The sequence below is a fragment of the Struthio camelus genome, chromosome 3, assembly GCF_040807025.1.
Source record: "Struthio camelus isolate bStrCam1 chromosome 3, bStrCam1.hap1, whole genome shotgun sequence".
In the NCBI taxonomy this organism is placed as follows: Eukaryota; Metazoa; Chordata; class Aves; order Struthioniformes; family Struthionidae; genus Struthio; species Struthio camelus.
Window position 1 is genome coordinate 108,068,258 of NC_090944.1, and position 427,250 is coordinate 108,495,507.

The window sequence follows — 427,250 nt, forward strand, 5'->3', positions numbered from 1 at the left end:
GTTAAATTATTATTATTATTATTCATATGTAATTACATAATGTAGAAGTAGCAAATTCAAACTCTTAAAATGCTGATCATGAAGTACATTAAATTATAGCGCTGCCTAAACTGCAGGGCAGGTGTGCTCTGTGACACACCCTCAGTCACCCAGACCACGGGATGAACCAGAGCATAACGCGGCTTCTCTCTGGAAACTGAAGGATACCAGCACCCTTGGGAGACAGCTTAGCCCAATGCTGTATCCTGCAGCCAGGACGCACAGAGGGTTCACATCTGTATTTGGGGACTTGCAAGGAGTACCTAGTGCTGCACAATAAGTATGCGTTATATTAAGTGATCCAGAAAAAGGGCATGCTTTTCAATTTTTTTTCACTCTGAAAGTACAAGTAATAAGAAATCCTTCCCAAGCCTATTTTTACAAGCAACAGAGGACTGGGAGTCAGCGTTTTTGGATCTGACTTGGGAGCACATGCTGCACCCATCAGTGACCATGAGGTCTAAACCCCCCTTAGCCTCACCCTTAAAGCTATGCTTGACCTTGAGCAAATCAGATTAATCACCCAGTTGTCCAGTGTACCTATCCAGATTGCACGGTTTAATTATTTACTGTTTGTAAAACACTTTCGGACTGCTAGAAAAGAGATGCTTTATCGGTACAGAGTTATGTTAAGCAATAACAATATGAATCAGTAAAAACCACCAAATAACTAGACATCTTCAGATCGTTAATACCCATTGCAACTGCCATTAGCAAGAGGTTTGAGGGTTGTTCACAAATCTCTTCAGCATATTATAAATTCCCTACAGAGCGCTCAGATGTCCCAAACAGGGCAATATTTGCTGCATACGCTACAATCCTGTCACTGTGCTATTAACAGTGATGGCTTTGCAATCAGAAATTATGTCCTGGGAATATGGGTGAGGACAGGACACGCTAGAGATGCATGAGAAAGAAAAAAGTAGATGGTCAGAGAACACAGGCTCATAGTCCTGGAGACTAGACCATGACTCACTGCAAAACCTGAAGGAGCTCATTTACCTTCCCTTGTTTAGTTTATCCCTCTGTGAGAAAGGTGTAACAAAATCTAATTACTTCATGGACTGTTATGTAGTCTAATTAATAATATTTGGAGAACATTTTGGGACTGCCGGATAAAGATTGTTTTTATGAGTGTTACTATTACCCTCATAGCTTATACTTCTTGTGTTGAGTCCCTGAGCTTAAAAGAGTTCCTTATAATGCTCTGCATACGTTTTATAGCTGCGAAACTCTGGCTGCTAGTGTCAAATGCCAGCGTACTCTCAGGGCAAAACCATCTGTTTTTGCTGAAACTAAATATTCCTGTGTTTACTTAGGAAAATGGAGGCAGACGTTTCAGTTTTCACAGCTGTTGCTTCCCGGGAAACAGGAGGATATGAACATTTTTTTCTTCCAAAGCAAAGGAATAGTAAGCTTGATTGACATTCCAGAAACTTGAAATCTGCCGATTCTGCAGGCCCAAATTATTTGCCTTTGTTTTGCTTCAAAAGTCCTTCCCGCTTCCTCGCTTAGGCAGTAACACCACAGCAGGTGTTGTGTATTTCTAATAGTTTGTGGGCAGTAGGACAGGCTGACAGAGGAACCGAGATTGTATCATATGCTAATAAAAATAATTAAAAAAAAATCTTCACACTTTTAAATAGTTCTGACGCTGACAGATGATGTAATCTGTGATATGTACCACGGTATACACCTTACCTTGTCCTGGTTTCTATGGGGTTCCTGGGAAACTCTCTACCATGTCTTCAAGGTGGTGCGTTTCTACAACCTGTTTGAGAAGTACTGGGACAGGGCAGGGGTAGCTGCTCTTTTCAGCATGAGACTTTCTTAAATGATATTCACTGGGTTGAATTTTCATTCTATTTTTTTCAACTTTTTCCTTGCTGATCCTTGACAGCAACAGTCTCTTTTCTTGTTTTAATTCAAGAGAAAATAATGTAACGTCTAGACCTACCCCGCCTTTGGAGTATGCTTTAAAGGCAAACAGGACATATGGCATTCACAGGAATCAAGGAGTAGTGCTAACTTACAAAAAATTCTTCTTCTCCAAAAAATATCATGACTGAAGCTATGATGATTATAGTAGACAAATTTGTATATCAACTGAAGATCTCGTAACGTTTTTCAAATAATTCAGTTATGGCTCTTGACTCCTTGAAGAGGTTCGCATGTGTTATTGAAGAGGTTCGCATGTGTTATTATTGGCATTTATAAATGTGGGAATTAAAGCTGAGAGCTCACTAAAGTTGCCGAGGTAATCATGAGCAAATGTATGACAAGAATCTGGAGCATCTGCATCTGAGTTTCCTATTAGCTGTTTGAAGTGGAAAGAGTAAGTGTAAAATGTAAGTAGAATATTTGCAGTGTATTACTTTAATAATAGCCTCTCTTTTGTTCTATTAATATTTAATTATTTATACAAACTGTAACAGCTACATCAAGAGAGATGGATCAGCACTATAGCTGAATGATTACGGCATGCATCTGATGCATAACAGATCCAAACTCAGGTCCTCGCTCCAACAGGTATTGAGCTATTTATACCAAGTGTGGCAGTTCAAAAAGGGATAACGGGAGACCTGCCTAGGATGCAACAGTTCAGAGAAGAGTTTCTCACATCCTAGGTAACTGCCTGCAAATTCAAACCACTGGTTATTTTGGGTTTGTTTTCCTTCCTCTCTAATTTCTCAGGAAACTTGATAAAATCTCTGTTTCAGCTCAGTCTGGAGCAGTAATATTTTTTTAAAAAGCTTTCTGAATATATAAAGAAACCTATTATCTACCCAGCTTTAGTGCAAATACTGAGCAAGAAAAAAGAGACACAGAATGCTAAAGAGCAGAATCTGATTGGTTTTCTGCACTTGTCTCTGAATCTAAACTTTTGGAAGAAAATAGTGATAATTCATCTGCAGTCTTTGCATATTCTGAGATTACCTTGATGCAGTTTCTTACCATTTCTGTCCAAAGAAACGTCCGTGAACATTGTGTACATAAATTGTCCTAAGGAAGTACACAGCTTTTTTGCTGATTCTGATTACTAAATCAAGTGGGAAACTGAGCTAGGTGCTCAAAATCCGCTTGCAGTGGCTTGGTTACTGGACAAACACAGAGACTGAGAAGGAAGCACTGCTCCAGCTACCACTGCCCAGTGAGAACATGCTCCTAATTACATGCCGGAAAACTAACCACAGGCCATATTGCTTCTCCCTGCTTCCTCCTCCCATCTGCGTAAAAGCTGTAGTCAGCCCTAAGATACACTCAGCAAAAGTGATACAACAGTTTAGAAGCAAGCCATAGTGCTTGAATAACGCTGTAAAGTGCTGCTGTGTGTTTTCTGTAAGATAATTCATGACAGAGCTAGGAGGGCAATGTAGCTGGGGCCATGATTTTTGAAAAACGCAGTTACAATGGCACAGCAAGTAACTTAAAAGAGCATGTAGTCGGTGCCATTAGTAATGGGACATACCGGCTGAAGCAATGTAAGGTTACTAGGAAAGAGCAGATAACATCAGAGATACTGAAACCGTGTTCTGTAGTTGAGGATGCAACAGCCTTGATAGCAGAGCAAGTGAGAACTCGTTCTGAGAGCCCCATTTTTGAGAATGACACTAACATACAATTTTTTACCACCTTTGGAAATCTCTGTCCTTCAAGTCTTGAAAATGCTACAGAACGCCACTGCAAATTAAAGCACACCTCAAGACAGCAGGTGGGTAAGGAGAGGAGAGTTGACACACAGGGTATTTAGGGTAAATGGCACTGAGACTGAGCGGGGGAAAGTTAGAAGCAAAGCCATGTTTGTGGACACAAGAGGAAATTTCAAAATAACTGAAAGGAAGTTTAGAAAGATGAGCATTATTTAGGAGAGTTTGCCAAAGGCATCAGCAACGTTCAAGCTTCTCCTGCTACTTAAATCACCACTTAGATATCTTTGGTCTGTATCTGTGTATGCTATTATGTCAAAAATTACTTAACATTTCTGCTTGATCAAAGAAAATGCATTCAGTCCACATTAAATATTTCTTTCTGAATCACAGGAGAAAACAGGCCTCATTCTCTGATCTTTTAATTCTATTTGTTGTAATGGAATTATGTCATTATAGAACGCAAGGTCTGTCGAGTTTTATTCGCTAAGAGACTCTCATACTCCTTTCCCTGCTCAAGCTCCGAAGCACGTTGGGGCAGACTACACAGAGTTACGCAGCACAGTGTGGTGGCCACCCTCCCTTTTCATGATCCAAATACAGCAGGGGAAGAACTCTGTGATCCAGCAAAGCTCCTATTCCATGAGTTACTGGAGAAGGAAAGAAGCCTTGGCGGGGTATGAGAGCTGAGATCCAGCAGTGGCAGGAACTGAACGGAGTCCTGAAGTTTCATTCCTCCAGTATCTTGAGTAGCGTGAGCAATCTCTCCTCATCCTATGACCCAGCATAATGCCACGCCTCATTCACTCCAGAATATGGAGAAAACTGAAAAGCAGTGAAATAGAGTAGAAAACCAAACTTAATGTATTTACCAGAGTCCCTCAAGAACGCAAGGGCATGATGTGATAGGGTAAAATTAACTAAGAGACTGGTACAGAATCCAGAAAGGAAAAAATAAGCTATTTTTTTCAACCCTTGTGCAGTGTGTTCTGTTCCACAGCATCTCTGCTTATTAAATTATTTTGATATTATGATATGCCACCGAGTTGTTTCTGGAACATGCTGACATGCTTAGTAAAAACAGTTATTATGGGATTATGTTTTGCTCAACATATCTCGAAGTTTAATATCTTCTGGAGTTTTTGGAGACAAAGAAATTGTATCTTTATGCCATAGTGAAAGATCATTGCATATTCTCATTCTGTTGTCAATGCAGAATGTTCTATGACTATATAATATTATTATACCTGAATTTGTGTTGGCTTAAAATAACTTTCAGGGCAGTTTTGGTTATGTGAAATGAAATTGGGACAATTCTTAAAAACTCAAGAGGGACTGCCTATCTATTAAATTTGGCAGCAATAAAATAGCTAATATCAAGAATACCCTTGTAAAGCTGAATAATTACTTTTCTTAGTTTGACAAAAAAATGAAGGAAAGATTTAAAGCATTATTTAGATTTTCACTACTGGGAAAAATTGAAAAATAAAAAAGAATATAGTTTCAGCAGATGAGCTGGAATTACATTTTCATAGATGCTACCTACAAATGGGGATGCAACATCTTTCTTTTTTTTTTTTCCAGAGGTTCTTCCTCTTCCTTCAATGTATCCAGCAAAACTTTATTATTGCCTATGTATTTCAAAAGAGCATTCTACTACCGGACTGTCTGGCCACCTAGCATCATCTGACGCCTAATCATTGTCTCGCCTTGTCCTAATTACTTACATTTTGCTCATATACATCTTGTCCTAATCATGAAGTAAAAACTAGGTTTTGAAATTATTTTAGCTGAGAGGATTTTGCTGGCTTGTATAGGTCAATGGAAAAATTCGAATTTGAGCTCAGATAGATGTTTCTATATCAACATCTATATTTAGGCAGATAAATAAGTGGCCTGATTTTTCTAGAACATCTGCAATGTCTTTGGCAAAAGGGATGGCTGGCTATATTTTGTCAGCATGCATACATTTCAATCTGCTGTTCCAGTTCACAAGCAGCTTTCATCAACTGTTTTTTAGATTCTGTCCATCTAGGCAAGCATCTATTGACAAGAGCATGCACTCTAACATGCTCTTGAGCACTCCTCTTAAAAAAAAAAAAAAAGGTTTCAGAAATCATTCAGAAATGCTCTTTCAGAAAAAAAAAAAAGTACTTTTAGCAGTTCCAGCCACAATGAAATATAAACCGTATTAGTTAGGAGATTCTTCCTGACAACTGTGTTAAAACGTGGCTACAAAGAGCACAACTTATCATTCCAGTTCTGATGGACTTCTTTAAAAATAAACTGTGAGCTTTCACAGGCGCAGTTTCAGCAGCAGAAGGGGTGATACACAGGTTACACGCAGCCCACTAGGACTCATTTTCTTGGCTTTTTTCTTTTCCTCCCTCCCTGTAATTGATGCCTGGAAACATAACCTCCGCATAAAGTAAAGCACATTCTCCTGCAGTAACATGTCACGGGGAGGTGGGGCATCACAAGGAGCACCAAATATCCCTACAGCCGTTAGAACATCTTCGGAGCGGATACCCAGTTGGGAGGCAGCCGGCGAGGCTGGCTAACCCCCACAGGGCGGCCTGCTGCCGGCACCCTGACAGGAAAGGCCACCCCGCCCTGCTCTTTGCACGGGACGGACGGCGGCCGACCGAGAGCCAGGGGGAGCAGGTCGGCGAGGCCTGCCTTGGGCTGCTGGGCAGCCCAGACAGCGGTGGAGGAGGACCGCGTCTGCCCGTGCGCACCCTCGGGCACTGCTTCACCGCAGCCGGCCGGCAACCGACCCTCAACGGCCACGGCGCGCGCCCGCCGGTTACTAGGAAACCCACGGGCAGGCGGGGAGAGGGGGGGGAGGGACTGTGACGCTACGCGCGTGCGCACTGGCCGACCCCCCCCCCGCGCGCCCGTTCTGCGCCTGCGCGGTGGCTGGCGCGCGGGGCGGCGGGAGGGGTGAGGAGGCGCATGCGCCCTGGCGGCCTCAGAGGCGGGGAGGAGGCGCGGGGAGGAGGGGTAGGCGCTTCCCCCCCCATTTAGCGCTGAGGGAGCGGGAGCGGCGCTTTCGGGTGCCAGCGCGGGAGAAGCCGGGCGGCCCCAGGGGACCGTCGGAGGAGGAGGAGGGGGGGGGGAAGCCACTTGTCTTCGCCGCCGCCCGCGCGCCCCGCTCCTCCTCTGTGAAGCGCCCTCCGCTCCTCCCTCTCCCCGCCTGGGACCGAGCCTGGTGGCCACAAAATGGCGGACGGGGAGCTGAACGTGGACAGCCTCATCACCCGCCTGCTGGAAGGTGAGCGGGGCGCCCGCCGGGCCTGCGCCCTCCGCGGGGCGCGGGTGGCGGCGCCACCAGGGGGAGCCGCTGCCGCCGCTTGCCCGCGGGGCGGGGGGAGCGGGCGGGGCGGCCCCGCGGCGGGGGCAGCGGCAGCGCCTCCCCCGCACCCGGCCCCGGGGGGCGGCGGAGAGCGGGCTCGGCGCGGCCGGGCCAGGCTCGGGGCCCTCGGAGGGGAGGGGAGGAAGAGGGTTTTAAGCATCCTCGGCGCGCTGGGGTGAGGGGGGAGCCCTCCCCGCTCTAGGTGAAGTGGCGGCTTTTCTTTTCTTTTCTTTCTTTCTTGTTTTCTTTTATTTTTATTTTTTAAAAAGCTTTGCAAGCGCTCTTCCCACGCGGCAGCCGCCCCGGTGAGGGGGGAGCTAGGGCAGCCTCGTTGGCGGCCTTTTCCTTTCCTTCCTCAGCGAGGATACTCCTAGTCCTCCGTGCGTAAAATTATATGCCTAAGCAAGATTAGGTGTGGAGTTGCGTGTGTGTGGGTGTCGGGGGAAGCAGAGGGATTGAGTGTTACTCTGCCTGCCTGCCTATGGGCCAGTCTCCAGAGGTTGCTCTCGGGTGCCTGGATAGCTCTGAGTCTAGTCTCTTACAAGACTAGTAGCTACGAGGGGTTTTGTGTGTGTGTTAAACAGTCATGCTTTCCTTTAAAATAAGGAGAAAACTAGCTGCCTTCCAGTTTATGGAGAAGCTGAGGAATTATTCCTAACGTTTTTCCTCTGTGTAAATGATGTCTCGAGTATCTGGTCTCAGACCTCTCCTCACGTTAGTCTTCCATTCCGTGTTCGACAAATACCTAGTATGGTGGAGACGATTATCCACTTATTTGGTTGCTGTGTTTGAATATTCGGATCACTTAGCAGAAGGCTTTCAGAAAGTAGTTTAAGAAGCATATGCAGTTCTGGGAGAGGAAAAAGTCTGAATGTTTTGTTTAACTGAGTTACTGCAGAGTTTTTGTGGCTTTTTGGTAATCGTATGTTTTTTATAAGTGAAACTGCTAATTGACTTAAACGATTAACAATCAGTATTTTAAAAATACATAAGGCTCTGGCCAGTTGTGCTCATGTTTGTACTTTAAGAAAGATATGCAGTGTAGTATAATGCAAAGAACACCTGCAGGTATCATCAGTTAGCAAAGTGTGTCTCTGTTCACTGATACTGATAAACCTCACTTTTCTGGACCCTGAAACCCAGCTTAGTAATGAAGGTAGTTTTTCAAGACAAACCACATAGTAACCTAGGAAATACTGCGTTCCTAATACTTTTTTTCCCAGGCTTTCAAAATGTGTACGTATATCTGTATGTCCTTATAAAAAGAAGGAGATTTGAAAAATCTTTGAAGGGTACTGTTCCCTCTCTTTTTCTCTTTGCTCATCTGTGTAGCTATTTAAATATAGACTGCTTGAAGAATAGGTAGTTCTCCAGTGTTTCGGGATGCAACTTGTATTGGGCTACTGTCTGTTATCTTAAATGCTACACTGCTTGCTTTATTTATTTTTAATGCAAGAGTTTGGAAATACTTATTCCTGGCTTTTCATACATGCTATAAATGCTTTATGTTGCTGTATCTCTAACATTTTTGAGCTATGACAGAGTACCTAATCTGCACTTTTTATTCTGTACTACTTTAATCTTTCAGAAGTTGCACATACATAGCTTTAAGCAAGCTTTCTTTATAATTCTGTGTCTCTGTTTCTCAGTCTGTTTCTCTCTCTCTGAGCAGAGATTAGGAAGATTTTTAAGGAAAGCAGGACATGTGTCTTCTCTGCTTGTCACCTACTAATAGGAGTGCCTCTTACAACATCTCATCGCCTCAGAAAGGGAATAGATTCTTCTAGGTTGTATTTGAGAAACTATTAAAAGAATACATACACTATATATGAATTTGCTTTGCTTGCATTTGACATCTTTTATTTCCTGTGCTGCTGGTGTATTATAGCTTAAGCTGTGGTCCAAATGTTAGTCTTCACAGGGAAGTTTTTTGTACAATTGGATGGCTAGCATTCTGGAGTTCATGGTGTTGCTTAGCTGGCTTATTGTGGTAAAGTGAGTATAAGCTCCTGTCAGTGTATGCACCCCTCCCCCTCCTCCCCCCCCCCCCCAACAACCTGGAAAAATTTCTATCAACCCTTGCTCTGGAGCAATTAATTTAAAATAAGTTTTTGACTGCTTTCCCCCTCACTTCAGCTTTGGCTTAAATAGTGAGGAATTGCAGCTTTTGAGCTGTATACAGGTGCACGTTAATATATTCAAAATACATTTTCATGAAATGTTGGGATGCAATATATTTAGTCCTTCTTTTAATGTTAAATGGATGACTTTAAACAACAGTCTACAATTGTCTCTCAGTTGCTGCTGCTTGTAAACTTCAAAGGGTAGCAAACGCATATCAAAAGCCGCAGTGACAGGAAGCTTCCTTAATGCCCTTGAGTTGCTGGTTGGGGACACCTGTTTCTAGGCTGTGATACTAGCTGTCATGAGTCCTTGCTCTTACTTAATTAGGTTACTCTAACTGTTTTTTACCCTTATTGCTCAAGACCACTTGCATTTCAGGTTATATGACGCATTAACTTGCCTTTTGATCAGAATTACATACTTGGATCATCTTACCGTCCATGGGTGCATGTACTTTCTTCTTTCTTCTTTTTTCTTTCTTTCTTTCTTGTTATCAATATGAGGAGGCCTATAACCAGGCTGCTTGGGAGAACTCATTGGAAACATCTTCCTAACCCTCAATACATGTGAATACTTGCTTATCCTAAATGTGCTCTTATTTTAGAAGAGATCATTCAGGTGCTGGAAGCCACATTCATTAACACTGGAGTTTAAACTGGGGACGATTTTCAGAGAGACTCAGTTGAGCCATAGTCCAAGAGACTCATCATGCATTAATGCCTTAACTTTTCATTTCCACATTCTCACATAAACAAAGTTCTTATGCTTTTTCCTCATTATTTGAGTGGTGAACTTAGAATGATAAGAACTTATTTGGAATTTACTTTCTTTTGTAATGCCTAGTAATTGGTTGCTAGATACTGGTTCCCTATAAATAGCTTCTAGGCAGAGAAAATAAAACTAAAGCGAGTAGCATATGCTTAGAGTCCGAACATAGCAATGCTTTCTCCTTTTTATTTGCTTTTTCCACCTCTAGGCTTAAGTTCCCATTCATGCTTCTTTACTGAAAGACACGCAGGTGCTTTTAGATGTACGCTTGACTGATCTTGGAGGTACTTTTAGCTGATAGTAAGAGCTCATTTGATATAGAAATAACTCATAAATGAATTTCAAAGATTTAGGGGACATAGAAACACAAAATTCCATAAGCATAGCTAAAACACTCTTAAACTAATGTGACCACACAAGTGAATAAAGTGAATTAGTCTTAAGTCTATTTCCTCTGTGTATTTGCAGAATTCTTAGTAGTGGGTCAGCCTTGGCTGTATTACATTTTTCAAAAAGATTATTGGCTCTTTTTAGCTTTAGCCAGTGTGCTGACTCTTTTTTAGTAACCTTTTTTCCTACCTTTCCAGCTATGCCATCTGGTGGATAGATCTTCCCAGTCCATCCTAGCTGTGGGCAGCACTGGAGTGTGCCTGTGGAGTGTTAAGAAAACAGGTGTGGAACATGCTGTAGTTTTGCCCCAGTGAGGCACATGGAGTCAGCTAGGCTAAACCAGCCCAAGTCTAGGCCAATAAACAGCTAATTCAATTTTAGCTGATTTAAGCTTTGGTGATGTGTGGGAATGTTCTGTCTGCAGAAGGAGAGTGCTCTTGATGGTGTTAAGTAAGACTACCATATTTCTGACTGGGTGTTGAACTTCCTGTTTGCATGCTGTAAATGTCTTCTAACATTTCTGAATATAAGGCAGCTCGATGGGACTGGCCTGCATTTCCAGAAATATAGGCATCTCTCTCTGTCCTGGTAAGCGCTGAGAAAATTACTATATGGAAAAGAGGGCCTACTTGGGGAAACTCGGACATGTAGCAGCCTTAATTACCATCTGGATTTCTGTGATGAGAGTCTGCTTATGTAGAGGTACAAACCAACTCGCCCTGTCCAGATGAGGCCTTGAATTCAGTTGATGGAACTTGGTTTGGGTCTGCCTCAAAACTAAATCATTTTCAGTGAGGCTAGGATGGCTGCTAATGCCGATAATACTGATCCACCAAGGAAGCTGGGAAGCACTTAACCAGAAAGAGAATTATCAGACTTTCATTAAATGTAGCAAAAGGTGCATGACTTTTTTTATACTTGCCTTAATAAAAACTAGTTGTGTTATGATGGCTTAAAAAAAAACCACATAACCTTAAATGTCTTCTTATTTCAGAGGTGTTGGAGATTCAGGTTGTGATAAAGACTGAAATGAGAATGTTTTTTATGTGAGGAATGTTGAAGTTGAATTGGAAATGCTTATGAAATAATTATGACTTTCCTTATTAGTTTTAACTGCTGCAGAGCTGCTGGGCTAATGTATTATGACTGATTAATTAATGTATAAATTTGTATCTGATTTCGTTAGTATGTCTTAAACAGAAACCTATCTAGCTGGACTGGTGGCCTGGTGAAATACAGTAGTAGTGTATACAGTTGCAGGCTTCAAAACAGATACTGAAAAGGAGAGAGATGTAGAAAAGAACAGACTTTAATGGTCCATTGCAGGACAATTAAAATATATATATGTATATAAATGAACCTTGCAAGAAAAGATGATTATCACCTGGTTTAGTGTGAAATCACTGGATAACCTGCTACTAGAAAAATAAGCAAGGGTAATTTAACAAGGAGTTTCTAGGAAAAGAGAGATGCTTGTGATATTCTGAATCTCTTATTTTGTAGAGAGAAAAGAATGAGTAATCTTCATTGTATGTTGCTAGGAGGGTAGGTATTGTATTAAACAGAGAGGAGATGGAAGGATGTCACTGTTTCTGGGTTTGCCCAGCACTGCCGAGATCAGCCAGTTCATCCTTGGCTTTAGAAACGCAGGACAAATTGGATGGTTGGCTGGAAAACTTGTTCCAAAGGCCAAGAGTCCAGTGTCAGACAATGTACGCTGGTGTTCCTTTATTTTTTCCACTTGCTGCTTTAAAACCTGGAGGGTTCAGTAGCTCTTTCACTTAGATATTCTGCAGCACATCAAGAGCATTTTTGACTTAATTCTTTTGGTGTCTTGGTCAGAGTACAGCTAAATTATAGCATAAAAGAAAACGCTGCTTTAGTTAATGTGAACGGGACACTTTAATTCTTTCGTAGTTACAGTGAAATACTCATCAATGATGATCACAAATGTGGGTGGTAACTTCAATTAAAAAAAAAAAAGCAGTATGTGGTTTAGTACTACAAAGTATAACAGTCAGGAACACTGTATTCGACTGTTGTTTAGGGAGGTCAGATGCTATATGCCATGAATAGCGTGTGTATGGGGGAGTTTAAGCATAACTACAATCCAGAGTACTTCTAATACAATGTATATCTTGTTCACAATTTTAACATAGAAATGATCCTGTTTATTGCCACCATATACTGTTGTCATATAATTTGTCTTGATAACATAAGCTGGGTTGTCTTAGTTTCACAGTGCCAACTTGTATTTTTTGGACAATTTAATAGCAGGCTTGGTGCAAAGTTTTTGTATGTGTATATGCAGCAGAACAAGCATATTAGTTAACTTAAATGCCTAAGAAACTGAAGAGGTGCAAGAGTCATGTTAAAGCCCTAGCTTTTTTGTATTTCAACTTTAACTTTTCTCTTTGTTACTTTGCAGGAGCTATGAAGTGACTTTGTAATTTGCCTCTCCCTTTCTCCAGTCTTATGAATTTTCTTAGCTGTGCATTAGAGGAAAAGAAAATTAAACTTTGAGAAAGAAGCTGAAATGTTGCATGTTCATCTTCTTACTAGATTGAGCAAAGTTCTGTCAGGGGTTTGTTCCTGTGTTTATATTATGGTCCAGTAATGTAACACATGAATGAGAGCCATTTTAAGGTTAGTTTTGTTACAGCTATTCTGAAACATCAAAAACTAGCGTTGTTGGCTTAGCTCTTAATGTTTTGCCATAGAATGGAGAGAGTGGTTACTTCTGGATAACAGCTGCACAACTTAAAAAATAGAAAATATTTTAAAGGAGTAGCGGCTTGTCCTTCCAAAATGGAAGGCGCTGTTTAAATCTAACCCTGGATTCCTAACTTAAAATCATGAAAGCATATCTCTTAAATTTTTAAGATGCTGAAAGCAGATATTGTCAAAACATGTTTCCAAAACTCAGGAAAAAAAACTTTTCCATGACATAGGTAACACCACATCTGGTTTCCTAATCCATTCTGTTCCTGCTATTGAGAGGCAGAATTCATCAAATGCTTGTAAGTACAAGAAAGAAATAGTTACGTGTTATAGTTAGTAGTTAATTGTTAAGCGTTCCAGGGACTGCTATGGGGAGCACGCTTGCAGTCCTGAGCTTTTTTTGTCCACGTCCTCACCCCACCCTTTCATTGGTCCTAGCCCAAGTTCACTGTGGATGCATTTTCCAGCTTGAAAAACTATCTAGATTCAATTATTTCATTGTATCTTCATGCTAGAAATAAAAGATTGATTCCCTAACACAGTTTACTGTGTGATCATGCAGATGTGTACGTGAACCAGAAAAAGTGTTTGGGAAAGAAAGAGGCAGCTGCTTAACAATGATACTGGCCCAAATTGTTCATGAAACTTCAGAGAAGTCTATCTGGGTTTTAATGTTATGCTAAAACGGCAAGTGTTTTGCCCAGGAAATGGGATATAAGTGGTATGGGAGAACATGGTATAAATGCTTAGGACAGCTGTGCATGCCCCAGTTGATTTAATAGTTCAAGTTACTTCTATTAGTGATGCCACAAAATAAGAGGCTTGGTTACTTAGTGGTAGATGTAACAGAAATACTATGACAGCATAGTTAAATGTGTGTTCTCTGCCAGTTCATGAAAGAGTATGGCAAAAGGAGCAATGTTCATAGGGCTTCCACCGGCGAGTTCCTGGCTTTTTAGTATTTTTCTTCCTCTCCAAGATTGCCTTACATAATCTGCTACTCCGTGGCATGAATTAGAGGAATAAAAATCTATTTTTGTGAAGTTTTTCTTTCCTACTACTGTGCAACTCGTGTCTTAAATTGCTAATTGCTCTTAGTGGACATGTTAAGGTTGCTTATCAAAGGTCTTGGAGATGCTGAGGTTATTTTCATGTTGATTAGAGCAGTTTGTGGATTATTCTAGGAACTGTTGTCCTAAAACAATAACCTGACAGTACAACATGTATAGCTACTTCTAAATCTCTGTTCCCTGCTACATCACCCTGTTTTAAGCTCCTTGCAGCAAAGACTTGTTCTAGCATAGCGCTGCACACATGGGATGGTGTTACAATATGAGTTGTCCTTACCCAAGACCTCTGGGTAAATCAAAGCTTGTTTACAGCATATGTATCTTAAACTGAAGAGAATTAGTGTGTCTAATGCTGAGATGCTGTTCCTGCCCTGGGTAAGTGGTAACTGTTAGAAATGGTTTTCCTAATGCTGTTCAAGGCTTTTTGTGAGTGTCAGTTTTACAATTCATGCAGCTATGACTTGCATGCTTTAAGAAGAGTTAGCTATAGCAAACTGTTGCAAATAAATATGAAAAATAATACTTATTCTTTTTCTGATTTTTATAACCTCTTCTTAAATCTGTTCTTGAGGATTTGGCTTTTAAAAACCTAGATATGATGAGATGCTCTCTTTTGCTCCCCTTAGGATACCCAGCTGAGTCAAGAAAACACAAATGAAATTGTAGTTGCAGTGCAAGCTTGTGAAAGATGTGCTTATTCTTCCTTGTGTACTTCTAACTACAGCTGTGGCACAGCTGTTTCAGATGATTAGCTGCCTAACCTTCCAGTCCATTTGAAAGTGAATCCAGTTAAATGCTGAGGCTTCCATGGTTGTGGTAGTTTCTCGTTCAATATGTAGTACCCATTGACGAGAGGATTGTGGGAGAGACTTCTTTTCTCTTTAGCATTGATGATTCCTCATGAAATTTTGGGCTTTACACCTCTTCAAATATATCTGTCCTTACCAGTCTGTCCTTACCAGTCTGCAATGTAGAGCTGCTGACTGTTCAAATGGGGTCTTTGCAAGGGTGTAGTACCCCAGATCTGTTTCCTCCCCAGCAGTTGGAAGCAACTGCAAACACAAAGTATATTTCATCTCCCCTTCTAAGGGTGACATGCTGACCAGTTTTGGAAGCTTCATTTGACTGCAGAATCTGAAGTGTTATAATGAATTGTTGATCTACCTGTTAGGGGTTTGCAATGTGGTATAAAAAGGAAAGAGTTAGTATCCAGAGACTGGGTGCAGCAACTATGGCAGTAGCTGACTTTCAAGGGGTAAAGCTGCATCTTCAGTGTGTTGTGTGTTTTTTTTTTTTTTTTTTAGTGCAAAAATCCAGCAGCACTAAAAGCCTCAGTCCTTTTCTCCTAAAGTAATTGTCCCAAGTTTAAAGCTCCCTTTGGCCATAGACTTGACCTAAAGACTTGTGTTTTAAGAAGTACTGGTTGGGTCAGAGTTATTTTAGGTATTATGGGAGCCCTCCTTGAACTGCTGTCTCATGGGTTTTGGGCTCTGTGCTTGGTCTGGTACTACTTATGTTAACATTAATATTTTTGTATATGGTGGGCTTTCCTAGGTTTGAATTCTAGAACCAGTATGAATGCAAGATGTGTGCAAATCTGCAGTTCACTTCTTGATTTTTAAGCTACGTAAAACACCTTAAAACAACAAAACAAAAATTAAATATGGAGGAAACTTTCATTGCTTATTAAAACAGATTTAAGAGAATTTTTAGTGGAAAAATATGATCGAAAAGCTGGGTTTGTACAGCATGTCTCTTCAAAGTGACCTTGATTTTTTTTATAAGCATCTCCCAGTTATGGATTTAAAATGTAACTTAATTGTTTCAATAACAGAGCTTCAGTGATCATCTTTTTATTTAGACTGTGCTGTTTCAGGTGGGAACTCTGTGTATAGTGACCTTCTGTTGTGCCCAGCATAATGAGGGATCTACAAATGGAATGTCTGTAAACTACTAGAATGCATATGCTGGAAAAGGTGAAGACTGGAGTCCACAAATGGGATGAAATCTTATGCAAAGCTGTTGAGCTTGAGATTCTTCACCAGTAGTCTTCTGGGGGCTGAAGACATAACTAAGTGCATCATCTGGCAAGTGTTGGAGATGTGGTGACATGGAAGCCTTGTAGGCATTTACTGTTCTCCAGCCCCTTTAGTTGTTTAATGTCTGGACATGTATTCCTTTTAATATGTTAGTCAACGTGCTGATGATGACAAATGATGAGAAAGTGTTACTAAATAGCTGTGTTTTTTTAATACAGTTGAGCACTACGATTGTGGCACTCTAGCTGACTGTCCCAGGATCTAGTTTCAAATCTTTTCTTCCCTGCTTGAGATAACTAGTCTTTATTTCTACCTTTTATATCTTCCTGTGACTGCTTCCTAACCTAAGTGATGAAGTGATTTTTTTTTTTAATTTTTTTCTTCAGTAAAAGCAGTTCTAAACAAGAGATGTTAAACCTTGGTATTTGATAGAGCAGTGCTGAAATGATCAGATGTACAGCTACTCTGGGAAAGGTTTGCAATGGTAACCAGAGCAGAGGTTTTTGAGCTTAAGACTTTGGACTGCAGTACAAGGTGACCTATGGCAAGCTGTTTCTTCTCATATCCTCTTTTCCCCTTTGATAATGATACTGATCTGCGCAAAGTATCTTAAGCTGTCTAGGAGCTAAGCTGAAGTTAAAAGAAAACGGATGGTGGTGGTTGGGGTTGCATTCATTTCTTTAATTGATTCTTTTCCCTCCCCAAGTTTAACTAATAAAGGTTGCAAGTTAATCTTCTGCTCTGGAGGGGTAAAGTGGGGGGTCCAGAAATTACTTTTTTTTTTTGGCTGTCTTTGAATCTAAATGATTTCAAATTCAAACTGCTACAGGTTCATATACTACTTTCTCTTGTAGTTCCTACCGTAGTTTAGTGCTGAACGTTACCACGTCTAAGCAGACGGCAGAACAGGATGTTCGCCTGTTGTAGACACTGACAGGTTCTGGTTTATTAGTTTGAACTTGGAAGATTGATTTATGCTGATATGTTCGACTGAACTGGATCAGCCAAAGTGCAGATGCATTTGTTCTCTCCTGCAGCTTCATGTACACATTAAAGCCCCTGACAGAGGAATTGTATAGATATTTGTGGAAAGGAACAGCTGCAGATAGACATGCCAGAGGATGTTGATTGGAGTGCAATAACATCTGAATGACTTAGACTTAAGAGTGCTAAATATAGATCTGAGTACCTGATTTGTGGGTTTAGGAATAGAGTTTTTACACTAATTAGAATGTCTCTGGATGAAGAGGTTCCAATAACTCTAAATCCATTATGTAAAAGCAAAAATTTCATCAACACTGAAATCATAATTGTTTTTAGTGTGAAGTTGCTAATATGAAAATTTTCCACTGCTAGGAGTGCAAACATGGCTGTCTTTTCATTGTCTTTAGTCATGTTGAACTCAGCAAGCCTGAAGAAAGCGTTTTCAGGTTTTTCTAGTCTCAGGATTTTGTTAATTGTGAATAGCAATGTGATTGCTGATTCAAACACTTTAAGTTACTATTTAAACAAATATAGAGCAAAGCAAAGCTCAAATTGTTATCTTCTGAGAAGTTAGTTTAACAAGAATGCACATAAACCTTTAAGCACTTGTTACCACAGCATCAGAGTTTAATTTTGGAATTTGTTGGAACATCTAATTCCAACACATTAGATGCATATGTTGGAGTGTGTGGCTGGCTCTTTGTCAAGTACAAATCTCAAATGCAGATCACCTGCACTTATCCATTGCTGTGTATTTATGTGATAGTTCTCTTCAATTGTTAAATGTCTCGTTACAGTACGAGGATGTCGTCCTGGGAAGATCGTTCAGATGACGGAAGCAGAAGTTCGGGGTTTGTGCATAAAGTCACGGGAAATCTTTCTTAGCCAACCTATTCTTTTGGAACTAGAGGCACCTCTGAAAATCTGTGGTATGTAAGCTTCCTATGCATTTTGTATATTTTATTTATTTGTGTGTATTTGGATGTGAAGGAAAAGGTTGGTGAAGAAGATCTTGAGAACTGGGGAATGACCCTGACTTGGGTGATACAGATTAGTGATTGAGGTCTCCATAATCTCAAATGTAGCTTCCAACTGCGGTTTGATTAAGTCAAGAAAAGGCAGCTAACAGTGGGTGGATTTCTGATGCTCCCAGTGGTGTTTAGGACTGACTAAGTTTTGCAGGCAGTAAGAGTTGCTTGTGGTATCTTTTGGGTGCAAATTTCACAACCTGCCCATTGAACATCCCTAGGGACTATTTGCAAGCGCGGTTATTCTCATGATCATGATTTCTGTAAGCGGTTAACCTTTAAAAAAGAGTAGCCAACACTTACTGTTAGTCTTTTAACTAAAAAAATTGCATATGGACTTTAAAACTAGAATCAGTTACTATGTAGTAAATGCCTTAAGCTTTATAGAACACTTTGGCAAATATTATTACATCAGGTATGGATAAACCTAAAATCTACTACTGCTTCTTTTGAAGACATCTAGCATGTTATAAAGCTTAAAGTATACTGTTAATCGGTATGCAAGCTTGTTGAAAACTTGCAAATACTGACTTATAATCATCAAGTTATTAACAGCAGATGCATTCTTAGAAAGCATAAAATTTCTTAATTTAGGCTGCTTAAACGTTCATATTCTTAAAATTGAAGCAGTCTTTGAATTTACTGATATTAATGAGCCCAAAGATAGGTTAGCTTCTTGGCTTCCTCCTGGCAGACCTAATGTAGCAGTGTTTCTTACATTACTTGCCTAATGAATGAAGCTGAAGGTAAAACCCGGCTTAACCACTTTGTGTTTGTTACACTGAAGAAAGACTACAGTGGTCTCATCGTATTCCTAGATAAAGAAAAATGGAAACTCAAAACATTTAGATTGTTTATAAACAAAGGTCTGCAAAGTATATTTAGACTCCTTCAAAGAAAGCTAGGTTCTCATGTTCTCACTCGTTTACATCCAGACAGTTGAAAGGCCTGTTAGATGCACAATAACACTGTAGCAAATGTACAGTGAAATCAAGCATTAGTTGTTGTTAAATCAGCTTCCAAATGCAGTAGTAGCACCAGAAAGTGTCAGATACATCTAAATTTAATATTAGATGTATATCAAAATATCAAAAATGTTTGGATAAACACGGGGAACAGAAATGATCACTTGCACCAAAAGCAAAATACGCAGCTCTGCTGCTTTGAACTACTATTTTAGTGTGTTGAGGCAACGCCTGAGGAGCTATTATAGGTTTGTCTTTTCTTTAATCAAATCAGTTCAAAATAAGCTTTTACGTCTTGAATGCTCTGTTTTAACGTAAGATGAAAGATGTTCTTATATAAACTTCCATTTTAAAATAACTGCAGTTTTTCCTGTAAGGCATTGTATCCGATAGACTTAAATCCAGCTTGGGCTTATATGAAGCAGTATTTTAAATTACCAGGTACCTTGAATAGAATGTTAAATGCTTTAATCCCTTTACAAAATTGCTTCTACAAAATGTCTGTTTACCCTTTAAGGACTTTGGTCTCTCTGGCTCATGTGTGCAACTGAAACTAATTCCAGACAATGAACAGAATAATTGTCATAATCTTTCTGTATTATGTTTACTTAGTAGCTAATTCTGGTGATGATTAACTCTGAGAATATTGATAGTGTAGTTCTGGAGTACTCGACTCAAAGGTAACTTGCTGATGAGTTGTCTTTGTCTTCATGTCATGACCTGGAGAACTCTAAATATCAAATAGAATAGCAGTTGTCGTTTTTGCAAGATGTATGAAAACAGTTTAGCCAGCCAGACTTCAGTGACTGCCTGGAATTGGGTAATGGATAATCTTTCCAGTTAGAAAGGGAAAGTTGAGAAGTGATTCCCTTCTGAGTGATAAATGGTTGTGGAAGAATGTTGTCTAAAGAAAGGAGTATTGAATTTTTCATGGAAAGTGTAAGGAGTATAGCTATGTATACCTGTTGCCACCTTATGCTTTCACATTTGAACTGGAGAACACACAGTTCTGGAAGCTTTTTTCCTTTTCAGATTGCGGAAAATCTGTAGGGATTCTTTTAAGAGGCTGTGGAAGCTACCTTCCAACTGGAGGATAGCTGTGTTTAACAAAGACACATTTTACCACTGAACAAGTTGCAAAAGTGAAAATGCAGTTACAGAACCCTTAGTCTAAAGGACCAGAAGGTAGTAAATTTAAACAGGGTACAGCATCATATATTGTAGGTTTTTTTGCGTAGTGCTTTTGCGCTCAGTCATCTTTGGTAAAGAATCCTGCAGTCAGTAGGAATACATAGCATTACTGGACAAGTTACTGTAGAGTAGCTTTAGTGTATTCTTGGTCTTTACATGCAGCTCACAGATGGCTACTTTCGGTTAATCTGATACGATAGGCCCTGGTGTCACAATTGCTACACAGAGCTCTTTCATGGAAAGCCTGCTTAATTTAAAAGGTGGCAGTGTGAGGAGTGGTAGCAGGTGAATCTGTTTGGGAAGCACTGCAAAAATTTCTTGTGGAATAGTATGAATGACAGTTATTTTTCCTAAGATACACTTGCAGGATTGAGTGTCTTGTAAGGAATATCAGTCTTCTAGTTTCTGTCCTGTTTTTATATAAGTAATTGCTTCAAAGAAGGAGTTATTCTGCATGCTGGGGGGTTGGAATCATAGTACTGCAATGCTATGGGAGGACAAACAGCTGACCTTTTAAGTAAGCATTCCCAGCCAGCGCAATGTTCAGCCCCTCTCTAGTCTGTCTAGATTCTTTACTGATCTGCTTTTGCAGTAAATAGTGTGACTTGACTTTTTTATAATACATTGGTTTCCTGGCCATGTAACTGTTCAATTACAGATTGCCTTTCTGACCTTGCTTTAATTTGAACAAATTAAGACTTTGTTAGAAAGCTTCAGCTCAGTTGGAACTTCTGTAGCCTTTAGGTTTTCAGATAGTTTTCATAACTGACATAACAGTTCTGCAAAGATTGTGCGAGTTATATCCTTATAGGGAGTGCTTCAGTTCAAATTCTTAATGTGACTGTCACCCATCAGATGCCTATTGTCAGCCTGTTTTTAAAGGAAAGGTTAACACTTTTCTTAAAATATCCGATAAAAAAGTGATTAGCTTAATGTCTTGATTTGTCTACTGTTTACACTGTTGCACTAATACCTGGTAAATATTTTCTTATTCAGGTGATATTCACGGTCAGTATACAGACTTGCTTCGATTATTTGAATATGGAGGATTCCCACCGGAAGCTAATTATCTTTTCCTTGGAGATTATGTGGACAGAGGCAAACAGTCTCTGGAAACAATTTGCCTACTACTGGCATATAAAATCAAGTACCCAGAAAACTTCTTTCTCTTAAGAGGGAATCATGAGTGTGCTAGCATCAATCGGATCTATGGATTCTATGATGAATGTAAGCAACCTACTTGTTCTGGATGGCTTTCACTTAATGTCATTATAATGTGCTTTGGAAGTACTTTGAGGTGTAACTCCTATACTGCAAGGACTTCAGTGTCCTGTGGACTTATTTTGAAACTTTCTGAAAGTACATTTCAAAATGAGGTTAAAGTCATTCTGGAGTATTACTGTTTGTGCTTCTGCTATCCTTGAAATGCTGTAGCTGAAGATTGAAACCTGAGTGCGTTTCAAAGAAATAAAGCCCTATGAAGACAAGGTTTGCTAACATCTTTGATCAGGCTGTGATATGTATTGTAGGTTGGCTGTTCTTTAATTAAAAAAAAAAAGCGAGCTTCCTAATGTCACACTATTCTTCTAGGCAAGCGGAGATTTAATATTAAGCTCTGGAAGACCTTCACAGACTGTTTTAACTGTCTGCCTATTGCAGCCATTGTGGATGAGAAGATCTTCTGCTGTCATGGAGGTAAGCTGGTAACTGCTTTTAAAGACTGTCTAAATGGATCTTGGAGTTGCTATTCTAGCCAATGTAGTGTTAGCATATATATCTGATACTTAGCTGAAGATGTTTGTTCTGATGTTGTCTATAAAGGTCGCTGGTACACCTTGTACTTCCCTATGGACCTGGAAGCAGAAGGATGTTGTCCTTCTGTGATATATATGCCCACTGTGCCAGAGAGGCAGGTGCATCTATAAATATTTCCATCCGTATATTCTTCTCTAAGGGATAGAATTTTTGCCTCGGTGCAGGAATAGCTAACGTCCATCAGTGCAGTCCTAGCTAATGTTTGGATCCCCTAGCAGCGAAGTCAAAGAATAGCCTTCACAAGTAACCTCAGCTTTGTAATCTTGGTCCCTGTAGCTGGTTTCATAAGATGTTGGTGGAAGGTATCTCTGAGGCCACCTGGTCTGGCTTCCTGCTGACCTGGAACAGGACTGCTGTTAGCATTAGATCAGGTCAGCCATGGCTCTGTGGAACTAACTGAGTCTGGAAGACCTCCATAGATGGAAGATCTACAGTCTCTGGGTAACCTGTGCCAGTGCTGCACTATTCTTGTAGTGAAAAAGATGTTTGGTGCTGATCTGCCAGAGGCTTTTGACTTTCCCCAGGCAGTGAAGCTCACAGATTTTTCAGGACCTTGCAGAGTCCCTGTCATATTGATTTTAAATTCCTTTTGTAGTGGACAGTGCCTTCTTGCAACTGTCTCTGCAATTACTTCCGTTCTTAAGTAGCCTGCTACCTCACACTCGGTGATCCAGAGATGGTCTGTTAGGTGTGATATCTGCATTGGCTGTGAGAGAGAACTGGAGATCAGTGGAAATGAGCACTGCTTCTGGTTTGACTGAACCAGCTCCATCTGGAATTAGAAATAGTTTTTACCCAAAGACCTGAGCAGACTTTTCCTGACTGTGAGGCTGTATTGATGCCTGTCGTCCTGCCTTTACTATTTACAAGCATTTTTGCAAGAGTTCTGCCTGTATGGAATGCTGTGCAGTAAAACTGATCCTGGCTGCTCTTGCATCTTGTACCGAAAGCTGCTGCCTTCAGTGCCCATTAGTATAAACTATGCTTAAGACCGGTGGCATCCTCTTGTCTTTGTAAATACAGAATTAATGCAGGGGCAGGTAGCTGAGTCAGTGCCAGTCTTTAAGTGGCACTGGCATTTTAGAGAAAATAGTTATCTTCTCACAGGGTATCCCTTGAGCTCATTCAGTGTATGTGGGTGTCTTTAGGACTGGTACCTGTCATACAATCCAGATTTCATAATTTTAAGAATGTGGAATACGAGATCACTTCTGCAGTAAGGATGCAAAAATCAGTGACTAAAACCATATAATGAGTTTTTGTTTTCCCCAGAATTGGCTAAAGGGAATATTTCTTTGCTTATCCTTCTTATACAGCTTGTTTCCCAAAGAAAACAAAGTGCGGTAGATGAGAAATCATAAAATATTGGGATGTTTCAGGCAACCAAGCTTAGGTAATGGGAAGCCATCAAGGATGCTTAACAGACAGAGTGAAATACTATGTTCTGAAACAAAACTGATACTTCTGTGTGTATGTGCACTTGGGACCTGAGAGTTATGAGCAAGAAGCCTAGAAATTTTTTTCAGAAAGTTTTTTTTGTAAGAGATCCATTATAAATATAATGGGGGGATTAATCTCTCCTTTGATGAAATAAACTTTATTTGTAGTATACTTTAAGGATTGCCTTATGAAAAGTAGCATTAATTTCTTTATTGAATATTAGTTGTCCCTGAAACTTCAGTTACCGCTGAAAGCTTTGCAAATTATTAGCGCTTAAAACTGACTTACAACTGTGAAATAAACTGGGAAGCTCACTGACTGCGCTCTGCGCTCCTCAAAGAAATTAAAGTGGATGTTCAGCACATCTAGATGCATTTTACCCTTTTTTCTTCTTCTCCAACACTATCCAAACTGCATTCCAGATCCCTTGGAGTCATGGACTGCCAACATCTTTTCATGATGTTACTGCTATAGTAAACACTGAGGCAGCAACACAAACTGAACTCTGCTGGAGGTTGAAGCCAGCATATAGAAATAAGGTAGGTGCCTTTTTACTATATTGCGCATTTTTGCATAGTTTATTTTAAAAATATTGTCCTCTGGGATATATAATAAAACTTTGCAAAACCGCATAACATAGTAAACAAAAGGCACCTAGCTTACCCTATTAAGCTATCTACAGTGGCTGAAGTCCTAATTCAAATTTTTCTCTAAACGTAGACTTCAGGAGCGTCTTTTGATCACTTCACAACTCAAATCAAACCTCCCCTGCCCACCCTGTCTCCAAATTGTTTTTGCTGATGGAAGAATTCTTCACTGTGCTCTTCCTTCTGTCTTCTCTCTTCTCCCTGCCAAATCTCATTCCTGTCTTTCCATATTGCTCATCCAGCTCAGTATTTTGGTCTTTTTTTTAAGGCTGTCCTTTCTGTTTACTTCTGACTTTGTCTTTTATCTTGCATAATTAAAGTTTGCTCTATAGCTGTTCCTAACTTCTCCTTTTTGCTTTATTTAGTATCCTATACAGTGCAGTTTCTTTTGAGATAAAGATATTTTTTCTTTATCCGTGACAGCACTCTGTAGCTCTGATCCTTAGACTTGCTGTGATTACTCTTATATTTTTGCAAACTAAGCTCATGTTGTGTCACGTTGATGGAATGCACTGGTCTGATCACATTAGATTTAAACTCTATGAGAAGGGAGTCATGTTGGTATAATAGAATACTAGAACAGTATTCTAGAATACTATATAGGATTTGCAAGGATTGTTTTTTGTGTGACATCACTGACAACGAAAAGTATGCTAGGATCTTTTTAGAAGGAGAAGCGTCTGCCTAATATTTTGTGTAGGGTCTAAGGAGACCTGAGGAGCTTCCTGCATTAATACGTAACAGTTGCTCTTGTTTTACCAATTCTGCCTGATCAGAGTGGTTCAGATGTGGGGCCTGAGTTGAACCTGCCAGTAATAAGGGCAATTCATTTCCTGTTTTCTCTTGGGGAAGAGGTGCTCTTATGCTACAGAAAGATAGTATACTGAAAGATTTTATTTGTCCATGTTTAGTTGCCATTATATGACAAGTCATTCAGTTGTGTACTTTTCAGTTCACTTTTAATACACAGACAATTGTAGCAATCCCTTCAGTGGGGATAGCTGGGCAGTAGCCTGTATTTGAGTTCATATTTTCTTTTGTTAACAGTGGTACACAATTTTTGTTTGAGGTCTGAATTTCAGATATGAACTGCTCTTGATCTCTTCTTGTGCTGGGGGACCTGGGAAACTATTTGGGAAGAGAAGGCCTCTTGTATACTTAGAGGTCTGCAAACATGCAGGTAATTCTGGTAGGGAGGACAGGGGTGAGTATTTTACAGCTCTGAAAATAGTGCAGTAATTGTAACTGCTGCGAGACTGAGACACTGTTTGCAATAGTGTATTTTTCTTTTAAAGAATTTCACATTTCGGATGTAACCTGAAATGCTGTGAGCTGTTGCCTGAGAAGGTCACAAACTGATTGTGCTTAGAGGCTGCCATTACTGTATCTCAGACTATGGTGCTGAGGACCATCAGAGTAGAATTCAGGAAATTCACGCTAATGTAATCTATGTGCAAATGGATCAAATTTGGGGAGGAGTTAGTGATAGGGTAGTCCAAGTTAAAACTGATTACATACTGATTATTATACCAACATGTATACTACTAGCGTATGAGTAGAACTGACTAAAACTCATTTGATACAGTATCTAATGTTTTAATAGCTAATATCATATTAAATATCTAGTTTCTGCCATCCTTACAACTTTAACTCAAGGTGATGGTGAAGTTAAGTTTAACCACCTGATGAGGATAGAAGGCTTCTATCAAGACCGCTTTAACAAACACAGTCTGAAACTTTAATACTTGGAGAATTTATGAACAATGACTCCAGTGCATTAGATAAGTAGCACATACTTTGCCACTGTCCTAACTAGAATGTCAGCTAAACTATTTTACACAGGGACTCCTCTCCAGTGACAGGTTTGCTTCTGCCATGTTTAAAGTTCTGGACTGAGTAAAAAAGATATGGCTTGCTAATATGGAGTATATTGCATTGCAACTTAGGACTTCATGTTCCATTTTCAAATTTGCCACTCCCTTAAATGTCATGGGCCAAGATCACCTGACTTTGTTTTTGATAGTGTGCCATGACCTTCGGTTACGGTCATGTAAAGATGCTGGAGCATCTAGTAGACTCTTCATGTCCATAATCCTCAAGTGTAAAAAAGAGAAGGGGAAAAAAAAAAGTTCTGGACTGTATTTGAGCTGTTCTGAGGGTGGCTTTGGTATCCCATGCTTTGGCTGTAATTAAATGCTAAGATGGAAAAACTGTGCATAAGTTGTTTGCAATAAAATTATGTTTATGAGTAATCAAACTACTGTGATTTTACAAATGACTAGGCAGCTGAGTCATAACATTGGACCATCTTTGTGTTCTTGATCTACTGCAGATGTGAGGTCAAGTATTGATTTAAAGCTTTCAGTTGACTGCAGCTCAGCTGCTATATGGTACACACGGAAGTACAACAGTGCAACTTGCTCATGTTGCAGTCATAACTGCAGACTACTTTAGCATGTGATCTTTCAGAGCTGGGTGGGTTTTTGTCCTGCACAACCAGCTGATTTTTCTAGAAGCTGAAGATAAAATAATGGGAATGCCATGCTTCGCTGAGTACCTCTGTAGTAATTTGTTCAAGAGAACAGACATAATTGTGCTGTGTGGCTAAAAAGATGGTATGAAAATAAAGACCCTTACTATTTTTGCTTGTGCTATTGTGTCCCTTTGTGTTCAGAAACTTTATTGTCTTGTAGAAAACTGTCATTTTTTTCTATTGCAGCGGGAGCAGTTGAACTTGTAATTGCGTTCGCTGGAACCCTTTTTACAAGTGAAATATGTAGATAAGTTGCTTGTTTCCTTGTATTTGCAGGACTGTCTCCAGATCTCCAATCAATGGAGCAGATCCGGAGAATTATGAGACCGACAGATGTTCCTGACACAGGTGAGTTGCAGGGAATTTACTCTAAATGGGCCTTGATGATGATGAAACAGATATCCAGTTCTGTACAGGTAGTTCAGTTACCTAACGCAATCTGTTCACTGTATGATGTTCCCTATTTGTCCCTCTGACTCTTGTGCAGGGTATTAGTCTTGTACCTCTAACTCAGTTATCTGGTATTGTCAGGGGTTATTGCCCATGTTATTGCTCATCACAACAGACTAAGATGTGTCATCTGAGCATGCCTTAAAATGAACTTAGAAATCTAATGAGAGATCAGATGAAACTAAACAGCTAGTTCTTTTTCTGGCCTTGGTTGGATACACCCAAACCTTTTAGACTGTCAGAGAACATAATTGTTTAAAGCATTCTCTCTTTGCATGTTAGCACTGATTCCACGTAGGAGCATGTCTTGCTCCTCTTCAAGCTTGTGAAGTATAACCTCTTCTCCAATTACTTTGCAGTGATCAGAATGTGAACTTGCTTCTATCAGTGTGCTAGTCCTGAAACTTTCTTCTGCTGATATGTTAATACTTTGCATATAGTAGTTGGATGCTAATTGCTGGAGGGGTATGTGTGTACAATACTCTTTTTTTTTAAATACTGTTAAGTAATCATCTTCCTTAGGGTCCCAGTTATTCCAGATTTTGTTGCTAGTGTTCCAAGAAGACTATCAAACAGTACAGTGGGGTAATTTTTAAGGCAGTGCTTTCAACAGTGGTCTGAAACTCACTTACCTTTTAAAAGGAATATCACATTTAAACCTTTTTTTGGAACACCGTTGAAGTTAAACCTTGGAATAGAGCACTTCTACTTTCTGTAGTGTTTCTCAGTGCTGATCCATAGCTGTAATCCAGGGGCTAATATCTATTGTCCCTCAATCAACAACATTACTGTGCAAGCTAGTATAGACATAATTGAAACTAAGAAGCATTACTAGACTGGTAAATGGGTATTTCTGCAATATAAATGACTAATTTCTCCTTTTCATGCATGTTATAATTCCCTTGTGTATATCAAAATAAATTTCAGAATATGAATTAGTCAAACTTTATCAGAGCTTTCAGAAAAGATTTTGTTCAACAGGCAAATACTACAAACATAAGCCAGTCCCTCTTCAGGAACACCCCTTTGGAATCTAGTCCCGTTTCCATGGATGTGTCACTGAAATCATATGTACTCCTAATAGCTCCTTAAAAATAAGTACAGAGATGGACAGGTTTTTTGATCTGCTGTGTGGCTTGCTCTCAGTTTTTTTTGGCTCCTGAAGCAATGACCAGATATTTACCTGCAGCAATAAAATGAGACTTGCTGTAAGAGGCAAGTCTGCATGTGGTACAGTGACATAGAAGTACAGGGCCTTTTGGACCTACTGAAGGCAACTAGAATTAGAGAATGGAAGTAAATCTTCTGGAAAACAAAAATAATCTCAAGTGTTGCATGCTGGGAAGGTTGCAAGTTCCTAGAAGGTATCCATTTATAGAGGGATATCAGTTGGTGAACGCTTGTGTTGATATCGAAATTATTAGGAGGCTTGTGCTGAGGAGATTAGATTGTTATGCTGTTTTCTTCTAGCCTGATGTTCTTCAGAGAAAAGCTGTTGCCACCTCCACTGTAATTTAATTTTTCTTGTGGTATTACAGGTTTTAGAAGTGGTTTGCTCAGGTCTAACTCTGTATTCTAACATAAACTGCTTGTCTCTAGTAACTTTCTAGTATTTGCACTATTATAAATTCTTTATTTTGGTGACCATTACTGATTACTCACTCTTTAGGAAATTGTAGCTCCCTCTTTTGTGTTACCTTGAATTCCTTGCATCAACTGCTTTGGTACACTGAAGGTCAACCTGAGCCATTGCGGTGGTGGGCATAGCATGTTTGAAATCTAAACCTACTCGGATGTCATTTTAGTTGTGTAAAGGGAACAAATCTGTTGCAGGGTTTGTGTGGTGTCTTTTTTTGTCATAGAACAGACTTGTCTGACAGTGGTTTCGAGCACTAATTTTCCTTGATCGTGACGTGTGTGGTCTGTTCAGGAAACACTGTCTTCAGCATTTTGTTAGTAAATAATTAGATGTAATTGGAAGTTCAACTTCTGAATGCTAGATGTAGAAGAGATCCCAGTAGGCTTCTCTATTCTGAAACAGAGCCCTAAATATTTAAATACTTTTTGCAGCTATGATGATTATCCCACAAATACAATTTCATGGAAAACTGAAGTACTTTTTGAAGGTTTTTCTGTTGTAGATGAATTGATAAGGTTCGTTCTGGTGTCAGAATCCTCAGAAAGATCTAAATCTGAATGCATAGTTAATGATTTAAAGGGTCTTTTTTAGTACCTGTTTCTAACTCCGCAGTCAGTTGACCTTTTGTTGTAGCAGGAAAAGGCCTTTACCAGTTCTAAAAAGCCAAAAAAGTCAATTATTCTATCTAGATTTCAAACCAGATGGCATGAGGTTTTTCTGAAAGTCAACTGCCATCCAACCAAGCTGAAAGTGCTAGCTGAAACAATATTTGAGAATTTTGCCTTATGCTAAATTTTATGATTTTAGTCATATAAGGCTTTTCACGTACACGGTAGGAAACAAACTACGAGAAGCTCTTGGTACGAGTTTTTCTTCTGACTAGTCATATATAGTATTTCAATGTTTTATTATAGTTTTCAAATTAACTTTGCTGGATGAGCTGTGACATGCATGGTTGTCTCTTAAAACGCATCCACTGTGGTACTAGATGGCAGAGCTCGGAGGGTTGTGGTCAGTGGTGTGGAGTCTGGTTGGAGGCCTGTAGCTAGCGGTGTCCCCCAGGGGTCAGTGCTGGGTCCAGTCTTGTTCAATGTATTCCTCAATGACCTGGAGGAAGGGACAGAGTGCACCCTCACTCAGCAAGTTTGCCGATGATACGAAGCTGGGAGGAGTGGCTGACACCAGAAGGCTGTGCTGCCATTCAGAGGGACCTGGACAGGCTGGAGAGGTGGGCGGAGAGGAACCTCCTGAAGTTCAACAAAGGCAAGCGCAGGGTCCTGCCCGTGGGGAGGAATAGCCCCAGGCAGCAGTACAGGCTGGGGGCTGACCTGACCTGCTGGGAAGCAGCTCTGCCGAGAAGGACCTGGGGAGTGCTGGTGGACAACAGCTTGACCGTGAGCCAGCAAATGTGCCCTTGTGGCCAAGAAGGCCAGTGGTATGCTGGGCTGCATTAGGCAGAGTGTTGCCAGCAGGTGGAGGGAGGTGATCCTGCCCCTCTCCTCAGCCCTGGGGAGGCCTCACCTGGAGTACTGTGTCCAGCGCTGGGCTGCCCAGTACAAGAGAGACATGGCACTCCTGGAGAGAGTCCAGCAGAGGGCTACTGAGATGATGAAGGGACTGAAGCATCTCTCCTCTTAAGAAAAGCTGAGGGAGCTGGGCGGAGAAGAGAAGACTGAGAGGTGATCTGATCAATGTGTACAAGTATCTGAAAGGGGGGGGGGGTGTCGAGAGGATGGGGCCAGACTTTTCTCCGTGGTGCCCAGCGACAGGACGACAGGCAACAGGCACAAACTGAACCACAGGCAGTTCCATCTGAACCTGAGGAAAAACCTCTTGACTGTGAGGGTGACAGAGCACTGGACCAGGTTGCCCAGAGAGGTGGTGGAGTCTCCTTCCCTGGAGATATTCAAAAGCTGCCTGGACACAATCCTGGGCAACGTGCTCTAGGTGACCCTGCTTGAGCAGGGAGGTTGGACTAGATGATCTCCAGAGGTCCCTTCCAACCTCAACCATTCTGTGATTTTTAAGCGCCTGAAAAGTGTTACCTCAGAGAGGCATACTTGGCTCTGACTTGTTCCATCACAAGATGCTGATAGGCAGTTGCGAGGAAATAGTCTTACTGTGTTCTCTATGCTGATGCAGAGCGTATTTAAACTGCAACTCAGATAAGATATTGCAGAATTTGGTTCCAAGGCTTATTTTCTTAAGGAGAGCTGATCCAGTAATTATACAGTAATCTTTGATAACTATTTTATAATATAAGGTGATACTTCCTAAGACCAGCACCTTGTATTTTTTTCAAAGGCTTGCTGTGTGACCTGCTGTGGTCAGACCCAGACAAAGATGTGCAAGGTTGGGGTGAAAATGATCGTGGTGTCTCTTTCACTTTCGGTGCTGATGTGGTCAGCAAATTTCTGAACCGTCATGATCTGGATTTGATCTGTCGAGCTCACCAGGTATGCATTATAGTGCTGTTGCTTAAATGCTCTGCTTCTAGACCTTCTGCCTCTTCATTGGTGGCATTCATGATGCATTTAAAATTTGTTGTGCTGCTTTGCTTTATTTTAAGAAAATGGTTGCTCCTAAAGGGTCTCTAAAGCTTGCTATTGTGTACTGATTTCTTTCTATTGACTTACTGAAATGAGTATCTAATATCAGTGAAGTAAAATATTAACACTAGATACACGTAGGACCTGATTTTTTTCCTTGTGTAATGTTTCTTTACTCTGTTAGACTACTGTGTATATGAACATTAGGAGTGAACTTAAGCGAACATCAGGTTTCAATTTCCTGTACAATTCAGTTTCATTATGTAGGCAATTTTAGAAGCTCTGGCTTGCTGTGAAACAAATACCTTTGTCAGTTATTGTGTGGCATGGGTACCTTATCAGACATGTAAGCAGTAAATGGCAAGGAGAAACGCTGAACATATTAGACAGTATTTGTCGGTGTGTGGAATGGATGTTAAGATTTCTTGATTGCTACCAATGTTCCTGTATTCATGCAATTCCTTAATCCTTTATAAAAGAAGCTGTATGGCATCTTTAAAAGATAATGTGGTAACTAGACTAAAGTAAGCAGTTTGCTCTGATTTTGCTATGTTATAACATGAGGGGAAGGGGGATCATTCTTAGTGTGCAGCATCATCCTACTTTCACTTTTTTAAAAGCTAAATTTTGCTCTTAGAAAATACAAGAGAGCCACTTTGCTTTTAGAAGATCAGAATTGTAAACAGCCTTACACTTCAGAGGGTTGTCTGATTAACACCAGCCTGCAAGTGAAAAATAATTGTTACAATTGATATAAAGTAGATATACAGACCTTGTGTGCTGGGAGCTAATATTTCAAGCGTTTCCAAATTCTGTGTATAAGGCATTAAATGGTGGGAGTAGTCTAACTGGCAGAGCGTAATCAGACTTAGTGTGAAAAATATTGAACAGTCAAATTAATGCATATGTAACTCCAGAAATGTCACAGGTTAAGCTACTTGATTTGGTATTCGTCATCCAGATAGACAAAATGACTGAACCAGTCCTGTCTGAAAGTCAAATCATTAAATACCTTTTTAGTGTGTCATCTCTTTAATATAAATTCTTTTGCCTGAAAGGGTCGATCTTAAGGCAAATAGGATCTCTTTGTTTCTGTAAGCTATAATGATTTATCTGGTGTTGACAGGTGGTTGAAGATGGATATGAATTTTTTGCTAAACGACAGTTGGTCACCCTATTCTCAGCCCCAAATTATTGCGGAGAGTTTGACAATGCTGGGGGCATGATGAGTGTGGATGAAACTCTAATGTGTTCCTTTCAGGTATGATGTATTTTGTACACTAAATGCATGCAATTTTGTACACTAAAGGTGTTGGAATACATGAACTGATATAGTCTACTTGTTGATGTGCTTATGGTCAGTCTAGGTTAAAATACTTGAGCTACAGAAGGTGCTGCGCAGCAGGTTGGTGTCTGTGGGTAGATAAAAATAGAGCTGCAAACCAGCTATTATCCAGAGAACCATATGAGGTTTGCCATTTTCCAAACTCCTGAAAACTAAAGTTGTTCCTGCTATTCAAATATTCAAGTGGTTAGTTCCAAATGTTTAATTGGAATTTTTTTTAAGTCCTACCCATTGGTCAGAATATATGATTTAGTCTAAGGGCATCCTTTTACTTAAGTTCCTTTTCTTGGACTTTATTCCCTCCTTCACCTTGGACATGATGCTTTCAACTCCTTTCTTCCCCTTCCCATCCCTAACAGACAGCAGCAGAACCAGAATGATTTAGGAGTAGCATAACCTGTTGCCTTTACCATCCTACCAATTTCTTGATCTGCCTGTATCACTTCATGTATAATGTCCTCTTCTCCCCCTCCTTGTTTCTACTGAATGGGACTTCATGTTGGCTTAGCAGTGTCTAGCATATTCTCAGCTGTGACAACTTCTTTATTTTCCCTAAGATATTGAAACCATCTGAAAAGAAAGCCAAGTACCAGTATGGTGGACTGAATTCTGGGCGCCCAGTCACTCCACCTCGCACAGCTAATCCACCGAAGAAGAGGTGAAGAAAGGAATAACACAGAAACACCATCAGATCTGTCGAGGACAAAACTCCATAATACAGTATATAATAAGTGTGCACTGTAAAACCATCCAGCCATTTGACACCCTTTATGATGTCACACGTTTAACTTAAAGAGACGGGTAAAGGATCTTTATTAATTTTTTTCTAGTAGAAAGATGTGCGACACTGTATTGTAACAAGTATAGCTCCAAGTTCTAATATCCAGCATAAAGTTTAAAAAGTTTAAAAAAAAAAAAAACTATTGCGACTACATATTCACACTTACCACGGTTTTTAAAGTTGACCAACATCCCAGTTAAAACTTGATGTAATAGTTAAACCAGATGAGAGCATGATGTTCCATTTGTGTAATGTGGTCTTACTGTTGCTTGATTGCTTTTACTTTGGTTTTTTGTAGCTAGAATGATGCGAATACGGTATCTAGTCATATTCCCTGGCTCTCCTTTTTGGAATTGAAATAAGGAAGGGACTTTTTAGAACAGCCAGTGATCTCTTCTTATCCTCCACCTTACCCTCAGTTGTTCATAATATTGCTGCCCAAATGTGTGCCCCATTGTAATACAAAGTTTATAGTATGGTAGTGATTAAAAGGCAAACTAAGTCCAAAATGCCCAGACTGGACAGCTTGACAGTCAACATGAATTGAGACAGAAAAACCTATCTTGACTTTTTAACTTAAACTGCCACAGAATGAATTTGTGCACTACACTATTTTAAATTATTGACATTACACTGTGCTATGGCACTTCATTTAACTTAGATAGGACAAAAATGGTATTGCCTATTAGTTGGTAACTTGATTATGTGGTACCTTGGCTTTAGGTTTTATTAGCATGAGACACCTTTGGCATGCTTAGCTTCCAGGTAGCTCCCTACCTGCATCAAAATTCATCTTGCATAGTTCCACTGAACATGAAGATCCTTATTTGATAAGCCTTTGAAAGCTGACCTTCTTTTTCATAAGAGGGTGTATTTAAATGGATGTTCATCAGTGAACAATAGGTTAACTGACAAGTGGTAAGCTAATATTGCTATATGAATGTCCTCCTACATGATTGTAAGGCTTATGTCACTAAAGATTATCCTTTGGATTTTCATGATCAAATTTCATATACTATTGTATAGATTTCTGCTTTGTAGTGTACTATAGTAGCAATAATTTCTGTACATGATCAAGAGTTATGCAGTATTTCTTTCCAGTTCTCCCCTTTCTTAAAAGGGTTAACATTGACAAATGGCAAAGTATAGAGAAGATGAAGTTTGTAGTAGGGTAAATGAAAAGCACGGATTTGTGATGCTTTAGGATGCAATTCTTATTGGCTATAACTATAAAAGCTTTTATTGAATACTGTCAAATTTGTAAGATTCTTTGGGGGAAAGCTTCAGATTTATACCATTCTAAATGTGCATCAGTAGATATAAAACTCTTGACTTCAGTATTGTCTTTGAAAATGTTAAATTGAGGATTCTGGTAACTTACATTTTATGAACTGGCACATTATATAATGCAAGAGATATATTGATTTCTGACACAGTGAACAAGTTCTTTAAAATGGATTTAAGTCTCTTTTCTAATTCCATTTTGTTTTAAATGCATATTTTAAATGTAGTTTTTTCATTTAGTAAAAGTTGTCTAATTCATTTGAAGTCTGACTGGTTATTTTAACATTCTTTATTGTTACTCAAACGTGGAGGTTTTGTTTACAAAAAATCTTTTTGAATGTATGTATCTGCTCTTGATGTTTATTGGATTGGTTTATGGCTTTGAACAACGGCTTGATTTGCCTCATCTTGAAGAAATCACCAGGGTTTCAATATATATAGCAAAAAATGTAGAGAGGTTTCTTCTGATATTCCTCAAAGCTAATTTGTTCTTAGAATTCAATGATGACAGCTGTGTAAGTGAGAATAGCTTAAGTTTTTGACAAGGTAATTGATGAAGTGCACTCAGTAAACCTTAATGAGGTAACTTCCTGCTCCAGATCATTACTTATTTGAGATGTAGTTGTACAAGTTTTGAAAGTGCTGTTTCTTGCAAAGTGCTAGCCTCTCCTATAGGAATTGTTATGTTACCGGGCAGCTGGATTAATACATCCGAATTGTTTTCCTTAGTTCCTGAAACAATGCCTTCTGTATCATAAAATGTCCATGTGTAGAACTGTTAAATGAGCATGTTAGCTGCTCATGTGTTACAGATGTTCCTTCAGAAGGAAATAAAGTCTTCAGGCTTCCTTATGTGTCCAAAAAATAGGAAATTCTTAATTGAAGTTATTTTATTACTCTTAGAAATTCAGGTCTGGTTATAGTATTCTGGAGGAGTGTTATTTATTTGGTATTGTAGCAATCACTTGCTGATTTGACTTCTGGAGGGTCGGGACGATAGCTAACACCTCTCCTCATCCTGTACTGGGGGAAATTACAGAATTAAATAAGCTTACCCTTTCAGATGTGACTATTGTTCCATCCTAGAAACAAATCACAGACATCAAATACACACTCAATTCTTCCTGAAATTTTAAAATTGATTAAAAAGAATGTATGATGGCATATCATTATTCTAAAATGCCAAGCCATCCTTAATACTTCTGTGAAAAATAATGAATTTTGACCTGTAGTGAAACTTACCGTGCTACTTCAGCTTCTGTTTACAATGTTAATGTAGGTCTTTAGTATTTTTACCATTGCCCATTCTGGAAGAAGTAGAAAAGAAAAACTAAAACTAGTTATATGTTCAAATAAAATTAGCTGTTGTAAAGTAAAGGAGATGGTCCAGAAATCAGTAGCTTGTTGTAAGTTAAACATCTTGATCCTGCAGACTGGGCAAATCAACAACTGTGAATAGCATCTGCACATCTTGCTACAATGCTATATGTTTGAGTGGTGTGGCAGTGAGGTTTGACTTATCATATTTCAAGGCATAGCTGCAGAACTTGAGCCAGTAGTTGTGGGTTACCCAGCCTTTTAAACCACCAGAGGAGTTTGGGGGTTATAGTCTCAAGAGTAACCTGTAGGCCTCTGACATGAGACTCCTGGACAAAATGGACCACAGATTTTAATTTGAAGCTTAAAAATCTCTCTGCTTTTTCCAAAGCTTTTTTAGTTTTTCAATGAATGCCACTGATGCTACAAAATCTTGGTATCTAATAGTGTAATTCTCCCTACTTCCAGCAAGACTGGTGATGGAAAACACTGGTGCCGGGATAGTGCTGGTAGACAAAGTCAGCTGATGAAAACTCTGTTGTTAGCTCTCATGAGGTAACAGTAAGACTTGCATTTGCTGGCTGTATGGATGATTTCAAATGTAGAATAGGCAAGGAGTCAGTTGTCAAAGGAGTGCCAGGCAGTGGAGGATTAGTGGGAGGAGGCAGGGGGCTGGTGACCTGCGTTGTCCATTCCTCCTGCAGATGCTGGGGTGGTAGAACACTGCTCAGATTGCCCCAAGGGAAACACTGACAGCATTTCTGAAGGTCATTCAGGGTGAGGTAGGTGTTGCTGTCTTAACCTCCAAAATACACCTCACTAACAAACTTAACTGTTCTTACTTGAAAATGGTTAGGAGTTGTAACTGTCTTTGCAAGCTAGAAAAATTGCTTTTAAAAAATTGCCTCCAGGGGAGGTTTTACTGGTGTGAGTGTTGTGTAGAGCTAACATAATTGGAACTGTTGCCTTTATGGAGGGGAAGGGGGAACAGGGTAAGGGAGAAGAAGGTAGTTACCCTGCTGCCTGCCATTTTTCTACAATTTTTTGGTTACCTTATTCACTCTTCAGGAGTCTCAGACTGCCCTAGGAATGCTAGTTAAAAAATTCATTCTCTGGAAGTTGCTGGTAGTCTAATTGCTAATACTTTTTCCATCTAAACAGCAGCATTTCAGGCTCGCCTAGACAAGATAAGTAGTACGGTATTAACAGCGTACTGGGAAGAAACAAGGGGATTCTTAAAGAAGCTGTTATGGACATGTAAGACTGTACACCACTTTGGGGGGAGAACAGACAAAAATACCTCTCTCCTATCTAGCCTATCTAATATCCCTTCTTGATTTTGTAGTAGAATGCAATATAGCACATAACCTCTTTATTTTTCTCCTTGTCGGTAGCCAGACGCTTTGATTCCCAAGCACCAGAGAAATATCTGCCTCCATCAAATGTTAAATATTGCTGTATAAAATGCTGCTTTGGTCTTGTTCATGTTGACTGATCATTGATGAGAGATTTTTGTGTTTTGGCGGGGGGGAAGGGGAGGGGTGCTGTCATAGTGGTAAGGGGTGTGTTTCTAAGCATGTGTTGGCCTCTTTAAAGGAGCGAAAAAATGTATCCAGTGTTAAAGGCAATTGTAGTTAATATGCTGGTCTAACACCTTGAGCCGCTTCTGTTTAGGTAGGCTTGTTTGCATCAGTATGATGATATATATTTCTGGAAAATGCTGTAGATTCACTGAAAACACTATAAAGGAACTTACATACTAGTGGGTTGCACTTGGTTTCCTGCATCTAGACATACAGAAGTTTTAGCGATCATGAGTTGGTCTGTTTGGTCTTTAGCTTACTGTGGTTAACTGCCCATGTATTGCAAGGTGTAAGAGTCTCATCATCCTATTACAAAGACTGCATTTATACTGTATTTTCTATCAAGAGAAACTAATTGTCATACATAGGTATATATGAGAATGGGTTATCGTGTCCCCATGCAGTGCATTGCAATGTACTTATTTGCCTGAGAAATTGTGAATGGAAATTCTTCAGACTTGCTGAAGCTGCTTTTTTTGTTAATATGCTACATTTCTATTTTGAAGTTGTCTGAAGATGGAGATCCTGCTCACCTTAATAGTTGGCTTCAACAATTCCTGCGGTCTGTGGTGTGCTCTGCTGTGCCTCTGCTGCAAGATAATGGAAATAGTTGATGAGCAACAGGCTAATTTCTCTTACGTGAGGAGGAGTTCCTGTCTGTGCCTTGCCTTTTGAGCATCAAAGCATCTAGCTAAGTCAAAGAGGATATTGCCATCATGCAGTGGAAGCTGTCAGCCGAAGTTACTGGAGCTATAGGTGATCAGTTTGGGGTTGACAGACACACTTTTGGCTCTGTAATAGAGGAGATTTGTAAAAGACATGTATTTATTGCTATGCGATATGGTTAATTTGAAAGTGACGTGAGACTAACTCAGCTTTGGATAGATGCAGCTTGGAGAACATGTAGATAACAAACGTGAGTACCGCACGCCTCAAAGGTTAATAGAAGAGGATGCTCTTCAAGGCCTGTGTAGATAATAATTGCAGAAGCCCTAGCCTTTAAACTAGTGTGTCGTTCCTTCCCGGCAAACTGCCGGCGTAGTATCCATGCTAGCTCTGTCTGGAACCTTCCCTGTTGTCAGGTTTGTGGGAGATGAACACATCTGTACAAACCTGGCAGGTAGCATTACAGCTTAGTAAAGAACAGGCAAATTGATACTGTCAGTATTGCACTACTTTTAAACTTGTTTGAATTGTGACTTGACTTGTGTCCACTTCATAATGTGCATGAGGATAAATGTGAGTATTTGTTTTCAAATGGATTAGTAAAAAAGCAAGGGCAAGAGAATGTCCCCTTATTTTGGAGCAGAGATGACTACAGCACAACACTTGTCAAATGCGTGTGCATCTGAAACATGTGGGCTAATACTATGCTGTAGAGAGCAGTGTGTTTTTTTTTTTTTTTTTTTACATATGAAACAAATTGGGGATGAAGCTCATGGTCTGTTGCGTACTTGAGTTCCAGTTCTTTATATGTCGGGGGAGTTCTAGGCTATCATAAGAATGGCCTACTAACCATTTAGTCTTTCTTATCAGTTAAAAAAAAAAAAAAAGGAGCTCAGTTGAGTCAGTTGCAGACTTGGAATATTTAGGTATGGCCGCGGATATTTTTTCTGTTGTCATCTATTTGATTCTGCTAACGAGCAATGATTTTCAAGCTATCTCACAGTGCAGCTGTACACCTTCTTTTTTCCCCTCTCTCCTATGTCGTACAGTGATTCTGCTTGCTTTGTTCCAGAGGTTGGCCAAGGTTTTGATGACAGCATCTAACCAGGTGACTGCATACAACTCTTGGGCATATAACCAAGCATTCTTCTCGTTGCTTGTATCAGATCAGATCAAAGCTGAAGGAACTTCAGACCGTCCTGGACTGGAAAAACATGTGACAGTAAGTTGGTGCTGGGACAGTAGATAAATCAGTTATCAAGATAAGACATAAGTTTTTGTATTGTTTGTTACGAGTCTGCCAGGTTCTTGTCTTTCATAGATTTCTGGAACTAGTTGATAGTGTCAGAGCATCTTCCTTGCAGATCCCTGAAGTTGTTGGGAAACTAGCAAAGCTGTCTAGTTACCTGCTTTATATCTTAGTCTGCCATGTTAAAATACTTGAGAGCAATAATCTCAACCTGTTAACTGCTAGCAAAGACAACGTTTCATTCTTTTCTGTGTCCTGTCTGAATCAGATTACTCTCTGTACCTGTATGTCCCAAAACCTAAGAATTAAAAAACAGAATTCAAAATAACGGCTTTCCACAAGCCGTTTCCGATATATGGCTATAGTTGTATCTTCCAAGGAAAACTCCTCTCTTCTTGCTGTCCAAAATAGCCCAAATAGGTGGAGCTTTAAACAGAGTATATATGGCTTAGCGTGGCCCTTTTCTGGGTTCTTGCTGCCTTATTTAACAATCTGCAGGCTGAGCTTTTTGCTTAGCTTACTGCAAACTTAAACCTTAGGAGCAGCCATATCAGAAAGTAGGTGCTAGCTGGATCCAGCTGCTAAAAGTTACAGAAGCAAGTTGGTATTTGGCAGGGGTTTAAGTTTAATGTTAGAGTAGAAAAGCATAGCACCTCCCAGGCAGAACTTGTGAAACGAGTACCACATGAACATGCTGTTGGCAGATGATCGGCATGCCCAGATGTTAATTTTCAGGGTTTTAACTTAACCCGAGTTACTGTCAAATGCAGGAGGTAAAGTAAACAGATGGGACTATAATTTTTCTAGTCTCTTACAGATGGTCAACAAAGTTGATTCTCAAAAATAGTAAGTTAAAATGTTTGCCAAAAGCAAAATATTTTTAAGTTGCCAGTTATTCCCCTTTATATAGAGGTTTACCTGTTCCTGTTACTTTAAAAGTTTGAATCTTTTGGGTACCAGGAAGAATACTGTAGACAGGTCCAATTAATTATGGAAAAGGCTTAATAGTATCTTAGGAACAAACTGCGGCCGTGAAATCAAGCAGAGGCACACGAAGTTGATAAATTCGAAAGGGCATTAACTTTGGCCAGTATTTTCCAATATGGTATTTTTCCTGTCACTTTGCTTTGAACTCCCAGCAAACCTATACTGATGTGAAAACTGCAAGTATTTTACGTTGTTCCTTTTGGCTACTTCCTAGCAGCATTTCTACAGTTTTATAAAGTCTTCAGTGTCTTGTTGAGTATATATATTCCTTGAGAGCGTATAAATCCATAATTCTCCATTAGCTACGCCAGAATATTTTATGTTTACACTTCAGGTTGTCATTCCTGAGTGGTTTCCTGCACTTTCTACAAAAACAGACCATACCACTTCCATGAAACGTTGAGAGAGGGAACATGTTATGAGGATTATGTCGTAGTTGATAAGTATTTAAAGCTAGAAAGAAAAATAGGCAACTAATACTTTCCATTGAAGGATTTCAGAGTGCTTTACAAACAAGCAGATAAAGTATCCAAAAGAAACTAGAAGCACCATGCTTGTTTTACAGGGGGCCTTGTTAAGAGGATGAGAGCATAAGATTTAAGGCTCTGTTCTGTTGAAACAGAGATAAGAGCAAACACCTTATTTAAATCTTGCCTACTGAGGGCTCTTGCCTAATGGGTACAACAAGAAACTGACATGCTGCTCTTAGAGGCGTTTCTTTTGCCTCTACCAGCTAGTGTAACAATGTGCATCATTCTCTTTCTGTCCTTGGGCCTCTCTAGTTTATACCCGTATGAGAGTTAAAGGCTATTGCTTTATGAAAAGAACCCAATCCACTTAATACAATTTCCTTCATGTTAGAGTTGTTCTAGCATACGGATGCCATCTAGTGGTTAAAGGCCGGTGGCTGAAAAGTTATTGCAGCAGAACTGGCATTTTATTGCATGTTTATCCTGCGATTGACTGATGTGGAAACCTTGTCTCTTTTGTTCAGTACTGAAATGCATTCACCGGACATAGCTCTGTAATAGCGCAGAACTTGCTGTGTTGAAACTAGGCTTACCTCAGTGAAAAGTTCAGGTTAAATTCCCTTAAATTTGGCAAATTTCATGGAGTCTTTTAAAGGATTTTTTTTTTTTTTAAAGAGCTGGCATGAAAATTACAGAAAAGCTTCAGCCACCGTAGGCCTCGTCTTCTGTGACGGTTCCAAGGTTTCTTCCTGAGCCTGGAATCTTCGGTTCTCAAGTCTAAACTTAAGTTTAAGGCAGGTTTCTTTGCATAAATTTCCAGTGATTGGATAAGAATTGGTGGAAAGTCTGTAAGAAACAAAGTATGTTTACAGTATGTATACCTTTGGTATAAACCAATGCAACTCCATTGAAAAAAATTGAATTCGTTTTGACATAAATGTAAAGAGTTAATAGATGCTGTCAGAAATAGGACTGGCATTAAATTTGTGAATACCTTCTCTACCCAAAATTTTACATGATTTGCATTGCTTTTAACTTAAGCATCTCTTCCTCTGCTCCACCTGTGGCTTGGCATACAGACATATATACCCTTGAACAGAGCGATTCCAAATTGTTAGACCTGATCTGGGAGAACTGCTTGATGCTTTGGTCTAGCCCAGGTCCCAGTGGTTGCCCACAATGAGTTGTGCTTGAAGAGCACCACTTCTTTATTGTCCCCCTGTCCTGACTGCTTTTCCTCCAGATGGTGGCACAGTCCCTTTGACTTCCCAGATGTTCGTGCACGGAGGCACCTTGGACTGCAAGGAAATACTCATTTCCGACTTATATCACAAGGCTGACATCTTCAGTGGCTACATAACCTAGCTGCAGGAGACTAGTCACCTCATGACAGTTGCTGACTACGAGAGGCCCTGCAATTGGTGCATGCATACAGTTCAAGAGATTTCTTGAAGACCAGGGCAACAATCAGATTTTGAGGTGGCACGAAAGATGCGTCCTTAGTACAGTGATATCAAACGGATTTTTTTGGTGGGAACGTACAGCCTCCTTTGCCAGTGGTGACTTTAATTCAATCCAGGTGAATGTAGTGCTTTCCTACATACCTCCTTAGGGTGGAGGGGAGGGCAGGCATGTTGAAGGTTCAGGTGGAACTAGGGCATTGGTCTCAGTTGTGTGGGGAGAAGCAGTGAATGTTGCCAGTCTGAGAAGGAGGGTTGTTTTAGGTTTAAAAGCAATCTTCCAGAGGCGTGAGCGGTAGGAGAAATCTTCCACGTAGCAAATATCTATCTCAAACTGCCTGCTGATAACCTGCCCTGTGTGAGTACCTGACTCTGTCCCAGAAGCTAAGCAAGTCACATAGCCAAGATGATGTGCTTGTGCAACCTTTCTAGCCTTCCAGGAGGTTATGCAGCCTCTTTCCCTCCACAAATACAGTAGAGTATGAGCTAATGGCACTGCACACAGCCCCACAAAGAATAACAATGGCAAATATTGGTTGAGGTGTTAGTTTTCTTGGGATGAAAGGCAGTTATCTGGTGATGTTAGAGTAACGTTCTTCCCCTTCCCTTTTCCCTCTTCACGTTCCAACAAGCCTAAAAAGTTTCCGGGTTGTTCTTCCGTCACGCCCTGGGAGTGAGTAGAAGCATCAAGTTTGCTCTAGAGAAGATGCCTCATACCGCTGACTGGTCACTTTAGGATCAGGGGCTTGGATGTCAGGTACAGAGCTGCTATTTCAGTAGGAAGCCTGCAGTCATGGATTGGTGGTGGGCCATGCACCTCCAGGGTGGCAGAAGAAAAAGCATGCTTTGTCCTGCTTGCTAGCATGCTTTTGTTCCAAATATAACATCAGTTTTAGAGAATGTCCCAAGTATATAGCAATCCGGTGTGGGGTGCATGTCAGCAGGAATTTCAGGTGGTTGATTACTAAGGGGAGGTGATCCTGAAAGGTGTGCTCTTAACTGAAGTCTAAGGCAGAAGTGAGGAGGGAATAGAGAAGGAAGAGTTTGGAGACAGCCATGGTCAGAGTTACCTAGAGCGATTAGCAGACCTGACAACAGTTCCTGGGCAGCCAGTGTGCCAGACTGCACACACTGAAGTGAGTGCAGGAGCAGGAGACTTGATATCTACAGGAAGCCTTTCATCTCCCTCCAGAGTTTCCACCTCATGTTCTTTGACCGTGATTCATGGCCAACTGCAAGAAGAGATGAAGGGGAAGGTCAGCTTGATCCCTGCAATGGTTGCCATATGCTCCCCAGGCCTCGGAGGCCCTCTCCACTTACCTAGGTAAGCATAAGAGGGTCTGACCTGGCAGTAGACTCTGTACATAGTGCTGATCGGTCCTCCCGTTTCCCTCAAAACTCTGGGAACGATGCTTGCCCCTCTGGTTAGGCCATGCTGGCAAGTTTGGGTTATTAGTGGTTCAGTGTGGCCCACCAGGGACTAGGAAAAGTTTGTGTTGGCCCCCTCATTCCTTCCCTGTCTCTTTCCCTGTCTCAATCCTAGGCCTCATGGGCTCCCCTGGGTGCTGTCGCTGCTCATCCCCTTATAGTTTATGGGCCACTTCTCAGGGAACACATTTTTGTTAGACCCTTGTTGTGCCTTTCCAGTTTAACTCAGGTGTTCTGACTGCTCAGATTTTGGGAGTTTGCCTAAAGTTACCAGACTTTCTGACTAGTCCTTTTCTAGTGTACAGACTGTGAGCCATGGTGCAAGGCAGGAAGGGTGTGATAACTCTGTAAAAGGTACTTCAGCAAAGGCTAGGCTCAAAACAAGTGGATTGCTTTTGCTGGCTGGAAAGGGTGGAAAGGAGAGGTAGGCCTGGGGCAGAAGCTCTTGCCTCACTGGAGGAAGAGGGAGCAGGGAAGGAGATGACTTTCTTGTTGAGGACCTTCTATACTGTGGGACTTGATTAGTTGGCTGTTCATCTCAAGCTCTTCTCAAGTCTCACTTCAACAGCAGCAGTTGAGATAGGCCTCATCATGCTTTCCTTTCCCCACATCTTTGCCCTTCCTTGCCGTCTCTAGTGATGTGCTGCTCATCTGTGTGAGACATAAGGACAGTGTGACATTTTATACAGTGATCTGTTGAGAAGCCCTTAGTCCAGAAAAGGTTAGCTGTTCTTCGGACATCTTCAAATCAAAGCATGGTAGAGTGATTTGGTCCTGGGAGCCAGACTAACTTAAGTCCAAAATAACCGCTCCGAAACGTTTATAGTGTAGCTGTAGGATTCTCAGCAGTTGGTGAAAACTGCTTCAGTGTACTGATCGGTTCTTGTACTGCGCTACTCGGTAACATTGGTATAGCGAAGATCGCCTAGTGTGGCTGTAGTGTCAGTGTGCTTCTGCTGGCAGAGCTCACTTGTCAGCACTCTTGTATCGTCGTCCAGCCCCATCCAGAGCAGAGCTGGAGGGTCTTATGTTGCAAGTAATGGGTAGCCTCTCTGCACTAGTGATTGCGTTCATACTGAAGCCAAAGAAGCTTTTGGAGAAAACATAGCAGAGTAGGCAAGACTGCTTGCTTCCCTTGACCTGTTTTGTCTTGTAACTATACTTGTAACTTCTCTCCCTATACTTGTAACTTCTCCATAGGAAATGTAACTTGTGTATCTGTGTTAAGGTCTGATACCTTACCTTCACAGCGAATGTTTTCTTCATTTGATTCATCTTTCTTACCTGCCTCTGCAAATATTAGTTTCAGTAACTTTTCAATGTCTTGGTCTAATTAAATTTCATGTTAAAACATAAACATGCCAGGCATGAGTTTATCCCATATTCTTTTTTTGCAACTGGAAATACAGAAATCCTAATGTAAGGCTTGAGTATTTCAGAACTCAGATGAATATGCTGTCTCTTTAGGTGAAGTACTATCATTCGCTAGTTGGTATAGAACTATATCTGGTTTATCAAAACGGCCATGAGGTGGCATCCTCTACCACAAAATAAGAAAAGCGTTTGCATCATAGTGATTTTTTTTTTCCTGTCAGTGCTTGCTAAATCACCTATGTCTCTAAAAGTAGACTTTTTTTAGGTGAAGTGCAGTATTTTTATGTAGTTAATCTCAGTCGAAAACTAATTTGCAGCCATTTTGGTCAATTTTTTTAGGCTGGCTGGATGTATTAACTTTCACATACGACTACCCAACCTGTATTTGTGTAATTACAAATTTATGCATGTAGCTTTTCTTATAGGCCACTGACATCCCTCTCTCTCTCTCTCCCCCCCCCCCCCCCGAAAATCTGATTTTTAAGTGTTCTTCAGTTTGAAAACTAGAAGAGCACTAGAGTGGCTGAAGCTGCTATTGTGCTCTATGAATAAAGAAGTGTTTGCTCTGTGTGCTGCAAGTATAATGTATTCCTACCCCTTCTCATGTCAAAGTAGCTTACAATCCACAAGTAATCACACAATACATGCCTCACAATTTTTTGAGATAAGTATCGTAGAAAACAAATGTCAAAGGGTTTTTTTCAGAGTGCTTGTGAGGACAGGAGCTAAAATATGAGAGGTCCTGACTCAGGCCTGCAGTCAGGGTTGGTTTCCTGCTTGAAGATAGTAGTTAATGTCTTGCATGCAATGCTGGCAGCTGTGGCCAGCATTTCCTAATAAAGGATTGTATTTTTATTTGCTTGGAACTCTTCCAAAACTCTGGTTCGTGCTCAGTCTGCTTTATTTTAGTTTCTTTATTTCTTTCTTTTTCCTTTTTTATTTTAACCTTTTAGAAGAACGAGCAATGAGGAAAATGTTTTCTCTGCCCGCGTGAGAGATACTGCTTTGTTCACATGTGCTTAGCCCAGGAATAATGCTATGAAGCAAGTAGCTGAGGAAAACTGCAGTCCTTCCTTCAAAGGAGTGTTGTCATATTGACAGTAGGACTGACCTACTACAGCATTAATATACAATGTTCTAATTGCCCTAGGTTACGTTGGCTCCTGATTTTTCTTTCACTGGTAGCTACTAGACATTAACCTCTTGTTTGTACTTAGAACTCTTATGTTTAGTGGAAGAAGAAACAGTACTATAATGAGACAAGAAAAAAAAATCACCATTCTTACTCAGCTTTACTACCATCACCCACCAAAGGATGACCTGCTCTGTGCACGGATGACTGTTTGGTATGTTAGGGTAAACTTGCATATGAATTTGATCATCTCTACAAAGGGTGGGGAGTAAATCACCTGTCTCTGTTCTTGGTACTGGACTCATTTGCTGATATCCTGTGACTGTTAGCAGCTTTGGAGGATTCCATGTCAACATGTTGCCCATGAGTTGGGAGACCTCTGAAACCTGATGAAATGCTTTTTGCTGTTTTTGTCAGTGAGCTCTGTGTGACTGTAATTCTCTAAAACCTTCTTTTGCACTTATCCTGCATACATCCACGTATTTTAGAAAAATAGCATATTTATTTTAATTTACATGACAGTAACCTGTTTACATTAGGATGTCAGGTATCTATCTGTATAGGAAGTGGCAGACATTGCTCTGTACAGCTTACCAGAAACAAGAACTTCAGAGAGTGGAAATGGTTGGAATGACAGACATGCTCCTTAGAAATTGGCATCTGAGCCTACTAATAGCTTCTACTATTTCTTTGAAAAGAAGTTTCTTTGAAATACCATTTCAAAGTCAATTATCTTTCTGAGTTTCTCTCTAGGAAAAACAAAAGTGGTGTGCTGCAGTTGATGTTCACCTCTTGCTTCAATAAGACTGACTTTTGGCAAGAAAATTGTCTAAGACTTCAACTTTAGGATCAGCTTTAGAATTTTCCATTCTGGGAATGCTAAGCTTTGTAGGCCTGGTGAGAAATAAGCTGCTCATGTAGTTCCTTACCCACTTACAATTTGGTTTTTATCTTTATGTACCCACTTCCTCCATTCTGAAAATCTGCCTTTACCTCTGTTACCTCTACTCCATGGTTATTGGGCTGTGGCTTCTGCTGACATCCTCTCATTACAAGAATTGGGAAGCAAAGAAATGGAGTCAGCAGATATATCTGAAAATTGGGATGGCCAGTTTGAGAATCAGTCTATCCTGAATCCCACTGGGCACTCATGCTCATTAAAAAACAAAGTTTTTTAAAAACAAAGAAGCAGTCTTAACTGCAGTAGCATAAAAATAACTTTACCCTCCTGTGGTGATTGCATGCTCTGTTACACTTTGGCAAGTGTACTACTGGTACCCCAGCTACCTATTTTAAAGCTATTCTGCTGGAGGTGGTTCTGATTGCTTATAAAAATACTATCATAAACAATACAACTCAGTGCAAACAACCTCAAGAACAGATACATCTTTGGAATGAATAGTGCTCCTGGCCATAAGAGTAGACATAAAGTGGCCTTTCATATGAAGAGTGAAAGGGATATGCCTTTTCTCACCTAAATTTGAGCTGTAATAATTTAGGAAAATAGCATACAGAAGTTTCTGTTGCTGTCTGAAAGGAATTAATTGCTGTACAGTTTACAGAGCTCAACCAAAGATGATATAATTTAATCAGGTCTTTCTCCACTTTTTCTTTGAGGAAAGGCTTGATCCAGCAAAATGCTGACCTCTTCTATTAATACCTACTGTTTCTAAGAATTCACTGTCTTACAGGAATGGTCACTTGCATAGTCTCTTGGCAACAGGGTTTTGGTTTCTATGACCATGGGACCCTGTTTGAAGATTGACAACTGATGAAGAGAGATGGGATCCACCTCACTAAGTGGGGCACGCGTGTGTCTGCCAACAGGTTGGCCAGCCTGGTAAGGAGGACTTCAAACTAGGAAAGATGCGGGAAGGAGAGAGTATGAGACAGAGTAGTCAGCAAAACTGCTCAAGTCGGGATGCCTCCAGCAGGTACATGCAGCCGGGGAAATGTGCATGGGACATGAGTATTGAGGATCTTCTTGCACCATTCCTGCAAAACCTGCATGCTCGATTTGCCTCTCTGAAATGCCTGTATACTAACGCATGCAGCATGGGGGAATAAACAGTAAGAATTAGAGATCTATGTGCAGTCACAGTGCCATGATCTCATTGCAGTTACGGAGACATGATGGGATAGCTCACATGAGTGGAATGCTGTCATGGATGGCTATGTAGTTTTTTGGGAAAGACAGGCCAGGAAGGCGAGGTGGTGGAGTTGCCCTTTATGTGAGGGAGCAACTAGAATGTCTGGAGCTCTGCCTCGGGGTGGATGGAGAGCAAGTTGAGAGCTTATGGGTAAGGATTAAAGGGCAGGCTAACATGGGTGACACAGCTGTGGGGGTTTACTACAGGCCACCTGATCAGGAACAAAGAGTCAGTTAGGCCTTCTACAGACAGCTAGAAGTAGCCTCGCAATCACAGGTCCTGGTTCTCATGGGAGACTTCAACCACCCTGACATCTGCTGGAAAGAGAACAGAGATAGGCACAAACAGTCCAGGAGGTTCCTGCAGAGCATTGAGGATAACTCTTGACACAGGTGGTAGAGAAGCCACAGAGGAGAGGTGCACTGCTAGACCTTGTGCTAACAAACAAAAGACTGTCTGGTTGGAGATGTGAAGGTTGGGGGCAGCCTTGGCTGCAGTGAGCATGAGATGGAGTTCAGGATCCTGCAAGGAGGGAGCAGGGCAATAAGTAGGATCGCAACCCTGGACTTCAGGAGAGCTAACTTTGGCCTCTTCGGGGACCAACTTGGAGGAATCTCATGAGGTAGGGCCCTAGAAGGAAGGAGGGGTTAATATTCCAAGTATCACTTCCTCCAGGCTCAAGATGGGTGTGTCCCTCTGAGTAAGAAGCCCAGCAAAGCGGGCAGGAGACCTGCATGGATGAGCAAGGAACTGCTGGCAAAACTCCAACAGAAGAAGGAAGTCTACAGAATGTGGGAAAGGGGACAGGCCACTTGGGAGGAATACAGGGACATTGTCAGAGTGTGCAGGGATGTGACGAGGAAGGCTAAGGCCCAGTTGGAATTAAATCTGGCAGGGGATGTCAAGGACAACAAGAAGGGGTTCTTCAAATACTTCAGTAGCAAAAGGAAGACTAGGGAAAATGTGGCCTGCTGCTGAATGGGGCGGGTGCCCTGGTGACAAAGGATACAGAGGAGGCAGAGTTGCTGAATGCCTTTTTTGCTTCCGTCTTCACTGCTAAGACCAGTCCTCAGGAATTCCAGACCCTGGAGACAAGAGGGAAAGTCTGGAGAAAGGAAGACTCTCCCTTGGTGGAGGAGGATCGGGTTAGAGATCACTTGTCCAAACTTGACATCCACAAATCTATGGGCCCCGATGGGATGCATGCACGAGTGCTGAGGGAGCTGGTGGATGTTCTTGCTAGGCCGCTCTCCATCATCTTGGAAAGGTTCTGGAGGACAGGAGAGGTGCCTGAGGACTGGAAGAAAGCCAATGTCACCCCAGTCTTCAAAGAGGGCAAGAAGGAGGACCTGGGAAACTACAAGCCTGTCAGCCTCACCTCCATCCCTGGAAAGCTGATGGAACAGCTCATCCTGCAGGTCATCACTAAACACGTGGAGGACAAGAAGGTGATCAGGAGTAGTCAGCACGGATTCACCCAAGAGAAATCATGCTTCACCAATCTGATAGCCTTCTCTGACGGAAGGACTGGCTGGGGAGATGAGGGGAGGGCAGTGGATGTTGTCTACCAGGACTTCAGCAAGGCTTTTGACACTGTCTCCCATCGCATCCTCATAGGCAAGCTGAGGAAGTGCAGGCTGGATGAGTGGACAGCGAGGTGGATTGAGAACGGGCTGGATGGCAGAGCTCGGAGGGTTGTGGTCAGTGGTGTGGAGTCTGGTTGGAGGCCTGTAGCTAGCGGTGTCCCCCAGGGGTCAGTGCTGGGTCCAGTCTTGTTCAATGTATTCCTCAATGACCTGGAGGAAGGGACAGAGTGCACCCTCACTCAGCAAGTTTGCCGATGATACGAAGCTGGGAGGAGTGGCTGACACCAGAAGGCTGTGCTGCCATTCAGAGGGACCTGGACAGGCTGGAGAGGTGGGCGGAGAGGAACCTCCTGAAGTTCAACAAAGGCAAGCGCAGGGTCCTGCCCGTGGGGAGGAATAGCCCCAGGCAGCAGTACAGGCTGGGGGCTGACCTGACCTGCTGGGAAGCAGCTCTGCCGAGAAGGACCTGGGGAGTGCTGGTGGACAACAGCTTGACCGTGAGCCAGCAAATGTGCCCTTGTGGCCAAGAAGGCCAGTGGTATGCTGGGCTGCATTAGGCAGAGTGTTGCCAGCAGGTGGAGGGAGGTGATCCTGCCCCTCTCCTCAGCCCTGGGGAGGCCTCACCTGGACTACTGTGTCCAGCGCTGGGCTGCCCAGTACAAGAGAGACATGGCACTTCTGGAGAGAGTCCAGCGGAGGGCTACTGAGATGATGAAGGGACTGGCGCATCTCTCCTCTTAAGAAAAGCTGAGGGAGCTGGGCGGAGAAGAGAAGACTGAGAGGTGATCTGATCAATGTGTACAAGTATCTGAAAGGGGGGGGGGGGTGTCAAGAGGATGGGGCCAGACTTTTCTCCATGGTGCCCAGTGATAGAACGACAGGCAACAGGCACAAACTGAACCACAGGCAGTTCCATCTGAACCTGAGGAAAAACCTCTTGACTGTGAGGGTGACAGAGCACTGGACCAGGTTGCCCAGAGAGGTAATGGAGTCTCCCACCTGGACACGATCCTGGGCAATGTGCTCTAGAGAATGCTCGAGCGGAGGGGGTTGGACGAGATCTCCAGAGGTCCCTTCCAACCTCAGCCATTCTGTGATTCTGTATGATTCTGTAATAAGAACCTTTGGAAACAAAGTAAACAGCAAGGCTGTTCTCAATTGCAAGTCATCTGTCTACCAAACACTTTTCTTCCTTCTAGGGTGATACACTTAGGAAAGTATAGAAATGCTGCAGTGATGAGAGAATTTTGAGCCACAGGTCTAAACACCTAAAGAGTTCAATTTACATGCCCTGAAATTAGCACTTTTCTAAGCTGCCTTTGCTTCCTCGTCCAAAATGCTGAGTGTCTGTTTTAGGAAGTTACCAGCTCATGCTTTGATTGTACCAGTTCACACCCCGCTACTGGTGTGGGGTAGCGCTCAGATGCAGAACTGTGAATTCTGATATTGAGGGGGATGAATAATTGGGAGTGGTAACGTCTTAATTGTTGCATGTTATCTGCCGTTTTTTCCTGGAACCTCGAACTCTCATAGATGAGAATGTTACATGCTGCAGTCATGTACTATCTATTGTTGCTTCTTGGGCACACAGGCACAAGCATATTCCTGAAGATCCTCCCCATATCAATATCCCAGGTTTGTTAAGTCAAGAGATTTAACTCTATTTGACAAAGCATCACAATGTATTGATTTGAAGCAAGTGATATCTTGCATTAGAAGGAGATTGCCCTGTATTGTATGCCAGTCTAACCCAAATAATTTATTACCTTCATAGCAATCTTAATTTGGATATTTCTATATCAGGTATATTAAGCATTCATGGATTTCAGAATCATGGAACTTTCATTTTCCTGTAGCTATGCACCGTATCTGCCTCCCAAAACAAAATACTTCTGTAGTTACTGACTCTTCTGAAATACCATTTCACTAACAATGAAAACAAATATTTTTCCAAAAGGCAAGGAGCTGGTGCTGATTCCTGTAATTCCTTTTTAAACAGAAGGAACATACATGTCCAGCTCTGATTTCAGAAACCACAGGCACAGCATTCTTGAAGTTATGAGGAATCCGTCTGAATGGCATGAAAAGGAATGGCAGTAAAGGTAAATTGTGAACTTGTGTTTATTTTTTGATCCCTGGCACACAAAGTGTACTGTTGAAGGAGCATGGAAGAATGTCCTTTGAAAAAATAGGTAAATAGAAGTGAATGCTACACAAAGTGCCCTGGGCACTGAAAAATGGTTATTTTTAGTGTGAAGCATTCCCCTGTGTGAAAGCTTTCAGTGCTGTGATGGTTATAATTTGAGGTAGGTCAGGCTAGTGAGTCACCTTTCTGGCCAGAATCCACCATGGATGATTAACAAGTGGTGGCCAAAAATCAGGAAGGCAAAGGTCTGCTCTCAGACCGTGCAGAAATCATCTATTTGGGCTGAAGGTTTATCCGCTACTGGGTGGAATCAGCCTTTTATCAAACATAAGTCTGACTTGAAGCCCCTCTGATGATTAATTTCTGCAAATTATCTTTTACTGGATCCCAATGAAAAGCCTGTCAGGTCATTTATCAATTGAGGCAGGCCAAGCAACTGTTCTTTTCATGGATAATGGCAAAAAAGCAGCAAGTAAAAGGGCTACAATTGCAAATTTGGAGCAAAACTAAAAGACAGGATCTGAATTCCTTTCTTTTGGCTTGGATTTTATCACAGGGGTTTCTGAAAGCAGCTGGAACTTCTGTTAAAGGGAAACAGGGTCTAATTGACTCCAGCTGAGCTGCACATTACACTGTCTGTGGCATCTGATCCCCCTTCCCCAGAGGAATAGTTCACCCTATGGGAGGGCAGACAGTAGTAATGCCTCCTGTCCTCCCTCTGGTCTCTGCCAGGAAGAAAAGCCATCTCTGTATAGGAGACCTGGCAGGGGATGTTCTGTGGGGAAACCCAGAGCTGTTGCACTCTTTAGTTGCTGTGGAAACAGCATCTTCCTTCCTGAGCTGCTGCTTGGTGTCAGGCCTCACATTCCCCACTGCTGTAGCTACCTCTTTGCTCTTACCACCTTTCTGTCCAGGTTTTCTCTGAGGCAAATCAGCAGCAAGTTAGGCCTCTCTACTGTGAGGGTGACAGAGCACTGGAACAAGTTGCCCAGAGAGGTTGTGGAGTCTCCTTCCCTGGAGATATTCAAAAACCGCTGGACACAATCTTGGGCGATATGCTCTAGAGGACCCTACTCGAGCAGGGAGGTTGGACTAGATGGTCTCCAGAGGTCCCTTCCAACCTCAAGCATTCTGTGATTCTATGATGAACTTACTAGAGAGTAGGTCAGAGTCCTCTTGCTTACTTTCAGCTCCTCTTGATTTCAGTGAGAAGGCATGCCTGAGAAGAATTTCTCATTTACTACATACATATGAAATAAGAAACCTCTAGTAGTTAGTTCCCCTGATAGATATCTCTAATAGATCTGTTCAGACCAAGCATTCACCTTGTCTTTCTGTTGTAATGGATGTTTTGTCAATTATTCAGAAAGTCTATCTGTAGCAAGAAGTTTGAAATTCAGATGACAAATCTGCTGCCCTTGGTATGGGTTTTTGTGCATTGCCAGATCTCTTCAGTGTAAGACAGAATGGATGCCCATGGACATTGGTAAAGAGTTATTTGAGATAGGTGAAAGATTGTGTCAGGATATATCCTAAAAATTAAACAATATAGCAGTTACATGATGGTGCTTGATCTCTTTCTCTGGCACTCCTTGGTTTACTAATACAGATGTAGCCTTAAGTCCTGCAAATCTAATAGATGCATCTAAAAGGAAGGTGCATAATATGATGATACCAAAACCATGCTGTGAGTTTTGTCATAAACTGTCTTTAAGTTGCAACTTCCTATTAAGCCTTTGCTAGCAACTCCTGTTGCTGTAGTTATCCTGTTATCTCTTCCTTAGCAACAGTTTCACAAGAGTAGCCACCTGCCTACTTTTGAAAGGAAGGGGATTCCTTTGAAGTGAAAGTATGTTTTGATGCATGACATGGATTAATATTGATGTGATGAAGCTATGCTAGTGGAAGTAAGAAGTGCCCTCTTGCATGGGAAGAGCAGTTTCTGCTTCCTCACCCCTCAGTCAAGTAATTTGGAGACACCTAAGATAACCTTCTCAGGTCCCCAAGGACTGTATTAATTGCTGGAATCTAAGTTGTGAGGAGGGGGGGAGATTGTGCCCATGAGAGTCTAGATCCAACATGGTCTTGAGAAACTGTAGTCTGACTCAAGCAGATAACTGCCTGCTCTCCTGTGATACTGTTAACTAAGGAAGAGGACAAAGCCTTAAGATAAGCCTGATAGTCCTCATGTTGTTGAGCTGTCCCAGGGAGACACTTTTTCATGCTGAAGAGTAAATAAGGTGATACGGCTTCTTTGTTCTCTATGATGCTTCTGGCAGAAAGCAAATCTGGTTCACCTGCCTTCACCCATCCTCATTTGGGGACTTTATAATTTGATGGCAAAGTAGTATTGTAGCCTTTTACAGAGTCTGCAAACAATAGTAGCTATCAGATTTGAAGATGAATATTTGATCAATCAGACTAAGCTTATGAAAGGGAGAGGACAGGCCTTTCCTTCCACTTAGGTAATCAACTTCTATGAAATCATTTGTATGCCAAAAGGAGTAGTATAATTTAGGACCTGAAGTGTTCTGCTCTATATACATTCTTTCTTCTAGGAAGTAAAATAAATGTTACAAGAGAGGAGGCTTTGTGCGAACTTGAGAATTGACTGGAGATTATAGTGAAACCAGAAACATTTTATCATTTCAAGCCGTACTACTCTCCTTAAAGCCAGTAAGTCGTATTCATGTTAGGGTTCAAAATGGTGTTCCATTAACTTTAGTTTTGCACTATTTGAAGAGTGGTTTAGAACAGTAGTATACATTGGCCTTTCAAATCAATTTATTAGATGATGTTCTCTAGGTAGATAAGGTAAAAAGAACTTCTTAAATGGATTAACAGTTCCTAATCCATTTAAACACTGATTCAGTGGAGCACCTAAGTGTGTACTTAAAGTTAAGTACAGCAGTTGTTCCCTTTCAATCAGTAGGACTGTTTACATACCAAACTTTAAGGAAAAGTTCTGGCATTTTTCCAAATCAGGATCATAAGTAGGGGTTCTTTGACAAGACAGCAAAGGACATTAATGCCAGACCTAATCTTTTGCTAACTATTTGTCATCTTTATTCCCTGCTCATGCATGCTTTCTCAGCGAGTAGATTGAGCCTCTACCTGCTTGATCCTTTCTTAAATAGCTTAGTGGTCCCTTAGGGCTTTGCACAGCAGTGTTTTGCCGCACATTCTACCCATCTCTATCCTTTTTAAAAAAAAAAAAAAAAAAGAAATAGGATGTCGAGTTTTTTCTCCAGTGTTATTTGACTTCAGTGAAGTTACAGGGCTGCACTTGGAAAGAGAATGTGATTTTTGACCTATTATTTCACCCCCCAGAGACTTGGTTCTGAGATCAATTAAATATATCTGCTATAACATAAGGATAGTAGATTCTTCCATCATGCGTGCCACTAGTTAAGAATCAATGAAAAACAGAAATTGGACATTCTGCAAAGCTTCTGACTCCTGTGTCCTGTAGGCGAGTGTCCCTGGCCCTTTCCAATATATTCCACGTTATTGTTCTCACTAACATTTGTGCAGTTGCCTGCAGGCTCTGTTCTGCAGTCTATTCTCAGGATTTCCCACAGCTCAAATGACTGATTAGCTACTGTTTGTCCCTTACGTGAAAATTGAATGCACCCTTAAAGGCAGACAGACTTGAGCTATTTGAGAGCTGTAGTTAGTCCTCCCTTTGAAGGTATAGCAGCTTATATAGGAAGCTCTTGCAAAGTTCAGGGAGGGTAGTAAAAAGGCACTGGATCCCATTAGCTTAATGGTGTTGCAGATATGTGCAGGTGTGAACTTATATATGGGACAGAACCTTGCATGAATATTCCCTGGGCCGTGTCCACGTGTTGCAGCTTTGGCCACAAAGTTACCCTTCCTCCTTAAATATTGCTATTTGTAGGGAAACTGAAAAGATTGTTAGAATGAAATTACAAGCAAGAGTAAACACTGGCATTTCAAACTCGTCATAGAAGAGACTTTCAAATCTGCTTAACTGATTTGGATATTCAGTTCCTCTTCCTTTTAATAGGAACTAGTCATCTTAACATCTCCATGCCCATATGTGTGTGTATAATATATATATATATATATAAAAACACATTCTTTCACACATGCAGTGTTTGTAAACTAAAATTTCCATGTTATGGTAGTGCTCCTATCACTGTGCTGTCTGTTTTATTTCAAGAGGAAAAAAATTCAAACTGAATAGTTGCATCTTGCTTATTATTTCTAATTATATCTCCTCTTACACTGGAAGTGATTTTTGTTTACATGAACAGCAGAGGTGAGAAAAAGAAGCACAATATATCTTAGCCAGTTTCAGTAAACTTAGTCTTGCTAGTGTTTAATACATGGAAGAAAGTAAGTGGAAGAAAAAGTTACTCACGTTTTGGTATAAAAGTCTTGTAACAAAGCTTTAGAGGATCTTTTAAAAACTCTTGGAAATAAGAGAGCAGAAAGGAATTCTCTGTTTGGGGAGGAACCTACAAAAATAAGCATCAGTATTGTACAGTGACCCCCTTTCCTTTATCTATAACCTAAGTGGTATCACCATCTAGTTTTAAGATAGTGAGTTTGATTATACGTTCTGTAAACTAGAGCTTTTTCTTTTTACATGTGTATAAACTACTTAGCATGATGGTGTTCTATCTGAACAACCTAACTACTGTTTCACTCCAGAAGTTTGGTATGTGCTTGGCGCTGCTTGTGTAGTGTGAAAGACTCTTCACTGCAGCCTGCTTCACTGGGGCACTTAGGAGACTCAATTGGGAGTTAATAATTTGATACAGTCTGCGTCAACATCTGATAAGCTCTAAAGCAAAAGAAAAACAAAAATCAAAAGATGGTACAGTCAAGGTTGTATCCTATGGAACTGCAAACTATGGACACATAATAATCCAAAATACATGATCTAATAACAAAATATGAGAAGGGATCAGCCTGAAGTCAATTTTCTCGTATGTACAAAAAAGTTGTTTAGGACACTTAAAGAATTAGAAGGTGAAGCAAGAAATCAAAGCCTCTTGGTTTTTTAGCTATCTTGTTCCCCTTACCACAGTCTTAACATAGTCTGAATTTAATATCTCGTGTGGATGTTAGACTACTATCTTGCTTGATACTCCCTTCTAGTTTTATAAGCATATTACAGCAGAGGGCAGTAGGAATCTACTTATGCTTAAAGCTGTTTTGCATCCCAAGCATGCAATTGCATGTGTTTTCTCCTCTCCTCTTCCCCTCTATAATGATATTCAATGGCTAGATAAAGATGACAGTGGGGAGCTGCCATAACTGTTGTCACAGTCTTTGTGAAGGCAAGATCTGTGTTTGTAGATCTGTTTCTGGAGACTGAACTGATTCTGTAGATGCGATGTACTCTGCAAAGAATTCAGGCCCAAGCTGATGGCTGAAACAGCCCTTGAATTCTGGGCAGCTTTTATCTTGGCTCAGAATCCTGTAACGCTTAGTAAAGGGAAAATGATTGGATAAACTATATAGCTTATTCTCAAGCATGTTTTATTTGTCATTTGCTAACGTCTCTTAAGACTTTCCTGGAAGAAGCCTTTCCATCTACTTCCCAGTACAATATCTAGCATCTATAAAACAGAGTCTTTAAAAGTGCATGCATTTGGGGGGGTGGGGGGGGGGAGGGGAGGAGGAGGGGAATGGGAAGAGGAGCCAGTGCTGCAAAGCAGCTTCAGCTGGAAACCTTTCAGATGTATACAGCATAATGGTGTCAACAGTACCAGGATTACCTCTGCTCTGTGCATCTCCTCTTTTTATTCCTCACCCGCGTTCAGCATCTTCTGTCAGTGCTCAGGAGCCACTGCAGTGCTGTTGGATTTGGTTGCCATTGCTTCCTGTCAGTTCAGATCAGAGTTCCAGTACTGCAAGCCATCTCAGTAGGTTTGAGATTTCCCTCCTGCCCTGGTTTCATGCCTTTAAGAGGGACATGTGCATGCACCCTCTTCTTTGGCTCAGTGAACTTGCATCTCAGCAGTGCATGTGATAATCTGAGCATAGTGCCAGTTCTCGGCTGAGATCGGTAGAGGCTTTGGAAATTTGCTCCCTCTCCTTTGATTGGAAGTAGCCGAGGTCTGAGGAGCTTCAAGAAAACATTGCAAAGCTCCGCTTTCCCCCGCCCCCTGCCTTTGCCAGGCATGTGAAAGTGTGTGTGTGTGTGGGAAGGAGGGAGCTGTCACTGCAAAAGAACTGTTCAGAAGACTGGGGGATTTACTCATTTCCTAGTTTACTGGTGAGGATCTATCTTACGTTTTTCTACACATAGGATGTATTTTTAACCTTTCTCTCTGATAACTAGAGCATATGGACAGACAGATTTATTCAAAGATATAGATAAAACATACTTCTAATTACACAGACAGTGCATAGGGATCCAGTGGACATGGCTGGCTGTAGAAGTGCATAGTTGTCAGTTAAGCTTGTTAAACTGCAATGTGAATGCAATTAGAATACAGTTAGAATACAGTCTGTGGTTTGGTGTGATGTGTGAGGGTTTTTTTTGTTTGTCCTTGCACATGTGAAGGAAATGTTGAAATTGGGACCCCCCTACCCGTCCTGTCTACAGAGGACAAAGGCAGGCTGCTCACTGTGTGATGGTTTAGAGCTATCCAAGGGTGGAAAATGCAGGAAACAGCCGAGGTGAGATGCAACTTGCAAAGACCCCCTGTATCCTGTTCTGGTGCCCTCCTTTCCCTGCTGACATCAAGTGCCAGGTGAAGTCTCTTTTTGGAAAGATCACTGTCTTGTAGCATAAGCACCAGGAGGGGAGTCAGGGATATGAATTATTTAAGTCTTCTGCCTTGGTAATGTTTGTAGCTTGTCTCACTGTAGCATTGCTGTTAACTCCATCATTGCACTATTGCAGTGCTCTATGTTCAGATGACCCCCTTGTGCCCTGCTAGTGTGCTGCAGGGGATCGGGGAATACTTGAATGTCTGCCTACTTCTCTGAGAATGACACCCAGGTTGCTCTGATATGGAAACCCACTAGGTACCATGTGGAGAGCACTGCCTCAGCAAACAGATCCTCAACCAGATATCAGACAATGCTTTTTGATAGCTGTCAGTCAAGGGCAGATCCTGTCCTCTTTTTACTGGTGAACAAATAGAATGATACCGTAGAAGTCAGGTTTGCTCTAGTGCATGTGAGATCAAATTATGACTCCTAATCTGTAAACCAAGATTTAACATATTGAGATAAATGCTTCTGTACTGTTGGCTGTCTTAAACCTTAAGTCCAGGTCTTCAGAGCACTTTGATATTTCTATTGCTCAGAAACACTTCAGCTTTTTAGGCTAAGTCACCAGTACGTGTGAAGCTTGGGTATTAAGATGCTGTTATAAAGAATGGATATTGTAATAATGTACGAATCTGATCAGTGAAATACAAAATCTGGACCTCTGTACTTTCAAAGCCAAATATCCCTGCAAAACTCCTCTTGGAAACTGTCTTCACTTTGCATAACTATAAAGACTGTTTTAACAAAACTATAAAACAATCCCTGCAAACTGACAACTCCGAACATCAGTGACGGGACTGTAACTGCAAGTAAGTTAATGACTGTTCCCCTAAAATATAGCCATGTGGGCAGAAAATGTAGTCATGTGTTGAAAATATATTTAAGCCCAGATTTCGTACTTATACCTCAAGAACAACAACGGGCATAAAACAGACCTGTGTAGTTTTAAGGAATCCTTAAATATGCATTGCATGGTATAGTATCACAGTTCTACCAAGAGATATGAATAGTACAGCTTGAAACAAACCTCTCTTCTCAGCCCAGCCTGCTGGGCAGGTGGGTGTCAAAAGGCTATTTTCTTCTGTGGGGCATCAGAAAACTGAATGATTGATTCATCATGTGAGATGTACTAGGACTACACACACAAAAGGCATAGTTTGGGATTTAAATTTGAACTCGCTTGTTTGTCAGTATAGTTTTTTGGTGTGAATATTTGCACTGGCTCTGTTCATGTCTTTCTGGGGGTGACCAGAATCACTGAAACAGCAGAGGAAAAGTTAAATCACACTGTTCTTATCTAATTCAGAGCACTGCATATGGTGCATGCTGTGAAATCACGATGCAGTGGTACTTTGCTTATGTTTAAGTGCCTCTTATTAACAGAAAATGTTGGAAATAATCAGCTGTTCAGAAGACAACAGCAAAATTACTGAAGCAAAACAGTTGAACATCTTCAAACAAACAAGTTTGATCTGAGAAATTTCCAATTCAACAAAATGGAAGCATGTCACACATTCTCTTAACACTCGGAGAAAAGCTTTTGTACTTCTTTAACTTGACAAGCCAAAAGCATCTCATTACAATTATTATTCTGGATATTTGTATGTGATTTAAGTCAGAACAAGGTATTTTGAAAGTTAATGTCACTATTCTCTTTTGCCCTTTTTTGTATCTTTAATTGTGAAGTAAGTTTGAACACTATGACTTCTTCCAGAGACTGTTGAAAGTCTGATTTGAAGATGGTATCAACTAAAGCCCTTTGGCTGGTCAAAATCTTGTGCAGGTGCTAGGGTCAAGTCAGCACCCTACATACTTTCTAATGGAGGAGTTAGGAGGAAACGGAGAAACACACATTCACCCTGAAGCTGCACAGCTTGTCTAATCTAACCTTAGTCAGACTTTTTATGGACAGCTGCTCTAAGGTGCCTACCTCTTGCTTATTCTGAACCAGAAGGTGGTTAGAAATGTTAAAAATCCTAGTGCAGGGTCTTGGGACTCCATCACCATCGAACTTCTGCAAATAATGGAAGTTTTGAATTTTAATTAAGTCTTTTGGATATGGAAATCTGAGGAAAGATTCAAGAAGCGTTCAAGACGCACAGGATTGATCCAAACACAGCTGAAAGAACTCAACAACAGTAGAGCACCTAGCTCTTGAGGATCAGGCAACAGTGGTGGGTGGTAGCCTCATTACATATACTTAAAACCACGTTAACCAAGAGGAAGCAGTCCTACTCTTATAAAAGGAGAGAGGTGCTACATCACTTGGTAGGTCTTCCTGTTTGCAGTGTCTCTGAGATCCATAGTCAGCCCTCTGCAGAGTGGCAGGTGATGAAATAGGATTGAGAAAAGCAGGAATGTTTCCCTGATTTGTCCTACTGGACAAGAAGTAAGGAATTTTGGCTCTGTACCCGTCTGTGTCATTGTTTAGGCTAGTTGTCTGCACTCTGTTTCCCTCTTGGCAGTTAAGTCCTTGTTTGTTCCAGTTCCCTCTCTGATCTCCTCCTGGCAGGGTCCTGAAATGTCCTTACAGAGATCAGACTGTAATATTACTACCTGGATCTGTGATGGCAGGATTCATTATAGTGGTGCTCATAAGAGAAAGCATTCAGGCAGTAGTTTGTCACACAGGTTGCTTGAGTATCCTGAATAAGAAGCTTCTAGCATGTGTTGAAGAAAGAAGAAAGTAGCAATACAATTGCTTCTTTATATTCAACAGATGTTTCCCAAACCAAGCAGTAAACCCTTAAAATCTACACCATGAGCTAATCTTCCCTGAGGTAACTCCCTCTGCTGTCTTGGAATAGTTATGATTATTACTATTACATAAATATGTAGAGGCTCCTGGGATCAAGGATTCGTTGTTTCGGAGACTGCAGTATATAGGGCAGGAGGCACCACCAAACACGAAAAGATTCAGCCTAAATAGAAAAGACAGATGAAGGAAGCATTGCAATGTGCTTGAGTCATGTATTATCTCACTAGCCTTTGCTTTTAATAGGCCTTATTCTGAAATACAGTTTTCACTTTGCCCTTGTGTTAAAATTTTTTTAAAAAATCCTTTTAGAAGAAATTAAGCAGAGGTTAATAGTAGCTTTGCTTTGCAATCTGCTTATGCTTTACATAACGTAAAATCCTGCCTGTCTAGGTTAGGCGTCTGCTTAGTTCTGTGCCACCTTGTATGAACATAACAAACAAGACTCAGTCTTAAACAACAGAAGGTCAATTGAATTCCAGTTAATCATTTCTTTTAACTCATAGGAATTAAAAAAGAAGTCAGTGCGGAACAGAAAGACACTCAAATGGTGAACGTCTTATGGAGTTTCACAGAGTTCAAACAAAGAGTAATTTCAGCCTGGTCATTCACAGTCTCTACTTTGGGATCAAGTATAGCTTTTTATTCCCAGGAGAGAGTTCACCTCACTGGGGACACTACTGTGGCTGGCAGGCAGCATCTGGCAGCTTTTCTAGGAGCTGCAAGGAACCTTTCAGCTCTTCAAATGAGTGCAGCCAGTAATGGCAGTCTATACAGCTAAGTAATTGCTGGGGTTTGGTTTGGTTTTGTTTTTTTCTCACAGCCCTTACTTCAACAGCTGGTAGACCTTCCACGGATTTGAGAGCATAATCCAGCATCCTACCTGAAAATTAGCCAACCTGGGTTCTGGAGAGCAGTATAGACATGCTAGCAGGTTGCTCTGACACTCCCTGCTGATGAGGTCATGCATCCTACTCCTCTCAGTGAGATTAAATGGGGTGCCAAGCCAGCATGACCATAGAGGTCTGGGTAACACAACTACTTCAGTCGAGCTAGCCTGGATACCTTCACTCACCAAATCACACACCAAATCATGTATATATGTGTTTGTAGCCCAAAGTATATTAGTTTGCTGCCAAACAGCATGGAATAGTTGGGTGGAGCTAGCTGCCCGCTTTCACTTCTAGTACACTTCCACTTTTGCTGCTTTTTAGATTCCTCTCTGACCTGAGAGGAGAATCTGCATCTTGTTTTTTTCTGCAAAAAAAAAAAAAAAAAATTAGTTTGAATTCTCCTGACCTCAGAAAGATCTAAAGCTTCACTGAATCAAGAGGACTTTTTACCCCAAATTCAACAGACTTTGGGTGAGGTTCTAAATCTTTGTATAATATTTTCCTTACAGTTTAACCGTGCTCCTTTATATTACTTCCCTTGTAATATTTCTCAGCCATTGGTAGCACTTGACAAAAGTTCAAGTTTAATACTGAATATGAATGTTATTAGCGTGCTGTTTACTCTCTTTCATATCAATGAAGGTGCTGAGGAGGAGGTGCCTAGAGAGTTCCCTCTTTTTTCATATTTCAGATTCGTATTTATTCTGACTCTGTTAACAGTGCTTAGGCAGATTTGAGTTTGCATGACCTGGTTCATATCTGAGGCAATCTGAATAAATATTGAGAGTAAATTATGTGTAAAATATCTAAAATGAAACAGCAGTATCAGCAACTGAAATTAACTGAAGATTTGTGCTTTAGAGACCTAGTCAGTAGTTTACTCTTACTTCTGTTACCCTCTGTATGCCTATAGACCTTTTTCCTTTCAGCATTTGTTCCTTTTCATTTTATTGGCAATAGCTGCTGTCGTTACTGTCACTGAGCAGAGCTCAGCAATTTTTCAAGGATGCTGTGTCTATATTGTGTTTTTTGTCCCAAGATGGAAGTCAAATGTGTTGGTAACAACTTAGCAGAACCCAAGAGATACTTCTGCAGGAAGAAATAAGATGCAGCCAAACAGTATAGTAAAGGTGTACTTCCAGCTTTGGTTGAGTTCAGTACTCAGTAGACACTAGGAGCCACTGCCTTTCATTGAGGTTTCTGTAGATGCTGTAGCTCCCAGTTCCCTGTGCAGGATTCAACATTTGTCTGCATGAGGTCTTTGGTACTTAAGGTTGCTATCTCCTATAGAATATACAAAACAGATAATCCCTTCCCTAAATCATTAGCAATTAAAGCATTCGGTACTCCAATCACCTAGGGCTGGCCAAAGTGCTTAGTGCTGGGTCAGGTAGGTCTCTTTGAAGTCGTGGCATCATACCCAATACTTAGTGTCATGTTCAGAAGTAACTTCAGGAGCAGAGCTGAGGATGCTAAATGACTAGGGAGCTTGCCACAGACCCTCTGTCTCTCTCAACTTCTATGGTTGAGAGTGAAGGTGCTCAGCACTTTCCAGGATTAGGCTATCACTAATAAACCATTTTAAGCATCTCAAAAGCAGTGCTGTGATGACAATCTAAGTAATTAATTGCATTACTTTTAATAGACCCTTCAAATAGTGCCAAGTCAGTGACATCTGCTGCAGTGTCATAATACCTTCAGGGAATATTTTTAACTCTGTCATACCTCAAAAGGCAGGCAGTAGATGGACTGAAAATGGCCACGCGGGGGGATAAAAAGCTTTAACAGACCGTTAAGCCCTTCTGCTTATTGCTCAACCAAAAAAATGTCCATTCACCCACTTAGTGGTGGATGATTTAATTAGGACTTGCTTCTAAAAATGCAAAACCCATCTAAGATGCACTCTGTGCTTCTTGGAGAAGGCCAAGTTCTCCTCTACCTTATTCCTGTCTTGTATCAGTATTAATGTTGCTCATGTTAGCACAGTTATCTTTTATACCTAATGATGAATCACATCTAGGGGAGGTCTCATCCTCAGCTGATATAAACAGGCTAACCTCAGAGCAGTAAAGGGCCCTGATTAATACTAGCAGAATACGTGGCCCTGGAGTTTTTAAACAAACACAAATTCACTTGCTGCTCTGGATCTCTTGGGAAAGTTTTATATTATTTTATTAAAAGAGGGCATCTTTACTGACCTTCCCTAATTTATTTGTTCATAAAACTAGCTTGTTCATTAACAAGTTATCTTTAGCTAAGATGTATTGTGCGGATGTGATCTCACTCTCACACTAACTATTCGTCTCTTGAGATGGATAGATTATGGCTGGCAGCTGCTGCCCTGGAGATGAGTACCTCTATATGCTTGAAGGAAATGGAACCTTTTAAAGAAGAGATTTACCTTTATGTTTTCATGCTTGTGTCAATTCATACGGTTTGGGTTAAGGGCCAGGCTTATTCATGAACTAGTGCTTGTGTCTGGCACTCTCCTATTCAGTAGAGCTAAATAAATAAATTTTTTTGTGGAAATAAATAGTGACCTAACTTATGATCCTGTTCCGGTGACTCTCAGGAGGACTGGCAGAACTGTAGCCTTGTACTATCTTTCTTTTAAGTCTTCATGACTTTCCTTTATCAAGAACCGTGCGCTGCAGGGGCTATGCAGAGCTGGTGGTGTTGGCTTTACGTCTGTAGAGGACCCATATGCCGGAGGTTTTTCCTGGAGCCTGTCTGCTGCCCCTCTGTACTGTGCATATAGCAATGGTGAATCACAGATCCTACAGTGCTTTAGAAACGGAGAGAAAGGAGGACAGAGTGCCAGATGGAATCTTCATGTTTAAAAATGTCACCACTTAGAAAATAGCATAAAAGGAGCCTAAAGACAGTATGGAGGAAGGGAGGATTGTTCAATGGGTCTTTGTCATCTCTGTGGCATGGAAATAGCTGGCAACAGTGCTTCAGTGACTGGAAACCCCTATGGTCGTTTCTAAGATTGGCTGATAGCTTACATGGAAATTGGGCAAATAAAGTAATTTTTCAGAAGAGCACTTCCCAGCTAATTTGTCCTCTCTGAATGCTGTTTCCTCAGTAAATGACTTTTATTGCCAAAATTTACTTATTTGGCTGCATTATGTGTACAATCTTCCTTTGCACATAATTTGCCTAAATTTCAGAGTTTTCCGTAGGACTCATGATTTCCCCTGATGTAGGCTAGACCTGCTGGAGTTCAGTATCTGTGAAAAAGGAGGCTTGCTATGCTTCTCTAAAGCAGCAAGTGACAAACCCAGCCTCTAGAGTTTAAATCTAGAGCCAAAGCTAGGTCACATCAGCTCTGATGCAGTTAAGCATTTAAGTAGGTAAGTGAGTAGGTAATGTCACTACTCAGAAACAGAGCTTCGATTTGACTGGGGCTGTTTTCATGCCTAAGGTTTAACCTCTCTATCAGCTTTGCTGATCCACAACCAGCGTCCCAGAAGCTCAGGTGAAATGAGCGCTTTGCTGCTGGTCTAAATTGTCCCCTGCGTACATCTGCATTCAGGTTGGTGTTACATGGGAGTTGGGCCCTTCTGGGGAATGGGCGCTCGAGTTTACTTCTGTTCTTCTGTTTTATTTACCCTAAATGGAGGGAGTGAATATAAACTCACGTGAAAAAGGAAACATGGTTGCTTGGAGATATGGGACATCCTTAGGGATTAGGACTGAAGATCTGACAGTAAGGACTCTGTTAATGAAGCAAGGCCATTTTGTAAATGGGACCCGAAAGCCTTAGGCTGGGCTTGTAGGTAGAAATGCTGGGTTTAGCGTGAAGTTAGGGATGATGAGCCTGGTGCTTTAGAAATAAAGGCTCATGGGGTCTGCTCTGGTTAGGGGTTCTATTGTGCAGCCTCCAAAGGAGGAGACGCTGTTTTTCTTGCTGGGATGGAGGGAGAGGAATGAAGCAAGGAAAATGAGTCTAGTGAGGAAGGTTGGAATTGAAGACTGACTGTTTATTATTACTACTACTATTATTTTATTCTTTCTGCGGGGACTTTGGTTCTAGAAGTTGTAGATCAACATTAAGTTAACCTAGCTGGGTCATACCCCTGTGATAAGGGAGCAGGACATGAATGAGCCTAAGGCTAGACTCAGTCATCCCCCACGCTAGGAAAACTTGTCTCTATTTAGTGGTGTAGTAGGCTATGCTTTACTAAGTCCCGTCGGTGTAGTCAGCTTGTTAAGGGAGCACTGCTATAGCAATCATAGTAACCAATGTATTCAAAGTCCTGATAAGCTAAGTGGGGGGGAAAAAGTGCTTTACTCATGTGATAAGGAAATTGTGTTTAAAAAAATGTGAGCCTCCTGAAATGCTGATCTGCTGCTGAATATCTATTTTGTGTGCTGTAGATCGCAACTACGTTTTTAAAACAGGAAGAAGGATAGCAGTGGCAAAAAGAAAGGTTGTGCCACGAGAGGGAACAGACACTGAATGTTAGTATCCTAATCTCACAGGCACACAATGAGCAAAAAGTCTTGCCTGAGGTTAGGATTAAATCTAATATCTTTTTTTAAAGAGAGAGGATAAATCCCCCCCTTTTCCATGAGCCTTCATCTGATACGAAATTTATCATCCGAGCCTAGTACTCTTAGTATGTTGTGGCTGAAATACAGCAATTATCCTTGGAACGGTTTAGCAGATAAACAAAGGTGAACCATCATGTAACTCTGGAGAAGGCTCTCGATGCATCTGTCAGAGGTTAGCAGATAGTAGACTCTGTGACAGCCAACGCTGGGGAGAGTAGACTGCTAAGAGGGCTGTCATCTCCTCCTCCTTTTGACCGACAACCCACCAGACTAACTGGATATACATAAAGATTTTAGCACTGGTCATTTGTCTGTTGAACCTGACAAGCGTTTTCCCACCCTGTTTTAGAATAATGGAGAAAACAGAGCTCTGAGAGGCAGGCATGATTTCAGAGTGTTTCCATTTATTTTCAGTTTAGCAGCTGTGGGCCTACGACTTGTTCTGTATCTTACATAATAGACCTAAGCATTAAAACCTTCCTTTGAAAGGATCTCCTAATAGAAAGTACAGATTTTGGTAAAACTACAAAAGTTGATTTTTCTAAAGGCCCATTTCAATGCCTACTGGAATTCATAGAAACATTTCAGCTGACTTTGGTGGGTACTGATGAGAAAGTAGGCTGTTTCATGGAAAACCCAGAGGAGAACGGTTATGATGCTATATAAAGACTGTGAACAAAAGCCATTACTCTCACTAGCATCAGTAAATGAGGGAAAAGATTTTTTTCTTAGACAGTCTTTCTTAAAGAATATAAAAGTCAGTAAGAAAGGCCCTAAAGCAAAAGAATTTATAAGAATGAGTCAGAGCTTTCAGCAAGACCTGACTCTGGCTGGGGTTTTGATCTTTGTGCACAAATGAATGTTGAATCAGCTAGTGAAATCAAGAGTTATATGCAAAATAACTAACCATAGTGGATGCATTTGGTACATATGATGGCTTAATTCTTAGATCTGCAGAATAAAATGTGACAATTAAACCTCCAAAGAAACTCAATCATCCTTGTTTCAATACTAAGTACTCTGTGGGAGTTAAAACACTAATTAATTTATAGCCTGTGGATTTCAAGGTCTCTTTTTTGTGTGCAATGGTGAAGGGTCATTGATAAAGAGGTTAAACTTCAAATGGAAACCAGGTGACTCAAGGCAGCTGGACTACAATGCTGCTTTTTGCACTATGATCTCTGCACCTCTCAAGATCAGCTTGAATAGGTGGACCTGGGAGAAAAGCAGCAAGTGAAAGCCGGTTTTTCCTTGCTCTGATAGAGAGCAGGAAAGCAGACTTTGCCCCCTTCATTTCAGTTTTTCCATGGCTGCACTGCTTTGGCAAGGAAGGTACACAGAGCTCTGTTGTTATTAATCTCTAACCTGAAAACTTTTATTGATGCTTTTTGCTGATGTGGGCTCTGTCTGCACCAAGCTCCACACCTTTCCAGAGCCACAGTGAAGTCAAGAGTGCTCAGCGAAGCCAAGAAGCTCTATAAAAGTGCAGAAGAGTCCTCTGCAGAGATTTCTGCCACCCTAAGGCCTTAGACACTGCGTAAAATACAGATTATTTGCCCTACACCAAGCAATTTTGTGTTTGAACATATTTCAGCAATAGGACAAAGACTAGAGAAAAATGCTGCTAATTTTAATTGAAGTGGTAATTGCTAAGAAGAAAAAATAGGACTGCTGCCTTTCTTATATGTGTTACCTACTTAACTGGCATGTCTCCAGAATCAGCTGTTGTAGAAACAAATGTACATTTTTGGAGAAAGCCGTAGGTAATCTAAATCACATACTCTGCTATGCACTCCCACTCCACTCTATCAAATTCCTTTTTGAAGTGATGAACATTCAAGGAACTTGAATACACTGTAGAGGAATAAATGCCACAATTATTTAAAAGAAAAAATGAAGCGCACTGAGCTGCAATTTTCGAACTTGTGAGTTAGATTTCTTTCTGAAGCTGTTGCATTGGTTTCCTCCTTTCTTTTCCATTCCTTTCTCTGCCTGTTGAAGGATGAAATGAGCCCTTGTGAACAGAGCAGTCTATGACTTTAAGTACTGTTTTATGGATTGAAGTGGGTCCTAATTTCTGCTTAGAATTTGTGCCAACCCTCTGCTAAGTAAATTTCACTAGTTTAAAAAAAATACATCTTCATTTCTCTATTTGATGCATATTAAATTTGGGTAATGTTCAGTCCCAACTATCGTTTACTTCAATGAAGGAAAGATTTGTTTTTTCTTAAAGCTCACAACTTAATCAGTGCTTGTGGCTATATCATCCCTTTCTTTCCTCTTCTGTTCTTCTGCTTCATTTTAGCCCACTTGTGTGAGATATATGATGTTGTGTGTACATTTATCTTATTCTGTTCTTCTTTGACTTGATTTTCTACCAGGCCTTTGGTATAGGCGTGTGATCCAGCCAGGATGGAGTTGCCAAGCATAATATCATGGGCAAAATCTCCTGTCCCCTGCCTTTCTGTTAACTAGTATGATGCTTTTCAGATTCATCTTTAGGTAATTTTTCTAGGGTTTTCCATGAGAGAGTAGCTCTTACGGGCTGTGATGAAAGTCTTAGTTTGTACAAGGATACATGTTGAGAGATGCAGAAAAATTCAAATAGGTAGTGGGCGCTATCTTCTAGCGATAGGCCAGGAACACTCCACAGAAAGGGTGCACAATCCCACACAAATTCTCAAAAAGGGGCAACTGTTTCAGTTTTTTGTCAATTCTCTAATGCAGATGCTGCTTCCCAACAGCTCAAGGTCAAAAAGTGGAATGCAGTTGGTAGCCAAAACCCAAATCAAGAAAAACCAAAAGGTCTTTCATAAAGGGAATGGGAAATGCTATGTGTTTCCTTCCCTAAGGATAAATAATTACTTTTGTGACCTCACTTGCAGATCTTTCACATGTGATATAAATAATAATTTTCAACAGAAGTGGAGAGACGCTAACTTTCTGGGGAACGTAGATAGGTGGGCCTCTACGAAGATAGGTGGGCCTCTACGACTGACGGGAGGGATGTTTAAGCAATAGGAACAAAAGCTAGCTTTCAAAATCCAAGTTAGGAGCCTTTCATCTGCAGAAGCTGGGGATTTTCTGAAGCAAGATTTAAAATGTGTTTTTATTAGAATAACTGTAGAGCTCTAATAGCGATGTTGAGCTGATAATCCTGGAAACCAAAGTGCACGGCTTACCTAAAAAGCCTAGCATGGCGCAAGTGGCAAAACTGTGCACCTCTCCACCCTGGCCCCCTCCTGGGAGGGGAAAGCATAGCGAAGTTCCTATTCCCAGTGGGTACTTTGCCTGCCAAGCTGCTAGTACTAGAGAGGATTGACTCACTGCCACTCGAAATATCTAACATACTGATGTCGTCCAGAACCCAAAGCGCATTACCTCTGCATTAATTGAAACGCAGCTTTCAGCAACCCTTATAAACGTGCTCAACTGTAGTGTGAAAGCTTTTGTTTCCAGCAGAGATCTGATAACTAGTGAGATTCAGGAACAGGGACTGACCTTTGATCGTGGGCTTTCAGCTTGGCTTGCTGCCGTGCTGGGAGGAGGAAGGGAAAGTTCTTCCGTTTCAAAGCCAACTTCATGTCAATTTCTTGTGTTAACGTTTAGTTTGTTTAGCTAAAAACATGCAGTTTTTAAGCTTCCTTTGTACTCAATTGCTTGGCTCCTTTTCCTAATGGCACTTGTAGCTCAGAAGCTCTGTCTTAGTTCATATCTACTCTATATGTGATTTTCTTTTAAATGGCTAAGGCAGCTGCTGCATTTCCCAGTTTGCCTAACTCCTAGCTTTCCCCTCATTTCACCTCAGAGCTGCTTTGAGATTTTCCTCAAGGCTGCCAGAGTCAGCTTCACCTCCTCTTTGGAAATGCCTATTCCATCGTTGAGGGACAAACCCCCTTTTCGGATCCAGCCCCGGTGCTCTGGCTGTGTTTCCTCAAGGGCTGGAAAGGTAGGCTCATGCAGGCTTGAAGCTGCTGTGCTCTTTTGCAGGATCGAAAGACTTCTGAGGGAACTGTGGCTGTTGCACTTAACCACTTACCTCCCTGGCTGCTTTTTCTGATATTGTTTTTCATGGCAGGAGGGTCAGCTGGCATCTATTCAAATTTGAGGTTTTAGATTGCTGTCTGCTATATGACCTGGCTCCTCCTGTGACTTGGGAGTAACTTACGCAATCTGAGCTCAACTCCGTGCTTTGCGCTGAAATGGCTCTGATTTATCCCGATTTTACAGAACCGCTTTAGCTAGCTGCTGGTAAAGTAGTTCATTATTAGTGGGAACAATAGCAGATAAGTATCTTTGGTTTCCGCCACACCCCAAAACAAAACAGCAATGAAAAACTAACTAACACCCAATTAGGCAAACTTAAAAAAGGAAATGCAGAAGGGGAAGCAAAGAGGTCACAGTATTTATAGGAAATAGATGTAAATTAAACACACAAACTCATCCGAGGACACAAGCTAAATCTACTATGGCAGCTGCGCACTTTGAACTGCATTTTTTCATGGTGCAGTGCACCATTACACAGTAGGTTAAATAACCACAATATAAGGTCAATGGCCCGTTCAAGCGTGTGCTAATTTCACACTATGCCATTGTTAATAGGCAAGATTTAATGGAAATGACTCATGTTGGTATCTAGTCCACTAAACAAATGTTAGATCATTTTGATCTGCCTTGTTAGAGGATCTATTCGTTGTTTCGGGCAATTTTCTTTTTAGAAAATTAGTCTCATCTTCAAATACTGACAGAGATATGTGCTGTTCTCTCTGTTGTTCTTGCCCTCTGCTTTTAACTTCATGTTTTCTGGTGTTTGACAAGGTCCATGTAAGTAGATGTGAAGAAAAAGGGGAAGGATTGAATCTCTGAGTTGGTTGAACTCGGCCCTGGGACAAGTTTGGAACTGTAAGTATTTTCCATTCTTCCAAATATTTTTGCTATACCTCTTAATGGTATATTTTGAATCTGCTTTGTTGCAACAGGTCACAAGTCACTTCGTGTTTTGCCCTAGCCACTGATTTTTTGGCACCCTGTGTTGGTGACTTCCACCATGTCATCATATATCACTATTTTATGGTTTCATAGAGAGGGTCAAATTTTGATCTGGTATGAATGGATGCAATTCTATTGGCAGTAGCACTGCTCCATGATTTTATAGCAGCATATCTAAGGAAGGATTTGCATTGTACAATCAATGAGCAGAAGCTTGTAAAAGACACCCACCTGGGAATCTCACGGCCTTTGTGGTCCTGTGGATTTGCAGCTTGCCTTGTTTGTGACTATTTGCATTAATGATGTACCTGAATGTTCATTAGGAAACACTGTTGTAAGCACCTTTACTACATGCCTCAAAACTCTGACGCGCCAGGCCTTTGCTTGTTGTTACCTCCGGAGGTTTGACATGCCCAGCAATAGCAGCCAAGCTGTGAAGTCAGGAGGGCCTGATTTTCATGAAAGGGGAATTGAAGGAGGACGATCAAGTTCTGGATTTAGAAGCGTGTAAATGATAGGCCAGTGTGCCTGCCAGCATCTGAATGGCAGATCTGCATATTGTGGTGAATTCATGTTTCAAATTTGGGCTCACGCTAACAACGCTTAGTAGCCCACGAGGTTCCTTTGTGGGCCAAAACCCAGTCATGTGCCGTCCTTGCTTTAGTGGAGTTTCTGAGTGGAAGGAGGTGTCTGGCCTGGCTTTTGCTGGCTTAAGTTGTGGTGAGGCTCTGTACTGAGAACCTCTTCTTTTTCCGTAGGTAAGCACATTTTGAAGGTCTCCAGCAAGACAGCATTCAACAAGCCTCTGCTGGAATGAGCACCAACAGACTGCAAATTGCAAAGTGCATTGTAATTGAATCTGATCTCTGGCTTTTACAGAGTGTGGTAATTGGAAATTGCCTTTCTTTTAAATATATGCCATTCCTAGGATGGTTTCTTTTTGAAACTGTGATCTGATAATTTTTAAAGACATATATGCTAAAAATAATGTGAAGTAAGATGTGGTATACGCTCCCATTGATACTGGTGGAGAATGGCAAAGAGGAGACTTCAGGATGCTTCCTGCTGTGTCATTGGTATTAAACGAAGTCCTACACAGTAATTAACAGCTTAGCAAATATGAACTCAGTCCTTGAATAGCCACAGCCTGAAGCCTAAATATCAGTGCTCTGTTCCAGGTCAAAACAGATGACCTGCGGAAGGACTGGGTGGAAGCAGTCCCAGTTTGCACTTGGCAGCAGGATGCAGGGTGCCGCTGCAACCACCCTTACAGCCAGCCCTGCAGGGGTGCATTCTGGCAAGTCCATGCTGTCCTGGCTATATGCTTTACACTTCCTTAGTCACAGCCTTTGTCTGAGCGCTGTCATGCACAGTGGCTCAGCAGTTCTGTGAATAATGCCAGAGGTCTAGAATCTTTCTTCCGCCATGAAACTGCAGGGATTTCTCTCATTTTCTCTTCCTATGTGTAGCCAGGAGATCTAAAGCTAAGATTTGAACCTAAGGAAACAAAGTAAAGTAGATGAAGTCCAAGCTTGAATGCCGTCTTTTGTAATGTTGCAGACTGGCTAATTGGGGCACGCACTCTTTCTCCTTCTGTGTCCATTTTGTATTCCAATTTCCCTTTTTCTTTCCTTTTTTTTTTCATTTTCTTTTGACGTGCAATGCTGAATGTTTATAATGGCTACCTTCGTTACCTGAGTATTGATTAGAGATGGTGTGGAACACCACAAAAAGGATTTGGGGCCTGGAATCTTTAGTGGAGAGCCTTGGAGCTCTGCGTACTTAGTTTATCAGAAAGAAGATTGAGAGCTGACTTGCTTAGTATAAAGTACCTTCATGGTAAGACTGTACTGGTAACAAAAAATTCTTGAATTAAGTGGAGGGTGGCACAGTGATCAAGAACCTGAAGCTAAAAAGCTCACACTAGAAATCTGATTTATACTTTGAAAGGGTGTTATATCTCTAAAGACGAACCTCCAAGTGACTCTTAATAACTTTATCTTTAAAACAAGACTGAATTACTTTTCAGAAGATACATTTTAGCCAAATATTTCGTTAAATAGATGGGGTTTTGGCTCTATACAGAGTTACAGAGGCTTATGATATATAGTAGGTTAGAATGGGTGATTGTAATGGTCCTGTCTTGCCTTAAACTTTGTGAATCTGTAACAGACCAATTTCTCACTTGCATATGGCAGATGAGTTAATATCAGGCAAATTCAAACCTGGATCTAGGTCTAGACCAGCAGCCATGAATTCTGGAAAACGTAGGATATCACGGTGGTAGGAACTTCTGTGAACACCTTTCTCCACATCTATCTACCCTTGGCAGAGGGGAAAGAAATTTTTCCAGTGCTCTCAGATGATGTTGCAGGTAGAAGTTGATTATCACCTTCTGCTTGTCCTTAGAACAGCTCCCTTTGCTGCTGAGAGGAGGACATACCACCGCTTCTCTTGTTGTGAATAGTGACTAGTAGGAAATATCCTCATGATCAGGTGCTTTGGAGAGCTGTCACAGAAGAAGCTGACCAGCATCTACTGTTCCAAAGGCCAGGTCTCTTTTGCAACTTCCAAGTAGCTGGAAACTGCTATCCACCTGTTCTGTCTGCCAGTCAAGACGATCATGTTCTCAGCTTTCCATTTCTTGAGTAGGGAAGTATATGAGAATTTGGCCTGTGAATGCAATTATTACCTGCAACTGTATGGCACCAAGATGTGGTTACAGCTTGGGTAACACATTTCTTGCTCTCTGTAACTACTTGGACTGGCTGTGGCATTTTGGTCAATGTTTTTCCTTCATGAAGTCCATATACTGATATCTTCTTACCTATAAAATTTTGCACTGAAGTCCCAAATATTCACTGCTTCCCCAAATCCCACCTCTTTAAGGAAACACAGCTCGAGTAGCCATATGGGCTGAGCAGCGGTGTTTGAAAGAGTGGGGATGTTATTACAATGATCACAGAGAATTAGATAGGATTATGTATGCATTGCCCATTGCTTCCATTATAATCAAGTTGGGAGTTCAGTGTCCAGTATTTCTAGCAGTTGGGTGACTTAAGTGTGTCACCTGAAATTAGAAACCACTTTTAAACTGAGGCCTTAATAAACACTGTATAAATAACATTAGTATGAGGGATTAAAGGAAGAGCATTGAAGGAATTTAAGGGCATGGGATTTATGAAGAGAGCATCACGTTCCTTCGAACCTGTGACCAAATTCCACTGTTTACTCTGCAGTATTACTTGCTCTACTGTGCCAAGACAGTTGTCTGTTTTGGAAGAGGTAATAATTTCACATATGTACCATATTTTAAGAGTGATTGATTGGTTTCAAGGGATCAGAGTTTTAGTTACACCTAGGTAATGCTGCTAACCAATAAATATACTTAGCACTAACTTAATTGTGGCTGTTCAGGAATATCTGGGGACACAGTTTTACTTCAGTGTTAAAACTTGTTAGAAGAAGGGTTCCCTGTACTTTTAATTCTTTTTTCTCACAGTTAAATGTCAGTGCTGGGATCCCCCTTTCTACGGTAGAGGTAGAAATGGCATTGTTCCTCCCTTTCTAGGACATTATGTGTTGCCTGCACAACATTTTTGTCTCGGAATTCACACCCAGATTTCACTCAGATGGGAATCTGCTGTATTGCCACAAGGCCGACCAATTTCACAACTCTTTGCATTTCCTCAGAAGGTAATGAAATAAATTATTTAGATTTTTTGTTTTGAAGGTTCACTCAAGCCATATAAAATAGATTCCATTTGAATGTGTGTTTTTCTCAGACAGTAAGTTTTCTGTTAGCATTTGGTCCATAATTTTGTGCTGAATGCACTTGGACAGAACATACTCTTTTAAGTACCTTATGCATTAAGTTCCTTAGACATACATTTGTTTAACAGATGTTCGATCAACATGTTCTTTGCTGTTCCTGTGGTAGTGTAGCATTGTTATATTTTTAAAGAAATGAATGCTGCAAGCAGTTTTTTTGCTGAGAAGCAGTTAGTAATGACTGCAACACTAGTCAGAGGCTCTGTTGTGAATTCCTCCACAAATCTGTTATGTGATCCCGAGGAAGTCACATTGCCTGTCTATTCCTGCTTCTTCCCCATGTCTTATCTGCTGACAGTACTCTGCTTAACTTGTTTCCTTTGATATATAGTATATGTAGCATTTTAGGCTCCAAGACTGGAAATCCTTCAACTCATTTCACACTGATACTGTTCCACATATAAAAAAGAATTTGGTCTTTACCAGTTGGTATTATATATCCTGAGCCAGACTTTCAAAGGTATTATCTTCTGCATAAGCAAACTGCAGAGGTATAACCTCATGAGGGTGTTTGCTCAACAGTGTCTTTTTGAAAATCCAAGCTCACTGTGTATTGGCATAGTGTTAAATATGTCCTGTCTAAGACTATCAACCGCATTCAAGTTGACAATTACAAACTCCCATAACAAAATAAATTGTTGCATCTTACCAAAAAAACTGCAGAACTCCCACATTCATTGCTGATACCATACACTGAAGTATTTCTAAGTGGCCGACTCTGACCAATTCTGTTTAGCAAGTCAACTTAAAAGCACTGGTTATTTATATCTTCCATTTGTTTGCATGGTAGGTGATAATAATGGTTTAATTTTAACTGACTGTACCATATACCTTGTGCTGCAAAGCAATAATTGTTGCAGTTGATAAAACCTTTCTCAAAAAATTCAGCTGCTGTGTGCAACTTTAAAAATCACATGTTGAAAAATCTTTAAAAATGCAGAGTTTGCTTTTACTGAAAATTAATTACAGAAACCATTTATCTACTCAGAGCTCTCCAAAACCAGTCTGTCTTAACACTATATAAAAATTCCGCTCAGTATCCATGCCCTGTATATGTAAGTGGAAATGCAAAAACGCATCTTCACTGTGTAAACTGGCATGAAATGCAGTCACTTTGTGTACAACATGGCTTACATACAGCCTTTGTGCATACAGTAAATACATTTATTTGCATACTTACACGTGGCTGTGTGTCGACCACCACCCAACATAACCCAGCATACATATATTACAGTAGGCCTCTGCAACAGAGGCAACAGCGTGATAGCTCCCTCAGATTTCCCAGTAAATTTGAGGTGGCATAAATTATGTAAGTCTTTAGATAGAAAATATGTGTAGACTACATCTACAAAAGGCATTTTACATAGTTTTCAATGGGGAAAGAGGCACCTAAATAGCTTCATAGCTCTGGAATCAAATATATGGCAATTTTGAGATTTTCAGAGTGCTGTTGTGTAACTTCCTTTTAAAAATGTAGTTGAGTAGTGTCTGTGCCCATCTTTCAGACAAGCCACTATTCTGTTGAGCATTGCCGATCATCCTGACAAGATTCAAATGCACAGCTCCCACTTCACTAGACACTGCTGTACCTGTAACAGGTGATGGACTTTTCTGGCTGTGTTATCTTCCAGTCGATGCTGTGCCACTAAGCAAAGGAAATACAGTGTTCTCAGGGAGGAAGAGAGCAAGAAAAGAGATATGCTTGTATTTCTCCATGATGATAGCATGCAAGCAGGAAAACAGACACCCGAGTTTTGGTCCCTGCTCTCCTCTTCATGTGATCCAACACGCTACGCATGATCCAGCACCTAACAGAGGAAAGGAAATCTGTTTTCAAATATCAGATCCCATAGTTGGAAATTAGCATCAAGAGCTATTCTGTGCCAAGCATCTCCTCACTTCTAACTCTTCTGCTGATGAAGCTATTTCAGCTACTCCTAGCTGTGGATCTCATATTGCGCAGCTAGGTCCAGAATTCTTTAATGGTGTCTTTAAATAAGAGAAAGCGATCTGCTGGCTTTCCTAGGAAGATTTTGATGCATCAAATTTACTGTTACTGTTTCGTCCCCTCAACTCAGCTGCAACTCAATTAAACAAGGAGGAAAGCAAAGCTTCCTCTACATTTTCTGGGGCTAATACACTATAAGCATTACAAGGATAAAATAAATAGGGGGATTCGGAAATATGTATAACTCTAAGCCTGTTTGCTCTGTGCATTGTAGTAGAGGTGACCCATTACTAAGCCACATGCAGGCTTTAGTGTAATAGCCTCTTCTGTCTGTGTTGCCCTAGCTATGACTCATCATTTGTTGCACACCTTGTATTAAAGGCTGGTCCCTGCTTCAGTATACAGTGTCTTAACCTTACCTTGCCATTTTATCACTTGTTCTCTTTCTCTAACAGCCAAACATTGCAAACTCCTTATCTACGAAGCAATTTAAATGGAACCAACAACAGCCCAAGTGGATTCAGAACTAACTCATTTAGATGCCTGAGTCTGGTACAAGGCCAAAAATAACTCCCCACTTCTTTCTCCTTCATTGGTTAAAGGAGGAGGGTAAGTGGCCAATGACAGAGACACAGATTCCCCTTAGGCATCAGAGACAAATCTGTTTCATGGCAGGAAAAAAATAACGCTCCTGGAAAATGTTTGCTTAGGCCAGTAGGTACAGAAAGGCTGCATGCAATTTTGCTGAACTGATGGTATCACTTGAATGGCTCACAGCCTACATAAATGCATTACATAATTGTATTTTTAAACACTGTCCCCAGCTGTGCTGATGCACATAAAAGCTGTGTTTACAATGGACTCTGCACATGTAATTATTTTGTGGCACTAGCTCTGTGCATTTTCTTGATGGATGCTCCATGGTGCATAAAATTGTAGCTTTTATCATAGAGTCTTGAATATATTCTTTGGCTGTTTCAGCTTTAAATACTCCATTGTCCTCGCATGGGTTGAATGGGACTGATGCCTGAGAGCGCTAAATTATAGCATCTGAGGGAACACCTTTATGTCCTCTGGGAGCAGCAGAAGGGGAACACCGTGAGTACCGAAGTTAAGACACCTGGGTCATCAGAAGCATACTGAGCAGCAGGACTGGCTAGTCCTGCGGGAGAGGTTTGCTATGCTGTTCCTTGGGATGGAACAACAGCTCTGATGCTATTTGGCCTGCACATGTTCATCCTGGCCTATTTAATGCTGCAACAACCCTTTGCAGCACAGGAAGGTTAGGTAATGCTTTATCTCTGCATAAGTGCATGAGACGAGGAGCTTGAGTATTGGAGAGGAAAGCAGAGTCTGCGCCTATCAATTTGGAAAATGGAAACTCCTGTGATGGTGAAGGCTGTAAGCTGGTGACTTCTAGCAGCAGGAGGAAGGCTTACTCTCCACTTGAAGGCTTGCAGCTGTGGAACAGGTACACTGCTATCATAGCTGATGAAGAGCTGGGAGCACTGTTGAATGCAAGTGTCTGTGTTGCCTGAGCCTGGGCCATGCAGGAGCACCAGGAAGAAGTGGTGAGGGTTAGTAGTAGGAGACTCCCTGCTGCAGAGGGGGGATGCCCCATTTGCTGACCTGACATGCCGTCTATGGGGGTTTGCTGCTTGCAGGGCGCTCACCTTTGGGATGTTGTAGAGAGGCCTCTGAGGCTCATCCATCCCTCAGACTATTAGCCGCTGCTGCTCTTCTATGTGAGCACCACTGTTCCTGCCAGGTACTGGAAAGTAGTAAGTGTGAATACATGGCTTGGTGTGATGGCCAAGGGTATGGAGGCCCAGGTTGTTTTCCCCTTAATCTTGCAAGAGAGGGAGAAGAGCTTGAGAAGGACTTGACAACTACTGCAGGTCAGCAATTGGTCGCACAGCTGGTGTCAACAACTGAGTTTTGGTTTCTATGACCATGGGACCCTCTTTGAGGATCGACAACTGCTTAGAAGAGATGAGATCCACCTGACTAAGTGGGGGAAAGTATCTTTGCCAACAGGATGGACAATCTGGTAAGAAGACCTTTAAACTAGGAATGACAGAGGAAGGAAAAAATGACCAACAATCAAGTGAGGAAGCAGCGGACAGTGTTGGCAACTAAAGGGTCCAGGGTGATGTGAACAGAAGGCACGCTATAATCAACAAAACAAGGCTGAAGTGAAATCGCCCCCAGTGTGTGTACATAAATAAGAAAGTGGCTAGGCTACAGGGCACCATTACGGGGAAAGCTATCATGCCTCTTCTAGGAAGTCAGTGTACCAGGATGCTTCTCTGAAGTGCCAGTACGCTAATGCATTCAGCATTATAAGCCTATGTGTGATTACAGGGCTACCGTCTCATTGGGATCATGGAGATATGGTGGGATAGCTCACATGACTGCAATGCTGTGATGGATGGAGACACATGGATGGATACATTTTAGGAAGGACAGGCTGGGAAGGTGAGGAGAGGGAGATGCCTGTTATGTGAAAGAGGAGCTCTGACTGGAAACAGGTGAGGGGCCAGCTGAGAGCTTATGCTCAGGATTAGCAAACAGACCAACAGGGGTGACATTGTAGTGGATGTGTGCCATAGACCACCTGATAAGGAAGAAGTAGATGAAGCCTTCTTCAGACAACTGGAAGAAGCCTCATGTCTGCAGGCACTGGGCCTCCTGGCCCTTAACCACCTTGATATCTGCTGGAGGGACAGCACAGCAAGGCACAAGCAATCCAGGAGGTTTCTGGAAAGCATCAATGACAACTTCCTAACACAGCTGACTGAGGAGCTGATGAGGAGATGCGCTCTGCTGGACCTCATACTTCCAAACAAGGAAGGATTGGTCAGAGATGTGAAGGTCTAGGGCTACCCTGGCTACAGTAACCATGAAATGGTGGAATTCAGGATCCTGCAAGGAGTGATCAAGGCAAAAAGCAGGAACACCCCTCTAGACTTCAGCAGTGCAGACTTTGGCCTGTTCAGGGATCTGCTTGGAAGAATGCCATGGGATAGGGTCCTGGAGATAAGAGGGATCCAAGAGAGCAGATTGATTTTCAAAGATTACCTCTTCCAAGCTCATGAGTGGTCCATCCTGGTGAGCAGGAAATTAAGCAAAGGCCACAGGAGGCCTGCACGGAGCTCTTAGCTAAACTCAGACATAAAAAGGAAGTGTACAAGAGGTGGAAGCAGGGACAGGTGACCCAGGAGGAATACAGAGACACTGTCCGAGTGTGCAGAGATGGGGTTAGAAAGCCAAAGCCATCTGGAGCTGAATTTGGAAAGGGATGTGAAGGGCAACAAGAAAGGCTTCTACAAGGACATAAGCAGCAAAAGGAAGGCTAGGGAAAATGTGGGCCTGCTGCTAAATGGGCAAGGGACCTGGTGACAAAGGGCGTGGAAAAGGCTGAGGTACTTGATCCCTTTTTCACCTCAGTCTGTACTAGGAAGGAAGGAAGATCAGCTTCAGAAATCTCAGGCACCTGGGACCAGAGGCATAGATATATGGGAGTGAGTGCAGCAAAGGGCTACAAAGATGATTAAGGGTTTGGGGCATCTCTCATATGAGGAGAGGCTGAGGGAGCTGGGACTGTTCAATCTGGAGAAGAGAAGACTGAGCAGGGGTCTCATCAATGTGTATAAATATCTGATGAGAGGTGTAATGAAGAAGGAGCCAAACTCTTCTCAGTGGTGCCCAGTGACAGGACAAGAGGCAATGGGCACAGACTGAAACACAGGGAATTCTGTTTAAACTTAAAAATCACTCTTTTTACTGTGAGGGTGGTTGAACCCTGTAACAGGTTGCCTGCAGAGGTTGTGGAGTCTCCATCCTTGGAGATGTTCAAAACCTGACTGGACACGATCCTGGACAACCTGCTCTACTGACCTTGCAGAGGTTGGACTAGATGAGCTCCAGAGGTCCCTTTCAACCTCAGCAATTCAGTGATTCTGGGTGTCTGCTTTGCCATTGTGTCTGCTGATACAAAGTCAAACAGAACGTGGTCCTGAATTTCAGGCTTAAAGAGCAACTTTGATTTATATTTCCTTCTGTTTGTAGACAGTGAGCTCTCCCTTGCCTGCTCTCCATCTGATTGTGGAATATCTAACATTTCTTTACCCTCACGCAGTAGTTAATGTGTAGGACACAGCAAAGAGGACAATAGGACATTTATCTTAGATCTAGTCCAGTTTTCTTGAGTACTAACATCACTGTGAAAACCCAGATGCTGGAAGGATTGGTACACATCGCAAAGTCCAAGAGTTCTACTGCCAAAAAATAACACTTGGAAATAAATAAAGGCAAAAAGTAGTGCAATATCCTGAGCAGCAGTCTCAAAATAACGCAATAGTAGCATCACTGGTAGCTGTCTTCTGTTACTATTACTGCAAAGAGGTGGCAGATCTTTCTTGTCGGTAAGCAAAATGGTTTGGTATTTCGCTTCTCATCCCTAGCTAGCCTTAGATATGAGACTCCTCAGAGGAAATGCTGGTTTTGTTGTAAATCAGTTCTTAATGCCAGATATTTGGTTGGAAGTTAGGTCTGCCTCTGATAGTGGGTAGGTTGAGCTCCTTTGTCATCTTTCCTTGCCATTTTCAGCCCTGTGTTCAGTTGCAGGAGCTGGAAGCCTATGCTTTCCACAGGACAGTTGTACCATATAGTCATTGCGATACTGCCAGTACACAGCAAATGCCCTGACTGTTGGTAAATGAGGTTTTCCAGCCTCGTTTGAATATAGTCTCCTCCCAGCATGGAAATTGTTCAGCTACAGATTTTCCTAGCATTCCCTTTGTTTGGCATGTTAAGTTGACATACCAGCTTCAAGACTGTTGATGCATTTTGCACCAAAGAGTCAGGCAATGGAAGAATAATCTTTAGAGTGGAAAAAATGTGGAACTGCAAAAGTTTATTGTATGTTCGTTTGCGCAGTCGGGCCTTCAGATAAACCACATCCCTGTAAGTATACTGGTACTTGAAAAGGAGTCCTCAGATAACCTGCACATAACCTGAACCGCCAGTGGTGCTAATTCAGAAAAGAAGGCACACAATGTATGAAAGGCAGTGCGGGGGTGGTGGTGGGGAACACTTCTGGGGTGAACACCCCCTTGTGTTATTCAAACACATGTACATCCTGTTTCTGGATCATAAGTTGCTATTTTGCTAGACCTAACATGTGGCTTGTACGAGTAAAAATAAGGTACATTTTTTCGGTGGGTAAGACATTCTTCTTACTAAAGTAGGCCAGTATTAGTTTCTAAAAGGACTTATTTTGTTCCACTCCCTTTATCTTATTCTAGAGAGCCCCTCTGAGACTCTATCAGCCATCTAGGCTAGAATATGTTTTTCAAAGATGTGATCATCTTATACAAATCAGCATAATTCCATATGCTTTGATAGAGCTATGAGTTAAGTCAGTGGAGGATTTAACTCCTGGGTATTTTATGTAACATAAAGCCAAGAATTTATAATCGGAGAAGAAGTATTTTTGTATATTACATGCTCACATCATTACTCTTCCTCGTTAATTGCAGTTCCTTGCTGCAGACACTTGTGCAAGACTTTCGTGTTTATCTGTAGGGTACATGGAGATAAGAATTGCCTGTCTTTTGCAAAATTTTAGTGTAACATATGGACAAGAATAAGAATGTCCATTGTAGCTAATAAAAATCTTGAAGTTCAACAGGACAATGACAAGCTCTTAAGAATACTATTTGAACCATGGCCCGTGCCTTTCTGTGGCTCTGAGTGACTGGAGTCTTCTCTTTTGAAAAGCAAGACTGTTTTCAGAAGTCTAAGTTAACTGTAAAAGGTGTCATGGCTATAGGGGCTGAGGTGTTCATCTTTACCGTGGCAAGTCCCTCTTGGAAATGTACTATAAAGCCCAAAAGAAAATGGAAGCCATTTTATGGATTTTTGGAGCAATCTAATTCCATTCCTGCCATACATCTGAGAAAAGTAATTCCATACAGCTCTATCACTGTATTATCTGAGTAGTTAAGTACATGGATTATGCAAGTTAAGAATAATAGGGTGTCTATAAAACCTCACTGCTTACAGCCTTGGAAATTTCTACATTGCTATGCTAAAGTGACTCAGCTGCAGATCTCCCATATGATCTGGAAGAATGCATGGTGGGGTGGGATTGCCGTCCTCTGAAATTGTATAACATAGTCCTCAGGTGTGGCCTTGCCCTCCTCCTGTGTCCTCTGGATTCTCTAAACAATCTCCAAGTGCAGATCAGTGGATGCTAGCTGTAGTTCCTGTGATGCATTTTAGTTCTGCCCTTCTAGAAATGTTTACCTTATGTTTTCAAAGCAATCCACCTTTTGATTTGCACAGCAGGAGAATTTGCCTGTTGTACCAGATAGCAACCTCAATATGTACTTTCACAGTCTACTTCTTCTAGAGAATATTTTTAGTCCGTAAATGGTGTTTTAAGGAGAATTCAACAAAGTACTATTTTTACAACATGTATAGCTTCATAGTGCATCACCAACCATATGGTCAACGTTTCATGGCAAGGCTTACTGCCCAGTATGAGTGAAGAGCCATTATTTCATACAGGTGTGTACTGAAAAAAATGCATTATACTTGAGAGGCATAGGCTTACAACCTTTATTTGTTCTCTTAGCTCTCCCTTCCTCTTAAATGAGGTTCATCATCATATCCCTTGGAATCTATTTGCGATAGGAATAATGTGGGCTAAGAACAGCTGCTTTTACTCTGTCATGCTGATGGCTGTCAGGAGATGAAATGCAGAGGAGGAGATTCTCACTGGCTGCTGTAGGTTGCATCACAGAACCGCTGGTAGGTCTCTGTTACTGCAAGATTTTATCTTGTTAGTGATAATAACTCATGAAACTGGATGGTTCAAGGAACGACTAATAAATGTTTTATGATGAAACTTATCTAAACCATGTCAGCTGTGACTGAAAATTATCACTGGATGGTTATTTGACAGTCTAGGGTGAATAAGCAGGTGCCCTGAGTCCAGCTTACTGCAGAGATGTCTTCAATGTAAAATCCACTAACTCCGTTTGTATCAATTAATGTCAGTGAGGAGAACCACAAATGGTGATGTGGCGTGGTGATGGACTGCACTCTTACCCCTGAAGCGGCTTGTCCAGTTTAGAGCTGGGCCATTTAATGAGGCAGATGATATTGCCATTACTTTGCATTTTCCTCTTCTGCAGATAAATCATTCCAGTTAGATGTATACACACAGCTGTGTTTTGTTTGTTGATGCAGAAACGCAGACTCCGGTTCTCTCAGGAATAATCCCAGCTACTCAACTGGGACTATGTTATTAGTATAGGCATAATAATATTTAGGTGGGCCTCCTTTGCAAATATCATTAGGATTCCCCCTATGTGACACTCAGTTTACAACTCAACCACAATTTGCTTCTTCAGCTTCTTGATCCCAGTCCCTGGGATTTACAGTGCTTTATGGGTATCTTTATCTTGTTTTTCTTGTGACACCAGTAGCTGCTGTACAGCCCCAATCATTATTTACTCACTTAAGTCAACCTCGTGTATCTACTAGTAGCGCGGTGTAAAATTAGCTACTTGCCTTATTATGCCAATGATCATGTCCTATTTTCTGTAAAGCAATGCCTCATTTCCCCATTTTTTGTCAAAAAGTATTATTTCCCATGAAAAAGAGCAAACACCATCTTTTGGGCAGGGTTGCAAATGAAGCAGAGTGTACTGGGGTGGTGGGGAGAAAAGAGGATGTTTGTCAGTTTTGCGCTAGTGAGTCTGGAGACAAGGTGGGAATCAGGGAAGTCTGAGTTTTAGCTGCTAACGATTTTTAGTGCAGCCTTTTGTAAACTGCTCCATGTTTCCCTTTCATTCTGCCCAAACCTGAAATGGAGTTCAAAATCTTCATTTTCTGAACAGCCTCCCCCCCCCCCCACCCAGTGTTGTGAGAAGATTTAATGTTTACCTCTGAGGCTTTAAACAGGTATAATATCAAATATCCAGGAAATGCATACAGGCATTCAGACCTGAGAATGAGCTTTATAGAATCACTAGTAAATAAAAGTTAAATGTATTAATCATAAATTTGAGATGGGAACAGAATATTTGGGTAACAAACCTGTAAGACAAGCTCTGTTTCAATGGCCTTGAGCTGCTTTATAGTTCTGTTTGTGTATGTGGTACTGATGTTCAGTCTTTTTTTAAATGAGTCACAGGACCAGAGGAACAAAAATATTTGATGGTAACATACATCAGCAAAACAAATACTCTTTTCATTCTGACAAACATGATAACCAGAATAGCTAGTTAGAGCTAGGGATCTAGGCTGATCGTTTCTTTCAATGTATTGGAGATTTTAGATCTGCTTGCATGACAGTGAAACAGAACTGCAACGTAACAATAAAAGACAATGTTAGATCAAACAATAAAATCAAGCATGCCCATTAGGATATAACTATTTACACTTATGGAGGCTTTCCTGGTCAGTGACTCCATGCAGTATTCCCACACAGCAAAGCCTTGTCTGGCAGCTTTCTGTACCTTTATCCAGAGGAGACTCCTTTCCACCCTGCTTGCTGCATTGCACCACTGATTTAGTGAAGACATCATCCTCATAAGGATGCTCTTCTAACTCACCTCTGAAATCCGCTTGCTTTTCTCCTCTGACAATTAGGTTTAAATGTGCTGCAGCAAAGTACTCATCCTCAGCAGTCGTATAGCTTTTTAAGTGATAAACCGCATTAGCAAATTCCTTATTAGATAATCTATCAAATGAGGTCATACATAATTTTAGCAGTCTCATCTTGATTTATAACATGATCGCAGCAAATTACGCATACATAAACCAGCATGCTGGCTGTCAAAGTCAGGTATTTTTACTCTGCTAAAAAAGCTATTTCCAGGCCATCCCAGTGGCCTACTGGTAGCACTCTGTACTGCCATGGTAAGACCCAGTTTGCATTACAGCCCTTAAGCTCACCCCACACCTCTCATTAAGACTGACAAAGAGATAAGAGACAGGAGTCGAAATCCTTGCTTTGTACCTCCTAGCAGCAATCCTTAAAGGCTTTTTTTCTGATAGTTTTTCCACGCTCCCCTTAACTATGGGCATATGGGGTGCTGATAAAGTTTCCTCATCTCTTCTGTTTTCCCAAAGGAAAAGAGTTAGTTGCAGTGAATCACCAGGCAGTGCTCTGCACAACCGAGACAAAGTCTATGTCCCAGCTCCAGCTGCTCGGGCCAGTAAAGGCTTGGTCATCTGCATCCACAATCACCTGCAACCCCCTGTATTGGGAAGACATGCCACCTGCTCAGCCACAAGCAGAAGTGATGAAATCCAGGGAAACCAGGAGCAGCTCCAGGGACAAATGCTGTTTCTGAACAGCACTAGGCTTCTGCTGCTGTGCCTCTGGAGCGTTCACTGTGCTCATCGGGGGTCTAGGCCCTGCGCTGCAATTAAATTGCTTCTGGGATCGAGAAGGGTCATGATTCCTATGCCCCAGCTTCAAACCTTCTGCAAACAATATTTCATCCTTGAAGAGTTATCTGTAGCTACCCTAGGAGGGAGCTGCCATAAATTATCTAGTCTTGCCTTTCTCTTCACCTGCTCTCACTTCACATTGGCATTTCTCGGGTGTGAGCTGTGCAAAGTGCCGAGAGTAGGTGTCATCTGCATGTCTTTGAATAAGTTACTGTATTTATGTGCGCTGTACTTATGGCCAAGCCCTGTCCATGAAGGACAAAGCAGGATGGAACAAGATTTGTTCCTTGGCGTTCTAGGTATCTGCACTTAAACTGTAAAATAAAAGCTAAATGAAAATCTTAATAATCTTCCCCAGGAGATCTATAATAGTAGAGCGCTAACAATAGCACTGCATGAAAACTTTTTGAAACTCTTAATCTGAAGGCCTCCATATTGTCTTTACAAGAATATTCCTGGAGTGAAAGACTGGAAGAAATCAATGTAGTTTACAAAATGAGTACAGAAAGGAAATGCTTGCAGTGGATGGCACTCCTATTTTGCACACCGTAAGGTAATATTACCTAATCCTATTGAATGAATTTTTCATGAATGTGTATATATATATGTATATGTACATCTCTGTCATGGGAAAATCCATTTTATCCTCACTTGTTGAGCTGCGTGTGGCAGATTGCAGTAGGGCTTGGAGGAAGAAATTAATGATCAGGGTCTCTACAGACTAGGACTAGAGCATTGGACTTCCCTCCACAGCCCACGAGCTGAAATAGCAATTGCAGCTCCTCCCCATGCCCATACAAACACAGGTGTGTCGTCCCTCTTCTTTCCCATCCTTTTACCCTGCTTGGGGTAAGTGGAGAAGTAAAGACACCTCTGGCAGTTTGAGCAAAGAGGATGATGAGAAGAGGTTTGTTTCTTCAGGGCACAAATATAGTGTGAAGTATGGGCGAGTGAAGGAGCGACAAGATAGTGCCAGCTCTCTAGTGGAGCAGTGCCACGTAAAGGAGAGGGAGGAGCAGGTAGGGCTAGCGTGCTTGCAGCTTCCTCCAGAGCCGGTGGAAAGGGCGCCTGCAGGCCCTGCAGCGTGGGCACACAAATGGCAGACTGTAGCCTGCATCCGGGCTGCAAGGGCGTACTCCTTGGCTGTCTGTGAGCCGCACTGACCCAAAATGTAACTGGAAGCGCAGAAGAAAGTCTGTCAGTAGAGCAGCGGGTAGCTGGCTCCAGGGAGAGCCCGTGCCGGGCTGCCATCACTGCTCCAGTCCCTTCGAAATGCCCCTCTTTTCCCTGCCTCGCTCCCCAGCAGGCAGGGGAAGGGCCACAGCCCCTTTCGGCCTCCTTTGCCTCTGTGGGGGCCCCTTGGGAGGAGCTGCATCTCTCCCTGGGCTCCATGCGGTGATTGGGGACCCCCCACCGGCAAGCCACCCCGGGTTGGACGCTCCTTCGCAAGACCTGCCTCTGCAGAGGTGTTTCCAGCCATTGGCACCGGCGCTGCAGAGACGGTTGCCTGGCAGCACAAGCGCTTCCTCTTCCCCATGACAAACATCATCTCCATCGACCCGGACCACCTCCCGTTGCAAATCGCTGCCCAACCTGGAGAGCCAGTAATGGAAAACGCAGTTCAGTAAAATGAACTGAGCAGCCTTGGTTTGTTTGTTGTTGTTGTTGTTGTTGTTTTTTATTAAGTGATGCAGAAACTCTTGCACTAAGCAACTGCCCCACAGGTGATTTTCATCCAGTGCTGTTAAGCGAAATGCCAGTGTACTCGGCGATTCAGAACAGATTAGCACTAAGAGAACAAGCCCTCTTAAAGAAACACATGCTAATTAGCATACATGAATATTTAGCTTTCTGCAAAATTATCAGAGGAAAAGTAATTAGGAAGCTAAGCCCAAAGGTCTACGTTCTTGTGTCTGGGTCTGTACTTCCTGTTGGAAACATGCTAATATGTTTGATGTGCCAAAAGAAGGCAAATCGTTATATCTGAGAGCACAGAGCTGCTCTGGATCTCTGTGGCTTATAAACTGTATGCAATGTGTTTATCTGCTTCCAGTTTGGCAGTCAGCCTCGGAGAATGCCACTGAACAGAATTTGTATGATGTAGTAACTCAGATGCTGAATATGACTATCATACTGATCACAGGATTATGAATTTTAGCAACATTAAAATTATGAACTTTAGAGACATCCATCTTTCTTAAAACAAAGAAAACCCTTATGAGTCAGGCACATTACCCTCCCGCAGCCTACTGAAGAGAGCTGTCTTTCATGGAGATGTGGAGGATCAGAGAAGTGGGGAGGAAGCCTGATGCATATCCGTCTATTCAGGTGCAACAGGGCAGAGCATACAGTCGGGGCAGGGAAAGGAAAGACTGACCCCTTGCAGCCCCTTAGTAGACATGGTAGGCATGCAATGGGACTAGCTGCTGTGCAGGGAGCAAGCCAAAGGAGGAGCAGCAGGGCTAGTGGCCCGGCTACTTCTGCACCACGGGTTGTGGTGCCCTGCAAAGACCTGGACCTGGTCTGCTCAGGTTCAGCTGTGCTGAGCCCCATGCCACCACAGCTGACCGCTGCATTTCATGGTAGTATGGGTGTCTCTGTACGGGGGTGCAATTATTTGTAGAGACGTAGTATTATGAGACCCTGTCTTCCAGTATGCAGGAAGGCTGAAATCATTAGTTGCTTTCTCGATCTTTGAAACAGAAGATTTGTCCCGAGAAGGCTCAGCCTATGTTGAAGTAGGCATGGCAAGTGCAGAGGCAGCTCTGTCCAGAGTGAGGAAGCCAGGCAAGTGCACGGCTGTTGCCACTCGACACGATGCGGGAATGAGCATCTTTCCCATGGGCACTAACAGGGATCCCCCAGCTCAGTCCTCAGCAACATCAGCCCACCTTCCACCCCCGGGGGAAAGGGCTCAGGTGAGACAATATTAGGGCAAAAGGAGAGGGGCTGTGAACAGACCGCGAGGAGATGCACGTCAGGGAGCAGAGTGGCTTTCCGATTTTCAGGCAAATAAGGAAATCTGGGGTGGGAATTGCCTGAGGGGAGCTGTGGAGCAGCAGGAATGGATATGCTTGTTGTGGTTGGAGAAGGGTGGGGAGGAAGGGCTGCTGTTTAATCGCCAGCCCCAGATCTATCACCAAATACGAGCATGAGCTGTCACTGGTGCAGAATGTAGCAGATGGCCCAATTGTTAGATTCTCCCTTGCAACAGCAAAATGATATACTGTTTTTTAACATCTTTGCTTGGAGCTGAGTGCTAGCCTCAGATACTGTGAAGATAGATACACTGTACAAAGGTGCTTTATGCCAGAGATGTGCTCTAGTGATAACCAGGAGAAAACTATACTTAAAGTGACATTTAAAAAATAATTATTATGGATCATTTCTTTTAGTCGGACTTCCCAAAAACTGATCTGGCTAACAGAGCTTTCCAAAGCATCTTTTGCTTGTCATGTCATCTGGAAATTATGCTATCATTCTGTCACTCTGTCTCCCCTTGTAATCACCAGGACACTGTTTATGTATGCACACCATTTTTTCCTCTTTTTTTGGGAGAAGCAAATTCTCTTTGTCTTCTGAAACTGCTTCAGCAGGTTTCTTGGAGATGCTTGACTCAACCATTTCCTGGAGAAAACAAGCCTTACTTTCTCAGAGGTAGCTATGAAGCAGCATAATCTGATCTGTTCTTGTTTGAAGCCTCAGATAGCAATGCTACTAAGGTTTGAAGAGCCCAGCCTAATGCTCTGCAAAACCCTAGGCCTGTGCGCAGATATTGCAGAGCTTGCCTGTGTCATTCTAATATCAGGTGCTTGAAACTTTATATTGAAGGTGCAGGGTCATTACTAGTGAGTCATTATGGCAGGTGCAGTTTGTCAGCTCCAACTCTCACCCGACAATAAGAGAGCCTGGAGTGCCTTTCAGGGCTGAGGAAGTCTTTCAGAGAAAGCTCTGATAATGACTTAAGTGAGAGAGGAAAACTTAGACTAAGCTATCAATAAATGCAAAACCCAGGGCAAGGATCAGCTTGGACCGTAATCAGTTAGTGAATGCTCTGTTTGTAGATAACAGGTGTTATCTTGTTGGGGTGTTGTTCTTGTTTTTGCAATCCACTGGATAAATGTTTTTCAGCACTCTTGGCTGCTGGGTATAACATAAACTCTCTCTTCTTGTTAGTCCTTTAAATTTGACTGTGTTTTTTTTTTTATAAAAGAGCTTTAATTAACTATCTGTAAACTTTATCTCCTAAAATATTATGAGGTATTAAACCTTCTTTAAAATCTACCTTTCCCCTTCTACCCATCTTCAGAAGACTTTTTCCAGGCCATAGGTGTTTGTGCTGTGTCCTCCTTCCCCTCTTCTCACTTTCTTCATTCCCATTTGCTCAGAAATCTCCTGCTGAAATCCCACAGCTGTGGCACACCATCCCCTGCCTTTCTCAGATCCCACTAATTTCATGTCTCTTTTGACATCTAATTAAATTTCCCTATCTTCCCTTTCAGTGCCCTCTATAATGCTACTTGGTCTTTGATGACATTCCTCTCGCTCCTTCTCCTGCCCTTATTCTCCCAGTCATCCCTCCTTTCTGCTCATTTTATCTGGTTCTTGGATGGTTCAACTTTGTTTTTTGGTTTTTTTTTTTTTCTTCAGGCTCCTCTGTCACCAAGATCCTTCTCCCATTTTCTATTAGCCAAACATTTTCTCATTATGTCAAATCCACCTTAAATCCTTCCTAATTTTTTCTTCCTTGCTAATAATACTCACCCCCACACACTCACTCACTCACTCACTCTCACAGTTGCACTTGCACTGAGTTTCCTGAGCTGTTGTCCCATGTGATTTTTCCTAGACTGTACCTTCTTCATCAGGAATTTGTAGTTTTCTTATGGTGCGTGCTCCAGAATACAAATGCATGATGGCCTTTTCAAAAAGCAAATTTCACTGGTAAGTAATCCTTCAGTATTAATCCTATTGTTTGTATGATACATCAAACACTCTGAACTTCCTCTAGCCAGGCAATAAGAGGAATCTTTTCTGTGTTGATGTTAGAGAATACTTTGGCCACTATAGCTAAATAAAGACATTAAAATGCATGTTATTTAAAAGTAGAGCTACTTAAAGTTCATGTATGCAATAAAGTCATTCCAGGAATATAAATAAGAAGCAGTCTGTTAGCATAGGTTTTGAGTCTCACTTCTTTCTATTGCCTTGCACCATCATATCATCATTGGCTGCAATCTTTAACATCTTTATGTTCCTGCACATAATGAACAATAGAGAGCATCTCCCATGTTGCAGAGGAAATATAGCAGCAAGTGCCTCACTTCCATTTTTCAACTGTCATCAAATAGCTTTTATTCATGGCATAGCACAAGTGTCAGCCAACTGGCAAAGACAGCCTATATTAAAAACATTGGGGATTATTCATGTCAACAGACACAACGGAGCTTTTCTCAGTCAGTGGATCTGCACTAGCCGTGGTATGAAAATGCAGCAGGTTCTCTAGAGTAATCTCAGGTCTTCTGAATAACTTCAGGAGGCCAGTGGCTGACTATCACTTCCAAGCTCAGTTAAAAATTTTATCTAGCTCAATTAGACAAGAGCTTGGATAGATGAGAGTTTGACTGTATGGATAGATAGAAAAGGCTGAATCATAAATATGTTATGTAGAAAGACTAAGATAATGTCCTAAAAAATGCTCACATAGAAGATGGTGTTCAGGTTGTGAAGTTTGCTTAGGATTACACAGTTATCAGATAGGTCCTTGGCCTATGTTTGACTGTAGGCATTTACTGCACTATTTAGAATGATTTTCATTGGCCGTATGGTTTATTTTCATGGACACTCTGTAATTTTACAAGGAGAAAGAATTATCCATTTCTCAGGCTTTTGGGTTTTTTTTTTAATTAGCATGTATTCTCTAAAGTTAATATCTATTTCACTGAAAATTCCTGTTATTAAATTTGTGAGACTATTAATAGAAAGATAAGATGGACATAAGTAATAAATTGCTTCCCTTAAATACATCAGGTAAAGACAGAAAATTAAGGAGGCTGCAGTTGCCTCAGATATTAACTGCTAAGGGCAATTTTCCAGTTGGCTATTCCAGGCCCACTGTATTTGCTGAAGTCCATTAAATTCTGCCATCTAGCATTTTTGAATTGTTGCTTTTAAAACCTATGGCCTGCTTCTTCTCCCTCTCAGTCATTTTAGACTAGTTTAATTCTGTGAACTTGGTGATGTTACATTGCTTCTCATGTTATATTGACATAAATGGAGAATACAAAAAATAAGGCCCATGCAAGTTGTTGTGAATAAGGTGACCTGATCTGATCTGACACAGATCTATGTCCCACTTATGCTCTGGGGAATCTTGGATAGTATATTTCAGTAAAAACCTAATTTCTCTTAGAATACGCGATACAGAAGAACTCCAACGAGCAAAAACCTAAGATGTATCCCATGGCATCTCCATGACAACATATAGATGCACAGTCTGCTATACCTCATTATCTGGAGACTAACCGCTCTTAGATTTTTTTCAATTTAGGGCTGAAGGGCAGACCAACAGGGTATCTGGCTGCAGTGAATGTTGCTTGGATTTAAATGTGGAAACTGCAGTTCATGATTCATGCAGGGTTAACCAGAGGCAATTCAAGCAGCCTTATTAAAGTGGTGAGCCTTGCACTGAAGCTTTCCTTGCTGAGGCTGCTTGGTCAAATAAAGGAATAGGCATTGGCACGTCTCCAGGGAGTCTGAACAGTCATGTGGAGGACGTTTGCAGGGTTCTTGAAGCCTTCCTGAAAGGTTGTTAGTATGACTTACCAGCAGAGTTAGATAAGAACTGACAATAATTTGGGTTAATGAGTTATTCTGAGCCTTTTTTCCTGTATATGCAGAATGAAGGTGAGGTCGATTCTGTCTTCCCTTCCATGTAGGGAACGCTGAACTCTATAGAAAAAAATGTGTTTTCTGCACCTCAAGAATGCATGGGAAATCAAGTTCAGCGGGCCTAGCAAGTAACAAATGCAACCTAAAACCTCATAAAGGTTTTTCCAAGTAGACTCCGTATTCCCCAGAGGCAAAGAATCAGACTAGGACCAAAAAAGGAGCTTGCCACTCATTCTGTGTGCGTATGGTTATCTCCTCTTTCATAGTCCCTGGTGTTTATTGCACTGTATTTAATTGCTCCGTAAGTTTCATGTTAAACCAGACACTAAATATCCCCATGTGATGTACTTGCTTCCTGGAGCAGCCAGGAGCAGGACTTGGGTCGCTGAGCAAAGCCTGTTGACGTGGGCAGCAACCCCGTGGCAGGGTCAGGAGACTGGCTCTGCCCCTGGGGCTGCTCTGCGGAGGGACTGACCCTGTACAAATGCTGCCCTGGGTCTGCATTACCCACTGGTGGCTGCAGTGCACCAATTCCCACCTTTAGAACGAAGTTTAAGAAGGGTGGTAAGCAGGCATTGGCTGGGATAGTTGAACAGGGAGAGATTCAGTAAATTCCCTCTCCTGGCTTTCTTCATATAGTGTCCTTTCTGCAGCTCCCCTCAACATCACCGTGGCTTGCATCACTTTCATTGAAGGGTATGCTGCCTCACAGTCGCCGTGGCATACGAGCGTGCCCGTGGCGCTTGCTGCAAAGCAGCTGAAGTGCTGTAATTTCATACGCTAGCTGACTGTGCAGTAACTTGTTCATGTTTCCCTTGCCTTAACGTAGATATGGTCCTGGCTGCCGCTAGCGCTTTTAGCATAGTCGGTGGAGCTGAATTAGTGTTTGCAGCATTTAGGAAATGTACCTACTATAAACAGTGCTGTGTGCGTAACTGCCTGAGTAAAGCAAGATTGGCCTTTTTATAATTATTTCTGATTTCTGGACTGGAACTCAGGAAGTCTAAAAAGACCTAAGCCTTCTTCCACTCTACGTGAGGCATCTTAAGCAAGTCACCTCAGCTCTCTGCTGCTCAGCTTTCCTTTCTGTGAAATGGAGATAACGATATTGACCTTCTTTGTAAAGCACTTTCTGACTCTTTTTCATCAGATTTGCTACATAAAAGCTGGTTGTTAGCTTTTGTTCTGATAGAAAAGCTTTTCAGCCTAACAATGGGTGACAGGATGTTATCAGCCATAAAAGCAAAAGTCACACTGATCTTTACCACTTAGGGGTAGACCTTTGTTCTGTTTAGTTACTTATAATCTTTGCAGCGCTGTAGTTTAGGGCTCTTTATTTGCTTCTTTTTTTTTTTTTTTTTTTTGCCGCTGTATGTGTGTACATAAAACATTTGGTTGTATATGGGCCAAAGATCGCTTGGCTTGACTTAACATACAGAAAGCGTAGTGAAGCCATGACAGTTGCCATCAGCTGAGTGACTGGCCTGGAATCTGTCATTCAGCACATTTGCTCTGAAATATAAGGAAAATCAGTTTGTTAACGGACAAGAAACTGAACAAGAAACCACTGAGGGGATTGAGGAAAAAAAAAAAAAAACAGCAACATGATCCCTAAGAAATGATCTACCTTCCCTTCAACACGCACTCTATGAGTGTTTTGTGCTGACTGCCAGGGCTTGTCCATACTTTGTAGATAAACCTTTATTTTCTAAACATAATAATGTGTATTTCCCTGTACGTAGCCTTTAAAAAAGAAAAGCAACTCATTTTTTGTTCCTAATCTAACTGAAAATGAAGAGCTTTATCCCCAGTCTGGGCAGCATGGGGCAAGAGTGACAGCACTCAGGAGTGCATGAGTTCACGGCAGGTGGCATCTGGCCCTGATGCAGCCCTGGAAGAGAGAGTCTGAGATAAGTTGCTATTTACCAGTGTTTCCACCTTAGTATCAGCTATGCACATCCAGGGAGACACAGACAGACAAAAAGCCATCACAGGTAGTAATAGTTAATAGCCAAGATAACAGCATGAGCAGTGAAGTCCAGCTCCTCATAGTTCCCCATGGCCTAACACTTCTCATTCTGAAAAGTAGTGACTCTAAATCACAGCTGGGTGTACAAGAGTGTACAAAACTGGTTGATTCCGGAGTCTCAGCTTTCAGGCTACAAACCCAGAAAGTGGCAGTGCTGGTGGGGCAGCGCTTAAAATAATGATGATTGAATATTAGTGTGCTTCAGAGTGTATCCTCCCGGCTGGGACAGCCTTGCTGGGGCTGATGTGTGTGATGAACTCCCATCCCCATGAAAACAGAATAATCAACTATTCTTTTGTTTACGGATAACCGTAACAATTGGAGCGGCATAGGCTCTCCATAAGGCTCTTTAGGAATCTGAGCTCAGCAAGCAGGGTGGTTTGACTATGGGCTAATGTACCCATTAACATAGAGCTCCACTTGAGCGCAGCAATTTCCTTGTGGGATAGAAGATGGACAGAAATAGGACAGAGAGGCAAGAGGGCTCAGCCATAGCTCAGGAGCCCTGACAGCCTGACCCCGAACAAAAGCTGAGAGAGGGACATTGCGAATAGCGCTTTCAAACGAAAGACACTTGAAATTGCAAGCGAAACTCCCACCTCATGTTCGACCTTTGCTTGAAGTGTTCAAGGAAAAAGGGCTTTGTGCATTCTTCCTTAATCAAGAGGGCTGATTTAAAGAATTACCTGACTCCCTTGGCATTTTCATCCTAAGGGACCAAGCCCAAATTAACTCTTGCCCCACAATGAGTAAATGATATGGGCTGAAAAGAATAAGGGTCTCTATATATTCCTTAAGGAAAAGTTCTTATTTTAAAGAACTTGGAAATACAGGCAAGAGTTCAAGCCAGCAAAGAGTTGGATAGGCTATTATTCTCCAATCAATTTAATTTTTAAGACTTATTTAAAGAATACTGATTTAAATAAGATATTCTTCTGATAATTTCTACAATTGAGAGGATGTAAATTCACACTCATAATGAATGCTATTTTTTCATATTTGATTGCAGTGATCCAAATGATCCTAGTTAATATCAAGGGCAGAGCTGGTATCTATTTTTTTCATAACTGCTTTGCATAGCATGCTCCATATAGTTAGTTTTTGCAGATCTGTTTTAGAAGGTATGTCACTATGGCAGGCCAGTCCTGGTGGCTAGAACAGACATCTGCTACACACCGAGCACTGCAAAGCCATAAAGCCAAAACTTGCAAGTTCCAGGGTTTTTGTTGGCAAAGTATTTGCTGTGACTAAGTTATAAAATTTTTTTACTGCGTTGTTTCAACTCAAGCATTGCCAGTTCAAACTTCAAAGAATAAAATGTGCTCGTTTTAGCTGTCTCCTCTTTCTAGCTTTCATCTTATCCTGTTGTCAGACCTGGCAAGTCTTATTCTGGTTCCCAGTCTTCCTGTCCAGCTGTACCTTCTCCAACCTGAAAACAATCTTCTTCAGCTTCTCAAGGTACTTTGGACTGGCTTCCCATCCTCGAGGTCCTGAGTTCAAAAACCCACGGTCTTTGGAGGGTGAAATGACAACTTCAGTTCTCAGTTCTGTACCTGTGAAAATCCTGGGAAAAGAGTATTGAAGGGTTTTTGATCCATGCGATTCTGTGTGATAACATCCTTAAAACAATTTGGCTTTTATATGGTAATTACATGCTCTAAGTCAATGAGAATGTATAAGAAATGCTATTTGTTTGTATGTGTAATATGATTAATCATCCACATTACAGAATGGGTGGTAGAAGACAAAGAGCAGATACTGCACACATTGATGATAATGGGCTATTCAGAATAGGAACATTTTAATTTGTTCCACATTGTAATATGCAAATATTTCAGTTGAGCAGAGTTCTAGGTCATATATGGTTTTCTTAAGGTTTATTGAAAGATCAGGAATCAGATTTGGAGAAAAGCAGTAGAGCTTAGTGTAGTGCAGATGAAGAACAATACTATCTTCTGTGATATGTTCAGTCCTTCAGCTAAAAGTTACAGCTAGTCAGGTGTCATATGGAAACAGAGTGCAATTATATACCTGCTGTCCTAATCCACTGCATTGCTTTATTATTAAGTATTATTATTATTCAGATACTATGCTGTCTGCAGTTCTTAGATACCAAAAGAATTTCAGGACAGAGCGTCAAATGTTCTCAGTATAAGATTAAGGCCAAAAATTTCAGCTCTCTTAGTGATTTGCTCCATGGCTTTGGACAAAATATCTATTTTTTTCCTTCATCCTTTCTGTAAAAGAAGGCTAGTATTTGTGTCTCATGGGATGCTGTGAGATTTTTTTTTTGTATGCATAATTTCTTCTGTAGATAGAAAGGTCCAAGTCTTATTTCACAATAGCCTTGCAATTACAGTACAAACAGAGCAGACTCTATCCCTTCTAAGAAAGGGATAAACAGCTTGGAACTCAGCAAGAATTCTATCCAGCTAGAATAAATACAATTTTGCAGTCCATTGATTTCAATTTACAATGCCAAGTTTTATTTGATTTTTTTTTTAATATCTATGTGCCACAACACCAAATTCCTTTTTTTCTTTTTAGATGAAGTGTCACTGACACTTGGTCCTCATTATCCTAGTAACGTTTTAAGTTCGTTAAGACAAAGGATCAGAAGATGAACATAACGGGACCATGTGGAGCAGTTTTGATGATGCAGCCTAAAATTCTTTTCTTATTTAACTCTAACACATAAGTGGGAGAATTTAGGATTTCTGAGCACATTGGACTACCGCATACCTGTATGAACTAAGTAAGGAGGTCACGCATGTGTGATTGAGGCCAGAATTTAACATCCATATCTTAGTTGCTATTTAATGATTCTTAGCACCATAATGGTAACAAATAAATGAATGCTATTTGGGACAAACTCTGTCTTCCAGTCTGACTCTCCCTGTATTTTCCTGGTACTATATGGTGACTAGAACAGTGTTGCAAGGCATCATGCAAGAATTCTCCTGGTGTTGAAAGGTAGATACTGGGATTGCATCCTGGTATTGGGACCTCTCTGTGAGGCCTGGTTTGGGGCTACTTCACCAGTTGCACAAGCCCCCTCACCTGCACCAGCAGTTTACCTTTACCCGATGTGTGAGTTGCTGGCCTTGAATATTAGTATCTGCCACCAAGAAACGGGCCACTGCTGGGTGAGCAGAGGAGGAGTCTGAGGCAGCTCTATGGGTGCTGTTGTCTTACCTAGAGAAACTGGGCTACTGCTGGTGCTGTGGGGATAAGGAGAGATGGGGATGGTTAGGGAGGGAGGAGGAAGACAGAGAGAGAGATAGTAGCTACTGTGGAGAGGAAAGAGGTACTGATATCCTCTGAAGCGCTGGAAGCAAAGTTGTTGCTGGTAATATAAAGTATGCACAGTACTTAGGGGTTGAAAAGATAATTTGACTTATTAGTGATTAAATATGGGGTAGCTTGCATTGTCATTGCTCACCCTGACTAGCGCTTATGGGTGAATGGAGGATCAGGCTGTCAGGCTGTCAAATTTTATGAGCCCTAACTCCTCTGAAAGGGAGATGGCCATTTTCCCAAGAGTGGCCTGAGCTCTTTCAGTTACAGCCAGTCAAGTCTAGTGACATCAAATATCAATCTGGCACAGAACCTGGGGTTTCCGAGTACGTTTCATAACCAACAGCATATCAAATCTTTTAGACCTGATGACAATCACTCCTTTGTTGCCACATCATTCAGTCACTTTAACCCAGAATCTCAGTCAATTCAAAGGGAAGAATGGTGCTTCAGAGAACTGACTAAATCAGAAGTGCTTTGAAAAATGAACAGAAGCAAGGCAACGCTGAAACTCATCACAAAAGATGCTTCCATAAATTCTAGAGAATGAGCAAGGAGCCTTAGATGATCTCGCAGTACAAGAGGCTCTGTTGCTGTTTTGTGTAAGGTTTCTCTGCAGAGGCAGCCTTCAGATCACCCTCAGTCTAGTCCTTCAGCTTGCCTCAGGTCTGGTCTGTCTGCATAAAGGTCTGTCTAACAGAATTTTCTACCACTGTGAAAGCAGGCAATTTGGGAGACTTAAATCCAAAAGTCTTCATATTTCCCATATGGAATGTGAAAAGGCAGGTACGAGACGTTGGCCTTTCCTTGGTGTTACCCAACTGGCCTGCTAAGGAAATATCCCTGTGTAATCTGACAGGCAGATGTCACCTTCAAAGGGAGTCTGTGTCAGGGAGCTCCTGCCTATGTCTTCTCTAGCATTCAGAGCTGCTGCAGTGCTTTGATCCACCTCTGATTTTGCCTATTGAATGTGCAAGGAAAAGACAGCTATTAAGATGAGTAGCAGAGGGCTGAACATACAAACACAGCATATTAACGAGATTGCTCCAATTAGCTGGGTAAAGATCACACACACACACACACACACACACACACACACAAATTCTGCTCTTCTATGTACAGGACTGGAGCCAGTGAGAGAAAATTTATAATTTGACCCTAAATTATTGAAAGGAAGCAAAGAAATAAAATGTAAGCTAAAGAAGAATTCCTTGTAATAACTTGAACCAAAAACTAAAGCATTTGGTTAACATCTGAGGACTGGTAGATTCAGAGAAACAGATTGAAGGAAACTGCATGTCTATATTCTTGGAGAAAAATGTGTGAAGTCACTTAATTTAGTTTTAAGATATACTTGGCATATTGAAAGAAAGGGTAAGTTTCTACACCGTACTGGTACCACCACTGACCTTAGCATGTGATGTATGGACGGCTCAAGGAACAGGTAAGAAGTAAAAAGAGGCTTTTAAAGTGTTTGGAGGGATTCTGTCGTGGAATTATATTCATGAAGTGTTTCTGGGTTGGCTGGAGTGCCAGAAAGGCCCCGAAGCCTAGCGTGATCGTTCTTATTTGCAGAGTCCATTCTTAAATGATGCTTAGAGGCATAAACTATCCCCAGCTACGAAAAACAGGGTATTCTCCTTAAATAGGGTGTTCTCCTTAAAAGATCAACATTTGTGCTTTCAGGTGCATCCCCAGTACTCAGAAACCTAGTAAGAACCTTTGGTATTTCCAACCGTGGGGACAGGCATCTGAGTCTAAGCTATTCCTTTTTAAGAACAAACCACAGGCAAATAAAGGAAGAACAAAACCAAACATGCTGTTAAATGCACGTCACAGAACTTGTGACGTCACGCAAAAAGCTACTTCTGTGGCAATGGAGTTTGAAATCCAAATGCATTGCTGAAGCTTGAAAGTAATTACTGACCGGAAGGCTTCATAATCTCGTGTCTGTTCTAGCAAGTGTTTGATTACAGCCCCCCTCACCCCCGCATCTCAGCAGCTGATTCCCTTTGGGGCAGCTTCAGCTGTGAGGACAAAGACAAAAACAAACACAGGGATGGAAAGACCCTTTCAGTCCTCACTATTTTCATTGCAGAAGTTTGCAACATAGTAGTCTATGAACAGTTGTTCCGCAATGGAGAGCTCTGGTCTAGTGCTGTCAGTCTCACACCCACTGTTCATGAACACCTACGTTCCCTTTAAAAATAAAATTGTAAGAGCTCTGGATACAAATGTGCGAAAGTTTTACTATTTAAAGGGATCTTCTGTAGAAACTATGTCAAATGTGCAGCGCTCTCTAAAATGTCAGTGGCACCCAAGATTACTCTTTATACAAATGCTATTTTTTTGGGGCAGTCAGTAGATTAATACAGTTCACATCCTGTGCTCGTTTCCAACTCCTAGTTTCCTGCGATAGTCCACTTTACTACTCTTTGGGCAAAAGCATTTCCCAAAGTTGGGAAAGGGCTGGAAATTCCATGAGTTTCCAGCTGGACCCCTCAGCGGTGGCCCTGCATGACTGAAGATTGAGGCCCGAGAGGAAGCACTGGACGTGCAAAGGGAGCACTCAGGACCCTCAGCCATGCTGAGGCTGGGCTCCCTGCCTCCGAGTCAGGCTCCAGAAAGACAGAAGCAGCAGGAGTGACAGCGCTGTTGGCAAATACCGCCCACCCCGGCAGCACAGCTTTCTTGAAGCCGTGCTATCTTCAGACAAGTGCCTTTGCTAAATATCGCAAGTTCTGAGGGTAGGTGAGGCGCAAAGGGAGAGGAAAGAGGGCAGGATGATGGAGAATGCTATCACAGGTAATATCCTAGGTCTGCAGTGCCCCTTTCACAGGTTGGTGATGAGGTACCTTCTACCTTTTCTCTGTTCTGTATATATTGGCCAATTTTAGTTGGCATTTGTACAATTTTCAGCTTATTAAGGGGAAAACCAGGCTGTCTAACAGGAATTAGTACATGAACACCTGATATACCTGATATCCCATTTGCCAGGTAGGCATGATAGTACGCCTGTGATATTTCACCCAGTCTCAAGGCATTAAATATTTCTACTCTTGACTGATGCCAGTTCCAAGCTACTGTCAGCTGAACCATGAGCTGCTTGCATCTAGACATTAAGCCAAATCCTGGCTCCACTGAGGCCAATCTTAAAACTCAAACTGATTTCAGAGGCAATAGACTAATTTAGTCCCCTAGGCAGGGGTCAAATGGGAGGAGTTAATGGCAGTTTGCTGTCACCTAAAGGTATAAGCTAAAGTTAAATTTCCTCATGTCTTGGGACATATTGAAATTCTGTGTGTGAGTGCGTATGGAGCACTGAGGCATAGCGGTGATGTCACTGAGATACCTCGCGTTGGCTACTAAAAGCGATTTCCGAACTTTCTTGCAAATACAGATAGCTATTTTAGGAACTGAGTGACATGGACATCTTGGCTCCCCAGCTGTAATGATGGATGCAGTGTCTTGTCTATCTCATATACTTTAGTGCTGATATTCTATTCCTTTAATTACGAGAAAAAAGTATTTAATGGTGTTTCAGAAATCTTTATTACAACATATGCATTCTAATAATTACCTTACTCATCCTCTGGTAGTAGTGACAAAAAATTTCCTCCTCCACTCCGGTATTTCTTGTATGCAAGACTGCTTTAGAAATGGATTTTGTTCTTTACCCTTTTTTTGTATTCCAGTTGCACTTCGACTGATCTCAAGAAGAATTTGGAAATCTCTGTGAATGCTCTTCTATCCACATTTACATTTTCTCTTTGCTTTTAAGGGAGTCCATACAGACTATATGGTTTGATTTCCTATTTACTTTTTATTTCTCGGTAATTTCCGGTTATGACCACTTTTAAAACTCATTATTTTCAGATTCCTACTATTTTGCATGCATATGAAAAAGATGCATTTTTTTTTTTCATCCTGAACCTAAATTTTAAATTAATCCTTAATCTAAACTGTTTCCTCCTAGAGTTCATAGGAATATCTGCTATTCAGAGTCATGTCTGCTCCCCTGTGGTAATTTAGGTCTTAGATTTATTAAAATCACTAACAGCAAATACTGTACCTATTTTTAGAGAATTATTGAATCTGCTTGTATTTCCTGATCTTTCTTCTCATTCCTTTGTTAGGATATGCCTTCTGCCTCTTAATTATTTCCATATCAAATGGCCTTAGTCAAAGTAGTTGAAATAAATAATGTCCATTTAGAAATGTGAGCGTTTTGGTTACAACAGATAACCACGATCTGGTTACTCTTTGCATATAATAGCACTCTTTAAGTAATGTGTTTTGCAGTCTTGTTAAGTGAAAAACAGTAAAGAACAAACATCCCAGCCAAAAGGCAGCTTAGTGAATGTGATTTCTGCCCTTTCAGCCAATGATCTTGATCCCGTTTTTGATTTCTGCACAGACATAAAATTTTACTCTCCTTTCAGTAGAGCTAAATAATATTAGGAGCTAACTTAGCTTCTCTCACGTGGATTGTTTTTACAATGTCTTTTATCAAACAACTGGGCAGTCTCTGTTACATTTTCAGTACTGAGACTGCTTTATTGAAATATAAATCCAGGCCTCTTTACCAATGCACCAAACCCAGCAGAGCTTTCTATGCTTCCACTGCTCAAAATAGGGCTGGATAAGCTTAACTGAGAGGTGTGAAGGATCATCCTGGAAGAGCTGGAAGCTAAATATATTCTGCTACAAGATTTCTCCCATGCTTCTCTCCACCTCCAGTTCCCAGGGACTACAATGGCTTCTGCAGGGCTTTACGTATGGTGGAGGGAGGTGAATTCACACAGGTAAAGAGCTTTAGCGCAGACCAGCACGTCCACCTATAGTGCATAACATTTTTTTTAATGAAAAAAATAAAAAATGATGCTTGGGTGAGTTGTGAGGGAAAGCACTCCAATCATTTCTTCCAAAGAGAAGTCCTGAGCAATTATTTTTAGGGAAGGAACCCTGACCATAAGGAGACCCTTTCCTACAGCATTGATGTAGGCCCCTAGGGTGAGCTGGAGAGGGGACAGGATTTCATCTAGACCCCCTGTGCTTAATGCTTCCTTTTTCTTAACTCTAAGAGGTTTACCAATATAGGAAGTTTATTTTCTTCTAAACCATCCTTTTGAGGCCTAGCAATCCATGTGCATTGCATGGAGAGCTTACAGGTCTTAAGTGCTGTGGATAGTTCTCTGGAGGCCAGGCGCCTGATGACAAGCTTTCAGTCTGTTAGGAGAGCGTTGCCTTATTAGTATTTAAGGAGCCCAACTCCATAAAAACACAAAAGAGCGAATGAGTTTCCTCTCATTTGCCCCTGATTTTATGCTCATATAATTCCACTAATTTCATTTGCATGAGAACAGAAACAGATCCATAGTCTCCCCGTAGAAATGATGCACATTTCACAGGGCTCTGATCCAAACCAGAAGGCCAAGCAGGAGTCTACTTCACATGCACAAACCCCCACAACAGAAGTAACATGCGAAGTGGTCCTTTTATTCCCACTCGACATTTTTATGCAAATCCAGTGCAGATATGCGTTGTACATAGCGGGCTACGGACAAAGGAGAACAGTAACTGAGCAGCCCTTCCTTTTCTGTGAGAGAAAGTTGTCTAGCAGTCTGTTTTTATCTCCAAGTAAACAAAAGGAAATAAAACAATAAAAATAGATACCTCAGTGCTGTAAATTCTGAGGGAAGACATTTCTATTGGTTTGACAGTTTGTGAGTGTAAGTCTCCTTATTTATGTAGCTCAATAGATTTAATGTTAATCACAAATGAAAGACACACGTTAAATATGCTTTGCAAACACACGCGTTGACTTCTCATTTACTCAAGAACAGCTCAAGTTAAAATTGCTCCTGGTATAGGCACAGATAATCATGGTAGGATAGCTGAAAAAAATGAGGAACAAATGAAGGCAAACCAAATTGCTTTTAAAAAAAAAAATCAAATGAATGTGCTATTGGAATTGCTATAAAAGATAACACAAAAAAAACATCTAAAAATCATGGCTCAAGCTCAATGTTTCAAGCAATCCTAAATCTTAACTTCAGCATCTTTGTGCTACTCTGCAGGCACCAAACAAGCAAAAAAAAAGTTGACCTCATAATCATGTGAAGTTTCCTATTCCTGTCCCAAGTTGTCATTGGTAAAAGCAGGCGGCACAAATTGCAGCTGTAAACAGCGATGTACTGCCAGTGTTTCAACCAGAGTAGCCCACATTTTTCCCTCTGCAGTTTTAACACGGCTTGTGCGTAAAGGTTTCTGTGGCTGTAGAGGAAAAGGATGTAGATTAGGCTTCTACTTATTTGCTCCCTTGTTGAAACATAAACGACCTATCTTAGGCATAAGTAAAGGAGGAGACACCTTAATTTGGCAGACAAACTTTGAGAGATGTTTCCATGCACCCGCTCACAGAAGTAGGAGCAAGAAGCCTGTATCCCCTCTTGTACTCTCTCCAAATGAACAGCATAGAGACATAACTGCAGGTCTTGCATCCCACCAGGTTGTACCCGCGTCCCAACGGTCTTCGTCCACACCATCCTCTTGGGAGAGTGGCCGAACGCTTACTTTTTGGCAACAAGATGTTCCTAAAACCTGGCCTAAAATTCAGTTCATCCCAAACCGCCACTCTGGGTTAGACGTTCACGCAGAGTTGGAGGGCCTGATGCAGCAGAACTGTTGGTTAATTTTCAGCTAATTTGCCAGCATGTGCCTAAGCACACATCTCCCACCCTTATTTGCAGAATGGCTTCCTTAAATGTAGTTTTAAAAACAGGAGGATTACTTATAAGTTATCTTGGTACTTGCCTAGCAGGTTTTTTTTTTTTTTTGTGCAATTAAAAGTCTCTAGAATGTTTAATACGAGTCAAATTGAATTATTACAGTGTCATGAAGTAAAATTTAAATCATGTTGAAAAATATGCTTAGAATCTGCTGTCCCATGACTAAAATAGCCAAAGAGGAAAAAAAATCTCTATTTAAAAAGGAAATCAGAAAACAATAGCTTTGAAGCAAATTTCAGGCATAGTAAACTGCCCTTGAAATGTCTGTGCAGTCTTCTTTTTAAAGAGCCTTGAAAGTGTTTGTTTTTTTTCCCACTTCATACCTTTAAAAGTATTGCATTCATTTTTTTTTCAGGCCTAGTCAATGTTGTCATTTATGCAGCCAGAGGGTCTCTTTTAAACAACATGAAAAAATGTGCTTGCAGAACTGTGCAAATACTTATTTCAAAAAAAGAATTACTAAAACCGCTGTGGTTTCAGGGATACAAATGATGTATTTTGAAATGGAACTAAATGTTTATTTACATGAGAGAGCATTCTAGCTTTGGTCTACTGAGTAAATAACGTGCATTAAACCCTATACAACTCACAGTCCATTGAATAAAAAGTAGATTTTAAATGTTTAAATAGAGATCTGTGTTTTCGTGAACCATTACAGTTTTAAAGCAAACTATTGCATTTCTTTTGATTTTAAAACTCTTTTAGGACTTATTTTAGAAGTAATAGAAGATAATGAAATGACATGATAAATGAGTACCTAAAGCAAGAGTGAAGGTGAACTCTTATTGTGCTTTACAGGCAAGTGAGAGTCTAAATGCTGCTTGGCAGATCCTTCACTCTGTCTTCTCCATGTTGTTCAGTCAACGTACAGAGGCTTTGGTATGGTCTTCGCCTGCCATTTGTGGACTTCCTGTGATGCGAAGGATGTCCACAGAGGTAAGAAAGTTGCCTTGTGCCCCTGTCTACCTCCATCTCCTAGTGAAGGAAATAGTGAGAGTGGCTGGAGAGAAAGAGATGTGGTCTGAAAACTGCAGGGCTGTGATACTTGACTGCTAGAGCGGCTCGCACTAATTTGAGCAGCCCAAAGGTCACGACTATTTATGCAGATAAAGGTCAATGGCAAGCTGGCATATGGCTGCAGACTATCTTGGTACGCACATCATCCTGAGCAGTGATAAGTGCTTCTGCTCCACAGTTTGTCTTATGCAAGAACTTTCAGGCCAAGTTTTGGCTGAAATAAAAGATGTTGGAAAAAAAATCTCTGCCATGTAAAGTTGCCAAAGTTAGGACGCTGCTTCAAATTTCATGGCTCAGGCTCATCTGTAGCTAAACCAAACCTTTGAATCATTATTTGTAAAAGACAGCCAAATTCTGAACTGTTCGTTCAGCATTTAGTCAGTCCTTACATGGATAAACTCCTGTGAAAGCATGCCTGATTACAGATAAAGGAAAAACTGAATAGATGCTCAGGATGTGACCCACCGACAGAAAACTGGCAAAACTCCTTACTGACTTCAGTAGAGGTAGGGTTCAACAACTGTTACCACTTGGAAAAAAATCACTTCCAAAGTGCAGGATGTTACAGCACAAGAATAAAAGGCATGATTTGGATTTCTAGAGCGGTTTCAGTTTAGGTGAAACAGAACATCCATTTAGGTGAAAAATGGAAGCAGATATACTACGTTTAGTCTGGTCAGACTCTATTATATTTGAAACATGTATAGTCACTACGCACTAAGGCGTCATCCACTGTTGTCGTTACGAAATGAAAACATTTTCTAACCTTCAGTTCCAGCAACTGTCTGTATATCTGTACCAGTTTTAAGAAAAATTTTTTTATGTTCTATTGTCGTGCGCATCAGTCAGGTGCATCCTCGTCTCTAATATGAAGTGGGCAAAATATTTTGTGACATTTCATTTCCCTGACAAAAGGTAATGGGAAAACATTATTATACTGATTTGTTGTTTTTAAATATTACACGTAGGCTTACAATATCTTACATGTTTAATTTATTATATGGGTTTTCATCACAGAGGTATTTGGCACTATGCTCTAATTCAGGTTGTAGCAATAATTCTATTATAAGCGCTGCTTTGCCTCGCCCAGTAGTTTTTTAACAGGAGTTGGCTATTATTCTCGTATTTTTGTTTGCTAGTAAAGGAAAAAAAAGGTAGAATGAAAAACTGGCATGTAGAAAGCAACCAAAACTAACTGTCTTCAGGCCTGGAAAAGCATTTTTTTCCCTGCAGCTATGTCTTCCCTTCAAAATGGAGAATTACCAGGTTCTTCCTTGATCACTGTCTTCCTAGATCTCCACACTATGGGAAGTTTTAAGCAAGAGTTTTAGCACTACTTGCTTGGAAACATTTGGCCAAGTTCACTAATTCCATTGTACTCTTTCTTCATTCTGTATTTTGCGGGCTCAGCTTTTGGCAAACTGAAACCAATCTGTAACAATGGCATAGTCTGATTGGTGAATAAGCATATTTTATGCATTTTCCCCCAGAAAAGGGCAAAATTCTAGCCTCTGCTCATTTGCAAGCACTCTGTCAGTTGGATTCATCAAACTGAAGAGAGTCTCCATTAAGTACTAAGGTGGGTTACTGTGCCGCCAAACAGGTAGCACACCATTGACAGCTTAGGACCCAGTCAGCACAACCGTGAGCTTGGCGACAAGAGTAACCGTGTAGCAGTTCCCAGGGATGAAGGCTTCTGGCCCACATCTGGCAGTGCAGGTGACATTTGAAGACTTTCTCTTTCCCTCAGATGCCTTCAAACGAAATAAAAATAAGCCTTGGCAGAAACTGAAGAAATTGGAACACACTGCATTGTATACTACCCCTTGAAAGCGTTAACGCTATTATTTTCAGTCCCTGAAATCAGGACTGTCCCATAGATAACAACTGTTCGATCTCGAGTAAGCATGTTTATGTTACTTTGGCGCAAATATAATTTTTATGCTTTCCCTCCTGTTAAGGTATTTGACAACCTGAAACAAGAGAAAGGCAAGATGCTGCTCATAAGTTGTGTTGAGGGCCATCAATTTTTGGACTTCTAGGACACGGTTCCTATTGCCTCTGCCCAGCCTGCTTTCCCAAGTTCTGCAACTCTGAGGGCAGACTGGGTTCCAGAATTATATTTTGGTGAGATGAAAACCTGGAGTTACGTTTTCCCTGCAGAAATCCAGAAAATACTGTAGGCTAATGGACCATGTTCCACCAGAAATTTTCATAACCTGGAAGCAGTCGTTTATCCCTGTTTACAGAGAAAGCAGGGGATGCAGGTCTGGGTCCCACCAGCTTTCTACTCTTAATCATAGCCTGGAGCCTATGCGCCTTTTTCCTCATACCTCCCTCTAGTCTCCCTCATTTTTTTGTAAGTGCACCTGCCTATGTTTTTGGACTCTCCTGTCTCTTTCATTTTAGCAAACGGTTACTTTATAGTTAGAGACAGCTTCAATCTTATAGACCCACCTAAATCAGCTTCACAATGCCTAGCCTTGAGTAGAGAAGCCACGTAATCACCACAGTAGGGCTCTGAACTCACTAACTGCAAAGCTGAATGGCTTCTCGAGTGGGTCTGAAGGTTCATATTAAGCCCCACATTGCCAGAGCTACCTTGCCATCTATGCCTGAGTTAGTTAAATTCTAATTTGGACACGTCTGCGTTGCCCTCAGCATTGACGTAGCTGTATATCAGGATATTGCGAAAGCTTTTGATGCGTTCCCTTCTGTTTGGGACTCATACCATCATCCCCAGGTTAAATGCAGTGCTCTTATCTATGTGCTTCCTATTGAAGCCACAGTGCTGCGAGGAATCCTCTGCACTATTTCAAGTCGAAAGGACTGCATTCCCAGTGGCTGGAAGAAACTACGCAGTCTAGGTATGAATGGTTTGTGCATCATGCACAAAGCCAGGTGTTAAAACACATAAGGAAAGTGTACCTATTCTCACAACCATGTTTATATTAGAGGCGGCGTCCTCCATTTATTACAGCCAACAAACCTGCGCTTTTTCCCAATAGCTGCTACCATCCAGGTGAGGCAAGGCTAGCTGGATGAGCAGTTGCCCCAGTTCCTTCAAATTCTCAGAATTCGGATTGTGTATGATCAATATGTGCTATCAGGATACTGGAAATAAGAACTTCTCCTGTAGTGCCTTAAAATTTTGAATATAGCAAAGAACTTTTTCCTTGTTGAAGACTGAATGGGCCTTCCAGGTACATCTGAGTGGCTATATATTGGTTTACACCTTAGTTTTATCCAGATAAGGAATTGGCGGTGCAATTTAAAGTTGGAACTGGAGATAAAGCCCTTTCTCAGGGTGGCAGGTTCTCTATCTCTATTATAGACAAAGCTGAAAAAAAGAAGACCCATTATGCAAAATCAGTCATGAGCTATTTTCCTTCTATATGTAGAAGTTAGTTAAACATTAACTTTTAGCACTCACTCTAAGTAAAGAACCCTTTTTTTTCCTTATCAGAGAAATTCATATATACAATTTGCAATTAATTTCTAATTAGGTTGTTCAAATTATTACTAGAATCTATATAGAAGTGGCATAGCAAAACTTTTAAGGAGGCAAATATAGCATTTTATGCTGTTGCACAGTGCTCCGTATATATCATTAAACATAACCCATCAAAGTATTTTAAAAACTATAGAATAAATTGAACTTACACCATATTAAATATACCATATAAAGCAACTGCGAAAATTGCTGGCGTACACAGCTCACCTAACCTTGTACCTCAAACTGCTTTTCCAATTTGTTGCCACAAGCCTGGAACCGGACTTACATAAGACTATATTTCTGCATGAAAAAAAAAAAAAAGTACACCACACAAGCATTGACAAATCTATTAAATTACATACCTGAGAGAGAAATGATCACATTAAAACGTCCAAGACAGTGGAGCTATATTGGACCATTGTGACAGAGAAATTACAGTCCGTTCTCATTATTGCTCTGTCAGAGGTGTCAAACTTCTAGCCTGCAGCTGCATCCAGGCATTTGATGTATTTCTGCGCCTCACATGGCACATGCAGCTTCTACAGAATGTCAGCCAGGCTGTTTTAAAGGAATTCAACTGCTCGTGGCTACAGAGGAAGGACACTGGCTTCAGTATCTGAGAAGCTGCTGGTTTATGTACCTGAGATGTTTGAGAGAGGCATGAGCTCTCCTCTCCCCCATGAATTTCATGGGGATGTTCATGTTAATACCGAGTGATGCCGCTTTAACTATTGGTGTAATTCACTGTTAGTGTAATTGCAAGTTAACTTCATTGCTGATCTCTTCAACAGATGGAGTCAGGATGGGGGTGGTAATGAAACCCACAGGAAATGGGTACTGCTGAAGGAAAATGCAGATGGAAAAAAAAAAAGGAGACACACAAGAACAGGGAAAGGGGAAAGAAAGAGATTAAGGAAGCAGAGGGCATAGGAAATATAAGGCAGAAAGAGGATTATCTTAATGACCGCTTCAACCTGTACAGGAAAACTGCATATAACTAAAAAAAGTATGAATCATTTAACAAATGACTCCTATCAATAGTGTAATGGACAGAAAAAAGCGGTATGGTGGTCAGGTGCTGAGACCTGCAATACTTGCACTCAAGTCCCTGTTCCACTGCGGACTCTCTGGGCCATAATTAAAGAGCAGAAGTTTTATTTAAACCTTAGGCCTCACGTCTCCTTTTGCCTCAGTGTTTCTGACGACACAGAGGCAGCCAATAGGAAATTCCTGGCACACGACTTAAATAGAACATATTGTCTCAGTACAGCCCTTCTATATACTTTTGGACAAATGTCTTAAGACCTGCTCTGCAGAAATACATATATATATATGTATACATGTATATATATGTGTGTGTGTGTGTGTGTATATATATATATATATACACACACCTGATTTCTACTGATGAGTTGAGCTGAGTCGTGGTACCTGAATAACCCACCTGTAAAGCTGGGTCTGACGATATCTTGTCTCTCTGAGATATTGTGAGGATAAATGCATGTAAGAATGGGGTGGTTATTTAACACAATAACGGAAAGCACATACGTACCATAAAGGGAGGGATTTTCTATTACCGAAATACTTACAATGATCTCCAAATATTAACGTATGTGCTACTATGTGCACGCATTGCCTTATGGACTACACTTATAAACAGGATCCAGCATTCACTGTGGAGTGCTTATGGCTGCAGACGTGTCCATACTGAGTGGCTGGTGAGCACAGAGATAACGAATGGCAACCACTGCCACGGTGTCGGTGCAATGCTGCAGCGGGTAGGTATACCAAGCCTATACCTAATTAGGTATACCGAGCCAGAGCTTAATAAGTCGGGCACGGCACCATGCAAATGTGGCTGGACTTGCTCCTCGCACCCCAGCTAGCGTCCCCACACAAGCTTGTTGTGCTCCGTGTAGACAGAGCAGCACTCTCCGGGCTTGCGCTAGTGAGGGCTCTGCTGTAGATCTGACTGTGTGGCACGCAGGCCCCCTGACCGATGCTACTCCAAAGCTAGAGTGGCTGATGAATTTTTGGTCAAAAATTTGCCAGCAGTGATTCACGCCTCTGGGACTGCAGGGAAGTTGGGAACGCCAGAGCAACCCCTAAAGCCGTACAAAAGGGGGCATGGGGAGGGGTAAAATAGCTTTAAGTGATCTTCATGCCTCATCTAGCTGCATTGAGAACTGTCTGACCGCAGGTAAGGAATTACTATTATTTGATATTGCAGCTGTATAAGGAGGCTTGCATAACTAACTTTGGCAGTTATTGTTTCCTCTAGAAAGTGTTTTTTCATCTAGTCATATATCATACATTTGAAAAATGTTATCAGAGTCTGAAAAGACAATAGTTTAGATGTGTTTGGTTTTTGGACAGCTATAAATATGTTTAAGCGGAAAGGAGGGTAAGAAGCAAAGGTATCACAAAATAGTAAGTTCAGATGTCAAGACTGAAAGCCAAATTTAAAATTTACTATGTTGTTTTCTGTATTCCCTGTGACCGCAACATAAGGTGGGAAGGATGAGAGGTTCTGGTACTGAACTCAGGGTCTCCAAACACTTTTAAGAAACAAGGCCTTGTCCTGTTCTTCTCCTTTGTTCCCGAATTCAGTGAACATAAGATTAATTCTGAATAGAGAGCAGGCCTGAGAATCTCGGTTAATATTCAGAAGGAAAGGCTCAGAGAATTTTTGCAAAGAGCTTGTTTGTGCTAGTCCTCTCCCAAGTGCATCCTATTTATATGGCCTATAAACCATAAAGACTACAAAGAGCAGTGGTGAGTGAAACATCTTTAGTTTATAAAGTGAGAGCAATTGCTCTTGTTTCTTCTAGTAACACATGGATAGGTATAGAATAAATTTATAAGTACTGTGCAAATGTCAACTAGATAATTCTATGGCAATAGCCATAGAATGGAAAGGGATCATTTTTGTTGTACTGTGATTGCTAATTCGTTCTCAACAATTCAGAAAACTTAGATTTGGGCCCCCAAAGTTAAATAACGTATTTACGGTCCCAAAATAAGTGTTGTGATTTTCAGAGATGCTGAGTAGCCGTGCTTTTACTGAATTCAGCAAAAGAGACAGCTATTTGTTGAATTATCTGTTGACTTCAGCTGCATTGTATGCGTTTGAAATATTCTTTGCCAGTTTGGAAAATTTTGGCCGAAGTAAGTAAAAGTCGGTAAATATCTTAGAGAAATCCCTTGTAAGACTTGAGGTTTTAGCTAAGAAAGTAGCTGGCCATCTGTCATTCCCAGGCACAAGACCACGGCGCGTGTGAAAAGAGACTCTCTGGTTTGTAACGTGGGAATCTGTTATTTTAAACAATGCTACCAGCGATGAAATCCCTCTGTGTTACAGGGCGAGGTGAGAATTTTTCTGGACTATGCTGGATACAGAGGGAGTCTCATTTAGCAGCTCCGTGGGTGAGGCTTTCTGGAGCGCACTGAGGCAAGACTTGAAATGTTTTAATGCTACCGTACCCTCGGGGGGTACGTTCCTCCGACGTACTTCGGTGAAGTCTCAAGATAACGTATAAAGAGAGACGCTAGCCGATAGCGGGCCATCGTCCCGCTCCGCGTCCGGGAGGGAGAAGGCCTCGGGACGGCTCCGTAGGGGCGGCCGGCCGGCCCCGGGTTGGCGCGCCGGCAGGGCCTGCCGCTCGGGCTCTGCTCCCAGCTCAGCCTCTCGCCTCGCTTCGGCAGCGGTGGGACCGCGCGGCGGCCGCGGCCACGCTCGCCGCTCCCTCCAGAGCGAAGGCCTCCCGCGGCCCTGGTACGTTTTGTCAGTTCAAGCATCTGTATTCGCCGCGGCGGTTGGGGAGGACCACCGTCCTCGCGTGGTGGTCGCGCTCCCGAAGCCCCTGTGCCGCTGCCGAGGCGCCTCAACGTCCCCGCTGCGCGCCGCCTTCTCCCCCCCCCGCCCCGCACCTCTGCAGAGGCCGCTCCCGCTCATCACACGTGTGCCAACAGCAGCGGAGCACTGTGGGCTCTACCCACCCCGGCACACCCTGCTGCAACGCCTGCCTTTCCGGTGCGGACAAGGTGCTTTCTGGCCCAAACCCCCCACCCACCCTGTGTACGTGTAGGGGCTGGGGGGGGGGAGGGGGCAGCACCCCCAAGCCCGCCGGGCCGGGCCGGGCCCCGCGCACTGCGGGCGGGGGGAGGGGTAACCGCTTCCCAGCCCAGACTGTGCATGTCCAAGTGACGCATTGCAGGTACGAACCCACCAATCAGCGCCCTCCTTCTGCAGTCCCTGCACGCCTCGGCATTTTTTTTCTAAAATCCTCCTCCGCCCAGAGAAATAGTCCCCCCCAACTGGCCTTCTGCTCCCCCTCCCCTCCCCTCCGCGCCGCTTTGCAGGTGCATGCCGCCCCTTTCCCGCATCTCGCCCTCTGCTCTGCGGGGGCTCGGGGGGGGGTGGGAAGGGGGCACAGCTGGGCTGCGGGAGGGTCTGCCGTGAAGAGCGGGAAGAGCCGGGACTTCTTTCGCATGTTCGTTCACTGAGGGGGAAAGGGGAGGGGGAGGGAGCGGCGCGGAGCGATCCGGGCGGGCTGTGAGGAGGTTTATGAGGCACTGCTGGCGGCCGGGCAGGGCTCAGTGTGAGGCGAGCCGTAGAGCGGGCGGGTAGCTGCTGTGCTCCGTGCAGCCGTTAGCTTCCACCACACCCCACAGCCAGGCCGAACCACCATGGTGAGTGCGTGGGGATGGGGCAGCCGCAGGGCTCGGCGGGTGCTGGCTCTGGGTGCGTGGCGGCGGGGTCGCTTTTGGTGGGGTGCGGGAGGAGGAAGAGGGGCGCATGTCGTTGAGCGGGTGCGGGGAGAGGTCGGCTGCGGAAGGGTGGGGGTGGGGGAAAGCGCCGCTTGTGCGGCTGGTGGGCTCCGGCTGGCAGCGCGGGCAGGCTGGGGTGGAGGGTCCCGCTCTGAGGCGCCGTGTGCGTAGGAGGAAGTGGTGGTGGACGAATCCCGCCCGGGTCCCTTTCCCGCCCTGGGGCGTTGGTGCGGATTCAAAATTCAAACTGCCATTCGGTTTGAGCGCCATGACGGTTTGTCGGGGTGTGTGTCGGCGGGGGGGGGGGAGCGGCAGATAACGGTTCCTCCTGGGAGGAGACCCGCGTGGGGGGTGCCGGGAGGGGGAAGGAAGCCTGCCACGATGGCACCAGCTCCACTTTCTTATCGCTTCCTTCCCCCCCGCCCGCCCCCCCCCCCCGAGCCGGAGCGTGCGACTGAATGGGGCTGGGGAGCCAGCGTCGCGGCAACTGGTGCTGCGAGCGCTTAAGATGTCTGGCTCGCTAGCGAGGTGTGTTGCGCCTGGTAATAATGCAATGCGGAGCCCTGCAGCTTCTGAGCAGCATGATGATGAGGGGCTGGCTGCCTCACTGCACCATCTCCCTCCTTGCTAGACCTGTTGTCAGTTCACGTTGGAGCTGCTCTCTCCCCTGCCGGTTTCATCACACTGCCTCGTTGTCGGTGGCTCTATTGAACAAGGGATTTTTGAACTGCCCTTTTTTTTCCCTCCTGTTTTGGTCACTGCGATGGACAGTACTTTTTTTTATCAAGCCCGATTTATTTTTCGTAGCAATACTTTTGTTTAGGATTTGAATCAACTCTGTCGAATTAGAGGACATTGAGTGGAATTGGAGGATTGTTTTTAATTTGGTCTAAAGGATATGGGTTTAGCTTTTTTGATTAGAAGAAGTGGATATTGAAATGTACAAAAACAATTCTGTAACTAAAGCAACACTAGTGACCACTTAGTACTGTCTGTGCATTAAGAGAAGATGCAGTATAGTGGAATTGCCTCTTCATTCATTACATGCTTTTAAGGAAGCAAATCGCCATGAGCTCATAAGGATCCATCTTTCACATTACACATTAACTTTTAAGCTCTTTTTCAAATGTTTTCCTTGATGGACAGTGAGGCAAGGTGAACAGAAGCCTTAATTTGATTTTTTTTTTAACTTGAGTTATGAGCCTATACAGCAAACCATCTATAAAGAAAGCAGCGGATTTAGCAGTAGAAGACTTTCATATTGCTTTTAGTCATCTTCTACAGAACCAAAAATGGAGTATCTTCAAGCAAGATCTGTATACAAATGGGTGTGTCCAGAAGCCAGAGTGGCATTTGGATGTGGTTATAGTTAGCCCTGACAGACCAGACCGGCTAAACCTGTGAATATATGTTGTCCAATGCTGCATATTCTAGCTTGAGCAGAAGGCTTTGCACTTGAAGTTAGCCAACATATATATCATAAGCATTTCGGGCTCTCATGCTATTTTGTCTAATTTCTGTTTTTCAGTTAATCTTGCCAGAACAGAACTGTTCAATTTGATCTAACACCTGTGAAATATAACAAAACACCAAGTTTTGGGGAAGAAACAGTGTCATCTGTTCTGTGATTTTTTTTTTTGCTGGTAGTTCTGTTGGGCAGTGTTGGGCTTGGATCTGTTGAGGGTCTTTTGAACTGACTGCTGCATAGCAGTTTTGATTTAAATGAAACACTTCCTCCAGAGGCTCTGTGTGTGCTGCTGAAATGGCTGCACATGTAACAGCTCCCCTTTCTAGGAAGCTGAGATTCTTTGTCAGACACTGAGCACAATCTGTGTAAGGAACAGGGGCTACTATAGTAAAAAATGGCAGTGCTGCAAAGTAGATGAGAAAATGTCTTGTCAAAGCCGTGATGGGTTCCTTGATTCCAGGTTAATTAATAAAGGGGGGGGAACCTATTTGGACACTTAAAATAATAACTACTCCTTTTATTTAACTATTTCTTAACTTAACTCTTCAGAAGATGACAAAGGAGGAGATTTTCAGGTGGATCTTGACAAAGGGAAGGGGCTTATTAAAGCTTCTGCAGCATAGGCAGGTTATGGTTGTAACTTAGATGTTTAAATGTATGTTTCTGAAGCTCAATTGAATTACTGAGTGCCTGCATATTACCACATGTATGTTGCCAGAGTAACTATCTTAAAATCAGGAAGAGGAAGTTGTAAAGGCCCTTATAAAAAGACTACAGTGGCCTGTAACTTCCATGTGTGGATCAGGGCTGATATGTGCCATGCAGGTGGATGCAGGTGGATGGCTAAGGCAGCTATGTGGCAGACTGTTAGCTCTGCCTTTTACTGCTGTTGCGCAGCAGTCCCTGCAGAGTACAGAAGGTGTTTGTTCAACCTGGCCCCACCTCCTAGCTTATCTTTCAACTGCCATTTACCTGTGGCTTCTAGTAAGTCTTCATGCTCTTCTCAAACATTGTACCCATTACAAGTACTGACAAAGCTTATCCAGTCTTATGGTGCATGGCTATAGGATACTTTAAGTCACTGGAAGAGTTGGGGAGGAAGAGGTTGGGGACCTGAACAGATACAATAATGCATAAGGTCATGTCTTCATATGTGTTCATATAAAGCAGTATGTGACTCGGCTTGATAACCCATAAGTGTTGACCTGAATAAACTGAGTTCTTGCTACTTAAATCTGATGGACAGCTCTCTGTGGATATAAATATCCAGAAGAGTGTAGCACATGGTTTTCCTCACCTCAGCAATAAAAATGAAATAACACAAAGGTATGAGCCCGTGTTATTGGTACACTCCAGACAAGCAAGAATCTGAGTTTTCTCTTGAGTGACCAGCAGTATGCTTTTATCTCAAAGCTTAATATTGAACAGATGACAGGTTCTGATTAGTCTTGCTGATACTCTTGAATATCTTTTAAAGATGTTGAACCTGTGTGTGAATACTTCCTACAGGTGCAGAAATTAAGTGAGGTATATCCATTAAGCTGTGGTGTATCTATTCACTGCTCTCTTGAAAGTTGCTCACTAGTGTGGCCTGGATTCTTAAAGAGTAGGTGAGCCATAGGCAGTCTAGGAAATGGCTGATTATTGCCTTAATATTGGGTTGTCGCTGTATTGTATGCATAACTTTTCTCTTTTTAAGCAGTTTAGCCATTTATGGCTGCCTGAGGTGCTAATTTCATTCCTGTTGAGTAGAGTAACCAGAAGCTGTAGCTTCTAAGGTTGTATTCAATATATAAATATAATTTGAATTGAAATTAGTCAAGTTAAAGTGGAAAAATGGAACATATACCTTTTCTCAGATAGCATAACTTCTATGTATAGACTAACCTTTTCATAAGGTAAAACTAATGACTGAAAATACTGCCAACTGCCAATATTGCTGTAATTATAATTTGGGAAGCTTCCTGTAAAGGGGTCATCATAAGAGCAGAACTAACTCACCAATGTTTTAAGTGAGTGTGTTTGTGTTTTCTACAGCTTAGTCTTTCAGCCTTACAGTGGGATTCTATGGGGTAGAAAGCTCAAAGGAACCTCTTTGAAGAAACATGTGACCTTGTTGTTGTAACTCAACTGAGACACTCCAGAATTTACTTGAAGAGTCAACTGACTAGGAAATCTAGGGGAAAACTTTTGTTCTCCTCAAATGCTCTTATACTCTCAGAGTTGGTTTGGATTTGGTCTCAAGAACAGACTTGTTTTTATTTGCTGGCAAATTCAGTTGTTTCAAGTGTTCAGTGTGAACTGGTGCTTAACCAATTACAGATCCAAAAATGATAAATCTGATACCGCTCAGTTTTTCTCAGTGGCTCTGTAAACTCCCTTATGCTAGTCAAGTCTATGATGGCATAAAAAAAGTAGTCTGGACAACCACAGTGCAAATGCATTAAAATTACCAGATTGTTCTGAAGCTGTAAGTACTATTTTATGCACTCTGTAGTTCTTACTGCTGGGTCTTGGAACATGAAGCCTCGTGTCCATCAAGGGGTCACCTCATACTCTTCTCTAGAATATTTTTATAATTATGGCTCTATAATTTGGCAGAATAGGTTAGAGCCCACCTCACCTGTGGGGGTTGGTGCCACAGGACTTAAACCTGAAGTGTTTAATGTTAAAGCTGAGACTACTTACCAAACTACTAGTCTGTGGTGATGAGGAGCATGTTTTCTGTTTGGGGTTTTTTTAACTTACCTAGAGTGACTTGCATGTCTTGATGTTAGCAGTGTTGGTTAGGCAATTGTTTATATTCATAGCAATCCTGTATTTGGGTATACAGGATCGGTAAACGAGGGCAGGTTACCAGTTCCTAGCAAGTAATCCTCATGACTGATGGCTTTTGAGCTCTGCTGGTTAAGACTATATTTGAATGTTAACGATAAATCCTAAAGAGCAGCTACCTTGTTCAAAAGCCTCTAAAATCTGTATTTGATCTTGGCTCAAACTTTTGCATGACTATAATGTTCTCTTTTTATTGCAGGCTGATCAACTGACAGAAGAGCAGATTGCAGGTGAGGTTTTTACATGCTGTGTTGATACTCCTGCTTGACCTGGCACACCTTTTAATCCAGTGACAGTCCATGTTATGCAAGATATCTAGTTTTTAGAATTACAGTGTAGAAGGCTTTAATTTGCCAGTAAAATCTTCAGTCCAACAACCATGGATGCAATGAGTCTGATACTGTCCTCCAGAGTAATTAGGTGATCCTCATGGCTAGCTGTTATCAGCTGTGAGAAGACCGCTTTCTTCCTGTAAAGATTATACTGTATGGTACTACTAATGTTGCAGTTTTGTCTAATGAAACTCCTTGTTGAGTTTTTCTCATTAAGGATATCTAATGCTTCAATAGACTGTAGACTCGGGACTCTCTTCTCACTTAGTTAGCACTGCAATGAACTTTGGATAATTTTGTAGTTATGAGAGAAAAATCTGAAGACTTGGAATCTGAAGCACTCTGCATGCTTTTTAGCAGAATGCAAAGCCCTGGAACTAATTTAACTTGCACTCTCCTGTCAGTTGAGGTATCTTGGCCTTTTCTGGCTGTTTCTGATGATAGGTGGAGACACTGGCTTCATGATGGCCAAGGGCTGATAGGCCATAATCAGAAGCGTTGTGTGTTCTTGGACATAAATGTCCTGTGCACTTTTCTGAGAGTCTGATACTGCTCTGAAATGCTTACAGAAACGGGCAGCTCCCAAGCTCTGGTATTGCCCCTCATCAATGGTTTTAGTGTACAGAGAACTACTACTAGTAGCTCAAACTCCTGCCCACGCAGGCTGCACAAACTAGTATCTATCGCTACTTCAGAGGTTGTGTGACCTAAAGCTGCACTATATTGATAACGCAGAACTCAGCCTTGTGAGGGATGTACACTTTGGATTTTGATCTGACAAGTGTCTAGTTATACAGGCAAATGTTAGTGTGCATAAAGTCATGTGAAATGACTTTAGAGGGTCTTCGGATTCAGCTAATCTAATGCTATCCAGCCAAGTACACAAATCAGACTCTAAGAGATGCTGCTGTTTAATAATTGTGTACCTCTTAAAGTCTGTATTAAACCCTGAAGTGTCATAATGACCTGGTTTGTTTTTATCATAATTGCCAAATTTGAAGTGCAAGAACATTCTTCTGAAGTCCAAAAGCTACAGAAGGTAGCTTAACTTATAAGGAACTAGTTATGGCTGTATGGAAAGTCCTTAGTCTATTTACTTGTTGCCATGGTACTGCCTTATGAGTAAGCATGAGCCAAATCTAGTTCAACTTGAGGTTTTTCTGTAAGTGGCCTACGTATCTTATGGGTTTTGTGATCAGTTTAATTGAAACAAGGTTTATTGATTGTCAGTGCTCTCTTTTCGGTAACAGTTGTTTCAGTTCTTAACTGTATAAGCTTTATTATAGCTGAGGATGGAATAATAAAAAGGAAGCTTATTAACATTACCTCAGGGTTAGTCCAAATGTCAGCTATTAAATAATAGTAGTTCTCAGGGCTGACGGTGAATACAAATCAGCTTCTCTTATGTGAACAGGGAATTTTCATCTGTGCAGAAGGAATTATAACTTAGTGTCAGTCTCTGGTGTAAAGTGGTCTGCCACTTTCAGTTCAACTGCAGTGTTTCATTAAGCAAACCATACACCTCTGATGTGAACACATAAATCCACTGCAAGTTTGTTAGGGAGCTCTCCTCAATATTGTTTAGGAAGGGATGAAGCTGTGCTAAGCATTCTGCTTAGTTTTGCTATTGCAGAGCTGAGTCTTCCGTGGGGAAAGGTCAGAGCTGTCAATGGTGTAGTTTGGATTTATGGTACAGACCCTAGCTGTGTGGTAAAGGCTTGAGCTGCTGCTAATCCGTTGCAGCTTCTTTGAAGCAATTTAGCTTTTAACTTGAAGGTGGACTTAAGTAAGAAACCAATGCTGTAAGATATGGACAACATTCACTTCCTTAAGTAGTTAAAGCTGTCACTTCTGCTAGGTTTAAAAAAAACCACCTTTACTTCTACCTTTGTTCTGAAGCACCAGAATACAGTTAAGATTACAGTAAGTTAGTTCATATTTCCTACTACGTAGGCTAACTTTGGAACTCACTAGTCATAAGACTGAAGTTTTTTGTTCTTATAGGTAAGGGTGGAAGATTTCCCAGGATTGTTTTTAACGGAAAATGCTGCTTTTGAGAGTTGGATCCATATAGAATGTGAGCAGGAGTTGTAGCTTCCTTCAGTAAGGATTGAAGTTACCAAGACAAGATAGGTGCCCCTTTGGTTAAGCTTCCCATTAAAAAAGGTAAATAGGCTATTAGATGTGTGTGGTGAGAAAATCTTAAGGATGTTTTTGTCCCAAAACTACTGGTCTGGTGTTTCCCCTGCATGTCAAATAGAAGCCTCTAAACTAAAGTGACTTTCTGAACTAGTAGGCTTGTGCAGGGTGTTCTGTTATGCCTTGTCACTTAGTGCGTTGCAGTTCTCTGGGGATCTGACCCCAGTAGCTATTTAGAAATTACTTCATAGAAGAAATAGTCGTGTTTAGGTCTTGAGCTCCTGGTGGCTGTGAAAAGAACAATTGACGTTCTCCTAAGACTCGGACATAGCTGGCTAAACTGCTTGTGAGTAGGAGTAGTAGTTCTAGCTCAGTGAACATATTAGGTCACTTAAGACTGCCGCTTCATCTGGTGTGATGTGGTGCTGAGGTACCTCAGAACCAATTGTTACTGGACTTATTTTGAGCTGGAGTATTTCAGAGTTAATATTCTGTTGGGCTAACCTTTCTCCTGTGTGGCCTGGAAGTAATCTTTCCCCTTGATGTATTGCTTCCCTTATGAAGAATGGAAAAGCTCAGTCATTGTAAGCTGGCCTGAAGAGGTTGTACTTGGCACTGTGTCCTTAGATGCTTCTGATGGACTGGCCATATCTAAGATTCGGAGAGTTTTAGCAGTTTGATGGGGTGTTGAGTAGCTAGGAGGATTTGCTTTATCCATAACATGGAGTCATAAGGTGTTTCCAAGGCATGGGAGATGTTTATTAAACTTAATGTTGCAGAAACCAAGAATTGAGTTTCTCACTTTAAATTTCAGCATTTCATAGATGCTTTTATTCCACTAGCCATTGCCATAAGTCTTCCAGAGCTATGCTAGGGTGTTCTGAGGTAAGCTATACCTGCTTAGGTTGCAATTCCTATGTTGCTAGTTACTGGAGGTGGTTACTAAAGTGGTTGAAGAGCTAAATGATTGTGTATTAATCATATCCCTGACTTCAGCATTTCAAATAGGAACATGTTGCTGATCTTCATCTAACTTCTCTCTGTATGGATGCGGTTTATAACTCATTATTTCTTAGTCTACAGAATCTTTCACTCAGAGATAGGAGTTGTCCCCTGAGTGATCCATTTCCAGTACTTGACTATACCACTGGATAGTTCTGCTTTCTAGAAAGCAAGTCCAAGTTTTGAAGGTAGGACTGCTATGTTTAAGTGGAGTCACTAGCAGTACTGCCTTATGGTGGGGTTACAGTAACAGTTACCATTCAAGCTGAGGCTGAAGTGGTTAATAGATAATTGATTGAAATAAGTCTGCATCAAGAGTCAAGTAGTCAGGTGTTTGCCCTTCTGAAGTCCTTCAATAACAGGCTATGATCATCCCTACCAAGCTTGACCCAAAAGCCTTTTTCTTGTCTGGTATATAATTTTCCTTCGAGCCTGTTTGCCTCCAAGTTAACTGAAACCGCCTCTGAAGAGGGTTTGGAAGTTCCTGTAGGCACAAGTTGTAGCTGCCTGTTTGGATAGGCCTGTTTCTGCATAGTGCAGAAGCTGCACTCCCTTGAAACTGTTTCGTCCGGTCCTGTAGTAGCCTTGTTCTGAGGCTAATGCACTACATGGCGGGAGTTGGCCTTCAGGATTCTTCATGTGTTAGTGTGGTTTTTTCCCCTTCCCTCTTGATGGGACTCGCTGTGTATCTGCTGTTTTATCTAGTCCATGAACTATAAAAACCTGTTTTTGTAGCTGCATTTTTAACACTCGACAGCTTGTACTCACCTCAGTGTTTCAGAGGATGAAATAAGACTTGAAGCTGTTCATGTGACAATAACAAAACTTATACTGTGACTAACTTTGAGCTGGGAAACCCACCATCTGGAAAGCTGGCTGCTTGGAAATATTGAGAATTTAATTTGTAGAAGAGTTACTGATGTAGAAAAACTAGTCCTCTGAAGGCATGCACTCAGGTGTCCTGGAAGCTGTAGGGATCTGAACTATGCAATGAAGTATTTTTTTTAAAAGACTCATGATTACCTTAGGTTTTTTGCATGAAATCTTTCAGTCCAGTGAACTAAGTTTGGGTGTCTGTGGCCAAGGACAAACAGATGGTGGAGATTAAAATCAACTCCACTTTTGGACTGCCATTAAACATATTGTGTTTGTAATAATATTGCAGGGAACAGTATAGCCATTGTAGAGGATTGAGGCAGCATTGAAACATGCAGTCTTAATGCAACCGGTTTTGACTAATTTTAGTGAAGGCTGCTTCAGGATGTAGTAGGGCTGAAGCAACTTTGAGTAGCTTTTCAGAAATGGGTATGATTCCCCTTGAAGGACTGATTGCGGAATCACTGTTGTATACCTCGATTGAAGAGCCGCAGAAGTCCAATGGAAGAGCATGGAGAAGTTCTTAGCTAATATGGTCAAATGTTAGGAGCTCTTAGTGACAGAAGCACTATAAGCTGTAGTGTTTGGGTACTATTTTTCAGCTTTCTCTTACAGTAGTTTCTTCTTACTTTCTTGTGAGAAAAGTGTCTATAGGAGGAACTCAAGTAAAAACCTCTGTTTGTGATTGTAAGACTGCTCATAAAACCTGAACTTGGTTCTCTTTTACAAATGAAAGTATATGTTCTCTTCAAGCACTTCAACTACTTGCTTAGCAGAAACAATAGTAAAATAAAGGTTACCGAGAATGGGCATGTTTGATTTGAGTACAGACTATGCTGCTAGTAAGTTGAAGAACTGAAGATGCATAAACCGAAGTGCTCTTAGGCTATCATGTTCACATTCACAGAATACTTGGGTTTCGATTCTGTACAGTAATGTGTTTCCAATGTGAAATACCTTTTGGAAACAATTCCTGCCATTGATATGGGTCATTTTAGTTGCAGATAGCGAATCCTTTCAGCCCTGTAGTAGCGTTTCTGGTTCTAGATGGATCTTGCAGTCGTCTGAGCAATTCTGAGGTGGATGACCCTTCTGTGGGTTTTTGACCTTAAAAAAAGAAGGTAGCTGGTAGCCTGGCAGGTCTTTGTCCAGCTGCTGGTGCTTTCATGCTGGCATTGTAATTGTAGGAAACTGAGTTCTGTATTGAAGTTTCGTTAAGAGAAGGAAAAAGTTTTGTAACTTAGAGCTGTCAACTGCAGTGGATTCTTAAAGGTTAAGTGAACTTGATGCTTCAGAACTGAAGGTACTGACTCCCTTTTTGTTGTTGTACAGAATTCAAAGAAGCTTTTTCACTATTTGACAAGGATGGTGATGGTACTATAACTACAAAGGAGTTGGGGACAGTCATGAGATCGCTTGGTCAAAACCCTACAGAAGCAGAGTTACAGGATATGATCAATGAAGTAGATGCTGATGGTAAGATTTTAGTAATAAGTAATTACTTGGTAGAATACTTAAAACCATGTTTATTTTCTAACAAATTGAGTATCTTGCAGGTAATGGCACAATTGACTTCCCAGAGTTTCTGACAATGATGGCGAGAAAAATGAAAGATACAGATAGTGAAGAAGAAATTAGAGAAGCCTTCCGTGTGTTTGATAAGGTACTAAAATGTTTACCTTAAGTCTTCCTGCTGTGAAAACTCAAGAGGACTTCTAATGAACTTTCTTCCTGAACTGAGGGATATTTGCAGTCCTATCATCTAGAATTTCTGGGTTAACTAGTCAGCCTAAAATTCAGTCTACTGTGGGACTGTACCTGAAAGTCAAATGAGCACTTATGTCTCCTGGGTGGTGGTAGTAAGCTCTTACATCACCTTTGTTCATCAGCGCAGCGTACTGTGCTGATGAATGTGGTTTGCTGTGGTTCTAAAACCCTAATAGGAATTGCTTAAATATTTTAAAATGGTAATCCTTCTTTTACTTAGTGTTTACTAAATGCTAGTTGAATCTACAGTTACTCAGCTCTTCAAGCTAGATGTATTTTTAAACAAAATACGTGACTTTAGCTTGGGGGTGTCAGTTTTGATTCTGTAAGCACTATACTCTAGTACTCAGCATCCCAGCTAGGATAGGATATGTCACAGCCTGTGAAGGCCTTTCAGTAGGCCTTCCAGGGAGACCTGTACTCCCATGAAGCAGGTGCAATAAGAAAGCAGCTCCTGATCTAGGAATAAACATTTGAACCAGGTTGTCACATGATTAGCATCTATCATCTAAGAGGTTGTGAGAGATGCTTATTGCTTTGTCAGCAATAGAAATACATCTTGGGATAGGACAGCGAAAGTAGACTGTATTGGATAGATTGTTTCTAATGTCTAGTCTTAGACTAAGAACCTGGACAACACTGAAGATTGCTCTCACTTGCCTTGTGCAAGTGTTTGAGGATAGAGCTATGCTAATTTCTTAGTGCTATAACTTAAGAGTATTTCTCAGTAAGTTTATTCAAATATTTTGGCATTAGACAAGTCTATTCCAGACTCTCTTTTCCCCCCGCTTCAGGATGGTAATGGTTATATTAGTGCTGCAGAACTTCGCCATGTGATGACAAATCTTGGAGAGAAGCTAACAGATGAAGAAGTTGATGAAATGATTAGGGAAGCAGACATTGATGGTGATGGTCAAGTAAACTATGAAGGTAAGGAGCCATGAACTGATCATTTGGGTAGCTGCTTCCACACCACAGTGATTGTGTAGTTGGTACCTACATCAGTTTAAAATTTTAAACTTTCTTATTTTATGTGTATATTTGGTTAGCATACTGTGCTGATGAATGTTGATCTGAAAGCAAACTGGAGAAGGGAATCAGCTGACCTCTAACAAGTCACTAATGTTAATGTTAAACTTAACTGTTAATAAAAGAGGGAAGAAGCCTCTAAAATACCCAATAATTTCAAGAACTTGAGTCAAATTCTCTACTTTAAAACTGTTTCCTGAAGTCAGTTGTAGCATAACTTGTTTTTACTTGCTTCTGGTACTGAAAATTTAAGTCACGGAAGCAGAAGGGCTTCTGTTGGACGATTGCTTGCGGTTCAGAAGCACGAAGCCGGCTTTCGTTTTAGCTTTCCAAACCCTTGAGTAAAAGCATGAGCAAGGGTGTTTCAGATAATACCCCCTTGCTTGTTCCCAGGCTGTAAGTTTGGCTTCACTTAAGACCTTTTTGGTTATAACCTCAGGATGAGCCCTCATCTGAGGGTGAAAAGGCATTCTTGTAAATGAGACCACCTCTATGTAATTGTCCTTACAAACAGGCAGGTAAGGAAGCTTATGTTGAAGAGGTAGGCAACCTTTGTTTCCAGTTGCCCTGTTGCAGTTAACATCCCTTCAGATTCCCATATTCCTTTTGTTACTTAATCTACGGCTCAGCAAGTTATTTCAGGCACAGTAAGTGAAGAATCATAGCTTGTGGGGACTAACTTCCCATGTACTACGAAAAGCCAGTCAAGCAAAACAGTAAGACTTTGAACTGTGTTGCTTTGAAGAGTTTCAAACTAAGGTGATGCCTTGCTTGAACATATTTAACAGATGATGACTTCAGCATGATCTCTTATAGACAAGACAACTACAAGTGTGTGTGTGTAGTTCATAGAGAAACATGAGAGGACACAAATATCTGTCTAGTTTTGGCACTGAGGCTATTCCCCAGTTCAGTGGGGACCAACTCTTCTGGTAAGACTAGAGGCCTTACGCTGTTCAAAAAAGTTAAAGGTTTTTGGGCATGGCTAGTAGAAAAAGGGAATGTCTTCAAGATGCTTTTTCTGAATGTAACTGAATGTAGTGCTAAACACTGTCTCAAAACTTGAGGCAAGTAACTTTTCAGATCTGTAATTTAGATTTTTCTTTGAATAACCCTTATGCAACTCTTTCCTTTTACAGAGTTTGTACAAATGATGACAGCGAAGTGAAGACGTTGTACAGAATGTGTTAAATTTCTTGTACAAAATTGTTTATTTGCCTTTTCTCTGTTTGTAACTTATCTGTAAAAGGTTTTTCCCTTACTGTCAAAGAATATGCATGTATAGTAATTAGAAGGCCATTCCTCCATGTTTTTCTCCTTTATCTTACTGTCATTGTTCTGATTTTTGGAAAATTGATCAAAGTAACAAATGTTGCATGTGGCTTACTCTGGATATTTAAGCCCTTCTGCACATCTAAAGTTAGGTGGAATTGGTTACATGAGGGAACATCTGGGTTGTCTGTTTAAAAAATAGCTTGCTTTAGGAGACTTAGGTGTGACTGATGTAACAAGTTACACAAAGTAAGTTAGGGTTTACTGTGTACTAGCTATTCCTTTGTTAAAGCAGTATGCTGGCTCTAGTTCTCCAGTAATCACGAGATAGTTTATCTGCTTTCTGTGATGGAGGATGAGGACTCTTGCACTCACCTGCAAGATAAAACCATATAAGCAGTACATAGTGAAGTGGCTAGTGCACTGTAAAAATCACTCTCCTAACTTGCTTCACAGTAACTTGTTTGTGGCCATACCTGTAACATGTTGAAATGTGGAGTCTTAACTTTGTGGACGATTGACAGTCAACAATATGAAACTTAAAAGTTGCACTAATGCAAAACGGGTGTATTATCCAGGTACTCGTACACAATTTTTTTGTACTGCTGGTCCTGTACCAGAAAACATTTTCTCCTCTTGTTACTATGCTTTTTAAACTTTGTTTAGCCACTTATTTTCAAAAATCTGCTTATGGCACGATTTGCCTCAAATCCATTCCAAGTTGTATATTTGTTTTCCAATAAAAAATTACAATTTACCCATACTGTTTCAATGCATCCTTGAGTTATTTACAGGATTTGTTCAATACAGTTGCTGCTCTAATGTTTCAGTATGTAGCAGTTTGGTTTGCTTATGCAATGGATTGGCTGTCTTAAAATAGCTTGGAAGGTGAAAACTTAGACCTTAAACTCTGGCCCTTAATGGTATTGTTGACTTGGAGAAGCTTTCTTACTAGTAGTTTAAAATGTATTTTACAGTCTTGTGTGGAGCTTGGTGCTTCAATAAACTTAACGTAGTGACTGGTTATGCCCACTATTTGTAGACATTGTGAACTGGATGTTGACCTAGTTCAATAGTTGACCTAAAATTAAAATTCCTTGTTCAGACAACTAAACCTGTTTGCTTTCTTAATTATTTGGAGTTTATTCCCTATCATCTGGTACATTGGGGTAACTTAATATCACGTCTGGACTTTTCTGAAACTATGCCAGAGTCCTTTGCCTTTCAGGATGCAATCAGCTCAGTGTATATTATAAGAAAAACCTCTTCCCGATCTGCTAATGAGCATGACTGCCTGTAGCACTAGTTTGGGGTCAAAGCTTTAAAACTTCTAATAAAAAATAAAACCCATTTTGTCCTTGGCCAAAATTAAAAGACCTCAACAGCATACCAGAGACTTGTGCCACTTTTTACTCTCCGTGTAAGAATTGGCTAATCTTAACACATGATATTGTTATTTTGGTTGGAGCTTCTGCCTGCCTTTAAACGAGGCACTGGCCCCTGCTTCTGGTAACCCTCACTGGTCCTAGCAGAGCAGTTTGATAATGCGTTACAGCTTATGTAACATCTGTGGGGTATTTACAGTGAAACTGGACAGCTGATAACCCTGATTTCAGAGATGCTAGATAAAATTAATGATCCCTGACCCTCAAAGGCCCTGCTCCATAAGATCTATAAGCAGCTCTGCTGGTCTTCCAGAGGATGCATGCCAAAAGCATTTCAATGGCTAGCCTCAGTTTCTTAGAACAGTGCTTTGCCTATTGACAATTGGATTCAGGAAGTTTATGTAGCCTTAAATACAATATCTGTCAAGGCTTGCCCTCTACAAAATGAGTGACCAAATCAATGTTTCTTATCCACTCTTCATCCTGTGACCTAGCAGGCTGGACATATGACATCTGCTTTTAAACTGGTGCAGGATGAGAAGAATTTGACAGGGTACAAGAACCAACACCTCAGATCCTAAATCTTAGGAATAATGAATGTGACCTTTCTTAGAGGTAAGTAAAGCAAACTAAGACCTGACAAGAGGCTGCATTTGTGTGCCAACCCAATGTCTTGACTTCCAGTGGCCTGGGAATCGTATTTTGAACTGGCATCCTCGACTCAACGTGCGTTTGAAAGTGTCTGAATTGCTAGGGTTGAGAAGAAAGGGAGAGGGCTCTCTGTTATGAGGGACTGCCTTAGCTAAGATAGATGCCTTTTGCACAATGAATAAATTTCCTTTGGAGGAAGGCACCTTTTATTTACTGTTGCATTTTGGTTGCACCCTATTCAGTGTTTGGTCACAAGAATCAAAGATGCTATCTTTGTTTAATGTGTCTGTTGCTGAGGTAATGCAATGGCTGTGTTTTTTTTTTTAGGGTGAGCTCTACTTTACATAGTACTTTAACTGCAGAACAGGAGTAATACTTTTTTCAGCACTTCCTGCTAATAGAATAATGTATCTTTTGAGGTACACACGAGTTAAACGTGGTGGAAGCTAATGGCGTTGATCTCTTGTTTTTGAATATTTTGGTGGAGGCCCTGAAGATGTTTTCAATGCTATGAAACAGTCTAGGTGTTGCAGTCCTTAAGTCATTCTAGTAAACCTCTGGATGCATAGGAGTCTCTGAAACTACAAATTCAGCTCTGGGCAGCTTGCTAAGACATTATCCTTGAGCTAGTTCTGCTAACTCAAACATGGTGAAGCTTCTTGTGCTCCCTACTACAACAGCAAAAACAAACTTGTGTAGTACACACTGTGGTAAAACTCCCAGTGGTGCCTAAGTTTGCTTTCTAAAATGAAGGGTGAGGCTGTGAGATGTTGTGGCTAAGGACTGTCCACAAGTGCGTGGTGCGATGCATGCAAGTCACAATGCCCCTGCTAGTGTAATAGAAGGGTGACTGTGGTAGAGTGCGTGTATATATAGTGGTGTTATTCAGCAAAGGCAGATGAGCAGTTGCTGCTACAGCCTGACACATCTTAACAAGGAGCCTGTAACTTGCCCTAAGTAGTGATAGGAGTCATAGAAGAGGACTATAGCTAGTAAAGACGCAATGAGAGAAGATGCTGGGACGCTATGGACCTCAAGCCTGTTTCAGCTTGAGGTCTATTACAGCAGCAGAGCGTGAGTCTGTGAGCCTTTTTGAAAAGGTACTCTCACAATCAGTTGTGGCTGTGTGGGATTGCCTATGCGAAATAACTCACTGTATGAGGAGTAGTAAGTAGCTTGTGGTAGCCTGTTAAGATAAAGCTAATAAACTAGGGACAGCCAATCAGTCAGGGAGAAAGTAAGTTGAAGGCTGAGAGTATGCCAATGAGGGTAAGGCAAGCCATTTGAGGGAGACCATACTTCAGAAAGTAGAAGAGCATAATACAGGAGTACAGCTGCTTGGACCCATGGCAGGTAATGTAGACGAGGGGTTTAGTCTTTGCGTTGTTGATCTCTTGAGGATTTGGCTCTGCAGGGGTAAGGTAAATGAGTTTGTGCGACTTCACAATGGTCCCTTTCAGGAGTTGCTAGGTAACAAGTTGGATATAATGAGTAGTGAAGCAACTGTCCTGATATACTATAAAACTATTATACATGTATAGCTGTACTGTGTCTCTCAATCCTGTCCAGTTAAGAGAAAAGCTACATTGAACTAGCTCTTTTAAGTGTTCAGTTTACCAAAGAGCTTCTATAAAGTGAATCTTCAAAAGTAATCATACTCTTTTTCCAAATGAGAAAAGTAGATATTTGAGATGACAATTGAGATAGACTACACATCCCAGTGTATTTTTAAGTAAGCAATCCAATCGTCATGTTCAGCCGAAAGGGACAGTGGTGGAAATAACACGAGTACTGTATGATAAATCTGTGCTTCTTAACAGAGTTCTGAAAAGGAGAGAGAATCATCTTTGGGGCAGAGAGAGAGATGGTGGAGAGTTTACCTTAGAGTACGTATATTTTTAGCTCTTATGTATCTCTTCAGCAATCTTGGTACTTACACCTGTCACTGAATGAGAGCAACCGTTGCATATCTACTTCATTTCCTGATTTTGAAAGAAGTTATTTATTCACAACAATAGTCACACTGTCAGATTATTTGCCCTCTGTTTTTGAAGAACTGAGTGTCAAATAGGTATGTGTACACTAAAATAAATGCATTTTTAAGGACTTGCACTAAACTTATGAACTAAAATTCACAAGGGAATATCCGGGAAGCCTGAATTTCCAGTGTCTGTTAAGTGCAATCTTAATGGCAGACAGCGTCACCTTCAGATGATGTAAATTGCTGTTTCAGTTTTGAAATGAGGCTTCCTTCCTGTTTGTTCCTTTAAAAAACAAAAACAAAAAAAACCCTACTGCTTTCTGAATATGAGCTATGCAGAATAACACTTATTTTGGTGCCTTGAACTGGAGAGCCCTGAGATAATGGTTTGGGAAATTGCACAGAGATCTAGCCCAAAAGGAATACCTTAAGATCAGGCTTTTGAAAGACCTAAAAGATTCAGTTAAAAACCACCCTTAACACTAGTAGCCTAAATAAGAGAATTTCTACATTATGAATAAGCACTATTCATAGTTTCAATAGAGTAATCAAGAATGGATCTCCAGTTTATAGGATGCCATATGTATACAGAGTAGCAGATGGTTCCTGCTATAAGATGTTATAATACAAACAAGCACAGGATATCATGTGGTATCATGTAATAACAGCACATGGTGGATTGGCTTTTCTTAAGAGGAGCTGAGCTGGAAATAAGAATGAAAGAAAAGGGGACAGGGAAGAGGATGAAAGAATATAAAATAAAGCTTGGAGGAGAATCTGTGAGGAAAAGAATGTTTGATGGAAACATCCTAACTATTACACTGTTCTCTGAGTATTACCAAGACCTATCTTTAATGGAGGTCTTACTAACTGGAGTCCCTGGCTGGTTCCTGAAGCTGGCCTCCTGTGGGAATCCTAATGACCTCAGACTGAGAGGCTGCTAGTTAAGCTTGTTATTAAATTTCTATTCCCCCCCCCCCCCCCCCCTGCATTTGAGATAGAATCTGCTCTTTATATAGATTGCTCCAATTCTTGCAGATAAGAGCTAGAGACTTTGGGTAGGCAAGTACTTGCTCAGGAATTACATTATCTTCCCTATCAGTAACTGCTGCTTTTGTCACCTGTAATAGACATCTTGATCAGTAAACAATCCCACATCTCCCTACAGCCTCACTCCCTTTAGTCATTAAGTTGCCCATCATCTTATGGTGCTGGTTGGTTACTTGGTTACTTGCATGATAAACAACCTCATGATCATCGTTTTGTCAAGTGTACCCCTTCCCTGTCTGACAAGCCTTGAGTTCAGATTGCCAGTCTACTGCATCCTTACAGCAGTACATGTCTGGTCCTATAGTACTGTCTTTCAAAGTATATACTGCTTTTCAGCAATCGGAAAAACGCAGCTAACCAACCTTCGGGGAAGGCATTTCTACTAACTTTCTCCTAGGCAGGACTCTAGAAGAGAAGGCTGTTTCTGGAATGCAGAGCTATATTTTTGTACTATATTTCTATAATATTTCTATATTATAGAAAAAAAAATCACTCAGCTGCAGTAAACTGATACTGACATAAATAAGGCAAATAAAATTGTTAAGATCTTCTTTTCCCCTGTAAAATCTGTTATTAGCTGTGAAGCATTAGATCACTGGCAAACCCAGGAAGGCTGCAGGGTTTTTTTTGTTTTTCTCTACTTCTAAGTTATTTAAGCCTCTGACTACTCGAAGCAAGGTCATTTCTCATAACTAAAAAGCTCTAGTAGTTTTTTCTAGCATTAACTAAACTAGAAGCCTTTGAGAGATCCCTTTGGAAAAATTCCTTTGAAGCTCTCTGTAAGGCAGGGTCTTCTGTTACCAATAATCATTCACATAGAATAGGGGAATTATAATTTAGGTTCTCATTAAGGGTCTAACCTAAAGCCCTAAGGTCACTGAGGTACTTCCATTGACACAAAAGGCCTTGAATATGCTTAAAAAGAAAGCTTCCTAATGGGTTAGGGTGTATGAAAATTTCCAATAATGTTTGGAATTGACTCAGAAAGCACTCCTATGGTGTAAGAATTTTTTGAAGTTACTTTTTTTTTTTTTCCCCCCCATGGTAGAACTGCATAATTACTTTGCCTCTTCAACTCTGGGAGTTCTAGATGTTTTCCTGGAATTGATATACATACATTGTATTTTTAAAAGCTGGCCAAAATTAAAGGTGTCTTCTGATGACTTTTGCCATAAGGAAGCTATCCCTGCCAGCCAGATTTACAGACCAGTTTGCAAGTTGATCTGAAAGCAATGGCAAACAAGCACTTTGAGTCTCCCTGTTCTTTTAACCATTCATTATCCCACCAGTAGGAAACATCATCTTAATTTTTGAAACGAAGTGTAACCCCAAGCCAAAGTTATGTCTCTATGCTAGCTTTTCCATCCCCTTTGAAACACTCATGCTATAGTAGTGTAATTTCAGCATAATTAGATGGATGCTGTGAGAGTCTCTGCAAACAATGGCTTCCCCTCAAACCTTTTAAAAACCCTTTTGTGGTTCTGTAGTGGGCTTTGGAAGAGACGCTGCAGAAATGTAATATTTGTATTATAAACTCTGAAGATGGAAATAAGCAGGACTTGAACTGTCTTTTTCACTCTGATAGCCTTCCCCCCTGCTCTGCCTTTCCCTTGAAGGTGCCTGTGTCGTCCGCCCTGCAGAAGGTTTAGCTGTGGGGAAGCATCCCCATGTACTCTGAAGAAATCTCCACGTGATCTAGGGTGGAGGTCCAACACAGAATGGCCCAAACTACCATGCTGTAGATTTAAAGTTTATATGACATAAATTACACTTAACAATGGGTTTTATTGCCAAAATAAAATACCTCTGCTTTTTACTGAGCAGAGGTATAAAATGCTTATTAAATGTCCTTATTAAAAAGTAATCTTTGCTACAAAAACAGTGAAATTAGGGTGTATTGTTTGGGGGGAAGGTTTCATATCTATGATTCTTGTCAGACAGATCAGTCAGTCTCCTGTATTAGCAGTTAAAAAAAATTGTTAGTTGTTGTCTGACAAAGCAGACTGGAAGTGTCTATCCAAAGTCCCTATCGTGCAGCTGACTCAGAGAACAGTGCCTCCTTGCAATCTATCTGTGGAGTGTAGGCAAGCAAGTACTGAGGTAATTTGCTGAATAGCCTGAAGCAAACTGGTAGTTTTCAGAGAACATCTGACACAATTACATTTGATATCAGAAGCGGGGGGAAATGCATCCAATATGTAACTCTGTGTTTGTTTATTTCTTCAGCCCTTGCCCAGCTATCTCTTCTCTACCCAATCAAAGTATGTTGTTTTCACTGAAAATGCCAACAGTTCCGTTCACTATTAACAAAGTAGGATGAAAGAAGTCATCAACTAGTGTCCTCCACTTTAATTGCGCTTTGTTTCCTCAAAGTGGAGAGGCAGACCTCGTCTTGCCAATCACGCTGAAAGGCAAAATTTCGTTGCTGACCTGATTCAGCTCTGGGGAGCAGACTCAGGTCTTTCTAGGTAAGAGGCTTCTCTTAGCTTGTAAACATGTCACACCATGGCTCTGGACTAATTAGCTATTTCAGTAATTTTCATTAGACATTTTCGTTAGTAATTTTCGTTTCACACTGGTGAAACAATTAAGATCCAATGTCAGTATGTGTTTTCATCAGTCTTTGAGTAACATTTTAATTAAAATTAAAAAATTTAAATGAGAGTTTACATTTATGATGTCTTCAGAGAATAAGCTGCAGAAAAATCTCGCCTACTTTTTGTCCTGACTAGCCAACACCAGTACCAGGTACTTACGCAGTACGGGATTTTCTTGAAGAAGCCCAGCTCAACCCAGTGAAGCCCACGTACAATTTTAAAGGAGAAGGCAGAAGGAAAGTACCCATCTATGAACAAACAGCTGATAACTCACTACCAAGTGTTTCTGCATACGATCCTCCTACTTTTATAGATTTGGCAGGGAAAAAGCTAGCAACATATTCATTTAAAAGCTTACCAAGAAGAAGTCCCAGTACCTTATGTTTTAAAGACAAGGTAAATATTTATGTATATGATATAAACACACATAGATGTATATGTTTGTATGTTTCATGGTGTAAGTGGGTGAGGGCTGTAGGGATCACTATTCAGTAGGCAATACATGGCTTGTGTTGTCTACTACAACTGAGTTTTTAAATGTGCTCCTTACAACATTTTGCTTTTATATTTTAACAATTTTAATACATAAAATTATTTTTTATTCCCTCTAGGTAGAGCTTTCAGTGGCATAGCCAAAAGTCCATTTGTTGCCTATTTGCCCTATTTCCCCAGGCCTTACCACCAGCCTCCCCTTTGTGGATACAAGCAATCCCCAAATACTCATGCATATGCAACTCTTGAGCTTCCTTTCGTGTAAAGCACAGCTGCTACTGCTTCTTCCTCCTTGTTGTGTTCTTGTTCTTTCTGTTCAAAACATAGGGCAGGTGGGCTTAACTGTTTGACGACTTCCAGCAGTTCTGAACTTCTCTGGCCCACAGTCATTCTTGTGTGAGCTTCATCTTGCCAACAAATATAGCAGAGGCATTGGACTTGGTTCAGCTGCTCTCAGGTCCGCTGCTCTGAGGCTGTCTTCTCAGTATGCTATTGAACCATACTTTTGTCCCGAATCTCTGTTCTTGAGGTAGCGTGGAGAACGTGAGACTATCTCTAAAGCAATAGGTGCCCAGTAACAAAGCCCTTCACTTTTCAAGAACAGAGTTTTATCTTTTCAGTGATCCTTAGAAGACTGTTACCTACTTTCTATCTAAGTTCTTTTTCCTCAGCTTGCTCCTATAAAGGATGCTTATGGTAAATAAATATAAACATTATTCCACTGTCCAGTGAAGTTTTGTAAAATTATGCAGTTAGTATTAACACTTTGTAGGGAAGTGTTAGCGTCTCAGCTTTCTTGGGAGCTGTGCTTAAGCAAGATCAGAACTTTGAAAGATACCTATGCAAAATGATGAGACATATTTGTGAGTCTGAATTCTAGGAAGAAATTAGTAGCTTGAAGTCAGACTTCCATGTCCTTTCACTTTCTTTTCTATGCTGACTTTTTCTTCCAGGATATTAACACTGCACCAGGACAGTATGACATCAGCTCTCCTCCAGTTTCCACATTTGCTTCCAAGTAAGTAAATCAGACTAAAATTACATGAGAGGACAACTGATTCGTGTCCTTCAACATGAGAGCACACCCGTGACTCTCCTTTGTACGCTCCAACCAGTGTCCACTGAAGTCTCCCATTAATTTTAGTGGTGTCTGGATCAAGCCCCAACGCAGTGTCTTGAGCATCTCTGGGATAGGTCCTGATTCAGCATATTTTTAAGCACATGCTTAAGTCCATACCTATTCAATAAAGCAATTAAGTGTGTGATTAACTTGAGTAAGAGGTTAAAGCCTAAGCCGAAAGTCAAGTATGAGCTTTGCTGAACTGGGACTCAAATAGTAATTTCCGTTAGAGGCCGTCTCCAAACAGCACCCCGGAAAAACAGGGCTTCCACTTCTGCAGAGCACATAGCTTAGGTAGATACCACAGTGATTACACAACTTTCGGACCAAACCTTTTTTTACCGTTTTGAAGGTAAAAAAAACCCTTAGGCTTGTCTGTGCGCACTCATGTACACAGGCCTTCAGTTTGCAGTAAATTCTGTTATATTGCCTGACAGCATGCAGAATGAAAAACAAATAGTCATTTTGTTGCATATGTAGTGTATATAGATGTATATTACTTTATATAGTTATATAAAAAATGGTAGAAACCATTGCAAAAACAAAGTAACGGTAACAATGGTTACTCAAATGACCATAATTGCTTCTTTTTCAAAACCTAGACAGTTTATGTTTTGTTCCACTGTCCAGAGGTCTTCAAAAAATTACTTCACTCCAGTAAGTACTATGCAAATTAATATTCCTACTAATAAAATATGCATGGATATCTGAAATGCTAACATGATACCTTACGTTTAAGTCACCGATTCTAATCCTATCCCAGCGGTTGCCCCCTTCCGCAGCAAAACTAGCAGAACAAAATCCATGCCCACACCTCAGCTGCTTCGTTGCCAAAGCTGTTTCCTTAGTTTCAACTGCAGGAGAAGCTGAATGTAAGTTAAGCTGATGGACTTCACTTAGAAGTTGTTCAAGCGCTGATGATACTCCCTTCTTTTGACTTCGGTGTGAGTGACAACCACAAAAAATGTTAGTAACTGTTTACAGAAAAATGTAGTAAGCTTATCTATTAATGCCCTAACAATCAATAGTAACTTCATCTCAGCTGGTGCATGATATCCTGTTATCCTCATGACAGTTTGTTCATATGCCTGTGGCCTACACAATTTGTATTCTGCAGTACACGGGGTATCGATCCTTTAAGCATAGCCTGTGAAGAACTGTGTTGTGTGATTGTCTTTTTAGTGTCAATGAGACTACTCATGGAAGAAGAGTGACGCATGGGGTCACGCTTACAGGATTTTGGCCAAAATGTCTTAGGAAAGCTATTAAAGCTCCTCAGCTTTCTCATTGAGACTATTCCATCTTGAAGGCCCTTTATGATGTGCATACTGAAAAGCAATGTATGTTGTCGCTATTGTTCAACATCCTATAAAAAATAGACAAGATAAACGTTTTTACTTCCCTTGTCAGAGTTTAAAAGAACTGAGCAGCATCTACCAGATTTAGGAGGAGGTGTATTTTGGGGATATGGCTAAGCTGGAATGAGATCAAAGATGACTCAAAGTATGACTATTTCTTCAGCTGAAGACAGGAGTGAGTGCTTTAGATGCATGTCATGTCTATGTGGCAGGAAAACGGTTGCCTAAAATTCCTTTCTTTCTTAAATGGCAATTCCATAAAACTTAAAATGCCTTCAGCCTTTGCAGTACTGAGGCTGATCCTAATCTCATCAGTAATAGCACTCTATCACATGACTTCTCTGGCTTCTATAACGCAATTCCTGTTTTACTGCAAGAGATCAGAATCAAGGCCACTGCAGCTCCTTTTTAGTATTTCACTCAAAATACTCTGTATGTATGTTATTTATTAAATCGCCAGCTAGACCTACGGTAACGATGCCAACCTGTGTAACTCTGAACTAGCTGTATTTCACACCTGTGCCTCACTTAATAACCCTCCAGTTACAGAACTTCCTGTTAAAACAAACCAGTCAGATGCATTTTCACTGAAGAATACCCAAGTTATTCTACCACTGGAGTATTACCTGAGGGACAACTACTTTGGCCAAAGTAGCTGAGCTTAAACAGTTGGTATCTAAGTTTACCTGACTAAATTTGCTGAATTGGAAAAGGAAGTATTAATGCAGTCCCTTCCTCCAGCAGGGCTAAATGATGGTCCATGCTGAGCAGCTGGAAAACAGTAAAGTCTCCAGTCAGTACCGCTCTTTACAAAATGATCATCTGTCATGGCCTGAGTTAGGTACTTAAGGGAACGTCTGCATGGTCTTTTGCAAGAAGGCATAGACTTTCTATGCTCACTTCCCAAGCAGGTGCAAGCGCCAAACTGGCCGGAAGCTGACTAGCCAAATTAGGGGGGGCATTGAGCCTGAGTTAATATACTCAGCCTCCCGGGAGGATTGCTAGATCAGGCTTGGCACTGCTGATGAGGACTACATGCCTGCCTCAGAGTGGCTCAAGTTCAAGAGGCAAAGCTCAGCAGAACCAGTTCGCAAAACAGACAGGGTCTATGGAAGAGACTGCCAAAATATTGCCTGGACTAAGCATTTCACTTCTCCCAGCCCAGCATGTTTAGACTGTATATCTGATTCTTAGGTGTCTAGCTCCCTTCTTTCACTGCGCAGGGAACATAAGCACCTAACCCAGCATTGTAAATGACAGCGCTTCATTTTGCTTTTACATACGGCATTATTAAGTGTTACAACATCCAAGCCCCTTTTTGAACCTGGCACTAAACACCTATGCGGTGTTTTGGATCTTGCCCAAGGACCGGAACTTGATTTTTTTTTTTAAATCACATTTTATTGGGAAACATTTGTTTAGGCCTCTATTAATCTCTCTGCAGCTGACGCTCAAACCTGTCTGTGCAGCAGTTCATTTCAATTCCACTGAACCTGGCACTTTAATTATGGGATGCCATTTCTTGATTTTCTGCTATGAAGTGAACACAGAGTCATCACTGGCTTCTATTTTTGCATGAAAATGATTCACAGTGTGGAATGTACTGTACTACAAAAGGAATGGAAGAAAATAGTTCCATGATACATGTTAGGAGACAGAGCAATGGCTTACTGCTGTGATTCACGCATGTATTGCCCAGGCATTCCAAAAATGGCTTTCTTCACAATTAGCCACAAAATCTGTAAGCCATAAAAGGAAAACCTTTGGTCTAACAGCAAGCAGTTCCGGCAGGCTGCCTGAAGCAAAGGAAGGTGATAATTCACAGTCAGATGAAACGTCAAAAATTACTGGACATCTACTCATGATTAACTTTATAATCAGGCAGGCCAAACCGACAGTCCTCACTCTTAAACTGAAAACGCATGCTGTGTTTCAAAAACCAATATGGTCCATTGAGAACTGATCATTTATATTTATTAATGCCTTAACTAAAGCATCGCTGTCCCTTAGGCAGCCACTTGTTGAGCACGAGGCACGTAAAGGAGGGCTGAAGCGCAGCCCTGCTGCTCTGGGGAGCTCAGGGGCTGCTGCCCACATATTCCCCATGGAGCACACTTGGCAGAAAGAAGGCAGTGAGTAGGCAGAGCCCTGGCAGATTGCTCTTCCCCCAGCACAACTGAAAAGTGAAAACAACACTGCTGAGAGCACTCCGCTGGATGTCATCTGAAATATGAAAATGTGGGTGGTACTTCCCTCAACACTTCTGCATTCCCCCCCAAAATTTGGCATAACCAGGTGCGTTTCACAGACAACATGCTCCTTGCAGGGCTTTTTACGAGGTCCAAAAATTTGTCATCTTTGACTCGGAGAAGTTTGCAGTAGCTGGAGGTGGAGTGAGCTGCAGCTAAAGCTGGTGACTCCCCTCTCGTCAGTTTGTAAGCGGTGTATTAACACAAATCTCCTGGGATCATTTGAAATGCACTTGGCAATTAATCTGGAAATATATGCACAAATATAGGTATAGAAGCTCCTACTGGAAAAGGCAATTTATTATAGCTGCTAATTCACTTTTTAAAAACCAGAATCGGCAGCAATAATGCTTGTGTACATTTTGCCCCACTGCTGCCAGGAATTCATGCTCAACTTAGCCATGGTCTTGGCTGTACTTGTCACCGTACATAGACCCTTTTTCCTTTGGGAATCTATTTGCCGATCAGCAATCTGAAGATCCCATTAATTTCTAGATGTCTGATGGAAGTGAGAAGAGGATTTTATCCTGTGAAAGAAATCATGTGTCGTATTTGTCACATTCATAGTTCCAGAAGGAACGGTACCTTTAAGAAATAAAATAAACATCCGTACAGTTCCTCGGTGTTTATTTGACAGTATAGCGAAGGATTGTGTTAGTACAAATTATCAAGGGACAGACTTTCTCAGTTAAATAAATGCTAACCTTTTATTTGAAAATCCTCTAGGATCTCATTAACTGCTCAATGCCAGGCAGCCTATTTTGACAGGAAAGCCACTCTGGTAAACAGCAACTTCTTAAATGAGTTATTGATACTGCCACTGTACAATATTTTGCAACAAATGAGGTGTAACATCCTTTAACATTGCACTTCCAGCCTTGGAATTTCAGCCCAAATCTGGTATGCTTTATTGACAGATTAGATGTGTTTGGCTGCTGGTTTGGAGAAGGGCTTTACGGCTTCCTGTTTATTTTACTGTGTAATTGTCCTGTGCCAGAAACCCTTCTCATTTAACCTCAAGATAACACATAGTTATAAATGGTGTCCATACTGATGTTTGTATCAGATATCCTATGTAATCTCAAAAGCCATTGCTCTCCTCCTAAATCTCCTCATAATAATAACGACACAAACTATCTATGGGGGCTAGCTTTCAATTTCATAAATGCATATCAACATCCTGTGAATGGCTTAAAATACAGTTATGATCAGGAAAAGGATTTTGTAAAAGCAATATCTCTGTATTCTGTATTAATTCTGAATTATAAACACAAGAGACTATACATGAGTCCTACTTTCCGTTTTTTTTTTTTTTTTTATCCTGGTATTAACTGCCAGGAGAAGGCTGCTATTAACGGTCTCATGTCTATTGCTCTAGGTCAGCCTCTCCACATATAAAAATACCTTTTGTCACGTCCACATTTTATACTTCCAACATTCATTTCATTTAAAAAAACAAACTGTTTTTAACGGTGATGATCTTGATGGTTCATGACTGTCGGGATTAAGGGCTCCAGGTTTTACCTGGGGTCCCCAGATCTCCTGAACATGCCAGGAAATGCCTTTCCCCATTAATCATCTTTGCTTAACTAATCACTCCCGAGTCAAATTTGCTAAGCTTATAAATTAGGGGCCCACTCTTTTATTAGCCCAACTGTTACTCAACGAAGTATCAACGCTTTTTGTTTTAGCACAGTGGGAAGAAGCACAGGCTGCCAAACACAGTCTGGTTATGCTTTTCCCCTTCTCTGCTGCTAACACGGAAAGCCTAACGTGGTGTTGGAAGCTGCATTATAGTTTCAGAAAAGCCAAGCGATTGCTGATGAGGGTAAGAACTGGACTGGCCCAGAGAAACCTCCTCTCCATTCCTCTAGGAGGCTACAGACAGGATCCCCTGCATTTAGCCCCTCCCAGCCCTTCTTTGAAGGAGGGGGAAAACACCTCAATAATTTAAAAACCGTTCCCACGTGACATAACAACCTCCAGCCAAATGGACATGTTCATATCTTCCTCCGACCTCCTCATCTGAATCTGCCTAATGTACGTGGGACCACCTCTGCAAGCACAGGACAAACACGGCTAGCCTTTCCCCTTCTCTGGGAGACTGCTACAGATCCGTTTCAGTCAGTGGCTCCTGGAAGTGGTATTAAGGTGCTTCTACCTTGTTTCTTATTTCTCTTTTGGAGCATATGTGATAGCTATTATTAATTATCACAAATTGAAACCTTCTCCTAGAATAATCAGCCCTCAATGAAGTAGTCGCAGCATTCGAAGGGCAGTATTTGCACTGACCGAGTGTGGCATGTGCTGGCTAGTATGTGGGTTGGCACCTACTCTACCTACTACCACAGCCATTTGAGGTCAAAATTCTTGAAGAGCTAGGAGATATCTATTAATATCATTCTAAGTACTGTGGCTAAGACCCAGATAAGAAAATCTTCGACAAGGTATGTTTAGAGAAGCAAAACTGTATATTTCCCTTCCATATTCTGAAACCTAAAAACCTCCTTTTCTTGGTGGTCATTATATCATCACTGGGTCAGTATCAGCATGGTTTAGCTGCTGTGCAAGTAACAGTAACTGTGTACATGAGATCTGCCAAATCTCTGGTCTGTTTTGGGCAGCTGACTTTTCAGAATGCTTTTCATTCATAAACCTGCTTTCCTTCATCATCTGCCACTTTTGTCCCGCTTTCCCCATTTTGTTTATTCTCTTTTCCTCTTCTCTATCTGGACCACAGAGTTATACTTAGCCCACCACTCATTTTTACCCCAACTATACCAACTTTGATCTATCTGATCTCTTATTCCAAGTTATTCATGCAAAAATAAATGGCATGAAAGCTGCAGAAAATGCTGCTGGAGTTTAAGAAGGAAATCCAGTAAGCTTCTTTATTTTCTAATTGTTTATTGTCTTTTGTATTTACTGTTTGTCATAAGGCTGTTATGTGATCTTTAGGATATGGGAGTCTAAGCTCTCCGTAGTAGATCGCATGTGTATTTGATGGCACATTCAGCTATTCGAAGCTGATGAAGGCCAATTCTTTGTTAGGCTGCAAAAGCATCATACAATTTTTTGCTGTTCATCTCATGGCATTTTAGTTTTAAATGGGGATTATGTGGTTCATGAACTGGTCTTAAATCATCTACAGGCTGTCACTAATCATTTTCTTAACATCTGTTCTTTCCTTTGGTTAATTACTTATCAAATGTCAAAATGAGATGGCTGAGCGGTATGTCCTGTTATCTGAACCAACCCTAACTTCACAATCCTTTTCTGTAGCGCTACATGAAAAACCATGAGATGTTCTGAATGCACAACAACTTCGTTTTAAGCCTGATTAAACATAACCGTCAGATATAAGGAGGGGGGAGGGGGAGCGTAATAAATAGATAGACGTTAACCTACCTAATGGTTATAAACAGACTTAGGACCACAGCTTTTAAAGACTGTAGTTTTATTGCTGTAGACACATGCGAGATGCTTTTATGGAGAATTATAATTCCAAATTGACTAGTGGAAGTTGTTGGGTTTTTTTACTGGGGTATTCCAAGATCCATGGAAAATGTACATTTTCATTCTAAATGTGTCTCATAACCTGAAACTTCTTGAGAAGCAGACAAAGCTGTCATAATTAATCAACATTACCCAAATTTGCTGTGGCTAAAAATATTACTTGTTTTTGGTTTGGAACAGAGTTGAGCATCAAATAATCTGTCCAAAAATATAGGCTCCAGCTCACTTCCCAGTAAAAATAAAATGGCTATTAGAAACAAATATATAAATACAAAGAAAATAGATTACATAATATGGTAGGGCTATTTTAACATCAGTGTTTTTCCTCTCCGCAGGGTTGCTATATATTTTCTTAATGACTGAGATCAGCATCCAAGTATAACTAGAAATGCCTTTTCTGAATTGCTTTGATTGTGGTGAGGGTTTTGATTGTTTGGGCTTAAAGTTAACTCTCAGGTTTGGGCTTAAAATGAAATGTGAATGTATAGGGGAAAACCTGAGCCACAGAATAGTTGCAGTGTGAGGTTTATGTCCTGCAAACAAGCGATATAGACAGGACTTGAGTTTCGTATCAGAAGGGACTTTCCTAATTACTGCTCCTACTTAGCTCTCCTGTTACCCTGAAATAAGAGAGATCCTGAAATAGTGTGAGAGTCTTACACCAGCCTCTAACAAGTCTAATCAGAAATAAGCCTTTAACGTGACATTGACCAAAAAGAAGGGGGGGGTGCCACTATATGCTATATATACTAAAGTACTTTAGCTCAGCAGCATGAGTCTGAATTTATTTTATACATAGCAAGTAAAATACTTCCTTGCACTTGTTACTATGAATGAAGAGCAGGAATTAGAGTATCTCAGGAATGAAATATCCATTTGTAATCCAGCTCTGAAAAGTCCAGAACTCATTGGTGTGCTGAAAGGCTACCGGTTAAAAAGCTCTAAGGAAATGAGAAGCAGAATCTCACCGAGCCCCACAGCTGCTCTCTCTATGAACAAAGACGGGGCACTACGGTAAAAAAAGATGACAGGCAACATTTTGCTCTGAAGGCTGGAAAAGAACATGAAAGCATCCGTTTCCTTACTGTAGGACTTTGTTAGCTCACAAAATATGGATGTGAATCCTTGGAGGGGGGAAAAGACAGGAGGTCATGCCAAAAAGCCTATATCTCTGCAGGTCATTCATTACACCAGGGACGGGAAACTGAGGTCCACAGTGCTGCAAGAATTCGTGGTTTACTTTGATTCTGTATAAAAATGCAAATTTATTTTTAATCTTGTGTTGTTCCTTTTCCCCTTAATCAAGTTTCTTTACCTGTTGGAAGGGCAGTATGGCCTATCATGGGAGTCCAAGGAAGATACTTTGTTTTCCAATATCCTGAGCAAACATTTAGACTGGTAGTGAAGGAATCCGTACTACTCGTTGTTGCTAATTACACCACCTAAGAAAACAGTTGCATCTACTGTTTGTAAGTAGCTAGTCATTCTAGGCAATCTGAATGCAGTCTAAACAATGATGAAATATTTAGAAATCACTGATAGTGATGCACCAGCAGATAATGGAGTTCTCAGCTTCTTGTTTACATTATACCATCCATATGTAATGCTTGACAAAGTATTTGCTGTGACATTGGCATGCTTATCTGCGTCAGTTAAAAGGAGTGTTAATTTATAATCAGCTGTGATTGGAATACTGTTCCAAGGCATTGAATTATTCACCACAAGAAATGTTCCATTAATCAGTTCAAGAGAGGAAAGGACAGTTTTAAAAAACATATATATAAATGCCCAAAGATGCTAATGATGTCCTTAGGCAATTTAAAAAATCCTAGTATACAGCAAGCAACTACATTTATTTAAAAATCCCCACTTACTCTGAAACCATTAGTCATAAGAAGTTCCTTCCTTGCGTATTGACTTCCCTAAAAGTGCTTGCATGAATAAAAATAGCTTGAGTAGTATGGAGGCTCAAAATGTAAGTGATTGTTTTAAAGAGCCAATTGAAATTAGAGAGACCCCAGAACTGAGAAATAATTGTATCCTTTTAATTCTAAAAATAATAATTTGACATGAGCACTGCAGAATGTTTTCCTTTGTTACATGCTCATTCTGCTGGCTGAACTGAGGAAGTGCCTGATGCGCGGGGTATTGGAAAGCCAGGCTGCTATAAACTGAATGCATTGAGTAAAAAAAACTCTCAATCAACATCAGCACAGATTCTTTATTGCTTAATTGGGGCCATCTTGCAGTTTCTAAGAGCTATTGGGCATGCTGTTCGTTTAAAAACTGAAACAGCAACAAATAAACTTTCAATGCATCAAGATGAGCCGCATCATAGTTACTGATGCTCAAAATATTGAGCGCTATACATATTAAGGAATACGTTTTAAGGGCATTTATCTAACTCCAAACGGCTTTTGCTGTTGATGGGCAACATAAGGTCCATGAGTCACCCAGGACACATAATCACTGTGGCTAATAATCGGAGAAAACAGCTCTGCATCTAAGCAATTGTGTAATTTGATTTTAATAGGTCCTTGCCTAAGCCTATCCTTTTCCATGATGTGAGTGTCCTGGTGCCTCTGTCTCATGAATAACCAGAGTGAGTTCATTGTAAATGGAATATGAAATACTGTGAAACCCTGACTCCACCAAAGACTATGGTAAAACAGCCATTCTGCTCAGTGAGGACAAAATTTCACCTGCAAAGTCTAGCTCTGCCTAACTCCAGCAAATGAGATGACGACACTCGTTGGGCCAGCGTACACTTACGTCCTCAGTAAGCGAACAGGGTAAAATGCTTGCCAACCCAGCTGATACCACTCTTGAACACAAAGATACTTGTTTATGTCTTTGACATAAACAAGTCTCAGGTGCTTTATATTGTCTTATGCAATATATCTTTTTTATACCTCAGGCTAAATCCTGCTTTCAACAAAGTATTTCCAGCAAAGTCAGTGGGACCTTCCCCGAGTTGATACTGGAGAGAACAAGGAAGAATATAGGAGATATTGCTTACAAACTTTCTGAGTTTCTCCTGAGTGAGCTTTCTCACTCTCAGGAGTGAGAAAACTCCTGAGTTTTCTGAGCCTGTAGGGCTTTTACTTGTCAGCATTAGTAGCTATGCAAGGAAGTAAGGCAGCCTTCAGCTGTTTGGACCTACGACATCTGATGTAAAAAGAAAGAGTCCTGCTTGATCTTTGTGCTTAGGCCATAACCCCCAACTAGAACTGGTGAGGCAGATTATCTCAGCAGGCTGGGAAGTCTTAAAGGATTCCCAGCCACTGCTGGGACCATTCAGTTGAGTTACCCTGAAGATGCAGCCAATGTGCTGTTGGATTTTGAGGTTTGCTTGCTTGCTTGCTTGCTTGTTTTGAAAGACAGAGAGCGGGAGAGTGACAGAGAAGAAAGAGAAAATGCTTTTGGAGGAAGCATTAGCACACACAGCAGGTGACTAGGGAGTTCCGGTCTCTACTTCAAATCTGGCAGTATGGGGATATGAAAGTGTATCTTACAACTTGCAGGCCACGGCACTGAGATGCGCGGAAGAGTTAAGTTCTGCCCAGCTGACTTTTCTGTGTGTAGTAAGGGAGGCTGCATATACTAAGTAACCTTGGGAAGGCTTACGATAGTTTGGCAGAGCAACATACTGTGCAGGAATCCTGCGGCAGCTCCCTTGTAAAAAAGGCCTAACAGTATTACAGCTCGGCTGGTTTTACTCATGGCAAAAATGTAAATGTCTGAGCAACAAGGCAAAAGCTACGGGAGAAACTTTGAGTGCAATGGGCTTGGGAACTTAAAGTTGCCACTGTGTTTGGGCACAAAATCTTTGAGTAAATTTAATTCAGATTTTAATGCTAGCTGTGGTTGTTCATTCCGTCTGTAAATCAAGCCACCTAATTTTAGAAGACTAATATTAGACCCTCAGGTTTGAAAACTTTGACCTCAAGCTTTGTTTAGGATGTACGACTCTCATGCCAATTGCGGCACAGAGGAGAAAAAAAAAACAACATCTGGTCTGCTTTTATAGCTTCTACTGTAATGCATGGTGGCAAATCCATTTAACTAAGCTATACAAAAACATCACTTCAGCTTAATTATAAATCTGTTGCATATCATTCTGGTTTTTGAAAATGAATATGGATAAGCAGACTTACCTCTAATCTTTATTGATCCCTATCAAGAGATGAGCAGATGATGAACTTCAACCATCCAGTTCTGTTCTAGTGCATTTCCCATCTGTACAGAAATGGAAAAATATTTACTGTAATTAACACCAAACACTTCAACTAAATGACTGTGGTAGTAAGCAAAACGAAAAAGAAATGTAAGGAGGAAATCACATATGAGAAAACATTGTTCTGTATTGCCAAGGTCAGTAGGCACCAGAACAGAGAGGGGAGGAAATATGCTACTTCGTTTGGGTAGTGGGTTTTGTTCTTCCTCTTGGCTAAATGCGTAAAGGTGAGCACATTGCTTAACATCTAAGCGCTTCAGTTTTGTTGCCTCTTAAATGGAGATAATAGCTCTCTAGAATGGGTCTGTTTTTATCCTGATACTGTATTAGTGAGTAGAAAAAAAGTCATTGCAATGTTCCAGGTCGACCACTAAATTGGGGAAGACACACAACTAGAGGGCTGGAGAGCGGGTAAGATGCAAAAAGCCAGCATGCAGTTATGGGAGATTAAAATGGGAAATGATCCCTATCATAGGCTGCAAAGGTAAAGCATGCGTCAGCCTTCGTTTCATGAGGGAAGGATCTCACTGACTTAGGTTATAAAAATCACAAAAACTTGAAATGGTACCTTGAAATTTCTGTCTGTGAGGAGAGTAAGGTCTTTCTGACAAATGCAAGGGTGCCCATTTATTGCATGTAGTTGACCAAGAATTCCCCACTGAGATCATGAGATTTCAGTTCCAGAGCTGTATGCGTCTCTGTTGGCACCTGTCATTCATTTAACCTGTCATTCCCATCTGCCCAGATTTGGAGAAAAAAGATCTCTATTCCCTCTGCTTTCTACTCATCCTCAATCGTCTGATGTAATTCATCTTCTCTATAAAATATCTTAAATGCAAGCAGCCCCATTAACACGATAACCATAATGATCTACATCCAGAGAAAATAGACCTTGGTCACTGTTGGCTTTGGTCTATCCAGACAGTGGTGAAAAGGAAATATGTATGAAAAGGGAGACTATTTTCAGCTTCCCCAAGAATAAGTACTATGAAGAGTTCCTTATCAGCTATTACTTAAATTGTCATAGGTGTCTGGACATTCAAGCCAGCCCTGGGGCCAATTAGCACCCGCTTGACTCCATATCTCTCAAGATCCCCTCCATTTGATGAATGCTATTTAGAAAATCACAGAAAGCAGCACAATGATTCTTCCTCTGGAGACAACAATGATCCCAGTACATTTATTAGTTCCTTGGAGAAGAAAATGTATACACATCTCTGTTTTTTCTTAAATTCTATAGCTGCAGGAGATCATTATCTTATTTCAATGTCCTATTTCCAAAGACATTCTGTTTTACAATCCTTTAAAATTCAAAATAACATGAAAAATGCTTATATACATTTATAGATATGGAATTTTATAGGTAACACTTTGCACGTTTAAAGTTACACAGTTTAAAAAGAAATCCACTGTCACTTATTCGTACTTGCTTGCTTGCATTACTTTTCAGCTTGGATAATATCAATTAAATGGTTTATGATTATTTCACATTGAATTTCACTCCAGGCTCCCTCTGCACTAGCATAGCTCTTCAGTGGTTGAGCGGCAGCAAATCCTGTAGGGATAAAGTTTATTTCTTTGTTGTAACACAGGGTTTCTTTTGGAATTTTTTTAAATTGCTCATGCCTGCTGATAGATCCTAGTCTTCGTCACAGACCCATTAACATGTAGGCCCTGATACTATAAAAGATGCCTTGGCAAGCCACTGCTCTGGCTTGGAGTCCCTTTCAACGTCAAAAAAATGAAATCCTGGCCCTGCTGATTGCCAAGAGCGAGGAATGAGTAAAAGAAAATAAGTTAGAAAATATAAGTAGCTGAAATGAGAATTTGGCCTTGCTGAATCGCCAAAATCCTGCCCCGTCTGGTGCATAAGTCATGGACAGAAAGTGATTTGCTATGTGGTCTCAGTCATACACTGCTCCATGCTCTCTGCTCCATGCTCTGGTCATCATCACTGCAAAACACATGGCTGCTCTTTTTATTAGAGCAGTATTCCTGAAAAAAAAGCGAGAGAGAAAAATCAATTGTATTACTCTTGTTTCTATCGCTAACTACCAGATGAAGACAGTGGCACTGAGAGCAGAGCGCAGACAACGGGATTGCAGTTTGTTGTCTCAGAACTAACTATACTGCAAAATTACAAAACAGTGGCTTGTGACTTGCAAAACTGCAAAACTGCAAAACTGCAGTGGTCTGCAGGACTGGGAATGAGGACTTGGTGCCAGTTCTGCCACGGACTTACTGGCTGGCCTAAGAGAGGTCAAGCAGTGCTGACACAGCTTGGATGAGACCCGGGGCAGAAGTACCCAAGGAGCCATACGGTGCTGCGTGTGCAGCTGAGCGCGGGGCTTGCTCCTCCCTCGTGCGGGCTGGCTCCTTGGGAGCAATGGCAGGGGTCAGAGCAAGGAATAGACGATACGTAGGTACGTACGTGTAACGCAGCACCGCTCGTTACTGTAAGCAGCTAAATTTTTAAAGAGCATGTTTCACCCTAATTTGAGACCACCTAGAAAATGTTGTGAGTGACTCAAGAAAGGGACATAGTAGGAATTTACCTTTTAAGAAATCCATCTTTATTTGCTATTGCAGAAAGAAGGCCCAGGACCAGGTCACTACGAAACAAAGAAAGAACGATCTCGCACTGTGTGCTCATGTTTCCAGTCGAAAGTACCCAGGATGCTGCCAGTCCGCTCAGTGAGTAATCTGAAATATTATCCGATAAATAGTGTGTCTCAACGGCCTGAAATTAATCACTCGGGGTCATCTCTAAAAGAAACAATTACGAAGAATCAGTTTCGGAAACATTTCCTGAGGCTGAGAAAGGTGAGACTTTGGCTGTGGAAAGAAAATACTTTTAGAGAAGGTTAGCTGGGCAGAAACAATGGGCTTCTGGCACTGAGTTTTCTGAGCGTTGGTGCAAGCATTTCAGCCATTTATGTAAATCCAGCTGAGGCTGGCAGCCTCTCAAAGCATGCTAGTCACGGGTATCAGCATGGTACGTAGCAAGAGGTTGGTTGAGACAGTTAAGCTTGAGAGATTTTTCTGATCTATGTATATATGTGAGAAAGGGGGAGGAGAGAGGCAGGCAGACAGATTTATCTTTTCAGGAAGGAAACTCAATTTTGTTGCTTTTCAGGAACAGGAGAGGCTGAGAAAAACCATGATAGCCTATGGGAGATAGGGAAAAGGACTGGACGCTTGCAGACGCATATCAGGATAACAATCTTGATGTAATGAAACTGTTAGGAACAAGAAAGAAAACAGTGGGTTTTCTTAAACAAACTTCTGGGACAGATTTCGCCCCTTTCCACCATTTCTGTTTTCGGGTTAACATACCCATAAATAGCACGGCCTTGTATTTTCAATAACATAGATGCAATGTTCTAGAAAACGTTTGCAACGAGTGGGCAGCTGTGCTGTGACCAGGCCCGCCGAATGCTCTTTCAGGCCCCAGGGCGAACGAAACAGCAGCCTTCTCCTCCTCACTCTGCAGTCACTCCCTTCCTTTTCCTCCCCCTGGACCCTCTCTCCTCACTCCTTAAGTTTATTAAAACCTAAATTTGGGCCCAAGCAGCTGCAAGCGACTGAAGCAGGCTGGAATGAGAGGGGATGAATCAGATAAGGGGATGGAGTAGTACTGGGGAGCAAGGTCCGTGATGTTGAGGGTCTCTCTGGTTTCTCTGGACTTCTCAACTTCCTTCTCTCACTGGGTTTGTTGGTGGCCACGCCTCACATACCTATCAGTCACTTCACTCTCACCTTGACTCTTATACTTAACCTTGATTTCGCAGAGATTTATGCCTGTGCTTCCCTCTAAGTGCATGAATCACTGAATTGAATCAATTGGGTTGTATATGCTTGTAAATATGCAAGCCCTGGAGATCTTCCTGGACATTGTTTCTGGGCTCTCTAACACTGGAGGCAGAATGGCTCAGTGGTGCGCTCAGATGGAAACGAAGAGGTATGGTGACCATGGGCAAGTCATTTCATCTTTCTGCAATCCAGTCTCCCCACACATATGTAGGGATAATGATACTGTCATCCTTTGAAGACTACTTTTGAGATCTCTGCGTGAAAATAGCTATTCAAAGATACACGGCACGGAGGCGCAGTCCTTCTCTGGAGGTTTCAGGTGCTTCTGCAACACGACACTCGAAAATGAGGTCTTTTTCTAGGAGTAATTATTTGGAGGTTTACTGTTTGTTCCTCTCTCATTTTTTTGATATTTCTTGTTTTTTTTCCATTTGTACAGGATACACCAGGGCCTGGAGCCTATGAACCCACAAGACAGTTTCCAAAGCAGCCACGAACTATCGCGAGCTTGGGTCAGGAGCACAGCATCTTCTTCAGCACTCCAACCGCGTTTTAGAATAAAATATCAGCATGACAATTTATAAACTACTGATTCTGAGGGAAGGCAATGCCCCGTCTCTCCAGACACTTTTTCTCCTCATATCGGACTTGCTGTATATGACCTACCTTTGCCAAAAAGCAATAGATACCCCAAAGAGCATATTTATTTCCTGCTCTCCATCCAGAGAAAAATGGGGTCAATGTTGGCAAAAACTGACTTTTTAATAGGTGGCATTGTGCTCTTGGTGCAAGGATACTGTGAGAATTGGTGCCACATAATGCATTGATGGTAGGAGACCTTCCTGTTCGTAACAGGCCTGATATAGCCTTTGCCAAGAGCCAGGCACCTGGGAGGCCTGCTCAGCCTAACGAGGGGAGGCTGCTTTCAGCTGGAACAAGTAGGGAAGAAAAAAGCCTATTTTCCTCAGCTGGCTGGGGGAGGGTTTGCTCTTGTTGTGAGGCCCTGATGGGAAGCTCCTTTTTGAAGGCAAGAGAAGGCTGTAGAGAGTCATGGCTCAGAGCAAGGTGTGCTGTCAAAAGCTGAGTGGTTGTGAGGTTGGGTAGTGTGTGTGTGCTCTGTGTAAGGGAGGAGGTGGAGGGTCTGCATGGTGATAGAGGGACTGTCTCTGCAGAGGGGAGGCAGCTGGCTCCAGGCACTTGCTTGGAGAGGCTGTCCTGGTGTGGGCAGCGGGGCCAGAGCTCTGCAAGTGTTTGTGCTGCTCAACATGGAGGGTGGGAGGGAAACAAGGGAGCTGGGAGGGGACTAGAAAGGGAGAAATCTGAGAGGAAGCTGGGCAGAAATGGAAAGTGAAGCAGGCAGCTCAGGGGAAGGGAAATCATTTAGGATGTGGGGTAGGGGAGAGGTTGAAGAAGTGCTCTAAAAAAAAAAAAATGGAACAACCTTGTGGCAGGGCAGGTAGAAACCAACCTGATGAAAAGAAACAATGATTAGCTAAATGTTAATCTGAAAAGAAGGCTCTAAAAACTAAAGGAAAGTCCTAATTTGACAGCACTGAAAGAAAGGATCAAGCTATGGAAATGTATTTTCTGGCACTAATTCAGGATTGTGCTTAGATCAATGAATAATTTAAAGCGGTGAGCCATATGTGTGTGAGTTAAGTACCTTTTGGATTTGGGGGATCTGGTGGGAGTGACACTCCCTGCACTGATCAGGTTGCTAAAGTGTTTTTAATTCTGTCTTTGCTCCTTCTCTGGCACTTACAATTGCTTTTAACTTTTTGAAATTCAACATACTGAGCTGAACTCTTCCAGACAGTTTCCTTTTGAAGCTGGCTTCATGCATGTAGACTCAAGGAAACCCAGTTCAGCCATTTCACAGCAGGAGTGGCTGTTATTCCCTTGTTCTGGTTTTAAGTGTTTCAGAAATGCTTTTTAACTATCACAGCTGTCTTGCAAGGTGCAAGGACCCTCCTTCCTGAGGCTTCTAAGACTGAACGCTTCACAGGGACGTAAAGTTTACTTTTGGGGATTTTAGTCACTTTTTGGAGTAGCCCTAAAAATACGGGGTGGGTTGTTCATGAAATGCTCCCCGTGTGCTGTAGGTATGTGGGTGTGCGTTCCCAGAGAGGGCTGAAGTTTTATGTTTCTGCTTAGATGAGTGAAATAAGTGATATGGCCGTAATACGACAAGTAAAGCAGGGCACAGTCGAAGGAAAGTATGGAATAAGCTTAAATGAAGTACATAAATCCATTGTGTATTGAATTCATCACTGTTCCTCTTTGCTGAATCTGAGAGCGTTACTGAATTTCACTAAACTCATGATTAGATTTGTAGTCTAACAAATGGTTGCTGGTCTGAGGCACTGTTGGGGGGGTGGGGGGTGGGATTTGGTTTTATTTGTGCTGTTTCCTGCTGCCGGTAGCATAGTTAGGAGGAGGAAAGGCAGAAGGAAGGAGAGAGACGCTAGAGCAAATGTCGTCGGCTACCCAGCACGGTGTGGGGCTTGGGCACCTCTCAGGTGGAGGTGCGCTGTGAAAACAAACCCTGGGGACTGGGCGTGTCCGGTAGCACCGAGTTTCTGGAAGACATATGTCAGGAACTGGGTAGTAAAGCTTGCTGGGGCTATTTATAGAGACCAGACACTTTTGGGTGAGATCAGGGGAAGTGATGTGGTTGTTTGACTGCTCAGCCTGGCATAGAGGGGAACTGAGAAAAGTCGTGGAAAATCCGGGGCTGTGTTCGTGGAGGGGTTGGTAGGATGGGAGCACGTCATGCTGTTCTGTCATCAGCAGAGACCTTTCTGGAAGTGTTTTATTCATGTGGCTCCTGGTGCTCCTCAGGCAAGAAGAGCTTTCCGCGAAGTCTTGTGGCCGAGACTGTCTTGGGAAACACCAAACGAGCTCTGAAAGGCGATGCACGTGCTGCGTTTTCATTTGACAGTTGAACACGTAGGGTAGCTTTGGAGTCCTGCGCACGACTGTCTCATCTGCCTTAGCAATGCTCGTGCTGCTGATGACGTAAGTACAGTGTCTATTTGCTAAGAGAGGGAAAATCCCATCTGGACTCAGCTGTTGCTTCGCATCTGTCTTGGGTGGTGCTGCTTTCTTGGCCGATGTGAGGAGGGCCTGCATCAGGCCTGGTGCCCTGGGTAACACTGAAAGAAAGCGAACAGAGGTGGGTGCAGGAGGAGGCTGCGGGGTGCTGCTGGAGGACGAGCCACCGCCGCGAGCGGAGCCGCGTGCAGCAGTCGCCACCCCACGCAGGGAGCCCCCCCGAACAAGGGATGGCGTAACAGAAAGAGGAGAACTGCGAGAAAGGAAGGAAGCTGGGGGAAAACCATGTCTTTTTCCCTGTGAAGTTCCTTGGTGGCTCATGTGGTGCTTTCCACCTTGCCAGGAGTGGAGGTGGGTCTCCCCCGCCCACACCCAGGGGGAAAACTAATTGTATGTGTTGTTTCTTTTTGTAATGGAAAGATCTCTGCAGAAAGAGGGTGGAGCAGATGGGTGGAGCTGCCTCAGAGGGAGTAAAGACAAATGGCGAAATGCAGGAGTGGGAAAGCCACCCTTACCAGGCATGGTAAATCCCCCTTTGATTGAGAAACATCAAAGCAGAAAGCTGTACTATCTACTGGTATTTCTTGCTACAGGAAGACTTTGGGCTATCACCAAAGGGTTGCATCCACCCAGAGGACACTTGTCCTCCATGTTAGGTGGGACTGGTAAATGTTTGAGTCCCTGTGCTACCTGTCCCTGGGATGAGCAGCATCTTTGCACTATCCATGCAAATTCTTTGTGGTGACATTGTAGGCTCTGGTAATCAGTAACTAGCTAAGGATCTGAGATAAAATAGTGGTTTTAGTGCACTTAGGCACATGGGAATCATTTTAAGTATTGGCAATACTGCGATCTAGTGCGAGTCAACCAATTTTGCCAGCGCCCTGCTTGTAATCTTTGCAGCACAGGCTTCTTGAGGGATGAGGGAAGAGACTTGCTGTTGGGGACTGCACGCTTGCCTGCAGTTCTGTGGAGATATTAAAGAAACACAACTTCTATTTTAGTCCCCTTCTGTGCCCTGTTGCACATCCAAGGACAAGTTGCATCCCCGTTCTCTGTTAGCAACCCCAGCCGTTACCTAGTTAAACTGTAAACACTCAGGGAAAGGACCCTGCAGTTCTACAGTGCCTAGCACAGACGAAATCCAATCTCAGATCAGACTTTGGACTCTCCTGCGATCTGAATAATCTAAAGGTCATTGCTGCTGCAGAGATTGGATGAAAGTTGCATCCTTAGGTAGAGGAGAGCTTAGGTGGCCAGCTGTTTCTGTGTTGTGAGCTGTGTAACGTGCAAGTTGTCTGATACCACATTTTTGTAGATCCCTGTATGGAATAGATTGATCCGCACTCCATTTAAATGACAGCAATAAAGTGCATGTTGAGGAGTCTGACTATACGTAGGTGTCCTTTTGGGCAGATGAATTATGTGCAATTTATTAGTTTGAGAAGGTGCAAAGGGTTCTTTGTTTGGTTTACTGTACCCTGTCAGACTTGCCAAACAGAGTTGCTGATAAAAGGTCTTCCTGACAGACCCGTCTTTCAACCATTCTGCGATTCTGTGAGGTTGGAAGAGACCTCTGGAGATCATCTAGTCCAACCTCCCTGCTCATGCAAGGTCACCTACAGCAGGTTGCGCAGGATTGTGTCCAGATGGCCTCTGAATATCTCCAAGGATGGAGACTCCACCACCTCTCTGGGCAACCTGGTCCAGTGCTCTGTCACCCTCACAGTCAAGAGGTTTTTCCTCAGGTTCAGACGGAACTGCCTGTGGTTCAGTTTGTGCCCGTTGCCTCTCGTCCTGTCGCTGGGCACCACGGAGAAAAGTCTGGCCCCATCCTCTCGACACCCTCCCTTCAGATACTTGTACACCTTATCAGATCCCCTCTCAGTCTTCTCTTCTCCAGGCTCAACAGGCCCAGCTCTCTCGGCCTTTCCTCATGTGAGAGGTGCGCCAGTCCCTTCATCATCTCAGTAGCCCTCTGCTGGACTCTCTCCAGGAGTGCCATGTCTCTCTTGTACTGGGGAGCCCAGCACTGGACACAGTAGTCCAGGTGAGGCCTCCCCAGGGCTGAGGAGAGGGGCAGGATCACCTCCCTCCACCTGCTGGCAGCACTTTTCTTAACGCAGCCCAGCATGCCACTGGCCTTCTTGGCCACAGGGGCACGTTGCTGGCTCACGGTCAAGCTGTTGTCCACCAGCACTCCCCAGGTCCTTCTTGGCAGAGCTGCTTCCCAGCAGGTCAGCCCCCAGCCTGTACTGCTGCCTGGGGCTATTCCTCCCCAGGTGCAGGACGCTGCACTTGCCTTTGTTGAACTTCAGGAGGTTCCTCTCTGCCTGTCTCTCCAGCCTGTCCAGGTCCCTCTGAATGGCAGCACAGCCTTCTGCCACTCCTCCCAGTTTCGTATCATCAGCAAACTTGCTGAGGGTGCTCTCTGTCCCTTCATCCAGGTCACTGATGAATAAGTTAAGCAATACGGACCCAGTATTGACCCCTGGGGGGCATCACTAGCTACAGGCCTCCAGCTACACTCTGTACTACTGACCAACCACTGCCCTCTGAGCTCTGCCATCCAGCCCGTTCTCAATCCACCTCGCTGTCCACTCATCCAGCCCGCACTTCCTGAGCTTGCCTATGAGGATGCGATGGGAGACAGTGTCAAAAGCCTTGCTGATGTCCAGGTAGACAACATCCACTGCTCTCCCCTCATCTCCCCAGCCAGTCCTTCCGTCAGAGAAGGCTATCAGACTGGCCAAGCGTGATTTCCCCTTGATGAGTCCGTGCTGACTACTCCTGATCACCTTCTTGTCCTCCACATGTTTAGTGATGACCTGCAGGATGAGCTGTTCCATCAGCTTTCCAGGGATGGAGGCGAGGCTGACAGGCTTGTAGTTTCCCAGGTCCTCCTTCTCACCCTTTTTGAAGAGTGGAGTTCCTCCAGTCTTCAAAAAAAAAAAAACAAAAAAAAACAAAAAAAAAACCCAGAACCTGGAAGGGGTTTTGAGAGGCATTTGGTAATACTGGTTCAGGAAAGGACATGAACTCCTAAGTAAAACTTTCATTTTTCTGAATGCTGTAGCAGACCTGCTCCTTTGCTCACTTTCCATAGTGGTAGTTAGGTGCAGATTCACTGTGGTTAGCAGAGTGTTACCACTGCAAAGCCAGTAAGAGCTGAAAGGAGCCCCAAAAGCACATTCCCTCCCCGCTGCTTGTTGTGTTATCCCACGTAAGGGAGCAATGCAGCCCAGCAGGCAGCTATCACTCCTGGTATATGTCCTTGGGCTTAGTTTAGCTCTCTGAGAAAGGTCCAAAGCAAGACCCCGATCCTGAAGCCCTTCTGCTGCTACCCGGCAATTGCTCCAGTGTGGAGGAGCCAGTGGCTTATGTGCTTGTGCCCTACAACTAACGCTTCAGCTAGTGTCCGCTGAAGACAGTTCTGGACTGTGTCAGGTTAAGGGCTAGCCTTTGCTCTCAAATTGCCTTTTCTGTAAAAGGATCTGTGGTGCCTGGTTTAATGAGTTGCTGTAAGAAGCATTACATTGTCTTCCTCTTTCTTCCCTGAATGGATGGAAAAGACTGATGAATAACTCAAACGGGCCGCTTCATTTGTAATTTTTGTTGCCACCAGTTATGTTTCTGCTGGTGTAACCTTGGGTTTCCCCGTCTGAGTAGGTAGCTTTGCTGTTCCCTCTTCTCCCTTTGAAAGACAGACTCTGTGATAGTGGCATTCCCATCTTATAGTGCTAAATACATCCTTTCATGGATTTAAAATAGGCAGATATCTACATAAAATGGTAGCACTCAGTAGAAATCAATAGATACTGGTGCTGGTAAACTTGATGTATTCAGCCTCCTTCTTGTGCTGCTGTTTAGCTAAATGTGGCTCGCATTGTACTGAAGTGGCTGCCTTCAAGGTAGCTGGGGACGCATGGCTGAGTTTTCTTTATAGGTGCTTTCAAATATTTATCTGCACAAGGATAATGGGAGAGCTGTGTTTCCTTTTGTCGTCAGAATTTCAGAAAGGATTTTAGTCCCCTTGTGCTTACTGAGCGCTGACAAGAGTGGCTTGATCCTGCTGGCATAGGACCGTCTCTTCTTCCCCTCCACCGTAAGCAGGAGTACGCTGTGCCTTCCCAGACTGGGTGGGCTACCAGGAAAGTATCTGTGTTTCGGAAATGCAGCTGAAGGTCATTTTCTGGCCTGTAAGCTGCAACCACTTAGATTTGATGGGGGGATGGGGTGTCCTGCTCTTCATCCTCTCTCTCTTTATTCCCGGCTCTCCTTTTAATTGGTGAGAAACTGAGTAAAGCTGGAGCGCGTACAGTTTTGACTTCCGTATGAGATATGGGTGTTCAGTGCATCCCAGAACTGGGCATCCATTTCGCTCTTGCAAACACGACCATTAACATGGGCATGTCTTAAGATGCTGTGTACTGTACTTGTTGCACTTCTGCAGCGTCTGCTCTTGATGCTGAGAGTCTATGAAAGGTCTCAGATGAATCATTCAAAATCTGGACTTCCTAAATTCCTAAAGCTGCCGCAAGTCTAGTGTGCAGCTCAGTTGTAAGTCAGCTCTGAGATGATGCTGTTTACAACAGGGCTGTGGACACAGGGGACCACTTTAACGTGCTATCTGCTCTTTACTCTTCAGCACTTCACATTTCTTCCAGTTCGAAGGGCTTTTCTTCCTTTGCTCTAGCTCTGACTAGACATTAAGAATTTTACTGTGTCTGAAGAAATACCCCGGACCCCAAGCAACACATTGCAGCACGCCAACAGGAGTGTCAGTGTGTTTTGCCTTTGCCTTAGGCAAAGGTGTTGCAGGCATGAGGTAACAAAGATAAGGATCATCTGGGGTTACTTGCTGCCTCCCCAGGTTCTCAGAGTGATGATGATGGCCGTTATAACGTTGTTGTGTAAAAAGTATTTTAGCAATTACTGTGAAACTAGATGGAAAGCCAGTGCTGAAGAACTCGCTTCGAGTGTCCAATGAGCTTCCTCTTTATTTCCGAAACTCTGCCCTGCCTGTCTCCTTCCCTTTTGAAATGTGCATACACAGCTGTGTTGCTGGTGCACAGGGGACAGCGGGTCCCCTCTGGAGAGAGGAGGACAGCCGCGTGCGCTACTGCGGCGAGTGATGGACCTCACCTTCACCCGCATTTCCTTAGCGCGTGCGGGAGGAGGGCAGCAGGCTCGCTACCTGCCTCTACCCCCCCCCCCCGTCTAGCCTGGCTATTTCCCAGCTGTTGCGCCTGCTTCGCTCAATGCCTCTTACCCCGGTTCTGTGCAGGAAAGTGGCTCATCTCCCTTGAGCCCAAGTGAAATTCGTCTCCTCTTCCTGTGTCATAGGAAAAAAACCCATGCAAAGGAAAGGATTCTTTAACTACAGGAGTGATTGATTTCTGCACAGTACAATCCTTGCCTAAGCAAGGATTGGCGACCTCTTGAGCTCAACAGTACAACTTTTGGCAGTGAGGTGAGAAGGCTCCTTGTGCTCATGTTTCTTTCTAGGCCCAATCTTACATGCAGACGTGGGTTATATTTACATTGTGGCTTATAGTTGTAAATTACAGCCTGGTAGCTGGAAGAGAAAAATGGTTCCTGCATAACATGGCTGAGAAGGACAACTCGGGACTGTCTGATGAATCCAGTTTCTGATATACTAGTGGTCTTAAGTTTTACCTTCCTAACTGATTGATAGAATATCTAAGGTGATGGGTACCTAGATGATATCTAAAGTTATGTTTAAGACAGTTTTTTTTTTTTTTTGAAAGCAGGGTTGTCCGTTAATATGCCCACACAGAGCAAGTTGTCAGTGGAACACCTAATGCTTACTGCTTCGCCCCACGTGGGAGGAGCAGTCACAAAACAGCATCATATTGACTCCTGCTGTGCGCTTGTTCGGTGTGCAGACTACTTGGTATGCACAGATACCCTTTCTGCAGTGAACAGGCTTGGATTCACCCAGGTCAAGATCACTTTATTAGCATTGCAAAAGCACTAAGAGCGTATACCACTGATAACCACCTGCTCGGTTTGATCATCGGCTACATATGTGATCCTAGCAGAGATAATTTGGAAAGGTATGTTTATGGCTTTGTACTTAGCATGTAAGGATATGCCTGGCAGTTTCACAAACATGTCCTTGGCTAAAGTCTGTTGCTAAGCAATAGTTTAAGATAAGGAATACATACAAATCTTTGAAGGCTTAAGCATGTCTAAAGCCCTAAAAATTAGGAGAGAGGTATAGAATAGAAAGGTCCTGCTTTTGTCTGGAGCACCTAAAAGGAATTTTAAGCATTATTAGTCTGGGAACAACATCATAATTGTAAGAATTTGCAGTATGTTCCTCTTCCTGTATCCAGCCAGCTGTAGTGTGCGGCAGAATATGCAGGTTGGATGAATTTCCAGCTCTACTTGCCCGTCTGAGGAGATAAGGTACAGAGAAAGAGCCACAGGTAGAAGTAATTGTCCTATCTGTGGCAAACTTTTGCATGTGGAGACAAAGGGGAGGGAGCCAGAACCACTTGCTGCTTATCTCTCACACTGCTTCTGTGTTTGCACTCCACGAGACCTTCATAGCTAGAGGTCACTTCCGTCGTGCTTCTGTAATCCTCGTTTGCCTTGTGACCATCAGTTACTGACTCACTTTGCAAGAAAATGGGAGCCTTCCAATGGTGGTCCTGCGTTGCTTGCATCTCATGGACCATGTCTCAAAGTACAGCTGATTTCATCTAAAAATGAGTCTGCTTCAGCATTCTCCATCTGTCCTTTAAGTCAACCAGTTTGTAATTGTACCTCCTAAGCAGTCTTCCGTACTTTACGACCTGTCTTCAGTGATTGCAAGCAGTGATATGGGGGCAGAAGAGGAGCTGCATCTCTGCTTCTCAATAGAAGCCTCACAGAAAACTTTTTTATCTTCTGTTCTCCCTGTTTCTCTGGGGTGTGGGTGAGAGAAAAGCTACTAGCTGCATGAACTTGGCAGCTGCAGTAGATTTGAACTGAATTGACCCATAGGATGCAAATGGAGTCATGAAGTATATGTGGCAACGTGATGCATATTAAAGTGATTTGGAGGGTAATGTTTCCCTGACTGTATTCTTAGTAACTGAGAGAAGTGATCTTCCCACCTTAGCTGTAAGCAAGTTATAACACCCACCAAAGAGACTTTCAGAAGCTGAAGGTAGCCCTGGCTACAGGATACCTCAAAGCATGGATTTAGTTGAGGCCCGTTCCCACTCTGCACTGGCTATTTGCATCCTCTGCCCCTTTAGTCCTTACAGAGGCCCCATGCCATAAAGCCCCTGAGCGAGCACAGGCTGTTTCCTGTTCCGATCTCAGTGGCATGCGTAAAAACATGCCCAAGAAATGACGGTGTTCCCTTGGGAATAAGGAAAGACCAACTAGCTGCGATGAGAGGAGAAAGTTTTATATCCGTGTAGTTACTAATTCTTTATTTGGAAAAACAGAACTGTTTATCTGGTGGTTCTTGGAGCTTTAGCTTCATATTAAAATGACCTTCGCCTAAACCTTCTCCAGTTTCTTCCCAGAGGAGAAGATAAAAGTTGCAGTTTGCTTCAGAACAGAGGCTTAAAATTGGGCTGTAACTGCCCTTTCTAGCAAGGCTGCAAACAAAGCAACTGCGTTTCATTTCTCAAAGTATTAACTCCTTAGTCTGCAGGGTGGGTCACACTAAAATTCTAGCTGGTGGGAGGTCTAGTGAGCTTCCCTGGGGTATGTCCTGAAACAGGATAGGGTTCTTCCTTCTTGCTTGCTATTTCTGGGTCTCAGACCTTCGAAGGTTTGGCCATAGAGCCTTCTTCTCTTTCCCTCCCTCCCCAAACTCTAATATTGAAGGTGTGTAGAGTGCGAGGGGAAACTTGAAAGAAGGAAAGGAAGCTCTTTTCTCTTAGTCTACCTGCGTGATCCCTCCCTCGCCTGTTGCCAGACACCTGTGGTGCTTGAGCAGTGCCCTTTCCTGTCTATGGCCTTGCTTTGCCAACTTCCTTGTCAGAGAACAGTTGAGGTTGGGAGAGACGGCAGGAGATCATCCAGGCCAACCCCCTGCTCAGAGCAGGCGCAGCTACAGCAGGTTGCCTACAGAGCAGGCGCAGCTACAGGGCATTGCCTAGCTGGGTACTGGATATCTCCAAAGATGAAGGCTTCGCGACAGCTCTGAGCAACCTGTTCCAGTGCCTGACCACCCTCACTGCAGAAAACACTTTTCTTACGTTCAATGTATTGCCTTGCCACCACCAGCAAACCCTCTACCTAGGTCATCCCAGGAGTTCCTTTATTTCGGTATATGCCCAGAGCAGGAGGGATTGCCTTCCTTCACGTGCCATTTCTTGAATGCTACGTTTGTTCCCGTCAGTTAGCTACTCTTGTCCTTCCAAGCAGAAGGAAGTGGCAGTATCTCCTCTTGGCTTCCAAAATGTTTAAATGTCTGCTCATATACCTCTTATTTTAATAGGCATGTGAGGTCATACATGCAAAACCAAATCTGAAGCACAAGCTCATCTACCCAGTACATATTTTGCAATCTCTGGTCACAGCGCTCTAGGCCATCTTTGAGCTTCCCTGCCAGTATAAACAAAGTCATCTTGAGATCATGCCCTATCTTTTCTGCAATTTACTTTTTAACCTGATACGGATACTATTATCATATGGCCTCTAAAGCCTAAGGAAAAAAATGCTTGGGCTGCTGTTAACAAACCTGGCAAGAGCTCTCCTTTGTATCCTCCTGGGAGTGTTTGGTCATGGAAGTTACTTTTGTTATACCCGATTCCACTAAATAAATCTCCAATTTTCCTGTCTTTCCATCAAACATTACATGTTAAGGAGCCTAGAATAACAGCTGCTGCCACTCATGTTAACCGAGAGGAGCACAAGACACTGAAGTGTCTAGTTTCTCATCACTTACGGGATGGATAAAAGTATCTGTTGTACTGACTAGTCCATCAAATATGAATGATGCGGATAGAGTAGCTGTTTATACACAGGGATCTATTTTAGTTAAATTGAAAACACACACAGGGGAGCGTTTCAGCTTTGTGGATAGAAAACAGTGGAAACGTTTTTTTTGTTTGGTTGGCTTTTCTGTTTGCCAGTGACAATTAGTTCTCGGGGGTGTACCGTCTGCAGCTGTGAGAAGATGAGTTCTGTTCTTCTAGGATGAAAATCCAAATATTGTTAGTTATCCAACCAAATCTCATGAAGCCGAGGATGAGGTGCTTGCCTCCCTTTATCATTCCAATTTTGCCCTAATACTCAGGTCTTTTGTATAGTGTTAACATAAGCATTTACAAAGCTAGTCCCTCTGGAGGATGACAGCAATTGTTTTGCTTAATGTTCAATGTCTTCCTCTCCCTCTGGACTCTGTGCCAGTGCATACTGTAATGAACAAGCTCTGGAAGAATATCACAGCCTCACTTCATCTATTAGGACACTTTACACAGCAATTTATTTTGCACCACCATGAATTATACAAACACACAAATGAAAGATACATACGCAATAACTACACGCGGAGAGCGTTGTCGTAGCAAACTCATTAGCAGAATGAGTTTCTCTATAGAAAATCACTTAACCTTTACAGATTTCCTGGTACTGTGTTTATTAATGCTATTGCTTTGTTTTGAAGTAATATTTCTGTGTTATCTAAAAACATGCTCCAGACTTGAGAATTAATGTACAGCATTAAGGTTTCCTCTGAGCGTACTAATTATATAGAAGGCAAAAAGTGAGCTCTCTTGACGTTTGCACATGGGACGCATCCTTACCCTTTTATACGTAGATGTATGAGAAGACTTTCAAAACCAGAACCAAATGATGCAGGGCAAAACTCTTACTGAAAAAGAATAGCTTTGGTTTCAGTGGTCAGACGTTGATCGCAAGTGGAAAGCTGCAATGAGTAGGCTTTATCAAGATTTGCCTGTAGGGCTCAGTGGCTAACATTTTGCCATGGAAACTATTTATCCAGCAGTAAATTGAGATGAGGGAAACGAGAAGAGTAACTTTTTTGTCAAAAGGTCTTCTTGGTTAGAAAACCAATGCTCCATATGCACGTGTTTCTGTCCAGAAGACTGCCAGCAGGAGTATGGCGACTCTAGTAATTTTGCGGGTAATGGAAGCAGGATGCATCAGGAATAACATACTCAGTACAGAGTAACCCACACATACGTAGCTTCCTGCGGTAGTCAATTTACGTATAGACACAAACTGGCAGACATTTTCATTGCCACAGCATCTCTGAATATTTATTTGTTTTGCGATAACAGTTCTAAAGCTAGTGATTAATCATTAACATTTTCAAGTGACCTTTTTGATTTGTTCCGTGGCAAGATTACAGCTTATGTGGATTATTGAAAGACCTGTGATCTTGGAATCTGAGGAGAAGCTATTGCAGGTGGAGATTGTTGTGATTCAATTGGCATCATGCTGCTGACTGCTTAGCATGAAGGTATGGGGCTGTGAAATGAAGACAAGGGAAAAAGTTGGTTCAATAGGTTTGAAGTCCATAGACTGACTTGAGGGACATACTAGTCAAAACGAAAGCAGGCAGTGATTCTGGTAGGCACGGGAGCAGACTGATGCTTTCTCCACCCTTTGTACTCAGGATCTGTGGGGTTAGATTCCATTTTCCTGCTCCATTGAGCTGTTTCTGCTTTTATAGAAAAGTAGATGCCATTGCTACCCAGGTGCGATTCTGTATCGTTCTTGTGTCTTTTATAGCTGTATTTATGACTCGTGAGTAGAGACTGAAGGCTATTGACTTCCGCTGATATTTTCCAGGTGATATTAATACAAACGGCATGAAGTTTTGGCCTTGAGGGGAAAGTTTCAGTAAAAGGCTATCTGGAATAATTAAACCTATCATACAAGCCTTGTCGTCCTGAAATGAAACGAAGAACAAAATTAACCTGACAGAAATTCCAGCCTACTTACAGCTCTGAAGCCCTGGAGCTGGTTGAAAAGGCTGGAATCTGGATTGTGTTGGTCTTGAAACCTAGTATGTTCTAGGCATCAGCATATAGCAGTTTTGTAATTAGCTAACTGTAGAAGAAGTGGGAAAAAAAAGAAGAAACCCATTTTTTACTGCTTCTGCGCTTCAGCCTCGTCCGCTGCTTTATCCATGATGTCTATGTTTTGTGAATTTGGTATGGCGTTCTTGCTGGCTTCGGAAAGAAAGACTGGGCACGGAGGGTGTTACAGGTGCTACCAATGAGGTAAGTAGAAGATCTGGAAGGGGGCAGAAATCAAGATGATGGAGGAAGGAAGGAAGGAAGATCAAAATTCCCATAACCTCTGTGCTCTGGTGTTTTACCTTCGGCATATAAAAAAGAAGCAGCTTGTAAGAAACTGCTAACTGAGGGAGGTTATGGATCAACAGACTTTAGTCTCCTACGAATTATGTGAACATTCTTATTTATTGCTGGGGGTTATAACATGTTAACTCTGCATATCAGGATCCTAAGATATCTCAGGAGCAATATGAAGTGTTTAATGCGTGGACTGAAAAACTGAAGTGTAGAATTCGTAAAAACTGACAGTCCAGCAGCTGTAATTTGCAAAGACAAATGAAGCAGGATAATTTATTCCCGGTGGAAACTTACAAGAAGAGCGTGTAATGTACCTATTTAGATTTTTCTTTTTATAAGAGGAAAAAAGACAAGATGATATTACAGTGGGTTAGAGGCAAGTGATCCTTTTACTACTTCCTCATTATAGGACATGTAATATCACCATAGGACATGGAAAAAACCCATGACTTTTAGAGCTGTTCTTTTCAGTGAAACCAAAACAGTTTTGGTTTTAAAACTAACTTTATTATCCTATAGCTAGAGCACAATGATTCGTAAGTTGAAACTAAAACATAAGTCTGTATATCTCATCAGCGTTCTCTAATCACAAATGAGTATTTCCTAACAAGAATAGTGGAATTCTGCTCTTGAACAAGAATAGTTCACAGATAGTAAGCATGTCTTTAGAGCTTAGTTTTTGCATAATGAAGTAATGGAACTCACTGTATGTTGATTGAATCTTTATATCTTTATAGTAGGTTGGTACCAACCTCTGTCTTTTATGTGGGATGATTGAAAGCACAGCTGCTTAGTTAGCATTTTGATATTCCTGGTACAGTTATCAACATGGGTGAGAACGTGCATGCAAGGATTTGAGAAACTGGGTAAACTATCAACCCAAATGATCAAATATTCAGTGAGGTGAAAGCTGAAGAAATTGTTCAACTTTAAGACAGTTTTCGCCTAATTCAGTAGTGAGGTGCGGGTCTAATTCAATAGCAGAGGATGGGCCCTATAAAGCAGATTCTATAATTGTTCTTTTGCAAAACATGCATGCTCTTTGCTTTTACAGATGTTTGAGATTTTTGTCTTAAAGCTCTTCAACACACACGCGTGTGTGCATGCGCACACAAAGTCTCATCTTCCACCTCACTCTCTCAAATCCAATCATCTCTGTGCATGATTGACCTACGTGATCACCATGGTTTCCAATTCAATTTAGGTCCCTGAAGAGGACTTTTAATTAAGAAGCTCTAATAGAATCTAAGAGAAAATGTCTAAGTTGCTGGTCTTCAAACCGTGATCTGCAGATCCCTGAGGTGTCTGTGGCTAGCTCATAAGGGAGCTTAAACATGTCCTTTCTGGGAAGGTCATATCCTTTGCAGCAATCTGCATAGGTACCTCTTATGGATCCATGCATCCACTGGAAAATTCCTACAAAAAGTTGAGAAACTCTGTAATGGGCTGCTGCTAAGCGGTGGGTAACAAGACAGAGAGTAGTGAGCTGAGAGCGGGACCACAGCCACAGAAGTGTCTTTGTGTGAAGCGATAGCTACAGTTTGTGTCAAGGTGCTTAGCCTAGCTCTGAGCTCGCTCAAGTCCACCTGCGGCACGGCAGAGCTCAGCGGGCGCTGGGGATTCGTAACGTGTGCCACTGCCACATGAGTTAGCTGGTGCTTTGCTGTATATTCAAGCACACTTGCTTGTGTAGCAGCTGTAACACTCAAATACTGAAGAACTCACTTTTACCCAGTGTGTGTCTGAGCCAGTTGCAGAACTTTATCACCGCTGTCTGAACTGTAGAAGTGTACATGGGTGGGACTTCCAGAAGTACTTGATATTGGTCTGGTATTTATTTTGGTGGAAACAATCCCTGTGTGCGCGCACATGAGGGGTGGTGTATGCTGATGTTTACTCAGTAGCTCTTGCTAATCTCCATTAAGCGACTTGTGACTGCTGGACTGTGCATGCAATGTTTGGTAATGTGGTGCAGAAGCACTCGAGAAGGCTTTCACACCAGAAGCTCCAGCATTAGCCACATACAAGAACAAAAGGTAGGACTGGAAAACACTTCCTGAACTCTTTCAAGTGCACTATTTGCTGAAAAGCAAAGTTCTAGAAAATTGGAGCCGTGTAAAAATTTGAGATAACTTTGTGAAAAGTTCTTGGCAGGAAGACAAAATGGAAAATGTGAATGTTCTGTGTAGACTGTTTCAGGATTAAACATCTTGAATTTTTGTTTCAAAATGCTCTCCCTTCTGGCAATTCTCTCAAAACTTCTGGTCACACAAATCTGAGTTATTGAAGATACAACTGAGGACTTCTGTCAGACAGAACAATATTTTATTTAATAGGAAGTTTCTTTTTAAGCACTTTATTTAATTGGAAATCTCCAAACTTTTCTTTTGGAAAGCAACTTGAAACAAATTCCGTTGTTCGTTTTGTTAGTTTTCAGTTAGCTGTTTGAACAGAAGGCTCTTTGCATGAACACAAGAGGGGATGATGGGAAATTTGAGAACAGAAGAAATTAAAAATGAAGAGCTTCAGTTGTGGTAAGCCAGCCCCTTGATACAGTGGCACTCAGAGTCCAGACCTGGACTACTTGGGCTCGGGTAACTGTACCCACATAGGTCCGTCAGCACAAGTCTCACGCAGGCCACCCGGCTGGCTTTATAGGGGAAGAAGTCATATATACTGCGTCAACGTAACAAGTGAGCGGGAACTTACCTTAGCTCCCTTTTCCGTAGAAGAAACCTGAAAAATGCAGAGCACAAACCCTTTGTGGGGTGTGAAGGACTTTTCCACTGGAGCGCGGTAGGCAAGGGAGGGAGGAAGTATTATTGCCCCTGGGACTGGAGGAAAGAGCGAGGATGGGGTAATAGCAAGTTAACCAGTTCCCTACCAAAAAAAAAAAAAAAAAAGCCCTCTCTTGTCTCGGCTCCCAACAGACTTGGTTTTCCGTGCAATGAAAATGAGGATGAAATGCCTCCCTTGCTACCCTTTTAAAAACACTTCAGTGACCTCCAAGGAGCGACAAGAGCAGCATCGTTATAACTGGGAAATGAATTGCTTGCTTTCTGGATTTAGCGGCTTCCTGTTCTGGAAACCCGAGATATCGTCTCAAATTTCTATTTGTTGTCAGCCCAGCAGAAGAGACTCCAAGGCTGCAAATCCACTTGTGAGGCAGTGGTTCATCTGCTAATTGTCTCTGCCAGACAATGCCATTTACACTGAACACAAAATCACCTCTAACCTATACTGACCAGATAATCATTATATCCTTGAACTTCCATCCTTCTGAAATAGTACCCCTTACTGCAGATGCAGAGAGCGTGTGTCAGCTTCTCTCACAGGACAACAAAATACAGGCATGCTTGTTATCGATTAATTTATAAACATACTAGTTTCCAGACCGAATTATGATCTTGTAAGCAACTGCATTATAAAAAAGACGTCTGACGTGTCAAACATGCTGTAATGGATCTTGTGCTTCAAGGACTGTGGTGTCCGTTGAAAGTCAACGAGGGCTGGGTACAGGACTGGCATCTGCCTTAAATACACTGTGAAAGTGTGTGGTCCCGGTGCTGTCGCGCTGAATTTGGCTCCCCGGCTGTGGCGCAGGGTGGCGTCAGCAGAAGGTTCAGAAAGGCCTTTGCAGGCAGGAGTCCGCTGAGGGGCTGCTTTGCGCTTGCTGTTACTCTCCCAGCCTGCTTTTTTTGCATGTTGCTGTCAGCGATGCCGGTAAAGCTGGGCTTTGCCTCTATGAGAGCTTTTCAGTAAGGAAAATGGTTTTTTCCCATTTTGCAACTTTGTGATTGCTCTTTCCTCCTTCAGGACAGCTTACAGCACTTGCCGTTTTTGCTGCATACAAAATTGCATGTTCTGTCACATCGGTGTGTCGAGCAGGTCTAGCTTACCCTCCTGCATCAGCCAATTTGCCACAGCTGCTGCATCAGCTTTAAATGGGATCAGATCTGAAAATGGCAGTTCCGCAAATTCACATGACTGACCTGTAGCAGTTTTTTTCCCCCTCTGTGTTTTGACACTTTATTCTGTTAACCTGGAGCACTGAGTAAACCTCTGGATTTTGCCCTTCAGTCAGTGAACCTGGGGGGATTTTTTTTTTTTTTTTTACCTATGAGATATTGCTCTTCATTTTGGAGACAACATATATCGTAAAAAACTGGTTTGACAGCCATGATTCATTTTAATGCTATAGCGACTGCTACTCGCAACAAAACAAGCCTGTGTGATGGTTGCTTCCACTTTCTCTAAGACCGGTCTTTAAGAGGATATGGTTTTTACTTAGTTCCAAAGTCTAGCTCGGGCATTATTGCCTGAGATTTGACATCTCCCAAGGGATGTGATTAAAGAGAGAGACAAAATCAGAACTACTGCTTTGGTGACTCCAGAAAAACCTGATAGCCAGAGCCTATAGGACCACCTGTGTGGAAGGGAGTATCTGGGCAGCAGCGACACTTCTCATCTCTTCCCCTGTGGTTTATGGGACTTCTAAATATCTGAGCTTCACGCTAGGCAGGAATATATGGTACACGTCTCAGTTGTTTTTGCCCATTCTGCAGTAGAAAGACAGAAGTGGTGGTCGCAACAGGCTACTAAGAATATTCCGAATGAACTTGCAAGAATATCACGTCAAAACTACTAATGAAGTACAGCTAGGTTCTCTAGGAAGGAAAGCGACTCTGAAGTGATTCTGAGGTTGAGAGTACCTTAGCCATCCAAAGTGCCTTCCAACAAAAGTGAGAAAAAAGGCCCATTTAAATCCACAGGGACTATTAAACATCTGTGGGGGGGGGGGGGGGAGGTAAGAAGCAACGTACTGTGGTTAGTACAGAAGCAAAGAGGAGCTGTCAAGCCTGTTTTCTTTTCTTTGCAAGTTACTCCTAGGAAGGGATTGAACAATGAAACTCCCCAGTTTTAGTTTGGGTTCAGTGGTGCTTCTGTTCAGCAGGGACTTGAGAGCCCTCCGCCTCCCTCTACCTCCAAAACCCCAAAGCAACCACTGTTCATTGCCTGTGTGTCTTGTGGGAGAGAGTGGGGGGGGGACGGACAGGGGGGAGTTAGAGCTAGTTTTTTGTTTGCTTCAATTTCTTGGTTTTTTTTCTTTGTAGTATCAGCTGAAGGACTTAATTCTGCTATTGCTACAGAGGAATCATGTTCTGCTTGAGTTATACTGAATACACTTGTAATCCACACCAGCTGCAACAATTATAAAAAAATGCTGTTCAAAAACCCTTTGCTTGATCTCATTTGAGTATGAAACTAAGGGTCTGGCTTTTTAAGAAGGCCCTATTGGAACTTGCCCAAAAGATTAATGTGCAAATGCTAAGAATTCTCTGGAAGCTCTTGAATGAAAACGTTTAATTCCAACTAACCACAGGAGTAACTGTTTGTAGAAAGAGATGAGTAATGATATTGCGGACAAAATAAGGTGAGCCCATAAACTTGACGGCGTAGTAGTTGTGTATTACTTGACGATAGAGTTTCTCGCACTACTTTTGTTTATTTTTAATGGAAGAAGCACAAGAAAAGTAAATGCTTGCTTAAATCCCCATAAATCCAAACATCTGAGGCTACATTTACTCCTTTTTCCTGGCTCTGTTCCTCTTTGAAAGCATGCTGCTTGCATACTCGCTCACGCTTTTTCCCATGAACTACAAGAGTGTAGGCCAAAATACTCTTTGCAACCGGTAACTTGCTAGGCACACTAGCTTCCCGTTAATATAACAAACAGTCGTTTCATAATGCTTGAAATATCTGTAGCATGAATATAGTAAAAGCACTGAAATTGGCAGGAAATAACTATGTATGAAGAGAATTTTTTTTTTCCATTGGGTCAATTTATTCATCCGGTGAAAACATCTTACAAGAAAAAAATATGCTAAGTTATGCAGAAAAATGATCCTAAGAACCCCGCGTTAGCAGTATTCGAATGGCGTGGTCGAGTATGAAACACTCATGGAGTGCCAGAGTAGAGAGCACCTGCCTGCGTACCATGTCTCGGAGAAAGCAGGATTGCACCGTCGCGGTCCGTTCTGCGACGGCGTGGTGTCACCGTCCCTTTCGGCAGGTTTAGCTGCAAGCTAGCATGTGTTTCTCTGCTAAGAGGTGCGCTCAGTTGGGAAAAGGAGCTGGATCTTTTAGTATCCAGCTACTTGGCACCTTGCCTTGGGTTGCAATAGCTGAAGAGATGAGCAGGTTCACTGAAGGCAAAGTCAGAGGAACGATCCTGGCTGCTGCTGGCTAAGTAGTGACTTCCCACCTGCTAACATCACGTAGGCGATGAACGTTGCTGCTTCTCATTTCTAACAAAATAACTGTCTGACCACTCGCTAGCGCCCTGCAAAAGGGAACAAAAACTTACTGGTAGGGGGTATCACCTTCTGGAGACAGGCTTGGGGAGCAGCCAGAGGATGGGTTAAAGCAGCAAAAGCCAAGGGGTGCTGAGGAACCAGACTGCAGCTGGTGGCAGTAACCACGGGGTAGGGAGGAGCGGGCACTGGGGCAGCACTGATGGGGACTGAGCCCCGCAGGGCTCCCACTGCCCACAGAGCAGCTTGCCTTCGCTGAACTTGTATCGTGCTGGGGGAGGGAGAAAAGTCTCAGCTACACGCGCTCATTGCCTACCTGCCACTTGTGTCTATAATACAATTGCAGGAAAAGCAATCACCGCTGCACTGAGACCACTCTGGGAAGCCTTATTTTTCCTAGGCCAAAGTGCAGCTATCAAATCTCAGTTGGTCTGGCCGAAAAAAGATCAAGGCAGTGATCCCTTTTCACTAAAAATGGTTATGGTTCCCACTCTGTCATCATTAAAAAGAAATATTGAATAGCCAAGTTCTGCCCTTCACCAAGGCTCTCTGAATACAAGACTTTGTTTGCACAAAATAATTCTGTAACTCAAACCTCAGCAGTCAGTGCTGTGCCTACTTTGGTACCCAGCCAGTGAATTTTAAAGTAAACACCCTCCAGGACTGTTCTCCATTTGGATTTATTAGTCATTACCAAGAAAAGATAATTAGCACTTCTGAAACGCTGTGATAATCAGTAGCATGAAGTGTTACCAATAGAAACGGACAGGGGTACTTGTGCAATGCAGGAACAGGGCAGCTCTGCTGCACTCCCTGCATGGAGCGAGTACAGCAGTGGGCAGATCCGCAGCTGGAGGAAGTTGTCATAAAGACCAGTACCTTCAGTGGAGCTAATGACACTTCACACAGGCTAAGGCAGAGAGCGGGATGGTCCCCGGCCTGCTGGGCTGCTCTTAGACGGAGGCAGATTTGTTTCTGTTACGGTGTACAAACTTGCTGTTGTTTGAAGGCGGTAGCAAACACGGCTCCTTTCCTGGGCATCAGAAAAATAGGAGCTAATTCTTCTTCTTTTGTACGCACCCTGACAACTCAAAGGAAAATAACCTTGCGGGTAAATGAAGGCAACTTGGCCTTACATGGATCTCTTAAAACAGTGATACATTTTTTTCCCTTCTTCTTTCTAAAATTAGAGAGGAATACCTTGTTGTACTCAAGTGAGGCGAAATACTGATTCTGGAGTTTTAGTACTATTGTTCCCTGAACAGTAGTATTCTGGAGTTTTAGTACTATTGTTCCCTGAACCTTCACTGCTGATGATCATGTGCAACAATCACAAGAGGGATGGGATGTAAATCTGAAGTTCTTGGTCTAAGACCCTGGGCGTTAAGCATGCCAGGCTTCCTGCTATACAAAAAAAGTACTGCTTAATGACCTCATGGAAGTGGGTCTATTAGATTTATCAGCTTTGGTATCTAAAGAAACACCGTAATACATATGCTTGTATTTCTTAGACTCGCAAATTTGTAGTAGTCGTCTTTGTTTTTCTGTATCTGCAAAGGATAGAATGAAAAAAGTAAATGCTTAAGAGCACAGGTAGCAGGTAAGCTTGGGAAGATTTCTGTTTTGGGAAATACTAGTAACAAATGCAGACTGAGGATTTCCTGAAAGAATACTTGCAGATCTGTAACAACTACCCTCTTTCCTACCCCTGCGGAGTATTTAAGACAGTATAATCTCAGGCTATACGCCCCTCAGTATTAAGAAGCGAACACAGAAATGTATCGGTGCCCTGAACGTCATTCCGGCGCGCTGGTGCTTCGTGCCCTGTGGGAAGCACTTGGGATCAAGTCCAAATTTATCACAGAAACAGAACTTTGCCTGCAATTAATGTAAGGGCTGTGGTGTGCTGTGCTGACAGAGGGCACCTTACACGTGTAACTCCTGTTGATGCTAATGGGAATTACTTGTGTAATTGCAACAACTGAAGCCGAGACTCTCATGACTGTGATTCCAATGCCAGTAACATTCCTTAACGTCTACAACATGCATCTAGGATGACCCTGGGATCATCTCGCTGGCTGATGCACTCACGGCATCCCTGCGCGTTTTCCCCTCTCCCGGAAAGGGCGACTGCTGTGCCAGTTCTGGCAATACTGAGGTGAAGTTCTAGTTCTCGTGATGGCAATGAACATGGTGATGCGCTGGTGGCACGTAGAAGTCAGCAAGCGCGCGCGTGTTCCCTTCCCACTTGTTGTTTGGGAAACGGGCACCTTCCTGCCACGTCACCGGCCAGTTGAGTTACTGACCTCTGAAAGTGGTGAAATCAGTCAGAGTGATGCACAGCTTGAACAGTTGTTCTGTACGTGGAAGTTACTATGGCAGTGCTTTATAGACGCATGTAGTACCATAAAATGGTGATGCTGGAGCACTGTGACTCTTTTATGTGTGTTACAGAGAGGGCTTGCTCCCGTGCTGGCAACTGCGCTTGTGGACTGGAACAAATATCAGAATAGCTCCAATAAAGTCTATTGCCAGATTACATCTGGCAATGGAACTGAGTCCAAAACATCTGGATAACAGTTTACAGCTTATGTCAAAAATACTGTCTTCTCCCCCTTTTCCTTTTCCCATCCGCATTGCAAAGCAGGCCGACTTCGTAGCATCATTTACAGGAAAACGGTCTCTGCTGCATCTTTTCATTGCCATGAAACTCATGTAATTCTGGCACTTTTAACACCTACCCTTTCCTCGGCTGCTGGTGCTACTGTAACGAGTAAAGCGGCTGCCTAACGCTGTTCCCTTGGAAACCAGGTCTAAGCAGCCTAGTTTGAGGCCTGCACGGTGCTGAAAAGACGGAGCCCTCATGGGCTGAACACCTTTCCGGACCGTGCCGGTTTCACTCCAAAAGCCTGGGTGAACAGAGGAGTAACCTGGGCTGTTGCACTAATCTAACTGATTAAAAAAGAAAAAAAAAAAAAAAAACTTTGGGAGCGCAACAAGACGCTGACAGAAAACTCGCCGCCGTCTCCTTTGTTTGGCACGGGCGCCTTGTGGGGAAGCTGGGCAGCGGGAGCAAAAGCTGCGAGCGGGCAGGGTCTGGCACGGGTGCGGTCTGGGAGCGCTGGGAGAGGGACCCAGTGGAAACCGCATCTCACGTAGGCTGTAGATATCCAAATCACCGTACACAACAGCGACTGTGAGTCTGCTGTCATCGCCTGAGGGTCTTCAAAAAAAAAAACCAACCCTAATTCGCTTATTGCCTGAAGACGTTATTTCTGGAATGATCTAGCTGCAGATCACAATCCTGGGTAGAATCATACTGCTGAGCGTACTTTAGTGCAAAAATCTATTTATGGACTAGTTACAAACAGTGCACTGACAGGAGTCTGCTCTGGACAGAAATGCGCACCCAGCCCCAAACCTTTTCTGTAGAAAGTGCCCACAGCTCATTTTTGCGCCATCTTCATGTTGGGACTGCTCTGGACAGGGCTGGTTCTTGTGCGTCATGTTACAGCTCCAAGTTGCTGCAAAGGCCACGTGGAGGTCAAATACAGCTAAGGATCAGCTTCGCATGGGGTATGCCAGCTGTGTCCCCTTTCCTTGCAATGCCAGCAGTTGGGAGGGTGAGTGGATTAGGAGCTCCTCAGATGGCTCTGGAGATCACTCTTATATCTGATATGATACCCAAAATGATCCTGCTCTACTGAAGGCTCCAGCTCTGTACCGCTAATGTGAAATTTCTATAGACAATCCAAAGGCATAGTAAAAATAAAGGTCATTCATATATACACGCACTGCTTTCAGCATATTTTGCCTTAGAAGACTGCTGCCATCTTTGATATTATGAGAAGATGGATAAGAAAACGTTTTGTGCCAAGAACACCAGTGAAGTAAAGCACAGAGTTCATGCAGCATAGTGACTGATAGTCACTATATTCCTTATTAAAGGTGCTGGAATAGGTAATTAGTAAGAATAAAGCTCAGACAGTTTGTGACTACCTAGTTCACGCAAGTCCTTGCAATAAATATATAATTGGTGATGTATGTATGTATGTATGTATGTATGTATGTATGTATGTATGTATATACACATGTGTGTGTTTTTTAATACTAGCCCAAAGGTGAACTGATCAGTCTTTGGTCTTTCTGTTCCTGCAAATCATGCTACAGTCGCAGCTTTTTTTTTTTTTTTTAAAGTACTTTTAACTTAAACTGGTTTAGGCAAACGCCACACTAAATATAGCAAGTATATGCAATATATAAGAACAAAGCAGGAAAAAGGATTATCAGAATAGCTGAAATAATTTTGTAAACATGTCTATATTACATGTCTATATAGTCTAATTGTCATTCCTATCCTATCAGACCCATGTGGAGACAGTCCTATACTTAAGCACAACTTGGTTCAAGTCAGTTGGTGCATTTAGTCCTGCTTAGAGCAGGTCTGAGCTTTAACTCAGGGTTGTGGGATTTCAATTTTAATAAAAACTGAAAGGTGCAAGTGCTCTGAACAGCTATGCTCTAGCATCAACTATTCTACAGTCAGTCACCTTGAATCAACACTTTGAAATAAGTCTTGCTGTTAACTTGAACAGGAGGTTAGCCAGGCATCTGTGAAGAAAAAAGGCCTTCCCCCCACCCCGCCTGTTGCATATTCTTCTAAGTTAGGCTTTTCTCAGTGAGGCATGTAGACCTGTAGACCTGAGCCTCATCCTGGAATTGTTTTGCCCAATTCCAGGTTACAACGGCACTTTTCTGTTGAATCCAAAGTTTCTTCTCTGTCATTGTGGGTTATTGGGTTTTTTTTGTGCCTCTCCACTGAAGGCAGGTGCTTAGCTGAAGGGCAAAGCTTCAGAGCTCCCGGGGTATGACAGTGAAAGGGATGACAGGACTGCTGGATTCGAGGTCCAGAGCGGTCAGGAAGCATTCAACAGCTGCTTCGTTTTTCCCCTGTGCTTGCAGGACTTCCCCAAGGCTGTTCCAGGCTCTGTGACTGGTGTTCTGCGTCCGGATGGCGTCTCGGAGGACCTTCTGGGCCAGGTCCTTCCGCCCAAGTCTGCTCAGCACTGGGCCCTGTCAATAAACAAGTGATGAACAGTTAACAACAGCACAAAACAGAACAAAAGCTCCTAAGTCTAGGTAAACAAGAGCCCAGGTGTCATAGTCCTGTGAGGTAGCTCTCCCACTATTTATGGAGAAGAGAAGCAATCAGCTGTTAAGCCATGCTTTTTTTGATTATGGCCATATATTTTAAGAGAGCAGTGGTGAAGTTCGTTGTTGTTCTTCTTTTTTAAATAACAGAGCCTGATCCAGCCAGTGCTCCTGCTGTATTTTACTGGGAGAGCACATACTGGTACTGTGTGATGCTTGTAAGAGGGGAAAGGTCTTTTAAGCATCTCACTCTCCTCCAGAAGCTTACATCAGCTTTTAATCCCCAACAAAATACACACAGGTTCAATTATTCCACGTATCTAAATTAACTCTTGCATGTCCAGAACATCCAGCTGAGTCTGAGGTAAAGGTCTCTCTGATCCTAGATCTTGACCTTTCCTTCTGAAAAAAATGTAGTTAGGGGGATGAGGTCCCCTTCCAGACCTGTAGGGCTGACTGTATGTAACAGCATCAGCACACTCTGTCCAAGTGCTATTTGCACTCCAGTCCAATGTAAATCCTAAAGCGTTGTGGGGGAGGAAAGGGATGAAGAATTCTTGCTTAAAAAGCTGTCCTTAAGGTAAGAAAAGACACAAGTGGGTGTAACCATCTGGAAGGAACAGGAGGGGGAGGATGAAAGAAGTGGTAGGAAGAACATGTTTTCCTATAGAGCTCGCATGGATGAGCCTGAACCCATAGGGCAGCTAATGAGCCAGGCTCCCTTTTAATTACACAACAGTCAACCGCACTGGGCTTTGTATGCCACAATGTATTAGTGCCAATTTTCTCTTCCATCCTTGAGGGGCACGCACCAGGACGAGCCTCTTGCCAGCACTGCTTCTCTCACCACTTCCATCCAGATGTAGCCTTAGGAAGCAGCAGCCAGTATTTTCATGTGGCCTGCCAAGCCTGCCATGGTCTCTGCCTATGTCCAGCCCATTCACATGCTGCAGTACCAAATCTCACAGATTCTACCACCACCAGTAGCAGGTGACCTTTCTAGGGACCTTTCGGCAGTATGAGCTTAAAGTGCTCTTCCTGCAAGAGTGAGGGATGCCCAGGCACGGTCCATCAAATATCTGCTATGTTGTCAGAACCACCGCTACAAAACAAGTAACTGATGATTTGAAATTCTTAAGGCTTGCACTCCTAGGATGGAGGTTACGCAGTGCATGAGCTCACGTCTGAGTTGCCCATGTCCTCCATATCCCTGAGTTGTCCATATCCCTGTGTATAAACATGCTATTTCCACTGACTTCTCGGTCAAGGGGCTCGGTGATTCAAAGGTTTCCATATTAGAACAGTCCACAGTAAATATATCAGTCCACAGTAAATACATGCTATGTATGGGAAATATTTTTGTAAGAAAATACTAGAATTTAATTTAGCAGATACACATGGAAATATTGGAAAGTGAGAGGACTGCCTGACTTCATTCTTTTCCTGTGACTCTGTAGTTTGTGGACGCAATCATACACATGAAAAAAAGCATTAGTTTAGTCTTTAATGGATCTATGTGCATTTAGTTGATGTCAAAAGATGAAAGAAATCTTAAAACTCTTGCAACTAGAACCCAAAGTAATTTTGGTGGTATTTTTGCAAGTAGTGAAGATATTTCCTTTGTATTGTTTTGTTTGCTTTTCCTAAACTGCTATCGGATGCAGGGTGCATCAGCATGACTAAAACCATGCAGGCATGATATTACTAATAACCACAAAAATACATTACTATGCCACAGAAGGGTTAAGAAATATGTGATTAATCAAATGAAGGTGGCTCCTCCTTGCACATAACTTTGACCTGAATGTCAATTCAATATCATATCTGATCACTTTAAGATTTAGTGAGGACGTTTTTTCTTTAGGTTTATCCTTCTGTTGAAAAATGGTGAGACAACAGGCCTAACCTTGCCTTCCCCCCACGATCAGACCCAGGTTGTACAAAGGTACTGCAAGGGGAGAGTTCGGTTGATGTGGAGGTAGCTGCTTGGAAACGAATGCAAGTATGTAATAACAGACTGGAAGGAATTTGTGCAATTATAATTTGAGTCACCAGCTCGACAAGGATAATGAGGTACAGAAAGGGCAAGTAACGTGGCCATATAGCAACTCTGCCGTGGAGCCAAGAATAGAGGAACGCTCTCTCAGCTCATGTTTGTCCCCAACCACAAAACCACTCTTCCTAAAAATTCTTCCTGTTGCTCTGACCGAGCAGTGACGATTCTGCTCCCTGCTGGCCGGGGACCCAGCGCCGGCCTCACCCCAGCACAAAGTGACATGGAGTCTCCAGGGTGCCGCAGCCTCCTCGGGCCGCTCGCCCCGGAGGCAGGTGGGCTGGCGAGCCTGTGCAGCTGCTGCCTGTCCCCCCCTCCGGCCCAAGGGGGGGAATTCCCTTCCTGCCTGGCAATCTCGCGCCTCTCGGCAACACTGGCATGACCTCTGCCTCCTCGGAAAGCGGCGGCGGCGCTCACGCAGCACGGCTCCCGCGGGTGCTGCCGCACCCTTGGCCAAGGAGCAGAGAGGCTGGCTTAGGTGTTTCTCTCTCTCTCTCTTTGGGAGTGCCTGCTGTGGATCCGCTGCATCGTCTCCTGCCCGTGCTTGAAGAGGACAGAGGATCTTTCAGCCTAATGGTCCCTGCAGGTGTTTGGCAGCGCTTGGAGGAGGTGGCTGTACGTAAGCCCCAGGCACTGGGTGCACCCGGGGCAGGTACTAAGGGTACCCACCAGTGAGTTGTTGGTACTGAGTGCTTCCAAGCATGCCTGTTTAGCTTGAAAAAACATCTGTGAACCCTCAGAAAGGGTAGCTCATGTGCCCCAAAGCCAGCAGAAAGACTCCTGTAGACTGCAATATACTGGATGAGTTAAAAAAAAAAAAACTTTGTGTTATATTTTGGGGGAGAAACACAGGCAGAAAGGTTGGCAACAGCTGACTGAGGGGGGGCTAAAGTTTTCAGCTTGCCGAGGTACGCTGCTGTTGGCGGTGGGGGGATCTACCCCCATGGGCCAAGGCCGTCTGCAGGGGTGCCCGTGGCCCCGCTTCCCTCGCGTTGTCGCTGCGGCGTGCCCGTCTGGGCTGGGCAAAAGAAGTTGGGTCTCAGGCCTCAACCCAGCCCAGGCTCTGCAAACGTGCTCAGCCGCAGGGTCCGGATCCGCTCCTCAGCCCACAGCGAGCTGGGGCAGGTGGCGTCGGCCATCCCAGGGACGCCTAATAGACCAGGCAGAAATATGTCCCTCGATATTTAAAAGACAGATTGGACACTATTAATTCTATATGCAGAAGGGTTTCTTGATCTGCGTTTCCTCTCCCGTCTTCCCTCCCCCACGCCCTGCCAGCCCCAAGCGTTTTCGAAGAGCTGCAGGCTGCAGCAACCCCAAGCCTACGCGAACATGCAGCACTGAAACACTTTGTGTTTTGTTTCCCTGAGGTATTTGCACTTGAGAGCTGCTCCTTGCTACTGAATTTCTTATTTCCCCGTGGAGTCTGGCTGGCTATAAACAATGCCTGCATGTTGCTGCTATGTAGGTCCAGCTGGAATCTGCCTACGGTGCAAAAGAAAAAAAAAAGATATATAAATTCAGAAAGCCACCCACTGACAGGCAATTTGCATTTTTATCTGATTTTTTTTTTTAAAAAGATTTTTCTAATGAAAGTTCAGTTCCTGAGTTTCTATGGAAACTCATCTGCTTGGTGTGCATGCATAATTTCATAAAGTCAGATCTCAGGAAGATGAGCAATTAGTATTAAATACAAGCAGGGAAGTGATTACAGGTTTCATCCTTCTATTTCTGAAGAAGGAGGGTGGGGCTGGGTTTTGTTGTCTTTGGGTTGCACTGGCGTTTTTGCCAAATCAATGCAGAAACCAGTGAACAAGGTGGCCTCACTCCTCTGCCACCTCCTGGCTATCACCAGCACTTCTATTTTTGCCAGGTTATTTTCCTCCCAAAGATGGTGAGTACCTCGGAATATGGTCTTTTCTGTCAACGCTCTTGGTACTGCATCAGGCCCTAATGAGCTATGAGGATAGGCTTCTTTTTAAACCGAGGCATTGTAAAAATAGTAAGGAGGGAAAAAAAGGAAAAAAAGGAAAACCAAAACAAAAGCTGGGCAGGAACCATTTTGCTGTTGAGCTCCTGCAGGCAGCACACTGCTAGGGCTTGCACCAGGCCTGGCTAAGCAGACGTATGCTTTTCACGTGCTAGTTGTGTTAATACATCTGTACAGAGCTGGGATGCTAATTCACTCCAGGAGGTCGGAGGGTAACTTGTGCAGATTAATTTAATTTTCCTCTTCAGGTCTGAAGATAAACTTCAGAGCTTGCAAACAGAGACAGACTAGCGCAGGTTGGGCTTTCAATCCAGACTGCAAAAGAAGGAGCTGAAACAATTAGAGAAAATACATTTATGATGAAGAATTGTGGCAAAGTGAAACTGATAACAGTCTAGCCATGAATGAAGGCAGAGCAGAGAGACTGAATTTAGTTTCCTGATTTAGTGAGCCCTATGCTGGTAGCTGGAATCCTAAATGGATTTTTTTTTTTTTTTTAATTTGACAGGAGGGGAGGGCATGTGTTTAAGGGACGCTTTCTCAAAGGTATTTTAGTCCTTGTCTGTATGTTAAACAAACATACAAAAACCAAAACCACTTCTATAACGATACTGGGTTGGACTCCCTTGCCTTTACTGATATGATTCTTAGAAACTGGCAGGCAAGTGAGGTTCTTCTTGCTTTAGAATAGGAGAGCCATATTTCAGTTTAACTTAGATGACTGGCAAAAAAATGATTTGTTTTCAATTTCTATAAAGAGTGAAAGTGAGCATAATTCACACTGTGAGGTCTTGAAATTCCTCATTCGTGCCTCTATCTCCTTACAGTTTGACGAAATCTCCTTAAAGGTTGTTGGTTCATAAAATTCTCATTAAATAGTTTATAAAAAACAATACGTAAGACTATAAAACAAGCTTCACGTGCAACTGGGATGTTATTTTTAGCAACAAAAATCGTAACTTCCTTTGCTAATGTTTAGTTCGGACGACTAAGAAGCAACAGGGTGTTGCCTTGATAGACTTGGCATCCCTATCTCCTTGCAGTACAGTGGCACAGATTTGTTCTTTTCTTGGTGACTTGGGTTAGAAAGAGATGTCCAAAAAAGCACTTTATCTTCCCTTCCTAGAAGGCTGCTCTTTGTTTTGCCTGCATGGCCATCTCTTTTTGGAGAACCTGTATGGATGGACTAGAATCTTTCTTTATTCTTTAAAACTGATTTTAATATGTATTTTGAATACAACTTCTCTTTGTCGCATGAGACCTGAACTCCACAGTGCGGTCCTCTTTGTGGCCTTTCTCAACAGAGCAGAGCTATTTTGCCTCATTATTGTCAACATACCCTAAGTAGTAACTAGAGTAAATTAGATCATGCAGACTTCTTGCCGCTGGGCTACTTCTAGTACATTAGTTGACTAACTTCAGAGTAAATCAGGTATCCTTACTCTCTACTGAAATCTGCAAAATGGACAAGTCACTACTGGTTACTAGAAGGGTAATGAGGGGCTGGCAAGACCAGGGCATAGTGCAGAAAAGTGCTCATTCAAAAGTGTGCTTATTCAGCAGAATCCTACAAAAAGCCTTTCAGATGCATTTGGCACTTGGTGATAACAGTCTCCTGAAATGGAAAAAATCTGCATTGCTATAGGGCAAGACTTCTGTGATTATTTAGCAATCAAGAGTTAAGTTGGAAGCAAAAATCTGTTCCACAAATCATCATGTATCAGAGAGAGCTTTTGGAAAACAGCACAGATTAGGTCTGGAAAACTTAGGTCTCCTAGAGTTAAAAAAAAAAAAAAAGACACCTAATTTCTCTGTGCTTTCTTTCAACTTCTCCCCTGAGGCTGCGTGCCCTGTCAGGCAAGGAGGGTGAAGTGCTGCATTTGCCAAAGCCGAGGAGGGGAAGGAGAGGGGTGGAGAGAGCAGGCAGGCAGGGCCACTGACAACTCCAGCGTGGGGGAAGGAGGAAGGAAGGAACGCACGGGGCGGGGGGAAAGCTGTGAAGCGCGCTGGGAACAGCAAACTCCAAGGCTCTACATCACTATTCGTAGCGCTTGTGCTCTCTCCGAGCACTTCAGCTCAGTAGATTCAACGCAGTAGATTCAACTCGGAGATTTCAGCTCTGGTACTTCAGGTACCAGACGCAGCCTAGCAGCAGAAAGCTGCTGAAATTTCGCTTAAGCCTTTTTGTGTGCTAAGGATGAGCATGAGGTAAAGAGAAGAAATGAAACTGCAAAGCCGTAATGGGGGAGAGAGAGACTAGGTGAGTCTGAAGAATCAGAAATACCTTAAGCCTACCACAGAACTGTCCATACAGATATGATTTGCCAACCATATAGAGGCAGCAGGGGGAACATCACTGAGGAGAGAATAAAAAGCAAAAGAAAGAAAACTGGAACGTGGTGAAGAGACGGGGAGAGAAGTGGACCATTTCCTTAGCTTGCCCAATGTGCTTGTTGAGGTAGTGCGTAATTGCAAAAAGACCATGTGGTCCAGGGCCCCTCTGTGAATCCTAGGCAAGCCCCTTCCTATGCAGAAGGGATGCACCGGGTCGCGCTGCAAGCTGCCCTCTTCCAGGCTTGCTGTATCTATCTCGGTTCATCGAACGTTAGCAGGGATGTTGCTAGTGTGTTTGAAGCTTAAATGTGATAAAACATTTATTGACATAAAAAGCAAACCCTAGCGCAGCATTGCCAACCAGGAGGCTCTGATCTCTTCATAGGGAGGCTTGTATAAGCCTAGGGAGAAGGAAAAGAGTAATGTTTTTCTGCCTTGTTGGATTGTCATCACCTAAGCTTCATTCAAAGTAGAACTGTTTGCAGCATGCTGAATATTCTCTAGCTAGTTCTTCCTTTGTTGAGACCTACGTGGAGATGAAGCAGCAAGCAAGGAAACCTAACAAGATGCCTTGACCACATGTCTGAGACGACTAACAAAATGCGGAATTTGTTTCACGCTCTTTTTTCCTAGGGAAGGCAAGATTTCTCCAAGCCCAGATCTTAGCAGTTGTCATAGTAATGTTGCAGCAGAGTGCGCAGTAGCTTCAACTAGGACTCAAGCGCCTAGTGTTGTCTATAAAAACATACACTCAGAGGTCAAAAACGAGTAATTTATAATACTCTGTAATACATAACTGATCCTGAACAGCCTCACAGCATGGCAGAAAAGGCATGGAACATGTATGCAGGACGCTAAAAAGTGCTAACCTGACAGCCAGATCACTTAACTAGAAAGTGGTTGTTCCAGACTGTGCTTCGTGGGCTGCGAATGCATTTTGCATTAAACGATCCACTATTACTCAGAAATGATTCAGAGAGCAGGGACAGGGACAAGGGGCAAGCTTTGGGACGAGAAACCCCACGTTTTATGTTCCTCAGGCTGAGGAGGGTCTAGAACATGCCTTTCTTGTGTCCACAGTGAGCACTCTAGCTTCTAGCAAAGTATTTTTAAGAAGTCATGGCAGTGATGAAGCCCTCCCTGCAGACCTGAGAGGCTCTCTGCCTCTTTTCGGACAGCAAGCAGGTGCCTACACTCTGCCGCACACAGCCAGATGTTGCTGCATACCGTTGGGGACTGCCCAGGCTCAAAACTTGGACAGCCAATTAATGTGAGTGCCCACTGTGTGTTGTGGCTGATGATCAGGGAATTTCTGGCTGCTTAGATTTCCTCCAGCAACAAGTTCCACCCAAGTTCTGGATCTTTCCCCAATTTTCAGTGCACTAGTTTACAGGAAAGGAGGGGCTGATGTGCTTATTTCCCATGCTTATTATCTATGTCTCTCTGTACAGAGTAAATCCTGTCTCAACATACGAGTGATGAACAGGTTCTCATAAATAATAACCTGAGCTCTGCCAAGGCTCTCTATGAACCTTGGTACCAACGAATGGTTTGGCTGAATTAATTTGCCAGAGTAAGCATGGCGTTTATGTCTCCGAGGAAGGGTGTACCACAGTGAGGACACAGCTGATGGAAGCCCATAGCATGCCAATTTAGATTACAGCAGAAAGGAGAGATGAGATATTTAAAAAAAATCTTAACTTGCTTGGTTTTCCCTACTGGCAGTCTCCGGGACAGCGTGTGTTATGAATGATATCCTCTGCACAGCTACAGCCAGAGCCTCAGAGAGCAATCTCAGCTCTACTTGAAGCTAGCTGAGCTGCTATAGGAAATGAAGAGTGAGCAGGGCAGGGATGCACTACTGTATTCCAGCTAGTACATCCTGCTCTGGCTCCAACGCTTGTGAACCCGCAGGGAGCATGTTTCCTTATCTTCTCTTAACATAATATGTCTCATAAATCATCAACCTCCATGCATGAAGAGATTTTGCTGAATTATAGCTACCGCTGTATTTTCTGTTACATGCACAAAAGAGAATGAGTGAATAGACTCATTGAGAAGATAAAGAATTAAAACTTTTTGATAAATATTGCACACGCATTAATGGAATGAGTGGCTCTGTGGTCCATGTTCCAAAGACACTGGAGAGCTGTGATACTTCATGCTTCCCATTTGCTGGGCGAGAAGGAACTCCTGCTTCCACTTCTGAGTGTGGTCAGGTCAATCCATTGTGACAGTTTGTTGAAAATCTGGAAGTCTTGCTAATTCCTGTCCCCTCCATTGGTAGGCTGCCTGTTACGTACCAGGAAGCAATTCACCCTGTTACTATATTTTATACTATTCTATACACTATATTGCTGTAGTCTATCACTGTGTTCTGTCTTCAGTGTTAAAAGGCAGCCTAAATAGCACAGAACTTGAACTGATTATAACTGGTTTGCTCGTCTGTGAAAAACAGTGTTTGAAGGTTGAAGTATAACAGGAATGATCATTCCATCCCTTCACCCTTTCAACAATTCCCTGAGTACCTTTTGAAATATTATTTATGGGTTCAGCCGTAGACAAGCAACTTGCCTGCTAGAATTGCTAGACTTTTAATCTGATCTCAGAGCAAAAAGTGCAGCATGAGTACCATACTGATTAGTACAGCAGCATGCTGTCTAGAGGGCTGTCCATGGAAACTACAACTAAAGCTAATAACCTACTGGAAGATCAGGGTGGATCTCAGGGGAGAGGCCTCTGCTACAGAATTGGCCTTAGGGAGAGATCAGGCGAAGCACAATGTCTTTTGGCCTGGATGCCAGTTTTATTCTCCAGAGGTGACTGAACGGCCCCAGGAACTTGAGGGCTTTAAGAAATGCATCAGGTTCTTCTTTTGTCAAGCATTACACACAATTTAGAGGAGGGAACAGAGAAGAGCTGGGGAGCTCTTTATGGAATTTACCATGGTTTCTAAAGTTATACAAACAGAGCCCAAATAATTTGGTAATGAGCACCTTAGGGACAGAGAGGATAACTTACCACAACAAAGGAATGCAAATGATTAACTCGGATAAACAAGAGCTACAGAGACTCCTTGGAAATCAGGACAATCTGCTGCTCACAAGCAGAGCACCAGTTCTCCCACTAATGGACCTTCACTGAAATCTTTGTGCTTGCACAGTGGATCAGTTTTGAGCCTTACAGTGGCTACAAACATCCAAGCAGGTCTGGTCTCAAGATGATGAGGGAAATGTGCAGTTCCCCCAGGGAGAGGAGAAGGCTACCAAAAGTGTCTAAATGAATGATGGCTTCAGTTTCACAGAATCACTTATCACCTTGTTTATGATGGCTCCACTGTCTCCTCCGGATTGAGGAAGGAAGCGTGGCAACTTCAGAGGAAGAGAGCCGGCAACAAGCTTCCAAAACAATTCCGTCACCCCTTAGCTGGTGCTTAGGAGTTGTGATCCTGTTGCACAGATAGAGATTTCCTCTGACAGCTCAGCTACTGAAGCTGCCAGTTAACAAGTGGATTTGCAGTGAGGAAGGTGGTGACAGGGGGTTTCTTTTGGGGCAAACAGAACCCAGGAAACAAAGTGCTTGCGATGCCTTGGATGGTAAGTTGAGCTGACGCACAAACTTATTAACGTGAGCATCCAAAATGCTCATTTGTCCTGTGGGAGTCAGAATGACTAGAGGAAAAGATAAGTTCTCTCCTTCAAGCTCAGCCGCTTCAACACAAAAAATTTGAGTTAAGAGCCTGTTCTAAGGATTGCTTTTCCCTAAGGAGAGCTTAGAGCAGTTATTTTGGGATATCTGAAGCACAGAAACATTCCTGGGATTCTGCAATAAGCCTCCGAGTTGGGAAAACAGAAATCTGCTAACCAGTTGTGGTTTTGGAAGGACACTACCCATCTTCTCCAAAGGCCAAATGTTGTTTGTCCTTGCCCTCCTTGGTGGGGCTGCAAAAGGTACGTGCCAAACAGACATAATAGCCAACAGGAGAGCTTTTCTTAGGGTCGGATTAGAATTTGTTTTGATCGAGGTTCCTCCCACTGCCCCTGCCCTGAGCCCAGTAACCCATCCGTCTGTGACTTGCAGAGCACCACGCTGCTGTTGCTGTACTAACAGGCAGAAAGCTGCTGTTCTGATAATGTTCAGCACGACTGTGAATGCTTCTCGTAACCACAGAGCCATGTGTGACAAGCATGCAATCGCTTGATGGGGAATGCCAGTGAAGAGCACCGTTCCGCAGGAGCCTGCGCTGGTGGTCCACCACCAAGTGTCGTGCTGCTGAAGTGCCGTTTTTGAGAGGAGCTATCTCACTCTGCCGAGCAGGCTGAAAATAGGAGTGCACTCACTGTGCCATGCGGTTCAGTGGTATGTAAGGACATGTATTTTTAGGAAATTTGTCCTTAGGGCAGAAAGGGTGAAGTACTTAGCCTGGTTTGCAGGCTGCTGGCTTTGCTCAGCTCCCTCTTACTAAGGAGTAAAAAGTAATGCGTTAGCCACCGGTCAGTGGATATACCTACTGTCTGGATACACTGCTAGTCCTAGTGTCCTACTGATCAGGGATGTTGTGGAGGGGTAAAAGATGGCTGGTCTGCTGCTTTGCTTTTCTTTCCTCCCATGCTCGGGTGCTCACTCTCTGCTCTGGCATTTTTCAGAGAGGAACCTTACCTCCAACACAGCAGGGGTGGAGAGGAAAGTAAGGAAGATCAATGCCTTGGGAAAGAGTATGGTCTCTGAGGAGCCAAGTGAAAATATTCCTTGCAGAATGAATGTGTGAAGGGAGAAGGCTGCTCAAAGAAGACAGCTCATGCAGAGGAGGAAAGGAGAGAGGGGGAAAAAGGGAGATGATTTCAGGCAGCTTCTGGAGAGACAAAAGACAAGCCCGATACAGTAAGGCGCTTTTTGGGGGGCAGGTTAATGAAAAAGTGCTGTACATCTCTATATCCAGCTGGTTACCTACGCACAGAAGATCCTGCGACTTGTTTGACCACAGGAGCAGGAACAGGTAGGGCTGCACAGGAATCAGAATCAAATTCTTTCCTGTCAGACATTTGCCAGCTTCCTGTTTTTCCTCCGAACATCATTCCTGTCAGGCAGCATGTATTCAGCCTCAGCATCTGGGTTGTGATTTTTTGGCAGCTGCACAAGATCTCTGCTATCAAATCCCACTTGCCAGTCTCATGTCTGCTCCCACAGACCTTTGCCTGCTAGCAAATGTTTCAAAATCACCCTTCAAGCCACAGCACATCATTCTGCAACCCTGCCTCAGGCAAAAACCCTCATGCAAGGACTCTGTAACTTCAGTGGGGTGCAGGAGGGAAAGGCTAGAGGACAGACCTCTGGATTACACACAGAGCAATTCACTTAGGTCATGGTTTGCCTTGCATTCCTTTCAGCACTGGTACAAAACAGATATTTTTTCCCCTGAATTATCTGAATAATACAACTATTTTATCTTTGACATTTTAAGAAGGGTGGGTTTTTTGTTTTTTTTTTTGTTGTTGTTTTTTTAGAGACATGTTCTCTGCTATAGCTGTGCAGTAAGAGAAACTGTGAACCTTATTTGACAGGGGAAATCATCCTGCTCTTGGGAATCCTTTTGATTCAAATGACTTCTTCTTGCAGGCGGCAAAAAAGCCCCTAACTGTTCACCAGCATGTGCTCATGTGAAGTTTTATTCTCTGTAGTCCTTCCCTTCTTTACAAACCTTTCATTTCCCGCCTCCTGTTTCTTAGCTTGTCGTCCAGCCCCAGCTCAGCAACGCCACCAACATAGTATGTGTGCATACGGTAAATTGCTTCATTGTTAAAACAGCTCACTAATGAACAAAATGCTGAAATACAGTTGTACATCCATCCTGGCTAAGAGACCTAGGCACATAAATAGGTGCGCCTAGGAGAAAGGACTCACATTTTAGCATGAATTAGCTGCTACCGTAGTTTACAATCTGACCTTCCCCAGTGTGAATCTGGGCAATGAGGCTGCGTTTCTGGTGCAAAGGATCATGCCCCTCTTGGAGACGATCTAACCTACTTGATTATAGCAGCTCTCATACTGCTAATAAGAGATAATTCCTGCTTTTTTGACGAGATATCTGTCAGCTGAGAAACAACTGCCAGTTGTCTCGTAATAACCACACTAGACACTTCTATAGCAGCCATCTTTCTGGAAGCCAGGCATGAAAAACCTGTTACTCATCCAAGCCACAAGCACAATTATTTGTCCAAATCTGGCTGCATTTCTGTGACCTGTTTAAAAGTTTAAAGTGATGTGATGCTCTTTTATAGATGGAAACTTGAGCTCAACATATTTGGCCAAAATACAGCAGTCAGTAACTGTTTTTGTTGGAATATGGTTAAGGTACCTAGCTGTATACCATAACCCTTGCATTTTAGTTTCAGAAGCCATATAGGTATACTGAGAAAAGGTCCTGTTATTCTTATATAAATACACGCACATGGGACTTGCAGCAGAATTGGTCTAACAGCGTAACTATCTAGTTGCACTTCACCATTCAGAGAAGTCCTCATCCCTATGGAAGCACCACAAGAACTGTCAGTTTGGCAGGAACATGGCTTTACATGAGCTCTGAAAAGATGTTGAAGCAGTACAGTGCTGTCTAAAAATATGTGCAGGGAGGAATAGCTACTTCTCTTTTTATTTAAGGACTGACTCTAGACAGCCTGCCACCTATAGACACCGTTAACACGAGTCCCAAAAGCATGTGAATACCTCATTTGCAGGCTTGGCTTCACCAGCCCTTAACTGGAGAGAGCCCTTCATTTAACTGAAGAGGGTGGAAAAAATAGCTGCAACCCCTCCAGAGACAACAGGTAAGGGGTGAAGCCTAAGGACTAGTAACCCGAATCAGATTTGAATTGACTGAAAACTTCTGTAAAGTAACTGTCGTTTAGATAGAACCAGAGGTGCCGGCACCGTGGACCAGTTACACTATGTCAGACAATGGTGGCATCGTTTGGTGGTAGCCTAATGATGGCTTTGTTTTTGGAGGAGGGCAAAATGAATCTTCTCGAGAACTGCCGCAGGAAAAACAGCGGATCACCATGAAAGAGAGTAAAATAAATCTCTCAGGATGTTCAGCAAACCAGTGGAAAAACTCAACCGCTTGAGTAACTCTTGCAATCACACAAAAGCATGCGCCATTAAGGTTAAAAAAATAAGTCACAGCAACATTGTGAAGTCTTTTTACACTATATGGAGTGGAGGGGCCATTCACATAATAGCACGAGTCTTTGCACTGCTTTCTAGTAAAGCTTTTACTCTAATGAGCTTGATCTGCCTCTGCGCTAGGCAGGAAAGGCACGGTTACCAGCCCACGTGTCTCAGACGCCCAGGGAGGCAGTAACGTGGAAAAGACCTACAGTGCAGTAAAGTATGATAGGAGTCTAGCACTTAGGTGTCAGGGGATCACCGGAGACAGAGCACACGAGAGAGGGGCATCTTTAGCTGCTCTTCTGTCAAAGCCTCTACAGAACACCCATTCCAGCAGAAGCCCCTGATGGTGATGATGTTCTTGTAAAACATTTACATTTTCAGCAGGATGCTTCCAATTAGACTTCACTGACTCACACACATGCTGGGAGTGACTGCCCTGCACCTCAATTCCTTCTCCAACTTGAGCGCAAAGAGGAGGCAACTGCCGAGGCTACCATGTTGCACTAAGCGTTCCTTTTCTGCACCAACAATAATTGATAAAATGGATGGCAACAGCAGTGTTTTGGGTTTGCTGTTGTTCTAGGAAGCTTTTCCTTTTCTTTTTTTTTCTGAGAGCATGAGAGAGACTGCTCAGGTTTTACAATGACTTTGAGAGGGTGGGGGGCTGGCAGGGCTACGTGTAGTTTCTCCGTTGTAGGGCATCATGATTGATACCGAGAAGGAACCCCTCAGGACTGAGGAGAGTACTCGTACAGATCCTGATTCTAAAATTAGATCGATGGGGAAAAGGATGGTATTGGAGCGTGCGACAGTTAGTAGTGCAAGGCAAAACATCCAGCTGTCACTGGTTAAAATGCTTTTCAGCCTGTCTTACCAGCACAGCCAGACTTGAACATTTTAAGGTGCTTTATTGACACTGTGCTTTACTGCCTGAGACATTTATGGTTTTGCCCAGCAAGGTCTAAGACAACTAAACATTCAGAGAGAGCTGCTGCAATTGTGTGGCTGGCCAGCAGGGCTTCTGGTTTGTGATTCCTGTCTCAGGCTCCCTTGCTACATCCTGAGCGACCTAGCACTTGTCACTGAGATGTAAGTCATGCCTCAAAAGAATACTTGAATGTATCGGCCTTGTTGTACTGCAGCGTTGCCCTGCTGTGAAATGAGAAAAATGCATTTACTGTACTGTGGCAGCAGGTCAGCATCCCAAATGTTATCCCCTCCAACAAGCTCGCTGGGTCAGAATAATTCTGTTTTGAATCCTGCAGGACAGTCTCCTGGGTAACATGCTTCACAGCTATGCTCGGAGGGAACACGCCCTTGAATGCAAGGCAGTCAATGAGATTTATAATTACCATGTTTTATAACCTCAATCACTCAGGCAGGGAAGGATACTGCCGAAGAGACATAAAACAAGAGAAAGGATAGATGTGCAGCCACAGAAGTAGTTGCTGTTAATGTTAATTGAAATCTGGATGGCAGAAGGTGCTCCTTTCTCCAGTATCTGTGTTGTCCAGTGTAACATAAAAAATACACAAGCTAATTTAAATTAGTTACTCAGGCAGTAATAGGGCACGGGAAGCATAAACCTCAGGCTTTAGCAACTCCCTCCCAGAGAATGTGATGTAAAATTGCTCTGTAGTACTAAAATCTTTTGACTGTACTGAGCAGGGTTTGGATCGAGGCCAGGTCCTGTCTAGCTCGGGTGTTAAGTGACCACCGGCCAGGTCCCAGCTGTCAATGTAACTATGACCACCCTCCCTCCCTTGTGCTTCTGAGCAAGGGCAGAATCTAGCCAAATTTTCACGCGTGCGCACACGTACATTGCCTAAGCATGGTGGTGTTAATGCTTCTGGGATGACAAACCAAACGTAGAAATGTTTTATCAACAGCAAGCTCCATGCAGAATAGATTTTATTTTGGGAAAAGCCTGGAGGAAAAAAAAAAAATCTCCTAGTGCAGTTCATTTGATGCTTTATTTTTGCGTGCCCTTGATGCAAAATGGCATGCTATCATCTCTAAAGATTAAAAACAATCCCTTCTTATTGCTCAGTTGGGTATTTTCAAACAAATTCCTGCACAAATGAAAACAAATAAAACAATGCCCAAAGGCTCTGAGGAGATCCTGGGCCTTTTAGTTCCAGGTAGTCTGGAGACAATTTTAAACAAATGTGGATCTTTAAAATCCACTTAGCTAGAGCTCCAGCTAGGATATGCTGGCAAAACTTCACTAGCTCTAAGGGGTGAGGCTGGTTGAGGATTCTGAATGCCATCTCCATTTTGTGGTTTTTGGGGTATATCTGAACTGCCTAAAGTTGATCGTGTGCAGTACTGGATTTCTATTTTTTTAACTGGAAATTTGAGTTAAATAAGAACACATTTGTTCAGGGTTGGGTTAAATGAAATTTCAGAGTAGCTGGTTTGGTCTTCCTGATGTTAAAGCCTGTTTTTTTGATGGACTAAGGCATGGGCGGAGAAAGTCACCCTCCTGTATATCAGGGCCTAAAATAACAGAATTAAATGCAGTATAAACTGAGTAAGCCTCAGGCACTGATGAAGGAACAGTTCAGCTCGCTTCAGTTAACATGTCTTTTGCTTTTACCCATTTGCTGTATCTTTTAGAGGATCTGGCCCAGCAGGAGAACGAAATCCCTCCCCCAGCCTCTGTTCTGCTTCTGGCATTTACTGCTGGCCAGCTCCGATGGGCAGTTGCAGGAGTTCCTTAAGCAGAAATCTGTGCAACACTGAGGGGGGGCTGCACTTTGGAGAAGTCAGAAAATAGGCTTTTTTTCTTTTTCTTCACCCCTGTTTAGGCACTAGCTTTGCTCTGTCTGAAAAACAGCCTGCAAAGGTATACTTCCAGGGTTTGTTTTTTAAAAGCTGGACAAACTTGTTCACAAGATCACCTGCAAGCCAAAATAACTCCAGACAGAGCTAGCCTAAGATGCTTGTGCCAAACATGTGATGAGGATATCGATTTAGAGGTGGTGATGGTAGGGAGGAGAACAGGGACTGTGCTGAATACATAAATATGCTGTATTGCTCATAAATAGCCTCACGGTGCAGTGGATCTGAAGTATATACAAGAAGCCATGGTAGGTCACGTTCACGTTGTAGTAGCTGCACCCCACTGGCTATTTTTTAGACTGCAATATGACAATATCAAGTTCTGCCACTTGCTGCTCTCTGGGGCGGGGGGATAGGGCACTCAAGGTGACAATTGTGGTATTGATCTGAATCTGTGGCTCTCATATGGCAGTGGGGGAGCAGATCCTAGAGAAAAAGCCAACAGGCATCAACTTTTAATACAGCCCCTGCAGCTTGCATTGGCTGCCTTTCAAAGAAGAGATGCTTGTTCCATTGACACATCAACTTGAATTTAAGATACTTTAGCAAGATCAAAATCATTCCATCATTCTGGTTTTTTTTTTTTTTTTTGAAATCTCTCTCTCTCTCTCTCTCTCTGCTATTTTTAAATTAACTTTACACCTGCTATGCCATGCCCATCTGCCTTCCTGCAGTACAAGTTTGTTCACCCTGAAGTCTGTATGCTGGCTGGGTGTTGAAACACTGCCTACAGGTTTTTGGATAGCAATGTCTAAATATTCCTCCCATGGCCACCCCCACCCTTTTTAAGGGATTAGACTTGCTGCTTATCAAATACTTTATCCATGTGACCCTTGGCCATCCCCTAGCCTTCACCGTTGAGGCTGGGTTTGCTGACCAAGATTGCTACTAGTTGCTTATGCTGCAAGACCGCTAGCGGCACTACTTATGGCTTGCAGTATTGCAGAAAGCCAGCTGTTTCAAAGCCTTCTTTGCCTGCGCTCCTGCAGACGGGAATTACTGGAAGCCCTGTGGCTCTGTTTGGGATGGGCACACTTCACCTCTTCCCTGATTTAACTCCCAAAGTGCTGATTTCTCAACCCGTGGGGCAGCTGTGGAAGCATGAGGTTCTTGTGGTGTGTGCAGTAAGCAAGGGAGAGCAATGCACAGCAGCTTGGGCTAGTCGAAGCTATGCATATTTGTGCTAGCCACTCGAGGAAGGGGAATCCAAACATGCCTACGCCACTGCTTTCTTAACTTCACTAGCCCCTTCGTTTAACTAATGAAGCCTACCTAACATCTCCTACAGTCTGGGCACTGTTAAAGGTCTGGGATGGATTTTTCTTTCTCTCTGCCCTAAGCACTGGGATATGCTGGCATAGATACCTAGGCCCTTATAATTCCTTTTGCTTTTGAAGGGTTCTGCAATTACTTCATCATATATGCTTCCTAGATAAAGAACTGTCTCACACTAAAAATTTACTGTAATTGTCTCCCAGTCAGATGTTTCTGATTAATGCAAAATTGTTTTGCCTCATCTCTTTGCCCTCGAGTTTTCCTCTCACTTTCTCCAACCTTAACAATCTTCCTGAAAATGAAAAGGCAGCCATTTCAGCTTCAATAAATACATGCTGGATGGAGGTCAGTAACCTACATATATCATAATTTACCCTGCTGTTTTTTCAGATGCATTTTGATTCCTTTCCTGACTCAGGTACTTTGATCTTTTGTGCCAGCCTGTCTTGAAAGCTGGAGCGTACTGAAGAAAAAGAGTCATAGGAAATTTGTAATGGACTAGAAATTCTCTCTCTATTCAGCATCATTTCTGTTGTATCTGAGCAAGAGAAGTCTCTTCTAAAGGGACTTCTCTTCTAATGTGAAATGCAGAGCAGCAGTCCCTCTGGTTCTTCTCAAACTGTGACAGGTTCTGTGACCGCTGAGATGGAAAAAGTTTGCAACAGTCATCTAGATCAAAGAATGCAAAAATAGCAGGGTTGCACTTCCTACAAGGCTCCTATCCCGTTCCTTTTTGATGCCAGCAGATCCCACTTACGAAAGGGAGCGGTGTGAGAGAATCGAGATTTAATCCATTTACAGAATTTCAGTTGCATGAAATTTGACTTGAAAGGGTCTGTGTGACATACATATCTCATGAGTTGTCACAGCTGCCTGCACTGACAGTACTTTATGCAACTGTTATGATTCCTGAGAATAGCTACATTGATAAAATCACTGAGTATAGCTGACCAAGTTTAAAAAAAAAAAGGGCCGCTCTTTGTCCCAGGGATCTCACATATGCACCATTTTTACTTTGTGAAGCTGCTATTTTTGAAGGTTTTGCTAGTTTGGAAAAATTAATTTCAAATAATGGCTTACTTCCAAACTGTTTCCTTTGATTGTTCCTCATTCATTATTCAAAGTAAGAGGTTGGTTTAAAATGGTGTATGTGTTTTTTCCAGTCTGACTGATTTGCTGTGTCAGCCAACAAATAATGTACAAATATAATAGAGCCCTTCTCAGAGAAATCTAAGAAATCTGAGAGCTGAGACACTCTTCTAACTACTGGTAACTATGGTGATAGTTTAAGAAAAATAATTTCAAGCTGTATAAATTTAAAATTAATACTTATCCCAAACACTCGCAAAACCATTTATTATTAGTGAACAGCAGTTCTGCGCTTTCAAGATTGCTTGTTTGACCTATTTGCAGTATTCTAGGAACAACAGCAAGGAATCCTGAAAAGAGGGTTTCTGCTACTTCTGAAGTCTGGGAATCTCCAGGGCTTGCGGGTTTAAATCAGTCTCTCCATACATTTATTTACATCTCTTGCTCTCAAGGCAGGAAACTTTTCAGGCAAATAGGATACCAAACGGCTTACAAACCTGGTGTTGAAGGTACGGTAGACAATTTTGCCCTTAATGTGCATGAAATATGTGCAGAATCTCTTACTCTCACTGAAGCCAAAAGGAGAACTGGAATTTGCTTCTACCTGCAGAAGCCTGTCCTTAATGACCATCACGTGCATAATTTACATCCAGAAAAGACTGAAATTCTGTGGGGTCTGGCTGTATGTTAACAACTCTATTAGCTCTCCTCCAACGACAGGCTTTTTAAGCCTTTTGATGCAGTAAGGGCTCAGATTTGACTTTAAGAATGCTTCATTGTGGCATTTGTTTAATTTGACCTAGCTTCATTTGTCTGTATTACTCAATCCTGTGCTCTGCAGAGCTGAATGTGACAGCCTCGAAGGGAAAACACCACTGCTTGCCAGTCTGGCACAAAAATTTCTATAACTAAAAGTTCATAAATTCTAGGGATTTTGTTTAGATGCAAGGGAGGAACACTGTTCTCTTATTAAAAATCCTACAAATGGAATCGACAAACCTGCTCACCATTAGCTGCTTTGCACAACACTGCACAGGGGAATATTTACATAAGGAACCTCTCTTCTTGTTTAAAAAAATAATCACAACTGCAGAGCTGCCCGACAATTTATTTGAAGCACAACTCACAGTTCATTCTTCGCTACCAATTAAGTTTGGCCTGCTTGGTATGCTACGTGTAGATGTGCTGAACAAGTGCTATATTTCAGCCGCGCCCAGCCTGCCTAGTGCTGCTTCATGTCATGTTCGATGCAGGTGTTAAAGGCTGCAATATCCAGATTGACTTGACAAGTCGTGGAGAACGGGGAGCTGTTGCTTGTAATGCCGGGAGGGACAGAGACCACAGGGATAAGTTCACCTGCAGCTGCGTTTGACATGGTCATAAACGGTGTAGCAGATTCTCATAATCCCCAGGCCTAACAACCCCAGGCGCACCAGAGCCAAGGCATGGCTAGTAGCCGCCCCCGCTCTCCCCCCCAAGTAGTCTGCTGGGGGGTTTACATTTTGGGTATCCAGCAGTGCCTTCACTGAACCTCCTGCTCTGCTAGCTTCAGGATCACAAACTGTTTGCTTACAAATAAGGCCCACCCTGCCCTGGGACACAGCCCACTTGGCAGAAGTTGTTGGGGACCGGTTCCCTTTCCAAAGCACTAGGAGAGACCGTTCAACGGATGCACGAGATGCTCTTTCTGCTGGGAGCTTCCATAATCCAATTGGAGCCTGCTAAAAGCAGCTGATGCTACATTTCTTACAGCTCTGAGATATATACATATATATCCAAATACAGCCACACACACCCACACAGAACCATTCTAGCAGCTTGGCTGTTTACAAACACTGTTCAGCACAAAAATCAGGTGGTCACTTCAGGGTCTCTCCTACTGAAGTTGTCTTTCTCTAATAGCTTTCCAATGACTACTGATTTCCCAAGAGATCTAACTTTATCACATTTCTCTGCTTCTGTTCATGTTGCCTTGGGCAACACCGTTCCTTATTGCCTATAAGGTGGGGAACAACAAAACAAAATAAAACATAAAGCACTGTGTGCCTTTCTGTACAAGGGGCACCTGAAAATTCAATGTTGACACTATGCCAGAAATCTCAGAATAACTCAGAGATGGCAGCTCTACGTTTTATGTTAGTTAAGCATTGCTCAAACTTGCCTTTTACTTATTCTGAATACAAAAGTCTTGCTCATGCTACGTGATCAGTATGTGTGATTTGCCTCTGGCCCTTAGCGACCCAGGGCTTGCCTGGCACTTCTGTGGCCCAGTCTCTCTGGAGCTGTCACTTGACGAGGAAGTGCATTTGCTGAACAGTGAAGTCTCGCACCTGGGATGGAGTAACCCCATGCAACTGTACAGGCTGGGCACCAACTGTAGTGAGAGCACAGCTCTGCAGAAAAGGACCTGGGGATGCTGGGGGCGGGAGGGCAACAGCTGAACATGAGTCAGCACGGCACCCTTGCAGGGATGAAAGCTAATTGCGTACTGAGCTGCATTAGGTAAAGCATCATAGTAGATTCAAGAAAGTAATTATGCCCTTCTATTTGGCACTTGCGAGACTGGGCCTGGAGTCCAGTTTTGGGCTCCCTAGTATAAGAAAGTTGTTGACACTTTGGAGAAGGGCCAACGGAGCATCACCCAGATGGTGCGAGGGGCTGTGATGTTATGGGAAGAGGCTGGGGGTAGGGTGGGGTGGGGTGGGGGTGTTTGTTCAGCCTTTTCTCCTCCAGAAGAAAAGCTAAGGGGGTAACTGATTGCTGTCTTCAACTGTTACAGAAAAGCTGGGACCAGATTTTTCTCAGAGGTGCACAGTGGCTGCAACAGATGTAAGTTGCAGCAAGGGAAGTTCTGATTGATTAGCTATTAAGAAAAAATTATTCACAAAGAGTGGCACAGCATCAGAACATAGGCCTAGAGAAGTGGTGGAACAGCCATACTTGGAGATGCTCAGTGCTCGACCGGACAAGCCCCTGTGCAACCTGCTCTAACTTTCAAATTGGCCCTGCCGTGAGCGGGAGGTTGGACCAGATGACCTCCAGAGAAAAGGTCCTTTCCCACCTGAATTCTACGATTCTAACGTGCCTCAGGACATGTACGCTAAGATATTAAGCACGCTTAATATATCATCACTTGTGTCAGTTATCATCAACACTTTCATCAGCTGGAACACTGCCAAGCTGACTCAAATACTGTACCTCTTGTCTGAATGCAATGAAAAAAGCACATGGCAGTTTCTGTATGTCTCAGTCAGCCTTGTACCATCCATGTTAGCATTCAAAATTAGCTGATTTGGAGGCCTGTTCCCCACTCAATTTTGAGCTTATATCGGACTTGCCTGGTTTGTTGTAAAACCTACTAAGACCCACCAAGTCAGTCCCTCATTCAGAATCACATCAGCCACAATCTAGATTTTGAGAGAATCAAAGCAAATCTCACACAGTGTAGACCTAATGAATCAAAACTTAAAAGATGAACGCCCCCAAATAAAGCAGCAAACTTCACATAGAGCTCGCCAGCCTTCCCTCTTCTCTTACTGCTCTGCTCCTAGGACATAAGAGGAGCAGTAGGCAGATGACATCTCTCCCACAAAGGCCCCTTATTGTAACGCTAACTGCTAGCTCCTATCACCCCTGTAATCCTGTTTGGAAGGCTCTGCTGTAATATTTATAGTCTTATCTTTGTTTAGTCAATGGTGGCAAAACAGCATAAACAAATAATCTCCATTGTACAGCCTGGCACTACTGAGATGCTGCCATTTGTGTTCCCGCTGATTTTTACTCTCAGCCTCTTATGTTGGAGTCAATCTTGGAAATCAGACACATCCTGGTAAGTCATGCAAGTGGAAAACTGATGTTTTTATTAGCTTATTCTCTGCATTAAACTGAATGCCGAACAGGGGGATGCAAGCAGTGAGAGAACTGGACTAAACACGAAAACACCAAAGCAATCGTTTCTTTGGAACAAAGTCAATGTAATTTCACCTCTTTTCCTGCCTTACACCTCGCACGAGGAGACACCTAACCGCTTCATGTGACTACTTCAAAGAGGTATTTGCGCTACACAAACAGAGAAGTCCATCCTAATTACACAGTCTCCCTAGATCTTCAGCGAAGGACAGACACAGAGACTCTTCCACAAGGCAACACAGGGCAGAAGCCTACCAAGAGGGGCTCTGCATCAACCTTGGAGAATTCCCTCTCTCTGGGCAACAGCTGGACAGAGAGTGGCCAACTCATTCACCTAAGCTAAATGCTGAGAACTGGGCTGTGTGAATTTTTACCTACTACTTAAAAGGACTTAAAATGGAACTGCCACGGCGGAGTCTCAGAAGCAAAGAGGAAGCATAAAAGCCCACTGTTTCGTTTATTTCTTATAAACCCAAGGGCTAAGGAGTAAAGTGCAACAGAACAAAATTACTACGCATCCGACTTTCAAAAATACTAGTAATGAGAATTGATTTAGGCAAACATTATATTTGACAATGCCTGCGAACCGCATGACTCCAGAGACCAACTGCAAGACAGAGATGCTCAAGCCTAGTTCTGATTATGCAGTTCCCACATTCAGTTGGTGTGTGGCTCCCAACTACTCCAGTCCATGTCCTTCCCTCCTGGAGGAAAGGCTCGGCTAACGACACTGGTCATAAATCTCCCCACTGAAAGGTGATTAACTTGAAAATCCCTTGCTGTTCTGTCAGGAAACCATACAAAAGACTTGCAAATCCATTAAATTACATCTTGCAGATGTGCATCTGAGGAGAATGCATGGCAATAGGTGATATACGGAAACTACTGTATTGCGTCTTCAGACAGCTTATGAGAGTATCTCTTTCCAAATTAACATTCTTGCCGCCTGATTCTCATTAGACTCACTCAAATGTTCTGTTAATCTTATATTTTTCCTCCCAAGGGATCAATACTGATTTTTTATCTTGTACACGCACAGGAAGGTCATACTGCTTCCTACGGGGTGGATTCATTCAATAAGGAGCTATGCTATTAAACCTGACTTGACATTATTGTCAATAGAGCTGAGCTGTCACAATGCTTCTTATTTTTTAGAGAATTTCAATGCAACTCTCCTGATTCCAGCTACATCTATCATTGCACTCCATGATACCCATAAGCCACTTGACAACTCATTAAAAATACATATAAAAAATGGAGGTCAGGGCTGTGTTCCAGGGAAGCCCTACTAACATTCAAACTCCACATTTAATTAAAAAATAATAAAGCTCAAAATAATACATTATGAAATGCTCCTGGAAATAGAAATTATTCAATAGAAAAAGGAAACAGGAAGGCAGCACTGCAGGCAGACCTGCAAGACACCTTATTTTTAGCTGGACATTCTGGGTTTCAGGTCAAATGTGAGAACAGCATGAATTCAGAGTCACTGGCAGGCCGGGTAGTCCAGCCTGCATGCCAGAGTGGGCAAGTGCTATTTTGGGTTTGGTTAAGCCCTGCTCACGGGGACCTTCTGGCCTGTTCCCTCCCTCCCAAGAACCCTCTCATAAATGCTTCAGGCTCCAGCACAGGAGGAGACAGACCGCCCTTCCCACGCCTCTTGCTGGGAGGCTGCCCCAGAACTGCTCCGTATGGATGGCCAGGAACCTTCTTCAAGCTCCAGAACCAACGTACAGCAGATAAATAAAAGCATCACCCTTTAGTTCACACAGCTTCTCTTGGTCTCCACAGCATTTACTATTTATTTCCACGGGTACCTGGAGAGAGCAAATGTATCCCTTCACAGTTTCTGTTTTGCTACGCTGACAAGTCAAGCTCTTCTACTGTCTCCTGTCCCTGACCATCATAGGGTTTTTTCCTGCTCTTTTTCCAGCTGGAGTATCTCACTCTTGAGCATTTTGGCAGAAGTCACATTAGCAATGTCAAAGGGCAGCTCACTGATAGACTGGAGCTTTATAACAGCATGGGGAAGGAAAATGGCAACAAGGAGCAAGTTAGAGTCTTTTCAACGCCTAAAAAAATTACACTGGTTTAGATGCCTCAAAGAACAAATAGGAAACCTATGTTAAGTCCCTGCTCACAAGTCTAATTTTCCAAAGCGCGGAGGAGTTCCTCCCGAATCTTGGCCCTAGTTTGTTTGTGCTGTTGTTTTCAGGCACTTTTTCAACACCACTAGAACAAGTTTCTGACCTAAGTGTGCTTTCACAGTTTCTTTGTAGTGAATTTTACCTTTCTTGGATAAAAGAGTAAATAAGTAGCACTGAAGGAGCCTGCTGAAGTAAATCGGGGCTGGGCTCCTCTCCTGCAGAAAACTACGAGGTAAAGGATGGAAAAGGAAGAAACAAGCTGTTGAAGGGTTGCGCGGACAGCATACAATGGAAAATAAAAGGCATAAGCAGTCTCTCTAAGCAGTCAATGTTTTACCTCAATACTTACATAAGCAGCAGTCTTTGCTTTTTTGTTTTTTCTTATATAACCCCTCCCCCCCTTCCAACTCTTTTCCATCCCTTCCCTTCTTAAACACATATATATATATCACTATTTGTCTGCTCTCCAAACACACTGGAGAAATTAAACGCGTTGAACAGAAAAATATTATAGGAAAACTTGATAACAGCATATAGGGATTTTTCCACATCCAGGAAATAGCCACGGGGTGGGCTAAACTGCTTAAATGCTTTGTACTAGGAAAGTAGTCCAAAAATACGCCACTGGAGACTAGGACTTAGCGAACAGTTTCTTAATTCACCCTTCTAGTGTGTTCTTGTACACTCCTTATTAGGTAGACCTAAAAGGGAATCAGACAGAGTCTGTAGCTCTCCAAGCTGCATCACAGAAGACGTCACTGGTCTTCCTTTGGGTTGCTAGAATCTCCTGTTGACTCTGTCACTATTACTTACTTAATTAAAAAAAAAAAAGAAAAGGCACTTTGTTCAAGGTTGCTCCATTTTTGGAAAGGCTTGTAATGAGTGACTAAGTGCCTTCCCTAATGCTTTTTCTACCTTTAGCTCTGTCATCTCTCCCTTATAAATCCAAAACTGTTCTCACCAGGGGAAACTGCAAAACTGTACTGGTACAAAGATCTTCTGCTTGCACTGAATTGGCAGAACAGAAGGATACATTCACTGTCAGAGCAGAAAGGAAGTACCCCCCCAAACGCTATTTTTTGCAGGTGTTGTCATGTCTTATCCCCAGGAAGAGAAGAGGGCTGTGCTAGAAACTCTTCAGAATTACAGTTGCTCCCGTTTTACTCTGCCCTTCACAGCACCACAGAAACAATTTATCAATACAATGGAGGGCAAGTCACAACATACAGGCAAGGCAGATTCCTCTAATGAAAACAAATCCTTGAGAGAGGTAGCAGTTCACTGATCTGCTCGCTAAATCCCACTCGCACTGCAATAATGTTTTCATCACTACTTACATTTAGGGATATAAGGGTATTCAGAGCTGTAAAGCACGTCATTTGTGCTGAGCAGTCGCAGTACTTTGCCCACAATAATTTGTGGTCCAAAAGCCCAAATGAATGAAGCACCATAGGATTCAGGATACATAATGAGAATAAATAAGGTATTGCACTTACAGAGTGCCTGCCATCTGAAAGCACGTACAGATATTAAGTAAGTTCCACCACCCCCAGATGAAGCAGATCAGTAGTTTCATCCCTGTTTTACACAGATTCAGGCTAAATTGTGACATATAATCACAGCTGAATCTGCAGCAGAGCTGGCCGTGCAGAGGAGAGGGAGAGCCAGGGCTCCACCTCCTCTCCAGCCCCGTTCAGTGAATTGCCTTCAATGGAAAATGACTGAGCTGCAGTTCATTGCTCTCTGGAAGAGGAAGGACCCACCCTGTTGCATAACAGTAGCAAAGACCTAACCCTAAGTGTTTTGATAAAAAACATAAAATACTGTTCAGCTTGGGAAGCGAAACCAGGAGCTTTGACTCTCGGGACATTTGCTTTGAGTGCTCCGTAACACTCTTTTGGAAACGCCAAGAGAGAGCCTCTTTGCGAGGACCCCCCACAAGCAATCAGAATAATACATCAAACTCATGACTTCTCAGGTTTGGAGGACACGGCATATAGAATATCTTAAGTACTTTAATTTGTGAAGTTAATTTTTATTTTTCTGTTTACCTGCATTTTACTATATTATAATTCAGAAGGTACACCAATCAGTAAGGGATCACATGGAGACAAGGTAATTAAAAACTGTTGGCAATACGTATATCAAAATCTGAAAAGAAAACTCTCTCTTGAAACAGGTTTTACACGCAGAAATTCTGGAAAATAAATATATAAATAACACATTTTATACCATGCCAAGACATTTAAAATAACAGTAATGTCGAAAAGTACTTAATAAATTTTAAATTGCAGTACTGTTCAGGAAAGTGAAATTCATCCACGTACTCCCCCCCAATTTTTTTAAAAATAATTTTACTGATAAAGCTTCAATTTTTGGTATAACAAAGAACAATCAGAAATCCATTTCCATTCATTGTCCACTGAAATGCAAGTTCTTATGGCAGCAATTTAAGATTCTCTTTGAGCCTTTGTTTACACGGAAGCTGTGATAATAAAAAATATTCTCAGAATTTATCACAAAAGTAGTACAGTAGCCTACTTAATTAAAATTACCAGTTCTCTAATTGTCTAATTGGCTTATTGTCTTTGCCAAAACGAGAGCCTGGGGGCATCAAATGCAACTAGGAAGAGCTATATCCAGAACACACAAAACCTGGTAGCTCTTTGTGTCTTCAGATACAATGATCCACCAAATCACAATTAGGACAAATGCACAGTTGCCCTAACTATAGAGAGATGCATTTTAATTGTGATGTTCAACTCTCTACACAAATATAACATACTGAGCAAGACATGTCACTAGAAAATGGAAAGAGACCATGGCATGCTTATTAACAAAAGAGCAAGCAAAGTGGATAAACTACGGGCACAAAACAATTCTTTAGATGATAAATAATTGTATTAATGTGAAAACTACGCTCTTTTGTTCCCACATTTAGGAACAAAAAGCTTTCTAACTTCAGGTTCCAAGGTAAAAATGCTTCTAATTAGTGTCCTCGCTACCTTATAAGACATACAGACCTTGGTATCACGGAGCTACGATAATATGCCCTCGCTGAGAATCTGTCCCATGATTTACATCATTACTTCATACCAGCATGATGAAACAAATCCCCAAGGAAGTAACACGTGTCATCCTTAAAAATATTAAGTAATCAAGCCATGTTTTCATTATGTGAATGGACGCCTTTGAAAACAAGGATCCATGCTGTGAGCTAAAATGAAATAAATGAACAGAAATAATTCATTTCCATGTTCTAATCAGTGCAAACTGTAGTCTTCAAATTATCCTGATGCTACCAAAAGTGAGTCTGGAGACAATAGGTCGACTCTTCTACTAAAATGAACATGAAACTGCATCCTAAGTACACAATGAAGGCCAAATGAAACGGTTCAACTCTCTTTGTAAAGGTTTTTCCCCTCAGCCCTCGCATCCAGCTGAGCAATTAAGAAGAGCGTAAGATTGAAACAAAGCAACTTATAGTTCTGAAACCCTCAAATCTAATCAAAAGCAATATACTTATCTTAGGCAAAAGGATCATAATCCGCACAAAAATTTGTTCCGAGTCAAGCTCTTCAGCTTCTAGCACTACCAGCAGAGAGAAGCTGGGGTTCCAGAAGCTAAAAAGATGTCTCTGACAAGCTGAATGAAGTCAGGAATATATATCAAAGCCTAGAACCGCATGCCTGCTGGTTATGTTGTATTCACAGCCTGGGACCTCTGTAAGGACGCAAGATAACACTGTTACACTGCCTGCTCTTATAAATCACATTCATCTATTCATCAGAGCTGCTGACCATTCAGAATAGATTCAGCCCCTATAGGTCCAGAGCTGTGGTAATGAGATCAGGTTAATATAAAACATTTGAAATCGACTGTTGTATTTGTAGGAAAACATGTACAGGCAATAATTTATACGAGTAGAAGGCCAAGGGACAATGAGTGATTTAGCACTGAGTCCACAATGCTGTCCTTGAAGCTAAGCTAATTCTTTGCAAGAGCTGCGACATTAGTTCTAGCTTTCTCATCTTAAAAAGGATATGGCAGAACTGTAAAAAAAAGTCAGAGAAAGGCAACAGCAATTATGAGAGGAATGGGACAGGCTCTATTCAAGGAACAGCCAAGTCGAACTTTTCTGCTGGGAAAAGTGACAGGTTGGGGGAAAAGTGAGTATCACAGTAAAAATAAAATAAGGTAAAATCAGTAATGGAAAGGAGAGGGTGAATAAAAACCAATGGTGTACTATCTCTTCCAAAGGAAGAACGAGGCGCACCAAATGCGCCAGTGTGGCTAGGAACGGCTGCATCAAGAACATATAAAAACTAGCTGTTCTTTGCGCAGCACGGAGTAGACCTGCGAGTCTCCTTTCCAAAGGATACCATTATTGGTGAAAGTGAACATGGGCTCAAGAGAAGACAGGACAAGTTCATGAAGCGGAAATCCACTGTGCATGTCAAAATGGTGTAAGTCAAAACTGCATCATTTCAGGAAGTCCCTGAGCTAAGACAAAACTTGGGGAAGTATTATATATGCTTACCCTGTTCTCTTTTTGCCTAGGCATCAGCTTATGGCTGGAGAGATGGGCTGGATAGATCTTTGATGTGATCCAGTACAGCCATGTCAACATTACGGTTGGTATCTGCTTGCACAACAAATTCCTGGTATTAGCTTCAGATTCACACTGAAGGGCTGACTGGCCAGAAAGCAGCTCTGCAGAGAAAGACCTAGGGATTCGGCTAGTTGACCGTGAGCCAGCAAAGGAGGCCAATGGTATCCTCGGCTGCATTAGGAAGAGCGTTGCCAGCAGGTCCAGGGCAGTGATCCTTCCCCTCTGTTCTGCGCTGGTGAGGTCACATCTGGGAGTGCTGTGTCTAGTTCTGGGCTCCCCAGTACGAGAGAGACACGGCACTACTGGAGAGAATCCAGTGAAGGACCACAAAGATGATGAAGGGATTGGAGCGCCTGACAAGGAAAGGCTGAGAGACCTGCGACTGTTCAGACTGGAGAAGAGAAGGCTCAGGAGGATCTTGTCAACGTGCACAAATATCTGAAGGGAGGGTGTGAAGAAGACATAGACAGACTCTTCTCCGTGGTGCCCAGCAACAGGACAAGAGGCAATGGGCACAAACTGAAACACAGGAAGTTCCTGTCTGAACATGAGGAAAAACTTCTTGACTCTGAGGGTGACTGAGCACTGGAGCAGGTTGCCCAGAGAGGCTGTGGAGTCTCCTTCCCTGGAGATATTCAAAAACTGCCTGGATGCAATCCTGTGCAGCATGTTCTAGATGACTGTGCTTGAGCGGGGGGGTTGGACTCGACGATCTCCTGAGGTCCCTTCCGACCTCAACTATTCTGTGATTCCGGTATGTGACTGATACCACCCCAACTCCATATAACATGGGATCTTCCACAGCAAATAACCAGGCCTTCCTAGGGAAAGACCAAAATCTATGCTAATCTCAGAAAATAAGGATCGCAGGACAGCCTACAGTAAATTTGTCGGCCCAGCTTGGCTGACTTATACTGAGGTGAGTGGGATGTTTGCTTTCCCAACTTTAGCTGGAGAGCACTTTATGATTCTCATGCACTTTTGTGGGGGTGCCAATCTATATTTTACGGTGCAGGTAGCAGTTCCTCCAGGACAAAGCAGAACTCTCATGATAAGCCTAACTGGTGTTACACGTAAAGTCACATTCTATTTGACTTGACTGTGGAACAGATCTAACGGATTTTCACTAATTTTGTTTTCCACCTGTTTATGTGGTCACAACAGAACACGCTACAAAGGCTGCTTTCATTTTAACCTTTACAATTCACCAAACAAAACCCAATATATATTTCACTTTGCTTCACTGCAAGTGAAGAGGGCTACATGAAACTCTGGTAGCAACCTTTTCATCCTTGCCGCAGGCTTCAGAAGAAGCGGAGAATCACTACAATCTTTCATTGCAATCAACAAAACTCAAGTGTGAGTCAAGCAAATGTTTTACTTTTTCTTTGTTTATTGGGTATTTTTTGTTGTTTTCATTAAATCTGGCACAATGTCTGAGACGAGTATACCCACTTGCTTTGAAATGTCTGATTCTCTTTCTACTTTCCTGAATTAAAACATGTTGAGAATTGATCTAGTCCAAAACAGCGCTATGTGAGATGCACGTTGGGCAGGAGTCTTATGAATACCTCAATATGCTTTTAGTTTAGCCTGCGATATTATTTAGCCTGCAATATAGCAATATGGAGCTGTAGGATCTACATCCAACATGCTGGCATGAATTTTCTCCTCCTCTGAATCAAAAGGGAGAAGAGTGCTGAATACACTGTGGTAGGGAACCTACAAATTTCAGCGTCTTTCTCCAGCAACGTACAGGTGGGTGGATTTGTGCATCACTGTACAAGGAGAGATCATCTGCCCTGGCTTATGTCATATTTTCTGACTTGGTTGGGCACGTCAGTTTTGTTATCCCAGTCCCAAAGTGCCATATATCATAAAGTTACGTAACCAAATTGGGTACATGCTGAAGGAAGTAAGCCTTAGTTATTAGGTTTAGAAATTTGCTGGCAAACACAGACTAGCATCTGAAATGGCTGTCCAGTCACAAGACGAAATGGGAGGATATGGGTTAAGCTCTTGTTTCCGGACCAGTAAAGATTCCTACTCAGCGGAGGCTCCATCAGCCCTCTCAAAAAAAGGGGAAAGTGCTCTATGATCTTTGCAAGTAGATCCCAGGAGGAGTCTTATTTTGACTAGAAGAACTCAGTTGTTCTAACAGAGAGAGGGAAGGCAGAAATGCACGAGACAGAATGAGGAGAAATGTTAAAAAAGCCCTAGCAAGAGTCATGTTTCCAAAAGGGAGCTGTGGGTCTAACAGCATGCATAGTTTCTAAGAGTCAAGCCAAGCTGGTCATTTCTGAGAGCAAACAGCTATTCAGCCAAAGCAGTAGCTCCACACACTTCACCAGGAATACTTTGGTATTAAGTATGCTCTCCAGTAGCCCCGAAATCTGATTCTAGGTGTTTTTCCAAAAGAAAACAGAACTCCCCTTCTCTACAAATGTGCTTTCCTAGATTAGTTTTAAAGCCATTAATATTTACTTCATAAAGATCATGTGTAGATTTTTAAAAAAGGCTTAAGCATTCTGTCGCATCGCTTACAAAATATAAGTGCCAGCACAAACCAATACCACTACTGTTTGGTATTTTCTACGTGCCTGTGGTTTGCCTACCACAGTACCAGAAACCCACTGCCAACAGCCCCAGCTATGAAGCACAGTATGCTACCCATCTCATCGGAGCTACTCAGCGTTGCAGATCTGCTGTATGGTGCTGTATTTCTGCACCGCGGTGTGCTTTATATGGAAAGCACACAAATTTGCCAGCTATTCCGAACACCCACAATCACAGTAAAACACAGCCGTTTTTCAGTTATGCAGAGAAAATGCTTGTTTTTATTATGATGGTGGCTCTACCCTGTCTAAAAGTGAAGTTATTGATACCTGATGAACTCATTCATTGCTAGATTTGTGCCCTTCATTTGAAGCCAGCAATGCTCTTCAAGTTGGAATTTTCCAAATATAGCCTCGACAACCTAGTTCTGAGAGCCTAGGGGGGAGAGACACGACTACTTTGCTAATTGGTGCTGATACACCAGGGAGAATCAGCACTGTCTACAGCAGTTTTCCTTTTAAGTGGACTAGGTCAGTTGGATGGCAATTGCACTACGTTAAACAGTAATTCTCCTAACCAGACCCTCTTTCCCTAAATGATTACACTTCCACAGAAGTGGAAAAGTCTTTCCCATTATCACAGTGGGAAAACTAAGTGCTCGGATGTTTGGGGAGACCAGCACTGAAACAGCATGTGTGAACTTAATTTCAGCTGCCTCTGTGTGTGTGTCTTACGTAGCTTCAAGTCCCTTGGAAGCAGCAGATAATCTAGTTTGGCTTCTTGCACAATCCGTTTTATAAACCATTTCCCTCAGGTAGGTGACTGAACAAACTGTGTTCAAGAACTTGCTTTTTTTTTTATAACAGTATGGCTTGTACTTGGCTACTACATATTTTCCAGAAAGACACCCAGTCTTCCTTTGATAGCCTCGAGGAGATGCAAAATACGCTACTTGTTAATGCTGTATCTTCAATTGCATAAGCCCAGTCTAAGTTCTCCGGGGGGACCGTATCTCATTCAGTACACAGGACAGATTCACTTAGCCAGCAGCCATTCAGTACTTTATTTTTGCCCTTTTTATTTGATGCATAGCCCTAAAAGCCTTGTTTACTGCACATTATTCAAGCTCTGTTCTGAAGACAGAATGATTAATTTCTTTACAGACTTTTCTGTAGTGCTCATCAGATGCTTCTAACTTGCTATGTGCAATTTCCTCGCTTTTGGAAAAGCATAAAAAGGAATGCCATCACGTGGCATCCTATAAGTACCAGCATGAATCATATGAGTAGGGATAGAAGAGACCTTCGTTATCCTGGCTAACAAGTGGGAACTACAGGCTGCCAGCACAGCCAAGCTGACGAAGCTGAGGCACACACCTAAGCAAGTGATTTGCACTGATATTTGCTGACAGCAGGGGGATGGGAAGACTCAGGGTTTTAAGGAGATTGAAGGCTACAGAGTAGAATACTCTCACAGGTACATGCTCTTTTTCACATCTCATGTAAAACTGACCCTTTCTAATTCATTCTTTCCAACATCCTCTCGTCAACATCCACCTCCCAACCCAAGCTCTGCTCCTTAAGGCAGTCTCATTCTTTTCATCTATCCACTCAACCCTTATTTTTTCTCAGTTTGTTATCAGCTTTGTCTTTCCTTTTCCCTACTTGCTCATGGAAACAGTCTCTGTCCTCACAACTCCCCATCTGCCTGTCTTCCTCACCTCTGCCTGGGTCTTATTCCCAGCTCTTCACTCAGAGATGATGGAGCTTACCGGGGTTTGAGGGGAATGAACGTTCAGAGTCTTTGGAGGTTTTAGAAATACATCGCTGCTAGGCACGTATAAAATGCATGTTTTTTTTAAAGGTTGTAACTTGGACAACCTTGGAAGGATTTTTTAGGGACAGTAAAAAGCACATTAATGTCACAAAGACTACCCCTTCCTGATAGAATCTGGTGACACTAGGGCATACTAAGGAAGATGCCACCGAGACTTTTTCACTTGGGCCAAACAACATGCTTCTTAGTCTCACTTTCAGAAACAGTTTAAGTCATGCTGGGTGACATTTTCTGAAATAAACTGGGCCAGAATAGATGTGCATCTCATAAAATTTTATTCCAAATGCCTATAGTTTGGGACAATTACGAGCAACCGAAAGGGGAAGGCACAATATGTCGTTTTGCCCATAGAGTAAGACAAAAACTAAAATTGGTAGTATTATCTCGGCATCTAACTTGATGGCTACTCCGACAGCGGTGACTTGTCTGCAGTCATGACGCTAACTGAACAAACCATATCATTTTATCTTTCCAGATTTCTGGAGACTGATTCTGTACAGGTTGTATCACAGCAACAAAGTAATACTATCATCCCATTAAGCATACGGGCCTGGCATGTGCAGAGCTGTTTTGTAACCTCCTCCCAACCTATACACCGCTATTCATTTGCTGGTTTTGCACTTGCAGTGTTAACACTGACTGTTCATTATTACTGAATCTCTTTCTCTCATTCCTTGCCTGTAGGTTCTACTGTTTTCTCTCAATTATGACTTCACTTTATGTTTGTCCTCTTGCACACTCACACCCCTTCAGGTTTAGAGTTGCCTGCCAATCTTATCCAGGCTAAATTTATGCCAGGCAATACAGATCTGCTAGCAAAGACACAAAGTGGTCATACGGATATAGAATTCTTGTAGAAATTAAATTGGTCAAGAAAGTCTATGAGACTTCTAAAATCCAAGAGGCCTAAAGGCTAGAATTAACAAGACCCAAAACTGATGTAATATGATGAAATGTTCTGATTTCATAGCAGAATTAGGTTTGGGCCTTCCACAAAGCTCCCTGTACAATACAGTTTGAAAGATATAGGCCCTATGTTTGTAAATAAGTTTATTTGGGGGATGATGCAAGAGAAGACGTATTTGCTAGATAAGAGTGCTACCAAAAAACAAATGTGGAGCCACCGCCCTTACACAAGGTTAGAGCAGACTCCTAGCTTAAGACAGTAAGAGATTAATTTTACCGTAAACCAACAGCCTGTCTTGCTTTGGGTGGACACAACAGTCCAGTCCAAGATTTAGAAACCTTTTATATATCTGTATTCTATAGCTACTTAGTTCAAATCTTCTTTCAAACACCAGCGTACTGCTTACTTAAAATGCATAACAGTTAGCAGGAAAAGCAGCAAAGACAACAATAAAGCAGTGAATTGACTTCCAAAAACTATCAGCATTCATCAATTAAAATATTTACTTTTGACACAAGTCCTAAATTAGTTAAAAACATCCAATCCAGCCTTAAAATAGAGGTTCAAGCTACCCAATTTATTCTTGGAACAAAGTCACTTGCTCTCAGGATTAGGAAGACAATGGCATCCAAAGCAAGCATGAGCCCCCTCCCCTCTTATTACAGTTAATCGGAAACATAAATACTATAATGGAGCTGAGCCCCTGCAAACTCACCAGGCTGTGCATAATTTCCACTCCAGCTGGATTCACTGTGAGTGCCTCGTCATACAACTGCTTAGCCTCCTCCAAATTGCCTTTCATCTCTGCAAGCCTCCCACGCATGTACAGTACAGCATGAGAAGTGGGGAAAAGACTAGCTGCCTCCTGGATACAATAGCCTGCTTCCTTGAGATGCTGCTGTTCCATGAAGAGTTCAGCTGAAAAAAGAAAAAGAAACCCCACCCTACCATTAGTTGAAGTAATTCAGACACCTTTCTTCACATTAATTACAATCCTTCCTTAACTATATTAAGCCACAAGGGCATGATCCTGCAAAGTGCCTACTACTATGGTTAGTGCTTACTATTGTAAGTGGATTCACTGAATGGATCTTTTGTAACGTTAAGGGCTCTATACAAATGTTTATGGACATCTTTAGGTGGTGCTCTGACAGCAGAGGATAGCCTGGAAGATATATGGGAGTGCTTCTTCAATCAGGATGTAAACATGAGCTGAACCGAACCCTAAGCAAGCAGGGCTGGTAGCCACTTGGAGCCACCATATGTGTTTCCAAATAATCTGTGGGGAAAAAGAACAGAATAAACCATAACTGTCTACTGAGAAGTTTAAACATATCAGAATAATAGGATACATTTGACTGAGCTGGATATTAAATAAAAGAGCATTCCCACATTTAAAAAACTGATCAAAAGTGTTCTTCTCTGCTCATGTGCTTAGTTTATGAAATGACTGTCCCTTAAGCTTTGCAGTCTCTATGAAAATCAAAAGGCTTGTACTATAAAGACTTATTCATATAGTGTGTACGTACATTTACTTCCTCATATATACTCTACAGAAAAATAAAAGGGAGCTCTTGGAAGAACCTACTCAGTTATTTACTTTCTTCAACTAGCAGCAACTCCCAGTGGTTTTCTTGCAAAGGAAAAAAATATAAGGGGCATACTAATGTCACTTTGTTTGCCATCAAATCTTTTCTCATGTTAAACATAAATTTCATAACATTTCTCATTGTTAAACATTAATAGTTCTCAAGATTTATTAAGCTTTATTGCAAAAGGCTTCAGAAGTGATATTCAGTTTTCACTGACACGTAACTGAAACAGGAAATTATTTTATATGTACATTAAAAAAAATTCTCTCTCTTCATACAGCAGCAATTACTCTTTGGCCCACAAGCTATTTGTATTCTACATGTTATCACTGAAAATGCTCAAAGTCTCCCTTTTTTTTTTTTTTTTTTTTCCTGATGTGGTAATGCAGTAAGTATTGATGGTTCAAGAGTCCAGTTCAAAATGACAAAATCAGGCTCCAGAGTTTGACAAATAATTCTGAATTTTGATACAAGCTTAAATCCTCTGACTTTTAAAGGTAGTGGGTATTCTAAGAAAGCCTCTGTGAATGAGGAAGTTAGTCTGAAAATTAGGCCTCTTATGTAGCTAGCTACCTCTGCCAGCTTTGAAATGCTGGGAAACCCAGATGACTTTGGGAACTTGGTATGCTGACACAGAGCTTGCTGGGTGGAGGCAAGCAGGAGAACATCTCAAACACTGTCCTGCCTGAACAGCATTGACCATGTAAAGGCTGCTCCTTGGCCTGGCTGACATGCGACTGGGATCACAAGCAACACTTCTACTGGAACGCTAAAAATGATCATGTACTGAAATGACATCGGGGCTAAACACCCTTCCACGTTTGAAGTGATCCTTCCGGAAGAAGGGTGAGACATGGAGAATATGCTCAAATATTTTTTAGCCATCCCTAGGTTGTGGTACAGATAAATGTCATTCTCTAAGGTTGTCAACACGAGCACAACATTAGTTCCTCAGAGCTGTACTCTCTAGAAGTGACTCATATACACTTCTGTCTGCTTAATCAGAATAAGATCTCAGCATGCATCCCCTCCCTTGGCTCCAAGAGGGTGCAGTTATCTATAATAACAGAAAGCAAGGCTGTGTATCTTGTCAAGCTGAGTATGTGCTGAGCCTTATTCAAAAGTTTGTGGGAGGACAGTATTTTACTTGCACTTCCCAAGAGCAGAGCATTTTCCTGCCAAGTGCTGCATGGCAGCTGATGCTGTGCATGTGGTAATAAAGAGGATGGGAATGTGCAAAGTGACGATTCACAGCCTGACGAAGAACACTTCATTTGCAAAGTTAGCATAAACACAGCAGCATAAAAGAAGGGGCGAAATCCTGGTACTATTTGAAGTCAAGAGAAGTTCTGGATATTGCCATATTAAAAGCTCTATTAGCAACTAACAGCATAATGTGAATTGTTTCATTTCAGGATAGAATCAGGAGCAAGGGGCTTCAGATGTGAAATCACGTACAGCCTGTGATTCAATGCATTCAAAAGGGAGAGTATTTATTCTTTCTTTCAACGGTGCCTGTAAATCTTCTTCAGTAATAACAACTATTTAGAGGCACTGCAGCAACACAGAATCTAAATAAGATCTACAAATTGTATTTTAGGGTATGGTAATGTAGTATATTAAAGTTCAGTCCATTTCTTTGCAGACTCAATAGTCAATAAAAAATGATTTAATGGTGTGACAGGTCTAATTTGCATAAAAAAGAATGAGAGAGGTGCCTTTGGGTTAGGAAAGGAAAGGAGCACACCTACACAGCTAAAAATAGACATTCAGGGAAGTCATTTAGGCTTGCACTAAAATGTGTTTTCTGTAAACTCATTTTTCACTTTTATTACATACTCATTTTATTTACAGATGAACAAGATATGCTTACGCAACACGGAATAAAAACACAGCTAGAGGCAGAAACCAAAACCAAAAAACAAGGATTCATTAAGTCTACCATGGTAATACTCACTCCTCCTCACCATTGTGCCAAAATGCCTGTCTTTGCATTACCTGTGTTAGCAGCTCTCTGTCCACTGGATTATTTAATGCATCTCCTCGCATCACCTAATCGCACTGTAAATAAACTGGTCTTTCTGGCCAAAACGGTGGCCCACACAAGGAAGTTCTGATAGGAGAAGATGTGAAATCCAAAGTAGGGGGTAGCTCCTCAGAGTTAAAAAGGTCTATAAGAGCTGTAATCCGTACTCTGCGAAAGGTTCAACGCTTCAGGGAAAACTGCTGGACTACATAGTTCTTGATACTGACGTTCTTTGCAGCTTTGAATCCAAAGGCCGTATTTGCAAGCTTCCTTGCTTTCTCTTACACCATCTTCATAAAAGCTTGAACAAATTTACAAACTGTTTTGAACTAAGTGCTACCCTAGGCTCTCTGAACGCTACAGAGCAAAGGAAGACGATCATTCTGGATGTACCACCTCCTCTATTGGCCTCTCTGGAGTAATGCTAGAAACTGTGAATGCAGACGATTAGCAGGAAATATTTGAGTATTTTTACCTACAGGTATGGGCTGAGACAGAGTGCACCTTGTGGATGGGCAGAGACAGAAAGAACTGTGCACTGTGCACTGTCTCCTTTCACTCTTTAATCGAAGCTTGAGCCTGCATCCACTGAAACTAAGAGCAGCTACCCATCTGACTCCAGGGCCCACCCTAGTGTGATTTACTTCTTTCACTCATCCACCTTATGCTTCTTCTCGCACATATTGTCCAGCCTGCTCTGCTGTTCTCCCAAAGAACTGTCCTCTCCTCTTGCGGCTACGGCCTCCTTCACTGACTTGCAGTTATACTCCCACTGATACTCCAGGCTTAATGCTCCAGCGCCTGACAGCAACACACGTTTCCACTCCTATGTATCATTAGCGCCTAATATTAGCTCCTAGTTCTTCCAGCTGTGCCTTCTGTTGGCATTTACGCTCATCTACAGTGAAGATCCTTAATCAAGTGCGAAGTACCAAAACCCTATCATCTACTTGCTCTCCAAAGACTAGTAGCAAATGCATGGATGAAGAGCACTTCCCAGAGCACTCTGACAAAGCTGGGTGTCCTGCACACAGACTTCTTTTTCCTTGTGTAAGATAAATTATTTGACAGAGCTCTACTAAGGAGTCCATCTGAGGTGTAACAACAATATAATCTAGTCATGTCTGCATCACAGGGTTTGTCAGAGGAGTAGATTTGCCTGCCATCACCTGGAATGCTGACTCTATTCCCAGCTTCCTAAGTGTTCCAAAGCGGTGTCAAGAGCGACTGCCCTTGTCTTCACAGAAGCTGCAACAACTGTAATTCTAGCCAAAAAATTCAAATAGCTTTGAAATGTATTTCCGTGATGTGCACCACCCAAGAGTTAAAATCTCATCCCTCGTGAATCATGTTCAGTGTTATCCAAGAGACAGCACTTAACTCCCACAAGCAGGCTGCTTCACATCGTCCTATTCTGTACGTAAGCTGGATCTGAAGCGCTGACCTACTCTCATCTACCCCAAAAATGCTACTGCATAATGACAAGCAAACACAATGTAGCCTAATGACCCGAAGCAATATACACTGGGGAGTAGCCCTTCACCCTTTAAGAAGGTGACACAGCCCGCAAGGGTGTGTGGAGAGGTATTTGCTGTTCCACAGAATTCATCTGCTTTCAGGAGCTATTAATTCTTGCTACTGCAGCAGCCTTTAGCCAGCTAGAAAGGCCCACTCCTTTGAGATTTCATTAATGCATACCGAGCTATTACCATGACAAAGGGCTCTCCCTCCGTCTTTCCTTGTCTTTCCTTTCTGTCAGATGATGTTTAGTCATTGCCCTTATTATTGCACAACTCTACATGCAGTAATTTGACAATCTACAGGCAGATTAGATGGAGAAGTCTCCAAGCTATAGTCCAACTGTATAGTCTCCAAGCTATAGTCCATCATTTCCTTGGATACATACCTTCAATACAGAAAAGGTGAACAGAAATTGCCGTATGTTCCTGTCTGCATGAGCTCTTTCGAAAAAGGCAATGGATTGACCTTCTTAGAGGCTATCTTCAAAAGCAAAAGGGCAAGAACTACTACTGGTAGTTAAAGGAGTCCAGGGACCTGCTTTAAAATTCCAAGTTTCAGGTCTCAAACGGGCTGAAATGGCAATTGAACTTCTCCATTTACAAATGCAGCATTAGAGTGAAGACTTTAGCAGTGACACAGAGTTATCACAAGCTACTCTCTATATTGAATGGTACAGTCAAAAATCGTTTGAAATACAACAAAGCCTTTCCCAAGATAGCTGGTTCCTTTAAGTAAAGTGGAGTGCTGCTCACTTGTGCCAAAACGGCAGCTTCCCAGTTAGGAACGTAGGGCTGGCACGTGGAACTGCTAATAAGAGGAAGCTCAGAAACACCGGGAGGAGCAAACTGCCACGTTTTAGGGAATAAGGGCCACCACTGACACAGGCAACATAAAAACGCTTCTGTTGGAAGGGTGTGTCTTTTGCGGTTTTTTGTACCCTCTCTTGAAACATTTATTGCTGGCTACAGTCAAAGAAAGGACTTTAAGTCTTCGCATATCTGCCCTGTTAAGGACAAAATTCCCATTTTCCTTCCAAAGACATTTACTGTCCCTGGTATTGATAAGTGCCTTGCTTCTTCCCTGAAGACTCAGTATATCTTATCCCTCGCTCAAAAGTTACTGAGCAGCTGAGAAATGGTAGGATTTGGAACTTTCTGTTATTCTCAGTGTAACTGAGTGCAACTGGTTCCTCTCCAGTTGCAGGCAGTGCAACTGGTTCCTCTCCATCTTGCAGCATGGGAGCTACAGACTGTTCACTGCAGAGCACTGCTAGCTGTTTCCTTCACGTGTGGGTGTTCTCACACACGCGCACGTTTGCATGCCCCAGATTTTGAGAAACCACATATGGGCTTTGAAGACCATCCATGCTATTAGATTATCTGTCCACAAAGTTCCCCATCCTGCTCCAGCAATGAGAAATATCCAGAAGCCTCAGAGGAATCAGGGAAGCAAACCAGTAGTGATATGAGGCAAAGAATCCTTTTGACTTTTCTAGTTCATTGTTGACAGAAAAAAACCACAACCTCGAGAGCATAGATGAAAACCTAGGATCCCCCGAGGACTGTCAGATTAGGAAAACTGGGAGTTCCATCATCCTTAGCCTGCATCAAGACGACTAGGACAGAGCTTGCTAAACTGGGAGGCTTAACAGAATCACAGCTGGCTTCTTAACTTCACCAATAACATATTAAAAGCGATCGAACCTCACTTTATCATTTCTACCTTCAGTGTTCCTAACCCCTCCTAGTAAGCAAATATCGCAGGGCAGCCATCTTTATAGTATACCTTTATTCCCCCCAATACTAGCTCTATAATAAAACACTCCCATTTCTTCCCCTTCTCCATCTTCTTGCACTGCTTTGTATCACCCTAAAGAGCCACAAAAAGCAGCAGTGCTTATGGAGCTGAAGCACTCAAGCAGTAAACGGAGAATTCTAAAATTTCAAAGCACTTTTTTTTTAAACAATAAAGAAATATCTGAATTGCTTCAATAACCAGTGCTTCACCATGGAATAGTGTCTGACCCCTATTCTAGCAGTGTCAGTAAAGATGTCTCCCAAACCCGATAAATGCCTTTGGTATCAGAGCTAATAATTTGAGGGGGCTTGAGGTTGCTAAAAGCTTTGGGAGGAAAAAGTATTTAAATACACACGTGCAAATTGTGCAAACATAAGTTGTGCTGGGTGAACTGAGGGGAAGTCTAAAGCTGAAGGAGAGCAGGGGAGGAACGGGCCTTGCCCTTTGCTGCTCCGGCCGTTCCCTGCCGAGGCGTCCGCTGTGCGGCTGTGTGGACACAGGCCAGTTGGGGTTGAAGATTCCAGTCCACCGGCCCCGACGACATTTTCTCGTGGAACAAAGCCCGTCTCCTCTAACACAGCTTGTTTCCCAGGCATTGGCCCATACTGAATAAAATAAATAAATCGCAAGCGTCTTCTGAAGGGAAAAAAAAGTTCCTGCTGTACATAACTCGGGGGAGCAGATGTTTTTCCATTAGCTCACTGTTCTCTGCTACATTGGCTCTCTTTACATTTCTCATTTATGGCATGTTCATTATACCGTTTCTTTCCTAGGGTTAACTTCTAACACGTTACTGAGACAGCAGGTAGCCCTCTCCATCCCCCTCTGTGAGTACATGGAACAGTTATCCTAATCATTTTTCTTTAAACGCACCTTTAAATCAGCTTCAGGTCTACCTGGTGAGGTTTGCAGACTGTGCTTAGCAGGCATTTAGCCAATCTTAGATCAAATTACCAGACCTACTTTGCTGTGAGTGGCCATATTTGGTAAAGTATTGGGTTAGTCAAGAAGCTAAATTGACAGATATAAAGTGCTAGTGGAGACAAACAAAGTGGACATTGTAGTAAAGAGTAAAGCTTAAAATAATACAGCAACAGGAGCTGGAGTAATAGAACTCTTATTAAAACTGGCTTGCAGCATTCTAAAACACATTGTATAAATAGAGCGTACAGTTATTACTGCCTGGAAATATAATCACACATACTTCAGATAAGAAATCACTCTAGTTACCCAAAGAGCTTAAAAATCTGTCTTTTCACTACTGATGTGCTTTGCTCTCCGGGTCAAAAGTGATCTTGTAAAAATCTAGACTAAAGGCAAATTTTGGTCATAAATTCAAACCACTACAAATATATATTCCTTAGCAGAAAAGCACGGCTGTACTAGCTAAACAGAAAAGAGGAGAACTGGAACGATTTCAAAAAGGAAAAAAGCAGTAAAAACTGTTCCTACGTCAGAGATTTCTCTTTGTAACATTAGCCAATAATCTCCAGGATTCCTCTTGCAGCTCTTCCTGCTGGAAGTGGAAGGCGTTAACAAGCTTTACCAAAGGCATGACAGTTCCTTCTCCCCTCTCAAAATTGAGTGCAAGCTGCCAGTCATGGAAAGAAGAACAACCAGAAGAAATGGGCATGAGGATCACATAAACACTGCCTAGCCTGGAGCCGCACCACAGCAGAACGTGCGCTGCAGCACCCTTCCTGAATACTCCCCCGAAATGGGCCCTGACAGAGGCCTGCTTCTCGGACTTGGGGCCAAGAATAATGTTGGGGCTTATTAATGCAAAAGCCTCATAAGACGATTCTCTCCTTTAAAGAAGCTATCACATTTCAAGAGGACAAGAGCGCTCACTGTTAAAATGGACTAGACAGGCATTAACACAGTCTTTGCAGCAAAACACTTTATAACAGGCAAGGTATGCCTGCTAGCAACCCTTCAAGCATGCTTGGGGCAGAGACTGGGCAATCTCTCCGGTCACTGGGAATAGCAGACCTCTTATTCCTCCAAAGCTAATTGGAGCTACTTCCAGGGGAACAGGCAGATAAGGAGGCCCACTGAAGATATGACAGAGGGGACCAGAGCTGGGACTGTTCAGTCGAGAGAAGAGAAGGCTCAGGCAGATGTTATCAATGCTTACAAATAGCCAATGGGGTGCCAAAAGGATGGCACCAGCGTCTTCTCAGTGGTGCCCAGTGACAGGATGGGAAGCAATAGGCACAAACTGAAATACAGGAAATTCCGCTTGAACACAAAAAAATCACTTCTTTATTGTGAGGGTGATTGAACAGGTTGCACAGAGAGGCTGTGGAGTCTTCATCTTTGGAGATGAACTCAACACCTGAACGGACACAGTCCTGGGTAATCTGCTCTAGGTGACCCTGCTTGCGCAGGAGGTTAGACTAGATGATCTCCAGAGGTGTCTTCCAATCCTAGCTATTCTGTGAAACGTGCTGTGAAATCTGCCTCCTGCAGATGATTGCTCTCCAAGTTTGTCTTAGAAGAGATAGGTAGACATAAGACTAATAGTGAGAACTTAGCTTAACTTGGATGTGTGCAAGAGAAGAGGACTCTCTACACACCAAAGATGCATCTTTTTAGAGAGCAAAGCTTGCAGACAGTCAAGACAAAGTTCACTAGCAGGCACTGCTGTAGTAAAACCCAAGGGGCAACATTCATTACGGCACAGCACATTTGGAGTAACAGCTACACTTCCCAAACTGCTGCTTTATCATCCTACATCTTTTATCTTTGCTACATAACTGCGCTGGTCATAAACATAGAAAATTTACAGATTAAAACATTAAGTCTATACCTGCTATGTGCAAGCTAAGCATCCTTATCACAGCATGTAAAAGAATAACGATTTGCACAGAGTTCACAGGCTCAGCCTTCAGCCACTGTTAAAGGAATGCACAAGCTCTTGGGCACTAATTGTGAGCCATGTTAAGAGACAATAAAGGCTTTCTGGCTCCAAGGGCTGAGGACTGCTTACGCACAAGGCAGGTTAGCCCAGAACTCCTATTCCAGCTGCAGGTGGAGGGCGATGCAGTAACCATTCCTTTACGTCAGCTCCATCTAACAACCCTACCACACACAAACGGTCCCTGTGCAAGTGTTTGCACTGGCTCTGTGGCCTGGGTTGGCTGCTGGAGGGCTGTAAGAACAGTCTCATATAGCCGTGGGATAATTCTTCTTTTGGTGTGTCTCTTTCCAGTGTAAGTACAGAGAGCTCTAACTGGATCAGTCAGTTGCTACCATTAGTTCTCATGCCTTGGGATATGAAGAGGCACGGGAACTGTAATGGCTTTAATGGAACACAGAGGGGATAACAGCCTGGTGCTCTAAATTTATACCCAAAGAGAGAGGCATGGCCAGCTGCATCCTGTTAGAGCCTAGAAAAGATGGATGCTTTGTATAAATTTACTTGTACGAGGTTAGGAAACTAATGATTTCATCTAAACATTTATGATTCATCCTAAAAAGGTTACAGTGTTAATAACAACAACAACAAAAAACAATAAACAAGTCATTTCCCAAAGGCAGATGAACATTGTCCTCCCTTTAGAGACAGGAAACTGAGGTATGAAGTTAGGCACTTTGCCTAAAGTCATAGGATGAGTCATTGACCGAGAGAGGACAAGTCCAAGCTAAACCGAATTGAAATTTCAGGCACACTGGTGTGAATCTTTCATGAAAACGAAGGGGCTCCAGATGCAAGTGTCAGAATGTCATGCTAATCACCTGTTGCTTTACATTAGCTCTTCATTTTGGGTGAGCTGTAATGCAAAAGCATTTAGTGATCTCCACTGGCGTTTACTCATTTATTTTTTGTTTAATTTGTTACGAAGTATTTCTATTTTGGAATTAACTAACTTCTTATGAATATACATGTTTCTCCTTTCCCCTCCTTCCAGATGGGAATGGTTCTAGTAGACAGGACCAATGAGCAGATAGGGTCAAGGATACTCTTTTGGAGCATTCTCTTCGCTAGACCCAGTATAAGATCCCACCCACTTTAAAGAAGTTCTCTTATAATCCAGGTGCTCTGCTCCTCTCTGGACAGAGTAAAAACTACCTAAAAACACCTTCTTCCTTTCCCACCCCTGCAAGTATCAGAATGCAAAGACTTCCACAGTACTGCTCGAAGAGAACGGGCAGTACCTCAAGAGCTCATTAAACTGCATCCGTAACAACAGCTGACTTGAGTAATGAAATCACACAGCAGACACAGTATATATTTTCAAAGTATCTATCCTGATTCAAGACCAGTTAACAGTAAATACGAAACAAAACAAAGATTAAACAAATGACAGACTAAGACAGCAAATAAAAAGAAATCGTAACTAACAGAATTTAATTAACACCTTTGAGAAAGGTGCTCAATGATTCACATAGAAAAGTAATTGTAGGAATTCATAGCCAGGTCACAGCAAGCACTGGGTCTTTATTGCTTTTGTCTTTTTAGGCTGCAGCAAAAATGTAAACAGCCTAGAGCAATCTGCAGGATGATGGACAACAGACACCTGACCTCTCATCACAATAAACTCAGCTTTTTTTCTCCACTCACCCCCTCTCCAGCCTTAAATCAAGAACATAAGTGAAATAAAGCAAAGCCTTGCTAATGATTTTGAAGCCCACAGCACATCACTGAAATTTGCCTGCGCATAAGCAAGTAAGTGACCAAGTGTGATTAACTTAAGGGATGATGCATTCCATAAGGTAATATCTTTTGTTCTTTAAATAGGATTAAACAGTTCGCCATAATATAACAAAAATAATGTAACGTATTTTGTACGAGAACTGAAGTTTTTCTAATCAGTATAAAACGGCCCACAGAAACAGCTACAAAAAAATCTTTACTGAGAAGTAGGGCGAGACTGCCAGGTTTTACGTGAGAATTGCCAATTGTACAGATTAGCAAAATGAGAATTTGAAAGGTTCTCCTGCACACAGAATAGCAAATTATCAGCAAAGTTCTAGCAGACTCTGCTCTTTTCTGGTTGTAAATGGGAGCAGAGAGATCTAAGAAGTAATCACAGCACTCAAATGCAATTTCAGGCACACAACTGTGGGCCCAGTTGTGGAAGAAGAGCTGCATCTCTAAGAGCAAAATTGCAGGGCCAGAATATTTAGTCAGTCCTGAAATGCTGGAATGCAAACGGCAGAATATGCTATGCAACTTTGTTCCTCACCGAGTGCCCGACATAAAACCCTTTCACAAGTTTGGAGGTGACCCCTGAATAGAGTTCTTTCTCTCTGCTCTCTTTTCCCTTTACGAGCGCTGCTGTGACATCCCTGCATGACTGCCTCAAACTGACATGCAACCTACAAGTCCCTGGGAGACTCAAGCAGCCACAGAAAAAATGAGTGGAGAACTTCTTCTTATTTATTGATTTTCACTTAAAACTCACCAGAGATCGGAACATTCCCAGTCTAATAACATTTAATACATGGCTTGCCCAGTTGTTTTAAGGGGAAGTAAGAAGCAAAATGAAAATAAGTACCCTTATCGATTACCACTGTTAATGAAGAACCGCCTAGCCCCTTCTTTTAAAAATGTATTTTATGATGACTGAAGTTTTCTGTGTATTTAGAAAAAACAGAGATGAGCTGCAAAATCACACTACCTCAATTACATATTTTTAGATTGAATGAAACAAATACTATTTCAAAAGCAGCTGAGGTAGACGGGCAGATTTTATGCTGGTATAAGATGCTCAGAAGTAGTCCTGATTTCAACTACTCCCTTAATATTTATGTCACGTCATTCAAACTGACACCAAAAACCCCAGCAGGAAACAGTCACCTTTGAATTTCTTGAATAAGAGGTATACAGAGAACAGCCACAATGCAGTATTTTAAAGTGTCAAGAAAATAGACAGAAAATGATAACCTCTTCAGGATTAAAGCTTCCTCAGCCTTTGCTGAGGATGTCAAGCAACTCATTTACAATAGTTTTTGTGGGGTCTCTGCCACTGGAGGATCGAGAGAACGGAATTCCAGGCTGTCCATGAATATCACGACTTACCAGCTTGTAGCCAGATTTGTTCAAGAGTTGTCCACAGCTGCATGGGTCCTTGTTTCAGTGCAGTGCTCTGCATGGTTATTTCAGACATGGCCTGCTCCAGTCTCGAGGCAGCAACGGAAGAGGCTCGCTGTGATCCTACAGATCAAACAAATTCAAATGAACATCGCATTTTATACTTCACCATATTTCTTTGGCTCATTAGACAGCAGGTCGGATTCTCTACTGCATCAGTTTTGTGTCATAAGAACTGCACTGACTTTTGATGTAACCAATTGGAGAACCTGGCTTCTATAATAGGTTAATTTATTGGGAAAAAAAAAAACAACCTAAATTACCCACAGGCTACAGCTCAAACAAGTAAATTAAGAGACAGACAGTAATTTTATAAAGGTCTGCTTAACATCCCTCAAGGCAGCAACTGTATTTGTGTTTGGAAAGCAGAATTCTATCACTGAATAACTAATATAAGAATACCTTAATAATACCTTAATAATTAATAACCTGTCTTATAAGCACACCATCACCATACGATTACAAAATGTGGCCCGTCAATGTACAATCTCAGTAAAACACTACAGAGTAGGTTGGTACCACTCACACAGCTCACATATTTGAAGCGACATCAGTATTGTTCTACTGGTTTAGAGACAGCTTGGTTTGCCATTTAACTTTGGGGAGCAGAGCAGCTCAGTGCTTTGACTTATATTAACCTTTACTATGCACTGTAAAATTTATGCAAGAATAAAATATTTGGCACCCACATCTCTGAGAACAAAAACCATCACATGAAATGCTACTCGCAGAAATAATGCATGGACAGAGACCGCAGTCTCAAGTACAGCATGCAGGATTATGCTGGTGAGCCAGACTCTCAAAGGAGCATCAAGAAAGCAACAACAAAGAAAGAAGCTACAAAATGAGATTTCAAGGCTGGCTTTCTAAAGCTTTGGGAAATAAATAATTTAATATACATAGGTTTAACGTGACCTTAAGTTTGACAAGCTCGTTCTCTAGAGAGTTGCTGTGACTGAAGCACTAGCCCTGATTAGCATCGCTCTTCAATCTATCCTTACAGGCTGACCTTGTAGGCCACAAGATACTGGAGTTAAAATCCTACTGTTTATTTCAGGACCAACCTTGAAGGAGCGGTAAATCCTAGGAACAGGTATTTGGAGAAGTTGGGATGGTTCAGGGCAAGAGAAGGGCAAGAGAAGGGCAAAAAACATGTCGTGGGACACACGCATGAAGAACTCTATTAATAAAGAACTATGCTTTACCAGCTGGACAGCGCTGAAGATGTGTCCAAACCACACCTCCCCGCCAGCAGATCATCACCCGTGGGAGCCAGGGCTGCCAGCAGGTAAAGCAGCTCGGTCCCCCGGCCTGCGCTCGCCTGAGCGCTGAGCTGGAATCCAGCCTTCTGCCAGGCACGAGAGGAGGCTTGTTTCCCGTGCACACTTGTGTGCAAAGACACCTGCGCAGTGCAGGGCAGAATATAGCCCATAGCTTTTATGTAATCCAAGGAAACGCTGCCTGCCTGTGAGAAAGAGTAATGTGTAGGGAGAGGCCACGAATGCAACTCAAAGCCTAAAATCGCTATGGGAAATAGTTGTCCCATTATCTCACCGCTAACTGATGCCATTCATTTTAAGCAGAAGAACTTCAAAACAGCCCTGCAGTGCTCACTGCACGAGCCTCCCACAGCTCACTTGGAAAATGCAAATGTGCTCTTCCTAGATGCATTTTTTGAATTCCTACAAGTTTTCAAAGACATGCCTGATCTAATGTTCCAAGAGATGACAAAGCAGTAATGTAGTAATTATGGCTTTAATGGTACAGTAAAAGCCGTTCGGCTTTGTACAGAGAATTTATTTTATTTAACAGTTTATTTAACAGCTCAATCTTCAGCCTGCTTTACTGTACGGAATTCCTCCCCCTGCCCTTCCCACACACTCTCTTCTCCCTCCCTCCATTTAGGAGACATTTCACTGAAACATGACTCCAAGGAATTCTAAGTCAGGAAAGGGTTGTTTAGTATAGGAAAAACTAGTACCCATTCATCCCAAGTAATCCAAAGCCCCGGTAGAATTTCTTCCACTGGATATGCAACGTGAAAATTGCCATGTGAGCGGTTAGCGATGTTGTTTAGGAGCACTTCAAAGTTAGGACCAGCCTTCTGCATTCTGAATTGGCAAGCTTTAAATAATACGGGCTTTGGGGATTTTGCAGCCAACCTAACCAGAGTCTCATATTAGCACCCCTCATCATGTTAGTATGCTTTGAAAGCTTGCTGAGACTGTCCTCTTCCAGAGAGGCTTTCTGGAGCCATGTTTCTTCAAACAACCGGTACATAATGTAGAGAGTTATTCTGATTGCATTAGATGGACAGATGGGGTGCTTTATCCACACCCTTTGACCTCAGGGAAATCATCTTCTCCTTCCAAGTCAGTCCAAGGAGACTATGCCACTGTAAGGCAACTTTGTGCCTTTCGGACAGGTTCTCACACTGCCATGAGGCTGTAGAGCCACTTAGGATCTAACAAAGCATCCTTCCTGCATGAAGCAGGCTTTAAAGGAACATCACTGAGTTAGCGGCCCTCCAAAAAATACGTTAGCTGTTCCTCTCTTCCCTTCTCTTCATTAGTCAGGTAGTTTCCAAGGGCAGAAAGGCTGCAATTAGAGACTGATCTCGCTCAGTGCTGTGTGCTTCAATATGCACAGCCATTAAGAGGGAACCAAAATTTTTCAGCACGTCACAGTGGAGGCTCTTTGCATTTAACTGTCTTTGGTATTGCAGTCTTTTGCTGTTTATTTTCTTTCCCATTCAAACTTAAGCAAGGAAGGAAACCACACTAGGCAGAGATGAGGGGAGCCTTTCCCGTCCTTGCATGGTATCAGACACTAGACACACTCCTGGCTCTAGTCGCACATATGGCAGCTGAAAAGGCTCCCCCCATCCCAACCTACACACATAAGCTTGTTATTGCTCCTCTTCCCCATCCCTGCTGAACCGCTCACTGGAAAACTCCTGCATGCTTCTCTGCCCAAATAAACACGTTAAGAGAAGGTCTTTGCCAGCCTGGCCTGTTTTGACTGGTGGGGGGCACAGCAACCGATCTGAACGGCAGAGAGGCAACATGGGGCCCCCGGAGGTGGACTGCGGACAGCAGCCTCTTCAAGACAACACTGCTGGAGCCAAAAGCGATTATGCATCTAACACGCAGTCTCCTTAGAGAGGAGGTAGGCATGTATCACACTGTTATCACTCTGATCCTGGGGGGGGGGGGGGGTGGAGAAGAAGGAAAAAACATCAAGAGACATTAAAAAATGTCTCTGAATGTCTCATTAAAAAATGTCTCTTTCTAAAGAAATATGGATCTTCTTATGCTAAAAAAACCCCACAAAACCTGCCCAACAGAACTTTAATGTCATGCCTCAAAATATATGCAAATGCTGGCATAAGACGATACCATATCAATTTGTTATTTTAGTGCAGTCTCTTTCTCTTTTTAACAGCTCCACTAGACAGAGTATAAACTTCACATTTTGCAATAAAGCCCTCCAACACATTTTGGAAAAAAACAAACCTAACAAAATTGTTTTTGATGTGATGAGCTCAGAGTGTAAGTCGTACAAAATATATCTAAATAATTTTAAAGCACTGTTTTAAGATTGTTGTAAGACCAAGAAGAACCAGGTTTAACATTTTGCATCTGAAAAAAATGGCATCAAAATAGAAATGAACCTCAGTAGATTTACTAGGCTTATAAGAAACACAGAATTCCCTGGTCTAAGTCAATTGAGGCAAGAGCATTATAAGATAAGACTAAATCACGAAAAGAATGGAAGAGCAAGGCAGCTGACTGATATCAGTGAATTTAGCTAGGAATGCTGCTTCAGTCAGGAGATGAAGAAAATAAAGAGGAATGAATCGTCCTGGCAGCAAAACTAGAATTCTAGCACAGCAAATAATCTCATTGTGGTCTAACTGAGGGAGAGGACGGTGTCAAACCCAGACGCAGTAATCCCCCCTTCAGTGACAAGTCCAGAGATCACAGAGCGCCTGTGCGTTACAGTGATACTGCCGCACACTCCCTGGAGATTTCACGATGGAAACTGGAGCCTGTTCCAGGACGATGCAAAAATCAGACCTCCTCCCTCCTTCAAAGCACGCAGCAGCAGCAGCTCCTCTGGGGAAGCGTGAGGGTGAGAGGGGCTAGAGCTGCACTTTCCAATCTTACTTCCTACTACATTCAAAGAGGGCCCCAACCGGAACAATACCTCCAGCTGCCTGCTTTCTGCAGATGGAGAATGGCAGCGGCAGCAGAGCCTGCAAAGCAGCAAGCTGCACACCCCAGCTTACAGCAGCCATCTCCACTTGTATGCTATGGCAGATGGCGTAATTTAGGGACACATGCCATCCTTACCTCCACCGTGGGTGCAACTGCATTAGCACTGAAACCTAGATTCTCAAAGGAGGAAGAAGGAAAACATTTCTTGGCTACAACCATTCAGTGCAAATCACTGTGTGTGTGAAAAGCTGCTTTAAAGCTTGTACCCTACATTTATTTGCTCTTTTTGGCAGGCAGCACCATGGCACACAGCACTCTGTACTGAGTTACAGCTGCTGCATTGCACATTAGTTGCTAGAAGTGGGATAAGATTAGGCTGGGACAGACACCCAACCTAGATGCTTTTTGGAAGAGGGCACGACGTGAAGACCAAAAGCGCCTGAGCTTTGTCTGCTGTGGCTCAGGAGGAGCTGCTGCAGGTGTGCAGCAGAGGAGAGAGCGGGAGGCAGAAGAGCTGGATGAAGTTACAAGACAGGCCTGGGGAGGAGATGCTCCAGGGAGTGAGCTCTTAGGAAGGAAGGTGGCACCCCAGAACATCAAAATATTACAGGCTCTGCTGGTGATAAATGCTCTCAAAAAGCTCAAACCGTGCTGTGAGATGGGTGTAGCTCAAGCCTGCCCACACTGCTTTCTCCAGACAACTGCAAAGCAAGGCAAGGGATTGCTGGAGAGATTTCTGGTGATCCAGACCCAGAAACACTTCTACAAACCATTAAACGCTAGCTAGAGTTGAAGGAGCAGGGATAAATCCAAGATACAACCAGTTTGAGTATCAAAAGCAAAGCACTGTTTCAGCAGCAGACCAGGAACTGGATGGATAACATATGTGCTGCGGCATAATAATATTTTGTTTTCTTTTCTATTTCTTTCCCAGTAATGCCTAGCGAGATGTTTCTGCAAACTACCTACAATATCTTCCAAACCATTTTCACAGCATGTATCCATCGAAACTGAAAGTCCATTTTACTGCCCAGTATCAGGGATGAGAGGGGCTATTTCTGCAAACGTTCACAATTACCTTCAAATGCTGACTATCTCAAATGATTTTCTATCACCAGGAAACTTCTTCCTGTCACATTCACTCACTTTTCCAGATCATTCTTAACATGCCAAACTGCACAGATTCTTTTGCAATGCATTTAGTATATCCCCATTACCCATCGATGCTGTATTTGTCCTGTTCCCTTTGACTAAGCCAAATACTATAGAACACTGATTCATACAAACAATGAGAAAAAGGATTTAAACAAAATATACAGACTCACCTCAGCAAAGGGTAATACAAGGGAAATGGCATAAACAGATTAAAAATTACATAAATATATATATACATACATGCAGAATCAGTAAGATCACAATGTCATAAATACAGACCCTAAGGGCTCAACACTGCCAGCAAAAGTAAGAGCAGACACACTGAATAACGTTCTGATCCCTGAGCGTCTGTATGCTCAAGACCTAACCTTGTAATGCATTTTAAGCATTAGGGGAGTGTAAATGGGGGCTACATACATATAATTGAATAAAAGTCATATATTTAACCCTGAGGAACTTGTCCTCCTCTTCAGCCATGTACGCTGAGTCTGTGACTTCAGTTTTGCCAGTACTCAACGTTCAAGATTAAGACCTTAACAAACCATAATCTTATGACCTTTAAGCATGAGGCTTGCTTAAAAGCTTTTAAAAATAAATATGTTTTCATGTTCTTTTTTTGGCCAGTGTTTGAACCTGTAATGCTCATTTTTTCCAAGTGTTTCTCTACTTCCAGAAGGGTAGAAAGTTGCTTCTCTAAAAAAACAAAATGAAAAGGCAAGTTTCTCACATAATCATCTGATTTTGAGAGCTGGGGTTTTAAAGGAAACACCAAATATCATGAGACCCATGATAAAATCACAAGTCAGTAGCACCATTAGAAAGTCTCCTTTAGCCTTCCTGCCAAGATTAGCTTTGATGTCTCAGTTATTTACATCTGACGATATGTGTTACTGTGGCTGTATATTTACCACATAATAAAGCATCACACAGCTTATGTACAAATCCAAGACCCAGTCATCCTCTAATAGAAAATTACATTCATATTCAGCTTTCCAAAACAAGAACATGGCATGATCAGGACACTTAAAAAGGTTAATTTGGAGGGGGGGGGGGAAGGATTGAATTAGTTATTGCAGAAGTATAATGAACTCTCCTCTAATACATGTCACGCTTGTCTCGGAGATCTTTGTAAAAGAAAGCAGGAATCCATGTCTTTGTCTTTATAAATAGGAAAACTGAGGTACAGATGAGCCACAGCGACAGACTCAGCAGCGCAGAAGCAGCCTTGGAGGCAGATTCAAGAGCAGAATCCAGATCTCCTGACTCCCAGTTCAGTAGCCTTCCCACCAGAAAATAATACGTTCTTCTCTCATGAAAGCACCTATTTAGGACGGGAAAGCAAAAATCTTGTTTCCTCACCAGAATCAGTGTCATGAGCATCCGGGAGTGTGAGATGCATTCCATTATGCTTTTTGATCATGGGCACTTCTGTCACACTACTTTCTTTCTCAGAGCCACTGTAAAGAAACAAAACCATGTTATCTAACCACTTTTCAGCAGAGAGATCATGTTTTCCTCAGAGCAGGCAATAATCTCATCTAACTTCTACTGGGACTGAAAACTCAGCCTTCCTGGTGCAGGTAATCAGCTTCTCGACTGTGTCATTTTAACATCCCCAGCCCCCCAAATGGAGCAGAAATCAAACACTCAGAGACACAGCGCCCAGCAGGGGCTCCAGAAGGTGTGCCACCACCTATTTATGCAAACGTTGGGGCCTCTGCAAACCACTGCACAAGGAACATGTTGCCAGCTAGGAGCCAGATCAGAGAAGGCCAACCAGCACCGTTCCCCCCCCCCAACACATACCAGGAGAATCACTGTCCCTCCCGTTCATCTGCAGAAGGATTTGTTCACAGGTCCACTATGCTAATTTTTTCAAAACAGACCAATTACCACCTTCCATACAGGTGCTAATTTCTTCATTTCAAAGGGATTATGTTCTCCTGTTTAAGAGGAGGAGGAGGAGGAAAATAAAAGCTACTACATAGTACTGCATTAGGAAAGGAAGACTGTCTGGTCTGCTCTTTGACTTGACTTCTGTCCTCAGCAGAGGTCTTCCAAAGGGAAACGGATAAAACCTTGGGTGCCTAAGTGAAAATCACTTAATGCAGATCTCCTGAGCCTTCCTGTCACCACATAGACTGCCATCCCTCTAGGATCAGATGGTGATGATATCTCCTCTCATCATCCATTAACGGACAAAATATCAAAAGGGGAAGTGACTGTACTCGCTGCTTTTTCTGGCACGCTTTCAAGTGTGCAGCTCAGCCTTTAGACAATATTGCCCCAGGACAAAAAGTTATCACAGACTCATGATTGCTCTGGATGCCTAGTTTTCTAGTCTAATCAGTCCGTTGGTATGAATTGTACAAGATTCCCTTTGAATTTTCATTAAGCTAGCAAAAGAATTAGCTTGAGACTGCTATTTGGTTTTAAACACGATTTTTCCGTTATCACAGAGAACAATAGCAAAGGATAAACGAAGTCTTGTCTTTGACAGCTATGCAGTCTAGGATTGAAAGCTACTCACTGTCATTCATCATAGTCATAATCATATTTACAACAGCTAATTAACCTTTTATGTGGGCTTTGGAATCCACATTACAGTTTCTGTTAACCGACCCTGAATTCTTGGGTATTTGGACCTGTTCACACAAAGCTCTGGCCTTGACTGGGCTTCCCTGGCTTCTGCACTGTTTTACACATTGACATCCCATTTGAAATTATCAGGCTGTGACAGATGTAAGAAAAAATTAAATTCTCTGTGCTGCACCTCTGTCTTGCCCAGCCAGGACAGGCACAACTGTGATCGCCTTGGCTGGGGACTGCTCGTGGAACTGCAGGACTGTCTCCACTTTGGGGGTGCATTATGTATGCAGGAACATGGCAAAGGCACTTAAAAGTATAACTAATGTGAGGTAAAACATGTGTTGATGCAGCAGTCACCACCAGGATGTCAATGTTTAGGCACATAGCTGAACACTGACTTATACATTAGATGCCTACATAAAGGGCAGCTGAGGACACTGGTGGACAGCATAGGTTTGGCTACAGTAAAAACTGACAACAGGAGATCAGCATTTAGAGTTGTCTTGATGAGGTGGCCCCAGTCAACAAAATGCATCTTGACACAGCCAATGACACGGCCTTTTAACTGGGAAAATAGACTGAAATCCCAGCCTAATAAACAGGCGGAGCATATTCTGCAAAACAGTAATTCCCGGAGGCTTTAATCATCTCTGAAAAAAGGCTGAACATGAGCTCTTCCTTCAAAACTGCAGCACAAGGCCTTAAACCAAGAATGCCTTTCCATGCACCAAAGAAAGAACAGTAGCCAGATCGAGTGCCACATGCATATGACAACAGAAAGGCTGATTGCGGGATGCCAAATGCAGCTCCAGCGTCCATATTTTTAAAAGGTAGTTGAGAAAGTGGATAGAGAGTCACAAAAAAGAGCTGAAGGAAACACTTTATTGTTATTCGGTTTGTTATTCAGTTATCAGAAAGAAGATAAAAGAAGACTGGAGCATGGCATATGAATACCTGCCTGGGGAGAAAATACTGGGTGCTGAAAGACTCTTTGGTCTAGCAGAGAAAGTCATAATAGAAGATCACAAAGCTGGGAAACTGAAGTCAGATAAACGCAACCAAATCTAGCTAAAGTGCAACTTCACAGCATGGCTGATTAGCTACTGATCGAACTAGTGAAGCGCTGTGTACACCAGATCTCAATTTCTTTATAAAAATACAAGCTTCTCTTTTGCAAGAGGCCCTAAAAAACGTCTGTGCTCAAGTTCCACTGATAAAAATTCCCCTTAAGTTCCTATGAGAGCCCTACCCAGAGCATTTTGCAACTGTTAGTTGATACTGCTTCAATTTGCTTCAAACAAGGGGCTTCCTGGGTCACTGAATCCAGTCTTTAATGATGCAGGTACCCATTTCATTCTCGTTAACTTTCAAGCAGTACCTCCCAATACAGATTGCGGTGTGAAGTGTTTTTGAGAAAGCCAAAAAGTCCCACTGGGAATAACAGTGAAATATACATTGGAGTTCCTAAAAATAACCCTCATTTTTGTTTCGTTTAGGCTTGTATGGCCGACGCTTATCAAAAGCCTAAAGCTATCGCATTTTGGCTTTTTCACTGTAAGGGCCAAAACACAACTTGGGACCCAAATGCAGTACAAATCCCTGACCTACTTCTCTCTTCTCCAACTTACTCTCAAGTTTGCAATCCTGGCTTGCGAGAATAAGTCTTACTCAGTCCTATCAGTCCAATGTGGATTTGTTCAGCTTCATGAAGACTGCTTATGGCATAGAGATTATTCACGTGAGAGGTACAAGATGGAATCCTTACATAAAGAGTCTAGGGCTAATGGAAACCAACAGTTCCAGCCTGCAAGAGGCCATTTCTCTACTGCTATGTAAGTATGTTGATCTTTGTATTTGGTCTGCTACTGATTAGCTAAACCAATAAGGAATTTCTAATAATACCTCAAGGAGAACATGTACATAGATATGCCTCATTCTGTACATACAGTTCTGGTGTTTAGAAGGCTAATGTAAATATGTGCACAAACTGGAAAAGACCACAAACTTTCAGCAGCTTGCTGACGTAACTGTTGCCATCAAGCATGCTGTTCTTTCCCATCAAACAAAACCTCTCTGGATATTTCGTGTCCGAGGTAAGTACAGTGTCACTTTCCCAAGATCACTGTCCGGTGGTACCATGACTGGGGCAATACTCAAAGTGGGTGGGAAGAAATCAAAATCAGCATGGTAGCTTTCACAGTTCTTAGCTTATTCAGTGCAGGACTGTGTCTCCCTTCCGCATTCCTGGGTGGTAAAAAGCACTACAGACTCATTAACTTGAACAATAGCAAATGGATGCTCAGTACTATTGGCGAAAAAAAAAAAATTAGCCCTCCATTCTAGACATCTGAATAAGGCTAGAAATGTTCAATTTAAACATCCAGATCAGAAACCCTCGGTTCAAATTGCTTCTTAAATCTTAAAACCTTGCTTTTTTTTTTTTTTTTTAAATTGTGGCTGGAAATATTACATTTGTTTCATTTTTAAATAGTACTGTTTATTACACTTTTTGCAAAGTAACTTCAGTATCTGGACAATTAAAGAAGAAAATTGCATTTTCATTACAAAATCTGAAGTTGTTAAGTCTATGGAGAAAGCCTACCTGTGCTGTGAAACATTATATACCATCTGCCACATCTGCAACATATGTCTGCAAGTCACCAGAGCCTCCTCAGGTCCTTTATGTACCCATTCCAGTTTTACTTTGGTGAAGAGCAAGCTGCAAGGTGAAAAAGAGTAACTCTGTTTTACTGGTGTTTCACAAATGGATGTGGAGAATCAGTATCACTCTAGTGAGATCCTTGCAGCCAACATTTTTACTTGCTTGTTATGTCCAGCTCTAAAAGAAAACAAGAATCCCCACACCGTAACACAAAACATTTCATTTGGCTCAACTTTGATTCCCCACAAGGAAATGAGAGGATTACAAATACTCCTCAGCTGCGTCACCAAGCTGGCAGGGCAATGCTAAAAGCAATACGTTACAAAGTTAACAAGGTAAAACACACAGTGAATCTTATTTTATTTTGGACAGCATTAAAAATAAAATAAAAAGGAATTGCCAGAATACACAAGCTGAACTGCTTTTTTAGCTTGGCATCATCCTATGGCACTGGCTTATATAATAAATTTCAGATAAATGTGGGGGTAAAAGCCCAACACACTTAATACACCCAGGCAATTATGTAATGCCTCGCAGGAAGGCATTAGGAAAGCAAAGGTTCTTCCTAACCCCAGCTGGCAATCATCTTATGCCCCTAGGTACGACGACTGATAGCCCTTGTACATTTTTGTTCTAGCTAGCGTAACTGCAACTGCTATTCTTATACCTAGAGAATAGGCACTTTCACAGACCACTGGAATTCAGCAGAATTAGGTCAAGGAGAGGTTAGAAGACAGATCTGGTAATGACACAACTTACCACGGAAGCTAGAAAAGGAAGATAAACATTCACAGCCAAGGGAATTTGTCTGCCCCCTTTACTATTTTATACACCTACTCTAGTGTTTACCTTTGCTTTTTTGTTACTGATTGGAGCAAAACAAACGCTTTTAAAAACAGCCCCTGCTCTTAGAGATGCTGAGCCCCCTAACTGAAATGAGGTGCCCTCACTATGGTTCAGGTGCTTATTTCGAGGGGTATAACCATAGGTAGTTTGAACAAAAAAATGTGATAGTGGAGGCTCTCCTAAAGAATGAAGATGAGATAAAACTCAAAGGAGGGGTTAATGATGGAAACTGGCCAGCGACGCGTGCTGTTCTGTATCCCTGAGTTAACTGGGCTTGTATGAACAAAGCTAGTTTTAATATAACAAAATATAGGATCGTGTACTTAGGAGCAAAGAACATATGTCACGCTACAAGGATGGGAGGTTATACCCTGGAGTGCAATAGCATTATCGAAGACAGCCTCATGAACGTGAAGTTCCTGAATGGTGACATAGCTAAGAGATCAAGCAACCCTTAGCACCTATATACAGAAACACTATTAAGTAGGAGTTGGAAGATGTGGTTACTTCTGCTTGCAGCATCAGCAAGACCCACTGGAACCCAGTGTCTCGTTCTTGCTTTTAAACTCTTAAAGGAGGCTAAAAATTGGATGAGGTTCAGTAAAAGGTTACGCCGATGATCTGAAGTCTAGAACAACGTATTTCCTAAGAGGCTTAAGAAGCCCAATTGATTTAGTTTATCCAAGAAACACCAAAAAAATTATTTCACTCCAGCCTGCAAATGCCTACATGCAGAAGAGATTTCTGATTGTGAGTCTCTGATCCAACAGAAAAGGCATTAGAAGATCCAAGGACGTGCTGGAAGTTGAAACTAGCCAAATGGAGATTATAAATAAATGCAAACACATAACCATGAAAACAAGTAACCTTTGTAGCAACTACTCTGCGCACAGCTAATTCTGTAGTCCTTAGAGTCTTCTCAGCAAGACAAGGTAACTTCTGTAAAGTTCTGATACTGTGCAAGTAGAAGCTATGGGTTTGACACAGAGGTTCATGAATGAGATTCTCTGGACTGTGCTGTGCAGGTGGATGAAACTACATGATCATCTACCATCCTTCTGGCAATGAATCCAATAAAAATATTCTACCAGTCTATGAAACCACCGCTCTGAAAACTATCTGAAGTTTACAGAATATCTTTTAAATCAGTATGAGCTTTCAAAGCGAAAGACTTTCCTAACCACTGCATGACCTTCCTTGCAGCAGGAGAGTAGTGGTCAAGGAGCCTAGGGCCTAGAGAAGAAAATAGTCATAATACTTCCCTGAGTAACTCCACACCCACAGACATTATAAGATACCAGTCGTAATATTCATGAAATAGAAGAACATAGGAATGAAGAATTGGGTACCAGTCAGCGACTATACAGGGATATATTAGTAGGGGTATATTAACAGTGTTCCTACTCCCTTTCATATCTGTAGGGATATAGATGGCTTAGTTACGTGTAGGCGACTAAAATAACCACATAATAATTTAAACAGCATAGTTACACATTAAAAAGAGAAACACATTACAAGCATGTTTCTTTCCATCATTCTAATGCCTACTGTATACATTGAATCTAACTTCTTTGGCTGAACACACAATGTCCTGTCTCAGGAGAGAATAGTTAGTGAAACAGAGGAAACAAAACGCCTCACAAAAACATAATGATGTCTCTACACGACGTTATCGTCAGCTGTAAGAAACAGGCACACAAAGGTTAAAAAAGAAATCACATGACTTTAGTAATTAAGCTAAAATGTAAAAAAAAAAAATTAGCAAAAAGTGAGGCATTACCAAATCTCTGAGCTACCAGGTGTGGTTGGCTGTTGCAGCCGCTCACCTCTGGAATGATGCTGTTCATGTTCTTATATAATAAATTTAACAGACCAGACAAAAGTGCAAATGGGAAGAGCGCGAACAGCAAAAGGAATCAAAACCATCCTGACAGCAAAAGTAATGCAATAAAACATGAAAATTACAAGGTGGAAATGAAGTCAGTACCTTAGGCTGTACACGCTATACCTATTCCACAGCTTCTAAGAAGTTTTACAACAGTATAAATAGATGAAGACAAATACAGGGAAAATTTAAGTGAAGTAGGTGACGCAGCTCACTCTTACCTCAAGCTTATGATTTTATTACAGAGACAGCAGTCTTGCTACAAATAAGTCTAATGGGTCTACTATCACATCAGTGCGCGCACACAACTCCTATAAAATTCCCCACAAAGATCATGTATGCACAGATCTCACGTTATTATATTTTCTTAATATCATTTTACTCTACCTTTGTAGGATGCTTTTAATATTAAGCAGAGCAGGCTTGTAAGAGATTCAACATCTAAAAATAGCCCTGAGATTATCAATACAGTCGTTGGTAATTCTGTTAGCCCCTGAAAATGAAAATAAAGTGATCGTGGCTAAACAAATGTATAAATTGCTAGTACATACGCGTAGGAAAAGAGAGCAAAAAATCCACAAATCATTCCTGCTAACGTGTATAATTTCAGGGACGATTACAATGGAAAATAACTAGTACTTACTCTTGATACTGGACTCTAAGCTCCCTCTCAAAGTAGAGGTTTTTTTTAAATCGCGTACGTGGACAGTACGTGGACAGAAAAAAGGGCTTCTAATTCCTGATGTAACTTCAGGTTACTGCTACAAGCAAATACACCTATCACAGCTATGTTAATTTTGTCAAATTAAAATCTTCATACGGATGACTTGAGATAAATTTCTTTGTACGAAGCTCTGAAAATTAAGAATTAGGTTTCACACGTATCACTATTTCAGTTGTATAAATGATATTAGTAGTCACTATAATATGCCAAGCACTGACAAAAAGTTAGGGACTGAAATACAGGAATGCCTATGAAAACTTTCAACAATAATCAAGCTGTTCTGGTTGCTTTCAGGAAGTACTCAATATCTGTTTTCACAAATACTGATTTCAGCTATTACTCAACAAGTCTCAAGGACTGGCCAAACACACCTAGTCTTCCTGAGAGATTTCTAATCCTATACAGCTAAACGCTCAGCCTTTAGGTTCTTTTCATACTGCCCTTGAAGAAAATGTAACAGTCAATTGTTTCCTAACATTGATAGTCTACTGAAGTTTCATTTATTAATAATTTGCGAACAACTAATAAGTGATTAATACTTATTATCAGAAGGTTTCAGATGTGCATATCATGTACTACAAATACTTACAAACACATCTATGGACAAAGTTATAAGTTTCTATGTTTAGAAATAACCTATTAAGTTTTTGATGCTACAGGAATATATAAAGATTTATGAAACAGTTAATTATTAGGACTTTCTAAGTTGCTTTAAAATGGAATTTTTAATATGAAATGTAGCCCTTTAACTATACATTTATACAGCATCATCGTGGGACCTCTGAGCCCTGCTATATGACAAGCAACAAATAATATTAGAATAAACCATAACACAAGCCACCCCTTTTGAGTTTGAGAAACTAAATTAGGAATAATGAGCGTTATGTAGTCATCTACCTGTATGTTTTGCCATTTTTAACACCCTCCCACTCCCCAGTTCACCAGAGCTCGTCAGCAGCTGCTCAAATATCTATATTTCTTTGAGCTTTACCAGATCAGCGCCATCATTTCCCAAGGCCTGCCTTTATTGCCCCAGATTCTTTTAACTCCTAAACCTACACACACAGCTGCTGTGTTGATTTTGGATTTTGAAAACAGAGGGGGAAAAAAAAACCAAACACAGTAGTAATATGTCCTAACTCGTGGAGATGACTGCATATAGTAGAATGAAGATTTTGAACTTTCGCAACTAATATTTGCATTCTGTTTCTTTCTTTCATTAAATGACAGCGTGGGTGTCAGAGTGTGCGCACGGGCTTAATGTCATGTGTCTGGAGAGAGAGAGAGAGAGAGAGAGAGAGAGAGAGAGAGAGACCAGAGTCCTAGTCACAGCTCCGAGGACAGCAAATGCAGTTTACCCTGTGACTGCTCAGCAGGGTCTTGGAGCAGAGTGAGTGTATCACAGTGCTACGGCACAGCCGAGTCCAGCTCACCTGGGCTGCCTCTTATGAGCCCAGATAAATACTCTACGCCAGCTTCAATGAAAAACAGGGGACTGCCCTGACCCGGACGGGCGGATGGCCTGAGCGTGCTCTCAGAGGAACTGGGAAGGGTGGGTTCACACGCCCAACACACAAGAGAGGCTGCAGGGCCCAAGTATCCCACAGCCGGGAGAAGCACTCTCGAATCAGTTTTTTCCCCTTTAAGGGAATGGCTGCAAAAGGAGGACACAGACGGATACAGGAGATGGACTGATCTAACAGAACTAGAAAGGGGATGGAGGAGACAAGGAGAACGATCAAAGTTATGGAATGCTTTTGATACATGGAGATAGTAAATAGACTTCTCAGCCTGGAAAAGAGTAGGCTGAGAGAAGAGATGACAGAGATTTATAAAATCATGAATAGTGTTAAAGAAAATTAGGAAATGAAAGTGGTCTGTGTTGTTTTAATGAGAGAACTAAGGAATACCCAACAAAGCAATCAAGCAGTGGGTTTAAAACGAGCAAATGGAGTGCTTTTTCATTCAATGCATAAGTAAAGGGCAAAAGCCATTGCTACACGGTGTTCAGAGAGCAGACACATAAATAGGTTCAAAAAGGGATTAGATAAATTCACGGATGACAGACCCATCAGGGTTATTAAAACACAAACTAATGCAACCTCTGGCTCGGAAAGCCTCTGAACCACTCGGCTGACAGAAGCAGGGATGACATGCGAGGGGAAGGATCATCCTACTGCCACGTTTCTCCATGCTTTTCCCTGTGCATTCACCAGTCGCCCTGCTGAGGACAGACAAGCCCTTAGTTCGATCAAGAACGGCCATTCTTATATTTTGATATAGCATAAATATGATTGCAGCCTATGTTCTTTTTATAGCCCAGATTGTCTCGTCTTGTTTTTTCTGCTGGTACAAGAGGACAAGGTACTATATGTAACTGCAGTATCTTCACAGCAAATTAGCTGTTCGGTTTACCAGCTGCTGAGCTGACTTCAGCGGTGAGTCACCTATACAAGGCAACTAGTTCCAGGCACACACTTTCGCCATAACCACTATAGTTTCATTAACCTTCCCAGAGCACCTGCTAAAGCACTAGTCATATTATCAGTAAGAAAAAATATTGGCAAAATCGGAACGCTGCTTTTAACATCCTGCATTTTTGTTGGTAACATCAACATCAAAGTTGTTGCCTTCTCAAATAACTCAGCGCTTCTTGCAGAGTCTCCTGACATTTAAGGGCACATTCTCTAGCTAAATTAATGCCAGCAGCACTGACTGCAACCTCCTTTTATAACTTCATGCTGTGCCATGTTATCTACTGCTTTCTCTACAAAAATAAATTGATCATATACTTTTAAAGACATATAGCCCTTTCTTATGGCTCCCTGCCCATTTATCCCACAAATATGAATAAAAAATAAAATAAAAACAAGAAGCTTGGTAGCACGTCCACAGAACAACAAGCTTTAATCCAGGAAAACCAGCAGACCCGGAGCTGACATCTCCTTTAGAAGAACGTCCTGCTCAGAGCCAAACTCCTCCTTGGCAACAGAAACTCAGCTAATGTTGCTCTGTGAACAACTGCGAGGCCACTGCATAGGGTAAGAACAGCTTTCACAGAGGAAGATTTGGGCTATGTAAAAGTTCACAGGATGAAGACAATCTGCTAGACCTGCCCTCGTGATACGTGGTATCTGGAAGGCGACTGCACATAGAGTAGGAAGGAAAGAGAAAAAGAGATGATCAGAAAAGATAAATTGTAGCACTGACCTTTCAGAGACTCTACAGCAAAAAGAAACAAGCGGTCCCTGGCAGGGCTCAAGTCCTGGGTGGTGTTTTTTGAAATGCCACCTTTTGTAAGCTGTGGGCATGTGCCTGCTAGCAGACGGGCCTCCTGTCAATCAAGTGAAGGTCCAGTTGATGGGCTACGTTGTTTAACCCCACACGGACCCAAACTTCACTTCTCAAGACAAATAAGTCTGCAGCCAGTCTGGTAACCTAATATACCCATTTTAGCACTCAATTCCAGAAGAGTCACTTGCGATGCAGACGGCAAATATGGTTCAACATTAATTTGGCCCATCCAGTGACTGTCACTTACACTGGAAGATGATTTTGTAACAAATCCCCCTTATCCGCTAAATCCAGGCAGGTTGGCACTTAAAGGAAAAAAAAAAAAAACAAAGAACCAATAGTCTTTGCTGAAGAAAAAGCACATTGAGCTGCTGGGGAAAAAAAAAAGCTTTGAAAGTCTTCCTTCTTTTCATCTTTCCTCAGAATTAAGCCCTGCCTAATCACATGCAAAAAACTAAGGAACAAAAATGCAGGCGATTAGCATGCTCTTTTCTTTTCAATTGGATCATTCATTTTGAATTCCAGATTTGCCAAATTTCGCCCTTTGTTAAAAACGTAGGAACGAAGCTAATTGTCAGCAGAGCTGATAAAAGCTCTGAGCTTTCTTTCATCCTGTATTATATAGGATTCTTAGGGCGATACACCTGAAAAGAGTTTTCACCTTCCTCTTGCCCTGATAAGGAACTGGCAACAATATGACTTTGTGTCATCACCAAAGCATAAGCATTTTAGTTCATATCTAGACTGAATAAAGGCAAAGACCGTTTTCACAATTAGAAGTTTTACAGCAAAATCTGGAAATCCTAGGAAGTAAAGAATTTTTTCCCATCTTGATTGTGAAGGCAAACCGCTAAGAGCCTGAATGAAAGCACGTATCTCAGCTGGCAGAACGGTCAACTGCTAAAACCCATGACATTGTCATCATCCCCACAACAACAACTTCTCAACAGGAAACAAGACAGCTCTCGGCATAAACGGTTTTCCAGAAGCGTAGGCGACGCGAACGCACAGACAGCAGCAGAAAACAAGGCTATTATAGAAACTATACTGCTACAACACTAAAGAGAAATGCTGACTTTGTCACATGAATGAAAAACACCAACCTCGATCCCTCTAATCTGCACTTCTCTTAGATGTGCAGTTTGACAGAATTCGCCAGGATTACTTGATTACCTACATACGTGTGGCTACCCGGTCTAGGCCGCTCATTTTTTCTTTTTACTCTCATTACCACAAAGAGGCTGCCATCAAGCAGTTACAATCACACTGTACTACACATTAACTATTTATACAGCCAAATCACATTAAACAGAAAAATCGGTCTACAGTTTGGCTATGTAGAGTGTTTTCATTAGCTTTTTGCAAGTTACTTCTCCCGTTAGGACAGTATAGTGGAGTGTCCCTTGCAGCAGTTCCGTGTGTTTTAAATTGAGGTTTAATTTTCAAGGGTCCCCCATGTTTGTCTGTGAATTGTTTTTTCTCTGATAGGCTCCAATAACAAGGAGCACTCCTTTGCACTAGACGCTGCATGAGCAGGTTTGAAAAGAAGAACCAAGTCTCAAGCATCTCATGGCTGGGAACTTTAGAAGGCTACCTCCTATTTAATTTCACTCATAAATTCAGTAGGAATTTGATGAATTCCTACTGAATTCTTCTTCAGCAGATTTGAACCCTGACACTTAAATCCAGCTGATTATGTGATGAAACATCTCATTCATGGGTGAAAACTTGACATCCGCGCAAAAACGTGCAAATGCCAGTGCTATTTCAGAGAGACAGTGGAAACTGCGGTCCACTGTATTTCACTCAGGGGTGGCAGTTTGACCAACACCATTAAGCCGTATTCTGTTTCTTGCTCTAACACGGCCTCTCCACCAACCTAGAGCAAGTCACTTCAACTTCCCGTTCTTCAATTCTAGCTGGAAAACAGGGATGATGGCAACGACCTTTGCAAAGTACTCAGAGAACTAGGTTCTCTGTCGTCACCTTGCCCAAATCTTTTAAATTTAATCTCTTAAGACTGGTGCTCTCAACTTCAGAGTTGTTATTTGTGGACAGGACGGAAAGCAGATCAAGTTCTCCTATAACTGACATCACTTTTACAGTATTTTCTCATCTGTTGGACCTGATTCTTAAGAATTTCACCAGATGTAGCCTTGGGTAAATGCAGCCAGCCCTGATTACACGGGAATTCATCTCGAAGGGCAAAACCGAGAACTATGATGCTGTTATGACCACCGGAATAACTCTCGGTTTACACAAACAGAAAAGGAAACCAGGCCTAGGGTGTCTAATTGCTTAGCTGAGATCCTGTGAGTCAGCACAAGAGCATTAACAAGACAAAGTCAGAGTACTCAATATGCTGCCAATACTCACTATTCCCAAAGAATGCAGAACTGGATGCTTCACAATGCTGTTGCATTTTTCAGAAAAGCTTTTAGGATATGTGTAGTTTAGGCAGCTTTCTGAGGAAACGATACTAGAACTCTGGCTCAAAAAACAACATTTAACATCAACCTCCAAGTCACCTTAAATCTGCAATCAAGAACACCTCAGGTCGGGGAACATAAATCAGAATCCTGATTCACGTCGTTAAAATAGAGCAAAATACCTTCTAATTAACCTAGTGTTAAGGTAATAAAAAGTGATCATATACTCATACTGCGGTCGTATAAATTATGCAACAAAATACAGTAAAGCGTAAAGGCCTCTGTAGGATTAACAGAACATTTCTATCCAATTTGACACATTTATGACATCTTGTCTATTACTGATACTTGGAGCTACCAGTCTGAAACTGCATCACACACCCATCAAGCCAGTAAATTAGAAGCACACAAAATTTGGCTTTGCTACATAAACAACAGGCTTACTTTTAAATAGGCTTTTCTTTTTTGAAATGCATTATGTAATATTGTCAAATAGACCTCACTCTTCCCATCATTTTATTTTGGGGCACTATGATTTTATATACCGCTTTGGCACTACTCCAGCAAAGCACTTACAGAAGGATCTCATCTTTAAGCATGTGAATAGTCCTGCTGAAGTCAACAAGGAGTCAATTATTTCTCTCCTTAAAATTAAGCACGTATTTAAGAACCTTGGTAGATCAAGCTCTTTATGAAGACAGAGATTATAAGAGTCTAACCGCTTAACTTTGCAGAGGACAAAGTGTAAACGTGAATAACACAAGAATAGCCAGAGCCTGTCTGCAAATATTTAGACCTCACAGTCCGCGTGTCTCAGCAGAGGTGAGAAAAAAGGAAATGAAGCTGCCAAATACCATTGAATTTCACTACAGGATACCAGTTCTGGGGCGCATGTGAGCAACCAACGTCTCAACCTATGTTCTAGCTAAGACAAACCATCGTACAGTATATGACAGTTCAGAGGCAGCGCTTCTTATACAAGAAGCTTGTTCAGCAAGAGATAGAGGAGCAGGTTTCTAAGACAGCCTGAAAAAAAAATGGGGAAAGATATGCTTAAAGAAGTGACAGAAGTGAAGAAAGCACAGGCAAAAGCTCCCTACAGAATCTAGAAATAACCTGTGTTGGGCACAAAACTGTTGATTTCACCAAAAAAAGAATCTCAGAGAAAGAAATATATCTTTTGCTGCCATCAGGAATTATATTTGTCTGTGTTTGCAAAGCAAAATCATGATGTAACCGTAGTCTAAGTTAGCACTAGTGCCAGCTGAAAACAGTTAGCGTAGTACCAAGCAGCAGAAAGACGCGGGAGTGCGACCTTTAATGCAGAGCTGGCAGTCAGCGTAAAGACCCAGGTCTGTACTTCAACAGTTAGACTGTGCTAAAGATCGTGCTGCTACATTTTCTCCTGAACCTCTGCTGGCAAGATTAAGTTGGCCTAACAAAACCAGCGCCTATCATTTGGCTGTGTACAGCACATTGACTTAAGAAAATTAGGCAGATAAAATTGTATTTATGGTAGTGCTGGGTTGTTTTTTCACTGTAGATAGTGCTTTTGAAGACGTACCAAAACTGAGAACTACTTAAGCTCCTCTCTATTTTTTCTTCATCATGTAGAAATCTAACTTGCAGCCCTTAATCTGTCAGGTTTGAGGCCACGGAGACTGACTTTGGCAACGATGGCATTTTTTGTCGTGCTGATACCTTCCCAAACGCTATGGGTTTCCCATAGGCGTTAGACCAGCACGCTGAGCTGATATCTTCACTACTCTCCTTAACTTCTAACATGGGACAAAATCAAGCTCAAGACGTGTAAAGGAATAGCTCTGCGTATTCCTAATCATACTGAAAGCGGTCACTACGACTTACATACACACTGGAACCACAGTCCAACCGACTGTATTTTTTAATAAATCCAATTTCTTCAGCACATGTACAAACACTTCTCTACGGCGGGCGTGCACCCATTGAAGGATTTCAACTCAACCTAAACATTCTTTGTTTTCTTGACACAAATGTAATTAAATTCTCTACAATTTTCTTCCTACAAATTTCCTAACGACACGCATCAACCCAAGGACGCTGCCCGCTTACAGAACGTGGTTCCAGAGCTCGCGCCCGTGACTGCTACTTCAGTACAAGGCTTTCTTACCAGACAGGTATGCGCTGTTCAGCTGAGCACTAACATAGTTCAGAATCGTGGAGGTTTGTTTTTCAAAGGTGAAGCTTAATTGCTTAGGCTTTCTAGAAACGGTACCTTCACCCTCGCACGTGTGACTCCAGCAGGTGCACGTTACACTGTTCAAATAAGCTGAGTCACTGCTCATTAGTCACAAAGAAAAATCAGTATCGTCTCTCAACCTGTCAGAAGTACCTAACGTATTTCAGCGAGAACTGCCAGCAAAATCTAAAAACTCAAAAGAAAGGTGAGAAACACACCATAGTTTAGAAGAAAAAAGAGAAAAAAAAAAAAACAAAAAAGAAAAGACAATCCATGGCAGATTTAGCCTAAAATCAGATTAACGGATTAGTTTTCTGCAATACCTGTTACATCCATTCTCTCCCCAATATGACAGCTCTTTCAGGTGTGCCGAGGAAGACGACACAGTATTAGAGAGCCCGAGCACTGCACGTGTAACGAAGAAACTCCCTTGAGAAAACACTGCATTTTAAACGTTCAAAAACGCCAACATTTGGCCTTCTTTCAGGAACAGCCTGAAAACGTACCTCAGGAGAAAACTGTAAATACAGTTTAAATATTAGATGAAATAAAACAGGCTTGATTGTTTAAAAACAGCCTCATTCAGACAGCTCAGTCCAGGTGACAGGATTAGTGTTCTTGGATTTACTGATGGGTTCCTCACCCACAGATTATTGGGGGCAGTTTTGGGAAATGGATCAGCACTTAGCATCCACTGACCTTAACGTATTTTTTAACATCACGCACACTCCAGGCTCTACCTATTCCAAAGTTCAGAGCTAACAGCTGCAACGAAACAGGTACAAAGACCTAAACATTCAAAGCCAGATGCTCAGCTGAAGGGACGCAGCTCTGCTCAACTGAAACGAATGGACTTTCATCAGTTTCAACCAGCTGGGGATCTGGCACTCAAGCTTCAAGAACAGCTCTGGCAGGCTGTCTTCACCTCCCAAAAAGCAAGCGTGCCTCAGACAAACCCAGACGCAAAGTGCAGGGCCAGGGCAGTACGATCACTTCGTCCCAGCGGACTCCCTGCCTATCTCTTTAAATAAACCACTCATTTTCAAAATTCTGTCCTGCAAATTAAAAAAAAAAAAAAAAAAAACAAGGGGGGGGGGGCTCCTTGAAACATAGCCAGTGACTCACCACCAAAAAAAAAAAAAAAAAAAAAAAAAAAAGACGTTCAGTTCTTCCATAGGGATACCGCAAACGAAAAAATGAAATGAATAGACCAGACGACCAACAGCAAGCCCCAGCCTTTCACACGGAAAAGCTTTATACTTTCCTTTTTTATTTTGCACAGAGACATCCAGTGTGAAAATGCCTCGTTTCTGGGGGAGCGCCGCTTCGGAGGGGCTGCCGACTCTGATGGGCGGAGCAGCCCTGCAGCAGATCTGCAAGGTGCCCGAGGTCAAATTCTGCATCTCTACATCTAATCCAAGGAGGGAGAGGGAAAGAGGCCGGACTGAACTCCTTCACACTGGCTCCTGCTGACATGACACAATGAAATCTTCATGTTTATTGAGTTTCATGTACCCCGTTCATTCAGTACAGAGCTCTCCACAGAATAAGAGGACAGAGCATACTAGGATAAATCAGAAGTGTATATTTATAATCTGTGCCTTCTGATACATTAGCAGCGTGTATCGTTTTTTCCTTGAAATAAGTCTGAAGGGGAGGGACAGATGTCAAACTGAAAGCATAATAGCATTGTCACTGCCCTGTGTTTTACCATCAGGCATAAAAGATTTTTCGTATATGCCTCTGCTTTCCCTCTTAAATGAGGCTGGCATGCAAGCCAGCTGTAATTCAGATCACGTAACTCCATTTTTATTTCCTTACTTTCTAAACTCATTTATCCAAATCACAGATATGCCATTCCTCTCTGATCCCACCAAACCACGGGCACTGTATTTGCATTACTATGTCTGCACCTTTCCTGAAGTATCTTACTGAAAGGATATCCAAAGACACAGCGCAGAATCCCTTATTTATTCCAAGGCAATTGAAAGCGCTCAAGCTCTCCCAGAAACAGGCTCTTTACCAACCTGATTGGTAGTTCCGCCTCAGGAAGGCTTAACAGAGTCTGTCATTATATATGTGATATTTCCTACCATAATTAATTCCCTCAGGGAATGACATACAGAGGAAGAACAATTCAGTAAGCAGCGTGCACCTGAAATTTGACATTTTGGAACAGACTCCCAACACCAAGATGCACCCACGGATATCTGACACTTGTATTTTTCCTGACAGCAGATATATGGCATAACTAAATCCTGTTGTATGAGAAGGGCTTAAAATTTGTTGAAATATACAGATAAAATAGTGTACTTTGTTCTTCAAAAGATTTAATTCATTAGAAATCTAGAAGGTGTTTAAAATTACCATGTACCATTTAACAGAAGATGAAGTAATAGCTTCCTTTGGCCTTAGTAGAAAAGATTCAGAGCCGTAATCCTTTTTCAAATAATTACCCCGTTCCTCAGGCTTCAGCACAAGATGACTCCAAGCAGAATAGAAATGGAGAGACTGGCTACGAAAACCTCAGCAGACACGTGTACTAAACTGAATGCTGATGAGAGCACTTCTTTGCAGGCTTTTGTAAAGTCACAGGGCTAAATTATGTTAAATTTAGAACTGTGCGGGCAGGGCAAGAGCATGTAAAAGAATCATCAAGTCCATCTACCATATAAAAGGGTCTTTGGGGGGGGGGGGGGAAGATGTGCATTTGGGGGGGGTGACTGGGGTGAGGCAGTTCCTCAACGCTACAGTGCAGAATTAATGCTTTCACATATCCTGTGGTTCTGACTCAGCCATGAGCTGCTGTATGTGGCTACCGAGGGAAATGAGCTAGTAGAAAAGGAAAAATTAGTGGGTGAGATAAAGAGCTGGCATAGCTTGTTGCTAAATCTGCCTTGGGAGGTAGACAAAAACAATTTTTTTTGTCCAGTATTAGGACAGTGCAACTATACTGCCTTCCCCCTTACTCAGGGTATCTAGGGTTTGCCACCGAGTGCTTCCAGAAATCCTACATCAACTTGCATGGATGATTCTCCTGAATAGAAATGGCAGCATTAAACCTATTGTGCTTACTAAAGACTACTGTGAATTATGTCCTTGAGCTCAATTCCTATACTGAGCACTTAGAAAGGCAGTCAACTTCTTCAGCATCTTTTACCTGGATCCCCTAAAGAAGTTAGTAAAAGCACAGACACATGCACTTCAGGGTACTTCAGGCATGAACTAGTCGTGGAATGAATGAATTTGGAGAAACATCAGCTTCGGTGTAAGTTGATACAGATTCTTCAATGCATCAGAGTTGTGATTGCTTATCGCATGACTAACGTTTTCCCTGTTTATTTTCCTTTTGCTTTTTTCCTTACTTATAATAAGTTCCTAGGGTAGCTGCATTTGGCAGATTTCATATATATAAGGGTCTTTCCACTACACTTTCCCCATCCCCCTTCTTCCCTTCCCGCTTTATGCCAAGATTACAGCTTTATTCCTCAGGTCTCTCCAGGTATAAATTTGTTTTTCAGGTAATGCCTGCCATTCAGTCAGTCTCAGTGGGGGATTTTTAGTGTCATTCCAGTTACCTAAACAGCTTCATTTCTCCAGTGAAAATTGCAAATAGTAACATAATGCACTTATTTCACTCAAATATGGTGAAGTGTGCTCCAGTAAATCTTACAGGTCCACATATTCCAGACCGCCATCTGTTCTGAGCATCATCTACTGTTTGCAACGGATGCAAATTCTGATCTTTACATTCAGGATTACAACTGAAGCTCCAAGCACAAAAATATCACCTTTGCAAAACCACTGCAAGGCATCCTGACACATAAATTCCCAGGCTCACAAAAGTTACCACCTAGACACTACTAAAGTTGAGAAACACATAATCTACTTGGCTTGCTCTGCAGTACAGTTCCGCAGAAATTAACCTAGCAAAGACGAGCTCAGGTAAATGGCTGAACCATTAAAGTATTTATTCTCTCTATGTAAGCTGTGCCTTTCTCTTGCTAAGTCAGCTAATTGCATTGATGGGGTAGCCTGGCACGGCTTGGTATGACTGCACGCCTGTGAACCACTGCACCCTGACACGAGACGCCGCACCTCCCTGGCAGCACTGGCAGCAGCTGCAGCAGCAGACAGGCAAGCCTCTGTTTAGATATCCCAGGCCTCCCTTTTGAAACTGTAACTGTGAAACTCCCTGTGTAACCGTGGGGGGGGGGGGGGGGGGGGGGGGAATTAGAGCAGTGGATTGTGCCTCCCTTTCCTCTCCCATAGGTTATTGTGCCTCTGGACACAACCATGTGACAAGTTTTTATTTTGCTGCCATAAATAATAGTTTAGATGCAACCTATCTTGTCAAATGAGTCACTAGATGGTTTATTATCACTCAGGAAGGAAGCCTAAACTACAAGAGTGAAAGAAATGTTTGACCACTCAAAGCTGTGCCTCCACCCGCAGCTTCAGCCACTTATTTCTTAAGTTTTAGAGCGTAGACCAGCCCCAAAGCACCTAAGACTAATTTTTGTGTGTGTGGTGGGATGGCCAAAGGAGGAAGGAGCAACCTCAGAACCAATGATTACAGTTACTTCTCGGTCCCATGTATCCCAGGAACTGAGCTACTTCTGACTGCTGCTTTGCAATCTGTTTTGAATCCTGCAATGACCCTGCAGGGAATTGTGGAATCTACAGTTTTAGCAATTCTGTTCTAGAGAATCTAAGCGATGAATCTGTCCAATACGCAAGGCATTCGTTTGTTGGTCACAAATCAAGAGCACGCTTATGTAGAAGACACCATGGAGAAACTGCTCTACTGTTAACAGCTGCTAAAGAACACCACAAAGTTAAACAAACAAACTCTTTGGGAAAAAAAAATGATGTTTTGTAAACACAGGCCTGAAACTTACTGCCTACATAAACTCATTCTACTACTAACTGATTGCAACAGAGAGAAAGGCAAAAGTTCAGTTTTTCACCGATAACCTTAACCAGAATTGTGCAGCAAAAATGCAAAACCCAGGCAGTTTTACTAGTTTTAGAACATTTCTATTATGGGATTTACTGCTGTAGCTGATTTGGGGAGAGGAGGGGGGAATCTTCCCAACCTTCATATGAAAGAGATGGATTCTGTAATATGTGGCCAGCTTTTCTTAATATGTAGAACTAAATTACTTTTTTGTTTGGTCTTAAAGATTACATTTGTCCCATTTTTAATACCCATCACATCCCTTTTTAGCATCATTAACTCATTTTAAATGAAATGTAGAAAAAAAGTCCTAATTAACTGAAGATATTAAAGAGCTTTAGTCACAATTTTGCTTGAACACAGGTGTTAGCTCATACGATATGATAAAACTTCTTGTCTTTACATTCTGCCTCTCTTCAACCATCTCAGCTTCAATCAGGTAGATTATTCCTCCTAACTTCCCGGCCTAATCTGGCATGCGCTACTGTTATTCCTTGTTAAACAGCTGTTCTGTTCTTCCTCAGTCACAGCAGCATTTCAATCCACTGGTATACAAAGTCATCCTAAAACATTTTAGGCATCTCAGGGATGCTGGGAAGTTCAAACAGAATGTCTCTGGAAGGAGCTCAAGGTTCCTTTGATATGGTTTATTATAGTAATACAGCTTTTTGCAAGAAAACAGATTTTTGCTTTGTGCTTTCTGAGGGACAAATATGGTCCTACTACTTGGAAAAGGTACATTATTAGCTTTTCTGATTTGAAGGAACAGCCTCAGAAAAACCACATAAACGCTTCAGGTATCCCCTCTACCTTCTCACAACTCCACAGAACAGATTTTGGCTCCCTCTCACTTTAATTTCCCTTCTATTTTCCTCATCCCCATTTCATCTGGTGCTCTAAATAATGCTGATATTCACTTGCAAGTGAATTACTAAGGGCTACAAGCTGTTGCTTAAAAGAGGAAAGGGATGGGAGAATCCACTCCAGTGCAATAATGCCTTTAGCTGCACTGGAGGTTCATATAGTTAATTACTGAAGAAAATCTGTTTGTGAATAATTGCTGATTACTAAACTTGAGAGCAGAGGGTCAGAGTTCTCTTCAAAAACTTTGTTTTTTTCAGGTCAGGATAAGGAAACTTAATAGACAGACCGTCCAAATGTAGTTACAGCCTTGGGGAGACAGGGCCAGGGGCCAGTACTGCGGATTCGGCTTGCTTCAGCAAATGCCATTCTTCCTTTAAATGTCTTCCTGTTCCTCGTAACATTGGTTTGGCAATAGAAAAGCTCTCAACTGAAGTTTTATGATACCTTTTTATTTATGGAATAATAATTCTTTCTGCCATTATATAACCACGCTGTCGCTTTTAGGCTTTCTGAAAACCTAAGGTCTGACTCCCTGATTTCCAAGGGAGGCTGTTCCTCTGGGCCACTCTGAGACCCCAGCCTTTTACTGCACCCTTAGCATGTGCAAAACCACTTGGCGCATCCCACGTTACTTTCCTTACGCATTTTGCTATCGCTTGAAACATATACAAATGAGCATTCAAAACAGACATACAAACAGTATTTATTTATGCACTCTCACTTAAGTTCCATTAACTGCTCCCTGCCAAGTGCTATCTAATTTTCTAAGGATTTGCATCCTCTGCTCCTGTACCCAGTGCAATCCCTCTCTGTTCCCTCCTCCCAGTCCTTCCTCCACAACTCTAATCCTTGTGACCGCGCTGCTGGCAGGTCCCCCTGCGTGCTGTACCCGGCCATATGCCGCATGTGCGCTCACTGGCCTAACGGCTGTGGCCGACCCAGACATATAGTGGTTTGGCTCTACCTGTGCCCCCCTCAGCTGGGGGCTCTGGCCTCTACTCAGTCATTTACTTTTAGGAACTTAATTATCTGTGAGACTTCTACCACACTGTCAAAATTCGTTTCAAATCAGCCAACATGGTCAAAGGTGTTAAAGAAATGGGCTCTTTATACCTTGAAGAAACAGATTAAAAAATAAACAATATAATTAGAATATGTCCACTTGAAAGCAAAAAAAAAAAAAAAAAAAAAAAAAAAGCCATGCCCCTACACAGGTTTTAGGTATAAGGAAAAAAAACCCACCCAAAGCAAACAAATAAAAATGTCTAAAAGTCTTTGAAAACACAGCAGTAACTATTAAAATAGCAAAACTGATAAATAAGCATATTTCAGGGGCTGGATCAGACCCCGATGTCCTGCTCATTGGAAATATTCCTTCATTAGCTAGAAACTTTGTTTTGTTACTATAGTTACTTTCACTACAAGTGGCCCTGACTAAGGCATGAGGTATTTGTTATATAAAACCACTACGCAACTGCCGCCTTAAACCTCAGAAACTACCAGCTCTGCACTCAGTCCTGCCTGCATATTCTAGTCACACACCAAACCCAAAATGCTTTAATACTGATTAGTGTGTACTTTTGAGAAAGAGTTTAATGGCACTATTTAAGTCCGGGAAGCATAATCAACATTGTTCAAAATATAAACTAAAACTATCGTCAGTGCCAGAAGGAATTTAGATGGACCGTGCACAGAACAAGGCAGGTAGTGACTTCCTCCCCAGATGATTATGCTGTTAGCGGTGGCTGTCATGCGCAAGAGAAACTGGTGATCAAGTTTAATAAAATTTGTTCAGAGCCCACTGAATGTGATGGGAAAAAAGCGCATGTACCCAGTTAGAAGAGTATATGAAGAAGTATAACCTGCAACATTGTGATTTTTTTTTTTTTTTTTGCTTTGTCACGTTTTTATCAACTTAGTTGGATAAAGTTTAACATCACTAAGAAACATAAAATATCTTCCCTCCCCTGGCCTTTAACGTATTCAGGTTTCACAAATTTCTTCTCTTGCTCTGCTGGGGCACATTTTCAGCCTGACCCAGTGATATTATGCATAATCCTGGAAAAGGGGTCTATGAGATCCCCAGTAGAAACACAGAGATGACAGGACCTCACTTTTTAAGGTAATCATCTAATGCTGACATTCGTACTATGTCTCAGTCAGATTCAGGCCACCTGCACAGTTCTCAACTGTATTTTTCCCCTACTTGGGTAGGGTAAAACAGAGCTGGACCAACGTGGCTTTACTTCTCTTCATCTTGAAATCTTGACACTAAGCTTTCTCTTAAAAGGCCAAGAGACCAAATGGAATCTGCTTGTAAGAGAAGATAAGAATTTTTAAGTGCTGAGGCCAGAAAATACATTCTTATTTGTACACTTGCAGTTTTCCTGCAGTAAGCATCTCTTTCAGGTTGGGGCCAAACCAATGACTAGTGATTTTTCTACTACAGTGCTGATACAGGGCTATTTATCTAATTTCACAAATGATAGACGTAGGCCATTTACGCTACACAGTCTAAGCTTTAAGCGATTCAAAAACTAAAGGAGACTGAAAGGGTATCTTTCTATGTACTCTCCTTTTCCTTCCTCTGCTGGTGCTGACATTTTGTACTATTCTTAGCGTGCAGAAATCAGTGGTGTTAATTCCAGAGTTCACACATCAGAGGGAGCGCTTAGAATTTATTCATTCATTTGTGAGAACCTGTATACGGCTTTGTCTTTAATGATAGAGCAATATAGATTTCTTCTCAGCCATGACATTATTTGCAACAAGTCTTGCGGTATACTGCAGCCTCCTAAGTGCTGAATAGCAAACCTGCCTCATCCCGTAAGAAAGATGATTTCCTTAAGGTGCTGTTTGGACACAGAATTGCTTCATTGGTTCTTCTCTATAATAACAGTGCTCACAGCGGCACCTAAAACTGTGATTTCTGACTCTCCCACGTCTTGCAACCAATTCCAGGCTAATGGCCTAGGCTATGTAGGCAAATAATGAGTACCTGCTGGAATACATAATTTGTGAATATTGCTTCCTGCTTTTTGTGGCACTGCACATTTATGTTGTACCTTTGCTTACACTGTGTTAGACAAAGAAGAAATTATCATTCAGCTACAATATTGCTTATAGCCAGAACTCCTAGGCTCAGGGTACATACCTTGCAAAATCAGACACCAACTCTGCCATGTACAGAAGCCCATTTGATTAGATGAAAAGTGGACATCAACGTATCTAAAATATAGTTTTTGCCTTAAAGATTTGCAAGAGATCTGGAGAAATGAGTAAAGTCTAAATTAACAACTGATTTACATTTTTGAACGAAAAGATACATAGCAAGGATTATATGTGTTTTTGGTTTTGAGTCTTTAAGGAATCTGAGGAAGACTTCTACAGCACCAAAAATTTGGTATTAGAATTACCTACATGCTTTCTAATGTTATTACCACAGTTGAATTAGATAATAAAATATTCCCACAGCAGCTTATTTAGATACCGTCCTTCACAATATCCTTACAGGGCTTAAGTAATAAATTAACATTGCAGAAGTTTATAATATACTTTTTTCTCTAAATCCCTCCAAAATCCAACTGAAAAGATGAGTCTTTATTCTCCACTTTGTACAGAAATTCAGGAGCTAAGTCAAGCTCGCGTTGCTCTCTTCCCTTCTACAGCAATTTAATACTTTTTAAAACAATGAAGATTGGACTCGGATGTGGTTGGGTCTGCCAAAAACGTTTAACAAAATTGCAAGAAGTGTAACTAGGCTTTGTTCAAAAGCAGTCTTTAGATACGCGGGACAAAATACGGCTACCAAAACCAAAAAATATACACTGTATGGGAGGACAAGGAGAAGGGAGGAGAGAAATTACATCAACAGCCTTAGGCTTTCAGATGTAGGTTTTCTTACCCTGCAGCACCACAGATGGTGCACACAACACACAGATGCACATGTGTGCGTGTGCCCACTCACACCCACTCACTTGACCACATGGATGTCATTACCCCACAGGATCTCCCATCCTCTTCCCCACAAATATTTTTGCACAGGATTATGTCCCTGGTATGCAAGCTCTCTACATTTGCAGGTGTCCAGGGAAGGAGCAGGCAACTGCTGGTTGTCCCTGAGGAATAAAACAAACAATTCCAAGGCAGCTGACAGAGTAGGCTTCACCCCCAATTACATCTGTGATTCCCTTTCCCTGAATTCCTTGCTACCCTATACTAGGTACAGCAAATGTCCTCTTCTTAGCAGTTAAAACTGAAAATCATCTCACGTGAAGGCTCTAAAGAATACGTCTATACTCAATTTTTTTTTTTTTTAAGTGGGACTAGACAATAAAACCTTCTTAGAACTGGCATTTCCAAACTGTCAGCATGCAGCCTCTTGATAAAGATATGACTTTGTTTATACCCCTGGCAACAAAGGAGACTCCAAGCATTTCCATCTGCATCAACACTAGAGCAATAAACGGGAAAATGTACTATCCTGTTTAGTTTCAGAAGAACATTTTTGATTGAAAGATAATTCAATATATGTACCCCGACTCCTACGTGCAATTATATATGAAAAAGGCTTAATTCACACAAGCACTTGGGATGCAAACAAATTCCCAAACAATAAACCCCCTAATACTACAGCACATATCTCTGAACAACTTTTTCTACAGAACAGACCCATAACCACAGCTCACAAATGCAGAGGAAGTCTCCCCATTCTCCCTCGCAGGAACCATTCTTTCTGAAGGGTGTAGGAAGAACATGGATTAAAGCAATCCCGCATAAACTGAAAGTCACCCAGGAATGAGAACAGCACAGCCAGCAGGCAGGCACTGGCATGAACTACCCCAAATGAATGCTGCCCCCAGGCCACTTACCAGTGGTTTCCTGAGGTGCATTATAGCAGTAGTTTTGTTTCGCTTTAATCCGCTATGTGGGACCTTTATGCCTTGGGGACAGCTCTGCGCATTAGCACATGCCTGGTGTGTGCAAGCCAGGAAAATGTCTGACCTTTTCACTCTCCGTGCCTTCTATCTGCTACCTAGTCGTAGTTACCATTGCCTATTTTACCAGTGTAGCTCGCAGTCACTGCGGCTTGTGAAGACACATTTAGGCTAGTTGACCTGTCTAGCTTAAGAGCGGCTGCACAGTTCAGAGCAGCCTGTGGGGTCCAGCAGACTCGGGATCGCAAATGCAAACAGCTGGGCAGCTCGCCCGCGGAGACCCGCGTCTCCATGGTGACTCTGTCAGCAGTGCCCCAGCGAGCTGGGCTGAGGCTGCCTTGGCTATGCGTCGTTGAGGAGCAGTCCCAGCACTGTGGACATACCCATTGCAAATGGGGCTCTCTTGTATGCACCAGCTGTTTCTCACTCGCAGTGAGGACCGGCTTGCAGAAGGCATGTATCGATTCTGCATCCTTATTTGGCAGAGAGCACAGTCCCTCCTGGCTGGGCCCGCGATGCTTGGCATGCGCACCTGGGGGGTGGGCAGATGCCGCACATGCCTCTCCTCAAGTGCCATTTTTGTAACACTGCGTCATAGCCAACTCTCCAAATACTTCCATTATAACGATCTGGAGAGGGCTGAAGAAGACTTGCTAACCTTTAAAGACGATCCTAGCATGGATACTGTATCCCATTGTTTCATGCTGACCTACGTTATTCCTATTCAGCTAAATTTCTACTCCGACATTACTAAAAATTATTAAGCCAAACAAAAGATTTTTTCCTTTCCCCCAACACAGCAAATACCTGATTTCTGAAGAACCAGGCAAAACGACTGGTCTTTGGCGGTGAGAAGCTGCTGCTTTTACTCAATATTACACAGCTCCTTGTAGCTCCCTTGCCCATCTGTGCGAGGGCTAACCAGCCATCTCTCTTGTTCATGCTATGTACTGAAGTAGCATGCTCTAGTCTCAGGTGGGCTCAGAGCCCCATTGTGCTTCATACTCTACCAACACCAAAAAGACACTGACCTTGTCCTGAGAAAAGAGAATACAAGAACAACAACAGAACAAACTGCAGTCATCAAAAGCGTTCAGATGGCAGACACAAAAGGCCCGATTCCAGGGGAAAAGCACTGAGAGGTCTAGGAATCCTTTCACTGTGAATTTCATCAGCACCGCCGCTTACTCCCACGATCATTTGAGATGCTGGTTACTTGCCTCCTCTTGCTTCTCCAGCTGATAGAGACACAGAGAAGTCACTGCATTCATTTTCTAACCTGTTAGATCTCCAGCAGTTTATACTTCCAGCCACAGTGCTTAAAAACACAATTCCACTCTATGTTTAAGAGGTCCTCAATCCAATTTTGCCAGCGCACGTAGGAGAAAGTCTGCTAATGACAATCACATCAGATCAGATCATTCAGCCCTCCATCCATATCTTACGCCTTTCCACCCAAAAGCGATTTCATTAAACACAGAGGCTTATCACAAACTTACTGCTGAAGTACACCAGGAAAAGAAAACTTCAAGCAAAGATAAAAAATGAATCATGTGCTTTGTGCTGTAAAAATGTTAACGTATTGAGGAATATGTCTGGATATATTTATTTTTAAAGACATACGGATAATGCAGAAGTTCTACTTTCCAGCTTCTTGCTTGATTATAGTATTTCCATTCATCTTTCTCTTTCCTTTACTAACAGAGACTGAAGTACTGAGCAATATTAATATTGATTAATACTGAGCAATATCATTATGTCTGTTTAAGTATTTGGTTCCGTACAGATATTATTGACAACGGCAACAGAAGTAGCGCTTCTGAGAGAGTGAGGAGCAAAAGCTTTCTCTATTTTCAGAGGATAAAAAGTACTTTTGTGGCTGAAAAATTACTGTGCTTAGTTTCTTTTCCCTGGTGAATTCTTCGGAAAGCCTGAATACTTCCTCATCCCTGTTCTTTTTGAAGAAGGAAACAATAAAAATCAAAACGTTTGTGCTTTCTCATTAGATAAGTACTCCTAGGACCTTAGAGTATAAATCTGCCCAAACCCAAGAATTCCAGCTAGAAATGAAAATACCTTTCATTGAGGGATCAGGGCAAGATACTCATCTGAGAGAAACATGGCTTGACTGCATTGCAGACTTCTAGGAAAGTCATTTACTGCACTCAAGAGCAATTTGTTAAGCATGACATCTATGCCTGGCTCTACTGGGGGACCTGTATTTTCCTGCAATGACTGTAACAGTCAATGACTGCTAATAAAGCTGATATTCTTCAATCTGAAATATGGATTCCCAAACCAAAAATAAGACTCCTGAGCACCTTACATGTGAGGCTGTTTTAATGCTTTCAGAAAATCCAGGATTGCCTGACAAGAAAAAAAATAACTTATTATCTTCCCCTGTTCCTCTGGTGATTGGCTTCCGAACCCACGGAAACAATTTCAGATTACCGTATTTGTATGCTTGACAGCAGACTTTCCACAGCCTTTACCTTCACTAGATGTACAGAAATGAAAAACAGCCATGTAGGACATTTTTTCCCCTTCTTCATGCATATAACGAAACAGTTCTGAAAGAGCTCAGTTCAGGAAGGGTCTAACTGTGTTTTACAGCAGAAAGCGCTGTGTGAAGATGCTAGCTATGGAGGCACTGCATACAGTCCTCCTGCACACGGGCGTAACCTCATGGCAGGAAGAAGTTGAGGACTGGGCTTCCCTCACACACACCACCATCCCCCTTGGTTCTCTCTTTGATTTCCAGGCAGTACGCATGCCTCAGCTCCTCCTTCTAAACTCCATTACCCAAGCCTACCTTTGGAGTTCACAAACATGCCTAGATGAAGCACAGTGATCCCTTACGCGTGCCTCAGCTCCTCTTTCTAAACTCCATTACCCAAGCCTACCTTTGGAGTTCACAAACATGCCTAGATGAAGCACAGTGATCCCTTTCCCTACTCACCTAGGACAGCCTAGATGTGGATGTAGTATGGCAAACCTTCAACCAGCAGAGTTCCTAGAGGCAACTCAACTCATTGCTGCCCAGTCAACACACATGTTATTTTTCAATATATTCTGGCATTCAGCATAGTCAGTCAGGCCTCCTAACCACTTCCTTTGAATATAAAACAGAGCACCTCGCAGTTTATAAAACAGAACACCCTGCAGTTGTTCAAGAGAAAATAACACTTAGCAGGAATAAAAGTGTGTCTGTGTGGGGACTAACTCACCGATGTGACAGAAATATGCAATGCACAGAAGAAAGCCAGCCGGAACTGAAAAGCTCCCTTTTCTCCATCCAAGTAGGAAAGTACTGGCAAGAAGTGAACTGCACGAGACAAGACTCATATGAGTGGAGGAAACTGAAATTGACGTTCTGCATTTTCAGAAAACAGCCCTTCCAAAACCTATGTTGAATGGTCAGAATTTATTGTGAGAATTAAGGCCTGACCCATCAAGGAAACTCAAAGAAATTATAATGATCAACAAGTCCCTTTGCCAGTTATTACTATCACAAAGTGGTTTGCAGGTTTCCTTTTTAGCCAGCCAATAAACAGTCATTAAACACTAAAAACAGTGTTAAAAATAAGCCAACAACCCTGTCCCAAAAGCATATGAGGAAATCTACAGGAAAACCTGCAAAATCTGAACTTGAAATCTGAAGCACCAAGTTACTGGTATTCCCTTAAGGAATTTCTCACTTTTATATAAATAAATTGCCTGTAAGTAGAGAATCTCATGGATGTTAATTATCTCAAATTAACCATGGTTATTCCTGCATTTCGGTATTTATTTCTACATTTCTACAGTGAAGCCTATCAATTTGCAGACCTTGCATTACCTCTCCAATGCCAAAAAAAGCATCTAGAAGCAAGGTTGCACACTGTACAGGTCTTAAATGAACTGAGACGGTAGCCGTTTATTCAGGCAGAAGCAGGAAAAGACGTTACTATGAAACAAAACTTCGTTTTAATCTAAAGTAAAGATCCAAACTGTCGCAGTTAAGGTTGGAAAACAGCATGACTTTTTCTTCCTTTCATATTACACCAAAAAAAAAAAAAAGTCTGCAGTAGGTTTCCATTATAACTACTATTCAACTCCTTTTAGTCATATTTTGAAACCTGTGCTATGTGGGAATGGGATTCTCCTCAATTACCACTGAATCCATCCACAGACTTTTAAGATGAATTGAGATGTACGCTAACATCCACCCCTTCCTGGCATATACAGATAGGAACTAGCTAGAGGGATATTTATTCCTGCTATACTAGGATGGCACACAGAAGGATATCATGCTCATCCACTGAAGTTTTGTCTTGGATCAGATCGTGAACCTGAGGAAAGAGCACATACATCCATTTGGCACCTGCCAAAATGGGGATCTGATCTTGAATACCGTAAAACAAAAAATAATTCTGTTTTTCCCTCATCCAGGAATAGAAAATAATCCAGGCCAAAAAAATGCCCCAAATAGGAAAAAAAATTCAAAATTAAAATTATTTTAGTTTTACGTATCGGTGTTATCATTAAATAAGAGTTAGGAAACCGGCTTAAAGCTTTCCCTTCATATATTTGACATATAAATACTCAACATTGTTACTGGTTCCCTTGATTATTCCCATGGTAATGGCAATACATCAGTTGGTTTTTTCAGGTGAATTTTATTAAAATAATAATGGATCACAATATACCAACAAAAGCAAACATTCATGGTTTAGTAGAGCAAAACTCAGAACAACCCTTCTGACTCCACATTATATAACTCTTTCTCATTTAAGTGAATCATATAAGCCCGATTCATTTTTTACATCTTTGTAGCACAGTACTGTCATATCATCCCAAGTACAAAACTTCATTTTTTATTACTTCACATTGTTGACTGTGGAGTCAATACAGAAATAAGAACATTTGCAGATCACTCACAGAAGCTATGGTGTGAACACGCCACGGTAAGAAGTCAACTTGTGGAAACTCTGCCCTGAACAGATGTGAATATCCTATGCTCTATCCTATTTGAATATCCTATCCTATCTTCCACGAGGTCTAGCGTGACCACACGCTACAGCTAAAAATAGTAATTTAGCCCTGCCTTAGCTCCTCAGGTCCTGCACCCTTGAGGAATTCAGAATACAATACAATAGTCCGATAATTTTAGCAAGCTGTTCTATCACCGTGGCCATTCATAAGATGTAGCAGGCTTCACCGTCTTTTGCATAATGATGAACTGTAGCCATATAAACATACCGATCTGCTTCTCTGAAGTCATACTTTGAAAGCTAAGTGAGGACAAGTATCACTTTTATGAGTAAAGTGATAAAATATTCCTATAGCATAGAAAATCATATTGCCCATAGGGGGGAAAAAAGAACGAACTACAACTATCCTGACACAAAAATTGTAGTTCAGGCTAGGCATAGCACAAAGGTTTGCAAACCAGTAGTCTAGGGACAAACGTCTCCTTATCCCCATGTAGGTTAAAAGGCAAAAAGACAGTTCTAATCTACAACTGTCAACAGTATGCCACTAGTGTCCATAAAGCTGTCGGGCAAAGTAGGCATGAATTGTCTATTTTCAACATAAAAGAAAAAGCCTGACAAGTAACGGGAAAAGAAATCAAATTGGAGATGCCAGTTTAATCAGGCATTTTGAGATCCTGCTTTTACTTTTTTTTTTTTTTTTTTGGGGGGGGGGGGGGGATAATGAGTAGAAGCAGCTGATAAATGACATTGCTTATATACTATAAAATAGTTCTCCCCACAGTAACAGTCTGCACCAGACTATGACAAATAAATTTTGCCAGAACATTACTTCACCTGTCCTTAATAAAATTAATGTAGTAGTGACAAAGCCAAGGACATCTGCTGTCAGTGAACCTCTCCTAATCTAGAAGGAGGCTTTGTACTTTGAGGGTTAGTTGAGGGCAAAAAAGCTTTCTGCTAAAACAGCAGCAACGGCACTACTATACAGTGCATACAAAATGCACACTGTACTATACAATGCATACTTCATGCAAAATTTACTTCCTTTTTATTGATGGTCTCCAAGATACACATTTAATATTTCTTGGCCTTCTGAGTGTTTTGCACTGCATTTACAGTAATTACTTTTGGAATAGCAAATATCAGTAAAAGAAAAGAATCTGTATTTGACAGCTACTTTGCTCTGAAACACCAATCCACCCGCCTCTTTTTGAGTATTTATGTATGGAATAGCAGTGCTTCCTGAAAGTTTTCTGCTGTTTCTCTTTAAAACTAATTTTGAGAAATGGAAACCAACAAATCAGTGACTAATAGTTCAGGCAGAGGAAGGAGTATTAGCAGTTATTCATTTAAAAGAGCTATAACTCCTGTGCCAGACGCAGAAGTGCTATAGATACAAAGATGTGATAATTTAACGAAACTTTCATTGTCACTTTGGGCAGTGATTTGAAGTTGCTCTGCTGTCGTAAGTTGTTAGGTCCTAGAAATGTATTGCTCTAACTTAACAGGGGGGCATACAGGAGAGAAAAAACAAGCTGGGAGACAATGGAATTGGTTCTGATAAGCCGTCTGGGAACAATTATAAAGCAACACAGTATCTGTAAACTTGATATCCTATCTCCAACCTCAAACGAGGTACAAACCTTTCTTTCTCCAATGCTGGGAACTAACCAATTTACGAGCCAAAAGGTGATCGGAAAGCCAAACAACCTCTGAAAAGAGGGGGAAATCAGAAGGACAAAGTCAATTTTACCTTAGCAAAACAAAGTATCACCAGCTGAAGGACGGACCGCGCCACCCAGCCTCTGCGGTGGGTTCTACAGGATGTTCGACCTATGGGACTTCTGCATGGATCATCTTGTAAGTGAGAAGTGAATATAGGCTTTACAAATGGAAATACTTTCATTCTAAATAAACAATGCACTATTTTAAAGACGACTGTTTGGAGGGTAAAGGGGGCGCTTGCTAACATTATTGCTTTCAGATAAATTTATCTCTGAGACAAATGTGGAGAGACAATCACAGCTGGTCCTAGGTAAAACACTGTCCAAAGCCTGGCCTGGGAGTTGGAAAAAGCAAAGGACTCCGCTTTAAGAAAGGCTTATGATGAGCACCTTTTACCTAGAGGGGAGATACCTTAAACTATCAGGAGTCTTCTCTTCCAAATAATTCAAAAAAGCTCTGCTTATTAGGTCTTAAATGTAACAGGCTTCCAAGCCCAAACATTTTTATATGTTTCTATCCAGATATGCCTGTGATAATGCCGCGAGGAATAAAGCAAAAGCAACTGGAGGATCTGCACCCATTAACTTATTGTACCAGCTTACCAATGTTGGGAAGATATAAAAACACTAAATTTTATCCTGGACACTCTACTTCTATAGGAGTCAGCACTTTTTCAGATGATATCTCCCATGTGAAGGTTGTTATTACTTCTATCTTTTATAGTCACGGCCAGGTAGTGTATTTCTTCTGGTTCGCTCCAGCTAGCTATGTTGGAAACCTTGCAAGATCTCATTCTTCCTCTATCCAGTCTTCCTCTGTCTGTGCTTGCCAGTACATGCAAGTGCTCATATTAAGTCATTTGCTGACTGCAATGTAACGCATTCGTTATCACATGTAGCTTTTTGAACAGATACGCTTTTTCTAACTTCATTTTTCTGAATGACCTGTGCTTTTGCACATCCAGTTGTCCTTCAACATTCTTCTCCAAAACCTAGATTCAAAACATTCCAGGCCATCTCTGTCTTCAGTACGCACTTTTCCTATCCCCCCTTACTATGCACCACACAGACCACTGAACTGCAAAGTATATGCACAAACGTAAACATTCCCACGAGGGGCACCTCTGGCACCTTTAGGTCCGTGTTATGGGGCTCACACGAAAGGACATTGCATGCTAACTGAACAATGCAGCCTATTTTCCTAGTTGTTTGATCCATTAACCGAGTCTGTGACATCCTGAATGATTCTTTGTTTAAAATATATATGAAAGAATTTAATATGAGAATAAAAAAGCAGGAACAAACTCAGCTTAATTACATACAACTAGAGACCAGGGAAGCAGTAAGAGCAGTAGTTCAGGCCAACTAAGACCCTAATTTTTTATGCATTATTCTTTTGCTTGTTTAGAATACATATCCAGGTTATACTCATGTTTTTTTGCTATCTACAGAGGCCTGAGGTCCCATAATGCAGCTTTCATCTTCCTGTCTTGATACCTTCCATCAAACTATACTTCCAAACAGAGCTGTCATTAGGAAGGGAGACCCCAGGCACCACATGACACGGTTGCCCGGTTCATATCAATAGGCATTTGGAAAAATGGTCAACCACTTTTAAATAGAGCTTTAAAAACTTGCAGTTGAACTCGCCTATACTATTTTGTGAAGTATTCTGTAGTCATTCCATGCAACAGAAAAATTTACTGCAATTTTTCTTTAAGGCAGTTATAACTGGGAATACACAACAGCATCACATCTCTCCCTTCAGATAAGTTTTACAAAGCATTAAAGCCCCCCCTAGCATAAACTGCACTTTAGACCTCTAGAAAGTCTGGAACCGTTTCAAATTTGATCCAAACTGTAGATGTGTTCTTTTAATCTTGCCCCCCCCCCCCCCCCCAATCACTGGATTCCTGTTCTTCATTTTCTTTAGTCGTTCTTCCTTTTTTCTGTCTTGTAACTCGATATCCTTTCTCCTCTCCCTCATTCATCAGTCATTTGCTGCCTAGTTTAGGGAAAGTCCCATGCTGACACAGGCTAGCCAGAGCAGCAGAGGCAAGAAGCCAGACTCCTGTGTCAGTCACTGTCCACCTGTAGACAAGTCTCGTTGCCAGCTGTGGCACATCTCATATCACAGCTCATGCAGGAATCAAAAGAGGGGTACTTCCAAGAGCACACATTGTAGCATGTCTGTGATGCATCTAGGAGCAAGCATGAACCTGTGGTTTCAATACCAGTATTAATCTGCTTCTCCCAGAAACAACATATTTTGCTATTCCTTGCCAGGTCTCTCCATACACAAAGAATGGCACTGGGAGAAGCACAGGAGAAAATATTATTTCCTGCTTCAGGGAAATCAGATTGCCAGACACCTCAAAGAAACCCACAGAGCAGCCCTCCCAGCTGCCTTCATACACTCTTTTCTTTGTTTGTTTTGTCCTACCTCGAAGCATAAATTATTGTGCGGTGCTGGAGGAAAAATCCTGAACTTGATGTACCAGTTGGTTGATCTGACATGGCAAATACTCTGTTCCTCACAGAAACAACCATTTTCTTCTTCTACCTGTGTCTTATCTATCCTTGAGTGTCTGTAGTCCCAAGGAACATCTGACCTTTAACTGTACGGTGTGAGGTCTTTTACTACTACAGTTATTGTCTTCAAACTACAAAACACAGCAAAGCAGCCACTGGAGTGTTCCGTCTCAGTCACACCCATGTTCACGTACCGAACTGGTGCTGGCAGAAGAACATCATTTTAAGAGCTTTTCCTTCACTAAGGAAAGTCTTAGCTATTCACATTCACAAAGTAAGCAACCTTCAGAGGCACAGGCAGGAGTGCAATTTCAAATGGCAACAGAGGGCTTACAAGGGAAAGCATTTTATGCTGATATAGCACCACAGTCCTAGAAGATTCATAAAGTATTCAAGCTCACATTCAGTCTTAATCTCACTTAGGACCTTCCTTTTGCTTAGGTCTAGACGACTTCTCACGCAGCTTCCGGATTACCCCTCAGGATAATACCGCTCCCTCTCTCCACTGACACACAGAGAAAACAAGCTATCTGAAGAGTGTTACACAGTTTAAAACTTTTGGTTGAACACAGGCAATTCTGAAGGTAAGCCGGGCATTCAGCGATGCAACAGCATCTTCTGCAGTTTGACCGAGAAACTCAGCTAGTATGCAATCATCAGAAAACATTACAGTAACTTTAATGTTTCTGCACGATAGACAAGAGTCACCGTTTTGAAAGATCACGACAGTAAATTGCAAGGAATTGAATTTAACCCCCTCGGATGAAGGACAGAATCAAACGCACAGAACAATGGAAACCTCTAGCTCCAAGAAGTCTATGCCGGTTCAAATCTAGTCTTAAACAACCAAACCATCTTTTCAGCTATACATTACAGTATGTGATTTTTGATAGATCTTTCTCCCCAGCTGTGCTATCATAGCAAATTGTATAATATATGAGCATCAAAGGAACGATCAAAACACAAACAATTAGTTTCTCTTTAACCAGGAAGTTTTCCAAAGTGTAAAATGATTTGTGATAAAGACAGACATCACCACAGTTGCCCCATCCTCATTTTTTCACATGTGTAAAGTGACATACAAAAAAGTACAGGGAGATACATATATATATAGAAGAAAAACCATCAGCACAGTACAGAAAGACTGGAAACAAGCAGAACGATTAATTTTAAAAACAGAAAGACTATGAAGACAGAAAACAAAAGACTCTCAACACGTTTTAGTTTTAAAGTCCACCTAGGAGCGGAGCAACATACCGGCAACGCACTTGGTTCATCACGCTCCCTGTGTACAACCGAGGACAACAGAACTAACGAACAGATCGTTCCTGACTGGATGTATCAAGTCATATAAAAAAAAAAGTGTAATAACTCTTACCTAAAGCTTTCTGGGTATTCAGCAACAGCCATACTGATGACATCCAGTGCATGCTGATAGTGTTTCTGAGCTGAAAAGAGGAGGGCCAACAAATGAAGTGAATTCATGTCATCTTTGCATAGTTTCAAGGCTTCCTGAAGATGTTCTATAGCATCAGAAATCTGGGAGAAGAAGGGGAAGAAATAAAAAGAAAGAATCATTCTTCTTTCAATCCTACATCAGATCTCATTCCCAAAGGTAAGAAAAAATACAGTTAATAGAAATTCTGAAGAAATCTTACTTAGGCACCTTATGGGAAAGAATTCTGTTAGCATTTGAATGGTTTGCCAAAATTAAAAGGCTGCATTGCTTGAAAAAACACACACGTTCTAAAGAAAGGAGTCTGCAGCATTAACAAATCACAGCTTACGAACAAGAGCAGCAGACCTGATCCCTTCATCCCCCTCTTTCTTTGACATGGTGCTTCTATGCTGTAAATAGATCCACTACACAGGCCCAGTTCTCAACTCCATTTTCTAGGATAGGCGGCTGCCTCTTCATCTGGGTGACAACCATACACATTTCCGCTGCATTTTGTGTCTTGTGATAGCTTTACAGGGCCTTTCATGATTTGGATCAATACAATAAAAACTAAGTATGAATGTTAAAGTGTAAAAGAGTCAGGATTCAGAATGCTGTCAGAAAGAGAAACATCTTTGCTAGCAGCTGGCTTAAGAACAGTCCTGATACTCAAGGCAGCAGTATGTCATTAGAATCAAGTCCCACTTGGCAGAAAACTTAACATCTATAACGAATGCAAATATATCACACGCTCTCTGTGATCTGATAGCCTAATTTAGGCCATCTATTCAAAAGGGAAGTTCTTAGTACATTTTTTTTCCTTTGGTTACCATTAAGTTTTACATGGAGAATTTTCTTTTTAAGATCCTCTAGTGTCTGAAATTAGTCTTACTTAAAATATTCCAGATCTGTGTTTGATCCTGGAATTCTGAAGCAAACGAAACAAAAAAAGTGTGTAATTTTCTTTTTTTCCCTCGTATCTCCTGCCCCCTCCTTCTCTACAGGGTACAAAATGCAGTTCCTTCTTTTCTGCTATGAGAACTTCCCACCTAGCGAAACTCTCCTCTGCAGACGTTCTCCTGTCTTGGCAATCTACCAATGTGGAATTCCCAGGGCTTCCACAGATCGCTCTGGAAAAAGGATTGCAAACTGCAAAGAGGAGAAACAATGGAGTTTGCTGATTATCTAGATTCCAGGTATACTTCTGCGAGTGTAGTCTACATCCTGCTCATGGGACAATTTCATCCTCATATCCAAGTGATTTTTAACTCTTATTGTGCACGCTCATACCACGATACTTAATTACACTGTTCCTGCTGTCTCCGTCTAAGTCTGGAGATAGATGTGACTGACCCACAGATTAACCCCAGGCTGATATCTAGCCCATAGCGTTAAAACTGCAGGATGTCCTGGCCTAAGTTTAGGTTAGGATATGTGACTGAGTTCTCAGCTTTAATGAATTACCGCTTGTCAGCTGAGCTACCTTGAACCAACTGCACATGTTTTTATACTCTACTGAGAGGGTAAAGTAAGCACATTGGCTTAGATCACCGTCCCTCAGCAACTTCCGAGGATACTTTCTGTACTTTTATACCTGTGTTAAAAACATAAGCATCGACAAGACAACTCAGAATCAGGACAATACACACAAGACTGTTGGGGGCCCAGAGGTGCCAGTCCATGAAGTTCTTTGTAAGCATACCAGAGGTGCATGAACTAGACTTGCTAGAACAAAGCTGCTATCAAGGCCCTTATTACCCTCCATATTAACATTACAAACACTTCTCAGTTTTTCTATTTACTTCCACCTTCTCAGACTTGCACGACTGGTCACTAAGAAATTCCAAGGTTGGGGGAAAAGCAAGTTTATTAGAATAAAAAGAAAATCTATAAAGCAAGCAACTGGACAGGGCCCTAAGCAGCCCGCTCTAGCTGACCCTGCTTTAGGCAGGAGTTAGACCAAATGATTTCCAGAGGTCCCTTCCAACCTCAACTATGCTACGATTCAAAGATGTGGAAAGATAATCCTAATTTGCTAGTATAAATCCAATGGAAAAGTAATATTTGCAACGGTGCCTTTACCGCAGGATCTAGAAATTGTAAGGATACTTGACCTGACTTGCATGCAAACGTGCAAACTCTGCCTTACTAAGTAGACAGTCATATGCTGTTGAAACAAATGTAGTCCAAACTAATTTTTCCCTGTACTGTAGCACAAGGCTTTCAATAGTTACATCTCCTTTCAGTTCTGGGAGACAACTCTTCCATTCTAGTACCATCGAATTATCAGAGTCACAAGTAATGACTGTTTTTGGAAGTTAATCACTCTTCCCTGACACTTGACTGCTTAACTGGAGCCCAGAAAGACTCCTCAGTGCTGTAACACCATTAGTAGCCTACACAGAGTTCTCCTCCTGCTGCATAATTAGAAACAGAGGACAAAATACAGAAGAGAAAAGATACCCTTTAATAATATCAAGGGATTCTATCCCTTTACTGGAAGCATTATATAAATCAGCCTGCAACAGATCAGATGAAACAAAACAAAAACTAAATTTCTAGAACAACAAAAGCAAGATATTTGGCAGCAGTCAATGCAAACTTCTTTTGAAAAGCAGAGATCAACAATCTATTGCCACAGTTTATTTATTTAAGTATCTATGTAACATGAGAAAGATGGATGCTGGCAGCCCAGATGGTACTTTGAAACTTCAGGGTTGTATCAGAGATAGGCTGCCAGCTTAAATTCCCTACAAGCGCTGCGCTTTAAAGTAATTTTATTTCAGCTGGACCACAAATCCTACGGGGCCTACAATGAGAAGATGCTACCCTCTCCGATTCATCTTTTGGTTAATGAATATACCACAAATGTTCTGCATGCCACACAGGTATATTATTCAAATCACACTGATTAAGAAGTAGAGATATTACAATAAACTACAGATAGCATCTCGCAGCATTACCAAAATAATGGCAAACTATGGATTGTTTGGGATGTTGCCTCTTATAATAGAAATTATTCTGACAATGCCATATGTTTTCTTACCAACAATGCTGGGATGTTGCCTTCGTAAATGTAAAGAGAAAAACTGTATGAGCATTAAAAAAAAAAAAATCAAAATAGTAGAATGCATTTGCAAATTTAAAAGAGTAAATGAAATAATATTTCATAGCAGTGAATTCAGATGAGTTTTCAAGCTTTTAATTCTGCATGGCTCAGTCCAGCAAAATTTCATATCCGTTGTGAGTTACCAGTAAAAAAAAAAAAAAAAAAAACTATTAAAGTGATCCCCTCCACCTCTCATTATAGCATGGGCATTGTAGAAAGGAGAAAGTTTTATTGACTGGCAAAACTTCCCATCAGAAATAGACTTGCAACACACCATCAGAACTTCAGGAAAGCAAACCCTGACATTTTTGTGACTTATGTTCTTATTTAATTCCTAGTACAAGTTGCTTTTGATCATGAGAAAAATCTAGGCCAGGACCTAGACAGAAAAGCAGCGTGTTGATGTTCAGCAGAAGAGGGACTAGTTGGTCTGGAAGAAACACAAAACAGAACTATCCACGTTCAGCAGTCACTGAAAGAATCACATCTTGATGTATACTAAAATCAAGTTCCTCTCTTGGGGCAAAGAAAAGATAGTAGTCTCTCCGCCTTGCAACCAGAATAAAAACCATGGAGAAAAAAGGTGAAACATTTTCTCTAGTGTTCTTAACCAATGTTTATCTTATTTTTACATCCAGGCACTCTGGAAGAACAGTAGGTGTTTTTTGGACATTGCCACTTGAAACTTCAGGTCTGTTGACAGCCCACAGATGAAATTGGTAAGTGAGACCTCTAATTCTCAGCTGCTGGCCTCTGGCTGCCTTTCCCCTCCTATTTTCATGCAAAGAAAGGTCAAATCAAATCAAACAACATTGACATAAGTTTTAAAATGGTAAGAAAACTCGTATGTTGTTTTCACGTATCTGATACCAGTTTACATGGCATTCAAGGTCAAACTCTCTAGAGTCATTTCTATAGAAAATGGCCTGCTAAAAAACAAGGAAAGACATTAAAAGCACTGAGCTTTAAAATGTTCATTCTACCTTGTTTTTGCTGATCTAAATGCTGTTACCACAGAAACAGGAGAAGCAGCAGAACTAGCAGCCAGGAGTTTGAAGTCTCATTTGTCAATCGGCTTGGCTGGCTGCCAGGTGTAGAGAACCACCACAGCAGACACTGACCTTGACCTGATGGCATTCCAAATTTGGGAAAAAAAAAAGAATGAGATTCTCCTTACAGAAGAGGGTCTTTTACGCTCCTCTGTATTTTGGTGTAAAATTTGCTCTAAAATGCTGTGGGACTGACCCAGGCCCTCTGGGAGTCACCGGAGTCCTTCCAGCAACTTCTGCAGTCTTTCAGACATAGAACCACACACACAAACACAAGCACCTAGTATAACACCATCATCCCTCATTTTGGTTGCTGATAGTATTTCAGCCATTACCCTGGGAAAACCTTTTATAATCATCCATCCCTCTTCTCCTCTTGTTCTTGTCACGTGTCAGAGGAAAGCTTATGCTTTTTCATCCCCCCCTCTCCCTTGCCCAGTGTTGACAGAGACAAGTGCTATTGGAAATATTTCACGGAGTCTTCCAAGAATGAAGAATTGCTCAAAGAGGTGCTCTGCTTGGCACACTACTGGCCAGCTGCCTCTCTTGCTTCGTTCTGTGAAAACGCTCTCTTATCTGTGCAAGCCGATACCTAGATTTTGCAGTGTTGGGTAAGGTACCTCATCTGTTGACCTTGACTATGGAAACAAAAAGGCCTATTGTTGAGAAGAGCATTCAGGTATTATATTATAGCCTACTGCATAGAAATGGCCTGATTTGTTAGTACTGCTGCACAGCCTGATGAAAGCCCTAACTGTGCCATTCAGTAGTTAATGCAACATATCAAATAAAAAAAAGCATCATATTCTCTTTCAGTTAATCAGAAAGAGAATATGTTTGATGCTTTAAATAATTAAGGATATTAAAAATGCATTACCAAATGTTTATCATTAACTCAACTGGCAAAAGAAGGGTAGGATATTTTACAGCAGTCTAAAAGTAAAGATGTCTCAGGTATCTCCTCTCTCTCCAAGCGCACGTTAAAGATTTATATCTCACTAGATGGAGAAGAGGAGGAGCAGCATAGAGTCAGACTGACTCTGCACAGCACTCACGAGTTCACACATCTAAAGAAGCAGGGGCAAGTGGCATAATGTCAAGGATGAAAATATACAGGTGAGATAGGAGACAAAGAAAAAGTGAACATGAAGACAAGAGACTGAATGAAAAGAACAGGAGGGAGGGAAATGATGAAATGAGACATGAAACAACACTGTTAAGACAGGCAACAACTGGAGAAAAAGAAAGGACAATGAATTAAAATGCAATGGACCAATGACAGTGAAAAGGAGAAAGAAGCGATGACTACAAAAATCTTTGTTTTACTTTTAGAGTAGCAGTCAAAAAGCTGTAATGCTTTTGTTCATGGCAAGGAGCAAAAGAAGCGAAAGCTATGAAAGAAAGAGGGGTAGCTGGACATTTTTAATGAAAGACTCTGAGCACACTGCATCATAAACCAGCCAGTAGGCTGATGACAAAGTTAAATAAGCCATTTTAATTATCCTTTCTTACTGCAGGCTTCCTCACAACACACTGCTCTAATTATGAAAGGGTTAGAAAAGTGACATTATCAAGAGTGTGCTCTCCTGGAACAATTAGTTTAGCCTAATGAACAAACAGCTCCCCTAATTAGCTCAGGAAAGTAAGAAGGATCCAACTGTTTGACTCTGTGGTGTAGATTAAGGAGAGAAAACTGCAGTGAGCAGAAAGCTTGCCAAAGATGACGATGAAATTTCAAGTCTTGCTAGAGAAGCAGTTAATAAATAGGGGCTGATCTAACAAAGTCTAGCTTTTAGAAGGAAGGAACACAGAAATAAAACACAGCCTAAATTTCTTCTTAAAGGAAGCGCAGTGTGTTTACAAATCAGTTTATTTTTTATGACTTACCAACTGCAGCAACATTCAAATGCCAAGTAATCCCACTCCCTGGGCAGTTCCAGCACCTAACACCAAACACGCCCAAGTATGGAATACACCAATCCCAAATGCGGATAACGTGAGATCTGGTGTGATACAGTGCTGCAGAGTATCAAGAGAGCCTTGGGAGAGGCCCACAACAGGATACAGCAAGATACCCGGCGAACAAGAACAAACAGCTCTCAGTCACCCTACCCTGACAAAATTGCTCAAAGTGGGAGCAACCGTGCTCAGGAGCCAGAGCTGAACGTACACCCTGGGGAAGGCCCTTCTCCATGGGGGCCACATGTGCTGCGGAATTACTGCTTTAAATAAAAATCTTCCACGAACATATTCTAATTGCTACCAATTACATGCAGAAAGGAAGAGACCCTGATCAGCATAGCTGGGTCTTGCTCAATTTGACTGTCATTCCCTCACCCTCTAATGACTCAGTGGCTGCCAATTTTTGCACATACCTGTCTGACAAGAGCCAGCTGCAGTGATACGTAGAGAATGATCTGATGATCTTCCGGGGCCAAGTCATGTGCTCTTTAAGGACAGCCACACAAAAGAAAAAGAAAAGTGACTGTTAGATTGCACTTTCCAGAACCCCCTTGCCAAGTCATGCACAAGCACAGAACTAAACCCAGTGTTTTTATACAGGAGTCTAGCCCACTAGTAGGGGAGCACACGGAAACCCATCAATGCTCTGCTGGCTAAGCAAGGCTTACAAAAGCTGGAAGAGGTATAAGAAACACAACTGTCAGGATTTTATACGACTTCAATGCTCCTTCATTAAATCACATTTAACGTTTCGGGACTTTGATATCTGATAGGGAGAAAGTAGCTCTTAACTCATGATACAAACCATGTAAGGCATTGTTTTAAGTAATTTAGGACAAGGAAGACAGGTGTCTATCTCGCTTCTATACTGCAGATTTCAAACAATTGTAGAAGGTTGGGCTAGGTCTGAAAAAGTAATCATTTTTGCTGTTATTGGGATGACAACCATCTCGAGGATTAAGATCAAGCGTGCATGATGCTAAATAGTGCCCAAACACGCAAAATGATCCCCCATCGCACAGCATCTAGTCTAACCGTTGACAGCAGACTCTTAACTTGGAAGGAGTACATGCCAAGGGAAGAGTGAGGACTTGATGGCCAGGAGCTGAGCCTGGACCAGAAACAAGGGTCCTTGCTTCTCAAGGTTAGGCTTCTCCTAATAGACCACCTTACCCCTGTCCTTAGGCCTCTCAAATGTTACCCTCCAGTCCACAGCAGGCAGTGGTGAACACTGCAGATATCCCTTGACTAGTGGAGAATGCAGTATCACCAGGACCAGATGCAGAAGTCCTTCAAGAAGGCTAGTACAAGGCAGGGGTAACAAAGGCAGAATAATCCCTCTCAGCAACCCCCACTTTCCTCAGCCTACGCTAAGCATGAAACTGCATCCTGAGCTAACTAGCCTGTGGAGAAGTCCTGAGCCAGGCTAACACAAAGACAGTGCTTTGGGGACTTCAGCTGGAGCTCTGTGGGGCACTGGCTCGTGCCACACAGGCAACCTAACTGAGGGAGCAGCGGACTATCCTCTTGCTGATCCGTGGAGTGAGTTGCTGACTCAGGGAGCTCACCCCTGGCTCTGTTTCACAGTAAAGCCTTTTCAAAAGGGAGAGGAGGGGAAGAGGAAGGTCCCTCATACCAAAGAGACGTTCCCGACCTCATTCTAGGCCGCATCCCGTGACAGAGAAGACTGCAACTGCAATGCCCTGCACAAACTAAGTATGGTTAAAGACTTTATGGGAGAGAAGTAAGAGGCTGACAATGATGGGGTTTAAAAATCCCGTGAAAACTATTCATTCACTAATTTAAAAAAAAAAAAAAAACAGAATTAGTTTCATACGGACTGAGTGTGTCCCATATTTCTACAAGTCAAGCTATCACTCAAAGGATTCTGAAGTAGCACTGAAGGCATAAAGGTGCAATTAATTAGTAAGCAAGTCACTGATTTTATCCCCCCCTTTCTTTTCTCTCTCTCTCTCTCTTTTTTATTTTTCTTCAGACCTTCTTTCTGAAGCAGCTCCTGTGAAACCTTCAATAGCCTCTCCAACAACAAATAAAAGGGGAAAGTTCACATGTGTGCATGGGAGCAGAGATTAACAGTGCTTTCGAAAAGAGACAAAGGGTTGTTGCTTTACTGTTCAGCTTCCTCTAAAGGCATTAGAAAAATATTTGATCCAAGCTTCCAGCTGAAAAGCCAGCTACTTATAATAAAGGATGGCTACAGGCCAAACCATGGTTTGAGACATTCTACATGTACTTTAAAAAGAGGGTTTAAAAACAAAGAAACCAACCAACCTAGGCACATAGGAAGACACTAGTAACCAGCTCACCAGCTCGCTATCATGATATCCCTGTTGGCTGAGGTTTGCATACCTAACGTTCGGCTAGAAGCTTGCCTGCTTCCTGGCTAGAGTTAAGATAGCAAGAAAATAAGTCACAGCCAGTGGGAAAGGTCAAAGGATAAAAATAAATGCAGTCTGAAAGCAATGCAGCACTGCAATTACATTGAAATTATGCAGTAATGAAGATATCACACTGGAGTCCAGGAACTTGTATTACTTAAAGAATACTCCTGCTCTGAAAAGTGACTGTATAAATGGCTTTTTTTTTTTTTTTTTTTTTTAAATCCATCAGATCCCCATGGGGTAAACATCCAGAATCACAATCACATCTGCAGTTTCAGCTTGACAAAAATAAGTTCCACTACCACATGCTCCTGTGACCACGGCAAAGCCGGCACAGTACAAACATGCTCAGCATCAGGAAAACAGCTAAGATCCAGTAACATGTTCAACCTGCTACATCTGTACAATGCCACTGAACATATGAGATTCTTCTTCTTAAAACTTTTAGATACCAGGGAACTCAATTTTTCTTCACTTTTGGTAACGCGTTTTTGCCTATACCAAAAACCGAATTAGATACCTTAGGCCCAAGACTTAGACCACCAAAGCTTCCACTTACTTGCCATCTGAAGCCTATAGGCACCTACGTTTACACTGTTAACTGCCCAAACATCTAGTGCTTTTTCGGTGGCGGGACTTAGTCGCAACAGGGTCAGGAAGCTCCCACCTCGCCTCTCTACTACATCAGAATTCACAGACAAGGTGTTTAACCTGACATTACCTAAGGAGTTTTACTTGAGGTAATTCACAGATACCTCCAGGGCATATGGAATCAGACGCCTCACAAAACACAGCAGCAAAGAATAGGAGTGGTAACTCCTTTTACTCCTAGCTCCCCTCTCATAGGACAGTTCATACAAACATTCATTAGTACAGCAATTGGGACCCAGGTCTCCTCCCCTCCCAGGAAAGCTAGGTTATAGAGTCATACTCGTTGCAAAAAATAAAAACAAAAAGCAGATTCCCTGGACTAGACGCAAAATACATCATCTTCAAAAGGAGAAACTGAGTCTGTTTCACCCCACAGCACCTGACACCACGGTGGTGAAGGTATTCTCACGCCATGAGGGAAACATGGGTTCAAGACTACTTGAGACAGGAGCGGAAACAAAACTAATACTCCACATTCTCCTGCTGACACTTTGTGATGGAGCTGCTTCTCCCAGCACCATAGATCTCACTGCGGCTTAAGTTTTGTTTCTTTAGTGATAAAATAAGGTACTTTCTGAAACTTACTTTGGACATTCAAACCACAGAATTACTGCATTTTGATATCAAAATCATCGAATGGTTTTGACAGACTATTGCTGCAATCTATGGAACTGTTTTAAAAATTTTTAGGCATGGAAGCTTGTGCAGAAAATAAAATATTTAGAAAATAATTACATTGGATTCATCCAAACAAATAAATAATGCAAGTATCAGCAAGATTCCTACTCACCTCTCCAAAGTCTGAAGTGCTTTCTTGTTTAATTCATCCTGAGTGCCTTTCAGAGGAGCTGTAGGGTAAGACTCAATGTCATTTAAGAGTTGAATTCAATCTCTCAGGTTAAATAAATCAAATAGTTACACATCTGCACATCATTTCAAATGAGGCTCATAAAAACAGTCGAAAAAAAAACCAGTGGTACTTATATTCGCGGCTGGAAAACATGCCAAATAGCACAAAACAGTATTTTATTGCATTTTTTCCAAGTAATGTTATTTTTCTTATTTAAAAACTCCTAATTTTCTTGCCTGATGTGCTTAAATATTTTTATTAACATATGCCACTGAAGGGGTCTGGGAAGAGAAGGGCATACACTAAGAACATAACAATCTCTTTGCCAAGTTGGTATATATGCTAAAGGCAGCAACCACCAGTGTATTCTGACTCAGATACAAGTACAGCCTGTCTCCACCGCTGTCTTCATGTAGGAGGGGGTAGCAGGTTGAAGAGGGACAAATTTACAGCCCTACGGCAAACGCTGTTGCAACACAGCACCTCTGTTAAGACTACAGCAAACTTTTAGGCTGCTTCAGGTCTAGCATTAGCCACTATAATGCCTGCTTGGCTATCGCCAGTTCCTTAACTAAGGATCCTGCCAACTAGACTCACTTCTTAATATGTGAAATAATTCCTAGCCAAAACCATAAAAGTGTCATGATGAGAAGACTCTTCAAATTCTTGATATGCCAGCACAGGGATGTCATAAGATATCATCATCAGGAGCAAGGAAAATAGAGGAATAGCTTCAAGAAGCATGTTTTTCTAAGCTCTAGAATATTCTGGAAAGCTAGCAATACTCTTTGCAAGTACATGGGCTAGCTCCTTCTGTTTCTTACTTTTCAGATTTTACATAGCAGTTGCTTCTTGTTCTACCTATCCTGAATTTGAGAGCTACTGATCAATAGTACAAAGTAGTAATGAGTAGATAATCCAGCAGCGAACATCCACCTCTGAATTTACTTCATTTCATGCCTCAAGTGAATGGAAGCTCCAGAAAACAAAGTGACTGAGTAGTATATATTAAAGCAACAAAACCTGATAAAATTCAAGCATTCTTATAATTTATTGAGAAGGCGGAGAAGTCACACACAGAATCAATTTCTTTGGATGTGAGACTTTGAAATGAATTTATTTTTGCCAAAGTGGTTATAGTGATCAGTCCCTTCTTATCGCTAAGCCTTCCAAGGGCTTTTCAAAACATCAGTTTCATTTGGGAGGAACAGCAATATTCAGGATTTCCCGAAACACAAAGATCAAAAATTGCTTATGCCATAAAGTCCAAAGAGTAAAAAATGAGCAAAAAACCATGCAGTTTAAAGAATGAATTTGAAGACATGGGCCTTCTTCATGCAAAATTCAGCCTTTAAGGTAGTAGCTGGTAACATTTCACTCTCAGTAGCCTTAAATTGAATCTTCAGGTCCACCACCATATACTGAAAAGAAGTAACAGAGGAGGAAAACTTACAGAAAAAATTAAAATAATCGAGACTGACATTCACATAAAAATGCTTGAGGAGATACTGGAGAGGATTTGATCGTAACTGTAAACATTCATCCAGAGAAATATGTCAGATTTTGACCTTATGGAAACGACAAGATTCCCTATGTAAGTTACAGACCACTGTTGGAGATGCCATACAATGAGGAAGACAGAAAGAGATTTTACTGTCTCTCCCCTTCCCCCCCAACCAAGAAAACAAAAAGGAAAAGTTAGGACAACTTTCTGCCTGATAAGACTTCTGACTAATGGCTGTTCAACTTGTAGCCAGAGAGTAACAGCACAAAAAACGTTGTGGAAATGACAGTGATTATTCTATTAACTACAGTCAACTTTGCCTCCACATGACTGGGAAACAAGTTGTGCTCCCTTCTCTGAGGTTGACAGCACTAATGAATTCTTCAGCATCTACCCAGCTTTACCTACTATAAGCATGGCTGCTACAGCTCTACCAACTAAAAGGCAGGATGACTGCTTATGACTTATATTAAAATAACCTGTGCAGCAGAGTCTGAGTCAAGTAAGGCAGAGAGCACCAGGGAGTTAAAGTTTCTGAAACATCAGCTGACACACCTATAAAACACAGCACTTCTGCAAACGTTCTCTTTGCAGCTCACAAGATTTATTTTCTAAAGCACTCTGGGTTTTAAAAGGACCTTAAGCCTTACCAAAAGTCAACAAAATCTCCAACATTTTCGTACCCCGCCCCCATCCCCAAAAATAAAGCCCTGGAGTCATATTTGAAAACAGAGAGAGGTAAGCTTTCTGTCAGTGAGTGCTGTGGCACAGTAGGACCTAACACATGAAGTGAAAGAGTTAATGCTGTGGACCAGCATCAACACTACATACATGGCGAGAGGGGTGAATTCAGACTAGAACTTAGTCTTGTCCCATGGTCCGAACACTTATTAGCAGCTACACAACATCAGGGGTCTTTTTGTAGCACAGCTTCTGGTTTAGTGTTACGAAAAACGATTCAGTTCATGTACTCCAGAACTGTTCCACGATGTGAACCACAACATAATTAAGTTAAGAGGACTAATACTACAGTCCTACAGTTTTGCACCCTGAATTACAATTAGAAATTGCATGTATTGATTGCTGATCCCCAGAGGCAAAAAAAAAAAGATGCACTTGTTCACTAATGAGCTATGTCTACAGGTTTTGTAACATTAACTGGTGATCTCTGTGTATTGATTATATATAAAATCTACAAGAACTGCTAAAAAAAATTTCCAGTTCTGTCTCTTATCTGCTTTCTTATACTAACGGTCTAAATGAAAATAGGGATGCAGCATACTCGCTCTCTCTCTCTCACCTCTGTCAAGAGTACGAGGGTCTATTACATTTACAAAGATTTAACAATTAGACGAGAGGTGGTGATGTTAGACAAGAAGAGCACTTGTATTTCACAATGCAATCTGAGTCTAGTCTTTCCTCTTTAATCTTTGTTAAATTCATCTCACCTTCGCCTGTCTTCACGACACCTAAGGGAGGCAAAGTTGTCAATACAGCTTGTGTCAAAACTGGAACTGAAAGAGGAAAAGAAGGGTTTCATGTTGAACTGCCCCATTGGGAACAGGTTTGGGACGTGTACAGAAAATCTAGCATGGTAATAGATGGACATCCTTAACCAACATGAGACTTTTGGCTTCTAAGAGTAAAGCAAAAGCGGCAATGACCTCCTCTGAGGACACATCTTTCAGCTACTTCAGTGAGACCTGTCTCACGAAACATGTAATTAGACATTGACTGACAATGAGGACACTACCTATTGGTACACAGAACATGTTTCGAGCAATCTTATTTCATCCAGGAGTAAATCCAACAGTTGTAAAGGGACTGTTTTACCAAAGGTACCCACAAGTTCTTTAAATTGTCACTCAGTAGGATTTTCTCTTCTGAATTTTGCAGAAAGCACTTGCTAAAAAGTGGTCACAGGGAAAGATTTCAACACAACACTTCAATGCCTTTATCCAATGGGATGATGCTAGATATTTACTAAAAGTACATATTAAAAAGAGAAAGCACAACCTTAGTTGGAAGGCATCTGGATACACTGTTGTAAGTTTTACAAGAAGATTGGTCAAACAACTGAAACAAATAAGTACCACTGAAAATGCTGAGTCACTCAAAATCAAGTTTAAATTTGAAGTTATGGAAATCACATATACACAGATTTCCGATTGTGTGTCTGCATACATAACAATAAACTTGTACAAACAATACTGACATTTATCTGTTGAAGTAGAATTACACAGGGGTTTGCTATCTTCCTTTCAACATGTTCAACTCCCACTTCCTCACTGTGATAAACTACTTTTTTTTTTTTTTTAAACACTAATGAAAATATCTTCTAAGTGCATGTTTGGTGAGATGCTCTCTGGTAAAATGCTGTTCCATGTTCATAAGCATCATAAGTAAGCTTTTGAAAGACTTAATCTAGTTTATTAAAATATAACTGGAAAGATGGAAACATACTCTTTTAAGTTTCCCCTAAATAACTGAGTAACCAGACATACTGAATCAAAGACTAGAGATAGGAGGAAGAGGAAGCAGATACTTCACTGTTTCACAACATAAATCAGATGCTAATCTGGATAAAAACCCAAGGCAATTGTTGTGAAGACTGTGTACTTCATATTAAAAGGAACACTTATTATGACATCCCAACTAATCTCTTGAAAACTCAAGGAAGACTTATCTTCCAGAAGAAAAAAGCTTATGACTCATATCCTACTCGGCCAAAGTGCTTTTAGAACCACAGTACAATACATACCTCTACAACTCCATTCTTTAGACACCTAACAAAATTTTCCTACAGGGGGCAATAAATAATTTGTAATGGGGGTTAAGACCCAAAACCTTCCATCTCTGAAAATAGTCTCTGGGATTTTGTACAGCTTTAGAGACAGTTTAAACAAAATCTAGAGAAAATGCCCAAAGGAACTAAGCTGTTAAGCAGAACCCAGCGTTTAATGAATTTAAAAAAAAAAAAAAAAAAAAAAAAGTTCAGGCTAGGAAGGACATACATTGATTGACGTGAACTTCTTAGGAGGAACTATTCTGAGGCAGTGAAAAGGAGAATTGAAGAGAACCGCCTGGCTGAAAAAATAGTGACTTGCACTACTGAGGAGCACAAGCCACTTCCTCAATTACATGCCTTGCAGATGATTGCTGTGACTTGTAAAGCCAGTGTACTTCCATGATTCCATGCAAGTCATCACTTGAGCTTTGTTTCAGGCTCATTTGCTGCAGTACGTTGGTATGTTCCTATGGAAACACTTGATAGAGAAACTTGCTTGCACAGGGGAAGGACTACCAAACTGACCAGGAAAAAAAGTAGTTCAGTCATTGTTAAAAGAAATTATGTTAGAAGGCCCATGTTAGAGTCACAGAGAAAATAAAGGCTAAAGGCTGTTCCCAGCTGTGAGCTTGATGAAGGTCAGGTCCAGAACTCTCCCAAACACTGGGACTTCAAGATCTTCTACCAAACACCAAATCTGCATTGTCCAGTCACTCAAAAGCCAAGCAGTCAGCATTAAAAAAAAACCCAATCGTTGCATTCAGCGGTTTCTCTCAACATCCATAGGTACCAGTGGGGTAGATATTTTTATCTTGTTTATTTCTAAGCAGAGAAAGGTAAGGCATTACAGAGAGGCTGGCTCTCTCTGGGGAATCAGTATCACGCCAAGAACTGAAGTCAGGCATATCTGGCTCCAGCTCTTGGGACTGTACTTCCTTATGTGATTTATGAGTGGGTAACAAAAATATGAAAATAGATGGAAAGTTCCGTAAATAAGTGAAAGAAACGTGTTAAAAATATTCAAGCAAAGCATATGAAGAACTGCTGGCTACAGTAAGACTGACATCTCCTAAGCAGAGATCTGGGCTTTTACTTTACCTAAAAATTCCACTTTTATTACCAAAGAAGATGGTTTTCTGTAGGAAAGTGAATAGTCCCTATTTGCTTTGCCATCTGATTATTTTTCTTGTCTAGTCACTGCTAGAAGTTTCTCATACGTTTCTATCGCTTGAAGAATGAATGCATCCTACAACATATTTGATAAACACGGTAACTCACCATCAGTAGCTTGAAGACTGTATGTCAGACCCAGAGCCAGGTAACCCTTTGCTAGGGACTCTCCAGCATCCTCGCCCAGGTCTATCACCATTTTAGCAAAGCGTTCTCCTTCTTCCAGCTGCAAAAGAAGGTAGCTTGAGAATTGCAGGCATTCCCACTATACTCGCTTCAAAAAGGTTAACCCTGTCATACTTATCTGTAAGTGAGCCATTCATAAAAGGGCTTTCACACCAAACATTCACAGAAAGGAGGACATATGAGGACAGATGATCAGACCTTAGTTCCCATACTGTTTCCAGAAAAGTTTTCTTTTTGTTTAGCCATCCACCCCAAATCATTTCCAGATGTTTAAAGTGATTAAAGGACCCTCTATCTTATTTTCATACTTCCCTCCCCAGTCATGCAATCTTAAATACACATGTTGGACCAACTAACTACTTACTTACCATCCTGGCAGTACACTGATAGGTCTAACAAGGGTCTTCGTCTGAATTTGCCCATGTCCAGTTTTGCTATACAGTGTTTTAAACCTGAGCAAATTCTACTTGTTTTAAAACACTGAGAGAGTAAAACGAGAAAGCACCTCACTGTACGCTGAATTCAGCTGCCACTTGCAGTTCGGTCGTCACAGGAAGGAGGTAGCAAATTCAGCACCCAGATTTCAATCCAAAACACTGCAGGACCTGCAGCAGTAGGCATATTCTGTATCTTTTGCAAGGATACCATTCTATTGGAGATGCATAGCATTTTGCACCACAGGTCTTAATCGGCACAGAAAGCACTTGCCACATCTCAGAATGAGCCTCCAAAATGGTAAAATACATTCAGTCTGTTTCTCCTATTACAGGACAAACTGTTGTTCTCCCAACCTGCCTTCCCAATTGACGACACAGATCTAAGCCTAATAAAAATACATAAAGCTTCAGTACCTTTAAAATCACCTTCAATGACAATTTCTAACCAAAAATAAGTGAATTCATCTATTACAAGATAGCCTTCTTCTCACTAAAAACTTAAACTCTCATTAACATCACTCACTCTCTGTAAGCAGAAAAAACTAAGACCCGTAGGCTGTAAATATCTGCAAGGGTCTAAATCAGGGACAGATGAAAGCTACAGCTAATGCTTGAAAGATACAGAGCCTACAGGAAGGCCTCATTTGTGTACAAGATAGTATGCAGATCCTGTCAGCCATAAGCCACAGCCATTTCTGATTAAGAACCAGACAGCATTGCACTACCTGAAAAATCCTACTTTTGGCAACTTCCATTACAAGGCAATTCATTGTCAGGCATAACGTTACTTTGTTTTGAGGAGATGGGGTTTTGTTTGGAATCCAATTTTTTTTAAACGCAAGTACTGCGGACATAACTGAAATGCACTATTTTAATACTCAGCTTTGTAGACTTTGGACCCTAATGCTTCCTTCATATCTAAAAGGAGTCACTTGTAATGAAGTGGAGCCAAAAATGTACCAGCAGACCAGAAATTTCCATTCTGCAGTGCTATGTTAATACTCTACTTACGAACAGGCCTAATATACTAGCTTATCAAGGGGCTGCCTACTTGCATCACCTCAAGACATTCAGCTGACAATACTAATAGCTATACGAACAAAGGGTTGGTATTCATTCGTTTATATTAAACGTAAGAAAATCTTTACTAGCAACGCAAACACAAAGAAAGGCTGAGAAGTCTGTGAGCAAAGAAGCAATCGCCAGTGCTTGTGTCCTTTCCTCACTTGCACAGGTCCCCTGAGACCACACCACTTCAGACTAGATCTAGATCAACAGTTTCCAAATTTCTGAACCCTCAGACCGGTCAGCCCAAGGACCAACATACAGTTTATCATCAAACTATTCAATGAAAGCACTAGGTAGACATTACAGTCTTGCTGATTGCCTAGTCTACAATGAATCTGGAAACTACTAACTGAAAAAGGGACACTCCCTTCACGTGCATACTTGAGATCACTGGCTATATAGCAAGGACCACCTTTAATAGTATCATCTAAAGGCTGCTGAAAACAGCAGAAACACTCCTGCTGGCCTCTGTGATGCTCAGATGAGACCTTTAAACCCCAACCATGCCAGGAAGATTAGGGTTTCCCCCAGGAGAATTCTTAATCCCATTCCCTGCAGCCCTACCAACCTCCCTGCCACACAATGCAGCATGTTCTGGATTGGAGCCTAGGACAATGGAAGAAGAGAGTGTCCCATAACTCGGCATGGAGGGGAAGAAAAAAAAAAACAACCTTCCTATGAAACAATGACTGAATTCTTCCGCTCCCAGGAACTTTTATGTAAGACATGAAATCTCTGTAGCCAAAAAACTAATTAGGCACCTCTTTTCCCAACGTAAACAGCTATATTCCTACTCTTTCTTCCTTGTCTCTTCTCCCCACATATGCTTTGCTCCAAGCAGTCTCTTAGATGAAGAAAAGCATTATACAAGGAATTCTAATAGCTAGCAAACAAGGGTAGGAGTGGGTAGAGTGTGTATGAAAAAAGAAGATTGAAGGAAAGGTTTGGAGTTGAAACAGAGACATTTAAAATTGGAGAGATTTTGCTCCATTGTTCCTCTGAACGGTCACCTGATGGTGTTTCCAGTCCCTGACTGATGGCCTATGCTGCATAAATCAGCAGCACACCATTCAGCTTTCTTGCCTGCCAGTTATCCAGGGCCACCTGTGAGTGTCAGATTAATCTATTGTATGAATAATTAAAAACACAACTTTTCATTCAGAACAGCTGAAAGAGCACTTCTAACACAACCATTCTCGTAAACATTTATTCATACTAACACTAATGGCACTCTGACCAGCTACAAAGATTCTCACAAATGCAAGCCTGGTCAGTTGAAGATTACTTCAAAAATAAACGGCCTTGCAATCCCCAGCATAGCTCAGCAGCTGGTTCTGTTTATAAGAACATTTACTTTTCTTTCTTACAGCGCTCAGCCACTTCCCCTGCCAGCCCTGCTGTGACTGCCATCTGCCCCCTCTTCTCCAATACTCCTACTCTTCAATCATTCTGGGCAAGTGTGAAAAGCCAAACCTTTCACTTGCATCACCACCCACTGTGAGGATTCAACTCTCTGATGCAAACTGTCCCTAACCTGCCTGCATTCTGGGGGGAAAAAATCCCTCCCCACACACCTCACTAAGGGACCAGCAGCTGGCCTGACCTATGAACTGCCAGTCAAGCTGTGCCAATGGGGTTCCTTAAGTGTAAGAAATGCCTCCACTGTGCTGTAGCCATAGAAAAGGAGGGCAGACCTTCAAATGAAACCTCAGTCCCTATGGAGTCCCATCAGACACAACCATTCTCCATGCGGCTCCTACATGGTGCCATGTGATCACAGGCTGCAGGAGCCACTCTCCCTTGCCCCTTTTCCCATGTGGTGCCACGCACGTGGGGTCTCACCCAGTGGGACTCCCAGAAGTTGTGAGATCTCAGTAGTTACAACTGAGCTGAGTTGGAGAAAGCCTATCAAGAGAAGAGACGTCCATTCCTACTCTTGCTGCACAGCCAGGGGCTCAGCCTCCATACAAAGGGAAGCTAAATGGTTCATTCACTTCAGAGGAGGACTCTGACCTTAGGACAACACAACAGTGACTTAGAAGGGTAAGGAACACAGATCAAAACTTTCTGTTGCAGCTTATAGAGCCTCGCTAGCGAGCTCTGAGCTGCAGGATTCCACATCCCCCCCAGCACGGCTGGCACGGCATCGCTGTGATCGGGAAAGGCACAGAACGTGCTCGCTAGCAGCGCCAACAGCAGTTCCCAGCACTATCGAAAAGAGAATTCTTTGGGCATCCATGTACAGGTAACCGCCTGAATTCAGCTTCCTTAGAATCACTACTCATTTTTCTCTCAGAAGCAAGTGAAAACAAAGTCTCAAAGCCACAAAGATGCATCTCTGATCTCCTCCTTACTATAGTTACATTCTGCGTACTTCACATTGAATAGCTCATGGAGAAAGGGGCAGAACTACAGGTTGCAGGCAGAAGGAAGAGGCTCCTGGCATTCAGACAGTCGGGGTGGAAGAAAGCAGGTGTTGGGGGGAAACAACCTAAGATAAACTTATTATATTTTGAACTCAAGCTGTACAACCTGTGAGGAGGTACTCAGAAGCTCTAGCTAAGTAATCTCTCCTTCACGCAAGAGGAGCGCACACCTGGAGAGAAACACAATGCCAAATTGCAAAGCGACGCTGATAAGACCGTAATATTGCGGGTTATTTTTTCCTCCCACCCCCTCCATCACCTTTGATGGAAATGGAACAGTTGTTAGCTGCCTAACCCTGAGGGATGTTTTCCCTGAAACAGAGAGCTGCTGTTCCAGCAACCCTTGTTATTTGACCGGAGGTTTTGGTGTATGCTTCAGCCAAGCCCGTGGGCATACTGACAAGAGAGCGGGGAACAGCAGGTGCTGTCCTCTGGCCTATCGCCACCCAGCTGGTTTTCAACCACCACCCAGCTTGTTTTTAGAAAGGCTGACGCCCAACCCTATTGAATCAACACCCTCCAGGACTGTAAGTGGGAGCTGCAGTCAGTTCCCACCAGCACAGATTTAGAACAATTGAGGACAAGCAAATCGATCATGTACAGCAGCATGGAAATGGCAGCTTGTTGCGCCCAAGAAGAGGAATGTGCAAGGGAGGAGAGAGGAAATATATCATGGGACACTGGTCTAGGACAGCAGACAAGAAGGTCAGTCAAACAGGGAAGTCTGGATACCAGTGAGACTGAGTAATACCTGAGTAAATAAAGGATCGAATCCTATGAAAAGGCCATCTACACAAAACATCACCTTATAACTGCATGTGATGTTGAGTTAACCAGAAGGCTTGACCTCCTGTTATCATTTTTGGTATATTGGATTGTAACTATGGACACTAATACAAAGAGGAAAAAAAAAAAAAGAATTAAATAACTGGTAAAAGAGGAGAAAGGGGAGAAATGCACAGGAAGAAAGTGGTCAATAAGATGTCATATAATGAAAAGGCTGTGTCCCGCAGCTTTTTACAGCATACAAGACACACATTGTGCATGTCAGGAAACAAAAATCCCCATGCTTTCTATTGTTGGTCTAGTCAGCGTTTTCTGTGTCGTCGTTGCTAAGCCTGCGAACTTGCTCAGCATGTAAGCTCAGTCCTTGAATTTAGGAATATCTGGGGCCTTTCCCTCCACTGCAGCAAGAGCGGTTTATTCACAAAGGAGAGAAGACAAGATTCTTGGCCATCTTTGATGTCCAAAACCTTGGCATTGCCCCAGTAAGAGCACGTGCAATGTAAGCAAGAACAGCTTTTTAGAGGACGGAAGAAATCTCTGATCTCCTTATCCTTGCTTTATCCCTACCCTCTCTCCCTAGCGATGTCAGTCCTTTAGAGAATCTGCTCAGGAGGTCAGATAATTCAGGTAATGGGACTAGATTTGATCTTTCTATATTATTCATACTGCAGTAAAAGGTAAGCATCCAGCTCCAGGGCTCCTAGGTGACCAGGTACTAGCACATGCACAGCATTTCTTTTTTAAAGTGGAAAAGTCAACACCAGATAGAAGCTCCCTAAGATTAAGGGGCCTGTGGAAGTAGTGGATGATAAACTATCACTTCAGAAGCATTGCAGTCCTAAATCCACATCCTGCCAAATCCCACACACGTTACGATGTATTGACCTCATAGTACGTCTTGCAGACTCTTTATGACTCCTTGCTCCATTCTATTTTTCCCCTGACCGATGGCACTGTCTCCATCTTCCCAGCAAAACGCTAGAGCAGAACGCCTGGTTGTACCTGCTAAGGTCTGAGAGCTGAAAGAAACGAGGGAAGTACTTTTGCTAGAAGGCACAGCACCATCTTGTGCTGCAGCTTTTGCCATAGGTTGAAGTCCCTCCAAAACATCCTATCAGCCAGAGAGCAAATTCATACTATCTGATAGAACTGGTATTGTTCAGTAGCATGCAAGTTTAGGACCACCACAAGGCTATTTCTGGGGTATCAACTGTGAGTCACTGAAAATACTAGCAACATGACTTGTGTCTTCCTACTCTGTTGAACAGAGTCCTAGAGCATTCGAGGTAACCCCAGGACTAAGGGGAATCTAAGTATAGATTATTTGTCCTCATGTGCATTTACAAAGCTCTAAGCACGCTTCCATTGAACTCACAATGGAGGAAAAAAACCACAACAAAACATCCTAGTAACCCCAAATACCTTTAAATAAGACTCATAAAACAGAAAAATCACTGTTTAACATTTGCCTGTAGCCAGAAGCTCTGTTTTTAGTACTTTCACAACGTCTGCCCCAACTGGGTCCTGAATGCACCCCGATATCCTGAATTACTTGTGAAATTAGCAGCACTGTACTATCAAAAACAACTCACGCTGCAACTCAGAATCATTGCCAAAATAGGCAAGTCTGCATTCAGCTGAGGCCATGCCAAGGAAGGCTGAGTGAAGTAGGGAACTGCAGTAAGTCTTTTACTGAGTGGCACTCTGAATTTATACTGGACCAAGGCAGGACAACTACACTGTGGACATTCTGCTGTAGGCCACGTCAACTTTCTAGTGAAAATTTAAAATGGTGCTCCAAGCTTCAGCAGTCAAACGTTTCATAGCACTTTCTGGAAAGCTAAAAGACAAACGGACTTTCTGTTCACCTGCAAGAATCATTCACATACGAGTTAGGCAAACGGTTGTACAGAAACTCTGGCAAACTAGGAGTGCTAGGGAGCACTGTGCCTTAAAAGTGATGCTGAACCCACCAAAACATTTAAAATACACCTGCATACTGTGCAAGATATGGTATAAAGGGAAAGATCCAACTTTGCTGAAAGCTTCCCTATCTCATGGACTTTATCAAGTACAGGTCCAACTGCATCTTGGCCAGACAAACGTGATCTACATAGCTGCACAAGTTCTGGAGCTTTTTTTCTTCTCTAAGACAACTGGCAAAAACTTTAAAACTAATGGAGTATCAATTTGCTGCTCCTTCTGCCTTGTTTTCATTTGTGAAAACCTGTAACTTGAAAACAAGGTGACCAAAATATTGCCTACCTCACGCAGCTGTTTATTGCAGGCCCAATCCTGAAAGCTAATTGTTAGGGAGGACAGATCATCCGCTGCTGTCAGCCAGCAGGGCGTCAGCAATATACCAGTGGAGCAGTGCCAACTTACATCAGCTAATAATTTGGTTATACTGTCACAACAGAAGCTGGGGGCATTCAGCTCTTTCCCACATCAGGCTCTGTTACATATTGATTTGCATGGCACATTATGGATGTCTGTTTTTATTTTTGTTTATTCTGCATTGAAAGATTATTTCATAGATCTGATTTGGGCATCCTCAATGTTCTAAGGCACTAGAGTACATTTCAATTAATATTTATTTTTGGTTCTTAAAGTGTGCTAAGATACCGTAAACAAAGTCAGCAATATAGGTTAAATGACCATCTGATTAATCGGGAAAGAAACCATTCTGTGCTCCTCGTGACATTCTGCAATTATTCAGCAGCATAAATGATGCTGAATTATGCCAGTTACTAGCAATGAAAAAAACAAAAACAGAAAGCCAAAAAACTGAAGTACTGCTTGTCTGTGGACTATAAACACATGCATAATACTGCACCAAAAGCAATTTAGTGGGAGATGCAGGAGATATAAATTAGCTGTTTCATTTGTATAAATGGTGATCCGATTTCACCCTTTTGACTAGTCAATAACCAAGTACATAGATATACTTCCTAATTGAGAAATTAATCATATTTTATGTGTTCTGAAAAGCAAAGTATGTTTGAGTGTTTGACTGTTAATATGTAATACGTAAACTGTTAAACCATTCCAGTGCCATGTCTACCCTGTTTTCTATTTTATAACAGCATTAACTTGTTCACTTCCAGTTTAAATGATTCATTTCTGATTTGACTGCCATGTAAATAATTACTGTAAGGGTGACATTTAGAAAAACAACAGCTCTCTTAAGCAGGAAGGTCTTCATTACGCAAAGGAGTTTGCCAGTAATATCACAAGCATCTCTAACTATTTGATGTGGGAACCTACCTTTTCAGTTCTTTTAAAAGGTGCTCAAATTTCCCTCTTACTACCTGCAATTATAATGCTTACACAGTCTCATCAAAAGTTTGGCATCAGGGTAGAGCATAAGTCACTAGGTGGAAAAAAAAAGAGGGAAGAGGGATATTTTTTCATTCAGTTTTAGTTCGTGAGGTTCCACTCGAGATGACAACTGCAGTAAGATTAGGCTCTTGTGAAATAACATCTGCATGTCAGACTGCACCCCAGTTTTGGGCAAAGGTCTAATCCAAAGCCACTGAAAAAAGGTGTTTCACGCCGTCAAAAACACAGTAGTTGGAGGAAAAAAAAAAAACCTCTTACTCGGAAATAACAAAGACAGCTCACCTTTTCACTTCCTTCTCCTATTTATTTAGGGTTAGACTGTCGCTTTATCACTTCACAGGTATATGAAATCTGGAGATACTGGACTGCCTGAGAACAGAGCTGCGGCTGAATTACCTTGCTATAGCAGTTAAAATGTGTCTGGGACAGTTAAAAAGAAGACTGTATTCTTTACGTACTAGCTATGTTAACAGATCCAAAGGTACGCTGTGAGAAGGACCAATGAATAGGACAAATTCTAAATTATCTAGCATGGAAATACCTTAAATTTAGGCTCGCAAATGTGATGAAGAGTTCAATGTACAGGTGGTAGACACAGTTTAAGGACATAATTTGAAATTCAGACCTTAGTACTGAGAACTGGATAAATGCCGAGCTAACACATGAGAAAGAAGGATTCTATGCCATTTCTTTTCTCTAGGTACAGAAACCCGGTCCTTTCACCTCAGCAAATAACAATGACTCCAGTAGAACGCCTTTGCTAGAACTTCATTGATCCTGTTAAAGATCACGCCAGGGATCTTGATTTTAGCACTGAATCTTAAAAGATGCATTCACTGTATTTAAATGTTGTCTGAAGGCTAGCCACAGCAGAGATCACAATGTGTTTTAGCAATTAAGAGACCACAGCCTGCCTGAAGCTACTATTTGCGTTTAGAAGTGGTTAGCGTACTGGCTTTGAGGTCAGCGATTTGTTGTTTCCTGGCTGTTTGTGAAGTTAATAGTTGGAATGCAGACTCTAGCGTTCAGGCTCTATCACAGAATTATGAAGGTTAGAAGGAATCTCTGGAAGTCATCTGGTCCAGCCCCCTTCTCTTGGCAGGGTAAACTAGAGGAGGTTTCTGAGATCCACTTGGGTTTTGAATATATCCACGGATGGAGACTCCACGACTTCTCTCAGCAATCTGTTCCGGTGTTCAACCACCCTTACAGGAAAAAAAAAAGTTCTTTGTTTATGTGTAAGTTTCATTTCCTGTATTCCAATTAGGGACCGTAACCTCTCTTCCTGTCGCTTGGTACCACTAAGAGTCTGACTCCATTTTCTTTACTTCTTCCCCCCATTATGTGTTTACACACATTAATAAGATCCCGTCCGAACCTTCTCTTCTCCTAGTTAAACGACGACAGCTCTCTCAGACTTTCCTTGTACGTCAGGTGCTCCCGTCCTTTAATCATCTCTGTGGCCCTTCACTGGCCTCAATCCCATACGTCCCTCTCTCTTGTACTGGGGAGCCCAGCACTGGACACAGCACTCCAGATGTGGCCCCACCAGTGCTGAGTAGAGGGGAAGGATCACTGTCTCGACCTGCTGGTGACCCTCTGCCTAACGCAGCCCAGGATGCTGTTGGTAGTCTTTGCCACAAGGGCACACTGCTGGCTCATGGTCAAGTTGGCATCCACCTGGACTGCCAGGTCCTTTTCTGCAAAGCACCCTTCCAGCTGATCCACCAGCATGTGGTCATTTCTCCCTAGGGGCAGGGCTTGTCATTTCCCTTGGCTGCACTTCGTGAGATTCCTGTCGGCCAAATTTGCCAGCCTGTTGAGGTCCCCTGAGTAGCAGCACAAGCATCTTGTTTATCAGCCACTCCTTCTGATTTTGCATCATCTGCAGGCTTGCTGAGGGTGCAGCACTCTGTCCCTTTAATGTCATCACTGGACCAAGTATCAGTCCCCTAAGGTACATCACTAGTCACTCACCTCCAGCTGAACTTTGTGCCAGCGATCACAGCCTTTTGAGCCCCGTAGTTCAGCCAGTTTTCAATTCACCTCACTGATGGCTTATTTAGACCATACTTCATTTATCTATAAGAATGTTATGGGAGACTGCTGAAAGCTTTGCTAAAGTCAAGATAAACAACATCCACTGCTCTCCCTTCATCCACTAAGCCAGTCATCTCACTGTAGAAGAGTATCAGGTGGGTCAAGCACGAAAACTATGCTGACTGCTCCTAATCACTTTGTTGTCCTTAATACATTTGGAATTTTTTTTCTGGGATTATTTTCCTCCTTGCCCCTCCTGAAGTCAGGAGTAGCACCTATTTTCTTCTGGTCCTCAGGAATCTCCCCTGATCACCATGACTTTTCAAAGATTGAGTGGCCTCACAACGACACCAGTCAGCTGCCTTGGCACTCGTGGGTACATCCCATCAGGTCCCATGGACTTGCGTACATCCAGTCTAAGCGTTCCCTAACGTGATCCTCCTCCACTGAGGGTAATTCTTCCTTGCTCCAGACTTTCCGGCCATTCTCAAGAGGTCTGGGATGCCTGAGGGCAAATCTTACCAGGAAAAACTGCAGGAAAGAAGGCACTGAGTGCCTCAGCCTTTCTCTGTGTTCTTTGTCACCAGGTCCCGTTCAGGAGCAGGTCCACATTTTCCCTAGTTCTCCTTTTGCTGCCTTTGTGACGGTGCGCTCCTTACCCGCCCCGATGTGCTGCTCTTCTCTCTCAGCCTAAACATCACCTTGAGATGGTGCTGTTCTCCCCCTTAGCCCAAACATTATCTCCTCGCAGGGCACCTGGAAAGGGGCTAAATGAGCATGCACTAACCAAAACCCATCTAGCATGCAAACGTACCTGGACAGGGGCTAACTGAGCACCATCTAGTATGCTAATATGACTAGGAGTCAATCATCTTACCCCCATAAATTGGGGGGAGCCCAGAGCCCATTGAGCTCTCCTGCACATCGGTAGGCCGCACTGCAGAATCTCCTCTTGAGCAAGGACACCTCTCAAGGTTACTCCTCGAGGTCAAGAGATTCCTTACCAGCAACAGATCCTCAGTAAGTGACACTGATAGCATGCTAAACCTTTGTTAAGTTACCTTTCTGATTGATTGTGCTTATAAACTTTTGACGTAATTCTTAGGCACAAACTTTAGGCATAAAATTTAGACTAGGACTGGGTTTCCCCGACCTCTGCCTTGCAAGTTTTGCTAGGTTACATTTCTGGGTGATTGTGCAAACACTCCTTAGACATAAATCGTTGATCAAGTCTGGGACTAGGATCGAATCCGCTCGGGTCCTCTCTAAGCCTCGTGACTCAACAGGAGGGCCTCCTTGACACATTCAGCTGACCCTGTCCTCCAAGCAGTAAATAACCCAGGTGAATCTTGCCATTCAATCCTTGTTAAGTTGCTGTCTTAATCGATTGTACTGTTAAGTCAATAAGAAATCACAATTGTACTCTGTTAAATCAATAAAATATATTGCTGCTTCTCTCTACCGAGTGAAGTGCATTCCTCCTCCTCATTCCACCCACGACAGCCTTTCTTCTTGCTATTCACATCTGTCACCGGATTCCACTCCAGACAGGCTTGGGTCTCCCTAACAGTGTCCCTGCACATTTGGGCAGTGTCTCTATATTCCTCCTGGGTCACCTGTCCTTGCTTCTATCTCTCGTAGCCTCCCTTTTATGTTTGAGTTTAGTCAGGATTTTCTTGTTCATCTATGCAGGCCTCCTGCTACAGCTACTTGCTTGATTTCCTGTACACCAGGATGGACCTTTGTTGAGCTTGGAGGAGGTGATTCTTGAAAATTAACCAGCTTTCCTGGAACCCTCCCCTCCAGGACCATAACCCATGGGATTCTTCCAAGTAGGTCCCTGAAGAGGCCAAAGTTTGCTCTCCTGAAGTCCAGGATTGTGATCCTGCTATTTGCCTTGTTCCCTCTCCTCTCAGGATCCTGAACTTCACCCTCCCATGGTCTTCAGCCAAGGCTGCCCCAGCCTTCAGGTTCCCAGTCAGTAGTTCTTTGCTTGCAAGTATCAGCAGAGCTCCTCCCCTCTCTGTGGCTCCAGTGCCTCCTTCTTGTCAGATCCACGTTCACAAAACAGAAAGGCAGAAGAGTAGGAGGATTATTTGCAATACAGAGATCCCAAGTGTCTTCCATACCAAAATTTAGGCTCCTAGGCAAAAACTAGCCTGACCTCAGAGAAATATTTTCCCTAAATTTAATGACTGTTCTGCTGCTTTTTTTTTTTTCCTCCTGACCAGAACCGAGACCGTAGAACTGCTAGGGCTGGCATCACGGTCTTGCAGTCCTGCACTATGGCTCCAAGTGAAAGCAGGCATTTAACCCATGAAGCTCCTCCAGCTTCAGAGCCTACATAGAGAAATATTTAACAACGTACTTGACGATGTTTTAGGCTAATGACAAGCCAACCTTGCTTTGAAAACTGCATCAATAGAGATATTAATAAGAACGTTCAACACAGATCTTCTGTCTGGCTTACATACCATTTTGAAATCACTAAGAATCGGGAGACTATTTCTGTTTTGCTAAAAGAAAGATTCACTTTCATCCCTCCAAGCAGAGATACTGAGCTAAAGGTACAGGAGAGCTAAATTGCTCCAAAGTGCAGAGACAGGTTAGGTAAATTCAGCAAGGCTTCCCTCAAGGCCCTCAAACCTGAAAGATTTGTTCCTACAGCAAGATGCTTCCCACTTTTTGCTGACTCACACGTGACCTTAACCATTATAGTTCGGAACAGCATACTTCATTCAAAAAACATACAAGATCAGATCTCCTCACTGATACAATTCAATTAATAATACAACCAAATAATACAGATTTACATCAAACAGTGATGCAGATGATTGGCTGGGGGGGGGGGGGAAGGGGAGAGGGGGTCACAATGAATTTAGCCCCTACAATTTTTCCCCCAGAATCTGGGCAGATTCTGGTATTTTCTGCTTCTGGCATTTTCTTTCATGCTTTCCTGCATCTTTGCTTTGCTTATATTAACAACTATAATCCTTCACCAACTGCAGGGACACCTTGTGGTGAGGACAGAGGTGAAAACAGCAGGCCGCCATTCAATTAATTAAACCAAGCAGCAAAAGACTGACAGATGTTTCTGCTCCTTGGAATAATCAGGATTTCACAGGCACAGACTTCCACTCCCACTCTGCTTCTGGGGCATACATTAACACATCCAGAACAGAAATCACTGACACAGCAGCTTCAAGAACAAAGGATCGAATCGTCCAGCAGAGCTGAACTGTCTAACAGTGCAACGGCCAGACCCACTTACACTGATTAGCTTCTGCCTTCCAGGGGCTAGAAGGGTGGCCAATTCAGCTCTGGATAGTCACTTGAAGCAGCAGTCCCCAGGCTGCTGTTACGGCTCCCCAGCCCCACCCTTTGTTTAATGGGCCAGCCAGATTGAACTTCTGTTCACTTAGATGCATGTATGTGCCTGCTTACATGATTTTTAACAAAGATTCCTCTTCTCCTCCTCCCCCTGCCTCCTCAGCTACACTATGGCACTGTCACTGCGGTACCTGATACATTACGTAAGAATTGCATCAGCTTGCTTACCCAGTGCAGTGGTCCAATGCAGACCTTGGCAGCCAGAAGGGGAACGGTGGGATCTGCAGGTCGCAGCTTAGCACACTCTTTGAGCACTGACACAGCATATGCTGACTGGAGGAGGAGGAGGAGGGGGAGAGAGGGGGGTGGAAATAAAAAAGGCTGATTAGACAATGCTGTTACGGAGCCCAAGCAAGATATTTCAGTGAAACGTACAAAATAGTGACATAAGGTACAGAACAATGCGTGAGCAACAAGTTAGCAACTTCAGTCCCACCTCCATACATACATGTGGTGTGCACGCACACAGAAACACACACTCTTCCCAAACACAGAGGAAATATGCCAGAGAACCAGTCCTGACTCTGCACTTTACAAGAAACAGTTTTCCTCAGATGTTAACACACTGGTTGTTGTAAGTCTGTTCTCCCAATGCACAAGCATTTTGCAACAGTTTTCCCGACTGCACAATCATCTTCCAGCAAGCAAAAAATAAAAATAAGAAAATAAAAAAAGTCACAGAGAAGTTATCCTTCAGTATATTACACATGGGCCACCTAAATAGAGGCTTGTGCAACTAAGTCAGTCACCGTTCTGTGGATTTTGGTTTCTTGCCCTCTCCAGTCCCAGAACTTACAACAATACACCTGAGATCCCACCAGGGAAAGGGCAGAGGGGGCAACTGCAGAGCAATACATTGATCAGCAGGGAGAAGAATGAACTTCCATGCGGGTGGTTTAAGTAGCCTATTGTAAAGAAAGCCCATTGAACTCTTGCTGTCTTCTAATGTTAGGTTACTGTTAATGAATAACGCTTACTAAGCTTAGCAGTTGCATAGCCCTTTTGATATTTCATGTGCTCTACAAACATTGTCTGCTTTTTATAGCACGTACTCAGGGCTGCCATATTTCAGAAAGTTTAAAGGGGAATGAGGAAAGGTATAGTCGGAGATGCTGATCAGAAGGTGCGGTCAGCAGATGGGGATGTGAAAGAAGCGGCCACTGTTTTATAGCCCACCCCATGCCACCTGGGCCATAGTCTCTTAGAAGTTTCCAACTCCCTCCTTACAGAATCCAGGGCCCCCACAATTCTCTCATTCTTCAGCTCTAGGGGAAGTTTCCTTTTCTCAGAATTTCTCCTTACATTCCCAGTTCCTCCCAAACTCTTTCCCACTGTCCCAAGACCCAAAGGTCTCTCCCACTCCCTCTGAGACTTCACTTTCAGAAGCAAATTAAATAGTCACGGCCTTTCTATATCACCAGAGAGCAGTAAATTCATTAATAGAAGCTTGCAGAGCCACACTAATGGCCACTCGTATCAGCTCCTGGCTGTCTCTCTGATGCCTAAGAGCCCTCCCCACCAGAGATCCTGTCAGCACACGATGCTGGGTTTGGAGCCTGCTCTAATCCCGTACAATTGGCAGCCCTAACTGCAGCTTCACACTCCCACTGGTTATCAGCACTTCCCCTCCCCTCACACCGCACCGGAGCCGGCTGAGCCTGCCTCCTCCTTTCTCCACAGGACTGAAGGTCCCGTTCTTGCTAAGGGATTCAAAAGCCCGGGTAAGAATTTGCTTGGAAGGGAGCCTGGGAAAAAGAAAAAAGTAGATGTACAGCAGCCCTGCACACGCTACGAGAGAGATGGGCACTGTAACACAATACACATAAGATCCCCACGGTAGCATAACTCAAACCACCCTCCTCCAAAAGCTTGCGTACCTGCTGCTTGGTCTAAGGAAGAGCAACAGCATGTCTCAGATTCTCAAGGTTGTTCCCATCTATGTAGAGCATAATATCAAGAAAAGTATCAAAACATTTGGTATTTTACAATTGCAAATGTGTCATTCAATGATTTGTCTAAAGCCAGACGGAAAGTCTGTTTTGGGGCAAAGATGAGACTCAAACTCCGCTCTAGAGCTCACATTGTTACCTCACCCCACTCAAAGTCACTACATCAGTCCTGAGGGAATAAGAGGAAGGTAGAGAAAGAAATGCAAACTCATCACTGCACTCTGCTGTTACTAGATGACTAGCATCTCTCCCAGAATGAAACTTCTTGACTCCTTTTGTTTAGGAGAAATGACGTCTCAGGTTTTAACGGCATCTTACTCCTCTTTTATAGGACGCTACCTGCACTGTTAGGAAAGCGTTGTTCCCAGTACCACTGCTGGATGAGCTGTAAAAGCTAGACTAATCCCAGAAGGGTCTTAGCCTGACGTACCTCCTTCCTGCTCTCCTGCCTACATTCCAGCCCCGCAGGTGTTTCAAGGCCAGATCAGAGCAACACGAGCAGTGTGCCAATACCATCAGCATCATACTCGAGCAGTGCACGTGCAGCTGAACACGCCCCTCCTCCTCCCCCAAACCTTGTTACCTTATCATATAAAACTGAACTACAAAGACCGGGTATACAAAAGACTGTACTGTCTACAGTGTCGCTGCTTTTAAAAAAAAAAAAAAAAAAAAAGGGATACAGATCAAACTTGGTGGTGGCTTCTCAGTTCTACGTAAGCAGCTTGATGGCAGGGAAAGCAGGAGGCACCTAGGAGCTAGTTAGAGCCCCACGTGCCAGCACAACCAGTGCTAGCACAAGGCAGAGCAACCAGTGGCCTGTTCTAATTTGCGCCATAGTTGTAAGATCTTTCAGGGTCTACACCAGAACAGAAGCCATAAAACCCAGCTCCTTGCCCGTTCCTCTTGAACTGTGCTCCCTCTCTGTTTGCAGTCTGCCCATTGAGCAAGGCTGGTCCACAGGACACAAGCCAACTCTGCAGTGTCCGCCAGCCTTAAACTGCAGAGCGCTTGTCAGTTCTGCCCAAAATCTCTTCAGGAGGCAACAGCAGAACTGTAACTACCGAATGCAGCAAAGCAGAAAATCTAGCCCTGTCTCTACGCCCAAATGCCTCATAGGCAGTTACTTTACCACATGCACTCACAATCTTCTGAATGTTAGAAACTGTAGCTCTCGCTTTCTGAATTACAGCGCTTCTAAAACATTTGCGGAGCTCTGTCACTTAAAACAGGTTTATAAGACCTGCAGTTATACATATGGACCAGGAGTGGCTTTAGAAAATGGGTGGTATGAAGTCTTTCTCCCCAGCTACATTTCAAAAATTAATTTCACTTTGAGAGCTTACTCAGCAGAAGTTACATATAGATGAAAACGTTAGCCAAGGAATGGCAGCAGAAAGAATATCCCACTCTCACAGTGACCTTACTTAGGGAGACTGGCATGAAATATAATAACAAGGTGCTTTAGAGATATTAATTATAGGCATTAGTAGGCAGGGAACAAATATCATTCACTCAGAGAACTGAATACAGATGTGTCATTGGTTTGTAAAAATATTTAATTTGAAGCAGTGTTTGTGTAACATTGAAATAATCTGATAATTAAAACGTTCATATTCTTTCACTTAGTGTGGGTGGACCAGGCAGTCAAGCGCATTGTTTGTGAGAATCATTGCAAGGCAATAATAATTAGATTTATTGGTGAGGCATGTTTTGAGAAGAGCAAAGCTTGAACGCCAAGCGAGTTCATGCTTCTTATGAATAATTCTGAGCTTCAGAGGGGCTCACACCAAAATTGAGGCCAGGATTTAAGTTCTTTCAGTTTGGCTTTTTAATGGCTGTGTTATAAACACTGCACTGGAGCCAGTTCCCAAGGATTTTAGGAAGTCAAGGATTTGCCTCCGGCTCTTATTTGGCTTTTCTCTGGGAGGAAAGGCTTTCAAGTCTATATACCCCTGTATACCCATTAAACAGACACAGTTTAAAAAGAAATCACAAGCTTGCCAACAGCTGCCTCATGGGGGTTTCAACTTTTTCTGTGGGAGGTCTAACGTAGGAGTTCCAGCTTCAGGATCCTCATCAAGTTTAAGCAGATTCATGAGCAGTCTCCTTTTGTTATGCCCAATAAGGCACAGAGCTCAAATCAGGGCTATGGAATGAAAATGCTGCCTTAATGGGTATGTTCAGCCATCAAAAAAAAGTGAACTGTGTAAGGAATCTTAAGAATCTTTATTAGCTCAGTTGGGCATTTTCATCACTCTTATACCAACAGCCTTCTTGTTTTTGCTGTGGGGACATGGGAACGACATGGTACCACTGCTTTGTGTTTAAATCCAATATCTACAGGAGGCTGTTTATCACATTTTTCCTCAACCCAATCCTCTTGCATACAATATTTTCCTTCTGCAGAGATAACAGTATGTTCCACAATAATTTCTGAAAAGAAAATTAGTAAAGGCAGTTGCTGGGAAGTAATGGGCAATACTGATAAATGCCTGCTTTCGATACAGGCTTCTGAAAGAGCTCTGTGTACCGCATTCAATATGAGCGGGTAGGGCTGTCAATCTGCAGTGAGAAATCAAAGGGAAGTTTTAGGGAAGGAGAAGGGTGGAGAAAAAGACATTTTTCCCCTGAGTAATTACATCTCCCATGGTTTTGAATCCTACAAGGGAGTTGTAATGTAAGGAAGAAAACTTCTATCTAAATATTAAACACAACCCTCCTTCCTCATTTCCTAATTATATAATGAAGTATGCAAGCATGCCCTTCAAAGATGCTTGCCTACAACCAGTACAGAATGAAGAACAACTCACGAGGAGTTTTTTTTTTTTTTTTGCTTACTCTTCCAAAAGGCCAAAGAGATTTTGTCATCAATTTATGTACATGCTGTCCAAATGCTGGTATTTCTTGCTCACTCCAACACTATTTACCAGTTTTTCTGCTCTGCTCTTCTCTCCCACTCCTACAAAAGCAACAAATGAAAATAAGGATGCAAGAGAAATTATTTCATATTTAGAAGATAAAGAAACCATGAGCATTAAGTAAAGGGAAGAGGAATTTCTAGACAATAAGTCATGCTAAGCACACCTGACACACCACAAACAGTTGCTTAAGTTTTGCAAAGGTCCCCAAAACCTTTCTACTACTTTGCTTCTTTGGTAACACCTTTCAGCCAGAGGAAGACTTTCCACAAGAACGTGGACTTGGCAGCCTCAGTCCCAACTCATCTTGCCGTTCAGTCTACAGATGAGTCTCCACAACTAAAATTGTTTGATTTCCAGAATAGTCTTATCTTAAAAGCTGCACCATCTCAAAGGGGTCATGGGGAAGGCGGGGGGGAGAAATCTTTCATCAATATGAAAGATCAGTATTAATTAGTATTCCTTGCATCCTGAGATTCACAGCTCTCTAGCTATAAATGACCTTGCAGTGACGAGGGAAGACGACACGAGAGAGCGCCAGCAATTGAGAACTCCTGAATTACTCGTTCTGATGATAACTTTCCATTGAATTTCTACATTTCTGTGAAACTCGCAGTATGAGCATGAATCCCCTATAGCATTTACTTTTCTCAACACAGGGATCAATTCATCCCTTTTCTTTTAGCCTGCGTTTAGCAAATAGGAGCACTGCAGTTAAGCAGTTTCAGATACTCACTTTTAGAAGTACCTTCTAAATTCTAGGATTTAAAAGCTTAAATCTGTCCTTCATAACATGACCAACATCACCCTTTAGACTCTTGTCAAGGCAAGGGAATTAAGTCTGAAGGCTGTTATATAGCCCACCTATGTAATCTGCTTGACAGCCAGGAATCCTTGGAAATTTCCATTTGTTGTACTATCTACAGCACATACACACATCCCTTCTAATCTTTCCTTTACACCAAAAGAAATCAAACTATTGAATATCCCCTAGACGGCTGACCTTTGTAACAGGATCTTTGACCAATGAATGTTCAATATTTTAACTTCCATTCCCTAGCAATGCTATTTAAGGAGCCACCCGAGGCCTCTGTTGCTCCCAAGGTTCCTGCCTGCAATGCAAAGAGAAAGGTTCCCCCCCCGTCAGTTGCCTAGCAACCAGCCTAAGCTTCTGCAAAGAAACCAACAGAAGGAACAGCCTAAATCATAAAATCGTCTGCCGTTGCTGCAGAATTATGTATCAAATATATTTATAACTTTCCTTTTAACCTTCTGGAAAGCTGTATGTTGGCATTATAGGCATGTCTGAGTCAAACTTGAAGCTCCTTGGAAGCTGTAAAAGATATCTGCTTTTGCTGCACTGTTTTAAATAAGGGGAAGGAGCAGCTCAGATATTAGCATCCCATTATTTGGCTGCAGCTGGTATGTATCAGCAACTCAAAGGACTCCAAAAAATATATATATATCAAAGTTCATGTCTGTGTACAAAGACTGGTTTCAAAATCCTAAAAATGCTGCCAGCACAAGCCCTGGGCAAGCCTCCATTACATCCCATCACTAACCAGCCAAGGGGAGCACAGTGACACTGCAAGGCTGGTTCTGGGAGAGCAGGAGTCCAGTCCCTCAGCAAAACAGCTGAACAGCAGAGGCCAAGGAGGACATGATTATTTCTCTTTGCATTGCACCAAACATACTGTCCAGGTAGATGAGCGTGGCCTTTACTCCCTCTTTTTCTTAAACATGAGGGAACACAGGAGCATTTCCTGGAGTTAAAAGCAGCTTTACTTGCCTGGCTTTGCAAGGTGCCATGCTTAGAGTTTAATCCTCCTACTACCACCCTCTCTCATTTTATATGGTCACGTTGCTCCTTGTCCCTATGGTGTCCTCAGTACAGGCAGCAGTGGCCAGGGAGGATCAGTAGTGATGCAACTGTTTCTAACTCATGCAGTTGTTGTCCTAAATGCAAGCACTAGGCTGATGGTCTTCTGTGAACGCTGGAGAAGAGGCTGGCCAGTGGTGTGCCAGGTGACCCATAAGCACAGAACCACAGTCTGCAATCCCATCACAAGGCCTGCCAAGCTTAGCTCCAGCCTCCAGGTAACCGCTTGCAGCTCCACTGGCCTCTCACAGAGGCTGCCCCACAGCCCTTTCAGCTGCTCTGAAGCTCCTCCCTTATGCATGTCTGCCTGCACCTCATCCCCTACACCAGTAAGGGGGGGGGGGGGGGGGGGAGAGGGAGGGCAAGAGCTGGTCCATCCCCTCCCAGCCCTTCCAGGCTTCCTGCTGCTGGCCTCAGACTGCATCACACCCCATCCTTCCTCTCAGAAGGCATATAACCAATCCTACAGCTTCTAACTCATTAACCAAGCCTTTTTTAGGACAGAAATATTAAATTTGTGCATGAAAAAAACGCTTCTATGCGCTGAATACTCTAAAAGCCTTAACACACACCCACTGGACATGAAAGACCATTGTAAGACTGTTGTGAGTTGAATGACTCTGTTCTCGTACCCAGAGCTTTTAGATCAGGTACAATAGGCATTCACAAAATAATTTCACAGATATCCCTAAAGACACTTCCCTCCCAACCCCAGGAAAACTGCACATCATGGTCATTAAACACAAATCCTGAGTCCTTGGATTGAGAGTTAGAAGACAAGCATTAACACTGCTTTATACTGCTCAAGGCATGTCATCTGCTTTATCAATTCATCCTTCCCTTAAACAGCATCACAGACAAAAAAAGACAGCTACAGATGCAAGTACAGAAGACTTTTTGAAGAACTGCCAGTTTGTTCAAGCTGGAGTCCAGTCCCATGATGAGCTTCTGAGTCTCTACTCCCAAAGGGCTCCAGTAATACTTTGGGACTCCTCGCCTGCATCCCACATAGGGCTGTTAGGAGCAAAAGGGGGCAGGACACAACTGATCCAACTGGTTCACGGCCAGGGAAATGCTCACAAGCACATAGGAACACATTCGCGTCCCTTGTAATACATAGTCTAGACAGTCTATTTGACAATTTCGTCTCAAACTTTGGATACCTCAGTAGAGCTGCCCAAGTCTGCAGAGGCCTGTGTATGGTAACCCCGACCATTTCCAGTCAAAGTTGCTTAGCTGACAAACAGCAGCAGAGAACTAGCCTGCCTCAAACTCCCACCTTTCTCTTCTCAGTCTTCTCCATTCTGTAAAACCTTGTTCCTTCCTCTCCCCACCCTGCTGAATACAGGTCAGTTTTACTTCCCGAAAATCTTGAGAGAAGCAGATTCAACCTACTGCACTCATTTGGCAACAGGACAGTGGCTCGTCTCAGTGCCCGAAGACTCTGCCAGACAGCTTTGGGTTCTCACACCACTTGCCCCTCAGGCCCTAGCCTGGACACGCTTGGCAGAGCCAGGGAGCTGCTACATCCACCCACCTTCTGCCTGCCAAATTACCAAATCCTGATGGTTATCATCAACAGGAACAATTTAAAGCAGCTGTGAAGTTCAGCCTCTGGCTTTCCAGCACCACTGCAGAAGAACAGGGGTGCAGCATTAGATTGATTTGAACCTTCTTCTTGCCTATCAAGAATTGCACTTGCTGATCAAGGGCCTCTTCGGGTACTCTTTCTTAGAGCAGACATCTTTGCCATTGCTTAGGCTTTTCCCAGTGTTTTATCAAAAAACTGCCTACAAAAGTCTTTCGGATTTCATGCTGGATTTTAAAACTTTAAAGAAAATATACTTATTTTGTTCAGAAAACATACAGCTCAGTATACATGCATTGCAGAGAACAGCCCCCACCCAAAAATTTAAAAAATAACCAAAACACATCTTTCTCAGTATGCAAGACATGGAGAAGCACAGGAAAGTGAAATCATTGTCACTCCATTATTCCTATGGCTTAAGTGGCTAGAAGACAGACAGGACGGTTATGCTTCTCCGAGCTTTCTCATTCACTGTTTTATGAAGCCCTAAGGCATCACTTGCTCTCTAAGACCCTTCTGAAGTGATGTGCCTATTTTTGTTAAGAGACATGCTTTTTAAAATAACGTGTAAACTCAAGCATACGTACAGTAATAAGCCTAGGTGGCTGACTTGACATTCAGACTGATCACTTGTGAAAAATGACAGCCACCATTTGGCAATTTGTTGGCTGGCAGCGAGAAAATAGTTTGAAGTTCAATTCAATTGACTTGACCTGAGGAAGATCAATATGCAAAGTAAAATTAGTTAAACGTAGTGTGGAAGAGAGGGCAAGACAGGCTTTACAGCACTTTAAAGGGCAGACTTTGAAAATGCTAAAGATATGTTAAAAAAAAAAAAGAAAAAGCAAGCAAAGTTTCCAGCATTTACAAGTTGATAAAAGGGTTCCTGTCGTACCCAAGATTTATGAGCATGATTTGCTGTTCTGCAGAACAAGTAACACTGCAGGATGTGAGATCTCGTTACCAAGAAATGAGATCTGGAATTGGCTGTGACTGAGACATAGGTGAAAACAGATCTTTTACTTATAAAAGCTCAAGTGCGCTCTGCATTCTGTGGTCTAGACAGACCGCACTGTTTCCTCATCAGTACTTCCCAATGCACTGGAGCACTTACATTGAAATGAACTCTGTCCTGCTATCAAGCTGCAAAACAGTATTAAAATGTATGCCACATCTCCCATTAGCAAGATGACGCATTGCGGAGTATACGACAGGAATCCTCAGGGAATACTTTGGGATTACAAATGAAATGCTGCACAGATGGGATTGTCGGGTAAGGGAATTCCCTCTGCCCCATATAAGGCTTAGAACATTTAGAGCCCTTCCATCAATTGGCAAGATCGGGCCATTTTATCTCCTAAATCTTTAAAGTTCAGGCAGAGAGATATGTTATTTGAAAAACTAAGAAGAAGGAACACTTATAGGAGCACTGTAGAACGCTTACAGTTACTTGTGTTGCTCTTTGTGGTCCCCCTTCCCCCCCCCCCCCGCCCTTTTTAATACCACAAATACAATGTCTACTAGGGAAGCAGAAGAGGTATGCAGTCATACAGGGAGAAGGACAAGAGTTCTCACACAAATTGTTAGAGGCAAAGTATCAGGCCCCATCTCTCTCCTCCATAATAGTCTAAGATTAAACCATAATTACTCTCTGGATTCAGTTACTTTCTCAGCCATCAGCAGTTATATCTACATTTGTTGTCTAGCAGATTAGTGGAGCTACAGCTTTGTCTGCTCCTGAGAAACAGGTTACACAACCCGAAAAGCCAATAAAACAGCGCTTACGGGAAGATACTGTGCCTTTCCTTTATAGCCTATCTTGTCATCGTTGTCTTGAGGACCAAGAGATCGGGTATCCAGAGGATTTGCAAAGGCCCAGAGGGCAGCTACGTGCTAACTCCAGTAGAATGCCAAGGGGAGTTGGACCCGACTTTTAAGCCCAGCACCTGACATCGGCCAGCATAAGGTATTAGCACCACAGCACCGAGCTCATTGTTCGGCTATACCAGCAGTAGCTTCAGGTTTCCCTCTACGTGACTGAGCCTAGCTATCATTCTCATATTTGTAATTGGGTTTCAAAACGTTTGTCCTGAATTCCTGTAAGAATTTGTGAGCCTCTCTCTTACAAAGCATCCCCCTTCAGCTCCCTGCTGTTCCTGTATCTACTACACAGAGTCAGAGGTTTGGTATCTCCTTTCTGCTCAGAGCAGATATAGCTGATTTATGAAATAATCATGGAGTCATAACACAGAATCAGAGATCACAAAGTCCCACAAGTCCACCCCAGTGCCTTACAGAGGGAACTCTGCTGACCGATATTTGTCTAGGGTGTTCCACAGATCCCCAGCAACACAGGTTCCACACAACCTCTCCAGGTGATCCTTTTCTAGTGTACCACGGCCCTTGTTTTTTTTGCCTCCTAATAGTTAATATGAACTCATCTCGCTGCAACTGAAAGCCATCACATCTTGTCCTACCCATCACAGACGAGATTAAGCCCTCTGCACTAGCACTTGAAGATTTGTTTCTCTCTTGGACTCTTTTTCCTCCTCTTCAGGGTAAACAAATCCATTCCTTTCAGTCTTTCCCCAGTTCTGTCTCCTATACTTGTAGTCTTCCTTTACACTCTCTTTTTTAGGCTTTCTCTCAATGGTTTGCCATTTTCTTGAAGAAGTACAACAACAGCCAGCGATACAGATAAGGTTTTGTCCATGCTCTTAAAAGCAGAGGAACCCCTTCAGATATCTGGCAAGCTGCGCTGCCACTTTTATATCATAGGATGACAATGACTTTCCAAAAGCATGACACTGTATATTTATCTCCAGCTTTCACTCCAAAGCCACTGTTTCCAGTTTAGCTTAGATCCACAGAAGGCCAGAAGTAGTTATCATGTGGCAAAAAAACTGGTCTCTCGTACAAAGTAATTGGAGTATAAGGGGTGGGCAGAGATGGCCACGGACACAGAATATAGGAGCATGTTAAGTGTTCTGCTACTGAACAGCGTTGATTTGCTCACAACTCCTAAAGATTGCAGTTGGAGACTCCCAGAATTAACAGGCTGAAAACTTGTTATTATTTACTTATCCTGCAGGAAGTCTCCACTTTTAAGGCAAATAAAGAAAAGCTCATGCTTCCTCAGTAAAGTCTCCTTGCAAAAGACAGGCTGATCTCAGTGGTAACTTTAATAAACATTGCATTAACTAAAAAAAAACCCACACACAAACATGTTAAAATACACATTTGCATGCGCATGCACACAGCCTTTGTTTTACTACAGAATCTTTTATACCAAGATTAAAGCACTTAAACATTAATCCTCACAATCTCTCTATCAGCAAAACACATTAAAGTTTCCTTTATCACATGGAGAAACCACAGCTTAGAGAGGTTAAGTCAACTGCCCAAAGCCACAGAGTAAGCTGATGACAGTCTTTCTTATGCACTTTTATGATGAATTTGAAGAGAAATCGGACAAACGCATAGTGCTTTGCAATCCACAGCTATGCACAAAGTCTGCTTTCCGCTTGATATTGAGGAGCAAACACTACGTGGAAAAACTGATACACAGAATAACACATGCATAACTGATCACAAAGCGCAACTGGAGTCTACAAGGAGAACACTGACCTTCTATGTAGGCTGCCTGAAGGCAGTTATCCATACAAAATATATGACTCTGCACATCCAAACAAATAAGCAGAGTAAAACATGCTTTTTAGCTTCTTTGGTTTGAATCTTACCTTTCCACAAGCCACCATCGATAGGGCAAGCTGGTACCAGAGGTGAAATTCATCAAATGCAAACTTCATGGCTCTCTCCAAGCACTGAGAAACAGATGTGGAGAAAAGTGTCAGACTTTTTTTTTTTTTTTTTTGGACATCTTTTTTTGTCAAGACTGCTGCCTTAGCATAGCTCAGCAATCAAGTGAGGGGGGAAAACTTGTTGCGACTAAAGTGTTTTTATTTTTTACTTTTTTAAATAACACCATTTTCCTCTCCTCAATTAATGGACTCTGCTAGTACACAGCATCACTTCAAATCAGGGCCACTTTTTTCAAGTGTCTACATGTAAACTAGTTTACTGTCTAAAACATTTTTGTCTACACTTTTGGCTTGTGCTTCCCTAGGTCTATAGCTATTTCTACTAATCTCCATGTACTATGCTTCCTTTTCACTGCCCTCACCAACAGCTAATAATTGTTATTGAAGAGAGACCTTTCGCTTGCAAAATTGGGTGGAATTTTCAGCAAAAGCCAGGAGGAAGTACCTCAGAAAGCATGACATACTGCCCTCTTCTGCCCAGCGTGATACTGAGGAGGTCGTAGACTGCAGAAGCATCCTGGAGGCTGACAGCTCGGTCGTCCTGCTGGTCAGGGGCACGGCTGATTACTGCATCCCGGTTTGCCTGGGCACAGACACAACTGGGGCATCAGACAAGAGCAAGGCAAGATAACCAACTCCTCCACAGAAAGTCCTACCTGTCCTCCACAGCATATTGTTTAAAGTTTTTTTTTTTTAATCCCGAAATAAGGCAGGCGTTTCCCTACGAAAGTAGACTTATTTGCCTACGTGAGGCAAATTCAGGAAGACAGCTATAAATGCAGAAAGGAATTGCTGAGAATCTCTCATCTTGATTTATTTCACAGAACAAGAGCAATCAGAGCAGACCTACCCACATAAGATTCCCCAATAAGCAGAAAGCCAAGGCCATCCTTGAACCATAATCCTTACTACTACAATTGCCTGCAACTGTGATAACTGCATCCACAGTCGATACACATTTTTGTCTTCTGTGGCTGCTCTTGGTTACTTCCCAGTAGTATGCGTTTCTTTTAATCCTTTCTGCTACTTGCTTTTTATTTTCCAATTTAAGAAGGTTACCTTAGTCACGAGAAAAGCTGATTAAGTTAATGCAATTAGAGCTCTGGTCAACGCAATATCAAACAATTATTTTTAAAATATAAGTATTTATTATGCATAATCTATCACTGCACTGCTTAGTTAGGTCAAATTAAAAGAAGCAATACTTTTGACAGAAAATCATCAGTCTAGCAATTTGCAAGGAACATCCCAATTTTGTCAAGTCCCCAGCCTCCATTTTTCTGAGGAAAAATTGGGAAATCTGGAACCTCAAGAGAAAAGTCCCGCCAATTTCAGAATGCTCGGGACTTCACTCGGACTGCCTAACCTCCGAGAAGGGCAGTGCTCTACGCTGCCGAACAGCAGCGCTGACTGATAGCACAGATACACTGCCCTGGGCTTCCCAGCTGAAAAGGCTGCAACACAAGACATTCACGTCTGGACATCTAAAAGATCAGAAAAATTAGGAGATTGGCAGGCATTTCACCTGGGGCAAAAACAAACAAAAAATCCCTCCTCCCTAAAGCAGGGAGGCTATGAGATTTGTTTCATAATACTTACTATTATAATCTATGTCTATTTCTTTTAATCGCAGAGAGATTTTCTTTTTCCTAAAAAGGTTAAACATGGGAATTAAGTGTAATAAAAATTTCCAGAATCTGTAGCTCTTAAGGCCCACGCATATTTCATTATGATTAAGCTGCAGCTGTTTCACCATGATATTATCTGTGTAATGCCCCAGCTCCAAGCATTCTTCATCACAGTCTCCAGCAGAGACAGCAAACACAATTAGTGACAACTAACGCAATCACAACCAAGAGCTAAATGGCGACTGCAATTAAAGGCAAACTAACAGATCAAGTTCAGTCCAGTGTTTAGATTGCATACAAATAAACTTATACTAACTCCTGTAGCAACAGAAATATTTTCTTTTCCACGTTACTGCAAAAGGTATAATGTGTGATTTAAAAGAAATGGTTCAAAACAATAGGTTGCATGAAAGAATGAAACCAACTTCAAACAGAAAGTCCTGCAATCAGAGCAAAGAAATACAATTCATTTGTCCTTTAAAAAAAAAAAGTGTTCATGCTTTGTTCACGCTTAATCTACGATTGCTCCTATAAAAGAAAGTAAAGAGTTAAAGAAAGACTATATACAAAACAATCCTGAGATTGCTCCTCTCAAAAGAAAGTTAAAGAAAAAGCATATTTAGAGTGATCCCTATTGCTAAGTGAATCCTCCTACGTATATACAATAGCATTAACAAATTTTCTGCACCAGTTACATTGTTATGACAGTAGTTTGTAGAAAATAGCTACTGAGATAGCTCCCCCATGCTCTGTAATCTGATAATCAGCCTCGTATCAGAGTCAGTTACAGTCTGATGCTTTTTTGGGCATCCATCTAGTACCAAACCGATTTTAAAGCTGATGCCTCAGCAAAGATAGAAAATTAATCAGAATTGGTGAGCATTCATTAATTTCTGCTAACAAGTACTGGTACCACATGCACCAACGTGTCCATAACCTGAAACAAGCAGGAAAATGTCACATATTACAAGGATGCAACATGCTAAATTGGACCATCATGCAGAACATACTGTACTTTTCCTAGACACTCAACACTTAACAACATGCTCCTAGGAAGGACTAATAGTCCAACAAAAACACCATAAACCTGCTTATTTTGTTCAAACTTTCAAATCTCAAAGCTACAGCTGGTCTCTATTCTGTCACTGTCTTTCCACTTGCATATGCAGAAGTTGCCATTCAAAGTCATTAAGTCATTTGTATCCCAAGAACTGTTTTTACAGTTATGCAATTACTGACCGTATTTCCAACCGCTTGACTCTGAGCAAGTGGAAGTTCTTGCATTAGCACAGAATTCCAGGTGACAGGGCTATAAGAAAAACCACCAAACAGTGCAAATCTCATAATATATAACTCACTGAACATTAACAAGAACATAGAGTACATTGACTGCAATAACGGCCATCATCCCAAGGCTGAAGGTACCATTTACAACTGTAACAGGAGGGTGGAGGAAGGAAGTCTGAATCACTGTTTTTGGAAATCCACTCAGGAAAAATCAATGTGTTTCTATGGTCTACCTCTCACAAGATGAAGGGTACTATGATCTGGATTATCATTAGCCAACCTCTGTCATTGCCTTTATTTACATTTCTGCTAATTTCAGGGGGGCAGTGAAAGATCCTGACAACTGCTGATAAGTACAGGTGTAAAATAATTGTAGCGCAACTGCAACATGACATACACTGATTCTGTCCAACAGGGAATTTTACATATTGAAGTACACACAAAAATAGAGACAGACAATACCGTGCTTTTTCCCCCCCGTGTAAGCCGTTTTTACTTATGGCATCTACCAACACTCATACATCTTCAGCTGTCTCCAGAAACTAAACCTTTCAGGAGCTAACTTCTCTTTGTCCTCACTTGTTACATTCGTCAATAAAACACGTAGTCATACTCAGGTACTCATTCGTGTTACCATCTAGGCTTACCTGCTTTCAGCTACACAACAGGGAGAGTAACTCCTACTATTATAAGAATTATTTTCCATTAATAGCAAAATTAATTTCACCTGAAAAAGTATTCACAGAATCAGACCTCTGGAGATCATCTAGTCCAACCTCCCTGCTCATGCAAGGTCACCTACAGCAGGTTGCGCAGGATTGTGTCCAGATGGCCTTTGAATATCTCCAAGGATGGAGACTCCACCACCTCTCTGGGCAACCTGGTCCAGTGCTCTGTCACCCTCACAGTCAAGAGGTTTTTCCTCAGGTTCAGACGGAACTGCCTGTGGTTCAGTTTGTGCCCGTTGCCTCTCGTCCTGTCGCTGGGCACCACGGAGAAAAGTCTGGCCCCATCCTCTCGACACCCTCCCTTCAGATACTTGTACACCTTATCAGATCACCTCTCAGTCTTCTCTTCTCCAGGCTCAACAGGCCCAGCTCTCTCGGCCTTTCCTCATGTGAGAGGTGCGCTAGTCCCTTCATCATCTCAGTAGCCCTCTGCTGGACTCTCTCCAGGAGTGCCATGTCTCTCTTGTACTGGGGAGCCCAGCACTGGACACAGTACTCCAGGTGAGGCCTCCCCAGGGCTGAGGAGAGGGGCAGGATCACCTCCCTCCACCTGCTGGCAACACTCTGCCTAATGCAGCCCAGCATACCACTGGCCTTCTTGGCCACAAGGGCACATTTGCTGGCTCACAGTCAAGCTGTTGTCCACCAGCACTCCCAGGTCCTTCTCGGCAGAGCTGCTTCCCAGCAGGTCAGCCCCCAGCCTGTACTGCTGCCTGGGGCTATTCCTCCCCAGGGGCAGGACGCTGCACTTGCCTTTGTTGAACTTCAGGAGGTTCCTCTCTGCCTGTCTCTCCAGCCTGTCCAGGTCCCTCTGAATGGCAGCACAGCCCTCTGGTGTGTCAGCCACTCCTCCCAGTTCAGTACCATCAGCAAACTTGCTGAGAGTGCACTCTGTCCCTTCCTCCAGGTCATTGATGAATACATTGAACAAGACTGGACCCAGGACTGACCCCTGGGGGACACTGCTAGCTTTCCCTTTGGTGAATCTGTGCCGACTACTCCTGATCACCTTCTTGTTCTCCACATGCTTAGTGATGACCTCCAGGATGAGCTGTTCCACTAGCTTTCCAGGGCTGGAGGGGAGGCTGACAGGCCTGTAGTTTCCTGGCTCCTCCTTCTAGCTCTTTTTGAAGACTGCAGAGCCATTGGCTTTCTTCCAGTCCTTTGGCACTGGAATTGCCTACTGCATAATACAATAAAACCAACACCACCTCATTGCAGAAAGCAGTCTTAAGAACTGGATTTCTGACCCCACTATTTATCTTTTGGGAAAAGTTCCCTTTGGTATTCACAGAAGACTGAATTGTATACATCACCAAATACACCAAATACATTGCCAGAGAGAAATTTCATTTTACATGTGAGAACGCAAACATAAGCTATCAACATTTTTTCCATACTTTTGTGTTTCTATTCTTTCAGGCCACTAATTTTTCTGAACATAAATGCAAAAAGGGCTATTTCTAGAATACTGGTCTCCCAAGAGTACATCAATAACGTAAGTAGCAATTCCTAATTTGTCCCATTGCGTTATTTCTTCCTCCTTTTCAACTATTAAGTAGCATCAAAATATAGTGACAAATACTTTTGCAACACTCCCAATGTGACTTTTCCCTTTAAGCTGTTACCATTGTTAAATGGACATACCTTATTTGTACACTAGTGGGACTGAGAAATGATGATGATTCACACAGTCATTAAAAAAGAGAACCTCTGTTCAAGGCCTATTGTTTGGGACAGACAAGATCACTAATATTACCAACAGGCTTCAGCATCAGGAGTTAGCATAACCTGCATTACACAGAAAAAATATACAGCTAACTCCCCTTTGAGTATTCTTAAGTAATGAAGCAACCCAGAAACGCATCACACTTCATGTTTTGGGATGTATTAGACAACCAAGTGGCTCTGCACAGAGGTGGGCCAGACATAACTGCCCCTATTCTGGGAAGTAGGACACAGCCTGCAGTCTGTCCCACCAAGCAGCACACAGGACCGTGAGTGCCTTCATTCAGCCCTCTGCCACCCCTTGCCCAGCCAGGAGACACAGCCTGCCTGCAGGTGGCACGCACCCAGAAGGCTCCAGCACAGGCTGCTGGCCCCGAGCCGACCCATGGCCATGCAGAGCCATACTGCCGTCCATCTCCTGCTGGCTCTCAAGAGCAGGAAAGATGCCTGCCTTTACCTAGTCCTGTAACACAACTAACAGCCCTGCTGAACTACTTATAGCTTATGCCTTCACATCTGTATGTATATGATATACTTACCTGCAAATTAGATAAGCCATCTATCCATGGAGAATTCACTGTACATCACTGACACTCCTATGCCAGTCACATGACAATTACAGCTTATTTATGGCACATTACATGTATCTGGAGAAAGGAAAAGAGCTGCAGCAAATCCAAACAGCCACTACTTCAGCAGTTATTAAGTATGCAGTTACACAGCAGAAAATTAAAATTCTACCACAGCACAGAGATGTGCTTCTTAATACAGCATCAGGCAATCAAATGAATTAGAATAGAGCATATTCCATGCAGCAGCCCTTTCTCAAAGCAGTAAGTTATGAAGTATCTTTAATTGCTCACTTTTAAACATGATACCTCCTCCCCCCCTTTTTTTTTTTTTTTGAGGAAAGCTATTAAAATCTTTAATGAGGGCCTACTGCCTGTCTCCTAATTCACAAGCACTCTAATGTTCAACTTGTGCTTTTTCATAATGGACATAACTGCCACATCCACAGCAACCCATGTATACTGTAAGGTAGCATGTTTTATACAGTGTACTGTAATCATGTAATTGGTGTGGTTCAATACTAACATTAAGAGAGGAAAAACAAGTTTCATGTATGTAAGATCGACAACAAGTCTTGAAATCATGCAATTCACACCTGTACTGCTAAGGGCTGGGAAATATTTAGCCCATATCCTTACGTCCTCCAGTCTCCCAGTTGTTTTGCCTGTACTGCCAGTGAAATGAATAAGGTCTTTGCAATGGCATAGATCCAGTCACACAAGAGGCTACAGGCTTTTCATCTAAGTTGCTGGCAGTCTCTACTCAGCACTTGAAGGCTCCCCTCACTAATATACACACAGAAAATACTGAGGGCTGACTGCTTTGCTGCTATGAAAACGGGAAGCAGGTGAAACAGGTAGGAAATATACTCCTGACCACTCCCAAAACTGCTCTTACAGATCACAACTGGTTCCGTTTCAGGCCAGAAACGCAGAACGTGAAAGTGTGTGGCATCTGTCTCATTTCTGGTAGGCCAGAACTCACAAATTACTCATACCTCATTTAGATATCTCAGCAAAACAGCTGAGAGATACAAAGGGGCTGGAAGGCCGGATACCTCTCTCACCTCCAGCTCAAACGCAGCAGAGCATGGCAAAGGCTTCTGTTTGTGTCAGCAGCACCTCGCTTAGAACGAGGAAGCGACTCTGCTTCTGTGGACATCAAGGCAGCACAACAAATTCATGAAACTAAAGCAAATAAGCAAGCCATGTCCTCAAAAGAAACCGCTGCCTGTCTAACCTACTGAGGGTTTGCCCCACAAGATAGAGTATTAATTCTAAATCTTATTACTTTTCCTTCTTTCCCTCACAGTGAACACTTTCTTTTGCACCAAACGCTCAGTAGTTTCCACACAACAGAATTAGAAAGATATCTGCTAGAAGGTGCTGGAGAACTACAACCCAAATAAACACAAAATATTGGGTATTTTCCACTCCTGCAATATAGCCAGTTTGCAAAAAGGTATCAGATACTTGAGTTATCCTTGAAAAGTTAACAGCATGTGAATACTCCAAGTTTTTTCCCCTTTGTTCTGGCATTTGGTAGTAGAAAATGATTATCGTCTCTTTCATGAGGTATATTTTAGTGGCTCCTATTGTAGCAGAACAATTCTAGAAGCATCACTGAAAACCAAACAGACCCATTCCCCTCACTCCCCCCCCCCCCCCCCCCCCCCGGCCAGAAGCAACAAAAACAAAACCACCACACAAAAGGAAGAGGGGAGGGAGGAAGTAATGTAACAAGCAGAGTAAAACAGGTATATGGGTACTGCCTTGGGAACCAAGTCAAATATTTTCCATCAGCAAACTTTATAAATAAAGTTGTTATCTTTCGAGTATTTGGTTCCTCCTTGCAAGTTTGGAAATGAGATTCACTAGTGCAAAGTAGAGGGGAAAAAATATCTCTACTCTATCACAGAAACCCAGGTTAGAACCATTTATTCAAGAGGAAACCAATAGAGGTGATGTATTTGCCACTGGAAACATCCTGCAGTCCGTCATCACCTTTGCAGGCCTGAAAAGCATAACTTTGCCTTGCAGACCAGTTATGGAGACAATTGGGCTTGCTATTCGAAGAGCAACACAACAGTTTGCCTAGATCAAGGCAGGAACCTACAGAACAGGCAACACTGTTCCCAGTCATCTTTTCAGCTACCATCATCTAATAACCCTCAAAAAAATACTTTTGAAGGTTGTCTAGTTGTATCATCGCTAGGCTTAGTCTTATTGAAAAAACAAAAACAAAAAGACTTACAAAAGCAACACAAGACTCTTCCTCCACAACCCATTTGTTGGGCAGCAGGATCTTATACAGTTTGGAACTGTAGAGGTGACAAAGTTTTAATAATTTGTGTATTTAAAAATAGATGGGTTGAATCTTGTTCTGTTAAAAGCAGTCTCACAACCATGAGTTTGCTCTCATTAGCAAAAAGAGTAGAGCAAGTCCTAGTATCTTACTTCCCCTTCACCATCTGTTCTATGCTCTCAGGCTCTAAGGTCAAATCGCCTTTAGGGATTCAATCAAATCAGAGATAAGATAGGGATGACATTTCTAATCTTTGTTGCACAGGCACAGAATTTCTTAGTTTCGGACACAGGAAGCTTCATTTTCAGTATGACTGAAGTGACAGAGCCAAAAAAACAAAAACAAACAAGAACGGTGTTACCTGATGTTTGGTGCATCCATACCAGCCAGAACTCTCAGCTTTAAGAGCCACCATTGACAAGGGTGGAATAAAGGAATTCTAGACTGTACTTTCGACCTCAGACTGAAGAACGAAAGATTTCTAAACGTAAATAACGAACTTCACTCTTTTGTGTTTACTTTTGAGGTAAAAAACAACAGAAAGTGTTCCATTGCAGGCTCTGAGAAACTTCTGACTGATTAAAAGCGGCAGTGCAGTCTACTCAGACCAGTCCTGAGAATGGTTATTAAAACAAACAAAACTGCAATTAAGGATAAGTCCTGTCAAACCTCCCCTGCCTACTCCCAGCAGCGCAAAGCGCCCAGAATCACTGGTAGCAGAACTAGTGCTGTTCCCACTAGCACCATGATGCAGAGAAACTACGTCCCAGCCGGCCACATACAATGGACCATTGTTTTTGATGGGTTAAATGCAATAAGGAACAGGACTGTTACTCTGTATCTGTTACTCTGTAGATGAGAATCTAGCCATGAGCCCTCAAAACTCCCTAAACACAACCTTGACTGTGGTAATCTACAGGCTGCCTGATTCGTTTCACTAGATTCCTTCATGAGGACTCTATAGCCAACCATGGTAACTAAATAACAGCTGGCATTAAGGAGGAGCACTTGCCAAACTCAACAACTGGGATGCTTCTCATTGTTTATTGAGATGCCTTAGCTTATGAAAATAGGTTCCCATTTTTAACACGATGGAAAGAATATAGAAAATAACTCTGTAGACTGCCAAGAGAAAACAGGTCCTGTTTAATATGAACCTAGAGATGCATTTTTAAAGCTACAAAAGAAGTCTACTATGCTATCTGGCCACTTGAAAAAAAAAAAACAAACACTCTTATGTACTTCGGCTCAGAGGCAGAGTCAGTGAAATAGTAAAGGAATCCTTTAATTACCATTTTAGAAGATATTCTTACTTTATTCCCCCTGAAACATGAAAAGTGGCTCCCTTTAAATGCAAGGGAAAGGGGGGGCAAAAAGAAAAATCAAGGCAGCTTCACAAGGCAGAATCCAGCTTCACCAAGAATCAGAGAAGGTTTGCTGCAACATGGGGTCAAGCTCCCCACGCTTTCAATGATTTCTCTTGTCCTCTTCCCCCTTTTAGGAAGGGTTCCGGTAACCCCAGTGACATCGTCTGGGGGAATCACACGCATGCTGAGGAAGCAGACAGTAGCTTCACCTTAGGAAGGCAAGTCAAAGCGAGGAGCATAATGAATCTTAGTTGGTACAGCAAACACCATAGCACTGATCTACTCCCTCCATGGATTGCTGGGGGGCACAGGGTAAGCATTTGAGTTGTATATTTCTTCAAAAAGCTGCTATGCCCCGCTATCTCCTTTTCCTGTGTTCATCAAATTTCCCACATTTTTGCTTTGTGGTTCTTTGATGATACTCTTTGCCCAGCACATCTTTGCTCTGCTTGTCCCTCATGTGCAGAGAGTTCTTCCGTATGCCCCCCATCCCAATTTTGCTCCACTTCAGCTCCCTTTGGAGTGGCAAAAGTCAGAAATATGCATGTAGAGCAGATGTTTTGACTTACAGTCCAGCAAGAGACTACGCTATGGTTGCTCTTCTGTCTTGCTAAAAAAGTCACACCCAAAAAGCCACTGTTGTGGTGAGTAGACGGCAGTGAGGGGACAGAGCAATCAAAGAGCCAGAGAAGCTGGATAGTTCCCAGTAAGTCAACCTAACTGTATACTTTCGTTTAATTTTAAGGGAGTTCATTATTGTAAATATTGAACGAGTACCTAATCCAGTCCAATTCTAGGAATATTGGCTATGTTGCTTACTGGCCTACAGAAATATATTGTTATTACTTGCCACTGATATTCTCTCCAGGATGGAATATATGTATTAATTCAATTGTTAACATTACATCATGAGGGAGACCTGAACTGTAAGTCTGGTTCTAGTTCAACTTTTTTTTTTTTTTTTAATTTGCTGGAAGATATGGAAAACAAAACAAAACTCCAAACAAATGACAAAGCCATACATGAGAAAACTCACTAGCCTACAACAAAGCTGTCATGGAAGAGATCTCTCATTATGTCATGAGCCAAGCAAAATTTCTACTTCTTGGTACTGTAACGACAGAACTACAGGCAAATGTTTATAGATTGCAAATACATTTGAGAATCAGATTGCTCCCTCTATTCCTTCACCTAGAAAACACTCCTGTTGCAGCTGTATTTCTATACACTTGTCTTGTATTTTCATCAACACACACTCATGGCAAGCCTAATGCCAAAAAAACAATGCTAACACAAGAGGAAGGCTCAGATGTTTATTACCCAAAACCCAGAAAAGTCACGTATGGTTCCTGCAGCACTTCACTCTAAGATCTTTGATTATTTATTGCTTTCTGTGTGGCAGATCAAAATGCCTTGCATTTACCTCCAGAAAGTTCCTATACACAGGAGATAGCAATAAAGCAAGCACAAGCATACTTATTTAACCTTGAAGTGAGCACAGCAGTCCAGATCCTATCAACAACATTTTTATGCTGCTTCTTCCATAACACAGTTATGAGACCAGTTTGCTATTTTCCCTATTTTATCCAATAGCATGTAAAACTTAATCCCCTCAGCAGAGCAAGACTGTAGCATTCAAGGTCCCATAAGGTCTTTCAGACTGGGAGTCCAGCGCTGGAGAAGGCTGGAGCAGTCAGTGCTGTCACTGCTCCAGATCCCTGACCATCCTCCTGCTCAGATCAGCTCTGCCAATCTATGCAGATACAAGCTCTTCTGATTTTAACTGGAACTCTAACACTGCCTGTGATATTCTAAGGGCCCCGCCTCCCAGAGACCAGGAAATACACTGAATTCTCCTCTCCACTTCCAATTACAAAAAGACCTTCTAACTGCAGAGAAGCCCTTGAAAACTTGAAGCAAGCGTACTGCAGCAGCTTAAAGCAGAAAGCCAAAAAAGGCACAGAGTATAATAATGCTCAAAGAATGTGATTAAGTCAATGTAATGTTTTAGAGGGTTTTGCCGCCTCATCCTCTTCGCTAATTCTAAAGGCAAACTATATTAAGATTGCTAAGTTCTTCAGAATTTGAGGTAAGGAAGAAGCCTTGAGCCAGAGAAGACGAGAGACAAATTGAGAGAAGCCAAAAATAAAAAAGGAAAGTTTGTATTTGCATGACGTCCTCTTTCACCTTGCCCGAAAGCTGTCTGCAAGCTCTTCAGTAAGAGGGTCATTGATGCTCTGAGATCTTAAAACTTCACTTTGACTACAAACAACTATCTAGGATTTAAAGTAAAATAACATTCCTTACACATTTTCAGATAAGACTCCTTACAGTTTTACTATACATTTGCATCTTCTCAGAAGATGGAAGGTGCCAAAGGTTACTTTGTAGTTTCCATACAAGTGTTCTTCCCCTCCTTTTTCCACTCCTCTCAGAGAGATTACTTGGCAATTGATGTTATAAATGGAAGAAGTCTAGTCATCTTAGTATAGTCCATTATGAATGTTTCTGCATGTGACAAGACCCTCTATCATCAGCCCCAGAAATAGCAAAGGCCACTGAGAACTGAAACCGCTAAAACGCTGCAGATTAAGGACCATTAACAGGTTGTTGTACTCTGCAAACGCCAAATAGCAGGTACCACCATCATGCCTGGCATTAGGCAAGGTTCCCAGTTCCTCCCATTCTTGATCTACCAATCCACAGAGGTGTTTTGAACAGTAACACCTCTCTACTGACAGTCTATCTGGATACTGCATGCAGCTATGGTGAACACAGACATTTCCCCTTACAGAGCTAAATCTCAAAAGGTTCAGAGCGTCCTGGCCAAATTCACCAAGGCGAGGTACGCATGTATTTCAACTTAAGCACATCAGTCCTAGCAAAGACAACAGGACCGCTGTGGTGCTTAAAATTAAGTACATATTTGAGAGGCTGACTAGGCCAAACTGAAACAAGCGGTACGCTAAGGGATCAGTCCTGAATAATTTCATCATGTTCACAGAGAGAGATGCATTAAGAGTTTAGTACACTTGTACTCGCTCACTATTCATTCTTAGGTCATTAAAAACATACAGCTTATTTCATTCTGAATTCTACGTTTCTTGGTAAGAAACATTTTCACCTTTCAAAAAAACCAAAAGTATTCTATTGTACTGTTTCTGTAAGAAGCTATTCACATTGTAACAGCTATCAGACAGAATACCAATAGCACTGCCATATCTGAAGGAAAAAAATAAAAACTTTTAGGAGTGTAATAAATAGATGACGAAAGATTGCAGCATAGGATTACATACAAATAATCTTAACGGATATATTTCCCTTTTTGTCTTTAAAAAAAATATGTTCTGTGTTCAGAAGCAGAAAGGAGCTTTTTAATTAATTTAACGCTTTTTTGTTACAAGTAATGGAATTATTTATAAGCAGAAGACATGCAGAAAGAATGTATGTGGGTGTTCAGAGAGAAAACTTCCCCCCTGCTTAAGGCCCTACAAACAGTTTCAGAAATGCAACAGAAATAGGGGGAAAAAAAATACATACATACGTATGTATGTATGTATGTATGTACACACACACGCTCTTCTTAACATTTCCCATAACCGTTCATTGAAGTTCCATTTAGTAAAAGTGGTACCACTAATAAGGAAGAAATAGCATTTCCTGTCCTGCAGCTGACTGTTTCTGGCTATCTAGGGAAGATTTTGCAAACATGTGGATTCTTTGTACTTTGCAAAAGCCTTTCAGAAGACTCGACAGGGAAATGCTAGATATTCCTTTGTCCCATTATTACTACAAATTCATTTTTAGCTTACCATAGATTCACTGATTAAGAGAAGAAGAAGAGCCTCTTCTACGTTGTCTTGAGGGCAGTACAGGCTGAAAGACAGAACATGTTTTTTGAAGGTCAAGAATTATCCTATCAGACTCTTTTTCATTTCACAGCAGCAGCAGTAACTTGAAACATCTCATGCATGATTCATTCGCTAGGCAATAGCTTCTTTTGCAGGTTCACACAATTAAAAGCTCTGCAACATATCCTAGATGAGCTGTTCTGAACCATAAATGGATTATTTCCATTTCACAGCAAAGACAGCTATTTGGTTGGATTTTCTTCCTTCCTGTGGGGGGGGGGGGGAAACAAAAAACAAAAAACAAAACAAACACTCCAGGTTTAATGTTTTATTTTTGTGGTAGGCCTTTTGATGAGAAGTTAAAAGGAAAACAAAACAACTACATGAATCAGTGACATAATCAGCAGTATCAAAGAGTGTTCAAATACACTTCCTCCTGCCAACAAACCAAAATAAAAAAGAACACATACTTATCTCCTGTGTATAGCTGGGGCCTCCGACAAAGAAGATTGCTAACATAAGACTGATCTTCCTTGTTCATGAACTCAGGAAGAGGATCAGATAAAGGGCTCCAGTAACAGTCTTCGCTTAAGGAATGGAGAAGCACTTGGGCTAGCTGCTTGGCTGCAGTCTAAAGATCAGTAAACAACACAGGAAAAAGAGATATCATTGAAGCCTTCTCACACATGTGATCGACCCCTCCCCACTTCACACCTTGGGAAGCAGATGTGCCAACAACAGTACAGAACCACTCTTCAGAGAGACGGAATAGCTAAAACTGCTGATAAAAATAAAAAATAAAAGTCAACAGCACTCACAGTTGCTTCCCCCCTCTGGAAAGGCCAGCCTTCTGCATTTACATAGTCTTACTGAGATGTAGTAGGGAAAAAAAATACATATATACAACACACACACACACACATTTATCAATACGAAAAAGGCCTGAGAGCAGGGGACACAGTAGCAAACGCAGACAAGTGATCACTACATGGACAGCTGAAGCTATTGCACAAAGGTTACTACATTAGAGTATGATGGCACTCTGTTACTTTCTCAGGATCAGAGTTTTGCATGCAAGTCTCAGTCCAGAGGCTACTTTTTAAATCTTCGGCTTAAAAGACCAACCATCTAGCTGTGAGCGTCTCTCTTCCTGCAGTCTTTTATAGTTTCATCTCAGCATTGCTTCTCTTCTCTTTTTACTGCAATAACGGATGAACAAGAGGGTGAGAAGCCTTACGCCCCTTCTTGGTCAATGAGCGGCCAAGGGTCCTTGAATACCTGCTTTCCAGCTCATATCCATAACGTAAAGCTGGCAAGCTTGGCCCAAAGGAGGCAAGTTAACTTGCCTCTGTGAAACTATCTTTGGCACTTGTCCTTGTTTAGGCACAATGAGTAGACACGCATGCAAATGTACACAGAGAACTCACATGGACGGTACCTTCTGGGAATTCTGAAACGCACACCACTCTACCGTAAACTAAATATAGCACAGAACAGAGGTAAGCAAACTTTCTGTCCTAATACTTACTATTTCTGAACTCCCCTTTTGACCACTCTACTTTATTCACAATTTACACTTGGAGAACTATATACACCCACTGCAAGAAAAACTACACATAAAAGATGTGGCATGAGGCCACTAGAAGTGACTTTTCTTTTAAAACCAGGGTAGGTATGATGGATAAACTCGGGACATCACTTGAGGTGTGACATCTATAGGACCAACTAAATCATACTGAGGTTAAAGAAAGTTCCTGTTAGTAGATTCAGAAATAATAACTACTGCTGATGCAAACTATTTTCATCTACCTCTTCATACAGGAGGTCACCGAGTTAGTATAAAATGCAACTACAGTAGCGTGCGTTGTTTCTTAAATACCAGAAAGTGAAGTTTCATTGATGCACCTAGCAAATGGCAAACTGTTTTAAATGTCTGGTGGTGCCTCAAAGAAATAGTCTAACACACAAGTCCCTGGAAACCTCAATACCCCCGTATACTCCTACGGACAAGTTACAGAAAGTCTTCTGTTTTTAACTACGCTTTTCTATGCTTTTTATAGCAAGTAACCATGAACAAAACGGCCTTGGGCACTGCAACATTAGCCAATATCATTTTAGCATCTCAGTGTGTAATTATTGAGTCAGTTTTACCCTGAGGAGCCAACTCTTCTATTTCTTTTTCAACAGCCTTGGAGAGAAGGGGAAAAAAGTGCCAGTAATAGAAAGATCTCTACTGGTTTGCACAGAATTAAGAGTACAATTTGGGATCAGCCTTTCAAGACAGCCACCAAATAGTTTTAGTGCCTTTGACTTTAACATACATTTTAACATGGTAGCTCTGTAAATTAGCTTCACTCTTGTTCTGAATAAGACTGAACAAACCAGGATAGGCCAAGACTCCAATTTATGTTATTACTGCCTTTGGCTAAAAAAAGGCATCATTATGCTTGGAGTACACTGTGATCCTACAAACGAGAAAAAAAAAATTGTGTTTCACTTTCATGCTTGAAAAACTTGTTTAATTAAGCACATTCCTCCCTTTGCCCTCTTGACAGCTCTTTAAAAATAAATAAGTAAATGAAAATACAACTTTCAGTAAAATGGAAATGCCAGGAAAAGCTATTGGATGCACACGTCCAAATTTCCCCTTAGGGGTCAATCCCCCCAGGGGTGTTGCACAGCTCTCCCTAACAGCACAGGAGCATTCGTGTGCCACTTCTGTCATGGTACAGGAATAGCAGATGGTTACACTCATTTCAGCACAATAAAACAGGCGAGCAAGAAATTCCCCTGGGCCTCGATTTTGATCTGGAAGAGGACGTGACTAAGCGTGACAGTTATTTAAGTTACCTTTTCTAATTCCCTGCACAAGCTTCCACATGCATCTGCATATAAGGTGATCTCAAAGCAACAAGAAAAATCACCTTCAGCACAGAAGTCCCAACAAAATACAGTAAAGTGAGAGGTGTGAAAAACCAGGCAAAAAAAAACCCACCCAACATACCTTTTCTGTTTGCTCACTCATTTTAGCCCCGGATTTGCATATGAGCTAGACACACACAGGTCCGTCCATCCACTGGAACGGCATTCTCCATCTCCAAAATGCTATGCATAACCATGCCTACCTCCTTCTCAGAGCTTCTCTGGGACTACATAAGCCACAAACAAAGCTGAACCAAGCACAAAAGTTGATATACGAATATCAATGCTTTTCAGGTTGCAAAGTTTCCATTTACGTTCTTAAGACGGTGCATTCTCTGCACTGCTGATTTTGTCACATGAGTAGCTTCAGGACAAGATCTCTTTAATGGATCTTCCCTGTCTCCTCTTTAAGGTCTAAGCAGTTAAATAGGCAGAGAAATAACTTTCTCCATGACTTCTTTGCCGCAAGCACTCAGAACAACAGGATGTAGAATGCTAAAGCCCTCCACCCTCCCCACCCCAAAAAAGAAAAAAAAAAAATTCTGTACTGCACTGTATTGAAGGGACTTTTACAGGAGAACGCTGAAGCACTTCAGTTGAAATAAAACATGCAGTTTGTTGCAAGAGACAGAAGTGCTTAGTGCTGCTACATGCTAATATGAAAAGGTGTGCATGCATGAGAGAAAAAAGATATTATCACCTGGAGACAGCAATGACAGATTGAATACACCCCCCCCCCCCCCTTCCTACCACGGCTAGAAAACATACTGGAAAAAAAACAACAACGCTTTCAACAGAAAGTGACCCACACGTCCAGGTCTGAAGGCTCAGAGGTTTCAATTGGACAGCTCTTTGAATTAGGTGCATCCCTATGCACTTCACTCCCAGGAGACTAACACATGCATCAGTCAAGGGAGGAAAAATAAATTTGTGTCCTACTGCAACGATTAAGAAACAGAGAGAACTCCTGTATAGCTGATTACACCACCTTCCCATCTCCCATTCCTCTTACCATTTTGAAGGTCTGAGTAGCTTTTGTTTCCACAGTCCGTAATACTTCTCGCAGGCTCCTCATTCCTTTCACAATATTTCTAAGGGGAAGGCACAAAAACAAAAGAATTAAAGAAAGCACATTTGAGACAAAACATTTTTATGATGAGCCAAAGCTGGACAACAAACTTGACATTCAAATAAACCAACAAAACATAATCACCCCAATACTGGGTATGCAGCAGCAAGACAAGTCACTCAGAGGCACTGATAGGACAATGGCACCGAGTGAGGCAGCGACTGTAGCATGCCTACTCCAGATGGCTTCCTAGGAGAAGATTACATTCACATTTGAGGAACAGAGGGGACATTTGGAAGCCTTTCATAGTTCATATTTATAAAGCAGATGCTTCTTCTTAAAAGCATCCACTTCTGCTCTTCATACATACAGACTGTACTTGTTTGACTTATCCTGAGCTCATGCGATGCTTTTAAGTGACAATTCCTTTTAGGTGGTGCTTAAATGCTTTGTGCCTGGTGGTCCAGACACATGATGAAATTACAGCACTTTAAGTAGTTTACTATCAGCCAGCTGAGTTGTAGTAACTGTCTGCAAGTACAGCTTAACCTGCAATGAAAAAGGGTTAAGCTAAAAAGCACATTAATTTGCATACCCCATGAGCGGTTAAAAGCAGCCTAGTTGTCAAATGGTATCTGAATCGTATGCCTGAGCACTAAAAGAGGTGAGGACAGGAAAAATTAAACACTGAACAGACTGGGTAACACACTTGCAGCCTGTAAGCTCTTCCAGCATAGAAGACCTGGCCCTTAACTAGGGTAGCTATGAAAGGGTTTAGCTCATTTTCACTGATAGCTTGTATTTCTTTGGGCAATTTCCCCCTATCAGAAAAGCTCTGTTGCAGTGAAATGACGACAATCAGATAGGGAGTTGTACTGGTACACTAACTGTCATTTCACCTTATTCCAGGAAGGCTTCCTATATAGGCAAAAATCTAGATTTCATTAAAAAAGCCACAGGCAATGATAAACATTTCCATGAATCTGATTACATTTTGAAAATAATCAGGACAGATTGTGCTCATTCCCACTTTCACGTGTTCTAAACATATTCCAAAGTTAACGGCAAACATTTGAAGAAACAACAAAAAATAACTATTTTTCAGGAAAAACTAAGTTTATAAAGCTTACCATGAGTACTGGCTACATAAAAATGTCATCTTAATACTTATGGTCACCAAGTCACAGAACGCAAACGTGTGTGGCCTTACTTCCAACCAAGACTAGTCACAAAATTATGAACTTTGAATATAGAATTCTCACAATTACTTTAGTCATGGATAATCTACAGACAAACAACAAAAAAGAAAGAAAATCACTGGAGATTTGCCCCTCCAGGGGAGGGGAAAAAAAAAAAAAAGTCGCTGTCATTTTTTTCTTCCATTTGATCCTAAGTACTTTAGGTTTATTAAGGATAAAAAGCTCGAGGAAGTTTTTGTAAGTAACTTGGACTTCAATGTTTGAGCACGCTCCAGTTAGAGGACAAAGACCTTAAATGCAGTTTAGGGGATAAAAGACAGATTTTTTTTACCCAACACACGCAATTATGGACCTTAAACTGAGGAAAGCAATTACACATATTAACCACATGGTTATCTTTATGCACATGAGTAGTCACACTGAAGCGACCAGAACTGTTCACACACTCGGAATATTTCAACTTCCACTATCTGGCAATAAAACAAGAAATTTCCCCAAATAAACAAAAATCAGCTCCCCAGTTACTCCCCTCAGTTACTTAAAGATACTGTCATTTCCTATGCTTCCTTGGGCTGCATAAGAGGCTGGAAAGAACAGTTATGCTGTAGTATTGTCCTACAACATTTTCAAAAGCCAAGTATGTTCAGATTGCTTGTGATGGTATTTGTCTTGATAAGGTGTTGATGAATGCCATTCACTAGTGTCAGAAAGAGGATCAGCGGCCATTTGCAAAGTCAATTAATTCCACGTTTCGCACAGTACATAGAGATGAAAAACCTAAAGACACTCTGGCCGGGGTGGGCGGGGGGGGTTGTCCCCTGAGTACTAGTGGATCATTTCAGTTACACTTTCTAGACAAGGCCATAAACTGAGCTAAGCTCCATAGAAGAAACACCTTGCTCTACAAGGAAGGGGAAAGGAAAAGGAGGGAAATAAGACACACTAAACTGAATGAAACAAACAGCAAGTTGCTGCCCTTCCACAACTAGTCAGGGTTGAAATAAGAGCCACATGCCAAATGCCCGGGCACATCTTCAAAGGAAGGTAGCAAGACAAAACTGGCAACCCAGGAGCAGCACCCACCACTCCATACTTCCCAGGCAGGTGCAGACACTGCCATGTTCTCTCAGCCAGCCCCTGCTCCTGGCACTGAGCACCTGGACAGTCCGAAACACGCACAGCATTTGACAAAAAACACGATTCCATAGGACCGAGGATTTGGTTTGACAGCTTTTTATTTTGAACTTCACGGAACGTTATTGAGCCATGATAGGAGACAGAGCACACCTCCAGCAGCCCGCAAACAAACCTCGCTACGCCCCAGTGTTCCAAGCCAGGAAACCACCTGAGCACACATTCCATTTTGAATTGTTCTGCTCATAACAATAAGGGACTGTTCTTAAGTTAAGGACGCACTTAAAGAGATTTTTGAAAACGTGACCTAAAGATGACGACAAAAAGAAAAGCACAAGAACAGTGGTGGTTTGAACAGAAATAAGCTGTAGGTGAACATATATGACCGTTGGCAACCTGTGCTGAATCCATTTGACCTTGTCTAGATCTGAAACTAAGCAATCTTGAGCCTCCCTAGGACTTGGATAGAGGTCTATGTGGAGATTCCAGGTACAGCAGGTGGAAATCAGGGCATTATAAGCAGAGATTCGACCACAGAAATCAAATGAGTTGAAAGACTCCATATGGCCCTGTTGCACTGCTAAGATGCCAGAGAAAGAAACGAGGAAAAAACAAGAGGAGAAAAAACACTGGGTTTATTAAATAAATCACCTTGATTTTAGCCACAAAGGTGACCAAAAAAGCATTTGAAAAACCATGATAAAATGTGTCTTAGGATTCAATTACAGCCTATTAATAAAGAGGAACAGGGAAAATTGCAGGTGCAAACTGTGACATCAGGGAGCACCTTGGCTTGAGAACCTGTTTTGGTTGTAGAAGTACCCTATTAGTACAGGGTAATTAATTAACAGTCAAAACAGTCATATCACATTTCAGTCATATCATTTGATTAACATTATATTTCTAATTTCAAAATATAGGAAGATAAAGAAACATACTTTTTTTTTTTTAAAAAACAAATTACCAGACAAATATTGGCAATGAACCAAAGCGGACCCTAGAAACACAGGTCTGCGGAGACTGGCATGAGGAGATCAAGTTCTTAACCCCTGTTCATTAGCTGTGAAAACAGGTGGCCTCTAACAGATGAAACAGATCATCCTGAGATGACTGCCTGACAAACAGTTTGCAACTCTGCCTCTCCAGAGGAAAGATGTACCTCGACCGCACAGCCAGCAGCAGCATCATTGCCTTTACACAGCTCCCTTTGCATTTCTGCATCTCTATCAACTTTCTTAAAAAAAAAAAATTATGCTCTCTCCTTGAACAGCTGTTCATGTATAGGCACAAAACACATCTAAAGAAGTAGACCTCAGATTGCTATGAATGGTGATACAATACAAGTCAGATAACTGTACCAACATGCATTAGAGTTTCCTGATGGCAGCCTAACAGAAGTGAGGCTCTCAAAAAGACAAAGTTTAGTGCTTATCTAGACCCAGCCAGGAGTAAGACTCGCTCCCAAACTATCAGCTGCATTGTCCCAGATAAGTGCTAGCTTGTGAGGACTGAAGAAGGGATAAATGGCACAGGGAATCTGGCAAAAAAAGACCATGCAGGTTGCTCAGAATAGGAGAATAGTCTGGCAGAGATCATCCTGCCTGCCTGCCTGCCTGGTTCAATAGACTATAAAGTAACACATAAGCAGAGTTGCTCTTTTAAAGCGTCCTTTGAAGCCTGCAAGATTTCAAAACGGAAAGGGAGGATGCTAGCCAACTGACAGGGAGAAGGAAGAGAAAGAAGCAGCATTGCATGAGCTCTCCTTAGTATGCATTTTCATCAGGGGTTTCCAGTGTAAATCAGGTCCCTAACTTGAGAGACCATAAAGAAGCCTGATATCTTTTAAACCTTAATATTTGTTTTTCATAAAGTCAATTTCTTCAGAAGTGTCCCAAGCAGAGCTTCCAAAACTATTTTCTCTGGAAAGCCCTGACTTTTCTCTCCTGCCTGTGAAACACCATACCTACTTCAAATGCCATTAAACAGCAGCAACACAGGTGAATTCTATTTGCCCCAAGAGACTAAGAGCACTTTGACCAAAGCTCCCCTAACAGTATAAGGTAACAACACCTGTTCAATATTCTGCAATGAAAGGCTGCTGCAGATGACCCTAATCTCCAGACATTCACATGGGGGGGGGCAGGAGGAGGTCAACAAACCCACAAACCCAGTGCAGATGCTAACATGAAAGACAGCAGGCTGCTTCCTACAGTAAAGGCAGTATTCACCTGCCTACGTTCTGCACCCACAGCAGCAACACTGCTCACTGAAAGAATAAAAGAAAGCTTTTTTGTGGTGCAGCAGGGCAAACAATCGCAGACTTGCCTTCAGCAACACAGTATTTTTAAGTAAATGTGTATCCACAGCGATGGGGATTTCCACAGTCGCAAGACTTGCTGGTCCTTACCGCTGGCTCCTTAACGTCTGAAGAGAAGGGACCTTTGTTCTGGATGGTTGCATAGGCAGGGGGTGGAGTGCCTTCTTTTCACTGTAAATTTTAAGATGCATTTAAAAACATATCCCCAACCATGCTCTGAAAGGTTGCCAGCAGGCACAAACACAAAGCCAGGAGAGAACACACATCCCTCAGTTCATGTGCCTGACATCAGCTTTCCTAAAAGGAATAAAGCACTCCCAATTTCTCTGTACACACATGCCACCAGAAGGAATATCCCATCTTGTAGGGCCTCCCTCTGTCAGCTTGGGCATTCACCATTGAGGCCCTATTTCCTAACTGAACGTGCTGAAAGCAACAAGGAGAACAAAAGTGTTTCTTTGAGCTGTTTAGTATCAGGCAGAGAAACTCATCATACACACAAAACATCGGACAGCCTCTTCTCCCCTCCCCCCTCACGTCCCTCCTCTTCCCTTAATATATCCCAATGCCACTTATGCCCTCTTGTGGCAGAAACACCTCACTAATACAGGCCAGAGGCACAGAGACAAGCTGCGGATTCCCACTTCATTTACTTCCCCTCCCCACCAGCCCTTTCAGTTTATTGGCTTGGATTTCTGATTTGCACGGGAAGAGGTGGAAGGAGAATGAGACTTTGCACTTGTCATATCCGAGTTGTCTCTACAGCAATAATGAGACAGTCCTTTCATCTGGAGACAAGTTCAGAGAACATTTTGTTGCTATTGCAGCAATTCAGCTTATAATCAAAGCGATGCTTAATTCACACATGTATTTTGATTCCAAATTACTTTCCTGTAGGGTTTTTTTTTCCCCCTCCCCTTCCTCTTTTTTAAAGCCTGACATTAAATTAAGATGGGAAGAGAGCAACCAGTGCCCAGAGTAGTAGCTAAAAAAACCCCACTGGATATATTGAGCTGATAAAGGCTCAATGTTAAGGCTTAAAATGTTGCTGAATAAAACGAAAGGGAGAGAGTTTGTTATTCAGAAGGTGCCTAGAGGACTCCAATGCCATATGTTCTAAATGAGATTTTATTTTATTACATAGCTAATGAGCTTACTGGCAAGACCTGAGCCTTTTGTTTGCCATGAAAATGGCAACAGGCTAGTAAAGCACACTTTTGTGATATAGCTGCTCATCAACCCTCATTTCATATGGTAAAACCACATAACCTGTTCCCTATTATTCAGATGATACTGAGATTATGCCTCAAACTTAACTCCATACTATCTTTGTACAGGAACTTGTACTCATTTGACTGACAGGGTCATTTAACAGAGTTCGTGCTTCTTCAGTATGGAGCCTTACTTTGTGTCAGTACCTGACACAACAGGTAACAACAGGACCTGAAAGGACCTTGCACAGACATGCTTACAAGTACAGCTCCATTTTTAAACCTGGCTTAATATGAAAGAATGAGCATCACTAAGCATATTTGAAACTGCATTTAAAAATCACTGCTGGGAAAAAAGCCTCAAACAAAAGCAACCCCCCCCAAACAACAATTGACTCAAAAATGGTATCAGTTTCTACAAAAAGAATTTAAACTGATTTTTGCTGATTTTTTTTCCTCGTTTTCTCCTTTCATTCTCCCCTTTTTTCCCCCCTTTCTTCTCTACTTCACTTTCAGCAGAAAATCTGAATACACAATCAAAATTAAGTATTTTCAAAGAAGGTTTGCTAATAATAAAAAAAGCAAGGGTTGCAACTCTTTGGCCAGTGATACTACATACAGAGGAGTGAAAAAACTCAGCATCTGATTCTCTGAGAAAAAAAATGGGATACTATACTATAAACACAGGACTAAGGAAGGATGGATTCCGATATGTACTATTTTCATATGGTAAAACGGATGTTCTCCCCCCATGACAATCCCTTCATCAGCTAAGCAGAACTGATACTTTTGAAGATATGTTCTGTTTTCAGGGCAGAGGTACCCTCGCCAATGCCATCTGAAAGTGGGCATGTACTAAGCCCTTTTACTGTTCTTGAAAAAGTTTCCCTTCAGCTGAAGTTCACTGTAAGCTTGCAAATACCAATTCCTCTTGCCATTCTAAAGTTCACTGAGACCTGTATTTTACAGTCATAACACCCTGGAGTAGAGCTCTTCCTGGATGCATTCCCTCTAGTAAAGTCACACAGGTTTGAGCTTGATCACAATTTCAGAGGGGGAAAAATAAAAACAGGCAGTAACAAAAAAAGCCCTCAAGAACTTACTGAGCTTTAAACCAGGCCCTCTGGCTGCAACTACTCAAAGCACTCAGCAGTGATTAAATTCTACCCTCTCCTAACTCTGAAGGGGAAACTTCCCTCATCTCCACAGGCAACAGAGCTGAGCCAAAACAGAATTCTTCTCCACCCTGTTTGAGGGTGGAGACAGAGAGAGAAGTAGGAAGGAGGAAAGGACACTGAGGAAACCTGAAGTGAGCTAGCAGGAAAAAAAAAAAAACACACACAATACAAATACAAAAAAGTAAGCTTTTATCTATGACAAAACATTAATATTATCTACTTTTTTTGAACATCTGCATCCACCTACCCCTTCTTTAAACGGGCCACATAAGCACTCTGGAGAGCTGCTTCCAGGAAGTAGGACAGTTCAAACTCAGAGTAAGTCACGTTGCTGCCCTTTATATTCCTTGAATGTGTGTTGTTCAAGGTCTGTGAGGGGAGGAAAGAAACCAATGGAATTACAGAATCACTGCTTGAACTAGCCGTTTCCTCACTAGCCAAAGAGGTAACTCAAACAATAAAATGTTAGCTTCCATCATTAGATTCTTCTTTAGACTACCTGATAACTTTTTAATCTTCATTAGCTATTCAAAAACCTTTCAAGGCAACTTCAAAAGAAGCTATACAGTGACTTCCATGACACAACCTGTATGCAATACAAGTTCTGAAACGCCATCCCTTATTGCTTTCCACCTTTATTAAAGTAAATAGAAAGCTAACATTAACATCGAGTGTCTCAGAAGTACAACTCCAACTACATAGACCCAACACCTTGCACACAAGGCATTAGTGCAATTTGTAAGCGTGTTTCACTAACATAACACAGCTTACCAACTCTTACAAATGTTTATAAGGAGCCTTGATGGAAGAATCTGAGCCCTTCATCTGCTTCTCCCATCAAACTTTTCTTGCCTTCGGATTCCTTAGATACTGTGTCTTCCAGTACTAGCAAAAAATAGCTTTCATTGCTGGAAGTTGCCCTGTACAGACTCTCCAGGACAGGGTTTTTCACTCAGGACCAGAGAGGGATTTTGAGTACATCAGCCAGAAATTCTGCGTCCTTGTCTCTCAGGGTCCAAAAGATGAATGAATTACAGTTCGAACTCTTTTCCTATTTGGCAGAAACAAGCCATCAATAAAAACATTTACAGTGCCCATTTTTGGCAGGAGGTGGTCCTTCTGCAAGTGAAGGACAGCACTTGAAAATTATTCTAAATAAGAGTCATTTAGCTTTTTCTTACAAGGGAACAGACCAAAAACTTGTTAGCTGGCTTTCTTAAAGGATTCTTATACACATATTTAGCTCAGTTTTCTTAGTTTTAATGCAGTTAAAAACAAAACCTGGAATAGACACGCACCTTCGCTGCTGACGACAGCAGAAGTATCTGGTCAGAAGATCACATACAGTTAATTGACAGAACACTAGGTAACATGCACTACCATCAAGGCTACAGTGTTAAGCACAAAACGTGTGTGGCAGAAGAAAGGCATGGAAGCTTACGGTATGTGAACCCATTAAACATAGCTAGGCAAAGTTACAGAGATGGAGACCATCAAGCATGTACACCCTAGCTAATCAGTGGCACATATTATCTATCACTTTGCGAAGGGCTCACAGCACTCATCTTACTGAGCACCCTAGCCAACCACTGCGTAAGCAACTCCTTGCTAGTGATCTAGGTTCTTCCAGTTGCACCTGGAAAAGCTAAATCATTGGCAGTTAAACTGCTTGGGTTGACCCAAAGAGTTATTTTTAGCTTGTTAGGGATCTCAGTGTCCGCTGTTGTGTATCATTTACACGGCAGATGCGTAAAAAGTCTTGGGTTTCTTCATGGTGGCACTTGCTACATAAAGTTAGTGATCCCTCTTCCGTAAGAGTTAAACCGGAGATAAGACCTGAGCATATCTTAAACATTCAGTGCTTTACCGCAGACAAAACAGGTTTCCACACCTCGTTCTCAGAGGAAACCGGCAGAGACAAGGTAAACAGCTGTTTTACAACTGCTTACACAGAAAAAAAAACTTAGCCCATAAAACCAGTAAGACATCCAACTCTTGAAGAAATGTTCTAATACTTCTTATTGCCTACGAGCACCTGGCATTGCCCTACCATGCTTGCTGTCAAAATTCCTGGAAGTTCCACTTAGGTCACCAAGTCACACCTCAAGCTCATTTCTTCTTACCTTTTCAAGCTCTTGCAAGTACACTTGGGCAATGACACATGCTGTCTCAAAACAAGCCATGACCTCCTCCTCCCTTTCACACAGTCGAGCACGCGAGGCAACCGAGTTGGTTGAGCGCTCCAGTGACAGACCTGCAAAATAGCAACACCTTCTTACACTGCAGCCCACAAAGAGCAACATGGTTGTTTTCTCCTTTCATTTACCAGCTCACAGAAAAGCTTTTCAGTATGTGGATTTCCCTCTTCTTTTAAGGACTTTCAGAAACCCCAGGAAAATAAAATTCCTACATATGCAAGGCATTTGATGTCATGCTGCTCTAACAAACAGTGACACTGCATACTTCTATAGCCTCTTTTCAAATGCTTTACGAAGAAAGGATATACAATCCTTCTGGTAGCAATAAGTAAGCAGAGAAATTAAGGCATATATTTCCAAAGACAGCTACAGATTTTGGGCGCTACAACACAAACGCCATTCCTGAAATACCTTGGGAATGGGTTTGAGATCCACTATTCCACATGAAGCTTTGAAACTCAGTTTGATATCTTCTAAGTCTGCTCTTAAAGTCAGAAAATCTAAAGCCTCTTTTGGAAAAATCTAAGCACAAGTGAATTGCACATGGACAGGCAGTAAGCTCTCGGCAGGGCACAAGAGACACTCTAGTCAAATTGCGCCCTTTTCCAAAGGAAAGGAAAAAAAAACAGAACTGTTTTTTGTACTATACAAACTCTTTCCTCTATCACCAGCTCCTCTTAAAAAAGAAAGAGCATGTTAATTGGAGACCCACTGCCATTGTACCTACATGAAAACCTTTCATCATCAGATCCTTGTCTGGCATATCTGACAGCCTGCTACCACATTCTTTACATCTCCAAGCCTGTTAGGGGAGGCTACATTTCCACGTACTGATTCTACTCCAGTCTGCACAGGTTCTTAGGCTACAGTGGATCGCCACAGTGCCTGTGGCTTGGAAACCTCCGGCCTTTTAAACCAAAGGGAACTGCACAAACGCCCAGTAGCCCACAAAGGCTGTAAAGAGTTTAGTACATGTTTCCCCAACAGATTCTATATACTAACACTCCCTAAAACTAATGAAAAATGTGCAAAGTGTAACCCCAAATCCTACTGTTCCTGACAGATCCACACATGCGGCAAAAGAAAGATTCCAGCTGTCTAAACCGGCTCTCAAAAAAAGTGATTTAAATTGCTGCCGTATAAGCCACAGGTTTCTGCCTCTTTTGAGGAGCAACCACAAGCACCAGGAGCCATGCTGGCCTAAGCCCGCATAATCCTAAGCACCTTAGCACAGCTCACACTTCAACAGTCTCATCTCATCACAAACTACTGTGAGGTGGCAAACGGGAGCCAGATCTTCCCATGATGAATGATGTGGTAAGAGCACTCACGCTGGAGGAGCTTGAGGTTCCTAGGCAGTCTTATGTTTGTTGACTTTTCAAGAGTAAGTTTGTTTTGTCCCCTTGGCAACTGTGCTTGGAGTGTCCCTATTTAACATTCTGCGTCCGAGCCAGACGCGAGCACTTATATCAGGTGGGCAGAGAGGGGAAGATGCCCCAGAAGCGCAAAGCACATTCTTCAAGGACTTACCTAGGAGGAACACATGTCAGTACCTAGCACTTTTGAAAATCCTGACCTGGCTGGACAAGGTGTTTCTAATTCCAGGAATTTCTAATCAGACCCCACAATTGAAAATAAATTCAAAAACGTGTCCATTTCAGAGTCACCATCCCTTTAAGTGCAAAGCGGGGCTGAGGACCCGGAAAGACCTCTAGTACAACCCACTGACATTCACACACACACACGCAGCATCTAATCAGACTGCAAGAGCCATCCTGGAACAGTCTGTGTGGGGGTGGTTACTGTGGGAGATTTCACAGAGAGAAGAGCCTGATAAAAAGCCATTTACATACATGCTACAGCCCACTGCAAGGAGCTACTATCTCTAAGCTCTGATACGGGAGAAAAAGTAAACAGCCTTTGCTCGAACTCCCAAGTACTGACAGGAAACACGTCCATCCACTCGGGCAGCAGAACAGAGCTGGGGCTGATCAGAGATGGGGAAATAAGTGGCTCCAAAAAGGTAATACAGACCACTGCCAGCATCATCAACTTTTCCTCCAGCTAAGAGTCTTGCCACAGTAAACATCAAGCAGTATATAATGGATTAAAATACACACTATGCAACATTGCATACGTTTTTCCACTAGTAAAGGGCAAAAAGGAAAAGGGACCCACATAATGCAACACTGGTCATAGTGCTTCCCGCTAACACCATATGCGCTGAGCCAATGCAGTCAGAGTATGAAATCCTCTACAGAGCCCAAACAGTGCCATTTTTCCCTTTCACAGAAATATAACGGGACGGGACATTAGAACAAGCAGACTGCAAATCCAGCAGACAAAGTAAAGAGCAGAAGAGTAACAACAATAAAGAGTTCCCTACTCTTGTTGCCACCAATTCCGTTCCCACCATGCAGAGAGAGTTCCAACAACCACAGATTCGTTTGGCAGACAACGGTCTATCTGGACAAGACGACTCTAGAGCAAAAACTCCGCTAATTCTTCCCTGCCCCCCATCCCCTGGTTACCAGTACAAGAAATATTTTGCACCACAGTATGTGTTTTGAATTCAACTCAGTCCCTAAAAAGCCTCAGAAAAACCACAGAGCACATGATATTGCCACACTGGATTTGGCAAGAGCTAGCTCCAGGTAAAGCATGAAGCCATTCGCTTTTGCTGTAGCTACTTAGGGTAAATACCCGAGTCCCTTGGTAGATACCACAGTCAGTTATGCTAAGATAATACTAATTTACAACTTACCTACATTAAGTTTTTTTTATTGAATTAGATGTCCAATTTATATATGTATATATATATGCACACACACACACACCATAAAAACATTTTATATTGTGAAATGTTTATAGAACATTTCTAGTAGAGTTTGGTCCAGGCTCAAGACTTCATGAGACTTGCTTCCTGATTATATTTTTTAAAAGAATAAACTCTTTCAACCCATTTACTTTGCACCCACTTCAGAGGCAGCAGCTTTCTATGTATAGAATAATGGTTCTCTTTCCCGAATAAAGATAAGGCTTTCATCCATTTCCTCTAGCTCTCCCACAGATTCACGTCTTTCCCTGAATCTCTCTATAATCTTTCTCCCTTCTTCTTCCCTTCTAAAGCTAATCTGCATTTATGCCAGAAAGAAAACCAACAAGGTTTAACGTTGAGGTTTTACTGACTGCACAAATTTCCTCCTGCAGTTGAAATGCACTGCTTTCATTCACAGAAACCTGAAAGGGAACATTTTATGAAGGCATATTTCATCTTTCATCTCACCCAGTCCTCACCAAGGGAGGACAGTATATCACACCTGGCTCTTAATGATCAGGGGTGAAGTTATTACCTGAGCTGGAGCATAGGCTCGCAGATGGACATGCAGTCTTAGATTCTCAGCGACATAGGGCCACAGAAAAACTCAGGTTGGAAGGGATCTCAGGCAGTCTGTAGTCCAACCTCCTGCTCAAAGCAAGGTCAGCTGTGAGGTCAGATCAGGCTGGTCAAGGCTTTACCCAGTCTGGTCTCAAAAGCCTCCAAGTATGGAAGGAGACAGCATAACCACTAAAGAGAACAGCAAACTAAGGTGAGTTATTTCTTTTTCCTCCAATTCATAAACTAGTTCACCAAGTAGCAGCGTTGCTGCTTCCGAGTCAGAGAGAGATACTAATCTATCCACAGGTTCTTTTCATTTTCCTGTCAACAGACTCCTAGCTTCACATTTGTGGCTGTATTTACATAATAGCAGGGAAATGGTGCATTTATAGCTGCAAGAAGTCAGAGTCAGCAGCAGCACACTACTTTAAACCCCTTTCACCTACAGTGTTAGCCTGTAGCTGCTATATGCCCCTCTCCCCAGCACAGAAGCAGAGGTATCCGGCAATCTAAGGAAGGAATCCAAGAAACTCCATAGCACACAGCGTGAAGCCTGCGTGCTGCATCCTGGTGTTATGCCCATGTCAAACACAGCCACGGGAACTCAAAGTGAAAGACAGCTCAGGGTGGAACCTGCTGTCCTGTCAACAGCATCAGCCCCAGGCTACAGAGCAGGGTTACGATGCCCGCGCTCACGTGCGGCACAGACAGGTTATTCTGGCCAGCAGACAGAATGATGCTACATTGAGAGTATGCAATAGTTTTATTCAAGCTACAGGAGCGTAAATTTATCTCGAGTAAACCAGGGTGTGAATAAATTGCATGACAACCACTGCACAGAAACTGGTTATGATCGTGTTCTCACCCGGCAGTGAGCATCAGGTCATTCAAGGTAGCTATCCCCAGTGGAAGGGTATGTTTCATTTCCAGTACATGGCCTGCAGCCTACTTCAGAAATGCAGTTCTAGGAAGTCAGTTAGCATTGAAACAAGACGATTTTTAAGACAAGCTCTGCAAACTAATACATATATTAATTTACACTTAATGACTCAAAGCTCAACAGAACACTAAACATTTAACTTTCTCCAAGACCACAGAATTCAAAGGCACAACCAAACCACTTCCATTTTACAAGTGGTGCTAAGTTTATATCTTGGACACTGTTGGCAGTCTTAAGAGCATAGCACTCAAACAACCTATTAGGTTATGGAGTCTTAGAAAGCAAAACATCTGAACTTCAACGAGCCAAAGCAGCAGTCTGGATTAGTTCAGCACAGACAAGACCCAGCACTGTGTATTACTCCTGCTACAATTCACAGCAGCTTAAATAATTCACATCATTGGCGTTGATACTCCTCTCCCCAGCTACCGGGCAGAGTTTTTAGCACCATTTATTTGCAACGCTAGTAGAAGGGAGGGGAGGGGTAAGGCCTAGAATCCCTAGATTTTGAGGGCATCTAATCATTCATATTGTACCTTTTGGAAGAGAAAAGGGAAGAGAAAGAAAAGTTTTGTTTTGCAAGAGAAGGTCACACGACTATCTTTCATCATTGCCTCTGTAGCAACAGTCCTTCATAATCACAACAGCCCTACAGAATCACAACATGATAACCTTGGGGTATCTTTCATCTAAAAGTCCCAAAGGTGGAAAGGCAGAAAACTCCAGTAACCCAAACTAACACTCTTCTGAAGACCCTTCCCCTCCCCCCTCCTTTTAAGTGGCAAACATAACCCGAAAATTGAAATGACTTGTGATCTCACTAAGCAGCCATGCAAAGTATACCTCAGGAGGCCGACTCCCGGCCTTCCAACTAGACCCCATAAGTCAATCCTAATATCGTCACTCTCACTGTGTATGTAGTATTTCTTAACGGAGAATTTTATCTGCTTAGACTTGCAGACACAGATAAAGATGACTCCTAAAGCTAGCAAGACTTTTTGATCAAGCACCAAAAAGTGAAGCCAGAGGATGGCCACCACTACTCCAAGACGCAACCTCAGTCATCAATCCCTGATCAACTCCATGTAGGCTCTGTAACACATCGCATATCTTACTGTGTAGGAAAACTGAGCCATCTTAATCAAAAGGCTCGTTTTCACAAGCGTATCAAAATGCTTGTTCTCATTAGCATATTAAAACCTCTTACTTACTAGCTGGTTGCTCTTAAGCCTCCTGGCTGATCTTTGCACCTTGGCTTTAATCTATTAAGTGGCCTGGTATCACAGGCCACCTCCATTCCGAGGATATATCTTACAGCAGTTAAAGAGATGCCTCAGCCGGAGTGATGCTTTGGGCCACAGCAGATATGGTGGAGGTGGCATTTCCTCTTATGGCCCTGGATGTAGAGGACTTGGTCAACACCATCCACATCCATACGCTTGCGTGGCAGGCTGTAAGAATCACATTTTTTCCCCCCTTGTCTAAATACAATGGGCAGAAGTTGAGAATAAGAGTAAGATGGATGGGGTGCAAGGGAGAGAGAGATGGAGCAGATGACTGGTTATCGAGATTCATTCAGCTTGAATTCCTTCGTATCACTGCCAGGCAGCATCATTTGTGGGATAACTCTAGCACAGCTGCAATGACAATCACTGAGACAGACTACATGTTTGTACTCTGGGGACAGGAGGGAGCAAACAGGAGGGTAATTCGTATTTAACTGTGCTAATTCACATCAAGTTCAAGCTAGTTCCACTTAAAACTATGTGACATCCACTAAAAGTTAGGTGACATCTAACAAGCTTGTTCATCTGTCGCTTAATGCGTCCTGAGCTTATTCCAGGGTAAACTACACGTGGAAATCTTCACACAGCCACGGGACACATACCACATCCTCCCAGAGCAGAAGGATGCAGAAAGCTGGAAGCAGTTCACAGACACAGGAGAACAGCTCACAGGTGACCACAGGGCTCCATGGCAGGGTACAAAACATCAGCCTCAGCTACCGGGACCGCTGCTCACTTACTCCCACAGCCAGTGACTGTAATACCCAGCATTCAGATACACCACTGCCAACTGCACAGAACATCCCCAGCCTAGGGACAGCATCACAGCCATCTAAAAGTTCCCGCTAGCTTAGGCCATCTAATAGAGACTTGTATTTATTTCAGTTGAAAATACCAATGTAGCATTTTATCTCATGTTACTTCACTTAAACATTGCACATTCCCTATTCTCACTCTTCAGGAAAGAAAGTTGTGGCTATTCTTGTATCTCCTGATGCTGCTGGCACCAGAGTACAAGAGGTGACGAAGGTTTTATGCATGTGTGGGCACGCACGTGCAGAAGGGCGTAGAAGAATAAGACGACACAAAACTTTACCATCGCAGAAACCAAACCACAGTAATAAAGGAGGAACACAGTATTTTCTTTTTCCACTGAAATTGAGTTATTTGCACTTTGATGCTATCAGGGAGCCTTTGCTCAGAAGCCTAACAATCACACCCATGCTGTATTTGCATATAACATTGATGGCTCCTGTATCAAACTTATAAATGCAAACAGAGGGGGGAAAAAAAAGGAACAGAACTAGCCTATTCTACAGCAAGACAAGTTCATGGAGCGCAGCAGTGAACTCTAACTTCACTGGTTGCCACAGGCAGCCTAAGTACACCAAGAATGCCAGGGCTGAGCCAGGCAACTCTGACATTTCCCATCTGAGCTGGTGAGCTGAGTGCTTCCACCTTCTAACATCCAACAGCTTTGAAGCCATCTCTGTAACAGTGTAAGAGCAACTCCAATATCACTTGGACTTCAAGTCTATTCTGAAACTAGAAATAAGCTATGCTAGTACAAGGCTCTTTTATCAAGATGCCAGAGTCTACAAACTGGGGCTTTTGCCTATCAGACAGCTACTCTGATGCCAACACGAATAAACAGCATGCTTCCTGTCTAGCTGGCATAACTGCAAACAGAAGCACTTTGAAGTATATACCACGCATAGAACAAAGTCTTTCTCACATGTCGACTGACATTTAAAAGATGCCGTTTTTGTCAAGCAAAAATGAAAACAAATTCTGACAACAAAATGCCTTATCCTTGGTTACTCAGTTTTAGTGTCATATTGCATCATACATCCTTGTGGCTGGGACTCAATTTTCCTAACTGTCAGGAAAGGAAAGAAAACTAGTTTTATTATCTAGACTCCATTTAGAGGAGCCCATCTCTCCATAGACCTTAATGCTCAGAGATGAGCCTGATCCATTTTTACTGCCATCACAGAGGAAAAAAAGCCAATCTCCCAATGAAGGGCGTTTTAAACAAAATAATTTGTTCCCTGCCCCTAGCAAACTTTTCCTTCCCCCCCCCTTATTTTTTTTTTTTTTTTTTTTTATTAAGGACAAGACAAGAAACCAAATGACAACTCGTTCTTCTCCGTTGTTCTGTGAGTTCTATTTAGTCACAGCAGCAACAGAAAATTCTGACCAAAGTAACCTCAGCGAGCGGCTACCAACAGGCAGAAACAGCAGTTAAGGATTAGGAGAACATTACATGCTAGTGTACCATCTCAAAAGGAACATATAGGTTAACACAGCTGTATACAGCCAAGTGTCAGTCTTCCTCAAGAAGCTTATTACCAACCAAGCTCTCAATATATCCATACTAAAAAAGCAAAAGCAAAGTTTTAGTTAATCCTTCCTCACCTTTAACCCATATCTATTCTTTTAACTCTGTGACCAGTATAATTCTGGCTCATCACAAAGCAGCAGCTTCCTAAAGACATCACATCACCACTGTTCCTTGTAGTCCTCAGAAAAGACTTCGATGCTCTCCTGAGCACTAGCAGGAACTCACCAGCATCAGCCAGTATCGCCACCTGCCAGGTTGGCAGGCAGTGATGAATCAGGGCTCCAGCTAGCTTTAAGCTAGCTTGCTCCAGGCAGCAAGCTTTAAGATAACAACCCTCCAAGTCCAAACCAGATGATTCTGATAGAGAAGATTCAGACTCCCAAGTAAGACTGCAGTAAGCATGCTATGAAGTCAACATAACTGACACTGAAACAAAAAGCGGGGAGGAAGGAGGAAAAAATTCAGGCTCTTAAGGAGTTTTCCCTGCCCCTTACAACATATTGCTCTTTCCTGCTATATGGGCGCATTACAGCAAGTTGCCCCCAGGTCATTCAGTAGTAGCGATGCAGGCAGGATGCAAATCCAGCAGAGTTGGGGGCGGGGGGGGGGGGGGGGGGGACAGAAGGGAAGGAGTGCTGGAAGGAGGGAGGAAGAGCTAGGTTCCCCTCTTCTTTCTAGCACTAGCAGAATCAGAAATCTTCATTTTAGCGATGTGACTACTGAACAATAACATGGAAATAGATTACCTTTATCTTGACATATGCGATTACAGTATGCTTTTAACTTTCCCCCATTAGTGCCAAGAGAGGACATAAAGGAAGTGATTTATTTGAACACTGAAAAACGTCAACCTGCCACTAATCCATTTCCTACACTTGCCTCACCTGATAAGCCCTTATGCAATAGGGCCGCCACATCATCTCTTTGTAAGTAAAGCTTTTCTTGGAGAACTTCAAGAACTCAAAAAAAAAAAAAAAAAAAAAATCAGACTGTGAAAGAGATCCCAAACACAAGACTAAGCATATCGATAGCATTTTTTGGCATCCAACAGTCAGAATAGCATTTTAAGTGCTAATGTGGAAAAGGAGAATGCACCTTGCAAAACCTCTTGTCCTCTGAAATAGAGAACAGGCTACACATAGTCTGCAGTAAGTTTGTAAATCATAACCTGGACTAAACATAGCTCCCTGCGAAAAGAAATTAAAAGTGTAAATTCACTTTGAAAAGAGCGGATTATAAAACAAATTATAAGCCTGCAAAGCTACAAAGCTTTCTGAAACAGTTTCTCTATACTTGAAACCGTTCAAACTGCTGGCACTCACAGACTCATTCCACACAGCCTATATTCCAATAAACTCAATAGTTCTGGCATCCCATTCAATAACAACTGAGCGGGCAAAAATCTTGTATCAGACAAGCTAACTAAAAATCCTGGTTTTAGAACTCTATTTAAAAGTCAGGCTGCTTAAGGTAGCCCATAACACAGGATACGGCTAAGGATGTGAAATCAGTTTGATGAAGTGCTGAAATTAGTCTTTAAAACACAGTATCCTTCCTCCAAGAGGAAAGGAGGAAACTTTTCCCCTTCAGTTCACTCTGCTAATTTAGTTCAATGATTAGCCTTTCAAAGGTGATGAACCAACAAAGTTTTGTTTGAGTAAAATCACCCAAGTACGCTTGTTTTTCTCTTCTAAACCATACATTCAAAAAAACCAACAAGAACAGGTGTGACTGGAAGTTTACCAGTTCTAAAACACTGAAGGACAGAGTGCTCATAAAGATCAAGCTGAAGCACCACCTGTAGCAAGTGACATTTGTTCAACTGAAAAGGTTTAGTTTAATCAAAATCTTGGATGACAGAGGAAAAGACATTTCTCAGAGCTTGGCTTTATGACAGAAACACCTTTAAAGGTTGTACATTTTACTCTAATTTGCACACAAATACAGCCTGAAACAAATCATACACAGGAAAATTAGTCATCCTGCAGAAAACTGTATTAGAAAATAATGACACAAACAAGTGTTAAGTTTTAAGACACCAATCGAGCATGTGAACATATGGGGAACTATCTGCTGATCAACCGGAAAGAGCAATTTTAATGCCAGGATTATGTTCAGCAAATGAAAATCCACATGTTTTTAATAGTTCTGGAAATCAACAAAAAACAACCTTTGTAAGAAATAAGTTAAGAAACATCAGCACAAAGGAAGTTTAAAATCAACAATTCAAAACTGAGGTTTTTGTCGGCCATTTAAGTTATGATTAAAACCAAGTGGGTACTTTTCAGATCATCTGAGTAAAGGGTCAGTTATCCTATTTATTATTTCTACATGATGCCACCATTTTCCATTCAGGACACTAACAGCCTCCAACACAATCACTTGCAGTGCTACAAACTCAAGACAAAGACTTCACGCAGGGAGAAAGCAGAAGGAGCAATATAGCAACAAAGCAACAAAGACCTCCTTACCGTAGGAGTTTAAAAACAAACAACCAGAAAAACAGGAAAAACATAAGATCAGCAGTTTGTCCTTGGGGGAAGAGGGGGAGGGGGGATTGGAGGGAAAAAAAACAAACAAACCAACCACTAGACTGAACCCAGAAACTAAAGCTCCAGGTGCTTCAGCACTGTCATGCTCAGGAACAACCCTCATGTGCTAGTTTCAGTTTTGCTTTCATCAAAGCAAATGAAAATGTCAAGTTACAAATTTTAAACGTGTTCAAACAGTGCTCCAAGCCACAAAGCTAACAAAGCCCTTTTCCATGTCCACGCGACTTGTAGATGGACTTGTTCTTAACAAAATGCAGTCTCTGATCAAAGCCTCTCACAGCCATAGCATCACATAACATTCACTTCCACGTGGATTTTTCTGGTATCTAACACAGGCTGAGCTGACACTGCAGCCTTTTGATACCTTAAAGGACAGGATCTCTACTCCATCACCTATTTTTAAGAAACTTTTAGAAACAAGTTTACAAGGGATTCATTGCACTCAACTTTATACACCCACAAACAAGTTACTGCTTGGCCTCCTGTCCCTGGGGCTGAAGAGGGAGCAACATTGTCCAATGCCATGTACTTCCTTCATGTCAGGCACCGTTCGAGGAGGCGATGAATCACCCCAGAACTGCCAACTTCTGCCTGCACAGTGAGTTTAGACTGCGTCCAGATAAATTAAATCCGTTTTGTACCTTTGAAATTCCTATTCTCTTACACTTAGCTGAAACTGGCCAGTAACAACACTAAAATTATTGGAGGAGGGACAGGGAGGAAAAGGAGAGCAAGAGGCAGCATGTCTATTTCCCTAGGAAACCAGCTAAAAACTTCACAACCCTATGTCATCGCTGATTTGCGTGCACAGATTTAGATAGTTACCAATCTCTGGGCACACCCATCCATGCGGGTGAAGTCCAGTCACCAGTGCCTGGCCACAGAGCTAGTTCGCCAGGCGCAGGGTGCTCCTCTGTGCGGGGCGGACTCATCTTGCAGGAGCTCTAATGCAGCACACGCTGCCTGGAAGCGCCACAGCAAGCCAGAGAGGCTCTTGGGTGTTACAAAGGCGTCACCCACGTGCCACGTCAGCCCTTCCCCAGCCTTCATCCCTCAGGCTGGCAACAGGCAACTTCGGCTAAAGCAGCTCTCGCCACGCTCTCACACAGCGCAGCAAATCATATATTTACATATGGCAAATACTCTGCAACAGCTTGCAATGGCTCTAACTGAACATAAAAAGGTACTCAGTCAAGAAATGAGTTGCCCACAGAGGATTCTTTTTATTTCTTCTTTTCTTCAGCCCTGCCACAGACTCACAATATGATTGGAGACAACTCACTTCAGTTCTCCGCACCTCAGACTTCCCACCTGTACGACTCACCTAATGAATCTGACTCACCCACATGAAATCTATTTCAAGGATATCCATTTCGAAAAGACAAATACCACCCATAACACCACCTCCCAGAAAAAGAAACTGCATTGTTCCTATTTCTGTAGGGATTACAGACGGGGAATGGAAGTTTCTTGCATCATAGACAAACACCAAAAACAGGGGCCTTTAACCCTACTTATATTATGGAGATATTTGGTTTTAAACATTAGATAGCTATGAAAGTTAGGTCTTATTTACACACAGCCATACTACAAACCTGGAATCTAGGTATGCTTAAGTCCTGGCTGGAGAAGTACTTTGTCTTGTACGGGATTAGGCTATGACCTATCCTGCTTCCAGGAAGAGTTATCTACCAGAGCCGACAGAGATAGCAAGCTTGGCCAAAGCCAAACTAGTGGACTCTGACAGCTGTTTCCACGTTGGGTTTTTTGGATGTACAAAAAACAGGGGTTGTTTCGAATGTACAACACCAGGTAACAAAGTCACGTGTCCCAAGTACATCCGAAGCAAAATGCAAGCAAGCTTGCTTACTCAATTCTGTGTTATGCAAGAGGCAGAATTACTTGCACCAGAGACTACATGCAACACAATAAACTGAGCAGAGGTTTTAAGAAGAATTAACCGCACGGTGGGTGGGAAGGAGGGAGAAAAGACATGTAACCATAGAGATTAGAACTAGCCATTGCTAAAAATCAAATTTTGTCAGGGCTTCACTCACAGTACCCACAGAAAGATGACATGCTTCTCTTCTCTCCACAACTTGGAGATTTAGAAGCAGCACAGGCAGAAGCAGCTAGCTGAGATAGTGGAAGGATCCTGTGCTCTGCCATTTGTCCTGTAACTCGTCAGCTGCTCAAATCCCAGCATTTATAAGTAACTTCAATGTTTACTGCTTGATACTCGTCTCAGGTGGAAGCCTGAGCAAGGTCAGAAAAAAAAAAAAAAAAACCACCCACCTTTTTCCCTGCAACTTCTACAGTGCAGTAACAAAACTTCTAATGCAGGCTGTTTGTTACCGTAATACGAACCTACTGCATGCTAGAAATCTTCAGAGGACCCCACGGAGATTTAGCTCAATGTCTCACCCTCAGTGTTGTTAAATATGAAAGGTGCTATACGAAAGCAAACACAGTTTTGTTGGCTCACATTTCATTTCTACCACGCTCTCCACTTCCACAGTTCCTCCTAGGATATCTGTCTCCTCCTAATATATTTTAGATTGCTTCCAACTGGAAAAAGTTGTGCGACAACCCTTGATTTGATTTTCCTTTCTTCCATGACCCTTCCAGCACAACCCTGATTACTTGACAGCATACACTGCCATTCGTCATACAGACACAACTCAGCAGTAGTAACAAACTAGCTATGTAAAACCAAGGCGGTTTCAGGATCACACTAGAGTTTTATAAAATTGGAATAAGTAACTAATGCTGGATGAATAAAACATGAATTAAACAGACTTCCTTCTCCAACTAGTGCCAAAACGGAAAAAGAAATTAAGTGGAGAACATAAGCTCTCCCTTGAAATACAGGCAGAACTCTGGCTTTTATGGATTGTTGCCTATACGATCCTTGCATAAAATTTACTACCAGTGATGCTCAAGAATTTCTTCAGAGCTGGTTTCAGCTTGTGCAAGCAATAACGTGGTATGGATAATCAAGAGAATTTCTACACAGATACCAAATGAACAGGGGAATAAGAAAATCCACATACTACTGCATGAGTAAACTTTAGGCAGTTCAAACTGATGACCTGATACTTGCCCTACAGAGCTAGTCTGGGAAGACACATTTTGAATTGAAAATTTAAATCCATACTATCACCATAGTTCTCAATACAGACTTCTAGCTTTTAGGGCTTGCTTCTATCAACATTGGGAGGTCGAGCACACGGAATACAGCTATAGTGAGCCGGGCAGTGAGCTCTCTCCCCAATTAAGTGGGCAAGCTCCACCCAGCCGGTCTTCTTTCTCTATCAGAAACTTTGGTGCAATACTGTGTGACTTATCATGCCCTTGATGTCTTTGCTAATCTGAAAATAATGATCACAAGAGATAAAGGGTGTGGAACAGGCACAGCACAGAGGTTATGTTGGGATGGCAGGCATTCCTCAAACTTTACACACAATGTCAAAAGTGTATTTATGTTCCATGCTAACTCATGTGGGGAAAAAAACCCAGTATATTGGGGCCCATCCTCCAAGGCAAATGCCTCCACTCCCTATGGCTTCATAAGATGAAAGGAGTCAGCTCCCACAGAAGTCTTACAGGAAGAGTGCTATTCCACCTGTGTTCATGTATAGTTTGCCATTACATTCATGCCTCATCTAGGGCCTTATCCAACACCCAGTGAAGTCAGTGCAGCTCCACAGACTCTGGAGTGCGCCATTAGCTGCTCTCAAATACACAGCTATAAATGCACTGGCAGTCCCTCACTCTGTACCATCAAAGTGTTAGTACGAGTTAAAGCTAAGTCAGTTCTATTCCACAAAAGCTCATTAACAAAGCAGATTCATCCAGCGCCACAGAAAACAAATCCAAAGCAAGCAAAGCAGCACAAACAGGTTTTCAAAAAGCAGAATGACTGTGTGAGATCATGAAACACCCAAATTATCATCATTAATACTAACAGTCCAGTCAAACAGTTTTGGGGGTTGATTTGGTTTTCAGTCTTTTACATACCAGTTGAAGGTATCTGATCATCACAGAGTTCGCATTCACCTAATTAGCTGGTGGACATGCTGAAAAGAGTAGAAAGCAGTAGATAGGTAGCAGTACTTGAGCAACATTTATAAAGGAACTGAAAGCAAATGAAGGAGAAGATTACCGATCTTTTTTTCCCCCCAAGTCAATAACCGACTAGGGGCTTCCTTCCCCCACTGACAAAAATGAAATGCAATTTCACTACTCACAGAGGAAGTTTTCACTAAGATTTCTCAAACAGTGCAATGTCTGTAAAATTTAAAGAGGTAGGAGTCTCTCCTGTTTGTACATAATATCTGTGTGACATGCATTGCAAAAAATATGCTACCTGCTTTGAAAGCACATATTCTGTTAGTCCGGGGTTTAAAACTTGGAAACATAGTCCTGCTTTTTTCACTGAAATCACTCAAATTTGCAGGCAGATGAACTCTTCGTAAGCAAAAGCACAGGCCCCAGTTCAGCAGTGCCTGATTTAGATTTTCCTGAAATGGACACACATGCTCAAGTGTGTTGCTGACTCACAGCCACAGTTATCCTGAGATTTCCACCATTTTCAAACTTTTAACGAAAAGTCAGCCAAGTTTAGAAACCATGGACTAAGACTCCATAATGTCTTTGTTTTTAAGCTGTACGGACCTTACTAGTGAGATTTTCTAAAGGAAACAGCACTGGCCTAACTCTGCTTCAATCAAATCACTGGGAGAAGTACCTTCAACTTCAACCTAAATACAGCATATCTCAAAAGTATTTACATGGTCCTTTACCTTTAATAACAAAGGCTTCGGTCACCAAACGCAGCATGTACAGAGGTTCACTTCCTATTGAGAGGTCATCAATTCCTGCTCTTGCATACATGCTGATGGCATCTCTGTAGGATCCCTCCACATAATGAAGCTTTCCTAGGATCAGCATAGCTTCTGTCATATACTTGGGCTGAAATGAGGGAGGGGGGGAGGGAAAAAAAAAAAGCGTTTACATGGTAAAATAACAAAGAACAAAAAAAGAGATAATTCAGAACAAACCTTGCACTAAGCTGACACAAAATGCTTTCTTCTCAACTGTGCCAATTCCACAGGCCAGATTAGGAAGGACTTAGGTGTCTAGAGATCCTAGTGCTACCATCACAAGAGCAGCAGGTAACGAGGACCAAGCAACTACTCTTGAGTATACAGCTGGGAGCATACAGCTTACAAGCCACTTCACTGGGCTCAGCAGATCCATTCTATCGATTCACCAGGCATGAACTGCACATAAAAGACTGCCCTTGTCAAAACTAGTCGTATTTGCATATACAATTTCCCTGTTTTTAGAAGAATTGGACAGAAAGCATCATCTTCTAGTCAAACGCTCTCCTCTGCGCTTTTAGTGATGAGCAAGAAAGTGCCCAAATTGTCCTCTTGAAGTTCCCAAAGAATCCTCAGCCAAAAGTAGAAAAACAGAAGGTATTTTCTTCTATATGATTCCTGCTAGATGATATAAATCCATAAGAAATAAGTAATCCTTCCAGACCCTCCTTGTAGTCCAGCAAGGAGGAGAAGGCACCAAAGCCTACACCCTCATTTTTTCAATACATGCAGTATAGACTACAACACAGGGTCAATCTTGCACACGTAGACAAGTCATCACTAACAAAGAAAGCGTGGCTGCATGGATTCTGACAACTGTTAATACCAAGACCTGCAAGAACTCACAGCAGATTTGACTGCTCCCAGGGCCTAAGTGAGGAGAAAGAAAAAAAATTGGAAAAACCTCCCCTCCTTCTTGAAGCAAAAAAAATCCCCTCAAAAAAAAAAAAAAAACAAAAAAACATTAGCTTCCAGAAAGCTAAGAACAAGGATCTCCCTCAGAAAAGCAGTCAAACACATGCTCCCTAGAAAGTAACAGAGTGAGAGTGTAACATATGCTTCCAAGCTAACCAAAAAGTTTCAGGCCCCATAGTACAAATCCACAACTTCAGACTCTTGAAAGACACTTACGCAATAGTGTGTCCAAGGACACAGCTGTTGAGTCACTGTGTCTTAAAACACTCCTAAAGCTGCGCAGCCTGGTTGATGGGCAGCTACCTACCATGTGCCCTGACCGTGAAGTAAAACGGAGGAATTTAAACCACCCCTCGCATAACTTCGCTGGCAGTGATGGAAAAATAGTGCAAGGTTGTAATCCTGGACTTGCACCACAACCTCAAGTGCCTGACAGCAACTTGAGGCATGGCTGACTTCAGACCTCGAGCTGGCCAGGTACATGTAACTCCCTCAGCCCAGCAGCCACTTGCTCAGCTGCGGTAAGCCAGCTGCACTGCCATGTGGCCATGCCTCATCACCACCCCAAACTCCTGAACATTGAGCCCATTTCTTTCTAATCAAAAATGAAGAGGATATATATATATATGTGTGTGTGTGTGTGTGTGTGTGTGTGTATATATATGTGTATATATATATATATATGTGTGTGTGTGTGTTTCTTATATATATATATATGAGAAAACAAGTACATAATTTTTTTTTGAGTATGAAAAAGCAAGTTTCCCAAAAGACGACATTGCAAAGAGGTAGTGAATTACCGGTGTATGTTACTGATGTTTACAAATACAGCCTTGTATCTAGAACAGCAAGACATGCGCAAGCAATGCAGACCCTTTCTATCAGGCTAACAGTCATATAACAGAAGCATTAGCTTGGTAAAAATCACACCTACACAGCACACTTACTCGTAGTTTTCCTCTGTTTAGGATATTGGTCAAATACTGTTTAGCTTCACTCAGCTTTGGCTCATTCTTTTCTACTAGCGGAACAGAGTCCTTCAGTTTGGCAAAGTTCTCCTTCAAGCATTCTTCCAGCAGAGCCTCTGCAAGCAGCATACTCCCATAGTCCTCTGTAAGCACACATCAACCAAGAAGAAACATCACTTAATGCTAATAAACAGTATTTATAAAAAAAAACAGTATTTATAAAAAAACAAAAAACAAAAAACAAGAACACTTAGAGACAAACAGTCAAACAGTAACTCAAACTATGGTCTAAGAAGAACAACTAGTGGACAAAAAAAAAAGGAAGTTAACTTCTGTTGAAAACATTGCATTTTCTATAAAAAAAATAAAAAGATGTTTCCTTTTAACTTGACGATTTTTCCCCTCGTCAGATCCTTTAATTTTGACAGGACAGTGCATTCTCGTGTTACCACTAATACAGCTGTTACAAGTTTTCACTATAAAATTCTGTCTAAAAACTAGGCCCAATCTTAGCAAACATTTAAGCGCATGCTTTAAATTTACAAATGTACATGCATGAAATGGCTGCTTTGGACTATGGATAAGCTATGTATTTCACTGAGGAGCACTAACTGCATCAGATGTTTACAAGATTTTGCTGAAAGAGTTTGCAGTGAAGAATTAAATGAAGATTTTATTCAGAAATAGCCTGTACATCCATTATTAAAGTCAAACCTAAGGCTTGACCCTGTAAAATAACTAAAGTGTAGAAAAAATTGCATGCAACATAAAGATCCAGGCCTGTTCACAGTTCTACAGGAGAGAAACTCAAACACAGGTAGTAGCACTGGACACAGCGTGAAGGATCATGCCACTAAAACGTTTCATTTGTCAGTATACTGGCAGTTCTTGCCACAGTTCAGTTATTCACAGAATCAGGACCTCAATCAATTGCCTAGTGTATGAAGCAGGGTCAAAAAAAAATCTTTGTTTGTCAAACAAAGACCAAAGTGCTACATCTTATATATACTTCACATTTCAAAGCCTAGAACACAGAAGACACAGTCATCTATCTATTTCTGTATTTTCACTCTGTGGGACAACCTACTCACACTTATTCCACACACTTATATATGACATTAAGAATTAACCTTTGCCTTTTTTTTTTTTTTTTTTAAGTCCAGAACAATAACCAAAAATCTAAAGTGCTCAGCTGTGCGTCAAATTATAACCATAGTTTTACCTGCTCGATGGCAGGCATATATCTAATAACCTAACTCATATGAGCAAAGTAGGTACATAAAGTAGCCTCTGAAAGCATCTTTGAGGACCAGGTAAGAAGAAGAGATAATGATCCACACTGTGCTCAAAGGTGTTTTTCCTTTATGCATGCAACCATTACTGCATGACTCTGAGGAGCATTCAGGTAAAGTCACTAACGACTCTGCGAAAATTATTTCCATAAATACATACACACAGACAAGATCTCTAAAGGAAATATTATTATTAAAAAAGTCTCATCCAGGCACACTTCTGTTTTTAAAAGTGCAAAGCTAGCTAGTTTCTTGCAGGGTAAAGAGTTCTGTAGCAATAACAAAGCATGATTTGTTCATAACTAGCAAATCATGACAACAGCAACAGATTAACAAATAACGTTTTTAGAGTAATTATATTGCTGCTATTCCTCTTAATTAAGAACGAATGAGAACTCTTTCACTATTAATGCCCCCAAACTGCACGATGCTCTCCGCACCTCTGCAAAGCGCTGCTGAAATCAAACCAAGTTCAAAGGTCAGCTGTGTGGTTCCCAATACAGGGTTCAGGTCTGCTTTAAGCATACACTCGGAAAAAACCTTGTAAGTAAATATATATTGACTACCAACCCTTTCCCCCCCCATATGCAGGCTTTCCCAGCTGTAAGAAAGCCCTGTAAAGCTCACTGCATGCCAGGGAGCTTGGTTAACGCCAGGGCCCCCCTCCTACAAACGCTCCTCTACAGGACCGGCGCTACCCGTAAGAAGGGCTCCCCTGACTTCCAAGGTGGGACCTCTGGCACCAGGCAGGGGGCCAGAAGCGGGTCCTCCGAGCAACTTCGCCCTATGCCTGCAGGCAAAGGCTCCTCGTATCCCTAGGTTAGTCTGCCTCTCTTCTTAGAAGCAGTTTGATTACAAAATAAAGCAGTCTGCTGTAACAAGAGACAAAACGACAGAACTGCAGTGGCTTTTTAGGGAAGCTGCCCTCCACGCCTAGGGACGCCTACAGGAGCACAAGCCTCGTAAATAACGCACTCCCCTCCACAAGCGAGTGTAAGAGCGCCCAGAAGAGGGGTCAGAAGTTTTGCAAGGTTAGTTTTCAGACACGGCAGATTTCAGGCTGAAGTCCGTGACCCGGCCGCAGCCAAGGCTCGCTCGTTGAAGAGAGAGGAAAGCAACCCTAGCCGTTATCTGCGTTCAGGTACCTATCGGGCCTGGGATGAAGTCCGGCCACCCCAGAAATAAAGGGCGCAGCAAGTAAGCACTGCCAGCACTCAAGCACAGCATATCTTTTTACAGCCTGACGGGCTCAGAAAGACTGAAATAAACAAGAAGCCGCAGCTCGCCTTAGGCACCGCCAACCTCGACAGTCTTTTCCTCGGTCCCTGCTGTATCCTGCTATAACGCGGGAAACACCCTTCCTCCCCGCACAGGAGCGGACGGGGCATCCAGCGGCGGAGCCAGCCGAGGGGCGGCCGCCGCCACCCGCGCAACTCCCCCACCCCGGACGGCTCCGCTGCCGCCCGCACCCCGCGCCGCGCCGCGCCCCGCCGCCGCCGCTCACCCGCGTCCTGCGCGCCCCCCGCCGCCGCCGCCGCCGCCTTGCGCGAGGCCCCGGCCGGCGGCAGCAGCTGCCGCACCAGGCGGTGCAGGCGGCCCCAGCGGCCCTCCGCCCGGCACCGCTCGATCTCCCCCTCCAGCTTCACGTGGGAGTGCGAGCCCTTAGCCGCCATCTTAGCGCGGGGCTCGCCCCGCCCCGCCCCGCTCCGCCCGGCGCGCAGCGCCCGGCAGCCGCCGCGGGGCGGCGCCGCCAGCGCGGCCGGCAGCGGGGAGCCGGGCCCCGCCCTCGGCCCCGGCCGGGGACCGCGGCGCCGGGGACCGCGCCCTCCTCGTCCGCCCCTCGCGGGGACGGACACCCCCCCCCCCCGCCCCCGGCCGGGGCAGGCGGCGGCCCGGCCCTGCGGTAGGGTGCAGGGGAGCCCCGCGGCCGGCGGCTCCGTCCCCGCCGCAGCCCGACATGTCATTCCCTCGCTCTCGCCCGGGAAGCGGCGCGCCCCCGCGCAGCGGTTTGGAAAGCCGTCCCGGCCCCGCTGCTGCCCCGCAAAGGGCGGGTGCGCTGCCTCCAAGGACCAGCCCCTTCTGTCCACAGGGAGCCTGCGCTGGTAGAACAGAAGGTGTTTTATCCCTTTTGAATTCCACATCCCTGGGGCGGTTTGACAGAGATGCAGAGCCACGACGGCAGATGTGCTTTTCTTGGTTGTCTTCGGACTCATCACAATGTGACACTTGGCCTGCAGGGTTCTGCAGGCCACAGCTTGAAAAACACCGTTCTTATCTTCGCTACATTAAGTTTACTGCATCTTAATCTGTCAAAGAGCAACATCCATGTTGTGCAAGGCTAGCAACTGCCTGGGCTCAGCAAGCAGGGACGGAGAGCATAAGAAACGTCCCCCTTTACCATTCACCGAAGTCCTGGAGCGCTAGACCTCTGAAGGAAGAGGCAAAGATGCTGTTCACTATCACTTAGCGACTCCCTCTAAAGGCATTTTGTCTGTTAAAACAACATATTTTGTCAGCCGTTTCTGAAAAACACCACAGTTCTTTAATAATGATTTTAATACAGTAATAACATAAGTACTTTGTATTAAGGCAGGAACAGACCAAGAAGTCTAAATCCCTTCCCGAAGTCAGTAAACTCTGAGGATTATAACCTGGAGAGGTGATGGCCGCTGTCATTTAGCATATAGGTGTAAAAGCAACTAGACATTCAAGATTTGGTAAAAGGAGGAAAAGAGGGTAAGCAAATAGTTTATATAACTGAGAGTAACAGTGATAGGAGTATAGTGGTTTACAGAACTATGGAGTAGGAAAAAACAAATCAGTCCATTTTGGAATGCACTGCTCAGTCCTGCATGAGAAGTAAGGCACAAAAAGGGAAAGAACAGGAGATAACAAACTAAGCCCACAAAATTCCACATACTTTCAGGTCCTGTGAGTGCCTTTCCTACTTAAAAAGCAATACTTTTGCAGACTCAGAACACGTGAAGAGGTTAGTTAAACTGGTAAAGGAAGAGAGTCATAATCCCAAGCTTTTTAACCAGTATTAATCACACCTCTTACCCCTCCCTGAGGGTAAGAGGCGTTCGGGTTTCTGCTGCCCCTTTCCATCTGTCTCAGTGCTAACCCGAAGTTCGGCGGCTGTCTTCTTCTCAGGACGGCAGGTACCAGTGACCCAGCGGTGGCACCGGCCCCGCAGCCCCCACCACTGACTCACTCGCACCTCGGCCGCGCTACCTGACCCAGCTCGCCGACGCGTTTCCGCAGCTAGTAACAGGGCCAGGAAAACCGTTAACCGCCGCGACAAGCGGCCCAACGGCCGGCCGGCCCGCCCCGCGCACGTTGCGCCACCGCCGCCCGCACGTGCCCGGCGCCCCGCCCCGCCCGCACAGGCCCCGCCCACGGGGGCGGCCGCCCCACCTGTCCCTGTGTTATCGCTCCACGTGGAATTCCAGGAGCGGTGACGTCACCCGGCTCGGGGGCAAGGCGCAGCCAATGGGCGGGAAGGAGAGGTGGAGCGGGAGTGGGGGGGGCGTGGCGTGCCTGCGCGCGTGCGCCGGGTCAGAGGTGACGCTGGGGATGGTGGCCAGCTCGGCCCAAACGCCGCTCCACCTGCTCGGGAGCCGGAGCCGCGGGGAGGGACGGCGCGGCGGAGGCAGCCATCCGGCGGCGGGTGCGTGGCGCCGCGGCCGTCGGTGCCGGGGGGCCCAGCTGGGGGGCGGTGGCTGCCGCTCTGTCTCAGCCCAGCGGCTGGGGTTTGTCGGGACCCGCCGTAACGGGCGCTCCGGGCGGCGGTTTAACGGCTCTGCCGAGGCGGCTGGGCTGCCGTTAGCGGGGCGGCGCAGGCGCTGCCAGCCGTCAGGCGTCCCCCCGCGGCGGGCCCGGCGCCGGGGTTTGCTTCACCGGGGGCTGCAGGGGGCGGGGGGAAGAAATAACAAACATTTAAAAACCGAAAAACCACCCCCTAAACCAACGGCTGTTTTACTGCTTTCAGCATGGCAGTCAGCTGCACGTTTTTATCCCGCGAAAGGGTTTTAACGTTTTACTTCTCTGTCAAGCAAGAGCTGCAATGAAATACTACAGGTTTTGTAAATATGTTGTTTAGTCCATGACATCTTAATAAACTCTCTAATCAGAAGCAGCCACTTTGGTGCTCTAAGTTACCTTTGCTCCCATGATTGTAGGGCAGGTCTGAGGGAAATAGGCACGCTAGGTTGACTAGAAGTTATTTGAAGATCTAGAGGTGGCCAGGCACAGCACGTGCACAGTGGAAAAAAGTCATTTGTTTGAAAACTGCTGCGTGTTCCCTTGAAATAGAACCCTCATAAAAATTCCTAAGTTGGAGCCCTCTGATTTTTTGCTTTTTAAGTGGTTGAAATGAAGTAAGTTTTTACATGCTAGGAACTAGTAGGGTTGTTTCTAAGCACCTTATAAGTCTACTAAAAATAGATTGTATCTTTCGTCCATTTCCAGAGGGTTTTGTTTCCCTTTTTCTAGGTGATCACGATGGCCCTACAGAATTTTAGAACACGTCTGCTATTCTCCCTTCTGGCTGCTTTCTTCATCTCTGCCTTAGCTGAGGAGTCTGTAGGAGAGAGTCAACATGCAAATATTCGGCTTGATAAGAACCTGGTACAAGATAAAGAGTATGTGTTCCATGTTCTATAAACGTAAACTTTACTTCCCAATGATTTGCTTATCTCATAAGTCTTGTTATGTAGGTTGGGCTTAAGCCCAGGGCACCTTCTCATCTCACTCTTACTAGTACTATGTAGAATATCTTACAGGAATCCTGCTTACCTAGGTCAACATACTCTGGACAAAACTGTATTCTGAACAGTTAGCGTAAGACCTTTGTTCTCATTTGCTTCTTCATACACACAAACAAATGACAGCAGCAAATAAAAGTCCCTAGTATACTCCATATTTTACTGCGAAAGATCTTCCTCCAGTTCTTATACTCTGAAAGATGGCCAAAAGGAGATTTGGGGCACTACTTCAGTTATTTTGATAACCTGCTATAAGTAGACCAGAAGAAAGGGGGGTTGCTATCTAAATCATCCCAGAGGGGAGTACAGCACCAGTAACGTACGAGGATGAAGGGAGGTACAAAGGTTGTTTAAAGTTATAGCTTTCAGGCCTCCTGGTTGCCCAGTGTGCTTTTAGTAGTACAGCATTGCCTGTGTGTTTGACTACCTGCTGAAAAACTAAAGTTGATGTAAACGGTGCATTAAACATTAACTGATTTTTTTGTTTGTTTTGTTTTTCCTTAGCCACATCATGGAACATTTGGAAGGTGTTATCGACAAACCAGAGTCTGAGATGTCTCCACAAGAGCTGCAGCTTCATTACTTCAAAATGCATGATTACGATGGCAATAATTTACTAGATGGGTTAGAGCTTGCTGCTGCTATATCACATGTCCACAAAGAGGTAAGTGGAATATTGTAACAGCAGCTGTCTTTGGAAACAGTCCTGACTTTCTAAAAACAGCTTACAATAGAACAGTGATAATACTGTGAGAATATAGTCACAGTGGACCAGTTTTGCCTCAAAATGAGACCTTTTCCTCTGTTAGTTTTGGTTTGCCTTATAAATGTACTAGCTTTATCACAGCTTTTCATGTCACGTTGCAGTGTTCCAAGATGATTCCATCCTAGTGTAAACTTTACATCCTGTAGGGTGAAAATGATTAGGTAGCCAGGGATGGGGAGAGGAGAAACGGAGATTTTAAATCTATGGCCAAAACTGAGAAAGACTGATATGAGCTTATGGAAGTAGCATACAGTACAATGCCACTTCTGCTTCTAAGGATGTTGCTTTCAACTCAAAACTGTAACTGCCACGGATACTCAAACTGTGTGCTATTTAGCTTTTAGATCTTTTTTTGGCTAGGAATATAAACTGTGGTTCAGTAGACACAGAGTGTTTGTTTTGAAGTCCAAAGAACTTCACTTCATGGCTTGCATCTATGCCAATATAAGGAACTGTTACTAAACAATTTCACAGAACTTAGGACAATGCCAAATTGGGCACCAAATACAAATTGGTTAACAAACTTTTGTCTTTAGCAAAAGCGTATCTTCTAGTTAAAGCACAAATCTGCTCTCCACTGTATGCCTTAGTCCTCTTTATAAAAAGAGTTTCACCATTCTGTAGGCTTAAGAAGTTCACCATTCTGTAGGCTTAAGAAGTTCACCATTCTGTAGGCTTAAGAAGTTCACCATTCTGTAGGCTTAAGAAGTTCACCATTCTGTAGGCTTAAGAAGTTCACCATTCTGTAGGCTTAAGAAGTTCACCATTCTGTAGGCTTAAGAAGTTCACCATTCTGTAGGCTTAAGAAGTTCACCATTCTGTAGGCTTAAGAAGTTCACCATTCTGTAGGCTTAAGAAGTTCACCATTCTGTAGGCTTAAGAAGTTCACCATTCTGTAGGCTTAAGAAGTTCACCATTCTGTAGGCTTAAGAAGTTCACCATTCTGTAGGCTTAAGAAGTTCACCATTCTGTAGGCTTAAGAAGTTCACCATTCTGTAGGCTTAAGAAGTTCCTATTTAGAAGAAAGTAGCAGCGTACGGTGATTACACCTGGAAGCCTAACTCCTTTTAAAAATATTCACTATATAATGCATTCCTATGTGGGAACACTTTCAGTCAGAGAGACTAAGACAACAACTGTTTTCTGCATAGCCGCAATTTGCCCCTTGACCGTACCTCAGTTTTCCTTCAGTAGAGAGGCTGTTGGAGGGAGTTTCTTTTTCTGTAGCAAATGCCTCTGATTTCAGTAATATATCTATGTAATATGCCAACATGTTTGGTGGACTGATGTTGAACAGCAAGCTAGAACAAGAATTAAGTAACAAGAATGTTTTGCAATCCAAGCAAATAGTTGTCATTAATCTGTCATATGTGCCGCTAGGTGGGAAACGGCTAAACTGTTTAATATGGTTTTTGTTTTTCTAGGAAGGTGGTGAGCATACCCAGGCAATGAAAGAAGAAGAATTGATTAGTCTGATAGATGATGTGTTAAGAGATGATGATAAGAACAATGATGGATACATTGACTATGCCGAATTTGCAAAATCTCTGGAATAAGGTTTTGCGAGGAGTTTGTTTCTCCTTCTAGCTATGTGGACATGTGACCCAGTATAATGTGATTCATTACTGTCTCGTATATCAACCTTGTGCTGCAATGCTCATGAGGAGGAGGGGTGTATCAGCTCCAGCTGAATCTTTTTGGAAATTGTATGTGTTAGGAGACTGGCTAACTCAGAGTGAGAGCCGTATTTGACTAAATGTAGCTACACGTTTGAATCTTGAAGCATGGAAACATCAACAGTACTCACACAGGCTACAGCTGGCAAACTCTTTAAGTAGCTGTGTCTGAATACTTAATAGATCATATATAATCTAAATTTCAGTTTTCTGTCATTGAGTTATATAATATTCACTTATCTTTTATTTAAATGTGTGAAATATCTAGAAAGCAAGAGAACATGGCTACACATAGTTGTATTGTGACAAGACATTTCCATACTGTCATGCTCATTTTTGGAGGAAATTTGCATATAAGTACAAGTGCTTGAAACAGCGCTTGTAGAGAAAAAGTATTTGTTGAATGTGGTTTACACTTGAGCTCTACATGATGCTGTATGGACTTCAACACCATCTTTGAAGAAATTGAGTGTTTTTTTTTTTTTTAAATTGATGTACTTCCTAGCATACCCTTACATTTTATATATAAATGTGTACATGTTTCTCAATTTTTTCTCCTCCTTCACAGATTTGCTTTTTATAGTGTAGTATTTTACTAGATTTTTCTCTACTTTGAATGATCTTTTTAAAAGAAAATTAAAATATTTTTATTACATTTATATGTTTTTAAATGCTGTATAGCATTTACTAGAGTAGCCTATGCTATCTTGTTTTGAAGGTCACGTTAACAATAAACTAGTTTAGTATAAAAGCTTTTGTTCAAATTGATTCTTACAGTATTAGCCAACAGGATAATCTAAGTGAGAAAGTAATGCTGCCTTGTTGAGGTTTACATTCCTATTCCTTGACACTTAAATTACGGTATTACTTTTAGAAAAATACAAAGGCATTTTATAACTAACAGTTTCAAGATACTTGAATGTCTGCAAATGAACATGGTCTTAGGAATGTTTTTGCTGTCTTGACTCAATACTTGTTAAGTCAAGTAGTTCAAGGATATTAAAGAAGTGATATATTGTTGCTTTATTGGTATTTGGTAACTATAAAGCATAACTGAAATCTTAAATTGCATTCAATCATTATCCGTGAATAGAGAATCTAAGTGTTAGTGTATTTCTGTAAAATGTATAAAGAGCTATTTTCTTTACAAAATTATTCTTATACAAGAGAAATACATTTGTAAAAGAAATTATTTCTTTTGTTTAAATGTTTGTGTGATGAATGTTGAGTGTCTGATTCTTTTTTCTTGTAATACCTAACAATTTTGACACCTTTGTGTCAGGGTTGTGCTGACTGTACAAGCAACAAAAAGCTGGGATTCATGCACTTTGGAGGTATAGTGCGGGAAGGCCTAGAAAGGAATGTACCTCATTTTCTGTAGTATTTCTAAGCCCGACTCTGTTACTGGTAGTAACCTTAAAAACAAACAGCCAAGTTTTTTTCTGAAAGCATTTTCGTAATGCCATTTGTCAACGTAATTAGTCTGAAGTGAATGTTGAATCAAAGGAAAATACAGAAAATGCTTGGGGGTAGAAGGGAAAGGAGGGTAAGTTCCTCAGCTTTGAGCGTTTAAAGCAGGTTGCCCACAAACCTGACAGTTATTACATGTTTATTCTATAAACTTCTGAGCCTTGGACTTCTTTCAGATGAAAGAACAAGACCAAGAAACTGGCATTTTTGCACTGTTTTGAAAAATCATGATTTCCTTGTAAATTGCAATGGTGAAAGATGCTAGAACCTGGTCTTAGAAACTGAGCTATAATTCCTTAAATGTAGTCCAGCAGCCTTCTCAAACTATAGTATATGGTAAATGACATGCACAATAGAAGCTTTATATCAATAAAAGCTTTTTAACTATTTTAAACTACTTGTTAACAGGTCAGAACATTATATAAATACAGAAGAATTTACCTAAAAGGGAGAACAAAATCGAGACTTTTCATTTCACAATGCATGAAGAACAACCAAAGTTGTTGTCTGCTTTCCTAGGAAAATGGAACAGGTCAAGAAATATTGTTCAAGCTGAAACCTGCAGCATCATGTCTTCACTCAGCCTCCTAAAACAAATACACGTATTTAGTTGAAGGGTACTTAGAGGTAAATGGGATAAGGGCTGTCTAGGGAGACTTCTTAGTTAATAGGTAGGAAAGTGCAAAATCCCTGGAAGTGTTGGTGAGTCAGACTTTCCTTTTTAAAAATATAACTTTATGTGCTAGTTGTAGCTCCTGTAGTACCCTAAGTAAATTAACCATATGAAATTGAAAATATTCTACATATACACACACTTATATAATATAAATTATAAAAAAACTTACATATTTTTATATATATTAATGGGGGTCTTTGCAACAGAATTACTTATAAACTGAACTATTTTTGCTTCTGTAGAGCAGCTCTCTCTGTTTCACAGATAAGAAAAATGAAGCAGAAAGGGATATGATTTACTGAAGGTCAAATGCATCCCTGACAGAAACAGAAAACCAGGAGCCTGTTATGCATGATTTACATCTCTTCTTCCTAGTCTATTGTCCTGAGGGGTTGGTGGGAGAAAAGTGTTGGAATTTTTCTCCTTTGTTAGTAGGGAACATATTTGACCTTGCATTACTGTAAACTACATTTTTTAAGTATCAAGATTTTCTTCTTTTACCTTACAAAATATTGTGTAATATAGCTCCTAAAGAAAATAGCTGGAAGGACTCGGCTTCTTGAGCTATTGAGAAACAAAACCTTTCTTTATTAGTCATCTGGGACATACTCTGCATATGAAAGAGAAAAATATTTACTGTTTATCCAGTGGCTGTCAGAATATTATTAATCACAAGAATGACTATCCAGAATTTCACAGCAACAGTTTGTTTGCAAATTCACGCAGACTTTAGTACCTTTTCTATTATTTTTGTTAATCACCTGTAACCTCAAAATATCGTAGGTTCTTTAAAGAACTGCTACGGACTTACAAGTCCTGATTTCATTTGAAGTATATATTTTTTTCTATATAGGCAACTCACAAACACTGTAAAAGGAATTCAGGACTAATGTCATAGTTGATACAGCCACTAGATAGCGTGTTCACACTGCACATTTGTTTTCTGCAGCATGTAACTTGGAGAGATTGAAGAATATGGATTTCACTGTAGCATCACCACCACATTGATTGTAGGCCAACACCTGCTCCTCTGTCTTCCACCACCGTGTTCCCATTATGGTGCCTATGTTTTCATCAGTTTACAACTCTCACAAAATTTGGTCATAGCTGAGATTTGATTACTGGTAATGAACTTTGGTGGCTTAGGGAGTTCAAATCAACATGTAATGATAATAAAGAAACTTGCATTTTTATATTGTCAGTAAAAATAATTATGTAACAGGAAGACTTTGCAATATAAGCGCCAGACTTGGCCTGACCTCTTGACATTAGTAGTTCAGCCATGAGAGGATCCATTGAGCGTTCTCAACCAACACTAAGGAATACTAGATGGGTTTTATAGAACCTGAGGTCTTACTGTTTTTGCAAAGACATTGATAAGAGCTTCTGTCTGATGTCTAATTAAGCTTTTTTGCTTTAAGGAAAGCTTAGTGTTTTTTTTCCTTTCCTCTCCCCTGTTGCAGTCTTGCTGTCTGCCCGCTGCCCCATGAAACAGCTGCTTATCAATAATGTTGTTAGTTTTTAGTAAGTGAATTAGATCATGGGTCGTTATGCCCCTTTGTTTACATTATTTGGTATCGCAAAGAATTTGAGTTCTAAGTAAGTATTTCATCAGTACAGCTACTCTGTTCACGTTGAATGAGAGCTGTTATAAGGGCAGCTGTTATTGCCTTACAGAAGTTTTTTCTGCAGTTAGAATGAAGAACAGGAAGAAAAACTAAGTTCTGAACTGCTGAACTGCATCCTAAACCTTAACAGCTAATCCGTATTCAAATTGTCACTATCTTTGTCAGCTGAGTGGCGGTTTTGCACTTAGATAGAGGGCAGTGTAGTATATAACTCAAAGTATTCTGCTAGATATGACGTTTTGCAAGAAATCGGTGCTGCACTGAATATAGTGTCAACTTCTGCCACTTGATCCAACTAAGTGACTGACAGCACTAGATTTCAAGAAGGCAGGTGTCAATAACTCAGAGAATGGGTAGGGAATATCTCACAGGAGGCAAGTCTAAGGGAAAAACAAATTAAGGAGAGCTGGCAGTTTCTTCAAGAAATGCTATTAAGATAGCAAGTGCAAAACTATACCCGTTCAGAGGAAGACAAGGAAATTCAGTTGAAGTCAGCTAATTCACAACTTCCTAATTGTCCTCAAGTGTAAGAGAGAACTGTATCTCTAAAGCAGAAACTAGGTTTAGAGGGTTGAGAACCCAGCACAGTGCCCCATTCGTGTGTGTGAGTGTGTGCGCGCGCGCGCACGCGCGTGTGCCTACCGTTCATAAAGACAAAGCGTACAAGCTGCGTCAAGCAAAATTTACCAAAAGGAAAACAAATGAGTAGAGTTGTAAGGAGGAAACAAAGGAAAATTTGGATCACAAATAGGGGACGCTATCAGCAGAGGACATTAAATAGCCTCAATGTTTAATACCTTTTTTTCCCTCCTTTTTTAAAATCAATCTGTACTAAAAAAGTCAACAGCAAGCAGACAGTGTAATTAGTACCAGGGATAAAAGTTTAAAATGACAGCCTAAAAATATGGTAAACCTGCTTAGAAAGCGACCAGCTAATTTAGATGTTTTCAAATTGCCTGGGCATGGTCAGCTTCACTTTAGGAGACTTAAAGGGTGGATGAAGCGGTGTCAGAATATCATTTGGTTATTTCTGAGATCTTCTGGAGGATGGATTACAAACTGGAAGGCTGGGCAGAATGAACCTAATGCCTGCCTTTATAAAGGAGATTTATCCCCAGAAAAATTTTAGTGTATTATCTGTTTGTTTTAGAAGAGAAGCAAATGAGTAGCAGCTAATAAGAATTTACCAAGAATAAACTCACTTACACTAGTACTTCTGTCTATGAAAGCAGAAATGATCTTGTTATACCGGGAAAGCAGCAGGTGCCATATTAGCCTGACTTTTTCTTTTCTTTCTTTTTTTTTTTTTAAAAACAAGGTCTTTAACAACTATTTCCTATAACATTGTCATAAACAAGCTAGTGAATCATAATATAAATGAAACGGCTGTAGGAAGAGGCAGGAGGTCAAGTCTGGTTAGATAATTGTATCCACAGAGTAATTATCAATAGTAATTATCAAAATATAGATTTTGCATGGAATTCTATGAGGCTTTGGCCTGCATCTACTTTTATTTGACGTTTTCACTGAAGGCATAGTTGATGTAATACGCAGGATGACTATCACACTTGCAGATGGAGCTAGGAAGGGCTGCAAATACGATGGGTGACAGGATCAGAATTTAAAATGGTCTTGATAAACTAAGAGAAGGCATCTAAAATGGATGGAATGCAATAGATCACAAGCTGAGCATGAATGGCAAAACCATGGGGGTTTTTTGAAGAAAAGGCAAATATCGCGTTGGGGTGTCTAAAGAGCCTTCAAGATAATTGAAAGAGCTTTTCTGGCCCGCTCGCCACTCGTAAAGACTCACCTGGTAGATAGTGTCCTATTTTGTACACTGCAGTTCATGAAAGATGTGGACTAGTTGGAAAGAGGCGGGAAATCCACAAGAATGGGCGGAGGTCCAGAAAACATGAGGAAAGTCTGCAAGAACTGGGATTTTTTTTGCCGTAAAGAGAGACATTTGGGAAGAAAGAAGGGGAGAGGATTAATAATAGTCTTCAGGCACGCAAAAGGCTGTTGCAAAGAATAAGAAAATAATCTGTGCTTGGTGGATGGATCAATAAAACTAAAACATAAGTATAAACTAATATGTATGAACTACAGCTTGGGATATTTAGATTACAAGCTGGAGACAATGTCGTTGGAGCTTAACGTCAAAGGTAAGATAGCTTGGGTTGACACGACTGCAGCTGGCTTTAGTTTTGGAGTAGAAGGATGGAGTAAATGACTTCTCCAGATCCCCTCCAGTATCTCTTGCTGAATCTGTGACTGGCAGCATCTATGAGAGATGAGAGGTCACTCAACAGTGGGTTTCGCAGCCGAGAGCCAAGGACTGCTAAAACACAAAAAGCCTGTGCTGTGCTCCACGTCCTTAGAGAGGTTTTCTCTGAGATCACAAACCATCCTTCTTTCTCCCTACTGTAAGCACTTCCTCTTCTCCTTATGATTTCTCTGGACTCTTCTTGACCCAGGCACATTTCAGTTTTCCCCTAATCCATCTGGATGTCAATTTTACATCTCAGCTTCTTATCATCATAAGCCACCTTCCCTCTTGAAACTCCCTAAAATCTTGTTTCTCATTTCTGCTTTCCAGCCAGGCAAGCTGGCTTTCTGCTGCAGTCCCAGAAGACAAGAGCCATTCGCACTCCCAGGAGGACAGTGGTGCTGCATTCTGTTCCTCTGCTGCATGGTAGAGCAATCTGCAACCAGGAATCTCCTGCTCAGTCCTGTCAGGGCATGCTCACTGCTAACAGGGTCTAAGCACAAAACCCTACCAAGTTTCTCCTGAGCATGTTCAAGAAGTGAACAGATTTGATCCAGAGCAGTGAAAAAAAGCATATCCCTGGCCCCAAGATAAGGTGCTTCCTAAGATTCAAGTCCCAGCTCTGGAGCACAGAGATACCAGAACTTCCTCACAAAGGAAAAAAAAAGACTCTTCAGAGTTTTTTTTAAATGACCAAGTGACTACCTAGCCCTGTTTTCAGCAAATAATGAGCTATTTTTGTTGACACTGAGAATACAGTGTAAACGCATCCATGCTGAGTCAGAACAAAGGTCCATCTAGCCCAATAGCTTGTCTCAAATAGTGGCCATGAGCAGATGCTGAAAGAAGAATAAAGAACAGAAGAAGCATTTTGTCATGCTCCTCCCCAAATATACTAAACAAGCTCAAACAATTTGTAGGTCAGAGACTTAGCTTCAACAACAATAAGACAGCTAGACTCAGCAAATCTGTGAGGAAGATCCAGGCTTAAATGGTAAAGCCTGGTAATGCTATGAACTGAAAACCAAGTCTTATGGGACATGGCCAATGTCCCATGGTCAATGATACGGACTTTACTGTTGACGTTGCTACTCCATGACTTTCTGCATAAGCATAAGGGATGATGCAGCATGTAAGCAGTTATCCCAGGAAGCTGCAATAGTGCAGTGGTATAGCACAACTATACCATTTCCAGATGTCACATTTTTCTTATTTAACGAGAGACTTTCAAAATTGTCTAGTGATTCTGTTTGCCTCTGTTTTTGGTCGCACTTCAAGAAAAGTTTTAAAAATGACCCCATTTTGAGACAGCTTCAAGCATATTTTTTGAAATAAGTCCTCTTTAAGAGGAATAACTTTCGGCCTCAGAAAGTATTTTTTCATAAAAGCAGAAATAAGCTACAGAACATACATGCTGAAAAATAATATTGCCTTAAGTATCATTGTCTGTGGCTTGCAGCCATCAAAGAGTGACATATTGGCACAGATCACAGCAGGTATGATTTTTGTGACCCAGGAAAGGACACTAGAATGAGATCTATGAGATCTGGATGCTGTTCCCTTTGGGCGAGATCTCCAGGGATCTTGCGGAGGTGAGCATATAACCATGCTGTCAGCCTCAGCATGGATTGGAGTGAGTGTTAGGAAACACACAGGTAAGGATTCTGGACAGCAGAACATGGAGATAGGACTAGTTTTAGAGAAGGAATGCATATGTTTAGGATGCATGTGGAGTTTAGAAACCTTACATATGCCATTATAAATTTATGAGCATGTTGGCATTGACTAGTGGAATTAAGATCTCCAAAGAACACAAAGTGCATAGACACACACACACACACACACACACACAGAGGCAGAAACCACTTTCAGTAACCAAATGATTCTGTCACCAGACAGCCCAAACCTACTCAAAGGCACCGTTTCTAGCCAAGACCAACAGATTCAAAATATTTTTTGAATCTCTAGGCAAAGGAATTTTCAGGATATGACAAGCCAAAAAGTCTTTAGGAAAATCTCCAAGCAGATGATCTCATTTTTTTAGCAATCATATCTCTTAAATGCCTTGTCCAGTTTCCTTCAACTCTTCCAGAAAATCTATCCCAGAATAAGATTATGCCTGTGAAGTTTTAGGTGTATTGGGCTAGTTTTGGCAAAGTGAGGAATAGGAGTAAAATCAAGTTTATAATGGAAACTTAAAGACATCTGCAATTTACTGAATACTGTTCAGTTTGGGCTATATAATGCATGGTCTTTTCATTGTAGAAAAATATAAAGTGCTTTTACTATCACCAAAGGAAAAGAATACCACCTATATATGACGTCCTACCTGTGGGAGAAAAAGACTTGGCGGGTCACACAAATATTTTTACTTCCTACTCCTAAAATGTTTATAGGAGCCAAATTAATTTCCTAAGGTCTGGCTTGAGGATTTATGCAGAGCATTACACCATATTGGCAGAACAAGATGATGACAATTTCTGACTGCAGATGTGTCTTTACCACAGACATTATTAAAACTGCAGCCTGGCGTTGACATACCCGACTAGCTTTAAATTAGTCAGCTACGGTACTGCTAACACCATAGCAATGCCATTACAGAACATGGCACAGCTGTAAAACCCACCATAAAAGCTGAGTACAGTAAATAAGTATTTTTTGCAGGCCATGCTGAGCACCGTGCTCCTGGAATGTTGTTACTAGCTGGACCCAAGCTATCTAGTTTAATCGTAATTCAAGTATGTCAAAGCAAGCTTTAAACGTACCCTTCATCTGAAGGTCCTGTAGCGCGACTAATTAAATAAGAGTATCCTGGGTGAGTGTAAAGTCTATCTCTAGACAGTCCCTAGCCAACATGTTCCTAGATCCTACTGTTGACATTGATGCTCAGTTTGGGAAAACATAGTACAAAAGGAGTTTTTATTAAGATCCGAATTTTTTTCTGGCTTGCTCAAAAGTTAGGGAAAACTCCTCTAGTGACTTCAACACAAGCCTTCTCAGATTCCTGTGGTCGTTGGAGGTCCTTTCTAGGATCTTGTAAAACTCCCTCTAATAACAATATTCATAGGGAAAGGGCTACAGTACACTGGACACAGCTCCTCCAATCTGCAGCTGAGTTGTCATCTGCAGATACTATAAATACCACACCATTCTCAAAGTTATCTTTTGTCCGCTAAACCTTCACCTATGCCACGGATTTCTGGTCTCCCAGCTGGTCTCCCAGCACGAGCACCCTACCTGCGGCAAGTCGGTTCAGCTTGAAAGCTCTTCCTTTGATTTTTCCAGTATTGGTGGGAAGTGGAAAAAAGTGGATTAAATAGACCAAAGAAAAGTCATTCTAAAGGCTGCCCAACTCATTCAGCTCCAGGAGCTTTCAACTTTAGACTACTGCTCCAGGCAGCATGGAGATCTGAAAAATCTGGTCCTGATGCCATCGGGCAGGGAACATTGGTCAGGGATATGGCAGATGGGCAGTATTGGAGAAGGTAAAGGGTAAGCTGAGGAGACCTGTAAGTAGTCATACATACTCAGACATGAAAGGTGCTCAGCCTTAAGCCATTAGATGTCACCCTCCCAAACTGCTCCCTGGTACTGTAATCTCAGTCTGCTTAAAACAACTTTTGTCAACAAAATGGGCTTTGGTGTGGGACTATCTATGTCAAGGGATCAAAGTACAGCCTCTTAAAGGACAAGATCCAATTTGGTCACTCTGAAAAGATAAGGAAAAGGTTAAAACTGTCAAGAATGTCTACCCAGTTGGGAATCTCGGACATGGACTCCCTCGCACTCAGACTGTTTAGTGCTCATTCAACATCAGCTTGAGCGCTGACCTCTGGGGAGCACTTAGCTCTGAATGTTTTTCCTGGTCACTCAAAAAAGGAGATATACACAGTTAGTCACTGAAAATTTGTGTTCAAGTGATTCTTAAGGGAACAGGGTGACGCATGAGCTTGGAAATGTCACAACTGCTCGTGTAGGTTCTTCCAAATGCAAAAATTCAGTCCACGGTGACACATGGCATGGGAAATCTCAGCTCAAGCAGCTAAAGTCTGGCAAAATTATGAACAATCAAAAACTAGGCCTTCTAATGGAAAGTGTTAGACAGTCTTAGCTATTGGACCACCGTCGTCTTCACAGCCAGAGAGTGATTTAATCTGTCAGTTATGTGAGAAGTAGGAGCAATGAATAGGTCTTTGTATTTATTCATAGCAAGTACATACTCAGAATGACATATGATGCTTTTTTTTTTTGTCTGATAGTTCACTGGATCGCTAAAGAACCAGGGGTTTGCACAACAAGGCTTTCTAAAGCAGGGTGACAATAGAGACCATCCGTGTTCAGAAAGATGGATTCCCAAGGTCAACTAGAGTCCCTTCTCCCAACTTAACCTAACAATTTTTAGCTACGCTCAACTTAAAAGCCCCAACTGAGTAGATGAGCTCAGTTCTGCTCTCAGTTACAGCAGGTGGCATGCAATGAAGCCATGCCTACTGGCCACACTTCTCAAAATCAGAGCAGCAGAGACACACAAATGCAGCTCATCCATGGCTGTCAGCACAAGGTAGCACAGCTGCAGGGCTCCTCCTCCTCAGAGCTGTGCCACTTAGCTTGCCAGTGGCCATACTGGCAGCCCAGAGTTTCTGGGCTACCGCGGTCCCAAGGGCACCCCACTGCACTGGCAGCAAGGGGAGTGAAGCAGGGGCAGGAGCAGGAGCTGCCCAAGCCAGATGACTCCTTTGCAGAAGGACTTCTTCACACTCGATAGGTGAGCAGAGTTTTCCTGCTCCCTTTGTTGCTATAGCAGTACAAAAAGGCTGGAGCATGGCCAGAAACTTATGTCATATTTATACCTGGAATAACCAAGAGCAGAATATGCTCTATTGTGTGTTCAAAATAAGCCTTTAAATAAAGCTGGTTACAGCTGAAGCTCTGCCAAGTCTCTGGTGGACGTAGCAGCCCACTCTCCCCACGGCAGCTGCCAGGGCTGGAAACTGGCTGGATTCAACAACCTATGGAATACAGGAGGCAAGACTGAGGTTTGCCAGCTGGTCAAGGTCATTTACTAGCTTGGCTAATCCTCAGGAAGCCAGTGACAGCTAGCCCCAAGCCAACCTCTTTTCTTTGCCACAAATACAAATGGTAATGCACACCAATGCAAACAAAGTGAGCTGATTGTAAAGCTTCCAAGAATACTTCCAAATGCCAGCCAGAAATACTATGAAAAGTCTCAGTCCGAGGCAGATTACTACACACCACCCTTTAGCCCCTCCTCCCAGGACAGGTGTAGTGTCTAAACTCATCTCTGTTGGAACCGGTGTGAAAAGCAGAGTCAGTAACTGGCCACACTTCAGCACATTTCATTTCACTTTGCCACCATCCCCACAGAGTTTCTGCCGTCCAAATGAATGTGGCCTGTTTATTTTTCTCTTGCTTTTGTGATCGGTTATTTCTTATTACTGAGTTCCAGTTTGGACAAAGTGCTTAGACTTAATAAGCTCAGTCAGAACCCAAAAGGCATGAACTCCTCTCTCTTTTGGCTCCCTGACCTGCCCTTAAACATACATACTATTGACTTTTAAGGGTAAGCTGATTGTGGGAGGAGGCACAGCAGGGCATAGATTCACATCAGTGACTGGGGGTGATGATACAGGCTTTGGAAGATATAGGGCAGGGCTGCCTCCACCAGGTCTGTGCTGGGGAAGTGAGATTTTTGTGGCCATGGCAGGAAGGCTGGGCTCCCCAGCTGTGCTGCTACCATGAGTCCTGCCTCTACAGACTGCGGTGCTGCTCGTGAGCCACAATCAGAGAAAGTGAGGGGAAGCTTTCCACTTCATTTCCTCTTCATATGCAGGTCAAAGCCCGGTTTCTGGGGAGCACTTTTCCTCCATTTCCAGTGAGAAGCAGGACCATCCATACCGACCGCCACTTCGGAGCATCATGACAGGTCTGAATGGTCTTGCCTATCACTGCTAGAAAGCAAACCGTTCCCCAAGTGCAGGGCTGGCTCCTAACTTTCTTATCTGTTACTGGAAAAGAAACTGTTGAAGTGTTGGCTAGCTGTGGACTGCGGATAGGCACTTAAATCCATCCTTAAGTCAATGAAATGAGAGGAATGAAGTACTTAGAGCTAAGAGTGTGCTTTAGTGCTTCACTGACCTGCATGAATCTTGAACTGAAGCCGTTATTAGAGGATGGGGATGAGAGGAGGGGACCATGTTCACCTGCAGCCATTACTTCTGGAGGCACAGGACATGAGCGAGACCAGCTGCACGTGAGAACCAGGAGACCGGAGGAGAAGCTAGTGTGGGACACTTTGTAGGGGTAGCATTTGCCATTTAAATATTGCAGAGAAAGACCATGTAGTACTGTACCTGTAAAGATGGGAGTTACTTCAAGCAGTTAATAGGTTCATTGAACAATCATCAACTCAGTTAATTAGATAGAAAGTATCAGCCACTCAGTGTATTTTCTCCTTTTGATAGATGGCTCCCAGAAGTCATGCATGATTTTCATAAGGTGAGATAACAAGCTGTCAGTCATAGGAAGCCTGAAGTGAACCATACACATAATCAACACAGTCAAAAACAAGAAACATGTCAAACTGCAAATCCAATTTCTGTCTTTAAAAACAAAATGAGAAAGTAATTTGAACTAGCCGGCTTTGGCTTACAAGTAATATTCTAGCCAACAATAAAATAGAAGAAAAGTATTTGTGTGTGAGAGATGCTGGAGTGACTTGATAGGAAACATGCAGAAATAAACTCGTGATATGAACTTGCCCAGTGTCATCACATACTTTCCAGGCTCTCCAATTTTATCCTCAGCTCATCTTCTTTCCAGTACACATAAATTAAAGACGACAAGTGGGAGAAAGGGCGATCACTGAACAGCAGGGGGGTAAATCACAGAGGAATAGTACCTAACACGCCTATGTGCTATATCCGATATATGTTTCTACTCTCAATGAACATACATACACATTCACTCACATAGTATTTATATAGACAGTGTGTATTCACTTGGGCAGTGGTGCCTGTGAGTGTGTCTATTCCTATGGAGGAAGTTAGGCCTGTGGTCATGGGCAGGGAGGACTGGTGGTGCCCTCAGGGACAGCCATAGCCCAAATGCCAAAGGAACCCCAGGACCACCTGAAAATGCATGATTTGTAGAGTTAGAGGCAGGCTATGCAGATAGAGATACCTTCAGTTGTTCTGGGGCAAATCCGGTAGTGCTTGTGAAGGGAGGATATAAATTCCGTTATCCTGATCGATGTAGCATAGCTGCCATGAGCAGGGCAGACATCGTTACCCACAGAGAGCCCCTAGCACCTCCAACCCTAGCAGTGGAGAACAGCTACTTTTTCATGTGTTAGAGCCTTAGTAGAAGAAGGAAGCAACGCGAGTCAGGTGCTCTCTTCCTCCCCTCTTTCCTTCTCATCCCACTCTGAGACTGCTCATAATGGCACTCCCCGAAAACTGAGCCTAGCGTTGCCAGAGGCAAGTAATTTGCCGAGACAAAAGAATCAGAAATTGAAGTTTATTCAGGTGCAATACTCTGTGTGAGGTCTCTCTATTCTTTTTTCCTCCCCCTGCAAGCAGTGAGAGTCAAGAAATTGTCAGCAAGTGACAGTTTGGGTTGCTGGGCTTTTGTGGTTTTTATTTTTCTCCCCTCAGTGATTTGTGCCAACTGTTACTTCATGCATATGGAATACACAAGTTCTAGCCTTTCCTCACTTGTGTGAAGTAAGAGTTTGGCACATGTTGAAAACAACAAGCAGAAACTAACTTGCTCTCTCCCTTCTTTAAAGTCAGTCCACACCAGTAATTATTTGGAGACTTAAACTTATAGTCATCTTGCCGTCACCTTAATTGTCCACACTAAAGAGGGATTATTTAACAAATTAGCTTGATTAGTCTATCTTCCAGGGACTTAGCCAGTGGCTCACTCTTCTTTATTGAATTAACAGCTGAAGAAGCTTTTAGCTTTCAGACATGCTATGAAATCCTTCCCAAGTTCAGACCACCGGAGCTGGGAACTGCTGAAGAGCTTACCGCTCTGGAGCCACCTCTGTGGTGCTCGTAGAGTCTGAACTCCAGCTGACCCACCGGGCAGCAAAAACATGCCAATAGACACAAGTAACCTGATCTTCTGGCATTCCCCTTCCCGTTTAGGAAAAATAATCCCCCATTCACTGGGGTCATCGAGTCTTTAGACCCTTTCCTGTGCTTGTCTAAATATAGCATTGTAAACCTGGTTTCAGATCCGGGGTACGTCACAAGGGAGCCTGGGCTAATTCTTTATCTGGAAACGGCTTAATGGAAAGCAGCAGTTGCAAAGCACAGCTAGATGATGCCTTTCCACCGCTTGTATAGGAACATCTCTATTGGCTTCAGCAGTGGAGATGTCTGCTAACAGGAAGGATAATTTGCAAGCACACAGCACAGAGCATCTCATACCTCCTCAGCTGACTGTACCTCAGAGAGCTAACACTTCTTTCATACAGAGTTATACAGGCCGAAGGCTATGGATTGCCAGTCACCTGAAGGTCTGATTCAATGCCCACTGAGGTCAAAGGCTGTTTTTCTATTGCCTTTACATGTTTTGGATCATCACCTTACTCAAAATACTAACCCTGTGAGTGTTTCAAGGTTGAAAGTGAAAGAAAGCCCTTTATTTTCTGCCTTCTTTGCTCTGGCCTAAATAAGTCTATGTCATCACTATAATACTAGATTTGATTGCAAACAGCCCTACAAATCAGTACAGAGACAGTGATATTCTTCTATTTTTTCCCTTCTTTCACCTTTTCCCTTGAGGGCACAAAACCAATTGCTCCAGAGATGTCCTGTAAATATATACATGGGAATTCATGGGAATCGCAACCTCATGTTTTACTGTGCTAGAATAAGATAAATATATCAACATGTCCAACATCAGCTTGTACTGAGATTTACAAATATTAGATATAACCCTAATTTTAAAGCAATAATTCACAAGTTTCTTGCAAAAAACCCTCTATCAGCTATTTTAAGTAAAAATGCCTAGTGAAAACAAAAGAGAGATAAAAAAGGAAATTACATTCCGATTTTTCCAATATTGGAAAGTAAATCTGACTTCCTGGAAAGCAGCCTCTCCTTAGTCTGAGTTGTGTGCTTTTGCAGAGGCTCTTTAAATGCTTCTGCTGACTGGAAGCGTGGGATAACTGAGCACATCCAGTTATCCACCTTACGTCTATAGCACAGGTGGGGATGGGTGTCCTTCCTCCCCACGCTTGCAGCACTTGCTGAAGAAGTCCAAAGGGGCTGATAGCAGCTCTGAGCAGTGCTCGCCACGGGAGATTTCACATTGCGGAGGTGCTAGCGGGTGCCTCATTCAGAGAGTTAGGGAGTGGTTAGGTGACCACAGCTTTTGGCCACCGCTAGTGAAGGCCGGGAACAACCCGGAGGTGAAGGTGCCCATGCTCTATGGATGTGCCATTTCCCCTTCACTACATGAAAGGGGCTTTGCGTGCTCTCAGTGCATAGCTCTGGGCATAGCCATGGCTCAATGCAGGATGGAGCCTGAAGAAAGCGAGAAATATAATCCTTTGTTTTCAGAGTTACTGATACAACTACTAATTGCAACAAATAACAAACGTTCTGATTAAATCTGGTTTATTCTACAAGGAACAGTTCTTAACTGGTTCTCCTCTGGAGATGACCACAGTGATTTTTAAAAAAAAAAAAACCCTTCCTAGTCTTTATTTGTATCTTCTTCTGGTGTACACTATATATCCTTTTTGCCCATGCAGTCACCACATGACCTGTTAACCCCATACTGCTTTGGGAAAGCTCAGTTAAGGACAATTCACATTCTTTTCCAGTAGTGCCAGTTTGCTGATGGTTTGCCTACTATGGTTGTAAAGAAATCGATGGTATGCAGCTGCACAAATGATCAGTAATGTCCAACTGGCATTAATGTTTCCCTTAAAAAAATTATTTATAAGGGATGTGATTTTTTTTTTTTAAATAAACACCTGATTCTGTTCTGCTTTGTTATAATCCCAACAGCCTGTGTCTACAGAACAGAAAAACATTCCCATGGGAGGAACATATTGTACCGTGCCTCAATATTAATAACTCAAAGTAATTAACGTTACCCAAAAAGGAATTCATTGGTCCTCCAGTTGCATACAATTACTGGTCAATTAAATAATATTTAATTTGAAGTTGTTCGTAATAAGCAAAAACCACCGTTAAACATGCAATCTGAGATAGAAACTTCAGGTACCTGTCTAAGAAGCGACGGTTTGCAATGGGTAAGCCGGATAGATCAAGAAAAAAGACCCTGAAGTGACAAATCACAGATATTGCTACCATATAAAATAAACACGATGCCCTGTAGAAATGGGCAGGAATGAAAAGTCTGCTTCCATAGAAGCAGGAGAGGATTTTTACACATATATTAAACAAAACACTCAATGTTTTGGTAATTTAATTTTTTCCTTATATTTACACTGTTTCAGGTTTTTACAGTGTTGATTTAAATATCTCCAACTCTGTAGACTGATTTAAAATGGTCTATATGTAACATATCCCCTTGGTGATGTGAATTACATGTCCCCTATGCCAACACACACAGATTTGGTTCAAAGTGCAGCAGCTTGTACTTTTCCATCTAGGCCTTTGGTTTGGTCCCCAGCATCAGGAAATATTGTCATACTGAAACGTAATATTGCAAACGTTACATTTCAAATGTCTCCTGTTCTATAAAATGTGCTAGTCCTGTAAAAATGAGACTGTGTTAGAATCCTAATAACTCAGCAGGAGGCAAAACAACCAGACATCAGCACTTTCTGTAAAGTATTTGTGACTTTCAATTTTCAGTCCAGCAACATGGGCAAACACACACACACACACACACACACACACAAAACCCCCACAAAAAGCTCATAAAACATGCACACCAAACCACACAAACCCACAGCCCCACTGGTACAGTTACATAGGATGCAAGACACCACAAAAAGCTTCTGAGCTCTCTCTGATGAGCAGTGATCACCCCTAACCAATCAAACATTCTGCAAACTGGAAAAATAAACAGCAACTTAAGAAAATTGCCTTTATGCAACCAAACCAAAACCTTACAAAGGAAGAGACTAAGCCAAGCAGCTATACATTAATATGTCTGCCTCAGAGAGATTTCCAACCCTCCTCTCCTCCCCAAGGACAAAAACTCATGGGTTAATTATCCACTTGAATTTCTTTTCTAGAAATGATTTGCTTTAGAAGAGGAGAGGGGAAAGGAGTTGGGGGTGGCGGGAGGGAGGGAGAAGTGAAAATCCCGGCCCTGAAGTGCTGAGGAACTTCTCAGAGAGGAACGTATTTAAAGAGGTTTCATGGAAATTCTCACATTAATCCTGTTAGCAGCCCTTGTGTTGCAGGGCTCCTGAGCCGGGGTCTATTGAATTGCTGCAAAACGCAGTGTCTGTTGTCAGAATAGCAAAACGGCACTAGAATACATAGAGATGAAACTAAAGGGAATAACAAGACGCAGGTTGCAAGAGCACTATGTTTGGAAAGAAGACAGGGGACAGTGAGAAAATGAAGGTAGGAAACCCCTCAAAAGCCATAAAACGCTGGAAGATTCATTCACGAGTGACTCCTCCAGTGCAAAATATTCCTAGTGCCGCACTTCTTTGGTGATCTCATTTCCATAGGGACTGAAATCTGATTTGACACATCTAATTTACAGAAGCTCATAAAATTTCTTTACTGTAACAGCATGCAGACAATGTATTATGCATTTTACATGGGTATTTTATTTTTCCACAGAAGTCAATAAAGTCGTGCCAGCAGAAAACTTGGCTTTACGTTCACACAAAATATTTTATCCCAAAAAGCAATAGAAACTTTAATCAGACTGCATCACTTGATATTGTTACAAACTGCAATTAATCTGCTCAGACTGAAAAGCCATACCAGTTTTTGACTGAAAGGCATGTCATTAAGTTTCTGAGTTGTTTACATGTAATGCAACATGACAGGAGTTTGTGCAGAGATGAGAGAAAATGAGCTATTTGAAATTAACTGTTTGGAATCCCATCTTTAGCTGTTTTCAGTCTTCAGAGGATTGACAGGGCTGAGTTCACGGACTCGTGTAGGAGTTGTAAGAGAATTCCCCATATTGAGCCCTTCTCTAAGGGATGCTTAGTAAAAACCCGTCATGCCTTTGGGGGGAGGAATTCTCCGCTAATATCCTTAGTTTCCAACAAGAGTAAACAATAAATCTAAAAAATGAAAACACTTGACTTATTTCAAGCAGCAGAGGACACAAGTAACAGGATTCGTACCTCATCTGTGAAGCCTGGCAGTTACCTCCCAGGTCCTTTCCCAAGGAGAAGCTGGGGCAGATAGCAGAATGGCTGGCAGAAAAGCAGCAGTCAGGCACCACAAGTTCACAGGTATCAGGACCAGAGAGGCTGTGCAGAATGACCAAAAGGAGAAGATCTGCAAACTTGACTATACAGTGACTTTACAGCACTGAAGAGAGTCAAGAGACATGGTAAGAGTCAAAACAACCGTAGGATCAAGGCTCTATACTGAGGCCTAGGCTGCATTAGTGTAGATATATCCCAGGTGGGGAAGCTCTTTCAGCTGTCCAATTTTTTTTTAGCTCCTCGGCTTTATTTAGCTAGTTTGTTAGTTAGTTAGGAAGGAAGGAAGGCAGCCTTCTCCCTCCAAAAGCCAGGATCAATTAGATTTCCATGTGATTGTGCTTCAATACATGAACTCTAAGCACTCAAAAACCGGACAGCAATACCAATATTTACGTATTTGTTTGTTTTAAATCTTATACTTATCCCTTTCAATCTTCTGATCTGGAGAAGAAGCAGAAGTTTGGGAATAAGATTTTTGAAAATCTGAGATAAGGTTTCATCCAAAAATGAGTGGTGATCTTGAGTGCCAATTTAGGGCACCTCAGATAGAACCAGGGGTCAGTGGGCAGCATTTTCTGTCACGTTTTAGTGTTTCAAATTTAGTGTTTGAAGTATTGAGGACCCCATAATCCGCGGGCACCTTGAAAGCCTTGGTGCAAGTCCTTTTCTGTGTCAGTCGTACTCTATCTTCCTCCAGGGAGAACCTTTCCATCATTTGAGAAAGCATATTTGATGGTGGGAAGAGAAAGAGGAAAATTCGTGAGATTAATCAAGAAAGCAACTGGAAACACTGAATTCTTTCTCAAAGAATTAGTATGCTCGTGGAAAACCAACTAAAAGTCAGGGCTTCAGATCAATCTGTTTTGGAAAAAGAAGAAATAACATTGCTGATGTTAAAAAAAAAAGCCTTGAGACAGATGCCCTCAGCGATCAGAGCGGCGCTGCCGGTGGGTCCTGCTTCCCCAGCGAGTTTCCCCACCGCCGGTGGGCATGGGCATGCAAAGATGCTGTGGTGCCCATCCTCCCCCAGGGCCCCAGCTGCCCTCCGTGCTGGTGCCATGCTGACCTGCGAGGTGCTGCCCGCCTTCACCCGAGACACCGCATCCCGGTTTTGGCTGGTGCCCCAGGCACCGGCAGCTTTGTGAATCCCGGCCGGCAGGGACACGGCACCAAGGGCTGACGGCCACTCGCTTGTGGGGGAAAGGGAAGGTGAGCGGGGCCTGGAGAGAGCTGCGGATCCCCACGGGAGGTGGGTGCCCTCGAACGTCGGAGGAGCTGGGCCAACCTGACAACCTGGTGCAAGGGCAGAAAGGTGACATGCTTCACCGCGGTTATTTTCATTGGTTGTTTTGGAGAACTGGATTTTCTCATGGATTCGCTTTTATTTACAGCTTTTGACGCGCTTTGTTCGTCATGCTCGGCAAACACACCCCAAAGCACACGGGTTTCTTTCACTGGAAATGGACTCAATCATATGGAAAAAACACAGAAAACCAAGAGGGAAGCACAGCAAGAAAGACAAACCACAGAGAAAAGGTCCTATTCATCTCTAAACCAGGTGTCACTGAACTAGGTAATTAGACCTGTAATATTCTGAAAACACCTCTGAAAAAATAGTCTTCACCATGTCCCAGATGCTGAAGGAAGATACGTTCAGTACAGTCGGGGGGAAATTTTTAGTAAAAGGGGTGCTTCATGTGCTACTCTTGTTTCTCTCTCCAAGTCGTTCTTGCTGTTTGACTGATCTGACTTACAGCAACTGGACCTGTAAGGACAAACACTACATTGCTAGCTTTTGTGCTTGCTTTGAAGCTTGAGTTCAAGAAGTGATCATCAGTGAATTTATAAGGCACATCTAGGCTAAGCTGTAGGGACAAGTTTGTGAGAACTTGAATCTCTGGCCAGCATCTGCATCTGGTCTGTTTACCCAGATAACACGACAGAGGCCACAGGATTAGCACATAGCATAGATGAGTATACTAAATTGGGTCATTCAGCCCCAGCATTAAGACTGGTAGTGATTATGTATCAGTTAATTTTATTAATCGAGGCAGCAGTTACCTCTGTAATAGGACTCAGAAGAGGATGTTCCTGCTTATAATGGGAAAAAAGATCTTTTTTCTTTTTAGTTCCTACTGTCTCCTCCCTTCTCACTATGCATACAAAATGGCTTAAATCCAATGGCTTCTGAAAATGTAACCTCTAAGTAGTGCTTTCTTTAAAAAAACCAAAAACTTGGACCATACACAATACTGTGAAAATCCTTCTCTCTAAATAGTTCCTCTAACAAACGGAATAATGAAAGGAAACAGTACATTGAACCAAATCTATCCCATGTCAATCATGTTGCTTCTTTCCCTTAAGAGATAGTGTTGGGTATATGGCTGAATAAAAACAGCTGAAAATTAAAATATGCTGCAGAACTGGGATGTTGTTACTTTCTGCTTAATGTTTAGCCTTTCACTCCCGAGCTGGGAAGAGATGGCAGTTCGTGTAGGAAACACCGCATCTTTGCCAGGCTACGCCTGACAGGAGTAATCAAACAGACTGCACACAGCGCACACATGCACTCGCTCGTGCCAAGACAAGAAAGCGCTTTTGGGGGACAAACGTGTAACCAGCTGCTGCAGGAGTCTGAGGTACTATTGTTAGTACCTTCAAACTCCTTTCCATGCTGTGGAAAGGCAAAGGAAAATGCATCTCCAGGAAATTCTGTACTTTAATCTAACTGAAACATGTTTTTTTTTGTCCAAATTAAAGTACTCCTGCCCCTCTGTCAGTGGTATATCTCCAGCTAGACAATAAGTCCACTTCTTATTCTTATAAGAAGCTGTTATGTGTACTTCAGATGGTTACAGAAACACATGCCTACAGCTAAGCTTAATACTTGAAGCTGTTGCTCTCAATTTTGATAAGCTGTGTGACAAACCAGCATCACAGTCATAACATGGTATGAATTATGGGTGTCAGTGGCCATGTTCCCACACAGAGCAGATGAAATATCAGAGCTGTTCCCTGAATGCTGCTTTCCAGCAGAGAATGTTGACATAAACAGTAATTCAGCAATTCCTCTACTGCAAGCCAGAACATTAGCATTGCAATGAAGAACCAACAAACAATGTTCTCATCAGAGCGTCCTTCAACAGTGGGGAGTTGGACAAAGCAGTTGCTTTGATCCATTAGGCTGCCCATCTGCTTGAAGCTTCTCCTCTGCAGACCAAGTTTCAGCTGGGGGACTGGAGGCTTTGGAAGTTTGGGTCAGAGTATTGCATGGAAAGGCAGTTTTCAAGGGATCTAACCTTCTGCTAGGGTTCAAAACATCATGAAAGGGTCAAAGGGATCAGCTGTCAGTGTTGGACAGGATAAATACCAGCATTTATTAGTAATATGAGTCAGCAAATCATGTCTTGCCTCATAGAGTCGTTAAGCTTGCAGCTGTCAGGTTCCCAATAAAATTTGACATACAGTCATGAAATGTACTAAATTCATCAGTGACAACAGCCTAGTCGTGAGTCAGAGACTCACATTGCCCCATCTTCAAGCATGAGGTCCTTCCATCTCCAGCCACAGGATCTGACTCATTAGAATCACAGGAATAATTTAGGAATCATCAGAATGATTCAGGTTGAAAGGGGTCTCTGGTTACCTGGGCCAACCACTTGCTCAGAGTAGGGCCCGCTGAGGTCAGGTTGCTCGGGGCTTTGTCCAGTAGAGTTTTGGGTATCTCCAAGGTTGGAGATCACACACCTTCTCCAGCCACCTGTCCAGTGCTGCTCCACCCTCACAGTGAGAAAAAAAACCCTAATATATAATCAGAATTTCCTGCATTGCAACCTTCTTGCCTCTTGTCCTGTCAGTGTGCACCTGTGAGAAGAATCTGGCTCCATGTTTACGTACGGGCTTGTTCCTGTTACTGCCTATTCCCAGCCTAAGTCTCCTTGTGTTCTCATTCCTTAGGCAAACTACTCCATCTTCGAAATGCTCAGTCAAGACGGCCAGATTCCTTCTTGTTACCATCCTTCATCATGATTTGCACTCTTCTCTTATCCCTCGTCATCACAGCCATGCTCACTTCACTAGCCTTTATCACAAAATCTACCTAGTTCATCTCTGACACAGTCTTCCTCCCTTGTAAAAAAGCCAGGCAATCGCAAGCTTTTCTGAACAAACGAATATGACTAATCATTTGGGCAACAGTATCCAAAGTTCCTCGAGCCAGCAAGTTCAGGCCAAACTTAATAAACTCTTCAGCAGAAAAGGATGCATTGTCCTCTGGATGTTCTCTCCTCCAGGCATTTCAAATTCACTCTTTTCTCTCTTGTTCGCTTTGAAAACAATTCCTCAGCCTACGTTTCCTGGGCAGCTCACATCAGCGGGAATTGTTTCCCAAAGCCAAAGTTCCTTGGTTGATTCTGCTTTTGCTTGAGGCAAAAGAGTATGGCCCTCTTCAAGACAGAAAGGCTATTCTGCACCACGTTAGATCAACTACATATAAATATCCCCATGTCTTGTCTTTTGGCCCAAGATGAGACTCTTAACCATTTCCTCCCCTTATAAGAAGTGTATATAAATGTGGGGAAACAAAAGTATGCCTGCAGATATGAAAGCATTACTGAATGTTCTCACGTTCATAATCAGTTTTTGATGCACATGGTAGGGAATTCATAGGTATCAGAAAAATTTATCTGTGATGGAGTTAGTAGGATGGAGTATGTATGTCCTGCAGTAAAAAGCCGCTGCACTAATCTGTGCTTAGATTGAAGTGTCCTGTCTAACAAGTTCAGAGCTAGTACAGATATCAATATGGCGTGAGATAAACACTACCCACCGAAGGGACTGCTCCTAATCACTATATCACAGGCTTCCTCTGTATCTCTGAACCACTAAGATTATGTTCACCTACTCTATTTTATTTTATACAGTCACTATATATTTTTAAAATAAATTTTCACGATCTAGAAGCAGAATTTTCCACTTTGTAGTTTTCAGAACTAGCCTAATCCATAGCCTGGGACCAGAACAGAAAGGCTTATTTGTTTTCTATCTCTTCTTCTGATAAATAATTTTTTTTTTTTGTTATATGTTGCAGCCAGGAATGATGGCAGTAATCACTCAGCTCATTATTACTGGAAATAATAGCAGTTTTGGCTATAAGCCAAAGCTTGCATTAAAACATTGAGGGTGCTTCACTGCTACAGAAGCTCTGGAAAGGATGTGGGTTGTTCAGCTGTATTTACACATGAGTCCAAGGAGCAGATACTAAGGACAAGCTCTGCAACCTTTTGAGAGAAGATAGCATGTTTTCCTTCTTTCTTGGCAGTTCAGACCTACCAGACCTCATGGCAAAAGCCCCAGTTCACCCCAGATCATAAAGGAATGACCAGTCCTTCCACACAAAAGCTGTAGCTAGTGACTGGTGTGGAGACCTAGGGTTAATGTGACGCTCATGTGGCATTGCAGAAATCTAGTCCAAAGCTTCTCACACTTCAGCGGAGCCCAAGGCCTTCCCTGAGCACTTGGGGGTCAGAGACTTTAGGCAGGACAGTGCATGGAAACCAGCAGAATCCAAAACCTCAGCCCATCGTAGCCACCCGTAAGGAAACAGAGGCTTACAAGGGATCGGGGGTCACAGGCTACATCTGTACTGTGCCTGCTAGAGTGCTCCCAAGGGTGCTTTGAAGCTGAAGATCTCCAGCATGTGATGGCCAGATTTTCTCAGCTGGAGTTCAGGCTGACTGTAAATTCAGTCTGCTCTTGTGTAGGCAAAGCCAGAGCCCTTTGGAGAGGCCCAGGATCCTTGAAAGGCAGGATCTGTGCAGTCTTTTCTGCCAGACATTGTCATCGCAAGATGAACCAGAAGAGTGGGAAACTGCACAAAGTGCTGGGGCCCCATCACGCTGCAGGTGAGTGCGCCCTGAGAGGACACTGTGCGGTAAGCTCACTGACTGATTTCCTCTGAGAATATCCCCAGTCACCATAAAGCCACTGCTAAGGGTCCTATGATTAGGCAACACAGACAGATGGCCTTGTGGCACCTGCATGAACTTCCTGTAGGAGCATGAATAGGCCATGGAGTCCAGGCTCTGTCAGAGGCAGTATTTAGAAATATTTGTGATCATCTGTTATAGCTCCACCTTAAAACCACACAGCTTTCTTCCTCCCATTTCTCTTACTGGTAGTTTGTTCTAGACTGTCACTGCTGTAACATTTAGAAACTTTCTAATTGCTAATGTGAATGTGTTCATGACCAGTTGCCGTGCCTTTAGCTTAAAAATATCTTTTCCCTCCCTGAGGATTACATGTCTAATGATCTCTTAGAGAGCATCTACCCTAGAACTGGCCCATTCCTCTCACTCTGCTGGGGACTGACTACGAACATCCTGTTTCCCGTGATTTCCTTGATCACGGGTATCAGTTCTGTCTCCACTGCTGCCCTGTGCAGAGGAGGCATCCCCCCAGGAAAAGGCAATTTGAGGGAGGAGGATATACGGCGATAGCAAAGGCCAAGGCCTCCCTGTCCTGTAACCCCGTTAGGCTGAGATACTCATAGCAGTGTTATGATGCTGCATTGGTGACGCGTCTCCCTTTCACCGGGGAGCACTCTTCCTTCCTGGAGTCCTTCCTTCCTGCCTAAATAGAAGACATATCACAAATTTTTGTCACCTATTTAGGGAAAATTATTATTTTTCCTCTTATATGAAACAGAACAATATATCACAGACCTAAAGCAACTAGATTAGAAAGTAATAGGAAATATTCAGGAAGATGAAATGGACATACCCCCAGATTACAAGTGAAACAACCCCTGCCCCCAACCTTACATTTAAACAAACAAATATATTAAAACTTGTTTTTAACTTGTAAAGATTGGCGAGCATAGCAAGCCCTAAAGCAATCACAGAGCAATAAAATAGCAGCCATGAAAAACAGACTGGATACCATGAGATAAACTTCTGCACGTCAATTTGCACAATTAATAACTGCCAAAATAATTGCAATTCACTTAGGAGTTTGGAACCAAATTGTACATCAGACCCAAGCAATGTGTTAAATAACAAATACCAATTTTAATACAGAATTGCTGAGTGTGGCATTAGTAATTGTAAGGAGTGTTGTAAATACAGATGCTTGTACTTGGTGTTGCTTGCAGTACTATTTGCACAGTGTAACATGCACTACAATTTTGTCCCCAGTGGTGTTGCATACTGTGGTATTTATTCCTAAGGCAGCATACTGTTTTTATTTTTGGATCTACATATACTTACTTTGCTTGCTGTTCAATGAACTTCTGCCATATCTTTTGACAAGCAAACATATACATGGTCAGAAGCCCTTGTATGACTCACACCAGAAGGAGAAGCTTTTTCAGGCTACAGCAGTGAGTCTCTGTGATGGCCGAGCTGCTCCCAGGTACTGCTGGTTATTATTATGACAAAGCAAAATATATGATTCCTGTTTGTAAATCATTATCATAGTGCCTTAGTATGTGTAGCTGTGAAGTTCAGCCTTGATTGAAGGTGTTACTTACAGTGCAATAGTTTGCTGCTCAGTGCTTGCTCCAGAAGAGAAGGAAGCTGCTACATCCATGGCAGGGTACCCCAGCCTCCTGAGGGCTTGGCTCTGGTGAGCAGATCCAACAAGGGTGAGGCAAGGGGTCATGCCCATTTCCCTCTCGCCTTCCCCTGCTTGCTCTTGCTCCCTATCTTCTTCATGTCTCGCCACCCGGTGTAGAGAGCCCCACTTACTTCTCCGTACCTTTGGATGTAACTCTGGAAAATGGTCCAGAAATTAACTTTGTCATCACCCTCAGCTTGAGCGGGAAGGCAACTCCTTCCTCCCTGCTATCCCACGTAACCCTCACGCAGAACAAGGCTGAGTTTTAGTGAGTTTCTTGTGGCTCTGTGTTTGGGAAAACTGTTCTACAAAAAGAAAAGTCTCATAACACATGTAGTATTCGTACACTGTGGGAGACTTTCTTCAGCTTCACTGAGCTTTGGATCAAGCTTTGAAGAACCTTCAATTACCCACACTCTGGGACCTTATCATTAGTGGGCTCTCTGCCTACCTGCAAGGGGCCCAGCAGGCTCCAAATAGGACTTCAATCAGCCCCATCTCCATCTTAATTCACCAGTCGATCTAATGACATTTTGAGTGAGGTCTGTTACACATTTGCTCATCAATCCTGCATTTCACATGTCAGCCCTAGAGCTTTCTATATTTATCTTGCCTTGGTTTGCAGGGAGGACAGAAGGAGACTGCAAGTAGTTTGCACTGTTCTTCTTGACTTATCAAGGGCTTCTGGTGTGGAAAAGAGTGCCGGCTGTTTTGAAATCGCATAGCAGAACAAGCTTACTTATGGACCGCCACATCAAGTTGCAATAAAGTATAATATAATATAGCTGAGGTAGGTTTTGTTTACACCTGCTTACATTTTATCTAATTGTAAGGTTCCTGTCCATGGCAAAGCAGGGAAGGTGTTTCTATAATATTTTCATGTTGAAAAGAGGAATAGGTAGAACACCTTCAGTGTACGTATACTGTGAGTTAAACCTTGTGCCTGCCATACAATAGTCTGTGTTCCAGGTGAAATCTGTGCCGCCCAGCTGAGGGCCTGGATCACTTACCCCGTTTTTGTTTCCTTTGGCTGGCTGGATTATGCCTTCTTGTTATTTTGCCTTCATATGATACAATTTTTAAACACTTATTTGGACTGTTATCAAGCATCCTTTAAGACTCCCACAGATGGAGGAGCAGATGCATTGTAACCATCCGGGGCCAGAACTATGATTAACTTTCAAGTTAATATGCCTGTAAGAATGGACTGCATATTAGAAATGCTTCTTCCATTTCAACTAGGAAAAACAAAACTAGCTTTAAAAGTGGCCTCCAGATTTGGGAGCGTAGCATGAGAATCTTCTTCTTAGACATGCAAAATCAAAAATATTTCCAAAAGTTTGGAAGATAATGGTCTCCTATCCCTAAACCAGCAGAGATCTTCCCTCCTCTTCCCTGACAACTCTGAGCTGTGTTTACAACTCTTACCAGAGGTGCCCCTTTGTTGCAACGAAGGAATTGTGTCAAAATGACAATAGATTTTGTAATGTTATAGCCTACCTTTCCTGGGGGGGAGGGTGGTTATTTTGGTACCCCTTAACCCATAGTTTTCAGTTTGATCAATTTTATCTGCTGTTTCATTTTATGAACAAATGAAGCTGAGACAGGCACTTCAGCCAGTTGGAAAGATTAGGATGGATAATTGTTCCTTATCTGTCCAGGAACTGCTCTAGCTGTTTTTACCACACTGTATGAGTGTCTGCAGACCGGTAGGATGATAATCTATATCTACAAGCATTACTGACCCCATAAGCAGGCAGCTCCCTGACTCTGACAAAATGTGATTTCTTCATTGCTGGAGAGAGAGCCTCACCTACGATAGCAGCCTGCATCCTTTTATTCCCAAATACTCCACAGGTATTCACCTCTCACGCATCCCTCTGTGCTTAGCAGTACACCAGCTACTTCACTGTCAGGAGCCGTATCTATTTCAGCTGTCAGCGAACCACCAAAGGAGTCTCATTCCCTACCTACCCCTGTTTGAATATCGCATTTAGTGACCTTTTAGGTTTTTAGTTCATATCAGGGGAACATCAGCTTCACAGATGGATGGTGAAGACTGTGTAAATGAAATAAAAAGCTTGGCAAAATCAGAGTAACGACATTGTAGCCATGGGGAGACTGGCCCAAAGAAGAATACCCTTCATGAGTGATTTCATATACAGCTAGTTGTGCTTAGGTGGGGAATAGTCTAATTGCTCTACGGAAATTTGAGGGAATATGTTCCCGACTTATCCTCTTTTACCCCCCAGGACTCAATTCTTTCTCCCTCAATTCCAACTTCGGTCAGAGATTACTGGAGTGCAAAATTGGACTGGCCGCATTAGTGAGTCAGGAGAGTGTATACATGAAAGACATGAGGATACAGGTAGCCTAGCTGCGGAGCTGGAGGGTGAACCAAGGAATCTGCAGGACAGCCCTGGTGAGATGCGGGTGCACAAATGTCCTGTGGCCGCTGGCAGCAAAGACTGTTCTCACCTTGGTGGAACAGGCTGGACGGGATGACTGGTTGCTACAGTCTCAGGTTGTGTCAAAGGACTAAGAGTCTCAAGGTCATGTTATACCTTTGTCTCAGAAAGCCATGCAGAAATTTGGAAGGAGTTCAGCTCAGTACTCTTGAGTCCACATCTGCAGCTGCCTACTCCTGTATTCCCAGAGTGCTAAGGAGAAGCAAATTTACCATGTGGACAAGAGGACCTCCTTAGCCATGCTGTGCAGTGCACACACTCTGGGTAGCAGGGCAGTTGGGTGGCTGCACAGCTGGACTGCTCCCTTTCTTACATTCCAGCTGTAGCCAGCCTCAGAGCCAGATGCCTACTCACACCGCGTTTAAGCATCAGGAGCATCATGTCCTAATGCAAATTTCCCAAAGCCTTGAGGATGCCTAGATGGAGGGAGAGGGGAAGAGAGTTTCTTTGGGTTGTCTCTCATATGAATTTGGATGAGTACTTCCGTCATCACCAAGCACATCAACTTGTACAAGCACAGCTTCTCTAACAGAAATTCCTGGAAAAATATCGGAGGTGGAAAGAGTTATTATTGTTATACTTGCAGACAGCATTTTTAATCAGGAATGTCAGAGAACTTTGCAATCATTAACTAATTAAACGGAATTATTTCTAGGGAATAGAAATTGTCAAATGGATATGGATCACTTCAGCCCAACCCTGAAGTGTAGTTACCAGTGGGGTAAAGAGTAAAATGCAGTGATATCTCATTCCGCTTTAAAAGAAGTGAAGACTTCTGTGAAGAAGTGAAGTGAAGAATCTATCTTTAAGTTTCATGATGAATGGGGGAGGTCAGGAAGCTACAGGCAAATACCCAAACTGGGCAAAGATCCGCTTTGTAAGAGAACAGTAGCTCTGCCATAATGATATTGCTCAGGAGCTGACACTGATCAGGGCAAGTCTTGCACCGACAAGGCAGGTTAGAGCATACACTTCACAAGAGCTTTGGTTCCCAGTCAGCCAGGCAGAAAGTCAATCTTGATGCAAAATCCTCAGAGCCCTGCCAGGGACCAAGTGGTGCCCATTCATACCGCGCTCACTCCCTGTCAGCACATCGGCACACACTTTCAGGGTATGAGCTCTCTCTGATAAGTTCTTCCCTGTTCAGGGCAGTATTTAAGCATGCGTTTACCTGCAAGCAAATGCATGCTTGCTTTTGCAGTGCTTCCCCATCTTGGGGCAATACCTTCTGCATCATACACACAAAGGGTTTAATGAAATCAACATTCCTCCACCTGACTTATAACAATTCCTGTTCAACAGTCAGCAGATGAAGAAACCCAGCAGTAAAATTCTCCCACACGTTTGAATCCAGGAGAGGACAACTCCTGCCTGAGGGTATATGCATTGAACTCATTCTTGTCAGTGAAAGGAAAGGCAGAAGGGAAAGCGTTAATTATTCTTTGCAGGATGAATGAAATGCGCTGTACGGTTAGCACCTTCTGTACTCCCGCCTAATGACAGGCTTAAGAGAATTCTCCATGTCCTACTGTCCTACGTATCACCTTTCCTCTGACACTATCTTCCTCTTCTTGGCTCTCTACATAGAATTTTAATGAGAGCTTAATTGTTTTTCCGTCAGCTGCAAAGATTTCAAACCCAAGTCATATGTTGGTTGTCATTTTGCAGAAGGTGGTATGGGGAGCTGTAGAGATGTTCTCTTGCTAAAAAAGAGCAGGAGGCAGCCCCCACACCTCCCACTGCATCCCAGGAAAGGGCTGTCTCTCTACTGTCGGTGCAGGCCTAGAGACTACAGCTTGGTATTTCTGCAGCTGCACAACAAGGACTAGAAAAATCTGTTTATGAGTGACCGTCACTACCTCCCTGTGACTGCAAGCATGTCTGAGCCGTTGGTTTCTGTGCCTGCCTCGCTAGGATTCATAAGGCTTAATGAACAATATAGTCTTCTGCTCAGAAAGCAAGCAGGGGACCTGCAGTCGCCGAATGAGACATATACCAGCCTCCCATATTTTGTCCTTTGCCATGTACTAGTCACTTGCACAGTCTCTTCCTCTCCTTCACCATTCAAGTCATTTCCGGTGATGCAGCCTATTTAAAGCATGGATTTACTTCCTTCTCTTGAATCTTTTCAAGGGTACTTCTGAAGATGTCACAGATTCCCTGAAGCGTCACGGGGAAAATGAGATGTTGCAAAAGCGACCAGGTAGAGTTCACCACATGTAATGACTACAAGCAGCATTAAGGCTTCCTGAGATATAGGCATGCATGGCACAGTGTTATATGGAAAGAGATGCTGTGCTTTAGGATTACTCTCTATGGTCATTAGACTGCATTAAGATTAATTTATTGCAGAGTGACTGCTCTAGAGTTCATTCCCAAGCTATTTCAACAGATTACATTGTCTGTGGGAGCCTGGCACTAGGCGTAAGTGCACAGGCAAAGGGAGTCTATTGCCCCTCGGTAAAGGGCCAGGTGCATAAAAACAATAATGATTAACTAACACGTCGCATTTCTGTAGCTATTCACTCCAGCGTCCTGATATAATTCACAGCCAATATCGGACAGTAGTCTGGGACTCATGCTAGCAAACAGTAGAATTTTAGAATTTTCAGAGGAAACTGAGGCACACAGAGCTGAACCAAAGTGCATGAAATCAGTGGAAAATACTCCTTCCCGAGGTGCTAAAGAAACTAGCTTCAGGGTCAGGAATAAAACCCCAGCTTCCCTGCTCCAAATCCTGTGTTCCCTGCGGGACAAGGCTGCACAGATCAGAAGTGTTTAATTAATGCTTAGATGTTTTTGTTATTTGTCCATGAACTTAATATTTATTAAAATATTTCTAACAGCCTCGTTCCTGCACGCTACTCTGTTTCAGTACGTGGAGCATACAATGACAGCTTTCCATGTAGCTGTCTCCCTTAATCGCTATCCTCTGTCCTCCCAAAATATCTCTCTCCCTTATGGGAAACAGTATAGAAACAATATCATCTTTCATGTCATAGCTGCTGTGTGACAACTATGTGGTTTCTGTCCACACCTTACGCTCATTATAGAAATTCACTTTTTGACAGCTAGATTCTCCCCTTTTGGGCTTTGGTGCCAATCCAAATCTCGGCAAAGTATAAGAAAACAAATTAATTAGCCGCCACTGGAGAGTCTGAATGTTGCCCAAAGTTATACATTATGAATTGAAGTAAGAGAAGACTGTAATGCTTATTCAGTGATACAAGCTTGTCTGTTTTTTATTTGCAATGATACACCTGCCGCGATAGGAACGGTGGGCAGTTTTGGAACTGGAAATATGGTCAGAGCCTGCCCCATGTGTTTCTTCACCCTGTGCATGTTTCCCAGGCCACATAAAGATGACTTTAGGAAACTGTCTCAGCACAGAAGCAGAGCACTCATGGTAGGCACTTTCCTTTACATGTCAGCTGTTGCTATAAATAAGATAGACCAGGTACTCTCCATATTAATATCCAAATCTCTTGGATAATTGCATGAAGGCACACCCCCTTAGCCGTAGACCATTACCCACTTCGCCACCCACAGAGCTGCATAACCATTTGTACAAGACTCTAATTTTGACCACAAACAGGAAGGCAGCATGAACAAATTGATGGGACCCGGGAAACTTGCTTTGCTCCCCCTTTCTCAGGCTATCTTTCATTAACCATGACAAATATTTAAATTAAAGCAAACACTGCAGACATGGGTGAATTTTTGATTCACTGACAAGACATGCTGCCTTCAAGACCTCTTTCATGTCTATTATAAATAGAAAGCCATAGCAGTGCAAAACTGAAATCAGTGCTGACAGTCCAGCTCCTGCTTTCTTTAAGGAGGTTGCCAAAATGTGCAAAAATTTAAACATTCAGAGAGATAACGTGCTGCTCACTCAGTTCCCCTCATCTGTAGTTTGCAGATTGTTATTGCTGGCATCATCTGCACGCTCTGTACTTGCTTAAAAAATATGTCCCTTGCCTAAAACTTCAGACAAATCGTCAGATTTCCTAACAAGCCAGTAATCAAATGATGCTATTGGAGCAAGATAAATTATATTCCTGCTGTATCATAAATGTTGGCTTTTTGAGACTGAAACTGAAATGTGAAGGTACAGGCAGGGATTGATACATTTGTCATTCCCTACCTATGTGGGTAAACTCTTCTCTCAAAGGGTAATTGTACCTCAGAGCACAGTAGATATGCGTAGGGAAGCAAAGAGTCAGCTACATCAGACCCATATATGTTCCTCTGTCCTTCCACTAAGAAAAAAAACGATACTTCATGGAAAAAAGCAAGGTCCGAACTATTTCAATTTGGAAATCTCCCTGAGTGCCTTATGACAACTGTGCTTTAGGTGCCTCATGCTCCCATAGCTCCTTTGCACACCTTGCTCCCTCTGGAAGTTACATTTTCTAGAGGTGTTGTGGTGTCCTGTCAGATGGAAGGATGCTCCGTTCTTGCATGCCAAAAAAAAAAAAAAAATTCTCCAAAAAGAGACACTTTCCACAAGCAATCCCGAATTAAATGGGAAAATAGTCTCGCTTTAAAAGCAAGCAAGTGAACAAAAATCCATAAAAGCCCCTGAACAAGCCGTATCTTGAGCAAGAATGACCCTGTACTGGAATGAGGGCATGATTAAGCAAGAGATATCCCCAGGGACTGGAAAGCTTCCCAAGGGATTAAAACTCTTTAAACATAATTCCCTCTGTGACCCAAACCAGAATTTGAACTTAGTTCTTTAGAAGTGAAACTCTGCTCTACTCACCCGCGTAACCTTGGGTTAAGGCACCATGTGAAGCACTTGGCTTTGCAGCCAGAGATTTGCTGTGTCCGTTGACAGAGGGCTACAATCCTGGGGGTGCTTGGGCAGAGGAACCAGGAGGTCTGTGTAGGAGGTAACCACCAGCACGCTCATACCCGCGGCAGGTGCAAGAGCGGCATATTACCTTGCAGAGAGGAATTTGTGCGTAATGTGAGTGGAGCAGGAGCCTGAGCACACAGGAGGGGCCGTGGTGCCGTGAGTCCTGGACAGCCAGGAAATACCCTCCTGTGGTCACAGCCTCTTGTCTGCACCCCTTTGGGCAGCTGCTGCTGCTGGGCAAGGGGAGCCAGCAGGGCTGCAGGGAGCCCCCTCGGGACACAGAGACCCATCCAAGCTGCCCGCTCTCCTCTGCGGGAAATACGAAGAGCTGATACACATTTGATCACACAACAGAAATGCATCTGGCTATGTGCATACACATGCTGAGTCCCAAGGCTGGGGAGGAAGCTAGCATATGCGGATCTGAGTGCCAAATGGCACACGTAGAAGCGCTTGCGGCTTGCGTCTGCATTTTCCACATAGGTTTCATGGTCTACATGCCTTAATGGGCTTCGTGAAAGGCAGTATGGGTTGGTTAGTCTGAGATCCCCAACTTTAAACAAAAGAACTGAGGAAATCTCCTACAGAGCTGGGCTTCTGAAAAGCTGCTAGGCCCACCCAAAATGAAGCGCAGAAAGAACACCCCGAAATGCTGAACGTGGTACTCTTCCTCCTTCATTTCTGAAAATGGTAACTCATGTCTTTGGCTATGCTGCAGAAAATCAAGTGACAATCTATCCTTCAGGTCACAGGAAGTGGTGACATAGCAGAAAAAGAAAAAAAAAAGTTTTCCATTCAGTCCACATCTGTGTGGTTCCCACTGCCAGAGCCAAGACTTTTTTGTCTTTAATTTTAATCATGCATGCAGAAAATGAAAACTATGTAGCGCGCTCCCTCCAAGCTCAAGCACAGACACCCTGTCTCCTCCTCCCCACCAACAGGCATGTGGGGCCACATCATTCCCAAATGTTCAAGACCACAGCCTTTCTGACAGGGTACACAACTTGACAAGTAACAAGTACTAGATGCTGAAGGAATTATTTTTTTCTCTCTCTTCTCCTTCTTCTTTTTTTTCCTTTTAACGTTGCACTGAATCTGTATAAACAAATTATATCACTGACCTTGCCAGCAGATGAGCTTTTCCATCTGGGAATAATAATCCATTTGAACTAAGAGACTAGAAGCCCTTTGCAAGAGATAGGCAAAACTAGCACGGACACATCATTCCCAAATACACTATAAATAAGGGAAAAAAAGACACTAAAGGAAATAAGGGGTGACGGGGTCCATTTCTAGCTGCCACAGGTTTTCTTTCGGAGTAAGACCAGTTGCAGTCTCCCACAAGCAAAGGAAGCCCTGATTTCTCCCCCTGACCTGGTGCAGCTTGCTACTGGGAGGAACTGGAAGGGCAAATTACTCGGAAGCAGAGCTGGTTCCTCTGCCCCCTCATTTCAGGTAAGGTGCTCCCCAGCTGCCTCGCTGCTTCCCACCTACGCCGCCTGGTGACAGGCAGCAGGGTGCTTCATTTGCGCAGGGGGTGCAGCTGCAGCAGAGCTGGGAAGGGGCCGGTAAGGAGCCCAGAAGGGGCTGGGAAGGATCCTGGAAGAAGCTGGGAAGGGGCCAGGAAGGGGCTCCGACGCAGGAGCCCAGCTTCCTCCCTGGCTCCAGCCTCGTGGCACCAGGACATCACCGGCAAGCGGGAAGGGGGTGACTGCCCACCGTGCCAGTCCCCCCAGCAGGACGCAGTGGGAGAGCAGCACGGGGAGCAGAGCCCAGCACGTTGGGCAAGTGACCATTACAGCTCAATAGAGCACCTTCCCACCCAGGCAGGACATACGAAACCTTTCAGGTGAACCCAATAGTAATCATTTTCCTCACATTTTTTTTGGCTGCAAAATGACACCATAAACCATAGGCAAAACCACGGGATTTTTCTGTTGGTGCTGGGGCAGCCTTTACCTCGGCGCATCCCAATAAACCTTGTTAAAATCGTTATTGTTGTTCTGCCTCAACCCTGACGTGCGGCAAGGGCACAGCGCAACAGGTAACTAACAGCCTGTATCAAGCCGCAAATGTGACGACTTGCACAATTCGTAACAAGTTTCCGTAGATGTTTTCTTTTACTAAGCTTGAACCCCTGCCCAGCTCTGGGGCACGTCTGTGGGCCCATGTCCCACGGTGGGGATGTTGCAGGCTACCCCAAGGTGCCAGAGACAGCCATGTGGCAGCTTGGGCTGACCACGGACAGCTGAATACAGGAGAAGGTTGCAAGGTCATTTACAAGTCAATACTTTTCTTTTTTTGTTCTCTCCCCCACCCCACCCCCCGTTTTCCGATATATAATAACTAAGTATTTTCGTCTTGTTAGAATTATCTTGATAATTTAGTATTTATACTGCTTTTTTTAATAGGATATTGCTCCCTTAAACAGTTGATGCATACCTATACACATTTATTTGAAATTTTTCTGTTGAGGTAAACCTCCAGAAAAGTTCAGCAAAAAGGTTCATGTGAGGGCCAGTCAGTGCCCTTGGGGGGACAGGGAAAAGGGCTGTGCATTTTGTCCTGTCAGTACTCTGTATAAATTCAGCAAAACAACTTCACTTTACTTTCAGTAAACATACACGTTCTTTGTATGTTTTTGTTTGGGTGGGGGAGGGAAGTACTGAAATTGCCCAATTTCACTGACTCGATCCATCTTCTGCCACCCAATAGGAGCTTTCAGCATAGACAAAGACTAAAATAAAACATACCAAATAAAAACCATGGACATATAATTGTCATTTCCCAAAAGCCTCTTTCAGTCCCAGCTTCTCAGAAAACTACCCAGGCATTAAAGCTGCTGCCTCTCAGGGAAACTAATTATAACTCCAAAGGAAAAAAAAAAAAGTGTAACTGAATATATAAAGGATAATTATGTCATTAAAAGCAACAACATTTCAGATGGCAAAAGAATCACAAGGCAAGAATGGATGTGTTGGACACCATCAGGCTCCCATCAGATTACTCACAATAAAAATGCAACCGTCACCAGAAGAATCTAATCCTTGTGTGTTTCCACTGATAAGGCTCAGATGTGTGCGCTGGTAATTTTTAGCCCCAGCAGAGCTGAAAGTGTCAGCACTTCATTGTTTACTGTCTGGACTGAATTGACTCTTCGAGCTCCTTAATGATACACAGACGGCCTATGCTTCATCTATCAAGGCATGTTGGTTACCGTCCAAGTAACATAGTCGTGAAGAGGGATCCTCCTCACAGGGTGCAAGGAACTGCTCACAAAGGCTTTATTTAATCGGTTCAGCTCCATCTAAGTGGCGTGGGCACAGCAAAACAATCAGCCTTTGAAGACATACCACAGTCCTGGAATCAAAGAAATGCAGCGGGTGCTCTAAGTGACTCAGACGGCAGACGGTAGGTATGCTTTCTGACTGTACTTGATCACGAGAAAGAGTTGCTATCTGTATCAGTACAATTTCAGTACAGCCCCAAAGGAGCCATGAGAGCATAGTTTCTGAATAACTTCAATCATTCCCTCTTATAACATTGCCAACAAAGAGCTTAATAAAACAAGTTGTTCCATGAGCAGAGGAAACCTAGTTTTCTATGAATTTCTTTTATGTCCCCTTCAAATTACTGCCAAAATTAGCTTGCTTCCTTCCCAGCTTCCTTTCCTGGGAGCACCTTTGGGTCCACTCTGCATCCCTCAGCCCCCTGCCCACCACAACGTTGCCGGGTTCTCTGATGTCTGCTAGTCCCTCAAAAACAGCCAAACCCCTGAAAAAATCTCAGTGCCCAGTCCCTTCCAGATCCCTCCCATATTGCCAGCACTGTTCACCACGGTAGTCTAAGTTATTCCTATTTCCCATCTGACTCCTTACAGCTCCCCTCCAGCCCCTTCCAGGGCTCCTGTGGCATCTCCGGCTGCCACAAAACCTTTACTTTTGCATTGCTTTGTTGTGAGCAAGAGACTGCACATGCTGAAGCTGCTTTAAAGCCACTCACGCAGCGATAGGGCAGGCAGTTTTTGTATATTGGCTAGTCAGGGCAAATAGAAAGGGTAATAGCTGAACAAACATAGCTTTACGTTGAGAGGGCACTAATTAAGTCTTTGGAAAACTTCCACCAGTCCTCACGAAATTCGTAAAAATGGTCATGTTTTTGGGGTGTCTCCCTGTCTTTTCAGATTGGCTGATACTGGCTGAGCATCTGAAAGTTATGGGGAGGAAGGGGGGAGATCAACAAATGGACAGACAGCACTGCGACCGAATAGGCCTCATTTCCTTAGAAAACCGGACTAAAAATAGAAGGAAAACACAGTGGCTGGCAGATTTAATTAACATAAATATACAAGCTTTTTGACTGTAAAGGCTTGTCTGTTTACCTCCTTGCTGGTCTAACTGCTGTATGAGAGGTTCAGTTTGCTTTTCCGGTAGAAAATGTCTCAGTGGTGCTGCGCTCTGGCTGCAGAGAGGTCCTGCAGATTCTGAATTCCTAGACAAAAGACAGCTTTTCCCTTTGCCTCTTGGCATTAGTTAAGATTTCCTTCTAACAGACATGCAGAAATCTCTTAAACTTGCCTTGTGGGTTTTTTTCTCTCTCTCTGTTTATTCATATTTAACTCGGATGCCTGCAAACTGGATAAGGACATTAAGACTTGCATTTTAAACAATGCATTATGTATTAAGGGTATGAATCAAAGCCATGATGTCAGTGGAAAGACTGTCATTGAATTCAACAGGTTTGGAGTGTAAATTAATAGAGCTTTGAAACTCTTTGTGACAGAGAACGTCAGAGCATCTCAGGTGTCTGCAGCCCTTTTTTTCTGTAAATTCAACCTTTCAGACACTTCCTTATCTATTGAATGAACCACTGGAGGGATCTGTCCAAGTCAGGAGGAGTGTACCAGTGGAGAAAGCCAGCACAAGTCCCATTTAAAACTTACTATGTGGAAAGTCCCTGGTAAGTAGTGGCCAGACCTTACCTGTGCAGTAGTATGAATTTAATTCTACACAAATATCAGAGATGTTTATTCTACAAGGTACTGATGTATCACACACATACACAGATCTAGCAGTTTTTGACTGTGCCTTTATCAACCTTTTCGCCTTTGTAATGGCAGTAGGGCAACTGAGGCTGCACTGCAGCTCCATTGCAGCAACATGCAAGGAGAGCAGAAACTGAAATCACTGTAATTCATTTAAAAGTGCTTAATCTTCTGCCAAGGAAATTAATACCATAAAAAAAGATTATCTGAGATCACTTGAGAAAAACAGCAAGCTGCAGGGAGAGCTCAACTCTTTTTTGATCTGCTGCTCTGCTCTAGGCAGTTTCTTTTTTTTCAACCCATGCAGTGCAACCACACTGAGGAGTTCTTCAGCTTGTTGTGGCCTTAAAAATTGCCCCATTGTTTTCCTTTGCAGATGCAATCACCTTACAAGGGCCTAGCCTTCCCCAGGAACCTGGGCAGACCCACAGCCCTACTCCCACCCTGCAGAGACTGCGAGATTCACCCCAGTAGCATCGTGGGTTTGGGTTTTTGCCCCGCCAGGAGTCCCAGAAGCAAACGGTAGCCTCTCCTCTCCTCAGCACCTCCATCCCTCCTCGGCGTTCTCTGGCGCTCTGCTCAGACCTTTTAAAGTGACAGTCTTAAAAGCATCTTCTGCAGTGCTTCCTCCTGCCAGACGTTGCCTAAAGGGAAGGCATGAACAGATGTCAAGGTCAGCCCATGATCTACACTCAACAGCCTAATTTCTCCATCCTCACTTTCTATTGCTCGGTTACGGTCAGTTTAGCTTTTCCACAGCTGTTAGTTTTATTGACCGCTGCACCTTGCCGTATATCTGGAGACATAAATTTTGAAGGCAGGCCTGCTCTCTTGTTGGTTATTTGCAGCTCTGCAATGTATGTAGACTCTACTATAACATGAATAAATATCAAACCATAAACCTCCGTAGCAATCAGAGGAGCGCTGAGTAGCAGAAGGTAGAAAGTGGCGTCCAGAGACAAGAGTAGCTCAGACATCTAATACTCATGCCCAGGCTGCCAGCTGTGCCCAGGGCAGAATTTATGCCTTTCTGAGTGAAACATGTCTGTAGCAGACAGGAAGGGGCCGTGGCAGGCGGTAACGCAGGCCAGCTGAGAGCCAAGGTGAACAATGACACGGGGAACAGGTCAGTAGCCACATGAGACAGCGACATGGAACTGATCAGGAACACAGCTTACACAAGATACATGAGAAACTCAAGTTCTTGCACAGAAACATTGCTATAGTACTGAATAAATTCAACCTCAGCAAAGCCTTCTTTTGCTGCCGGTATTGCAATGGCATGAAAGCTTCAGAAAGGATCCTTGGGTTTCTCTTCTACTCTGATATTTTTCCCACCAATCTGGTGTAACACCTTCCCCCTTTTTACCAAAAGCTACTTGATAAAGGCATAAAGAAAATGTAAGCAGCCTAACTACTTGCGATATCTGCCTGAGGAATGAGACAAAGGGTAAATCAGGAGATAAACTTAGCTAGAGAATAGAAAATAGGCTATAAAAATTGTTGTCGGGCACAGAGGAGCCTCTTGGGAGTTGCAGGGGTTTGATCTTTCCAAAAGAAGTGCAAGCAATTAGAAAAATAGCCATAATATCGTTTATTTTCAGGGAAGTGGGAGAATCCTCAGTTTTCCAGGTTGCAGGGGTCTGGGAAGATAGCTGTACACTTTCAGAACTTGAAGTGGGTAGTCACGCCCCTGAGAAAACTGTTTTTTTCAGACGCTATGAGTCTATCATGAAAACTCTTTTCCCCCAGGCATCAGTTGCAAGTATCTGCCACCTTTTTCTTTCTCAGAATGTTCTCTGGGGTGCAAATACTGATGAAAACTTATCAGGAAGGGCGTGGAGATGCCAGATAAGTTTGTGTAGCAGCAGCTAGGAAATTTCTGGTTCTTCAAAAGGAACCTAAATCTGCCTGGAACTCACCCAGACTCTGTAAAGGAAAGCAAAGTGTGTCAGAGGCCTAAAAGGGAGCCTGATGTCCCCAGAGGCCATTCCAAAAGCACCTCGACAAAATTTCCTAATGAATCGGCAGCTAGAAAATGCCAAAGTTGCCTGAAAAGCTGAGGGAGAAGAGGCTGTAGGGGGAGGAGATCTTTGAAAAGGCACAAAAACCTCACTGTCTTTCTCCTTGAGGAATGAGTGGACCAGCTTCAGAGGAAAGGCTGTGAGACGAGGCAGCCTCCACTTTTAAAGACTGCTAACGCTAAATCCCAGGTAGCACCAGCAGCACTACAAAGTCTCGCAGAGATCTCTCACTAACGCCGGAAATTTTCATAACACAAGACAGCCAGGAGTGGTGGTTCCAGAAAAAATGGGCCCAAAGCAATTTCCTTACAAATAGCAGTAACATCAGAAAGTCTGCTGGAAGTGGAAGAGCAGCCAGTAGGCCAAGGGTCTGGTCACTGAGCTGCGCCGGTTCAGAGGATTGCTGCTCGGGATATGAATCATGGAAGCAAGGCAGTCACATCCTGTTATGAGAGCACTGTTTATTTTTCCTGCTCATTTAGTCCCGGACCTCTCTGCTGTGCCTGCCACCAAGGTTGCCAATTGCGGAGGCTGTACGGTGGACGCCTGTCAACAGGAACTGAACCATAATCACCAATTCATTACACAGAGCCTCCTGAAGCAGCCATCAGCCTGCAACAGTTTTCAGGCAGGTGCCAGAAACCTGGAGGTCATAAGCTTTCCCTGATACTGACCTTTGTTTTGTAGATGAGTGTACAAAGCCCAGAAATGTGCTGCTCTGATTTGGTAACCTCTCCACAGCCACTGGCCTTACCTAGGGTAAATGACTGGCCAAAAATAACAGCTGAGGAAAACCAGGCTCCCTAGCAGGTACACACAAGCTCTCAGGCAGTTTTGGTACATGAAATCACCTAACAGAAAAGGGTAGTTCTGCTTCCATGTCAATCTGTAAGATACTGTGATAGACTCTTGAGCAACAGTTGTACCAATTTTACACCCCGGAACTTTGTAGGTGATTATCTTGTCTAAGACAGTAGGACACTAATGAGCACAGTATTCCACTTGCATGACGCAAGGGCAAAACAGGAGCCCTCGCTTGTGCAGTCCATTTCTTCTGCTCCTCAACTAAAGACGAAAAGGGGAAGTTCAGAAGTTATATAAGCACAATAGGAACTTTACCAGTGGCTTCCACGAGACCAGGATTTCATTGCATGGCTGTATCAACACCTTCGCAGCCACTGCATAGTTTTATAGGAAGGTAGAGCATATAACATGGTGGTAATACTCAGCCAATGAGTGCCCTTATTAACAGTGACATCATGGCTTGTCGGGACAACACAACCGTGCAGAGGTCACCTTGAAAGGAATTGTATGGAAGGTCCCAGTGCTCCTCTTAGCCAGAAGATGCAATTAAAAATATGTTACTTTAAATAACTCTCCCAAGGTTGTCCCCTTAGTGCTGCAGGATGCTGGGAAGGCAGACATTTAAGGGCCACTCGCTTCTTTGTCAAGAGCTTCTTTGAAAAAAAAGCTATTAATGCTTAAAAAGCTCTCTTGTGTGAAATTAGCCATTTAGAATAGAAAAGTAGTGGGGCTTGTACAAGCAAGCACCCTCTGTCAAAAGCCTTAGGTTCATTGGAACATATAGCAGAGCACTGAATAAGGCCAGGGTTTCCGTAAAGGGGTAACTGCACTACCAAGATGTCAATTCTGAAATGCAATAAGGTCCAGTCTTATTGCCAAGGAGATAATTTCCACTGAGCTCAGTGGGGCTGAGCCCAGAGGATGCCCATCACCGAGAGTCCTTCTGCTGCCCTCGCTACAGCGGAGCAGGGTCAGCCCAGGCCCGGGAGTGGGGGACCTCCTGCAATGGCTGTGACTTCCCATGGGACCCAGCGTGCCAGCAGGCGGAGAAGTGGCTTAGGAACATGAATCAAGCAAGAATCACCTTGCTCCCACCAGACAACTTCACAGGGGTTTTATAGGACATCTTTGCCCGTTTGCCCCTCTTGCTGTTGAAGTATCATATGTGCTCATGTACTCTGAAGTTTTCTGTTTGAAATCTGATTCACCACAAATCCCACAAGACCGTCTCTTAGCCAAGAATTTGCACCTGAAGATCTTTGCATGAAGGATAGGCTACGAGGCTGGAAAGTGGGCTGCCATCACTCATCCAAAATTTTCCTTCGGAATGTGCAGATACGTCAGTCCTCTGGGGGTATACTCCAGGCTGCTGCCTCTACCACCCTCCCCAGGCAAAGACCACCACATGAGCGCAGCCAATAAACCGGCAAAATTAAGAGAAGCATTATTTATCCTATAGGCTCTGAAGAATGCGCTGACCACGAATAAGGGTAGAACAGCAGATTCTAAAATCGAAAGGTCGTATTTGTCAGGAACAGCGCCTTCCCCCACACCGTCTGCTTTCTTGGACAAGTTAAGTTTTGTAACTCTGCAAGGACAGCAGTGAAAGTTTTCTAGCCCTGTTTGCATCACATCAAAAAGTCCCAGTGACTTACGACAGGTCACCTTCAAGTCACTGAGTACTAGTCCAGCAGTTTCTGAATTCAGGGTCATGACCCCATGTGGGTTGCTGGAATTATGAGCATATTTACAAGACTGACTAAAATTCAGTTTCATCCAATATCTAGGCAATCTGCAGACCCAGAGTTATCCACCCACACTGGAAAACTTTTGGTCTCCCCTCCTGGTGAAACCAGTCTTCCTCCTCCTAGAGTTTTGCTGTTGTTCAAATAAGGTGAAAGATGAGGCAGAGCAATGTAGCACTTCTAAAATCTACTATTATAAATTTGTGTAACTATGCAAAAAAACTGCCCAAAGTTACTCCAGATTCATATCAGTACTTCCTTTACCTCAGCAATTGTTTTACCTAAGTGAAAAGAGTGAGTATGAGAATATTTGGCTCCCTTAGTATTGTTAATATAGTTGAAGAATTTAGAAAGTGGAAAAACAGTACCTGCATAAGTGGGTTTACAGGTAAAACAGCCGTCTGAAAACAACCTACAAGGGGTAGAGGTGTCACCAGAAACAAATAAATACAATTTCCTAATAAATGTGGACAGAAAGAAGGAGATGGTATCTTCTTGCCATCCTAAGATGGACATGGTTTTCATCTGAATTTCCCAACTAATACTCCCAGAGGCAGCGGAGCTATCTATTAACATGTACCTTCCTGTCAGGGAGCAGCTGATCTCCTCTAGGAAGCAACTATCCAGGGCCAAATGAGAGCGATCCGCTTACATGCCAGCAATACGGTCTGGTAGGGAGCAGATAAAACAATGATCAGATAAAGGATCGACATTTACCTGCAGGAATTTACAGATTCAGCCAGACATTCTGTACCAGGCCTCTTAGGAAGATGCTCTTTCTTAAAAACATATCCTGATAACGGCTTAACATTAGATAGATCCCAAAGCTGCCTTTCGCTCTCTGGTTTGCCTTAGTACAGTCTCATTACTCAGGTTACTCAACAGAGTTCACGTAGTTGGTGCAGGAAAAAGTGAAGGAAGTGGAAAAGAAACAGAGAAAGCAGGGGTGAGAAAGATTTCTACGCCAGCTGGTTCTCTCATTCCCTAGAAATGAAAGGAAGCAGAAGCACTCCAGAACAGCAACAACCACCACAACAACCACAACAACATCAAAACCTCAAATCCTTCTTGCTTTTGCTGAGCACTTCAATAATTCATCATTGGTTCTAACAAGAATAGCTCCAAAACGTTCAAATAAATCTGTCCAAAAAGAACTCACCTCCTTTTCTGTATCAACATGCTAGCTACTTCTTTTCATGTGAGGATCCTAAATACTTTGAAAACCCCAATGAAGCGTCAGCTGCCACCTCCCCACAAGGCAGATAAATATGATTACACTTGTTTTGTGAGTGCCTGAAACTGCTGGGATGTTTCCATGTAATCCTGCTAAAAGGACTTCTGCTGTGCTCCTTGAAGGGGAAGCGATAAGCAATTCTCAGCGCATCACAGGACTTCGTCTGTACGAAGGACTTACCCACGAAATTCACACAGACGTATGGAGATCAAGCTGATACTACAGCCAAGAGTCCTCATTCCTCACTTTCTGCTCCAAACTGCAATTGTTCCCAGTAAATTATAAAACCTATAGTTTCCAGTCTGTTTGTCATTTTAAATCATTTCAATCATCTAAATAACTGCAGTTAATTCAGAAAAGACTGAATGCTACAGGCTGCATTCAGAGTATGGCTGAATGCTATAAAGAAAGAAAGGCTAGTGCTATTCAAACAGGCAAGAACCACCCTTGCCAGTACCATCAACTCAAAGTGACACATTCAGTGCCTCATTTGCACAGATGCACAGATTTAAAGATACAGAGATACAACCAAATTTAGGAAGAGTGCGTGGGGCCCAACATGTGTCCCAACACATTTTCTAATGTCCCTCTTCAAAAAAAAAAAAAAAAAGGCAAATCTTTATGCCAAACAGTACTGTGTCAAAAAGAAAAGGTGAAGTTTTATTTTGAAAACATTGAAGTGAATTACTCCATCTAGGGAACAACAGAGGAAATTTATTTTCTTCAAAAGAGCAGGACAAGTTCTACTCTATTTGAAGTGTATTTCCAGATCCTCAAAAACTCATTTTTTTCAGGCAATCAAGTATTAATCTGGGGGCGCGTGGGTTGTGTGCGTTCATTCAAACAATATCTAGTTTTTATTTTCCTGCAACAACAGTAACAAGAAAATCTCACAATCTCATTCATCTCAGTTGCTCTGCTTTAAGAGTTTGTCCCACATCTTTGACCCCTTTGAAGCATGAAATACTACCATAGCAACATAGCTGTAATAATAACTCAGAGATAACCCAGTTTCCCAGTAGCTGAGCTGTGTTTGATAAAGACACAAGAGACTGATCCTTTCACATGCAAATAGATACGAGCGTATATGCTCAGTTGCTGCATTCATTTCGTACACCGTCGGCTGATGTCCTCAGGTGTTTGCACGCCCAGCTCTGAACGCAACCGCAGTACCCGAGTTTGGCACACAGCTGCACATCTGGCATTGAGCGTGCAGCTGTAACACTCTCCAGACTAAGTCACCTGGAGGTGTCAATCCAGCCACCACCAAAACATAGACTTCTTACTGTTCACAGCCATCAGGAGTAGACCATTACATCCACCATGAGCTAAAGGCTATCCGAAACCCCTTTATTAGCTTAGAGGGGGCTGAAAGCCTGGCTTTCTCTCTGATTCTGATGCCTGACTACCACAAAACGGGTGTGATAAGCTACTGTCTGTACAAGGAGACCTTCCAATAAGTTCAGCTGTTGAAACCCCAGCCACTCTCAGCCCAACCTACCTTTGGTGTGCCTTGCCCTCAGTTTCTGCATTCTCCTCTCTCATGTGTGTTACTGCCATACAGCATCTTCCCTCCTTCCCTGCATCCCTCCTCGGGCTGAAGCCAGGAGCTTCTGCAAAAACAGCTCCTTCCTGCTCCTCGTTTTTCCCTTTCCCTGCTCCTTGCCCCCATAAATTAATATCCAAAAGACAGCATGCTCCTCTGCATGATGGCTAATGAAAAAAATCTGGATAAAACAATCTCTCGCCTTCTAGAGATTGCCGTGGACTCTCTCTAAGCACCCTGAGCTCCATCTTCACAGAAGACATACCCAGTGCTCAACTGGCCTTTGCCTGTTCCTTGGTATGGTTTGACAAGGGTTTCTCTCCTATCACAATAACATATCTTTTGGTACATACTACGGAGTCTAATGACAGTTAAAAGGAAGAGGCCCGCGCCTCCAAGGCGTGCAGACCCTGGATGCATGTGGCCCTTAAAAGTAGTTGAATTCTGCAGAACAAAACCCCTAAGTGCAGCACTGCCAGCTTGGCACTGCCTATTTCTTCTTAAAAGCAGACTTTATTACCTACTCGCAGCTGGTGCCTGGATGGTACCAGCCATCTGGAATTTGAGCCGCTTTCCAGGAATTTCATTTCATGAGATGATACATTTTCATTTGCTCTCCAGAGTTAGAAAGCAACCAAAAACCAAGAATGAGGTGTATTCCTGGATCCTCTGCAGAGTCTTGATAGGCCTCTGAGGAGTGCTCAATAAGCGTATATTTGGCTATTCTCTAAGAACAAGAACAGATCTATCATTTTCAGTCTGTGAGAGAGACGAGGATAAAAGCACCAGCTACTTACCTCCTAAGAGGCTGTGATTTTCAGTAAGAAAAGCAGGTGAAACTTGACATCAACTTTGGGACATGAAAAATCTCAAACATCTATGAATTTATTAAATACATTTCGTATTAAATGAAATGGGAATTACCTGATTCAAGGAGAACAGATTAGTGATAGCTGGATGTTCAGGCTAGATCCTGAACACCTCTTTCTTTTTTCTTACTTTGCCAATGGACTTTATAGGATGACTCAGACGTGGCCCAAGCAACTTGATGCCTGTTTTCCAAAATAAGGAGATATTCCAGCTTCCAAATCTGGTGACTGGAAGGGAAATGAAAACTGACTAATCAGCTTTTGGAGAGGACTAAAACAAAAGGGAAGAAAGGGTTGTCATCCCTCAAAGCTTTTAGATAGGTAGACAAGCTCTGAAAGCAAATTAGATTCAGTATCTGTCCTGGTGCCATAAAATACGGCTGGGCTGGGAGCATTGCTGGCACTACCCAGTTTTCAGATGGGGTGGCTGTTCCAGCAGACTGCAAAGGCTACCTAAGTAATGTCTGAGAGTACAAGGGTGCCTGGGCTAGGGAATTATCAAACAAGCGTGATCTGTGTGTGCCCCAGGCATCACACACAGAACAACAGTACAAACTCTCATTTTGCAGAAGGATAAAGCAGTGAAATTCACTGTCTAGTTGCCATATCTTAATAAATCTCATGTCTGTCCTATGTCTGGTCTTTTTTTACCATAGTCTTACACTCTGCTTCTCCTGTGAAATTTGCCTTGTATGTGCTTTTACCACCCTCTTATCATGCATTTGTGCAAAGGGAGGCAAACGACATTTACTTATATTTTGCATAATCTCATCCGTATTTATAGCTATATACATTTTGAAGCAACCTTCCTTCCCTTTCCCTTTCCCTTTCCAAGAACAAAGATCCTGTAAGAAAGAGTCCCACAAAAAAATTTTACATTCATTGTAGTGACTCACATTCATCATGCCCCATCTGGACTTCTCTTCTTATATAAGACTGAGTCATTCGTTAGCTGAACCTTTGCAAAGAAAAAAGAAAATAAGATTTTTTTTTTCAGAATAGTTGTTTAGCTCTGTGTTAAAACAACATGGGTTGTGGAATCACCAGAATTTTGACGTAATTCCCTGTGACTCCCCTATTTTTTAGTATTTCATTTATCCACCAGCTTCCTTGGGGCCAACACTTGCCTTTTCACTTGGACTCATTGAAAACAGAAAAAGTTACATAACGGGAAATTAGCTAACCTACCTGGTGCCACAGAGTACTGGAGCATCACAGAAGGCCCACAAGAGCAGGGCTGTGCAGATAGAGGCAGCGACGAGCCTGCCTTACCTTACAGCAATGCCACCAAACTGATTTGGGCTTGGGGTGGCTGGCTGATGCATTTTAGATGAAACTGGTTCTCCTGGAATGTCTTCCTCCAGCGCACATATTGCCCGTGTGTCTCGCTTCATCTACACTTATTTTCCAAAGCCCTAATAAAACACATATGTCACCAAGAGATGCATTTGTCTCCCCCTGCATAAGAATTCTGTTGTTTCTGAGAGATTATTGCTTATGAAGTTGGTTTAGATCTCTGATTCACACCGGCTTATATAGCCATCACCCCTTTAGCTGCCTAGGCTGCCTGATTTGGGGTAAAGGAGTGCATGCACGCGTCTGCTGAGCTGCCGTGAACCTGAGCGGTTCACCTGAGGGCTGCGATTCTCACAAAACTGCCCCCAAAATCTCTCCTGACAGGTTCTGTGAATCCCACACATCTGAAACAAAATACTAGGGTACGTGTGCTTTTGATTAGAACTTGTGGTCAGTCATTCCATGTGGAACCGGGAGAAATTATAATCTTCATAGTTCCTTTACTATTTTTTCACCTTTTAGGTTCAATGCACATGTGTTTTCCCGGAAGAAAAGATAATCCTGGTCCACATTAAAGAGCTAGATTTTAAAAATCTGCGTTGATCGTAACTTGATTGCAGAAAGCATACACTGTGCTGCAGGAATAACTCTTTATCTCTTCTCTTTTGTTTCATTCCTTTCTTTTGTTTCTTGTTGTTGTTGTTGTTGTTTTGATAGTTTCATAGCTTCATTGAAAAATCTTGGATAAGCTGCTGAGTGATACCATTTAGATGGCAAAAATAAAGAATTACCAAGACATCTCTTTTCCCAAGAGGAGAATTTAGGAACTCATGTGACTTCAGCTGTACCTGAAAAGGAGAACTACAAAAATAACTTCTCTAGACTTTTATAATTAAAAAATCAAATCAGGGCAGTGTTTTTGTCCGGTGGGAAAACAAAATGAGCATTTGGAGATGCACTGCCTGGGTGACTGGTGATTAAATTATATGTGATGTGGTGAAGTGTAATTTATATCTTGCTACCATTTCATGCTTGTGTTTGTACATATATGCCCCTTAATTGCTCAGACAGTTTAAAACTCTGTGCAAGCTTTACTATGTGACAGCTGCCATCACACTTCACATCTATTTGTAGAGGAAGGTGTCTCTGGGGTGAGCAGAGACCTCCAGCCCCACATTTGGTTGGAACCTCGTCCTGCAGTTGCCTCCTATGAGTGCACGTTTGCACCACTGAGATTTCCATCTGTCGCAGTACCCCTGGAAAAGCTGTCCCCAACTGGCTAATCACTGTCACGTCACGTCTCAATGAAAAGCCCGTCAGGAATTACATAGAGCTAACTCGTTTTGACAATTGTATCAAATATCGTTGTTGATATAAACAGATGGACACAGAGTATTTGGCTGCACAGGTGGAGATGCTGCAGGCAGAAATGCACACAGCAAGGCTGTGCTTGCAGAGAGGCTTTGAGCCAGCACGCTCCAGTGGCCCCAGCCCTGCTGCTTCCTCTCCTTCCTCCTCCTCCTCTCCTTCCTCCCCCTCACTTGCCCTCTTGCTGGGGTTGGCCTAAGTGTTGGTGCAGCCTCACGGGCTACAAGGTCAAAGAAATGACCTAGGGAAAGGCAACCTGGCAACAACAAGAAAGAGAGGTGAGTCTCAGAGGGATGCTCTAGCCCCTGTCGCCACATAACCCTGCCAGCATGTCTCAGGCCACTGTGGATGAACTGGCAGGGCAGGATCATGTGGCCATGGGACGTGGGGTGGCAGGAGTGATGCTTACAGCAGTAGCACCAGCTAAATCCCAGGAAAATTGTTGGAGCGCTGGGCCTGAGGTGTGGAAGGAGGTCAAAGTCCCCAGTGAGGTGTGATACAGGAGAGCGCCAGCCAGATGGCACATGATGGCCTCAGGGAGGCTTTTTTCCATTTAAGCCTCCCTGGAATATCTGTGACTGTTTGGCTTACTGTTGTTAATAAATACTTTGCACTTGCGTTTTACCTTAACCTACCTGAAATAGGAGTGATTTCACAGTAACTTGCAGACATTTCTCATCGAAAGGATGCAGTGAAGTGTTGTGAACTGGTGTGCTGGTGCTCTAGATCACCTGCATAAGAGCCCAAGTCCCCCCAGGCTGTTTTCCAGAGTATCCAAAGGAGCAGTGTGCCCCAGTGAACCTGCATGAAACAGTATGAGAGATGCTATTGGGGGTCAGAAGAGGACGAAATGTGGGGAGGGCCTATATAGATCCTGAGAATCCCAGAGAATCTGACAAATCTACAGTTTCTTACACAGGGGCAAACTGCAGGAGCAAGGATTTCAACCTCTTAGCATCAACAACTATAGCTGAGCTGAAAGCAGAAAGAATACACCAAATATTTATTTTGAAAATGAAATTTGATCTGCCCACAGCCAGCTTTGCACTTGCTTTTCTGTTGACACAAGAGGGTCAATATTTGCTATTCTCCGGCTCTTATGGGCTTGCCTCAAGTATGTGTTTGCATGAAGCTCAGCACCACCATGGTTTCTTGACAGTAAGCCAGAAGAGCATAAATGCACTCAGTGTATTATACATGAGTAGGAAATCTTTTCCAAAACTACTAATTCTCATGGGCAACTGTTTTGAGGTACTTGCCCCACTTAAATATTGTGCAAATATTACTTCCAAGAAAAAATGTTGCTATATTTTAGCTCCAGATCAGCCTGAGTCACCACCTGAGTGTCAAAATGAACTTCTGAAAATGATAGAAAAGATCACCACAAATAAAAATCTGTCAAGTAGTGTTGGTGCTACAAGCCAGGATCAATGAAAGGAATGTGGATTCCATCTATCTGCCTCATTGAATCCTGTTATTATCATTATTATTTCTCAGCTCATTTTTCATCCCCAAAGCCAGGCTCCCCATGCTCAGGAATTTGCTGAGCTCTTGGTACCTTGCCACGCACACTAACAAAGCTGGCATTTCTCATCATTTGTCAGCGACACCTGGCCGCTGCGCTTGCAATCCCCACTCTTGAAACCAAAGCTCATGGCCTCACATGCAGGCCTTGTGACTGCAAACATGGGTTGCCTGCAGGCTCCGGGTCTGCCCCTCCTCTTTTTTGCTTGCTATAGGAGCCCAGAGGACATGCTCCTCCCCAGGACACATGGCTGCACGCCTCGCGTCGAGCCTGCAGCCATGCAGTGAGGTGAGGTGCAGTGGGGAGGTCATAGGAAGAAACCCATGCTCACCATGGTGTTCCCGAACCTTGTGCAGGTGTCCTGTCCCAAAAGGTTCAAGGTACTTTGAATGCTGGGATGGCATGGGAGCACAGCAGGAGCCTCCTTCAGTCGGGCCACCCCTGGCCAGAGCTGGCAGGTCCCTGAGGCACACGCTCAGCCTCTCAGTCTTCTGCATCGCCCACTGTTTCCACCCAGGTCCACCACAGATATTGCCACATTATGCATTTCCATCTTCCCCCTAAATCACTACCTTCCTTTTTCCTCCTTTCCCTCATTCACCAGCTTTGTGTGTGTCATGCGTTCTCAAGACAATGCTCTTCACAGCAAAGGCCAGCAGCCTGTTTTCCTCTCATCCAGCTCGTTTTCCACAGGCGCAGCTCCATTTGCTCGGTTGCACTTTCTCCACTTGCTGTAGGAGCAGTGGCAGGCTCACGATTCCCACACCCTGCAGCAGCTATGGTAAATGTTGGCACCACTGCTGGACTCACTACCTACAGAGTTGGGGCTGGCACCAAAGGCAATGAACTGCAATACTCTACGAAATAATTTTGACAGTATGCACCAAATAGGTACGCTCTTTGCATCTTAGAGTGAGTAGTCCCCATCGCTATCAACTTCTGCACAGGTTTATACAAAAGGGAAACATAGTCCTCCCAGCCTCCTGGCTTGGCTGGCAACGTTTTTTGCAATTTAATGAATAACTGAGTGAGTAGTCCAACTTCTTGAAAGCTTCACCAGCAGCCTCATTAGTTCATTTTTCCATTTATGAAGAATATGTTTTGAAAAGGTCATATTATCATAGGCTCTTGGTGTTAGCAACATATCTAATTCCGCAGAGGTAGTATTTATTTTGGCTGTGGGTGCTGAGATTGTAGAGTTTGCTCATTCTTTTTTTTTTCTTCTAGTGCTAATGGCTCACCTTTGCATTTCTGATGTTTTTGTATTAGCATACTTTGCAAGGAACTACACATCTCCTAGAAAGTGCTGTGGAGATCTAAACTAGTCATTAAAGATATTATATATTCAGAATCAAATTATTCTTTCATTTTTCTTCTTAATAGCTTATTTGACTACACCTGAAGACAAGGAAACTCCTCCCAGTAACTTGCAACATGTTGAGTTTCTCTTTTAGGCAACCAGTGCTGAAGAGCACTCAGGACTACCACGTCCTGTCGCCCAGATTCTCTATTCATCTCTACAGAAGAGTGGAGTATGGGCAAAAGTAATAATTATTAGTATAGCCTATTTTACTACAAGGATTAAAATTCAGTAGTTCTCACGAGATCAAAATCTGTCTCCAAAGGGTGACTATTCCCAGCTTTTCATTTGCATATTTTAAGTGAGGAACAAGTAAAACAGACGGAAGAGAGAAGGGCTCTTGTCCTTGTCCCTAGTTCTGCCCCTCTCTGAAGGATAATTACTGAGGATGCTTGAGGTAATTTTCACCTTCTTCAGCTCTTTCTTTCCCACAGCAGCAAATAGGCTGTGGTATTGGTGTGAAAGTGCAGAGCCCAGCCCAAATAACACGCAAACAGACATCTTTGGTTTCTTTTTGCTGGCAGCTCTGTGGACAATTCCTGCTTTTTGCAGTTTATTTTTCACTTTTACTTCACAAATCTGAGATGTTCAAAATACATTGGCCAGTTCTTTTCTTCACCTTCATCTAGTGTTGAACCAGGCAATATTTTTACCATCTTCTCTATCTTTATAAATGCTTAGTTTTTTATAGATGCTTTTCAGCCTGTTCCCTTTTTCTTTCAGTTGTGGTATGCTGAAGTTTGCACTTTCTCACAGGCCAGAATGATAGGGTTCCACCTCTCCTACTAATCGAATTGAGGAAGTACTCTAATTTGAGCTATCCTACAGTTAGTTCGGCACGCTCTTCTGCATTAAACTTCTGTGGGTTGTGCAAATGTAAAGAAGATTGTCAGCAGAAGATTGCTGGTGCTTAAAAGTATAAACAAACAACTAATGAGACTTTTTTTCCAAATATTCTTACAGGCCTCTTTCTAAAGTCAAATTCTTTCAGAAAATTGCATAGGTAACTCTCTGCACCACTTGGTATTTTTAAAAGCTTTGGACTTAGGAGTCCAAATTCAATGTGCCATAATTGTTCCGTTATTCATCAGCCTTGTGACTGGGTCTCATTCGGAGGCCTCATGCACTGATGAAACAAGTGAGCGCTCCAGCCCCTTTCCTTTCTGTGCAACATACCCCTTTCTTTAAATGACATGCCATTGGTTTATCTTAATCCATTCTGTTTAGATCCTTGCACCATACCCAAACCGCATGTGGTATACAGCAGCATCCCAGGGTACAGTAAGCATCTCGTCCCTAGCAAGGCTGCACGTGGAATGATTACTATATGAATACATGTTGTGTTGTGTGGTTTGTATTAGCATAGATAAGGCAAACACAAACCCTTGCATACAAATGTCAAGCACAGATCAGTCCAAGGAAGAGCCGAGGTCTCCAACTCCTTAAGCACGTCTGTATCAATATATATCCCCTTCTAGCAGGAAGGGCATTTGTCCTGAGACCTTAACATTGTTTTTTGATTTTCAGCCCTTGTAGATTGCTGTGTTTTTAGGTTCAATCTTTTAATAATGAATGTAGTGTTCTTAATAGCCAAATCTCTGAAGTAGCTGTCAGAGAAAGTGGAAGCGATGTTGCTGACTACTTGTACCTAGTAATCAACACTCAACATGCCTGTGACTTCTGAAAAACCACTAACGTGACTGGGGACATAAGTTCTTGGGAAATCTGCCCATACAATATAAACTTAAACAAGTAAAGTAACGGTACGTTAAACAGTTTCAGGTTTAAAGGAACTTTAAGAAAGAAGTCTATGTCCAATTTGACACATTTATGAAATGTTTAACTTAGGACCTTGCAATTAACTTCAGCTATACATTGTACATCTCAGGAATGACTGCCCATATCTCACACCCATCCCTACCTTTCTCTGTTTTATAATCTGTGTCTAGAAAAGTTGAAGTTCTGACAAACCTAATACGGAAAAGCAGAAGACTAAATTGGACTTAAGGGGCGGAATTTAAAAGCATTATAATAGTTTTAACTCTGACAGTGGTTCTATAACACCAAAGCTGGAAAACAGTGTTCTCAGCTCTCTGACGTTCAGCTTTCTCCCTCTATAAAATGGGATTAATAGCACTTACTTACCCCACAGACATGTTGAGACAATCTGTCTACCACATTTTGAAGTCTTCATATGCTTTACAAAAGCAGATTATTATTAAATGCACATCGTTTTGGAAAAGTAGTTAAAAATAATAAGTTATATATTCGAGTGTATTATTTAGTCTTTTTTCTTTGCTGGTCTCCACTGTATATTTCCTGTATATTTGAAGAACAGCACGGCTGCAAAACAAAGAACATCTGCTTGAGACATCTTTCAAACAATACTGAAAAAAATGGGCAGATGAAACTGAGGGAGCTCTTTGCTGTCTTATGCGTCTTTCCTTTCTCATCAGGTACAAGTCTAGAAAACAATAAAATGGAACACCATAAATCACAGAAATCTGCATGTCATTGTCTCATTTGATGCTTACTGCAGGGAACAAGCATTTTATGGTTTTCAGTCATCTTTCTTCTTTGTGTGGGTAATGATCCATTTCGTTGCTAAGGATCTCTATTGGTGGCATATTTATGTATGCGGATTCATTAAGCACGTTTTCCTGTGACTGCACGATTGTTTCACTCCCCTCGCCTAGAATACAAACAAATGCTGCAATACAAATAAATCCACAAACAAATGTGAATCAGTAGGGTTCTTCCATTATAGGTACAATCAGAAAACCAAAAAAGACATAATTTTTTTAAACAAGTCAGAAATATTTCCAAAAAACTTCTTTGCCAAACAAGGCTGGATCTTAGAAACAGCATGAAAATAGTAGTGGTCCCACAAGGATTTTTTTTCTGTATTTCCTGTAGCAGAAGTGAGGATTTTGGTGCTCTGAAAGTTTTTAGTATATACAAATTTCCCTTGACTTCCAACCTTTCTCTGCACTGCCCTTGCACCAGTCCAGATCCCCTCGTCTCCTGCTTCACCCTTTTGCAAACCACAACTGCCTCCCCACTACCACCTCTTCGCTGGCGTCTTTCCACCTCATTTCCCCTAGCCACACACACATATGCTCGATTAGACAGAATCTTTTCTTGTTATATAACTGCAGAAGAGCTATCCTGGATGGGAATGGTAGAAAATATAATTGGTATATTTGAAAAACAAACACAAAATATTTAATTTAATATTGGAATTACCTTCCAAATAACCTCATGGTACCAAGCAATGAAACTCCACCTAAGCAATTTGAAGTTGCTATACATCTGAGAGAGATTTTACTTTTTTAAGTGGAAAGATGTACCACGACAATGAATTAGGAACACACGGTCAAACAGAGCTTTAATTTCCTGGCTGAACTGTTTCTAGGTTGTGTCATAAGTTTGGTACTGGTGTAAACAAGAAGGAAAAAAAGAACAAAACCCTTTCAACCAGTTTCCTATAAGCCTTGTAGTACTTACCCTAAATTTCAGAACAGTTCCTTGGGTACATGTGTAATTAGAAAGTTTCACAAGGTGAATTTAATTTACTTCAGAGACAAGAACAATTCCACTGGAGCATTTCTGGTCTGTCAGTTGACTAAATATCTGCAATTAGAATTTTTCTTTTTACTAGATGAGACATACTATGAATCCAGTGGAAAAGGGCAGTCCCAGCCCTAGTCAAAGTATTCATTTAACACTTATGTGGTATGCTATTAATATTTTGAAATTGTTGGATCTCAGATCTTTTCATGAAGAAGAGACAAATAACATATCCCCGTTAGGATCAACTCAAGATATCAAGCTTTTCAGATAGTTTTATTCCTCCATCCTCTGCTTCTTAGCATATCTTAGGAGTGACCAAACTGATGCATTTAGAATTAATGGAGAAAAATCATTTCTTGGCTGTCATTTTGCCAAGTGTCACTACAAAATGTGTGTTTACAACTCCATTTTGAAACTCTGAAATTAGGGGGCAAAGAGTGAAACTAAACTAGGAAGAATATTGAGTCCAGCAAACCAGTTCACTGTATTTATGGTTCATCTGATCTTGCTCAGTTTGGTGCCCCACAAATCTGTTAGTTGAAAGAATAAGCAAGAAAGAAACAACAATAAAAGTGCTCAAGGGAGACCAGAGTGTCCATGTGTTTCTGTGTGTACTCTGTAACAGCCCATAAGCTGAGTAACAGCCCAGAAGCTGAGGCGATGATCCTGAAAAGTAGCAGTTGCAATTTTGTGATAATGTTTTATGACACAGCTGTTTTCTTTCACATTAAATTCAATATAAGGTAAAAGGCTACAGAGTCAGTGGCTATGATATTGAGTCTTAAGTCATAGATGTGGTTTTAAGAATGTTACTATCATTCACTTTTCCAGGGAGATATATATACATTAGCAAAAGTAAACTGTTTTACTACGAAAAACAGCTAAGGTGCCGTTTGCCTAACCCATGCTATTTTTAACTTTAAATTTCAAAAACCAGTTTGTTGTCTCAGAACCTGATTGGCATGTTACAATGAGAGATGCGCAGGCAATTATGAAAAATTTACTGCTCTGTGCTATATAACATTGCTTTGTTATTTCTAGCTGTTGAATTTGGACTGACTTGGTGGAGTGAACAGATTTTCCAACAGGTAATTGACTTCATGAGAACGCCTGGAATAATTCTAGCTGGCTGTTATGCTGAGAATGAGTCTCCTTCCTTTAATTAATCACTTCGGGGAGAATTTTTCTTACTGAATAAACTCATTATTTTTAAACATATGACATTTAGCTGTATAAATAAGCTCTAGAACTGTGATTTAAAAGGTGTCCTTACTGCGGGCATGGTATGCCATGGATAGCTTAGCCTCCTCTGCATTTTCAGGAGTGATTTCATCTTCTGATTACAAAGAAATGGGGGCAGGGAAATGAACTGACTTGCAATTTCACCAATTGTTATTAGGATTTATTTACTTGTATGACTGTTGCAGTTAAAGACACACACAAGGAGACATAGACTGTGTACCCAAAGAGGACAAAAGTGTACCCAAAGAGGACAAAACCCAACTAAATCCAAAACAAGATATGACAAGGTAGCTTTGCCAGCACAGAGATGCTCCCTCAGGTTCGTCTGGACCAGCTCAGTGAAAGTCATTCAGTGTTTACCTCATGTGTTTTAAAAGTTGCTTTCCACAGTATGAGGCACGAACAGATGTTTTCTTCCAGACCTAGTTTCATCATCTGAAGATATTACTACCCATGCTGCTAACAAGAGGTTAACTTCTCCCAGCTAATTTTACCTCTAGTGGATTAAGGAGTTTTCTCATTAGCAGAGCTGGGTCAAAGTCTGCCTCCAATGGGAAAGCTGATTTAACTAGAATAATTTTTTAAAAAATCATCCCTCTAGTAAAATAAACACTGAGTGTCCGGTCACACTTTCTGGCAGCAATTTAAAAAAAAAAAGTCAAAAGAAAATAACTTTGCATACAATGAAGAATTAAATGCGCCACTCTCGCCTGCATCGGACCGAGGGACTGGGATTAGCCCTGGCACTCATTGACACAAAATGCTGTGACAGAAAAAAGTTTACATGAGTTCGAAAAGAGATGAACTATCATTGATGGAGGGTAGGTCCACCAGCTGCTGGACCATGATGATCCAGATGCTGAGGATAAAGCCTCTGATTGCTGAGAGGACGTGTGTTGATATGCCTTCTTTAAGTATTCACTAGTAGCCACAGTCATCTACAGCATATTACCTGACCCAGCAGGGTTGTTTTTATCTTGCCAGAGTTGCTCTGCATTAGTTACTCAGAAGTAACAGCAAGTGAATAGTGGCTTCGAACTCATTCTGCACCACTTGGTTTTGTCTTTTCTCTCTCTCTTTCTTCTTTTTTCTAGCCTTCTTACAGAAGAAAGACTTCGAATGGAAACAGAGCCCTATACCTATCCAGACTGATTTCAGCTCCAGGCATTTGGCTCCAAAAAACAGTCCCTGCCACTTGTACCAAAAAAAAAAACTATATCAGTTACAGAAGTATGAGAGCCAATGCACCATTTGTGTTTTCAGTGGCCCAATGTGCTAGCCTGCACTGGGCAGTACGCAGGATGTGTGTGCATAGCTACACGTCCACACTGCTCATGGGCTAACAGACAGACAAAGCACGTGACCCACTGACTGCAACTAGGCATGAAGCCATTAAAAAAAACAGTCTTTGCTTCCTCAGGTATTAGTGTGATGCTCCAGAACGTATAGTTAGAACAAGCATTAACATGATTAAGCTTTTTTAGGAGCCCCATCTTAAAGTAGCATTTTTCTAGTAACACCACTTTGACATCTCTCTTACGTTTAGCTGCATACAAGGTATTAAACAGGTCCCAAGCCAATAACAACAGTCTAACCTTCCCGCCCGGCAACTCTAGCAGTCTGCTCCACCACTTCCCGTAAGCCTATTGAGCGATACGTATAGGAAGAGAGCTGCAGCTGTGACTTTGGCTGCACTTCACTCAGGAGGTAGGCGTTCATGATTCCAAAACATCAAGTGCTTTATTAACCTTATTAAAGCACTAAATAACTTTAAAAAAAACCAGAAAAACTCCAAAATTCATTTAAACTTTGTTCAGTCTTTTGGGAAGCTCTAGTCTGTGTGGTGACTAAAAAGGCAATGCATCTAACAGACTTGCCAAGTAATTTGAATGTGTCTGTACAAGACAAAAATTCAAACCTCTTCTACTTGAGCTATCAATCAAAGTGAAGCTAAAATTACAGTTTAACAAGCAGGTATACATGTTTTAGTTAGCAAATGAGGCAAGCAGGGCACATTATTTTTAGTTGCAGTGGTGAGGAAAAGAGCGTGAAAAATAGAAGGAGGAAGGAAGGAAAAATTAAGTCTTAGCTTGGCTCAGTCTTCTGAAGTTTTAGCTAACATTGGCAGCATTTGGATAGGATACTTCTCACGGCATTCACGGAGCACAGTTTTTTTGAAAAAAAAGAGCTAGAAAAGAGCAATTTAACTCCCCCAGAGCTTGCAAATTAATTGTGAACTGCTTTATTTGGAAAGCCCATAGAGCCAAGATGATCATAAAACACTGTTTTCTCAAGCGGATGCTCACTCAAATCCAATGCACATCCACATGCATTTTCTCGTTGACACCAAATGCCTTTCAGCTGAACCCACAGACAACTTCCAAATTAAGTATGACAAAAATCTGGATCAACAATGGCGAGATGATTCTCTCTCTCTCAAATTATGAAAACAGTTTTCCCAAATGTAGCCGTCATTCATCTTCCCTAATACCTTATAATAACATGCCAGCTAAGATCTGCTAATCTGACTCTGTAGTCTGGGTCCTCATATTTAGAGTTAGCCAAGTTTCCGTTCCCTGTGTTTTATCAGCAAAATAGTTTCCCGTAACAGTGGATGATGGAAGAAGATATCTCATTTATCTTGCAGGTACAACAAACTCATTGCTGAATATATTAGTGAAAGTCACAAATACATTATTACATACTAAGACATGTTTCTGGAGTCTGGAACAATTTATATGTTTGTAAGAAAGCTCAATGTCAGAGCAAAATACCTTTGCATTCACTGACAAAAGCCTGAATTCTGACAGTTATGGTTGCTGTTATGTGTCTTTCCTAAAGGCTGAGTTTGAAAAAAGTGCTCAGCCATGCAGCCTTAACTCTGCTCTCTTTGTGCTTCAACATGACCATATGTAAGTATTCTTGTTTTAATTTGCAGTATATCTATAGGAACTACCTACTTTTGCTTAATAGTTTAACATTCAGCCTATAGCCCAGCCAACAGTATCTGCTAACTCTGACGCGTCCCTTCCTGCTTTTATAAATATGTTAGCCTTCTACATGTGGCCTGACAAACACTGCACCTCAATGCACGTGGGGACCGCGCTCTTCAGGATGGTGAGAGGCCCTCAGAAGTGTTTTCAATGGGGAAGGCTTGGGAGAGCTCCCAAGCCTCCCTCCACTCCTTCCTCTAGAGGATAGGCCTCTCCGAGTCCAGCTTGGTCTCGACAACATGGAGCTGAAGGGGAAGGCAAATGTAGTCAGGAAAGGCTTAGAGATGTCGTTACTCGGCCCACGTGGAAAGGAAAGGAGAGGGAAGGGGAAGGAGAAGGGGAAAGGGAAGAGGAAGGGAAAAGGGAAGGGAGATAGAGCAAGGACCCAGTTGTTTCTCAGATGCAGTATAAATTAATACATTAAGACCTTATTCCTTCATTAGTATTTTCTGGACTTTCCTAGATGGGGGGGGGGGGGGGTATAAGAGATGCATGTTTTGATTTGCTATCAGGATCTTAGAGAGTTTTTCAGGAACCAAGGAGAAAGTAGGCTCTCATTCCCCAAGTCTCACCTCCTTGCTCTCATCCTTGTCTTTCTCCTCCACTCCTCAAGGAGGGGGAAGTGCTGGTCCTTGTGCAGCCCTCGTGATTTCTGGTCAGCTTTAGGATAGCCGCAGGACCCTTGTAGTGGTGCATCCGAGCTCTACTAGGACGTGGCTCAGCAGCACCATCTCAACGGCCTCACAGTGCTCAGTCATTCCAGGAGGCCACGGCTCTGTTGATGCCCACCATGAAGAGGAAAGATTTTGGATCTCATCTTTGTAGTCGGGGTGAGTGTGGGAAAGATCAGCAGTTTTGGCTACAGCATTCCTGGAACGACTCCTAAGTAGACCTACCACATGTGTTTGGGTGTTAATTTGGGGCTTAATTCAGGAACTCAAGAGTAGATAGCCCAGAGGAATCTTCCCTAGCTTTTATTCACACACACACACACACACAATTGCATAGAGTCACAACAGTGTTAGGAACAAACAAGTTCCTTCCAGCACCTCTTACAAAACCTTGACTCCAGAGGCAAGAACTCTGCTGTGATTTTATATTTTGGCACTTTTTGCCCCCAAATCCTGATCCTCTGCCCTGACTAAGGCATATCCATCCGTGGCAGCACTGAATTTAGATCACAGAAGATAGACAGTTTTGCTAGAATTTGATTTAGTCCAGAGTTGTCCTGGTAAACTGCTTATAATAACAAAAATATTGCAAGAGCAGAAAAATGTGGCAAAATCGTGTTTGCCAAGGACAAAAGGACACCTGGGAAATGAAAGCTGTTTTTCATAGTAAAGCAGTTTGCTTTTTGCTAATGTGTATCAGGGAAGGAAGGGAAAAAAACATAAGACAACTTTCCCATGGGCACCGCTCCATCCATTTTCAGAGCAATCAGCCAAATAAAATTCAAAGCAAAGGCTAGCCCTTTCCATGATATCAGGATTTTCTGAACATTACTCTCTCTCTATTTTGCTGAAGAAGAGGTGGAGGAGGTTTTTTTTTTTCCTTTTTTTTATTTCTTTCCCCAAAAGGAATAATTTCCCAAAGGAATTATTTTGTCATAAATTGTAGCTAGAAATTCACTGAAGAGGGAGAAGAAACCAGTCAGTAGTGAAGAATCAACTTTCTGGCCCCGGAAAAGAATTGAAATAAGCAGCTATTTAGCCCATCCTGGCGTGTGACTCATTAGTGCCTTCATGCCTCACGGCACTGTTTTGGTCAGTCCTTCAATTTTAAGAACAGTCTGATCTATTTTCCTTTTTCTTTCAGTGTGCACACTGTGTATTTCCTTGCTGCCTCTAGCACTCCCATGTATGTGCCGAAAGTGTCATGAAAAGGTTCAGGTTCAAGACTGCATTTGTGGGGGAAAGAGGTCACGGAGCCAAGATCAGTAGCTTTGATGGGCTGCTTTTCCTCCATGAGAAATTGGCTCAAAATTTTCGTTAAAGCAGATGTTTGAATTTCTGAGTGGCTCCAGTCCCATGAGCGTGACTGAACGCACTGTGGCACAAACATCCTGCCAGCGAGGGTCTGGGGTAAGTGTGGGCTATGACTCTGAAGCGATGGAAAAAGACCTGAGATTGTGTTTATAGAAAAGAAACATGGGCGGGCTGCAGCTCTGGTCTAACAAGATGATTTCGCTGAAGTGCAATGTGTGCAGAAGATCCTAGGGACAGACTAAAGTAATTGTGTTTACTCGCTTCAAAGGACCTTTGACCCCTTTTCGCTCAATAGGACAGTGGTTGAGAGGTTTCAGCCAAAACTGGCAGCTCTCCCAGAAGAAGAAAACTCATCTGATGGGTGTAGTATAAACAGGTTCTCTCCCCAACCACAGTTGCTCAGCAAGCAAACAGCAAGGGTGCTATAGCAAAGTTTGAGAGTAAAGCCAGAGGTAGGGACTGCCGAGGAGTGTAAAAAGTGAAACCTGAGGAGTAAGTAAACTACCTGAAATAAAGTCAAAGACCTTCATTATGTGGTTCCTCCCCCCGATCTATCCAAGCACCATGTTTGAAATCATTCATTATTTTCTGAAACCTGGTGAGTTCATGGCCTGAGTAATAACTTTGACAGTGATCCTCATAGCTGAATGAGCCTCCTTTCCTTTGTTGCCTTTCTCTGTACGGAAACAGAATAAGTGTCAGTAGGAGCTGGGAAGGGAAAGGGACAAAGAGGAGAAAGTGAGAAGCAGATTTTTGATAGCTTGGAGAGAAGCAAGAAATGTGATGGTCAGAGAAAAGAAAAATTTGATGTGGAAGAAAAGGGGAAGCAGAGCAAGGACAGGCCGTTGGAGAGGACAAGAGTACGCCGAGGCTCGCAGGATTCACATACGCTGGCCATAGGGCCTGGCAGAGCGTGGCCAGGAGCTATGCTGGGGAACAGGTGTTCGACCCCAAGTTTAGGAGCTGGGTCAACTCATTCCATGCGGGCCCAGAGAGGGTCGGTGCCACTGCAAAGCATAACGCAGAGGCTGGCTTGGGACTTGCTGGCCAAATCTAGTCCTCATGGCTGTGGGGAAATCCTATAGCTAAGCTGTTACAACTGTAAAATTTAAGATTAATTGTTGTGAGCATCTGCTCTACCACAGTCATCAGCCTGGAAAATTAAGAGAGATGAAGAAAACAAGCCATGCCACGCTATGCCTCACTTGGTCTTCCCACTTAACGTGGGGTTTCACCAATGCCAGCTGCAATGAACACAGAAAGAAAACCAGGGAGGCTGCTGTTTCCACTGCAATCAGTCTCACTTGTGCCCACTAAAAATATTACCTCTGATACAACAAGGGCGGGAATGCTTTACCTATTTTTATAGTAACGTACTTTTTCCAGTCTCATC

At 42.3% G+C, this 427,250-nt stretch overlaps 5 protein-coding genes and 2 long non-coding RNA genes across 12 annotated transcripts; 6 read left to right on the forward strand and 1 right to left on the reverse strand.

The window, feature by feature from the left end:
• The first annotated feature begins 6,608 nt into the window (after positions 1-6,608).
• Positions 6,609-35,068, forward strand: PPP1CB (protein phosphatase 1 catalytic subunit beta). The gene is made up of 8 exons (XM_068939594.1): positions 6,609-6,960; positions 17,935-18,066; positions 21,318-21,548; positions 21,912-22,016; positions 27,033-27,104; positions 31,150-31,301; positions 32,521-32,655; positions 33,297-35,068. Exons 1-8 carry the CDS (start codon positions 6,909-6,911, stop codon positions 33,399-33,401), a joined length of 984 nt encoding a protein of 327 aa, XP_068795695.1. The 5' UTR covers positions 6,609-6,908; the 3' UTR covers positions 33,402-35,068.
• A 23,472-nt stretch (positions 35,069-58,540) lies between these two features.
• Positions 58,541-107,500, forward strand: LOC104144978 (uncharacterized). Of its 3 annotated transcripts, none has more exons than XR_694214.2 (4): positions 58,541-58,605; positions 72,138-72,221; positions 73,067-73,193; positions 107,368-107,500. It is a non-coding gene; the product is annotated as an uncharacterized lncRNA (long non-coding RNA). The 3 variants fall into 3 exon arrangements; XR_011140375.1 differs by lacking the exon at positions 58,541-58,605 and adding an exon at positions 63,089-63,230; XR_011140376.1 differs by lacking the exons at positions 58,541-58,605; positions 73,067-73,193 and adding exons at positions 63,089-63,230; positions 92,411-92,505.
• Positions 107,501-115,493: 7,993 nt separating this feature from the next.
• On the forward strand, positions 115,494-129,335 carry CALM2 (calmodulin 2). The gene is made up of 6 exons (XM_068939595.1): positions 115,494-115,774; positions 120,355-120,385; positions 125,837-125,980; positions 126,061-126,167; positions 127,066-127,201; positions 128,440-129,335. The coding sequence occupies exons 1-6, from the start codon at positions 115,772-115,774 to the stop codon at positions 128,466-128,468; spliced, it is 450 nt and encodes a 149-aa protein (XP_068795696.1). The 5' UTR covers positions 115,494-115,771; the 3' UTR covers positions 128,469-129,335.
• A 2,530-nt stretch (positions 129,336-131,865) lies between these two features.
• On the forward strand, positions 131,866-153,592 carry STPG4 (sperm-tail PG-rich repeat containing 4). The gene is made up of 6 exons (XM_068936514.1): positions 131,866-131,877; positions 136,372-136,632; positions 137,682-137,746; positions 138,451-138,505; positions 151,798-151,902; positions 153,461-153,592. Exons 1-6 carry the CDS (start codon positions 131,866-131,868, stop codon positions 153,575-153,577), a joined length of 615 nt encoding a protein of 204 aa, XP_068792615.1. The 3' UTR covers positions 153,578-153,592.
• A 12,950-nt stretch (positions 153,593-166,542) lies between these two features.
• LOC104144981 (uncharacterized) lies at positions 166,543-214,286 on the forward strand. 2 transcript variants are annotated; one of them, XR_694215.2, is made up of 3 exons: positions 166,543-167,300; positions 208,011-208,132; positions 208,227-214,286. It is a non-coding gene; the product is annotated as an uncharacterized lncRNA (long non-coding RNA). The 2 variants fall into 2 exon arrangements; XR_011140377.1 differs by lacking the exons at positions 208,011-208,132; positions 208,227-214,286 and adding an exon at positions 178,670-178,979.
• On the reverse strand, positions 174,372-358,313 carry TTC7A (tetratricopeptide repeat domain 7A). Of its 3 annotated transcripts, none has more exons than XM_068939596.1 (20): positions 358,142-358,313; positions 355,325-355,488; positions 353,382-353,550; positions 338,001-338,131; positions 336,125-336,246; positions 328,782-328,860; positions 325,318-325,478; positions 324,809-324,872; positions 311,830-311,967; positions 311,304-311,387; positions 299,395-299,499; positions 285,660-285,777; positions 280,030-280,087; positions 276,600-276,672; positions 270,007-270,167; positions 237,180-237,296; positions 233,348-233,445; positions 226,542-226,676; positions 214,293-214,495; positions 174,372-178,780 (listed from the first exon to the last, which is right to left on the reverse strand). In XM_068939596.1, exons 1-20 carry the CDS (start codon positions 358,308-358,310, stop codon positions 178,559-178,561), a joined length of 2,571 nt encoding a protein of 856 aa, XP_068795697.1. In that variant the 5' UTR covers positions 358,311-358,313; the 3' UTR covers positions 174,372-178,558. The 3 variants fall into 3 exon arrangements, with proteins under 3 accessions (XP_068795697.1, XP_009674558.1, XP_068795698.1); XM_009676263.2 differs by lacking the exon at positions 358,142-358,313 and adding an exon at positions 357,078-357,201; XM_068939597.1 differs by lacking the exon at positions 299,395-299,499.
• A 1,811-nt stretch (positions 358,314-360,124) lies between these two features.
• Positions 360,125-365,067, forward strand: MCFD2 (multiple coagulation factor deficiency 2, ER cargo receptor complex subunit). The gene is made up of 4 exons (XM_068939598.1): positions 360,125-360,307; positions 361,132-361,280; positions 361,908-362,067; positions 363,594-365,067. The coding sequence occupies exons 2-4, from the start codon at positions 361,141-361,143 to the stop codon at positions 363,723-363,725; spliced, it is 432 nt and encodes a 143-aa protein (XP_068795699.1). The 5' UTR covers positions 360,125-360,307; positions 361,132-361,140; the 3' UTR covers positions 363,726-365,067.
• The last annotated feature ends 62,183 nt before the right edge of the window (positions 365,068-427,250 follow it).

Excerpts from the sequence above, each read along its gene's own strand:
- PPP1CB (XM_068939594.1), top strand. The coding sequence starts at position 6,909 with ATGGCGGACGGGGAGCTGAACGTGGACAGCCTCATCACCCGCCTGCTG. Across the intron at positions 6,961-17,934 it reads CATCACCCGCCTGCTGGAAG|TACGAGGATGTCGTCCTGGG; the intron begins GTGAGCGGGGCG and ends GTCTCGTTACAG. Across the intron at positions 18,067-21,317 it reads GGCACCTCTGAAAATCTGTG|GTGATATTCACGGTCAGTAT; the intron begins GTATGTAAGCTT and ends TTTCTTATTCAG.
- CALM2 (XM_068939595.1), top strand. Across the intron at positions 120,386-125,836 it reads GACAGAAGAGCAGATTGCAG|AATTCAAAGAAGCTTTTTCA; the intron begins GTGAGGTTTTTA and ends GTTGTTGTACAG. Across the intron at positions 126,168-127,065 it reads CCTTCCGTGTGTTTGATAAG|GATGGTAATGGTTATATTAG; the intron begins GTACTAAAATGT and ends CCCCCGCTTCAG.
- STPG4 (XM_068936514.1), top strand. Across the intron at positions 136,633-137,681 it reads CCTTATGTTTTAAAGACAAG|GATATTAACACTGCACCAGG; the intron begins GTAAATATTTAT and ends TTTTTCTTCCAG. Across the intron at positions 138,506-151,797 it reads CAAAAAATTACTTCACTCCA|AAAGAAGGCCCAGGACCAGG; the intron begins GTAAGTACTATG and ends TTGCTATTGCAG.
- TTC7A (XM_068939596.1), bottom strand. The coding sequence starts at position 358,310 with ATGGCGGCTAAGGGCTCGCACTCCCACGTGAAGCTGGAGGGGGAGATC. Across the intron at positions 328,861-336,124 it reads GTGGCCCGTTTAAAGAAGGG|AAATATTGTGAAAGGAATGA; the intron begins GTAGGTGGATGC and ends CCTTCCCCTTAG. Across the intron at positions 214,496-226,541 it reads ACAAATCTGGCTACAAGCTG|CTGAACTCTTCATGGAACAG; the intron begins GTAAGTCGTGAT and ends TTCTTTTTTCAG.
- MCFD2 (XM_068939598.1), top strand. The coding sequence starts at position 361,141 with ATGGCCCTACAGAATTTTAGAACACGTCTGCTATTCTCCCTTCTGGCT. Across the intron at positions 361,281-361,907 it reads AACCTGGTACAAGATAAAGA|CCACATCATGGAACATTTGG; the intron begins GTATGTGTTCCA and ends GTTTTTCCTTAG. Across the intron at positions 362,068-363,593 it reads TATCACATGTCCACAAAGAG|GAAGGTGGTGAGCATACCCA; the intron begins GTAAGTGGAATA and ends TTGTTTTTCTAG.